The sequence below is a fragment of the Carettochelys insculpta genome, chromosome 2 (genome assembly GCF_033958435.1).
Source record: "Carettochelys insculpta isolate YL-2023 chromosome 2, ASM3395843v1, whole genome shotgun sequence".
NCBI classification, from domain to species: Eukaryota; Metazoa; Chordata; order Testudines; family Carettochelyidae; genus Carettochelys; species Carettochelys insculpta.
The window spans coordinates 213,639,834-214,147,774 of NC_134138.1; the positions used below are offsets into that span (position 1 = coordinate 213,639,834).

Here is a 507,941-nt window from a genome sequence, read left to right on the forward strand (position 1 = left end):
GCTGCCCATGGAGATGGGGGCCTTTCAAAAGGACCCCCCCCAGTCTTCAAAAACCCCTTCTTCCTATCTGGTGTTAGGAAGAAGGGGCTTCCAAAGACTAGGGGTCCTTTCAAAAGGCCCCTGTCTCCACAGGTAGTGCACAATTTGAAAGCAGCACTTTTGCATTGCCACAGCTGCCATTATGCTAATGAGGCACTGCATATTCATGGCAGTGCCTCAATAACATCTTCCAACCTTGCTCATTTCCATGCCCCTTCCTAAAGGAAGGGGCTAGTGTAGACACAGCCACAGTGAATAGTAATTAGCATAGGGACTGTTCTGACTCAAATGAGGGCAAGAGATGGGTACAAATAAGGAGATAGCTGGTTGTTGTTGTATCTGTTTTTTTGCCCTTTTCCATTCACAGATGAAAGGAAATTTCCCTCTCCAAATATGGTTATTCTTTCTCACCTTCCTCTTCCTTTCACCTCTCATCTCTTGAAGCAAAACTGTAAAATGTTTTTGTATGTCCATACATTTTACTGACATTTTAATAAAGACAAATACACAGATCTGTACAGTTTACCTTATTTATATAGAGCACCTTTCACCAGAAGATCTCAAAAAGCCATACTATTTCCACAAAATCCTCCACAGATTATATACATGAAGTAACTGATTTACAGGGAGGTTACATGATTTACCCAAAGGCAAAGACCAACCTTATGACCAGTGGAGTCCAACAGTAATTCAACGATAGTCACACTTGTGGTTTTTGTCCTTGCACAGCCCCCACCCCTGTGCTAAATAAATGCCCTCCCCCTCCCTTAGAGCCAGGTACCCCCAGCCCCCCCAGCTCTAACTGAATGCCCTCCCCCTTCTCCAGGTACCCCCAACTCCCCCTCCCAAGTGAATGCCAGCAACTGCAGGAGCCGCTAGCGCCATGGCCACTGAAGCCATGTTGTGGCTGCTGGAGCAGTGGTTGCGGTAGCCATGCTGTGTGTGTGTGCGGGGGGTGCTGGGGCCTCTGGAACCGCAGCACTAGAGCTGGGGAGGAGCTGCGCTGGGGCCGGAGCCATAGGTAGGGTACAAGCGCGAGCAAGCTTAGGGAACGCCACATGTGCAGCTCTGAAGAGCCACATTTAAAGCCTCCAAGAGCCACATGAGGCTGCAGAGCCCAGGAATCATCACACCACGGCGTCCCGTTTGCCACACATGGGGAGTGGTGAACTTTGAAATTGATGCTTTTTCTTGTAACTGTGGTATCTTGCTCCAGCCACTCAACCATGCTGATTGACACAGATCTAGCTACAAATGTCATACAAAGAGAACCATTAAAGAGTTATATATATTCTGGATAGAATCTAACAACAATGAGGAGTCTTGTGGAACCTTAAAGACAACCAGATTATTTGGGCATAAGCTTTCATGGTCAAAATCCCATTTGTCAGATGAAGACTTCATTGCATCTGACAAAGTGTGTTTTTGCCCACCAAAGTGTGTTAGGCTCAAATAAATGTGTTAGCCTTTAAGGTGCCACAGGACTTCTCTATTTTGTGGATACAGTATAACACGGCTGTCCCTCTGATACTTGTCATAAAGTACTGTTGCTTGTATCCAGGCTCCATAACCTGTTTTGCCAATGTGGCTCAACTCTGTTCTGAAAGAACCACTTTTTTGGGTGAGAGAATAATTCAATCAAAACCACACTTAGCTCTTATTCTGGGCTGCTGAGGCTCCCCAAGACTGCAAATTTTGAGGGCATTTCCTGTGATGTGGACATTTACTCACTTGGAACCAGCCTGAGAATGGCAAATTTATTGCATGCACCCCTTGCAGTTGGACAGCAGTAATTCATTGAGGCTGTGTCTAAAACTGCTGTTATCTGCCAAAAAATGTTTAAATTGTCCAGATGCACAAATCTGGATAACCTCTTTCTGTGGACTGGATGCTAGGAGAAAGTTAATTCTAGAGAGCATAGTTTCAGAGATAGCATATATTGTTTTTCTTTCAGATTTTTCTTTTGACATAGGAGTCAATAAACTGATTCTCTGATTCTCCGCAGAAGTTGGTTTTACCCAGAAAGCTCATGACCTAATAAATTTGTTACAGGTTGAACCCTTCTAGTCTGGCAGTCTCTCATCTGGCAACATCTATAATCTGGCATTATTATAGTTAGCTGGACAACCACTTATCATAGATGTGGCCATGTTGTCTGTGGTTCCATAAAAGTTGTTTACAGCCACCAGTCCTGGCTCTCAGTGTTCTGTGCTGTTATTTAGCTCTATTTGTCTTCTGAGAGCTGAGGAAGCCGTGGAAGTGCTAGTAATGCTGCTAGGCAATATTGACCTTCCATGGTCCAGCAAATTCTCTTGTCCTCAACTGGACTAGAGAGATTCACTCTACAGTCTCTAAGGTGACACAGGACTGCTTGTTATTTGTGAAGCTACAGACTAGCTCAGACAGGGCTTCTCCTCTACTACCTATGTCCTATGCTACTTCTCCAACTCTGCCAGTCCCTTCTCCGCTTGTCTCTGCTTCTCCCCTCAAGGCTGGGGCTTTTGATGTTCTCTGTTCACCCTAGTCCTGCGCTCTGTCTTTCCTTGGATCTTCCCTTGCCCTCATCAGAGCGACTGGAAGTCAGCCCGCCCAGCCGGTGCACCCCTGCAGGGCTAGGTGGGTCAAACTAGCCGGATGAACTGTAGCTCGTGTGTGACACTACAGCTCAAGAGGGAGGGGTTGTAGCTAGTCAGGGGCCGGCTGCAGGGGGCTGAAGGACACTCATGGCTACGCAGCGCCTCCTGCAGGGGTTCGCCCTCCCCCGCCCCCCTCAGCTCGTCCTGTGTGCTGACGGCTTCTGGCCCATGGCCTGGCGCAAGCACCCACCCGCCCAGGCCGGCCCCCACTAGCAGCCTGCAGCAGCGCCCCCAGCCAGCTCCGCCTCCCCGCCTGCCCCGCCCCCGGCTGGGGAGCCTGGCGGCGCACGGCGCACGGCGGGCGTGGCTCCTGGCTGGCTGCTCGCGTGAGCCGCAGCCCCGCTGGTAGCTGGAGAGGTGCCGCCGCCCTCGCGGCTCCCACTGCAGCAAAGCCCGGGACAGCTGGAGCGCAGCTCGCGCGCCTGGCAGGTGAGAGGCCCGGCCTCGGCAGCAGCTGCTCTGCCGCGGGAAGGGCAGGCCGAGCCGGGGAGCGGCCGGCGCCAGCCGTGCCGCAGACGCCCCCTTTGCGCCCGTCCCTCGGGCTGTGCCAGCCCTGGGCGCGCCGGTCCGCTGCACCCCGGAGACGGGGGGTGGCATGGGGCGGGGCGCTGAGCTGGCCTCGACTTGTGGCCGTCTTCAGCAGCGGGCGCAGCTGGAGAGCTCCCGCCCTGCGTGGGGGGCGACTCTGCGAAGCCTGGGGGCTGGAGCGGGGCTTTCCAACCTGTGCCCATTTGCAACCCCCGAGGCGATTTCAGACCCCCTTCGCGGGGGACCTTAGCCAGAGCGTGCGCGCCCTATAGCCAAGGAGGCGGGTGAAACCCTCGGGGGTAGAGGATGTGGGAAAGATAGGGAGTTAGCCAGCTTAGCCGGTGCATCTCTGCAGGGCTAGGCGGGTCAGCCTAGCCAGGTGAACGGTAATTCCTGTGTGACCCTGTAGCTAAAGAGGTGCGGGGTGTAGCTAGCCTTGCCCAGGCACATCATCATGTGTGTCCAGATACATTTGGCTCTATGGTTAGAGCCTCTCAAGTTCCAGCGCGGTTGTTTGTGGCTCAGCATCCCTGAGAAATTTACCATTCAACTGCTTCCATGGTGTCAGAACAATCTTGTCCATTGGGGTCCTTAATATGACCACAAGCTCCAATTTTTTGAGTGACGAGGGTTAAGCCTTGTTGACGATGTAGAGTGCAGCATAATATGGCTACCTCCTGTATGTGTGTTCTGAACCTCATTCTGTCTCCTTTAAATCTCCTCTACAGAAGTGATTTTGTGTTAAGAGCACAGGATGCCAGGGAGTCCCACGCTAATGCTTCGTGGGGTGATTGAGGGGTGTTTTGTTCAGATTACACAGAACAAATGGGTCATTTCATTATGCTTTGTCAGGCAATGTTTTTGCAGGTTTTAATTTCTGAAACATAGTAGCGTGTCTGAAGAAAGGCATTGTACACCTTCTATTCATGCAGCCTTTGTGGATGACTTATGGTGACACTAAAGCACTTTTTACTGCTAAAAATATTTTTTTTTTCTAATCCACAGTGCCTGAACTCAAATAAGTTGCTTTTTATTGTTTGTTCTTAACTGGCACAATCTGAAGAGTAAAGATATGAGGTAAAGGTCTCAAATGACACAATTTTGAAACTGACATCAGTAAGTTTTTTCCTTGTCCCTAATATAAAAAAGGAATCTCTGATCATTTTCTTTGAGGGAAAAAAAAAATTAAGAGCCGAGAAGAGGTTTAAGGTGCTCTTTATTTTTAAAATGGAACCTTACAGTCACCTTGAAATCCTGGGAAGCCTTAATTTTGCTTGTAGGGGTAGTCCAGTGAGTAAATTTATTTATGTTTGTAAGCATCTTCAGCATTGGGGCCTATATTGACAATGTACTGATTTGGGTAGTGTTCTTACAAAATGGGTTGTGTTCCATTATTTATATTCATAATTCAAAAGCATAGCAAGTTCTAGTAACAGCTAAAGAGGACAACAGCTAGGTGCCCGAAGAAGGTGAGATGTTAAAGGCCCTGATCTTAAAAATATGAAAAAGTGTAACTTCATTCACATGAACAGTCATGCCAAAATTAATGTTTGCATTAGGTTTGAGAGGAGAGAAGTAATTCTATTGTAACAAACTCAAATAGGAAAATATAATGAATAAATCTGTTTATTAACTAACAAATCAGAACAGTATCAGAAACTGTAATAACCCCATCAATCTTTTGTTATAAAGCTATGACAATAGGGTTAACTAACTCCTGACAGTCATCAGGGCACATGATGTGGATAATGATTCCTTTGTTATTTCCTCTTAATTCGAATTTTAAAATGTAACTGAACAACAAATAGCTACACTCAGAAGATACCAAGCCACAACAAAACCAAGTATTTGAACGGGCTTGAGCTTTCTCCCATTGAAAACAAGGTATTAATTGATTTCAGAGCATCTGAACCTGGAGATAACTTAATTCAATCCCTTGTAAAACTTCTAACATAGATAAAATTTGCCAAGCAGTTAAGGTCCCAAAGCTGCCCTTTACAACTGGAAAATTGAGAAACAAGTTGCAAAAAAAGAAAATCAGATAAACTGTAAATGGATTTGCTTAATTGTTATGAGCTTGTTTTGTGTTTGTGTTTTGAAGGGCAATATTTTTTTCTGATAAAACATGGCATGGCTTTTTTTAATATTTACTCTTGAACTCTATGAAAACAGCTGGTGAACCTAGATATTCAGAGGAAAGTTGACTGCCTACACTTGTTGCAGAATTGATATACCTACCTGTATTTTATTGATAGCATCAGTTAATCATGGGAATGGAACACTTAAATAGGTTGTGACATTTGTTTTCCAGAGATCTATCTTTCTCTTGAATCCTGGTCTCTTATAGTGCATGTCAAAAATAGTACTTTCTGTTCCTTGGAAAGAGACATTTAGGGTATTCAGTTTGTCAAAAATACCAGCAAGGTAAGCCAAAAGCATAAGTCAGCAGGGATCACACAATGTGTCTGCTTTTCTGAAGTTCAGATCTATTGGGAAAAGTCCATTGTTTCTCAGTTCATAAAAACATTGCAATACTTTCTCCTGAATAGCCAGGAGACTTGGTTGTTAATCAACAAATGTTTCTGTGCAGAATATTGCCAAGACACATTCTTTTTTGGGGGCTGTGTCTTGATTAAAGTTCAGTTTTAATAGCAGAACTCAGAATATCACTAAGTTCTTGATCCTTCCTTCACGTTACAACAGCTTTATGGTATATCAAATGCAAATGCATTGGCCTTCAGGCTTGCTGCTGTGGATCTGATGCAGATGTGTATACCAGACATAGAAGGAGCTCCATCTGTGCAGATTCCCACATAGGATTCCCATTTTAACATTCTCAAGGACTTTCTAACTTTTCATAATTGAACAACTCAGATCCAATTGCATGCATTTTAATTTGGCTTGCAGTGCAAAACAAAAACTTCCAATGTTAATGCTTTGTGAGAATACCAAACATAAACAATTAAGTGAACTTCTCCTGATATATCCATTGCTTCATCCAGTTGGATTGCAAATAAAGTGATTGGAATCAAGAGATCAGATGTGCGTTGATATTTTCTGACGTATCAGAGATTCAGCAACTTGCCATGTTGTCTGATAGAGGGATTGTTTTTAACTTCTCTGCCACACTGCCTCGAAGCATTGTCCTTCCAATATCCATCTGATCTCAGAGAATCAATTTTTCCCCAATTGTGTAAGGCTTGTTCATTTTGGTAATGTGGTATGCAACTTGACATGATGCTTTTAAAGCACATTTTTCATTATATTTTTGTTTAATAACTTGTAGCTTTCATTTTAAAAACCCCTCTGTTCTTGCCTATCACACCATGTTTTGTTTCTAAATGGCTTCTTAATGTTACTGCTTTCAGGCTATTGTTTGCTGAAGTTGCTGCACACATTACACACTGAGGCCTAATTTCTCCGTTAGCTGGAACAGAAATAAGACCAAGATCCAAATGCACTTTGGATTTTCTGTTTTTTTTCCCCTCTGTCATCTTTATCTGTTTCAGTAGCTGCCTTTCATTTCTGAACACCATCATCTTTTAGCAATTGGTATCAATCCATTTTTCACCACATAATGATATGAAAAGACATCTGACTCACCAGCACTGCACCATTGCTTGCTGTAATGACAGGATATGATGTGCTAAACCAAAAGATGACAAAGGTAGTTAGTTGTTGGTATATAAATGATTGTTGGTTTATGCCTATGCGGGAGGGAAAGGGGGCAAGTGCCCTGAGGCCAAGCTGTTTTAAGGGCCCAAGGGCTCCTGCACGTGGCTGCTGCTTCTGTAGTACCAGCAGCGGCCAGAGCTCTGAATGCTTTAACTCACTGCCAGAGGCCCAGGTGGACACTCCGGATGGTGCTGAGAGTGTGGGGTGTGGTCTGGGTGGTGCTGAGGGCCAGCTGCCCTGGCCTTCCCCTTCCAGCCCAGGCCTTTCCTCTTTGGAAGCATGGCGCTGCTCTTCCCTTCCCTTGCCTAGCGGCCTGGGGAGGCAGGCCATTCCCTGGCTTATAGTTAAATACATTGTAACACTTGTGTATTGCATCTGCAGCCTGGGACTGGCCAAAAAAAATCCATTTGATTAATTCAATTGTTAAATATTTACTCAGACTCTTTTAATGTGTGTAATTGTCAACGTCCTGTTCTTAAGTAATAATTAAGTTTTAAAAAAAAAGTGCTTTGCACACTGGGTCCATGGCTGACCATTCCTTTAAGTGGTTCCTAGATCATGTGCTGGCTGTGTGCACGGGGAATTTTCACCTTCATGAATATTATGCAACATTTGCCATTTGTTCACTGCAAAGCTGAACGTTTTACTTCTGGCCTCTACTATGCAAAATTTCAAAGTGATACTTCTGGAGACCAGAAAATAGGACCTAAATTTTTATACACTCTGCATAATGAACAGCAGAACACCTATGGGGAAAAGACACAGTTTGTCTGAATGTGCAGAATATAATGCATACTGAGCCAAAAGACTTCAGCTACTGAGTCTCCTCTTCTTCAGGGTGCAAGCCACCTAGTGGACTTCAGTTTTTGACATGCTCGGTTTGAACCGCTGGTGGAATATCAAGAAGCAGATGTTGGGAGGGAGAAGTAGCGTTTAGAATCTTTAATGCAGCAATAATTAAAGCAGTGAGACTAGATTAGCTTGTACTTATATAGGAGGATGCTCATGCTTAAGTTTCTAACCAAGGTGGAAGCAATAATCCTCAGCCCTCTTGAGTGGTGGGTGGGTATCACCTTGCCATTGCATGGGATAAGCGAGTCAGTCAAGCAGCTCCATAGTGGCTAGCCTGGGTGAGACTTTAGATGTGATACCAAGTCTTGTACGTTGTCCCCAAGACCACTCTCCCCTTACCCATTTTCTGCACATATAAGATTGTTTACTGCAGATCCTCCTCCTTCCTCCAGTATAGTCACACCATAACTAGAGCTTTGCAGATCCACAGATGTTCATTTCAAATCAGTAGGCAATCAGTGAGTAGTTGTGCACACATCTGTTCAGGCCTCTACTCACTGGTGGCACCCATTCTGCGGTGTCCAGCTTGGGCAGGCTGAGGGTACAGTGCACGCAGGGCCAGAGGTCAGGCAGGAGGGTGGAATTAGGGCTGTCCAGGAATTCTGGCCCCTCAGGTGGTGCCTGCAGCCCCACAGTGGCCCAGACTGGCAGCATGGCCTGTGCTCCCAGCCTGCTGACTCCTGGGCAGTGGGGCTCACCCCCCAGTGATTGAAGCAGATGGGGCCTCAGTGCAGTGCCCCCCATCTCCATCCTGTTGTTAGGCAAGACACTGCTGTTGCCCTTCCTCACAAGCTCCATCCTTTCCCCCATTGCTAGACCTTATGAGATGGCTTCCTGTTGTGGGTCTGGTTTGGCTGTGTATACCCATGTGATGGCTAGTTGACCGTGGGTTGAATGCATGTTGATTCTGACTGATGAGGATCCATTCATGCAGGGCTGGAAGCATAACACTGCATATGCAGGTTGAACCTCTCTAGTGTGGCGCCTTCGGGACCTGACTGGTGCCGGATGAGAGAACTTGCTGGATCTCAGAGGTCAATATAGTCTAGCACCTTACCAATTCTTCCACTGCTTACTGGGCTCTTAGAAGACATTTCTGGGTAAATTACAGCTAAATAACAGCACAGAACACAGAGCCAGTACTGGTGGCTGTAAACCTGGGAACATGGGAAACTTGGCCACACCCATGCTAAGTGGTTGTCCGGCTAACTATAATCATGCCAGATTATGGATGTTGCCAGATGAGAGTGTGCAGTACTAGAGAGGTTCATCCTGTATTTATTTATCTTTTTTCAATTTTGAAAACCTTCCAGTGTTTCAAGTTGTGAACAATTATCTCTTTGTGGCTTGCATATTGGATTCTCTTCTTTGTTCCATCCCTGGTGTTGAATGAATCTTGCTTTTATTATTTGCATTTTGGATCATTGGTTTCCTCTTCTGTGGAATATAATGTTCATGTATCTTTAATAATTTGCACATACAAGTATTGTGAAGACACTGCTAGACTTGTAAATGAGATTGATGTCTCAGAATGGCTACGTCTACACGTGCCCCAAACTTCGAAATGACCATGCAAATGGCCATTTCGAAGTTTATTAATGAAGCGCTGAAATGCATATTCAGCGCTTCATTAGCATGCGGGCGGCAGCGGCGCTTCGAAATTGACGAGCCTTGCCGCCGCGCGGCGCGTCCAGACGGGGCTCCTTTTCGAAAGCACGCCACCTACTTCGAAGTCCCCTTATTCCCACGAGAATAAGGGGACTTCGAAGTAGGTGGCGTGCTTTCGAAAAGGAGCCCCGTCTGGACGCGCCGCGCGGCGGCAAGGCTCGTCAATTTCGAAGCGCTGCTGCCGCCCGCATGCTGATGAAGCGCCGAATATGCATTTCAGCGCTTCATTAGTAAACTTCGAAATGGCCATTTGCATGGCCATTTCGAAGTTTGGGGTACGTGTAGACACAGCTAATATGTAAAATATATACACTAATGTTAAAGCTATGGAAATAGATTTCTATTCCAGGTACATGCAAAAAATTGTTTGAATTATTACAAAGCCCTCAATTAACTTTCCCCATCTCAGCAAAGTTGATCCTGTTTTCTCTTCAGCACAGAAAACCCCAAGACAACAGGCTTTGTGGTATGCCTTGAATGTCAGTTTACCTAGTCTTGCCTGTCCGGGAAGAGGCAAATTCCAGAGCTCAGAAACCTAACTCAGAAAATGCAAATCCTGTCTCCAATTTCCTCTCACTAAACACTAATAACAGTGTAGGTGACCTCAGCTGCTTGTATGTTATATGTAAGGTAGCTAGTAACAATCCTTTTCTAGTTAGAGAAGTTGCAGCATAGTATACTGTTTGTGCCATAAATATAGCCCTTGGTATAACAATTTCTGGTAGTTGAAGAGTGTACTCCTTTAAGTTCTGTGATACCTCTGGTCCCTTTTTTTTTCCCCCTTGTTCTCAAGATGAGATTTGGAGAGTCTTATTTATGAGACTTGGCCTTGCTGTTATAGGATATGGAGGGGGAAGATCCAAATCTTCACTTCATGCCATCCCATTGACAGGGTTGACTGGCGTTAAAATTGAAAGGTGTGTGCCATCTTTGGGCCCCGCTACAGCTGGAAAATCCCATCTGCAAAGTCAGCCACTGTGTCATACACATTTCCCAGAATCACGTTCCTCCATAACAGAATGTGATTTATTGCCATGCACACTTGTACCAGTACAGCTCCAATGGTAGGCTTCCCCACTCCAAACTCATTTGCAACAAACCAGTAGCAATCAGGAGTTGCCAGCTTCCACACATTCCTCTACCAAGAGGACAGCTCTCATTCTGGTTTCCTTGAGCCGCAGGTTGGGGGCCAGCACAACACACAGCTGCAGGAAGGTTGCTTTATGCATCCCAAGTTCTGTGGCCACTGTTCTTCATTCCACACCTGCATTTCCCTACCCCGTACAGCAGCTCTTTGAGTGCCAAATGAAACAGGTTGCCTCTATCAGTGTCGTGGACACTGTCGGGCTCCACCTGCTTACTCTGTCAGTAACTTCAAGATGATCTCTGCTGCCACGCGTGAGGTATTAACGACAGTTAACAGAGCATGCAAGAGAAGTGTAGTCTTACTGCAGATTTTATAGTGCACAGCAGAGAATGGTGAATGCAACTATTTGCTCTTTCACTAGAACTTTAGGTAGTGCTAAAACAAATGGAGTCAAGTTATGCTAATAAATATTAAATTAGTTACGACAGGGACAAGCTGTAATGTTATTAACCAGAATCAGGAGACAGCATTAATGTTTTATTTCTGCAGGGTTTTACTGACGACAAGCTAACATACACGTTGTCTACATTGACTGCCAAGTCGTAACTCCAATGTTAAATTCTTTCTCCTGCCTGTTATGTGGCTGAGCTCCCACCTCACATGCTGATGAAAATCGGCTCACGAGCCGCTCTTGGCACCCATGCCGGGATTTGCTCACCCCTGGACTAGCTCATATGGTCTCAGCTAAGACATACTAAGGGTCTTCTCCTATCCTTGCTTGTCCCTGCTCTTCCTCTCAAGACTCTGGTTTTGGTAGTCTCTGTTCATCCCAGCCCTGCAAGCCTGATCTCCATCTTTCCTTGGGCCTTCCCTTCTGCTCATCAGCTCAAATGAGTTTTGTGCAGCACTTCCTAGGCAGGCAGCGGGTGGATGGGTTGAGGGGGACTCATGGCTGTGGAGGGTGAGGGTCCTGGCTGCAGGTGTGTGTGGCGGGGAGTGCATAGCACCAGCCTGCATGTGTTCTGTCCCCTAAGAAACTCTCGCCTCATTCTGTGTGTGGATGGCTCTTGGGTTAGTCGCCCCAAATGTGGCTGGGCTAATTTTCATGCCCTGTGACTGGCAAGTGGGCCAAGAGGCTCTCAGGGAGAGGGGGAGTAGAACTAGGTGAACACTAGACTCCTGTCATTTGTGTCCCCAACAGACCTGTTTGGGCCAGAGCCTGGCCTAGGCACCTCCCTAGCACGCTGCCCTGTGTGTCTAGACATATCTCAGCTGTTTCTCTGTTAGCTGCTGCAGATCCTGCTTCAGGGACTGCAGCTGCCACCACCGAGCCCCTCCTCCCCACCTGGTCCTGAGCCTGACTTGAGAGATTAGTGGCACATGGCTGTCCGTGGCAGGGGTCCCGGCTGGTGGTGACGAAGCTACTCACGTGAGCCTCAGCCGAGCTGGTACCTGGAGAGGCCACCACCGCCCTCGCTGCTCCTGCAGCAGAAGCCTAGGGCTGCCGGAGGCGAGCTGGGAAGCAGCCTGGCCATCTCTAGCAGGTGGGACACCCAGCCTCAGCAGCTGCTGCTCTCCCCGTCTTTTCCTTGGGAAGGGGAGTCCAAGCCAGGGAGAGCACTGTGCCCTCAGATACCTCCTTTGAGCCGGTGTTAAGGGAAATTATTTGAAACTACACCTGACTGATTGTTCTGTTGTTACTTTGAGAGCTGTTCGAGGATTTCTGGGAAGAGACTGTAGCTGTAAGAGATGTAGAGACCAATTTGGACTTTTATGTTCGGGTTTGTGGGTAACACCTTGAGGTACTGTCACATTTATTTAAGTGAATATTTAGTAAAGAAATTATCCAACCAAACTCTAATACTTTTAATTCACAGAATGGAGAAAACAGTTGGTGCAGAACCATTAGCTGCTTTTAATATTTCCTTGTAGCACAGCAGTGCACTGTTACCCTCCTTAAAAATAGATCTATAGACAGGCATAGCTTGTGTGGAGATTAAGAATTTTGAATTTCCACTGTTCCAATATTAATTAAATCTACTCCCAAACAGATGTTTGTATATCAAAAGTCATTTATAACCCAAAATCGTATCCAACCTGACTTTTCCTGTTAAATCTAAAGATATTTTAATATGTTACAATAATGGAGAAGCATTTTGGTTTCTCTGAGATAAGGCTACAGTGCACTTTATGAGGACAGATTATTAAAACAGTGCAAAGACTTAATTCAGTTCAGTAAACACTAAACTTCAAGACAGACCTTTTTTTTTTTTTTTTTTTTTTGATCCAGCTTGCCCATGCTCATCCAGGTTTTCTGTAGACTGTTTCCTAGTTACGGAAATGCTGCGTTTTCACTATAAAACCACTGCTGTTGCAGTCTGAAGACAAAGAGCCAGTTGTCGGCAAAAAAATAAAAATAAAAAAAAAACCAAAAACCCCTCCTGTGCAATCTTACTGTTCCAGACATAGAAGGCAGATTGTAATGTCTTCCTGTTTAGCCAAAGTATATATATTTCCAAATAAAATTGAGGAACTAACATGAATATAACTTTGTGAAACTTGTTATGGAAATGCCTTTGCTTGGTATCTACACGATGACTTCTTTAAAATAGTTTGACTGAAAAACTATTAAGAGATATTTGAAACTGGAGAGGTTGAAAATACATTTTATCCATTTGAATTTTGTTTGTTTTTGTGTAGTCAGAATGGTTCATCTTTGAGATCTGAAGTTTGTCATGCAAGTAATCTTTGCAGGGAAGCAATATGTGTAGAATGGAAACCACTTCAAGTTAGGGGGTGCTGCAGCATCTTCCTCTGCCTACCCCCACCTACTTCCAGCTCCTGTGGCCTCAAGCTGGACAAAACTGACTTTGACCAGGTTGAGAGAGTTTGGAAATCATATTCTCAGTATTCATGGTTAACTTTTTTGAGGGGCACTGTATCAAGACTGCATGTGCAAGCATTATGGAAAACATAGCTAACGTAGCTTATGTAGTAGGGTCTTGCCATTCGTGAGTGCCTCATTTGTGAATTCAGTTATTTTGTGAGTGCCCTCACTTCCCAGGGGCTTGGGGGCAGGGAGCGCTGACAGCTGCCGCAGCTTCCCCAGGGCTCCGGGGTCCCCCGCCCCCATTTGCAAAAATCAACATTCACAAGGGTTCTGAACCCAGAACTCTCGTGAATGTTGAGACACTACAGTAGTTCCTAAACTGGCTGCAACTCATCCCAGTTAAATTTCTGGATGTCTTAGGCTGCTTCTACGCTCTCACTCTCCCATCAGAGGTGGCATTGTAATGAGGCAATTTGAAGCAGGTTAATGAGGTGCTAATGTGCATATTCAGTGCCTCATTAGCGTAATAACATGCACACAGATTTCGAAGCGCAGACTTCGAATTGGAGATTGATAGTGCAGATGGGGGCAGCTTCAAAATAAGTGCCCCACGTCAACATTCCCTTACTATCACAAAACTAGATTGGAGTAAGGGAATGGGAATGTTGAAGTGGGGCACTTATTTTGAAGCTGCCCCCATCTGCACTGTCAATCTGCAATTCAAAGTCTGCACTTTGAAATTTGCATGGCTGCCATTTTGCTAATGAGGCACTGAATATGCATGTTAGTGTCTTATTGGCCTGCTTTGAATTGTCTCGTTACCATGCCACCTCTGATGGGAGAATGAGAGTGTAGAAGCAGCTGAGAGTCAGAATCCACTATGTGAGCCATCTATTATTTTTTGTCTTCCATTAAACAAGTACCAGTTTCTCATTGTTTCTAAAGCAGATCTGTGTGGTAGAGAAGTATTATTTTCATTTTACAGATGACAGAATAGAGACACAGAGATAGTGGCCATGGCTACACTGGGAGGGATTTGCCAGACAACTATTCTGGTAAGCCATCACGAGGAGATACAGTTTATACCAGCAGGAGTTTCCAGTTCTCAAATGAAGTAAGCTGTAGCTGTTTGCTGGTCTAATTGTATCGATGCTACTTGGGCTTTTGCTGACATGTTTGGTACGGGCCGTGATTTATTCTTTTTCTCCCCACACTTCAAACACATACAGCTATTCCAGCAAAATTTACATTCAGAACAAGTGACTTGCCCAAGGCCATACAGGAAGCCTGTGGCAGAACAGGGAAGTTGAACATAGGCCTCCCACTTACTGGACTAGAGCCCCAACCCCTAGATATCTTTTCTCCTGCTGTAGTTGCTTTTCTCTGTGTAAGTGCATTGTTGGCCTAGGACATGAGTTCACGCTATGGAAAAGTTTTTGAAGACTACTGGAATTAGGTGTAGACTACCTCCTCTGAAAACACTGACCCACATCGCCTCATTTCTGTAGAAGCTCTAGCACAAAGTAAATCTCTACTTTAAAAGGGTTTCCTTCAACAACTAACCCCCTAACCTCCTCTTTCCCCATCTCATATCTCTTTCTTTGATCTAGCACCTTGTTTCTGTTCCTTCTTCTGAAAGCTTTGAGGAACAGATTGTCATCTTAATTTAAAATTACTGATACCCAATAGGAATTGTCTCAAAATAGTTTTAAGAGTGTCTGTTGTGCTGAAAAATCCTTCCTCTGTCATGTGGGACAATAAACAAAGCTGTAGCAGCTTTGTTTGGCCCACCTTACATGTTTATATCAGTGATTTAAATAACAACACACTTATAACTAGATGACCATAAAATCCAGTGAGAGCCATTACTAACACCTTAGGTCAGAGAAAAATGTGCACCGGGTAGTCATTTAAACAAATGGCTCACGTGAAAGTGTTACTGAATTTAATAACAGATTTTTCCTTAACATTGCATTTGGGAATAAAGTTCTCCATGCTGGGTTTGCATGGCGACAGGTTTTGAGGGAGGGAGGGGTGGAGATGGCCAAAAAAAAAAAATCTTTATTTTTTGCAACTAAAACTAGGCCTTTAGAAAGGATGTAATTGAAAATTGTAATTGGAAATCTTCCCATGGGGAAGATTTTCCATTTACAATATTCAGTTACTTCCCATAGGGGAAGATTTTCATGCGTATCATTTCATAAAACCGTTCAGTTTCTCCCATGCCATATATGTCCATTTTGGTGAGACCTCAGATGTCTAGATAGTGAATTCAGTGGTTTCAAAAAACTTATTTTTGCTAAAAGTTCAGTAGCAATCCTGAAACTATTTTAAAGTGATTTCCTCCTAGTGCAGTAAACTCTTCCATATCCAGCAGCCCTGGGACTGGGAGGTTGCTGGATATTCAAATATTCTGGATAATAGAGAGGTATACCTAGAAATGCATAACACTAAAGAAAAACAAGATTAGATATTAAGAAACAAACAAATGCATGCAAAGTACTTTATTTACTAACAACAGTAGTATTGTACACTTTAAACTTATACTGTATTTGTTGTATTAATTTGTATTTACTTTCACCATGCTGTACTTTTGGAAGAATGTAACTAACGTTTACTTATGGTTAAAATGTTGTTTATTTGAGAGTTCTGGATAATAGAATGCTGGATAGGAAAGAGTTTACTGTATAAAGCTGTGGAAGATAGAGCTAATGAAATCCTGGAACATTTAAGGATAGGTTAGAAAGTACTTACTTAAGTTAAGCTACCGCTCTGCTACCATGGAAGATTGACGCACTCAGTGTTGGTTTTCTGGGGTTTCATTTTGTGCACTTGCAAAATGACACTTTTGGGGGGTCAAACTCAAGAGGCGAGGCATAAGGAAGGTCAAAGGGAGAAATGCTCCTGTCGCCCTTCTGCCACGCAGACAGACATGGAAGTCGACCGCAAATACATTGATTTTTAGCTACGCAATTGTTGTAGCTAAAATTGCATATCTGCAGTTGACTTCTGTGTCTAGCGTAGACAGATCCTTAGATGCAAAATCTGCAGGACCATAGAGATGCACTCAAAAGTAGAAACAATCTTGGAACTGTTAGAAAGTATCCCACCCCCGATTGGAAGATTGGAAGACTCAAAGAGCAATGGTTTACAGTCAGACTGAGGGGAAACATTTAGTGGGGGCCTGTCTTGGGTCTGGCATTATAGCATTCAGTATTTTTGTTAATGATCTGGAAAATGGAATGGAGAGCATGCTCATAAAGTTAGAGGATGACAGTAGCTGGGAAGGTTTCTAACCATTGGGAGCACTGTTTAGAATTCAAAACAATCTTGATTGGCAAACTGCTCTGAAATTAACAAGATGTAATTCAATAAAGACAAGTGTAAAGCACTGTGCTTAGGAAGGAAGAATCAAATGTACAACTATAAAAATGGGGAATAACTATTAAGTAGACAGTACCGTTGACAAGGATCTGGGAGGGGTCATATTGGAAGACAGATTAAATGAGTCAACCATGTGATGAAGCTGCAACAAAGGCCAGCATTCTAGGGTGTGATAACAGGAGTGTCGTGTAAGCGTATGCTTGTACGGCTTTTAGCGACAAGGCTGTGTTGACATGCCCTTGTTGCTAAAAGTCAGCTTGTTTGAATGCTCTTTGGCATTTTTGTCAACAAAATATTTACCCCCTAATGCAGGGGTTTCCCTTTGTGGACAGCAGAGCCATTTCTGCCACCAAAGCAGTGTTCACACTTGAATCTTGCTGCTTCAAACTCTGTTGTTCATTGGGTGGGGGAGGGGGAGGGCGGTAAAGGAGTTAAGCACCTGTCAATGACAAAATTTTTGTGGCTCAAGTGCAAGTGTAGACATACCCTAAGACACTGGTGGTACTTGTCCCAGTCTGCTCAGCACTTTTGAGCCCTCAGATGCAGTACTGTGTCCAATTCCTAAGAAAAATGTGGACAAATTGAAGAGTCCAGAGGAGAGTAACAAAAATGAGAAAAGATTTAGAAAACTTGACCTATGAGGAAAGGGTTAAAACAAAACACTGGACATGTTCGGTCATGAGAACAGAAAATTAATGGGGGACCTGAGAAGTCTTCATATATGTTATGCAAGTTTAAGTATGAAATTTGTTACAAAGAGAAAGTAATCAATTGTTCTCCCTGACCACTAGAAGGTAGGAGAAGTAATTGGCTTAATACAGCAACAGCTGTCTAGGTTAGCTCTTAAGAAAAGCTTTCTAACAATAAGGATAATTAAATATTGGCATAGGCTCATTGGAGGTTAAGGATAAGTCTTGTCTCAGCACAAGGGGCTGGTCTTGAGGATGTGAGCCCTAGACGTCCATGATTTGTTGAGTGGGATGTAGTGAGTGGGAGTGAAGCAGGTGGTTTTTACCTCTGTATATGACACTGGGGAGACCAATATCGAGCTGCTGCCTCATTTCTAGTGCCTAGTTTTTACAAAGGTTGTTGAAAAATTGGTGGGGTTGCAGAAAAGATCCACAAAAATTATCCTAGGGATGAAAAAGAATTAGAGAACTCAATCTATTTATCTTATCAAAAAGATTGAGGTTCTTTGATTACAGTTTGTAACTATCTTCACAGGGAGAAAATACGCGGTACTGGAGGGCTTGTTGATCTCGTAGGGAAAGGCATAACAGGACCAACCATCTGGAAGCTGAAGTTGGACAAATTCAGAGTAGAAATAGTGCCCAAAATCTTTGACATTGAGGGGATAATTATTGGAACAAACTGCCAAAGGGAGGAGATTCTCCCTAGCTTGATGTTTTCATGTCAAGACTTCATTCCTTTCTGATAAGTGTATTTTAGTCAAGTTACAGGGGTAGATAGGTGAAATTATTGCCTGTAATGTACAGGAGCTAAGATTAGATGGTCTAATGATATGTTATGGCCTTAAAATCTCTCCCTCTTAACACTCATAGGTCTTATTCCATTTTTTAGGAGTCTTGTTCCATTTTTTAGAGTCTTTACTGCTGTCCCAATATCAAATATAGTTGTCCATTTCGGGAAAAAAATGTGGAGGCATCCCCTCTCCTGCATTAATCTTTCCTCTCCTTCCACCCTCCTATTTCAATTAAAGAAACATTGACACTTAATATGGGAAATACATGAAGGATATTTACATGTCTTTGGCTTTTAAAAAATGAAAGATACTTCAAAATTATGGAACCTATCACAGACATGATAGTATCTTTCAGTCTATCCTATACATCTGCACTGCTGTGAAAGCACCAGTCATAAACTCCAAAACCAGCAACAGTAGGTGCATCACTTAGGCTAGGTCTGTACTTTTAATTGATAGACAAAACTTTTGTCATTTCTGGGTGCTTAAACTCTCTGTCCTCAAGCGACGAAAGTTTTGCTGTGGCAAGTGCAATTGTGAATGCTGCTTTGTTTGCAGGAACACTGCGGCTGAAAAAGCAAAAGCTGTTCATGGTGGAGGAGGGGAGTGTTAGAATAATTTTTTCAGCTAAGGTGCCGACAGACAGCGTTCACATGCACTGACTTATTGGCAGGGCTGCATTGACACATCCATGATACTAAAAGCTGAGTCATGCACAGATACTATCAGCTGTGACACTATGCTCCCCTGCACAGACAGACTCAATGAATAATAATGGCAGTTGTGTTCCCCACATATCACCTGATGAACTTAATCCTGTTTAGATAAATAGCATGGAAGAATCTAATGGGAACTCAAGATCCTTTTTAATATAACTTAAAATTGGTAAATCACTGATATCATGGAAATTAAGACACTTCAAATAGCTACATACACCAAACGTTGTAGACTCTGATAGATGTACAGATTTCAGCTTTAAGACTTAAAATCTCTGTAGTCCATAGCTGCCTTGACAATTTTTTAGGTTAGAAATATAGCACGGGCTGATTGGAAAACTTGATCCTGTTCAGACTTGTGGCTTCTACAACTCCAATGTAGGTCATAACTGGTGTTTTCACAGGGGGACATTCAAGGTATTGTGTAGGGGCTCTAAGACTTTGTTATAAGGCTTCTTTCTGCAACAGAAATTAACTCTTAATGCTAACTTTGTCAAAGTTGTTCAGTTTTGCTATTTTGAAATGAAATTTATCATGATGAGCGATTATATTGGAAAACAGAGGAACATGATAAATCAAAGTTTCTTCATATTGTACATGTATACATTAAGTAGACTGCCATGGTAACCAGAAGACAGCTAAATGAATATAAACCATAAAAAGCTAAGTCCCCTTGGTGATTATTTTTTATCAAACTATGCTTGATGAGTGAGATCAATCAAATCAAATATTCATTCATTACCTGTGATTTGTAATGTCAGGTATCATTGCAGAATTGGATTGTTTTTTGACTTTCATAGTGTCTGTTCTGATGTACATCAAACCACTGTATTATCAGTTTTCCACAAATCACCTACCTAGTACTAATTATCTGTTCACACAAAGAATGTGGGGAATTAAAAACCTGTTGACACAGGACCAGGTCCACATCTTATTTTCCATGTGTGGGTCTGTTGTTCTGAATAATTCACACTACCCGAGGATAAGAACTTTTATCCTTAAACTAGACAGTAGATACCACTGTTTAACTCTTAATGACCTTAATTGCACAATATTGAAAGCCAGCAATTACCTGTATTTAATAAATAAATAAAAATTGGCTGCTATGACATCTGCCTATACTAATTTCCAAGAATTGCTACAGCTAAGCACTGAGTTTCTGAGAAGTATGTTAGAACAGTGCTAGTGATCAAGTACTGCAAATTTGTTAGCATATTTATGGCATTTTTGGGTTAACTAGCAATAGCCACACTGGGGCACCGTACAGTTCATATATGAAGAGTGTATGTGTGAGATTATGGGCTTGTGGGCTACTAAATATTGAAGTAACACATAATATACCTGTGCATTTGTGCCAGTATAGCAAGAAGTATTCTTCTTCTGAGTGTATTTACAGTAGTGCATATTGTGTGCCAGTCTTTCCAAAGACTTCAGCAATCCCTTCTCAGAGGACAATCTAAGAATGACAAATACAGGCTGGGGAGAGAGGAAAACTAGATAACCGTATGTACGAGCCACTTAGTTCAGGACAGACAATATGTCAGAAGTGGGTCTCAAAGTCTGAAATGTGCACAGAGACGATACTGTGAAGATGAGCTCAGGGAGAACATGATATGCATAGAGAACAACAAAAAGTCTTGTGGCACCTTATAGACTAACAGATATTTTGGAGCATAAGTTTTTGTGGGCAAAGACCTGCTTCATAAGCCCACGAAAGCTTATGCTCCAAAATATCTGTTAGTCTATAAGGTGCCACAAGACTACTTGTTGTTCTCGAAGCTACAGACTAACACAGCTACCTCTCTGATGCTTGTCACCATGATATGCGTATGGGGTGGCATGGAAGAAGACATGGAGGTGACTTTGAGAATCTGATAAACTGAGGGGGCTACATGGGCAGTGGGTGAAGGCTGGACTTGGGAAGGCACCCAAGTCTTTTGGGGAAGGCAGTACCTTCCCTTGCCTCTATTACCCACAGCCCATGCAGGGCTGAGAGCATGGATGGGAGACGTGGGGGAGTGTTATCACTGAACTTAACTAGAGATGAACAATTTTTTTAGAACTTTGCAGGTTGTGAGAAGCTGAAATGTGATTGCATATAATACTTCATTGGAGGCATTCACAGGAGGTCATTACATGATCAGCCAGCCTTGCAAAAATGTTGGAATTTAGCACCAGCATTTTGAACAAATTGAAAGGGGGGCAGAAATCACAGAGTCAAGGGGGCATGTAAAATTCTAGGCGTGACGTCTGTTCAACACACTGTATGTGCTCCCATCCATACATGCACGCATACAACACGAGTTAAGTGATGGGCTCTTAAGTGTATTTGTAGAAGAAAAATAGAAAGAAAATATTTATCAGTTTTGCCAATCAGATTGGCAGTATGTCAAGTGAAGGGCTTTATTTTATGTTGCAATGTTTCTCTGCTGTTTACTTCACACATCTGCACTGGGGCAAACAGAACTCCCAACAATGGGGAAGAGCGTAAGGTAGTTTAAAAGAATACAAGAGTACAAGAGAATCTGGCTTTACTGTCCTGTCACACAAAGTGTCTGCCCTGGAGAAAGCTATTCCCCAGGGTACACATGGTAATGGACATGCTGGAACATGATTAGAGACTGAAACTTTTAAACAAGTGGCAGGATACATGGTCAACAAATGAGGTATGTAGGGGTCTCGATCCAAACACTAGCACTCAAAACTGTGCATCACTGACCGACTACAAGTTATACTGGAACATGATCCCTCACTCTCACAGGCCTTGGCTGACAGGCCCGTTCTCTCCTACAGACCTCAAGAAAGTACTTGCCAACAGCCACACCATACCACAGAAACACTGACCCAGGACCCTGTCCCTGCAACAAGCCCTGTTGGCAGCTCTGTTCACATATCGATACTAGAGACGCCATCACTAGACCTAACCACATCAGCCACACCCTCAGAGGCTCATGCATCTGCACATGCACTAATGGGATATATGCCATCAGGTGCCAGCAGTGCCACTGGGCCATGTACATTGGACAAACTGGACAGTCTCTGCACTAAAGGATGAATGAACATAAACCTGACATCAGGAACTGGAATGTGCATAAACCTATGGGAGGAGGGGCACTGTAGCCTTGCTGGACATTCAGTAAAGGATTTGAAAGTAGCCGTCCTTCTACGAAAGGATTTTACCACAAGATTACAGAGGGAGACATCTGAATTGGAATTCATCTGCAAGTTTGACCCATTTATCCTGGGCCTTGATATCCCAATTATCTTATGCATTACAAGGACAATTTCCCCACCTTCACTATTTGTGGAAATGGACCCCATGCCACTTAACTACTTTAACTTACTTCACCCACAGGTCCTATTAATGACAAGTGACCCCCCCCACACATTTTTTCTTGTTCTCCCCCCAGTATATAAACCCTGGATTCTTATCTGCTCCAAATCTGAAGAAATGGGTCTTACCCATGAAAGTTCATTACCTAATAAATAAATTTGTTAGTCTTTAAGGTGCTAAAGGACTTCTTGTTTTTTTTTTCTTAGTCAAAACTTTTGTGTAGTTGGCACACTGGAAGATGGTTTTCAGTGAAGCTAGCTGTGATTACGAAGTGAATAATACTTATTTCCTGTAACTTATATTGTGGATATATTTCAAAGGGGAATAAGCACCTGGTTGAATTGAATAAAATCAGAACTCTACAGAGCTCAGTCTGAGGCTGGCTGAAATCGTACACTAAATGTCAACTAAATGAGTAAAGTTTGTCCTTGCTATACGAAAAAACTAGTAGAGAAAAATGCTTATGCCAGAGGGGGCTTCAGCATTTGGAAGAGTGTAAAATAGCTGCTTTTTTTAATGTTGCATGCTATTCAGGTGAGCCAAGCGACAGCACGTCTATTACAATGTCTAACATGGAGAATAGCTTCCTTGAGAGCGAGCCAAGTAAATACCATGTCCATTACTAATATTGTCTAATATGGGTGGGGGAGGCCAACACGTGGCCCAGGGGCCAGAATCTGGCCTGTGGAGCCTTTATATTGGCCCTCTGGCAGCGGCACCATTGTGAAAGCCAGCTGGGCAGCTCCGAGCCACATGTGGTTCTTTAAGGAGCCATTTGCGGCTCCGGATGCTGTCGCCACTCACTCCTCCTCTGGCTCCCTACCCTGATTCTACTGAAAGAGTAGAACTCAATGTATTTGTGTTAGTGGCTGGCAGGAAGGATCTGGCCATTAAACCAATTAAGTTGACTCCCATTATTTCAGCAGGGCAGGGCAGGGAGCCACATGCACTGTACATGGGGGAGGGGAGTAGCAGAGGTGGGGAGAGCTGTGCAACCACATTGGGGAGGAGATGGTGGTTTGGCAAAGGTGCAGTGAGGGGCGGCTGCACGTGGAGGTCCTGTGTGATGTAAGTTAATCCTGGGTTTGGGACTGTGAGGGGTTAAGCTTGGGGGTGAGTTGGGGGTTATTTTGTGTTCGTCCCCTGGACCACGTAAACAATTGCCACGTGGTCCCGACTTTAAAAGAAAAAAAGGGTTGGCTGCCCTGAAAACGGAAATCGCTTTCTCTAGAGCCATAAGCCAGGGATAGTATGTGAGAGAGGCCTGTCAGCAACATAATGTGCCAATACCTCATCTTGTCTGTGTGACTCTAACCTATTAATGACAAAATGTGACTGTTGTCCTGGAGAGAGATTTGAAAGTTCTCTAAATCAGGTAGTTTTTAGAATCTGGGTTGAATTTGATAAATAGTTTTGTCCAAAAAAAAAAAAAAAGATTTTAATTAAAAATCATTATGTAAAAAATCTGGATCAGCTCTGTAAGTTTTAAAAATGTTTAGTTCAATTCCTGAATTGCGTGGAGTGCATGATGTACAGTATTCAGCTATTAACTAAGTCAATGACAACAGGCAGCTTTGTAACAGAGTGGCACGTATTTGAGAGAATCTTAACTATCTTAAACAATGGCTGTGGGGTACCTTCTGGTTTAGATTAAATATGTTACTGTTTAAGTGACTCTTGCAGAGAGAGAAGGGTCAGACCTAGTTTATATTAATTTGGGGGTTCTCTGATATATTAACATACATTTTGCCTCAAGTTAGATGGTTAAATTTCATCTGGCAATTCAGATACTTCAAACATTTGTATCCTGGTAAACGCATTTGAGGAGCTTCCAGATTAGCCATTACAAACTGGCAGTCAGTTACCTGAGGTTTAAGTATCTGCAGCCGAACCATAGAAGAAAACCAAGTTCAGTTGCTTAGCAGTTACTATTATAACTCTTCTAACTGCATAGGTAGTTAAACTGACAAGAAGCCTTTGCTACCACTCGTGCTTTGTGTATATTTTTTTCTTGGTTCCAGTTATACCATTGTACCATTTGAGAGATCACCTATTCTTTTTCAAAAACTCCATTAGAGGAAGAAGACTTCACTAGATTAACATTCTTTTGAATCTCTGCTCTGGTGCAGTGCTCATTTCTGAGTCAGCAGACTGTATCTAGATCAAATGTTACTTTGCATCAAAGTTGTTCAGTGTTTTCCTTCATTAGCATCTAAGTGGTCTTCTTATCAAGGCACAGTCATCTTGTGCCACAAATAAGACTAAACTGCACTGATCTGTTTCACTTTCACTAATTGCATTTAACAGATATAACAAGAGAATGAGACAAATATGACAATGCAGGACCCATATGCAGGGTGTGTGTGTGCATGTGTGCAAAGGGTGCGAATGCACTTTCACCCATGTCCAGTTTCTCTCCCTTCATCCCTGCTGCCCTGTGCAGGGGGAGCCTGTAGGGCGTGTGGGAAACCAAAGGCACCCTGGGAGCTGTAGTTCTTTGGCCAGTTCCTTGCCTAGAGAGCTGGCTCTGGAGCAGGGAAGGGGCTACATTTCCCAGCATTCCCATTGGCTACTAGCAACAGGAAAGGGAGGGGGATGTATATTTTGGAATATTGTGTTTTCCCTTGTGATATTACAGCTAGATCCCAGAAGGTAATTTCTATAAAAGCTTTATTACTGTATACATTTTTGATAAGTTGTAACAAAATCATTTCACCAGTCACGGTTTCCAGTCAAATTTTTTATTAACCTCTCTCGGGTGCACTCATTGCATGACCATTTTGAACTCCTTTATATTTAAAAATAAATTGTCCACATTTTAAAAAAAAAAAAAAAAGCACACCCCTCTCCCCAGAAATTCCTGTATAAGGGCCTGCAGTGGAATATTTGTTGTCCAGCTCGAGCTACCTACTTCATGATTGTTTTGAAAGCTTGTTGAAATACTAGTCAGACTTGCATTACCCTTTTCCCTTTACCTTTTTTAGGATGGCGGTGGCTCCTCCCAGTTATTGTTTGGTTGCTTTTCCACCACGTACTAAAGGTGGACTTGCTGTATTTGGAAAAAATTCTGCACGGCCTCGAGAAGAAGTGCAGGAGATAGTCTACTTTGCTGCTGCCACCCATGATCCAGGAAGCAAAGTTGAGGTAATGGGCTTTGTGTTGCTTAAAGTTACAGTATAAAGCAAATGCCATTTCAAAAGATGCCCCTTGTATTCCTGTCAGATTTTGAATTTTCTCTTCCCTAAACTCAAATTTATAAGGTCTCGAATGGTTGAGTGAATCTACCAGGAACAAGCCTGAGGAGTTGGGGAGGGGTGGTGAGAACATTCATTAGAATCCCCAGATGGCAACTAAGTTCTTTCAGTTTAAAGCTGAGTGGAATGTTTTTGCCATTTTCTGCAGCAGACAGGCTGGCTTTACAATTTAGCTGCTTGTGCAACAATCTGTATTACTTGCCAATACTCATTTTTTCTGTCAGGGTGAAATTCTCTGTATGAGCTGGGATTAGCAACAAATATTTATTCACTTCAACTGACAGATCCTTTCAAACATCAAAAGGAATGAGTTGGTCAGTGCTGATGTTATCTGTGCCAGTAAATGCATGTCTTCTTTAAAGGTGCTACTAACCTCAAGCCGCAAACATTCTGTGTATTAAATTACTGAACTTTGAGTCTTCAGAAATGTTCTTTTTCCTAAAGGACAGTAAAGAAAACAAAGTTGTAAAGCTTAGTTTTAGAAAGTTAAAAATGGAAAACAAGCCTTGGTAGAATGTTATACTGTAACTTACAAGAGAAGGACTGCACATCCGCCTTAAATTGCTATTATGGCATCTTACAACAAATATTCTTATTCCACTGTAAGATATAAATAAAGGCATATAAAAACTTAATAGGATGTTTCCCATTTTTGCTCTTTTTGTGTCTTCTTTGATAAGCTTCAGGATAACTCATTATTGGCTGCCACAAAAATATTTTCAAACTTAATTTTTAAAATTTTATTGTGCTACAGTGGCACTGTGGTAGGGGCAGCAGAGTGGTGGAATTTTTGCTGGTGCCCACAGATGAGGTCCAAGTTGCCTCTCCCCATCTGCCTAAGGCTCATGTGCATTTGGATAGGGAAGGGCGGAGGGGAGAAAGGTTGGGGTTGGGGCAGGGGGAGGGGAGTTTGTGTGCTGGGTCAGGCTCTGGGCTGGGGTGGGGCTAAAGGAAAGGGTGGAGGCTGTGGGAGGGGGTTTGGGTGCAGGAGGAGTGCGGGGGTTGGCCCCTGGTATGAAGTTTAGGTGCTGGGTGCAGGCTTTGGGCTGGGGTAGGGTGGGGGTGCAGGGTGCAGGCTCTGGGAAGGGAGTTTCAGTGTACAAGCGATGAGGGGAGCTTGGGTGCAGGCTCTGGGAGGAAGCTTGGGAGTGGGACTGCAGGAAAGTGTACAAGAACAATGCATACGCATATCCCAAAAGTGCACTGCACCTATTAAAGGGGGAATTATCCAATGTTTTGAAATCACATATCGTTTGCTATTTAGATATGAGTTGTTCATTCTTTGGCTTTTAGATGTTCACCAAGATAATCAGGAAGGGTTTGGTTTTTTTTTCACTTTGCAATTATAGCCTCAGGAGCCACAAAGAAGGCCTTAAAGAGACGGAGGTTGCAGACCCCTGGTCTAGGAAAAGCTCTCATTGGAAAGAGATTGCCTCTTGAAATACCTTTGTCTGATTTAAGCTGGACATTTCAAATGCATTTTCCAGATGACTTGATAATGCATTCCATATTCTTTTAGTCATTTGCTGTGAAATGGGGGGAAATCTGAGTAGCAAATGAGGAATTTCAGGGTTTTTGGATCATATGAAATTCTTACTTACTATATTCTGATAATATTGTTGACTTGCAATCCAGGTTTCAGTATTAAACGAGCAAGAACCACCTTTCCACTGTGATTTCAGGTATTCTAACCTTTTGCAATATAAACAGTATAATTTACTTTGCCTTGGGTTTCTGTTACACAGAACTTGTGCATATGTTACAGTGTAAAGAACCCCTCTAGTTTCAGGTAGCAAATGCACACTTTCAGCCTGTACACAGAAGCAATGTGCAGACTTAATTGGATTGGACTGTAATTCCCTACATACTGTCAAACTGTATTCCTAGAAGCACTCAAACTTGGAGAGACAATTTGTAAATTCAGCAGTTTAATTCTTAAAAAAAAAAAAAATCAGTCACAGAAACCTAAACCCACATCTTAAGCAAATTCATAGAGCTGTCAATTCAGTAACTGATGAAAAAATATTAAAGAAAGTTTATAAAAACATGATGGGTTGCCCCAGGAAGCACCAGTAGATTTCATAACATTTTCTAGAGCTGTCAGTGGTATCCGTTGCTTATTTTATCTCTTTCTCTTTCATGTTGTTACAATATTGTTTGCTTACCCATTAGGATAAAGAATTCAGTGATTATCAGTCGTAAAGGGGTGTGTTAAACTTTAATATTTGCAGTTTTATTTTTTCTCAACAATTGGTCCTTTGTTGGAATGTAATCCTCTTCCTTCTGTGCATCTATTTTTGTAAATGAACATAGTTTCTCACCATCTTATACCATGGCTTTATGTGAGCTTTCCTTCTAGGAACTCGTACATAAATGATCTGAAAAAGGGAGTGAAGTCTGAGATGGCACAATTTGTAGATGATACTAAATTACATAGCATAGTTAAATCCAAAGCGGACTATGAAGCATTACAAAGGGATCTCACAAAACTGAGTGATGGGGTAAAGTGGCAGATGAAATTCAATGTTCATAAATACAAAGTAAGGACACTGGAAAACATACCCCCATCTATACATACGAAATGATGGGGTCTCAATTAGTTGCTACCACTCAAGAAAGATCTGAGTCGTCTTGGATAGCTCTCTAAAAATATTTGCTCAAAGTGCAGTGGCAGTTAAAAAAGAGCTAATGTTAAGAATCATTAGGAAAGGGTTAATGACACAGAAAATACCATCATGCCACTGTATGAATCTATAGTGTGTCCATATCTTGAGCACATTATGCAGTTCTAATCGCCCCCTTTCAGAAAAGATACTAGAATTGGAAAAAGTACACGAGCAAGAAAAATGGAACATTTCATCCAACAGTATGAAACAGGTCCTGTTTGAAGGGACTGGAACCATTAAGTTTAGAAAAGAGATGACAAAGAGCAGGTACAATAGTCTGTGAAATCACGAATGGTGCAGAGATGGAAAATAAGAAAATCTTATTTACTCCTTCACGTAATGCAAGAACTGGGCGTCACCCAATGAAATAAACAGGCAGCAGGCTTAAAACTAAGATTTCACACAATGCAGAGTCAACCTGTGGAGCTCATTGTAAAAGGGCAAAGTATAATTGGGTCAAAAATATGATTATGAAGGGTAGAACCATCAATGGCTATTAGCTAATATGGTCAGGGATGCTTTAAGTGCTCCTAAACCTTTCATTTCCAGAAGCTGGGACTGCATGACTGGCAATGGGATCATTCAATAATCACCCTGTTCTGTCCATTCCTTCTGAAGGATCTGACGCTGGTTGCTTTTGGAAGACAGGATGCTGGGCTAGATGGGCCATTGGTCTGATCCAGTATGGCCATTCTTATGATAGCTTCTTTTACTGGAAGACAAGAAGAGATTGAGAATCACTGAATGATTCACCTTTCACTGATAAAAATTAGATTTAAATCTCACTGCCTGGTTAGAGGTGCCAAAACCTCTGGGGGGAAGAAGGGCACAGAAATAAATGGGGAAAATAAGGTGAACCAGAGAATTAAGTCTCCCCACCAAAGTTGTACAGGATTAAAAAACACTAACCCAGAAACAAACACTGTACCACACACAGAATTTATCCTTTCAGAGACTCTCTTCTGTATTTCTCAGGGTAACATTGTTAATAACCCTAAGAAGTGGTAGAAGATTTATTTTAATAAGGGATTGTGATCTTTGTATAATGGAAATTTGTCTGTATGTCTGCTTATCTTTTTGCAGCATTTTGTGTCTGATTAAGCTATTCTGATATAAAATGTGGGATCCGGGTTCATGAAGAAATAATCCAGTCAAACAGACAGAAAAAGTTAATGAGCTTTATCTTCCTCTGGCAATGATAAAGAAATCTCTGCCCCATTGCTAGAGATAAATTGATGCTCTATGATGGCTTTCATTTCTAAATGAAGATGGAGTAGTCACTAATAGGTAGAGAACATAAGGAATTAGATGCTTTAATTTCTTGAAGTTGGTTTGACGTATTTGAGACCTCTCAGTTTTAACACTGAAAATAGTCTGCTGGCATCACACTAATGCCACTATGTGAATCTCCTGACACATTTCAATTTTTAATTGAGTGATTCAAGGGAACTTATACATGGATTACATCTGCAAGTGAGATTTTTAAAATCAGATTATAAATACCAGTCAGTACAGAAGCCTGTACGGAACATTACAGTCCAGCTTAGAGCCCTTCCCCAAAGGATGGTGCTCAAATCACTTTGTGGTGGCAATGGGATATAATGTTCTTTAGTGTTTAATGGTGCTTTTAAATGCAGTGTGTCTCGTCTGGATTGAAGATGTCTTTAATGCTAATAAATTTCATACACGATTGAAAGTTTTATTTACTCTTGATATCCAAGCAACTAATAGATTCCTCATGTGTGGAAACAAGAGACATAATTGCTGAGTCAGTTCTGGCATATGGCATGTGTTGAGAGTTCTCCCTGGTGACAGTACCTCAGTGCAATGAGTGGTGTTCTGTCCATTTGAAAATTGTTATACTGATGTACAGCTTATTTTCAGTCCCTCAGTTTCCCTGACAGAAGCATGTGTGTATTTCTGCTATGAATTGCAAGTAAATAGTTCAGGTCTTTGCACCTCTCATGTTCACTTTTGACTAAATTGCTATTCTGTCATCCTTAGTCTTTTTGAGCAGAAGGGCAACGGACAGTATAAGTAGGGGATGAGTATAAGTAGGGCATGTGCAAAATCTTCGAGGTGTAACTGATTGCTGCATGAACCTCAGCATTGGGCATGAGCTCTTCTGCCAGTATCTGAGAATCTATAGACTTTCTTCAAAAAATACTCTTTTCCAATAATATCCCATTACCACTGTCTTTGTCATCCAAGGCCAAAGTCTGACTTAGCCACTGTGGAATAATGCCTGTGAAATACTGCAGTGCTAGGAATCGGACTCTTGCTGGCCAAGTACAATAGGAAGAGCATAATAGCGCCTTTTCATTAATATAAGAGAATCTCTTGTGCTTGTCTTCGTTCTCCATCTTATTGGAAAGCCTTGTACTATATTTAGATCTGCACTGTCAATTTTTTTTCCTTTGTGCTAGAACTGAAACAGACTAACTGCCTTTATTTCCAGGCTGTCTGATTCCTCTTAACGTGGGTGGTGGTGGAAAGGAATTGCGTGCAAATTCTCCTATGTTTTCTTGTATGTCGTAGCTCATTTCATTATATATTTCCTGACTGGTACTAGCTAACATCATTCTCTGCAAGAGTGCTGCTGTTCTTAGTTCTGGGATCCTAGCCTATCACTGGTATCTCGGTACAGGCAGTAGAAACCTATGCCACCAACTTTAATAGTTTGACATACTTGTATTTTAGCTCTTGTGGCCTCTGAGATTAGGGTGAGAAAGCCCTGACGCTTTTCACTGCACAGGTAATTGAGGCACAGCAGGAATGGCAATAAGCGGCCTCCCAAGAGTACAGGAGGGGAGCATGGGGTCACCAGCTCATCCAGCCTGGGAGAGTTGGCAACCCTGAAGTAAGACAGGGAGGGTGGCTCTGGTGCAGCCTTATGGCAGAGGGTGCAGGCAGCAGTGCGGGCGTGGGCCAGAGGACTCAGGAAGAACAGAGGGCAGCTTCTCAGCTGGCTGGAGAGAAGTGGTGCTTTGAAGGGGAAACTGCAGCTTCCCTGCTGTCACTGGCTCTGCAGTCACTCCCCCACCCCCCGGCATCTCCTGAGTCCTCTGGCCCACGCTCATGCTGCTTGCCGCTGCCTGGTGAGTGTGGGCTGGGCGCAGCCGAGTGTGTCAGGAGAGCTGCCGGGGGCTTCCAGAGCCCATATGCAGCTGCACAGGGCATCATGAAATTTGGAGCGATCTGGTGACCCATGCAGCTGTGTGCTTTGTGTGTGGGTAGAGGTGACTGAATGGTACACGTGAGTGTCCCTGCTGCATCCTTTTTCCCACTACACCCTGTGTGGTCTTTGTATCGTTATCAGTATTTCTTCTGCCTGCATAGCAGTCGGGTCCAGTCTCTCCTGCACACTCCATGCTGGAGCTCGTTTGCGTCCCTGGCCGTTCATAGTCAGGTGTGCCGCCGGGCTCACCATGCCGGCAAACAGGAAGTGAAATTCAGAAGTTCCCAGAACTTTTCCTCTGTACCTGAGAGTGCATCAGAGTGGAAAGTGCTGGCCAGAGCCAAGGCCATCCTGACTGGTGCTGGTGCCGTATGCTGCCCTGCACTGGCTCTTCTCTCCATGCTTCCCCTTCACCCCCACAAGCAGCCGCTCTGCATGGGGAGAGGGCTGAAGCTATGGCGAAGGGCTTGCCAACTCTCTTGGTCTGGACACTATTTAAGTCAGTGGTGTCTAGTCCAGGAGACTTGGCGGTGCAAGAGCACAGGGGGCATGGGCTGGAGGATCATCCAGTGGTCACGTAGCCTTCTGGAGAGGAGCAGCCCTTTTAAGGGGACAGCACTGCTTCTCTCCAGCTGCTCACCGTGCAGCTGCCTCCTGCTTCATGAGTCCTCCATTCCCACGAATGCCTCTCAGTGAGTGGGACTGAGCAGTTAGGCCTGAGGGGGTAGTTGGGGGCTGGAGGCTGTTGGATCTCTGGCACTGAGCATGCAGGAGTGGGGGGGAGGAGGAGGAGGGGGCTGCTGGAGCCCATAGGCAGCACGCTGCTGCACTGTGAAATTTGCAGCTGTTTGGTGCCCTATGCAGCTGCATGTTTTGCGTATGGATAGGGATGGCGCTGGCCAGAGCGGTCTCACTGGGACACCTCCCAGAGTTCAAGAACATTGAATTGAACAGCACGGTATCTGCACTACCCCAAGCTCAACCCTTAAAGGTTGAGTTTAGAGCTAGTCCTCTCGTTAAGTTAGAGTACCGAAGTCAACTCTGAAAGCCCATCAAGTCAGCAGATGGAGATTGTGGGTGTAGAGACTCATTTGTTTTCAAATTGACTTAACCCAGCTAACTTTGACCTAGGCTCATAGTGTAGGTCAGGTCTTAGCTCCATTGTAGTTGCTTACATGCCCGTTTTCTGTGAATGATGCGTGTAGTGACAATAAAGCCACCCACAGTAAAAAAATCACAATGCAGCCCTCCACCCCCATAGCTCAGTGCCCATCTGCAATAATTGAATAATAAATTCTGTTAGCTCTGTTTAAAAGTGGAAGCCGAGGTTCTTGCAAGCACATGGTTCAGGAGCTGGGACTTTAAGCAAAAAAATATTTGAAGAGTAGGAAACACTGACCTGGGAGACAGGCCACCCAGTCAGGAGGAAAAGTTTGAGACTATGGTTCTCCTGTAGTGTTGCTCCTCTTATGAAGTGTTTGGCTTTTTAGCAAAGCCATCAAGGCAAGAAGGCCCGATTTGTTCCCTTGATCAGTGGGAAGGAGGTAAGAAAAGTTAATTCAGTCCATTTTAAGAACACCTTCTTCTGTGTTCTGGCCAACTGTTGTACTAGTCTGCCTTGAGGTCTTCCTGCTTCCGTCAGTTTCTGTACCCACCCTGGTCTCTTTCTCACCCCTGCCTCTTAATCTCTGCAGCTTGTTCCTGAAATAGCTTTGGAATCAAAATGTTGTACTTGGGAGGTACATTTTGGATAGATTTTTTTTTTAAGAGGGTGATTGGAGGTTATTTTTTGGATTAGTGTTTTTTCTGATTCACAGATAACAAGCAGTCCTGTAACACTTGAACAAAGGTATTAGGTCATTAGCTTTTGTGGCTGAAGTAGGTTTTACCTGTGGAAGCCCTACCTTCATTTTGGTATGTTTAGTATTCAAGGTCTTTCTTTCCCTGAGCATAGGGAAGAACAAGAGAATACCACAGATGATGAGGCATCTGCATTTGTTGGTTGAAGGCAAAAAACAAAGCTTCATGTTGACAACCATGCCATGACCTCCCTCTTCCATACAACTACTGCCACTCTAACACTGAAGGTCCCCCCTCTAATGCCTAAGGTTGTTATAGTTCTGAGAGAACATGTGGCCCAGGAATATGGAAGGAATATAACTAGAGACTCTTTGTCAGGAATGTTTAATGTATACATTTGTGAAAAGGGAAGCAAACGGAGACATTCTCCTTTGTCAGAGGCTGCAGAGTCACGCCCTGCAGTACTTCTGGGGACTGTAGTTTTCTGAAACTGGCTGACTCCACATAACCCCAACACAGAACATCTCCTGCTTTAAGAATTTCTTACTTTACAGAGGAAATCATCTGCTTGTATTCATAGGCCTCCAAAAAGAACAAGGTGAGAGCAGGACCAGAAACACAATGCCTAATTTCCAGTGGCTTTGCCATCCATTTGCACAAGTAGTAGCTGTGGAAGTATTGGGAATAGTCAGGTCAGGTCAGGTCAGGTCACTGCATGTGCCTGATCTAGGCCCTTCCTGGATCATGGGAGTAGAGAATGCCTAGGACCTCTACTAGCAATGTCACGCTTTTGGTGAGGGAATCTACCGGCCATCTTAAAACATATAGTAGACCAATCAGCACAAAAAGAAATAAATGCTCAAAGGCAGAGAGTTAACACTACCGCCTGGTGTCTAATCTTTATTTTTTAAGCAAGCTGCAGTAAAAGACCAGTTATCCTGCACTCAGATAATCAGCACATTTGGTTAACTGGCTTGCCTGGCGGGGACCGGCTGCCATGGGGCCGGCTGCCTGCTGCCCAGTGGAGAAATGGGGGCAGGGCAGGACTGGTTGTCCAAGGGGTGGGGAAGAGGCAGAGTGGGTGTTGCTGTAACACATGTAGCTGATGACCAGTCAGCTCTCTCCAGCTGGATGACCTCCCAGCTCAGATACCCAGTTACATAGGAATGCTGACCAATAAGGGCAGACTCATGAGTGCAGAAGACAAGATTTTTCACAGAAGTGGCATTTAGACTGTGAAAAGTATTCCTGAAAAATTGTGAACATGGTACCTATTGCATTCAAAACTAAAATATAAACATCTCTTCAACTTCATTTTCTCTCACTTATTTCCTATTAATTTTTTTATTAAATGTCCCTCCTCACCTTATACCTGCAAATAACCGAACAATAAACCTAATAATAAATCAGATTTTGCTCCTACAATTTGGGAAAATCATTTCCGTCTTTAAATGCTAGGGAGATGTTCAGACTGCAGAGTAAAATAAACTAAGCATGTGGGTGTGAAGGGAAGCTAGACTATTCTCAAAAAGTGCCTTTTTTCTTCTTGTCTAAACATATCCATAGATATTCTGATTGTAATTTTTAAATGTTTCGCTGCAAAACTTAACTCAGGTCAGTCAGTCTAGACATTACTTTTCTGTGACCGTTACCATTATGTTCTGAAACTCTTACAGTCTTTATTCCTCCCACATTTACACAACCAGCACATTGAAACGGACACAGCAGGTATTTTCTCAGGAAGTCCTTTAAATTATTCTGTTTTCTTGCAGTAATGGACTGTTTCATAAGGCACGCAATGTTGTATCTAGGAGAAGGGCCGGATTAGACATGAGTATATGAATCCTAGCTTTATAAATAGTATTACTACCTACAAAATGTGATCTGTGTCCCTGAAGCTGTGATAGATATGATAGCACTATTGCTGCTCTGAGTTCTGTCTCCAGCTCAGCTTGTCATTTGTAATGTCTCTACCCTTGCCCCCTTCTTTTGGAGGAGGCATGTTAATGAGGCAGTTCAGAAGATGCTAATGAGCTGTTAACCTGAGTATGCAGAGCTTCATTAGCATAAAGGCATCTGCGCATGATTCGAAAGTGCCCCTTTAGGAACGCACACTGCCCATGTAGACGGAGAACATAAGAATGGCCAGACCAAACATCCATCCAGCCCAGTGGCCTGTCTGCCGATAGTGGCCGGTGGCAGGTGCCCCAGAGGGGGTGAACCAAAGATAATGATCAAGCGATTTGTCTCCTGCCATCTGTCTCCAGCCTCTGACAATCAGGGGCCAGGGACACCATTCCTAACCCTTGGCTAATAGCCTTTTATGGACCTAACCTCCATGAATTTATCTAGCTCTTTCTTAAATTCTGTTATAGTCCTAGCCTTCACAGTCTCCTCTGGCAAGGAGTTCCACAGGTTAACTATGCACTGAGTTAAGAAAAACATTCTTTCATTAGTTTTAAACCTGCTACCCATTAATTTCATTTGCTGTCCTCTAGTTCTTGTATTATGGGCACAAGTAATATTCACCCTCTCCACACCGATTATAATTTTATATACCTCTATCATGTCCCCCTTCATTCTCCTCTTTCTGAACTGAAAAGTCCCAATCTTTTTAGCCTCTCCTCATATGGGACCTGTTCCAAGCCCCTAATCATTTTAGTTGCCCTTTTCTGAACCTTTTCCAGTGCAAGGATATCTTTTTTTTTTTAAGGTGAGGAGACCACATCTGCACACAGTATTCAAGATGTGGGCGTACCATAGATTTATATAGGGGCAGTAAGATACTCCTTGTCTTATTTTCTATCCATTTTTTTAATAATACCTAACATCCTATTTGCCTTTTTGACAGCCTCTGCACACTGCGTGGATGTTTTCAAGGAACAATCCATGATAACTCCAAGATTTCTTTCCGGATTAGTTATAGCTAAATTAGCCCCCATCATATTGTAAGTATAGATGGGGTTATTTTTTCCAGTGTGCATTACCTTACACTCATCCACATTAAATTTCATTTGCCATTTTGTTGCCCAGTCAGTCAGTTTGATGAGATCTCTTTGACGTTCCTCACAGTCTGCCTTTGTCTTGACTATCTTGAACAGTTTAGTGTCATCTGCAAACTTTGCCACCTCACTGCTCACCCCCTTCTCCAGATCATTTATGAATAAATTGAACAGGGTTGGTCCTAGCACTGACCCCTGGGGGACACCACTAGTTACCCCTCCCCATTCGGAAAATTTACCATTTAGGCCTACCTTCTGTTTCCTGTCTTTTAACCAGTTCTCAATCCATGCAAGGACCTTCTCTCTTATCCCATGACAGTTTAATTTACATAAGAGCCTTTGATGAGGTACTTTGTCAAAGGCTTTCTGGAAATCTAAGTATACTATATCCACTGGATCCCCCCTGTCTGTGTGTGTGTTAACCCCTTAAAAGAACTCTAACAGATTAATAAGATGTGACTTCCCTCTGCAGAAATCATGTTGACTTTTGCCCATCAAATTATGTTCTTCTGCGTGCCTGACAATTTTATTCTTTACTATTGTTTCAGCTAGTTTGCCCGGAACTGACGTTAAACTTACTGTTCTGTAACTGTCAGGGTCACCTCTAGAGCCCTTTTTAAGTATTGGTGTCACATTGACTTTGAAAGCCCTTTCTTCCTAAAACCAAATAGGCATATGCATGTCAGCACCTCATTAGCATCTTCTGAACTGCCTCATTAACTTCGAACGGGGCAAGTGTAGACACAGGCAATATGTATAATCTTTTGGAGGTCTGGTACTATCAATATAGCATTTAAAAATGTTACACCCTTCCTATATGGCGAGGAATAGTTGTGGGGTGGTTTTTTTTTTTTTTTCCCCCCAAGTGACTTACAGATTGTGTGATAAGTGTAACAGTTCTTTCCTCACTCTCTACCCCATTTTTATGAAGCATAGAAACACTACAAATTTTAGAATATGTGGGTATGTAAATATAATTTAATAAAGTCTCCTTGACTAGACTTCAGTACATAAGAAAATTAATGTACTTCAGTGGAACAAGGTAATGGCTAGCTTGCAGTTTCATTCACCTTTCTCTCTTCACCCCCCCCACCCCAATGCAGTGCACATACGTTGCCATTGATCAGGTTCCGAAGACACATTCTATTGTGCTAAGCAGACCTGCCTGGCTTTGGGGAGCAGAAATGGGAGCCAACGAACATGGAGTCTGCATCGCTAATGAAGCCATCACCACCAGAGAGCCAGGTTCTGAAACTGAAGCCCTGCTCGGAATGGATCTTGTCAGGTAAGTTGCTAATGGCTAGATTATGAATTAACCAGTTTGGCCACTAAAGGCTGTAAGATGGCTGTATTAGATCAGGGTGTTGTGTTGTTAGAAATAATGGCACAATATAACAATGAAGTTGACACTAACACTGGAGGGTTTGTTTGCATTAGGAAACTAGGTTGAATTTGTTGAGAGGTTTCATAGCACCTGATTTTGTAGAGTCAAGGCTGCATGGCCACCCTGGCAGATGAAGTCAATGGAGCATGTCCCCATTAGGGTGGGCAGCTTCAACTTCATCAGCAATGCACTGTGGGTATCTATTGTACAGTTTCTGCTGCCCCCTTGCATTGTGGGTTAAGCTCCTAGTGTCTGACTGGACAAAAAAGTGCTGTGGGTGATTCTGGGTATATCACCAGCCTTCCATAGTACACGTCTCTCCTCAATCCCACATTGGAAAGCAGTGGCAAAAAGTGTTTTCCTGCCTTTTTTCCGTATCCAAACGTGTCATAGCAAGGCTAGCATGGAACCCGTCCAGCTTCAAATATTTGTGGCAAGTATTTCTTGAGCATCTCACATATTGTGCTGCAGTATGTGCAGAGCCTAAACGGCCTTCAGAGTGATGAAGACTCTGAGGACATGAGCATACATGAGTATGAAACATGGAAGAGGAGGAAGGGGGAGGTGCTGGCTGCACTCGATGCTTTGTACACATTGGAGCATAGGTTCTAGTGCTGTGAAACAAGCTCAGACTGGTGGAACCAAGCTCTGCAGATATGGGGCAATTAGCAGTGGCTTCAAAACTTCTGCATGTGTAAGGCCACTTTCATGGAACTTTGAGAATTGCTTCCCCATCCCTGAAGCACTGAAATACCAAAATGAGACCTGCTGTGACAGGTCAGAAGCGGGTGGCAATAGCTCTGTGGAGTTTGGAGCACCAGACAATTACAGGTCTATGGGCAATCAATTCAGAGTGGTCAGATCTACAGAGGGGGCGCTGCTGTGATCCAGGTAGCCAAGGCAGTCAGTACCCTTCTGTTACAAAGGACAGTGACTCTGGGAAATGTGCAGGACATAGTGGATAGCATTGCTGCAGTGGGGTTCCCTAACTCTGATGGGGCAGTAGATTGAACTCACATCCCTATTTTGGGACCAGACTACCTTGCTACAGAGTACATAAACTTCAAGGGTTATTTCTCCATGGTGTTGCAGACATTGGTGGATCACAAGTGTCATTTCACTTGACATCAATATGGGATGATTGGGAAAAGGTGCAGAACAGGTGCATCTTTAGGAGCTCTGATTTGTTCAGAAAGCTCTAGACCAGAAAATCAGCATTGGAGGCATGGAGATGCCAATAGTGATTTTTTGGTGCCCTTTTGCTCTCTTGGCTCCTTAAGCCATGCACAGGCAGTCCGAACTGCATTAAGAATCAGTTCAACTAAAGGCTGAGCAAGTACCAAATGATTTTAGAATGTGCATTTGTCTGTTTAAAAGACAGGTTCAGAAGCTTCCTGGCTCATTTAGACCTAAGCAAAAGCAGCATCCACCTTTTGGTCACAGCCTGCTGTATGCTCCGTAGCTTATGAAAGAGCAAGGGAGAAAATATATGGCAGTACGATTGTGCTGCTGGGGCTATATGTTTCATGGCTGCTGCATGCTTCTCCTCCCTGCTCTTCTGGCACAATGAAAGTTTCCCTTTCTTCAGGAGCTCCGGGAAAGGAGAACAGGTGGGTGGTCCAGGCATGTTGGAGCAGCTTGTGCTATCATAGCTTAATGCTCTTTTCTCTGCTTCCTCTAGTTTCTCTTTGGTACAGTGACACCAGATTATTTACTGCTTGCTTGATATAGAAAGGTGTCCTATCATGGATGTTGGAATAAGGCAGGCCTCACTGCATAAACCTCATGAGAAGGGTTAAAGAGTACGTGTCTGAGGGCTTTATGGATATGTGAAGGAGGATTGTCACTCCATCCCCAGACACATTAACAAGTTGTTCCAGGGGAGCTGGGCTGTGCAGGTATAGAGCCCTCCACACATCACCCAGTTGCCTTAACCCACTTGTAGCATAATCAAAAATGAGAACTCAGCAGAGGTACCCTCACCACCCTCAGGGTCTGGCTGTGAAATGTTCTGGGAGGAGGGCATGAGGTCTGAAGTTTAAACAAAGTTCTGGTCTGTTGGTGAGAGCAGCTGCTCCTTTCATCTGTTGACCATTGTCATCGTGATCCTTTTCTTCATCGTCCATATTTTTCCTGCTGTTGCCAGAAGCTGCATGAGGAATCTCTTGGGTGGTATCCACAGACTGCTTAGGGACAGTGGTTTGGTCCTCCCCCTTCATAGAATCCCATGCAGCTGCTCATAGAAGCAGTTTATTGGTCGTGGTGACCCAGAATGTTTGTTTGCTTCCTTTGTCTTCTGATACACCAGCCTGAGCTCATTTATTTTCATGCAACACTGCTGGGTGTCCCTGTGAGATCTTGGCATAGATGTCTGCATTTATTTTTCTGCTTTGTGGTTCTGCCAGCACAGCTACATCCCACCACACAGCAATAAGGTTCTGGATTTCCTGCACACTTCATGCTGGGACTTATCTATGACCCTGGGAATTTATAGTCGGATATGGTGCTGAGGTGGTCTGCCAGCATGTGCTACCTGCTCTGCTCACCATGGTGACCAAACAGGAAATGAAATTCAAATTTTTCTGAGCCATTTTCTGCACACCTTGGGAGCAGTGGAATTGAAATTGGTGGCCAGAGTGGTCACGCTTGGGCACTGTGTGACACATCCATGAGGCCAGGAATGTTGAATTTCACACCGCTCTATCTGTACTACCTTAAAGTCAACCATGCAAGGTCAATTTTGGCATTACTCTTTGTGAAAAGCAGCAGTAAAAAAAGTCGACCATAGAAGCCCTAAAAGTTGGCAGAATGGATTCTGTGGTGTAAACTGATTGCTTAGAAAATTGACCAAACTCATCTAATTTCAACTTAACCTCCTAGTGTAGGGCAGGCCTGGTTTTTAAAACTCTATAAGCTGGAGACATCACCTATAGGCTTTTTATATAGGGCCCTGCACATGACCAAGTTAGCATTTTGTAACATTTGGAATGTGTCAAGGTAGCAAATATTGCCACTTCCACCTCGTTAGCATTCGTTAAAATCAGTAGCATGTCTCCTACCATTTAAGTGTTTTTTTTTTTTGACAGAATAAGGAAAGCTGTAGTATAGTCTGCTATGGATAACAAAGTCCTTAAGTCACAGTTCTGTATTTCCCATTCTGGTGTTCTTTAAAGCATCCTACTCTGACTTAGAAAGCTTACTCCTGTGCATAGAAAAAAGCCCTAGCTAGAATAAGCAAGTTACTGTAGCCCCACTTCAGCACATGCATTCCAATGTTAGTCCTTTGCCCTTCTGTTGAATGCTGGCAAACAAACTTCTGAAAGTTCACGCGCTGCAGACTGGCTGCCTGGAAGGCGAGCTCTTCATTAAACCTCTGACGTTGCTCAGTGAGCAGCAGTGAGGAGAATTGTAAAAAACCAAATCAAGCAGGAGGGAAAAAAGAAATGCGCAAATGAGCTAATAGAAAACCTGAACTCTTCTTCTCGTGCGGGACCAAATTGACATCCACAAATGGAGCTAATGATCAGAAGAAGAAAAAATGGTGTCCTGTCATTAGGAAAGATTCTCTCGTGAATGGCATAGCCTATGGCTGGCTGATACTGTCACACTTACATTCCCCTTCAGGCTACTGGATTTCAACAAGTGACAGGCTGGATTAAGACCTCTGTTTGTAGTGAGCATGAATAGTGGCAGGTCTGAAATGTTGTTCAGCAGTTAGTAACACTGGATCCACAGCAGTATACAAGATGATGCCACCATGAGCAGAGACCAGTACTGGCTGGGCATCACTCGCTGTCTGAGCAAGTCACTCAGTGAAGGAGAGCACAAAGATCACAGCCAATAACTGCTCTCCCCAAGGAGACGTAGAAATTGCCGCCACTAGCCAGCTCTGTGTTGCAGTTCCCCCTTTCTAAGCCATGAAGCCTTCTAGAATACTGACTCCTGCAGTTCTCTTTTGGGCGGTGCCTAGAAAACAGAGATCTAGCAAGTACAGAATCAATGCCCGTAGTCCAGGTATATGCCACAGACGCTGACAGCGCCACTTTTCTCCCAGTTGCAAAAAATGCCAGTCACATTACTTGAGATGAATTGGGAAGGCAATCTGTTGAAAAGCTCAAAGCATAATTAAGGCCTGGGGTACCCACAGAATGTCAGCTGAGGGTATGAGAGAGCCATGCTCCTCAGTGCTGTAGGCATGCCCACCTCATTTCCAGTGTAAATGCAGCTTCCATTGACCTAGCTTCTGTTGCTCTGAAAAGAGGACATAGAAAAAACCTCATCCATGGATGGAGGATCATTTACAACATCATGGCATTGTGTCAGCTTAGCTATATCTGTATGGTCCCCATAGTATTGATATACCCTAAGAAATATCCCCTAATTTTCCCTTCCCCCCACGTTCAAGTCCTATGTTTGGATTACCTTTTAGCTCTGGACTCAGTCAGGTACACATTTTGCTTTTGTTTCGGAAAATAAGCTTGCTTCCTTGGAAATTCTTTCTAAACTTTGCAACTGACATATGAGTATTCAGACCAGTTAGACAGTTCAGGCACTTCTAGCCAAATCCTACTGTTGGAGCCAGACGTGACAAGGCTATGTGCGACTGAGCTCGTCCGAGGGGCCTACACCATCATTCTCCAGGCTGAGACTATACCCCAGCTCTTTAGGGATACTTCATGCCAAAAGTAAGAACTGGCCTGGAAGTTCTCTGGAATTGTGTCACTGGGAAATTAGGAGTTTAAATCCAGCAAATATGGACCAGGATTCCAAAAATGTGTGTGGGTGCTGCATGGGGAACCTCAACTACGTTGCTAACAAAATAAACACAATTTGGTCTAAACTTAAAGCCTTCTTCCTTACAGCTCTCTCAGTTCATCATGCAGCATCCTAGACTTTAGTTTTACCTGATTGAACTGTGGACATGAGAAGAAATGACACAGAAATCAAATACCTGGGCACTTTGTGAAGTCTTATACACCTGCCCCAAAAGAGCTGCTATTTGTTAGTTACCGCAGATTTCTTTCCTAAATCTCAGAATTTGTTTAATATCGGGCTCTGTCTGATTTTCCTAAAAATTAATTTGGCCAAATTGATGTTAAGTTGTTATTCTTAACTGAAGACGCTTGTCCTTAAAGTAGCAGTGTCAGTTCAAATGTGTCTCTTATTTAAAACTCATTCACATTTTGGTAGCTTGTTTAACAGTCTGATTTTGCAGTTGGGGTTTGAAGTTGAAGAGCTGAGACTCTCAGGTTAATAAGGCTGTAATTTTGCCATGTGGCAGGGCATGTCACTGAACTCCTTTGTTAATGAAGAATTACAGTCAGGATAGAATGGATTTAAAGCCACCTCCCCCTCTAGTGGTCTCAGAGGATTGATTTTTACTCAAGAGCTTGGCATTAAGGCAGTTGGCCAGGCTTAAGGAGGTGGAAAGTTATGAGGATCAGCAGAATTTTAGACTGAAGTTTTGCTGGACTTACCCCCGCCCCCTACAGCTGTACCTCAGACTTCATAAAGAAGTTGCTTGTTTTCTTTTCTGCTCGCAATAACTTACAGGCAGCCCGAGGAGGGCACTCACTTGTTTGAAACAAGTGAATGTATTGTTTCTTCTGCATAGGTGTGGGGGCAAAGATGGATGGGAGAATCTGATCTCATGGCTCATCAGAGCCAGCCTTGGGTGCCCAGGACCCTGTGCAAACACAGTCTCTCTCTGATGTGGTCCTGCTTTCCTGAGTATTTTTAAAACATGTCTTCACACCACCAGAAGCAGAGCAGGCAGCAACTCCACAGTTTCTTTTTCTCTCCCTCGGCCTCCTCCCACGCCAGACTTCTGATCCTGACTCCAGCCCTCTGAGCTCCCAGGACCTCATGCCCATCTTTGTCGTTTCCAGTAACATAAATGTGTAGATTTGAGTCATTCACAAAACAGCCAATTAAGGATTAGGATTCTTCGTCAGTTTTAGTGGAAATCAGGCATCCAGTCCCTCTAACTGGGGAGCTAGATGTGGCCCACTTTGCAAAGAAGAATATTTACCCAGGAAGCGAACTTTAGTCTGTAATCAGGTTTTGTTTCAACAGATTTTAGTTTCACAATATGCCTTCCTCAGTCCTTCAAGTATATCTTAATCCTCTTGGCTGGGTCTCTGGGGGAAAAATTAAAGGTGTGAAGTAAGAGCTGTGCCAAATACAGTGACTGACTGTGAAAATACGCCTGTTTATGCAAAGTTGTCTGTCAGTGCATTGGTTTTTCCACTGTTACTTACACCATGAAATCTAATTGATCAATCAGGGTATCATACTCCATTGTGTCTCTGGGAAAGAGCTTTAACAATAAACTTTCATGCAGATATTAACATGTTAAAGTGTTTAAGGGTATTTGAAATCCCATGGCAGTGCCATGTCTCTTGCTTTGAAATGCACGACCATCCGTAACATCAATGCAAAAATAATTTAGTGCTTGCAAACCCAGGAATGGAGTGGTGGGGTGCATAGGGTTGGTTGGACATAATACATCAGGTTAACCTTTCCACAGAATTGAGCATGGAAGGTGAGTCCCTGGCACATCTCCTAACTTTATGAATTCTAGGTCATTTCAGTTTTTAAGCCAGACATCTTAGCTTTAAGAGGGAGTGACTGGGATTACACATAGAGCGCTCAAAAATTCGTGTGCTGGATCAGGAAGCTGACAGAGCTGATGGACGAGAGAATGTTTGATTGTCATGGAGGAAGCCCATACAGCCATGCTGAGTAGCGTGGGAATAGAAGATGTTTAAATGAGCTCACTTCCTTGAGCTGAGATTGCTTCCATTCAGTTCTCAGACCCATCTCTGGTATAAAGACTCTTAGCTTTGCACAGATTCTACATTTAGCTGGAAACAGTGCAAAGTGAGACTATATTACCAAAAAATTAACCATTTCCATCTTTTGCTTCTGCAGATTTCTGGTTGTGGAATGGCAAGGCATGTTTGGTAGAACAGTGTTGATACATGAATTTATAATTAAAAAAGCAGGATTGAAAATATGATGTGGAGTCCTTGGTTATGTCCTCAAAGTGCAAACATTAAAGCTGTGCTTTCAGAAAGGGAATTCCTTTTGATACTCTGCCTCAGGCACTCAGGCAGGCCCACCAGTGCTGGGAGAGGGGAAGGGGGCAGTTGCCCACCAGCTCCTTTTGAAATGCCACAGCAGCGCTGCTCCAGCTGCCTGTTGCTGTAAGGAAGTTGGGGGCAGGGGCAGTGCTGTGGTCCAGGCAGTGCTGAGGCCTGATTGCCCTTGGCTTCACCCTTTTTGCTCTTGGCCCTGCCCCTTCTGGGGCATGGAAGTGGGCCCCCCTCCGATCTTGCTCTGGGGTCCACTGTGGATATCAGCACCACTGCACTCAGGGTTGTATTTTGAAACTGACTTCAGTTGGAAGTTTGGACAGTTCTCAGCTCTGAAGATCAGGTGCCATCTGTCCAACTTCATCCCCAGCTTTAGAGAAAAGGCTCTCCAAAAATCTGATCTTAACCAATTCCTTGGTTTTTCCACCTTTCAGAAGTGCTTAGATTGGACCAGATTTCACTATAAGACCACTGAAATGTAATTGTTTTGTAAAGGTTTTTGATTCTCTAGACTGTCTGTAAATACTAGGTTTCTTTTTTTTTTTTTTTTTTTTTAACTACAGTAAGTTGTTTTGTTTTTTTTTTAATAATGTGGGAGGTTAATGCCACTGAAAATAAAGAGTGCACAGTACAGTATGTTAGGGTTAAGATATCAGTGAAATCATATTTATTGAGTATTAACTTTTCTAAAGAGCTTGTACTTAGCTGATGGTAGAAACAGATTAAAAGATTTAATAAATAGCAACTGCCCAATCTGTTGCCTAGACAGCACTTCAATAGCGCTGAGTAGCTGTTAGCTAATTTCCTAAGTAGGTGGTTTCATTTTGAATGTAAATAACTTCAGATTAATGTTCTACAGCTCCATTGATTTTATTATTCTGATTCATTTTCTAAAAATATAGTTAAGTTTGCTTGTTAGGATTGGTAAATTTACTTGTTTCAAGCCAGTCACATTCAGCTTTGGCAAATACCCTGCAAACAGTACTTCCAAATAGTATTTAAAAAATTAACATAGAATTGCCCATGGACAATAAATGTCTCCGTCTACAATATTTAACAATCTCTGAAATCTGATGTGCAGTTAATTTTGTGTTAGGGTCTGGTGGACAGTAAGTGAGGGAGCACCGGGACAGAAAGGTGGTAAGGTAACATTCACTGTTCATTCTCTCATTCTTCTGTAATGTCTGTTCCCAGACATCTAGTTTTTTGGACGAAGCGAGAAGTGTGCAGATTTGCTACTTTAGTTTAGCAGTTGGATTCACTCTCTCTAAAGAGGGCAAATAGAACTTTGTAGGCTGTCTTAAGACTCCACCGCTATTACACTTAGGACTTGTGTTAATTGTAGCAATACAAGTAAACTTGTGGATGGAGAAACCAGTTCAGTTAATAGACAATTGTAATTATGATGTTCTAGTCTTCATATTTCTAATTAATCTTTAAAGCAGAAATTGCTGATGTTTGACCAATAGCTTCTGAATGCATTTCTCTTGTTAGACACTTTAGAAATGATTCTATCCAACATCAGTAAAATAACAGGACCCATTGTGACCTTGTTGGCTTTTAAAAAAAAAAAAAAAAAAAAAGTCTCTGCAGCACATCCATACTGGTTGGTTTTGTGTGTGTCTGTTTTTAAGGCTTGGCTTAGAAAGAGGCACAACAGCTAAAGAAGCCTTCGATGTAATAGTTTCTTTGTTGGAAGAGCATGGACAAGGAGGAAATTATTATGAGGATGGAAGCACCTGCCATGCTTTCCAAAGTGCATTTCTGATTATGGACAGAGCGGAAGCCTGGGTACTGGAGACTGTTGGGAAATATTGGGCAGCAGAAAAAATAACAGGTGAGTTTTAACTAGTGGCAAGCTGCTTATCACAGAGAAGCTGCATAGCACATCTCTTCACAGCTTGTTCTGTTTATTTCCTTTCCTTTGGGATAAAGCTGTCAAGGGTAATGAAGAGTTTTAATTCTAACTGGTTTGGATGTATCGGATAAACACTGAAAAGCTGTATGATGCTGATAGCAGCGTAGCAACATTAAACGCCTTTCTTTTGCATGGACAGATTGTCCTTCTGCAGTTACCCTTTTCATCAGGCAGGGCTTGAAAGTTTACCAGACCCTTACTGGATACAGGACTAATTCTTCTAGCCAGATACAAATACTAAAGACTAATGGAGGGGCCTGTCCAAGAGTAATGCCCTGATGAGACACCCAATTCCTGGGATGCTGTTCATGGACCCTGTTTGTGTTGACCCAACTGACTGATGTTAAGTGGTCTCATCCTTATCCGAGCCTCTCAGGTGCTGGGTCTGCTACCCTACCCTTCACCCACCTTTTGAGTCATCCTTGTCACTGAATAACTCCATTCCCTGTATCAGCTGTAGCTCATAGGTTTTCCCAGGCCGAAGCATGAAGTTATTCTTGTTTGTTTTCACTTCTGCTCTTCTAGATCCTATTAGTACTGGTGAAATTGACTAGTTTTCATACCCCTGCCACTTACAAAAGCTCCCAGCAGCAACCGAAGACACGGGGGAGGAATTCTGCAGACCTAGGAGTGCCGCACTGCATCATTTTACACTGGTTTTCCACAGAAGGTTCTCTTTGCAACTATAACCGCTATTCTTCAGCCTTTTCAGAACAAAGCTCCATTACTACAAAAGTCATAGACACTGTGCTGTTCATCAGGGCTTTGTAGGACACTGGGTTTTCAAACCTTGTCCCTAGTTTCACATGGGGTCTTCTACATAATGACTGCTGTTGCTGAAAATAACTTTTTTCCATAAATTAAACTGCTTGATGAACTCCCACTGTGATGAACACTTCAACTGTAATGCCTTCCAGGAAATAGACATCTGTAGATGAATAATTCCCATGCTGTCATGCTCCAGTTCATCTGAACACAGGACTGACTGGAGCAATTCTGTCAAGTTGACTGGACTGGCAGGAGCAAAAAAAAAAAAAAAATTACTTAAATTGTTTTTAATATTTAAAGGGTCGCTAATGGGTTTTTTGCTTAGATTAATAACTAATATTCTAGTTTGTCAGATGAAAATGACTCTACTCTTGTGGTCTCCTGAGAGTGAATAGTTAAGGCTTTGTCTAATTTGCCAAGTTTAAAATGCTGCTGTGGCAACACTTTAATGCAGCAGTGTTGTCACAGCTCCTGTCGAGGGAGAGAGCTCTCCCAGCACCTTAGATAAACCACCTCCACGTGTCTGACGCTGGTGCTTTTATAGCACTGTAACTTGCTGTGCTTGCGGGTGGGGGAATAATTTCACACCTCTGAGTGAGAAAGTTACAGCGCGGTAAAGTGGCAGTGTAGACAAGCCCTAAGAAGTTATAAGCCCTTTAGTAGCACTATTTACGTTTGAGCACATGAGGCTACATACTGAAAGCTTTCAGCCTTTTCGCCCTTGGTGTCTGTAGTTGGCTTGCAGGCAGTGATGCATATAGCAGCTTCTAAATTGGATTTGTATTCACTGCTTGTATTTCATTTAGGTGCATTAGAAGGGCAAATTTGATTCTATAACAATAGTCATTAATGATTCTGTTAGGTTGTCTATGCTAGCTCCCAACTTCGAAGTAGGGTGTTGGGAGATTGCTAATGAAGTGCTGTGATGCATATGCAGCACTTTGTTAAGCTAATTCTCCCCTGCTGGTACTTCAAATTTTGAGGAGTTAAAGGGACTTCAAAGTAGCCTGGGCACTTCGAAATACCCACGGATTAGCCGTGGCTATGCACAAGCTGGCACTTTGAAATTTGGCACTCTGAAGTTGCTGCGGGGTAGAATTAGTTTAATGAAGTGCTGCATATGCACCGCAGCACATTGTTAATAATCTCCCGACACCCGACTTGCCATGCTCCCTTCGAAGTTGGGAGGTAGTGTAGACACAGCCTTTAGATTAAAATAACAAATCATAAATCACTTCATCCTACCTTTTAAAAATGAGCCTACTGCCTTCACTGTCAAGTTTTGTTTGGACAGAGAGGGGTTTAAATAATTCTTTCGACTATTCCTATGATGCCTTTACTGCATCGTCTGATGAGTATCTGCAGTTGCAATAATTGAGCGTGCTGTCTGATGTGTATGGATATAAACAATTCATGCAGAAAATCATACACAAGATTGAAATGCAGTAAAGGCTTATTATTTTAATTTATTTGATTGTCTAAACACCTGTAAACCTTTTTTAAAAATAAATCTTGTGCTCAAAAAATCTACGTTATACTAGAATACATACCAGTTTTACAAAAGGATACCTAATTAAATATTGCATTTTACATATTTAACATTCTTTAAACCAGTTTTCATATTTGATTAGACACCAGATTACAAATTATTCCACTGGATTTCTTCTTCTGCTCGTCTCTTGAATGTTACCCATTTTCAAACAAGAAATTTTATGTTGCCCTATGATGCTGGGTTGAATAGTAGGATTAACTTTTTCTTCAAACAACTGGTAATGTCATAGTAGTCATGTTGGATGAGCTAGTTAGTATGGTCTTGGGCAAAGGGTCATGGTCACTTCCAAAGAGACATTTTAAAGTGTCATAACTGAGCTTCTGGAAATCTGAGGCTGATTCTCTACTGCTTGCACAGTGGAAGGGATTCTACAAGGTGCAAGAGAGTGGAAGAAGATAGAGAGCTAATATATCAGAATACTACAACCATGGAGGGCAGGGTTAAATATTTAACCATGATGCAAGACACATTGTAGAATCAGGCTCTCAAACTTGAAGTGATGAGTGAAACCTCTGGATGTATAATTAATTGACTATCACAAAGAAATGTCTAGATTGGTCAATGGCTCAGTTTGCTAATTGGTTTTTTGCTTCTCTGAGTTCTAGCTACATTGCAGTAATGGTATGTTGTGGCGTGTGGCTTTTTCTGCAGAGGGAGTAAAATGCATTTGCAATCAGCTTTCATTAACCACAAAAATTGATGCTGAGCATCCTGAGCTTAGGAGTTATGCAGAGAGTCAAGGCTGGTGGACTGGAGATACAGAATTCAATTTTTCTGAAGTTTTTTCGCTAGCTGAGGACCATTTAGGCTACTCTTCGGGCCAGAAGAGTTTAGAAAAACCGGAAGGTAAGTAGAAATGATTTTCCCTTACTGATTTTTCTTCCCACTTAATTCCCACTTCCGTCGACCAGACCTTTGTCCATATTCTCAACTGGGTACAATGAGAGCACTTTCTTATACCATTTCATAAGCCCTGGGAAAGGAAATCCACAGGACAACTTGCCTTGAGCAGAAGTCCTGCATAACGTCTTAACTCTTCTACGTTTTGAATAAGGGTATTCGACAACCCCACAAAGTTTTTATACTTTGCCTTCCTAGTTTGTGATTTGATAAGCTTTTCCATTGTAAGGTTTATGACACAGAGGAATAAGAGTAGTAGCACACCAATGCATTCCTTTTTTCCTAGCACAAAAAGATTACTAATGCGTGGTCTACACTAGGGTGTTAAGACAATTTCAGATACACAATTCTGGCTATGGCAATTGCATAGCTAAAATCAACCTATCTGCAATCAGCTTACCCGGCCATCCACACAGAGGGAGGTCAACAGGAGAAACTCACGATAGTGAGGAGTACAGGGGTGGACTGCCAACCCCAGATAGTTCAAAGTTGAGCATCTGTATTAGGCACATGAAATCAAACTCCTGATGATCAACCCTGACTGGGTTGATCTTCCTGGTCTGTAGGAATACCCTCACCTGAATAGAAAACGATAAGAGGCATTTTTTTTTCCCCCCAGAAGGTTGCTTATACAGTCATATTGTGAGGTGGGAAGGAGGTGTTAGCCAGCTGCCCATGGAACAAAGCTAAGGCTATAAAGCATTGAAATGGAGTTCTGTTACAGAAATGAAGATGCATTATGAAAGACTTCCCCTCCCTCTCCTGGCCAAACTGGATGAGAGCAGTTGTTACAAGAGCAGATTTTGATGATGCTAGCAGCAGAAATGGGTTCATGTTCTGGTCCAGAATTTGCTAATCACTAAAGGTAGCTGGACCTGGCCAGAACTCTCTTTGGCGTTACTGCAGCATCTGCTGCTGTGCATGAGAGATGTGTAATCTTTGTTCAAGGCACCAGTTCAGCCAGGTGTGAGAAGTGTTGCCATTATCTTCATAATCTCTGTATTAAGGATGACTTGCTGATATTTGAAATGGTAATGAAATCTGCTTATTGAACGACTGGATCCCAGATGAAAAACTTTTCACTGCAGTGCACTGTTCTAGGAAGGATGGTGTGGTCTAATGTCTACGACTCAAATACTCCTCAGTCTGTATGAGAGAATCAGGAGCGGGATCAAATAAAAACTAATTAGAGCAATTACAACAGCTGAGCTTTAAACAGAAAGCTGGACTTAACCGTAAGTGCAGCAGAGCTGTCATTTTGTTATAATACAGTCTAGCTAACATTGGTAACTGCCCAAAAACCACTGGAAACATTTGATGCACCATGTGGTATATTACCTTTATGACCAGTAGGGCTGTGAAGCTTCTCTCTGCAGTTTTAGTTATTTCCAATCCTTTAGTCATGATGGGCCAAATTCATACTTGGGTCTGAGGGTGTAGATTCATTTTACAGTGGCAAAAAGCCCATCGATAAGAGGGTTAAGGAGTGCAAGGGAGCTGTAATCTGTTCCAGTATGTTTCAGAGCTCAAGTTTTGTAAATAACTCCACCATTACTGGCAGCTTGTATGTTCCCACCTATGATGTGATATATATTGGGCCTGATGCAGTGTCCAATGAAGTGAAATTACTTTCCTTTGAATTTCCTGGGCTGTGGATCAGGCCTGTTGGGCATTCTGTTGTTTGTGTTTGTGTTTGTGTTTTTGTTTTTGTTTTTTTGTTTTCCTTCTCGCAGGAAGTATCACTATGCAAACAATGATGGATGTCTTGCGTGACAAAACTAGTGGTGTCTGTGTGGACTCCGAAACTTTCCTCACTACAGCTAGCATGATGTCTGCTTTGCCTCAGAACCCTAGTTCTCCCTGTGTTCACTACTTCACTGGCACTCCAGATCCTTCAAGGTAAGTCAGAGGGCTTAGTGCCCTTCTCAGGCTGAGCGTTGCAGGCTTGAATAAGGAGCTTCTGGATGTGAGAATGTATATTGAAAGCTATTAAACTGATTTTAGTGACCGATTCAGGGCTCCCTTGTGACTCGCTTCGCATGCGTGAGCAAGGAAGGAGAAGGTGTATATAACCTTCATTCCCCCTCCTTCATGTCCTGCAGTTCCTGGCTTTCTTCTATGTCAGAAGATTCAGCACCTCCAGTATGCACCCCTGCCCAATCATCTTTGCATACAACCTTTGGAACATGCCCTTCTTGTTTTCAGAACGTGTTTCTCTTTGAATGCAATTTAAGTAGAAATCCCAAGAGACACCTGTGGGACTACAACAAATACTAACCATTTTGTTAATCTTGGTGTAAAGTTCAATAGCTCTCTAGCCTTCCATATAGTAGGTCTTACGCTTTAATCCCTGCGAAGGAATTTTAACTTGTTCAGAGTACTGGCTTTAGTAATTGAAAAATAATTCACTGGGAAGCAAGCCCTTTTAAATGAAACATCCTCTATAAGTAAAATTAAATATAAGAGAAGGGTATTGGCAGAAAGTAGTAAAATTAGTATAAGTGAAATTTAATGTCTTAAATATGTTAAGCCTGAGCAGGAGAATAACCCTTTTCACAGTGCTCCGTATAACAATGTCTGAGCACGTACTGTAAGAGGCTTAGTGATACTGTATTGTTCTGGGCTTTATTTCCAACTCTGAGGTTTGGACCAATTTGTTCATTGTTGAACTACAGAAACTAATCTCCCTATAGATAGATTTGGAAAAAAAAACCCACCACCTTCCCGGGTGACAGAATGAGATCATCACGTAACTGTGTCTGCTGCCTGGAAAGGCTTGTGGGAGGCTGCTGGGGGCAGGTACAGCAGCGCGGTCAGGGGGCTAGGGTGGAGCTGGGCCTCCTGTGGCTGCAGGGGAGGAGAGGAGCTGGGAGCAGCCCACAGCCGCCAGGCCGTGGCGGGGAGGGAAAGTCGTGCTCAGAGCCACATCCCAGTTCTTGCTACTGACTCCCCCCGATCCCCACACTGGGCAGCAGGGAGCAGCTTCCTGGGCAGCAGTGGCAGCTGGAGTTGGCTCTGAGGGTGCGTTTCCTCCCCAGCAGAGGTGACGGGAGCCTGCTCAGAGCTGAGGGAGGGGGAAAGGTGGGGAGAGGAGCCAGGGCAGGTGGTGGGGGAAGGAAGTGGGGGAGATCTGATCAAAATAGGGAGTTGAGGCGAGGCCCCAGTTTAGTGCACCTTGCGCATGTACCCTGGGGATGTGCTTGCCCGAGGTGGAGGGGCACAGCCCCTACACAGCTGGTGCCAGCGGGAGGGACAGTGATTTGGAACCACAGTCAGGCTCCCAAGTAGAGGCAGCCCTCCAGCCACGCAAGAGGAGGTTGGCTCTGGCCTGCTGTGGAAACCCCCACCCCCTTGCATACACACATGCAACCCTGGGCATGGCTTTGCAGACTCCTGCCTAGGGGTGCCACATAGCAGGGCTGACCACATGGTCCCCAGCCCATGGAAGGCCAGGGCTGGCCACGTGGCTTCCCAACGCCCTGGGAAGAGAGGGCAGTTGGCAAGCTTAGCAAGCAGGGTGTGCAGTCCCCTAATAACGTTTTTAAAATGGTTATTTATTAAAGTTGAATTAAGGTAATTATTTTGGTGGTTCGAAGAAGTTGCAGCCTCTATTTAGTCCCCCAAAATCAACACAGGAAAAAGTCTGTGTCTTTCAGTTTTTGTACAGAAACTCTCCAACTGTTAGAATCTGCAGACTAGTATCGGGGGTAGAGGTGTTAGTCTGTGTCTTCGAGAACAGCAAGAAGTTCTGTGGCATCTTATAGACTAACAGATATTTTGGAGCATAAGCTTTTGTGGGCAGTTGCGTCTGACGAAGCGGGTCATAGCCCACGAAAGCTTATGCTCCAAAATATGTTAGTCTATAAGGTACCGCAGGACTTCTTGTTAATATGCAGACTGAGTGCTAATATTATTGTGCATGGAGCATTTAAAGCATTTCTGATTTGTAGTGAGTTTTGAGATACACTGGATTTAATGTTTAAAAAAACAAAAACAAGCACTTGAACATACTAATATTGCTAGCTAGATGTCTGTCAATCTGTGCTGTATTGAGACTGTATGATGTTTGATACAAAGCTGTGGTAAAACTTATCTTGGAACTGTGTTATACCAAAAGACTTATCTTAAAAAAATCCACAAAGACCTGATCCAAAATCCATTGTCTTCCATTGACAATGGGGTTTAGGTCATGATGTAAATCCCTCAGTAAAATGACAAGTACAGTACTTATGCCTGTACTTTAAAAGAAAGTAAAATAGACCTTTGAAAACCAAATGACTTTTCTGCTGTGTGCACTTTTCTAATTCTCCTCATTTCCGTTTGTTAGTCTATGAATCCAAAATGATTAGTTCCACTAGCTTTTAGGACAGAGTTAAAGGATGGTTTCAGCCTTGAATCAGATTTTATTTTATAGGTTCAAATGTGTTTCGGTAGAACAAGTAAGGTGATGCCTGTGTCCCTTCCTCACCAAAGTCTGTGGCAGTATTTTAAAAAAAAAAAAAAAAAAAAAAAAAAAGCTTCCTGTCAAAGCAGATGACACAGCCATGGCTGGTTACTAACATGTTATGTGTTAGAACACATTAGAAACACATTCAGCAGAGCCTTATATGCATCCTAAAAGCCTTGTTGGAACACACAAGTGCTGTGTGACTTAAATGAAGCTTGTTGCAATTAAAAAGGAAGCTATCAGAGTTGCAAAGGCAGTGACGGCTTACACTTTTACGTGAAATGTGCTGCATTGATGTGACAACACAGCTGTTGTGTTCTGCTCCCACCCTCACTCCATTTGTTGGGTCTAGTGGTGCAGTTTGATTCTTTCTCCTGGTTTCTCATTGCCTGCTGAGCGCTTGTGACCAGTAGGGAGAGTAAAAGAAAAATTTGACACACAAACCTATAGCTGCTGTCCAGACCACGAACATGCAAGTCACGTCGTGCGAACTTCGAACAGGGAGAGGAACTGTGTAGAGTGGCTTACAGCCCCGTACAAAATTACCATGCCGTAAAATAAGCAGAAGAGAATTTATGATGAATAGGAAGAACTTTAAGTCAAGGTTTATTGGCTATTGGAACATGAAAAGTAGGCCTGGGAGGAACCTTGAGAGGTCATCGTATCCCACTCCTGCCATGCTGAGGCAGGAGTAAGTAAACCAAGACCATCCCTCACAGATGTTTATCTAATCCATGGTTTCCCAAACTGGGGGGGTGTGCCCCCGTGGGGAGGTGTGAAGAAATTCTGGGGAGGAGGTGCAAGGCAACCCAGCCCCCTCCCACCATAATTTTCCCTGACCTGAAGAAAGAGCTGGCCTTTGCTTCCAGCTCTCAGCCCCTGCCATTTTACATGGGTGACCCAGCACAGCTACTATAAAAACCAGGCAGCTGGCAAAGACCCATGTGGAGCTGGCTGTCTCCTGCAAAGGGGAGAGAGTGTGGGTTGGGAGAGGGAGGGGTTAGATGGGAGGCTGGGGGTGCCTGGCTCAGGTGATGGGGATGGAGTAAGAGCTGGGGGCTGATGGTGCTTGGCTTTGTGGGACGGGAGGGGCTCAAGTGGCCAGCCAGCTTGTGGGACTTGCGGGGCTTGGGTGGCTGGCTCCAGCATCACAGGGCTCAGGCAGCTGGGGCTGGCTGGTGGCCCCTGCAGCGCAGGGCTTGGGCAGGCAGCTGTTAGTTTTCCTTTCAGCCTCTCTTTTCTGCATTAAATATGCTCAGTTCTTTTAGTGCTGCCTCGTCGGTCATGTTTTCTAAACCTTTATCACTTTTGTTGCTCTCCTCTGGACACACTGTCCCATTTGTCCGCATCTTAGTATGGCACTCAGAACTGGACACAAGTACTTCATCAATGCTGAGCAGAGCAGGACAGTTACCTCCTGTTTTTTACATGGTAATACATCCTAAAATGCATGTGCCTTTTCCCACAGTGCTGACTCATTCAGTTTGTGATCGTCTTTAATCTCTAGAGCCTCTTCTGCAGTACTAGGGTCTAGCCACAACCCTGGTTCTGGGGTTGTGCATTTGATTTTTCCTTTTTAAACACTGTATTTTATACCTGTATTTATTTAATTTCAGCTGATTGATTGCAGTTCTTCCATTTACCAGTCATTTGGAATTAGAGTCCTGTTCTTCAAATGCTTGGAGCCCTTCCCAACTAAATGTTGCTGACAAATTTCATAAGTATATTCTTAACTCCATCATCCAAGTTATTAATAAAAACACAGAATATTCCACTTGATAAGTCCTTCCAGAATGACAGAGAACCATTGTTAACTACTGTAGTGTCCTTCAACTTGTGCATTCATCTTACAGTAATTTCATGATTATTTATAATCTTCTTACAAGGTCTCCAAACTTTACTGAAGTCCAGCTGTATCATGTTTGTTCATTCTCCCTTCCCTTCTCCCATGCGTTGGGCTGCTTACTCTGTCAAAGAAGGAAATTGAATAGATTTGGCATGATTTGTTCTTTACAAAGTCTTGTTGGTTGTCAATTTTGTTACTGTCCTTTAGGTTTGAACAAATTTGTTAGTGTGTCTTGCGATTTACGGAAGCAGGCTAGTCTATATAATTCCCCAGGGCCGCCTCATTCCCCTTTTTTAAATATCGGTGCTGTGTTCTGTTTTCTCCAGTCCTCTGGGACTTCACCCGTCTGCCATCAGTTCTCAAAGACGATAGCTTTAGCTAGTTCCTTAAGTACTCTCAGGAGTCCCTTAATGCTGATGGGAGTTCCATCCTTCACCTGGCAGCTCAGGTTGGACTCTGAACAAAGCAGTAGGTGGGCTCGGTTCCTCAAAAGACTCAGCTTTCCTTCTTGCACTCCCACTGGGGGTGAATAAAGGCCTCTGCATGGCTTTAAATCCTTTTTGGCAGAAGGGAAGCAAGAATGGGGAGAGGTGGTGGTGACTAGGGCTGCGTCTACACTACAAGATAAATTCAAATTTCAGGGCTTTAGCTCGATATTAAAACATGACTTTCTTCACACGTAATACTGTTAACTTGATTGATTGGGGCATAATGCCGATTACAGAATATTGGTATTACAGATTGGATATAGTGTCTATTTCGAGTTTAAAATCTCGCATCAAGGCAAGTGTGGAAGCGCCGTGTCCTTAATTCGAATTTGTTAGCCTGCAGAAGTGTCCCGTATGTATCCCACAAAGCTACGCGGTGACCCTCCAAGTATGGCCGCATCATTGTGCACTGCTGTCAGGTGTTCAGGAAGAAGGTAAAAGTAAGCCTGCAAAGTCTGGATTGAATTTAAATTGGAATTGGAATTTAGCGGCCGAGCCCTCCAAATATAAAGGGTGCCCATTATGAAAAAAATCCCTTTGCCCATCGCATCACACCACATTGGTAGCCATCTTACTGCATCGGTAGCAATTATCAGTAGCCCTGTACTGCAATCATGAACACTCAGGGTAGTGATCTAACTAGCACTTTGCAGGGTTGCAAGAGAGCCCCAGCTTGGACCCACCAAGAGATTTGTGATCTCGTTGCCATTTGGGGAGACCAGTCAATGGCAAAGAGACTTTAGGTGGCCAAGAGAAATGCGGCCATCTATGATCAGATGGTACGCGAGATGGCAACTTGAGGTTACTCCTGGGACTCTGCAGTGCCAAGTGAAGGTTGAAGAACTCCGTCAGGTTTATCAAGAAGTCTGGGAAGCCAACCAGTGGTCAGGGGCAGCTCCATGGACCTGCCGCTATTATCAGCAGCTCCACATGCTTATGGTGAGTGACCCCACCACAGAGCCTAGACTGAATTACGACACTTGTGGAGGTGCTGGTATGGATTCTGGGGTGAGCAAGGAGGAGCAGCATGGCCCAGAGGAAGAGGGCAACAAAGAGGAGGAAAGGAGCAACAGCCAGGGGAAGGAGGAAGCTGTTCCAGACAGCCCAGAGCTCTTCACCATAGACCTTGAGCCAGTCCCCTCCATGGCATTCCGCCTCCATGCCAGTCACCTCCACACCGGTCCCTGAGCCCTCTGGAGCAAGCAGTTCAGGTGAGTCTTTATTCCGCATGCTAGAAGTGGGTTGGGGGTCGGTATAGCTGTCGGGTTTTGCATAGGTACAGGTTTGCTAGCTGTGCTTCTGTGCCCCTCAGAACAGAGTGTTAATGGTTCTTGGGATGGAGCACTTCTCCTTTTTGGAGATCTCCTCCAAGGCCTCATCCAGGCATTCTTATATTTTTTTTCATGAGATTCTTGGGAAGCTTGACTTGTTGCGGCTTCCACGGTAGCACACCTCACCAGGCAACCAGATAGCGATCTGGTGTCATGGCAGCACACAGCATTTTAGCAAAGTTTCCAGGCTTTTGGTCACACAGCAGGAGTAGCTGTTCTTTCTCCATATCTGTTCATTTTAGGAGGGTGATGTCGTCTTTGGCAACCTGCAGAAGCACGGGAATTCGCATCTGGTTTTAATTTTTTAACATGCTTCCTGCCCCTTTACCTTGGCCTGCAGCAGCTGGTGGGTGCTCGTTCTTCTCATTTTTCGTGACTCCACCCCCATGCCCCCGCGCCACGCTGCTGCTGGGCTCTGCTGGGTGTTTCCCCTCCCATGCCCCCTTCCCCCCAGCATTACTTTTGATTTTGCAGGGCTCCCAGGTGCCATGCAGCTGCTGGGCTCTGCTGGGCATTTCCCCTTCTGTGTCCCTTACCAAACACCATTTGTTTTCAGTTCTCAGGAATACCCCTGCACCACACGGGGGATTCCTCTGCCGTGCTTTTCCTCTCCCATGTCCCTCTACATCCAGCCTTTCTTTGGATGTTTTTTTTTTCTTTATGCTATTTTTATTGTGCATCGAAGCCACCCACACACAGCCATCCATTTGTCTGCCACAGGACACCCAACAGCTGCCCCTGCTTTGCAGACCTTCCCATTCCCATTCAGAGGACAATTGCTCATAACTTACCATGTCCACAAAGCAATGTGCTGGAGAAGTGATGGCAAGTGAGGTATTGTATTGTGAAGCGCACGCTTACTGTCCCATCCTTAATAACCCATGTGTCCTTCAAAAGTATACTTTCAGTGATAGTACACACAGAGACCCATTCATCGCACTTCAAAGCACATTGTGAATTGTATCTTAATTTTGACTTTCATTTTCCAGACCCGGTGTCCAGTGTTGCAGATAAAACCAGGAGACGCAGGAAGTGCAAACAAGATCTGATCCTGCAGCACATGCAAGACTCTCAGGCAGAGCACAAGAACCTGACAAAGGACACTGGTCGGTGGCATCACAGTGCAGCTGAGTGGCGTCAGAGTCAAGTAAACTTTAACGAGAGAAAGCTTGACCTGCAGCAGCAGCAACTGTCAAAATGTCAAAGATGAGTGAGGTCACAGCAGAGCAGGCTAAGGTCATGGCAAAGTTCCTAATGGCTGTCACTGAGCAGATAGAGCCTGTGCTCCCTGCTTCAGTTGCAGAGGGACTCCCAACCGAGCAGGGCATCAGCTGATACCCACTGGCCAGAGTCTCCTGAGAAGAGGGTGCCCAGCCCCCCGTTGTCAGGGTCCTCGCACACAGGAAGGGAGGGCAGGCTACCCTGCTGCTCCAGCCCCAAGGACCACCGCAAAAGGCTATTCAAGCACGCTTGAGAGGGCTTCTTTTCCCAGCCACTTACACTTCTCCTACCCCCAAAATAAAATCGTTCCTTTGAGCTTGGTGTGATTTCATGTCCTGCAGGAGTGGCGGGGGAGGGGACAAATCAAAATGGGCAGGTGGGGGGAGGGTTAGTGCTGCTGAAGGCACAGCTGGGCAGTGAAAGTCCCTGGTTGGCAGCAGATGCGTGGCTGAGGGAACCAGGCTGTTGGAGGGGGAGTGCCGCGGAAGGCACAGCTGGGCAGTGAAACTCCCTCGTCTGCAGCAGACGTGCAGCTGAGGGAACCAGTGGGCGGGAGGGGGGGGGGAGCGGGCGGCAGAGCACATTCTGTTTACTGCAACTTAATCCCCTCCCACCAAAAAAGAGCATTCGTTCGTTACGGCACAGTTGATTTATTGGCGTTATGGCAAAGACACACAAAGGTAGCATGTGTGGTACAGATCAGTCATAAAGCTGTTTTTTAAAGCGTCTCTTATTGCTGCAGCCTGAGCATGTCTACTGGTGGATGGCAGTGTAGATGGCTGCAAGTAAGCCCTGCCTATTGCCTCTGCTTCAGAGTTCCAGATAGATGGGAAAGTCTCCTGCCTTGTTTCACATATGTTGAGCAAAATAGCACACGCTGCAGTAACGGTCGGGACATTAGCTTCAGAAACGTACAAACGTTTCAGTAAACATCTGAACCTCACTTTGAGACATCCACAATCATTCTGCACCTGCTCAATTTGTGATTAAAGTTTTTCCTTGCTGGAGTCCAGGGTTCCTGTGTAGGTTTCATCAGATAGGGAAGTGGAAGGTAAGCAGGGTCGCCAACTAAAACAGTGGGCATCTCCACATGGCCAATCTTGATTTGCCGATCAGGGAAAAAAGTACCACGCACGAGCTTTTGGTACAGTGCCAAATTTTGGAATATGCATGCGCTGCGAACCCTCCCTGGCCAGCCAACACTGATGTCAGTAAAATGACCTTTGTGATCTACCAATCCCTGCATGCCCATGGAGAAGAACCCCTTTCAATTAATATGCTCCAACACCAGGTGGGCCAGGGTCATGATAGGGATGTGTGTGCCATCTGTTGTCCCACTGCAGTTAGGAAAGCCCTGGGCAGCAAAAACATCAACTGTGGCCTGTACATCTCCCAGGGTCACAGTCTTCCTGAGGAGATGCTGACAGATTGCATGTGCCACCTCCATCACCATGGTCCCCATTTTAGCTCTGCCCACCCCGAACTGATATGCCACTGACTTGTAACTGTCAGGGGTTGCAAACTTCCACAGTGCAATTGCCACTCGCTTTTGTACCATTAAAACTGGCCTCATTTTCGGGTTGCTGTGCTTCAGGGTGGGCACATCACAAAGTTCCATAAAGGTGGACTTATGCCTGCAAAAATACTGCACCCGCTGCTGGTCATCCCAGGACTCCAAAACAAGGTGGTCCCACCAGTGCGTCCTGGTCTCTTGAGTCCAAAAATGCCACTCCGCTGTCATCAGTGCATTCATGGCAGCCACTAGCTCTACGTTCTTGGCACAATTGCTGTTCCAAAACGCCATCCTTGGCGTCGGCATCGGTGTCGGCAGCAGCAGCAGTACCACCACTAGGATAGCCAAATGTCATTGAGCTTTGGAATTGAAATTGCGTGACAGATTGCGTGACAGCCGCTGTGGTTGCTGAAACGATCTGTGCTATGAGTTGGAGCGTTCATGGGTCCATGCTTGCTCTGGAATGCTGCAGCAGGAAATGGCACGATCTCCAGTTCTTTTTTCGTGCAGTTAGTGACGCAGTGAATTCTAGGACAGGGCTTGGAATTCTGGGACTCCAACATGAAACGCCCACAAGCAATCAGGGCTAAGGCACTATGGGATAGGTACCCACAATGCACTGCTCACGCTGTCGAACTTGCACAGGGCAATGGGGATGTGGAGATTCAACACGGAGAAAAGGTCGGTCGAATTTCAAGAAGCTCTGTGGACACTTTATTCAAATTCATAATATCGAGATTAAGTATTCAAATTTATATATATCAGTTTTATCTCCTAGTGTAGATGCAGCCCAGGTACTAGAGCAGCACATAGTTGGGAGCAGAAGGAGACAGGTAGGTGACTTCAGGTTCCTAAGGGCTAAGTGCTCACTTTGGGGAAATGGTGTTTGCAGGTGGCTTGCTCAAATGGCAGGATGGGATGCTGGGGGCAGGGTTTGTCAGAATTGAACAGGTAGCTGCCATCTGTGGGACTTGATGGAGCTGAGACCAGGATCACATACAGGGACTGGTGAAATAGGGGGGTCCTCGAGACTTGGCTGTAGAATATCTGGATAAGGAAGGAGATTAATTTTATGGGGAGTTTCCCATGATCACTATGAAATTTCTGCTGACTGTGGACATTGGTAAATCTACCTGGGTGTAGAGCTCAGTGAGTAAACCAGGGAGCTGAGGAAGCTGTGTATAGCAGTACATGCGATCTTGCAGAGGTGTGTGATCAAAATGAAACATGCCTCTGAGACTCAGTGCCAGGTGTACCATAGCACTGCCACACCAGGCCCGCTCTTGGAAGGGGTCAACAACGACCACATGGGCCCCACAAAATATTAGTCTAGCCCTGACTAAATAAATGGGTGGCTTGCAATATGTTCACCTTCAGTTTGTTTCATCAAAGGAATTCTGTACTGGACTTTCAGAGGTATATTGTGCAAAGAGGTTTATTGACATACAAATTGCTGTTATGTAAATGTAGAACTGGGATGTTTTAGGTTAGGAAACTGGCGCTGAGTCAGTTAATTTGTATGAATTCCCGAAGCGCAAATTCCACAGGCTATGTGACGTGAGGTGAAAGAGAAAGAAGGAAAAAAGAAAGCAAGAGAGTATTATGGGGCTAAAATTGGGGATTTAAATATGATCAAAACATTTACGCCATCACAAAAGAAAAGTCCAAGGAAGGAAAGTCAGAAATGGGGAAAACTGACAGAGGGAGGGAGGAAGTCAATATATTAAGTTTTGCACAGAACCTAATGTTTTTGAAAGCAAATTGATTTGTCTTGTGTCATGTGTTCATATATTAGACGAGGTTATTTTTGTGCCACCTCTGACCCTACATAGATATGCACAGACAGTACAGTTCAATGACTCTGTTGGCAGAGTAGCCTAGATATATGAATAAGTGACATACAGAACATCTCTGTGAATAACACCTTACCTTTTTCAGGTCCATATTTAAACCTTTCATCTTCGTTGATAATGTCAAACTCGTACCAAAAGTTCAGTCCCCTAGTCTTGGTGATGATGACCCTGTAAAAAAGAAACCTCGGTTCCAGGAGAAGCCTGATCGCAGACATGAACTATACAAGGCACATGAGTGGGCCCGATCTGTCATGGAGAATGATCAGGTAAACTCTTTAGGACCTGGAATATTGAGACAATGTTTTTTTTTTTCTTAAGGCTAATACACCCGGGACCAAAACTCTGACTGTGGGGACAAAAGATTTTTGAATATTTCTATCGCTTATGCTTCTTTCTGTGTCAAAGTTTCTATAAAACCTCTGTTTTGTAGAAACCTTTAAATGTAATTAACAGGAAATGTGTGGGTTTCCCGCTCTATAAATCTGAATAGAAACTTAGAAGTTAAAATGGAAATGTGAACAGTTCAGCCATGGTTGGTTGCCTTATTTTCATATTAATTTTTTTTTTGTCAGCAGTGGACTAAAAATAATTCCCACTGGATGGTGACAGCGTTAATTGTTCAGACTTCAAGCTCAGAGGAATTTTAAGAATATAAACGTTAACAGCTTTTGTATAAGGCTCATTTATGGTGGTGGATTGTTTTTGTTCCTTCAAGCTGCATTATTTATATTCTTTTTAAGAATATAAAAGTTGACAGCTTTTGTATGGGGCTCATTTATGGTGGTGAATTGTTTTTTCTTTTTCTTCAAGCTGCAGTTTAGAGAGAGCTTACAAAAAAACTGACATGTCACCCAAATTGCCAATTAAAAGGAACCAAGAGGGAACTTACAAGATTTTTCAAGACTCATGGAAGGTCCCTCAAACTTTCAGTGGCTTTCATTGTAAATAGGTAACATGCTGCAGTACAATCCAGACCAATGGGGGCTTATGTCACCTCTGCCTTCAACTTAGGTGTCATATAATGCCTTGTTGAGGTAGCTCCCACTGCGACTGCTCACAAACAACCTTCCAGCATGAAAGCCACACCTTCAGTGTCTGTGTTCAGCTCCCTCCAGCCCAGGTTATACTCAGTACCCTCTCCCAACCACCACTCCCAGATCTTTCTCCCAGAAATGTATGCCCTGTCCTGCCCCAGAACTCTCCTGGACAGTGCAAATATGTGAAGTCCATTATTCCTGTATGGGAATAACTTGTCAGCATATTACTTTAAATAGGTATGCAGACGCTTCAACTTAAACAGACAGGATGAGATAAAACAATGAAACATGTTTATTAATCACAAAAGGGTTTTCTGTGAGTAAATGTCCAACATGGATACAAAAAAATAAAGTACTTGGTAGTATCTACGTGAGAAACTAACTTAGTTGCAAAGCAAACTTGCTCATCACATGCTTCGAGCAGATTATTGACCATACTCTCAGGCCAGCATTCCTCTCCCAGAGTCCAGTGTTTTTGTCTTCTCAGGTGTGGAGAATGAGATGGACGGGGGAGAGAGGAGTGTCTTGTGGTGTTTGTCCCTCCTTTTTATAGTTTCAGTCCCCTTCCTGAAAAATCTCTCTAGCGATGACCCACAGATTCTTTGTGAAAGGCTATTCCTGCTAGGTGATTTTCATCTCTTTGAACTTCCTTTGTGTTCCCTCCTTGCTTGATGGCTGTGTTTAACACTTCAGTGGACTTTAAGCCAAGTACACATTCCTTCATTAAGTTAGTTGTGTCCTAGTGCCTGGGCTGGGTTATGGGTTTTCAAACGTGTTGTTAAACATCAGACAGAGGAATCTTCTAGCTTCATGTATGATGTTTTCAGTTTATTGTAAATATACAGGCCAACAAATTGTGCTTTCACGTGGTATCTTACAAGGCATGTTTTATACAAAGATTATTACAGTAGAGTGTCAGGTGTGAATACAGGCGTATATCTGGTCACAGTATACAATGAGTCATCTTGAAAGGTGTTACTGGGAAGTGTTATAAAACTTCTGTCACATAATTATATAATGGGATGGAGGCAGGAATATCACAGTTTAAACTGTATCCTGAGCACTAAGAAGCTGAAGTATGGAATGATTCATAATTAAGAAAATTTGGTTAAAAGGCACATACAAGATAAAATACCTTATGCAATTCCCATTTCAAAAAGCATGTGTATGTTCATGCATTTGTTAGTGTGAATTTTACAAACACATTTATGGTTAGTCTTGCATATCTCATCTCTTGCAATGGAATGGAAACAAGATATTTTTCTTTCTGTACCACAGAAAAGGACTTTTTGATTTCTCACTAAACAGTTTTTAGAAATTACCAAGTTGAGACAGTCCTATCTACATTCACTCTAGTAGTAGTAGTAATGTGTCTAGATTGGTTGGTGTGTTGAGGCTCATGAAATCTGTCATCAGAAAGCACAGTGTCCCCCATAACCAGATGGTGCTGGAACATGATTGATAAACATCATATGAATAAACTGCATCTCACCCTGGGTTATATGGACCCTCCTTGAGCTGCAGGTTGACCAGCATGGGTCCCCTCAGCATTTGTATAGTGTCCAGCCTCATAGAGGCTGTGAAAGATGATTTCCTTTGAGGAGAAAGTGACCTTAAGCCAAGCAAATCACAAGATCACTCTCTAGCTGGCCAAGATTGCTGGAAGGAAATACCTTTCTCACCATACCCACAATGACGAGGGCAGAATAAAATAAAGGTAGTTGTTATCAGGACATCTCTCATTATCAAAATGTACGCTAGTTAGCAATGTAGTGTGTGTTATCTCCTCCCAATTGTCCAAGCCCACCAACTGCCTCCTCTCCCTCTTACCATGCTTCAGTGAGGCACTAGGAGATGAAGAGTGGGGGCTAACAGAATGAGAACAGATGTTGTACATGATGGCAGAAGCCTTCCGCAGAAAACAGAGAAGCCAGGGTCTTCTGCCTACAGCCCATTTGGGCTTCTGTTGGTGAAATATTAGAAGGGCTCCCCCACAAACACTGCAGTTAGATAAAAGGAGGGGTCTGATTGCTCAATGGGGATTATAGAAGAGGTCTGCAGTGGTGGATAACTATGATCATTGGTCTATTTAATTGGGGGTGGGACTTTTTGGGGTTGAAGGCCACCGACCCACAGAAAAATCAGTCAGAGGCCATACGAAAGTGAAAAGATAGGGGAAGAAACAGAACAAAACCTACACTGATGTGGCCCAGAGGAAAAAGCCTTCCCTTATTCCCCTGGGATAGTAGATTTTGTGGGCTTCCCTACTCTCTGGGGTGGGGCCAGAAATGAGGAGTTGTGTGTGTGGGAAGAGACTGCCTGGAAGTGGGCTGGGGGCTTGGGGTGTCTGAGCAGGAGGGGGTTCCAGAGTGGGCTAGGGATGTGGGAGGAGGGTTAACCTTTACGTTAACAAGCAGCTGCCAGGGTCTCTGCTGCAGCTACCCCAGGCAGGCGAAGGGCTTCTGCCTTTCCCCCTTCTGCCTGGCCACCCAGTGGGGAGTGCAGAATTAGCTCTAGCACTTGGGGTGCTGCTGACTGCTCCCACCTAATCTGTATGAGGGCTCCTCACTTGTCTACATGCAGGACGAGGAGTCAGAAGTGAGTGGAGGAGGGGGTGAGGTGGGGCTACCTCGCCCTATGGCCTGGATTCAGTGGAACTCCCTCAGAGGTCCAGATCAAAGTGTTGGGGTGGGGGAAGGTGTCGGTTCCCCACCCTAACTTAACTAAATCCTGTTATTTGAGAAATTGTCGTAATTGGATGACTCCACCCCTTCCTCCCCATTTCAGCACCAGCACAACCTAGTAAGCTTGAGTTGGCTCTACCGAGTGCTGTACATCATGAAAAAACATCCCATTTCTTATTCCTTCTCCTAATGCTTCCCATCTCATCCAATAAGGGAATAAAACTAGATGTAGTGCACTCTTTTCTATAAGATGTATTAGACACAGGCCATCTGATTCTTGAATTAATAAAGGAGAGTATTGGGCACAGTGTGTTCTTCAGGGGAGAGGACTATTGAAAACACTCCTAACACAGTAACCTCCTAAAACTAACCCCATGCTACCTCAATTCTGTACTTTTAAATCAGTGCTTCTCAATCTTTCAGTACTACTCTCTCCTCTTCATGAGTCTGATTTGTCTCGTGTACATCGTTTCACCTCACTTAAACTATTTGCTTACAAAATCAGACAAAAATACAAAGCTGTCACAGCTCATCATTACTGAGCACTTGTTCTTCTTCGAGTGGTCCGTGTGAGTGCTCCACAGTAGGTGTCGAGCACGCCCTGGCACCACAGATTGGAGATTTCCAAGCGGTATCTCGTCGGATCACACATGCGCTGAAGCGTGCTGGTCCTTCATGCGCTTTCCGTCACGTGCGCGATCTGGTCCACACCAGTTCATCTCAGCCGCCAGCAGCTGCAGACAGACTTTGCTTCGGCTCCAACGCCTAGAAAGATAAAACCGTTATTTGTTACTCTTTGCTAGTTCCCTTTTCAAAACTTTTCTCTTAAAACTGTTCTTAAAACCTTTACTGTACATAGTTTAAAAAAAAAAAAAAAAAAAGGGGGAGAAGAGGAGGGGAAGAGAGAGGGAAGAGCAGCCGAATCTGCCACCTGCTTATCTCTACAATAGACTGTTGTTGAACCTTATCTATGGGCTAGTACCTGTTTGTTTGTTGTTCTAGTACCTGTTAAGTACCCTCGTTGAAGTTACACGTCTTTATGTAGTTTAACAAGGAAGATGTCTCCGGTGGGCTTCAAAAAGTGTGAGTCATGCTGTGAAGCTATGCCTGCCTTGGACAGCCATAGCAAATGTATTCGTTGTCTGGGCAAGATCCTTGTCCCGCAAAAATATCCTCACTGCTCTAAACTGATGGCTAGAGTAAGGAAGGACAGGGAAATGAGGCTAAAAATGATTTTATCTGACAAGGCCCTTCAGCCTGAGCCTACTGAGATATCCCATACGGAAGGGCCCTCGGTGCCGCACAAGCAGAAGGCAACGTCTTTGACCTCCTCAGCTCATAAGAGGAAGAAGATATCCCCTACTCTATCTTTGCCTGTACAACCTACGAGCAGGACGAGTGAGGCACAGAACCAGGAAATGCTTGCTACTAATGGCAATGCAAAAACTGGAGATCAGAAGACAGTACCTGGGGCTCAGACTTTAAAAGATGCGGCACTGAAGATCCCACAGGTGCCTAAGCGACAGGCACCAGAGACTGCAGCACCGAAACGCCCAGCACTGAGAGCATCGGAACCGGGCACATCGGCACGGGGTCTGACGGTGCTGGAGATCTCCATTTGTGCAGAGCTGCAGGCAGGGGCACCGAGTGTGGCACTGCCAGCACCGATACCCGCACCAAGATCTCAGCACCAGATGTAACACCCGTATCGGCACCGACTCATCAATCTCATGAACCAAGAAAGGCAAGGTCTAAGACTTGACAAGGAAGTCCATCGCCGGACCTCCTCATTGGACCTCTCTCTCCCAGCTCCTCCTGAAATGTACATGCCAGAATGGCCGTTAACACCACCATCACCTTTCCTGAGACTACCATCTCCACTCCTTCGGCCACCATCTCCCTGGCTTAGGCATCCTTCACCTGTTGCCTTGCATGAGCTACATAGATATCCTTACAGAACCTCTCCACCTATGTCCACGTCATCCAGGAGATCACACTCCTCTCATCACCACAGATATAGACAACGCTCATGCTCTAGATCCTTATCACCAGGACCATGCCCTTGCTACTACATTTGTCCATATCATTGTGAAGACTATCATCGGCACCAAAGCTACTCAAGATCAAGGAATAGATCCCCGCACTCATGTTCATCATACAGACAGTTCTCACCCCCTCCTACTAAGGGGGGGGCATGTCTCCCCAGCAAGAGTAGGTCCAGAGTCAGTTATCGACACCCCCCCCCCCGAACCTTTAGGGGAATGGGCACAGGTGGTGTCCAAGGAACAGATAGAAGCATATCAGACAGATGCCTCCTCATCCTCTCCAGATGAGGCGGTCGTCCCAGGAGATGTATCTCCTCCAGATGACCTTAAACAGTTTCAGGACCTGTTCAGAAGGGTGGCGCAGTCCCAGGATATACAAGTGGCAGAGGTACAGGAGAAGCAGCAAAAGCTCCTCAAGAATCTGAGACCTCGCATGTCATTCATCCAAGATTGCCATCCCACTAGACAAGGCCATCATGGAGGCTGCCACAAACATCTGGCAGACCCCAGCTTCAATTCCACTGACCAACAAACGGGTGGACAAAAGTATTTTGTCCCATCGAGGGGAATGGAGTGTTTGTTTAACCACCCCCAACCAAACTCCCTCATGGTGGAGTCCTCTTAACAGAGATCGAAGACACCACGATACAAATCCATGGTGTCTGACAAGGACACAGAGAGACTGGACTTATTTGGGTGGAAGGTATATTCATCCTCCACCCTACTGTTACGCATGGCCAACTATGCTGCTCACCTCTCCAACCATAATTTCGACAACTACACAAGGTACATTGAACTCATGGACTTTCTCCCGGATGACAAGAAGCCTGTTTTAAAGGTGATAGTTCAGGAAGGATACGCGGCCTCGCATACAGGAGTCCAAATTGCACTAGACGTGGCAGACACAGCAGCACGCTCCATGCCATCGCAATGGTCATGCAGCAAGTGTCTTGGCTCCAGACATCCGGCATTCCTAAGGATCTACAGACAAAAGTTGAAACCTTCCCTTTGATAGGGCAGAGCTGTTTGCCGAATCAACAGACTCGGTCCTCCACTCCAGCAAGGACTCAAGAACTATGCTTAGAACGCTGGGCATGTACACCCCTCTTTACAGGAGGAAGAGATTCTACCTATACCAGCGGCATTATACCTGTCAATCTCAGCACCTCCCCCATACCAGCGAGGCTATGATTAAGGGTGCCAACAACAACAAAGGCCACCTACACGACGTCCCCAGCAAGGCTGTACCCCTACATCACAGACAGCCAGGCAGCAAGTTTGACTGCTATGATGAGGACTGCGATGCCACAGCCATCGTTCAGTGCCAGTGACAACGTCAACCTCTGTTCCACCATTGCCTCAGACCATTCTACTGTCAGTGGAAAAGTATCACTACGGAGAAATGGGTACTAGAGATTATTGCTGCAGGATACGCCATCCTATTCCCTTCCATACCTCCACCAAACCCCACCCCCATCCAGTCCCTCTTCAGGGACCCCTCTCATGAGATTCTGTTGAAACAAGAGGTAGATCACCTCATCTCTATAGGAGCGGTAGAGAGAGTCCCGGACGAGTTTCAGGGGAAAGGTTTTTATTCCCAATACTTCCTCATGGAAAAGAAAACAGGAGGCTGGAGACCAATCCTAGACTTATGGGCTCTCAATCAGTACCTCTGCAAACAGCGTTTCAAGATGACCACAGTTACCTCCATAGTCACAGCACTGGATGATGGGGACTGGTTTTCAGCCCTCGACTTACAAGGCGTGTAATTTTCACATAACCATCTACCCTGCACACAGGTGCTTTCTCTGCTTAACTGTGTGTACGGAACATTTCCAGTACAGAGTCTTGCTCTTTGGCCTGTCCTTAGCACCCAGGGTCTTTACAAAGACAATCTCTGTATTGTCTGCTTACCTGCGTCGACAAGACGTATTCATCGTCCCATGTCTGGATGACTGCCTCTTGAAAGGTGCCTCACAGGCAGACATGTTACACACGATAGACATTACTATGAACACATTCCTCTGGCTGGGCCTAGTCATCAGCTTCCAAAAATCAATGACAGAACCCACGCAGGACATAGAATTCATAGGAGTGCGCCTAGACGCCATTACAGCGAGAGTGTATCTGCCTACTGTACGTTTTCATGCTATCCAGTCTCTCATACAGGTGCTGATGTACAGCCCCACAGTATGAGTATTAACTTGCTTGCAGCTCTTGGGACACATGGCTGCCATCACATCTGTGATGCGGAATGCCAGATTGCATCTTCACTGCCTCCAGCACTGGTTGGCGACTGTGTACGTGCCAACAATACATGCCACTCACGGAAAGGTGTCGACCCCAGGAGAGATGCACAAGTTTCTGACGTGGTGGATGGACCCCAAGAATTTGCTGTCAGGGGTACCCTTTCACCAATCGCAAACCGTGGTTTTTCTCACGACAGATGCTTCCCACATAGGCTGGGGGGGCACGCATGGGAAACAGGTCAGCGCAAGGGCGGTGGTCCCATACAGAGTTGGCAATGCACATAAACATACTGGAGCTACGAGCAGTGTTCAATCAGTGCAAGCACTTCCACCAATACCTATGACACAAGGTAGTTGGGGTCAATACTGACAACATTTCCACAATATGTTATAATACTTGTCAGGGTGGGGCAAGATACCACGCATTATGCGCAGAGGCAGTCTGCCTGTGGAACTGGTGCATTGCAAACAACATAACCTTAAGAGCCTCATACTTACCAGGTGTCAGCAATGCAAAGGCAGATCAGCTGAGCAGGCATTTCGCTTTCACACGCGAATGGGAGATCCACGCCAATCTGCTCCGCAGTATATTTGACACATGGGGTTTCCCTCAGATAGACTTGTTTGTAACCTACATCAACAAGAAATGCCCTCAATACTGCTCCAGAGCAGGCATTGGCCCGGGCTCATTAGGGGATGCCTTCCTACTATCATGCTGTATGCATTCCCTCCTACTGTACTTATCCACAAGGTCCTGGAGAAGGGAAGGAGCACACTTGATACTTATAGCCCCAGCGTGGGACCGCCAGCACTGGTTTCTTCTGCTGCAATGCATGTCGTGCTGCCCACCACTCCCACTCCCAATTGTACTGGACCACCTCACACAGAACCGGGGAATCTTGAGACACCCTCAGCCTCGAATGCTATGCCTCAAGGCGTGGCTAATCCCTGGCTCAGTGCCCTAGAGGGAGTATGTTCCGAAAGGGTGAAAGAGGTCTTAGAATGCAGTCGATAGGCCTCTACCAGGAAAACTTACGTGTACAAGTGGAAGTGCTTTACTTACTCATGTTTGCCCAAACAATTGACCCCCTGAAGGTTCTGGTTCCCACAATTTTGGATTATCTACTGGACCTAGAACAAGGGGGACTCTCTCTATTATCACTAAAGGTCCACCTTGCAGCTATATCGGCATTCCGGCACACAGTGGAAGGGTCAACTGTCTTTGCCCATCCCATTACGACACGGTTCCTGAAGGGCCTTGTGAACTTATACCCCCCGTGGAAGCCATTATCACCTTCATGGAATTTAGATCTAGTCCTTGACACACTGTCTAGACCACCCTTCGAATCTCTAGCCACCATTTCCCTCCGCCTACTTACCATAAAAATGACCTTTCTTCTTGCGATCGCATCTGCTTGCAGGGTGAGCGAGCTGGCGGTGGTAATGGTGGTTCCACCCAATACAACCTTCTCCAAAGAAACGGTGATACTACGCCTACACCCAGCATTCTTTCCAAAGATTTCTTCAGAGTGCCGTATCAACAAGCTGATAACTCTACCATCCTCTACCCAAGACTGCGCACCTCAACTAGGGAAGTTCAGCTTCATTCACTCGATGTGAGAAGGGCACTGGCCTTTTATATAGACAGAACACACACCCTTCCATATGATGAATAGACTCTTGGTGTCTCTTGCACCCAGATCAAAAGGGGAAGGGCTATCATCACAAAGAATCTCAAATAACATTGTATCCTGTATAAAGATGTGCTATGTGTTACGTAAGACCCCTCTGATAGTTCCACCCACGGGTCACTCCACCAGAGCAATGGCAGCTTCAACAGCCTTCTTTAAAGGAGTCTCCCTGAAGGACATTTGCTTGCAGAGCAGCGACATGGTCGTTCTATGACACCTTCGCCAGACACTACGCGATTCATCGGGTGTTGGAAGAGGACACACACCTATCGACAGCAGTCCTTTCAGGGGCAAGCTGCACATTATCTGGTACCCATCCCCATATTTTCTGGGGTCACTGCTGGGTAGTCACCTACTGTGGAACCTATGGGGACCACTTGAGGAAGAAAGAGAAGTTACTCACTTGTGTAGTAAAGACGGTTCTTCGAGATGTGTCCCCGTGGGTGCTGCACTACCCACCCGTTCCTCCCCTCTTCGAAGTTCTGTTTTACATTTTTCAGGAGCACCCAAGGCGGTTGGTCGAGGAACTGGCGTGGACCGGATCGCGCATGTGGCCGAAAGCGCACGAAAGACCGGCACGCTTCGGCACATGTGCGATCCGACGAGATACAGCTTGGAAATCTCCGATCTGCGGCGCTTGGGCGAGCCCAGCACCTACTGTGGAGCACCCACGGGGACACATCTCGAAGAACCGTCATTACTACACAAGTGAGTAACTTCTATTTTCTCATTTTTGCCATATAATTGTACAATAAATCAAATGTTGTACTTACTTTTTGTGTATAGCGTTTAAAGCAGTACAAACATGGAGTTGTGTGAAATTTTAATTTGTACTGACTTTGGTCATGCTTTGAATGTAACCAGAATACACACCGCAATCCAGCTACTTGATGCAAGTATTCTCAGAGATGGAAGTAGTGTGTGTTAATACTAAAAACCAGCTAAAGCAATACATATTGGAGCAGAATTTGTGTAGTGATGCTGTTGAAGAGAAGTAGCTGAGTAAATCTTGCAGCATCTTTAACAGATGCAGTTCCTACTGCAGGTTGGAATTCTTTCTGCTCTGTAACTTAAATGTAACATTCTATCTTTCACGTCAATGCTGTTTGACTATGCAGAGGTTAAAAGGTAAATGGGCAAACTCATTAATTTTAATCCTGTGACTAACGTGGAGTAAAGAGGGTGATGTTCTGAGAGACTCTCTCTTCATTGTTATCAGTACCAGTGCATGTTTTTGGAAAATACTTTCAACTTCTGGGTGTCCTGCAGTCTTTTTTTGTTTTGTTTTGGTTTGTTTTTTCTTTGTTTGTTGATGAGCTTTCAGACTTGAAATACATCAGAGAGACTCCTCTCCTTCTTTTTTTTAAATATCAATCTGCAAGTTTTATCCTCCACTCTCAAGTTGTGCATAATCTTTTACATTTTCATTTCCTTTGAACTTACTACTCACTGTTTTGCTAGTTGTTTGTACTAGGCTCTGTTTGTTCTGTATGTTAAACAATTGGACATTGTTTTAATTTTTGCTCAGGGTTCTACCACACAAACACAGAAGAAAACAATATTTTGGGGGAGAGGGGAAAGGGGACATTTCCAAATAGTGTGAATGTACCCCCACAGAAGAAGGTACAGGTTGAGTCTCTCTAGTCCAGCACACTCTGGGCTGGCAACATCCATGGTCGGTATGATTTTAGTTAGGCAAATGTCCATTTACCATGGGTGTGGCCAAGTTTTCTGTAGTCCCATAAAGTTTGCTTACAGCCACCAGTCCTGGCTCTGTCTTTTGTGCTGTTATTTAGCTCCAATTTACACTAAACATATTCTAAGAGCCTAGTGAGCAGTGGAAACATTGGTAATGTTCCTAGTCTGTATTGACCACCTGTGGTCTGGTGACTTCTCTACTTAGACACTGGTCAGGTCCCAAGAATGCTGAACCAGTGAGGTTCAACCTATCGTAGTAAAAACTCGTTTGAATTTCATTAATGGGCACTTTAACTTGGCTGTTGCTTGCCTTTAGGAGAAAGGTCAGAAGCTGATGAGAATTATGCTAGAGCTTGAAAGACAAGGCTTAGAAGCTATGGAGGATATCCTCAGCAGTACAGAGGTTCTGGATCCCGCTGAAGTAGTAGACCTTTTCTACGACTGTGTTGATACAGAAATTAAGTTCTTCAAGTGAAGTAAGCAAATGCTTTTATGCTTCAATATGGAAACAAAGTTATCAGAAAAGCATTTCATCTGCATATATATATATATATATATATTTATTTTTATATATATTATATATATATATATAATATATACAAATAAATAAATGAGATGTATAAATGCAAGACTTAGTCTGATTCTTGTCACGCTGATAGAACTTCAGTTTCTTTAGCAGTTTTACTTCTGGTTTGCACCACTTTAAATGATTGTAGAGTCAGGCCTCCATTATCTTTATTTCCCTTTTGATACCTCTGAACAGATTGTTTTCCTTATGCAGTGTTATAGCCTCTCTTACTTTTCCATTTGATTGTTGCTCTGTGTGGACTTTAAACCACTGTTGTCTCATTTCAGCCAGAGTGGACACCATTAGCCTTTCCGCAGGAAGAGTGTATAGTTCTTCGAGCCATGAAAGAGAGTCTCCACGGCTGAATTTGCTGGAGGACAAAAACAAACAAAAAACCTTCTGTCTTTCTAGAAAAATGTTCCTCAGTAGCAGTATCGAGTTAACCAAATTGCTTTCCTTTGTCCAATCATGTGGTGGTCCTGTTCTGTGTTTAGTGAGAGGAGAGAGTCACTGATTGGTCCGTGTGTGCATGCCAGCTAATGTAGTGCAGAATGTTTCATTGTTTGGGCAACAAAAAATTAAAACAAGGAATAACTTCAAGCCAGATCATCTACTAAAGCAAAAACATGGTTTTGCGTTTTTTGGGGTTTTTTTGTTTTTTTTAATTTCCCCTTCTACAGCTTCAAAACTAGGTAGCAAAGTTCCAGTGCTTAGAATTTCACTGGGTACATGTTTACTTACCACATCACATTAGAAACGGCAGAGGTTTTAAAAACCAAAACAGCAGCGAACTTGACAGTCTGAAATAGAGATGAGGTCTCTCCTGAGCTTGCTTGTGTCACTGTTGCCTGCAATGGAGCCTTCCTGACAGATGCCAGTACAAATGAGCAGAGTCATGCCTTTGGGGCTCAGTGCTGCCCTCACCTATTCTTGCCTTGGAAAAGCAACTAATGCATGTGTGGTGCCTGGTAGGGAAAAATAAAACAAGCCCCTAAGATTCATAATACTGTGCATTGCTGGCAGAATCAAACTGTGCGCCTACTATGTTATATGCTCAAGGCAGCATTGATAGACCCATCAATGCAATGACAACGGTGGGTACACATCTACACTTTCTGGAAATTCAGCTCATTCAGGGTCGATCTTTTGGGGTTTGATTGAGTGTGCCTAGTGGGGGATGCACTAAATCAAACCATTAGGGCTCGACAGTCAACCCTGGTACTCCTCATTCTTTTGAGGTGTAAAGGAGGTCAATGGGAGGCTCTTTCATCGACCTCCTGCTGAGAGGACAACCCGAAAAATTGATCTAGGATTAGTCGATTCAAGTTACGCAATTGGACTTGCATATATGAGATCAACTTTTTGGCCTGGTGTAGACCTGCCCTCAGAACACTTTTTGGTTCACTGGGCACTGAAAATAAAATCGGGCTGTATTCTGGCTGTGGGACTGTATTGTCAAAGGAAACATTCTGAAATTTCCAAATGGTGTGTGCTCTTTACACCCTTAATAAACTTCCAGGTATCTAGTACAAGGAAAATAAAGTGATTGTGACTGAGCTGTTACTTATCTTTGCCAGGTGCAAATTCAGAGAAGGTAGGATCTGAAATGTTACTCCTTTACAGTCTGGATAAGTAGCATTAGGAAGGCAGAGAAGAGGACACAAATGGTTTATTTGTAGGTTTTTCATCAGCACCCCATCTTGCCCTCTCAGTACATGTGGCTGTAGTGATTATCTGCGTTCCGAAGCTCCCCTTTAAGAAGGTAATCTCTAGTGCAAAGGGTGAGGGATGAGCCAAGAGAACAACCTTAATTTATGACACCAGGGGCAATGTAGATCAGGTGGACATGAGGTGTTAATTTCCACCCACTGAAATGTTGCAGAGTCATGGAGGCGGGGGGAGTTTTCTTTTGGAAGTAAGTTGGTGATTGAGACAGGAAGTTCCACTGAGGAGCTGAAGCATCAGTTTCACTTTTGACACCATCAGCCTGTTTGGGGCTGCATCCAAGCCGTACCAAATACTTAAAACTCAGCTCAAAATCAAACACATAATTTAAGCATGTTTTTTAACTCATGTTTCATCTGCCACTTCCAGCTGTAAAGCCATTCAGCAGACTCATTACAGCGAGATGTTTTTGAAATTGTATTGTACAACACCCTTTCCTTCAGTGAAATACATCCAGGGGTCAAACTGATTTTCTGATTATTGCTCATCTTTAATTTTCTTCATTATTCCATTCTGGTTTTTATGTCTTTTTTTAATTTACCTTCCTTCTGTTAGAATTCCAACTTGCTTGAAATGGATGCAAGACAGAGCAATCCACACCTTTTCTAGGGGAGACCTATAGTCCATGCCCTTGACTTTGCAGGTGACATTTCCTGTCTCTTAGCTGCCACTCCAGCCATAAGACAGTAACCCGTGTACAAAGCACCCAGGTAACCTTGGTAACTGTTCAGAGGTGAGCCACTTCGTACTATGATCTTTTACCATTTCATAGTGCCTGAGCTGCACTATAACAGGATTTATATAGATGTTTTTGTAAGTCTCAATATACTGTTGTACTTTGAATCATCAGCCAAAGCAATAGTTTGCATATTCAAAAATCTGCATCTCTAATTTTAGGTGCCAAAGGGGCAAGTGTTCAGCTGAATATATAATATAAATAGATGTGCTGCCAAAGCAGAGTAAATGGAATGCACACATAAGCAAGTAGTGACAGATGGAACTTGAAAATTTGCTTGGAAGATTCTGAAATAAAATAAACATGACAAGAACTTTCTTTAGTGCACAGTCTCGAAATGTTGCCTTGTGAGTTAGTATCATGCATTTCATATATTCAGTAGGGATTCTAAAACTACACAACATGCTTCAGAGACAAGAAAACCCCCAAACCATGGAATACCAGGAGCTGAGTAGACAGGTATCAGAGGGGTAGCACAGTTAGTCTGTATCTTCAAAAACTGCAAGAAGTCCTGTAGCACCTTTTAGAGTAACACATTTTGGAGCATAAGCTTTTGTGGGCAAAGACCTGCTTCATCAGATCCATGATCGGGGAACCCCCACCCATGCAGCTGATAAAGTGGGTCTTTGCCCATGAAAGCTTATGTTCTAAAATGTGTTAGATTAAAAGGTGCCACAGGACTTCTTGTTGTTTGAACAGACAGGCTTTGTCTGTTAGGGAAATATAGGCAGGCAGTGCTTATTGTGCCTTTTTGCAACAATGTGTTGGATTCTTTTACATGTAACTAATTTGGTTAGTGTGATCATGTTCGATGTTGTCTAGGCATCTGTGACTGCAATGCTGTGGTAAATAAGTCAAGTATAGACTCTTGCAAATAGAGTGTACGCTGAATCGCTGAAACTGGAAGTGGAACAAATAGGCTGCACCCAGGTGTCTAACTTTAAAAAATACATTCTCAATCTTGCTTCCATAAGTGGACTTTATGTACTCAGCCATGGTTGTTAAAACAAAAGACAAACTCAAGGCTCCCTAACCTGAGATTGCATTCAGCTCCTTTCGGGGTGTAGGACAGGAGGCCAGCACTAAAAGCACACACGTGAGACGAAAGTACTAATGTATGAGAAGAATAAAGTTCTGAGCCTGTTACTCACTCACCATGGACAGAAGGTCTATGCTGCCTCTGAGTCCTCTTGACTTCACTGGGGCTTGAAGTGAGTCTTGCATGAAACCACTGTTGGGATGGGGCCTTAAAGGGTTTATCCCATAGCCTGGGGCAGAGGATCCCAGTACCTGAGTCAAATGATTTGTACTTGTGCTCTGTGCTAAAGGCAGCTATGTAGATGTGGCACAAGCTTGAGTTTAGGCTCTGAAGCCAATGGGGATGTCCCCCCTGCCTCACAAACTTAAGACCCTGAGCAACTATGTAGCTGCTTTTAGTAGCATAGTGCAAGACAGTCAGTTAGCCCAGGCTCAGGATGCACTCAGCTGCAGACTGCCAAACTTGCTGCATGGATGTACCTCCATTGTCTGCAATTCCCATTAGCCCTTGTACTAACCCTGCCCTGAATGATGCTGACAAGCATTAAGAGAAATACAATATGTTTTAAAGTACCTTTGCTGATTTCCTATATTTTAATAAGTTTAACACTTGCAGGATAAAGACATACTAAACTTCAAAGCCACAAGCACAGGTGGCACAGGAATATTGTTTCACATTCAGGCTGAATTAACGCCTAGGGGTCATAGCAGATCATAAGCTAAATATGAGTCAACCCTGTAATACTTTTGCCAAAAAAAAACGTGATTCTGGGATGTAGGAACAAGAGTGTTGTAAGCAAAGACAAGAAGTAATTCTGTTCTACTCTGCACCAGTTAAGCCTCACCTGGAGCACTATGTTCAGCACCACAGTGCAGGAAAGATGTGAACAAATTGCTCCAGAAAACGAGCAACAAAAATTATTAAAGGTCTAGAAAAATGTGACCTATGAAGGAATATTGAAAAAAATTGTTTGTTTAGAAAAGCGGCACCATAACAGCTGTTACAAGGAGGGAGGAAAATTCTTAACATGATAGGACAAGAGGCGAGGAGCTTAAATTGCAGCAATGGAGGTTTACATTGGGTATTAGGAAAAACTTCCTGCCAGGGTGGTTAAGCACTGGAATAAATTAACTAGCAAGGTTGTGAATCACCATCATGGGAGATTTTCAAGAGCAGGGTAGACAAAACATCTGTCATGGATGGCCTAGAGGGTGCTTGGTCCTGCCATGAATGCAGAGGATTGGACTCGATGACCTCTGGATGTTCCTTGCAGTTCCAGTAGTTTGACTGTATGAATTCTGTTTTTGCTTTATGGGTATGTTGAGCCAAGAAGGGCAAGTAAATGTCTGTTTTAAATAGAGTGTACTGTTTGGTATTGTTTTCTGCAGCTGGTAATCACCATTTCATGCAACTATTTGCACGTGTCAGCCCAGCTGCCTGTCTGTGGGTACCTCCAGATGTACTCCTTCAGACTAAATCAAGGCACTGTAAAGCTTGTTTGGCAAATTTCTGGTGGGAACTCATATGTACAGGTTTGCAATCATCCTGTGGGAACTGGGGATCTGTTGGGAACTGCTGTTTGGCAAAATAAATTCATTTCAGCACCATGACCCATGTACCAAGTTATTTTGTACAAGAAATATCACCCTGTCAAGGCACTTTAAGCCACATGCTCTCTTACCATTATCGTCACACATAGGTGTGCATAAAAAATGAGGACATCCAGATGCCTGTTCCCTTGGTCCACTGACTTTTTATCCACAGAAGAACAGGAGCAGACAGAGAGGTGCCTTCTCAGAATGTTCAGCTGAAAAGGTGGCACAACTTTGGTCAAGTGCCTTCTCTGATTCTCTTGGGGACTTCAACTAGGGGTTTCAGATATCCTACCACAGGGCTAAAAGCTCCTCTCACACACTGCTGCCCGAAAAAGGCAAGGGCAGAGAATCCCAAGGCACCCGCTGCTGTCCAGACATAGAGGCCTACTACACAGGGTGGGGCTTAGCACCTCCCATTGACTAGCTTCTGTGAGGTATCGCCTAGCATGTGGGTTTTGTGTATCCTATTCAATGAAGTGCTTCTCTTCCCACATTCACTAATTAGTAACAGAGTAAGCATGCTAGTCTATACACTATCAAAACAAAAAGCAGTCACGTAGCACTTTAAAGACAAACTATTTTGCTAAAGTGCTACGTGACTGCTTTTTGTTTTGATTCACTAATTAGGGAGCCTAGGCATGAAATCTAAAGCAGAGGTGTCATTTTGAGAAGCATCAACCCTCACCTTAGTGCAGGAACAAACATTTAATGCACAGAAGGTAAAGTACAGAGAAGGAACTAATCTGCTCAGAGACACTTTAATAAATATATTTAAAAATCCTTATAAAAATGTTACAAAGCATTACAGCTTCTGATACAGATGAGAAATGGCAAGAATACTCCACATTTGCTCTTAATGCACAACGAGGGTAATACTGTAGCATAACACTATTACTGCAGAGCCTCATATTAGACTTTCTGTAAGAAAAGATGCAATGCCCATAGTGGCACCTGTCTAAATTTGACTTTTACATGTTATATGCTCAAGCACAGTTGTTATAGCTATTGTAATTAGAATACTGTGGTAGCCTTGATTGTTCATGTGTCACATGCACAGCCAAACTATTTAATCTGAGATTAGTACAGGCGAGAAAAAAAACAAAACAGCAGGGAACTTTGTTTCAGAAACCCCGGGGTGCTTCTTCATTCTACAGCTGGAAAAGTTGTTCTTCTGGGAGGCAATACAGAGCCCCATTTTGTACTTCCTCTATCCAGTCAGACAACACCAGATTCACTGCTCTGACTCATGGCTCCAACAATGCAAAATAACTGTCAAACCTCAAGAGTTCACTGATTAATCTGGTCCTGAGCCCTTCACAAAGGGGCAATATAGTATGTTTATGCATGTAAGTGCCCACTTATAGGCAGCAGGTTTAAGAGGAAGTATTTCTACACAGAATGCACAGTTAACCTGTGCAACTCCTTGCCAGACGCTGTTGTTGAAGACCAAGACTTTAACAGGGTTCAATAAAGAACTAGATAAATGCATGGAGGATAAGTCCCATCAATGGGTAGTAGCCAGGATGGGTAGAAATCGTGTTCCTAGCCTTTTTGTGAGAAGCTGAAATGGGAAACAGTGGAGAAATAAGTTGATGATTCCCTGTTTTGTTCATTCCTTTGGGGAACCTATGATTGGCCACTGTTTGAACACAGGCTACTAGGCTAGATGGGCCTTTGGTCTGACCCAGTATGGCCATTCTTATCCATTCCACACACAATTACCTTCTTTTTGTTGACCAGGGAAGTGCCATATGAACAACTTCTCCACCCTTAGCTGTCCACAGAAGAGTTTCTGCAATCTTTAGCTGACATCCTTAAAATCCAGCTAGTTCCAATGGCATGACCACTTCCACTTTCCTGAGTATTTAGGTAGTGGTGATAAGGCTTTTAGTTAACTGTACAAAGAAAGGCACTATCCAGATATAGACAAACAGGCACAACTACAGCCCTGAACTGGATTTAATATACCTGCTGTGTTTGCAATTTGGGATGCTGCAGAGTTTAAGGAAATCAGGCTTTAATTTCATATGCATATTTGAATAGTCAAACTCCATCCATTCCTCCCAGCCCACATGGTCAAAGCTACTCTGCTCTACCTCCACTGATTTCCACCCCTCAGAGATCTGTACTAAATCTGCTAAGCTAGGGAGGGGCCCAGAGTCTGTGCTGAGAAGTCCAAGCCAGCAGCTTGGACCTCTCCTAGCCTACTGGGGCGGGGCGGGGGCGGAATTCCTACCTTGGATTTACAGCCTGTAGCTCCCCCTCCTGGCTATTGCTTGCAGAATCAGTTCTGGTCATCTAAGCAGCTACTGCTCCCCTGGGGAAAGAGGAGGTGCCTGCCTGAGTGCAGAACCTGTGCAGTATGGGAACTCAGGACTGAGGTCCTGAAATGGTGATTCTTCAAGGGAAACAACACACCTGAATTAAAAGATTGACTGAAGCATCCTTGAACTGGCCATTTTTATTCTATAACATGCCAATGAGAACGATTGCAAGGGGAAGTGTGATTTCAAGTGAGGTAATTAAGGTATCCTGCCTGAGCTCATCACCTTTCAGTCACCCCAGCAGCTGACAGGAGGAGTTGTTTTTGGCACCTGTGACAAACTGAGAACTTGGAAATCAATCTGCAGTTCCACTCTGCAGCCGTCTGTGTCTCACACTGAGTATTTGGGTGTGAAGAGCTGCATGGAGCATATCAATGAAGGATTCTGGTACTTGTCTCCAGAGACTTTCAGAGGCGATTGGCAAGTACGAGCAGTACCTGTTGCCTTATTTCAAGCATTCTGCTACTTAAGCTTCTTTAGCCAACTGGAGAGGGGGATGTGGGAATGGGGTGGAAACAGGCAAGAGAGGAAATGAATGATTATTTCTAGATAGCCTGTCAAATAAGTGGCAGGGGGCCTCCTAGTTAGCAGCAACAATTAAACATTTAAAGAGAAACAAACAGTCAATACCATACAAAGGGGTCACATTTTAGAGACAAACTGGTCCAGCTGTGCCCCTGCTTATTGGCATATGCTTCATCCCATTGTTACTTTCTTCCCTGGGGAGAAGCACTTTGGAAGAGCTTTGCACACCGACAGTGTCAGGCAGTCCAGCCCAGGCAGTCACGTTCCAGCTCATTGCTTTCTGACAGGCACACTCACTAGCACACCTGAGAGAGACAAGCCTCCTGCAGGGGTGTGCAAAGCAGGGGATGGACCCCCTCAGGTGGTGGGGGGGTGTGAAATTTCATAAGGGGATGCAGCATGATCCGCTGTTGGGTCTCAGGCACATGCATTTCATTACAAATGTTGAAATATGTTACTGTTTGTATGTACATGTATTCATGTTTATACAGTGAAAATACATTTTTTTCCATTCTACATACATATTTTCTCACACATGCTGAAAGGGTCTTTTTCATGTGAATATAACCAAAATTTCCATTGGTTTGGATTACATTAGACTGGTTGGGAGAGGGACGGAGGACTGCTAATTTCAGGGACAAAAAGTGGGGCCTGACATAAGTTTGCTCACTCCAGTCTACTGTGCACAGTAGTAGACACAGCCCCTTTCTCCTCCCTATATATATGTTTGACCAATAGGTAGATCCCTGTAATTATGGACCCCTTTGCGGGAACAATGAGGGAGAGACCATTTTGCAGCAGGTTGGGGGGGTAGGTAGGCAACGGAAAGCAAAGTTAACTTACAATGGAGATTACAAAGTCATGCCAATAATCATACAATATATAGTAGCTTATTTTCAGATAACGAAGTGAAAACTCATGTAAATATAATCAGAGCTCTCTGGGGAAATTCTAAAAATATTTAAAGTGTGACAAAAATACCTATGGGCATATTTAATGCCTGGAATACTGTTTAAGAGGACATCTCTTGATGAAATCTGACTGATAATTACATACTGAACACTACCAAGGATTTAACTCTCATCATGCTTTGTTTTTAAAATTGCTGAATAAAGTATTTAACAATGTAAAAACTTGTGCCAACAGTGACTAATCTAATTCAGAGAATGCATAGTTAATTTCTTTTCCAGTCTTAAAAATAAGAAATCAGGTCCAACACTGCAGCGTATGATTATTAAAATATAATCTTCTACATTTCTAGCAAAACCTCCTCTGTTTCATAAATCATCATGTTTTCTTCTCCTGTGTAGCAATGCGCCAAAGATCTGTTAAAGGGATCTTCTCATCTCACGTGTGTTCTTAGTGGAGGATTTTTAGGTGTACCTGTAAGATACATAAGAAATCATATTTCATAGGTTGCCCATCCTTTCTGTACATGCTTACAGTACACTGTACAATGTCCCTGTATGGAACCTGTATCTCCCAGCTTACTGATGCTTTTGAGAATCTGACACTCTTATTTAAGTGCTAAAATAGAGAGTTAGGATACAATTTCAAAAAACGTCCTTTCTATTCCGATATAGCAGCATTTCCCAAACTTAAAACATTTGCGTACCCCTTTTGGGACTTTGGCCTTATTGGCGCCCCAGCCCCCCACCTCCCAGTGCTGATCTCCTGATTTTTTGTAATTTATTTTTTGATGCATACCCCTTGAAATCCTTTCACGTACCACTGGTGGTACATATACCACACTTTTTGAAAAACTACTATATAGCTATTACAGGTTCAGTATCAAACCACAACTCATTTTTAATTTCACCAGTTTATGGACACATGAAGACTGACTCAAGACCATACTAACGGTGTTTACCTAGCTTTATTTTTAACTTTAAGAGCTTCTTACTTAAAGAATGTGATGGACACATATGAGCTCATGTTACTATTTGATCTTTTTCTAGAAACACTTTATAATGTAACAATAATCATGATATAATTTCAGTGTGTCCTAGCAACTCAATTATACTTTCACACTAAATTGTTGCTCAGTGTTAGAGTCACATTAACATTTTTAACAATGTTGGAAAAACAGCATTAATCCTGTCATCCTTTTACAAGATTTTGCTATGCTTACCTCTAGGTGCCTTGCTGGGATAAATTTTCTGAAATGGCTTGAATTCATCAGGAGGGGGGAAGTCTTCCACTGAATGGAAAGTAAACTTAGACTCAAAGTCATCTGGAGAATTAAAAAAAAAAAAAAAGTCCATTACCAGGGAAATAAACTCAGGCCACTGTTAACAAAACTATATCTAAACAAAAAACTGTGACTCAGTTCACTATTGCAATAAAAATACCTGACTGGTAACACAGTAATGTCTATGGTGGTTCATGCAATGGAAAACTTCATCTTATGTGGGATTATCTTGTTGACCATGTCTTTTTTTGCTCACAACCACACCATCCCAATAATAATCCTATAATGTGCCTGGGGCAATCACAGCTATTTCTTACAATGATGTGAGTACAGTAATGTATTCTCATCTGGCTTTAGAGGACAGAAGAAGCTAGAAACAAAGGTAAGAGCCAACAGCCAACTCACCAAACCACAAAAAGTGTTCTTGGGAACCACTGTCTATACAATGTAACGGGGATGAAACCACTAAGGTTCTGTAGATGTTATTCTACAAAATCAATATAATATAATAGAAAGTTATTACTTTTGTATGTGTTTTGCATGGCCCTGTAGAATTTTACAACAGGTGTCTAATTTTTCATTCTGACTCAAAAAAGCCTAATGAAAAGTTATAACTTGACTAGCTTTATAAGGCACCTCCACAGAGAGCAATGACAGAGCTCATCTCAATAGCTTGGCTACACTGCTTTTTCACTGTAGACTTCATGCAATCTGAACTGTCCCAGTTACGGTCAAGGCTTGTGAGAGATGGATTTTTGGTAGTTTGCATACTCATCAGGCTGTTGTGTTGAAATCTTTCAAGTACAGCAAAGAGGTTTAATTTAGAAAATATTACCAATGATGTGCATGTTTCCGTTTCTGAGCTGTAGATAGGGCTCATGTGCAGCTGGCCAAGATGAGACTTGGGTATATGGACACTTGCTCGTAAGCTCAGTTGATGGTGATCTTGCTGGAGGCAGTGGAGGTGGAATTAACTTCCCAGTACTACTTACTTAAAAAAGAAGACAAGCACATAATGAAAAGATACAGTAAAGGATGAATGAATGAAGACATTTCTTTAAAAAAAAAAAAAAAAAAAAACTGATTTGTCTTTAGGCCAGACCCCATGTTTAGTTCAATGCCACATAACACCATGGCTTGAGGTTACTTTGCAGCTACCACGTTACAAGCACTACTTCTGTTGTGTTTCCATCTATTCTATATGCACCACTATCTCTGAACACCTGACCCATTATCTTTAAAAGATGTTTCCCTGAGTTTAAAACAACATAGTCAATGAGTTACTCTCTGTACACATAGCTGTCAGTATGCGAAGTTCAGCCCAGAACCTTCAGCTGGCTTCTTTATTATTAGTATTATTAATATTATGGGGAGATACTTCTCAATCCCACAAGCCCAATTTCCTTTTTTTTTTTCCATCCAGCATCCTGGTCTACGAGCAGCTGGATTTCCAGACACAGTGCACCCTCTCCACTTGTATCCTCTCTAGGTCTGCCTGTAGATTTGTCCCTGATCCCTGCTCCAATGATGCATTTGGTCTGGCTGGGACATGGGCATTGTTTCTGTCAACCTCCTTCCTGTTTCTTGGCATCAACGCTTTGGAGAGATTTCTCCTGCCTGCTGGACCTACTCTGTGAACTCACACCACCATTTCTCCACTGGCCATCAAAAAGATGATTAGCCTTGCCTTAGCCTGTTCTTTGGTGCTGAGCTGCCTTTCTCTGCATAGCTCAACTAACTGCCATATCTTTAGTTCGTAATTCATGTTCCCCCATCTCTCCTTTCATTTCAAGACTCCTCTCTGTGCTTTGGCTTTCTGCAGCACTTGCTTTCACTTCTCTTGGCACTGTTAGCCGGTGGCCGGGTAATGTGCGGTGAGGTACTCCCCTGGGTCCTAAGCAACCCAGTTTTTTTACTGTTAGAGCAGGCAGCTCCTAGCACTCTCACCCACGGCCAGGCTGTAGTAACCAAACGGTTAAAGTTCTTTTTGTTGTGCCGGCTGTGTTGCAGTGACAAAAGGGTTAACAGGGTCAGGCTCAGAGCTTAACTAGTTACAAGTTTATTTAAGCTACAGTTATAAGCCTGCGGTTACAAAAGGCTATTGTTTACTTCTTATATGCTAGCAAAGTACAGGTGTTAACAAGTTATGTTACAATCCAATACAAAGATATCTGTTACCATCTAACACAATATCTTGATACAATGACATCTAGTTACAGAGCTCTAATTCTTTAGCTGTGCACAAAAAAGTCGGAGACCTAGCATGGGTGTATCTTACCCTCTCTGCGTCTCTCGATACAAGCGTAGCCAAGCTGGATCGGTCACTCAATTCCACGGAAAGACGAATACGAGGTTGGGTGTCCCCAGTTGTGGACCTCGGGAGGCAATCACCTGACCCGACCAGCAGGTAGTTGGTGGAGATGCACTCAAAGTTAGAGTTCTGCTGGACCCATCTTTTACACCCCTCTGGGTTACGTATTCTCTTTCTTATCTATGGTGCCAGACCATACTGGTCTGTCTTTGTGACGCCAGTTTGTTACAAGGGCATTTCTTACTTAGTTTGCACTTGTAAGACAAGAGATAAGCAATTTAGGAGTACAGGACATTCTTTTGTGTGGGCGGGGTACTTCCCCTTCTGGGGTGATTGTGTGTGTGTGCATCATATCGATCAATGCCAGCTGGGGTGATTTCTTGAGGGTCCCCCCCTCTTGTTGACAGTTCGGCCTGTTAGCCTTCTAGCTGTACTTTCTGCTTCTCAGGGTCACGATAAGCTAGCATATCTGGGCCTCAATGAGGGCATCAAAGACTGTGCTGTCAGCAGCCATTTCCGTGCCCTGTGTGCTTCTCAGTGGGGGGGTGGGCAGCGAGCAAGCTGGCTTGTAAGGGGGAGACTTTGGCTGGCTACAGGCACTTAGGGAAATTCGCACGGTCATAGATCCCACACCCACTGCCAACCTACATGTCACAGCTTCAGGGTAACTGCTCCTGCATTCCCCCTCCAGGGTCCACAAAGGGCACCTACTTCAGGGTTTGGCTTTCCACAGTCACCTCTCTAGAGCAGAAACCTGCCTCTCATTCTGCTGAACAGGGATTTTAAGGTTGACCAGCTCCCTGCTTTACACTGATACCTTCAGCAAGACAGACTCCCCAAAAAGGTCAGTGCCTGTCATTTGCTTTCTCTCAGATGACCATGACCAGTGTACTTCCCATAGTTATAAACAATTACATTTATTCTTGAGGTAAAAGCATTAGAGAGAGAATACTGAAACAAACTCATGCTAAAAACCCAACGAGAGATCAGCCCTGCCTTCAAACGGGCACTGGTAGGTCTTAGTTTTTCAAAACCTGCCACTAGGTTTTCCCCATGATTACAAATTCATCCATCTTAGACCCAGAACCTAGTCTGGCCAGATGAGCCATTTCTTTACCCAGCTCAGACCCTTCAATCTTGGCCTGCAATAGGTAAGCAGCAGACAATGACCCTCTCCTAAAGGACATCACTTCAAGAGGCTGGGTTTTGGCATAATTGGAGTTGAGTTAATGAATTAACCTTTCATTCCTCAGGAAATCCACTTAATATTTATTGTCCCAAATTTGGCTCCAACCTGCTGCACTGCTTAGGTCTCATGAAGAGAAGGCCAAGCATGGACTAGTTTTCCCAGCAGTGTGGCAGACAGACCCACAGCAGGAGCAACTGCTCTCACTAGGAGCCCTGTGATCCATGCTCCCAAGTTCAGAGATCCTGTCCCCACACAGGGCTAGATTCTGCTGCTCCTGGCATCCTGTTTTCTCCTGCCCTTGGAGATTCCGGGCTAGGGCTGCATTTTAACCTGGCCTTGTGGGGTTTGAAAACTCAGTTTCCAAACTTACCTGCACCTCTGCCTTGTCTCTTCTTCTGCCCTGCTGCAGCTGGCTGAGGGAAGGGAGGGGCGGGAGGGAGAGGCACAGACTGAATACCAGGCTTTGGGAAGAGCAAATGTGGAGATTTGGGGGGTAGCGGGGGAGGAACGTCATTGCTGCTCATGGCAGAGTTAAAGGCCGGGGAGGGCAGCGACAGCAAGGGACCCCTGGGTGAAGGAGAAGTAGGAGGCAGCGGTGGTGGTGGTGGTGGAGGAGTTGGAGGTGGATAATCCCTCAAATCAGGCTGTGAGGGAGAAGGGCTAGAGAAGTCAGTTCTGACTGGCAAGCCACAAGGCAGGGCCAGAGGCAGAGGAGGCGGCGGCAGGTACGAAGCTGTTGCTTGCACCTTGGCAGGCTTCTCACTCTGAGGTGGTGGAGGAGGAGGTGGTGGTGGTGGAGGAGGAATCACCAAGTGTGGGGGTGACGCTTTTGCAGGTTTTTCCAGAGGAGAGGGAAGAGGTGGAGGAGGGGGGAAAACGAGGGAAGGTTTGCTGGAAACAGGCGGGGGTGGGGGAGGGGCGGGCAGACTGGGCCGAGTTGGTCCTGCTCGCGGCCCACTGGGAAGCGCCGCTGGGTGTGCTGCTCCTGGACAACCCGGAGGACTTGAAGTGTTATTGCTTGCTTTGGCACTGCTGTTCAATGGGGCCGGAGACTTTGGAGGAGGCCCTTGTACTCCAGACAGCTGCCCAGACTTGCCAGCTGGAACACAATAAAACCATCAGCCCCCAGGTAGATTACGAACATGTGACTATGGTTGAAATCATTAGATCAGAACAGTGCAGAAAAGGAGCTGGTCCCATTTGCCCAATTAGCTTTTACTAAAATACAGCAAGGGATTCAACTCTCCCTCCTCCCCCACCCCCTGTGCCTGCGCCACTGCTAAATTGCTACAAGAGACACTTACTCATGTTCCTCCCAACTTTCTTCAATTTATCAGCCACTCTAGGACTCCCCTTAGGTGAGGGCCTACAAACATGACAGAGAAAAAATACTCTAGAGGAAATTGGAGGTCATCAGTGACAGCTCAAGGCAAAGACTTTTCACTCTGCGCAAGGCAGAATGAGAAAGATTTGTCTTCTGACTGGCACGGGAAATTGAGACAAATTTTGTGTTTTTTTCCTGGGGAGAAGGGGAAGGAATCGATTTAATAATGGCTTAACCCATCACACAGTGACAATTTGAATTCCTTATTACGTTATAGGCGAGAAGGGAAACCTGAAGCCCACTGTTGGTGAAAATAACCCTTCGGATGATAGCCTGATAACAAGGTAACCAGATACTGAAATCTGACTCCTCTTAACCTGGAGAAATCGGTCTGCAAAGTGACTGGGGAAATTCTGCAGATTCTAGTTTCCATTTCTAATCCTTGTTTTAAGAACCTTAGATGAATAATTTAATGTACCCTAAGATACTATGCACATGAGATCTTACACTAAGACTGGGACTAAAAGTGAATGCAGTTGTTGAGGGACCACACAACCTTCCAGACTCCTTTCTCAGCTCTCTGCTAATACTGACCTTATGCACCAACAATTGTAGGGACTTTTTCAGAATTTTCCACCTTTACCAACAGCCGTTAACGCTAAAGCAGCTGAACAAGCGTGGGGGGCATGATACATATGGGCCATTAGCTACTACCACCATGTCAAGTCTTAAAAGCAACTGCTCTGAGAAGGATGGTACATAAAACCATGGCAGTACCAGGCTCTCTGTCTACACTGCTTGCACCCCGGTACTAGGTGGATTGTAGCAACAGTAGGAAAGTTTTGGAAAATCCCTCTTGTGAAGACAGGACCTTAGCAATCAATTACTCGCACAATTTATGACTACAACAAATTTGTAATTAATATTTGAAATAAGGACTCCATGAGCTAAACAAAACATTCACAAGAGCACAACCAAAGCTGAACTCATGCTCCTTCAGCCCGCACCACTCTTCCTCCCTCTCCCACTTTTGTTAGGGTTGCTGTGTCATGCCTTGCCTGGGGCTTCCCTGCAAATGCAAAATTCACAGGAATGGCCCTTACACACCCCAAGAGGTTCTGTTGCAGTTAACGGGACTACTCATGTGACCAAGGGGTATGGATATTTGGATCCCTGAGCCCCAGCCCAGCACTTAAGCACATGCTTAACTAAGTATGCAAAGTAGCCCCATTCAAGTCAATGTGATTTCGTTTGCTACCAAAAGATCAGGTAGCTGCTTAAGGCTGAAAGGTTCATAAAAAAGGGCTTAGGTGCTTAAGACCCATTGACAGGGTTGGAGTCATCTGGGGGGCTAGGGATATTAGTGGGACCCTGTAAGTTCTGGAGTGTGACCAAAAAGGCAGGTATCAGAAAGGTGGATGTGGGAGGGGTCAGAGGTCCAGCGGGGAGGGGAGAGGAGAGGTGCAGGCTTTAGGGGAGGACTACGGATGAGGCATTTGGGGTACAGAAAGGGGCTTCATACTAGAGCCAAAGAGTTTGGGGGGGTTCAAGAGGCTGGAGTAGGAGTTAGTGCTGGGGAGGACTCAGGATTGGCATGTGGAGTTGAAGAGGGAGTTAGGGGCTCAAGGTGCAGGCTGGGGCTCAGGGCTAGGGCAGGGGGTTTGGGTGCAGGTGGAGGCTCAGCTGGGGCGGGGGGTTTGGGAGGGAGTTCAGGTGCAGGAGAGGGCTCCGGCTGTGGCAGGAGACAGCTCCGCTTTGGTGAGGGGAGAAGCAGGTGGCTCAGAGTGGCCTGTACTGCCCTGTCCTTCCCTGTAGGCTCTGCCCTCTGCAGCCCCCACTGGCCCGATTCCCAGCCAATGGGAGTTGCAGGAGCAGAGCCTGCAGGCGAGGGCAGTACAGAGACAGACCGTCCCCTGGCACTTGCAGCAACACAGCTGCAGGCCAACAAGGGGAAAGGCAGCGCAGAGTCACCTGACCCTGTCCTCCAGCCAGGCAGGGCCAGATAATGCACAAGGGGCCTCAGGGAAAAAAAAAGGTCAGGACTTTTGGTGGCCTGGAGATCTTTTTGTGGGTCTGCCCCAGCCTGGGGCCCAGGGATGCAGCCCCTAAAGCCCCTTCCTTAATCTGACCCTGCCCGTTAACGAAGGGCATATAGTGAGTTCATCAAGAATGCCTATGGAAATCAATGGGAACTAGGTACCGAGGCACTTTTGAAAATCGCGGTAAGCACTTATATGCATCTTTAGGCACTTAAATACCTTTGAAAGTTTGACCCTGGTAATTTGCTGGATCAAGGCCCAACTCTGGAAGCTCCAGAGGGCAGGGATTTTTACCATGCACTGCTAAAGAAATATGCACACCTGTAGTGCAATAGATTTGAGGAACTGGATTAGAAGCACAGAGTATCTCTGTGTTAAGCAATTGTTCTAATCAGTTGAGGGTTTATTTAAGCACAGAGGCACAGACAGGCAGAATTCAGGTCTACACAAAGGCTTTATGAGTTTGGTGCCAAAATAAATCAAAGGTTTGGAAAAAAAAATAAAACACACACTCAAAGGCTACATGGAGTGTTTGGATTTCAAATTACAATCCCAGTTTCACTTGTCTGTTCCCTCCTACAGAAAAGCGGCCTTACCGGTCACGTCTCTTTGGCCAATTGGTTTCAGCGTGGGAAATCCACCTGCAAACAAGCCCCCCAGTGAAGGCTGAGCACCACTTCTGCTGGCTGCTTGGCCACCTCCGTCTCCATTAGGTCCTCTGGATTCTGTTACAAGGAGAGGAGGCATTTACAGCTGTGTTCTTGTGTCTCCATTCAGGCTTTCAAAGGGCCAGCATCACCAACAGCAGCCCCCTAATTCTGCCCTTTTAACATATATGGCAAGGAAAGTTCCTGAGGGTTCAATAGAAGTCACTTTTCTGTTTAACCAACATCTGAGAGCACAGCACCCTCTGCTGCATCCGTAATGCTGGCACGTTAGCCTTGTGTTCAGCTATTTGTGATGAGCAGTGTTAAACTATCACTTAAAACAACCAGATTTTCATCTTTCACAGAATTCTGAAAACCAGCTGCGAGTGAGAGAAGTCACTGTGTCTCTTAAGAAACCACTGTTTTCGCTGGCCCCAGCTAATCTGAGAATCACTTTGCCAGCTGATCAGCTCAGTACAGGCCCAGTGAGGTCCAAGGAAGCAAAGGGGCCAACTGCCCAGTGGCCCAGACTATTTAAAAGGGCCTGAGGCCCCCCAGCCACCACTGGCAGCTCTGTGGATCTAAGGCAGTTTTCCTGCTTACCCTAACTTTGCACCACTTCCGGAAATGTCCAGTACCACCTCTGTGGCTCTGGATGGAGGGTCTCCATGCACTGCCCCACCCTGAGCACAGGAACTGTGGCCAACGCAAGCTGTGGAAGCAGGGCCTGCAGGCAGCAGTGTGCAGAGACCCCTCTACCTAGGACCTGCTACCAGACGGGAGTGCCCAAGATGAGTGCAGATCCCCTAACCCTCTCCTGCACCTCAACCCATCACACCCAGAAGCATTCCCCTGTAAGCTCAGCGCTTGGGCAGCCACACAGCAGAGACTCAGGTGCCACCAAGCTGTTTAGCAGAGTACCCACAGCCACCTACAGCGAGAAGCATGTGTTTCTGCTGGTGGTACACCTCTGCACATGCTTGGTACACATAAAATTTATTCCACCCAATGGATGGCAAAAAGCAGGGACCACTGCTTCAAATCCAGCACCCTACGCTATCCCTCCTGCATCTCAGCCCCCTACCCCAAACTCATGAAAGTGACTGAGGGTGGGAGAGGGCACTTGAGGAAAGGTGGAGAGATGTAATGAGAAGGACAGGGCCTAACAGAAGGGGTAAAACAGGGGCAGGACAAGGATCTTTGGGTTTGCATGATTAGGCAGCTGGCAACCCTATCAGGTGGGCATGTAAAAGCTCAGGCTGTGCCAGAAGAATGCACTAAGCCACATAGCCACCAAATGTCAGGTGGCCCATGTCTGCAAAGCCACAGCTTGCGCATGGCTGGGAGCCCACTGACGGCCCTGCCCTGAAGCCCAGAATTGCTGTCTGCAGGTCTGGCAGGGTATCTAGCACAGATTAAATCCGTCACACATAAGTAACAGGACACACTTCCCTTCAGTGCTAGAGGGGCTGGGAAAACATTTGATAACCTGCCAACAGTCCCCCAGAAGCCTGGAAGTGGTTTATGAGAGAATGGAGTGACCCAGAGGTGTCTCTAGATATGTCTAGCACTCTCTTTACAATGACTTTTTTACCTTTTAATTTTAAAATCAGTTTTCCAGGGGTAATTCAATAAAAGTAACATATTTGTACCTACATGGAAACCTGTGTTAGGCAGATAATAAGTGTTCTGGTTTCAGAGTAGTTCCAGCTTTGCTTCTAGGATTTGCCAGATATATAAAACAAAGCGTGAAAGGAGAAAAAAGATCTGCTAATTTTGCCACAGTCAATCAATTTATTCTACCCTAAACCTTCACACTTACAAAGCTCGCTCTTCTAGGGAAGGATGTAAATTCATTTTGGCTGTAAAACAGATACTGTAGTGCACGGACTGTGCTATGAAATACTAAAACAACAAACTTAGACCCCACTCTAAATCACAGGTTCTAGGAGTGGCAAATCAAACTCTCACCTCGGTAGTCGGGCAGACTGAAGCTGGCCTTTGAGAAACTCAAGGACCTGACCAATTCTGCAAACCCTTAGTTATACAAGTGGTCCAAATGGCTTCTATGGGGCTACTCAGCTAAAGACTTGGCAGGCTAGGGCCCCTTGCTCGGAGCGGACAGAGCTGAAACTTACTTTCAATCTGTGGTGCACTTCGGTCATTGATTTGGGTAACTTTCCTTAAGCGAGTCCCTTGCTGAATATCTGCCAGCAATGCACTTCGAGCTCTTTGATCTTCCTTTCTGAGCTTCGGGGGTTCCGTGCTAGCCTGCTGAGGATAACCACATTATTAGCACTGTTTAACTTCACCTGAACAAAAGAAGGGGCCCACTTTCACTTCAGTCTGACTTCCTGATCCATGCGCTACCAATGTTCCTAGAATTGCCAGGCCTGCTCCCACTCCCATCATGTAATTCCAACACGGAGGGTGCATGCCTCTCTTGAGTTTACCTACAATGCTTTATGAAAGGAAGGTTTCACAAGCCATTTTAGAATATAACTCATTTTTGTCTCTCTCGTTTTATTAAAAAAAAAAAAAGGAACATTTAGGCTAGTGCTAACACTCACCCCTAGTGCCAGCAGCTTGATACAAATAAGCAGCCTCAAAAATGCAACATGAATGCTAATTTGCATATCTGAGCAGCTCATTTGCATATCCAGGATAGAAAACAAGCCATGAAGACATGGTTCTGCTAGCAAAAACCCCCTTGTCAGCAGCCCCTTATCCCTGATTTTGTCTAGGGATAAGGGGCTGGAGACAGAGGGAGATTTTGCCTGCAGAACCAGGTCTTCACTGCTTATTTCCTGTTGTCAATATGCAAATGAGTGGCCATTTTGCATTTTCAAGACTGCTCATTTGCATCAAGCTGCTGGCACTAGGGATGAGTGTAGCCCGAGTCTTAATTGTAAGTACTACCACCTGCATTACTGGTATGATCACACGATAGCATGCTGTGTTGTGACTCTTACAATCAATTTAGCTAAACAAACAATATTCTACAGTATTCAAGGCCTATAAATATAAAGCTACCTTGGTATGACTACACTAATGCAAAACCTTGTTTTTCCCCCATGAATATTGTTTGTTAAATATGAGATTCTTCAGAACACAAAGATCAGAAATCTGTTCTGATTTCAGATGTTTCAGAGTTTGTTTTTTGTCAAACATGAAAAAAAGGACATTTACAAAGCCAATGAGCAGTTAACACTGGATTGTCCTAGAATATAAGGCCTTATAATCAAATCCAGAGCAAGATATTATAGCCAAGTTATTAACTGTGTTTACCAGGGATAACTGAAATACACAAGATGTATTTCTTTAGCAGATCATTGCTCCTGTTTAATACTATATACTTACTCTGGATCAAGTAGCTCCCTTAAAAACTGCTATTTGCGATTTGTGAAGGCAAAAAACAAAACTGAAATATTTAGAAGCCACTCTATGACAAAAATTTACCTACTTAATTTACAATTTAAATTTATACATGCATTTGATTGCCTGTTTTTATTCTCTGTGCTTAAAAATATTTGGATTTGTAAATGTCCATTAGGTGGCACTCTTAGGTGATGGTAATAGCTAATACATTCCTGGCATCTGATGTAAAAACTCAGTAATAACCTTGTTCCTGACACTGTGAGCAGATAGTCCTCACTAGGACACTGGAAAAATATAGTCATTCTTAGATAATGCCTTAATTTACATAACTGTTGTGCTTTCCACATATGCTTTAAACAAACTTTAAATGTACAAGCACTATATAATTCTGGTTATCAGACCTGATAGGCTGACTGACATAAGAAATTTTATACGCTATACACCAGCAGGAATATATTTTCAGAGACTATTTCCTTAAAAATTCACTGTACTTACTCTAATAAAAGGACGAACCATAACTGGAGCAAATATATCTTGCCTTTACCAAAAGCTTTTCACCAGTTTCTTCAAACTTTCTTCTCCTTACTCCCAGAAATAATTTAGTCCATAGCCTGTTAATTAGACTCTAAAGCTATCCCATCAAGACTGTTCAGTTTAAAATTAGATCCAACAGCTGTGTGTTTGTTTCTGGGTTCATGTGTCCACATATAATGCCAAATGTCTGCTCTGTTCTTGTGAACACACAGAGTATTGGAATACTGTGTATTTCAGTATGCAATCTGTAGGAGATTACATTTTGTTACAGTCTGACATAGTGTTCCCTTAACACAAGAAATCTTAAATTTCTTTTAGATAGCGTGTGTGTGTGTGAGAGAGAATCTCTCACACTAAACAAAGATGGAATGCTTAATTATGTAAATACAAAATGTACTGTTGTAAACTAGAACCATCAGAATCTTTACTTCAAACACTCTTCCTCATGCTCCTCTGCATTGCACATTAATATATAACGTTCCTGGCCAGAGTGGCCGGTGGATCTGGTGACTGACTGAGCTGTTGAGCAGCTTGATGTGGATTCTCTTTTTCTATTACAAGATCAAGAGAATTTGGCAGCAGCAGTGGTGCTCAGCTGCACGCCTGTAAGAACTCTCCTACGGATCTCTTGTTTGCAGCACTGCCTACGTGGATGCAGTCTCTGACATTTTAATAGCAAAGGGAGTGCTGGTACCCTGCAACACAATTATCCCAACCAGGGCAGAAATATGAATTTACATCTCCAAGGAAACCTGCCACAATTGATCAGCTGCAGACAGACCTTGTCCAGCAAGATCCTGTGTGTACTGCACAGATATTTTTTATGAAAGCAGAATTAGCCAGGGACTCACTGTCATGTTATATTGGCATTATACAGAACAGATAGTAATTGTGCAAGCGGTGCAGCCAGCAGACAGAAGTGAGCTCTTCATTGGGGTTACGCAGAAGTGTCTGGAACAGGAAGACAAATGCATTTTCTTTGGCTCTCTCAGAGGGAGCACAGCTGCAACCCAAAAGGTGTCATTCTGACAAAGTGCCTTTTTGCGCTGATGGGTTAACTACGCTGACAGAATAGGAAATGTCTCAGCCCTTCGCTGAAAATCAAAAGGGAAGCAAACATGAATGTGAAGATCATTTGTTGTACTAAATGCCAGAGATGTCTAAGGTAACACAGAATGAAATTAAACTGGTTGGTTCTCATTTCCTTGGTAACCATCAAGTTATTGCTCTATTATTTCGCACACAAAGAATGTCATGTTAAATAATTTGTTACAGAAATGGAACAAGTCACATATGCAAGAGCCTCAAAGTAAAGAAATACTTTCTCTCTCATCGTGCTGAACACCATATTTCCCCTTACATGTCCCATCTAAACTCACAGTAGTAAGTGGAGGCCATGTTTCTGCACTGACAGACACTATTCATACTGTTTTCTTAAAAATCCATTTATTACAGAGACTTCCCTATCTAGTGTGCTAAGCACACCACAGTACATATCCCAAAAGTTTTTCATTGGTGGGTATTACAAAGGGTCAGATCAGACCAGTGGTTCACATCTATGTACCAAGGAAGTGACAGAAGCCAATACAGAACACTTCAGATTATCCTTCCTGTGTAGACGCAATATATACTTAGACTTTTGTAAGACTGTACAATATTCTTTTTCAACAACAATTAGCACTGCACTCTATCAATAAAATATATATAAAATGGATAAAACTGACTGACAGAACTCAAAAGTAATTTTCAATAAGGAATCATCATCAAATGAGGGAGTTCATAGCAGGGTACCAGGGTTGTATTAAGCCTAATACTATTCAACATTTTCACTGGTGATTTGAAAGTATGAAAATCACTACGGCCAAAATGTGCTGACGACACAAAGATTAGCGGAATGGTAAATGAGTGCACAATGCAACGCTGTAACAAAACCGGGTTAATGCAACCCTTGTATGTATAAATAGGGGAGCAGCAAATCAAAGCAGGAAAACAACTGGTGAGAACAACGCTGCACACAGTGGAAGTGGAGGGTATTGTAAAACTGGAGCGCAGGGGAGGGGAAAACAGACCACCCCACCCCCCACCTCCACAAAAAAAAATAGTTTGAGGGCTGGAGACAAACCTCTTGTAAGTGGGAGACTTAAAGAGCTCAACCTGTTTAAGCTTATCAAAAAGACGACTGGGATATACAGTGTATATGCACCAGCACTGGGACACAATACTCACCAATAAAGAGCTCTTAAATCTCAGAGAGAAAAGTGTAACAAGAACCTCAGCACAGAGTAAGTGAAATTCAATGGCCTGTGATCTACAGGAAGTCTGACTAGATCTAAGATACCTTCTGGCCTTAAACTAAACTATACAAAGAGGAACGACGTTCCTAGCTGACATGTAACGTTGTACAATATGGAGAAAGAGCCTGGTGATTAAGGCACTGGACTGAGATTCCTGGTGTTGCCAGATTTCCTAAGTCACTTTATTTAGCTGCGTCCCCAAAACCAAAAGTCTGATCACTACAAGCCACAGCTTTCCATGTTTGAGATCTAGCTGGTCTCATAAATGCTGCATATACCAACATTCAGCCTTTCTACCGTTCGTCCAAAAGACTCCTATTCCTGACAACTCTTAATGAATGAACAGTGTATGATCCCCTCCTCTCATACTCGTATCACTACAGAAATGGATACACAATCTTTGTATCAAGAACTTCTCCCACCTCTAGTTGATAGAAAAAACTATTGTCAAGTGGTCCAACTCTTGTATGTGTAGTAGGAGATTCAGGGGAATTCTTAAGCTTGGTTTCATTGTAAATAGCAGGTGAAACTTCTGAAATTCTCTTTTCTTTCATGTGTCAAAGTAAATTGTATTACAGACAGTTTCCTGGCTCCTGTAAGTGGCCAGCGGCTGGGAGCCATTCAGAGTCGCATTAACCCAAGATATGCGTGCTCGAGTTGTGTGTATCTTGAGGTTCTACTGTATCTGATAAAAAAATGTTGAGATCAAAGTAGTAAGTGTGAAATTTAAAAGATTCATCTTTAGAGGATTTTCTCAAATACGCAGATGTTGCCCTTATTTGGAGAGAGAGGTGACCAGCTAATGCTGGCAGAAATGTGAAAAACTGGAGAACAGATGAGACCTAAGATGAGCGGTGATAAAACCAAAGCATTATATTCCCTTTATAAAACAGAAATGAATGAGTGAACAATTTGACATATTAGGTAGTCTGTTGAAGCTAGAGGGTCTACAACCCAAACAAAAGTAACAGTCTGGACTGGTCCTTCATCAAGTCGTCAACCTAAGTCAGGGACCTACCCTAGTCTCCTTTCACATAAATAATATTGTTAAGAGTACACCAGGTATGCATTCCAACGCTAATGAAAATCATTCTGTAATACAATTTATTTTGACACATGGAAGAGAGAATTTCAGAAGTTTCATCTGCTATTTACAATAAAACCAAGCTTCAGAATTCACCTGAACCTCCTACTACAGCCTCTTCAAGGGCCCCTGGGCAGCAGGATGTCGCTGTGAGAACAAAGACACAAGTGTTCGACACAATAGTGAGGACAACCCTACTATATGGATCTGAAACATGACCATTAAAAACAGCTGAGGAGAGGAAACCAGATGTCTGCAATGGTGGGATCATGTCCAATGTTTTAGAAGGCGATATGGTTTTACCAACAGTTTCTAGAGCTGATGCTAAAGGAAGCAGAGCATGAATTTGACCAAAAAGAAATTGAAAGATGCAATTTTGATGGAGTTAAGAAGCCTAAATCCTCCCATATGGACTCTTCCAAGGGCCTATTCAAGATAAAAGTCTATGCTATGTGCTAACATAGCTACACTATAGCCACATAAATCTTCTCTTTCTTTACAAGACTGATGAGAATATTTACTTATCGTGCAGATCTGTGCTCAGCATAATTACTTGAGAGGTGCTCAGATTCTGTAATTTTTTATGAGTAAAAGACATTTATTGTTTGAAAGATTCTACCAATTGTGCTCATATTAGGACAGGGGACTTGGGTGTGTGTGGGGAACTTGGGACTGGGAGAGCAGCCACCGGGCTGCTGCCTGGCCACCAGATCTCCAGGGCTACTAGCCAGGGATCATGCTGCACGGTCAGTAGATCCTCAGGGCTGGCCAAGGCGGCAGGGACTGTGCTGCCCAGCTGGCACATCCTTGAGCCTGGGTGTGCTGCACCTGCGCTGCTCAGGGTGTAGCATCACCAAAAGCATCTGGAGCCCTTCCTCCAGCCAGCCAGTGTTTTACTGCTGCACTGCACCAGGGCTTACTGGCTTACTTTCACTTGCACATTTATCTCAATGTACATATGACCAGTAAACAGGCTCATCAAGACAGCGGGGAAGCAGATGACAGGGAAAAGGAACAATTTGCATTTCAGCAAACACAGGTCAGAACATGGCATGGCATTTCAGCACCAGATTCCATGTCCTCCTCCTCCTCACACTTGAATAAACTTTGGTTTGAGGGGTATCCCACAAAAGAATCCATTTCAAAGGTTGATGAGTCTGTAAAGAAGGGTGCCTGAATCTTGAGTTATAAATAATTAAATCAGCAGGCTATATACAGTATAGCTGTATTATAAAAGCTTACAGTGCAAGGTCTTTCTGAAAGCTAATAAAACACTGGTGATTAATATTGTGAAACGTACGTACTAACACAGTCCAAAGAAATAGGGATACTTAATGATAGAATGTTTTACAGTCTGTAGCTGAACAGGGAGAAACAGGTTCTCTCCCAGATGGGAAATAAGGCAGCTATTTATCTGTCTCCCATGAAAATTAAGCATGGTAAAATCTAAACAATGGAAGCCACAGAAAGGTAAGATCAGCATGAGGTCATCCTGCATCTTGAAACAAAGTCATTAAATTTTGGAAGATATAATGAAATAACCACTAGACAGAAGAGGCTGAGTGCTTGCAAGCTGGGAAAGGTAGGTCCTTCAAGCAAGAGAAGGGGATAAGTCTCTGGGAACCTAATAAAGACAAGAAACCCTCTTAAACAAAGCCTGTACCTTCCTAGATGAAGTTTTAGAGCAGGGGTCAGCAACTCCCAGCACAGGTGCCAAGAGTGACATGCAAGCCCATTTTCATCGGCATGCAAGGCAGAACCACACCCCCCGCTTCCCCCATGCGGCTGGAGCTTGTTCAAAGCCATGCCACTCATGGATTTAAAGAAAGACCAGTTAATGCTACCAACCACCATTTAAAAGTAAAACTCTGCATCTTAATTTATTAATGAAGCTGTCATAAGTAAGACTATTAGTAACTTTAAAGAGCATCCGCGGCACTCTGACTGTACATAGAGGTCAAAAGGACAATTTCCAGCTCTCTGCCTGGGAAAGGTTGCTGACCACTGTTTCAGGAGTTTCAGATGTGTGTTTTCATTTTGTTTGCTTGTAGCCCAAAATTTATGTCTTTTACTGTATAAGAACATATGAACAGCCACACTGGGTCAGACCAAAGAGCCATCTAGCCCAATATCCAGTCTTCCAACAGAGGCCAACAAAAGATGCTCCAGACAGAGAGAGCAGAATAGGAAACCGCCAAAAGTGGTCCCTCTTCTGCCATCCATTTCTGACAAACAGAGGCTAGGGACACCATTCCTACCTATCCTGACTAATACCCATTGATGGACTTAACCTCCATGAATTTATCTAGTTCTTTTTTGATCCCTGTTAAAGTGCTGGTTTTCCACTTTGCTTCTGTACATTTGCCAATACAGTTGTTTTATTTTTACTATATGCCAACCCTATGCTGGGTTTAAAGGAAAAAGTATGTTTTCCCTATTTAAGTTAATAAAGCTTAATGGGCTTATGTGTCCTTAGAACAAGCAACTCTTACTGTTTCTCTAAACTGGCCAGAAGAGGGCTAGACACTACAGAGTGCATGGTTTTGGGAAAATCTGGGGCGAGGGAATGTGATCAGGTCATCGCACTGGTTGTAACAGAGGCTGGTGGAAGCCAGGGTGGGGCTGTAGACATGTTGCTGAGGGCAGAGCTCCTGCACTAGGGCTCTGTAAGGACCCAGATGCTCAGGGTGCGACCTGCATGCTTGTAGGCTGGTTGTAAGGCTCACAGGTTGTGAGCTGCGGCAGCCAGGTATTGTGAAGCACCTGGGTTTCTCGGTAGGCAGTTTCACAGCCCCTCTCTGGGTGGACTGCCCATCAAACCCTGTCTCAATCAGCTTCATGAGAAATTAACCCACTGAAGGGAAAACTGACCCAATTAATTACTGCAGCACTGAAAGGCCATAAATCATAGATTAAAATAAAGCCAAATTCTGTCCAAGGGCACTGTACTCTACCCCCTAACTCACTTCACATTCTTAATGTGTAATAAACTCTCTTAATCAGTGCTGTTTATCAGTTCTGTAGACCCTTCTGTAAGTCACTCTTACAGGAAGGCTGACTGGTGCTGAGTGGAGAAAGAGTTTGTATATTCCATGCTAAAGGTGGGTAGAACTCAGTGTCATGGCCAAGGACTAGTCACTGCTCTTACCCACGAAGAACTCCGTTTTGGGTTGGGAGCACCAGCGTACCTACTGATTGTAGATACTGCAGCAGGTCAGAGAGAGTGTGTGTGAAAGTGCAGGGCCTCTATAAAAGCGTCATAGCCCAGCCCACGAGAGGATTTACAGTTTAGAACCAGTAACTTGATTGGATGCAAAACTGTGCTAAGGCCCCCATGGGGAAGATGAGACTCGAGGAGCGAGTGGGAGGTGCAAAAGAGAATGCAGCACAGTTCACCTGGAAATGAACTGCCTGTATCTCCTAACTCCTGGTCCTACTATTCCCCCAAAAGATGAAGGAATGCCACCACTTGCCCTGGGGGCCACACTGCCTACAGCTGTAAAAGTATAGATGCATGGTTCCCACACTTGGCCCTTAGGGCTTTTCTTGTTTCAAATCAACAGGATTTAAAGATAGCTGAAAAATGGATTAGATTAATGCACTTCAAATTCACTAATAGATCAACAAAGAAAAATAAAGGAAAACAAATTTAATATGTAGATTACTTATGCTCAAAATATGCTTGCCCCTCTTTTTCAGTAGGCAGTAAGCCATTTTTATTGTGGTTTGTTTGTTTGCTTTTTGTTGTTTTTTGTTTTGTTTTCACATGCAACAGGTTTGCTTTAACTCTTTGCCAGGGCTTTTTCCGTTTTGCTGGCACTGGCATAGTCATTTTTAAAACGCTCTGAGCCACATGTAGCTCTTTAAGAAGCCAATAGGGGGCTCTTGTTGCTGCTACTGCTCCACTCGCTTCCACCTCACAGTGGAGGAAGGACTATGTAATTGGTTTAACGGCCATCAGTTAAATCAATTAAATTGAGTCCTTGTTTCAGCATGGTGGGTCTCTGAGCACCACCACCTGGAGCTTCTCCTAAGGTGAGTCAGGGTTTCAGGTTGGGTGTGAGATTAAGCCATTGAAGGGTGGGGGGGAAATGCAGGGGATGGACTCTGGGGTCAGGTGGGGCGGGGGGCGTGTCTCAGGCCCTGCAGCTCAGGCTCCAATGGGGTGGTTCAGGCCCCGCCAGGGAGAGGGCAGTTTGGGCACCACCAGAGGGAGGACAGCTAAGCTACTGGGGGGCAGCTCTGGCCCTGCATGGGGGAGGGCAGCTTGGGCTTCGCATGGTGGGGGTTAAGCCACTGTGGGGGATTGGACTTGGAGGGGGGTTCAAGGCTTAAGTTCCACCACCTTTTCTTCAACCAAATACAGGTTGAACCTCACTAACCTGGAACTCTCATCTGGCAAACTCTGTAATCAGGCATGATTTTAGTTAGCCGGATGACCACTTATCATGGGTGTGGTCAACTTTCTTGTTGTTCCATAAACTTTGTTTACAGCCACCAGTCCTGGCTCTCAGTGTTCTGGGCTGGTATTCACCCCTAAATGTCTTCTTAAAGACGAGTAAGTTGGGGAAGTTTTGGTAATGTGCTAGAAAATATTGACCTCCCATTGTCCAGCAAATTCTCTTATCCAGCAGCAGTCAGGTCCTGAGGGTGCCGGATGAGAGAGGTTCAACCTGTATAAATAGCTACGTTCAACTTAGTAGAAAGCTATTTTAAAAACTCTTTTTACTAATAAGAAGGTGGTTGTATGAGATTTTGGGGTTTGATAGTCAGATGAAAGCCCCAATATCTCATTTTAGACCTTGTCAGCTGCATGAAGCCCACACTGGCTTCAGCTGGGCTCCACCTGCAGAGTCAATTGGAGGATCTTTGTTGTACTGCTATTCTGCAACATGAGCGGAAAGGAATTAATTCTCAGTATGTGGTTTACTTTGATAAAACACATCAATCTCTGTGTAAACACAGTCCTCTAGACAGTGAAGCTGTAAGTGCTACCCAAGTGAGGTATTTCTACAAAGCAAACATTCTTCCAAATCGAGTACAAGTGAGGATGCATGCCAGATGACTTCGTGATGGGTTATTATCCTCACAGAATGACAGAGCCAGTTTCATGATGCCATCTGCTCAGCTCAATAATTATTAAACTACTGTGTCATTATTAATCATGCAGAAAATGCTTACCTGATTCTACCCCTAATTTAAAAGGTCATGCAATGTATATACTTAGGTAGCTTGTGTCTACCCTAGACTTAGTTCTCAATTTCTCATTGCTGTACTTCCCTCTGGACGAAAATTATCGGTTTCCTGGATCCAAAAGAAGGCCCTGAGCGAGTTTCTACAGCAAAAGCCCTTTCTTCAGCTGTTAGTCTCTGGAAAACCCAGTTCAAATCAGTATAAGCAAGAGTAGCACCTCTCTGGAGATGTTTACAACCTGAGTGACTTGCTTTAAGCACCACTCCTTGCTCTCAGTTCCAGCCAGAGCTGTGGCAACCCTCCTCCCCAAGAGTGGCGTACGATTGTTGGCACAGAGCAATACGTAAATTTAACAGAATCTGGTCCCCAAAGATACAGCATGTGGTTGCAATATCCTGTCACAGTAGCTATGCTGGAAAACTGAAAGGAAAAAAAAAAAAAAGTAAGGTAGACAAAGCTTTAACTGTATGCAGCTGGAATCCAGCAGTCATTTCCATCATCACGTCTGTTACCGCCAACCCCACCAGCACACACCAATCCAGTCAGTGAAATCCTTCTCATGATGCCACACAGCCAGGCAATACAAAATACTGTACTGTACGTCTTAAAAGTAGGGATCAGCTCTGGGACAAGCAAAATGGTGGGCAGATTGAGGGGCTATGGCCAACATTTTCAAATGTGAGTGTTTAAATTTAAGCATCTAAATCAGCTCTTCTCCCCCCCGGGTTGGGACCCCGAAGTGGATCAGGGTAGTAGTAGACTTGCTGGGGCCCAGCGCTAAAGCTCAAGCCCCAGGTCCTGAGGGTTTCAGCCCTGGGTGAAGGGGCGTGAGCTTTAGCCCTCCCATCTGGGACAGTGGGACTCAGGTTGGCTCAGACTTGGGTTGCGGAGCCTGGTGTGGTGGGCTCAGGCCTGGGGTGGGGGGGGAGGGGGCGTAGTAATTTTTGTTGTCAGAAGGCGGTCCCAGTACAATGAAGTACAATGCAGAACCCCAAACTAAATCCATATTCAGTTAACTGAACAGAAGTTATATGGATTTTTCAGAAGTGCTGAGTTGATTTTATTTACTGGAGATGCCTAACTTTCTGGCATGCAGATTTGATCTGGATGGCCTACGCTTTTGTATCAAGTTCTTTTTCTACAGAGAAGGCTTCAAACCATTTGAGACAGCAAACACCATTGGGACACCCAGGTGAATGGCAACATGAACTCTGCAGTACAGTTCACCTCAAGTCTCCAAAGAAGTCAGTTCCCACCCCACCACCCAACAAAAATCACTAGATTGGCATACAAATATTGAGATTTTTAAGAATAATAAATATGGTGGGTTTTTATTTGCCTTTTGGCTTTTGAGCTTTTAAGGATTCACATTATCAAGCTTTTTTCCCCACCTACGAGATGTAGCATTTTTCCCCAAAAAAATGGGATTATGTAATGACATAATTCCCACAAGTTAAGACTTTTAAAAAAAAAAGTCAAATATCAGAAGATTCAAAATAAAGTTGGCAGCTGACTCCATATTTGTGTAGCACCTAAGGGCCCTGGTCCACAGCCAGGATTTCGATGTACTGAAGTAAACAGTATTAATATTACCTACCTCCTACAGGCAACATAGTTTAATCTAGGTCCGCTACAAAAAAAACTATACAGGATTCACTTTGTCTGGTTACATACACAAATACATTTCAAAGGTCTTAAATGACTTTTTGTATACTTAAAAAACCCTCTAATTAGTTTAAAACTAGGGGAAAATGAAGATCTTTCCCGTTTCTTGTAACATTACATTCCAACAACTTACAGACGTTTAACTCAAAGCATTGTATGGGATTTTTTTAAACTGAAATGTTGCAAGAATATCACTAACTGCCTGAGGTCTGTTGCAAATTCTCCCAGTCACAATTTGCACCTGAAGCATGTGTTTGCAGTGCAAATGGCCTAGTGGTATTTCAATGAGTTACACTCAGCAAAGTTATACACAAGTCATATGGATGAAAAACTTTTGACCAATCAAGCATTTAGTTTGGAATGCTTTCTACTAAAGTCAGATGTTAAGCATGATGGAGAATATTATGAAAACCACAGAGCACAGCTGCATAAATGAAGTGCGTGTCATATCAACAAAGTCAGCATGATCCACATTAACACACCATTCTTGAGTATTATCACCTACAAATATATGCAGTACTTGCCCTGTACCAATCCAGACAGAAATAAATTGAGCAATGTCATCTTGGCACGGTTTTATCTTTGTACTCATATTGCCTTGCTTAAGCTATGAATACAGAAGTTTATATAAAATAAGATTACAGTTTCATGTGGCCTGAGCTGTAACAGTTCAACATGACTGCAAAAGAACTATCCATTCTTTTGCAACTCAGCATCTTCCACTATAGGTTGAACCTCTGTAGGCTTGCAACCTCGGGATCTGACTGGTGCTGAACAAATTTTCCTGACCACAGGAGGTCCACCACACTACCAGGGGGTTTGGGGCGCAGGTGGTATTCTCTTCAATCCTGCCTGTCAGAGGTAGGGGCCCAGGCAGAGACAGGTGTATCCTAGAGGTGAATGCTTGGTTGCGTAGACGGTGTCGCCAGGAAGGCTTTGGTTTCTTTGACCACGGGATCGTTTTCCGGGAAGGACTGCTAGGCAGAGATGGCGTTCACCTTTTGAGGAGGGGGAAGACCATATTTGGACACAGGCTGGCTAACCTAGTGAGGAGGGCTTTAAACTAGGTTCGACGGGGGCAGGGGAGCAAAGCCCGCAGGTAAGTGAACAGCATGAATACATGGGAGATGAATTTGAAATGGGAGGGAGTATGGGCTACACTGGGAGAGTAAAAAGAGGGCCAGGGCAAAACTGGGAGGCAAGACCAAATTAATGTCTGAGATGCCTATATACAAATGCAAGAAGTATGGGAAATAAACAAGAAGAATTGGAAGTACTAATAAATGAATATAACTATGATATCGTTGGCATCACAGAAACTTGGTGGGATAATACTCATGATTGGAATGTTGGTATTGAAGGGTACAGCCTGCTTAGGAAGGACAGACAGGGAAAGAAGGGAGGAGGTGTTGCCTTGTATATTAAAAATGTACACACTTGGACAGAGGTGGAGATGGACATAGGAGATGGACGGGTTGAAAGTCTCTGGGTTAGACTCAGAGGAGTAAAAAACAAGGATGAGGTCCTACTAGGAGTCTACTGCAGGTCCCCTAGCCAGGTGGAAGAGGTGGATGAGGCTCTCTTTAAACAGCTAACAAAATCATCCAGGGCCCAGAATTTGGTGGTGATGGGGGACTTCAACATATCCAGGTATATGTTGGGAAACTAATACAGCAGGGGACAGACTGTCCAATAAATTCTTGGATTGCATTGCAGACAACTTTTTATTCCAAAAGGTTGAAAAAGCTACCAGAGGGGAAGCTGTTCTAGATTTAATTTTAACAAATAGGGAGGAAATTATTGAGAATTTGAAAGTGGAAGGATGCTTGGGTGAAAGTGATCATGAAATCATAGAGTTCACAATTCTAAGGAAGGGTAGAAGGGAAAACAGTACAATAGAGACAATGGATTTCAGGAAGGCAGATTTTGGTAAAACTCAGACAGCTGGAAGGTACGGTCCCATGGGAAGCTAAACTGAGGGGAAAAAAGGCTGAGGAGAGTTGGCAGTTTTTCAAAGGGACATTATTAAGGGCCCAAAAGCAAGCTATCCCACTGTGTAGGAAAGATAGAAAACATGGCAAAAGACTGCCTTGTCTTAACCAGGAGATCTTGCATGATCTCAAAATAAAAAAGGAATCGTATAAGAAATGGAAACTAGGACAAATTACAAAGGATGAATGTAGGCAAACAACACGAGCATGCAGGAGCAAGATTAGAAAGGCTAAGGCACAAAATGAACTCAAACTAGCTACAAGCATAAAGGGAAACAAGAAGGCTTTTTACAAACACATTGGTAACAAGAGGAAGACTAAGGAGAGGGTAGGGCCATTGGTCAGTGAGGAGGGAGAAACAGTAACAGGGAATTTGGAAATGGCAGAGATGTTTAATGATTTCTTTGTTTCGGTCTTCACTGAGAAATCTGAAGGAATGCCTGACATAGAGAATGCTAGTGAAAAAGGGGTAGGTTTAGAAGTTGAAATAAGAAAAGAACAAATTAAAATTTACTTAGAGAAATTAGATGTCTGCAAATCACCAGGGCCTGATGAAATGCATCCTAGAATCCTCAAGGAGCTGATAGTAGAGGTATCTGAGCCTTTAGCAATCATTTTTGGTAAATCGTGGGAGACGGAAGAGATTCCAGAAGACTGGAAAAGGGCAAATATAGTACCCATTTATAAAAAGGGGAACAAGAATAACCCGGGAAACTACAGGCCAGTCAGCTTAACTTCTGTGCCAGGAAAGATAATGGAGCAGGTAATTAAAAAAAATCATCTGCAAGCAATTGGAAGGTGGTAAGGTGATAGGGAACAGCCAGCATGGTTTTGTTAAAAACAGATCATGTCAAACCAATCTAATAGCTTTCTTTGATAGAATAACGAGTCTTGTGGATAAGGGAGAAGCGGTGGATGTGGTATACCTAGACTTCAGTAAAGCATTTGACACGGTCTCACATAAGATACTTAATCAATAAACTACGCAAATACAACTTAGATGGGGCTACTATAAGGTGGGTGAACAACTGGCTGGATAACTGTACCCAAAGAGTAGTTATTAATGGTTTTCAATCCTGCTGGAAAAGTATAACTAGTGGGGTTCCACAGGGGTCTGTTTTAGGACCGGTTCTGTTCAATATCTTCATTAACGATTTAGATATTGACATAGAAAGTACACTTATTAAGTTTGCAGATGATACCAAGCTGGGAGGGGTTGCAACTTCTTTAGAGGATAGGGTCATAATTCAAAAGGATCTGGATAAAATGGAGAAATGGGCTGAGATAAACAGGATGAAGTTTAATAAAGACAAATGCAAAGTGCTCCACTTAGGAAGGAACAATCAGTGTCACACATACAGAATGGGAAAGGACTGCCTAGGAATGAGTACAGCAGAAAGGGATCTAAGGGTTATAGTGGACCACAAGCTAAATGTGAGTCAACGGTGTGATGCTGTTGCGAAAAAGGCAAACATGATTCTAGGATGCATTAACAGGTGTGTTGTGAACAAGACACAAGAAGTCATTCTCCCGCTCTACTCTGCGCTGGTTAGGCCTCAGCTGGAGTATTGTGTCCAGTTCTGGGCACCGCAGTTCAGGAAGGATGTGGAGAAATTGGAGAGGGTCCAGAGGAGAGCAACAAGAATGATCAAAGGTCTAGAGAACATGACCTATGAAGAAAGGCTGAAAGAATTGGGCTTGTTTAGTTTAGAAAAGAGAAGATTGAGGGGGGACATGATAGCAGTTTTCAGGTATCTAAAAGGGTGTCATAAGGCAGAGGGAGGGAATTTGTTCTTCCTTGCCTCTGAGGATAGAAGAGGCAATGGACTGAAATTGCAGCAGGGGAGGTTCAGATTGGACATTAGGAAAAAGTTCCTAACTGTCAGGGTGATCAAACACTGGAACGAATTGCCAAGGGAGGTGGTAGAATCTCCATCACTGGAGATATTTAAGAAGAGGTTAGATAGATGGCTTTCAGGGATGGTCTAGAAAGTGCTTGGTCCTGCCATGGGGGCAGGGGGCTGGACTCGATGGCCTCTTGAGATCCCTTCCAGTCCTACTCTTCTATGATTTCCACTGCTTATGGGGCCCTCAGAAGACATTTAGGTGTAAATTACAGCTAAATAATAGCACAGAAGACAGAGAGCCAGGATTGGTAGCTGTAAACAAAACTGAGACGGCAAGAAACTTGGCTATACCCACGATAAGTGGTCATCCAGCTAACTAAAATCATGCTGGATTACAGATGTTGCCAAATGAGAGAGTGCTGGATTAGAGAGGATCAACCTATATTAAATAAACAAACAAAAAACAAACTGGGGATCTACAAATATCTTGATCATTTGAGCAGTTGTAACCTGTATGCTCACAGCACTGTCTACAAGATCATCTCCAGTTGTACTTGTATCTGACAAGGCAATGGACTATACTACCAAGACATACAGAGAGCAAGTTTACTTCATTACTCAAGACAGGACAAACTGAAATCCACAGACAGCTCGAGAAAAGAACAAGATGATGCCTTATGCCATTTCTAGATACTTCATAGGAAGCTAAAAATATTGAGATTAGACCAATTTATCTTTTTTTTTAAAAATTCCACTTCTCCTTACCACTTCTACAGTGAGTGGTCCAGGAAAAAAAAAAATCAGACAGACAATCTCCATATTTCAGGCTATTCTGAGTGATAATAAAGGACACCATAAAAAGACGAGACAGGTGGATGCAATATTGCCAATGCCAAGCTTTCAAAAAAAAAAAAAAATCATGAATCAGACCTCAAAATCACAATATTAAAAGTATTTGGAAAATTTTGCTTTTTTTCCCCCGAGCTTTTAGGTTTGTGTTTTCAAGCCTTCCTCTCCAGCAATGAGGGCTAGAAGTTTCCCTCTGAATGAAAACTGAGATTCTCATGTAGTTATCTATCTCCTGGAGCAGTAATAAAAAAAAACAAAACAAAACACCAAACATCACAAGATTATGATAAAGTAAGAAAATATGGCAACACCAGCAGTGACTGATCTTAAAAGAAAAAAAAAAAAAGTTTTCTTTAATCCATTGGTGAAGATGGGTCAAGTAATCCTGCCTCTAGCATCAATAAAGAAACCACTGGACCACCTCACAGGATGGCTTAGCACCTGATGCCAGATGGCCCAGGCCTTCCAGCAATCTAGCATGATTCGCTGAAGCTATTAAAGCCTAACATATTCAAGCTGCATTTAATATAATAAACCTATTTTACATATGCCAAAATACTGCGGTATTCAAGAAATCTTATGACTCAGGAATCTGTTTTAAGTATTCATAAAAATATGAAGCAAAACAACTCCTCTGGCAGTTAAAAACTGACTGGTAGTTCAAGGTCTACAGACTAGGACAGGATTCAGCAAACCCCAGCATGGGTGCCAAGAATGGCATGCGAGCTGATTTTCATGAGCACAATGAGGTGGGAGCTCAGTCACACCCTTCCTACTCCATTCAGCTGGAAGCGTCAGTAGGACTATTAGTGACTCTAAAAAGTATCACGGGCACTCTGACAGTTATATAGAGGTCAAAAGGTCAAATTTCAGCACTCTGCCTGGGAAAGGTTGCTGACCCCTAGACTAGGAAGTTAAGGCTTCAACAGAATCTGGACAGCCTACTGATAATATGCTGCACTGCCTTGTGGCAGATCCCCATTTGATTTGCACCTCAAGTTCCTTATTCTACACTTCTGCAAGGTCTGCATTTACCTCAACAGTCGATAAAAAGGGACTGCAGTGCATCACTTCATAAAGAACTCTGCATTCAGACGAGCATCAGCAAAGTCAGCTCAAACCGGATGGAGTCATTTCTTCTGCTTATTTTCTTTCTGAGAGTCTTATTGCAGTCAATTGCACGTATTACAGAAAAACAAATACAATCACTTGAGGAAATTAAAAAAAAAAAAAAGACTTCCGATCCAAGTTGGAATTGGCTCACTCCTTCTACAAGTTAGGAAAAGCCCTAATCTATTTGAAACACAAAAATAATCTGACATTGCTAAAAAGAATTATGACCTTTCATCTCTATAACTGGGAGAACCTTTTAACAGAGCTAATCTAAGATCACTAACGATGTTCAGAAGTTCGATGAATCACGTACCTAACAAATTATTCAATGTTCTATCAAAAATGCACGAAGCAGTAAATTACCATGCTATTCAAACCAAGTAGTTTTACATATATTACTTCCATTTCTAAACATCAGCAGCACACAAACTACAAAACAACTTCCACACAGCTTCAGAGATAACACTGTAGTTTTTCTGTTTTGTTAAGCAGGCTTACAAGATTTTCTCTGACAATACAGAGCAACTGCATGAAGGGCCAGAAGGAAAAAGTCCCCCACTAGAGACATCATTTGTTGTTTTCCATAATGTTGGAAATTCTATCCATGGGTAAATTATGCATGTATCACACTGTTACACAGAGAGGAATTGTTCCTCTGAGCTTTTAATGCAAGGGTAGAAAGCGAGGTACAATAGCCAAGTAGATTGCCATATGTTCAGCAGCTATTGTAAGGTCCTCTTAAAATCTACTCCATTAAATAAGAATTCAGGAATAGTTATGATTAAACTATGTGCTAATTTGCACTTAGCCCTATTTCATTTTTGTATTGCATAGATTGCATCTCTCTAGCCCTGCACCCTCAGGACTTGACTGGTGCCAAACAAGAGAGTTTGCTGGACCACAGGAAGTCAATATTGGCTAGCACCACTATGAATACTTCCACTGCTTACTGGGCTCTAAAAATAGTAACAGAGAGGTAACCATGTTAGTCTGTATTCCAACTAAACAAAGCAGCAGAAATGCAACACTTTAAAGACTAACAAAATGATTTATTCGGTAATGAGCTTTCATGGGGACAGATCCACTTCATCCAATCAATCTCATTTCCAGTACAGACTGACGTTTATAAGTACAGAGAACCAAAAAGAATTGCAGTAAAAACTGTCAAGTCAAATTGGATTGAAGGAAGGGGGAGAAGGGTGGGAGGATGTTGATTGTCCTGTCTGAGATAATCACCAGCAATCACAGGTTACACCACAGTAATACCAATCCTGGAACTTTTCCCTGCAACAAACCCTGCTGCCAACTTTGTCCACATATTTTTTCTGGGGACACCATCACTGGACCTAACCATGTTAGTTACAATATCAAAGGCACATTCTCGTGCACTTCCAGCAATATTGTATGTGCTATTATGTGCCAACAATGCCCTGACACCATGTTCACTGGACAGACTGGACAAAACTTTCGCCAAAGAATAAATGGACACAGAGCAGACATCGAGAAACTCCATACACGTAAGCTGGTCAGTGAACACATCAAAGGTGTAGGCCATTCTGTTACAGACCTGAGAATGTGTGTCCTGGAACAAAAAGACTTTAGCAACAGATTAGAGAAAGATTTGTGAGTTAGAGTACATATTCAAATTCAACATATTAACACGTGGTATGAACAGAGACACCAATTACCTCACACATTACAAGGAATGCTTCTCTTCCTTTGATGCTGATAATTATCTCAGACAGGACAATTAACATTCCCCCACCCCCTTCCTTCAATTCTATTTGATTTGACAGTTTTTATTTCAATTTTTTTGGGGGGGGTGGTCCTCTGTACTTGTAAACGTCAGTCTGTATTGGAAATGAGATTGATTGGATGAAGTGGATCTGTCCCCACGCAAGCTCATCTCCAAATAAATCATTTTGTTAGTCTTTAAAGTGCCACATTTCTGCTGCTTTGTTTTGTTGGGCTCTAAGATGACATTTAGGAGTAAATTAAAGCTGAACAGCAGCACAGAACACTCCGCACCAGGACTGGTGGCTGTAAAGAATTATCCGAGTGCAGGGAACTTTGCCATACCCATGGAACATGGCTATCCAGCTAACTAAAATCATACTGGATTATGGATGTTGCAGAACAAGAGTGCCAGATTCTAGACCAGTGCCTGTTTTTAACATTATCATGGACTTTTACAGAAACCCAACCCCCTACCAAATAAAAAAAACATACTTCAAAAGAAAAAAGGCCCAGAAAACAGACAGATTAGAAAATGTAAGTGAAATATAAGCTCTTTCAGTTTTATTGGAGTACGAAGACAAAACTCGTCAGCTGCTCCTTTCCATCTGGAGGACCCAGATTTAACCCTATATAATAAGGCCTTGTCTACACAATCTCCAGCCATTGACCTAAATTACACAACTTCAGCTATGTGAATATAGCTGAAGTTGAGTTCTTAAGTCTGCTTGCCAGTGTCTTTGCTGTGGCAAAACAACACCTGACACTTTCTCATCAGCTCTGCTTATTCTTCTCACTCTGCAGGAGTACTGAAGTTGACTGAGAGTGCTCAACACTTGGTTTGTTCCATCTATACTAGACACTGAATCAATCACTGTCCATCAATTCAGACTGTAGGGGTGACATACCCTAAGCCACTTCATGAACTTCTATTCCACCAATATTTTAATTCTTAAAGTTCCCTGTTGGGTTTATTTATGACCTCCTGAATTGATGCTCAATTGCTCCCATTAGTCATATTTACATTTCGCATTAGCCATAATGTGTGCCACATACATATCATACAAGCAGAACCTACATCTGTTGCTGCATGTAGAGTCCCACATTCCCTGCGGAAAATCCATTTGAAAGGTTTATTTTGTTTCGTGCTCAAATAGCCAGTAGTTTTTCAGCTGTTGAGCACAGGTGGTTCCTAACATGTCTTGAATTCCATCTTTGTATTATTTCAATGTATTTTTTGTGACTGCTTGTAGGATAGAATTACAAGGAAATGGCAAAAAAGTCAGCTTTGAAAAATGTACAATAAAGTTCTATAATCAAAGCATTCATATCAGAGTATCTCCAAGCTCAAGTGGTTTAAAAAAAAAAAATCTATCTAAACCAAACTAGTTGTCTTCTGAATCAAAGGCATTAAAATGGCAAAGAACTCAAGAGCACACAAAAGTTCAGGGTATGGAGGAAGGGGAAGGTGAAACATCACTGAGGATTGTGGCTTTAATGAGGGATCCAGATTTATCTTAGATGAGATCTTGATATGATATGCAGGCAAGTAGGTAACAGTAACTATTTCACTTACCAAAACCAACCAGCAGTCATGTAGCATTTCAAAGACTAACAAAATAATTTATTAGGTAATGAGCTTTCATGGGACAGACCAACTTCTTCAGATCCATAGTGGGTCTGTCTCATGAAAGTTCATCACCTAATAACTCATTGTTAGTCTTTAAAATGCCACATGACTCCTGGATTTGTTTTATTATAATGTAGACTAACACTGCTGCCTCCCTGTTACGATTTCACTTACCGTGGGCAGTAGAAGTTGCTGATATCTCAAATAGTTAGGGTGACCCAATCTTCTCCAAAGTATCGATGACATTTAATAAAGTTGGCGCAGCAGCATGGTCTTGATCCATGATTATTCTAACCAAACTGCATAAATACTTCTTGATCACATCACACAAACAAGAACATCATAAGACAGTGGGGCACAAGGGCCAAAAAAGCCAGACGGACATGAACCGAAGGGCCACATCTCAATCCATCAGTGGCAAAGGCAAAGACAAAGACAAAGACAGGGGGGTGCGGGGGAAGGAGACTGCTGGAGTCAGAAATGAGATGACACTTGATTCTCAGAAACACTCCCCATCAAAGAGCCCTGCTTTGTTTTAACACTTTTCTTTCCATTTCTCTTCTTCAAAACTTAATTCCACCTCAGTCCTCCTCTCTGTTCTTACTCTCTTTTTATTCAGTCTATTTTTGTCACCACTCACTTCAGCACCCTCCTTCTCTGCCAGCCTCAGCTCTTCATCATCCTTCTCTTCCCTTTGTTAGGCTTTGCCTACAGTGAATCAGCTATTTATTTCTGTCACAATAACATAAACAAAGTGGGAAGTAATTGACGGGTTCTTCCTTAAATGACATTTGATCTGTGGAAGCAAAACCCCAGGGCCTCACTCTCTGCAGAGTTCATGTGAATTAACTTGCAGCAAAGCTTGATGCCAGATCACACCCGCATACCAGTATTTCACAAGTGTTATTTAATCACCAGATAAAAGCTGTGCTATCTTCTAGATGAAATGCCAAAGATAAGCTCCCACACAAGGATACAAGATCTTTCAAGATTTTTTTTTTACTAAAATATCCATCATATACTGTATCCTTTTTATTCTGAAGTCCAACCTGACAAGTTCCCCTGAGCAACAGCAAAGATGAAAATTGCAGAATCCATGTACAAGTATAGATGACTTGGCTTAAAATAGAATTTCATATGCCTATAATTGCATGTAGAATATTTAAATACTAAATGTAGCCCTTGTGGCTTGGCTACATATAGAAGTTGCACCAGTTTAATTAATTAAACTGGTGCAACACTTCTGTGGAGACTCTTGCGTCTCTCTGAACCAGGTTTATGTCAATCCATATACCAAACTTGCACTGCTTTAACTAAAGTATAAAATTATCCCCTTTACTTACATCTCTCTGTGTAAAGGGTCAGTGAGGCAGCCATGTTAGTCTGTATCTTCAAAAACAACAAGAAGTCCCACGAAAGCTTATACTCCAAAATATCTGTTAGTCTATAAGGTGCCACAGGACTTCTTGTTGTTTTATCTCTGTGTAGACTCACAATTGTGTGCATTGATTAGGCAAAGCTTGTTTATTTCAAAAGGTACTTTTTTATTTCTACTATCCCCCCAGTAAATTTAGCAGCTGTAGCAACAGCTGGGCAGTTGCAGCAGCTGTTAGATACAGATGCTAAATTCTAAGACTATCTTCCTAGCAAAAGAATCTAGGGTCAGTAGCTGCTTGTTATGGATTCCCCAATTAGCACCTTCAGCCAGATCCACAGTTATAACAGGACTTTGACCTGATGTCAGCATTTTGCTTCTTTAGAACTAAGTAGACATTAAGGGCCTCTTCATGGGCTTCCTTCTGATACAACTGCAGCAGAGGCAATTCCCTTCACTGTTATGTGAGAACAACATTTAGCAGAATTGACTTGCTACTTCTTTATGTGGGATCAAATGTGCTCCCTTTAAATTGTGCACTGGTACCAGAAGCTTTACCAAATTGCAGCTGATAGGCTAACATACTTGAATAGGCTTTATAACTTATACATGTTGTCATTCACTAAAGTGAAATGATGAGAAAATGTCACCATGCTCTGGCAATAAAGGGAGAGCAAAAGTCAGGGAAAAATCTAAAGCCTTTGGAGGCAGAGTATGGGCTGACTGAAGCCAGCTGATACATATTCTAGAAGCTCCTTGTGTCTCATACACTTCTGTTTTTCCCAGCAGATATAGTGCCATGTGTGACAAATTACAGGAGGCAGTAACCAGACCTACTGCACAAAGCAGTAGCACACATTTAGTTGGGCCTCAGCTACACAGTCTTTCAGAAGCGATCTGTAACTACCACAGAAAGGGCAGGGGAGGGGAGAGAGATTTACGCCAAAGAAGAATGAGGGCAATTACCAGTCTGCCAGAGAACAAGATCAGTTCTCCAGAGGAATGACTTTGAGGTAGAAGGCTGAGAATGTTGGGTTGTTAATGTGCCATCTAGCTCCTCAGGAAAAAACCAGCCACAAAGCTGCCTTCAATTGGTCTAGAATGGTGAGCTGGTAACTGCAATGGTAGCCATTTAGGGCCAAATTCTAAAGCAGGGGTCGGCAACCCCTGGCATGCGTGCCACTCTTGGCGCACAAGCCTATTTTCAGCGGCATGCACGGGGTTGTGGTTGCAGCTCCCACAGTGAGGCCCCCACCTCAGCACAGGGCTGGAACCCCCACCAGCAGGTTCCCACCGGTAATGGAGGGGTGCAGGGCAGGGGGTGGGGAGGCTCAGGCAGGGGTTTGGAGGGTGCAGGAGTCGGGACATGGGGGTGTAGGGTTTGGGGGCACTGGAGCTGGCTGCCCAGCTGCCCAACCGCTGGAGCTGGCTAGGAATCACAACTGCCTGAGCATCAGGATTGGAGACGGGATGTGCTGTGGCCACGCAGCACAGGGTGCCAACAACATCCAGAGCCTCCCTGTCACCAGCCAGTCTATTACTGGTGCACTGCACAAGGATACACTAGTTTTCTTTCCCCTTTGGGGAAGAGGGAGACCTGTGCATATAAAATCTATTAAATCCACAAGTATTTACCAGGGCTACTTATGCAAATTAAGAAAGCATGTCTGCAAACAGCCACCTGCTAACAGAGCGACACAATTTACTTCCTGAATTGTGGCAAATGTGTATGTGAATATTGGTACAACTTTTACTATGACTTTCATACACAAAACTGGTGTCCACTTTGAAAATTCTGACATTTGTTTATGGCAAACCAGGAAAAACAGGTATGCGTTCCCTAGTAACGGCGAACCTACATGCTAAACAGTAAAGCTCTGCATCTTTATTTATTTATTAACGAAGCTGTTGTAAGTAAGAGTAGTACTGACTTTTAAAAGTATCAGTGGCACTCGGACTGTATATAGGTGACCACTTTGCTCACCTACGTGATTGGGCCAGCCCTAGATTTAGGGGCTCTTAACCCACAAGTCATTCCTGCTGATGTTGTAGCAGGGAAAATGTGGCATTTCTGACCCCATTGGCTGGGTTCTCAGACATCTGGAGCCATTTACTTACAGCCTGTGTATGGTAGAATAGCTTGAAAACAGCACACCTCCCAGTAGTCAGGCCATGGCTGGGGATCTGCTCCTTTGTATATGATGGCTAAAATTTTCAAATGTGATGCCTAAAGCTGGATACCTAAATACATGTGGCTAATGTTAAGAGAAGGGCCTCTGTAGCTTCTACTGACCTCAATGGCAATTGAGGGCACAGTTGCTTTGACATCACGCAGTTAGGTGTTTCACTATGGCTTTACGTGACAAACCTCAGGAGCATGTATGTGAAAACTCCCGTCAATATGCCTCAAGATCAAAATTAAACAGAGAAGCCAGAATTCCTCACGCTGTAGGCTTTCAGCTCAGGCACAGTCCTGAGTCTTCACCCTTCACCTGCCTGCAATTTGATAGTTTTGCAAGGTAGTTCAACTTGTGAACTCCTTAAAACATGGAATGGCAAAGAAAGAAGGTGCACACTACTTGTCTCCAGGAGAGGGCAAAGCTGGAACATAATCACATAAAATGGACTGACTACTTCACAAAATAGGCATAGATGCCAGAGCAAGAAAGAAGTTCAAGGGGCTGAAGTATGTATTTATAGCAGTCAGCACGAGAAGGCATAAAAGAAATCCAGCTCTAATTTTGGAAGAGTTTTGGCACTTGTGTCTACAGAAGTAGGAGACTAATTTGTTCTGCAAGAGGACACAGATATGGCAGAGAAAGTGTACGATGAAATCAGGGATGCTGGGCATTGATCGTAGCTGTTCATCATGCTCTACAGTAAGAGATTCAAGGCTGAAACATCCCATGAGCAGTGGGTGAACCTAGGCTGGGGGAAACAAGCCGACAGCCCTGCTCCTTCTGCCCAGGTCCCCCATGATAGCCAAGCTCCTCCAGCTGCAGGAGACAGGCTACCGCCCTCTCAGTGACACCAGCCTTCCCCAGTTCTGGGAGAATGGGTGGCACACAGCCCCAGCCTTCTCTGGTCCAGGAACATGGGAAGAGCAGGTGATGGCACACAGCCCCAGCCTTTTCTGGAGCCCGGGGAGGGCAGGAAGCTCCCCAGCCCGGGACTGTGGGAGGCACCCAGTCCCAGTCTCCACAGCCCCGGGAGAACTGGCACATGGCCACAGTCTTGGCAGAGTTGAATCCCTGGCAGTCCCAGGAGACTCGGGGAGCTGTGCTGAACATGGGGGTTAGGGTCAGAGCATGACAGCCTGGCAGCTTCCCTTCCCATGCCTCTTACACCCACCATCCATGAAATACTTCATAAAAAAGTGATTACAACACACCAAAAAAGGGCCTGAGGAAGCATCCCTGAGGATCAACATAACCCAAGCACAAATCAGAACCTGGAATTCCAGCCAGGGTTCCACCCACTCATGGCAAGGGCACACTTACTGCTTGGTAACATGCAACCAGGGGATCTGTTACATACAGTAGATGTACATGACAGCCTGATAAAAAAGTATCATGTGCTGTATCCTCAGGAAAGAAAACGCTTAACGGATAAAACGCTGCAAGCCCCAGCACAAGCTATTCAAAATTAATGAAGAAATCCATGTTTCCCACATGCACATTTTCAAATTAAAATTGAGCTCTATGTTTTGGGAAGCAGGCCAAATTTGCATGGACAAACACACATGAAGACAACTGGCTAAGGTTTTCGCACCAAATACCCCATCCAAACTAATGCAGGCTTTCCCACTGCTATTACCACAATAATCTGTAGCAAAAATTACCCTCCTACAACTAATCAAAATGAAAAGCAGATCTTACCAGAGGTAAGGAAGATGGCAATGGTGGAGGTGCTGGAGGTGGTCCTGCAGAAGACGGGAGAGGCGGTGGTGGTGGTGGGGGAGGAGGCGGCGGCGGCGGCACAGGCATCTGTCAAATTTTGGGCGTCGCTCCGTAATGAAAGATTCCAGCTGAACTCCTGGGAAGGGAAAAAAATGGCCTTACATACTGCAAACAGCAGAGCAGCCACTGCCAAACTGCTAGCTCTCAGCACACTGAGGACTTTTGTACCAGAGAGTCTCTAGTACTACACTATGAACAGCCCTCATTAAAGATATCAGATGATAACATTCATCTAAAGAGCCAGTTCACATAGCTGGACAGCTTCCATGAATTTTAAATGTACAGATGCCAACCTGTCCAACTTCAGCTATTAGACTAATCCTGTTCAGAAATGCAGTTATGCTGAAAAGAACAAATTGCAGTGAGCCAAATCTCAAAACTCCATGATAAAGAGCTTTGTATTTCTGCAGAAAAAGAACTTAGTAAGATTTGATTTTTCATAGTAGACCCAAAGAAATGACTAAATAATAAGTAAAGAACCATTTTCCAAAACAGAGTTTCTTTAAGCGTAATACAACTTCCACAGAACAGCCCACGAAGCACCAGAAATGACAGGTATCAGACACATATAGCATCACTGCGGTTTTTTAATTTTCAGTTTACTTTCAGAAAGTTTAGTAACGTGTCAAATAAAATAAAAAAAAGGTTCATATTTTCCAATAATGTGTTGAAAGGACAATTTACAAAACAGAACAGCAGGTTCTGGAGGACTGCAAAAACTGGGCAAATGTACCATACAAATCATTTTAAAATACATATACAATTTCAACATTTTATACAGCTCAAGTTTAGTATTATGGTTTTGTGTGACAGACCCTGGTTCATGGGTCTAAGCTATTGGGGTTTTGGTTTTTTGGGTTTGGTTTGAATATTTTTTAACACGGAGCTCTGCCCCCAGTTGTATTTCATGAACATCAGTGATTTCTCTTATCATTTGCTAAAGAAGAAAGGGTCTGTGCATCCTGAAATTCCTAGCTGGATTTAGCTGGGTGATGGCTGTGGCCATTCTCAGGGTGCTCAAGACGGAGAGCCACCTCGCCTCCAGCGTGAAGAAAACTTGCTCATGCTTACATGGGTGTCTGCTGGGTGACTCTATCAGCCTGTTCACGCCAGCACTCTCCTCTGCGAATGCTCATGTAATGCCAAAAGGCGGAACCAAACCTGGGACTTCTGGAGCTTCGTGCATGAGCTAAAAGCCAGCTGGCTGTCAGGTAAAGCTACAGAGAAGACTCATTCTATTTTCTCTGTAAGTGGTCTAGGTGCCACATCCAGTGGGTGTGCGAGTTACACTCACCCTTACTTTGTTTTCCAGGTTAAAAATAAATTCACCTCAGTCCCCAGATCACCCTCAAGCATTGCTCTACAGACTGCAGCTCCTTCTTCCCTGAACACTCACAGAAATATCAGGCCTGCTGTCCCCAAGGGTACATCCTACAGCCTGTACGATTCACCTCAATATCAGCTCCGTGTACTCTCACAGCACTGAGATGTATTTACAGATAACACAACAATCAATTTACTAATGAAGAATCAAGAGATACTGAGTTAGCATAACGGAGGCAAAAAGTTGCATAGAAAAGAAAATCTTAACATGCTTGCCAGAGATTACACCTAACTGGGCAATCCATCTAAAGTAGACTGTCTCATCCCAAACACTGCAGCTGATCCCCTTTCCCTGGCTGAGGAACAGCAGTGCAGCGCTGCGTGGAGGCTTTTCCCCCACCAGTGTGTGCAGCACCAGATAAGCACTTCCCCACCCTGTTCCTGCACCTTCCTCCCACAGAGACTCCCCACTTTCAGCCTGTTCATACACCCTCCCCCCTCCCTCCAGGCTCCCCACCAACAGCCCACTCCTGCACTCTGACAGTGATTTTTTAAAGAGACCAGGCTTCCCAACCATTGCCACGTCACTGAGCCCTGGGGCAGTTGCCTCTCTTCTTTCAGACCAGTCCCCCTGACTGGAAGAAAACTTGTTTGTCAACTCTGCCCTGACTAGGACTTTAGAACTGCTTTATGGCACACAATCGTAATTCCTTATGTAACATGTGTATGTGCATCACGAGGACATTAATAACCAGTACGACCTGGCTGTAATTTAGGACTTTGCCTGACATTCTTTGCTGAGCCAGAATGTACATACCAGGACTAAGACAGTCCTTGAACTCCCTTGCCAGCTGGTACTGAAGGGCTCATGGATCACTGTGTCATCCACGGAAAGACCAAATTACTCAGTTTGGCATCACATCACCTTTAGTTTTAGGACAACATTAAGCTCTGTTGTGGGATAAACGAGAATCAAACAGAGATGGGACAAATTCTCAGCATCTGGACCAGAAGTCCCAGGCGATTTTTTTTAACTGACAAGTTTTTTTTGATTAAACGATGCCTTTTTTCAGAGATCAGCGTTTTCTTCTTCTTGGGCTGAGCCATCGATCAACAGAGCTCATCCTCTCTGCTGCCGCTGGTGGGCAACTAAACCAATCCTTGATCAGCAGAGCCAATTACAGATGTCACACAAGAACTCGCCAACTGTGGGCATTGTATGTTCTTTTCAGATCCTGTACTTTTCCTGTACTGCCTGCACACACTGACACGCAAAGCAATTAACCACCTGTACGGTGGTTTGCTGCCAGGACAATCCCTCCTGAACCAGAGTTTCCAGATCACTGGGAGATACGCCACATGACTTCACATTGGCTTTTAAGATGTCTTTATAATGCTTATACTGACCACTTTCCATGAGCAAGCCGGCCATAGAAGAACATCTTTGGTATCCGTGTACCATCTATCCTCTTAACATGACCAATGCAGCGAAACTGTCTGTTCATAAGCATTGCTCCCATGTCCACAACACCACACAGATTAAGAGCTTCCATGTTAGAGGTTTTATCCCACCAATTCACATGGGTGATCTTCCTCAGACAGCACATATGGAACTGCTTGAGTTTCAAAACATGGCAGTGAATCTATTGTCCATGAGTCCAAGCCATACAGCAGGATATTCTGGACAACTGCCTGATAAACTGCTACCTTGGTATGGAGTTTAATACCATGGTCACTCCATCAAAACAAAAAAGCAGTCCAGTAGCATTTTAAAGACTAACAATGTAATTTATTAGGTGTTGAGCTTTCATGGGACAGACCCACTTCTTCAGACCATAGCCATACCAGAACAGACTCAATATTTAAGCCACAGAGAACCAAAACTTGTTATCAAGGTAGACAAATCAGAAAAAGAGTAATCAAGGTGGGCAAATTAGAAGAGCAGATGGGTGGTAGGAGTGGGGGAAGTCAAGAGTCAGATAAAGCAAAGTATGTAAAAGAGTCCTTACAATGGGCCAGGTAGTTGCTGTCCCGGTTCAAATCCCATGTTAATGTGTCGACTTTGAATATAAGAGTTCCGCACTCTCTCTCTGGAGGCACTCGTTAAAGTTCCTTTTCAGTAAAACAGACACTTTCAGATCATTAACAGAAAGGCCCATTCCATTAAAGTGCTGGCTGACAGGCTTGTGGCGTTTGGTCAATTTTCCAAAGGCAGTGCTGGTTTTGGCTAATCGAGCAGATATGTCATGACCTGCACTTATGCTAGAGCACAGTACACTTCCAAGTTGGCAGAACTTATCAACAGCATTAAGGACTACACCAGCAGCAGTGATCACTGGAGCAAGGGACTCTTTCCAAACAGGCTAAGGAATAACTTCTGTCTGTTTGAGGCTCACTGTGAGTCCAAAGTGATGAGCAGAAGTAACAAAGCAATTGAAAAGCTCCTGTGCATCCTTTACTGAATTAGCCAGCAATGCACAGTCATTAACAAACAGAAGGTCATGGACAGTTGTAGTAACTACTTCAGTGCGAGCCTGAAGTCTCCAGAGATTGAAAATACTGCCATCTGTTTGGAACTGAACAGGTATGCCCAATGGGCAGTCCTTAAAAGCAACTAGCAGTATCATTGTAAAGCAGATGTTGAACAGGAGAGGAGCAAGAACACATGCTGGCATTGTACCATTTGATATTCCAAAAGGTCTCTCCATTGTTAAGGACATGACCGAGCATGCCATCATAAAAAGACTGAATAAGGCTGGTGAATTTTTCAGGACAGCCAATTTGCCCAAGTATTCTCCAGAGCCCATTTCTTTTGACCATGTCGAATGCCTTCGTCAAGTCAATGAAGATCATATAGAGGTCCTGATGTTGCTCTCTAATTTTCTCTTATATCTGTCTGGCGGTAAATATCACATCATCAGTGCCTTGACCAGCATGAAATCTGCACTGTCTTTCAGGAATTATGCCATTGTTGAACACATAGTGAAAGCCAGTTGTACAGGATGCAGGTAAGTATCTCACCAGCTATGGAGGGCAAAGAGATGCCCCAATGGTCATTACAACACACAGTCACCTTTTCTCTTGTATATGTACAACAAAGGGATCGCTGAAGTCCTGAGAGACTAGCTCCTTCTCCCAAATGGTGCTAAATAAATGGGTGAGACCGTACATCAACTAGCCACCAGCAGCTTTATATACTTCTGGTGGAGTTGTACCACTGCAAGGTGTCTTTCCAGATTTCATCTGTTTAACAGCTTTTTGTACCTCAGTCAAAAGCGGGTGGTATGACTAGCTACAAATCATTAGCCCACTGAGCAATCTCTTCAAGAACGCTGCTGTCAAAAGTTGAGGTCTGGTTCAATACTTTGTGAAAACGTTCAGCCCAGTGGTCAAGGATTTTAGCGCTATCTGTGATGAAAGTGACACCATCAGCAGAGCACACTGGTGGACAACCAACGATGCGTGGCCCATAGACTGCCTTCAGCCTGTCATAGAATGCTTTAAGATCATGTCTATCAGCTGCATCTTGGAGTTTACCTGCTTGATATTTCTACCAGTCCTCTTTTGTTTGCCATAATGTGACTTACGCCTCCTGCTTTGCTTCCAGGAAACCAGCATTTATTTAAGCTCTCTATTGTTGATCCAAACCAGATGTGTGTCTTGCATCTTACCAAGAAGAGCTTAGGCATCTCTGGCCTAGTCAACAAACCAGTCCCTGTGCCTGTGTTTTCGGAAACTGAGGATCACAGCAGCAGTTCTGTAGGTTGTTTCTTTGATGTTAATCCAATCATCCTCGATAGTGGGTGACCATTCTGGACCTTCACTGCTGATGACTATGGAAGTGTCAAGACTGTTGAAACAGCATTTGTCTCAGGTATTTCAAGTTTACCTACATCCAGCTTTTTTCAGTGTACAGCAGAATGATGACTTTTAGCGGACAACGGTTCGAGGAGACAACACTGCATACCTTTTAATGATCAGCCCGAGAGCTAGTGCCATGCATGGCATGAGTCAACCTGACATGAGCAAGATCTTTGTTTTGTGATGAAGTAATTAGTCACTAATGCTTAGAAAAAGGGTGCATCCAAATTGCTTTGTATTTGTTCACCTTTTGGAAGGATGTGCTTGCAATGTGCTCATGCTGCACACAAGTCTGGAGAAGAGTGTCATTGAGTTCCCACTTCCAATGCCATTGTGTCCAAGCACCTCTGGCGACATGGTGCAGTCCTGACCAACTCTAGCATTAAAACTGCTGAGCATATATAGCTTGGATTTAAAAGGTAATGAAGGCTAGCATAGAAAGCCTCCTTTTCATCATCTGCAGCAGTCAATGTGGGTGCATACACACAAACCACAAAGCATTGTCCCTGGTTCAGTCTAAGCTTTGTAGTCATGAGGTGACAACTGACGGCATGTGGCTCAGATTAAAGCTGGGGACAAGTGGTGTTCCAATGGCAATGCCAACTCCTGCTTGCTTTGGATGACCCTCGGTAGCCCACACAGTAGTATGAATAACCTGCTCCAACTTCTGTGAACTGGTTGGTACCAACAATACATTGCGTAAAGCTGTAACATCAATATTATAACATGCAGTTCTCTACCAATGATTGCTGTCCTACGCTCATGGTGATCATCACAATCACGAAGTGTGTACGTTCCAGGATGCAAAACATAGTTTCTGTTTAGTCACTGATTTTCCCTTGTGACCACAAAATTGGATATCCAGTGGGTCATGGTTACCCAACAGAGAGCAACTGGAACAAGCAGCATTTAGGGATTGTTTTCTCACCTACTCTTCTTTCAAAGAAAGCAGCACTGTCCCTAAACTGGGCTGCTTTGACACCTAGGCAAGATATGGGAGCTGGGGTTGTTCCAGTTCAGACAGACAGACGACCATCACACACGGGCTGCGTAAGTGTAGGTTTGGGACTAAATCCTTCCAGCCGTATCCTCCCATCTGCATCCAGAGTCACTGGCACATTGCCACAGGACTTTCATCAAGAGGTAAATCTTCAGTGTCAAGAGAAATATCGTAACCTATGAATGGATTTAAGTGAGGCTGGCTTGTGTGTTCCAGCCCCACTCTCTCTTCACACACCAACCATCATGCATGGGCACAAAGAACTGTGACATATACACTGGAGGGAGAGCGCACAGGTTTGAGATCAGAGTTACTTTCTCTTAGACTGATGCACCTAAAAAGGCTTAGCAAGCTCAGTCTGCCCCAGTTTGGAATCAGAGCTTCCCTTCTCCTACATACTGTTGGTCAGTGTTGTAGTGACCCTGCTGACTCACTAATGGTACCTCCACGTCCATCTCCTGACAGCATGAGCTGGAAGAGGAACACCGTCCATGGCTCACGCTAGTAATAGCGGTGACTCATTTCAGTATGCAGCCAGCAGAGCGCTCCACGATGATGAACAAAACAGACAAAGATGTGACATACAGAGAGCCAGTGGACTGTAAGTAAGTGTGAACAACAGGCAAGTGGTGACAGCCAATTGAAAGCTAGGCCTGGAAACATGGTGGCAGCAGCATGGTACGGGGGAACAGCCTATCAGCAAGTGTGATATAGCCATATATCTGAACAACAGGAGAAAAAAAAAACAGAGGTGACTCCAATGAGACTAGAGAGGACAGGAGTGATTTCTGGCCAGTGTGTCTACAGGCCTGCACTGAATTGCCTGTTACCCCACACACAAACCCAAAAGAAACTTGTACTCCTCCTACTGAACAGTCAAGCTATTCTCTTTTACGATATCTGTTTTAAGCACATACCTAGCATATCAGGACATTTTCTTCCTGCCAGACTTCACAGAGTAGTTTTTTTTTTTTCCTGTCAAAGGAGCATGCCAGTGGTTTTTGGACATGTAAAGACATGTACCAAGGACTAGAATCTGGAGCGCCTATATCACTTGCCTCCCAGCTCACATACAATGCCAATGGGGACTGGTGGGCCACAGTGTAGTGGATTACAATCTCTTTTATCACATTTTAACAAGTTGTCTGGGGAAAGCAACATTGCTACAACCCCAACATTGTCATCATGTATAAAAAAGCCATTACTATAGTGATGTCTCCCTTCTTCAATTAAGTCAGTCAGAAATATGCCTGTAGGGGCAAAGAGTCTTATCTACTGATAGTGTTTCAGTTTAGTTTTCTCCTACTCTTCAGCACTGGACTTAGGTTTGGGAAATATTCTTTCACTGAAATCAAAAGACCCCTTTTTTGAACTACAGAACACGTGTGTGGCAATGGTGGTAAAACAGCCAGGGGGCTTAGCCATGGGTGAAGGAAATATAAATTGAAGTTCATTATTTCAAGGCTTGAACTCTGAAGACTGTTCGCTGACTTTCTTATACTTCTCATCAACCCCCACCCACCACCACTGCACCCCTTCCAGCTTCCACCCCAAACCCAGGCTCAGAATCCCAAGCATACATTACCTTTTCAGTTCCCTGTGTGTCCACTCATGCTCACCTGTCTCCAGCACAATGCCTAGCATGCACAGCAGCCAGATTCTAATGAGTAGGTGCAGAGGCAACGGGTTGTGCATGTAAAGTTTCCATTTGCCCAACTGAACTGTGGAGTTGCAGGCTTTGTGATTTACACAGTGAAGGATTAGTGCAAGTGGGTATGTACAAAAGTGCATACGGACACCGAGGTGTGCACGCTCCAGTGGAAGCAGAGACGAAGTCCAACCATGAAAATCAGGCTTTCATGACAGAAGTCCATTACGGTATAAGCTGCAAAGGTCAGTGGATAGGATTGTTATGTGTCAGCAAGCAAATCTCTTGTCTACTTTTGTCATTAATGTGGTTCATACACCATATGCTCTCAGTATGAGGCGTTAAAGTCCTTCCTACTTGCACTCAGATGTTTGCTAGCTTGACTCCTTGATTAAAGATTGCACAGCACGCAGCTTAGTCGTCACCCCACTATTATTTAAAACAAGAATAATGCGTTTGGGTAATAACTGGTGAGTACTGTTGGTAATGAATACCTGTATTTGCAGATATGGAGAGATAGCTCAGTGGTTTGAGTGCTGGCCCTGTAAACTCAGGGTTGTGAGCTCAGTCCCTGAGGAGGCCATTTAGGGGCCTGCAGCAAATTTAAAAAAAAAAAAAAAAAAATCTGTCAGGAATGGTGCTTAGCCCTGCTGAGGGGGCAGGAGACTAGACTTGATGACATCTTGAGGTCCCTCCTAGGTCTGTGAGGTACTTATCTCTCTACATATTGTAAGCTAAGTAAAATGACTCTAAAAGGAAACATGTCTAGGAGATGGTTAACTTCAAGTTGGAAGGAAACCCCCTCAAGACACCATTGTAATGATCTGCACTCTCAGTCCCTCTCCCCACCCTGTAACTCTCTGCTGCTTCTGTTCTTGCAGTGAACATTCTAAAAATGCTACAGTACATTTGAAAAACTCCCCCCATCTGTCTCTTTTCCTCAACCTATTTATTTTTTTCCTTTTAAAGTTAGTTATTTAAAAGATATATGCACCAGCTGTTCCTGCCTTCCCCTGTATTACTACTTGATCTGGGAGTGCTAGCAGAGGCAGTTTTCAAGTGTACACATACATTATGTTTTTGAATTGGAGATAGAAGGGGCTGAGTTTTCCCTGGGAATAAGGAACATCAGGGTGAGAAATTCAGCATTTCAGATAAAGGCTGTCACAGTCTGTGGGAATTAAAGGAGAGAAGGAGATGTTGGGGACAGCCATAGTTATATATGGAGAGAGTTCAAACTGAGTACTGTTGAAGTTAATGAAAGGTGACTTCATGGTGCAGGATCAGTTCCTGAAGCCACAGAATGAAGAGACTGAGAAGAGCTAGCAGTTTTCTATTTCATCTCCCCACCAAAGAAAGGCAGTATAAAGTGCTTTGTTCAGTCTAATTTTAAGTGTCCCAAATAACAAGACTTGTATTACATCCCTTGAGAAACTCTTTCACAGTATAATAGCCATCATGGTTAGGAAGGTTTTCTGACATTCAGCCTAATTACTGCCTTTCTTAATTTGATCCCATTACTCTTAGCTGATACTGAATAGAATTATTTTACTTCCTTGGCATCTGCACCTGTGAAATATTTGTAGACTTATGATCCCACAGGCTCGTGTATTTTAGCCTAGATATATTTGTTTAGCTGGCTTAATCTTTCCTCATACGTCAGTTCACTAAGTTTTCGACATTTTTGAAACGCAGCCAGTTTGTTAATATCGTCCTGGTAATGGGATGGCTGGAACATTTCAGGTGCACGTACCCCAGATGTATAAAGAGGAACTATTACCTCATTGCTCTAAGCTAAGGTGCATTCACTTATATAACACAACTCCCTTTTAAGAAGTAGAGATCTGTCCCTACAGTACAGCCATCAGATTTTCATACTGCACAATCACAAGATATAACAAGTATCAGAGGGGTAGCCATGCTGGTCTGGATTTGCAAAAACAATAAGTAGTCCTGTGGCACCTTATAGACTAACAGATTTTTTTGGAGCATAAGCTTTTGTGGGCAAAGACCTGCTTCATCAGATATGCACCTAATGAAGTGGGTCTTTGCCCACAAAAGCTTAAGATGTAACAATGAAGACAGGACAAAAAAGTCAGACCTCTTCATTCATTCTGAATGTATTGTGGAGAAATAACAGTACAATACTCATGTACTCCAACTAGGTTAAACAAATGAATTTCTGCTTTTTTAATTTTTGTTTTATAATTGACTTTCAGGGAACAGGGCAGCTTGAGAAAGGGTAAATTATTCTTTAAATGCACAGAAAGCATCATGGGTGATTTGTTGGTTAACAGAAGAAAAAGCATTAACTATGCTCCTACTTTTCAAGCTCTGTTTTGGATAGCCAAATGTGGTTTCTGCTAAAATTTAAAAATACTGCCCTGAGTTCTACTCTTTGAAATAATCAGTCAAACAAATTTATTTATGTCATGGGAAAACAACAAGATTTATACAAATAAGAATATTTCAGAGAATCTGCATTATGAAGCATCTGTTCAAATCATCTTTCATGGTCGGAAGAACAGACAAGATGATTGTGTCCACCACTTGTTTTTGTCAACTCTAAAGAACAGCTGAAATTACTGATACAGGTGCACCACAAATGTTACAAAGACAACACAATAGACTCACACAAACAAGAAAATAGACAAAAAACAGTGAAGTGTCTATACATTCCACAGCAAAATTGCTATACTTGAGCCACAATTGGAAACACTTTGGAATAAGTGCCTATGGTCAAAATTAGTCATTTGGGATTTTAATTCCATCAGAAACCAAACCATGTAATTTTAAAGCACCAGATGTTATGTTTCTTCATACATAAAAAGCAAACTGAAACTTTGTTGGAATGACTTTTTAAAATTAAAACAAGAACAAACCAAAGTAAAGAGCACACAGACTCTCTCCTCTCTGCAAAAAATTACTCAGAACATAAAGTAGGAGCCAGTTTCTCTGGGTATTAGAGTCCTTAGAGACAATATGGAGTAGCACAAAGAAAGTCCTAAAAATGTAATAGCAATATGCAACTCATAAGAAGTACCACAGACTGATGTAACCTAATAGAAATATTAAGATGTCCACAATTTTATTCACAGCCTAACAAATAAAGGCCTTGCCTTTCATCAGGTGCATAACTATGCTAATTTCATTTTTTAAATGCATAGTTCTTTAGAATGTTTACAATTACTACTGCAGATTCTGCTCTCTGATAAAACTACAGTAGGGTCACAACATTCACATGGGTTCAGTGTTGAGAACCCTTGTGAATGTAATCAGAGAGGTGGCCACGTTAGCCTGTATTTTCAAACACAAGTATTCCTGTGGCACCTTATAGACTAACATGCATGCATCTGACGATGCAGGTCTTTGCGCATGAAACCTTATACTCCAAAATATGTTAGTCTATAAGGTGCCCCAGGACTTCTTGTTGCTCGCGAATACTGAATTTCACAAATGATGACTATTTGCCTGGGGCCCCAGGGAGGCGGCCACCACCTGCGCTCTCAACCCCAGAGAAGGGGCAGCCACTCGCAAATAATTGAATTTGTGATCGTTAAACTCGCAAATGTCTGGATCTTACAGTACTCTGGATTTACATAACTAAGTCACAGCAAAATATTGCCCTGTCTTAATGGGATGTACTGAAAACCAGAGCCTGTTCCCCCTGCTGTTATCTCCACAAAACTCCTATTGAAATCAATTAGATTTTTGCTTGCAGGATCAGTGCCTTGGTAGATATTACTGTTTTGTAATTAAGTAAATTGCTTTGACCAAATTCTGTTCCTAGTTAGACCAAATTACATTTGGAGCATTTCCACTGGGATTGATTCACCCAAGGGCCATATGGGTTTCTGCTATTGGAGAATCTTGCTCTTGGAATGGGAGCTGCAGTGGATTTTCCTTTGCCACCAGGAGTCTAATGAGCCACGATTTCAACCACCGTGCATAACAAGTAATATCAAGGTTGTTTGTGGCTGCTATTTCTCTAAAGATTAGGAGTTACTAAATGTTTTCACACCCAGACCCAGTCCTGAATTTCTCATAGCTGCAAAATGCCCACCCTGAATCAATGGGAATTTAACCTTTAATTTCAGTTTAAACCTTTGGGTTTCAACATTTACAGATTTTAAACACAATCACACAGCAGAAGAGAGCTGTTGGATGACACAGTAAGAATCTATAAATACATAGAGAGATATTACACAGACTAAATTATCTTCACTAGTCAAAGACATATCAGTAATGCTGCAATAATCTTACATATTTAACAATTTCCCTGTTATCATATAAAATTATAAAGAAGCATCGACAATGGAAATTGATATGAAGCTTCCAAAATGGGAGATATCCAATGGCAATGCTAGGAGACACCTCTATTCATAGGGAACTGTTCAGGAACTGGGTTTCTCTGCTGATTTACTTTTCTAGAAAAGTTTTGGTACCAACTTAGAAAATGTTCACAATAAATGCAATTTACAAATATCCTTTGAATCGCCAATAATGCAAGAATTGCGTAATGACAGAATAATGCAGGTGTTGCTGTAATAGCCATGCTAAGGGGGAGGGGAAGGGGGGCACAGCTCATCCAGACTCACCTGTGGCTGTATGCTTGGGATCCACCTCCACAGAGTTTCTTGCAGGACTGGGGGGCAAAATCCATTTTAATGTGTCATTTTTATCTGAGGTAAACCAACCAACTGTACAACAAAGCACTCAAGAATAATTCTTCCCTAAGGGAGAAGTTCTGAACCTGTGTGCAAAGCTTAAGTTATAGGGTATTTTCCAGGAGAACTCTGCAGTGGATATGGGCAGAACACTATCCTCCCTTCTTACCCAAGGTCATGCAGATCCATACTCACTGTGCACTCCATTCATGTCAGTGTTTAGGCCCATGAATCTATGTACCCAACTTGCAGTAATATCCTGCACGTGGCCAATAACTGCTCCACGCCCCCGCCCCCCCGCTAACACAGTGAGACAACTAAGAATAATGTTACATAATTTCCCTGCACAGCTTCTCTGTAGCTTGCCCATCTGTGTCAGTACCACACACAGGAGTTCTGCTGAGTTTAGAACTTCTATGTCTGGAAGGTGGTAGGGAAGCAAGTGTCTGTCTTAAAATATTCCAGCAGGTAGGTATTACTTGCCCAAGACAACTTACATGTTTCTATGGGTCAATTAATAGTAATAACCCAGCTGCCTTTCCTGTTTGAAAAATAACTCTATTCAAGTTACAAAATTATATAAAGCTAAAAAGACAAAATACTGATTTAACTGAAAAGCTAAAACTTCCATTTCTTATTTATGAGCATGTTTCATTTAAATTTTCACATTTATATACCTGAACACAAACTGACATACACATCTTGAATAGTAACAGATAGTATATAGAGCAGCACAGCTATCTAGCAAGACAAAAAAGCAGTCCAATATTGTCATATTGTTTTTATTGAACTATGCTGTAGCAGGCAACAACTTTACTGATGAAGATGATTTCAAGTAATACTTGTATTTCATGGAAGCATTTAGAAACTTTAAACCCACAGTGCAGCGTTGACATTGAAGCTGCCCACCCTAACATCGGCACACTCCATCAACTTCATGGGCCAGTATGGACATTCACTCTTGACTTTACAAAATGAGGTGTGACCTTAAAATCTGACCTCATCTCCCTGTGTAGACGTACTCTCAGTAAAAACTATTCCATATTTATTCCATGCAGAAATGACCACCACCTACCAGACATCTGAAGTTCCTCTCTTATTTTGAATTAACTATCTTTTTTACTTCCACATAGATAACTGGTACAATTTTAGCAAGATTTTGTTACTACTGTAAAATACTTAACCAGAACTACCCAGTCTTCAACAGCAAACCTAAAAAGGACTGACATGTTGGCACAGATGCCTTTTTCCTATTCCTAGAACTTATGTTCTTAACTGTAACTACACAGCCACACACTTCCTCCAACACCCCATGGCCTGTGAACATAATCTCACCCTCTCATGAATGTGCAACTCTTCAAATATAAAAAGCCCTCTAGCTATCCATACACTCTCCTGACAGTACTGTGCTAACATGGATAATTCTAAACCACTTAAGAATTCTGTTTACACACATACTCCTCTGTTTATATGCACTTTGTATGACTAACACTATTCAAGAGGAACCGTGTTAGATGGCATGTGCACAGGATTCCCAGGGCAAGAAGAACAGGAAAAAGGGGGACTTCAACAAATTTCACAAATTCTTACAAGAACTTAAATAAATTAATGCTAACTAAATCTAACTAAATCCGTAACATGAACTCCATGTTACCCAGCCACACTGTACTTCTTGCTGAAAGAAAAAAAATATCTCAGAGGCTTGCCTCCTCTTCTTTACTGCAACTCTACCTGCCATCCACCAACCCTGTTTTCAGTTTGTGGTGGCTGTGGTCTTACTTTGGACACAATCTTGGCTCCACTCCACTAGTCTCTACTCTTTCATGTCTTTACAGAAGGGAGTTATAATTATGTATATAAACTCTCCAGCTAACAATTACAAAATGCTGCCCAAACAGGAAAGTTGAGTAGATCCACCTGGAAGAAAAGCCGTGGGCGCGGTCAGCCGCCACTCCTCCCGTGGGGCTTCTGACGCCAAGACGCCACCGAGGCTTTGCTGCAAGCCACTGTGGAGAGGCATCGGGCTGCGGAGAAGGCGACCCTGGCCCTGGCGTCTCCCTGCAAACCACGGCGGGTGGGCGGGCACAGGTGAGTGATGAGAGCAATGGGGAGGTGCACCGCCCCGCCAGCTTTTTAACTCCCCCCACCGGCACCAGACGCCCCCACCGGCGGGCGCTGGAAAGGCACCGGTCGCCGGCCTGCACAGGACACGCCCCAGGGCCGGGCTCCAGTCCCCTCCCCCGCGGGCTGCCCGGCTAAGGTGTGGGGGAGCCCAGCCCGTGCGCGCGGCGCCCTGCCTCGGGGCCCCTCCTGGCCGCGGCACGGGCTAAGGGGGAGCTCGGGGCAGAGCGCGCCCCGCTCCGCTCACTGACCTGCCCACGCGCGGCCCGCTGCGCTGCGCTGCGCTCCCACGGGGGCTCCGGCCGCGGGAGGCGCCGGGCGGAGACGGGGGCGGGGCTGGCCCCTCCCTCCCACCTGCTGCGCCACCGCCCGGCCGGGACCTGGAGCGGCGCGGCTGCCTCAGGGGCGGGGCCGCGCAGCCCCGAGCCCCTCCCCCGGGAAATCGTCGCGCCCCGAGCTGCACTATTCCCGGTCCCGCCGGGGACTGCGGGCCGCGGGCCGGAGCGGGGCTGCCGCACTGTAACGCCCGGGCCCCCGCACGGTCGCCGCTGGAGGGGGACGGGGTCGGTCTGACGAAGGCCCCAAGGGCTACGTGCAGCTCTGCACAAGGGACACCTGCACAGAGCTCCATTGCGCTCTGCCTCCCCGAGCCTCGTCCCCCTAGCGTACGGGTGCCGGGCACTACCGGTGCTTTGCAATACCTAGCTCCGGAGCGCGGGCCAGAGTAGTTTTTACCTTTCTTTAAATGTTCCAGTTTATACGGAATACGTCAAGCTGTAGGTTCATAGTGTGCACGAGAAATACATTATGCGATCTCCGGTCAAACGTATGTTTTTCACCCAAAGGGCAACGGTCCAGAGCTCTGTGTGACTTTCTCTGTCATTCTGGGGGAATTATGGTTTAAGCAGCCACAAGGTTGCCGTGGCAAAACGAAGCAGCAGAAATATAACACTTTAAAGACTCACCAAATGATTTATTCAGTGATGAGCTTTCCTGCGCCAGACTCGCTTCTTCAGATCAATTTAATTTCCAATACAGACATATATAAGTACAGAGGACCAAAAACAAACAAAAAATTGTAATAAAAACTGACATCAAATAGGATGCTGTGGGTTTATCTACTTGCCCTGAAAGGGTATTGAATATGACCTACCTGTGAGCAGCTTTACTGCTCCCCTTCATGAACTTACCTGTGTAACACTCCTAGCCCATCAGTTGCATTCCATTATTGTGCTCTGCCCACATAGGCAGGATTTACATCATCTTTTTTTTACATATCCTCTTCAGATTAATCCCAACTTGAATTTACTCCCTTGAAAAATACTTTCACAGAAGGACTTACATTAGACTTGTCTGGCATCTCAGTTCGGACCAGAATGTGGAAAATATAAATTTACTGTAGGCCCATTATTGCTAAGGGACTTGATTTACTTGACTTAAATCCTTGTACACTGGGTGGAGCATAAGTCTTGTAAAAGTCCCCGCTCCATTTCACTCTGTCTGCTGACACCCAAACTAACAACACCCAAACAAATGATAATATGATCCCAAAATACAGGGAATCTAAGATAGGCAGAGATACAGTCTGCAGTCTATAGAAGGTGGGTAAGCGGCCAGATGATGGTGTGACCTGTGAAGGCCTACTGAGGCCTGTGGTGGCATTGTGCTGTATGTGATGGGTGAGTGGCAGCTAGTGACCATTTGTACCCATACCAAAAATGTAGTTTTCAATAACATCGGTTAATGCAGGAAGGAATACCAGTTAATACGAACAAGTTCTCCCCATCATATTCTGTACCTGGGGTTGAAAGGACCCTTCTGAACTCAATAGTAGAGCTGACCATAATTAACTGCATGGTTGTCCTTTTCCTACCAGCAGAATGCTCATGACACTGACACTCTGTTCAGTCCCAAATCCCACCACCAGCCTCAAAAGCCCAAACTACAAAAAACAAAAAAAAGTAAACTAATATAATTTTTAAAACCCAAACCCCACCACAACCAGAATTTTGACTCTACCCTGACGGAGAACACTGTAGGGTAGCTAAATAAAGGAAATGCACTTGGGACATTTCTAATCACTATTAACATGGAAGTCGGTTGCCTGCTTCAGGGACAGGTGGCTCTGTAATCCTCTGAGGCTGTGTCTACACTACAAAAATAACTTAGAAGTTGCTTACTTTGAAGTACAACTTACAACTTACTTTGAAGTACAACTAAGTACAACTTAGAAGTTGAGCATCTACACACCCTACTTTGAAGTTAAACTTCGAAGACGGGCACTACTCCATTCCCAGGAATGGAGTAAGGGCTTCAACGTTGGGCTCCCTACTTCGAGATTAACTTTGAAGTAAGGGAAAATGTGTGTAGACTCTCTGTTGGCTACTTCAATGTAGTCCCTAACTTCAAAGTTAACTTTGAAGTTAGTTCCTAGTGTAGACACACCCTAAGATTAAGTAATATATTCACTCTGACACCTTCCCCCTTTTTCTATTCACAGAGAACATATGATTTTGTTATTCAAAATTGCTCACAAATAATTCTTATCCAGCTCATTCACAAGCTGTTCACAGAGACTATTCAGCATTCTAAAGGCTAGGATAGGACAGAGGCAGGGAGTTCTCTTTTCTTTGGTTTGTCAGATGACGCAAAGTAGGAGGGGCTGGGGTACGACAGCAAAGACTCAGGTTTCTGGAGCAAATTGTCATAGAAAGAAAATTTAAATTTGCCTTCTGTAAATAATCTCCATTTTTTTAAATGAATCATTTCTACAAACATTCCTGCACAAGGTTGTTACCTAAAGTATTAATTTTTGATTACTATAAAGCCGCGTCTACATGTGCCGGCTACTTCGAAGTAGCTGTGCCAACTTCGAAATAGTGCCCGCCACTTCTACACGTCTACACGTGGCGAGTGCTATTTCGAAGTTGACATCGATGTAAGGTGACAAGACGTTGAAGTCGCTATCCTCATGAGGAGATGGGAATAGCGCCCTCAAAGTAGGGCACATGTAGCCGATCCGCGTCCCGCAACATCGAAATAGTGGGGTCCGCCATGGCGGCCATTAGCTGAGGGGTTGAGAGACGCTCTCTCCAGCCCCTGAGCTCTATGGTTGCCGCGTGCAGCGGCCCCTTAAAGCTCCCCACCCCCTGCTTTCCTGTGGAGGAAGCTGAGAGAGCATGCAGGCGGCAGCACAGCCACGTGGCCAGCCTGCACACCTCCCTGCAGCCCAGAGACACCCCACCCGCTGCGATGGCCGCCCGCCAGCCCCCCAAGCGCCCCCAGGGCACCCCCCGCAAGGGGAGCCAGGGCTCCCAGGCTGGCAGCCAGCTGGGGAAGAGGCAGCGGGGCCCCTCCTGGATAGAGGCCAAGATCTGGGACCTGCTGGGGCTCTGGAGTGAGGAGGAGGTGCTCCAGATAATGGGGAGCAAGAGGCGGAACGCAGATGCATTCGCTCAGCTGGCCAAGAGCCTGGCCGCCTGGAGTCACCCTGCCCACACTCCTGACCACGTGAGGAGTAAGGTCAAGGAGATGCTGCAGGGTTACGCTCGGGCCTGGGATGCAGCCAGCCGATCTGGGGCCGCCCCTGCCACTTGTCCCTTTTACAGGGAGCTCAGGGAAATCCTGGGCCCCCGGCACACCTCCTCCCCGCCAGCCACTCTTGACACCTCGGCCGACGAGCCCCAGCAGGCCCCGGAGGCGGTGTCCGCCCCGGAGGCAAGCCCTGCATCCCAGGGGCCCCCCCAGGAGCCCACCCCTGGGATGCCGGAGGAGGAGGAGGAGGGGGAATCCTCCTCCAGCTATGGGGGGGCTCCACATTGCGCTGCCATCCTGGAGCTCCAGCAGGGCGTCTGCCCACAGGGTGTCCCCCGACTGTGGGAGCAGACAGTCAGGTATGTACCCGCCGGTGCACACCCCCGGGGTTCAGGGGCGGGGACAACAGACATGACCAGGGCCCTCCACATGCCCAGATGACCATGGCCCCAAGGACAGCAGTGGCATGTCCCTCAGAAGAGTGCATCAGCCCCTGCCCCCCCCAGCACAACAGTGCCATGCCCCATCCCTGGAGATGGGGGGAGCAGAACCTAGGGTCCCCCGGGGGGAGGGGGTGGGACACCCATCAGCAGCAGCAGCATCTCCCGGGGACAGGGATGGGGAACCAGCAGCAGAGGGGTGGGGGGACAAGGGCCATGGCTCGGGGGCCACACTAACGGCTGTCTCCACTCTTCTTCCCCCCCTGTGTTCCGCAGCTGCACCATTGGAGGGCCCGGAGAGCGCTGGTGAGGTGTCAGTGGCCCCAGAGAGCCCACCAGGGCCATCGCTGCAGGCCAGCCCATCGGCGGAGCACCGACCAGCCCCAGGGCGGGGCCGACGGCGGACCCAGCACCACCACCGGACGGCGACGGACCCCCAGCTGCTGGCGATCCTCCGGCGGCAGCTGGAGGTCTCGGAGCAGTGGCTGCGGGTGGACGAGCAGCGCCTCCAACTACAGGAGCGGGTGCTGGCCTGGTGCCAGGAGGCATGGGGGGCCTTTATGTGCACGTTTGAGCGCATCGCGGACGACCTGGCCCCCCATGCCGCGCCGACTGCTGCTCTGCCCTCCCTGCCTGTTCCACCCGCCGCTCCACCCGCCGTCCCACTGCTGTCCGCCACCGAGGGGTCTTCCGCTGAGGGGGACCTGGGGCCTGCTGACACCCGCCGGCCGTATCTGCTGGTTCACCTGGCCCCCAGCCAGCCTCGGCCAGGGCTGAGGCCGAGGCGTGGGTCACACCCGCCAACCCCCAGCGCTGGACATTAGGGGGTGCGGGGCCCAGGATGTGGCCCCCTCCTCCCCTTTTGTACATATCCCCTTTATGTTGTATATAGTTTGTATTAGACCCGTGTTATTTTATGATACCTGCCCCCCCATGTAAATAGTTCTCCCCTTCCTTGTGTTCCACTGTTTGTTTATCATATAATAATAATATATAATATATTTGTAGTAATAATATAATAAGAGAATTCACTGTTTTGTGGTTTCACGAACAACAGGTCTATTTTTATTTGCAAGAAAAGTGGTGGGGGGTGTTCTTGGGTGCTCTGTGGGTGGGCGTAGGGGCAGGGAGTGTTGTGGAGGATGGTGGGGTGCAGTGGGGGGCCTGCCAGCGTTCACCCTGCGGCCTAGTCGAAATGGGCCCACAGAGCCTCCCAGACCCGGATCCCCTCGGGGTCCACCTGGCGACTGGGGACAGCAGGTGGCTGCACGTCAGCCCTGCCAGCCTCCACAGCCCAGCCCTGAAAGAAGGCCTCCCTCTTGCTCTCAACCAGGTTGTGGAGTGCGCTGCACGCGCCCACAACCTGGGGGATGTTGGTGGGGCCCGCATTAAGGTGGGTGAGGAGACACCTCCAGCGCCCTTTGAGGCGGCCAAATGTGCGCTCAACCACCTGGCGCGTATGGTTCAAGCGCGTGTTGAAGCGCTCCTGGCTGGCTGACAGATGGCCCGTGTAAGGGTGCATGGGCCAGGGCCGGAGGGGGTATGCCGTGTCTGCGATGACGCAGAGGGGCATGGTGGTGTTCCCCACAGGGATCTCCTGCTGGGGGAAGTAGGTCCCCGTCTCCAGCCGGCGGCACAGGTCCGAATTCCTGAATACCTGGGCGTCGTGGGTGCTGCCAGGCCAGCCAACATAAATGTCCAGGAAGCGGCCCCGGCTGTCCACCAAGGCCTGGAGGACCACCGAATGGTAGCCCTTCCTGTTGAGGAAGCGTCCTCCGCTGTGCTCCGAGGCACGGATGGGGATATGGGTCCCATCCAGAGCCCCGAAGCAATTTGGGAAGCCCAGGGTGGCAAACCCCGCGATGGCGGCATCCGGGTCCCCAAGCCGCATGAGCCTGTGGAGGAGAAGGGCGTTGATGGCACAGACGACCTGCAGGGGAAGGACATAGGAGAGCACCAATGAGGGGTGTGCAGGGTGTGTCTGGCCCTCCCCCCCCAGGGCTCCTCTCCGCTCCCCTCCCCCCACAGGGCTGCCTTCCCCTCCCCGTGGGTCCTCCTACCTCCATGAGGACAGCCCCGACGGTGGCCTTGCCGACTCCAAACTGCTGCCCCATGGATCGGTAGCTGTCTGGAGTGGCCAGCTTCCAGACAGTGATGCCGACCCATTTCTCCACGCTGAGGGCACGCCGCATGGCGGTGTCCTGGTGCCTCAGTGCGGGGGTGAGCCACTGGCAGAGCTCCAGAAATGTCTGCCAGCTCATATGAAAGTTCTGGAGCCAGCGGTCATCGTCCCACTCGCTGAGCACCAGCCGCTCCCACCAGTCGGTGCTTGTGGGGTAGCTCCACAGCCGGTGGCATGTGCGGCGGTGGGGGGGGCGGAGGACAGCAGGGTCTGGGGTTGCTTCCTCCTCCCCTGGGGGCAGGTCCTCTTCTGTGACTAAAAGGTGATCAGCTGCCTCCTGCATGGCATTGAGCAGGGCGAGCACTGCTCCTGCAGGGATGGCTGGGTGGACCTCTGGCTGCTGCTGCTGCTGCTGCTGCTGCTATTGGGGGTCCATAACTGCTTCACCGAGGTGTGCATGCCTACGGCTCTGCAGACCGCGTGCTGTGCAGGCTGAGTGTGTCTGGGAGGGGCCCTTTAAGGGAGCGGCTAGCTGTTGCCCCGGAAGTGCTAGTCCGCCCTGTGACCCTGTCTGCAGCTGTTCCTGGCACCCTTATTTTGATGTGTGCCGCTTTGGTGTGTAGACGCTCCCCTGCAGCGCCTACTTCGATGTGGTGCTGCCCAACGTCGACGCTGAACGTCGATGGCACCAGCCCTGGAGGACATGAAGACGTTAATCATTGAAATAGCTTATTTCGATGTCGCTACATCGAAATAAGCTATTTTGATGTAGCATACACATGTAGACATAGCTTAAGAGACACAAACAAATCTGAGATCTGTTTTAATAAGTATAAACTTAACATTGTTAAAGTAATACTAATAGGACTAACATACACATTTGGTACTGTCCACTCAGTTTAGAGAAGTTAATTAAAAATGCAAGTTTTCACAGCAGTTTTACTTTATTCAACCAGGTTATTTAATACACAGAACCAGTACTGATTTAATATTTGCTATGTTTCTTGTTGGGGGTTGTTCTTCTGGGGAATGGAGGCAGAGTTTTTTTCACATTTTGTCCTCTCTGATAATATGATCCTGACTGTGGAAAAAGTATAATACTCTTTTCTTTGCCTGGAAAATATGGAGAAAGATTATACATATTTCATAGCCCATACTAACACACACCAGGCATGCAGGGACTGAAAAGCTGGTGCAGCAATTGTACTCTTTGTGATCTCTTTCAAATACATTTAGAGGAGATCATGTTCTCTAAAAATATTCTGATTGTGAGTGAGTTTGAGTATTATACCTCACTTGTTCTTTTAAATCCAAATCCCAAAGTCTTTACTCATGACCTACTTCGGAAAAGCCTTCAGTGCAGCTGCAGTTCGGGTTTCAGGACTGGGTCTGTAGCAAATAAATAGTGTATATGGCTAGGTTCCTACCCCTCCTGAGCTTTCTTTGCCTACTTTCAGCTGGTGCTTTAGTGAGCCTATGGGAGAATGTGTTATGATTGCACAGTTAAGGCACTAGATTTCAATTCATGGCTGTGCCATTCCTGGGGGGGGAGGGGGGTTCTCTAATCCTCAATTCCTGGTCTGAAATATAAAAACAAGAGTGTTGCAAGAATAAACTGTAGTGATAGAGGCCATTTTGTACCTGGAAAGATAAGCGGGACAATCTTGACTAACTGGGGACAACTGTTGAATAGCTAACTAGTAAATAAGGGACACAGTTCTATAGCTTTTCCCAAACAAGATTATCAGTGAATCAATGAGAGACTTGCCTGTCAGGAGCGTAGGGTCAGGCGCTAGCTGTGACACCATCCGATCACCCTGTGTAGAGAATATGCTGCTGAGGGCAAGTCTGCTGCTGTAAGTGAGTGTCACTTTTCAGAGTATAACAGAATATTACCCCAAACATGCCCCACTGCCTTGTGGGTTATCCTGGGAAGGAGCAAGGCTAAGGGAGTAAACCCTGACAGAAAATCCGGAGGGGAGTCCTAAAGCAGTTCTCTGCCAACTTCTGGCATTGACCCGGCAACTCCTGCAGCTGAGCTGGTACCAGATGTAGAGGTTATCCTCTCCTTTGGACTGTATCAGTAAAGCCGAGAGGGGGACACTGGCGTCTGGGCAGCCCAGGGTCCCAATGGAGAGGTACTCCAGCATCGCTTAACAGTGTTGAACCAACACAGGAGGTAACAGATACCGGTTATAAGCTGTTGCTCAACTGGTGTAGAGAACGAGCACCAAGGGTTGCCTTCGACGCTGGGAGAGATCATCGCATCTCACTGGATAGTCACCGCCCACCTCAAGTTGGGCAGCCCCCAGCCAGTAGGGTACTGTCCCGCCACAGTTCACCTGCCTCACTGGGTGCGTGAGGCTTAATGCTCCCGAACCTCACAAGTGACTGAAATTTGAGCACCAGGTAAACCAATAAGAAAATCAACAAGAAAAGGAAACCATCAAAGTTTTAAGCTTGCTTGCTGAATGTGCGGACCATGCTGTCCGGTTTGACTGAAGATCTTCAGGACATCAACGACACCCAAAAGACCGCTGTCATCAACGAGGAACTGAAGAGGCTCCAATTTGACATTGCTGCTCTGCAAGAGACGCGACTCGCAGATTCGGGATCTCTAAAGGAAAAGGACTACACCTTTTTCTGGCAGGGTAAAACCCAAGAAGAACCCAGGGAGCATGGTATTGGCTTTGCCATCAGAAACACCCTTCTACAAATGGTGGAATTAGTCATGGTCGAATCAGAAAGACTCCTTCAGGTCATACTTCAAACTTGCACCGGTACTGTCCACTGGATCAGTGCTTACGCTTCAACCTTGTACGCCACACTAGAAGTAAAAGACAAGTTCTATGACGTGCTTAGTGCTGCCATAGTGCAAATACCTGCTCTCGAACAACTGTACATTTTGGGTGACTTCAATGCAAGAGTTGGAGCCGATCGTGACTCATGGCCTTCCTGCTTAGGCCACTTCGGTGTGGGAAAAATGAATGAAAACGGACACTGTCTTCTCGAACTTTGCACGTCACAATCTGTGCATCACAGTCACATTTTTCCAAACCAAGCCACAGCACAGAGTGTCATGGAGACACGCACGCTCGAAACACTGGCATCAACTAGATGTGGTCATCACTAGACGTGATAACCTCAGAAACATCCTTCTGACACACAGCTGCCATAGGGCCAACTGCGATACAGATCACTCACTAGTTTGCTCCAAACTCAAGGTGAGACCCAAGAAGCTGTACCACTCTAAACCAACTGGAAGGGCCCGCATTGATGCCAGAAAGACAGCAAACTCAGAGAGAGCCAAAAAGTTCAGAGAGACCCTCGAGGAGAATCTGCGCAGCAGCCCTTGGGGTGCCCATGTGACATCCAGATGGCAGCATCTGAAAGATACAATTTACAACACGGCCTTGTCGGTGTTTGGAAGAAGAGCTAGAAACACAAATGACTGGTTTGAAGCTAACTCTGATGAGATGATTCCAGCCATCGAAAAGAAGCACGCTGCACTCCTGGAGTACAAACGCTCACCGAGCCAGAGTACCCTGCAAGCACTCAGAGCAGCCAGAAAAACAGTACAGCAAACAGCCAGGCGCTGTGCCAATAACTACGGGCTCGAGCTATGCAGCAGCATCCAGACCAGTGCTGACTCTGGTAATCTCAGGGGAATGTATGAGGGCATCAAGAAGGCATTAGGACCCACCCAGAACAAGATGGCACCTCTGAAATCCAAATCTGGTGAAGTCATCACTGACAAAGCCAAACAGATGGAGCGCTGGGTCGAGCACTACTCCGAGCTGTACTCACGCGAGAACATTGTGGTCAACTCAGCCCTCGATGCCGTAGAGCTCCTACCAGCAATGGACAAACTGGATCAGAAACCAACTGCGGACGAACTGAAGAAAGCCATCAACAGCATTGCAGTAGGAAAGGTCCCAGGCCAGGATGGTATACCACCAGAGGTAATCAAGTGTGCCACAGACACCCTCCTGGAACCCCTACATGAGCTACTGTGACTGTGCTGGAGAGAGGGAGAGGTTCCACAGGACATGCGCTATGCTAACATTGTAACCTTGTATAAGAACAAAGGAGGCAGAAGCGACTGCAACAATTACCATGGAATCTCCCTCCTAAGCATCACTGGTAAACTCTTTGCTCGTGTCATCCTTGGCAGACTCCAGAAGATTGCTGAGAGGGTGTATCCCGAATCACAGTGCGGATTCCACGCAGAGAGATCTATCATTGACATGGTCTTCTCTCTGAGGCAGCTGCAGGAGAAATGCAGGGAGCAGAGGAAGGCACTCTATATTGCCCTCATTGACCTGACCAAGGCCTTCGACTTGGTCAGCAGGGATGGACTGTTCAAACTGCTCCACAAGATAGGCTGTCCACCACGGTTACTCAGGATGATCCAGTCTTTCCACGAAGACATGAGAGGAACCATCCAATATGACGGCACATTATCACATGTTTTCAGCATCAGGAGTGGCATCAGACAAGGATGCATCCTTGCTCTGACATTGTTCGGGATCTTCTTCGCTCTCCTCCTGAAGCACGCCTTTGGATCTTCAACAGAGGGCATCTTTTCGCACACAAGATCTGATGGGAAACTTCAATCTTGCAAGGCTGAAAGCTAAGTCTAAGGTGCGGGAAGTCCTCATCAGAGATATGCTATTCGCAGATGACGCTGCTGTAGTGTCACACACAGAAGACCAGCTTCAGAAACTGTTGGATCAGTTCTCCAAAGCATGCAAGGACTTTGGGCTTTCCGTCAGCCTAAAGAAGACAAACGTACTTGGTCAGGATGTCTCTGAACCTCCATCAATCAGCATTGACAACTATACATTAGAGGTCATCCACAAGTTCGTTTACCTCGGGTCCACCATCACTGACACCCTGTCATTGGAGACTGAGCTAAATAGGAGGATCGGAAAAGCAGCCACAACTCTGTCCAGACTCAGCAAGAGAGTGTGGAATAACATCAAGTTGTACACCCACACCAAAATGCAAGTCTACAGAGCCTGCATCCTCAGCACCCTCCTTTACGGCAGCGAGTCTTGGACCCTGTACGCCCACCAGGAAAAGAGGCTAAACATCTTCCACTTGCATTGCCTCAGGCGCATCCTTGGAATATTGCAGAAGGGCAGAGTGTCGAACACCGCCGTCCTTGAGCAAGCTGGAATCCCAACCATGCACACCCTCCTCAGGCAGCGGTGGCTCTGCTGGCTTGGCCACGTCCACAGGATGAATGATGGAAGGATCCCAAAAGACATCCTGCATGGCAAGCTAGCCTCTGGCAAAAGACCTCCCGGACGCCCCCAATTGCGCTACAAAAATGTTTGCAAGAGGGACCTCAGGGAGGTAGACATTGAGCCAGACAGCTGGGAGGAGCTGGCAGATGATCGCAGCAGATGGAGTCAGGAATTAGACAAGGGCCTTCAGAAGGGTGAGATGAGGATCAGACAGCTAGCAGAGAAGAAGTGAGCCCACAGAAAGCACAATAAGGACCTGTCAGACACCCATTACACATGCAACAGATGCAGCAAGGACTGTCACTCTCGTGTGGGTCTTCACAGTCACAGTCGACGCTGGAAATGATGATCCCAAATGGAACTACGAAGGGCGCGATCCATAGTCTACATAGACTGAAGGATGCCTACTACTACTACCCCAAATGAGACAAAAAACTTCTCCTCTTGCATCATAGCCTTGAAATAAAACCCACGTGAAATAGCTGGCATTGAGATTATTGCTATCTAGTAAATTGGGGGGGTGCAAAGTGGGGAGCCACCCTTTGGTGGGGGGTGAAATTTTGTAATGGGGGCACAGAGCGATCAGCCTCCTCCCATTCTCCACCTCCCCGAAGTCTCCACGGGCTCCCCACAGCCTCTGCCACTGTCGCCAAGAGACTGCCACTCACTTCCGGGGTTGAATTACATTAGACAAGTTGGGGAAGGCCCTGCTAATTGTAGGGATGAAAAGAGAGGTCAGATGTAAGAAGTTTGATCACCCTTGCATTAAATGTTATATCATGTAACAGTTTAACCTGTTCATTTCCACTAGAGGGAGTGTCACTAAAAGCAATACAAGGGCCTGATGAAATACACCCTAGAATACTCAAGGCGCTGATTGAGGAGGTATCTGAGCCTTTATCTATCATCTTTGGAAAATCATGGGAGACAGGAGAGATTCCAGAAGACTGGAAAAGGGCAAATATAGTGCCCATCTATAAAAAGGGAAATAAGAATAACCCAGGAAACTACAGGCCAGTCAGCTTAACTTCTGTGCCAGGAAAGATAATGGAGCAGGTAATTAAAGAAATCATCTGCAAGCACTTGGAAGGTGGTAAGGTAATAGGAAACAGCCAGCATGGGTTTGTAAAGAATAAATCTTGTCGAACTAATCTGATAGCTTTCTTTGATAGGATAATGAGCCTTGTGGATAGGGGAGAAGCGGTAGATGTGGTATACCTAGACTTTAGTAAAGCATTTAATACAGTCTCTCATGATATTCTTATAAAAAAACTAGGCAAATATAACTTAGATGAGGCTACTATAAGGTGGGCGCATAACTGGCTGGATAACCGTACCCAGAGAATAGTTCTTAATGGTTCTCAATCCTTCTGGAAAAGTATAAAAAGTGGGGTTCCGCAAGGGTCTGTGTTAGGACCGGTTCTGTTCAATGTCTTCATCAATGATTTAGATATTGGCATAGATAGTAAGCTTATTAAGTTTGCAGATTATACCAAGTTGGGAGGGGTTGCGACTACTTTGGAAGATAGGGTCATAATTCAAAATGATCTGGATAAAATGGAGAAATGGTCTGAGGTAAACAGGATGAAGTTTAATAAGGACAAATGCAAAGTGCTCCACTTAGGAAGGAACAATCAGTTTCACACTTACAGAATGGGGAGAGACTGTCTTGGAACGACTACAACAGAAAGGGATCTAGGGATTATAGTGGACCACAAGCTAAATACGAGTCAACAGTGTGATGCTGTTGCAAAAAAAGCAAACATGATTCTGGGATGCATTAACAGGTATGTTGTGAACAAGACATGAGAAGTCATTCTTCCGCTCTACTCTGCGCTGGTTAGGCCTCAGCTGGAGTATTGTGTCCAGTTCTGGGCACCGCACTTCAAAAAAAGATGTGGAGAAACTAGAGAGGGTCCAGAAAAGAGCGACAAGAATGATTAAAGGTCTAGAGAATGTGACCTACAAAGAAAGGTTGAAACAATTGGGCTTGTTTAGTTTGGAAAAGAGAAGATTGAGGGGAGACATGATAGCGGTTTTCAGGTATCTAAAAGGGAGTCATAAGGAGGAAGGAGAAAACTTGTTCTTCTTGGCCTCTGAGGCTAGAACAAGAGGCAATGGGCTTAAACTGCAGCAAGGGAGGTTTAGGTTGGACATTAGGAAAAAGTTCCTAACTGTCAGGGTGGTCAAACAGTGGAATAAATTGCCAAGGGAGGTTGTGGAATCTCCATCGCTGGAGATATTTAAGAACAGGTTAGATAGATGTCTATCAGGGATGGTTTAGATAGTACTTGGTCCTGCCATTGGGGCAGGGGGCTTGACTCGATGGCCTCTCGAGGTCCCTTCCAGTCCTAGTGTTCTATGATTCTATGATTTGTGGATACAAACATTCACATTTTTCAAGCCTGTTGTCCTTTTCCACTTCCCTGGTTAAGACAGGAAGATCTCTTTATTCTGTAGTCATTGCAGGCCAGACTTGTTCTCAGAATGAAGCCGCTGTGCCAGGTCAACCATATGTTGTTCTTTGGCCAGTTTTTTCAAAATCTACCCTTCCAATGAATGACAAGCTGTGGCTCAGAGAGAAGGATTATGGGACAGAATTAAAAAACAAATACACAACTTCCTGCTATTGTGCATGCAAATTGTTATTAGCAAGAAAAGAGGGGCAGTTAGTAAAATAAGGAGATGGAAAATTTAGGCACAGCTTTCCTTTTCTGTTCTGTGGTAAAGCCCCTGTCAGGCTGCATCTTCAAGAGTAGATTAGTGGAGGGGGGGAAAGGAAAGGAACCCACGTCTACCTATTTTGTGAAAAGGTTTCTTCCCTCCCTCCCCCATCTTCAACATACTTCATCACTGGACCTATTTTTCAATTGCTAGTCATGATCCTAACTGCAAAAGATAGCCCTCCAACAGGGCCAGATTTATTCTATGGATGCAAACTACTTCTTTAGCGGAGCCCATCTGCTGTACATTAATGAGAGTAGTACAGCTAGAATAGTTAGAAATTATATACCCTGGGGCTGATCCTACAAGTTGCCGAAGGCCATGAAGTCCTTTGGAATTCAACTGGAGTCAAGGGCAGCTCACCACCTGGGACCTTGTATTTGCTGACATTCTTGCATCACTAAATGTAAATACCTTTTCCATTACAAGGAAGGCTGACAATGTAGTTGCTAGGGGGCTAAGGAGCAGGAGCCTAGGTTCAGCTTTTTATTTTTGCTTTTACTGGCATATTGACAGCAGTTCTTGGGAATTAGAGGTGTTCCCATAGAAACAGCCTTGATTTGAGGATATAACTTCAAGTTGCTGGTGTTAATCTATGATGTGCTAATTAAAATAAACTCTTGCACTTTAGATTTCATTTGGTCTTCAAACATTTTAGAATCTTCTCTTTTCCTTTTGACCATATCTAGGTATGGGCAAAGGAGGGCGTTGAATCATATAGGCCCATTTATTTTTCATGTATTTATCCTTTTAAATGTAGCTGTGTCCATAAAATCCAAATGCACTTTGACTGGTAATAGTTTTAACTGGCTTTAAGTGATCTGAGAACAGAGGGCTGTAACTATTACATGCTGCTAAGGATCTGGTTCTTTGCCTAATGTTTTGCAATAACATTATTCATCTTGGGACCTCACATGCTTTGTACTACGGCAAAAGGAGCTAACAGCTTTTACTTCAGAGCTACAGCTACACTACAGAGTTTGACAGAGGCTTTGTTAGAAGATATCCTTCAATGACTTCTGTCAACAGATTGCTGTAGTGTAGCCTAGGAGTCACTGGCTGTGTCTACACTAGAAAGTTCTGTTGACAGTGTGGGACAGGGGTTCTTCTGTTGACATAACTCAGGGAGCATCAACACACATAAAATGCTCTGTCAATAGAGTCTTGACAGAACTTTCCTTTCTTGACAGTGTTATCCCTTGGAAATTTGAGGCACAACACTGTCGACAGAGCACTGTTGACAGACATGGGGTGAGTCTACGCTAGCCAGCTACTTCGAAGCAGCCGGCACAACATTGAAATAGCATGCATCGTGTTTACAGGCACTATGCGCCACTTCAACGTTGAAATTGACATTAGGCAGTGCAACGTCGAAATCGCTATCCCTATTTCTAAACGTTGAAGTAGGGCGTGTGTAGATGATACACATCCCGAAATAGTGGGGTCCTCCATGGCAGCAATCAGCTGAGAAGTTGAGACGTGCTGTCCAGTCCCTATGGGGCTCTATGATCACCGTGCACAGCAGCCTTTAAAGCACCACGCACCCAGATTTCCCGTGGCAGGAAGCTGAGAGCATGCAGGCAGCAGCACACGCACGTGCTAGCCCTGCACAGACTCCTATCCGTCCACGCAGTGCCATGGCAAACAGCCAACCCCCCAAGTGCCGCCCCCCAGAGGGGACCCAGGGCCCCCCAGCAGCCAAACGGGGAGCCAAAAAGCAATGGAGCCCCTCCTGGTCGGAGGCTGAGCTCTGAGACCTGCTGGGGCTCTGGGGTGAAGAGGAGGTGTGCCACATGATGGGGAGCAAGCGACGGAATGCAGAAGCATCAGAGAGGTAGCCGTGTTAGTCTGTAGCTTCGAGAACAACAAGAAGTCTTGTGGCACCTTATAGACTAACAGATATTTGGGAGCATAAGCTTTTGTAGGCAAAGGCCTTCTTCAACAGATGCATGAGTGGGGGGTGGTTTCAGTGGGGTATATAAAGAGTGGGGTGCCAGTAAAAGGGAGGGCCAGAGCTCGTTTGCCTGACTGGCCGAGGGCCTGGCCGCCCAGGGTCACCCTGCCCACACTCCGGATCATGTCTGCAGCAAGGTGACACTTCTTCTCACCAAGCCACACTGGACACCACAACCAAGAAGTCCCAGCAGACCTCAGAGCCAGAGTCCAGCCCAAATGCCAGCCCCGCACCCTGGGGCCCACCCAAGGAGCCAGCCCTTGGGACAGCGGAGGAGGGGTCCAGCAGCAAGGAGCAGGGACTCCTCATAGACATCCCCTCCCAGAGTACCAGCTGGGTGTCCACCCACCAGGGTTCCCCCGACCGCAGCAGTGGACAGTCAGGTACATACCCCACAGGGCACACAACCCTGGGCCACAGGGTGAGGGCACCAGACATGACCAGGGGTCCCACACACCCCCAGCAGACCCTGATCCACAACTGACCAGCCACAGCATGGTTCCAGGATGGTGGCACAGCCATCAGTGCCTGTCAGCACCCACATCCATGGACAACACTGTGCCCTAACCCCGGGGGTGGGGAGACCATGCAGTGGGGCCACCCAACAGGGACACCGCACCCACTGACGGGGGACAGAGACCCAGCACCCAAGGTGGGAACAGGGGGCATGGGCTACGGGCCAGGGCACAATATTAACAGCCTTCCCCTCCCTCTCTCTCCCTCTCCACAGCTACACCATCTAAGGGCCCAGGCGGCCAGGCACCCTCCATGGTCCCCGAGAGCCTGCCGGAGGTTAGGCACCACCATCGCTTGGGGACACCACCGTGGCCAGGATGGGCATGCCACCGCTGGACCCAGGAGATGGCTCCCGTGGACCCCCAGCTCCTGGCGGTTCTCTGGTGGCAGGCGGAGGTGGCCGAGGAGATGCTGCGATTTGACAGGGAGGAGTCCACCTGGCGCCGGGTGGCGTGGCAGGAGTTCATGGGGGTCTTCCGGGACATAGCCGGGTCACTCTGGGAGGCCGTCACCTGGCTCCCGCACCCCGCTGCCCCCTCTGCTGCCCTCCCTGCCACTCCACCCAATGCCCCTGCCACCCTGTCTGCCTCACCCACTGCCCCGCCTGCCTTGCCCGCCACCCCCCCAAGACTGGAGCCCACTGGGGCTGAAGACCAGCCGGTGGAGGCATCCCGGCTGTACCTGCTGGTCCTCATGGCCCCCAGCATGCCACACTGGGACCGCGAACAAGAGGGGTGGGCCCATGACCCATACCCACCGGGGGGTTGCACCCCTCTACCCACACCCCAGATTGATGGGCCGATGGCTGAGCCATCCGCTGGCCCCCCATTTGTATATAGTTGTCCCCCTTGTATATAGTTGTGCCCCCATTTGTATATTGGTTCCAGTTTTTGTTGAGCACATACCAGACAGTTTTACCAGTATTCAATAATCGACAGTTTTATTTTCCAAAGAACCTGAGACATGTGCTTGTTGTGGGGATAGTGTGTGGGTGTTGGGGGTAGTGTGTGAGTGGTGGGGCGGTGTGTGGGAGGCCAGCTGGGGATGGCCACAGAGGTGCTCACAGACCCGTACCCCCTTGTGGTGGGCCTGGCGACTAGGTGCGGCGGCCGGCTGGGGGAAGCCCATGCCAGTGTCGACTGCCCACCCCTGAACGAAGGCTTCCCCTTTGCTCTCAACAATGTTGTGAAGCATGCAGCATGCGCCCACAACGTGGGGGACGTTCTGGAGGCCAACGTCCAGGTGGGCTAGGAGGCACCGCCACTGGCCCTTCAGGCAGCAGAAGGTCCTCTCCATCACCTGGTGGGCGTGGTTCAGTCGGGCATTGTAGCGCTCCTGGCTGGCGGTGAGGTGGCCGGTGTACAGGTGCATGAGCCAGGGCTGAAGGAGGGGTAGGTCGTGTCCGCCATGAGGCAGAGGGGCACAGTTGTGTCCCGCAAAGGGATCACCCTCTGGGGGATGTAGGTCCCTGCCTCCAGCTGGTGGCACAGACCCAAGTTCATGTGTACAGACGGGCCAGCCCACATAGACATCCTGGAAGTGACCCCAGCTGTCCACCATGGCCTGAAGGACCACGGACTGGTGGCCCCTCCGGTTTATGTATCTTCCCCTGCTGTGGTCCAGGGCACGGATGGGAATGTGGGTCCCATCTAGGGCCCCAAAGCAGTTTGGGAACCCCATGGCAGCAAATCCACCACCGCCGTGGCCAGCAGGGTAACCACTCAGCTGGCAGCAGCAAGCAGGATTTCCAGCTGCTGCTGGTCCATGCTCTGTCTGGTGAGCACGGTGTCTGTGGGGCTGGTAGCAGCTCTGCAGGCCTCATGCTGTGCGGGCTGAGGGTGTTGGGGAGGAGCCCTTTAAAGGAGAGGCCGGCTGTGGCCCTGACTGTGTTATTTCCTGGCCCCTTCTTTTGAGAGAGAGTGGGGGTAGGTGTAGACTGTCTCTTTCAATGGACTTGCTGGTCCCTTTAGAAAGGACGGATGGCAAATCGATGGCATGACTTGACAGTGCCAGCCCCGGTCCTTGTGTAGACACTTCCCCTTCAAAAGGGCATCTTTTGATTCCTCTTTCAAAAGGTGCCCTGTCAAAATGCCACTTTAGTGTAGACATAGCTCAAGATGGCCTAGCCATCCTTCCTCTCCCCACCATGTGCAATAAAACAGAACAGGCTATAAAGACCACCTAGGTGAATCCCATTGCTACCCAGTTCATCTGGAATACTTCATTTCCATGGTGAGCAGCAAACAACATGCTGTGTGGACCATGGATCAGCAGCTCTAATGTTTTAAAGCAGTGGATATTTCAGCACTGTAGTATAGCTTGTGGCCATATAAGCTGGTTTGAGCTCTACCATAGGTGCTTATACAACTGCTGCGTAGCTGCTCTTTGTTGCAAGCTTGTGGTTGAAATCAGTCCAAAATGAAATCACCCAAGTAACAATATCAATGTCATATGGTATTGGTAGGACATCACAAGGTAGTAGTCCAAAAAAAAAAAAAATCCCCACCAGGAGATCTCTCAGGCTGGTTCATTTGTAGATAAGTAAATTTGTTTTCTCAAGTGCTCTTTGCATGGGAAACTGTATTCTATGCTTTTCAAATGCTGCATGCTATGTAAGAGACTGTTTGCCCAGGGAAATCAGGAGACTTTTCTTTCCCATGCACCACTGACTTTTCTTGTGATACTGTATTGTTTGTAGACGGGTGTTGAAATACCACTTTAGTCACTGAGTGACACATACTCATTCCATCAATGCGAGTTTCTACACATTTTTACTTCCTTCATGGGTGCCACCAGTCTGAAGCACGCACCTCCCTGACAACTATTTCAGTTTTTGTAACACTAGTGAGGAAGTCACTGAACTCATGCTAACTGATGATGATTCATGAAGGCATAGTATTAAATTAAACTGTGAGAGCCAGACCCAGGGTGCAACTGTGCAGCTAGCGTTATGTGCAGTGATGTGATATCTTGGAACTGTTAAGTACTATGACGCTATATCTGAGAGGCACCTTTTCTGAAGGAAGCTACTACTCACTGGCTAAATTATATGCTTCTATGGCTACGTCTACACGTGCACGCTACTTCGAAGTAGCTTATTTCGATGTTGCGACATCGAAATAGGCTATTTCGATGAATAACGTCTACACGTCCTCCAGGGCCGGCAACGTCGATGTTCAACTTCGACGTTGCGCAGCCCGACATCGAAATAGGCGCAGCGAGGGAACGTCTACACGCCAAAGTAGCACACATCGAAATAAGGGAGCCAGGCACAGCTGCAGACAGGGTCACGGGGCGGACTCAACAGCAAGTCGCTCCCTTAAAGGGCCCCTCCCAGACACACTTTCATTAAACAGTGCAAGATACACAGAGCCAACAACTAGTTGCAGACCCTGTGCATGCAGCACGGACCCCCAGCTGCAGCAGCAGCAGCCAGAAGCCCTGGGCTAAGGGCTGCTGCACACGGTGACCACAGAGCCCCGCAAGGGCTGGAGAGAGAGTATCTCTCAACCCCCCAGCTGATGGCCGCCATGGAGGACCCCGCTATTTCGATGTTGTGGGACGCGGATCGTCTACACGTCCCTACTTCGATGTTGAACGTCGAAGTAGGGCGCTATTCCCATCCCCTCATGGGGTTAGCGACTTCGACGTCTCGCCGCCTAACGTCGATTTCAACTTCGAAATAGCGCCCAACACGTGTAGACGTGACGGGCGCTATTTCGAAGTTACTGCCGCTACTTCGAAGTAGCGTGCACGTGTAGACGCAGCTTATGTAAGCAACCAAAAGTACAAAAACTCCAGCACCAACTGGGGCATGGAGTGGGTGACCTCCAAACTACAATCACCTGGTTTGGATAATACTGAAGCCACATTGGCTGCTTCAGGCTGAAGAGGCTTTATTCAAAACTATTCGTTACTTGAAAAGTGCCAGGCTGACTTGCCAGGAGAACATGCACAAAACAGCTGAATGATGTAAGTTCTTGATTCAGATTGCTGGCACTTTGGATGATGATGGTATTGTGCTGAACAGAAGAATGGTAGGCTTCCCATGTACTTCGAATGAAGTTGCAGAATCATTGTTTTTCCAGTCCTGCCTCTAGTTTGCTACTGGCAGAGTTGCTGTTTCTGTAGCTGAGAGAAGTAGGGTTTTATATTCTCCAAGCTGCTAGAGCAACACAAGATCATTGTCTCTCTTGAGCCATCTGATAAAGTGAAATGATCTAAGGTGACTATTGTTTCAATGTAACCAGATAGTTTTGCTTTAAGCTTTATTTTAATTAATTAGAATGAAAGGCATGTTAAATGATTAATACCGATGTAAGGAATGTGGCAGCAGGAACGCAACGCAGCTGAAGGCTGGGAGGAATGTGTCTCCCAGAGATCATTTGCATGAGAATGCAAAGGTGTGTATGTGCAATACCTTTCAGGCAAAGCCTAATGGGTAGCAAGTATCGGCGGGGTAGCCGTGTTAGTCTGGATCTGTAACAGCAACGAAGGCTCCTGTGGCACCTTATAGACCAACAGAAGAGTTTTGAGCATGAGCTTTCGTGAGCATGAAAGCTCATGCTCAAAACTTTTCTGTTAGTCTATAAGGTGCCACAGGACCCTTCGTTGCTGTTAATGGGTAGCAAGTAAGCCATGAGATTTTGTCTATTGTAAACACATTGTTGTAAAATCACAATTTATGCTGACACTCAGTATGGGAGTTGTGGGAAATCACCAATGCTCTGGGTTGTTGTGGGGGACAGGGCAGTTGCCATAGCTGCATAAGACATTGATTACACAGGGCTCCCTAGTTTAAAGCATTGCAAAACAGGTGGGGGAGAGCTAGTCAAATCCGGCTTATAGCTATATGGCCAAAACACTCACCAAGCTGGTCTAACTAGTACTTCTCCACTCCTGCTTTACAATGTTTTAAACCAGGGAGCCATGTGTAATCAATGTCTTCTGCAGCTTTGGCAACTGCCCAGTCCCCCACAACAACCCAGAGCATTGGTGAAATCCCACAACTCCCACTCTGAGTGTCAGCATAAATTGTGATTTTACAACAATGTGTTTACAATAGACAAAAATCTCATCACTTACTTGCTAGCCATTAGGCTTTGCCTGAAAGGTATCACACATGCATGCCTTTGCATTCTTATGCAAATGATCTCTGGGAGGTGCATTCCCCCCAGCCTACAGCAGCATTGTGTTCTTGCTGCTACATTCCTTACACCAAGGTTGCAGTTGAAGTCCTCTGAAGATATTCAGGACAATAGCAGGTGTATGTATATATATAGTATTGGAGATACACATCTCCTAGATCTGGAAGAGGCCTTGGGAGGTCATCTAGTCCAGTCCCCTGCCCTCTTGGCAGGACCAATCATCACCCCTGGCATCTATTTGCCCCAATCCCTAAATAACCTCCTCAAGGATTGAGCTCATGAGCCTGGGTTTAGCAGTCCAATGCTCAAGCCACTGAGCTATCCCTCCCCCTGGGTTCACTCCTTTGATTTCACCTCTTTGGAGCGCTGCCTCCTTTAGATGGTCACTGTCTAAAAAGGTTTCCCTTTTCCTTGAAGCAAAAGAAGATATAACAGGAACATGCACTGGAGAACATTCTCATTCTGGTGGGTATAGAAGCAGGTGGATGACTGAATTTGATCAGAACCAGTGTTTGTTTTCTTTCCTGGGTTCAGTTTTAAAAAGACAAATTCAACTTGCTTGCGTAGTTTTGGAAGCAGCCACTATAATAGGAGTACTTGATGATGTGCCAAACTAGAAAATCTCATCCAGGAGCCTCCAATACTGTTCATGTCTCTTGACTTCTGCTGCCAGCACCACAGAATTCTGTCCAGCACTGGTAGCTTTTGACAATTTTGCATGTTTTTGCTTTTCTTGTCAAATAACTGTTCTCAAAGTTTGTCGAGAGTTTTCCTCCTTGATGTAAGCCTTAAAGGGGCTCATATACTCAATGTCTTTATACTGTAACTTCCCTGTAGAGGTAAGACTCACAAAGCATATTGTCAGCATCACCACCACACTTTTCACATTGTGGAGATGCGTGTATATTTATTTCAAAATAGCAGAAGAAGTGGGTCTGTCCCACAAAAGCTCAGCACCTAATAAATTATTTTGCTAGTCTTTAAAGTGCTACTGGTCTGCTTTTTTGTATTGGCTTCAAAATTGATGACTTTTGTTTCGTGGGCACTTTGACCAAAGCCCAGGATGAAGCTGACCTCTCTGGTGTCCTTTGGTGTCCTCTCTGACACCAAACTATACATAATCATCACTGAATTTTGAAAAACTTATTTCTAGAGTGTTTCAAAGACTAATTCTGCAAGCACAGGGCATTACAAATTAAAACCTTCTATCAGGCTGACTAGGTAGGTAGCAAAGCATTACATTAGTAATTCATATACATTTCTATCTAGCCACCATGCAGAACAAACTGTTGGTGTACAATTTAATGCTACTGCTAATCTGCACAGTAAATTTCAATTTAAAATAAGGAAATTTATAATTATTTGAGAGCTAATTTGATATTTAAGAAAGTGATATGAATATATTTCACATCATTATAATGCACTATGTTGATATTTGCCATTTTGTTATATTTTAAACAGCTTCATTATTTTTCAAAATACTTGTCCATACTAAACCAATCAAAATCTTTAATCTATTGTCCTTTGGTAGCTGTGTACACTAAATGCCATATTAAGGCATTGAAGTTAATATAACAGTGATTCTGAAAATGCAAAAAATTATGTTCTCATTTTGGTACCAATGTTTTACCTCACCAGCAGGCTTACACCACTATTGGACAGCTCCATGACATACCTCATCTAAATGTACATAAAATAAGCTTTCAAATGATGTATGTTGTTAAATGTGCTCACACACATCCACTCCAAAACTACAGCTCTTTTGTGGTATTTCTATACAAGCAAAGTAATTTTGAGATAGCTACTGCTGTTTTGAAATAACTATGCAAACAACTACACAATTTAGAAATAATTTCAAAATATGGACGCCTTGTTTCAAAACTGGTAAACCTCATTCCATGAGGAATAGCACCTATTTCAAAATAGATATTTCAAAATAGGGGCTGTATAGATGGAATAGAGCCGGTTTCAAAATAAGCCATAATGCTTCCAATGGCTAGCTTTCAAAATAGAGCAACTACACACAACAGAGCCTATTTTGAAATATCTGTGCACTATTTTGAAATGTATTTTGTGTGTGTAGCTTCACTATTTTGGAATAAGCTATTCCAGAATACTTCTTCCAGAATAGCTTATTCAGGAATAATGCTGCTGTGTAGATATAGCCTTGGAGAATTGCAGCATGATTGGACCTGAATAAGTCAATTTGGCCCATGATTAATCACTTCTTAAAGTATTACTATGCTACAGCACATGGTACCTTTTTGCAGAGGAAAATGCCCCACTGTGTTCACAAAAAGTCAGAGGACAGGCCCTGTATTGCATTCCTATTCTCCCGAGCGTATCACCTCTTGGTCAGCGCCTCATACTCAGTTCAGAGTTACCCTCAGAAAGCTGTAAGTGGCCTAGCTGAAATGAGTTGTTGACACAGCTAGTTGCAAACAGAAATTTGGGGGGAAGTTTTCAAGATGTTAACAGTTGTTTTTGTTTCAACATCTTAAAAAGATACTTTACTTTCTACAAAACAGTTTCCACAAATGTTAGTTTCCAAACTTTCAGTTTTAAACATCCAAGAAAGCAAGACCATTTTCCAGGAGAAATGAAAAAACATGGACAAATCGAACAAAGAAAATAGAAATAAGCCTTTTACAGCAAAAAATACTTCAATAGTTTTCAACCAGTTTATCGTTCTAGCCAAACTACAGATGTTGACAGTCTCAACAGATATGATGTGGTCCCTTTTCATCTTGAGAGACGGTGGTTAGCAGCGGAGGTGAGGATCTATGGGCAGTGTTTGAGTCTGCAGCTTCTCTCATGGCTTATCTGGATTTCCATGGTCGATTGCAATAACTGCCATTTCCAAATATTGTTCGATTTTTGGTCTATCCTTATGCGTCTAATGAGGAAGGCAGATGTGGCAGGTCAGCACTTTATTGACCAGCAGCTGCCTGACTTGAGGCAGGTGGTAGCTGACCAGTGGAGTGTGATGACTCCTCCCACCGATGAAAGTGACCGATGGCGTCCTCCTCTTTGCCAGTTGAGGAGGGCTTATAACCCGTAACTGCCACTTCCAGTGTCATTTCCATGCTATCAGCAAGCATGGAGTGTTCTCTCCATCTGACACCCCCTTACACGCTGTATTGCCTGGGCTAGCGTTTGGAGGAAGTGCGGTGCCCGAGTGGTGCTGCCCCCCTCTGGGTCGCCTCAGTTGAATCCAAAGGAAAGACAGAAGTCAGTACACGTGGAACTGAGGTAACTAGAAGGAGATGCTGGAAAGCCAGTTTGACGAATCCTCCCTGCTAACTGCCTTGGTGTCTCCACTTCAGATTTTCTGTCTGGGTTTACTCCCACAGCCTTTGGATCTCCCGAACCTACCCACAAGGCAGTGGGGAATTTTCTGACAGGGCCTGTCTTCCCTGGGGTGATGTAAGGAGTCACAAAGGGCATGAGTAAATGTAGAAGGTTAACAAGCCACTCAGTCCCAGAACTAGTCTATGTAATTGGCAGGGACTGCTAGATCCTAACAGAACATTCTTGGGTAGAGAGCTCTGTAGGGCAGTGGTTCCCAATCTTTTCAGTAACACAGCGCACTTCAAATGAGACAAACAATTCCACAGCAAACTCACTTTTCTCAGCTGAATTGGTTGCTCATAAATGTCACATTTACTTACTTTGACTGTGATTACGTTAATTTTTCAAATCCATCAGAGAACACACCAGCTCAGATTGCGAGAACACACATTTTCAAAACCTGCTCAATGCCATGCTAGTGATATTGAGTAAAGAAGCAACCACTGAAAACAGGCTCCCCTCCCCACCAACCCCTGGGAGCCAAGACATAAACCATGTCCCAGTTCCAACAGATTGCCTCCTTCTCCTTGCCACAGCGGGGGGAAGAGGGTGGGCTCCCCAGCAGCTCATTCAGGTCAGGAAGCAGCATTTCAGCTGCCTCACCACAGTGTCTCTTCAAAAAGCCACAGCAAGGGGAAATTGACAAAATTTCATGGCACACTTTGACAGTTCTCACGGCACACCAGTGTGCTGCGGCACGCAAATTGAAAACCACTGCTCTAGGGCAGGGACTGTCTTTTTAATCTATGTTTGTGCAGCACCTAGCACACTTGGTCCTGATCCATGACTGGAGCTCCCAGGCTCTATGGTAATACAAATAAAGGCACAAATGTTATTATTGAAAACATATTCAGGTGCCCAGGACAGTCCAGCCAACCAGCCCATTTAACAAGTATGAAACAAACCTGAAAAAAATTAAGCAAAATCTAGTCTCGTTATTTCCAATGTCAATAAAGTCACTCTCTGAGAAGGCACGACTGCCCTAGGATTGTATTGAGAGTAGACCTCTTGGCAGAAAGTCTGCCCATGAAGGCACTTAAATAGACTGCAAATTTTCTTCTCCTCTCCAATACTCCATTGAAGGTTTATGTCAAACTCCACAGGTGCCCACCACTTTTCTCCACACAAATTAGTCTCAATACAGAGGGCAAAATGACTTTCCTGTACAATCATAGCCAACAACCATTTGCCAGCAATCCACCAGCTCTTCTAGATTGCAGTGGCTTCCAAGTTTACTCCAGCCAAAGATAAAGTCACTAATAAAAACATCTAAAAAAAGTTTCAAAGCAACAAGGTCATCAAGTTTCCATACATTGTCCTTGTCCTTTTACCCAGCTGCTTCCTCGTGTGTTAACAGTCACTTTCTGCCTTTCCTTTTATATTTGCCCTGGCATATTATACATTTTTCTGTTCTCCACATGGGATCCAGACTTTTAGGGTGAAGTCCTGAGCGCATTGAAATCAGCTGTAGTTTTGGTGTAGACCAAGTGGAACTAGGATTTCACCCTGAGTATCCTCACTAATGAAAGCAACTTTTCTTGTTGTGGTTAACTCTGTTCCAGGCCTCTGATCACAGATCTCTACCTCAACTCCCCCATTAGTGGCTGGTCCTCTTGAGCACTCTTCTGCTCTAATTTATAAGTGAAATTGTTACAATCACATACATAAAAAGGAGCAGTTTCCCCTTACTCTTTATTATAGAGTAATAATATTCTGTATTGTTAGAATATAGAGTTTAACTATAAATTTATTTTAAGGGCATCATATTTAGCTTAGCTGTAAATTTATCTGAAGGGCATCTCTAGTCATTACTAGCTTGAACCCCAGATACCATGTATAAAACCAACTGACACATCATTACTCTGTCTGTAAATCCTTGTCAGTTTACCCATCCTGCCAGTCTCCATATTCCCATGCCTTCGATCCATGTTTAGTGCAGAAGATAAATTTGGTTTTGATCTTTTCCCACAAATCTCAGAGTCATTCTTGACTGATTAGAATGATCAGTATCTGCATTCTCCACAATTATTAGCACAGTATCTCCTCCAGCACACAATCAGATCTGGGTAGACATGCTGAAAGTAGATAAAGTCCTTTTCCATTTAAACCGTTTCCATCCTGATGATAGTTCTCCTCATGTTTTATAAATTAAAAAAAAAAGAAAATCACAATTCTGTAAGCTTCAGGGAACATAGAAGGTTGATTTGAAACTACCTGAGCCAGAAAAAATAACATCACACTAATAATCTGTGTATCTCCTGTACATTTCTGAATCTGCCCCAGTTTTACCTTCCTGTTTTTCAGAGCTCTCCATGGTTTTGCTGCACTCTGCAATGTGACCCAATATCCATCTACTTGAGTGTCTGCTCCTGAATTCTTAGATTCATCCTAGTCCTTCCCCATGAGACTCCACCCTTGGTATTGTTATTTTATTTTAGTTGTGCTGGTTCATATATCTAGAACATTTTTCCTACAGCCTACTAAATCACTCCTATTCTGTTAGCCTTTAAAGTCTTCCTTTTCACCTAATTTTGATCATTACTGCAAAGCACTTTGATACTTTGTACAAAAAACACGTAGTATAGAAACATATTCAACTGCCATGTACGTTAAAGAGATTAGCAAGGGGAATACAGCAGAGAAAGAAGAAGGCCTGACTATAAACAAATTCATTCCTGAAATTCCTTTTAAAATTAAGAGAAGTTGAACGGTATGAGAATAACTGCTGGTGGACATGGAGAAGTGACAATAACAAATGGTCATTTGTATAGTGCCATTCAGCCATCAGTGCTCCAAAATATTTTGCCAACAATTAGACTAGTCCAAACTAACCCCTGTATGTGAGCACCCACAGACTTAGCATTCATCTTTTCTTAAAAAAGAGCCAAAATCAAATCCAGAGGCTTGATCTTGATCAAAACTTTGCATCTAGGGGATTCTGTCTAAAAATTATATGTGCGGGAATCTTCTGTCACTGACATGCAGCTATATAAAAGAATACAGCAGCAATTTGTTCACCTTGATAATTTTTTTCTGATTTGTCAACCTTGATTACTATTTTTGGTTCTCTGTGCCTTAAATATTGAGTCTGTTCTGGTCTGGCTATGGTCTGAAGAAGTGGTTCTGTCCCACGAAAGCTCACCTAATAAATTATTTTGTTAGTCTTTAAAGTGCTACTGGACTGCTTTTTTGTTTTGATAGTATACAGTCTCTCTCTGTGCTGATCCACAGAGGCTATGAATGGCCACAACTTCTTTAGCTCATGTTGTAGCAACTGGCTACTGTGGAAGCCCAGACCTTGGTTTCTGGTGTGTCAGCTACATTGGCAGCCATCACACAAATTTATATTCAAAGCTAAGACAAGACAGCCTACTAAAGCTGACCAGAAATAGCCTTGCCTTAGCAGCTGTGTGAGTGCTTTAAGCTACCCATTCAGTTCATCGGGGTGTTTGTGAATTTTGTTTTTTCAGCTGTACACCTAATTTGTACTCAGAGTCACTGCAACTGTGAGCACAAATGAGGCAGTGTAACCCATCAGTGGCCAGACACAGTGACACTAAGAGTGCCTTGTTATTTCCTGCTAAGATCTGGTCTACGTATAGCTTTTGTGATACTAATTAGTCCAGTGTAGTAAGATTATGTCTACACTACACTAAACTAACTAATGTTCCTCAGGGGGTGTGAATAAACCACCCTGAATGACATAAGTTGCAATGACATAAGCATTCAGGTGCACTGTGCTACGTCAGCGTAGAGCGTTTTCACCAGCCACATTGAAGCAGAGTAGTTGCATCAGAACAGCTGCTCCACTGTGCTCTGTAGCTTAGATAGTTTGGGCCTGCAACTGGGGGTGGGAGAGGCAAAGTGGGCAACTGCCCCACTACCCAGTGACTTAAAACTGGAAATTACAGTGGAAATGGCAGCGTCCGGGACCCTGGGCTGCATGTACTGAGCACCACTGAAGGAGTGGCGGGGGAGGCTGGCCCCCAGACCTGCCCCTTCTGCCTAAAGCTCACCCAGAGCCCTGCCCCCACCCCTTGCGCAGGGCCCAGCCAAGTCTGTTGGCTTCCCTGAGACAGTGTGACCTATATGAAAGTGCCTATACTGAATAACTGATTCCTCTCCATTAGCAATTATGCTGACTGTAGGGTTACCCGCCCCCCCAGACCACAGACACTTTAGAACAGGAGCATTCAGTGAAGCTCTTGCCATAAATTAAGAAAACTCTCAAGAACAACTCTCCCCAGCTTGCACAAAAAATGTTTCAGTAGTGCTACGGGAACATACCACCCAGCAGGGCTGTGACCACACCCCTGCCTCCTGGAGCGGGCTCTCCTCCGACCTTTGTGGTACAGTCCAATCCTTAAAGGGACAGTAGCCAGGAAAACACAGCCCTGGCCTTCCATTTCGTTTTCGAAAGAATACCCATGAAAATACTTTTATATACCTATATATAGGGATGCTGACAGGAGGCGGGAGGGTGGCAAAGGAGGCAATTACCCCAGAGCCTGGTGATTTAAAAGCACCTGATGTTCACCGCCACCATCACCACAGCACCAGAAGTGAACAGAGCCTCGAGTCCTTTAAATTGCCACCGGTGCCCCCAGAGGCATGTGCCTTACAGCCCTCTCAGCACAAATGGGCTGGCTGGTAGAGGTTAGCCAGCAGCTCTTCTGCCTGGGGACCCACCCCTTCCGGGGGCCCAAAGCCAGCTCCCGGCAGAGCCCAACGAGGTCTCTCGTCAGCTCTGCCCACTTAGTTTGAGTGTTGGAGAGTACCTATATACCAGCATAGCTCTGGCCACCCTGGAGAGTTGTACTGCTTTAAACTGTAGCTGCAGAACAAGAACTCTTTAGACAAGCTCTAAGGGATTTCTGAATGCAATGTTAGCTTTGCTAATCGTCAAATTCTGACCACAGAGCCTCATGCAAAACCTACTGAAGTCAGTAGGACCAGATCAGGCCCTTAACTGTCAGCTGAAATTGGCCCTGCATGACTGAGCCCAGGATCTGTCTCTAAAAATATAGAGGGCCTATACGAAGGCCAAATTTTTATACCTGTGCAAGCCTTCTGTGGGGCCTGACCCTGCCAGCTGCTAAGCACCTGCAACTCCTCTCAGAATGAAGCCTATTGTTGCCAGTGGAGCATATCTGCTGTTGATGGATGGTTGGTTGTTCACAGTCCTAACTTCGTGGGGCCCATGGTTGTAACACAACCCTCCTCACAGCATGGATTTTGACCTCCCTGTGGTAATTGCCCTCCACCCACATCACATTTGGAGGTGGTTTCTTCCCCCTCTGAAAGAAAGACAATCTCTTTTTTCCATTTTTTGCAGAAGGTGGCAGTAAACAGTGCAGGTGGTTGCTCCCCTCACAGTGAATGAGCAGCAAGGACATTTCACAATCCTGCCTTCCATGGATCAGCAGAGATGTAAAAGGCTGTCTTTGTTTCAGTGCTCAGGAGGAGGCCATGGCTGTGGCTCAGCAGTATGCTTACCTTCTGTCAGAGACTGCGTAAGAAACAGGAGGGGTCCCACCCCAACCCATAAACACTCGATTCAGAAAAAAAGAGTGACAAACAAGAGAGGATTAATGATTATGCCAATACTGCATTACCTAAAGGCTGGAACCCCAAGTCTCTTCTCCCTCTAGCACAAAGCAGTGGGTCTCAAGTCGCAGAGGTGCAATGAAACTCAGATGGGACCAGAAGGCACCCAGCAACTGGAAGGAGCTGACCACAGGGAAGAACAGGAGACTGTATCTCCCTGTGGGCTTCTTAAGCCCATTGACTGTGCCTGTCCTTCAAAAGTGAAGTGTGCATATGCCAGACAGTATAATTCTTAATTTCCTGTGGGCCACTTTTTTATTCCATCAATTAGGTTTTTATTGCATTTCTTCAGTATAAAATCCAGAGGAAACAGTCTGATGTTAAACACTCAGGAAAGTAAAATGCAAGAAATAGCACAAAAACATTGTTTAAATGGATGATGTAAATAACACTGATGGTCACATACATGAAAGGGGAAAGTCCTCAGTCCTTTGACTACAAGCAGTGAACACTGATTACATTCATTTAGCCAGCTGTCTCTGTTTGTATGGGAGTGAAAAATATTGAAAACCCAAGCAAAGAAAAGAGGAAACTGTCGCTGTAAAACACACTTGCGACTGTTGATTGGAAACACTGTCAAGGTAACTTGGGGGCAGGTGTAGTTTTGAAGCTACTTTTAAGCTCCCTTTTTACAGTTGACCATATTTCAAGTGGATGGTCTCCTGCAAAGAAGCAGTTTGCTTGCTAGCTGTTGTGCAATCTAGCTCCTTTATATTCAGTATACAGTAGTTAGTGAAAACAAGCCAACTTTTTACCATGACAGTCTGGCAATTTCCATTTTGTAGTCTAGGTAAATGTTGACTAGTACAGAGAAGAGTTGTGATTGTTTAATAGCAAACAGATGAGTGATGTATGATGTATGTAAAAACTTGAAATCAGCCAATTGGAGAAAGTGTACCAAGGTGGAAATTTACAATGGGTTTTCTGAATGATAGTGAACAAGTTGCGACCAGGGCGCTTGCAAACAGGGTGGTTGTTAACACGAGGGAGTTTTGAGAGGGGCTCTCCTGGGGAAGGAGGGGACAAACTACAGCACCTTCAGGTAAGTGGCTCTCCGGAGTGTGTTGGGTGTCTGAGCTTGGGGGTTCTGGGCCTGTGTTTGTCTGTTTGTTTGGTGTTTGGAGTGCTGAGCTGTCTGTTTGTTTGAAAGGACATGTGCTCAGGCTGGCAGTTGGAAGCTGTTAGCCTTGATTAGGTTTGAAATCTAAACTCTGCGTGCTGATTGGCTGAGTGATAGTCAGTGGGAGGGGCTCTCAGGAGCCATGTCTACACGTGCATGCTACTTCGAAGTAGCGGCACTAACTTCGAAATAGCGCCCGGCACGGCTACACGTGTTGGGCTCTATTTCGATGTTAACATCGACGTTAGGCGGCGAGACGTCGAAGCCGCTAACCCCATAAGGGGATGGGAATAGCGCCCTACTTCGAAGTTGAACATCGAAGTAGGGCACGTGTAGCTGATCCACATCCCGCAACATCGAAATAGCGGGGTCCGCCATGGCGGCCATCAGCTGAGGGGTTGAGAGACGCTCTCTCTCCAGCCCCTGCGGGGCTCTATGGTCACTGTGTTCAGCAGCCCTTAGCCCAGGGCTTCTGGCTGCTGCTGCTGCAGCTGGGGATCCATGCTGCATGCACAGGGTCTGCAACCAGTTGTTGGCTCTGTGGATCTTGTGTTGTTTAGTGCAACTGTGTCTGGGAGGGGCCCTTTAAGAGAGTGGCTTGCTGTTGAGTCCGCCCTGTGACCCTGTCTGCAGCTGTGCCTGGCACCCTTATTTCGATGTGTGCTACCTTGGCGTGTAGACGTCGCCTCGCAGCGCCTATTTCAACGTGGTGCTGCGCAACGTCGATGTTGAACGTCGACGTTGCCAGCCCTGGAGGACGTGTAGATGTTATTCATCGAAATAGCCTATTTCGATGTCGCTACATCGAAATAAGCTACTTCAATGTAGGCTTCACGTGTAGACATAGCCAGGAAGGCCAGAGCTTTTTGAAGCCTGCTGCTGGCAAGTGACCAGGGAGCTTGCAAACAGGGTGGTTGCTAACAGGAGGGAGTTTTGAGAGGGGACTTTGAAGGGAGAGCTTAGAGGGAGCTAGTTACTTCTACAGGGGTAAGGGGCAGCAAGATGGCAACGGCGGCAGCATTCCCAGCTGCTGACCAGAGTTGAGGGACCCACCGCCCCCAGGGTGCAGCGTGGGCAGCGGGACGCAGGTGGGCTTGGAGGAGTGTGGAGGAGCGGGCGGTGAGGCCGAGGGGTGTTGGTGGTGGGCATGTGGTTTGGGGGCATGTGGTACGGCTGTGCAGATGGTGGCACCCACGGAGGCTGGTGGTGGCATGCCTGGCTCAGATTGCCTGGGCTGTCAGGCCCAGTCCTGTGATCCCTGCATGTGCGGCCCGCAGCAGCTCCGTGGGGCTCCAGGGGCAGCAGCAGCCAGAGGAAGAGTTGGAAGCTTTGGCGGGGACCCAGGCCACGGCTGGGCCACGAGATCGACAGCTTCCTGGAGGAGGTGGGGCTGCAGCAGCGCGCGGCTGGGTGCGGAGAGGCCAGGGGAGAGGGGACCTGGGGGTGATGAGAGCTGATGGGGGGGCAGCGTGGTGAGGTGGGGGGACATGGGAGTGGATGGGGGGCAAGGGGGTGGGGTGGGGGGATCTGGGGGTGACAGTAGCTGATGGGAGGCAGAGGGGTGGGGAGGAGGGTCCTGGGGAGGTGAGGAGGTCGTCAGGCCATGGGGAGCTATGGGGCCACGTGGTGCCAGGGAGGTGCAAGAGTTAGTGGGATCGTTACCCACATTCTCCATGCCCCACTGCCTTATGGGTTTTCCTGGGAAGGAGCAAGGCTAAGGGAGTAAACCCTGACAGAAAATCTGGAGGGGAGTCCTAAGGCAGTTCTGTGCCAACTTCTGGCATTGACCCGGCAACTCCTGCAGCTGAGCTGGTACCAGATGTAGAGGTTATCCTCTCCTTTGGACTATATCAGTAAAGCCGAGAGGGGGACACTGGCGTCTGGGCAGCCCAGGATCCCCAAAAAAAAAACTGCCTAGGCTCGTGCCTGGAGAGGAACTTCAGCATTGCTTAACAGTGTTGAACCAACACAGGAGGTAACAGATACCGGTTATAAGCTCTTGCTCGACTGGTTTAGAGAACGAGCACCAGGGGTTGCTTTCGACGCTGGGAGAGATCATCGCATCTCATTGGACAGTCACCGCCTGCCTCAAGCTGGGCAGCCCCCGGCCAGTAGGGTACTGTCCCGCCCAGTTCACTTGCCTGGCTGGGTACATGAGGTTTAAGGTTCCCAAACCTCACAAGTGACTGAAATTTGAGCACCAGGTAACCAATAAGAAAATCAACAAGAAAAGGAAACCATCAAAGTTTTAAGCTTGCTTGCTGAATGTGCAGACCATGCTGACCGGTTTGACTGAAGATCTTCAGGACATCAGTGACACCCGAAAGACCGCTGTCATCAACGAGGAACTGAAGAGGCTCCAAGCTGACATAGCTGCTCTGCAAGAGACACGACTCGCAGATTCGGGATCTCTAAAGGAAAAGGACTACACCTTTTTCTGGCAGGGTAAAGCCCAAGAAGAACCCAGGGAGCATGGTGTTGGCTTTCCACCTTCTACAAATGGTGGAATTAGTCATGGTTGGATCAGAAAGACTCCTTCAGGCCATACTTCAAACTTGCGCTGGTCCTGTCCACCTGATCAACGCTTATGTTCCAACCCTGTACGCCACACCAGAAGTAAAAGACAAGTTCTATGACGTGCTTAGTGCTGCCATAGCGCAAATACCTGCCCACGAACAACTGTACATTTTGGGTGACTTAAATGCAAGTGTTGGAGCTGATCATGGCCTTCCTGCTTAGGCCACTTCGGTGTGGGAAAAATGAATGAAAATGGACAGTATCTTCTCAAACTTTGCACATACAACAATCTGTGCATCACAAACACATTTTTCCAAACCAAGCCACAGCACAGTGTCATGGAGACACCCACACTCAAAACACTGGCGTCAACTAGACATGGTCATCACTAGACGTGATAACCTCAGAAACGTCCTTCTGACACACAGCTATCATAGTGCCGACTGCGATACAGCTCACTCGCTAGTTTGCTCCAAACTCAAGGTGAGACCCAAGAAGCTGTACCACTCTAAACCAACTGGAAGGGCCCGCATTGATGCCAGAAAGACAGCAAACTCAGAGAGAGCTGAAAAGTTCAGAGTGACCCTCGAGAAGAATCTGCACAGCAGCCCTGGAGGTGCCGATGTGACATCCAGATGGCAGCATCTGAGGGATACAATTTACAACACGGCCCTGTCGGTGTTTGGAAGAAGAGCTACAAACACAAATGACTGGTTCGAAGCTAACTCCGATGAGATGATTCCAGCCATTGAAAAGAAGCACGCTGTACTCCTGGAGTACAAACGTTCACCAAGCCAGAGTACCCTGCAAGCACTCAGAGCAGCCAGAAAAACAGTACAGCAGACAGCCAGGTCCTGTGCCAACAACTACGGGCTCGAGCTATGCAGCAGCATCCAGACCAGTGCTGACTCTGGTGATCTCAGGGGAATGTACAAGGGCATCAAGAAGGCATTAGGACCCACCCAGAACAAGATGGCACCTCTGAAATCCAAATCTGGTGAAGTCATCACTGACAAAGCCAAACAGATGGAGTGCTGGGTCAAGCACTACTCCGAGCTGTACTCACGCGAGAACATTGTGGTCGATACAGCCCTCGATGCCATCGAGCTCCTACCGGTAATGGATGAACTGGATCAGGAACCAACTGTGGACGAACTGAAGAAAGCCATCGATAGCATTGCAGTAGGAAAGGCCTAGGGTCAGGATGGTATACCACCGGAGGTAATCAAGTGTGCCACGGACACCCTCCTGGAACCCCTACATGAGCTACTGTGTCTTTGCTGGAGAGAGGGAAAGGTTCTACAGGATATGCACAACACTATCATCATAACATTGTATAAGAACAAAGAAGACAGAAGCGACTGCAACAATTACCGTGGAATCTCCCTCCTAAGCACCACTGGTAAGCTGTTTGCTCACGTCATCCTCAGCCGACTCCAGAAGATTGCTGAGAGGGTGTATCCCGAATCACAGTGCGGATTCCACGCAGAGAGATCTACCATTGACATGGTCTTCTCTCTGAGGCAGCTGCAGGAGAAATGCAGGGTGCAGAGGAAGCCACTCTATATTGCCTTCATCGACCTGACCAAGGCCTTCGACTTGGTCAGCAGGGATGGACTGTTCAAACTGCTCCTCAAGATAGGCTGTCCACCATGGTTACTCAGGATGATCCAGTCTTTCCACGAAGACATGAGAGGAACCATCCAATATGACAGCACATTATTGGATATTTTCAGCATCAGGAACGGCGTCAAACAAGGATGTGTCCTTGCTCCGACATTGTTCGGAATCTTCTTCATGCTCCTCCTGAAGCACACCTTTGGATCTCCAGCAGAAGGCATCTTTTTCCACACAAGATCTGATGGGAAACTGTTTAATCGTGCAAGGTTGAAAGCTAAAGCTAAGGTGTGGGAAGTTCTCATCAGAGACATGCTGTTCGCAGATGACACTGCTGTAGTGTCACACACAGAAGACCAGCTTCAGAAACTGCTGGATCAGTTCTCCAAAGCATGCAAGGACTTTGGGCTTTCCATCAGCCTAAAGAAGACAAACATACTTGGTCAGGACGTTGCTGAACCTCCATCAATCAGCATTGACAACTATACGTTACAGGTCGTCCATGAGTTCATTTACCTCGGGTCCACCATCACTGACATCCTGTCATTGGAGACTGAGCTAAATAGGAGGATCGGAAAAGCAGCCACAACTCTGTCCAGACTCAGCAAGAGAGTGTGGAATAACATCAAGTTGTACACCCACACCAAAATGCAAGTCTACAGAGCCTGCATCCTTAGGACCCTCCTTTATGGCAGTGAGTCTTGGACCCTGTATGCCCGCCAGGAAAAGAGGCTGAATGTCTTCCACTTGCGCTGCCTCAGGTGCATCCTTGGAATATCATGGAAGGACAGAGTGTCCAACACCGCCATCCTTGAGAAAGCTGGAATCCCAACCATGCACGCCCTCCTCAGGCAGTGGCGGCTCCGCTGGCTTGGCCACGTCCACAGGATGAATGATGGAAGGATTCCAAAAGACATTCTGTATGACGAGCTAGCCTCTGGCAAAAGACCTCCCAGATGCCCCCAATTGCGCTACAGAGATGTTTGCTAAAGGGACCTCAGAGAGGTAGACATCGAGCCAGACAGCTGGGAGGAGCTGGCAGACGATCGCAGCAGATAGAGGCAGGAACTACACAAGGGCCTTCAGAAGGGTGAGATGAGGATCAAACAGCTGGCAGAGGAGAAGCGAGCCCACAGAAAGCACAGTAAGGACCTGCCAGACACCAATTACACATGCAACAGATACAGCAAAGACTGTTACTCTTGTGTGGGCCTTCACAGTCACAGTCGACACTGCAAATGATGATCCCAAATGGAACTACGAAGGGCGTGATCCATAGTCTACGTAGACTGAAGGATACCTGCTACTCGTGAATGAGTTGCATTGTTTCAGTTGTGAGCACCATCTTGATACCTAGCATATGTAGCTGAAGCAGCAGTTCATTTGGCTTTTGATAACTTCAACAATTTCCAGTAAAGCATAAAATTGTCACCCTCATGGTACACACATGGATATGTAACAATTCTCTTCGCCTCCACACACACACACACACATTAGGGACAATCCTAGCACATAATAAAACTGCCTGCTTCATTGTCTCCTTTCCAGTACAGGCTGACCCTCTCTAGTCCGGCAACATCTGTAATCCAGCATGATTTTAGTTAGCTGGGCAACCACTATTCATAGGTGTGGCCAAGTTTTCCATGGTCCCATTAAGTTTGTTTGCGGCCATCAGTCCTAGCTCTAAGTGTTCTGTGCTATTATTTAGCTGTAATTTACCCCTAAAAGTTTTCTAAGATTCCAGTAAGCAGTGGAAATGGTAATGCTGCTTGACAATATTGACCTCCCATGGCCTGGCAGATTTGTTCGGCATCAGTCAGCTTCCAAGGGTGCCAGACTACAGAGGTTCAACCTGTATTTAGAAAACATTTATATGATTGATTATTTTAATCTGCCCAAACTGTTCTAAGCCAGAGCATACACACAGATCATTGTGTTACAGCCTACAAAGAACAAATAAAACAGCTCTATATGAGCAGTATTAATTCCCTTGGAACACTAGGTGGCATTAGCTTTTTAAAAAGTTACCAGACTCAGGTTTTTCAAACAGGAAGAGCTCTGTAGAGCTCTAAAGCTTGTCTTTTTTCTCGACAGAAGTTGACCTAGTAAAAGGCATTCCCTCACACAGTTCTTTTATATAAATTAAATATAGACACCATGTATATCTGAGGACTGACCTCTCCCTACTAAATAACAGCACAATTGATCTAAATCAGAACAATACGCAAGTTCTGTTCTCTGCCCACGTCATAGTGCTGCTGCGGCAGAGCTGTGACATGCGCAGTACAGTCACTCTCTATTGCTGGGAAGAGCTGTCCCAGAGTTAAAAACAAAAAACAAAAACCCCACGCCCCAAATGAGGGGTGGTAGCTGTATTGCTGGAAGCTGCTCTCTCTACTGGCACTTTTCAGTGCTAAAACTTTTATCGGTCAGGGTAGAGGGTCGTGTTTTTTCTCAGCCCAAATGACTAAACATAGGGCTGAAAGTGGCACTGTAGACACAACCTTAAACTCGTAGGAGTGAAAGGGACTCAAGGCAGGAGAAGTATTCTCTAGCGCAGTGTTTCTTAAACTATGTACTGCAGGACACTGGTGTTCTATGAACAACTCACAGGTGTGCCTCAAGCATCTGACACTTTTTTGGTATCATACACTGATGGTATTAGTACAACCATGTACCGTGTTACTCATTCATTGCTATGATGCCTTATTAAATTACTTCATTTTGTTTTTGCTGTATATGTAGCTATTTGGGGTTTTGGTTTTTTGTAATTTTTTGGTCTGACCTCAGTTTTTTGTTTTTTTTTTTAAGAAAATCTTCATAGGTGCTTGACACAAAAAATATTATTGTTTGGTGTTCCTTGGTCTGAAAAGTTTAAGAAATAGTGGTCTAGACCATCTCTGACTATTTTCTTGACATACAGTCAGCCGACGCTGAGTGTGGGGTCACTGTAGTCTCTTTGGGCTGTCTATAGTGCAATGGGGAGAGGGAGGGATAGCTCAGTGGCTTAAGCATTAGCCTACTAAACCCAGTGTTTTGAGTTTGATTCTTGAGGGGGCTATTTAGGATTGGGGGTGGGTGGGAAGGGATGGTGCTTGGTCCTGCTGAAAGAGAAGGCGACTGGACTTGATGACCTCCTGAGGTCCCTTCCAGCTCTATGAGATGTGTATCACCATTTTAAAAAAACCCACAGAATGGCCCACGGCTTGCTCAAGTCAGCCAAGCTGAGTTTAGGAGTGCTAAAGAGAGCAGTTCTGGGCTCTGGCTCAAGAGTCTACGTAGAGTATTTAGCCCTATGAGCCTGTCAGGTGACTGGAGCTTTGAGGCTTGGTGCTGCAGGATTAATGACATAGTAGACCCATCCCTTGCATGTCTTGTTCATCTATCCCATTTAGATCCCAAATGCCCAGACAATCTTTCTGTCTCAGGGAGGTCAGTTCAATTACTTCTAGCCTCTGGCTGCCTGCCACAGTACCCTGACTATGAGCACCCTTCCAGGGCCACTGCCCCAAGTCAGGCTTGTGCCGTCAGTCTGTCCCCAAACAAGGAGGGCAAGGGAAGGAAAGACTAGTCACAGCCTTGGGCTGTGTCCCCCACCCCACTCCACTTGCTCCTGGAGCTTATTAGCAGTTCCTAGCAGTGTCACCTGCTGGACCAGCTACTCCTCCTGCTCTTTCCTTGGGCAGTTCCGCTTGTTTAAGAGCCCCTTCTCCAGGCAGAGCACATGCTGCCTGTTCGCCTAATCGTTGCTTCCTGGGTGCAGACATGCTGTTTTAGTCTTTCCATGAGTAGACTGGGACCATGTCCCATGACAGACCTCAGTAATATACAGGACAATGCAGACAAGTGTCCAAGCACGACAGGCTAAAACGAAATAACTAGGATTTTGCAACCCGTCACTTGTGGTTTATTAATAAGGGAATGTCAAGGCACCATATGAGTCGCATAGAAATTGCAATTTCTATGATCTTGGGAGAAGCAGCTACCTTCCTATACCATGTAGTTTAATTCACTGTCTTTCAGAAATAATTCTACATATTAGAACCCTATCTCTAGCAGACCCATTTTGAAGCTACAGCCAAGCTTTTTTCTTTGGCAGACAGCAGATGTGTTGATCCAAACAATTTTTATTATTATTCTTATTGCATATTTATTTGCTTTCCAGAGAGATCCTAGCATGTCAATAGGTCCCAAATGTGTGCTACTTTACTGTTAGAATGATTAAAAAAACAAAAACGCATGCAGATACCTAGCTGAAATAATTCAGTAAAGAACATTTTGATTAGCTAATCTTTCTCTCTTACCTTTTATACCATTTTTCCTACCATACAGCAGATGGTGTAAAACTGAGTTACCACTAAAGAAAGCGTCTCAGAAAGAACATTTGACTAATAAACACAAAACCAACAAAGACCTGCTAGGCGTATGAACTCACAATATCAGTAAATTTTGTTTTAGTTTTAAGGTACTGTAAAAATCCAGTCCCGTGATCTTGACCACATAGTAGGCAAGGGCAAGATACACTTTTCTTTTTTTCCTTTTTTTCCTAAATCTGGAAAGAACAGAGACCAGCAGAGTTTTACATTTCCTGGTGGTGTATAGCACACACCACCCATGGCAGCTCTTTGTGTAAGGGTGCAATATCTCAAGGGGCCCTTGTCTTTTGTACCTCCTGCAGGCTACTGCCTCTCACCACGTCCTCTGTGGGTTAGACTTACAGCCAAGTCACATAAAGTTCAGTCCCTTTCCAGAGTAATGAACGGTTCTAACTGAAACATCACAAGAGAGCCTTCTACCCCTTTGGGTTACTCCTCCACTCAGCCTTTGGTATCATTCTTCCACTCCCCCCTCCCCATGGGTTCAGCATTCCCTCTGATGGCTTACCTGGCCCTTCCTCAGGTAACCCCAGGTCCATCTGTCCTGGGCTCCAGCCCACAGAATCTGCATTAAGTAGCTTCGTCCACTTCTACAGATGTCCTACTGTTACTCCAAGCTGTTTCTTGCCACCAAGCTCCCTGTAAAAAGATGAAGGCGTAAGCCAAGGGGGACCATCCATCCCATTTTTGACAGGATGGTCCCGTATTTGGGATGCCAAAAAGGCATCCCAACTTATTTTTAAAAGGGGACTAATTGTCCCATATCTGGTACACAAGCAGGCTGCTTGGGCACAGCTGCCTGCTGGAGAGCAGGAACTTTGTGATCCTTTCCTGGTCTGTGGTCTTTGGGGGAAACCTCTGCTGCAGACATTGGGCCTGCATCATTGAACACACACACACTCACATGCACGCACACACACACACACAAATAGCCTTCTGGTTATCATCAATGAAGCCAAAGACCATGAGGACACTGTGTCTACGCTACAGAGTTCTGTTGATGGAAGTCACTGTAGACAGATATTTCCCAACAGAACCTCTGTCTCCAGAACACGTCCAGACTTAATACAGGCTCCCGCTGTCAACACCGTCTGTGAACAGAGAGTGGCCAGACTGCCCAGCCTTCTGTTGACAGACCAGCCAACTAGAAGCTCTTCAGACAGGGCTCCCTGTTGAGCTGGAAGCCCTCTCTGTCGACAGAGGGCCCCCTGGAGCACCTACACTATTTATTTTTTTGTCAACAGAATCTGTCGACAGAGGCACTATGCCTCGTACAGTCAAGACATAACTCTGCCAGGAAAACTGCTGCGTTCTGACAGAATGCATTTGTAGTGTGGATGCTCCCTAGTTTCATTGATAGAAGGCCTCTTCTGTCAACAGAACTGTGTAGTGTAGACTCAGCTTACGGAAGTAAATCCTTCAAACCACACTCCCTTGTATTGCTTCCCCATGTTGTGTGCTTAACACACCCTCCCCTTGGTTCTCAGGCCTCTGGCTTCTCCCTTCTGTGCTGAATTGACATCTCCCACCTTGCCTAGGCTCACCTACTATCCACTGTTTTTCTCCAAATGAGAGCCACTGTATTTCCTAAGATCCCTTAAACTGGCAAGATGCCTAGTGATACTTGCCTAACTCTGCCCCCAAGCAGCAATTAATTCATCACAGGTGCACTGATTGGCTTTTAACCCCTTTCCCTAACAGGGGTTGGGAATAAGCTGCATCATAGATGAGCTACCAAGCCAGTTCCATTTATTGGCCAAATCAACCTTTCCATGGTGGTGGAGGCCAAAAAAAAAGCCTTGTTTGGCAGACAGATGTGGGGAACCCCCTTTAGAAGGGTGTAGAAATTCTGAGTTTCAGCTTGCAGGATTTCCATGTATTCATATTGTCTGGGTGTGTCTACACTAGCCGGCTACGTCGAAGTAGCTGGCACAATGTCAACATACTGCACATTGTGTCTACATGTGCCATGTGCTATTTCGATGTTGAAATTGACGTTAGGTGGTGAGATGTCAAAATCACTATTCCCATCCGAATATGAGAATAGCGCCCTACTTCGACGTTCAATGTTGAAGTAGGGTGTGTGTAGATGATCCATGACCCACTACTTCGAAATAGCAGAGTCCTCCATGGTGGCCATCAGCTGAAGGGTTGAGAGACGCTCTGTCCAGCCCCTGCGGGGCTCTATGGTCCCTGTGCACAGCAGTCCTTAAAGCACCACGGACCTGGATTTCCTGTGGCAGGAAGCTGAGAGCGTGCAGGTAGCAGCACAGGCATGTGCTAGCCCTGCACACTTTCCGGAGGCCCTGATCTGCACTGCCACCAGCCATGGCATCCAGCCAGCCCCAGAGCGCCCCAGGGCCCCGCTCCTGAGGGGACCCAGGCACCCCCGGCAGCCAAATGGGGGGCCAAAAAGCGGCGGGGCCCCTCCTGGTCAGAGGCTGAGATCCGAGACCTGCTGGGGCTCTGGGGTGAGGAGGAGGTGCTCCACGTGATGGGGAGCAAGCGGTGGAACGCAGAAGCGGTCGCCCAACTGGCCAAGGGCCTGGCCGCCAGGGGTCACCCTGCCCGCACTCCGGATCATGTCTGCAGCAAGGTGAAGGAGTTGCGGCAGGGGTACGCCCAGGCCTGGGACTCAGCCAGCTGGTCTGGGGCCGCCCCGCTGCTTGCCCCTATTACAGGGAGCTCAGGGCCATCCTGGGCCCCGGGACATCTCCTCCCCCACAGCGACCCTTGACACCACGACCAACGAGCCCCAGCAGGCCTTGGAGCTGGAGTCTGGCCCGGAGGCCAGCTCCGCACCCCAGGGCCCACCCAAGGAGCGCCCCCTCAGGATGGCCTTGTCGAAGATCAGCATTTTGAGCTGCATCTCCCTGTCCTTCCTTGCTCTGGCTGTGAGCTTAGCGCAAAAGGAACATTTCTGGGTGACATGAGATTCCCCAAGGCACCTTATACACTGACTGTGCCCGTCGGAGGCCGGCATCGCTTCGCGACATGACTCACACTTTTTGAATCCTGAAGAGGACATTATGGTGAGTCTTTGAGATGTTAATAGGGTACTTAGCACCTTCTCTGTGCCTGTTCCCCTCTCTGACTCAGCCTGCCGCAGCAGGAGGCCAAATGGCCCTACGTCCCCAGGCCTCCAGTGCTCCGCTTGTTACTAAGACTGGAAGCTTTACTCCTTCTTCTTTTTTTTTTTTTTTTGGAAAACAATAACAAGCTAACTTAATCTAAAAGACTGAAAAAGAAACTCTAAAACACTTTAAGAACCTTAAATACGCTGACTCTGGCCGTAGCCTGAGCGGATTCCGTCTGCAGCCGATGGCGGTTAAAGAGGAACTGGCGGGGACTGGATCGCGCACGTGGCCAGGAGCGCGCAAGGGAGCGGCGTGCGCCGGCGCATGCGCGGTCCGGCAGAAACTGCTGGAAAGATCCGACCTGCGGCACCGGGGCGAGTCCGACACCTAACGTGGAGCACCCCTGGGGACACTCGTAGAAGAAATGTGGGATTCATTACATTATTCTATTAGACACCTATAACAATCTGTTTCCCTCCTGCCATTTTATCCTTTGATGGCAGGGATGTTAACCAGACACTTCATCTTGGCTGTTTCTACACATGCCACTGTTCTCCAAAAGTGGCATGCTAATAAACAGCCCAAAATATGCTAATGAGGCACAGATGCAAATTCCTGGCACCTCATTAGGTTAAGATCACATGATTTGGAGTCTGGAAGATTTTCTTTCGGACCCCAAAACAACATGTGGAAGTGTGGCCCCGGAGAGGGGTCTTCCAGAAGGAAGTCCTTCTTCCAGATGCCCCTTCTTCCTGAAAATTTTTGGGAAGAAGGGGCCTCCGGAAGGAGGACTTCCTACCAGAAGACCCCCCTGGGGGCCACACTTCTACACGTTGTTTTGGAGTCCGGAAGAACGTCTTCCAGGCTCCAAATCATGTGACCTTATGCTAATGAGGCACTGGAAAGTTGCATCTGCACCTCATTAACATATTTCAGGCTGTTTATTAGCTTGCCACTTTCGGAGGAAAGCGGCATGTGTAGAAACAGCCCTTGGATGGTTCCTTAGAATATGCACTAACTACGTATGCTAAACTCATTAGATTTTGCATTTAGCTCTGACACTGTAAGTTCCTTTCCCAGACCTAAGAAAGAACATTATATAATTCTTACCAACTGAAGTTGGTCCAATGAAGCATGTTTTCTCTCACCTTGTCTCTCCAGTTCTTATTTAGGCATTTTTTTTGTAATTATCCTCGCATAATAAAATATGTTATTAGTAACAATTATCATTCCCCCCAAAACATAAAAGAACATTATTGGGAAGATGTTTTTAAAAAAATCAGTTATCAAAATATAAAATGTGGAGACAGTTGTCCTGCCTGATACATGTGCATTACTATATTTGGGGAGGTTCCTAGTTATCCAGGGCAATATAATACTAATTAGTATGAATACTGAAATATTAACAAAGAACACTTTGACAGCTGCAGTTGATGGACAATTTAAAGATTCCACAGCCCCACCAATGAAATGTAGATTACATGCCCAGTGACTACTGCTTTTTCAGTGCCTATAAGAACATGCCCATTTCCTTGTGACAACAATTAAATATTAGTGTATGGTTTCCACTGAGAAGATAAGTGGTTCGGCCTGCTTCCTGACAACTGCAAGCAAACAAAGTGTGAGCAAAGGTTGGCACCGCACCCTGTTACCTGTTTGTTTTCTTATTAGTTATTCTGGTAAGATGTGACCAGATTGTAATGCATGTTCTTTTAGAGAGCATAGAATAGCGATCACATTGTGAAGAACCTGATAATACTAACTAGACAAATATCTTTTGAAAACAGATCCCACCTTAAGGGCTTGGTCTTGATCTGTTGATGTCACAACAGAGTATTCAAAGGTACTAAACGAGAAAAAGCAATAGTGAAAGCTAGAAAACCCCAGTGGTAGCTGGAAACTTTGTTGCATTGAGTTCCTATCAAAAGCCCTCCCAAACAATTTGGCCATTTGCCCTAAGTTATTGTAACTATATTGCTTTCTTGTTGTATGTAATCTCATTTCATTCCAGCTCACTGGCTTTTGGGATACTATGTGAACATTAACGCCCTTGATGCACTCGCCTCAGCAATTATTTGGCTGTCAGCCAAGAAGCTTCTGCCTTCTAGAAGTACAATGGGGAGGACCCAGTGTCTGAATCTATCAATTAATCCAATTACTAAGTGCTACGAAGTTGTTTTTTAGCACCTGCCAGTGAGTTAACTTGGTAGGAATCAAAAGTAACCATGAGAATATCAGGATCCAGAGCCTGCTGCAAAACCAGTCTTCATGCAACCTGATGGGTACAAGCTGGCCTCCAGCAGGCTGCCTGGTTGGTGAAGAGATAGGAGTCTGACTCCTAAGCCCAGCAGCCACAGCTGACCAGTTACTTAAAGCATTTACCCAGAGCTGAAATAGCTTCTGCGGCAGTACGTGCCCTGCCCTGCTTCAGGTAACCCAGCTATGAGCCTAAGCTCTGACTTCCAAACTTGGTGCTGTGATCAGGGTTTGAAGGGTATGTCTGTGCAGCAATTGGAGACCCATGGCTGGCAGGGCTGGGGCTGTTTAGAGGCTGCTAGCCCACTGGGAGCCCAAAGCAGGAGTCCCCTACACTCAGCAACAGGCCACTGATGGAGGTGGGATGGCAAAGCAGGCAACCATCCTGGGGCCCAGCGATTCCAAAGGACCCAGGACTCCTGACTGCTGTTGTTACTGCTCAGTGCCCAGACTGTTTAAATTGGTGCTGGACCACCACACTCCAGGCAGCTCAGAGGGGGTGTGTGTGTGTGTGGGAGGGGGGAGCGTGGAGTACATCTGGATGCAGGGAAGGGTGGATACCCCCAGCCTGCCCCTTCCCGGCCCAGCGTGGCAGTCAGCTCCCCTGCACAACACATAATAATAAAGAAGTGGGGCCCCCTTGTGCTGCTTGGGGGTGTAAGCAGCAGCTTACTATGCTCTGGCTTTTCACTGCTGTGTAGATGTCTGAGCTCAGGCAGGTGCCCTGGCTCTACCCTACAAGTGGGGCAGGTTCCTGAGCTGAGGCTCCAGCCTGAACTAACATCCCCACAGCACAAACCCTGTGAGCCTGAGTCATCTGGTCCAGGTCAACTGCAGTGTTTTCTTCTCTGTGCTTATCCTAGCTACAGGCATCTGACCACCCACTAGGTAATACTGCTCATCTCCATCTCTGCCAAGTGGGACCTACTTGTATGGCAAAATCTGTAAAGCATGGAAGGTTCCGTGTTCAGGGGGCAGACAGAAAGACCCATCCCCATAGCCAGCGCAGCCTTAGGACAGCAGTAGGCCCTTTGTTGGGTGGTTCTTACCCTGCACAATGGAATGACCAGAAGATCTACATATCTCTCTCCACATACTTTATGCCCCGCTTGTGGAAGAAGCCCCCAAGCAGCAAGAGTCCAGCAGTATACCAGGGATGCAGCTACCTGAGCAGCATGTTTCAAATTAACATTTTCCTCATTGAAATACGATCATCCCCAAATTAAGATTTTTGTTCTACTTTTTCAGAAAAAGTAATTTTTGACAAACCTTAAAAAAGAACTTTTGGGGGTTTTCATTCCCCTCCCTTCTCCTTCCTCCCGTCCTCAGTGGTAACATGGAAAAAGGGGAAATGGGGGAGGAAGGGGGATTTCAAAGGCAATAAACATTTTTGCTAGAAATTCTAAATAAACTGAAACAGTCCCTTTGAGAATCCTGTAGACAGAAATGGATTTCAGTGTTTGGTGAATTATCTTTAGGATCATATAACCACCCCTGCCATGTACAGGCTGCCCCTCTGTTCAGGGAGCTGCACCGCAACCTAAGGGCCTTTCAGACCTGCAGAGCTGACTGAGGGATACATTTTGCCTGACAGTGAAGTGGGATGAAAGACTCAGAATGACTCAGGCCCAGATCCTCAAAAGTAATCAGATGCCTTGAAAGCAGTAGCTGTTAGGCACCTTTGCGGACCAGCATCTCAGTGCTTCTCCATGTGCAAACTGCAGTCTTGGTCACAGTGATCCTGCACCAGCTCTGCTGACTGGGGAGAGGGCAGAAGAAATGGGCCATTCGTCCAGAGGCTCAGGTGATTTAAAAGGGACTGGGGGCCTCCAGCTCAGCCTGCTCTGGGGAAAAGCATCTCTTGATTCAAAGATGCTTTTGATATGCTCCATGCACAAGGGGACTGTAACAGGGTCAACCCGCTTGTGGGCACACCTGTGGCCATGGGTACCCTGTAAGGTCATGTCTGGTTGTCTTCAAGGTTCAGTGGGTCCAGGGTGCTGTCAGTTCCTTTATTAGGCTTGTGGCCAGTATTAAGCCATGCGGCTTGGTTCCTGCCCAGGTCTCAGTTAAGCTCACTCTCAGAGCTGTCTATAATGCTGCTGGTCTCCCAGTCAGTATATGGACCATCCTGGATCAAGCACCTGTGAGGAACTGCCAGGCCCTAGCCCAGCAGCTTCTTTTATAACAGCCTGCTGGGTTCTGATAGGCTGCTGCTGAAGAGACAGCCACTCTGTTCTCCCTGGAGGACCTCTTTTCTGCTCCTCTTGCTGGGATGGGGTGTGGCAAGGCATCAGGGCTTACTCCAGCCCACCACAGGGACTGACAGAATTGCTGGGCTCCTGAGGCCAGGGTGTGGCTCCCTGATACGGGAAAGGGTGGGGCTTTGGGCAGAAGGGGAGGGATTGGGAGCGGCTAGCTCAATTCTGCCTTGACCATATCACCTACTCTCTCCCACCGCCAACCCTTGGTGCTCCCTGGATTGTGTCACCAGCGGCAATTTAAAAGTCCTGGGATTCTGGCCACTGCTGCCATGCTGTCAACACCCCCGCCCTCCAGTCATTGAGCCGGCCCAGGCAGGTTCCAGACAGGGTTACTCAGCCCCATAATCTGCATGGGACATATCAAAGAACCTTTGAAGCACGAGACACTGTGGCTTTTCCCCAGAGCAGGCAAGTAGGGTCTGAGGACAGGAAGGAAGGGGAGGCATGGCTTACCTGGGGCTCCTCTGAGCAGGAGGGAATGGGGCTGGGCTAGCCCAAGCTGCTCTGGCAGGGGTGGGGAGGTGTTCAAATCTTCTCCAGGAGGAGGTGGCTTGTAGTCCCTGCTGAGAGATGGTGCAGGGGGCCCACTAATTGTTCTACCCTGGGGCCCAGAATTGCCATTGGTGGGCCTGCACTGATTGTGGAGATGTGTTGTACTCAGGACACGCCTACTCAAACATGCATAGTAAAAATACCCTCAGATGTGTGTCTATTATGGGCTTGGACCTACATTCTCCATTCTCTGGTCTGGCACCCAGGAGTCCCAGGAGTTATTCTGGGCTGTCTCAGTGGTAGTGGATTTGTCCAATCAAATCCACCTGTTGTTCTTCTTCACTTTCTCATTTGAGGAAGCTCTGAACCCAAGAAGAAATTCTGCCCCCTTCTCTGAATTTATTTCACAGAACTAAAGAGCCCCATGGCACAGGACCTACCTTGTCCTTTTTCTCTCCAGGCTGTAATAAAGGAAAAGCAGGGCCAAGACCTGAATATATCACCATTATCCCTTAAGCAATCGTAAGGCTGTCTCAGTGAACTTGCTGTGTGCACCTGTCAGTGAATATCAGCTCTTCACTTTGGTTGTCTCCTTTCCACTGTGATCTGGTCTAGGTGTTGGATAGCAGGAAATGTGGCCAAAGTGTCTGGAAGATCCAAAAACACTTCTGGTAAAATAGGACAGTGCTCACTGTGGAAACATACAACAGTTTGGAATGTGGTAAATTCTACATATGACATGTGGGCAAGGCACTGATCTGGGGCCTGTGGCTCTGTGACACACTTCCTTTTTCACCTCAGGCAGGGTTACCATATAAAAAAACGAAGACCTCCCCTGAGAGGCCGTGTATCTGTATCAGTATCTACCAACTCATGTTGTATTAATGTGTTATAGTATATATAGTATATTAATGCAGCATGAGTAGGTAGATTGATAAGATACACTCCGTCTCAGGGGTGTCTTCTTTTTTGAAAGGTCAAATATGGTAACCCTAGCCAAGTTAATCTGCCTTATTTCTTCATCTGCCAATATAACAAATTTCTTTGTCTAGTTAGTCTGGAAGCTCTTTCAGGCAGATACGCTCACCAGGTGATCCTACATTGCCCAGCAGAAGGGTTTGTTGTTGTCAGTTGGGGTCGCTAGGCACTGCTGTAATAGAAATAATTAAAGCCATCATGATGTACAATAATTATGGTCCCTCTTTTCCATACTTATCTACAGTATCTGTTCATTGGCATTTTGTGCTTTGCTGTTTGCATAATTTATTGTTCGAACTAGGAACATAGAGGGCTTTCCCCTCATGCATCTGTCCCTAATGAAGAGCTACCCCCGTCTCCCCCACACTGGTCTCTGCCCACTAGCTATGAGGTGTCAATCGGCACTGAGAGATACAGTTGACTAGGAGTTGAGGAGTTGTGTATATTTGAGAAAGCACAAGGGTGGTGCTAGAGTTCTTCAGGTTAGAGAGGGGAACAATGGGGCTATGGACCCACTTTCCTGCCACATGAGCCAGCAATAGTGGGAGTGCACTATGAACTCTTGTGGCTCTCATCATGGTCCTGGAGGTAGAATACATGCCGGGGACCACCTGTCCTTTTGCTTTATTCCCAGTGCAATTTGTCCTCTTACAAGCTCAGTGTGGCCTTATCTTATCCTCCGTATAATACTGAGTAACTTCTCTCACTCATTCTTGTACACTGTAGTAGTATAATTTTTCAGTAACAATTCTATGCAGGCCATCTTTATCTGCCTGTGAGAGCAACAGTTTATTATAGCAAGTGTATTTATGACAAAACAACAAGAACTAGAGCCTCCATATTTCCAACTCAAATTATACAGCCATATGATGTGATCCACATCATGTAATGATCCCAGAGGAAACAACCAGCAGGTGCCGCAATCATTTGTATTCCAATATTTTTAAGCTCTCTTCACCTATACAGCCCTTTTTGATTCTGCTGATCACTATGTGTCAATTACCTGTGTCCTGGCTGGGGTTTGCAGAATTCTTTTTGATGGCTTTATCCTGGAAAGGACATCACAAAAGGTGAAGATAGCCACAAACTCCTCAGAATCTCCCTCTTGAGTTCCATCTTTTGCACCAAGCTGCTGTCTGTGGAAATGAGACTATTTAAAAGGGGAATGAGCTGAAGTAACCTCATACTTTGCTCAGTGCCTCCTTTACAGCTGACTCCTTGAAGACCAAGCTGAATCATTAGCATCTCCATGAGGTTAAGGAATGATTGGCTTCAGTTCAGGCTGGATAGAACAAATGGAGTTTGTAGGCATTGAGAAGAGCTGGGAGGGTGAAGAAAACACCATGGAAACAAGCCTGGCATTGTGACTTACTCTGGCTTTCTCTATCACCATGCAATCACTGATGGGCAATTTATAAAGTAGCTATTATCACCAGGTTCTTCATAAGGTCTGACCATTGCTCTTTATTGCAGACTTACTAGCAATGGTCATACATGGCTTCACTCTCAGCAAGCCAGATTGCTCCATTCTTCACGCTGTGATTTTAGAAGGGATCAAGTTCCACCAGACGCCATTTATTTATTTATTTATTTATTCCTAGAGGAGGATTGCACAAGTGAGATAGACTATAATGCTATAGCTACAATAAACGAGTCAAGGGACTCCTTCTCAGCTGGTGTGCATTAGTATCGCTCCAAGGCAGGAACAAAATGTATTTATAGCAAGTGGCATCTTAGTATAAGCTGTTTTGTCCTGTGATGTTGCCTTCCTCCTTGACTATGAAAAAAGCTGTTTTGTTCAAAACAGAGAAGGGGAGAGGGAAGAGCATATAGACCTCACTGCTTAAATTTTCTTCTCGAAGAACACTTCCAAACCTGGAACACTGGGAGAATGCTTTTAAGGGACCACCCCCCTCCACACACACACAAACAGTTACAATATTTGTAGAACATGATTATTCATGGGGAAAGATATGACTCCGACTCTGGGGAAAAGAGAAAATAAGGGGTTGGACAAAGTAGAGATGTCAGTTAATTTTCATTTGGATTTGGTCTCCTTTTGCATACAGACTTACACCTAGACAGACCAAAGCACATCAGCTTGATTGTCGGTACAACTGTAGGAATCTTCCATTCAAGAAGGATATAGAGTCATTTGTAAGTCACTGTAACTCCTCATTTTCACTGTTATTTCTGTAATGCAGCTTATTCCAAATGCAGCAGTTTTCATTCTTACAAGCATTCAGTTATCCCAAACTAACAATCCAATTTTAAACTCTTTGTATTGGTCTCCTGAATAGTTTTGTATTAATACTAAAGTCTTCTTAGCTATGGTACTTCCAAGACTCTGAATGGTTGTAGTCCAGCATGCCTGAATAATCATCCTCCTTTCCATGTTCCTGGAATTCTTTATGAAAGAACTAGTTGTTTTATTCTGAAGCCAATATGAAGACATTAGGAGCCAGAGATGGAATTTTCAGCTCTTACTAAGGGATTTAGGTACCCAGTTCTTGTTGAAAGTCTAAGGTAGTGGGGTGTAGAACATCCTTTAAGTGCCTTTGAAAATTCTCTCCTAGAACTTTTCTACTTCTGATCCTTAAGTTTGGACTGTTCAGAACACAAAGTCTGTTAACTTTCAAAGCAATGTTTTCTGCTTGTTTTTAATTGCTGCTTTTAATTATTTTACAGCACTATTAAATTGAGTTGTACAGTACTTTGTCTAGAATCTGTATGCTGTCAGGTTATTTCAATTTTATGTAAAATTTTAATATATTTTTATTCCCAGATTATCATGTTTGTGTCTATGCAATTTTCATTTTTCTTTCACTACACTGACCCTTTAAATTTGAAGTCTTTTTGCTAAGTGCTGGGAGCATGGACTTGAAAGAAAATTCCAGACAAAAGACTTTTAAAGGTGGAACGAGTCATTCTGTCCCCATTCTTCTACAAAGAAATTTTACCACAAGAGTACAGAAGGAGACATCTGAATTGGAATTCATTTGTAAATGTGACACATTTAAATTGGATCTTAATAGGAAATCTCAACTATCTTATGCCCTACAAGGGCAATTCCCCCTCTTTGATGTTCACAAGAATGGGATACATCCCACTTAATTTGCTTCATCTATTTATCCTGCTGGTGACAGGTAACCCTTTCCCCCTCCGCCCCTCTAGAGATATATTTAAACTGTGAACTCTAATGTGAATTAGGCCAAAAATTTTGGCTTACACCCATCTTCAGGCTTTAGGGTGCTCTATATTCATTCATTTTTTAATCAGGCCAGTCTTTAACAAAAGACCTAGAATAGGATTCTCAGTTCAGGAGCTGAGGAAACATTTGTGGTGCTAATGCCTAGACTTTGGCTCGACCTTGATGATAGTGCTGCTAAATTGCTGATTGAGTGTAGATAATAAGAACAGCAGGCTACTTTACAATACCTTTCCTGCAATGTTTGCTGTACAATGACATGCTGCACATAACTTCTATGGACTCTCCATAAAAGAGCACCCACAGATATCCATTATGTGGTGGATTAAACCTTCCATCTCAGTTTGTTAAAACTGCCAAAAAAAACCCCCAAAAAACAAAAAAAAAGTCAGATTCGTAATGCATGTCTTTGTGACACACTACATTCAACTGTAAATCAGCTTCTGTTTGCAGATGGAGTATTTCATATTTTCATGAAGCATCAGTTTTGTTTCCTGTGCTCTAATATTTACAAGATATGGCTGTTGGGAGGCACAGACGATGGGTGGAACTGATGCTGCTGCTTCCTGTACACCATCCCTGCTCTGCCCAGTCCCTGCCCCCTCCCAACTATTCCATCCTCTCCCCACTGTCTCCCTCTTCTCTCTGCTTACTCACCAAATCCTGGAGCCCAAATGTAGCAAATGACATTTAGGGGTTAAAAAACATTGTTCTAAAATTTCTTTCTCATGGAGCATGTTTTCTACTACATGCCAGATTGTGAAGACTGGTCATGCAGAAGATACTTAATTAAAAGCACTAAACTTGCTAATAAAAAATTTCAGACACATGAAGTCTGTCAGAGATTTATTTGCAAAAACTTTGTAGTAAGGGCGAATGAGTTGCCCTGCTGACTACAACATTAAATATTATGGAATACATGATGCAGCCCTTCTCTGTTTTATATTTTCTTCATTAGTACTTCTAAGATGATTTTATGTTTTAAATATACTCTTCAGACTTCATAAAGTAATCTTCCTCAGTTCTGACATATTTAAACTCACTGAAACAAAGACATTATTTTAAATTAATCAGTCAGGGCAGTTTAGTGTGTTCATAATGAAGTTCATTGCTTTTAGAAAAAGGAAACTCTGTTTTGGCTGATTTTTCATAACAAGACGTTTATGGAATTTCACAATGGCTGCATCTACACTAACAAGTTCTTTTGGAAGATTTTTTTCAAAAGAAAGGGGCTCTTTCAAAAGATTCCATGCAGCATCTACACACAGAAAGCATTCTTTCGAAAGTAAATCGAAAGAATGCGGCGCAACTTTCAAAATTGCTCTTCCTTTCCTGTTTCAGGAAGAGCACCCCCTTTCGAAAGCTTCTTTTGAAAGAAAATGTGTGTAGATGCTCCGCAGGCCTTTTTTTTTTTTTTTGTTTTAAAAAAGAGCAGTCCTCGTGGTGTGTGATTTTTCGATCCCTGGCCCGTTCTTTTGAAAGAGCAGGGGCTGTGTGGATGCTCTCTTTCAAAAGAGCAGGTCACTCTTTTGGTCCGCTTTTTTGTGTGTGAACGCATTCTTTCCAAAGAGGTTCTTTTGGAAAAGATCTTCCTGAAGGGCTTCTTTCAAAAGATCTCAGTAGTGTGGATGTAGCCAATATGTTTATGTTAAAATATGTTGCCAAATATTTTACGCATATCAAAGGATTTTATATCTTAGTAAGGTACTGATTTCTCTTAAAAGTAGTTAATCAAATAATCAAAAGTTAAAGGGAAACTCATTTGTCCAGCTATCTGGAAGAAAAGGAATGTTGTCCCTTTAAAACTCTCCTCAACAGGAGAAGTGAAAGAAGAGTAGAGATGGACAGAAAGGACAGGAAGATTGATGACCATTGCTTCTTATACCTACTGCCCATGGCTGGGGGAACCTAACTTTTGAATTTAATTACTTTTGTGCTTTTTAAACCTGTCACCACATTAACATAGTGTTTTCTCTTGGATCTCATTGTTTAGATCTTTTTAAAAGACAAATCGTGAGAAGAAAAAGAAAATACTGATAAATATCGCAATGCCCATCTTTGAACGTACAGCCTCTCAGTATTCCAGTCAAATGTGTGTGCAAACCAGTATGAGGGATCGGCAGAGATGACAGGTTGTTTTCTAGAAGTACCAGTGAATCTAGATTCTCTGAGAAGAGAATGTATAGAATCAAAGAAAACAAGTGCTGATTACAGGGTAAAATTTTTAGACAGAGTCACTGAATTTTCAGAAGTCCTCAGCTCAGCTTCAGAGGGAGTTTTACCACTAATCTCAAAATGTGTGTTTGTTTCCATGATTAGATGTGGAGAATAGGGTTTATAGAAGGGCTCAGCATTGGCCTAACTCTTCTCAGTTTGAATTTATGGAAAAATTCTACCCTACAGATAGTCAAAAACCAGAGAACAACTGTGCAGGAAGAACGATTTTCTCCAAAGACTTTTCTTAACTAGGAAAAATAAATCCTGTCACCTGAGACTCAGAATCAACTCTGTTGTAGTCCAAGTATTCCTTAGAATCCCTGTATAAGAAGCGATCCCAGTGGGAATGGGTTCAGGCTCATACTGCATACCCAATAAAGCACAAAATGTGTCTGAGCCCAGCCCACTACAGTACACGCTGTTTTAACTGGCATTCAAACAATGGGACTTCTCAGTTCACTGGCATTCCGTCCCATTTGTGTGCGCCTGGTGGCTCCTCCACTCTCCCACCCACAGTGGCTCCCTGTGCAGCGCAGCCATGCACAAGCCACTCAGAGTGGCTCCCCGTGTGGCACAACCACATACGAGCCACTCAGAGTGGCTCCCTGTGTGATGCAGCCATGCACGCAGAGCCAAGAGTGGCTCCAGGAGCAGCTCCCCCACCCCGGCCCTCTGGCCAATGGGGCAGTTTCCAGCAGGACAAAGCAAATTCTCTCTTGCCCAGTATGAGCAGTGCCAGTGCCTGAGCTAGCTGAAGCTCTGCGGCTGATGGATGGAGCCATGAGAGCTGTGCCCTCCCTCTAGCCGTCTGCTTCAATTGAAGTCAGTTTGAGCCGGAGCCATGTGAGCTCAGCACACAAGCCAAATATTTAGTAGCTGCAAATTGGCCTCCAGATCAGTTCCCTCTGCTGGGATGGGATTTTCAATGGAAAAGTTCACCTTTGTTCATTCCGCCCATGCAGGCTGGTGTCTGATGGGAACTTTTCCTCTCTGCAGGGCTGATAGGCTGCTAGAAAAATATCTCGAATACTTGAATATCCAGCAACCTTGCAGTTTACTGTATTTTGTTGCCAATTTGCTCTACCCTCAGCAAATTACGTTGCTTGTCCATCAGAGAGAGTAAAAGCCACATCTAAATGTGAATGACTAAAGCTGTGTTTTACAACAGATGGAATGCTTTTGAAGATATTCCATTATGTCTTGTACCTTGCTAGTGTGCTTAGACCTGCTGCTCTTGTAAATACCACACAGCTCACTATGTCTTATTCCTCAACTGCTGTTGTTCCTACTCATTGAACCCTTTAGCAACGGTACAATTAATAGCTAAGCATTCTACAGTGCTCAGAACGTTCCAAGCAAATGCATGAAGAATGTGCCGAGGGGGTAGCTTTTCTCACGTTTGGTTGGGTGGAGGGAATTGTCTCTGAAGATTTCTGATCTTCGTTGTATGGGGTGTCTAGATTTCAGATTCTGTCATTTTCCTGATCATAAGGTATATAACAACAGTCTTGTGGGTTCAGCTGTTCTACTGAAAATAGTTCTGAAGACTTATGTCTATGCATGTATGAAGGAATCTCCTTGATTACATACAGCGAAACTTTATATCAAGCCCCAAAAAAAAAGTTCTCAGAAAGTTATCCAAACACCTGAACTAACTACATCATGTGATTAAAAAATCCTGGGGAGAAAGTCACATTACATTACAGAAAGAATCAAAACCAGGGAATCTGCAGCAGAATTAAACATTAATATTACACACACCCCATGAAATAAGATAATAGGGAAACTGAATGAAACAAAGGATTTAAATTAGTGCAGTGATCACCTAGATTTGGGGAAAGTATCAAAACCAGACCAGCATATTGGACAGGATGGAACGCCAGTTACTGCTCTTAATATTTTGCCATGCTAAAACTCATTCACTTTAATTATTTATGAACCAAGTTAAATAACCTTCACCTTGAATTCCCTCTATATGAAGTTTAACAACATTAATCATCTTAGGTATGCCCCTTAGTAAGCTATTTTACCATGCTTTTGATTTTCAGAAGAGCTAAAATATTCTCTCCCGACCCCAATATGTTATTATAGAGACCAATGTACTAGAGATGACTTTAGAAGGCCCATGAAACCTTCAGACTCTTGTTAGGCCTAATAAGTCAAGAGCAAGATCCTAATGTACCCAAGTTATTAGCCATACCTTTGCTCTTAACAGTAAAAACACTGGCTCAGTACAAATGCAATTGTCAATACAATGTATACCCTGAAATCCCAACATACCAAGGTGGTGGAAACACCTGGTATATAAAGAACAGAGAGAATTTAATTCCTGAATTTTCAGAGACAGAAAATTTAATATTAAGCATGAAGGGGAACACTTAGACAAGTTACATCCCTGGCACAGTAGCAGTAAGAAAAGTTTGTTTCACAATGAAAGAAATAAAGCTTGTCATCAGTGTGTTTTTAGACTGACTGAGTTTGTCAAGATGATAAGAGGAGTGCCAAGGTAAGGAGCTAACTGAACGTCCATTTCAAAGTTCATGGATGCTAAAAGCCCATGAAATGCTAAAGTAGATGTTATGATCCTTCAACCTCCTGTACAACCCAGCTCCAATAATCCCAGTAGTGGAGGGAATTGCTCTTTCCTCTTTATTGAACTGCTTCTGGTGACTTTTCTCCTTTCCAGGATTCTCTAGCTTCCAAGGCTAAGATGGATCTCTGTGATTATCTAGTCTGACCTCCTGTATAACACAGGCTCTAGTGCTTCCCCAGAATAATTCCTAAAGCATCTCTTTTAAAAAATATCCAGTTTTGATTAAAAATTGTTAACTACAGAGAATCCACCATGACCGTTGGTAAATTGTGCCAATAGTTAATCACACTCGTGGTTAAATATTGGCACTTTATTCCTTGTCTGATTTTGTCTAACGTCATCTTCCATTTGTAGGCATTGGAGCATGTCATACTATTGTCTCTTAGATCAAAGAGTCCATTATCAAACATGTGTTTCCTATGTAATTACTTAAAGACTGTAATCAAGTCAGCTCTTGCTCTGCTTTCTGGTAAGCTAAAACATAGAGCTCTTTATGTCTGTCAATATAAGGTATTATTTTTAACCCTTCAGTTTCTTCTCTGAACCTGCTCCAATTTGTCATCTTTCTTCTTGAACTGTGTGAAATCAGTATTACCATATGGACCAGAAACTTGGAGAACAGCAAAGATGACTTAAAAAAAAAAATCCAGACGTTTATCAATAACCGCCTCCGTAAAATACTTCAGCTCCACTGGCCATACACCATCAACAAGAAAGACCTGTGGCAACTGACTCACCAACTTCCTGCTGAAGAAAAATTCAGGAAGAGAAGATGGCAATGGATTGGACATACCCTCAGAAAATGAACCACCACCATCATAAGAAAAGTAATGAGTTGGAACCCACAAGGAAAAAGGAAAAGAAGGAGCCCAAGAAACACCTGGCATAGAGGCCTGAAGGCGGACACTAAAAAGACGGGATACACCTGATCATAACGGGAAAAGATCGCCCAGGACAGGAGACACTGAGAAATGGTTGTCAACGACCTATGTTTCAAGATGTAGGAGTGGAAGAGGCTCAGTATAGCACAGTATAAAAAAGCAGTCCTGTAGCACTTTAAAAACTAACAATATTATGTATTCCTGGAAGGGACCTTGAGAGGTCATCACGTCTAGCCCCTGGCATTCACAGTAGGACCTATCGCTATCCCTGACAGATTTGACAGTGATGAGATTTTGTGGGATAGACACGCTTCTTCAGACTGGGCGAATAACTGATAACTGAGAGAAAAAGAGAACTGATAGGAAAAAAATGATAGAATAAAAACGAAAGGAAAAAAAACTGCTTACGAATCAGCTGGGTGGGGCGGGAGGGGGGCAGACGAGGGAAAAAACACTGCAAGTGTCTGTTAAGTTAAATGGGATGCCTGCCATCACTGTGAATATCAAAGGTGGGGAAATTGTCCTTGTACAGTAATACATAAGAAAATTGAGATCTTTTTCGGATTCATGGTGATAGCTATCCAACTTGAAAATGAATTCCAATTCAGATGTCTCCCTTTATAATTTGGTGTTAAAATCTCTTTGTTTTAAAACACACACCAGTAAGTCATCAGTAGTGTGTCCTGCCAAGTTGAAATGGTCACTTATTGGGGTATGTGTATTCAGATTCCTACTGTTCTAACCAGTACTTCTTGAACTGGACACAGCATTCCCACAGTGGTCTCACCATTGTCAAACACAAAGATAAAGTAACCTCTCTGCTCCGACTCAAGATTTCTGTTTATGTATCCAAGGATCACACTAGCCTCACGGCCCGGTGTTGCACTAGGAGCTAATATTCAGCTGACTGTTCACCACAACTCCCAAATCTTTTTCAGAGTCACTATTTCCCAAGATGGGGTCCCCCATCTGGTAAATAGAGTCACCTCTGGTGTGAAATATAGGACAATATAACAGCATGCAGCTGCGCTACACTACCATGTGAAAAGGCTGCAGCAAGATTCATTGAACTATGGTGAGGTTAGGAAGGGCATGGCATGAAGAAATTATTTAACAAATCTGGAATTTAGTTGCATCCCTCCTACTTTTGGTGAAAAGCATTCCCTGTCTGCAAATGACTTCCAGTGGCCGAGCCTCTTAGTCTCTCTGCATCTCAGCTCCTCATGCATAAAATAGGAATCTGACTATTTCTCTACCTCACAGAGGTTGTGAAGATAAAAGCTCTAAAGGTCATGAGGTACTTGGGTATTATGGTAATAAGTGCAATGTAAATACTGACATGTTATCAGGAAGAAGAGCTCTGTGTGGCTTGAAAGCTTCTTTCTCTCACCAACAGATGTTGGTCCAATAAAAGAACAGGTTGCCCAGATGTGCCTACCTTTAAGATGCAATGTAGTATTTTTTCTTTTGTCTCTAATATTGCCAATTGGTTACTTCTGTTGTCATGCGGTGTCTGGTTGAGTGGTCAGTCCATAACTCTGATGTTCACATCTTTGAGGGTCAATTGCAGCACCTTGGGAAATTCTGAGGAAGGATCAAAACCATGTTGTAATAAAAACATTTGCCTGCAGTAACCAGTAAGAAAGCAAACACACTCACTGAGACTGATGAAAATGACCACCAATATCAGGAGGGAAAAAAGATGAGTCACTTGCCTGACTCAAAATATCTGGCTATACGAACTGGTCTTGCACCATTCCTGTAGGCCATGTTGGGCTCTGAAAAACGAACAAGGAGAATGAGTTCCAGAGGTAAAAATCCACCACCAAGAGCAACTCTTCTCCTTTCAATCCCAGTCCATATCTGGGACACAGAAAAAGGTTTTCAATCCAAGACACCAGGAGGCTGTCTCTAGGATTTACATTGTAAAAAACCCAAAAGACCATGCCTAACTACAGCTGCAATTGACAACTTATTGTAAATGCTGAACTCCCAAGGGTATGTTTCCCCTTCAAGTACCTAGGTGTGAGAGACTTGGCTATGATTAGAAGCAAGAAAACATGCCTACTAAATTGCCATAGAAGGAATAGGTCATCTGAGCTCTATAACGCGCAATCATTAAAGGTGAGACTTTCAGAAGTGCTCAGCATTAGGCCAGCTCTTGTCCCCCTGAAGTCAAGGAGAGCCCAGTTCCACTCTCAGAGATGCTTATTAAACTGCCAGTGACTTCACTGGGAATTGCATGCGCAAGGGGAATCCCTTCAGTATGTGCCCTTAGCCCCTCCATATATGTCATAAATCAGTGCAATTGTTTTAGTAAGCAGAACTGGCACTGACCCAAGAGCCTTGTGAGTTGAGTCTGAGTGAGCCTCAACATAACACATCAAAATTAGGCTACTCAATGGTGGGTTAAAGTAGATTGAAATAGGTAGGGGAGGACACAATGCATGGGCTGACCACAGCACTGTCTGGCCTTAGAGGAGCAGTGGAATCTTGCTTCTAGTGTTAACAGAAAACATAGAATTGGGCTCTCCAGACTTTGTCAGATTGAAATCTTGATGCTTAATTTGCTGTTTTTTCAGGTACTCCTTCCCCACTCAGAAATGAAGCAAGGGAAGAGGTATGGGAGGTTTAGAACACTGGTGTTTCTATTCAGAGCCTGCTTGCATTGTATGTCACCTTAAACACTCAAGGAATTCTCTGTTCAAACCTAAAAGCATTTATGGAGACATCAAAGGGCAGATTTTCAAAGTTACATGTGTGCCATATCACATGTGGATTTGCATGTCAGCTATGCATGTAAATACTTCATTTGTAAGAGCACATTGGGTGTTTGCATGCAGATGTGACCAGCAGGGTATTATGTGGGCACACAAATGCCACATTTGCAGGTACTCAGAAAAAATCTAGTGCCATATTTGTACTATTTTGGGGGGAGTGGGGGAGTTGAAAGTAAAATTCCTATAATCCTTTGTACCATTTACTGCAGGCACTGTACAACCAGAAAATGCCAGCAAGAACTGCTGAAGCTTGCTTGTCCCTCTCGTTGTGGAAACATAATACAGGTATTTATGCTAATAGTTCAAGCCTAAAAATTATTTACAAGTAGGATCAATCTGCTGTTTGTAATTTACACTGGCAGCTTTTTGAGGGTGTCAGATGACTGCTGCTTGACACCGAGATTTGCTAGAAGCAAATATTTTAAAGGGTTTGCATAACTATTTTTTTAATTAAATATCATTTGACTGTGTTGATGGGTGTGTCTTTTCCTGGTTAGCAAAGAGAACAGGTAAAGGTCATGACAGTAATGAATACTAAAACACCAGGAAAACACACATTTCAGGACTTATTACTGACTTGGGCTTTTGCTTTCTCTTGCTTTCAACAGAGACAAAAGGAAAGAGAATATTTCTCTTGGGTTTCTGAAGAAAGCTGCTTACCAGTACAAGCCGATTTGGAGGAAGAGAATAAAGGAACAAAGGGCATTGCAGAAATGTCATACTATAGTCTGACTGAAAAAGTTTCGCTGAAAGATTCTTTAAGGTAAATTCTGAACAAGAACTGGAAAAGATCAAGTAGCAGTTGGAAGGCAAGAATAGCTATTGGGGGAGGAGGAACTCTTCCTTGTGCATGAATACTTTAAAATACTGGGGAGCCAGGGGGGACCCTTGATACTTTAGCAGGTAGTCTTGTTTTCTGGCATGTGCCATTCTCGAAAATTTTCATCTGTCATTAATTAACCCAACAGTGACTGTTGTGTGCTTTATAGCATGTAGTACACTTTTTAGCGAGATAGTTTGATAGGAAAAGTGGCATATGCACCTGGCACTGCATTGACATAGGCTTTGTCTATACAGAAAAGTTTTATCAGTTGTGAAGGTATAGTAATAGTAGTAGAATTCCCTTCGTAAACACACATTACTGTATAAGAATATTTTCTTCAAAGTGAGCTTAGCCCCCCCCCTACCTAAAAGGCATAAACTATGTCTACACTATGAGATAAATTTGAGTTTATGAAATTCGAGTTTGTAACACTGGGGCCGTGTCTACACGTGCACGCTACTTCGAAGTAGCGGCGCCAACTTCAAAATAGCGCCCGTCACGGCTACACGTGTTGGGCGCTATTTCGAAGTTGAAATCGACGTTAGGTGGCGAGACGTCGAAGTCGCTAACCCCATGAGGGGATGGGAATAGCGCCCTACTTCGAAGTTGAACGTCGAAGTAGGGCACGTATAGACGATCTGCGTCCCGCACCATCGAAATAGCGGGTCTGCCATGGCGGCCATCAGCTGAGGGGTTGAGAGACGCTCTCTCTCCAGCCCCTGCGGGGCTCTATGGTCATCGTGTGCAGCAGCCCTTAGCCCAGGGCTTCTGGCTGCTGCTGCTGCAGCTGGGGATCCATGCTGCATGCACAGGGTCTGCAACCAGTTGTCGGCTCTGTGGATCTTGTGTTGTTTAGTGCAACTGTGTCTGGGAGGGGCTCTTTAAGGGAGCGGCTTGCTGTTGAGTCCGCCCTGTGACCCTGTCTGCAGCTGTGCCTGGCATCCCTATTTTGATGTGTGCTACTTTGGTGTGTAGACGTTCTCTCGCAGCACCTATTTCGATGTGGTGCTGCCCAACATCGAAGTTGAACGTCGACATTGCCAGCCCTGGAGGACGTGTAGACGTTATTCATCGAAATAGACTAGTCGCTACATCGAAATAAGCTATTTCAATGTCGCGTGCACGTGTAGACATAGCCTGGGTGTTATAAATTCGACTTTGAGTATCTGCAGCTTCCCACAAATACCCTACAAAATTTGAGTTGGTGCTGCCATACTAAATTGCCAAAGAGCAACTGTTGCAGCAGTGCATTGTGGGAACCTATCCCACAGTTCCCTCAGCCCTGTAGCATTCTGGGTTTTTTAGCTGGTGCGGTATGGGAAAAAAATTCCATGCGTGTGGTGCGGCTCACGAAGCTCTTGAGGCTTGACATGGCCCAGCTCCTGGGGCTCAAGCGGTGGCTCTGGTGCATCACCAGGGGTTGGGTGTAGGGTGCCTGGCTGTTTGGGAGCTTAAACCTGAGGACAGCTTGGCGCTGCAGGGGGTGGGGTTAAGTCTGGGGGGTAGCTTGGGGCTGCAGAGGCAGGGATTAAGCCTGGGCGTGGTGTGGGGCTATGGGGGGGTTAAGTTTGGGGGCAGCGGGGGCAGGTGTTTAAGCCTGGGGATGGGGGAGCGGGTTTGAGGCTATTTTGTGTTTGGCCCCTGGAACATGTAAAAAATTGCTGTGTGGCCCCTAATGAAAAAAAAAAAGTTGGACACCCTTTGGCCTAAACCAAAATAGGCCTTCACTTCCAGATAGATGTCGGGGCAAGGTAGTCATTTTGGTAGAGAGTGTGACAAAAACCCACACCCTTCACTGACACAGCTATTGCAATCTAATCCCCAGAGTAAATGAAGCTTTGGCAAGGTAAGAGTGCTTCCAGCAACATAGCTAACTTTGAAGAGGTGTGGTTCCTGTATCTATGGCAAAAAATTCCCTCCTTCAGTGTCGGCTGCTTGCCATATAGAGTTATGCTAACATAGCTACACCAAGACAACTATGCCAGTACCATCAATGTAATATGTAGAGACAGCCTTACTTGGAATAAGAGCAGGTGTGAGCAGGTGTGTTAGATTACTGTAACCAAATAACCAAACCAGTTTAAGTTCTCACCCTAGGCTATGCCCAAACTAGTTTTCTATGTATAAACCACCTAAGGACTATGACTCATTGAAAGTCAATGAGACTTATGCTCCTAAGTCATTCCAGTGCATTTTAAAATCACATTCATACTTTATAATAAGCAATATGTCAGTAAGTGTTTGCTAGAGATACACAGCACCTGTATTTGTTGTGTTGGCAAGGGATGGGCAAACTACAGAAGATTTGGAGAGTCACTTCAGATCTGACCCCAAAAATTTTAGAATGTTCATCTGAACCTTAAGCCACATTTTATTTCATTTTCTGAGGCAATCTTCCGTCTAGTTTAGTTTCCAGTCTCAGACAATAGCATATACAAGCTGTGTGTAGCTAGAGGAGAGGCAACTGCTTGTGTAAAATCTGAATTTGACCCTACAGACTAAACTGTAGAAAGAGATCATACTTATTTACTTCTGGAAGTGTTATAAGGATGAATGTTCGGCCAGTGCTATGGAGAAATAAAGCACTATGCAAGTTGCAATTGGGTATGTGAGTGTAAAGGGAGTTACATAATTACCCTTAAAGTTTATTAAAACCTAAAATTTCACAGCTGATGAACACAGTTAATTTCTCCCTGAATACAACAAAAAAGCAGATGGAAAGCTTATTCAAATGAATGAATAGCACATTAAATCACCTGTCAAAATCACCTGTACGGTAAACCATAATCACAGGGGAATAATATTGACTTCAACATAATGGATAAAGGAAAAGTGATTCTAATTGCCAAGATAGTGTTTCCAAGTTTTAGCTTTTCAAATCAGCATAAGTTGTGGAGAGGGAAGCAGCTGTGTGTGTGTTTTTAATTATAATGCTGTCCATTGCTTTCATGCCATAGCAGTTTCCCATTTCAGACAATCTTCTAGACAACGCTATTAATAACTGCTATTGCTAAAACAGTTGAGTTTCAATATTTGAATATAGTTATTCGAACTGGAATAAAGCAGGACACGGGAGACACCACTCCAGTCTTGCAGGAAGTGTAAATGTATCTTTAATGTGCGACAGAATGGCTACTTGTGGTTTTATACCTTTTGCTAAACAGAGCACCACCTCATGCATTGTGCCTAATCTTGACATCATGACAAAGAAACAAACAAAATTTATATTAGTCTGTCCCCTTCCTTTAGTTAGTGATTACATCCATAAGATTCCGTTTCCAGAAGCTTGTCTTGATTCTTCTTAAAATTATGCAAAATGAACTGTGTCTGAATGGGTTTTGCCTTTGAAAATGTATCCTGTATTTGTATATATTTAAAGACATTTTTACTTCCCTAGCATTTTACCACACGTGCACTGAGACAGAGAATTTCTAACACTGCTCCCACTTATGTTTGAGCAGTTATGGCCAACACTGAGCTTTTTAGTAACTCTAGTCATCCAGAACACCTGTGGAGATATGCAATTACAGGTGTTTGCAAGCATATGAGAATATTCATATGTTTCAGGTAGGTGTATTTACAGCACGTAAATTAAGGCTTAATTTACCTTTCATTTATGTAAATCATGGGCAAAATTTTCAACAGTTTCTATAGGGAAAGGAAAAACTGAGTTGTTTCTTTTTTCCTTGTGTGCCCCTGATTTTGCAAATACTTATGAATGTAAACAACTTTGCTCTTTAACTGTCCTGCTGAAATCAATGGTAAGGTTCACCTCTGTAAATGTGCACAAGACTAGGGAGAAAAGGTGGACCTGGAAAACTGTGTTCTAGGCCTGGAGTGGCAAAATAATGGTAAAAAGAAAAGAGTGTGTCTCTGAAACAGTAGAGTGCACAATATGTCTATTTCCTTATTTGAACAAAGGTGCAGCTAGGCTTGTATTTCTTTAGCTGTCATTGGTACAAAGGAGCTGAATTTTTAAATAAGTGTTGAATGGTCAGAGCAGAAGGATGAGAGGTGAGCTACAGGCTGCCGTTTACTTAAACATGAGTGAGCGATTTCTAAGAATAAGCGTAAGGATCAACACTGATAAAGGGATGTTCTTGCAGATACAAAACAGAAGGAATAACAGCAAAGAGAGCCAGAGTATTAATAAACTGGATCTATCAAATATCAATGATTATGAACTGGTACCTCAAACTATGCAAAGACTTACCTTTATCTTTACTCATGTGAGGATTCTTACTAATATCAGAGGGGATTACTCATCTGAGTAACTATACTCAGGCAGTATCAGCACCTAAGGCTGTTATAAATTTGTATCCCAGTGCACGCTGAAGGACCAGAGGGCATGACATCACAAAAGGCTGAAAGCCGAGCTGCTGTGCTCAAGGAATAGCTAGGGCATGTTGAGCCTTCTGCTCAGTTAAGGATTAGAAATGCAGCTGCTTAGATTTCAGCCTCTTGTGATATTATTCCACTAAATTTCCACAAAGATTACATATTACACTCATGTAAAACAGGTCAAATTAGAACTATAAAAATATAATTTACAAGCAAAAAAAGAATATAATTAGTCCTTGCTACCCCTTTGCAGTTCATCTTACATAAGATCCTCAGGTACAAACACCTCTGCAGCATTAGATGTTGATTTCTTTAAATTTTGCGGGGCTTCCACACACTTTTTGGGCTTCAGTAGAGTTAGAGTCACTTCTTCAGATGAAGAATCACTCTCTGCAGGTGGTGAAGGAAGCTTCCTACTGCCCTATCCAATCTTCTTTGTAATAGGAGTGAGCAGCAATCTGACCAGCATACAGTAGGAAGAAATGAGTCAGCAGCCCTGTCTTCCCCTGGTCTTTTTAGTTCAGCAGGTGCGTGACTGCATAGGCTTTAAGATTAGGCTTTAAGGTAACATTTTGTAAGGATCTTAATATAGCTCCTTGCCATTTTCTGAATGTTGATTTTGAGCACAGTTCATTTCTTTAATCTGTTCAAATTCTTAATAATGCTAAGTTTAGGAGGTATTCTAAAAGCTACCATACAGAATTAAATCGAACCTCATCTTCCTCTTTTCAATTACTTTTTTGAAAGTTGGCCCGTTTTCAGGTTTTCTTTTCTTAAATGTACATTTTATAAAAAGGTAGGGGCAGACAGAAGGGGAATATACAAGTATCTTGTATACAATCTCCCCCCATGTGCACTTTGAGCACAGAAATACATTATCTTGGACCAAGTGCTCTCCAATATTACACCCTACTCTACCCACTCTAAACCACAAAGAAAGCCTCCTTAGGAGTGACAAGAATTCTATACACTTACTGCATAACTAAGATGGTGATATATTTTCTAACATGGTATAAAATCTAGATGCACTTATGCTAAGTACATGGGGTGCCAAGTTTGTAGTATTTGTGGCGGTGCCCATGAAGGGTCCAAGCAGAGCCGTAACATCCATAGTATGGATTGGGGCAATTGCCCTGAACCTTGAACAATGTGGGTCCTGCATTTTGAGGGGCCCCCCGCTTCAGCAGGTGCAGAGTCCAGGGTGGCCTAAAGGATTAGTGAGGGAATGGCACCGGCAGCAGCAAGAGACCCAGCCCCAGCCTACCCCACTCTGCTCCACCCCACCTGTTGCATCCCCCCACACCCACTCTATCCCTTCCCTAAAGCCCTCACCCCAACCCTTTCCAGCTTTTGCCTCCAGCTGGGAGCCAGCTGGGTGGAACAAGACTGGCTAGGGCTGGGTTACTCGCTGCTGCTGGCATTCCCCTGAAGCATGGAGCCTCCGAAAGGCATGGGGACTGTGGTGGTTGCCTCAGTCTGTCCTACGGACAGGATGTTTCTGAAAATATAAGCCCAAACATTGGTGGAGCTGGGCCCATCTTCCTGATTATTGACAGAGCACAGGCACCACAGGCCTATATGTTAAACTGCCGATTCATTAGTCATGGGGATTTGCAATAGGGTAGGGAGCTTTTGGCCTCTGGAATATGGCACAAATGTATTACCACCTGGAAGCTGATGGCCTCTGTGCAATAAAATGACTGCAGCCATTTTCTAATGCATAAATCCAGTTTGTCAAAAGCCACTGTGAATGCTGGCAGTGCTTTTTTTTTCTGATAGTCTGAGTGGAGAAGCAAAGGGCTTACCTGAATCAGAAGATAGAATTACTCTCCTCTCCCACCCCCCCGCCTCGCCCCAGCCGAAGGGCAGGATAAAGACAGGAAAATTCTTGTTATCCATGTTGTTTTGGGTAAAGTGACTGAAGTATTTTCCTGTTCTGAGCTCTCACTCATTTCTAAAAAATGAATTTAAAAATAGGATGACATGATTTTTGATAGTGGGTCAGATATTGACCAGTATAAGTAGTAAGCCTTATCAGTAACCTTGGGAACACATTTACTGAATGCTAACAAAAAAAAAAAAAAAGAAAAATCCAAACAATATTTTCTCTCTTATCTCAAAATGTTGTGCAGAGTAAGGACTATTCTTAGTTTAGACGATATAGATGCGACCTAGAGGCCTGTGTCTTGTCAAAAATTACAAAAGTCACTAAATTTCTCATCATGAAAAGATTTGGTAGGCGTTAAATACAGGGTAATATCAATAGCACTCCCACGTCACTTTTTACTCCCTTCTCCCATGCAATGCATGGGAATGAGCTGTGCTCTGAAGCTAGTCTCAGAGGCTATGTCTCGATTACAGTGATTTGTTGACAGAAGTTTTTGTTGGAGGATATCTGCTGACAAAACTTCTGCTGACAGATCATGGCCAAACTGCAAGAGCAAGAGCGATCTGCTCTATCGACAGAAAGCAGCCGGACTGCTTGGCCACTCTCATGACAAAACAGCCAACTGGTAGCACATCAGACAGGTCTGTCCAGTGTCCTGGAAGCCCTGTCTATCGACAGAGGGCCCCCCCCGGAGCATCCTGACGAGCTTTCTGTCGATAGTGGTGTTATGCCTGGTGGAGAATAGGGAAAAGACTGTTGACAAAAGTGCCGCACTCTGTTGATTTACTGTCAACAGGATGCCTTGGGAATCTGAACATTCTCGTGTACACACAGCCACAGACTTCAAGACCAGAGGGGTTTGGCATAATGATCTAGTCTGACCTCCTGCACTTTGCAGGTCATGCAACCTTGTAAGAGAGGAGTGACAATAGAACTGTAGAACACTGGCTTTCTTGAACTCTTTTCAGCAGCATATTTTCAAGCATTACATTCTCTCACTATGCAGCTGCACCTGAACAAGGAGCTGAATTAGCACTGGTAACATGAATACCCCCTAAGAGCCAGTCCTAGACATAGGCATAAAGAAATAGTTTACAAAATCATTCATCAAACCAACTTGTGTGATGGTCAGAGAGTAACTCAGGCAAGATGCTAACAGAGAGAAAGCTGTGCTAGTCTATATACTATCAAAACAAAAAAGCAGTAAAGTAGCACTTTAAAGACTAACAAAATAATTTATTAGGTGAGCTTTCGTGGGACAGACCCACTTCTTCAGACCATAGCCATCCAGAACAGACTCAATATTTAAGGCGTAGAGAACCAAAAATAGTAATCAAGGTTGACAAATAAGAAAAAAAATTATCAAGGTGAGCAAATCAGAGAGTAGAGGGGTGGGGTGGGGGGCTGGCGGGAGTCAAGAATTAGATTAAGCCAAGTAAGCAAAAGAGCCCCTATAATGTCCCAGAAAATTTGCATCCAGTTCAAACCACGTGTTAATGTGTTGAATTTGAGCATAAAAGAGAGTTCAGCAGCCTCTCTTTCCAAAGTAGTATGAAAATTCCTCTTCAGTAAGATGCAAACTCTTAAACAGAATGGCCCACTCCACTAAAAGGCAGGCTGACCGGTTTGTGGAGCAGGAGTGTTTTTGTGTCTGTTTTGTGCTCATTAATGCTTTGCCAAAGAGAGTTTGAAGTCTGTCCAATATACAAAGCATCTGGGCATTGTTGGCACATGATGGCATATATGATGTTAGTTAAGGAACATGAGAATGTGCCTGTGATTCTGTGACTAATCTGGTTTGGTCCAATGATGGTATCTCCAGAATAGATATGTGGACAAAGCTGGCAGCAGGCTTTGTTGCAAGGAAAAGTCCCAGGACTGGTGTTCCTGCGGTATAGACTGTGGCTGTTGGTGAGAATCCTCATAAGGTTGGGAGGTTGTCTGTAGGAGACAACAGGCCTGACACCTAGGGCCGTCTGGAGTGTGGCATCCTGATTAAGGACAGGTTGTAGGTCTTTAATAACTCATTGCAGTGGTTTAAGTTGGGGGCTGTAGGTTATGACCACTGGTGTTCTGTTCTTGGCTTTTTTGGGCATATCTTGGAGTAGCTGGTCTCTGGGTATTCGTCTGGCCCTGTTGATTTGTTTTTTTTATTTCTCTTGGTAATTCAGGTTTATGAGTATTGGTAAAGATCTTGTAGTTTTTGGTGTCTGTCAGTAGGATCAGAGCAAATGCAATTGTACCTTAGGGCTTGACAGTAAACAATGGATCTAGTTATGTGTGCAGGATGGAAGCTAGAAGCGTGTAGGTAAGGATAGCGATCAGTGGATTTCCAGTAGAGAGTGGTACCAATCAGGCCATCCTTGATCTGTACTGTAGTGTCCAGGAAATGTATCTCTCATGTGGAGTAATCTAGGCATAAGTTGATGGTGGGGTGCAGATTGTTAAAGTCTCTGTGGAATTCTTCTAGAGTCTCTATACCATGGGTCCAAATCATAAAGATGTAATCAATGTATTTTAAGTACAGGAGGGGTAATAGGGGACAAGAGCTGAGGAATTGTTGTTCCAGGTCAGCCATAAATATATTAGCATATTGTGGGGCCATGCTGGTGCCCATAGCAGTTCCACTAATCTGGAGGTATAAATTGTCCCCAAATCAGAAATAATTGTGGGTGAGAACAAAGTTACAGAGGTCAGACACCAGATTGGCTGTGGTGACATCAGGGATGGTATTCCTGATAGCTTGTAATCTGTCTTCATGTGGAATATTAGTGCACAGAGCCTCTACATCCATGGTGGCAGGGATGGTGTTGTCAGGAACTTTTCTGATGTTTTGTAATTTCCTCAGGAAGTCAGTGGTATTTCAGAGATAGCTGGGAGTGTTGGTGGCATAGGGTTTGAGGAGGGAGTCCACACAACTGGATAGTCTGGTGGTACAGGTGCCAATACCTGAAATAATAGGTCATCCAGGGTTCCCAGGTTTGTGGATTTTGGGAAGTAAAAAGAATAATCCAGGATGGGGCTCAGATGGTGTGACTGAGTAAATAAGGTCCCGAGGAGCAGCAGGGAATTCCTTAAGCAGTTGTAATTTCGTTTGGAATTCCAAAGTGGGATCAGAAGAGGAAATAACAGGCAAGATATTTCTCAAAGCCTGTACATTAACTACCCCCAGAAGTAGACGGAATGGGTGAGATGTGTCACAGTGGAGCAAACCTTTTCAGCAGGATAAAGCGCTACACTCTTCAGATATAACCCCACCTCGAAGGTTAACAGACCTACTTACTACATTCACTAATGTCTCATCTGAAGAGGAGTATATGCTATTGTCCCATTTCAGTAACACTAAATTACTTGCTTAATTTAGACCAGGGATTCCCAACCTATGTGTTGCAATTAGATTTTCTAAAGGTCCCTGACTGGACTTTTAAGGAGCCATTTGCAGCCACTTGACTCCTCCTTGGCTCACAGTCCCTGCCCTGCAGTGCTGAAATGGACCTCAATTCAATCAAAACAAAAAAGCACTCCAGTAGCACGGTAAAGACTAACAAAATAATTTTATTAGGTGATGAGCTTTCATGGGACAGACCCACTTCTTCAGACCATAGCCATACCAGAACAGACTCCTGGTATGTTAGCTCATACCTAATAAATTATTTTGTTAGTCTTTAAAGTGCTACTGGACTGCTTTTTCGTTTTGATAGCATATAGACTATCACGGCTACCTCTCTGTTACTATTCAATTTAATTGGTTTAACAGCAGGCATTAGGGATCCTGCCCTGAAACCAATTAAACTGAGTACCGTTGAAGCCTGCAGGGCAGGGAACTGTCCCATTGCAGGTGGGAGAAGGGCGTAGGAGGGCTGGGGGGGAGCCAGGCAGAGAAGGAGGCAGCCAAATGAAGGAGATGTGGGGGTCAGCAGCAGCAGCTCAGAATCCCCTGTGAGGTAGGTGGAGGGGGGCTGGGGAGGCTGAAACAGGTTTAAGCCTGTGGATGGGGGAGATAGAGGAGGCTGAGAGCCAGTCAGGGTTCCACAGCCCAGCTGGCTCCCAGGGTCCGTGCCCCAGTTCTTGGAAATCTCATGTGGCACAGACAGTCCTGCCTGGGGATCCTGTGAGTGGGGCAGCCTGTCCCACATAAGTTTTCCAAAAATCTGGCAACCCTAGGTGAGAAAGGTTTAGGTCTGCAGTCAAGGGTGTGGGAGGGGCTGAGAGGGGTTTAAGCTGGCAGGCTGGGGGGCATTTTGGGGCTCAGAGGCGTTTAAGATGGGTAGCAGAAAGGTGCATTTTTCCCAGGGAGAAACTCCTCCTCTCCATGGGTTTTGAATTGCCTTGGGTCACAAGGTCTTCCTGACTCGTCAAAATGGGACCCCGTCTTCAAAAGTTTGGGAACCGCTGATGTAGACTAAGGTTACTCAGAAATCAGAGAACATGGAATTTCAGGAGGAGGACTGATTTAGAGTCTGTTCAATAGGACACCCATTCATCAATTCTTAGAACTATGTTAGGAAAGAATTTTCTCTGTGGTGCTAAATTGATTTGCCTTTAGTCCTGCTTACAAAAATTGATTTTGACTCTGCATAGTTAACATTGGTTTTAGGTTTTCAGAATCCATTTTATTTCCTTTAGATACTGTAGATAGACAAGATGCTTTTCCACCTCAGCTTTCCTCTTTCCATCTCAGCATTTGAGTACTTTGGGTAATGGTTAGCTTTGTGATAGGGCCTTTTTGAAAACTCAAGAAATGTTTGAGATTTTGGTTATTAGGAGGATGAGGGGTCTGAGTTCCACTTTGTGTTTGATTGCAACCAGCAACAGCCCTGAAACCTTGAGCTTGTCTTCACAGGGATAAACACTAAAACCACCAATATCACAACTAACAGCTATTTATATGTTCATTAGCAGCTCATAAATTCATAAGACCTTTCACTGTTATGTGTTGACACACTGAACATGATTCAGTTCATGTCAGCAGGGTTATTTTCTCCCTAACATACTTACATGTTATTACTTGATGTCTTTGGTTGAGTCTTATTAGATTGAAACCATCACTTATCCAAAAACCATATTATTAACTGTACTGTGTTCAGTCCTTAGTTAGCTGAATTACAAAAACTGAACAGCCCTTCTCTACAAAAAAGCTGTACAGATTCACTTCTGGAGCACCTGTTTCTAACCATCTAGAAATCTGGGAGGAAGAAACTGTATTTAAATATACCAAAGTCAAATCCTAGCACTTAGATGAGAGCAAAGGAGTTAAAAGTGCCTCTCACTTACAATAACCCTCTTATGACTCTCTCAATGTAAGAGGGATTCATTTACTCTTTTGCTTGACTGTCTACTAGAGGCAAACAGGACTATGATTGTTAGAAACCAACAGGTACCCCTGGAAGTCCTTGGCCTTGAAATGAGGCAAGACTACTTCAGGAGGTTTTTTTTTATTATATTAGACCAATGAACACTTTTCTTACTCAGAAAACTGAGAAAGGATTGCCACTTTTTGTAAAAGCTACTGCAAGTGGGGGAAGTCTACAATCTATACAGACAGATTGCTCTGGTGCTGACACTGTATCACATTATATTATTTTGTGAATTAAATTTGTCTTCTGATCATCTACCTTGATTTTGATTGATAGGTGTTTCTCATCTACCCCACACAGAACTAACCTGGCAGTACATTCTCTTGCTTCCCATGCAGCATCTTGGCACTGTCTAATGTTGAACAAGGAAAATCCTCTTTCACACTTCAGCTTTATTTCATTATTAAAACTCATCCGCATTTGAATGGGCTGTTTTTGATCAAGAAAGGTATTCCCCCAGCCTCTAAACTAAGCAGCAGTGCTTGTGAGGTCCAGCCAGCCAGGGTGCCTATTCCAGACTAAAGTGCAAAAGGGCCCTGGGATTATTTTTGTTTCCAGAGTTCAGACTCCAAAAAGAATGGGCTCATTCCTGCCCTGGTTACAACAGAGGTCACTGCACCCCTGGGGAGAGAAGGCCCCCTCCTAGGGAGGAGAGGCATCCAGGGCTTTTCCAAAGCAACAGGTAGTTCCTCCTCTTGCCCACCGCGGTGGTGGAGAAGCCGAGCCGGGAGACTGGCGAGTCTGGGTCTGAGGGAGGGAGGCAAGCAGGCAGCTCACATCCCCCGCTATTGTCTGTCCTCAGTGGTGTGGCCGGTCGCGCTGCCCTCGAAGAGCTTGGGGCTCTCAGTCAGCAGAGGGGCTCGCACTTTGTGCTTCTCCTTGAAGCGGCCGGAGCGGGAGATCTTCAGATTCCTGCGGCTGCTGCTGCTGCTGCCGCCGCCGCCGCCGGGCTTCTCGCCGAGCTTGGGCTCGCTGCTGCTGAAGTTGGGCTGCTGGTTCTCCCGAGAGTCCGCGCCGGAGGGCGCCGCTGGCAGGGCGGGCTCGGCCGGCTGCGGGGGCGGCGCTGCGGCCGGCGGCCCCTCTTTGGCTTTCTTCCTGTTGCCGGTCAGCGCTTTCCACCAGGAGCCGGGGGCGGCGGTGCTGTCAGCCATCTTCGCCCGGCGCCCAGCCACCGCCGCCGGGCAGCGGCTCCGCTGGGCTGCGACACGTGCGAGGCAGGGGGCGCTCCGGGGCGCGGGCGGCCGGTCGGTCCTGCGCGGGAGGAAGGAGAGGGAAGACTGAGCGGCGAAACTGGCCAGCGGCGGCGGGAGAGGGGCCGAGGCTCGGCTGGCAGGCAGCGTGCCCTGCTCTGAGTCACTCCCACAGGGCGCTCTCTGCCCCGGGGCTGGCTCCGAGCCCGGACCTACCTGCTGCCTCGTCCCCAGCCGCAGCCTCAGCAACTGGGCTGGGTTCGGGATCTCCTTCAGCCCGCGGGGTTTCTCTGCCACCTCCGCGGGGACACTCCCTGCAGGGCCCGAGCTCACCCGAGACAGCGGCCAGCCCACCCCGGCAGGGAGGCCACCACGGCAGGCGCTTGTTTCCCGGGGGCCCCTGCCTGGGGGTCTTGATGCCTCGGGCCTGCACCCGCTCCCTCGTGCGCAGGGATCGGTGCACGAGTCGGACCCGACGCGGGAATCGCTTGGGATGGATGGAGCAACTCGGCCACCTGCCGAGCCTCTGTTCCCCCGGATCTGTCACCGCAAGCGCCCCCCGGCCGGCCGGCCCCGTCCCTGCTAGCGTGGGGGCAGGACCCCTCAGACGCTCACCATCGCCCCCGCTTCTCCAGGTGGGGAGAGGGCGGGACAGGCTGAGACTTTGGCTATGGACACACAACCAGCCCGGTGCCCGGCCGCGTAGTCCTGCTGAGGCGCCCGGGCTGAGCTCTGGACCCGGCGCGGAGCGGCCCCGGGGAACTGAACTTTCCACCCCAGGGCAGACGCCACAGCTCCCGCGGCGCCGCCGCCATTCCGCAGGTGCCGCTCTGCCCGCGCCGCAGCCCAGGCAAGGGGGGGCCCGCTACTGGGCGGACTTCTCATCGGCCCGGCCGAGTCCGCTCGGGAGGCCCGTGCTCGCTGCCCGGAGTACCCCGCGGCTTCCCGCCCCCCTCCCCAGCCCGCGGCACCCCAGCTGGGACAGCAGCGCGCGCGCCCCGCTAGGGCTGCGCCACGAGCTCGCCTGGAGTGGCGGGAAGGGCACGCGGCGGGGGAGGGGGATCCTCGCTGGCTGGCCGGGGCTGAGAGCCGGCGGGGGGCGGAGCCGCTGCGCAGTGCCCCCCCCGCTCCCGCACGAGCCCGGCCGGGGGGCGCCGGGCCGCACGCGTGACCCCGCCGGCGGGAAGCGGAGGGAGCCTCCCGCCCTGCTCTCACCTGGCGGCGCAACCTCCGCCCAGGCGACCGCGCCTCAGGAGGAGCCGCGGCGGGGCTGGGCTCGCGGGCAGCCGGCTCCCCGGGGAATTCCCGCTGCCAACGCAACAGGCGGCGGCTGCCCGAGCCTGGGGCTGATCTGCAGGCGCCCGCCCGCCCGCTTTCCAGGCGAACCTCCTAGCCGCTCCCGAGCGGGCCCGTCACACAGTAGCCGCAGGACAAGCCACCCGGCGCCTCTGCATCCCCTCAGCGGCGGCCGGGGCAGGCTGCGGGCGCGCCGCGGAGGCGTTTCAAGGACCGCTCGGCTTGGCCCGGCCCGGCCCGTCCGCCCCGCTTTCTCCAGCCGTCCCGGCCGCGGACCTAGCGCGTGGCCAGGCGGCAGGTGGAGGTGAGCCCATTGGCGCGCCCCACCCCTCGCGGGACGCTCATTGGCTGCTGCTGGGCCGGCCTGGCGGGGGGCGGGGGGGACGGGGCACAGGAGCCGCCGGGGTAGTCTCCGGCACAGCGCGGTGCGAACACGTGCGGAGCCCGCGCCCCGCCCCACAACGCCCAGTGCTCCGGGCCGTGCGGCTCAATAGGGTCCATGGCGCCATAGGCAGCAGGGAAGATTTGTTTTAACATTGGCATCCCCTCCATAGGGCGCCCACACTGCCCTATGGTAAATACGGGACACCCGCCTCCAGGGCTAAGGGGATGCTGTTCCCCGACAGGGCTCCCCATCTATGGGGGCAGCTGCCCCACAGTAAGTCACCGGGGTGGGGGCTCCGCAGGGTCCTGATGAGGGGGAGTGGAGGATGGAGGCTCCAGGGACTGAAGAGGCCACCCCATGGCAGAGCTCATCAGCCTCCGTGGGGTGGCAGCTGCCCCCGTCGGGTGCCAGGGAATGGGGCAGCCGCCCAGCGGAGGAGCTCAATGGCAGTGGGGGCTGCTGCCTTAAGACACTGGGTGAACGGGCACAGGAGCCTCACAAAATGCAGGAGAGTTAGTCCATTTTCTTAGAAAAGTTGGGCCACCTGTGAGATAGCCTTAATAAGGGACTGTCCCTGGGAAAAACGGGATATCTCCCACCTCCCACCTAGCTCTTCATCTCCCCCCTCCCGCCATATTTAATTAAAACACATTTTGTTATTACTATGTATGTGTTTGTACGGTGGCTCCCTTCAGCTCAGTGACATTAGCTCTTTTATAAGCATATACAAAAGTGCTAGCCCTAGTCTCCTGAACTCACCATTTTTAGCTTGTGGTTTTACCCCAGTTCTTCAATTGGATCAATATGTGTCCCTTTGAAAGCCCTGTAGATGGCACATGTAGATCTAATTACAGCACTGGGATCAGGACAAACACAGGTGATGGCTTTGAGGAAACAGAAAACACACAGAATGTTAAGTACAGATATTACTTTTGGTTACATTTCTGCTGTGCCCCAATACTGCTTCCTTCTAACTGATTGTTATTTTAGGTGTCACAGCAGAATGTATGTTAGAGAAAGGATTTGAAGGAGAAGAGTATAGTTGCAGTCGGTTATGTCTACACACAGCCCTATTTCGAAATAAGATAATTTATTTTGAAATACCAGCACCACACAAAATGCATTTCAGAATCGCCCCCAGCTATTTTGAATTTGCATCTCTGAGTCCACAGTATTATTTTGAAGGAGTGCCTTTGGAGCGCGTAATGGTTCATTTTGAAATAGGTGTTATTCCTCAGGAAATGAGGTTGACTGGAACTGAAATAACGCACCTTCCCCGTTGCATTTTCATCATTCCCCTACTGATCCCTGAAAATATGTCAATCCCTGGAGATAATGCAGAGACCCTCAAAGTTAGAAGAAAGAATTTTTGATTCCCACCCCCCCACATTACATTGCCAACACGGGTGCAGCGACTGTATTCTCAGCTGGCCATCCACTGATGATTGCATGTGCATTATCACTGAAAATAATGCAGTGGCCCAGCATGATTTTTAAATTGAGAAGAATGTAGGAAGAAAGAATTTTTGTTTCCCTGTTCATTATGTTGTTATTGGAAAGGGTATTTGGATTTCCAGTGTACTATAAGGCTTCCGTGCAATGACTATGTCCTCAACTGGCCATCCATTGAGTAGCCCACCTCCCATCAGTGCATAAATGTGATCCCTGAAAATAATGCAGGGGCCCAGAATGTTTCTTAAATTTAGAAGAATGTGGGAAGAAGGAATATTTGGTTTCCCCATATGCTACATTGCCACCATGGATACAGCGACTATTCTCAACTGGCCATCCACTGAGTGTCCCTCCTACCATCATTGCAGAAATGTCATCCCTGAAAATAATGCAGGGGCCCAGAATGTTTCTTAAATTGAGAAGAATGTAGGAAGAATTTTTGGTTTCCCCATACATTATATTGGTGTTGGGGGCAGTCTTAATGTGGGGTCCTGGACTGTTTTTTAAAGTTAGAAGCAAGAGGATAGAAAAGTACAGGAAAAAAAAGAATTTTTGGTTTTCCTCTGGTGTCGGCAAGACCCTGTATGGGGGAACGGGGAGTGCAGTGGGGAGCCAATTGAAGTGTTCCTTCCCTAGTGGCAGCGAGCCCCTTAGCTGCCAGGGGAGTGTTTTCCCTGGCAGCAGCAAGCCCAGGTATGGGTCAAAGGGTGTGTGTGGGGGGTGGGGTGGAATCAGTGGATGACCAGTTGAGCTGTTCCTTCCCCGGTGGCAGCAGCAAGCCCTTTAGTTGCTGGGGGAGACTTTTCCCCAATGGTAGCTAGCCCAGATATGGTTCAAAGTGGGGCATGGTTCAGTGTAGGACCAGTTGAAGTGGTCCTTCCCCAGAGGCAGCAAACCCCTTAGCCACCAGGGGAAACTTTTCCCTAGTGGCAACGAGTCCTGGTATGGGCAAAGGGGGAGGGTCAATAGTTGGGGAGCCAATTGAAGTGGTCCTTCCCCATGGTGACAGCAAAGCCTCCAGTATCTTAACCACGGGGGAGACTTCCCCACAGTGACAGCAAAGCCCCCACTATCTTAGCCGCTGGGGGAGACTTCACCATGGCAGCAGCAAAGCCCAGAATATCTTTCCCGCCCTTGGAGCCCTAAACGTGTGACTGGCAGTATGGTCAACACCGAACAACAGGCACATCCTTTTATGGGGTTGGGTTGACTTGGGGGCTACCACGTGATGTAGCTGAGTGTGGGAAAGACCCAGACAGTGTGGCACCTCTGGGGGAGATAGGGGGGTCAACAAAAAATGTAAACCACTGAAAAGAAGTTCCTCAGTGTGTTATGCAAGCACGACCCCCAGCACAGCCTTGTTGACACATGGTGTGGCTGGCACCAGGCAGCGCAGAAAAAATAGCAAGCGTACAGACAACTCTGCGAACTCCCTGCAGGGGCTATTTGAATGGGTAGATGTGTGCACGCCACGAGCAGCATAGAGAGAAAGAAGCCATTTCTCAGGCTGTCGTAGTAACAGGAGCCCACAGCTGAAGGCTTGCTGGTCCTGCTTGGAAATTCAGGCTCTTCCTGTTACTGAAGAACAGCAGCTGGAGTGGAGCACTAAGAGGGGCATTGTGGGTTACATATGGGACACCTCTGGAGGCTAATAAACTTGCTTTTAAGACGTGGAACTTCCATGCTTGCCTTTAATTGAACTTTTGAATTTGAGTTGGATGCCATACCTGTCAGGTAGCTGCAGTTTTGTCATCTCCAGATTACTGCAGCCTAAATCAAGCTAATGGTCTTTGCAGTGAAGACAGTCACATGGTAAAATCAAGCTAACGGACAAATTCAATTTTATCTTGTAGTGTAGTTACAGCCTAAAACTCATGGGAAGGAGAAAATTTGGTGGAAATCATACCTGATAGGAGCAGGCTTGATAAAGGCACATTATTCTGCTCTTTAGAATGGCAGTAGCAGGAAGCTTGTGTAGTTTGTCGTTCATTGATAAAAAAATCAGACGGATCTCAGCCATATGACAACTTGGCTGCAGTCTCTCTCCTGCACCAACAGTTTATCTTTGTCATCCTTTGGGTCTTTCCACCTCTAAGAGTCCTGCCTACGTGACACCTCCAATGGGAATCATTAGGCCTGAATCCTTCCAATAATCACCCACGTGCTTAACTTTATTACTATGAATAATCCCAATAATTTAAGATACATGCCTAATTGTTGGAGGAATCAGCGTCTAAGTAGACTAGCAGAGTAAATAGGAATATGCCACAGAGTACATCTGTCCTTTTGACTCCTTCCCACTCAGGCTGCTCACATCCCTCATTGTCCCATGGAATATGGATCATATGGATGAGCTTCTGATTGCTGCATGGTGCCATAGAACAGTAACATGCAGCCCACTTTTCTGCTGCAGTCTTCCCATATGCTTTTATGCTTGCTTTTGTGCATTTGCGCCCGTTGGTGCCCATAAGGATAAGTCATGTAAGGATTAATGAATACCTATTAATGAGGGACAAGTGCTCACTCAGACTCCAAGTGTGTATATGTAATCTGTCATAAAGCAGTGCCTATGAAAGAGACTCTCCCCTTAAGTAAACTGCACATCAACCTGAGAGAAAAGGTGGGTGTTGCACTTTATTTTAGCAATCAATAACTAACCTCTTTTAGTGTGTGTAGGATCATGCTTTGAGACCTATCAGACCAATATCAGGGTCAAGAGCCTTCTAATGAGAATATCCTACCCCCAGTCCTCAGGCATTCAGCTAGAGAACCTGACCCATTGTATGTTAATATATTTGCCACCAGTAATTGCATGTACTCTAGAGAAGGGGTGAGCAGTTAGGTGGCAAAGTTTGCAGATGGCACTAAACTGTTCAAGATAATCAAGAAAAAGGCAGCCTGTGAAGAAATTCAAAGAGATCTCATCAAACTGAGTGATTGGGCAACAAAATGGCAAATGAAATTTAATGTGGATAAGTGTAAGGTAATGCACATTGGAAAAAATAACCCCAACTATACTTCTAATATGATGGGGGGCTAATTTAGCTATAAGTCATCAGGAAAGAGATCTTGGAGTTATCATGGATAGTTCCTTGAAAACATCAACACAGTGTGCAAAGGCTGTCAAAAAGGCAAATAGGATGTTAGGTATTATTAAAAAAGGGATAGAAAATAAGACAAGGAGTATCTTACTGCCCCTATATAAATCTATGGTACGCCCACATCTTGAATACTGTGTACAGATGTGGTCTCCTCACCTAAAGAAAGATATCCTGGCACTGGAAAAGGTTCAGAAAAGGGCAACTAAAATGATTAGAGGTTTGGAACATGTCCCGTATGAGGAGAGGCTAAAAAGATTGGGATTTTTCAGTTTAGAGAAGAGGAGACTGAGGGGGGACATGATAGAGGTATATAAAATTATGACAGGTGTGGAGAGGGTGAATAAAGATAAATTATTTACTTGTGCCCATAATACAAGAACTAGAGGACACCAAATGAAATTAATGGGTAGCAGGTTTAAAACTAATGAGAGAATGTTTTTCTTCACTCAGTGCATAGTTAACCTGTGGAACTCCTTGCCAGAGGAGACTGTGAAGGCTAGGACCATAACAGAATTTAAGAAAGAGCTAGATAAATTCATGGAGGTTAGGTCCATAAAAGGCTATTAGCCAAGGATAGGAATGGTGTCCCTGGCCTCTGATTGTCAGAGGCTGGAGATGGATGGCAGGAGACAAATCGCTTGATCATTGTCTTTGGTCCACCCCCTTTGGGGCACCTGGTACTGGCCACTGTCGGCAGACAGGCTACTGGGCTGGATGGACCTTTGGCCTGACCCAATATGGCCACTCTTATGTACTTTTTCAGAGAAATTATGATACTTTGTTATTCTATGATTATTATGGGCCTGAGTTATTAAATTCAGCTAAAAATTCAAACTTATTCAAAATTCAGTTATTCATACCAGGGGTTTTGATTCAGGTCTGTTCCTAAAATTATATAATGAAAAAAATATTATTCTTGAGAAAGACAAATGCTGAAATTCTCTATGAAATTTTGAGGCACACATTGCTCTGTAGCAAGTGACTTGGAAGGAAGTGAACATGAAGTTTTTTTGCATTTGAAAGTCATCAGTGCAGATCAGAGTCACAAGACTGACACCAGAATGTTAGGAAGGTTAGTGTTTACACAGAAACAGCTTTTTTGAAAGTGAAGACTTTACATGCTGCTGTTACTGTTCCCTTTCAAAACGCGGACTCAGGTATTTGTTGACTGCATAGTCAGAGAGCATTTTCTCTTTGCATCTGGTCAACATGCACCTGCCTACTGTAGCAGAGTTCATATAAGAGAAGTAGAAAAGTAACTGATGCCTTAGTTCGCATAGTGTATGTCAGCTACATGCTACAGTAATGTAACTATATTTACTGCATTGCAGAAAGGGTAATGCCTGTCTCTTCTTTGAAGGCATGTAGGACCAAAACCCAGTATTCTGTTGTCTGACAGCTTGGGGGACAAGCAGGATTCTTTCAGCCTCTGCTAGAACTCTGCATCCAACATGTTGTATGGAACAAAACTCTACAGGGGCTCCTGTCTGCTTCAGCAGGTCACTTTGGTGTGGCTGGTGGATACAGAGCAATGGCCATTCCCTCCATATAGAGGTGGGCGTGCAACAGTGCTGGGAGCTCCTAGGATGCAATAGTAGCTGTGGTGATACTGTGGGTTGGGAGTATTCCTTCTCCCCAGTAGTCTCCCCTGTGTACACTCCTAGTTACACTGGCTGTGGGCAATGTTAAGGGTTTGGCCCTGAGGAAGCAGCATGTCTCAGATACTCTGGTAACAGGGGCTATGAGTGTTATAATAGATTGGACATACCACTTACCGTCTTCTGATTGGTCCACTGTCTGAGGAGTTGCAGTAACTTCCTCATGCAATTGTGATGTGACTCACTGTAGCAAACTTGGAGGGTCACTGGTCCTAGCAGGACAAGGGATTTTAAAGAAAGATTTATGGTCATATTTTCCTTTGTAACCACTGAGTCACAGGGTTATTTATCCTTCCAGCTATGCCTCGGTTTCCACTCTAGTCTGTAGTCTCTCTCTGTTGATGGGGTATATTAGCTACTGATTGTGGAGCCAATGAGCCCTGCTCTGCACTTCTGTTACACCTAGTTTGCAGCTTGAACAGAGTTAAGAACAAGGAAGGGATCTTCTGAGTCACTGAGTTTAGTTCTTTGCTAATTCAGGCAACCGTATCATATCATTCCATTAATAAAGGTATCAAGTTCCATCTTAAAACTTGTTTATACTGGCAGAGAAATGGACCCTGCACTTCATGTAACACTATTTATTGCTAAGTAATTTGATTTTTAGCTCTTCATACCGCTGCCTCCACAGTTTCCTGTTCTTGGAAGTAGCCAGCAGCGAGCCTCACAAGAGGAGGGATTAAAGAGTAGCATTCAACATTGTATCACTGGGCCCATAGTACCAATTCACGCTAGACTGGGAGAGGTGAAGTAGTCAAAGGTAGGACTGCAGATGTTTGCTCGTCTTTCCAGTAAAACAGAGCTCTCTCTCTCTCTCTTAACAACAAAATCCTGCCTAACTGAAACGAAGGAAAAACTCTTGCATGCAAGTGAGTAGAGCAGAAAATTGCTTTGGTGTCACCGCTCCTGGGATTATGAATGGTGTGTATAGCTGATTGAGTTGATATATTGATTATCTGCACACTTGACCTAATAACAGAAATTTGGTGTCAGAGCTCAGTAAAGAAATTGCAGAAATATGAGCACCCCCCCCCCCAAGTTCAAGACTATTGACAGTAAAACATATTCTGAGTTTTAAAAACAGTGAACTTTCCAACAATGTTGGGAAGACTGACAAGCTGATTTTTGTCATGTGTTTCCCAGGTTGGTATATGGTCAAAAAGACAAACACCACAACTTCTAACACATTTAATGGGATTTTCCTTCCATTTACACTATCATAAATTACAAAGCATTTTTCACTTCACAAAATAAAACCATTTCCAGATCACTTTTATGACAGTTTTTAGTACAGAACCTAAAACAAATAAACCTGTGCAATGCAGGCAGATCTATCATAGTAGTAGGAAATCAGAACTATTTAGTATCTGCTGTGCTATCTGGGTTAATCTACCTAGCCCTTGAAAATTTCTCTAAAGAATGACAAATTTACAGTATTACACCCCCTTCATAGTTATGCACAATTTTCAATTTGAATACCTGTAATCCCTGCAATAATTCAGAGAACAGTATCACTGAGTTATCAAACGTGTGATCCATACAATCACAAAAAGAGATAGCTTTTCATACATAAAATTCAGTTTGATAGTAAAGTATGCCACCAGTCTGTTTTAAGAAAAATCTCACACTGAGAAACCATTTTACCATTAGAAATATTTTTCAATTAGATTACGAACCATGTTGGTCAATATTTGTTAGAGGAGAAAAATCAAAGATTTGGTAGTAATTAAATCTACCAACTCCCATACTTCTTACACATTCTTGTTTTTAAAAATAAACCACCAGGAAACACATTCAATAACATACTCACATTTTCAGCAGATTTACTGTACATTTATAAATACAGAAATGTGACAAACAAATTGCTTTTTTACAAAAAAATAATTAAGCAAAACAAAAGTGCTAATTTTTCAGCAAGGCCAGAAAATATCCAGTGTCCCAGCATCACTTAATTTACACATCACTGTACTCCAAGAAACATCTGGCATAAGAAACTGGTACTACCACCAGACTTTTGAAAACTTGCAACACCACATTTTGGATAGGAGAAAAGAAAAGAAGACTATACTTGTTAGAAATACCAAATGACTAAAAATGTACTATACAATTGTAGAATGCTGAAAATATAAACAAAAACCTAAAGAAAGTTTGAATACACATAAAAACACCTTTTTTTCCAAAGCATTTGCAATACAAGAGGTATGTCAGGATAATACTGCACTAGTGGTAAATGTTTTCGGTATCATAGCAAAAATGCAGCAGAGGATATATGGAAAATAATGCACCACATTGAACTGTTTGCTAAAATAAAATGCTTAAAGTAAAATATCTTCATAATATAGGTTTTGTTTCACAATTGAGATATATAATTATGTCTTATGGAGTGGGTAAATGTATAACTGGATACAAGAAACATTGTGTAAGTACCTTTTTGCTTCTCTAGCCATATTAAAATATGTTCTGTGTTCCTTAAGCTAGTAAAATTGTTTGCAACTTCTCAAAACAAATGTACATAGGAGGCAAGGCAAAAGATACAAGATAAAAGGATTTTTCTGACTTTTTTCTAAAAAAGAGGCATATGTCTATAAGACATAGGCTTTATTACGTATTTTGGCATTTGTCTGCAATATTGCAGAAACTGAAGTGCAGCCCAAGAATGCTCTCTTTCCATTTTTCTGAAGTATAAAGAAATGTTGGTTTTCTTTTAAATTAATAATTTCAAAGCAAGTGGCTGTGAAGTTACTTCTTCACTGTTCAGAACAAAACATCTTCATTTTCTATTAAAATCTGCACAATTAACTTCTGATACCGCATATCATTCAGGGTTGTAAGAGTACTGTCCTCTGGGGGTCTCATTAAAGTAGGTCCAAACACAATTCCCAGGTTTTCAGCATTCATAAAATTCTCCTTTTCATTCAAGGTAACTCTGAAGTAGGAAAAATAGAATTAGCAAGTAGCAATTTTCCTCATTAGAAACAAATAATATACAGGAACATTATTTTATGGGACTGTTTTGGTTCAAGCAGTGTTAGATAATGACTTTTTGCAACACACAATCTTGGCTGTATTTTAGTGAGTGTAATCTCACTGTAATGACAGACACTGCTGTTACCACGCAATTTCACGTGGTTTTGCTTACAGATAGCTTTAAATGCTACTTATTCATATAACTAGAAGATTCGACACAAAACTGATAAGTCCAGTTTAAACACAGCATAGTTGCCGTACGTGGATTTTTAAATATATATATTGTGAATAACACTGATGAGACTCAGTCATGTGGTTAAACCTCCAGTTAGAAGGAATTAGCAGTCATTATCAAAAAGCATAATACAGGTTGAATCTCCCTAATCCAGCACTCTCCCGTCCAGCAACATCCGTAGTCCAGCATGATTTTAGTCGGTCAGATATACGCTTATCGTGGGTGGGACCAAGTTTCCTGAGGTCCCATAAAGTTTATTTACAGCCACCAGTCCTGTCTCTCAGTGTTCTGTGCTTTTATTTAGCTGTAATTTGCCTGTAAATGTCTTCTAAGAGTCCAGTAAGCAGTGGGAGTGTTGGTAATGCTGCTAGACAATGGTGACCTCCCATGGTTTGGCAAATGCTCTCATTCAGCACCAGTTAAGTCCCAAGGGTGCCGGATTAGAGAGGTTCAACCTGTAACAGGATAATTACAATGTAAACAATTATTTATCCTACAGTAACTGAGGCCCTTTTGAGGTGTTACGGATCCCTATTTTTGGCGTATGTGGTGCCCGGGCTCATAAGACATGAATTTCTTTGAATATCAGCAGCTGTCAGAGCCACTCACAAGCCTTTGCGTCTTTGTGCTCTTTCCTCCAGGACATAAACGGTGTGGCAGCTTCAACCCTCCCTCATTTCGCTTGCAAGCCAAAATCCCTGTTAGCTGAGGACTTCAAAAGTGGGGATGGCAAGTGTGTTGTGAGATCCACACAGACTACAATACCTTTAAAAAAAATCAGAGTCTCTGGAGGGCAAGAAATCATGCTTTCTTGAATATGTGTTCATGTGGATCTTTCTGTAGGTTAGACTGACAAGCAGTGTCTTCTGAGAAAGGTGAAGTGAGGAATTCCAGCCCTATCAGTCACGCAGTTATTGTAGCACTGCCCTCCTGAATACAGTATCTACCCTGGCTCCTATGTTAAAGGTATAATTCTTAACTGCTTGTTCCCTGGTAGAGTGCATCTCAGAGTTCAAAAGGGGAGACTTTCCAGCCAGATGACAGCAGGTGAAAATGAACTGTGTGATACACTTAGAGATCTTCTGAGACAAGATGACTTGACCCTGAGGTGGGCTGGAAATTGCAACAAACAAGGAGAAAGGCAGCCCAAAAGGCTTGGTTCTATCATGGAAACATAGCAAAGCCCCAGTCACATTGAAAGTATAGTTCCTTTCTTCTGGCATCAACCAGAACTGTGGAAAGAACACAGCCACTGTAAAAGACAGGTTCAGGTGAAAGATCGAGATCACCTTAGAGTGGAATGTGGATTCATAACATCACCGTCTGAGTCTAGATTCAGTCCAGCTGCTGGCAGCATGATGCAAATGAGGGTTCACAAAATTGCAAATGGCCACTCATTTGCATATTGGCATGGCTCATTTGCACATTCACAGCAGAAAGCAAGCAGTGTAGACGTGGTTCTGCTGGCAAAACCCCCTTCTGTCACCAGCCCCTTATCTCTGATTTTTTTCATGGATAAGGGGCTGGCAACAAAGGGTTTTTTTTCCCCCCATGAACCCTCAGTTGCTTCATGCTGCTAGCAGCTAGACTGAATCTAGATGCAGCCACCCTGTCCCCATAGACAGACTTATGAGGAAGTCCAGCCACAAAGACCCCAGTAATCCCAATAGGCCATGGTGGCTGAGAGTGGCAGAGCCCTGCAAAGGACACCAGCAGGCTATGCTGTGGTGCTGATTGCTGACCTCAGAGGATAAGACTTGCTACGTGAAGATGGGGATGTTTGCTTACACATAGTGAGGAGGAGGTAGATATCCTCCAGAGACAACATCAAAGTACATGGCATCTCACGGCCAGAGTCTGTACAGGTATCAACAGGTGCGTCAGCACTGACAGCTGTTTGTTCTCCCTTGGGCCCATTCTCTGTGTTTGACTTTGAAGCTGAGGGTGGCATCACAGGAGCCTTCATAGGAGCACCAGTGGGGTCTCTGGCGTTGGTGGCAGCTTGTTCTCCCCTACTCGACACACTATGCAGGGGCCGATGGCTTTGTCTCTAGAGGTTTCAGATTGTCCATACGAGCGGATGCTAAGCTCTATCTGGAATCTCTGCCTCTGCATTTCAAGAAGTCCCTCTACATTGCTGGACTTCAACACCAGGCATGTTAGTGGCCATTTTGATGCTGTTGATATTGGGGTGAGCTTTGGTGCTGAGGTGTTAGTGCTCTTGGTAGTCTGACTGCTAGATGAGGTACTGCATGCTGCTGGCTTGTCCATGAGCATCATGTCATAGCTTGTGTCCTCAGAGTCAGAGGAGACCTTCACAAATCATTCCAGAAGATGGAGCTTCACCCTCATGTCTTGTGACGTACATGTTCTAGCAGAGAATGACATGCACACTCAGCATCTGCTCATCATGTGTGACTCTTTGTCACAGCTGAGGCACCTACCATAGCCATTTTTTAAGAGAATTAGGTTATCGTAGGATGGACAGTATCTGAAGCCTACAGGTGCTGAATCCATCTTACGGACCCCTGCACATAGTGATCTGTATAGAGGGTATAAATATCAGTCCCAAGTGATGATGGGTTGATGTGATCACAGCAGTTGAAAATCAAGGTCATGAGAAGACTCCTAAAGAGGATGTGCAGAAAGCTTAGCCAAGTCTAAGAATTGGGGGGGTTGTTTGCTTGCCAGGTTCAATACATCGCCAATGGTGGACATAGAAAAATGAGGGAAGGTCACCCTGGATACACCTTTATGGAAACCTGAGGAGACCCAGTGACCATGTGTCCTAAGGGACACAGCTATTCAACAAAATTCCAGTCTTGCATGCATGAGGTGCAAGCACCCAGGCACACACCACACTCAAAGACGATCTGCCATGACCTACAGCTGTAACTACTGTTGTGTTATAGAGAAAAATCTATTTATTGTGTCTCACTTGGGAAAATTATTGGGTTTTGTTCTTTTGTGGCTGTGTGGGTGGTCATATTACAAATCTTAAGTCACATTTCTAATGCACATTGAGATTGGCTGACAGAAGGCACTATGTGGGATAAGTGCAAAGTTACCCTTCGTGCTTTTTTATTCTCATTTCTGGCAGTGCAGTTTTAATCTTTGGGCTGTGAAGGAGGCTTAAATGGCCTTTTATTACATCTCTGTTTCAAAATAGAAAGAGGTAAGCTGTTCAAGGGTTATTCTTTATGCAAATTAACTGTGGCAGGGCCAGGGTGGAGGGCCCCTCAGAGGGAGCCTAAACAAACAGAAGGGCCTGCAGGACAATCACAGGCAGCTGGGTGGGAGATGGCTGAGCCTAACTGGGGCCAACTGGCCCCAGTGACGGGGTCAATGAGAGGCCTCTAAAAACCCTTCACAGTGGGAAGGGCAGGGAGAGTGGGAGAGGTGGGCAGAGAGACGCAAGGAGACAGGAGCAGTGAGAGAGAACAGGTCTGAGAGGAGCAGAGGAGAGCAGCAGGAACACCAGGGATCACAGAGGGAGAGTGGGAGCTCCTACAGATCAAGAGTGGGGACCCATGACTGCTACAGCCTGGAGAAGGTACCAGGGGGAATTGTCTGGGGAAGTGGCCCAGGGAGGAGAGCTGCTGTGCCAAGGGCTAAGGGAGTCAGCTCCTCCCACTGGCAGCTGCACAGGGTCCCTGGGCTGGAACCCGGCACGAGTGGGTGGGGGCCGGGTTCCGCCCAGACCACCCCTTGCCCCAGCGAGGGCAACTGGGCCCTTAAGTGATCCTAATGGACTGAATAGAGGCCAGAGGCCCAGGAATAGGACTGACTTTATCACATAACGTACTTTTTTAGATGAATCATTAGGTATCTAAGTGTCTCATAGTGTGCAGCAGGAAGTAGCATCAACACTTCATGGACAGCTTCTAATCGTTCATCAGGATTGGAGATTTCTACAAAACAAAAGATGTCAGTAGCTTTACACATGTAAACAGGCAATAATGCAAGAAGCTACAATAATGTTATGAAATCATTTATCAGGATACATGGTTCTTGAATGTACTGCTGTGGATATATACCACAGTCATATATGGAGAATTTCTGCAAGGATGCAAAAAGGTAGCTGGGTGAAATGGTTTTAACTTGTGAAGCAATTGTAATGCCAACAGACCTAGGTTGCCGGCCCCAGGGATAGAACCTCTGAGCATTGGGTCTAAAGCCCTGCCCTCTACCACATAAGCTAAAGGCCAGCTGCCTCTCAGCCCACGCTGTAGAGCAGAGACTTCAGAGTCAACAACTGAGACTTTGTGTTATTTTAAATTACTTTTGTACCTGCATGTTGGCCTATACCACCTGAGTGTTCCCTTATACTGTTTTTCAAGAATTGTGACCTGAATTCACCCCGTGATTCTATGATTTTATGTGATATCTGAACAATCTGCCAAATAAAGATGCGCCTCATTGAACACAATGAGACAACTGACTTGGGTTCAGCCAAAGCAGCATTAGGCTTTATTTCAAGAACACAACACTACACCTAGCAGGCAAGAAGCCAAGCAGCTGTTGTACTGAGCAGATGCTGACTGGCACTTGCAGAGTTCTCATGTAGCCCTCCAGGGTGGCCACTGGTATGCAATGACCAACAGGGGTAAGCTATCCTAATTCACATCCAAGCACTGCACAGGCTGTATGAGTTCCTTACAATGGGAATTGAAGTTAAATATATTTTTGAGGCAGTGGTCAAAATACTTTGGATAAGTACTAAAAATTTGCTAATGAAACTGAAATCAAGTAACATTATGATCATGTATGGTACTATAGATAATGGAGATATGGGACTTGTGACATTAATTTAAAATATTATTTGGCAATGTCCAACTATCTAGTCAGGAATTATTTAAGAAGAGTATGGCATTATATATGTTCCAAGCTGAGACCAAATTGTATATGAGTTATAATTTTTCATCCAAACTTAGGAGCGCAGAATGAATCTTAGAAAGTTAAATATCTTTATTATGTTTTTGAAAGGGGTTGGTAACTTGATCTGAACATGTTAGTCATAATATCAGTGACAAGCTTGAAGAATGTCATGCAATGAGGAGGAAAGAGAGTGTGAGGAGTGTAAGTGTGAGGCCTGTGAGACTGTTCAGGGTGCGTCGGGAGGAGGAAAGGAGGAAGGAGAACATTATACTTATTGCTTATCCTTGATGCTTTGCTGTAAGTACAGTTTTAAAATCAGTGGAAAACAATAATTAAAATGCAGGATTTCACCCTAGAAATCTTGAATGGATTTATTCTGAAATCTTTTCACAGTTGTGCACTAACCCACTTTCAGTGCAATTCCATTTCACCAAGATTTTATAACCGAGTATCACCATGTGTAACAGAAACATTGACAAAGAAACTTGGGGGAACATCCCACTTCTTCCTCTGCCAGCTTTGCCTGGGAGCACAGAGGGAGCACAGAACATGAGAACTGACAACTTCATACTAACTCATGCACGCTTCCTCACCACGGCAATTTGGGCTTGGGATATGAAAATCAGCATCTAGTAACTTCAATGACTATTTCAGTGTTGGGCGTGTACACGAACAAACACCGGAGCAGCTACTTGTGCTGTGAATAGAACAGCAGCTGAGGAATAGCTCCCCAACTGCTCTGTAGCTCGTAGAATAGATGAAAGATGCTTCTTTCCCTGTCCCTAGGGATCTCCCTAAAGCTCAGCCCTGTTACGGGAGCCTGGTTAGTCATTTAAGCCCTTAAAGAAGAACTCTGTTTTTTTTGGACAACTGCACAAACAGCTCTCATTACAGCAAACAGGCTGGCTCGGATCCTCAGGTGGCGTAAACTGTAGCTCACTTAACTTCAGAGAAGCTACACTGATAAACACTGTTAGTTATTTCCGAATTAGATGCAGGGAAATAGCTCAGTGCCAACCCTGATGTAAACATGCCATTTAGAAGACGAAAATGATGAAAGAGCAGTGAACAGAGCAATGCATTTGCTTCCACTTCGTTGGAAAGGCTTGATATTTTTTAAATAAAACATTTTTAGCAGCAAATGTAATTAAACATGATTTGAATTATTCTGCCGTTCTTACTTGCTGCTTCTATAAACTTGGAATAGGTCTCATAGGTGATTACAGGAATTGGCAAATCTCTGAAATACAGCTTCAGTGCTCCAGCAATAATGTTGATATCTGGATATAAACTTGCAGAGATATCAGCTTTGTCACCATCTAGAAGAGAAGAAATCTTTAGTTAAAATAGCTTAATTTTACTTCAGCAAAGCTAGGAGTACTAAACACAGATTAAGGTTTATTCCTTCAATCCTCACAAGCAATAATCTGTAGACAGCATTTGAAACATTTTATTAAGACCCATATAGCCACCAATTCTTCATCATATCAATGAGTATTGGTAGTTCTTCCACTGTATTGCGAGCTCTGATTGTTGCTTCAACACAAACTGGCAAATACAACACCCAAATCTACGGCACATCATTCCATGTAGTATTTCTAATGCTGAGTGCAAAAATTCGTGATGAATAATGCAACTGCTGAATTCTGCCTGTTTGTTAAATGTTCACAATAACATTCCAGTACCTAGCTTTTAAAAGCACTTCTTATGCACAGCTCTCAAAGCTATTTACAAAGGAGATAAAAAAAAAGTCACTTTCTTTATTTTTCAGGTGGGTAAACTGAGACATAGAGGTGATGTGATTTGCTCAAGGTCACCAACCAGAACAACAGAAGTTTGGAAAAGAACACTGCTCTTGTGAGTCACAGTCACATGATCTATTTTCTGGGTCACAGTGATAAACAGAGCACAGAATCCTCTCTTTGCTTTGAAATTTTCTGTTGCCTTCTAGATTTGTTTTCCTTTTTAAACAGTCCATGAACAGCTTCAGGAAACTTAACTTAATTAAAGGTAACAATTTAAATAGTCCTGTCATGGCATTTGGCTACATAAGTCATGTGGTATTGTATCTGTTAAATGATTGGATGATTTATGTAACCAAAATGACATGAATTTTGAATGTCATATATTAAAGTAGAATCTTTTGAAACTCCCTTTCAATCATTTTAGCTTAAAACTCACAGTTGGTGCTGGTAAAGCTTGATCAAGGAAATGACTGCTGAAAGGAAGAATGAAGGAATTGCAAACAAAGCTGAATCAAAGTTAATTTTAAAGTTCAAATGACTATTTGTAGAAATTTTTCCACTGCACACTGTGACTTGACCTTTTGCATGTTATGCCTGTAAACATCTCTTTTCCTTCCATCCCACTGAAGAGTTGGAGGAAAGGACTAGTATTTGTGCATCAGAAACCCCTTCCGTGTCTCACAAACTGGCCTCCTCTGCATCAGATGGCATGGGTACCTCTGTTTGTCTGTACTGACTCCTCTCTCCACCCTTATTTTCGGTAACTTGACACCTACATTTTTCTTCATTGTGAGAACTGTTTGGGACTTACGGAACCCTCTCTCTGCCCTGCACCTGAAAGTGGCATGCTTGCTCTTCTCTTTGCCTGTTTTTCAACCAGCTCCCACAAAACATGTACTTGCCATACCCAGTATGCACATCCCTAAGTGGGGTTAGGCGGATAGCCTGTGACTTGGGATGCTCAAGTTTAATTCTGCACTCCATCACAGACCAACAGTATGACCTTTGGCAAAACACTTATTCTCTCCATGTTTCAGTACCACACTGTTACGACAGCAGTACTTTCCTACCTCCTCCTGGATGCGTTGTGAGGATAAATACATGAAACACAGCAAGGAACCCAAATGTTAGGGTAATGGGGCCACGTAAGTATCTAAAATAGATATGTGTGTGCTGTCACTTGTGCACTGCTCTTACTATGCTGGTGACAGCCTTTCTCAAGAGCTAATGTACTGTAAACATGATCCAGTTTATTTTTTCACTGCAGGAGTAAACAGCTCATGTTGGATTCTAAACATTTGTACAAACCTAAGGTACTAATCTTAAAGGAATCTGTTCTTCCGTCTAATCCATGTACACAATTTTCATTAGCACTAACACAGGCTACATGTACTCATCAAGAGGAGATTATGTGCTTACGTGTTTAAAACAAACAGCCTCTTTTTTTTATATAGATGAGTAGACTGAACCGTAGTTTTCAACCGGTGTGCCATGGCGCCTATCTAAGCGTGCAGTGGAAATTTCATCCATTTCCCCTCCCCTCCAGCTCTTTGCAGAGCCAACGAAGCGGGTTAACTGATGACATTTCAGAGCACACTTAGATGACCCCATGCCAGCTGGCGCGGGGTCATCAATTTCCCTTCTGCAGGTGCTTTGCAAAGCCTCTGTGAGGGGCAAATGACCAACCCTGCACCAGCTGGGAATCAGGCAGCCTTGCTGCTTGAGCCCCCTGCTGGCTTGGGGTTGTCATTTCCCCTGATGGCTCCGCAAAGAGCAGAGGAGAGGTGGAATTGACCAACCACGGCTCCAAGGGGATGACAGAGAGAGGAACCTGCTCTCTGGAGCCACCCCCTTCCCGCACAAGTAATCAAGTAACGGCTGAAATTTTCAACCTTTATTCCTATCACGGCGTGTTTTCACACATGGGAAAAAGTGGGTGTGTGGTGGAATTGTTTGTCTCATTGAAGTGTGCCGTGTTACTGAAAAAGCTGGGAACCACTGGTCTGAACACACACACATCAGTATTTGATTCAACACTGCATCCATACCCCTAACACAATGTTTACTCTGCCCCAGTCTCCTGTTTATCCACACTTATTTGGCACAGTAGCATCAGTATTATAAAAGATTGTTTAGACAGCTCTATAATTTAATTTCTGAACACTGAATGCTAAAAATGCTACATGGAAAACAGATGCTTTCAAAAAGACAGAAGCTGCATCAAAACAGATATGGCAATGCTGAATGTTGCATCCATTACTTGCCTTTATTTATTAGCAAGGTCACTTGTAGACTCAATGGAAGTGCTATTTATGCAATGTTTTTATAACGTACTATAACAAGGATCCTTAAACTGGCACTCCAGATGCAAAAAATACCACACAAACATACATTTTATTTATATATTTGCTTGAAGAGCACTGTAGCAAAAGTGTATTAATCCATAAATGGTCTGTCTCCAGAGACTGTGGCACTTCAGAAATACACATAGATTTATCAAAAGTAAAACTGGAGAAAATTTTTGAAAGTATAATGGAATAAAAATACATTTTATATGTGTTATATGAAAAGTCACACATTAAAAATCTTCTCCAACAGATTACCTACTGATTTTTTCCTCCTAAGTGAAGCAATTCTGGCAAGATACTTATTTTCTGTTTTCCTAGTATAACTGGATTTATATTTAAAATTTGTGCAAATGTTCAAAGACATTAAGGAAGAAGTGTTATCCACAGCACATATAATTAAGGGACAAAGCATAAAACAGAAGAGCATTAAATTTAAAAAAAACTAATTAATTTTATGATATCGTCTTTATTAACATAAACTGACCACAGTTGTACAATAGAACAAACTTCCACACAGCAGGTAGCAGCTGTTACAATGTCAATATCAAAAGCTTTTGTGTACTAGTCTGTAAACATTTAATTCACTCAGCACACATTAACATAGCACAACTTAAGTTCTGTTCTTTCTTCCCACCCAGCTACTCTTCTGTCTCTTGCTCTTCCCAAACCACCTGTTAATGTCTAAACTTGGACTCTTCAAGCCAAGCGCCATGTCTTTTCTTTGCTGCATACAGGGTGCAGCACTTACACTAAAATTACTTTTTCCTTAAAGGCCCTTGACCCAATGGCCTTACTGTGCTAAATCAAGCGTTACCGTGAGATTTGCCCAAGTTAAAGACTTGATCTTTTGAAAAACAGTCAAACTCCAAATCCAATAAAACAGACGCCAACACAGAGTTTACACGAATCCAATAAAAGTCAGGATGCTTTTGAATGCTCCAAATAATACTTAACAGCATAACATTATAACAAATGTATTGTACCAGCCAATCAAAGAAACAACAATTAAAAGGACAAATTGCATATACTACAATGGTGACTCTGTGGACAGATTGCACAACGAGTGTTTTCTATGCCATGAGAATGCAGCAGGTCAACAACAGTACAGAGAATGACTGTTGCTCTACACAGCATACACATTCATTAGATTAAATAAATCCTCATTATTCCTCCTAGTCTAGTTAAAAACAGCTGAAACAGAACATTGTCACAACCTCAATAAGCCTAATTCTCATTTACACTAAGGTCCCTTTACACCATTTTAGCTGTATAAAGGAACTGGCTGTTTGTAAAAACTAGGCATATCTCCTGTTTCAAGAATAAACATCCCAGCTTCATCAGCATTTATCAGCCTGAGATAATATACCCAGAGATAACGTTCTCTTGCAGTGACTTCTTAATGTTTCAGTTTCCTTTCTGATTTACATTGCTTTTGGAAGAACAAGTCATGATCCCTTTATGGATCCTGTAATGCCAGGAGCTAAATACCTTCACTTTACACCTGGAAGTGCACTTTAAGCCAACAGGAATGCTGCTATCCTGTAGCAGACTTTGGCACACAGTGTTAATAAAGATTTTTTTCCATAAAGTTCTTTTGCATTTCATTACCGATAGCCTGAGAAAAAGATGCATGTCTTAAAAACGTTAGTAAAATAATTTAGTAAAATCATCTTTAGTACTGTGTGCTAGGTAAATAAATGAACGGACTCCATGTACGTAAAGCAGGGGTGGGCTCTAACTGGCATGGGAGGCTTGGGGCTCCCACCCGCCTGCCCACACACTCAGTCCCCCACCGCAGGGAGCCTACGCTGGTGTTCCAGCCCCATCCACCCTGTGTGGCTGAAGCACCCGGGTTGCCTCCTTGCTGTGGGGTAGAGAGGAGGAGCCCGAGCCCTGTGGGCTGGGTTCAGGCAAGTTGGAGCCGGATCTGCACAATGGGAGAAGGAAGCGGCTCTGCATTGCCGTTTCCCCTCTTCCCGGCTAGGGGATTGGCAGTGCAGGGAAGCCTGGGCAGGGAGGCCTTTTGCTCACTGCTGCCTTTGACCAGAATCACAGCCAATGAGAGCAGAGGAGTGGTGCCTGGTGCAACTAGGGGTGCAGTCTCCTGTGCCCCAGAGAGCAGTGCAGGTAAATCCCACTCATCGTCCTCTCTCACCTCTCCCCACCTGGACCCTCCACCTCAAGCCCTTTCCTGCACTCCCGCTCCCACCCACATCCCCACCCCAGCCCACTTCTATACCCCACATTCCACCCAGAGTTCACACCCCCAGGCCACTCCTGCCTCCTACCTTCTACCCAGACCTGCACTTCCAGCCCACTCCTGCACCCTCTCTTCTGCGCAGACCCTGCACACCCATTCCCATTCTGCTCCTCAGCAGCCCCCTCCTACACGCTGACCCCCTCTTTTTTGCCCCGCCCCTGAGCCTAGGAAAATGCAGAAGAGGAAGACCTTGGACAACGTTAAGAAGATCTACTGAGACTGAAGGGCAACAATTGGGGTACTCCCGGAGTCAGCTAGAAGTTTTGTCCCAAGACAGAGTGAAGCGGAGGAGACTTGTAGATGACCTATGCTCCACACAGAGTACAAGGGTTTAAATCAAGTAAGTTGGAGCCTAGGGGAGCCTGAAAATTTACTGGGTCTGTAGAGGAATTCATTTGGCTTGGGAAAAGCCCTGAATTTCAGTTCTCTTGCCATGAGACTAGACCACGATGGGAGAGAGCGGAATCAGTGAGAGGTTTGGTGTTTTGTTTCTTTTTTTTTTTTTTTTTTTTTTTTTTAAATCTCAATTTTGTCCGACCCCTGACTGACTTTTCAGTGCCTCAGTGACCCCTGACCCGTGTTCTCTCTCCTATTTTTTCCATCCATTTCCGGAATAAAATTTGTTATGTGCACAGAGGCATGCGTGGGTGTACACCACCACCAGGAACACCTGCTGCCCACTGGGAGTGACGACGGGTGCTCTGCTAATCAGCTGGTCAGCCCCTGAATCTCTCCTGGGGGGCTGTCCAAGCGCTCAGCTTACAGGGAACACTCTCCCTTACCCCGCCCTCCCCCGCCTAAAAAAGTTCCCCACCCCGATGTAAACGAACTGGATCCTTTTTTTTTTTTTTTTTTCTCCCTAAGAGGACTATTGACAGAGATGCTGCAGCTAACATTTTAACCAGGTGCACACAGACCGACTTACTGGTGCTTCCTCCAATCTCTTCCATCCTGCTTCTCCCTACAATTTTCATACAGATTGCTACAGCCAGGATGTGGACAGACAGCCTGCAGGACTACAAGTTTAGTATGTCTGTGAACACTGACAGCAGAAAGGATGCCAGCACTCAACACAGACTAAACACATTCCGCCCTCTTAGCGTTCGTATGTTGTACTTTGAGAACGGTCACTTCAGAATCCCTCCTTTTGTGGTTAGTTTTCCAGTGCAGCCTCTACAGGAACTCTCTTCCAAACAAGTAAAAATTCAGATGCAATGTGAACTACACCATTTAAAATTTTTATAATTTTGTTCCTAAAAATAACAAAAATAGTTGATGAGACCAAGCAGGGAGAACATAAAAGTTTAAAAAAGGGGGTTCTGGTACAGATTACCTCACCAGGAAGAAAGGTGGATGAAGCTTTTTTGAAAAAAATAACTAACAAAATCATCCAAAACACAGGATTTGGTTGATGGGGGACTTAATTACCCAGTTGGGAAGACAACACAGGGGACTTAACTACCCATATGTTGGGAACATAACACAGCTGGGCACAGATTATCCAACAAGTGGAATGTGTTGGAGATAATTTTTTTTATTTCAGAAAGTGGAGAAAGGTAGTGGGGGGAAGCTGTTCTAGATCTGATTTTGACAAGTAGGCCATGTCTACACTAGCCCCAAACTTCGAAATGGCCATGTAAGTGGCCATTTCAAAGTTTACTAATGAAGTGCTGAAATACATATTCAGCGCCTCATTAGCATGTGGGCAGCCGCAGCACTTTGAAATTGATGCGGCTTGCTGCCGCGTGGCTTGTCCCGACGGGGCTCCTTTTCGAAAGGACCCCTCCTACTTCAAAGTCCCCTTATTCCCATCTGCTCGTAGGAATAACGGGACTTCGAAGTAGGTTTAGGTTGGACAATAGGAAAAGCTTCCAAATTGTCTGGGTACTAGCCTTGTGCATGGGCATTTCTTGGCCAGCACTGACAACAACAGTTCCCTAGGCTACACAAAACAGGAGGAGGAGGAGGGAGGAGTGGGAGGCTGAGGCTACGTCTACACTATGATATAATATCGATTAATTAGCTTGATTTTTCCAAGTGCCTGTCCTCACTGTAAATTCCATTAGCTCAATTTAAGGAGCACTAAAATCAGCATAATATCAATATCATATCGTAGTAACCTGACGGGTGTAGTGTTCAGTTCGAATTTAAAATTCCAAATGAAAGGTAGTGAGGAAGTGCCATGTCTTCAAATCAAATTCATTAGCCTCTAAACATGTCCCGTATGTGACTCACAATGCCCCACAGCTCTCTGCTCTGGCCTCTTCATCTCCACTGCTCTCAGTTCTGGAGGAATTAGGAAACAGTTAGATCATTTCAATTCAGCACCTGGACCCATGGCTGTAGGGTCATGAGAGGCTGAAAAATCTTTTTTGTTTGCTAGTAGCACGGCTGTGGTTCTGTGTATATCCCTTTTAACTGCCTTTTTTTTTCTGTGCTGCCTGACACTAGCCACTGCCCCCTGCCGCATGAGACAGCTAGTCTGTGGGTGGGGGTCACGTTTGTCTGATAGGATGAGAAACTTCTTTTCAGCCGTTTACATGTTGTCCTGACCCCCACATCCGCTCCCTTCCCTCTCCCCGAGAGGTGCCACACATTCTGGAACTTTCCCTTGCACACATCAGGTGGCAGCTAGTCTGTGGGTCAGGGTCATGTTTGGACGAGAAACTTTTTTCAGCCACTTACATTTTGTCCTGACTTGCACGCAGCCTGTAACTTTCCTGTGCCCAGATGCATCACATGGCTTGATCCCAAACCAATAATAGGACGTGCTGTGCAAGGTGCCAGGCAGCTTGCGTGTGGTGAGGGTCCTGTAGATGGCCAGGGGAAGTCTCCCTGGTCAGTCACGATTTTGGGGCAACAGAAGAAAATACTTTGTCACTCGAGTGGCTGTCCTCTGAGAGGAAATTTTTGGATGAGCGTTAGTCAAAGGCCAAGGGGTTGGCAGTAGCCAGGGGCCTTCAGGTGCCCGTGGGAAGTCTCCCTTGGCGGTCATGATTTTTGGGGCTGGCTATAGTCTTGGGTCTTTTAGCTGCCCTGAGCCGTAACTGTTTCAATGATTCTTTGCAGTTTTCAGGGTAGCACCCGTGTCTACTTAAAAATACTATTCTTCCGAAGGTCTTCTTTGATAGGAGGTCTTAATCCAGATCCAAGCCAGCAAAGATCCAGTGCTTTTGCATCCCATTTCCAAAAACCTGTCGGTTTACTACCTGTTCCCTCCCCTCAATTATAAAAAAAGCACATATAAGCACATCTCTTATAAAGGCAAGCCAGACCCCTGTCTGCAAAAAGGGACTTCTGTTTAACATGGCTGGGGAAAGAGGGGAATGAAATGTGGGAAGACGTCATCAGATACCCACATCTACTTGCTGGGCATTTTTTCCCCCATGCTGCACCAGTGAAAATAACCAGAATGCTACAGGGCTCAGGGAACTGTGGGAGAGGTTCCCACAATACACTGCTGCAGCACTTGACTTAAGCCACTTGTGTGTGGCAGCAATTGTGGGGAGCATGTGGGAAGGCAAAGATGCTAAAAATTGAATGGATAAAACCCAGCGTTAATAAATTGATTTTAGTAAATTCGACTGTAGCTGGGAGTGTAGAGACAGCCTCAGTTTTAAAAGGCCCCAGGTGGGGAAAGAACAGTTTTATGATATATATGGTTGTGCAATGACCCAAACATCATTCTTCTCCCACTCCATATCCCATTTTCCCTTCCTCTAATGAATGGGAGTTAAATGGAAGTTCCTTTCATGCTGGCCTGCCTATGTCCAGGGAGACAAGGGAAACCATTCAGTCACTAGAGGAATCAGAGCTGTCCATTCTTCCTTTGACCAATTCACATTTTTGTATCATTCCCATCCATATCACTCATCCTCTCTGCATGGTGAGCTGCTCTACAGGAGCAAGGAAAAGCAAGGATCAATGAAGCATCCATGCCTGTGACTGCACAAATGCCATGCCCTGTTGCAGCAGAGAGGTGACGGACCAGCAGTGCTAATACAAATGCTTAGGGAAGAAAATACACTTCTGGAGTAACTCTGTTTCTCTGTCTCTTTCAATGCTGTTCACTAGACATAGGGGCTGGACTTCTTTGCGATGCAAGGGGAATAAAGAGGAGAGTTAATATTTGTTGCAGTTCTCTGTTTCTCTTCCATGGCAACTCCGTCTGCTAGCATACAATACAGTCAATTTCTTCTTGAATTGCTGGCCAGTCCAGTAAGCATAATTCAGCAAATGTTTGGTACAGCAGAAATTCAAGGTAGTTCTTGTTTAACAGCAGGGCAAATGTGGTGATCCAATTTTGTAGCTCACTAAACCCCATCACTCAGCAATATGTAGAGGGGACTCCGTTACCAGAAACTTCACTCTGACATTGATGGCCAGGTGTCCTTCAATGGATTGGAGAAAAACTACTCTTTCCTATTCCAGTCTCTTAAAAACGGCTATGTTCTCCTGATGATGGCCAGCCTTTAAAGAACAGAAAAATGACATGGTAATGCTACCCCTGAGGAATGCACTGTAAATACAGGTTGAACCTCCTTAGTCTGGCACTCTTATCCGGCAACATCCATGGTCTGACAGGATTTTTGTTAGCCGAACGTGCACCTATCGTAGGTGTGGCCATGGTCCCATAAAGTTTATTTCCAGCCACCAGTCCTGGCTCTCAGTGTTCCATGTTGTTATTTAGCTGTAATTTACCCCGAAATGTCTTCTAAGAGACCAGTAAGCAGTGGAAGTGTTTGTTGGTAATGCTGCTAGGCAAATATTGACCTCCTGTGGTTTGGCAAATTCTCTTGTTCGGCACGAGTCAGGTCCCAAGGGTGCCAGTCTAGAAAGCGTCAATTCTTTAATAACAACACTGCAGATATCTTACCATTTCTTTTAACTTTATCTCCTTCTGAAGGGGCTGCAAACATAGTCTGAGGGAAGGGAGCTGGAACAGTTGCATTTCTGGGGTTCTAAAATGCATCTTATGTTGTGGCTTCAAGAGGTACACTGCCTGCCTGGGGCCTGTATCCGAGAGGTTACGGAGGCGTTGTCAAGGATTATCAGGCCCTCTACTATCCCATGCTTCTCATCCATGTGGGCACTAATGATACTGTGAGGTATGATGCTGAGCAGGTCAAGAGTGACTTCAGGGCTCCGGGGAGCAGGTGGTATTCTCCTCAATCCTGCCTGTCAGTGGTAGGGGCCCAGGCAGAGACAGGTGCATCCTAGAGGTGAATGCCTGGCTTCGAAGATGGTGTCACCAGGAAGGCTTTGGCTTCCTTGACCACGGGATGCTATTCCAGGAAGGACTGCTGGGCAGAGATGGTGTTCACGTTTCGAGGAGGGGAAAGACCGTATTTGGACACAGACAGGCTAACCTAGTGAGGAGGGCTTTAAACTAGGTTCGACGGGGGCAGGGGAGCAAAGCCCACACGTAAGTGGAGAACATGGAAACCTGGGTGATGGGTCAGAAATGGGAGGCAGCACGGGCAACAATGTCAGAGTAAAAAGAGGGTCAGGGCAAAACAGGGAGGCAACATCAAATCAATATCTTAGATGCCTGTATACAAATGCAAGAAGTACGGGTAATAAGCAGGAAGAACTTGAAGTGCTAATAAATAAATACAGCTATGACATCGTTGGCATCACAGAAACTTGGTGGGATAATACAAATGATTGGAACGTTGGTATTGAAGGGTACAGCCTGCTTAGGAAGGATAGACAGGGAAGAAAGAGGGGAGGTGTTGCCTTATATATTAAAAACGTACACACTTGGACTGGGGTGGAGATGGACGTAGGAGATGGACATGTCGAGAGTCTCTGGGTTAGACTAAGAGGGGTAAAAAACAAGGGTGATGTCCTGATAGGCATCTACTACAGGCCGCCTAGCCAGGTGGAAGAGGTGGACGAGGCTTTTTTAAACAACTAACAAAGTCAACCAGGGCCCCAGATTTGGTGGTGATGGGGGACTTCAACTGTCCAGAGATATGTTGAGAAACTAATGCAGCGGGGCACAGACTATCCAGTAAGTTCTTGGATTGTATTGGAGACAATTTTTTATTCCAAAAGATTGAAAAAGCTACCGGGGGGAAGCTGTTTTAGATTTGATTTTAACAAATAAGGAGGAATTGGTAGAGAACTTGAAGGTGGAAGGCATCTTGGGTGAAAGTGATCATGAAATCATAGAGTTCACAATCCTAAGGAAGGGTAGAACAGAAAACAGCGAAATAGAGATAATGGATTTCAGGAGGGCAGATTTTGGTAAACTCAGAGGGCTGGTAGGTAAGGTCCCATGGGAAGCAAAACTGAGGGGAAAAACAGCTGAGAAGAGTTGGCAGTTTTTCAAAGGGACATTATTAAGGGCCCAAAAGCAAGCTATCCCCCCATGTAGGAAAGATAGAAAATATGGAAAAAGACCGCCTTGGCTTAACCAGGAGATCTTTCACGATCTCAAAATAAAAAAGGAATTGTACAAAAAATGCAAACAAGGAAAAATTACAAAGGATGAATATAGGCAAACAACACAAGAATGCAGGAGCAAGATTAGAAAGGCTAAGGCACAAAATGAGCTCAAACTAGCTACAGGCATAAAGGGAAACAAGAAGGCTTTTTATAACTATATTAGAAACAAGAGGAAGACCAGGGACAGGGTAGGGCCATTGCTCAGTGAGGAGGGAGAAACAGTAACAGGGAACTTGGAAATGGCAGAGATGCTTAATGACTTCTTTGTTTCAGTCTTCATCGAGAAGTCTGATGCAGGAATGCCCAACATAGTGAATGCTAGTGGGAAAGGGGTAGGGTTAGAAGTTGAAATAAAAAAAGAACAAGTTAAAAATCAACTAGGAAAATTAGATGTCTGCAAGTCACCGGGGCCTGATGAAATGCACCCTAGAATACTCAAGGGGATGATAGAGGAGGTATCTGAGCCTTTACCTATCATCTTTGGAAAATCATGGGAGACAGGAGAGATTCCAGAAGACTGGAAAAGGGCAAATATAGTGCCCATCTATAAAAAGGGGAATAAGAATAACCCAGGAAACTACAGGCCAGTCAGCTTAACTTCAGTGCCAGGAAAGATAATGGAGCAGGTAATTAAAGAAATCATCTGCAAGCACTTGGAAGGTGGTAAGGTAATAGGAAACAGCCAGCATGGGTTTGTAAAGAATAAATCTTGTCGAAGTAATCTGATAGCTTTCGTTGATAGGGTAACGAGCCTTGTGGATAGGGGAGAAGTGGTAGATGTGGTATACCTAGACTTTAGTAAAGCATTTGATACGGTCTCTCATAATGTTCTTATAAAAAAAACTAGGCAAATACAATTTAGATGAGGCTACTATAAGGTGGGTGCATAACTGGCTGGATAACTGTACCCAGAGAGTAGTTCTTAATGGTTCTCAATCCTGCTGGAAAAGTATAACAAGTGGGCTTCCACAGGGGTCTGTGTTCAGACAGGTTCTGTTCAATGTCTTCATCAATGATTTAGATATTGGCATAGAAAGTACGCTTATTAAGTTTGCAGATGATACCAAGTTGGGAGGGGTTGCAACTGCTTTGGAGGATAGGGTCATAATTCAAAATGATCTGGATAAATTGGAGAAATGGTCTAAGGTAAACAGGATGAAGTTTAATAAGGACAATAAGGGCTTAAACTGCAGCAAGGGAGGTTTAGGTTGGACATTAGGAAAAAGCTGCTAACTGTCAGGGCAGTCAAACAGTGGAATAAATTGCCAAGGGAGGTTGTGGAATCTCCATCGCTGGAGATATTTAAGAACAGGTTAGATAGATGTCTATCAGGGATGGTTTACATAGTACTTGGCCCTGCCATTGGGGCAGGGGGCTGGACTCGATGGCCTCTCTAGGTCCCTTCCAGTCCTAGTGTTCTATGATTCTATGATTAATACAACTGCATGATGTGAGGAGGCTTTAGTTGCCTTCCAAGGGAAAAAATGCAATATAATGCTTACCTTGTCTTTGACTTGGCAGGACATTCTCATGCTGCCAGAGAATCTATTCTGGTAGAAAGGCATGAATGGCTCCACAGAAGAAGACACAGAAAGACCTTGGAGAAGCCGCTCATTGGCACAGATAGAAGTCAGGAGCAGTTCGAGTTTCTTAAAGCAAGGTAGGATCAGGTCCTTAGGCAGGATGAGGCTTTCTGATACACGGAGAGTTGCAAAGGCAGAGGGAGCGTACCCACAGGTAATGGGAGAATGTGCAGAGGGAACAAGATCATACATTCCAAAAAATCCTTAGTCCAGCCACTGGCAGAACATTTTTGAGCCCTGCCTGTTGCCATAGCACCTACTCCTCTGCATGAACAAACAGCAGGTTCTCTTCGTAGTCCTCCACTAGCTGCCTGCCAGGCTGCTGCTGAGGCGGTGGATCCCTCCATCAACCCTGACAGGCAGGAACATGCTGGACGCCTGCCACAGCATCCTCCACAGGCACCTCCCAGGAGGGGAGCCCCCAAGCCTTCCTGAACAATCAGGAGAAACGAGTCTGATCTAATTCCTGCAGAACAGATTGGGTTCAGTCCCCAAACCCCACATAGGAGACACTGCCATTTGCCCTGCCCCCCACCCCCACCCTCCAGTATGTTGCAGGCGTTCCTCCTTTGTCAAGGGGAGTGGAAGGCTGAGAAGACAGAAGACAGGACTATTTGCCCACTTTTGAGGGAACTGGACCTTTCGTTGTGTATTTAGTCAGGTTACTAACAGGTATAAGCGCTGGTTGTTGCACATATACCAGTAAAAGTTACTGTTCACTTCACTGGTATACACACCTTGCTTTTAGAGTATGAGTAACACATTTTCCATATTTTAGGGATGGGTCAGCAGGACTCGCTGTATGTGTGGTGCCAAACCAACGCAGTAAATTTTGTTCCTCCTTTATCCCCATACCGCATCATGAATTTTCTGATGTCAAACAAAGAATCAAAACCCCTGGGGTTCATTACAGGGAACCAAACTGAGAGACTGTCACTATCCAAAAGTTCCAAAATAAAATAAAACAGAAGAGAAGTCACTTGGGATGTATTTATGACTTTGATAATGACTTAATTGGTAAAAGACAAATAAAAATAAACTCACAGAGAGACTACATATTTAGTGGTGCATTTCAAGACTCCTCCCCACACCAAATAGTAACCACACTGGAAATCATGGGAGTGCTCATGTATAGCAGCTGATAGATGTTCTAAGCACCCATGTCAGAAAACATTTTTTATGCAAGCAGTGTATGAATTCCCTCCCCAGATCTTGCAGAATTAAAAAAAAATGATATTAACAATACTTAAGTGCACCCCATAAAGAAAGGCCAAACAGAGCAGTTAATATGTAACAAACACATTGCTCAATGACACATTAGAAGTTCATGAAAGCTCTCCTCAGTACAAAACCAAAGCCAAAATGTATTAACTTAATGGACTCTTCCTTAGTTGTCTGCTTTCAGTTAGCATAGTAGCATCAACTGTATGGTACTGAAACCTACTGAGGTATCTTGAAACATAAGTATGTGGAAGTGGTCTCCTGAGCTTTTCCAGCAACACCAAAAGATCACATTAATGCCCCCGGGCATAGCTGAGAGCCACCTTCTGGCTCCCTAAGCTGTGTCTACACTAGGAACTAACACTGCTGCTAACTTACAAGTTAGACACTACTTCAAAGTAGCCAGCAGAAAGTCTACACACGTTTTCCCTTACTTTGAAGTTAAGTAGGGAGCCCAACTTCAAAGTCCTTACTCCATTCCAGGGAATGGAGTAGTGCCCTTCTTTGAAGTTTAAACACAGCCCTAGCACTCCATGATGTACAAGTACACAGCATCAATAATTTCCCTGGCCTACAGGTAACTAGGAACTGTACACGTAGGAGAGGACCTGGCTGCCTGTGCAGGCTCTGAACAGCACATCTGCTCTGTGCCCACATGCTGTGGGAGTATTCTCTCAGAGCCTCACATGTATGGTGCATGGTACAGCCCACCACATTAATGTGAAATGTGCTGGCCATACTAGCAGTCAGATGGGTCAGTGAATGTCACTCATGGGCTTTCAGGCATCCAAAGGCACACACTGCCTCACTATCCTGCAGCTACTCAGCCTTGTAAGATGAATTCCCTTTTTCTGGGGTTGGAAATGTTGGGGTAATGCTCTATGAGCCATTGTAGGAATGGGTCTGCAGGGTTCCCAGAATAAATGTCAGCACAGAAATGCCATATAGATCATGTAGTTTCAGAGGAATAAAATCCCTTCTTCCCTTCTGTGACAAAACCCCAGCCTGCTCAATACACTTGTGTCATGGACCTCTCCTATATGCCCAATGTTTGTGTTCATGAATGGAGTATCCACTAAGCCTGAAAGAACAAGTGAACAGTGACCTTCGTCCTTCACCTAGTTATTGACCCCTTTTAGTGGGCAAAGGACTGGGTCTTGTGTTCCTCCACTGGCCCCTAGCCAGTATGGTGATCCCACCCTTTCAAAGTCCCCTGTCGTTTCAGAGATTTTGGCTCTGGCACCCACTCCTGGGCAGAACAGTGTTTAGAGCCTGGCAAACCACTGCCTTGACAGCTGACTTTCCAGCCCTGAATTGGTCTGCAATGGACACCTGTGGCTGCCCAGAGTTACCAGCTTTCAAATGGTGATACCTACCCGCTTTTGCGCTCATCTGGGTTTCTGTAATCAAATGGTCTGACCCGGAAGAGTTGGTGCAAGCTCCTCATACAATTCCATGGTGGTCTGCCTCCTCATTCTGAAGTTGTGCAGTCATCCCAGGTTTCCGAAAGCATGCGATTCCCCATTGTCACGATGGTTCTCTGCAACCAGAGATGATGGCCCACCCACAGGCACTCAACACATCTCTTTCTTGGGATCCTGCTGGATCTCATTCCCTCAACGCCCCCAAATTCAGTCAGCTATCTCTAAATTGTGTGGGCCAATTCTGTCCAGTATCCAGTATAGCATCATAGGAACATTTGTCCAGTGAGCAAGAGCAGAACCTCATCTTCCTACCTGCGCTCCATGTCACCAACACAGTTTGGTAGGAGCGAGAGGTAAGGAGGAGCTGCCATTGCCAAATGTGTGAAGGTGGAGTACAGCACCTGCAGTACACAGCAACGCAGTTCCTAGAGTGTTTTCTGTGATGTACAAGACTCTGAGTTACCATCCCTGAAATGACGGCATTACTGTGGCAGACATAAAAGGGGCACCGGGGAAGCAAGCAGACCACCAATGACCAGTGTGTATCCGTACTTCATTCAAACATATGGAAACTTATTATGGGCATGGGATACCTGTGCAAGCAGTACATAGACATGTACCCAGGGAAACATGCAAATATAGAAGCAGCCTCTGTGCGTGTGAATCATACACACATTGATGTACGCAGCATTGTTGCAGCTGTGTGGGTCCCAGGATAGGAGAGGCACAATGTGAGTGTCATAATACCTTTCATTAGATCAACTTCTGTTGGTGAGACATGCACACTTTGGAGATGATGCAAAGCTGAATACCTGAAGAAGAGCTCAGTGTAAGCTCAAAGCTTGTCTCTCTCATCAACAGAAATCAGTCCAAAATAGATAGTACCTCACTCTGCTTGTCTCCCTGTGATGCAAACATACAGAGAGATACAGCGCTGTTAGCTAAGGAGGAAAGTGGGGCAACTATGTGGTTGGAAGATCCTGTGGGTTTTTAAAAAAGCATTCTTTATATAAAATTACTTAATTTGCAGAATTCTTAGGACCCTTATTGTGAATTCCCATATATGATGTACATCTGCTTGTCTATTAAGACAACTGCACTTTGACAATTTTAGCACTGGGTATAACATTCAGCACAGTGACAACTTCAGGCTGACTTCCTGAACAAAGGTAATTATCATTTATTATTATTTGTTTATGGTAACATCCACTATGCGCAAGGTGCCTTGCAGATATTCAAGAATGTCCCTGTCTGAAGTGGTAACTTAAGAGGGGAAAGACCTCTAGTCCATTACCAGTCATCTGAACCTTTCACCTCCCAGCCTACATTTATTTTTTGTGCATTTCTCTACTTTATTCCAACTATAAAATACAATTTTATTCTGCAAAAAATGCTACAGAAATTTGTAAAAAAAAAAAAAAAATCAGAAAAAAAGGTAGGTAACATTCTTAGCTTCTGCTTATAGACCTCTTTCCTCACCACAATGTTTGAGCACACAGCTAGCAGTAAAAACAGAGGATCTGTAAACCAAAAGGTGAACTGAAAACCCATATTATGTTAAAACATAATATACCTCGATCAAAGGCCATTTTGACATCTTCAATGTGTTCAGTGAACCCCGAGACTCTGTAAAGGCCCTCTGACTTTAAACCTGAAAGGTAAACATCTGATTAGCTTTATTTCTGCTAACAACTACCTGCTATCAACAGGTATGTAACAAGAAATAGTTAATCTAGTCAAATCTTAATGTCAATAATCCCTTATATAAAATGTGACAACAGCAGTAATTTTCATGATAAACTTCTGAGAATTTTAAGGAAGTATTAAGGTAATATTTAACTACTAGAATTTGGTTACATTTTCAGGTTTTATTAGTTTGATAGGGAATACAAAATATCAGCGAGTATTGCAATTTGCCTATGCTGGCAGCACACGGTGTGATAATCTACTATTCCGTCTCTCGTTTTTCAGTCTGTAATCATTATAGCTTTACATTCTGCCTTCCCTATACCTGTGTTAATGATGTACAGTGATGCCAGCAATTAATTCTACTTTCCTTTGGCACCTCTTGCTTTCAGATTTTGCAGGCAATCTTAACTGGTATGTGCAGCATGCACTTCTCTTTTACTTAACACTTTCCTTCCCCTTGTTCTTTGTCTCACTGGAGATCTGTTTGCTGCCAGCCTCCACAAATCCAATGCCTTGGCTAGGGCAGTGATCAGTCAGCAACAGAATGTAATGTGTTCCCACTGCTACAAGAAAGAAGTGTGGCCTAATACGGCTAGTAAAAGTGGTTTAAATGGATGTTATTTGTTTAAACTCATTGGTTCCTTACTGTGATCATGTCCAGGCGATCTCCCGACTAGCAGACACTAGCTATCCTCAGCTATTGAGGCTGTGTCATGACCAAAACCACTATCCCTCTAGGAGAGTGTTTTTAGAGTTCTTACCACAGTTCAAGTACTGATAATAAAAGAGGACAACAAAGATAGTCTTAATTGACTTTTGTAAAAAAGGGAAAAAACTTAGACATCAAATGCACTACAGCTTTCTAAATTTGCCTTTGCTATTGTTATACCTACTTAAGTTTCAGTAAAACTGTTGTCTCTCAAATCTACCCTCTCCTTCCATTTGCCCTTGCAGTGATGATATAACCCAGGCTCAGATTTGCAGAGCAGTACAGAGGATTTAGCCGTGCATCGTCTATTGATTTGAATGGAAGATCTGTGGCTACATCCCCTACACTGCTTTGACATCCCTGTATCTGGCAGCAGTGTGTTGCCATGCAGATTACTATCATGTCATACACTCAGCATTATGGGATCTCTGTGCAAAACACAACAAGCAGGGGAAACGTGGTGCCACAACTCACATGCAAAATCCCAGTCACACATACATGATCCTTAGTTGTTAACCATTTTGTAATTGAAGTTACAGTAATTTGTAAAAGTGGAATGCATGTCAGTGCAGAGGAAGTCAAATCACAAGCTGGCTTTTGGCTATGACATCACATGTGCGGGAACTATGGGTGCAGGAGGTGCTACACAGCCCCTTAGTTTGAAGTGGTTTCTATTAGAGACAAGGTTTTCAATTTAGTTTAACAGCTCTCAGCACCCTGACTATAAAAATTATTCCAACACCCCTATATGTTGGCTATGGCATTGATCAATCACCAACAGAATGTAAGGTGAATTTCACTAAGAGACGCTTGCCACAGGTCACAAAAATGTTGCATTCCTCTCTTCCGTTTTGTACGCACCATCTCCATTCATGCATGATCTCTCACACATCATAGAATCAAAGAACACTAGGACTAGAAGGGACCTCGAGACGCCATCGAGTCCAGCCCCCCTGCCCCAATGGCAGGACCAAGTACTATCTAAACCATCCCTGATAGACATCTGTCTAACCCGTTCTTAAATATCTCCAGCGATGGAGATTCCACAACCTCCCTTGGCAATTTATTCCACTGTTTGACTGCTCTGACACTTAGGAACTTTTTCCTAATGTCCAACCTAAACCTCCCTTGCTGCAGTTAAAGCCCATTGCCTCTTGTTCTATCCTCCGAGGCCAAGAAGAACAAGTTTTCTCCTTCCTCCTTATGACTCCCTTTTAGATACCTGAAAACCGCTATCATGTCTCCCCTCAATCTTCTCTTTTCCAAACTAAACAAGCCCAATTGTTTCAACCTTTTTTCAAAGGTCACATTCTCTAGACCTTTAATCATTCTTGTCGCTCTTTTCTGGACCCTCTCTAGTTTTTCCACATCTTTTTTGAAGTGCGGTGCCCAGAACTGGACACAATACTCCAGCTGAGGCCTAACCAGCACAGAGTAGAGAGGAAGAATGACTTATCATGTCTTGGTCACAACACACCTGTTAATGCATCCCAGAATCATGTTTGCTTTTTTTGCAACAGCATCACACTGTTGACTCATATTTAGCTTGTGGTCCACTATAATCCCTAGATCCCTTTCTGCTGTAGTCATTCCTAGACAGTCTGTCCACATTCTGTATGTGTGAAAAGAGAAGTTAATCACTGTAGTAATGATGGTTCTTCGAGATGTGTCCCCGTGGGTGCTCCACAATAGGTGTCGGGCTCGCCCGGCGCCGCAGATCGGAAATCTTCCAGCAGTTTCTCCTGGATCGCGCATGTGCCGGCGCGCGCTGCTCCCTTGCGTCTCCCCGGCCACATGCGTGCCCCAGTCCCCACCAGTTCCTTGACCAACCACCTTGGATGCTCCTGAAAGACACTAGACAGAGATCCGAAGCAGGGAGGATGGGCGGGTGGTGGAGCACCCACGGGGACACATCTCAAAGAACCATCGTTACTACGGTGAGTAACTTCTCTTTCTTCATCTAGTGTCCCCGTGGGTGCTCCACAATAGGTGACTACCCAGCAGTAACCCAAGAAAGGAGGTGGGTAATCGGTTTATGTGCAGCTTGCCCCCGAAAGGACTGCTGTCGAGAGGCGGGTATCCTCTTGGAATACCCGATGTACGGCATAATGCTTGGCGAAGGTGTCATAGGATGACCAGGTCGCCGCTCTACAGATGTCCTTCAACGCGATGCCCTTGAAGAAGGCTGTTGATGCCGCCACCGCCCTGGTGGAGTGAGCCCTGGGCGGGGCCAGCAAAGGAGTCTTTCGAAGCTCATAGCACATTTTTATACAGGACACAATGTGCTTTGAGATTCTCTGTGAAGAGAGACCTTCTCCTTTTGACCTGGGAGCAAGAGAGACTAGAAGCCTGTCTGTTTTCCGGAAGGACTTAGTTCTGTCTATGTAGAAGGCCAATGCCCTCCTCACATCCAGGAGATGCAGGCGTGCCTCCTTGCTGGAGTTGTGAGGCTTCGGGTAAAACGAGGGTAAAACTATTGGTTCGTTAAGATGGAACTCTGAAGAAACTTTTGGAACAAAGGCTGGGTGCAGCCGTAAGGTTACCGCCTCCTTTGAGAATACTGTGCAGGGCAGCGTTGCCATAACCGCTGCGAACTCACTCACCCTGCGAGCTGATGTAATTGCAAGGAGGAAGGTTGTTGTTATCGTAAGGAGACGTAGGGGAACCGTGGCTAATGGTTCAAAAGGTGGACCTGTGAGCGTGCTGAGCACCAAGTCCAGGTTCCATGATGGCGGAAGCGGTTTCCGAGGGGGGTACAGGTTTACCAACCCCTTCAAGAACCTGGTAACAATAGGATGGGCAAATACCGTGGGCCCCTCCTCTGTATACCGAAAGACTGATATAGCGGCGAGGTGGACTTTTAGCGAGGATAAGGAAAGTCTGCCCCTCTTGAGGTCCAATAAGTATTCAAGTATTATCGGTATAGGAGCGTCAAGGGGAGCTAACTGCTTGACGGAACACCAGGCTGTGAATCGAGTCCATTTCTGCTTATAAGTCTTCCTGGTGGAGGTCCTTCGGCTACTTTCCAGGACTTGTTGTACTCCCTCCGTGCATGTACTTTCTAAGGAGCTGAGCCATGGATTAGCCATGCTTGTAGGCGCAGACTCTGAGGGTTCGGGTGCACTATGGACCCCTCGGCCTGTGTGAGTAGGTCCGGCGCCACCAGTAGAGGGCGCGGTGGGCGGTCCGACATGCACAGATGCAAGGGAAACCATTGCTGCCGATCCCACGTTGGGACTACTAGTATCATGCGAGCTCTCTCCCTTCTGGCTTTCTGCAAGACCTTGTGGATAAGCGCTGTGGGGCGGACCGCGTAAAGTAGGGGCCCTTCCATGGAATCACGAATAAATCCCCCAGGGACCCCCGCCCCACTCCTGCCCTGGAGCAGTACTGGGGACACTTCTTGTTGTGCTGGGTGGCAAACAGATCGATCTGGGGAAACCCCCATGTATGAAAGATCGGTCATAGCAGATCGGGGTGGATCTGCCATTCGTGCACGAGTGCGAAGCGCCTGCTCAGCTGATCTGCTTTCACGTTGTGAGCGCCCGGCAAGTACGAGGCTTTCAACGTTATGTTGTTGGAGATGCACCAGTTCCACAGTCGGACTGCTTATGCACATAGGGCACGGGATCGGGCTCCTCCTTGTCGATTTATGTAAAACATAGTGGAGGTATTGTCTGTATTGATTCCGACTACTTTGCCATATATGTGGTCTCGGAAATGCTTGCAGGTGTTGAACACTGCTCTGAGCTCCAGTATGTTTATGTGCAGTGACTGTTCCCCAGGGGACCGTAGCCCTTGCATCACCTCATCGCCGATGTGTGCTCCCCATCCTATGTGGGAGGCGTCGGTAGTCAGAAAAATAGAAATTTGTGGTTGGTGAAAGGGCACCCCTGCTAGCAAGTTCTTGGGGTTTACCCACCACGCCAGGGATCTGCGCACCTCTGTCGTGGGCGACACCACCCTGTGAACAGTGTGGGATGCCGGTTTGTAGACGCTCGCCAGCCAATGCTGCAGGCTTCGCATGTGCAATCTGGCATTCTGTACCACAAAATGTTGCTGCCGCCATATGGCCCAGCAGCTGTAAGCACGTTAAGACCAGCACCGTGGGGCTGTATGTAATGACTTGCACCAGCGAACTGATGGCGCGAAAGTGGGCGTTGGGTAGGTACACCCTTGCTGTGATAGAGTTTATGCGTGCCCCTATGAACTCTATGTCCTGTGTGGGGTCGGTCTTTGACTTCGCGAGGTTGATGACTAGGCCCAGCGAAGAAAACGTGTCCACTGTGACGCGTATCATGCGTAGGACCTCTGCCTTCGAGGCCCCTTTCAATAGGCAGCCGTCCAGGTATGGAAATACGAATACTCCCTGTCTGTGCAGGTAGGCTGACACCACTGCCAAGGTTTTGGTAAAGACTCTGGGGGCCGAGAAGAGGCCGAATGGAAGAACCCTGGACTGGAAGTGTTCCTTGCTGACCATGAAGCGGAGGAAGCGCCTGTGTGCCGGGTGGATCGTTATATGAAAGTAAGCATCTTGTACGTTGAGGGCTGCAAACCAATCTCCATCGTCCAGCGCCGTGAGTATGGAGGCGACTGTAATCATCCGAAAACGTTGCTTGCGCAAGTAGCTGTTGAGGCCCCGAAGATCTAAAATGGGCCTCCAGCCTCCTGTTTTCTTCTCTGTGAGGAAGTAGCGTAAATAAAACCCTTTCCCCTGGAATTGTTCCGGCACTCTTTCCACTGCCCCTATGAACATAAGGTGGTCCACCACCTGTTTGAGCCTCGCCTCGTGGGTAGCGTCCCGGAGGTGGGGCCTGGAGGGAGGCTTCATCGGTGGGAGCGACTGGAAGGGGATCGCGTAATCCGTGGCAATGAATTCCAGCACCCATTTGTCTGCGGTAATCTTTTGCCATTGGGAGTGAAACAGTCTGAGGCGATGATGGAACATGAGATGAGAGTGGCATTGCGCAATGGTAGTGATAGTGCAGCCCTCGACATGCCCGTCAAACTTGTTGCCTTTGGGCCTGTCCTGAGGGTGTACGACTTTGTTGGGAACGTCGCCTGGGAGTTCTGTACTGTTGCTGCTGTTGATGTCGCCCTTGGTCGTAGCCCTGTTGATACTGCGCACGCTGTGGTTGGTACGGGTAGCGTCTTTGCTGAGGGTAATATTTTTTCTTCCTATATGGAGGGGTATAAATACCCAGGGTTCTAAGTGTAGCTCTCGAGTCCTTACTGGAGTGGAGGACCGAGTCGGTTGAGTCTGCAAATAACTTTTGCGTGTCAAAGGGAAGATCCACGATCTTCGCCTGTAGCACCCTCGGGATGCCCGATGTCTGGAGCCAGGATTCTCTACGCATGACCGCTGCTGTAGCCGTTGAGCGTGCCACCGTATCTGCCACATCCAGGGCGATCTGGACTCCCGTCCTCGAAGCTGCGTAGCCCTCTTGCACAATTGCCTTTAACACCGGCTTCTTAGCTTCCGGAAGTGAATCCATGAGAGAAGTAAGCCTGGAGTAATTATCAAAGCTATGGTTCGCGAGGTGTGCCGCATAATTTGCCATTCTCAATAGCAGGGTGGAAGAGGAATATACCTTCCTGCCGAACAGCTCTAGCTTCTTGGCATCTTAGTCCGATCCCCCCGATTTGTACTGAGAAGTCTTTGACCTCTGCTGGGACCATTCGACCACCACCGAGTTCGGTTGTGGGTGACTGAAGAGGAACTCCATGCCCTTTGCCGGGACGAAGTACTTCTTATCTGCTCTCTTGTTCATAAGCGGAACGGAGGCCGGAGTCTGCCATATGGTAGTGGCTGACTCCATAATGGCTTCGTCCAGCGGGATAGCAATTTTGGATGAAGCCGGAGGTCTCAAATTTTTCAGGAGTCTGTGATGTTTCTCCTGCACTTCTGCCGTTTGAATGTCTTGCGTGAAAGCCACCCTTTTAAACAGCTCCTGAAACTGTTTAAGGTCATCTGGGGGAGCAACATCCCCAGGGGCCATGGCCTCATCTGGGGAGGATGAGGAGGAACCACTAGGGTACACCTCCCTTGAACTCTCAGGTTCCTGCGGCCGATGGTACACCTGCTCGCTGGAGGATTGCGAAGGAAAGTCTCGGGGTTCTAAATTTAACTCCCCTTGAGATAACTGAGTTTCCATCCCCGAACGGGAGTGTCCACGAGGGTATTGGACAGCTGGGGGGGACCTGCCCTGGGCATAGGCCTGGGGTGTCTGTGTCCAGCATGATAAGAACGACCATGGCAGCACGGGCACAGGTCCGGGGACGGAGACCTGGACCACTCTCGGGGTGTGTACCCCCGATGTCTGGGAGAGCGAGACCTCCGCGATGACACAGATAGCAGTGACACTGGTTTGTGATAGTACTCCAGTGGATCCAATCCCAGAAAGGGTGAAGGTGGCCCAAGCCATGGTGACATTTGTTGGAGGAACAGAGAAGGAGGTTCTGGATAGGCTGGTGGAGACCCAGGCCTTCTGGGCAGCGTGTGTAGCACAGGGGGAGGGCTTGTTGTTAGCAGCAGCGCAGCCCTATCCGGAGAAGGGCTGCAGTGCTGGGCTTTTGCTTTTGCCTTTCCCCTCCCCTGCGGGGCTGGCACCGCCCCCTCCCACACCGGGGATCTCGGCCCCGCTGTCGGTGCCGCGCTCAGCCCATTCAGCTGCGGTGCCGCGCGGATAACGTCCTCCGGTGCCTGCAGGCTCCGTGCCTGTTGGCCCTGCATCATTGGTGCCACGGGGGTCGGTGCCGCCAGTTCCGGTGCTTGCCTGGCCGACGCTCTAGACGCCGCGCGTGCCGGCTGTTTCGTAATCGGAGGCTCAGTCTCTGCCACGTGCGCTGCCGCTTGCCTGAGTATGCGGCTGGGGGCTGTGTGCTCTGCTCATCCCGCTCGCTGAAACCGCCGGCAGGGATCGAGCTGGGGAGAGCTTCCTCCGTTTTTGCACCGAGGGGGTCAGAGAAGCTGCCTTCCTCTTGTGGAACCCAGAGGGCCCTTCTGATTGCCTCTCCAGCATGTCTGGCTGGAGGGCCTTATCAAACAAGAGCATTTTAAGACGCATTTCTCTGTCTTTCCTGGCCCTGGCTGTGAGCTTAGCACAGTGGGAACACTTCTGGGTAACGTGTGATTCCCCCAGGCATCGGATGCATTCACTATGCCCATCGAAGGCCGGCATAGCTTCACAGCAGGACTCACACTTTTTAAAGCCTGAAGAAGCCATCGCGGTGAGTCTTTTACTGTTAATAGGGTACTTAGCACCTAATCAGTGCCTGTTTCCCCGAATCGCGGACACCGGCCTGCAGGGCAAAGGGGGGGCCTACTGGCCTTCACATCCACTCTTCTTCTCCGCTCCTCTCTCTCTTTCTCTTTTTTTTTTTTTTTTTTGGTATTCTCTTTGTCCTCTTTTTTTTTTTTTTTTTTTTTAAAAAAGAAACAACAATTTACACGTATAAACACTGTCTAATCTGACTCTGGCTGTAGCCTGAGCGGATTCCGTCTGCAGCCAATGGCGGCTGAGAAGGAACTGGCGGGGACCGGATTGCGCACGTGGCCGGGGACGCGCAAGGGAGAGGCGCGCGTCGGCGCATGCGCGATCCAGGAGAAACTGCTGGAAGATTTCCGATCTGCGGCGCCGGGCGAGCCCGACACCTATTGTGGAGCACCCATGGGGACACTCGATGAAGAACTGATTGTTCCTTCCGAAGTGGAGCACTTTGCATTTGTCATGTTCTGAAATAGTTTAAAATTAGGAGTATTTGTAACTTACACGGAGTTACATGCTGATTACTTAGAAATTAAAATAGTGTTTGTGTATCTGTCAAAGGTAAATGAACCAAATGAAAAGACATCTACATGAGTTAAGGGTTTGCCCTTCTTAAAGTATGACATGAATATACCTTTAAATATATTACATTAGGAAATGACAGAAATAGACTTTACTACCCTATGAAAAGCAGCAGAATTTTTACTAACCCCCCACTCCTGTTCATTCTTCCATTTATTTGTAACTATTTTTTCACCCAGCTTAATATGTAATTCAAAGTTGACTTCATTTTTGTGTGCATCTACTTACTCCTTGATCACAATTCATGTAATATTATAGATCTGGTGACATTCAATTCAAGTAAAAAAAATCATGCATACCTCTTGCTTCTATTTCTCGAATGCATATATCCACAACCATGGGTCTCTGTGTGTTGTGGGCCTTCACTAGTGTAGTGAGGTCACAGCAGTAGACTCTCTTGATCCTCTTCAGGTCTGGTTGACAGTCGTTGGGCACATATTTGGAACACTGTTTGTGTACATTCAACCCACAGTCTGTGAACAAAGTTTTACCAGAATTAATACCTCCACTGATCGGTTTTGCTAAGTAGTGGTTTCAGGAGCCAATACAAACAAAAGTGAAACCCTCATCCCTCGGACAAAACCTGAACAACTACTAAAAACTCTACATTGCTCTCTAGTGATTCCTGTGGCTGATTCATTCAATAGCTTAGACAGGACTTGGTGACCTCTCAGCACTCCAGAGAGAAGACCACTGAAATTCTGACGATGATCTCTGAAGACAGTTAGCAAGAAGAACCAGGGTCAGAAGCATGCACTGCACTCCAATGTGTTCTTCAGAGAAGTTTGCTTTCTAAATGAAAGAGTGCTTGTTATTTATGAAAGCCAATATGCTATAATCTTTCACGGCATCTCAACATTCCTGAAATAATCATTGGTAAGGCAAATACACCTTTTGCATGTTGAAGACTGGCTGAACTACTTGAAACACATTGCCATTTTATGGAAAGTAATATGGAGATTGAACAAAAACAAATTATCACTAAAGAAAAAAGAAAAGAAACCCCAAACATGCAATCAGTTTATTCGGTCTCTTCAGACAGTAAATACTGAATAATGTATTATTGTTTAGTGAAAGTTAAGTCAATCTGGCCAGATGCATTTAGGATACTCCCGTTATCATTGTCTATGTTCTTGCAAAACATTTCATGCGAGGCTAAAAAAACCCAAAACTCATTTGTCTACTTAGAGTTAAATGTTAGTAGTTTTATGAGGGAGGCTGTTACGCTTCATGCTAAATAAATAAGGTTTTTCACAGGTTAGATACTTTAAATGAGGGGAACAAATTCAACTATGTTCATTAGATCCAAATGGTCCGTACCTACACATTTACACTGAGGATTAAATATCCTGATCAGTAAATGGTTACTAAACTTCATTTTTTAATTTAATTTTTATACTGTTTCCCTTCCACTGATCCATCTGCAGGTAGAGAAGATGAAGTAATAAAGTACAAAAGTGGGCAATGCACATATTGAAATCTTAAATTTATAAACCAATTTTTATTTTGAAGGACCCTCAAACTGCTTCACAGACCTCACAGGGAGTCAACTTCACCCACCCATTAGAATTAGTTGAATGTGGGGTTGCAGGTAGCAGTGGCTTTTGGTGCCTGGTCACACCTGTAAGGTTAGGTCAGGAAGTGCTATCCTCCACTGGAAGTGGAAGGAGAATTTGGGTAAGTAGAATGTAGTTGCAAACACTTCCATTTGGTGCAGAAAAAAAAATCTATTCCTGTATCAAATAAAATCATGGAGTAATAGTTCTTGGTTTATCATAGCCAGGTAGCAAACAAATTAAAACTAAAATAAAAGAAAAACAGGAAATTAATTATTTTGGAAATGAGGGCAACATTTTTCCTTTCCTATGAGGTAGTAAAATTGAGGTTTGTAGCAACATAGGGCATTTTTATTTGTCAAAGGTGAGAGCCTTTTCCCAGAGAAAGACATTTTTTCAATAGTGAGTGGCAAAGACGTGACTTATGAAGTCTAGCTGCAGGCTGGCTTTGTGCCCTCACTGGATCTTGTTTCTTAAGATATGAAAACATACAAAACAAAACTTGGCACTGCCACAAGGAAGATGATTTACAAGATCCCAGTGAAAAAAACTAAGCCAAAATACTGGTGTACATACATTGCCAACTTTCTGCTACAAAGATGTGCATGGAGAGATGCCTCTAGGTTTAAACCAGCTATGCAGGAAAAACAAACAGGACGATGTTTCTAAGTCCTTTGTTTTGAAAAGCAAGTTTCCCAAAGGAAAATGAAGCATCATGTTCTTCTCATACATTTATATATTCTTGTAGGTCCATATGACAGTCCAGAAACAAGTAGGGGATAAATTACCCTCTGCCCTACTGGTGCTGCTAGTTTTTCTGTTCTTGAGATAGAAAAAGCAGAAAGATCTTCCCCACTCCCCACCTTTCCCTCATGCCACTATTCTACCTTGCTAACACTGGGACTGGATCCTGGTGTCTGTGTGATTCCCATTTCTTACCATTGTTGGTAAAAATGTGTACATAGTACTCAGCACTTTTTAGAATGAGGCCAAACTATAGTAAATCCAGCATTTGGACTAATTAAATAGGAATTCCTTGTTATATTTTATGAAACTGTCCATTCGTCCCTCCTGGAACTTACACTTCTATTTTTCAGAAAAAAGAAGGAAGATAAAATAAATGCATCAAGCTACCTGAACACCTGACTCCCTGAGCAATGAGCCCCCACATGAAGTTGGCACAGTATTCACACCAATGTGGACCTCGGAATGTGTGGACCTGTAATACAATAAAAAAAAAAGCGGGGGGGGGTCATCAGGAGGCAGATGGTTTGACAGATGGAACAAGTAAAAGAGATAAACAACAAAGGACTCAGTAGGACTAAGTCTTCAGCATACAGTACTCACTTCTTTCCAAAGTCTACATAAAATCAAACCTGGGAAAACAAATGTACTTTGATCTTTAGGTTTTTGTATCTCACAATAGGCCTATCCTAACACAGAACTGAATATTGTATGGTACAGAACAAATTACATTTTTGCTAGTTTATGTGTTTCTTTTATGTCACCAACGTCTACTGCAGTGCAGGTAAGTGGGTTTAGTCCACTCTCAAAATGGACAAAAATAAAACAAATAACTCAAGGAGATGTAGTTACCCCTTTTATTGGACTAATTAAAAATAAATTCAGAGATTCACACACACTTCAAAAGGCCACTAGAAAGATGAGTTGATAGAATTCAGTGGTAGGAACCCTCTGCTTTCATGCTATGGCCAAATTTTGTTTTTCAATACACTGGTACAATTATTATTGATTTTGGGGTAACTTGACTGGAATACTGAGGCCAAAATTTGACACACCCCCAGTGGAGTGTCAAAGTTCCAATATTTTGAATACTACTTAGGCATTAGTACAATATCATTATGCAGGCATTATCCTCCTACAGGCGTTTGTTCCATTAAACAAAGAATCATTAAGCAAAAGCCAAGGGAATGAAAAGGAGCAAAGAACAATCTGTGCAGACATTATAAGCACAAGTTGGGCAATCATCTACTTTTCCATATTTGAATCAATTACAGACACAAGCAAACTCCCCCTACCAAAACAACTAAATAACTAAACGGATCTCATGCAGACAAAAAATTAAACAGATCCTTATTCAATTAAATCATAGTCAGCCCCATTTTACTGTAATCCCTGATTCAGTCTAATAAAGGGGAAATAGCATGAAAAAGAGCACACAGTACACACAGTTTCCTCAGCTGCCTTTCACACAAAACACTTGTTTCACTAACTGCATTTTAAAGACCTTATAATGGGGGATCTTTCTGTTATTTAAAATACAGCTGTAGTGCAAAATTAACACTGGCACCTTTAGAGCTCTTTGCAGTTGGTCTGGCATAGCGTGCACTTAATTGTCATAGACCAGTATGGTAAATACTCAAGTGTAGTCCTGTGTTAATGGACACACCATGGGCTAGATCTGTCCAAAGACTTAACAAAACATAAATTGTGCACACTGAGGCTGCTAATGCTTTTCCTCTGTTGACTAACCCTTTCTTTTCTTTCCTCTTCCTTTTTTTTTAAGCTCCCTAGGTACTTTGCTGAAAGGTCACTACTAGCTGGGGGAAAAGTTTATTATTTAAAATTTTAATAGAGTAGATTCAGTTGGGGAAAGTGCAGTTACTGCCCTTTTGTGATTAAATGATATACAATTTTCAGTCAAGCATACAGCTTGCTAATGCCATGGCCCTGCTATGTCTGGAACATGACTCACAGCATTATTTACTGCCTTTTGCATTAGTGTCTTGTATCCAGTAATCACTGCTCCTGTATTTCAAAGATTTGTCATGTTCTTATAAAATCAGTTCTATCCACCTGAATATAATACCAAACAAAATTTCACAAAAATACAACACACGTTATAGCTCTTACTTTATAGCTCTCAGCCAAATTAATCCCTTCCGTTGCTCTACTGGCTTCAACAGTAACAATTCAAGTTCAGTTGTAGCAGCTATAAACATCCTCAAATATTTCCATTTGTCTTGGAAAACAGCTACTAATTACTAAAACAAACTCATGCCCCCACTTTCCTGTTTCACTTTATTTTTTGTCTGGGATGAGTTTGTATTAACTGATAACAGAATCACAGGGCTGGAAGGGACCTCAGGAGGTCATCTATTCCAGCCCCCTGCTTCAAGCAGGATCAACCCCTACTAAGTCATCCCAGCCAGGACCTTGTCCAGCCGGGACTTAAAAACCTCAAGGGATGGAGAATCCACCACCTCTCTAGGCAACGCATTTCAATGCTTCACCACCCTCCTGGTGAAGAAGTTTTTCCTAATATCTAACCTACACCTCTCCCTCTTCAACTTCTGACCGTTACTCCTTCTTCTGCCATCAGACACCACTGAGAACAATTTCTCACCCTCCTCTTTAGAGCTCCCCTTCAGGAAGTTGAAGGCTGCTATTAAATCACCTCTAAGTCTTCTCTTCTGTAAACTAAACAAGCCCAAATCCCTCAGCCTATCCTCATAGGTCTTGTGCTCCAGACCCTTAATCATTTTTGTTGCCCTTCGCTGAACCTGCTCTAGCACATCCACATCCTTTTTATACTGGGGGGCCCAAAACAGGACACAATATTCCAGATGTGGCCTCATCAATGCCGAATAAAGAGGAATAACTACTTCCCTAGATCTGCTCGAAATGCTCCTCCTAATGCAACCCAGTATGCCGTTAGCTTTCTTGGCTACAATGGGCACACTGTTTACTCATATCCAGCCTTTCGTCCACCATAACCCCTAGGTCCCTTTCCATCGTACTGCTGCTGAGCCAGTCAGTCCCCAGCCTGTAACAATGTTTGGGATTCTTCCGCCCCAGGTGTAGGACTCTATACTTCTCCTTATTGAACCGCATCAGATTTCTTTTGGCCCAGTCCTCCAATTTATCCAGGTCCCTCTGGATTCTCCCTCTACCCTCCAACGTATCTACCTCTCCCCCTAGTTTTGTGTCATCTGCAAACTTGCTGAGGGTGCAACCCAGTTCCTCATCCAGGTCATTAATAAAGATGTTGAATAACACCAGCCCCAGAACCAAGCCTTGCAGCACTCCGCTTGAAACAGACCGTCATCCAGATATTGAGCCATTGACCACTACCCGTTGGGCCCGACCATCAAGCCAGCTTTCTATCCGTCTTATAGTCCAAGGATCCAATCCATATTTCCTTAACTTATGGACAAGAATGTTGTGGGAGACCGTATCAAAAGTCTTGCTGAAGTCAAGGCATATCACATCCACTGACTTCCTCATGTCCACAGAGCTTGTTACCTTGCCATAGAAGCTGATCAGATTGGTGAGGCAGGACTTGCCCCTGGTGAATCCATGTTGGCTACTTTTGATCACTTTCCCCTCTTCCAAGTGCAACAACAACATCGCTATTCCTTAGCAAAATGAAATGGCTTTAAAATATCCTTTTACCTTTTTACTCTGATGATTAAAAACTACATTTTCACTTAGCATAGCTTGACAACAAATTACTCCTAATTACCCATGTAGTCAATAATTATGTAACTAATTGCTGCAAAGCAATCCTATTTAGCTTAAAGCAGTGCTAATTTTGCCATCTCTTTTTGTACTAAAATTGCTTAAACAGGAATATTTGACCAACTCCAATTACATTTCTGTAATGTGTTAGCTCTCACTAAAAGATATACTAATTGGAAACACTTGTTTGCAGCAAACATTGCTGATATATATGTGTTTCTATCACTTCTTGCTCCATTTGTAGGTTGTCTCAGAAGGATCAACTACCATGCATTGAAAGCTGGACCCCAACCTGGCAGAAATGGCACACTCCATTTATACTGATTTACATCAGCTGAGAATCTTGCCCTTGGAGTTTGAGACTTAAGTTTTAAAATGTGACCTCCAACATAATGTTGTGGGTACAAAATTGCAGACACAATTATTTATGACTGGAGAGCTACATATTTCAGATGTGTGTCAAACTTTGACAATTTGGAGGTTCTACCGAGATGGCAAGCGGCTTCGCTGAGGCTGTGTGATCCCTGACTGCCTTGCAGGACGATCGTGGCAGCCGGCACCTGGACGCTTAGTCCAAGCGATCCTCCACAAGACAGAAAGGTACACAGCAGCAGCGCAGTCTACGCCATTGAACTTGTTGGTTCCCACTCTGTTCGGGTAGGGGTCTTTGGATCCAGCTTCTGGAATCAGACGTCTCAGGTAATTATTATTTTTGTGCTTTAACCGGTTTGAGGACTGTCTTGTCTTTGTGTCTATCCGTCTTCCCTGTGGTGTGTGTGTGAATCTGGGAGCCATCTCTGTCCAGAGACTGGCTGACCAAGGGGTCCCCGTCCCCACGGTCTGAATAAGTGGAATCTGCACAGCTGCAGCCGCACCACGCCTTGGGTATAACCCCTGGTGTGAAAGCAAGGGCAGTTGAGGCAGTAGCCTGTGGGCTCCTTTCTGTGTGTTGCACCGGGTACCGCTCTGCCGAGCCCGAATTTCCTTCTTGTGTGAGTGCTGTGTGAAGTCCTCCTGGATGGGTAATCAGAAGTCTAAGGTAGAACAGTTCCCTAAGGGAACTCCGGCTTATTTTATGTATTTTAGGAGGGGTCCGGACTCTTGTAGGTTTCTTGAAAAATGGTCCAAATTAGCTCTAGAGAACCCCAAATTACAGTGGCCACTGTTAGGTTCTTGGGACAAGGATCGAGTGGACGCTTTAAAAAGCAAACTCGTCCTCCCAAAAACCAAATTGGAGAGAGGAGAAGTAGACTGCTTCATGCAGTGGTGGGAAGAGGCAAATCGCAGATGGCCTCAGTCAAAACTCACCTCTCTTAAAAATTCTATCAAAAAACTAAAAGTTCAATTGGATGCAGTCTCTCCCACCACTAGTCCGAGCGCTCCCCTTTGCCCAGTCCTGTGCAATGATCCGGATCAAACCCGACCCCCACCATACTCCTGCGCAAATAAGAAATCAGAAAAAAGAAAAATCTTCAGTGACTACAGATAATGAAAGTGAAGAAGATACCCTCATTGGCCTCGCAGCTCTGCAAAATATTATGAAGAAGAAATCCAAAGCAGACTGCAAAGATTCTCTTGACATCTCTCCTTGGAAAAGAGAACCTGATGGGAGGTTAATGAGAGACTCTGATCAAACTGTTGTGGCACCCTTACGAGTCCTTAAGATGGGAGAAAGTGAGTCCATATGGGATTATAAGCCCTGGACTCGTACGGAACTTTTATCTATAGTTAAAGGTTTTCCCAAACCACAGGAAAACTCTGTCAAATTTGCTGAGGAGTTTCTGTTAATCTGTGAAACCTATGAACCCTCTGAGACAGATCTCCTCCAACTGTGTAAATTGTTAGCTCCTGCCAGTTGTTATGAAAAATGGTTGGCTGCCGCAGACTGGCCAGCTGAGGCACGCCACTCAACCATAAAAAGTACTGGCCCAGATTCGGCATACAGAGACCGGTGTATGGCTCTTTGGAAGCGCCTGCATCAAGCCATTCCCAAAGTGTGGTCTCCTAAAACAAACTGGACAGCAATACGTTGCTGTAAGCAAGGGCAAGGAGAAAGCCCAGGCGACTATAGGTCCCGGCTAACTGATATTTTCCTACAACATTCAGGAATACAAGAGCCCGATGTAAATGGGCAGGGGGCCTTGGCACATGCATTTGTTGATGGTCTTCTCCCTGCCACAGGCAGCATGTTAAAACGAATAAGTGTGGGATGGGAGACTGAAACCATGGATAAATTGCTGGCAGTAGCAGAGCATTGCCACCGCACTTTAAAAGGAAAGGAGGAACAGTCCTCCCAAAAGTTAATGGCTCTGCAGATACAGCATTATTCAGGGCTAAGCAGACCACATCGGGGACAGGGACGGGGTTGCGGAAGGGGGCGGGGGGCTGGATTAACTGGGGTTTGTAACTACTGTAAACAGCCTGGACACTGGAAAAGAGAGTGTCCAAGACGACCTAATAATTGTATGGGAAATCAAGTGAACCCCCCGCTGGTTCCTCCAGCTGATCCCCAACCCTATTTTTCACCCCAACAATGACGGGATGCTGGGGAACCTCAGAAAGTTTTAGCTCCCTTATTACCTCTGTCCCCTACTGGAGAATGTGTCCTGACTGTAAATGATCTCTCTCTCCCTTTCCTTGTTGATACTGGAGCTTCTCTTTCTACAATCCGCACCACTGACTTGCCTGTGGTTCCCCGATCTGTGTCTGCTGTTGGCATTACAGGGATCCCTACCTCTTTTCCCCTCTCAAAACCTTTGTCTGTTCAGGTCAGTCCCCTCTCTGAGGAGCATGCATTCCTCCTCTCTGATTCCACCCCTGCAAACCTTCTGGGACAGGACTTGCTATGCAAACTTGGCTGTTCTATTTACTGCTCCCCAGATGGTGTCTATCTGCAAATCCCTCAGTCTTCCTTATGTGATTCTGTAGCCTCCCCGCTGTCTGAAACTTCCCTCTCCACTCCGGTCCCTTGCTGTCCCTTAACTCCGTCCCTAGAGCACCTAATCTCTCAGGTTCCTTCCTCCCTATGGCCATCTCACCCATCTGAAGTGGGCCGATTAAATACTGACCCATTTCAGATTACTGTAGACAATTCCAAACCTCTGCCTCGCCTGTCTCAGTATCCTTTGAATCCTGAGGCAGAGGCTGGGATTGCTCCAGTTATATCTGCATTAAAAGAACAAGAAATTATTGTCCCTTGTTCCAGCCCCTGTAACACCCCTATCCTCCCAGTTCAAAAGGCTGATGGCAAATCGTGGCGATTTGTTCAAGACCTTCGAGCTATTAACCGTATTGTCATACCTTCTTTTCCAGTGGTTCCTAACCCCGCTACAATACTAGCGTCTATTCCTCCAAATGCAACCCACTTTACTGTTGTAGATTTGTGCTCCGCTTTCTTCTCTGTCCCAGTTCACTCCGAATCCCAGTATCTCTTTGCCTTCTCCTGCAAGGGTCAGCAATATACATGGACTACCCTTCCCCAGGGGTATACAGAGAGTCCATCCTACTTTTCTCAAGCCCTAGCCAGGGATCTCGCTGATCTGGTTTTCCCATCAGGATCCACACTGATCCAATATGTGGACGACTTACTCCTGTGCTCCCCCTCTCTGTCTGCCTCTGAAACTGATTCACTAACACTTCTCACAGCTTTAGCGAACAAGGGTCATAAGGCTTCTTGCACAAAATTGCAGCTCTGCCAAACCTCTGTCACATACCTAGGCTTCCTTCTCTCCCAGGGCTCCCGTACACTCTCTCCAGCCCGGGTACAAGCCATCCTTAGCTTTCCCCAGCCTTGCTCTCCACGCCAGGTCAGAAAATTCTTAGGCATGACAGGGTTCTGTAGGCAATGGATTCCCCAATATGCTTCTCTGGCTAAACCACTCCAAGAACTCACTCGATCCTCTGTACCTAACCCCATGCCATGGCCACTTGAAGCAAATGCTGCTTTCATCTCCCTTAAGCAGAATTTAGCCTCTGCCCCTGCCTTAGGGTTACCTAACTATGACAAGCCTTTTACCCTTTTCTGTCACGAACAATCTGCTTGTGCCCTCGGGGTTCTTACTCAGGAGCACGGTGACAGAAATCGCCCGGTGGCTTATTTTTCTGCAACCTTGGACCCTGTAGCCCAGGGTTTACCCTCTTGCCTACGCGCTGTAGCTGCTGCAGCGCGCCTGGTCGAGATGTCTGAGTCCCTTGTCCTCCGCTCTCCTCTCACTCTCATGGTTCCCCATTCTGTGGAAACTCTCCTTCTGCAACGCAACACTGCTCACCTCTCCTCTGCTCGCCTCACTAGGTATGAACTTTTGCTGCTTTCAGCCTCACATATCACTATTAAGCGCTGCTCCCGGTTAAACCCTGCTACCCTCCTTCCTTTACCTAGTGATGGTGAACCCCATGACTGCCTTGCAACTGTCTCTGCTATCACTGTCCCGCGCCCCAACCTTTCAGATGTACCTCTCCCTAACTCTGACTTGGTATTATTCACTGATGGGTCCTGTTATAGAAATGACCAAGGCCACCTTCTTGCAGGGTACGCTGTGGTCTCTCTCTCTGAAACCATAGAAGCTGCGCCTTTACCCTCCGTGACCTCTGCCCAGGTGGCTGAACTGATTGCCCTAACCCGTGCCTGCTTTCTAGCCGAGGGGCTCTCTGCCACTATTTTTACTGATTCTCGGTATGCCTTTGGGGTTGTGCACGACTTTGGCACCCTCTGGCAGGCTCGAGGTTTTCTTACCTCTACTGGTACCCCTATCAAGAATGGCCCCTACATTGCCGCCCTCCTGTATGCAGTTTTACTACCGTCTGCCTTGGCAATTGTTAAGTGTACTGGCCACTCAGCGGCAGACACCGAGGTGGCAAAAGGTAATGCACTTGCTGATGCTGCTGCAAAACATGCCGCCACTATAAAACCTTCACCAGAAGCATTTCTTGGTCCCCTCTCTGTCTCTGTAACGCCACCATCCCTGTCTCATCTCGCTCAGCTCCAGGATTCTGCCCCAGAAACAGAGAGACTCCTGGAGTGCTTTGGGTTGCTCTTTGCATTCTGATTCCCTTTGGCGATCGCCCACCGGTACCTTTGTAGCCCCCCTCTCACTCTACCCGTCTCTAGCCGCCCTGCTACATGGTGTTTCGCATGTCGGCAAGGAGGGGATGGTCTCTGCTATGAGTAAGGCAGGGTGGTGGGCTCCCCATTTCAGCTCCTTTGCAACCCGCCACTGTGCCACTTGTGTTACTTGTCAAAGCCACAATGTAGGCAAATCTGTAAAAGTAACACAAGGGTTCCGGGGTTTGCCTCAAGCACCTTTCCTACACTGGCAACTTGATTTTGTACAAATGCCAAAGTGTCAGAAATATGAATTCATTTTAGTTATAATATGTCTATTTTCGGGTTGGATTGAAGCCTTTCCCTGTCGCAAAGCTGATTCATTGTCTGCTGCAAAATGTCTGTTAAACCACATTATCCCTACCAAGGGAATTCCTGCCACTTTGTCTAGTGACCGGGGAACACATTTTACTGGAAAAATTGTTCAACATCTAAACCAGGTATTACATGTCACCCACCTGTTGCACTGCCCTTACCATCCACAGAGTGCAGGGGCAGTTGAAAGGCGAAATGGTGTGCTTAAAAATAAGCTGGCAAAAATCTGTAGTTCCACAGGGTTAAACTGGCCAGCTGCTTTACCACTGGCCCTTATGGAAATTCGGTCATCCCCATCCCAGAGACACAAATTGAGTCCATTTGAAATCATCATGGGACGCCCTATGCGAACAATGGCTACTATTACCCCAGCCCCAGACCTAAACCTAACTCACAGCACGCTCCTCCAGTACTGCAAAGGGTTAATGCAAGCTGTGAGCTCCTTCCATTCGCAGGTGCGAGCAGCTTGGCCAACAGAACCCACCTCTGCTGCCTGTCACACTCTTGAGCCTGGTGATTGGGTCTACCTGCGGCACCACCTTCGGAAGCACGCCTTGGAACCCCGGTGGAAGGGTCCATACCAGGTACTGCTCACCACCCAGACAGCAGTGAAATTATCCGGCATCGCTGCATGGATCCACGCCTCACAGTGTAAGCCAGCGCCACCTCCAGGGGACCAAGCACCTCTGCAAGACCACGCAGAACCAGCTTCAACCCCAGAAGACAAAGAGGAACAGCCTGCAATACCTTACAATCTGCGCTCTCGTAAGGGTTGCCAGAAGCAGAGGGTAAGCAGACAGCAGGACCCAACAAACAAGAAGCAGTAGTGAGCCTAGCGCCTGCTGCCTGGTGGACGTAAAACCGTGACTGCGGTTCCCTCGAAAGGGGTTGTCGGAACCAGAAAGGGTCCTGCTTCCAACATGTGTCCTTTGAGAAGCTTAATCCTCAGCTACTGTGTCCTGAGGGTCTGGGGAATCCAGAGTGACAGTCACAATTCTTTCATCCAACAACAGGTGCAGATAGCCCAGATCCTGAATATTTCTAATTGCTGGGTCTGCAGCCACATCCCAGCTCACTCACAAGCTAGTATCCCCACCATGGCAATCCCTTTGAATTCCTCAGAGCTTGCTGGAGAACCCTATCCACTTAAAAGGACATGGAAGGAAAATGACACTTGGGGGCTGGGAAAAACATATGTTCCTAAACTTATAAGTGTGGTGAAAGGAAAGGGCCACTGGTGCTGGGTGTGTAATGGGACGGGGCTGAATCTAGGGAGGAGCAGCTGTCTCCAATACATCGTGTCCCATGGTGTATGGGACTATTCAAACAAGGCTGGAGAATGGCGAACCGGGTATGGAAAGATAAACTTCCTCTCAACCTGGGATCAAACCAGAGTGCTAATCTAATGTTGTTAAATGTCACCAGTGAAAGTAATGAAAAAGAACGATTGATGTATGGAATCCAGTAAGTCGTTGGTCATGGGCGTAGCCTTGACCAAAAGGGGGGATTGTGGAAGTATAACATTGTATAAGTATAAGGTTGTATAAGGGGACATGCTGGATACATTGTATATGAGAGGGCATGCCAAAACATATTACAAAGTATCTGAGGGAGCACACGTAGGGACAGTTAGCTTTTGAATGGAGAAGCAATTAAGATGGAGCCAGCACCTCTAAGAAGCAGGCATCAGAATGGAAGGTGTGAAGGGCAATTAGTTAAGTTAACTGGAAGCTGTTAAAGGAGATTGTTAAGGGTGGCAGGTAATTGAAGATACGTGACTGGTCTCAGGGATCTCGAAGGGTGGTGACTAAAATCTTTTTCTTCTTTTGTCTGTAACTTCTCTGTAACTTGTTCTCCAAAAAACTGTACAAATTAAGAGACACAAGCCCCACTCGGGGGGCTCACTTCTAAATGTATTAGCAGAGCGGCTTTGCTAATAAAACAGAGTGGTCTGATAAATTGTGAGTCTGAGTCAAACTTTGACATGTGTAACTAGGTAATGTGTAAGCCTGCATCTGTATTTAACTGCAAGCACAAAACTAACTGTTGGTGAGATATCACTAATTTTTTTAGATTCTCAGTGTCTCTTGCTTCACAAAGGTTTACAAAAGCTAATCTTTCATGAAAGTTGATTGTAAAAGTTTGGTCAGCATTATTAACATTGGACGTTTTACATTCTAGTTAAAGAATAGCACTGTTTCTAGGATATTTATGACCTACCTGTTCACATAAAGATATAATTTAACTGATCACACTGTACAGTATTTAGAAGTTGGTAGCTGATTACAGTAACTGCTTTCATATCTGGCATTCTATCATCCAGAACTCTCAAATAACTGACATTTTAACCATAAGTAAATTTTAGTTACATTTTCCGTAAGTACAGTGTAGTGAAAGTAAATGCAATAAATACAGCAAATACAGTATAAGTTTACAGTGTACAATACTACTGTTGGCAAATAAAGTACTCTGCATACATTTTTGTTTGCTTAATAGCTAACTTTGTTTTTCTTTAGTGCTTTGCATTGCTAGGCATACCTCTCTATTATCCATAATGTTTTAACTATCCAGTAACCTCCTGGTGCAGTGGCTGCCGGACAGGAAAGAGTTTACTGTATATCTTGGTTTTGTGTTACATTACTGGGAAGTGGTCATTATTACTTTTTACAGAGAGTTCAAACAGAGAGAGACGCTGAGCACCTTCATCTACCACTGATTTTGAGGCCTCAAAAATTAAGTTAAATTTACTTAATTTTATGTTCAGATCTCCACATGAAGATTTTGGTTGAAATTACAAATACAGGTTTAACCTTCTAATCCAGAACTCTCTCATCCAGCAAACTTCATAATCCAGCATGATTTTAGTTAGCAGGATCACCACTTATCATGGGTATGGCCAAGTTTCCCGTGGTTCCACTAAGTTTGTTTACAGCCACCCATTCTGGCTTTCAGTGATCAATGCTGTTATTTAGCCATAATTTACCCCTAATGTCTTCTAAGAGCCCAGTAAGCAGTAGAAGTGTTGTTAATGCGCTAAAAAATATTGACCTCCCATCAACTGCAAATTCTGTCACACAGCACTGGTCAGATCCTGAGGGTGCCGGATGAGAGAGGTTCAACCTGTACCAAAATGAAATGAGAAAGGCTGGTCTTACAGCATTTTTGGTCCAGCTGAAACACAGAAATACTGCTGTCACAAGCAAGTAGTGTGACTTTTTGAGATTTCTAGACGAAATTTCAAGAGTTGGATAAGCATTAATATAATTTAAAATACATTTCTGAACTGAGTCTCTGAAGTTTGGCCTACTATTACTTTCAATGGCAACGAAGAGAAGGGTCTGCAGTCTTAAAAATAACACTTCAGCTCAGTCCTACTTTTAAGTCTGATGCTGAAAGTAAGACTTGAGTTTTGCTTGAGAAACAACTGCAGAACTGATCCTGATGTTCTTTTATATGTACTAGCCTGAGTGCTCTGAGGTAGGCTGATATTTTTTTCTTGCACCTTCATCCCTATGATCATACCACCATAGACTGAACTGAGCATAGGCTTTTGGAAGAATCATCAAGATAATTTTTTGAGTCCCCCACTTCCTCCTTTCACATTTTTGGATTCTCATGAGATTCTTCTTTGTCAAAAGAATAAGGCGGAGTGGTTTTTGCTGGTGGTGTCATTGTGTACTGCCAACCTTTAAAAAGAAACTGCAATGACAATTCTTTATGTGAGCTGAGGCCTTGATGGTCAACAACCACTATTCACCCCAGTGATGAAGGGGTCTGATTTACATTCTGGTAAACTGGTAAATTTTTTCTTGTCTTTTCCCATCACTATTCAGTAATAGAATGCAGTGGACTCAGTAATATACTATGGTGTAAGTGCTCAAAATGTCATCTCTTTGTGCCAAAACTTATTGTCAGAGATATGGGTTGTCTGTGAGAGAGTACAATAAAATAAATAAAATTGATTCAACAAAAATGTATTAGTTTAAAAATGTGTTTTCCTGTTTATTTATTCTTTAGTTTCCTCTTTTCCCTCCTCCAGGTGTCTGATTCACTCTGCTCAACTCCATACCATCGCCTTTCATTTTCTGTATTTATATTGCATTTCTTTGTATTAGTCTCTTTCCCTCCAGTTTGCACTAAAAAGTAGTTTCTTCTTCATATTAATCCTCTCTCTTACATACATACTACACTGTGTCTTCATTAGTGATGCTCTTCTCTGTCCTTGTTGCTATTATTATTAATGCCCACTCCATCTTTATCTGAGAAGCTGCATGTGTATGATGCTTTACACAGTGATTAATTGTTGCAACACCCTGGGGGGGTAGGTATTCTCTCCATTTCACAGATGAGGAAACTAAGTTAAGCAGTTTCACCATGGACACAGAGAGAATCCTTCAATAATTTTAATAAGTTAATAATAATAATGCAGCAAATCAAGAACTGCCTTAAGGAGACACATGTGCTATCCACATAAAATATGTGGTACTGCTTTGAGGCAATTTTTACAGTTATCGAACTTGGTTTTGAAACTTTTTTTCTTTTATATCAAAACTGAAGAAGAGATTTTTTTCAGACTTGCAGCTGAAACCAAGAGCACTTTACTTCAGCTCTGGAACCTGAACTGAATCCCTGTGAAATCAATGGCAGAAATCCCAATGGCTTCAGGGGGAACAAAACTGAACTCATTCTCAGTTTAGCTTTGGGACAATGGAAATACTACTTCTCACAGAAGTGTAATTTTCCTAAAATCAGACTTATGAAAAACCATTGAGTGTATATGCCATAGTTTAAATCCTTACGGCTCACCAAATTTTCTATGTTGCAATAAACAATGAGGCCACTTAAGGTTCTACAAAAATAATGGGCTAAATTCTGTCCTGCACCGGGCCCTGATCTTAGACTCAACTCTATGCTGATGTCCTGAAGCATCTCCTTGGCTCCCCGTCGATGTTCCTGCCCTTCTGTAGTGACAGAGTGTTTTACAAACATTACTCTTAGTGTGGAATCAGGGCTCCACACCATGTGAAATATGTGGCAATGGGAAATTCAGAAGACCGCATGGTAATAATAGTAAGTGATTGGTGAATCTGGTCCTAGATAAACATCTGTTATAAAAAGTGAGAGCTTACGTTATAGAAGGCAACTGTGGAGTATATGACATTCCCAGTTTGCTGTGACTTGCCTAGCTCAGTGGACAAAATGTACATGTTTTCTTCAGCTCTCTAAGTACAATTGAGTTAACTCCCTCCTGAGTGTCTATCACAAGAAGTGAGAACATTCCGAAAGGTACTAGCCTATTCTACACTGGAGCTGGTGGTACAATTTCCATCTTGCACGCACTATATCTATCTATCTATACAGACACCATAAGCTCTCACTTTTTATAACAGACATTTACCTAGGTCTTGATTTGCTGATCACTTACTATTATTATACTTACTAGTTATATAAAGCAGTGTAACTGCAGTGGCATGGGCAGTAGGATGGGCTAGCTGGTCCATTAAAAACCTGTGTGTCAGCGTAGAACTGCACTCCTTCCATTCATGCCACTACAGGACCACTTCTGTTTCTAAGACGCTAGCTCCGTCCAAGCCTGTACGTATATGTCTACCCAAGTTGTAAGTCACACCTCCAGCTCCAAAGTAGCTGTATATTTAGGCTTCAATTCTGCAAAATTACACACTCGTTTAGCTTTACTATCAGGAGCAGTGCTGTTGAAGTTAATGGGACTATTCAAGGTGGTAAAGTAAACTCTTTCATATCCGGCATTCGATCAGAATTCTCATATAACTGGCATTTTAACCATAACTAAATTTTAGTCACATTTTCCAAAAGTACAGTATAGTGAAAGTAAATACAAATGAATACAGCAAATATAGTATAAGTTTACAGTGTACAATACTACTATTGTTGGTAAATAAAGTATTCTGCCTACATTTTTGTTTGTTTCTTAATATATAATCTTTTTTTCTTTAGTATCAAAACAAAAAAGCAGTAAAGTAGCACTTTAAAGACTAACAAAATAATTTATTAGGTGATGAGCTTTCGTGGGACAGACCCACTTCTTCAGACCATAGCCATACCGGAACAGACTCAATATTTAAGGCATAGAGAACCAAAAATAGTAATCAAGGTTGACAAATCAGAAAAAAAATTATCAAGGTGAGCAAATCAGAGAGTAGAGGAGCAGGGTGAGGGGGTGGAAGTCAAGAATTAGATTAAGCCAAGCTTGCAAAAGAGCCCCTGTAATGACCCAGAAAATTCGCATCCTGCTTCAAACCACGTGTTAATGTGTCGAATTTGAACATAAAAGAGTGTTCAGCAGCCTCTCTTTCCAAAGTAGTGTGAAAATTCCTCTTCAGTAAGATGCAAACTCTTAAGTCATTAACAGAATGGCCTGCTCCATTAAAAGGCAGGCTGATCGGTTTGTAGATCAGGAGTGTTTTTATGTCTGTTTTGTGCTCATTAACTCTTTGTTGAAGAGAGTTTGAAGTCTGTCCAATATACAAAGCATCTGGGCATCATTGACACATGATAGCATATATGATGTTAGTTGAAGAACTGGGTCTGTCCCATGAAAGCTCACCTAACAAATTATTTTATTAGTCTTTAAAGTGCTACTTTACTGCTTTTTTGTTTTGATAGTATATAGACTAGCACGGCTTTCTCTCTGTTACTTTTTCTTTAGTGTTATGCATTGTTAGGTATACCTCTCTATTACCCAGAATATATGACTATCCAGCAACCTCCTGGTGCTGGGGCTGCCGGATATGAAAGAGTTTACTGTTTACCACCTGTATAAATGTTTGCAGGATCAGGACCTTAATGAGAGTTAAGGGAACTTTCTAATTCTGTTAAGCTAACACGAATGAGCAAATACAATAAAAAAAGAAAGCCCTTTTTGTCCATTAAGATCTGGCCTTAAAGCTTTACTTTCTTTAGTGATTTATAAATCCTTTTCTCTTCCCGATGTGCCATCTAATGACTCTATTTTTTAAATTTCCATTTCCATGTACTAGTGCGATACAAGGCAAACTGTTCGGCCATTTCCAAAAAATGCAGGGTGTTTGCTGTCAGATTTTAAGACCAAAGTAATGGTCCCTGGAAGCACTTTAACAGTTTGCCCTAACACAGGGCTAGACTATCTGTTTATAATACCGCTCCACACTGTGGCATTACAAAGCTGTATGACTCCCAGGCAAGTTCTGGAAGGGATTTTATCTGCAATCCCTTGAAGAGCTCAAGGGAACAAAGGAAAGATGCATATGCTAAACCATTCTTCTGTACAATGCAGCTTGCTTTCCATGGAAGGCCAATTTTGTTGGCCTATGGGTAAAAGGGTGAGGCCTCAGTTCTACCTTTTCCCCAGCTTTGTGCCTCTCCCAAGGCCATTCAGGAGTGACCCCATTGCTCCTGCAGTTCATGGTGTATAGTTACTTTGACAGGGCATAGCAGAAAGTCTTGTTTTGCTCTTTTCAGTTCCCTCCACCACTATACATACACACTTCCCCACTAGTGTCTGGCATGACCTTCCTAACAATGTTACTCAAATACAACGTGCACAGACTGTAACTTCTAAACCAACTGCACTCATACAGGCTGAGTCTACAGAAGCCACTTCTTTTCAGAAGGGGCATGGTAATGAGCAAGTTGGGAAGATGCTAACGAGGCGCTGCCATGAATATGCAGTACCTCATTAGCATAATGGTGTCTGCGCACAACTCGAAAGTGCCACTTTCGAATCATGCACTGCCTGTGTAGACGGCGGTCTTTTGATAGGACCCCACTGGACTTCAAAAGCCCCTTCTTCCTATTTGGTTTTAGGAAGAAAGGGCTTTCGAAGTCCAGGGGGTCCTTCTGAAAGGCCCCTGTCTACACGGGTGGCAGGTGATTGTAACACAGTGCTTTTGAATCGTGCATGGCCACCGTTACGCTAAGGAGGCTCATGACAACGCCTCGTTAGCATCTTCCCACCTTGCTTATTACCACGTCCTTTCTAAAAGGAAAGGGCTAGTGCAGACGTAGCCATAGTGATTTAAAATTCAAAATGGGTATCAAACACGCAAAACATATCCTAGATCCTTTTAATTCAGCAGTTCTTAAACTGTGGTTCAGGACTATTGTTCCCTAGATGCAACATTCCCCCTAATTTTTTTCCATTAATGAGCAGAATAAATTTTGTTGTGTGCACAAAAGTATTTCCAGATGTGCACGACCAACAGAAACACATGCTGACAGCTACGTCTGACCGTGGGTACTCCACCAATCAGCTGGGCACCACCTGAATTTCTCCTGAGCAACTGCTCAAGGGAAAACTGCCTATAAGCTCTGCCCCTGTACAGCCATTCAGGAGACATTCAAATGCTGCCAGCTGATTAGCAGAGCACCCACAGCTAGGTGTTTTGTTTCTATTGATGGTGCACATTCATACATGCCTTGGTGCACATAAAATTATTCTGCAAATGGACGGACAAGATTAGAGGGAATATTAGTCAGGACTGAATAAACAGCGCGCCCTTGTGGCTAAGAAGGCTAATGGCACATTAGGGTGCATTAGAAGGAGCATCGTGAGCAGATACAGAGAAGTGGTTGTTCCCCTCTATTCGACACTGGTGAAGCCACATCTGAAATGTTGTGTCCAGTGTTGGGCCCCCAGGTATAAAAAGGATGTGCATGTGCTGGAGCAGGTTCAGCGGAGGGCAACAAAAATGATTAAGAGGCTGGAGCAGATGACCTCTGGAGGAGAGGCTGAGGGGTTTGGGCTTATTTAGTTTACACAAGAGAGAGACTGAGGGGTGATTTAATAGCAGCCTTCAACTTCTGAAGGGGTGCTCTAAAGAGGCTGGAGAGAAACTGTTCTCAGTGGTGACACATGGCAGGACAAGGAGCAACGGTCTGAAGTTACAGAAGGAGAGGAGTAAGTTGGATATTAGGAAAAACTATTTCACCAGGCGGGTGATGGAGCACTGGAATGCATTGCCTAGAGAGGTGGTGGAATCTCCATCCCTAGAGGTTTTTAAGTCCCAGCTTGACAACGTCCTGGCTGGGATGACTTATTTGGGGTTGATCCTGCTTGAAGCAGTGGGCTGGACTAGATGACCTCCTGAGGTCCCTTCCAGCCCTACGATTCTATGACCCGACGTGGGTTGCAACTCCATTTTATAGGGTTGTCAAGGATGGCTTGAGCCCCACAACACTGTGCACCAGGATTCATGTTAAGGGCCCAGCAGCTGGGGCTGAAGCTCTTGGGCTTTGACCCCTTTCCTGCCCAAGGTGGAGGGACTCAGGCTTTGCTCCCCCCCGCCCTCAAGCAGTGGGGCTCAAGCTCAGTCAGGATTGGTCTCCCTTCCTGGGGTAGTATAGTAATTTTTGTTGTCAGAAAGGGGTTGCGGCACAATGACGTTTGACCAACCCTGTTTTAATTATTAGGTACAAACACCTTGAACCTTGGGAAACAAGTCAGAATTAGAAAAGAAGGTTCCACACAAGAGTCTCAGATGTCTCTTTAGGGGGTACTAGGACGTCTAGATCTGGCTTTGAATTTTGTACCCATTTCTTTTTTCCTGCTTTTCCCCTTACTGCCAGATTGTCTTTGTTACACAATGTTACCAAATATGTGGCCTATTTTTTTTTTAAAAGACCCATCATCCACAGAGCTTCAAATGCGTTAAGCTAAAGAGATTTTTGTAGTGTGCATTCATTGCCAACAACACATGCACACATACATTGTGGTATTCTGTTACAAAATCCCTGTCTATATACAGCACCATATATAGTACAATGCATTTTGAATATTCAGCAAAATAAAAATGGGCAAAATACCTCTTTCCAGCTATATGAAAAAGATTCCACAATGCCATACTTTGGTGTTGGCTGCATACATGTCTACAACAACTAGGATTTAAGCTTTGCAAATCCTCCAACAATGTTCTCTTTTTTGTACTACCATTTAATGTTTTTTATGACCACGTCAATAGATTAAAGTGGTTGACTGCTGAATTTTAAATACTCCAGTCTTACCATATTCAAGAATTTTTTTAACCACTCTGTTGCATTTTTGTGTCATCATCCTATAGAACACTGTAGATTTTTGAGTGGTGAATAACATGTTGTAAAGTAAGAGTAACACTTCAAAGTGGTCTAACTTTCCAGGTTAGACTTTATTTTAAGTCTTTCTCAAAATTCAAATTTTGTTCATAGGTTAAAACAATTACTTGAAATTTATTTTCAAGCCGTCATTCAAATATTTTAAAATAATGTTATTTACCACCTAAACTATAATTCTCTTCAAACAGAAAGTAATAAAGGGTGTATAATTGCTAGACTATGCAAAAGCAATGTTGCTTGGCACATTTCCAGTTATAAATCAAAGCCAAAACAAGGGGAATTTTGAAGAGGAAGGGAAAGAATGCATGGGTCAAAGTAGAAAAAAGTTCCAGTCATGAGAAAATATTTTTGAGTTAACCTAAAACAGTTTTCATGTTTCAGTGATAATGAGCCTAAAACCAGAAAGTATAAAAAAGTCTTTAATCATGAAAAGGGGATAGAATATTTGTCCTATTTTATTTCAGTATTTAACAGAGAGATAAATATTGACTTTACGTGGGTGCTGGGTTTAAAAGGAGGAACAACAAGGACCACAGAATGTTGAATGTAAAGTTTCACTCATTAATACTGAATTATTGATAAGTTACAACCACAGACATTCCAGTAGAGAATGAAAAGCGTTATCGATAAAGAGAAAAGCATACTTGCAAAATTAACATTAATTTAAATTTCCCCCTTTTATTGAAAGGCCAGAAGTCAGAATGATAAAGAAAAAACCTATTTCTGATAATAAGTCAAATTATTCTGACTATGACCTAGATTATTATCCCCAGGGGGCATCAAGAAAATAGAGGAATTCAGAAGCATAATACATGTCTCTCTTTTCTTGTTTATCCCCCTTTTACTCCTCTCAGACACTTTGTATCCACTCCCAATTACCATCAAACCACTTTTTGACAGCTCTAATCATGATAACTGGGGATTGGCACACTCTGGAACTAACTCAGTCCTTCTGGCAAAAGATGTGAGAGCAAGATGACTGGGATCTTAGTGTCTAAGACTGAGTCACTTCCCAGTTGCATACAGCATTCCAGATGCTGTGACTGAAAAAAGAATCTGAGTTTGTATCTATATGCCAGAAACAAGACAATCCGTTTAAGCATCCTTGAGCTTGTACAGCTATTCATTTTAGTCTCAGAAGCAAGCACAGACCCATATCCAATAGCTCAGTGGGACTCCCATGAACGTTTCCTTGGCATACGGCACGTGAACAAAAGATAGCAGACAATACCACCACAGCACTTGGTTTTATTGTTAGTAGGAGCTCTCACAACTTTATGCAAACTGAAATAGCACAAATGTGTACTGTTCAAAAGGCTCTAATATCACATTAAAAAATCTGGATTTTGAGAAGTCAGATTTATATTATCAAAACTGACATTTTAAGATTAAGATGATGAATGGAAAAAATTGAAAACACATCTGGGTCTAAGGAGCTCAAATATAAATCTGTCATTTAGCAGGATCCAGCGGGTTCATGACTTTGCTTGTGCTCCTAGAGAGATTATTTTCCGTCTTAAATAACTCTGTTAAGAATTATACAAGCAATGGATCTTAGCACAGGAAGGAAACTACTTTCTGAAATTCTCCTCTTGGATGTGGCGTAAAGAGTTACATGGAAATACATAATTACAGCACAGAACTTTACACAGAGGCTAAAAAACAACAGATCTTTAAACCAGAAGCACTGAAAAGCTGTTCTTACCTTAAAATTGTGTGCTTTTTCATAGTTGAAATGGTTGTCGTTTTGAGTTAAAGCTGCTCTTCTGACCAAAGAGGTGATCTGTGAATAGGCAAAGAGTTTCAGAGGTTGCCATAATAGTGCCCCCTTTACTCCTGCCTTAACCCCCAGTGCCACTGCCAGCAGCTCTTGGCGTTTCCTTCCTCGCTTAGACTTGTGAACAACAGCACAATTTTTCTCATTCTCAAGCCACAGATCCTCAGAGAACATAGTGCTTGGATCCCAAATCTTTTCCCTGTCTTCCTCTGAGGCGGGGAGGCTAGCTGTACTCAGGTTTGTCCAACTGCTTCTAATGTTAGACAGCAGATTTGAAGCAGCTGCAGCCCATTCTGCTGAGACCTCTGGCATGTGACTTGAATGGGCCGTCTTGTGTGATGGAAGGACCTTCTGCATCTGAATAAGTAACGGCCTGTTTTGTGCTATTTCTTAAGGCAGACGTGTGCCTGAAACAATAGTCGGAATTCAGGCACTGAACAAAACTCCCCCTCCCTGACAGCAATGGTATCCAGAGAGACATTGAAGAAATACAGGCAGGGCGACAGCTTTACAGCCTCATGCCACAACAAATTTCAAAGGAAAGCTCACTTCTAGTTGGTAGCATGTTTAAAAAAAATGGCTCCAATGCTGCATCCAATTATACTCAGACTTGGAGATTTATGAGCCATTCTGGTCTGAACACCAGTGGATTAAGCCCTTTAAACCCCGATGATTGTTTAATCTTGTAGGGCTAAAATCTCTTCTTTTTCATATCCGGTGCAAGTGAAAAATCCAGTAGCACTCTAAGGATTAATTGCATGTCTGTGACATGCATGTTGTGTATGCGTGTAGGGGGTCCACTTCGGAGTGAGTGTTTTGATCACATTTAGTAAAAATTGGACATTAAGCCTCTAACCATTCAATCTGCTCACCTGGAGAGCCCCTTTGCCTGTCCGGAGGTCCATTGAGGACAGAGGAGCTCTGCAGAGATGCAGTCCTACATACCTCAGATAGCAGTTCTGGGGTCTAAGCAGTAGCAATACAGCTATTCCCCCACTCCAGTTTCTGTAATTTGTATGTTTGGGAGGAAGGATAACATATGGTTAAAACCCAGGTTGGGAGACCTGGGCACCAAATCCCATCTCTGCCACAGGCTAGAAAATGACCTTGGGCAGGGCACTTAATCTTTTCATTTCTGTTCCTCCATCAGTAAATGAAGGATAATTGTTACCTGCCTCACAGGGATTTTGTGAGGCTTCATTCTTTAGTGTCTGTAACATGCTTGACATGCTCAGAAGGAAGGTACGACAGGACTGGACAATACTAATAGGAGTGCTGCTTCTGAAACGCTGACCAGTAACAGACCTACCACTCTTTGTTTCTGCGTTTATGTCCATTCTTGAACCCAAAGTCAATTGCAAATTAAATCTTCTAAACAGACTTTTTGTCACTCTGTGAGGTCATTTTTCCCTTTGGCTCTACCCTCACCCCAATCTTTTAGATGCCCTTGGGAGTTCATCTAATACACTGACTTAAAACCTCACCACCCCCACCACATATCTTACATGCTCTTAGTAAAAATGATGCTGTCCTGAGATGACAAAAGCCTGCTGGGACAGATGGCCAACCATCAGTAAGATTGGGCTATGTGTAATTCCATATAGAGCCTGATGTAGGTCATTTAACAAGTTCTGTAACCTGCAATGTCAGCTTTTCACATGTGAGAGGGTGTACTTGTTTCTGTCCTGAATGTACTTCTTCCCCTTCTTCTGCAGGTAACTGACAGGAATGCTTTCCCCACTCCTCCCCCCACTCCCCTAGCCCCTCCAGTCTGTCAGATTTGGAAGCTCTGGAAGCTGCTTTTTCTACTGAGGCTGCTCTTGCTGCTCTCACCCCCTTTTCAAGCTGAAAACACACTGGAGTGGCTCTGTTAACCGGTCACTAGGGAGTTCTAAGCAAGCTGCATTGACATTGCCCGGCCCAGACGAACTGGCATCTGGCGGTATTCTGTGCTCCATCCTTCCATTAATATACCCTGTTCAGGGCCAGCTTGGACAGCAGAGTTTTGAGCCCCCAAAATTGTATCCAGTGAAGAATCTCAATCAAAATGCTAATGTTTTAGGACAGGATGTTCTATTTGATGCATGGCTCTAGCCCCAGTAGGCATTTGGGCCTTAGACCCAGACAAATGTTATACCTGTTACAATTACCTTCAGCACCTACTTCAGGGAGTCATATTAATGTTTGTTTAGAACCTGTTCTTGCTCCCTTTCAGTGAAGATTATAGGGGCTGATTTCAGTGGGAGCAGGTAAGGTCCTAAGAAAGCTTAGCGCATCAACCCATTACTTCAGGGCTTTCGCCCTCAACACGCAGCATGTTTTATTTCAGTACCTCAGCCTCAAATGCCTTTGACAAAGAAAGTCATAATACGCTAACTAGCTTTAGACATTTTTTAAAAAATAAACATGTAGTGATGAACCCTCAACATAAACATTAAATGGCTCTTCTCTGACAGCCAACTTGATTGAATCAAAGTCAGCGAGGTCAGCTTCCTCAAAATGTATTAGCATTGGTATTAATGCCCCAGTCCCATTAAATAAGCTATACTTTTAAGGAACATTGTGGCTGTGACACTGACTGTGGGGGTCTGATGATACAGTGCACATCTTAAAATATCAACATCTTAAAATAGGTTATTTTAAAAACCCAACAAGCCATCTTAAGGACACACATATAGTACATATTGGAACCATTGGTGTTTCTCACAGGATTGTTTAAACAAACAACTTAACTGATTGACTTAAAGATGGAGCTCATGTGTCTGTCCAGGGGAGGTCAGTATTTGTTTTTTTACAGCATTCGAAATTTTAGGTTCCTTTATCCACCATATTAATGCCTTCAACAGGTATTTGTTTAATAGGATTCACTACAAACACAGGATGTATAACAGGCAGGTGCACAGTAAATGCATTCACTTAACTGGCTTGATCATATGAAGTCACACTAGATTCAAGGTTTAACAAGGGATGCTGAAAGCTGATACAAGGCAGGACACAATAGTACAGGATACAATTTTCCCCCTTTTCCTCTATGTAAATACCAAATAGCAGTAAAATCAAATAAGTTGAACTGTTCTCAAAGTAATGAACACTGAAGCTCCATCCCTTCCTCATTCCCCAATGCAGTCGAAGAGTACAAAAGAGCTTCATTTCATTTATTGTTTTCTTTCTTTTTAAAAATCTGTTGTGCACGACATGGCATCAACTAACCTAAACAACATTCTCCACTGTTCAGTAAGTCATGTGCACTGTGCAGTAATTTGGGCATTTACGGTACAGAAATATCACTAAACCAGAATTAGATTATAAGGAATGGGAACCTGTTGTTTGGTGTGGCTGCATTTTTAGCATGCTTTTTCAGAAAGAGATAACTGAATCCTCCACAAAACATTACTTGCTGTTTGCGAGTAAAAGGATTTAGGTGATGCAGAGGAATAAATGTTTCTATAAAAACCTTTGGGTTTTGTTATTTTTACATAAAAATCAATTTTAGCCATGTGCACAGACCTCAAGAATTACTGAAAGTAAAGGCCAGGTTGTAGCTCATTCTGCATGCCAGTGCCAGGGAATAAAAGGGGCAAAATAAGCCTTGCCATCCCCCTGCACCAGATAGTCATACTGTGGGTATGTGGGAGGGAGAATAGCGCCTGTAGCGCTATTGTGTCTCCCTCTACAACAGGGGTGAGGAACCTTCCTGGGTCAGCAGCTACTGACCCACATCAAAATCAGTTGTGGGGGCTGGAGGGGGGAAGGTGCACAAGTGAGAAACACAAAAACCAACAGCAGCAGCAAAACGAAACAAAAACAAAAAAGCTCCCTGAGCTGGCCTCCAAGTGAGGAGAGGGAACCAAAAAACCCCAAAAAGGAGATACTCCCCTCAATCGTGCAACCTGGGACGCCGGGGTTCTCCTCCTTGTGCCGAGGCGCAGGGCTCCCCGCTCTCCCCCACCCCCGGGCCAGATTAACTCCTTTGGGAGCATGGAGCTAGTATATGTTGTGGCCCTCCAGGCTCTGGGGTGAGGCCAAAAATGAGAGGTTCAGTGTGGAGGAGGGGGCTGCTAGGGAGTGAGCTGGGGGTGGATGTGGAGTCTGGGCAGGAGGCAGGGTGTGTGGAGAGTCTGGGGGTGGTAGTGTAGAACCTGAGCAAGAGGTGAGGTACAGGAGCGGGCCAGCATTGCTGGGGGGGGTGGGGTCTAGGCAGGTGAGAGAGTGCAGGAGTAGGGTCAGAATGTGGGGTCTGGGTAGGAGCTGGTTGGGGTGCCCAGTTTGGGTCAGAGGTGGGGTGCAGGAGTGGGCTGGGGTGTCCAGTCTGGGTAGGAGGTGGGGTGGTGCAGGAGTGGGCTGAGGTGTCTGGTTTGGGCAGCAGGTGGGGTACAGTCAGGGCAGGAGGAAACAGCATCAGGACCAGGCCCCAAGTGCAGGGAAGCCGGGTGCAAACCTGGGGGTGCTACAGCACCTGTGCCCCCTACTCCCCCCAGCTCATGGTTCTAAAGATTTACACAAATCAATAGCCCAGTCCGGAAGGGGCACAGCTCAACAACAGACTTCATTCAGAATCAGGGAATAAAGATTTTCATAGTGTCCCAGAAACTGGTTCCTTTGGAAGGAAGAGTGTTGCAAGTTGAAATGCAACTTGTTTATAGCACTGACCAAAAACAACTCAACATGGTTAAAGCTTTCAAGTGTAGCTATCGGGTGGTTTACTCTACACAATATAATTGTGTTAGGATTAACAAAAAGTAGAAATACAATCAATAAATATTTATTTTAATTTTTACATTGTTCATTTCCAATGCCAAATAGATGAAGGTAACGTTTCATTCTAGACTTCTCATTTTTCTCTCTCCTGCATGGGGTGAGGAAAGTGCCAAAGTCATAGTTCACCCAGGGCATCAAAAAACCCATGGGCCAGCCCTGACCGTCTGCTTTCTGGAAACAGGTAATGCCTCCGTAATGGATGTGGGGACGAGAAATGAAATGATGACTGATGTCCAGACAACAGTTCAAAGAGAGAGTTTCCTCCTGCCCTGCTGCTTCCATTGGCCTGGCTTGGGAGTGACGGATGTGGAGCCTGCAGGGAAGGGCTCCCTTGTGCTGCCTCTCCCCCAGCTAAGGGGAAGAAGAACGGCAGTGCACAGAGCCAGTTACACCAGGACTTTAGCACCAGGTTCCTTCTGCTTCCCCCACACAGCAAAGAGCCATTACTCAGAGTCCTAGCACACAGGGGGGTGCTGAGGTTCAGAGACTTGCCATAGAGCTGGAGCACCAGCACGGGCTCGCCCTGCTGCAGAAGGGGGAGAACCCTGAGTCTTGTGGGCTGGGTCCCAGCAAGCTAGAGGCCAGGTTTGGCCCACGGGCCATAGGTTCCCCATCCCTGTTCAACAACACCCATGCAAATGGATGAGATGAGCAGGAGGAAGGGACTGGTAAGTGGGCAGAGGCTTGCTCTGCCTGCTGATCTGCCAAGGGGCATACACTAATACACATACAGGGCCGGTCATAAGTAACTGTGCCTGCAGGAAGAGGGGGTGCAGGAGGGCCACCCAGAGGCCCAGTTAGCCATTAAAATGTTGGCGGGAGCACAGAGGGGCTGTGCGCCTCCTGAGTGCTTCCATCAGTCACCTATGGGCCAGCAAAGATCTTTGAGAAGAGGAAGCAGAAGTCAAATCATGCCTCTCTGAGTCACAATCTGTTTTTTGTGGGCCACTCCTGGGGCAGCACAATCTCCTCTTGCTCCATGCCCAGGGGCTGTGGCAAATCCCCAATGGAGCCCTTAACATACAAAGTGCTGCCTGTCCCCTCATTGGGGTAACATACTCAGCAATATGTGAGACAGTGCATTCTCGCCCGGGTCGAAAAAATAATGTAGAGACGAGGCAGTGTGTTAATTTTGCAAACTATATTGGTTTTTACCCCTCATGTCTTCTTAAGCGTTCTGCCTGTGACACTCAGAGCAGCCACCTCAAAAGAAGCCTGGATGACACAGTATTCCAAGTGCATTCTTAATAAGATACAACTCAAAAAGGAGCCTGGGAAAACGGTCGGGAGGGCTACTGAACTAAAGGCTGTATTTACAAAACATTAAAGCAGTATATTGACCTTTCTGCAAAAGAGAAAAAGTGGCTTCTGTGTTGTTAAACCAATGTGGTGAAACAAGCTCTCCAAGGGAAATAGTGGCAGACATTGAGCATTATACTATGTATTTGGAGGAGTGCTTCAAGGGTCTGGTCCTGCAACCTTACTACTAATGTAAGTAACTATTACTCTTGCTGAAGGTCACCAGCATTACTTGTGTGCATAATGGTTACTCGTGTGTGCGATGCTTTGCCGAAGCGAGCTCCAGGCTGGGAAAGTAGAGCAGATAAAGTATAGGGAACTTGGCTGCTGAGTCCTTTTTTTTAATCAAAGCAGATCATACTTTTCTGGGACTATTTTTGATGAAAATTTCCACTAGAAGGGTGACAGTCCATCTGCTCACCAATGCCTCTTGATTCCACTAGTGCTATGAGAGGAGCACAAACTACAGTGAGGAAATAACTGCGCAGTCAAATACTGTGGCACTGACAACACTGATCAGCCGATGCTCTCACTTGAGGACCTCCCCTACCCCACCTTTTAAGTAAAATTTCTCTTGAAATTAGTAAAAATATTAAAAAAAAATGTGCCTGAATGCAAGATGGTCTTAGCTCCTGCAAGCTATGAGCACCTGCTTAAAGGATGCAATGGGGGAAATGGACCCATACTTACAAGAGCTCTTTCAGGTCAATGGGAGTTCAATGAGGAGAACATCTCATAGAACTGGAACGGACCTTGGGAGGTCATCAGCTCCAGTCCCCTGCCCTCCTGGCAGGACCAAGCACCATCCCCCATACACAAGACTAGAATTTGCAGGAGTACTATAGGAAAGGGACTTTAGATTTTTCAATATATTTAGATATTATCACACTTTTTGGGCCTTACTGACCAGCCGAAAATCTGGGATCTTGCAGACTGTTTCAGTTAGGAGCAAAAACTGATGATGGAGTCAGATACCACAGACACAATCTCATTTGTTTGCGAGGAATATAACAAGTCCGGTTCCCCTGAGCAAAGAAAGAACACAACAACGGGAGACAGTTCCTCTGCTCACAGTCCCAAGCCTCTTTCAGACAGCAACACACCATGTATGTTCTGGCTGCGTGTGCACCACTCTTTTCTGTTTATGTGCTTCCCGCTTTCCCCCTTATCTCCACCAATAGCTCTCATCTGAGACCTGCGTATGTCTGTATTTTGGGTGGGAACCACTGTAAAGGAGTTTACCTTTTCCCTAAAGCTACCTTAAATGAAGGGTGGGGGTTATGCCCACCAACTCCAGTGAGATTTAACAACATCTCCTACCCATGTCATGAATCAGAAGAATTGTCCATAATGCACAGCAAAGGCACAAAGCAGAAGACTAGGACTGTGACTCCCCTGCCACCACAACCAATACTTTAACTGAATCCCTCTGCACAGCTTTTCTCTGACAGCACACGGTGGGAGAAGAGTAACAGAGATTGGATGTATCCATGATCTGAGGAGCCTGAGGGCCTAGCAGAGTCCTCAACAGCAGCAAAACCAGCAAGAGGGCCTTCTATGCCACTCTCACTTTAGGGCACACTATGGGCATGATGATACAATCTGCTTATGATGGGCTTGCACAGGGCGCTTTGGGGACTGTTGCAAGCCAGTGCCAATCAGAGCAGTCTCTGGGCTACTCTAACATGTATCAAGGACGCAGCAGAGATTCACAGACTGCCTCCCCCTGATTCAGTGAGCATAATCTCAGCAAACCAGAGGCGATGCCATTAATTTTCATTCAACAACCTACTGCTCATTTGACATCAGTGGAAATTTTGCACGCAAGAGGAATGCAGCTGCCCCAGCTTCAGTAAACATTCTCCAAGAATTTAATTAAAATCTTTGCTGACTTCCTGAATGTACAAGTTAGTATGACAGTGATCCATTTCCACTTATATTACTGCCCTTCTGACGCTACTCAATCCTAGACCATATTGTACAATATAGCCCACACTTTACCTACTGTAAACTCCCAAATGAAAGATATATTCTTTATTAGAAAATCTGAATTAAGATTATTTTAATTCTCTCTAATCAGATTTCCCTCAGTAAATTGCTTGTTTTTCCCCAAAACAACGTAGTAAACAAAAGTATCATAGCTAATGGGAAAATATTGTGGATTCACAAGAAGACTAGAAGAACCATTACTAAAAATGATATGTGCTATAAATTTCTTTCAGAGTGTAAATGCAATACACACATTTTGGAACTACCATTGGTGGTTATATTCTCACATGGTGTGCAATCATATACACATCTCCAATTTAAAATAATGGGAGCCAGAATGCCAGGACTCTTTATTCTGCTATATAAATGTGTTCCTTCAGTTTGTAAGATATTCATATTTCATAGAAACTGCTATATTTAGTAGGGGTCTATTACAATATTTTCATTTCTACATTTGTATTTGTTTTCTGAATAAACCAGATATTGTTCAGTTCTTACCAACATTAAATTAAAGCCTGTATTTACCACTTTGAAGGCATGATGTGCATGTGCTAAATATTAATTCCAAGTATTTGCCAATCTAGATTGGTAGACACAAGCAAAGTTCTCACTATAAATCCTATTATTTATATTATACTTGAGCCCACAATGTGTTAGGTATTGCCCCACATAGGCTGCATCTACATTATTCCTCCCTTTCCAAAGGAGCATGTGAATGCAGCTGATTAAAAATGCAAATGAGGCATGGATTTAAATCTCATGCCTCATTTCCATATGCCCATGGGATCTCGATTCTGAAAGGGGCTGCTTTCAAAACACAAACAGCAGTGTAGATGGGGTTCCTTCAAAAGGAAACCCCACTTTCGAAAGCACCTTTCTTCCCAAAATAAATTGGGAAAGCAGTATTTCCTTTCCAAGAAACCCTGTCTACATGGCTACTTTAAATTTCAAAAGCAGCACTTTCAACATGGTGAGTGGCTGTCATTATGCAAATAAGGTGCTGAACAGTCATATCAGCACCTCGTTAGCATTTCTGAACCACTGCATTTACATACCCCAAAGTATGGGTAGTGTAGCCTCGGCCATATTGATGAAGACATTAGTCCTGTCCTAATTGAAGAGGAAAAGTTACAAGATAGGAGTAACACATAATTATTAAAACAGATATTTGTGAAACAAATATAAAGCCCCAAATGTCCCTCAAACTAGCCAACACTAGTCACCTAATATGTTGTAGACATCATGGTGGAAGTACGTCCTGAAGAGGGATTCAGAGGAGAATATAGATATATATATTACTAGGCTCTCCCTGAGTAGCCTTGAAGAGTCATGGGATTAACATGGCAACAGCAGGCGTAGCCTATTTATTCCTGTTGCTTCAATTTCCTTTCCTCCCACTCTCTCTCTGTTTTATCCTTCGCAATCCAGCTCCAAGCTTGTCAAGGTTACTAATGACCTGACCAACCTGATGGGCCAGTCCTTTGTACTTAGCGTTCATTACCTACTACCTTAACTGTGAATCGCTCCTCCTCCCCAGACTTCTGCATGTCTCTGCTTTCCTCCTGCCTCCTAGGCTGCTGTTTCAGCATCTCTTTTCGTGGGTCTACTTCCGGTCCCCTGTGCACCTCAGGACTGTCTCTGCAGTCCCCTCTCCTTGCCCTTCTATACTGCTCCCATGGCAACCCAATCTGCTTCCAGGGTTTCAGCTAAACACTTGATGTTCACAAATCACACCCAAATCTATTCTCTGGTGCTCTCACTGTATCTTTCCCTTCCCAAACATCCCATCTCACATCTGACTGTTTCTGACATCTCCAATTCAATATATCCAAGAATAAATCTCCCATATTTCCTCCCAAGCCCTGGAGGGTGCTTTGAAGCAATTTTAATAGAAGACTTTACCTTTGGGACCCAGTTCATTTGCAAAATTGGGCCTGTCTCACTGTATCTCTCCTCCCTCCTGCTCTCTGCAGGGGCCCAGCACATACTATTGTGATTGAATTGTTATCCCATGTACTGCACCTGGCTGACTCACACTGTAACCTCTTTCGCACAGGCACATTTTAAATCAATGTATCTGTAAAGCACTGTGTACAATTATTGTGTCTGTAAATCATAAAACTACCTACTTCTGTAGTTTAACCAGTATCTAGACGGTACACCCAAATTTTGCCAGAAGTCCCAGGTGATCCTGTTCTCCTCTTGGCAGTGTTTTCTAGCGGTGCCAGAGCTATGCCAATATCTTCTTTAAATAATAGGTACATTGTATAGTTCTCTAGATATCTTTTAGAGAAAATGAAATAAGTGCTTCTATATTTTATAAGCTTGGACTAACTGTATTAAGTATTAGTAATCACAACTCCTTTTTGGTAGACTATATTTGGTTATTGATAAATTCTATATTTTAGTGCTAAGTTCCTTTAGAATAGTCCAAAGTTGAAGTCGCCATGAATATAAAATGTCTTTGATTTAAGAAGCCATATGACTGAGGGCCAAAGCCCAGTTGTATGGTGCTAATAGTCCTCAGTTGCCATGGAGCTAAATCACAGGATCAAGCTACAAATGACAACATTTCAGAGCTATGACCTCATGAGCTGAGATTTGAATACAGCAGAACTTAACCAGCCAGAATATTAAAACAAGTGAGTTCAATAATAACCCCAGAATATAAAGCTAAAGTGTCTGTCTGCTCAATGGACATACAGATTGGAAGTTTAACCTTATATTTCACTACACATCCAAGAGTGCATGCAGCCCTGAAGCACACACCAAGCCATACATTATTTCTTAAGGAATAATTCTCATTTTGCTGTCTCAAGCTTCGCAGTGCCATAGAGGTATGCATTCTCGGACAGTAACACAGATCTTGTGATAGTTTGTCAGCTGCGGCACAGACAGTACAATTTAAAAATTCAGATTTCCGTAGATGAAGAAAACCTTTTGTTTATTTCATTTTCTCATCATATCAGTTCTAAAACTAAATTGTGATGTGGGCAATAACCTTCTTTCGGAAGACTAAATCAATATGGTGGCCTAATTCTGTAGGTTCGTTTTGAATATTATGTGCCAAAGTCAGTGCTGATGTTCATGCTGAGAATCAAAAATCCAGTCTTTGTGGGTTTATGACAAAATGAGGAGGAGGATAGTTTTCAGAGAAGTTTCCCAGAAACCAAACAGCCAGACAAAAATAGCAATTAAATTCTGAGCCACTAACCGCTCATCAAAGTCTGCTGACCTCTGAAAGTACTGCGTAAGTAACTTTGGCAGAGCTGCCTGAATAGGTCTGTTGGGGCATTCTCTGGAACTAACAGAAAATAATGCCATGAGTTTTCCCCTAGAGCATGGTAACTACATGTGAATGGACTTGAAAGTCCGCCAAGTTGAAGAAAAAAATGATATATAGAGAAATAGCATGATTTGGTATTCTATATGCTGTATGATTTGGTAATCTATAATGCACAGCTTCTTTCAGGCCTGATCCTTTCAAGAGGATTCTTATCCCTTATAGTCCTCAGAGTGATTTGAGAAAGATGAGCTCCTTGCAGTATCAAGTGCCAGGTGGTTTTGTTTTCAGCTTTCACTATTTCCAGGCTGTGCACGATAGACAAAAAGAAAGTCAGCCTTAGCCTTGTACACTCTTATATGATGTTAATCTACTCAGGTTACATAGACTGCAGTATCACAGCCTAAACCCCAAGAGTGTGAACTAGAAATCTGTTCATATATTTTTCATCATGTTAGGCATTTCTATTTTGTTTTTCTGCTCTTTTCTCCCCTCACAAAGTCTGGTGATTTTTCTCCTTGCAATAAAATTGCACACTATGTAGCCAAGTACATGGTGACAACAGCTACACCTACAAATTAGTGGAGAGCAGAACACACTCCATGAGAGGCACTGAGAGAACACAGCTGAACGGAGTACTGTCATCAAAAGCAATTTAACGAACCTTAAGCGTTACACTTGACGAAACAAAAAGCTTCATACCAATACAATCATGTCTCTAGAGAAGGGGTGAGGAGGTTAGGTATGCGGCAGAATTGTATGTTTTATCCTATGATCACAACCCTGCTGTTTCAGCATCTTTCTATGGCTGGGAAGCAAGGGGAAGGGCACAGGAAGCTGTGTTGTGTAAGTGTAATTTAAATCTGATGTAGAGAAGACAGGCAGATGTGAAGGCAAGGGTTGCACTGTTACTTTGAGCTATTCCTGTGCCTACCAACGTCTTCTGAGATGGTGATCACGTGACCTGCCTGGAGCCCACTGCAGTGGCCACGCATTGTATTTGTAGGTTTCCAGCTGTAGAATCTGAGATTTCACCCAACCAGGCTTCAACGAATGTCTTCCCTGCATCTGTGGCACTGAGTAGACTCCACCCTAAATAGCTGTCAAGAAGCTCCAAGGCCGCATGGCTGTATCACTGGCAGACACCTTAAAATGGGAAATTATCCTGGGAAATATGAGAAGAGGCACCATATAAAGTAAAAGCTGCCCCCTCCACCATCTAACAACTGAGCTTTAGGGGAGAAAAGGGTAGATGCTGCACACACCAGCCACCACTCCACAAGGACTATATATTTTATTTTTAATACACATGAACCTAGTCCCATGAATTCCTCTCCTTCTGGAGGTCCGTAAGGAAGTTAATACGGCCTGCATCTTTACTGTCACCTCTCATCTATATGGACCCAGAACTAGGAGGGAAAAAGTTAGCTATAAGAACAGGGCTAATTAGGGAAAAGACAGCTTCATTTACCTGAGCTGACGAGCTGTGCAGGGAAAGGGCAACTCCATCCTATGCAATATGTGCATCACTTCCTCTCCTTCCTCCTTTATGCCCAAAGACTGATTCCCCAGGGCAGGTATGATGTAGCCAATTTATGTAGCCCTCTGAGGTTCTGCACCTCCAGAATGACTGATCACCCGCTGAGGAAACTGCACTATAGTAGTAGATGAAACATCAAAATCATGATTCATTGCACTGTGGGGCACAGCTTGCTATAAATACGCAGATCGTTTGACAGACTGTATTTTGAACCACTATATAGTGTGGACTTCCAATACCCCTTTACTATTGCAGCAAAAAGAAATATTGTGTAACATTTGCTTTGTTCATTCCTGGCAACTTCCTCCACCACCACTTTTTTTTTTTTTTTAAATCCTGAAGGTGGTAATGGGGAAAATATACCTAACACAGCCATACATTCCCAGAGCTTCTCAAGACAAAGCATGGACAAAGGGGTGACCCTATGGATCTACTAGTCAGTCAGTGTGCACATAAGGGCTGCATAATCCTAATTCTATTTTCCGTGCAGCATGGCGTCAGGTGTCGGTTGACCCTGATCATACTTATAACTCCCCGCGACCTCTAGTCTGCTGTCCTCTGGTATGAAGTGGAAGCTTTTGTTATTGATGGCACTGCATGCACAGCTGCTTCAGTGATTGTTCTAAGAGGGACAGATGGCTGCTCTCAATACAAAACAGGGATTAAAATAAAAAAAAAAAAAGGAGATAATGACATCACTACACTGCCTGGAATTTATTTTACCATGTCTATGGTGCTAGTAGCAATATGCAATAAAATGTAGTCAGCTCTTTCTCCTCAAAACAAGCATTTTTAAATTGGACAGCTAATGAAATGAAGCCTTTTTTTAATACGTAATTGACACCATTCCAATGTAGTTTTGCAGCTGCTCTATCTAATCTGGTTAGGTGTTTATATAGTCTTGTGCTCAAAGTATCTATCCAAGTACCTTCCAACTATTTGAAGACATATTTTGAGGTTCTTATTACTTCTCATCTCTCTCACTCGAGAGGATAAACAGTTTGTTTATAGCTCATTTGTGGGTGTCTGTGTGTGCGCACGTGTGTGCATGAGAGAGAGAGAGAGAGAGACAGGGCATGAGGTAAAGCTAAACTAAATTACAAGTACTTACAAGCAGCAATCTTACAAAGACTTTATATAGTGTGTGCATTAAAAATAAACAAACAAACAAATAAATAAAAAGGTGGAGTCACTGGTTGCTTCCTGAAAATGCAGAGAATCCTGAGCTTTCTCTGGAGTCAGCGGGAGTCAAGAGCTCACAGTACCATTCAGAATCAGGTTCTAATCCAACATCTCAGATTAGAAAAACAATCTACCATTTCTGTCTCTTTCTATTCGGTGTACTGAGCATCACAGAGACCCATTCTTTACAAAGGTTAAAGATGATTTTACTGCATTCTGCTGAACTTGGCGAAACAAGAGTTCACTCAAGCTTGTAATTCATAGATGTACTGCTATTATTTAGATATATACAGTGTAGAACAGGCAGCCTCTCTTCAGAGAATAAACCTATGCAGAATGATTCATTACATGTAATGGCACTTAATTATAGCCCCCTGGAAAACATTATTCACTATTTAATGAATCAGGAAAGCAAGCACATTTAAGACACAATCAACTGTACGTATATTTAGCTGTTTTTTCTTTCTGTTTGTGACTGGACTCTAAAAATAGTATTGTGGGATCACATGTATTACAGGCAGTCCCTGAGTTACGAATACATCGATTTACAACTAACCTCCAGCTTACCACCGCCCCCCCTCCGGCATGTCCCAGCTCACACTCCCCAGCATGCAGAGCTCCAGCTTCAACCTGTGCCCAGGGCTCCCAACCCCCAGCGTGCAGGGCTCCAGCTCCAACCCCTTGGCCAGGCTCAACCCCCACCCCAGCCCCTGCTGCCCAGGTCCAACCACCTGCAAGCCTCAGCTCAACTGCATCCTTCCACCACCTCAGACACCCTAACCCGCTCCAGGCTTAACCCCGCTGCCTCCTCCCAGGGCCCCAACCCAAGCCCTTCCCGACTTACATGAAATTCAATGCAACCATCGCGCATCTCGAGGGACTGCAGTATAAGGGTATTTCTGACTTACGACCAAATCGAGATATGACCAGGTGTTCGGAACATAACCCGTTCGTAAGTCGGGGACTTTCTGTATTAACATTTACACTGTGTTAGTGCTTAACACAAAAAGTAACAGAGTGCTTCAAGCTCCCTCTTAAATGTACTGTCTCCACAGTGTTAACAGGAGCTAGAGAATACAAAAAAAGAGCAAACTTTATGGATTGTTTTGTTCTCTTTATAAGGTCCCATTCTACCAGGTACTGAGTACCTTGAACACGCAATGAAACTCATAGGAATTGCACCTGCTTGGCATCTCGTTGATAAGATTTTGTGTGCACGCAGGACCAAGATCTGTTCAGTAGAGTGGTATCAGTTTTATTTAGTTGCATATTAAAGAACACATACTACTTTGTTCTGATAAAGTCTCAGTTTTAGAGAAGGAGGCCTGCTGAAAAATTTCAAGAGCGATTGTGCTTTCAGTTACACTCCTCACACAAACACATACCTTTTGTTTTATCAGGTATGTTCCTGGATGCTCTGTTGAACTACATTCAGTCTGGCCTAGATTTTATGAGCGCTGTTAGTTAATAAACAGTTAAAAGCATGTTCAGAAACAAAATCAAAAGCTCATTCTTGTGGCTGAAAATGAGCAATAAGAAAAGAAACAGATTTTAGTCTGATATGAATCATAGCCCTTTCTAGGTTTCATTTTTGCTCTCCAAAGACGTCAACTGAAAGACAGACTTAATCTAAACATTACTGGAGCAAGGCACACCACAGTCATGTCCTTGCTGGAGCCTATTCAAGAAACATTTCCCAGATTCAATGTCTTGGACTCTCAGCTGTTCGTAACATATAGCACATCAGCCTTGGTGGTAGCGGAGGCATATTTACTGTAGAAAGTATTAATGAAGGGTTTACTCAGCATGGGTCGGACATAAACTAACCAAAAGCATTCCACAATGCAAGAAAAGAATCAAAATCAGACTTCAGTATATTTAAATAAAATTCGAGATGTATGCACATTCTCAATGGATAGTATGTTTTCCACTTTATATCCCTTATTGCTCTTCATAAAATAATTTGTAAATTAGGAAGAAAACAAAAGTATTTTTAAGACCACAGCACTAAGAATTACAGTTCCTGGGTGCCGTATTTTTAAAAATTAGCTTGCAAAAGTTTTATATAGTAGACACAACTCAAATAAGTTAATTCCCTCATTGTTTAAGTGCATTTTTCACAGTTTAAGCCATCTGCTTTGCTTTAAGAAGCTTAACAAGTTAGCCTATTATGCTTGTAATACAATGGAATTTCAGTAAACGGACTGCTATCTTGTCTCATACTTGTTTTATTTTAACTTACAATAAATATTTTTGGGAAAAAACCTATATGGACTCTCAAACACTTAGACATAACTGAAAGACCAGTGACAAAAGAAAGCCAGCAAAGAAAATAGCCAACTAAAATCTCTCTGAACCAAAAGCCTGGGTAAATACAGGACATCCCAAGGGTCAGATAAGGGTTCTTTTGGATCAAAGAGGAGTAGTATACTCCAAAGCTGACCCTTTCCCCTACCCCACTTTAGAACTCCTCCTCTGATTCTGCCAAGGAAAATCCAGCTGAAACACCTCAGTTGACTGCATATCCGGCAGTGTGACACAAGGATAGAGGGGGGTCTCTTCAGTAGGCAAGTAAGCCATTCGGAATATGACTTGACTACATGAACAGACTGAGCTAGCAGGCTGAGTAACTAGTGCAGCTGGACATGCCACCTGACTTTGGACTCCACCAGTGCCACATGCTCTTTTGTTTTTTAAAGCAGTGCTAGGGCCAGCCAGTCTTTCTACCTCATACTGAGAATCACAGGTCTCTGGCGCAGAGTGGACATACGCAGAAGACTTCCTAGCTCAAAACTCAGAATCTTAAAAATTCTACCTGGAATCCAACAGGCAGCTAATGCAACTCCAAGCACACCTATGCCATCTGGCCTTAGAGTGCACGATCTACTGCAGGGGTGGAGAACATATGCCCTGCAGTCTGGATCTGGCCCTCAAGGCTCAGGAGTCCCCACCCCCGCATCCGGCCTGCTGCAGGATGGAGAGTGTGGAGCTCTGAGCCCTGTAGGCTGGGGTCAGGCAAGCCAGGCCTGAATGCAGCCCATGGGATCTGCCCAGTGCTGCCACTGCATCCCCTCCCCTAGCTGGAGGTAAAGAAGCACCACGAGGCACTGCCTGGGGGCTTTTCTCTTACCAATCTGATTGGCTGAAATTGCAGCCAATAGGAGTGGCAGAGGGCAGGGCCTAGGAACATCAGAGGATATAGATCCCTGGGTGCCCCCAGGGAGCTGAGACAGATAAGTGCCCCCCATTGCCAAGACCCATGGTCCCAGACTGCTCCTGCACCCCTCACACCCAAACCCCACCGCCAGCTCACTCCTGTACCCCTTCCTGCCCAGACCATCCATCCCAACCTGTTCATGCCAGCCACTGCCACGCAGATTGTCCACCCAGAGCCTGCTCCTGCACTGTACCAGGCCATCCCACCCACAGCCTGCTCCCACACCCTCCCTCCTTTTCAGAACCCACACTCCAAACCCATTTCCTGGCAGCTCCCTCCCATAGCAAGCCCCTCATTTCTTGTCCTACCCAGAGCCTAGGGGGTCCCTCAATAGCTACTGGCCCTGGCTCCCCTAGACTCTGGGACTGGTGTGTGATGAGGCGGTGCCTTTTGGGAGGGGGTTTCATTGGAAACCACATCAGTGAGGGCTTCCTTTTCCCTTTCTCTTCTCACTTGTTTGTCCCTAGACTGATTTTTTTGTACTTCAGTGTCCCCTGACCCATACTATGTTGTGGCCTCAGTTTTCAGCATAATTTAAGGACCAGTCCAATGCAGAGCACACTGCAAGAATGTAATGTGACAAGGGCAAAGACAGAGATCATGTTAGCAAGATCCCCACTGCAAAAAGAACTAACTGTAATGTCCAGATTAGATGTAGGTGGAAAAAAAAAAGGGGCGGGGGTGCTAGACACTGATATATTTGAATGTCAAAGAGCAGCTCAGAGTCCACCCCCCACCCCCTTAGGCTGCAGATTCTAGTAACAAATGTCAGGCACACAGATATACTCTTCAGCAGGGACAGATATATTCTGCAGCAAGCCTTCTGGCTGCTTCTCTAAGGTTGTGTCTACACTACAAAATACCAGCAAAGTTGTAATTTCGAAGCAGAGCATCCACACACACACAATGCACACTCCCTTACTTCTAAGTAGACTTTCCCCTACTTTGAAGTTAAACGTCCACACACAAATACTCCCTACTTCGAAGTAAGGAGACAGGAAATGATGAAGGCATTGGGGTCACATGGCCGACAAGCCCTTCCAGGCTCCCAGCCAGCCAACCCCTTAAAGGGCCCCACCCAGCACCCACAGCCCGCACGTGCTCAAGGCTGGCAGGCTGAAGACAGCAGCAGCACATACACAGAGGAGCAGCCAGAGACCATGCCAGCTCCCCCCTCGGCAAGGAGGATACCCTCACAATCCTGCTCAGCCTGCTGGCTGTGTTGCTCACCATGCAGCACCAGCAGCGCAGGCGGCTCGCTCCCTTGGGACCCAGCCTTGAGGCCCTTACCACCCCCATGCTGCTCCTCCCCTGGTCCTCCCCAGCTGCAGCCCCTGGGCATATGCCACCAGCACCGAATGGTGAGACCGGCTGGTGCTGGAGGACTGGGACGACGAGTGGTGGCTGAGAAATTTCATGATGACCCACCAGACATTCAAGGACCTCTGCCGCTGGCTCGCCCCAATCCTTCAGCACTGGGACACCCGTATGTGGCCAGCGCTCCCAGTGCAGAACAGGGTGGCCATCGGACTATGGCGGGAGGCCACCCCCAACAGCCACAGATCCGTCGGCCACCAATTTGGCGTAGGCAAGGCCACCGTTGCAGCAGTGCTGAAGGAGGTATGGCCAGCCCTCACCATGGACCCACCCTGGGGAGGGGGTGACCAGACAGGGGGCAGGGGGCTCCTGGTGGGGGGCAGGGAGATCCCAGTGGAGGGCAGGGGGCACCCACTGGGGGGCGTGGGGCCCCCAGTCTGGTGGTCAGGGACATCCCCTACAGGTCGTCCAAGCCATCAACACAGTGCTCCTGCAATGTGTCGTGACCCTGGGGGACCTGGATGTCACCCTTGCTGGGTTTGTGGACCTGGGTTTCCCCAACAGTTTTGGAGCCCTGGATGGGACGCATGTTGCAATCCGTGCTCCAGACCACTATGGGGGCGCCTACATAAACAGGAAGGGGTACCACTCAATGGTACTCCAGGCCCTGGTGGACATGAAGGGCTGTTCCCTGGACGTGTGTGTGGGGTGGCCGGGCAGGGCCCACGATGCCCGGGTATTCCGGAATTCGTGGCTGGGATGCCGGATGCAGAAGGGCACATATGTCCCCCTGTGGGAGCCCCCTCTCGGGGACATCACGATGCTCCCCTGCGTTGTGCCCAATGCCGCGTACCTGCTGCACCCGTGGCTCATGCGGCCTTATATCGGACACACCACGCCGGCCCAGGGCATCTTTAACAGTCGCCTCAACCATGCCAGATGCACAGTCGAGTGGGTGTTTGGGAGGCTGAAGGGGAGGTCTCGCTGCCTCCTCATTAGGCTGGATGTCAGCCTCCTGAATGTCCCCACGGTTATTGCCACATGCTGTGCCCTCCACAACCTTGTGGAGGACCACTGGGAGCCCTTCAAGCAGGGCTGGGCCACGGACCAGGAGGCTGGCTACGAGCAACCGCCCGGCTGCACTGTGCCACGAGGCACAGCGGGAGGGGGCCAGGGTCCAAGATGCCCTATGCCAGGCCTTTACACAGGGCCAGCCCTGACCCCCCCAGCCACACACCATACCATACTGCACCCCTCACACACGCACACACACACCCCAGGAAGCACCAGGGACAAAGGCGAGGGTGGGAACGGGAGGCTTTAATAGAGGAAATAAAGTAACATACTATACTGAATGGCATGTGGAAACCTTCGTGTGCATGGGGGGACTGGTTGGCAGTGGGGAGGTGGGGGTTCAGGTGGAGGACTGGACTGGAAAAGGGGGCTGGGATGGGGGACTGAACTGGTAGGGGGCATGGGTGGGGAACTTGACTGGAGAGGGGGGTCGGGTCAGTTGGTTTGAGATGTGGGGGGCCGGGAGCCACGTCGGCCATGGCCGCCCCTACTGCCCCAGGACTGCGGTTCCCCTGCAGAGCTGTGACAGGGAGGGGACCATGGGGAGGTAGGGCTGGGATGGGGGTGCCGCAGGCTCTGCCCCCACAGGGTATGCAGGAGTGGCCACTGGGGCTGGGCCAGGAGCACCTGCCTCCATCAGCAGCCACGGGGCCAGCTCAAGGTGCTCAGCTGGCAACGGGTCCACCACACATCAGGCAGCAGCTGGAGGGGCAGCCACGAGATGGTCTGGTGAGGGGGCGGGAGGCTGGGCAAGGTGGCCAGCCAAGGCCTGGAGCACAGCATCCATGCTGTTGGCCAGCCTTGCCCCCACATCCCACACCATCGCCAGCCATTCCCGCAGCACACTGGTCAGCTCCTGCACGACCACCCGGCTGGTGGCCACCTCCTCTTCCCTCCACCGCCATCTCTGAGGGGCCCGCCCACGACTGTGGGCGGATGCAGGCTGGATCACCCACTCCCTTGCCCCCCACTCCGCCTCCTTGCCGCCCAATGGCCTGTTGGATCCCGGATGTCCAGGGGTTCCTGCTGGCAGGATCAGCCCATGCTCCCCCACCCCTCATCCTCAGGTGTGTGGACTGTGGTGCTATTCTGGGAGGGGCCCCGTCATCACCTTCGGTCTCAGCAGGCTGGTCCCGCACAGGGGACTGGTGGTGCCGGTGGGGCCCGCCTCCTCACAGCTGTCTGTGGGGGGGAACGGCAGTGTTCACAACGTGCTCTGGGCTGGCCACCTCCCTCGGCCCCAGGAGCCTGTGCAGCTCCTGGTAGTGGGGGCAGTGCACGGGCTGTGCCCCCGACTGGCTGGCAGCGTCACAGACCCTGATATACGCCTGGCGCAGCTCCTTCACTTTAATTCAGATGCTGCTACTGGGGCAGTCGGGGTGTCCTCGGGCCGTGAGACTGCTGGCCAGCTGGTCAAATGCCTCAGCATTGCACTGGCAGATTCTGGTTTGCTGAAGGACCTCCTCCTCCTGCCACAGAGCGAGGAGGTCCTTCAGTTCTGCCTCTGTCCGGGGAGGTTCCCTCCTGGCGCTGCCTTTGCCTGTGCCCTCTGAGTCCTGGGACCCCTCCTCTGGAGCCCCCGGAGGGGGAGGGGATCCTGCCATGTAGCTATGGTGGGTAGGGGCTGTGGAGGCTGGCAGGTGCTTCGAGCAGGGGCAGTCCAGGGCAGAGCACATGTTGCCCCTGCTTGTGGCGCACACTCAGCTTCCTGCCTGGAGTTGTCAGGGAGCTGTTTCCTTTAAGGCAGCTGGCAGGGACCATAGCCCCTTGCCTGGGCTAGCCAGACTGTCTCCATCGTCTGGGGGGGCCCCTCCTTGGAGGACTCCTTGCTTTGAAGTAAGGAATGCAGAGCATCTACACACATTAACTTCGAAGTTACAGGTCGAAGTAAGCCACTACTCTATTCCCCGGATTGGAGTAGTGACTTCGAAGTTAGCCTCCCTTACTTCGATGTTAACTTTGAAGTAAGGAAAAGCGTGTGTAGACGCTCTGCAGGCTACTTCGAAGTAGCCCCTCACTTCCAAGTTAACTTCAAAGTTAATTTGTAGTGTAGACACAGCCTAAGTCTACAAATCTAACAAGCACAGAGCAAGGAATTATACACCAACAGCTGGATTAGATGAAATAAAAAAGTAGATGCAGTCAGGACAGAGAAAGCACTACAGCAGACCCCTGACTTACGTGGGGATTGTGTTCCTGAGCAACCCCACGTAAGTCAAATTTTGTGCAACTCAGGGGACCCAGGAAACTGAACAGTGCAGCAGCGCAGGTCAGTTCCCTGTCTCCTGTGAGCCGCCAGCAGCCAAGAGCCTGGCTCTGGGCTGCCCCCACTCACAGGACAACGGAAACCGACCAAGTGCTTGTGTGCTGGTCAATTTCCCTGCTCCTGTCAGGGTGGCAGCCTGACTCTTGCTGGCCAGGTGCCATCTCCCCACCACTCAGAATCACATTAACCCAAGATACGAGGAAATGGAGTGCACATATCTTGGAAGTCTACTGTTATAGCACATACCTTCTGAATAAGTCAGTAATCTCATGCAGTCATGGAACAAGAAGAGGGGTAAGATGAGCCCTATGGAAGCCTCTCTGAGGGAGTGTTTTGTGGCAAACATAAAATTATTGGAAAATTTCCCACTGGAATCTCTCAGACTCGTGAGATACATACAAAAGTACCTCTGTCTACTCCTATTAAGGTTCATACAGGCAGGTCAACACAATCTGACAGCCAGTCTTCACCTATCACCTGGAGAAGGCCATCTACCAAAGATACCAGTGAGGGCATCAGAGACACCCACAGATCTTTCCCCAGATTCACACAGGCCAAGGAAACACGAGACAGCCTGATATTCAGTTGAGTGTACCGGTCTAGCAGCAGCAGCAAACAGATTTTGGTATGGCACTCTAATAGATTTTGCACTGCTTCTTAAAGCCACTGTTGAGTGCTCAATACCAAATCAGCTCAAAAGAGTCTTAGAGATCAAACAGGGACAAATAAAGAGATTAGTTCAATAATTTATCACAAAACAATGTCATGCAAAGTTTATACTCCAACCTTTCCAATGCATCTCTTAATCAGAAAAATACAAATTGACAATCAGGAACTTTTCTTGGGCATCTCAATAAATCTGTTTGTGAATATTCTTTCCCCAAAAATGCAATATCAAGGAAAATTCACAACTATTAGGATCATATTTATTTTTCTACCTGAGAAAGTATGATCTTGGAAGTGAAGAAGTCAGTGAATAGTCTGATGACATAATAGTACAGTTCAGATTCATCAGGATGGCCTTAAGTGTAAGTTCCCATCCTGCCAGCGCATTCTCTTTGTGTTCTCCATAATCTGTTTCTTACTTTTGTAGCCTGTTTTCTCCTGGGAGTAGACTATGTGACTGAGCATATTTGGACTAATACTTTCTCTATTGTTTTATGAAGTTTAGCAAAGTATTATTATCAACATTCCAATCACACCTTGATCAAACTGACATCCTGTTATAAATGCATAAAGCACAAAATACTTAACAGCTCAGAGAGAGTTCTTTTCATTGTTCAAATCTGTAACATGCCTTGAATCATTAATTGTACTGGCTCATTGCCTAAAGAAGCTATTCTAAAATATATAACTAAACAAAACACAACTCTTTGAAAGTGAAATGTTCCTATGTTGTTAACTACATACTTGCACAAAGTGGAGTGAATGATTAGAATACTCCTAACTGTTGAAAGAATGTCAGTATATGTTGTTAGCTGTTCAGCAATTTACACTCTATCCTTACAGAAGCACTTCAAATTCTGGGGAAACTTTTGCTTTTGAAACAATAGAATCACGTAGTGGAAAGATTTTTGCTTTGTTCTATTAAATCTACAGTAAACTCTGGACTTACTGGGACCACTAAACTCCATAGTAATCTATTATCCATCAGTGTTCCAGAACCTGTGAATCTGCTAGCCAAGTTTACAAGCCACATTGATCATTTAAATTGTTAGTGTGATTTAAATAAATCATAACGTGGAGTGGTGAACTGTGTGCACAGGGTTCAGTAGCAGACATACCTTACACAGGTAAATCTCCCACTAACTCTGCAGTCAGTCCTTTATTGTTATATGTTTATAAAAAAACTGTGTTAGTATGCAGGAGCCCCAGTCAGAGACTAGATTCCTACCGTGGTAGGCATCATACGAACACAGAACAAATAGCTCAGTGGTTTGAGCACTGGCCTGTTAAACCAATGTGCTGAGCTCAATCCTTGAGGGCACCATTTAGGGATATTGGATAAACAGTTTTTTTTTTTTGTTTTTAAAAAAAGGTAGGGGGGGATGGTGCTTGGCCCTGCCAAGAGGGCAGGAGACTGGACTTGATGACCTCTCAAGGTCCCTTCCAGTTCCGTACGATGTGTATCTCCATAACTGCCTGTGCCCCAAAGAGCAAACAAGCTGTCTAGCAGCCGCTATTTACTCAGTAATTATTTTTATAACCAATAGTTTTTTCTTTTTAACTTCATGGGAGTAGGAATTAACACGAATAAGATGCACCAAAAAAAAAAAAACTTTTGAAGAACGAGTCATTTTATTTTCAGTATTTCAATGAAGAATTACAATTACAATTGAGGACCCAGCTCTACAATACCAAATAGCACTCCTTAGTGTTCTGAAAAGCAAACTAGAGGAAATACTTTGTCTTAAAATTACTGTAAGAACTGATTCTCACCTGAGTTGAGTAATGAAGTGATTAACATGTGAAGTAAAAACAGGTGGGAAGGGAGAACCCTGCTTCCATTTCAGTTAGATTTTGCCCTGAATGTTTCACCCACAGCGACCAAGTGCCCCTATTTCTTTAAAAAAATCAGTCGGCTCTATTAAAAAACAAAACAAACCTCAAACCTTTATAAACTTAAAAAAAAACAAAAAAACCCCCACAAATACAGAAAAAAATTGTTTATTAAAACATAGAATTTCCCTTGACCATTAATTGGAACTTAGGCATTTTATAATCAGAAATCCTGAACTGTAATTCCTGCAAAACCCTAGCCTACTTGAGACTTTTATATAACAGTAAGGTTTGTTTTCCAAGTCCAGACCACCTACATATATTAATGAAGTATCAACTTATAAAGGAGAGAAAATATTACTGAAGAATATACAGGCAGCCACAGTTAAGACTGCCTAAAATTTTCATCTGAAAACAGTCTTTTCTCTTGCTTATAACTTTGTCAAACAAACAGTCTCCTCTCAGGGCACAAATTTGTTGCATAACACTTTTTGGAACTGTGACTGAAAAATGCTTCAAAAAATTTTGAGTGGCACTACAGTACTTCCACATTACAGATTGCTTGTTTTCCTATTTAAAAAACTTAGAAAATTATTTTTTTTTAAGAAAAGTACTTTGAGGTTGTAAAGTAAAGCATTCAGAAATCAGGAAATGCGTAAGTTAAGACTACTTGTGCAACCTGAACTCTGCCCACTTGTGCACTGTATAATGATAGACTTAAAACATATTCCAGACTTCATTTTGTACAGAACCCCTCTGTTAGCTAGTGTACAGGGTGGCAGAGATACAATGATTAAGACTTTGTTGTGGAGCAACACCTTATTTTGACTGAGATCATATGTGGGCTCTTAGTGGACAAAGCGAACGGCATGCAAAAAATGATCCCAGGACTATGTGACAAATGAACAGGGAGTCCACTTGCTTAACAGAAAGGATAAAAATAACTATTGAACAGCCGTTTCATTCATTGCGCACCTAGGGAAGCCTCATCCACCTGACACACCACCACTCTATTTGAAAAAACACAGTATAATAAGAGCATTTACTGTTTATGAACTATTATGCTTAGATAATACAACATTTCAGCACTTTAATGCATAGGATTGCACAGTACAATAGGATATATCTTTTAGTTAGTTGCATACATTTGTTGAATGTAGTAAAGAGGTAAGGAAAATGAAGGACTGATTGTGCCAGATAAAGCCACACATAGTATACACTGCACGTGCCTCCATGGATCTGCCACGGAACATTCCTGGGCCCCTCTGTAGGAGAGATGGATGTAATTTGCCAAACTTTGTACACGTGAACTATGATCATCTGACTCTCCAACTGGAGTTTCGGAGTCACAAAATCCGACTGTGATAATCATTTTGTATTCACTGAACAATTTTTTTTTAAATCACGACTAATTATGTGAGGGTATGCATGGCTGTTTGAAAACACTCAACTAATCACTTATTTGTGTTTAATTCATCATTGAACCAAGTCTCTAAATATAAAAACAGCCATGGCACTAACCCATAGTTCTGCTGTATTTTTGAAATACCAGAGTGTGTTGGAAACAGGCATTATAAAATGTGATATTAAAACAGTGTTAGCTCTAGATACTAGTGCTCATATTGATGGTTAGCAGAAGCATCATATTGCATTCTACTGTTGGTGGTGATAGTCACTCAGGTTGAACCTCTCTAATCTGGAATGATCTCATTCAACAAACTCCGTAATCCGGCATGATTTTAGTTAGCTGGATGACCACTTACCATGGATGTGGCCGAGTTTCTCTGGTCCCATAAGTTTGTTTACAGCCACCGGTCCTGGCTCTCTGTGCTGTTATTTAGCTGTAATTTATCCATAAATGTCTTCTAAGAGCCCCATAACCAGTGAAAGTTATAGTAATGCACTAGAAAATATTCACCTCCCATCGTCTGGCAAATTCTGTTGTCTGGCACTGGTCAAGACCCAAGTGTTCCAGATGAGAGATGTTCAATCTGTAGCAGAATATAGTGCCAAAAGGGCACTGGTGGCATAACTAGCCTCTCTCCCACCCCACCCCCCCTTTTTTATTTTGGTACTGCACTGGGACTTTCAGGTTAAAATTATGCCCTGTAACATTTTATGTCATTTAATCTGGCCATGAGCTGTGAAATTTCCTCTCTAAACCAGCCTACGCAAAGGTTATCCACACCTTCATCACCCGCACACCGAACTACGGTAATGTTCTTTGCTTAAGGCTAAACCTTGAAGACTAACTTGAAGTTCCATACAGTTCCACCCACGCATAGTGGCCAGTCTCTTCAGTGAGGTTGAGCGGTTGTAAGCAACTACCATCTGTGCTTTAGCTTCCTTTTAATTTTAAAGTACAGTTAGACCTCACCTCTTTGCCCTAGCATGATAATTAAACGAAGCTACAATGCTCTGCCAGATTCCAGGGTGGAACTCTTCTGGATTGGCAGCAGAAACATCTCATTACTGGCTCCCTATGTTTGGAATTTAGTCTCTTTTATGGTTTTCTAGAGCTGGAGTTTGGCATTCCTCAGAGAATTATAAAGGTACGTCTGTTTGGTTTAGCTCCTGAAGTTGTTTTCTTGGTTGTTGGGGTTTCCTTTTTGGTTTATTCAAAATCTAGTTGTTAACACATCCAACGTCATATCTGTGTTTCATTGTGGTTTACCTATGAAATTTCTAACTTTTGGAAAACAACATCTGCAATAACTTTATGCTGAATAAATCCTTAAAAATAAACAAACAAACAAACAAACAAAGGCCCACTGATATTCATTTTGCTTCCAGAAAACTCCTTCTGATTGCCAGTTACCTTTACCCCATGAAAATACCTGTTCCCTTGTTTGTAAAGTGCCTAGTATGCATTGGGATCTTTACAAAGAATAACCATTAATAGTAAAGAGAAAATGTTAAGACAAATTCTCAGCACACCAGTAAGACTCCTGCCCTGGTTGATAGAAAGTAACTGACCACAGAAGGGATATGTTCTGCGTAAAGGAGGAAGCCTTTGAAGCACTTTGTGGGAAAGATGTCTGCATAATATTCATTTTCCTCCCTTTTTATTACAATACTAGAACTCTTAATGTTATGCCTTTTTCAGCCATAAAGATGGCACGCCGCTATCCTCATGGTAAGGAATGTTATCTTCAATCTTACTTTGACATAAAATCCCAAATACTCTGTTTCTTTTGTTTCTTTCCAATGGTTAATGAAATAGACTGGGTCTGTTTTCCAAAGTCATATTCTGCACCCAATGAACACTGTCAAACTAGTAATTTTTTGTAAAGCAAAGGAAAAATAATTTCCTGTTTACTTTCTAGACCTTGAGTGACATTCTCATCCTACTGAAGTCGCTGAGGCTATGTCTAGGCTCCTGAGAACTGCTGGAAAAAGATAAGCAAATTGTGCAATGCATTTGCGTATCTTCTGCCGACAGTTCTGTTGGGAGAGGCTTTCCCAACATTTGGCTCATCCACGTGGGGCCAAATTGTCAGGACAACCCTCTCTGCTGATACATCCCTTCTTCCTCATGGAATGAGGATGACTGGGATGTTGGCAGAAGGCTTCTGGAGAAGCAAACTTCTGTCATGATAACACTGGTACCCCGAAAGAAGCCTGCTATCTAGACATAGCCTTAGGATTTTGTGATTGATTTGATAGGGCCAGGATTTTACCCACTGGCTGCACATTATTTAAAACAAAAACCAAACAAAATAAAACAAAACAAAAAAAAACTAATTCAGGCACAATTCTGACCGCTTATGAATTGAGATAGTTTGTCAGGCTGCTTCCTCCTCCACCTTCTTGGCACTTGGGCACCACTAAGAACAATACCCTCCCTAGCCTCCCACGCCTCAGTTCTGATGCTGCAGCACCATGAAAAAGTAATTAAAGGCCAATGCTTACTCAGAAACTCTGGGCTGAATATCCTCAGTGCAGATGGATATTTTGGAGAATTTAGCAATGAAATAAACCAGACTCTATTGAGCGTATGCAAAGTAGAATTTTTCAAAAGCTTATAACTTTCTCAATTTTGGGTTGATTTTCATTAGTCTGGCATGACTCACCTCCATAACACATAAGCTATCCCAAGACCAAATTTCAAAACCTGCTCTAAAGAATGGAGGTGTAAAAACTTCTTAACTTCTTAATGAAATCATTGTAATTGGAGCTAAGTGAGAAACAGTTTTGCTATCTTGGGAACATTTGCAGGATATCAAAATATTTTCCTCTTCTAAAATCTCAAATTTTTTTGGAAACTGAAAAAATAATTCAGTTTCCATCAAACTAAACACATTGTTTTGATTATTTCAAAATATTTCATTTTAATTTATTTACTATTTAACTAAATTTGAATTTTAAAACAAATCATCATTTTGTCCCCAAAACACAGAACATATTGTTTAGAAAATGTCAAAAACAAGTTAATTTCAACACTATTGAAACTTTTTCAGAAATTTGAAGAATCAGAAATCTGTCAAAAAAATACCGACCATCTTTCATTATAAGAATTTCTTTACAAAGGTAAAATAATGTATTTTTCTTTAACCTTGTTCTGACTAAAAGAGGAGCTGTGTTTGCTGAAATTTTCACCCAAAAATTCATTCTGGGGCAGACATCTTAGATGGAAAACTTCAGTACAAACAGCTGAAGTTGAGCAAAGTCATAACTAACTGAAGACATGGTCTTTTAATAGGTCATGTCAGGCAACCTACCTATGTTACACTACCTATAATATAATCAATCTAGAATAGTCTTCTAGAAGAAGCAGCAGAAAACCAGCATATGAGCTACTGAGAACTGGATAAAGCAATGGAGAATATGCTTTAGGGAAACAATCCTGTTAAGTGGATTAAAATGTATTCCATATAGATTAGATGATTTAATAGGCATTTCCTTCTCTACAGACATAACCTCCAGAACTGCTGAGCACACACTTCTCTAACTGAAGCCGATGGGACCTGTGAGCGCTCACTACCTCTGAAAATTGTGCCCAAGGATCTTAAATAGGCCACTCAAAACTGTGTAGCGTCTGCTCAGATGAGTAAAAATATGAGATCCTTTGTCCGGAGGCTCTACAGTCACCCCAGCTGAGGCCTTTTGGTTTGTGGGCACCCCAGCCACCAACCCACCTGCCCAGCAGAGCACCCCGCTTGGAGAGCAAAGTGGAGCCACTTCAACATACACAAAGCCTTCACTTTATGGTGGGCAGGAGCCAGTGGGGCCCCCTCACTGGGACCTCTGGTTCTGGAGATAAACTCCTCTAGTGGCTCCTACACAGCAGAAGTTGAGGGGGTGTCTCCAACCAGCCAATGAGTGCCATTTCCCAGTCCCAACTACCCAGACCAGGGAAGGGGATGTCCCCTCCTTCCTAGCCTATCCAAAGAGAAGTGAGTGTGGGCAGGCTTGGAGCCACCATCGCTCCCCAGGCATACAAGGAGCATTAGCAACAGGTGAGGGAATTCCTTTCCCTCAGCCTACTCAAATGGCAGCAGCTGGTTTTGGGTGGCAGAGCTCGGGTGAAGAGGTGGTGCCCCTTTCAACAGCCCTATGCTTCTGGAACAGACTTCTTCATGCTGTAGGAAGCCTGTTCCTTGTGGGCTTAAATGAGACCCTCAGCGCAGAGGTTCAGAGGCTCTATCATGGCATTGATCTCAATAGTATTTAACAGATCACCTCCCCTCTCATTTGCAATAGTGCAGACTATATCTCCGCCTACAAAGCATCAACTAACAGCAACTGCCATCTACTGCAGCAAGTGCAAGACAGTGCTTATCATAGTTTTGGCCACCTTTCATTTAATTAATTGTTATAGGATGAGATGATGCCATCTTATGGGCACCGCCTCCTCTTGTAACAATACACTGTAGTGGCAGAATTTGGGAACTACCATATTGGCTGAATCTGAATCTGTCAATACATATTTGGTGGCAGAATGTGGGAAGCACTGTATTCAAGTGGTTTTCATGGATGCCAAAACATCCAGGTAAAACACAATGTGACATTGTGTATGTTCATAGGTGGCAAAAAATAGAGGTTTGTAAATACTGCTGCACTTACAATAATGCAAAACTGTGATTAGGTCTACGGATTGCTTTGTTTCTGCAATTTAGACAATTCTTTTTTTAAAGGAGAATTTCAACCACTTTGTTTCCTAAATAATCAGTTCCAAGAGTACTACATTGGCCAAGAATAAGTCTTTTTAAAATATTCTTCCAGGTGAGCCTGCAGTTTAATTCCTAAATTTTCAAACCATTGCAAATTTTTGCTAAGGGACTCCCATTAGACGTTTTGCTGCTGGTCCTTGCTGCCTCTTCAGTGCTGTGGTGGAACGTGACTGTTTTCCTTTGCGGTGCTGACGTCGTTTTGACAGAAACCAGAGTGTCTGTAGTGGAACTTTTGAAGATGCATAAAGTGGGTACAAGCCAAGAGAAAGATCTTTTCTTGTCCTGGGAAGGGAAGATGGGAAATAATGAGGAAACAAGGTGGTATGGAGTGTCTTCTGTGTGGATACAGAAAGGGCTGAAGGAAAACCACAGGGAAGGAAAATGTTTCTGTGCAGCAGATCAAAGAATACCATAGTTGTTTCTAAAATGTTACCATCATCAAAAGCCCCTTCTCAAACTGTGAGGGATCGTTGCAATGAGCTTCCTCCACGGGGTGGGGTGGGGGGAGTGCTAATCTGTGATTGAATCTGACATTTTTGGCCCTTTCTTCATTTCTTGTGGGAAACTGGGGCTGAGAATGTTGCTCCAATAGCATCTTTAGAGCCACACCACGGAGACTGATAGGCAGAATCTTGATGTGGGACCAGAAATTCCCCTGAGGAGTACCACCAGTGCAATGGGAGACACTAAGAAAAAACATGGATATCGGGGGAGTGAGGCATGGCTGAGAGGCAGAAGCGAACATCGGTGTGGGTTGGCCTAATATCAGATAACTGCTACTAAAAAGTCCTGTCCTAAACAGCTAAGTGCCTTTTGTTCCTGCTGATGTCAATGAAGGCTCCAAATACCTTCTGAGATGGCACCCAGGCAAGGCCTCAAGGGAGCAGGAATAGTGGTTTTTCATAGAGCAGCCAGGTGTTATCTCCCTTTATTCAAAGGCTGTGGCTACTCTCACTATTTCTCTCCCTCTCCTTTCCATTTCCTTCTCTTTCAGGGGAGCTGGAAGAGCAGCTGCTATTGCCAGCTTTTGGAGGGGGGAAAGCAGGCATGACTTCAGTGAGCCCCAAAATCTGGCAAGGGAGCCAGAACTACAGGAGGGAGAAAGTCTGTGCCTGTGCCCTGAGCACGCTGCAGCTCTTTTCAGTTCTGACTCGGTTGCACTACTTCTCTTTTGGCTTTTCACCTGCAGCAGGCCAATACGTGTGGGAAGGCAGAGCCTCTCTGTCTCTGGGACAAGGCTCCTTTCGGTAGGGAGAGTCTCTGGGATGGGTTCTGCCTTCCTCTTCCTCTGGTGTTGCTTGGCTCTACACTGACACAGATGCTATCACAGCAGGGTGTGATCTAGCACTAGCACTCCAGTCTCACGGGCACGTGTGGGGAGCATAGTGAGGTGAATGCCTTTTCTACTTCTCAGCTGCAGGATAAATCTGTTAGGTATTTAGGGTTTTTTTCCCCCCCTTCACTGGGGGGGGTTCCCCCACCAAAGATTTGTTTGTTTATATATTTATTGCTCCTCACTTGCATGTAGCCTCTGATTGATTTTTCTGTGGGTCAGTGGCCCTCAGCCCCAAAAAAGGTTCCTCACCCCTGGTTGAAAATAAGGTCCTGTAGATTAACAACATAAAATCGCTCAGAGGGGCAGCCCTGTTAGTCTGTAGCTTCACAAACAACAAGCAGTCCTGTGGCACTTTGGAGACTAATACTAGCCTCTAAGATGCTACAAGACTGCTTGTTATTACAGTAAATTCAGAAGCAAAAACAGGGTTTGGCAAATGCCTGTTACGTGGCTTTATTACCACTCGAATGGCTTTTTCAAGGGTTCTGCTAATACGTCTGGCCAGCTTTTTCACTTTTGTTAACTAGATCGTCTAGGACAGAGGTACGCAAAATCTGGGGTAGGCCCCCTCTGGGAACATGAAATTTTGTAAGGGGCGGGGGTGCAGTAGGATTGGCTGCTGGATCTCAGGCTCATCCATCTCTTTAAAAATGTTGAAATACATTAACTGTTTTTGTGAGTGTGTGTTCACACTTATATACCAAATAATCAAGTTTTTATACTCTACATATTTTCTTACATGTGCTGAAAGGGCTTTTTTTTAATATAGGAACATGACCAAAATTTCCACCTAGTTGCATTAAATGGATCTGGGGGCTGCTAACTGCAGGGAGGAAAAATGGGGCCTGACCTAAGTTTGCTCACCCTTGTTCTAAGAGGGTCAGGAAGGGGCAGGTGGATGGACATTAAGACCCAATGGTGCCCTCGGCAACTGCATATTCCGCATACGGGAAAAGACAGCTCTGCCGGTGAGGAGTTCCCAAAGTTAATCTGCCAGAGTTTTTATTAAAAAAGTGCTGATGGAATAAAAACCATGACAATACCTACATTATTTTTTCTGGAGTGACCACAAATGCTAGCTCAAAAAAAGTTGCTCAACACGAATGATGGATTAACAAGGCAAATGCCATCTTCATTGGCTATCTAGATCAGGGTTCATATAGTAAGAGTCTTTTCCTGTATTCTGACTGCATCATTCACTGCACTAAAGAAGAGCATGTGCAAAAGGAACTGTGCAACTTCAGTTTTTAAAATTGTTTACTTTATACAAGTATTTAAATAATAAGAAATGTCAGTGGAGGTACAAGGGCAGATCTTGGGTTTTGTTTTAAATTTTCAGAGTTTACTCCCCTAGCCTCTTTACGCTTTAGGAGATGCTGTCATATATTTGAAGAGGATCTTGCTGCTCTGTTCCCAGGTAGAAGCAATAGGCACTTCAGTTTCTAATGGAGCTTCTTTATTTCCCTGGAACATGAGTAAACTTGAAAAATGTTACTGTGTTCAAAGATTATCCTCTCTCCCCCTCAGCAGCTCAGACCCTAGAGGGGATTTTGAATTGCTGAATAGGGATTGGCTCCACCTTCATGATGTTGAAGGATTATATCTAGACATGGCTGGAACAATTTGAAAGGCATGGTGATATCTCGCCACCAAAACCCTAAACTCCCCAGGAATAGGAAGAAGCAATAGCAAATTGAGCTAAGTGCTATCTGTGTTTGTACCAGATTACGTAACTCTGCTTACTTAGGACTCATAAAAAGAAGAGAACATGTTGCTGACAATTCTTCCCCAAAGGCTGAGCAAAACAGGTCACTCAACCTGCTTCGTGGCAGTGGTGGCTTCTTCTTCCTCTCCCAGGGCTCCTACTCCGCTGTAGCAGGGTGGAGACAGGCTAAAACAGGGCATCAGTAACCCAGTGGCTCTTGTTCTGGTGCAAAGTGGCCAATTCTCCTATTCCCTTCCCTCCCCTCCCCTCCCCGCAGAGAAAAGTTGAAGTGTAGCAGGACACCCATTACAAATGTGGGGCTTCACAGTGTCTCTCACGTAACCCAGATCCTGACCATCCTTCAGCTTGGGAATGGAAATGGGCCATTTACAATCACTGCCCCTAATCTCTTTGGGCTCACCTCTCTACCCCCCACGGTACGTTAAGTGGTGCTGGCAGCAGCAGTGGAAGAGGGAAGGTAAAACTAAAGTGTCTCATTGCAGTGACTGGTGAGCGCAGCAGCAGGAACCTCTTCTGAAGTTACAGCTAGGCTGTTGCTGGTTTTTAGGAAGTTAGAGGAACAGATCAGTAAAGACTGAAAATAAAACAAAATAAAAAAAACCCCGTATTTTACACACTTAGCTCCCACCCCCAAACATACCCTTTCCTATACATGCCAAAATGGTATGCAGATCCAAAAGCATTCCCTTATTTTAAAATGTTTACTTTTTTATCTGATCAAATAGAGCCACACATTTAACACTTTTCCTTTTTCCCCAGAGGCCATAATTTTAAAAGTCTGATGGCTGTTGGACAGGAAAACACTCTTTGCCAAACCAGTTCCCTGAGTTCCTTTATTACATCACCAAAAGCTCTCAAGCTTGGCTCTGCGAGAAGAAAAAAGTAATATAAACAGGAAGAATCAGGTTGAAGGAAATAGCCCAAAGCAAAGGAGAAGTTTGGGCTAAAAAGGAAGTAAATTTTGAAGCACCACTACTAGAGACATACCCAAGATGAGGTTAGGTAAGTCATAAGTGAGTAAGTCAGTCAATGCAAGGTATCACACCGAATGACTCTTTTAACCTTATCATTTAATTCTGTGAAACTTTGATCTAAAACACCTGATTAAGAGGTAGTGTGGTCTAGTGAATTAGAAAAGTTTTAGGAGCCCAAACTCATGTGTGCTAATTGAAATTCTGCAACTGACTCACTGTGCAACTTTGGTCAAGTCACTGATGCTGCTCACTGCGTCTCGATGTTGCTGTTTTTTTAACAAAGGTAATGTGCTTACATCAAAAAAGTCTTGGTGAAGATTAATTACTATAGGAGCAGTACTTTGGGAGAAAATAAACCTAGGGACAGTTGGAGAGTTACATATTTTGATTTGCTGTAGTATTATTATGTATAAAGGCTTGTAGAAATGTTGTTTAATCTAACAAGATGCAATACACGACTGTTTTAAATGCTGTGTGAAGTCATGATCAACCCTTAAAGTATCACCGTCTCTGATGTAGAGATAAAACAGAATCTTTGATGATGGCAGCTGCAAATTGCTCAGGGTAAACAGAATGCAAAGTTACATCTAACCACTGGAAAGGTTCATTAGGTTTCCTACCAAGGTCTGTTCAGCTTTCTCATAGCAATTGTCTTTTTCTATACTTGCTACTGAAATTGGCAAAACGGCACAACAAGAAGAAAAGCTGCTGGTGAATCTACATTTCCATTTTGGATGTGACTTCATCCATCACCAGCCCTTGGGGCAATTGAACATGCAGAAAAGAAGGTATTTCCCTGACAATCTAACTGGCCTTCTTGGGAGTAATTTTAAAACCTAGTCCTGCCATTCTGCACATAAAACTCCAACAGACATTATCAGCAGGACCAGACTTCTCATGCTTCTCAGATACAGACCTATCACCCAAATCCCTCCACCCCCCCAACTCCTCCTTGAGTGTTCTGTCTAAATGCAACTAAATAATCATCAAAACCTGGAAAATCAGTTGCACCTCAGGTTAGATATATGAGCATTTTTACATCATTTATATCATTGCTATCATCATGTACACATAGCACATTCATCACTAAGAATTCTCAAGCCCTCTAGAGATTTGTCGCCCTAGAAAGATTAAGGCAATGGTTTTGGAGCCTGAGCTCTCCTTTGTGTGTGCACTTGGGGGGACAAGATATCACACATGGTCACTCTAATGTGCACCACTGCATATGTGCCCTTTTCCAGCTATAATGTCTGTACGCATAGGCAAGAGAATTTTCATATGTAAAACTATTTGTGAAAAGTTGAGCAGATGCAGGAGAGGCTGGTACAACGACCCATTATGTATCAGGTCCAGAGGAATCACCTCAGCCATTACTGAAATACAGCAGCTACTTAGCAAGGTACAGTAATCTATACTGTGGTAAAGACAGGAAATGAAGAATGCTATGCCAATAAGTAAATAAATAAACAAATAAAAATCTCTGGCATTTATGACTCAGTCACAGGGACTACAGAGCTATAGGAGTAGCTCTCATGTTTTAGTTAGCTAGGTAACGATCTTTGACTTGGCAAGAGAGACAATGGAGGAGAAAAAGATGTGTGACACTATCACTGAATATGCATTGTACATGCTAGCAATCAAATAGACAGACTGAGCAAATTAAAATAGGTTTTTTAACATTAAGGGCCCATCCTTTGGTATGACTCATGATAAGAACTCATATGATATGCAAAGGGAGGAAACAAAACTCTCATGGAATTGAACATAAAACAGACTGTTGTTGGGCAGTAGGATTTTCAGCCCACAAGTAGGTGCAGGTTCCCTGCAGAATAGCTTTCTGCTGAACTCTTTGAGGATAACCCCCTGCCCCGCCCCCGCGCCCCCCCCCCCCACTTTACAATGTTCTTTGAGCAATAGACCTGTCAGGAGGTAAACTGATGTCAGCAGTTCAGTTCCCTGGTTGTCACTTCTGATTCTAAATAACCTTCTGTTTTGTTATTCCAGAAACTAAATTACATATCCAGTGAAAAATGTAATTATACCCCAAATGGCCATGGATAGTATCTTAAAATACATAACAAGAAGAAGATAAACTAGGATTACCCACAGCTAAACCAAATTTTTCCACAGTCCCACACGGGTTATTATAAAACCGTTTCACAGTTGTTGACTGCTATTTTACAGCTAAAAAAGACTAGTGTTAACAAATGATGTTCCAAGTGGGATATGAGAAGTCTCATGAAAAATAAATCCTTAATGTATTTTGCATTAACTTCCTTTCTGTCTGTTGCTTATGGTAAGGATGCAGAATTTAATACTCAGTAACTGAATTTTCATTAGTAGGCAGATGAGTACGTGAATGTTTGTTCTCTAGACACATTTCAGGAAGGTACGTATAAATAACTTTGAATATGCAATTAATTAGCTAGTTATGTGTCTGTATATTGATGTCAAGTTTGTAGCAATTACCAGAATACTTTAATTATTCTGACAGCCACAGAGAAAAATTTATATATCAGGACTTAATTGGTTTCTTGTGTGCAAAACTACTATTCAAAACTTTATCAGCCCCAGTAAGAAAAACAGATATGGTTTTTTATTTTTCAGACATTCATAATTAGAATCCAAATATGCAATGGAAATGGCAGGTTTCAGTTAAAATAATTTTTTAAATCCTAGATTCCTCACTTACTGAATGTTTATCTTTATTTAAAAATAAGGACTCAAACTCCACATGTTATGCAGATGGCCAGTAAGATAGGAAAACATTTAAAATGTGGTCATTTTCTTTTTATTTAAAATTTTCTATTTCAAACATTTATAAAAACTGCTGGAGAGTTACATTTGTCTGCACTGCAAAGACTTCTTCTGCAGTAGAGTACATATAAATATTCACTACTTGGTACTATCTTCCAACCCTGGATATTACAATACTCTCTTCTCTGGTACAATACGGAATTGTAGCTTAAAGGAACGTAAGAGTCTACTTATATCAATACGACCTGATTTCTGGAATCAGTCTAACTGGTTGACAGATATTCAGTTCAAAATTGTCAAGTTAGTTCTATCTGATAAACGATACAAAAAATTAGGGCATCAAGTCAGTTAATACCATGGGTCATGTCATATGTTGTCATGTGCATAGCACATATTTCAAAAGAAGTTAGCATGCTACAAATGCTTCAGTTAGTAGGAACCCCCCGTCCCAAAAGCCTTGCACTGCAAAGTGTCTCTCATTAACTTGATGGGTGAACGAGGCACCCCGTACATTACTAAATAAATCAAAGTTGTGCCACTTCACAGTGGAAAGTGGAAAAAACACTAAAATAATCTTCTGAACAGGACTATATCAAAGCAATATAAATGGTGCATTGCATTCATCTTCCCGTGTGCACTAGAAACTACCAAATTATTTCTGCACTTACGTGATCTAACCTCGATTCTAAAAGTAAGCGAGTGAATAAAAAAGAAATTGTTCTGTTCCAAGTCTGAAAGTAACCAGATGGTTAGAAAAGATTCCTGTAATGCCCATTCTCTTTGCTCTGATTCTGGTATTTTGCGGTCAGCAGATTTTATCTCCAGCCACACTGCTCTAAACTCTAGAGCAAAAGCCATTTGGCTGGCCAGACAGTTTGGCAGTGCATTACAGACCAGATGGATTTGGGAAACTGGATTAATTGAGCTACTACAAAATTGAAGAAAGATGTTTTCCCTCCTACCCAACAAAAAGCTTAACAAGTAGATTCTTTGTCACAGCTGAAGTTCCCCATCTCTCTCTCTCTCTCTCTATGTATCTGTATTTAGATCAGCAGTCCTATGAATAAAAGCAAACACTGTACACTAGGAGCAACTAGGGATCTCTGAAGCATGTGTGAAGGGCAGCAGATGTTATTTCACTGTCAGCATTCTAGCCTTTGTCCTCTACAGTCCTTTACTACTTAAAACTTCACTGATCAGCTGGTAAAATAAACGTAGAAAACTTACTGAACATGAAATGAGCTATAAATCTGTGCTTGAAAACAGGTATGAAAATTCTTGTGTTACAAGAGCCATTCTGGTTGCTCAGACAGTGAGAACATCAGTTCTACGGTTTGTGATGTCCTTAAACAAAGTGAAAATCTGAGCCCCTTATGTCAGCTGTCCATGTGTCTTATCACAGGCAAGGAGTGTGCAGAAAGAGGTGGGCAATGGGCAGAGGCCAGGCTTTCCAAAGCAATGGTCCATGCACCTTTGGCAGAGTACCAGGGAATGAATACATGCTATGCCAGGTACAGGGCTATTGTAGGTACTTTCCATCTCTGCTCCACTCGCACAGCAGGGTCTATTTCCCATTCTGCTCCTGGAATAGCACAACCATGGCGCCCCCTATACATACCGTGTGACAAAGCCACAGGTTAGCGCTAAATATTCTACTCCCCGTTAGAGTAGCCTGCTCTGTTTGTATGAGCCAGCACTGAATGTATCAAGTGCTTTCTTCAAACTTTGTTTTAAAAGATGAAAATTAGTGAAGCAACCATGCTATTATGGCTTGTAGAAACCTAGCAACTGTTACACCAGAACAGACCAGTGATCCATCCAGCCTAGCAACCTGTCTCCAACAGAGGCCAGTGCCAACTACTTCAGAAGAAAAGAGCCACCTACCAAGGACAGATCTAGAATAATTTGCCTTCAAAGAGAGTTACTTCCTAATCCCCATTTATGGGGAGCTGGCTTGTGCCCCGAAGTATGCACTTTCAAAAAGAGGGATTTTTAATGCTGGATATTCTTGTTACTCACAATCCATTTTCAATTTGCTAAGCTCCTTGCCCCAGTGATAACTATAACAATAACTGCACGCTCTTGAAAAAAGAATTTCCTATTGTCAGGTTTTATGCACAGACTTTCCAGAGGTAAGCTAATTAAATTTATTCTTATTTTTACATAGACAGGAAACTGTAGCACAGGAAAGCTCAGTGCTTTCTTGAATTGCCATAAAATACATGTCTCCCAACTCACAACATCTTGCCATATTCTAGTAGAACTCACCATCATAAACATTCAACCGTAAACCAAATAGTTGTACTTTCTTTTCACAGTGAAGTGAATTAAGGAGGGCAGGTTATATCTTCACATATACAACCCTCCAAACAAGTGAAATAAATTAACTATTTTTAGAGAGAGAGAGAGAGAGAGAGAGTGTACGTGGCCTCCCCGTTTAAGTATTGGGGGCTAGATTTTTACATGAGATGATTACCATACACATCTCTGACGTAATACATTTAAATATCTAAATATTAATTTAGAACCTACTTTGAGGGTGAACAGTAACCTTGATGTCAAAACTCTGAGTGTTTGTGTTGATTCTTGATTGTCAAACCATTATATTTTACTCAGGCTCAGCTATGAGAAAAATAAACTCTGCAGAGGGATGATCAGAGGTTAAATGTAGACATCGCCAGTTAAGTATATTTTTGCATCTGTGCTATCCATGGTACTAATGGGCAAGCACTTACTAGCACAGTGAAGCTGTGTCTACACTTGTGTTCCTCTTTCAAAAGAGACATGCAAATAAAGCACTGATTTACATATCTTGCATCTCATTTGCATAATATATTTTCAAAAGAGTTTCTTTTGAAAGAAAGCAAGCCGTGTAGACAGGGCTTTTTCAAAAGTAAACCCCATCTTTGAAAGAACCCTTCTTCCTGTTTTGTTTAAGGAAGAAGGGTTCTTTCAAACATAGGGTTTATTTTTGAAAGAGCGCCATCTACATCTTTCTTTCTTTCTAAAGAAGCTCTTTCCAAAAGAAATGACTCAAATGAGGGGCTAGATATATAAATCAGTACCTCACTTGCATTTTCGATTTCCTTCATTTGCATGCCTCTTTTGAAAGCGTAGACATAGCTTAAGAAGAAATGCTTTGCTATTCTTTAATATAGTCATCAGTTGATACTCAGGGTTTTTCAGGACAAAATATTTGAAGGCCACTCCTACAGGGCTTTTTTGGCAGCCAAAGCCTCCTGGGCCATGATAGGGGCAACACAGTGACCTCTCCTACTCCCTGTTGCCCCTGGATGCACCACCTTGGTGTTGATTGCTTGGACCACTACCGGAGTTAGGTCCTGACCCCTTCTGGAGACATCTGCAGCACAAAGTTGGAGGTTCAGGCTACCAGTGAATTTCCTACATTTCCAGTAGCAGTGGGGCTCAGAATTTAGCCGTAAAGTGGCAGGCTTGGCCCAGGGGCTTTGGACTCCCACCCACCAGTGGCCATTGTCTGTGCCCCCTGCTGCTTCCTTAGGGATTAACCTGTCCATAGGCTTGACATGGCTGTGAAAACTGATATTTACATGTTTATTAATATCACTTCTAATTACAGACTTCCTAGCTAGCAACAAATAAATTACAGCGATTTGAACATGTATATGTGCATATCTATTTTTCCTGTGTATTTTAGGAAAAAGTGTAAGAGAGGCCACAAAAAGCTTTGTCCTGAGAACTGATGAGTATTGACAGCTAAATGAATTAAGCAATAATAAAGTCCATGAGAACTCTTAAGACAAGCTGCCACCTTGTGTTTAGATTGTGCAGTTACAGTCATAAATCATATTTACAGTGTTGTGATCAAGGTTATAGGACTGACAAAATGGGTGGGGTAATATCTTTTATTGGACCGATTTCTGTGGGTGAAAGAAACAAGTTTCTGGGCTCCACAGACCTGAAGAAGAGCTCTGTGGAGCCCAAAAGCTTGTCTCTCTCACAAGAAGTTGGTCCAATGAAAGACGATCTCTCTCCTAACTTGTCTCATTCATAAGTCAACTCAGTTGATTCTCTCACAGCCAAGTGCATAGGAGATTCATGTGGGAATTAGTACATTTATCTAAAAGGCTATTGTATTTTTATCAAAACTGGCCTTGCTTTTTTCCTCTCTGGATGCCCTCTGCAAATGTTTGGCTCCTTCCTAAAGACTGACTTTCACTCCATCTCTTCTGAACAATCCATTCAACCAAACAATCCCTTCCCAGGCAACAAGTAGTAGCTACGAAGGTTTAAAGACTCTTTAAAAAAACACGATTGTCCAATTATGGCAGTCAGGCCTCTGGTGTTTGTACTTGGAGAAATCAGAATACTAAAGAAGTCAGATGTAACTAGTAAAAGGTTGGACATTATGTAAGGGTCACTAATACCATGAGCTAAATTGTGTTCATCTGTACATCCACAGATCTGCACGGGGGGAGTGGTGGGAGGTGAGGGGACAGAAGACTCATGCAGCTTTAACCACTTCTTGAACCCTGCATAGGGGCTGAGCACAATCGTTTGCAGCAGTAGAAGCTCTCCTCCTGGCTCTGACAGCTCCGAGCTTCTGAAAGGGGGTAACTATGTACCATGGCAATTGGTATTAGTATACCAGATGGATGGAAGGATAAGTAGACAGGGAAGGGGGCTCTAAAAGAGATACTTCACAGGGTTTTGTTTTGTTTTTTAGTGGTTTCTCTAGCCAGAATCCTCTTGGGGCTCTTGCAGCATCATTTTCACTCCTCACCCCATGACCTGCCCTATGGTAACAAGCGGCTCAAGAACTATAATCTGTCCCTATGAATATAAAAGGCAGGCAATCCTGACTAGATCAGTCTAAGTAGTAGATATGTTGAGTAGGATGTGTATTGCCTGGGTCATACTCTAGCTCATGACATATGGAAAATTACCCATTGCTTCTGCATGATTATACTGAACAGGAAGAGATATTTTTAGAATTATTATGAATAGTTTATTTCCAGAGATTACATACATACATTCATACAGAATACCAGGAAGCGTAAGTGCATCTATTTCATTTTTGATTCACTAGTTTTGTAAACTCCTAGAAACAATCCAGACTGACTGGCAATATATAAACTCAGTGGCCATGTCTACACTAGCCCAAATCTTCGAACTGGCCATGCAAATAGCCATTTCGAAAATTACTAATGAACACACATCCAGCGCCTCATTAGCATGCCAGCAGACGCAGCTCTTCAAAAATCATTGCCGCTCGTCCAGACGGGGCTCCTTTATGAAAGGACCCTGGGAACTTCGAAATGCCCTTATTCGTATCTGCCACAGCAATTCCAGAGAGACACAGATGCAGACATGCTAATGAGATGCTGAATATGTATTCATTAGTAATCTTCAAAATGGCCATTTGCAAGGCCACTTTGAAGATTTGGGCTAGTGTAGACATAGTCAGGCTGTTTACTGTTCATAGTCTGTTATACTGTGGGGTCAATAGTTTTAAAAAAAATAGGTGCCTATTGGATCAGACATCTAGATTTTTCAAAAAATGTTATTACTTTTCCTTAGGGAAGAAGAGTAAGCCTCACGTAAGAGTAAGCAACATGTTTACTCCCACCTTTTCTGAAAATTGGTATTATATTTAGTTTTTCTTGAATGTTTACTTTTTCTTCCCTTTCTTTCTCTCCTTCTTCTTCATCAATAGTTGTTTTATGCACCCTGAGTTTTAAAAAAGTCTCAGTTCACAACATGATGAACTTGACATGCAACTTTTAGGATTAAACCTCACGACATCTAGCAAGTGAGAAATGAATGTCAGTACAGCAAGACTCTGTGGAAAGCCATTTAACAGTATTCATAAGTAACTAAATTGGATCAGGGAGAACATTAGACTCAAGTCCTGACAGGATAGCCAAATAAATTATGACAAAAATGTCACTGGCAATGTTTGCTTTCAAAATAAAATCTGAAATTTTTAAATAATTAGCCATTGTTCAAACATGTTCATTTTGATATTACTGCCAGAAACAAAGCTGATGGAAACGGGGTAGTGCTAATGATTTTACAGGAGCTATGCCAATTTACACTAACTGAGGATCTAGCCCTAAACCTGAATAGCAGGCTGTTCAGGGACACTTGTAAAAGTTTAGTGAATAGTCCTACACAGCAACCCAGAGATTCATGCAGAATAGGTCAATATGGATTTTTACCTGTAAAGCAGCATTTTACTTGCCAGTGACTGAGAAAATTCAATTCCTAAGCTGGAGGTTGCTGCCCCAGTGCATCTCACCCTTGTTGTTATGGGAAATAGCTTACATAATTTTTAAATAGCATCAAACCATTTACAATTCATACAAGTCAAGAGTAAAACCTCAGGTATGCATTTCATTTTAGAACCACCAATTTAGTCATGTTTCCATACAATGGACATTTCAAGAATCTTTCTAATCACTCATGTATTTGGAACAGAAAAAAGGCCAAAAGGAGAAGAAGGTCAATGTGTGTTCACCTGAGCACAGAGGCAGATGAGGCGCTGGTATTTGAGCACATAAGCACTGGCCAATGCAGTTGCATTTCAAAGCTCTGAAAAAATCCCATCATTGTAGCTGTATCGGTATACACGAAGGGTTGTTTTGATATTTTGACTTCAGGAAATATCAATCACCAAATGATTTGTTTAGATTGGAAGGTACATTTCATTTCTGTTATCTCATTAATTTTTTTTTTCCAAGACTGGATTAAGAAAGACGTCTATAAAAACAGTGTAAATACTGTGTCAGAGTCAGGCTAAATGGCTAGAGGAAAGTGTTAGACGGGAGGTATATTAGCCCTAGGTTAAATAGGTCTATTTTTATGCAGAACTAGCTGGAACTTTCTAGAATAAGTTAAGGGAATCAGGCCAGTTCAGACTCCTGGAGTCAATTAGGAGGTTTCCAGAATCAAGTGAACCAGACTAACTGAGACACCTGGAAGTCAAAGAACGAGTTAAGAAGGTTAAAAGGGGCTCCTCTTCTGTTGGCTCACTGCACATGAGGAGCTGGGGAAGATCTGAGAGAGACAAGCATGAGCAGGTACCAGGAGGAAGAGGCTGCACGTAAATAAGGTGTCTGGGAGGCCATGGAGAAGTGGCCCAGGTAGTTGTAGCTGTCAAATGGCTGATGCTGGTGACACTGCAGGCAGCTGCCATCACAGGGTGCCTGGGCTGGAACCCAGAGTGGAAGACACACCTGGGCTTTCCCTATGACCAGCACCCTATATCTAACACAGGAGAAGGACTAATTTTGTTAAAGGGTCTGTCCTGCCCTGAATCACTTGAAAGCACAACAGGAGTTTGGTCTCCTCTCCCTTCCTCATGCTGACCAATGACGAGGGCAGAGCAACAAACAGCAAGATGGTGCCCCCTGAACAGAGGGTTGTTGTGAGCCTCTGAGGCAAGCAATCCAACTGAAAGCATGGGACCCACCAAGGCAGAGTGGGAGTTTCGTCACAGTACCTTTACTGCAAATACAGACTCGCCTGCTGAGCCTGATTAACAGCCTAATTAAATCATGGGAATCTTTCCAATTTCAATGGACATCGGAATGGGCTCATTATTATTTTGTTATACAGGTTGAACCTCTAGTAAGCAGTGGAAGTGTTGGTAATGCTGTCAGAGAACACTGATCTCCTGTGGTCTAGTAAATTCTCTCATTCAGCATCAGTCAGGTTCACAAGGGTTCCAGACTAGAGATGTTCAACCTGTATCATCTTTGTGAATGAGGGTTGCACGTGAAACAACATGGGAACTTTTCCACAGCTTCCATAGTGACTGAAGGAATAATCACAGCACTGACTCAGCTAAGGCACCAAAGACAAGCCCTGCACTGACATCTATATGCCAGTAAAATAAAAACAGTAGGTCAATTCACTATTATGCATAGACTATGGAGTTAGGTTAACAGCTCAGGGAAGCAATGCAAATAATCAATCAACAGTGGAGTCTCTATTCTTGTTGATGCTCTTAACTTCCATCACTGTCAATGTGAATCTCCCTGCACGCTTTTAAACTGTCCTGAAAACTGGGAATTTTGCCTGAGTACAAAGAGAGACCTGAAGAAACTTCCCTTCCTCTTCATGCACACAGCCAAACAAGGACAATGAAAGGAATTATTATGCATAATTTAAACTAAGGTAACAAAAGAATCCACCTTTCAGAAGAAAACAGAACAGGTAAAATGTAAATCAAGATGTTTATGTTAAAAGCAATGAACAATTCAGTACCCAACTGTGGAATCAATATGTTTTCAATGAGGTAGAGGTTCTTAAACTGCGGGCCACAATGAACTAGAACCAAGTAAACCAGTGGTCTGCATGGTTGAGTCAGATGACCTGTGGATAGCTCCTTCTGAGGTGCACAACCTGGGCAGCCGCTCAAGAGAGAAAGAAGGGCCACCTATCTAATTAGTGCAGGTAACTCACCTCTTATTTCCCCCTCCTTCAACCCACTGCCCCCCTCCTACCTACCTCTTGTTCCCTGCAAGGCCACCAACCCCCTTACATGTGCACGGAACATTAAATTCTCAACTACACATGCATCGCTAATAAAGAGGTGCTAGTGGCCTGTCTTAAATCACCATTTTAACTGACTGCTCTTACTAGGTAGCTCAGAATCAAGGCATGAAGAGAATTAAGGAACTATAGCAGTGATCTGGGTTCAGATAGCTAACGCTATGTTGGCACAGATCATAAAAGGGAATCTGCACTGACAGACCCTTCCACACCCCCTTTGACCTGTGCAGGATCAGAACCCTCGGGCAAGTTACTCTTCATATAAACATTGTATGTTGAAATGGTGGAAGTGTTGATGAGATATAGATATTTGTAGAAGCTAATATGAATACAATTGCACCCACAGGAGCAGCTCTTATGTGAGAAGGGAGTGAGGACTTTTTCAGGTCTGATTCTGCCTTATCCAACATTTGTTTTGAAGCAATTTACACCTATGTGAAGGGAGTGTGATGCAATCCCATCTTAATTTAGTCGAATTTTATACCCACTTTCCGCTGGGGAAAGTGGAATGACAATGAAGAATAATGAGAGACATAAGAACTGGGATACAGGGAAAAATGCATGACAGAGTTTGGAGACAGATTAAAAATCTGGAATTTTGCCATCTTTTAATCTTCTAACTGAGTGCTGCTGCATACACAGTGGTGGTTTAGGAACTTTCTAATTCAAAGTTAAAATAATAGCTACATTTATGCAGAACATACGTTAAAGTGTTTTCTCTCTTTTACAGTATCACAACATTAGTTTCAATCAACATCAATTTATATCACTTATTTCTTTTGCACAGGGGATGTCCATCAACTTCTCAGTAACGTTAGATTCATGTACTGTAGATGCCTTAGCATTGATCTCTGTTTTGCTCATCCCATGTATAAATTAATTTGATATATTTTACAAGATCAACAAAAAATGTAAAAATTACAGAAACCGGGTTTATTAACACTGTTACTAGACCTTCATTCATAGTACCTAAGAGAAAGCTAACAAGCTATTTTGAAAAACAGCCCCTTCCCCAAATTGCATCTGATCCTTTTGAAAGGTTTGACAGATTCACTCCTATGCAATGTCATAGAGCTCATTCCCACTCTGTCTTTTAAACAGCCTCTTGTGGCCCTCCCAGTTGGCAGCAGAATTCAAATCTTATACAGGTGGGGTTTGGAGGGAAAGGGGAGGAAGGACGGAGGTCTCTATTAGCAACATTCAGCATACTCTGGGGACATTTCTTAAAGAAAAACCTCAAATATGAAATACTATTTGGACTTCTGTCCCAGCAGAGATGCTAGAGATCAGCAAAGATGCTGTGACAGACTCCCATGGTAGTGAGGTCTGCAGAAAATAATATGTAATGAAAAAAGGGAGGGTCTAGTTAGTATTCCTCAGGAATAGGATCTTGGGAAAGTCTAGAGAAAGGCCAAAGAAGTGGAAAGAGTGAGCAGAGACATTTTCAAATGGGCCAACAGAGTTTTGAATAATAATGTAAATGTACGGATGCTTCTGCACACTAAATCAAACTAGACTTTTCAAAGTCTGGCTGTCTTCAGCTAATCCTGACTTACAGTACAGAAATGGTGTGATCTCAAAGGCCGTGTCTGCACTAGCCCCAAACTTCGAAATGGCCACGCAAATGGCCATTTCGAAGTTTACTAATGAAGCGCTGAAATGCATATTCAGCGCTTCATTAGCATGCGGGCGGCCGCGGCATTTCGAAATTGACGCGCCTCGCCCCGACGGGGCTCCTTTTCGAAAGGACCCCGCCTACTTCGAAGTCCCCTTATTCCCATGAGCAGATGGGAATAAGGGGACTTCGAAGTAGGCAGGGTCCTTTCGAAAAGGAGCCCCGTCGGGACGAGCCGCGTCAATTTCGAAGTGCCGCGGCCGCCCGCATGCTAATGAAGCGCTGAATATGCATTTCAGCGCTTCATTAGTAAACTTCGAAATGGCCATTTGCGTGGCCATTTCGAAGTTTGGGGCTAGTGTAGACGTAGCCAAAGAGATCTAGTTCCATGGTCAGATTACATCTAAAAATCAAATGCAGGTTCCTTCAGAATTCATGTCCCCCATCTCCCACATTCTTAGAGTATTGAATTAAACACCTTTTGACTCAATCTAAATAAAATTTAGTGAGCGCATGACAACAAATCTTCCAGCTATTCAGAGGAAGAGGTTTGGGTGACACATGGCCATTATCAGGTATCGCAAAAGTAAACACTCTCTCAAGATTACGTCAAATATGATTGATAAAAAAAATATAAAAAACAGCTTAATTTGGCCCATGAATCACCTCTCCTGTATTGCAGCGGGCATGACTCTACTAATTACAACCTCCAAGTATCCATATTATGGGAGTAGACAGGTACCTCAGGCAATTCCAAGTCATTCTACTCAAATTTCTGCATCCTCTTTCCAGATAATGCCTCTGTTACAACCTTCCATTGACCTACCCAAAGGGGAAAAGAGCCTCTGGAATGACTGAGATGTTTAATAATTTCTGCTGTCACCACAGGACAAGAAAGAATGGATAGATCCCCTAAATGGCGTAACAAATCTACTAAAGAAATTAATGCCCTGAGCACTGGTTTCACAGCTTTGGAAATGGTATCAATATGATGTGAAATTTCACTTAAACCTCCCCTTAATTTTAATAGGAGCACTGGGGCTTAACCTGTACTGTGCCACATTCTCAAGCCCTGCATTATATAAACTAAACAACAAGTGGGGAAATTAGGGTTACATTCCCAGACATGAAAAAACTGGGAATGTTGGGGGATGAGTACAGTATATTGGCTTGGAGAGGCAGTCTGGCGGGTGAGAAGGTGCGCGGGGAAGAGGGCTAGGCTGTGGGAAAATGCTCAGGGTGCCAGATCCAGGAGGTGCTCTCTTCAAGTGACCTCTTGCATCTGCTGTTCCTTGTTGAGGTGTGGCCAGTCAGCTCTCCAGGCTGTTTCCACTAACAGGCTGTGCTCAGGGAGGGACGGGCATAGTGCACAGAGCTACCTAGTCATGCCTCTACCAGGAGCAGCAGGCATAGGGAGCTGCATGCAGGGTGCTGCATCCAGGAGGGAGGGGAGTTGTTCACAGTGGAGGATAAAGGAGGCACTCATCTAAGGCAGCTCCCCTGCTGTTCCTGGTGGAGGCACAGCTAAGCAGAGCCATGCATTGTCCCCATCCTTCTCAAGCACTGACTGTGGGCGTGGTGCCTGCAAGCAGAGGCAGTGTGCAGAAATACCATGAACAGCAGGCACGGGGAGTTGTTTCTGGGAGCTACTCTTGGTGAGAACCAGCGTCCCAAGCGTCCTCATGCATCCCACTCCCCCTTCCCTGCCCCAAGCATCCTCCCACCCAAACTCCCTGCTGTGAGCATGCTATATTAAAGTAGTACATAACATAAATATGGGTCCCTAAAGCAAAACTGTATGTATGTATGAGGTATAAACACAGACTAAATAAGGGTTTACTGTAACACCCTTGCATGTTTTAAAGAGACAGCATGGATGAGGTTATATCTTCAATATGGACCAACTTCTGTTCTTCTCAAATTTTGTTTTTTAAAAACACCCTCAAAAGTGATTCCAAATACAGGTTGAACCTCTCTAATCCACCACACTCTCGTCCAGCAACATCCGTAATCCGGCATGATTTTAGTTAGATTATCACTTATCATAGGAGTGACCATGTTTTCTGTGGTCCCATAAAGTTTGTTTACAGCCATCAGTCCTGGCTCTCCATGTTCTGTGATGTTATTTAGCTGTAAATTTACCCCCAACATCTTTTAAAAGCGGAGTAGCGGAAGTGTTGGTAATGTTGCTAGACAATATTGACCTCCCATGGTCCAAAAATTCTCTAATTTGGCACAGGTCAGATCCCAATATTGCCAGATGAGAGAGGGTCATCCTGTACAACATTAAAAGTCCAGAGTTACAAACTGACAACCACACACCTCATTTGACTCTACTGTCAGTACTGAGTTAAATGTCAATTACTAAAAATATAAAGGGAAAGTTTAAATTTAATATTGGTTTTGTTCTTCTTTCATTTAAACTAAAATGTTAAAAGCAGTATTTTTCTTCTGCACACTGAAGTTTCAAAGCTGCAAAAATCAACATTCAATTAAACTTTTGAAAGAACCATCACATCACTTTGTTTAGCATTACAAACATTTCAGTTATGAACAACCTCCATTCCCAAGGTGTTTGCAATTCTGAGGTTCTACTGTTTCATTGTCCCTGTATTTAAGCTGAAATGGAATCTGAATCAGGTCCCCCTTTTGCCCCCTGACCCCTCCAACTCTGTTATCCGAAAGATCTTCTCCAGGATGTTTGACTTTACTACAAATCCAGTGTATTCAACTCATTTGCTACTGAGTGTGATGATGATTGGATTCCACTTCAGTTTACTAAAGAATAAGAACAGTTCCTAAACTGCTTCACCTTGCCTTTATCTGTCCTGTTTTTACTTTGTGTTAGAAATCCAAACCAGTATATGTTCAGTCAAGGCTGATGCAGGACCCATTACAGAAAACAGTTTCACGAGTAACTTGCCTGGAAATGTCTTTCAATGGGACAGAGGAAAGAGGAAAATAATTACCTCCCCTACAAGCATTTGCAATACAGGTTCTCTTACAGCAAATACACTTGATACTTGGGAAGCAGTGACTATCTCACTGAACATTACTGTCATCATGCAGAAGTCCTCGCACAAATATAAATTGGCTAATCCACCCCAAATATCTGCATCAGGAAGGAAGTTTTATTTGGGATATTTAGTGTAGATACCACCTAGAAACGGGAAAACCCACATGTCACTGTTTGCAACCGTGTTTATTACAAATAGCGTAATTCTTAATTTTATGTTTTACCTGGTTACTAAATGGATGGAGTTCTCAAAGTAAAGTCTCTCACACTGCTATCACACATGGTCAGACAAGAGATGGCGAGAAAAATCCATTTTCACTCAGAGAGAAAGAAGGCAAAAGACAATACCCCACATTAGACCCCTTCACCAAAGGACTGGCAGAAAAGAGGAGTTTTGCAGCATGCCCTGGAAGCTAACAAACTTGAGCTCTGGTGAAGGCCAATGGGCACGTGTTCCACAGTCTGGGATCTGCCACTTAGAATGCCACAACTTGAGAATATGTCAGCTTGTCTCAGACACAGTGATGGTACATAAGGAAAAGTTGTTTAAAAGGCAATCAGATACCAGACTGCATACAGTACACAAAATAATTTGTGTTGGTATTGGATGGCAAGCTTTTATTATCTTTTCAAAAGCCCAAATTAAATAGTAATTTTTCAGTTCACATGACTGATTACCAGTCTGTTAAAAGGATATAACATTTAAATGGCTCAGGAACACTTTAATGACAGCAAAATTAGTTGCTATTAATTATTATGATTATTGTAGGAACACTTGGTTTCCTTTTAGATTTTCAAATCATTTAAACAGACGTAAAAAAAAAGCATTAGTTGCCATTTGATACCAGATACTTACCTTTTCAACTGGTGTATTTTCTTCACTTGTTACACTAGCTTTTCGTGATTCAGTTTTGGTTCTGCTCAGCCTGCGGGATACTTTCTCTCTGAGCAGAGTAGCATATCCAATGTGTTCATAAATGGGGTTTGTGGTCATTTTGGAAATGTACTCAGAAGCCTTGGTTTCTATATACAGTGTTATCAAGCCATCTGTTACTAAATCATGGATAGATTCAAATCTCTTCTCCCCCACAAAGTGTTTCCCATCATAGAAAAGCCTGTAGTTTAAGGTCTGATTACCAAACCTGTACAAAAAGATGACAAAGAGAACATAATATCAGAAGAACCAGGAGACAGTATTGCTGATTATACATACATTTTTAGGCTTAATAGTTCAACTGGTTCCATGTGGGTGGATCCGACTGTAGGACTGAGACCATTTAGCATTTGACAAGAAAGCAACACCCCCCAGAAATGTGTGTTTAGGAAATATATGCTCTTTTTGAGGAGGCTGGCACAATACAGAGACACGCTTATACAGACTGACAAAAGCCTGTTCTAGAGTGTGCTCACTAAGTGGCTATTTATGGCACATATAGTATATGGTTTTAATATATTAAAAAAAAAAAAATCTTAAAATGTTTCCTTTGTAACATCCAGGGTGAGAACTAGAACTCACAGAAGTAAATGGAAGGCTTTTGTCAGTGACTTCAATGGCTAAGCATTTCAGTTCAAGTGGGTGGGTGGGTGTGGGGTTTTTGTTAAATGGCTACAGGCTAAAAGCTCCAGAATGGCTTCTACATTGTATTCTATTACAGTGCATGCACGCACGCACTTAATAATGACAATCAAATACTATACTTTTCTGGTGTGTCCCTTGCCTCTGTGTACCAAAGGTTGGGAATGCGAGACAGGCAGTGGAACCATTTGATGGTTGCCTGTTCTGTTCATTCCCTCTTGGGCATCTGGCACTGGCCACTGTCAGAGGAGAGGGTGCTAGGCTGGGTGATACCTTTGGTCTGACCCAGTATGGCCATTCTTGTGACCTATATTCTGTAATACCTTAAGAACCTAGAAAAATCACTTATTTTTTTTCCATTTGACAGATGTTGCTGTTCATTTTCTATGCTTTTTACAGCAATTCTTGGTTCTGCTGACAGTCTTGTTTGTGCACCAACATAACTGATCAGAATGATCTCAGTACAATGTCCAGAGTTCTGGGAAATCTCTTTGAGGAAATTTTTGTTACAGATTTACCAAATGGAGTATGAAATTGAAGACACTTTTTGCTCATCCCATAAAAAGAGTAACGCTTTAAAATTTGCCTATTTGCTATCTAAAACGTTTCCTTTGTTAAAGGCAATTGGATCTGGTGGAAATTTCCCACCAAACTCTAACAGTTTTAAGACGTACATCATTTCTCACTTACATAGCTTGAGAGCTCATTAAAGAGAAAGATACTAATGTAAAGTTTGGGTTTCTAATAATTTTATCTAGATTCAAAATATAAAAGGACTCTGATCTGAATTTTGAGATGCCACTGTTACTCTCACAATCAAATCCAGCAGCAGAGAAGTAGCCAACCCACAGGAATTCAGCCAGTCACTTAAGGAGACTTCTTTTCACGCCATCACTGGGGAGCATATTTTGAGCCCTCTTAAAAAAAAACAAAACAAAAACATCAAACAGATATCTTTTGCAGCACGCCTGGAAGGTCACCAAATTCAGACCAAGGTGGTGAACCTAGCTCTAGAATACTGCCACTTTCACAGAGTTCATTCTGCTAGCCACCCCGCTCATTTGCAATGAGCAAGATCTAGGCACGTGCCTCTTTTGACCACCCTTGAGGCAGTACGACATTGGGAGAGGAAATTCTGGTTGGCCAGTCCCAGCTCAGTTATGGCTTTGTAGGCCATAACAGATACCTTACACTCCACCAAGAAACCAATGAGCAACCAGTGCACATCTGGGTGCCCCAGTGTCACATGTACCTGCCATGATGCCACGCTCACTAAGCAAGCTACTGTATTGTACATCGGTGTCATTCTCAAAATGGTCTTAAGGAATAGTTCCATTCAGTGCACTACAAGAGTCTAAGCTTGAGGAAACGAAGGCATGCATAACAATGGCAGAGGTCTACATCCCCTGAAAAAGGCTGCAAAATCCTTGCCAGATGCCAACGGTAAAAAGTTAACTATGGTACTGCACGAATGTGATTGTCAAAAAACAGCTAGAAGTCTAAAATCACGCTCAGTTGCAAACCCTAGCGATTCAAGGCAGTCTCTCAATCAAAGGGAGTGGTATTATCTCCACCATCCCTTCCAAAGGTCTAGCCAATGTAGAAATGTTTTACAAAATCTGAATTTACCTGAGAGCTAGAGTGTAGCATCCAGGTTGCCGCTGGCTCTCTCTGAGAATATAAGCTCCTTCTATACCTGCAAGTAGCTCATCTGCTTGCTCCCGAGAAATAATCCCATGAAACCTGAGAAGAGAGATTTCAGAATAACCATAAGTAGAAATATATCCACAAGAAATCACGGCTACATCAAGTGACTCGTGGTAGATCATAATGGGATACCACCACAAAATGCTGCATCAGTGGAACAACCTGCAAACAATTTCAATTCCTTGCTTCCCAGGCTGATGGATATCAAACTATCACAGACAAAGAATAAGACTGAACTGGGAAATGACAGAGCAAATTAACTTCTCAGTTCAGTCTCATTAATTGTGTTGCTTATCACCTGAGTAACTCCACTGGATAATTTTAGAATATCATCTTTCAATTTGGTCCATAAAAGAAGCTGTTCACCTGACAAACTGCAACCATCAGAAAACACTGCTGTCATGACCCTTTGAACATAGGCAACAGCTCCAGACCAGGTGAAAATTGTGGGTGAATCCTCAAGTTATCATCTGCAAAATACTTGGCAGCTCAAGGAGTAGGAACAATTAAATGCAGAAGAACAAGAAAAAATTAAGGAACTATCCTATTCTACTGAACCCAATGGGAAATCCTCTGCTTCAAGAGGAGAAGAGTTGGCTGAAGCTATTTTTAGAGTTTCAATCACATAAAATGTCTACAAATAAAGGAAACATTTTCAGAACACCCTCCCCTTGCCATCTTACAGACTTTAGACCAGAAGGGACTAGTTCGGCCCTAGACTAGTCAGCTAGTCTGTCCTGCACACAACTAGTCATCCAACCTCATCCACCCATGCCTGGGGGCACATAGTAGTAGTAGTAGGTAGTCCGTTGTGTCCGACGATGACAACTTTAGCTTGCACAGGCTCATCAGTTGTGGACTCGCATGTGGCTGAGGAGTCCAAGCTTTGAACGGCATGGGCTTTCACAGTGGGGGCAAGAGAAATGTCCTGGCTCTGTTGGTGTGGCTGCTGCTGTTGCTTTCTTCCTCTCACAAGCATCAATGAGGTGTACGCATTGCTGCTCTTCAAAGTTGTCATACGCACGTTATACAAGAGCACACCAGCCTGTTTGGTCTTTTGCATGCTGCTCTAGCTGATCTGGTTTTAAACCAGCATGAGCAATGTTGGCCTTCATGCGGTCTTTAGATCTCTTGCAAGGCCCACCTTGATTCCTTTTGCCCCGACAGAGTTCACCGTAGAGGAGTTGCTTAGGGATTCTTGACTCCTCCATTTGCATGACGTGCCCTGTCCAGCGAAACTGGGCTTTCAGAATCAGGGCTTGCTGCTCAGGGTTCCTGCACTGTCCACGACCTCCAGGTTCGTAACTCTGTCCTGCCACCGAATGTGCAGTATTGACCTCAGGCTGCATGTGTGGAAGTGCTCCAGCAGTTTTATATGTTTTCTGTACAAGGTCCATGTTTCACAGCCATACAGGAGACTGGTCAGGACTACAGCCTTGTACACTTTCAGTTTAGTGGACCGTCAGATATTGTGCTGATTCAACACTCGCGCTCTCAGACATCCTAGTGCCCGGCTGGCCTGGCAGATTCTGGCATTGATTTCTTTGTCAAGGGAGCCAGCATTGGCTATCACACTGCCAAGGTACTTGAACTCCTCTACTGTTTTTAACTCTGTTCCTTCAATAAAGATTGAAGCAGGGAGAGCAGAAGATCCTGGAGCAGGTTGAAACAGTACCTTGGTCCTTCCTAGGCTGATGGTCAAACCAAAGAGGCGAGAGGCATCAGCAAACTTGTTGACGGTGAGCTGGAGATCAGATTCCTTGTGTGCCATAAGTGCACAGTCGTCAGCAAAAAGGGCTTCCAGGATGAGCCTCTCAAGCGTCTTGGTTTACGCAATCAGACGATGAAAGTCGAAAAGTGACCCATCAAGTCTGTATTTTATGTAGACTCCATGGTCCAGATCCTTAACTGCATGGCTGAGGACGCACACGAAAAAGAGGTTGAACAACACTGGGGCCAGCATGTACCCTTGCTTCACACCACTGGATATCTCGAAATGGACCTGAGGACTCGCCACATGAAAGAACGAAGCCAGTCACGTCATCCTGGAACAGGCATATGAGGTTAACGAATCTTCTTGGGCAGCCAAGTTTCGACAGGATAATCCACAGGGCTTCTCTGTTGACAGTATCAGCATAACATAACCTTTGGTTGAATTACTGATGGCCTCAAATCTTGATTTAAAGATTTAAAGTTACGGAGGATCCATCATTTATTCTAGCTCAAATCAGCAAGTGATCCAGGCCCTTTGGCAGTAGTTCCCAACCTTTTCACTAGTGTGGATCCCCAAACACCCCTTGCCCCAAACCATTCGCAGACCCCCATCAAAACCAATTCTAGCAATTCTTAGTCCTGTGGCACCTTATAGACTAACAGATTTTTTGGAGCATAAGCCGTCATGGGCAAAGACCCACTTTGTCAGATTATGCTCCAAAAAAATCTGTCAGTCTATAAGGTGCCACATGACTTTTCATTGTTTTTGCGGATACAGACTAACACAGCTATCCTTCTGACACTCAGCAATTCTTCCACAGCTTTAATTTTTAACAACCGACTCCATGCAGTACCCTCAAAAACCCGCAGGGGGCTGCAGACCCCAGGTTGGGAACCACTGCCCTACAATGCAGAGAAAGGCAGGCAATGACCTGCGCAAGAGGTCTATCTGACCTGGTGGGAAATTCTTTTCAATGCCAAATGTGGCAATCAGACTCCAAACATTTTTTAAGTCAGCTCTAAGAGGGAGCATGATCAGGCCTAGGATGGTTACTTTATGTGAGAGGAATGCAACAAGAGCAGTTATGATGGCACTTGAAAATACAACAAGATACGTTTAAATTAATTAATGTATTCTAGATATGATCCTTCTTAAAAACCCTGCCTTGACTGTTTACAAATATGTTTTTTAAGGGCATGAGGTTATCTGAACTGCTTCTTAAGCATGTGGCTACAAACAATGAAGATGCTGGTGAAAGTTTTTGTGAGCTGGTCTATAGTGCTGTAGAGAAAAAAGAGGAAGTTTTGTAGCCTCAGGAATAATACTGTTTTCATTATTTCAATAAAGTTGTTCGGCTAGTTTCTGAAGAAAGTGACACTTTCTGTGATTCATTCCCCCATGACAAAAGGAACAGCCCTAAGACAAACAGCTGATTTCAGAGTGATCTGTACTTCAGCCATGACCTTTAAACAAGGACAAAATACAGTCTTTAGAGTAGTTTAAATACTATACTCTTCACATATTTTGCTTGCTGATTCACTAAACCTTTCCTGGGAGTTTTTAAAGCTTCTATTTTGAATGTTGCTTCCTAAAATACAGTAAATATGTTAAAAGCTACGAGTAGCCCTAAGCATTGTCTTTTTTTCTGACATAATACATCAGAAAGGGTAGGTTTGAAATGCTGCCTCTGGTTTGGCAGGGAAACAAAAGATGAAAAACATTTTAGATGTAAAAAGAACTGAACTGCAATCACACTTGCCAATTTTTTCATATTCATTGCATATTGGAAGCATTAGGTTTCAGGTGATCTTGCCAAAGCATTGCCAGGCATACTGATTTTTTTAAAAATCATCATGAACAACAGGTATTTTCAATTACAACTAAATAAAATGAACAGCTCTAAAATTGCACAATTTAAATGCATCTTTATTAATAAATTCACTGTCAATGTCAAAAAATCCAGTTAAGTAGTTTAGGATTTTAATTTGCTCTTGGCTATTAGCTGTAATACACACTTATCAATAACCAAGAAATTTGTTGGACAAAAGACATGATAATGCTTTAAAAAGTTGTAAGCTAGAAAGTATGGTGGTTCAATTAATGAGTATTGTCTTTCAAATGCTACTGTACTTGAGTGGCTATGACAGAATTCCCTATTGTCACAGACTGTGTTATAGTTATAAAATGCAATTATATTAATTAGCAGAAAGCTGTTGGCTTTTCACAAGTTTTATTTGCTGCTGTTTCTTGGGTGTAGGGTGACCACATCTCCCCCAGCCAAATATGGGACATGGAGAATGACCCCCATCCCAGCCAAAAGGGGATGGATGGTCACCCTATCTGGGGCACCCAGAACAGGGCTGCGACACCACCAGTGAAGCTCCTGGCTTCCCCGAGCTGTGGGTGGCAGCCTGTACTGCTGCACAGGTCCAGCTCCCAGCTGTGGGATGCAGGGCAGCTCCAGCTCCAACCCTGCTGTGGCTGGGGTTCACCCCCACTCCCACCGCCCCCCCATGGCTGTGAACTCCAGCCCCCCTGGCCCCAGCTCCAGCAGCCCCACTCACCCCACCCCCCCACCAGCTTGGCCCCAGCTCCAACCTCCACAGCCTGGCTTAACCCCCTGCTCCAGCAGCCCCACTCCAACCACCCAGGCCTGGGTTCCTGCTCCAACCTCTGCGGCCCAGCTCAACCCCCACGGCTCCAGCCCTCCCGCCCTGGCCCCAGCTCCAGGGGCTCCGCTCAACCCCCCACAGCTCCGGCTACAACCCCACCACCCAGACCCCAGATCCAATGTCACTAAACCCCCGGTTCACCCCCCCTCCCACAGCTCCCACTCAGCTCCAGTCCCCACTGAGGGGAAGGCGGGTGGCAGCTGAGCCACCGAGCAGTCTGGCTCCCAGCTCCTGGCTCCGTCAGGTGGAGGAAGCCAGTGAACTCTTTGAAATACAGGGCAATTAGGCCCTTTTGCAAAATAAATCGAGAGGCCAAAATGGCGCCCGAAACGTGGGGCTGTCCTGCTGAAAATGGGATGGATGGTCACCCTACTGGGGTGTAAAAAACCCCTAAATCATGAAATTACATTCTTTATTGAAGGCTAAACAGTAGATCTTGGAAAAGTACTAATCAAAAGATAAGTTATCATTCTGTGCACCCAGCTCAAGTAAAGGGCCATGAACAGGTTGTAACAACAGCTGCAGCACTTGTATACTACCTATGCAAGGCTCCTAGTCAATGGACATGCAAGGTTTGGACATGCTCCCACTGGATAGAAACAAGCAGTCCTTTGGCACCTTAGACACTAACAAATTTATTAGGTCATGAACTTTTGCGTATAAGACCTACTCATCAGATGAGTTGGAGTGGAAATTACAGAGTCCAGGGTAACACGTAAGAGCAAAAGAAGTCACATGACGACTCATACCGTCATGTATATGGAAATACTGGGTATCAGTGAGAAGAAAATATAATAAGCACACAGCAAAAAGAATGGGAGGGACAAGATTAAGAAAAACAGTATCTTTGCCCACGAAAGCCTACGCTCCAAAATATCTGTTAGTCTATAAGGTGCCACAGGACTTCTTGTTGTTCAGTAACAACAAAAGAGGTTTAAGACTTATAACCAAAAAAGGGATCCAGGATGGGAGATCTGAAACAATCAGAACAATCCCTCCCCAAATCACCCCTGATTTGGTTTTGGACAACATTCATGGTTTTGCTCCTGTCTAGGTGATATATAGGCTAAAATGGCAGTTCAGACCATGCATTCTTGGGCAACAAAAATGAATTCACATGTAACTGGAATATTAGCCATTCAAAACATTTACAGGCTAGGACTATGGAAAGTGAAATGAAATGTTTTGTCCTGACACCTCCATTTTGGTACCGTGTGCTCTTTCTGCATTAATAATTTCAAAAGGAACAAGTGACACCTCAAGTGATGGCTTATCAAATAATTAAAATGGATAGTGCAATACATACTCTCGTCCATAGTATTTTGGTCTGTTCTCCACCTAAATTCAACAAGAAAGAAAAATATTAGCAACAGACTCAAAATTGAAATAATTACATTAAAATAAAGGTCAAGCAAATGAAATACTGATTATCAGTGTAGACTACAGAGTCAGATTCAGAACATATGCTTAACATTGCAGATTTAAAAAAGATAAACGAAATGATCCTGACACATGAAGTTGTTAAGATAAAGTTGCAGCACATGCAGAACACAGAGTTAAAAATAAAAATAAAAATAAATGGTTTTACTTTCATAGCTGCAGGGAAACAAATGGGGTAGCACATGACAACTGTATGAGGCATGACCAAACAGATGAAGCATAATTTTTTTCTCACCTATTATTTATACTACATAATAGAACTATTTTATCTTTTGCAGTTTCTCAGACATTGTGCCATATAAATGGCAAGAAGAACTCCATATTCTCAGGAGAGTTTAAAAACACAAAACATAACCCACCAAAGTTTATGGATTGAATTCTGGTCTGAAACGCCTTACATCTCAGGAAGCAGGAGTCTGATCCAAGGTACATCAAAGTTAATGGAAAGACTTCCAATTATTTGAAATGTTTTTAAATCAAATTCTAATATAACAACTTGCCTATATTCAAACTTCAGATATTCTGACATGCTAGTTTACCACTCAGGCCCCAATACTGCAACAAACTCCTAGCTTGTGTGCCTTAATTTATCAAAAACCTTTGTTTTGTTTGTTTGTATTATTTAGTTGCCTATTTTAGCTGAATTATTACACAGGTTTCAATTTCAGCATGTGATCCAAAGACAACTAACTGCACAGTGGCTAGGTATGAGAAGGATCATATTTCAGTTCTGACTCTCTTTCACACAGTAATACTAAACCAGTTTGTCTGAAATTGGTAATGCTCCACTGTGTGGCATATGAGTTATTAAGTACCACAAAAAGGTTAAATGAAGTTAAATATTGTCAGTGCGAAGGAATTGTCAAAGCTTATGGATTTGGTTTATACCCAGAAAGAACAGACCAACAAAATAACTTATCTTGGACTTTGGAGACAGCACAAGAAGCACCAGCTACTGAACTCTGAAGTACATGCTCATTTTTCAACAGTTTACAAGGGAAAAACACTTCACCAGCAGGGGTCACATCTTTCCAAGGTTTAATACACACAGTATTTGTTTAACGTCTGCTCAACATTTAATGAAAAATATTTGCTGTTTGAATATTAATTTATAAAATGCCAAAATTTTACTGCCCACTCATCACCTGCATTTATGCATAGTGTATTATATAAAATAGCTTTAGAGGATTTTCCAAATGGGAATTATTTTTTACATGACTAGCACTATATTTTCTCTCCAGCTATGATATTTACCTATAGCCTTTGATACTGCTCTATTATATGGCACGAAAAATGAAACTGGAAACAGAATGTAAACTTGTAAATTTACAATAAGGGACTATGTGGAGTTTGTGACCATTGGCTATGACACATGTTCATTGCCTTCAAACAGCATTCTGGGTGAAACACTTTAATTAGGAAACTGAAGAGCCTGGGGGGAAAAAAAAACAGGCAGGGAAGGGAGAGAGAGGTGGGCTTTCATCTAAGACAGGTGATGACTGAGGAACTGAGAGTCAAGAATGGGTGTATTTGGTTGACCATGGAGGGAAACTACAGGTGCATTTGCCCTGAACTAGCACCTTTCACCTTGGAGAATCGTAATACAGCTATGAGCCAAATAATTTTCAGCAAATCTGATAATCTGCTACTGAATCTGAGTAAGGGTATCATAATCTGGCCCAAGGTGCATGCAAAACCTGAATACAACATTCTTAGGGGGCACAGTGGCTAGTCAGCATAGAAAACGATAACGTTAACAGACTTAGGGTACATCTACTTTTTCCGGAAGATTGACGCACTGGCTGTGCTCAGTTGAATCAGGGCACTGCTGTCAATGACAGTACTCCTTGAATTGTTGATGGGAGAGTTTCGACCTCCCGCTGTGTGGGTGGCAGCAAAAATTGATTTAAGATACACCAGCTTCAGCGCAGACCTGGCCTCAGCTTCAACTGAAGCCATGTCAGTCTTTGGCCCAGGAATGAAACACTGCTCCTATCAAACAGACTGCGTCTACACTAGCAAGTTCTTTCAAAAGATTTTTCAAAAGAAGGGGGTTCTTTTGAAAGATCCCAGGGAACATCTACACACAAAAAGCATTCTTTCCAAAGTAAATCGAAAGAATGTGGCACTCCTTTCAAAAGTGCACTTCCACTCCTGTTTCAGGAAGAGCACCTTCTTTCAAAAGAAGCTTTCAAAAGAAAACGTGTGTAGACACTCCCCAGGGCCCTTCTTTCAAAAGAGCAATCCTCATGACACCTGATTTTTCGATCCCTGTCCCATTCTTTTGAATGAGTGGGGACTGTGTGGATGCTCCCTTTCGAAAGAGCAGACCACTGTTTTGAAAGAAGTTCTTTCAAAAGAGATCTTCTGGAAAGTCTTCTTTCAAAAGATCTCTGTAGTGTAGATTAGTATCAGAGAGGTAGCCATGTTAGTCTGTAGCTTTGAGAACAACAAGAAGTCCTGTGGCACCTTACAGACTAACAGATATTTTGGAGCATAAGCTTTCGTGGGTAAAGACCCACTTCATCAGATGCATGAGTTGGGGGGGGGTGGTTTCAGAAGGGTATTTAAAGAGTGGAGTGCCAGTAAGAGGGACGGCCAGAGCTGACCTCCCTCTACTGGGACCCCACTCTTTAAATACCCCTCTGAAACCACCCCTCCCACACTCATGCATCTGATGAAACGGGTCTTTGCCCACAAAAGCTTATGCTCCAAATTATCTGTTAGTCTATAAGGTGCCACAAGACTTCTTGTTGTAGTGTAGATGTAGCCATAAAGAGTCAGACAGTTGTTGTGTTGAGCAGACACTGACTGGCACTCGCTGAGCTCTTAGATGTCCAGTGTGGGTGACCCCTGCCACACAATAACCAATAGCACATAAGCAATACTAGTTCAATTACAAACCCACCTCTGTCTGCATGAGTTCCTCACAGCAGGCAGCATACTGCATCAAGGTGCAAGGAGGACATTTTAGCAAAGGATCTAAGGGCAAGCCCTTGGGTTATTTAAAAAAAAAAAAAAAGAATTTGCATCTTTATGAAGAAGCAAAACCTCAGTTTAAGGACTCATTTGAAAGACCAACACAGAGTGAATATTGCAGGCATTTAATTTGCCTCAGAAGGTTATAAGGCTGAGTCTTTATTTCCAGATATCAGGAGAATTTTAGGATCATGCCCATAAATATGACAAGGTAGAATGACACCATCACCTTAAATATACCTCCACGAAACTTTAAATTCCTCCCCAACCATTCCTTTAGACAGAAACCTGAATCGTGTAACATACCCTGAAGGCCCATAAACATACATATACAAATCATGTAACATAACCTGAAGGCCCATAAACTAAGGTTCTGTCGGACCAGCAAGGAAATCACATTGTAGAAATGACCTAGCCCTGAAAATGTTCTGCCACAGCCATTGCAATGTACGATATATCACTGAGAAGATCGTCATTGATTTCTATCACCAAGAAAGAACAGAATGAGATTGGAGGTTTCAAAATAACTAAGAGCTAAATCACATTAGATTTTTTAGATTAAAAAAAAGATCAATACCTTGACTTACACCTGGAAACAAATGGGAAGCTACTGAAGTCTATGGAGCACAGGTTCTCACTCCTGAGGAAGTTTGTAGCAATGTTTTACACTAGCTGAGACATCTGCATGGACTTCAAAGGAAGCTCCATATATCTCATTGAGCAAGACTTACTGATTGACCGGCTACTTTTCCTCACCAGGCACGAATGAGCCCATAATAAGCAAACACACTTTGATGACAGTTCTACTTATTTGGGCTGCACAGATGATATAGCAGAGACGAAAGCTCTGACCATCTTCATTGCAGTCACAACCCCCCAATTTTTCCATAGAAAAAACAGTTTTCACAACTGACCAACACAATTTCCACCACTCATACATCATCCGTGCCAGATCAGCATTGTAAATTACTAATCAACGAGGGGAATGCAGGCAGAGATATTATTCAGGAACAACATGGCAATGAACAGACAAAAGATCAATATCATAATCCAGCCCTGGACCAATAAACTAGGTTGCCTCTCTCCAAGAAGAATAAGTGTGAGCCTTAACCTCAAGCTGTAGGCAAAAGTGGTCTGATCTACGAATCATGCAATCACAAATCCCAAAATCCTACCCAATCCCACATCATTCAGAGTGATCTGTACTGTTCGTTGAGCCAGAGAGCATACCGAATAGTTCCAAGACTCTTGTTGCAGCTATGAGATCCTTGAAAAATCATAGTCTGCGGGGATGCTGAAATCACACAGGGCAATAAGCCTCAGTAATGTCAACACTAGGCTAGATATGTAATTTGTTAACTCAGTCAGGAAACCAAAGCTGTAGCTGAGTAGCCTAACACTAAACATCACTATTCCAGGATTCATACACAAGCTAGACAAATAAATCTAGTTTTTGAGTGAGAGACTTCCTTTGCTTAAGCTCAAGATTAAACCAACACAACAACGGCACTACTAAAACTGTCCTTTGGACACTCACGTGTCAGAGTCTGGGCATTCCAGCCCTGACATCTAGACTGTTAAAATGCATCTTCTACCCCCACCCCCTACCAAAACACTTATTGGCACACTTATTCCAAGTCCAATTATTCCCTCCCCACCCCCTACCCCACCTTTATAACATATTCTCCAATATGTTATAGCCTGGAGTACCAGGAGATTATATTCAATCCTCATAATTAATTTGCTCTCTCTCATTAACTCTATTAGTTAACTCAGCTAACGCAGCACAGTTCTTTAAAATAACTTTAAAGCTTGACTGCTTGACTGCATTTTCTTTCAAAAACCTTTCCGCTCCTAGTGTTCTATGATTCTATGATTCATATCCTTGACATTTTGGTTCCTTTTTAGACCAACATACTGTGGCCCAAGGTGATATCCAATGTGCACCATATTGCAATTAAGTACTATGCCACTGCACAGCATAACTCTACACAAAACTATTGGGAATCAGGTAAATATGTCTTAAGAGGGAAGGCTGTCATTTCATTACACCATCTGTCTCCAAGTCCCACTGTACTGAAATGAGAAGACACTATGAAGAGGTCTTTCCATTTAAGTACTGTCCCAGAAAAAGTGTAATCCTAAATTCAATAAATGTTACTTCTCCTAACTCTATCAATGAGAAATATAACTTAGGCATGAAAAACAACATTTAAAGTAAAAAGCGAGGCAATGGTCATTAATTCTTAAATCATGGAGATTAAATAATGTCACTTTAATTGCACTATTGAACAAAGCCTCATGTCTATTTCTCAAAACCCTCATCTGATGTCAATGGGCATTTTAAGTGATTCAGGACTACAGGTTTTGGCCTTATACCTACCAAAAGATACTGAAAGAACTCAAATGTGAAACTGCACAACTACTGTTACTATTAACTGTGGTTTGTAACCTGTCCTTTTAATCAGCTTCTGTACTCAAGACTGGAAGATAGCTAATGTAATGCCAACCTTTAAAAAGGGCTCAAGAGGCGATCCCAGCAATTACAGACCAGTAAGTCTAATGTCAGTACCAGGCAAACTACCTGACACCATAGTAAAGAATAAATTTCTCAGACACACAAAAGAACACACTTTGCTGGGCAAAAGTCAACGTGGTGTCTGTAAAGGGAAATAATGTCTTTCTAATCTATTAGATTTCTTTGAAGGAGTCAACATACATATGGGCTGTCTCTACACTTGCATTCTTCTTTCAAAAGAGGTATGCAAATAAGGTGCAGATTTGCCTATCTGGTACCTCATTTGCATATTCTTATTTCAAAACAGCTTCTTTTTTATGGGAACAAGGATTCTTTTGAAGATGGGGTTTACTTTTGGAAAAGCAGTGTCTATAGTTTTCTTCTTTCTAAAGAAGCTATTTTGAAATAAAAATATACAAATGAGATGCCATATAGGCAAATCTGCACCTCATTTGCATTTTATGTCCCTCATTTGCATACCTCTTTCAAAAGAAGAATGCAAGTGTAGACACAGCCATGGACAAGGGGGATCCAGTAAATACAGCGTACTTAGGTTTCCAGAAAGCCTTTGACAAGGTCCCTCACCAAAGGATCTTATGTAAATTAAGTTGCCATGGGATGAGAGGGAACATCTTTTCATGGATTGAGAATTGGTCTGAAGACAAGAAACAAAGGGTAGGAATAAATGGTAACTTTTCAGGAGGAGGTACCTTGTTGTGCTCCTCAATGGTCTGTCCTAGGCCCAGTCCTATTGAACTTATTCACAAACGATCTGAAGAAAGCAGTAAACTGTGAGGTGACGAAGCTCGCAGACAACACTAAACTGCTCAAGATAGTTAAGACCAAAGCAGACTGTGAAAAACTTCAAAAGGATCTCATAAAACTGTGTGACTGGGCAACAAAATGGAAAATGAAATTTAATGTGGATAAATGTAAAGTAATGCATATTGGAAAAAATAACTCCAACTATACATACAATATGATGTGTTCTAACTTAACTACAACTAACCAGGAAAGAGATCTTGGAGTCATCGTGGCTAGTTTTCTGAAAACATCCACGTAGTGTGCAGCGGCAGTCAAAAAAGCAAACAGGATGTTAGGAATCATTGAAAAAAGGATAGAGATTAAGACGGAGAATATCTTATTGCTCTTAGATAAAACCATGGCACGCCCACACTTTGAATACTGCATACAGATGTGGTCACCTCATCTCAAAACAGATATATTGGCATTAGAAAAGGTTTAGAAAAGGGCCACTAAATCATCAGGGGTTTGGAATGGGTCCTGTATGCAGAAATTAGAGAGACTAGCACTTTTCAGCTTAGAAAAGAGGAGACTAAGGGGAGATATGATAGAGGTATATAAAATTATGAATGGTGTGGAGAAACCGGACAAGGAAAAATTATTTAGATGTTCCCATAATATAAGAACTAGGGGACACCAATTTTAATTAACGAGCAGCAGGTTTAAAACAAATAAAAGGAAATTCTTCTGTACATAGCACAGTCAAAATGTGGAACTCTTTGTCAGAGGAGCCTGTGAAGGCTAGGGTTTAAAACAGGGTTTTAACAGGGTTTAAAAAAGAGATAGGAATATTAACAGAGGTTAGGTCCATTAATCGCTATTGGCCAGGATGGGTAAGGAATGGAGCCCTTGCCTCTGTTTGTTAGAAGCTGAAGGTCTATGGCAGAAGAGAGATCATTACCTATTTGGGTCACTCCCTTTGAGGCCCCTGGTATTGGCCACTGCCGGTAGACAGGACACTGGGATGAATGGACCTTTGGGCTGACCCAGTCTGGCCCTTCTTATGTTCTTAACAATATCTACATTCCAGCTGACTTCCGACAATCCTTTGAGCGTGAAGACATACCATCTCTTTTGGACTAGATTTCCTGGTGCTCAACCTGGGCATCAGTGATCATATGTTGAGTGGGACAGAAAAGTGGGGAGCCATAGCTGAGTAAGGCCCCATTATGCCCAATCTGCATGCACTGACAAAGGATCCTTCACAAACCTCATATCTAGGGAATTTAGGGCTGCTCTCCCGCACCCCTAACTTACAGCAGAGCTAGTGCAGCCCTAGTGCAACTGGCTCACATGTCCCTCCAATCCATGGACATATGGAGAATCAACACCTCAACAGTGTCAGAGTGCTCATTTTTGGCAATGAAGACAGTTTCACTATGAGTTTAACCAGATATCTTTTGCACTTAGAATTATGCCTAATGATTCTGTAATCATTTCCAATCTTCGATCTATAAAATCAACTCTCAGTTCAGTGAGAAGCCACAAGAGAAGCCAAGAAAGAAGTAGGAAAAGTAGAAATTAATCTTTAGAATTGCTCACGTTGTGGTTGGATTACCACTGGGAGCCAACCACAGACTACACCTCAGATTCAACTACAGAAGTAAGTTAGACGAGATGAAAGCCCCTCAAAAACAAAACAGAAATGTCTTGTATAGTCTCTCAGGAGTGTCCTAATGTAAAGTTCTCACCTCAAATAACTCTTTTAAACACCTCTTTAGAAACCTCATGTTCACAAGATCTAGAGAGACTTAAGTGTCCTTCTAAGTGTAAGTGAAGAAGCAGAAAGCTCATTTCACAATGGTAAGTTTCATGTTTTGGTGTAGCCACTGGATCCTAGAAGTTCCATAGTGAAGGCTGGGGTGATGGTGAACCAAGACCTACCTGAAGCCTCCAGAGGCACAAAAGGTGCCTTGGTGTCTAGCCTGGGGCATCTGGGTACATTCACAGGAGTCTATGTAAAGCTGCATGGCCTGCATACAGGGCCAAGAGGAGGCAAAAAAAAGGGTCACCATTGAGGACAAGTTAAGGCAGCCAAAGTAACCCACCAATGGAGTGTTGTGGCACATCTGTACCACCTTCAGTAGTGGACACATATAGGAATGATGTTATCCCATCTCCCGTGGAGCGATTCATATTAGCCCCTCATTTGTTCCTTTGGTGAATGGATCTTCTTTTTAGGTGGACTGGATGAGGGAGACTAGATCTTCAACTGTGACACTGACCAAATTACTAGGCTTGAAGAAGCAGAGGGATCCGGAGGTAGATATTCTGTTTTTCGGGTAGCACTTCCCCTTTTGTGACAGAGCATCAGCTTCCCCTGCTTAGTTTCCCAAGACGTAGGTAACAGTAAACTCGAACTGAGAAAAGAACAAGGCCCACTATCCATCTCTGGTTCAAAGTTCAACTATAGCAGTAGTATACAAGATTCTTCTAGTAGGTAAAAACCTGCAGTGAGTGCCAAGCTTCCTTAAGTTGGTGATGCTGTTCTTTAAAAGACAGCTTTGCAGACAGCTCCTTGTCCAGTGTTTTCTGAGTTCATCATTATAGGGGATGAATTTTCAGAAGTAGTATAAGCAAGTGTGCAGAACTGGTTGGGGTCCAAGTCACTGCTAGCATAGCATCCCAAGAGTCAGTCTGGCATGGCTACATCTACACTGCAGTCCCCTTTCAAAAGGGGAATGCAAATGAGGCAAATTGAAAAGGCAAATGAAGCACCAATTTACATCTCACATTTAATTTGCATAATCACTTTTTCCAAAAGTCTTTTGAAAGAAAAACAGCAGTGTAGACAGATTTCTTTCAAAATAAAACGCCATATTCGGAAGCACCCTCCTCTTCCTAATTATTTTCAGAAAGAAGGGTGCTTTCAAAAGTTGAGTTTTATTTTATGAGTTTTATTGTGAGAGAATCCCCGTCTTCACTGCTGTTTTTCTTTAGAAAAACTCTCTTTTGAAAATGTGATTATGCAAATGAAGCATGAGATGTAAATCGGCACTTTACCTGTATTTTTGATTTTCCTCATTTGCATGCCCCTTTGGAAAGGGGACTATAGTGTGTGGGAGCACAAGCACCTGGTGGCTGGGCCTCACTCGCAAGGCAGAATGACCATACACTCCATCTTGGAACGCTATCATACAACGGCAGGAAGGTCTGAAGCCAGGCCAGGAGAAAGAAATCAGAAAGTTGACAAGTAGTTGGAGAGTCCCCAAAGAGAACATCCCGACAAGTAGATAGTAAGTCCCCAAAGAGAACAGCTGGGGCAAGTAGCTGGAAGCCCCCCAAAGAGAACATCTTGGTAGTGCAATATCATAGGTCCCAGGGGGAGGTTCGGAAAATGGCCAAGGACAGAGGAAATCTTGTAACATGTTCTGACAGGCCGGGAGCATAGAAAGCCCAAATTAGGTAACAAACACTTTAAATGGCCAGGTATTGTACCCCCAATTAAGAAACAGTATAAAAGGTGATTTAGCAGGGACAAGGGTGTGGGCTCCTGGACACCAGGCGGAGGCTAGCAACTTCCAGTCCAGACAGCAGACCCCGGCCTGATCACCTGGACGTCACCACCACGAAAGGTCCCAACCAAGCTGTATCTCTGACTTGAAGGGCCTCTGTAACGTAGTTGTTGGTAAGATGTGGGAGCACTGGATGTTATTGGTAAGTCACAGGTAATTATATACAGCTACACGTAACCTAGTGTTTAGCCTATGCCAAATAAATAAAATATATTTAAAACAAGTGTTAAGTAGTTGTAGCTACGAATAAATGAATCAGTCACTATCGGTAAATACCACTAGCTGGGGCTGTATAAAGAATTATTGGGACTTAGAACAGCCACAGGGCATTGTGGTGTTCACAATCGGAGTGTTATTGTTCCTAGTACTCATAATACTGTGGATACCCAGGTTTTAAAGTAGATACACTGAATCACATATTGCTGCTACACTATATATGGCTGCTATAGCGGTGGGGTGGTCGGTCCCGGGCCACCCACCACCCCGCCGTATCAAACCCCACGCGCACACATGGGACCCAGAATAGGTCGGCACATCATCATAGTGTAGACGCAGCCGCATGTGTCAGAACTGGAGCTATGATGAAGTGTTGAGGTGGTCAGTAGCATGCTGGACACCAGGAGACCAAACAAAACAAAGGACTTTATGAAAGAGGGAAGTCAGTGGAACTGTTTTTGCTTATAAAAATTTGCAGAACGTAGGAAATTCTGAAGTTCGCAAACCATCCATGGTGCTGTCTAGTTGCAGATGGCTAACACCTTCAATAGTTCCATCTGGACAGAAGGATGGCATGGGGAATGTTCCCTGCCTCCCACCCTACAACTTATATACTTCAAAACAGACAGAGGGTCAAGATAAGCCAAATATCCATAATGCCACTCTAGGTGGTCAGGTTAAAACTCCACTGCCTGAAGACTATTATGCACTAACTATGGCCGTCAATTAATTGCACCCAATGTATGGTATTCAATAGTTCCATCTGGACAGAAGGATGGCATGGGGAATGTTCCCTGCCTCCCACCCTACAACTTATATACTTCAAAACAGACAGAGGGTCAAGATAAGCCAAATATCCATAATGCCACTCTAGGTGGTCAGGTTAAAACTCCACTGCCTGAAGACTATTATGCACTAACTATGGCCGTCAATTAATTGCACCCAATGTATGGTATTAACTCAAAAGAAAATTAACACTTTTGTTTGGAGAGGGGACTTGTCTGTGGCCAGGTGGGGATGGACCCTCCTATCACAGCTCTGCTGCTCATGCTTCCCTCTTTACCCACCCATGGAGCTGCCCTTGGCCAGGCTGCTCTGACTGGCAGTCTGTGTCCTGTCTGCTATGCAGAGCAGCAGGAAGGAAGGCTAATAACGTTAGGATGTCTGCCTCCCGCTGCCTGTGTACCCAGTAACTGCTGAGATGGGGTCAGGGAGCAGGGAGAGCCTGTCTGCTGCTGGCACAGGAGTAAGTGCTACTGCTGGCTGAAAATGCATTCAGACTCCTGAGTGCGCTGATTAAAGAGACAGCGTGTGCGCACACACACACTCTCTCTCTCTCTCTCTCTCTCTCTCTCTCTCTCTCTCTCATCAAACCAAAATCGGAAATGGCACCCTGGGTGAGCCAGGAATGGCCAGAGACCTGTGGGATGGCTGTGGGCTCCAGCAAAATGCAATCCCTGTAACACAGCACAGAACCTGCCTTGAGCAGCAGGCCACAGGCCAGGCACCACAAACCACAGCAGCAGCACAAAAGTATGTAATTGAGGCCCAAAACTATTTAAATAAAATTTTATTTTATTATTGTTTAACAGTGTGATTGATTGTAGTTTTCCTACTTTGTAATGTCACAACTTTGATTTTTTTTTTTTCAAATTGACAGCCCTGACATTCGTTATTTACAATTATTTTATTCTGTTCCCTTGGAAGCCTATGTCTTGCCTTTCATCTGAAAAAAAGGGGGGCAGGGGCACTTTTGCAAGAGGAAAAAAACCTTCTCCCTTTCATCACCACACAAAATTAGAGCAGAAATTGCTTTTCCTAGGAATCATTTTTTGCCTGCTTTAGACAAAACCCAGCTGGAATTGTGAACAATGAACATAGCAATTAGCTGACACTTCTCTACATAATTACATAGGTTAAAGCTCTAAGGGCTTGTCTACACTAGGGACGTTTCAGACAAATTTCTGTCACTAACATTGGTTTGGCCGAACTACTGACAACAATATTAAAAGCCTTAATGTACAAAAGCCCACAACCTGTTATCAGCTGTGGGTCAATCAGCCTTGCTCTGTGAGAAGAACAAGTAAAAGCTAACTGTATTGAGCAGTTTTAAATATGTAGCCTAGTATGTAATATAAAATAATACTTCAACAGTCATTGAAAGATCCCTGCCCCCATTGCTTCCTCCTTTTCCCTCTCCTTTTTTGGAAAGGAAAGACAACTGTAGCAAACTCAGTTACCCATAGTTACCGAAAACTTCCCAAAGTCAAACACCATCGATATTCATCCTGTAATTCTTTACTTTAGTAACACTAGTACATATTTTTTAAAAGACTCACTAAAATAAAAAGGTTGAAATGGTATTTTCAAGCTGAATACTATTAAAATATTATTCTATTATAAAAAACAAGAAGTGAAATCTTGCTTTAACTCTCTTCTGCAAATGTCATTTTCAACCACCCTTTCAGTAGAATAACTCCAGAGAAACACAATATATATTGACTTTCTATCATAAAAGAATGCAGCTTTACACTTGCAAACACTGGAACACGTTTCTAGGAACTCATACTCCAGATGAGCATTGCTTTTAAAGTAAACTTTTTATTTGTAAAGAATGGCCATCATTAAAATATTGTGGAAGGAATCTAAAAACAACAAGGATACTGGAAGGAATCCTATGTTACTGGTAAGATCAGATATTCACAGTACTCATGATGCTGATGGCTATTAATTAGAAATCATTAGATATCCCAGCTCTCAACAGTTCAGCATGCATCTCATTGGAGTGATGACTTGTTTTTGCTGACAATATTTTTATGCAGATGGTAGTGGGAGAAGAGTGTAATGTATAAAAGCTCAAAGATACAGAGCCATACATTGTTTATAGTCCGCTCTTAACTTTTATATGGATTGTTTATGTGTCAGAGTAAAATAGACTATTAATCAAGAAATTTACATAAATCCAAGCAGCAAAAATGCTGAGATCTGTGGCTAAAAACCTCTGCAAGTGTCCCACCAGCATTTTTTTTTTTTTTTTTTAAACTCCTGGAAAGAGAGAAGCCCGTACGCAGCCCCAGCCAGCTCCCAGTCCCAGGGATGCCAAGGTTCCCTTGGCCACAGCTGGGTACCCAGGGCTGGAGCTGCCATCAGCGCTCCCAGCTCTGCGGCTGCCGAGCTTCCCCCTGCCCTGGCTCACTCCATGGGAGTGGAGCTGCTGGCAGAGGTCTGAGCACCAGCTGGCTCCTAGCCCTAGGGCTGTTGGGGTTGCCCCAGCCCTGGCCTGAGTCCCTGGAGTTGGAGCTGCCACCAGGGATCTCAGCCCCAGGGATGCCAAGGTTCCCTCTAGCTCCAGCCAGGTCCCTGGGTCTGGAGCTGCCAGTGGGACTGCATGCCGCAGCCATAGGGGCCAGCAAGGTCCCCCCGTCACCCACCTGGGCATCCTGGCTGGGAGGTGCCAGTACTGCGTACCGTGCTGTCAGAAAAAAGAAAACTGTGTCCTACTAAGATGATGCTAATTAGTAGCAGATTAACAAAATGTGGGGTACACTGAATATGTGGGAGAGGGACTGGGAAAAATGGAGGAATGATGAAAATCCAGACTACTGTTTTTTTTTTTTCTTTTTTGTTAAGGAGCTGAACTTGATTTATTTGGGCTATAGAATATGTTACAGCAGGAGTCTGTCCTGTGTATCTAATGCCTTATTAATGCAAGATTTTTTTTGTCACTTAGTAATGAATCAAGCCTGAACAGTCATTAAAATAGAATAAAGTTGCCTTAAAAGTCATGAACTTCCCTTCTTAGGGTATGTATTTACTACTCTGGGGATTGACCCAGCAGGGATCCATCCACCAGGCATTGATTTACTGAAGATGCAACAAATCAATCTCCGAATGCACTCCCGTTGACACCAATATTCCAGCAAAACGAGAAGAGTAGCTGACATAGAGAGGAGAGCAACCCCCATTGACTGTGTTAAAGACATTGCCGTAGGTATGCAGACTTCAGCTATGGAATTTGCACAGCTGAAGCAGACCGACAGTAAAATTAAGTGCAGACAAGGCTAAAATATCTGTGATAGTGTATAACAACTACATATGACAAAACAAAAAAAGCAGTCCTTTATCACCTTAAAGACTAGCAATATTATTTATTAGGTGAGGCGCTCTCGTGGGACAGACCCACTTCTTCAGATTTAACTTCATTTAATGGTGATAGAAATAAAGTCAATAACCTAACAGTAAGGGTATAAAAGAAGTGTCACTAAAGTTTAAATTATGAAAAGAGTAAGTGCCTGGTCAGTACACTCTTATGATTTCCTGGCTGTGATAAACCACTGCTAATTCACACCTTTTGTTATTTTAACGCAGGTCTGTGTGTAGGCACTCTTATTTCAGTTTAACTTAGGTCAACTAAAAATACCTTATGCAAAAGATTTTTTTTTCCTGAAAAGAATCAAATAAGAGGGTTGACAACTTGCACTAAAACAACAAAAGGTGTGAATTACACTTGATGTAATTATTTTGTGCAAATGTGTGTGTAGTCTAGCCATCTGTTCAGATAATCCACAATCCTGACTTCCTTCTGCCAGTCTTTAATAGCTATCTGACTGTAAAGGTACTGTGGCATCATCGTCATCATCATCATTAACAGTGGGCTCAGCACTCGCTGGTGTCTGAAGCCTCTCTCACTATTTCCTGCCATCTCTCTCTATCCAGTGCAGAGTGGCTTAGTTTCTGTAGACTAACTCCACAACAATCTACTGTATCATCTATTCATTCTCTGTAGGGTCTGCCTCTCCTATTTGGACCGTCCATTATGCCGAATAGCAGGGTCTTGATTTTTCGTTCGTCGTTCATTCTGCAAATATACCCAAATAGTTGTAGCTTCCGTTCTATAACTTCCTGCAGCAGGTTCTCTTTCAGCTATATCCTTCTATATAATTCTTCATTGGTGACCTTCTGAATCCATCCTATTCTCAGAATCTTTCTATAACAGCTCCTTTCCAACGCCAATATTCTTTTTGAATCTTTCATTATCACCCCCGTCTCACATCCATACAACATGCTGCTGAATACACGTTTTCAATATGCTCAGTTTCATTCTTAAGCTAATTGCTTTACTTTTTCAGCTCTTATCCATCGCCTTCAAACTTGCTCTTGCTTTCGCTATTCTAGTCGCTATTTCCTTCTTATAGTCTAGATCATACGTTATGTTGCTCCCCAGATATGTGAACTTCAACATTTTCTAGTTCAATACCATCAACGCTGATCTTTCTTCCTAATTCCTCATCTCCAAATACCATTGTTTTTGTTTTATCGATTTTCATAATCAGTCCGTACCTCTTCCCGTCTTCGTTTAATACCTGCACCGTTTTCGCTAGCTTCTCCTCATCTTCCTCAATGATAACTGTATCAACTGCAAGCCTCAAATTGTTAATTCTTTTCCTATGCACACAGATATCCCTTGTACCTCTTCCTTGATCTTGTCCATCGGTCTCTCCAGATGTGCAATGAAGATACTTGGCAATACTGGATCTCCTTATCTTGTACCTCCACTTGTTTTAACCCAACTTGTCAACTCCCCGCATTTTCTCACCGCTGACTCCTCATTATAATTGATATCCTTCAACAACTGTATCAGTCTGCCATCCACTCCGTATGACTCCAACACCGCCCAAGTCACCTTCTGATCTATACTGTCAAATGCTTTTTGAAAATTGACGAAGCAAGTGTATACGTTCTTGTTCTTTCATTGAGCTTTCTCTGCTATCAGTCTTAGTGCCAATATCTGCTGTATGGTACTTCTAACTTTTCTGAATGCTGCTGCTCATCTGCTATATGTTGTTCTATCTGCGATCTTAGTCTCTCAGTCAGTATCATCATCAGCACCTTGCCAAGATGACTCGTTAGGGCAATCATTCTGTCATTCTTGCACGCCGATGTACTTCCTTTCTTGGGTATTGTAACTAGCACGGATCTTGTTCATTCCTTAGGTGCCTTCCCTTCTTTCCATGCTATATTATGCAGTCGGTGTATTTCCTGAATCATGCTTTCTCCACCATATTTGATCATTTCTCCCATGATATTATCATTTCCAGGGCTCTTGTTGCTCTTTAGTTATTTCACTGCTTTTTCTACTTCCTCCTTCAAAATATTGGTCTCTCTTTCGATGCTTGGTGGAGATATCGCTTTCAGTTCTTCAGTCAGTCTCTCTGAAACACTCAGGTCCAACTGTGTTTTGTATAGATTGGTGCAATATCTCGTCCATTGCTGCACAATCTTCTCCCTGTAAACTCTGCAATGAAGCCTCTACGAGCTCTACGCCAGTCCCAAGCCTGGATGAAGGAGGAGGGTTGGTCAGATGTGTGTCAATGCACTGACCATCAAACAACAATACGAATGAAATCTGATGCCAGTACAACTAAATGATAAAAGATGCTGTCTCCGACGTCACCCAGTTTAACAAGATCCGCGATACCAATCGAGTGATCGGGGTGGGTCAATAAGTTGGCTACCAAAAGAAAATTACAGGTAGCACCTACGCTATCCATTGGAACATGGAACATGCAAACACTGTGGGCAACTGGAAAATTAGAGCTGCTTCGAAAGGAGATGGAGAGACATCAACGTGATATACTTGGACTGGCAGAGATGCGTTGGATGGCATCAGGAGACACGTGGTTGCGAAGTCATTTGGTCAGGAAACCAAAAGCATGGAGCAGGAGATGGATTCCTTCCAAGCAAAACAGCTAGAAGTGCATTATTAGGATACAAACTGGTGAGTGCAAGAGAGATGGTAGCGAGATTCAAAGCAAAACCATTCAACTTCTCAGTCATTCAGGTGTATGCACCCACGTTGGACAGTACGGAGGAAGAGATTGGGCTATTCTATAAAGACTTGACATAGACAGTGGAGGAGATACTGAAGAAAGAAGTGTTGATCATCGGAGGAGATTGGAATGTGAAGGTTGGAACAAATAAAGGTTGGGAGAGAGTCATGGGGAGGTTTAGTTATGAAGAAAGAAAAACGAGGTGAGAAACTGCTAGAGTATGCTACAGAGCACGAGATGGTGATCTGCAACACAAGATTCCAACAAAAGGACTGTAGGAAGTGGCTGTAGTGATCGAATGACGGGAAGTCCGAGAACATGATAGACATGATTTTGATAAGAAGAAGATGGATAACATCAATACAGTATTGCCTAACTTTCCAAGGAGCAGATATAGACTCAGACCACAGTCTAGTGATCGCAAACATCAAGATAAAACTCAAAAGAAAATGTAAGACATAGTTTAAGAAAAGAAAAGGCGTGGCGAGGCTATGTGAGGAAGAAACAATGCATGCAGAGCAGCATTCAAAGAGAAGATTAAGAATATCGCCACAGAGAAAGACCTAGATAAGAGTCGCAGGGATAGCCATCGCTATAGAAGAGGCAATTGAGCAGACTGTTCCAGAGAAAGAAATGATCAACAAGTGGATTACCCAGGAGACACTGAAGTTGGTTCAAGAGAAGAGTGTGTTGAAGATCAGAAGAGATGTTTCTGAGATGGGGGAACAGCAATACAAGGTAAAATGCAATGAGGTAAGGAAAGAAGCCAGGAAGCATAAGGAGAAATGACTAGAGGAGCACTGTGAAGACAGAGAGAGGTATTACGGTGAACGTAAGACCAGGGAGGCGGACTGTGGCTGTTTAACATAATGAGGAAAGAATTACAACAGGGCTTAACATCCAAGACAGCAGTAGCAGCTCATTGGCCAAGACAAGTGACACACAGCCTAACCAAAGAATTCAGAAGATAACTCATACAGATTTTTAAAGGGCAATTAAGCACATACATATTAAAAACATAATTCCAAGAGAAGCGCTTGTGATTTCATTTAAATTTTTCATGGTACTCAATTTCTCTTCATCCCATTAGGGAAAACACAACACCAGAAAATGTAGATGAGACTCAAATCAAGGTACAGGTAATAATAGTACCTTAGGATGCTGCCTTGTTAGCATGGCATCTTACCACACCATGGAGTCACTTGAGGTACTGCTGTGGTAACCACAGCTTGGTGAGGCTGTAGCAAGATTGCTGCAATTAAGGCTGGCTTGGACAGCAGGGCTGTAGAGGGCTCCCTCCCAACATCAGGGATGAGTGAGGGGCCATGACAGTGGAACGGTAAAAGACTCCTGTACAGCCATGGAGCAGGTGACATTGGACGTCACCAGGCACAATAGGCAGAGGAAAGCCAGAGACCCCCTTGCCAGGACTGTGAGGAAAAGGATAAGAAGCTGTGGAGGAGCCCAACCCTCTGCTGAACAGTTCCTGTCTGGGGAGGGCTCCAAGCATTGTTACAGAGGACTCCCAGTCCTTCATAGCCATGGGGAACATGATATTACACCTCTGCAGGTGCCATGTGCAACAGGGTCAGGAGGTCACTGCAGTCTTGGTGGGGCAGTATAAACACCTCTGAAGGATTGCAAGGAGCAAGATGTACACTGGAATTTGAGAGACTGTATAATACATGCCTTACCTATCAAAAAAAAAAAAAGGCACCAGCTACAAAGACAAAGCACTATGTTCAGGACAGTATGTTACTGAAGAGTTCTTGATTGGCCTATCTGCCTACACATTTACCCCATCAGCAGTATCCATTTAATTGCTGTGCTTCTTGATTAAGTTGTATTTCTTCCACCTACAATGGAGTGAGTGTAGATAAGGCAGAAGTGAGGAGTGACTGATACTCTTCCATGCCTATTACATATGGCTCTTTTGAACATATGGTATTGCATAGTTATGGAAGATCTGATTATCTGGATTTTCACTGAATAAATATCTTAATAGGCTCTCCTTTGGAAAACTGCTATAGCCATGGAACACTAGCTACCATCCGTTTGGTATGGGAAAATAGAAAAGATAGAAAAGCTCTATTGAAGTCATTTGGCCTATATGAACCGGAGTCCCAGAGGGTCACTAAGTACATATCTTTTTCTGAGCAGCATTTTTAACAGATACAGGGTGAAACAGACTTTAACCACACTAGCATTTTGCTTGATTCTTTTATATATCATATGCTTGGCTTGAGTACATGCCCTGCTGATAGAGCATGAAGGTTTTTCTTCTCATGCCAAGGTTTTGACCTGCTCTTGGAAAATTGCTAGCTGACATCTTTGAGAGAATATGTAAAAGCTTGGATTTATGGTTAAGGCACTGGGCTGAGAATCAGCGAAAGCTGCATTCAATCCCTGGCTCTGATGCAGAAGCTGGGAAAGTCACTTGATCTGGCTGTGCCAATGGACCACATTTCCCTGTACCACAGAAGTGCTGTGAGGATAAATGTTTCAATGTATGAAGAGCACTCAGATACTACATTGATAGCAGCTACTTAAACAGACAATAGCATGGGGTGGATGGCAAAGCAGATAATTAAGAAATTTGGGCACATCACACTTATAAATTTGTATACATTAATTTCTTGTATATTCAGGGCCAGAGGAAAGTCATATCACATCTTGTATATTTGAATTGCATTTGAGCCCTGTATAAAACTTATACAACTGAGAACTCAGTATTACTAGAAATAATAATAATAATATTTATTATTGTAACTATACGTGTTGTAAGAGTTTGCAGCACCTTTGACCTGACATGTTAGAAGCCAAAACCAACAAAATCTTATTGACTGGAGAAATCACTATATACTTACTGTATTCTATTTTTATAATTACTAAGACACAGTAGTGAAGGAAGGAGTATTACCATGTTCAAAAGACAACTAGATAAACTAAGATAGATGAATGGCAAAACATAAAAGCAGACAAGTAGGAAAGTTGATTCAGCAGTCTTTTTCAGCACCAAAAATTTCTTACATTCTGCACATTTTAAGGATCCCATGATGTGCCAGAATAAAGCTCTAATGCTATTAATTCAATATTTTAGCTGGAATGCTCTTGGTAACATCTGATAGGTAAGCTTCCTTTCCTGAAAAAGTTCATTTTATGAACACTGCACAAATTGAGTGAAGACATATTCCATATCTTTAAATATGTAGCTGTATATTAACCTTCTCCACTATGAAGAAAGGGAAACACATCATTTAGGCATTGCCCAGAGTACAGTCATACAGTTATCATCTCCACAAGGAAAGGGGGCTCTGTAATGGTTACATCGTGTATTCCCATATGGTGCTGATTTGACAACCATTAACCCAATTTTAAAGACCCGCTGTATATTCTGAAAACAATTACACAAAATATATGTTTCATAGTACGTTAAGAATGTAAACAGATGGTTGCTCTTAGTACAAAGGAAAGATTTCCAATATGAATACACTACTAACAATTCAGGTTTAACACGACACTGTAAAGGAAGAACTGACCTCCCGATGACAAATTATTCTCTTGGGACGTGGTGCCTCCTGCTGCAACTGATACACTGTCAAAAATAAAAATGCAATAATAATTAGAGGATTGCAACATACACAAACTTTTATTCAGATATTTTTAGTCAGATGCTTCAGAGAAGATGCAAAAATATAGAAAAACAGTAGAGTTCAAAGACAATTTTAGAACACATGAAAGCTAAATCATTTATATGGAAATTAGTTATGGAATTGTGTACTGGTAACATTTATTTATTTTAATTCATCTATTCCCAACAGTTTTGTAGTGTTGCAGGCATTGTGTTTTTCCATGCTTTGCTTGGAAGACTACATACAACAAATCCTTCTCAATGTTTCATGATAAAACTCCTCTGTTGCGTACAGAATTACAGACAAGCTCAACGATAAGATTTTTTAATAAAATTCCAGTGTCTTCAAATTGGTGAGGAAAAAACTGCAACAAACCTACCAAAAGAATTCAGTAGAATCTTATCAATGCACACTGAAGACATGAGTGGTAACTATTTATGCATGTACATGTTAACATTTTCCCACTGTCTTTTTAATGTGCTACTCGAGATCCTCAAATATTTCTCATCCAAAGAGTTCCCCAAGCGAAATTTGTTTTAAGGACAAGGGACAGCAATGAAATTTGTGTCTTGATTCTCCCAGTGTTCCTTGCAGCTGCCTCCACACCACCCTCACGTATTTAAAGAGGTTCCTTCCTTCCCCTTCCTGTTCCACAAGTAGTGAAAGTAGGTTGACACATACTGACACCAATCAATTACAATGCAAGCAGAAGGCTTCTTTTCTCAGTTCCAGTAAAAATTCCAAAGTTTGGCTTGCTCCCTTGGACAGTGGCCCTAAGTGTGTTGATATCTATACACACATAGATGGGAGATGGTCATCCTATCTCTATAGTATTGTGATCTCCTGTCCAAGATCCCAATGGACTGTAGATTAGCTAGATGTCAGATTATGAGAAAAATACAAGTGACGGGGAACTTCCCTCATCCTAGTAAAACAGTTGAGTATCTATTGAACAGTTAATATGGATGGTGGTTGTATTACCTCTTCTTCAGAGCCCCTTTTTGCCATGGATCACCCTTTAGAATGAATGTATGAAGAGAGGTGAAGAAACCTGCGAAGAGTGGAAGTACTGGACTTCCACACAGACCCCTCTGCCACTTGTAACTTGTCTGACTTCTTTGCTAATCTTTAGGAAAATGCAAGTGTTATGACACCTGCTAATTCTGAAGCAGGGGATGAAGAACCCTATCCCCTCTCCGATTGGACAATGAGAAGGAAAAGGAGAAATTTACAGGATTTCCTGTCACCTATATATGCTCTGGGGGAAAATCTGGCCTGAATATCTAACCAATATTATGAATTAATATATATGACCTGCCTGATTCAAAGCTTCAAGTGCCGATAATATTTTCGTAAGTCTCATAATCAAAGACTTTTTACCAAGCTTTGTGAGTCATATGAACAAGTAAGGATGTCAGCTCATTTAAAAAGACAAAAAAGCTATTTTGCAACCCTCTTGGCTGCACAGTGTAACATGAAAAACTGTGGGCCGCCCCAACATACCCAAAAGACTTAATGCTAAACAAAATAACAATGAACCCAAACTGTATTTTCTGGAAAAAAACACCTCACGATTTTGAGTACTTGGAGTTGGAGATGGCGTTGATTCAGCACGCAATTTGTTCTTAACTATAAATACTTGTGTAAACTGTCCCATTGATTTCAACTGGAACTATTCAAGTGCTTGAAGTTATGAGCATGCATAAATTCCTTATTGAATCAAGGCCTTATGGGAGTTTAAGAACATTTTAAAATGACATGACATTTAACTTCATACGGGAAAACATTACTGAGCACTACATACAACCAATAGTCAAACATAAAATCTTTAAGTGTCTAAAAATTGTATGCTGATATTGTGAGAAGTGATTTGGAATAAGTCAAGTTTGAATATCAGACTTTATTTAACAAATACTAAAATGTAATTCGTGTTAGCATCCACAATGCACTAATCCCAAATATAAAAGGCACAGCTCTAAAAAGAAGAGAACACAGTCTAAAAAGACAGAGGCAATTGAGGCATTTAAAATGTAGGCAAAAGGGAAATAACAGGGATTCTTTTTTCCTCCAGTAGAAAAAGGAAGGGGCATATGCAAAATAAAATATTAAAAGAATATAAAATATTTTTCTACTATTTCATACTGGGAAAAAAACCCCAATTTTTTCAAAGCTTTTCATTTCAGTGTTTTTGCCCCCCACCCCCAATAAACTTTTTTTCAAACACAAATTTAGTCTTGGATCAAATTCCATTTTTCAACTCCAAAAGAAAAAAATAAATTGGCCACACAAAGAAAACAAATAAATGAATAAAATTATAATATGACCTACAAAGTTTCTTTCTTGTTCCTACGGTGGGAGAAGTGTATCTTCTGGAAACGATTAAATGACGACAAAGTAATGGTTTTGCAGAACAGCTCAGCAAAGGTGTTCTATGTATGGGAAGCAATTTGGAAGTGGCTAGGATGAAGCAGACTAATAGGGATTTCAAGCTGACAACACTGGCAGAGCAGAAGGGAAAGAGAAGGGGATGCAGCAACACAGTTCAAGGAGGATAATTACAGTCGAGAGGTACAGAGTGATGGGAAGCCCTGGAAGACAAATAAGGAGCTTCAGGTTGATATAGTACAGTGAGAATAATCAGTGGAGAGATTCAGTCAGAATGAAAAGCAAGAAATTACTTCAGTAATTGTGTTCTGTACAGCATAGAAAGGGGAAGTGTGGTTTTCTGAAAGCATTGAGTCAGATAAAAGTCTGGAAAAGTTGTACCTGGGTAGGAAGGAAAAAGGAGGTCTGATCTTAGAAATGTCATGGACGAAGAAGCATTAAGTCAGCTTGAACATGCAAATAATTATTTTGAATCAGCTTTGATGTTTTCATGTACTCTTTGTTCACGGCAGGTTACAGGGCTGCTGTACAAGCAAGGCTTCTATACCAGAGATGGACTGGCTACAGAGCTTCCATCATAGAGAGCAGTTGAAGAGATCTGTTCTCTCTGAAGATACTTTAAATGCACTGCCAAACATGGCTGTTGTCACCACAGGTAAATTATGCTGCAGATGGTGCCACCTAGGGGGTGTACGCTGTAATACAGCTTTAGCATTCCATCACACCTCCATTTAGTTTTACCTTTCTCCCATTTAAAAAATTTCACACTGACATGCTACCCTTAAAGGTGAGTGTGTATCAATATTATATTAAGTGTGTCTGGATTTTTTTTTCTATTCAAGACCCAAAATGTATAACAACTTGGTCATCTGGTTGTCCACTTATTGCAAGAAATGGCTGCAGCCAGTTTGGCATCTGTTTAGCTCTCTTCTTGTTCTACATTTGCCCTATATAGCGTTTGCTCCATTGAGCGTTCATTCTGAGAAACAAACAAATGTCCGTGGTTTCTGTTGAAATCTCCATCATCAGTTTCAATCCCATATGATCTGGGCAATGAATTCCTTTCCCTTGTGGCAACTGGTGTTCTCTAACCAGTTGGACATGTGCACAATCACCAGGACCTAATCTGGCAGTTCTCTTAGCGACGTCTAGCACAGAAGTGTTTTTAATTTTCTTTTTGCCTTTTTTGCCTGATTTGGCTACGCTCTGCATGTCCGGTCACTTTTGAGATAAATTTTTTTCCAAAGTCCGAACCAGAGTTCTGAACTGTCTTCCCATTGGGTACTACACTGGACACTATCCAGCAGCTGCTACTGAGGGTGATCTGCACTTCAGAGGAGCAAGGAATGCATTATTTTCTAGGTGATGAAGAGCACAGTGAGGTTCATGTCCCATACTGGCTCTGATAGGACTGACCATGCCACATGGCCCAATCAGCCAATTAGGCTGCACTGCAGGTGAATAAAAGTTAAGAGTAGAGCCAGAATAAGGAGGAAGTTCACCTGAGCAGAAGTAGGCAGGCTAGTAAAAAGCCAGGAAACTGGTGGCAGCAAAGGCAGCTGAGAAGTTTGTAGTCACCTCTGTTTAACAGAGAACACTGGAGAAAACTCATGGAGAGAGTATCAAGGAACGGCATACCCTCAGGAGAGCAAGGAGGAAGAGTTAATTTTGGGAAGGAACAGACTTTGGCTGTGTGTTGTAGCATCTCTGGGCTGAAACCCACAGCTGGGGGCACACCCTGGCTCCCCTGCCTATCACTGTAGAAGTAACAGGGACAGAGAGCAATGAACTGGAAGAGCACCTGGATCACTGTAGATGTGACAGAATCAAAGCACCAAGTGTGATGGCTGGTGGATGCTCCCTGAAAAGATGCTCCCCCTCGTGCATCTGACAAAGCGGGTCTTGGCCCATGAAAGCTTATGCTCCAAAATGTCTGTTAGTCTATGAAGTGCCACAGGACTTCTTGTTCCGGAAAAGAAGGTAATTCAAAGGACCTGACAACAGAAGAAGGGAGCACTGAGTGTTCTGGCTAGAGGGGCAGAAGCAGCAGCAGCAGCACCTGCAGGGAGAGTGAGGCTGCAAACAGCCAGATACAGAGTGTAACTGAAGGAAGAGTTTTGGCTGGTCAGCTCTTGGCCCCAGGAGGCGGCACCATTCCAGCAGGGGACAGAGCACTCCCTTCAAAGAGGTATTAGCAAATGGCCACAGGTCACACCCCTGAATGATTTGGCAAGCAAGCAGGGGGGCTAACAGCTTCAGTGCTCCGCTCCCCCCCCCGAGAGGGCAAGGTATGAGGGGTGGTGGGGCTGCTTCACACCTCTGGAAAGCGGCAAGGTCTCAAGCAGAAGGGGTGCGGCCAGAGGCAGACAGCAATTGGCACTGCCTGGACTGTGACATTAGCCCCTCCCGCCATGCTCAGAGCCTTCTGGAGCGTGCAAAGCAGCGTTCCACCAGCAGTTTAAAAGGTGAGATCACCGCTGAGAGCCCTGGCCCCTTTAAATCACCAGGCTGCAGGGCAACTGCCTACCTCCCCTCCAGCTGGTGGGCCTGCAAGCATGTGAATTTAACAGCAAAGACATGTTGCAAACTGGAAAAATTTCTGAGGAAAGATATGGAGTTCAGTTTTGACCAGATTAATTTTAAATTGACAGCAAGACAACCCTGAGGAGCTGCTGGAGAAAGAGGCTGGTGGGGTCAGTGACTGAGGACAGCATCTGAGAAATAAAGAGAAGCTGATGTGAAGAAGAGTGAACATAATCAGTGATATCACAAGCTGTGTCCTGCTCTACAGATGTTCAGTCTTATTCACATACCAAATACTAATTATTTTTAAGTCTACAGATGTGATACAAATGGTAGTAAAATACTATGGCTGAGATTTTACAAAATGTGGGCCTGCAGCTTAGCTCCTATGAACATATTTAGATGGTTGATGAAGTGACCAATTTTCTGAAATAAGCACCCAGAGGCTTCCATTGACTTCACTACCTCTTGAAAAGTGCTGAGTACTCAGCACTATGGTTCACATTCCCTTTAGCAGGAGCGCCTCAGTGCTCAGAACTCTGGGGGGAAAAAAAAACCCTCCGCTAGTTGGTGGTATTATTTTAAATTTATTTTTGAATCTTGAAATTTATATGGTGCCTTGAAATGCTAGAAAACTAATTGTTGGTGACAGTATTCAAGATGTGATTGCATTTGACCCAGTCTACTTCTACCTTTGGAGCTAACAAGCAAGTTAGAGACAGTCTCCTTGATTAAATAAAAGACGAAGAGAACAAAACGATTCAATATTATTTTTGCCTTGGAAAAAGTGGATTCATTGTTACTTACGAACTACCAGAGACTGGCAGCATCTCCTTGTTCCAGCAAACACAGATGAAGTGCACCATGATGTCACAAAAACAGGTCTAAAATGCAGCTAAGCTAAAATATGGCTTTGAAGAATGCACTTGAACAATAACTTTGTAATGTATGTGGAGAGTATCTGGTACTGGTATCAACTGCAGCCAATCTGAGCATCTTCTAAGGGTTAACAAACATTAACTGATCATTTGCTTGAGCGTACAGTCACTAGAGGGCATGCACATCTCTTATTTTGTCATGGATAGAGGACAGGGCTTTAACTGCCTTTTAGAATGACTAAAGGGAAACTCCAGAGTCTCTTTTCAAGACTGCTGTGAAACCTGTTGTGGCTAAGCAACAAAATGATGGTGTCAGTGGTCAAGTATGCTCCTTCCTTGGGCAAAACCCTAAATCGAATGGTTTAACTCACTCCTTGATACAGGCAACGGTGCCTTAAGTGAAATCAACAAAAAGTCAGAGCATATAAAAACATAATATAAATGAACTGTAAAGAAATCTCTTGGCCTTCAGGACTTTTGCCCCCACCTTCTTTCCTTGTTTTCCAGGAGGCTTTAAGAAGCTCAGAGACAGCCTGGTGTTAGTTCCAGTGGCACAGAGTTGTTCCCTTGAAATCCAAATCCTCAATTTTTTTCTTGTTTCTCCCTCTTTCTACTTGGGCTTCCCCACACTAGTGGAGGGGCTTCTCCAAAAACTGAAATTTCTCATTGCTCAGCACGGGCATGGCTGTTTTTTCTGTCTGCAGGAAAGGTGGGTTCTGATATTTGTAGATCCAATCCCATGTGGTATTCGAAAACCTTATATTCACCCTCTTTCTGTTAGGGAAAAGGTGATGGATTTCCAGCTGCCTTCTAAATTGTGCAATGTGCCAAGAACTAAAGACCGACCTATTGAGCTGTGCATGGCTAAGCAGGATCTGAAGGAATGTTTCCCTTACAGCGAGATGGAAGAGATCCTAAATGTGTCTGTGTGAATTCAGTGTTCTCCTGCTTTGCTCAGATTTCTTAGCTATTCAGCAGATGGAGTGGTATTTTGTGCATTATAAGACACTTAATTTGTGTCTCAACACCAGCTGTGTTTGTACTAAATGCACAGATAGCTGAAATATGGTTATCAATGTTTGTGATGTTGTCAGGATACAGTTAGCAGGAAGACCCCAGCCATGCAAAGCTTGACCTTCAGAGCTCTAGGAGAGCAAGAGGGGGATGAAGGAAGGTTACTCTGGTCAGCAGGCTACATACCCTTACCTGCCTGGACTGATATGGCCTGTTCCACTGGCCTGTTTAAAGAACAGAGCTGAATAGGCATCATTAAGAGCCTCTTTCTGTTTCTTCTACACTGCTTCCGAAGAGCTGAAATCACTTAAGAACCATGGGCAGAAGTCACAGCCAAGAGGTGGATAGCAGTGGATGGTTAGGGACAGCCAGCAGGGAAGCGACAGAGAGGAGTGAGTGTGACCCATAGGGCAGCAGCACAGAGCACTGAGCAGGCCATTGGCATGTGGTCAGTGGAGCAAGTAAGATGCCTTTTTATCTCCTCCCCATCCAGGATGGGTGGGGAACTACGCATATACACCGCTGAACTTTGTGCATAAATTTTGCAAAGGGAGTGGTTTTTCACATTCCTCAGTGACATAAACTTTGCCAACGTAAGTGGTAGTCTAGACAGGACCACAGTCACCTGTTTAAGAACACAGCAGAAAGAGGGCCTTGGTTTTTTGACTAAGCCTTGACTCAGCTGTTCTGCCTCATTCCTCCACCATTTCCAGCTGGACAGGGGGTAGGAAATAAGACTTGCATAGGGAGCTGACCACTAGGGTCTGCTGGTGCTAAGATATACCCTCTTCATTTTCTGTAGTGAATACCAGCGCAACAAGAATAACCTTTCCAAATGCTGAAACTAGTCACAGAGCAAATCTGAATGAAAGACCCCCAAATGAAAGTTGTGTCTCCACTGCAGTTAAAACCTGTGGCTTGGCCATGTCCGTTGGCTCAGGCTCAGGAGCTGTTAAACTGTACTGCAGATGTTTGGGCTCAGTTTAGATCTTGGATTCTAGTAAACTGAAGGTGGGAGGGACCCAGAACTTGTGCTGCAGTGAGAGACTGAATGTTTACATGATAGTTAAACCAGCCCTTTAGCTCAAGCCCCACAAGCCCAAGTCAACTGGCATGAGTCAGCCATGGGTGTCTAAGTACAGTGTAGTCATACTCTTAAGAACACGTCAATCTTGAACCAGTGAAAAGCAGAACAAACTCATTTGTGGTCCCCTTCCTCTCCAAGACAAAGCACACATAGACAGTATTGCTAGGAAGCAAAACCCTAGAATTACTATAACTGTCTGCTACACACATGACTCAGAGCATAGAGACTAGTTTAGCTTACACTACAGTTCTCATCTTCCTTCGGTAATGACAGAAGAGGAAAAGACACCTTTTAATAGAACACACACAATTCGGTGGTTGGAAAAATGTTTACTTATTGATGGATTGCTGAGGTAGAAATGTAATCCAAAATGCAGCTCGTTGTTTGTAGAAACAGACTACTAGCTATTTTCTAACTAGTACAAGGGCTCCCACTAGTAATATCAAAAAGTAATGGTCACTTGTCCTCTCCGGAAGAAACAGGGCCTAAAAAAAACTGATAATCTCTGAAATGTATTCAGTGTGCCTCTGGTGCACTTCCTGACAGTGGAATCGCTGACTGAAGACGTATCAGACATTAGAGACAGACATCCTCTCTGTAACAGACCTGCACAGCTTTGACTCCAGATATTGTCAAAAACATTCTTTTTAGGCTGTACCATTGAGTATGGCTTGGAAGCTGAAAGCTTCTCCACACAAATTGACCGCTGTTAATCTGAATGGAGCTCTGTCTAGATATGGAGACAGTATGGTGCAGACTGCAGGATTAGGAGTGTGATTACTATATCAACAAATATGAAAAGATAACATAACGCTTCTAACTTTACACAGGAATTAAATGTTACATGCAGTGTGATTGCAACTATGTTGGTCCTGGGGAATGAGGGACAAGGTGTGGAAGGTAATATCTTTTACTTGACCAGCTTCTGGTAGTGGAAGGTAAAAGCCTCTGAATTTCACAAATTTCTGTAGATTACACCTACCAACAGATTGTGATCCAATATTACCTTACCAACGTTGCCTAAGTAATTAAAGGTGTTTTGAACTAAAAATTGCATAGAGGACATTCTAGCACTATTCCAACAAATTGAATAAAGGGAAAAATTAAAATACTTTAATAATGATCAATATAAAGGAATACTTCAAGAGAAATACATACAGTACTTTAAACAACAACGATAATGTGACACCCTGGTAGACCACGTCGTAGATTAATGCAGCCACTGGTTATAATCTTTCCAATATTTATTTATTGTCAGTTTCTTGAAAGGAATAAAGTAGTAGTTTTTCCTCAAAGAAACCATGACTAGAGTGAAAAACATACGCCTACAGAGATGTAGTCTCAACAGTAAACTTGGTAATTTTAAACTTCTATAAAATGTGTTTAAATACAATGCAAGTTGGGAATGTGTTAATTTTTCCAGAGTAATTCAGACATGAAGTTTAGATACTGAGATGACTTTTTTGTCAGCCACAAAATTGGATCCTAAATATATTTGAATAATGTATTTATCATGCTCTGGAAATTAGATTGGTTTGTTTAGAAGTTTTCCATGGTCAGTTTCATGAATACAAAACTAAGAAAAAAATCTTCACTGCACTGTACTAATCTGATCAACTCAAGACAAGTAATACAACTACAGGACAATATGAAAAGCTAATGCTCTGTCCCAGACTCTTCCATAAAATAGCTGTATCACACTCACCAAAACACCTGAGATCACTGAAGTAGATGGGAGTTTTCCACTGACTTCTATAAGACCAGGATTTCACTCTAAAAACACTGATTAAAAGAACTTCTTTACAAAGTACAATCAAGCCACCTGCCCCAAAATTGTTACTTTTGCCATTTTTTTTTTTTAAAAAGGAAGTATTTTGTACCTGAAAAAAATAAAATTCAGTATAGCTTTATTAGAAGGGGAAGTAGCAAACACAGGCTTCTATTCAGAAGGTGACAAAGCGCGTGCACAACTTTGAGTGCATAAATTAGCTCCACTGAAGTGAATATAATCTTGATGAGACTTAAATTTATCACATTGTCAGTTTCTATTAAGCTAGAATGAAATTCATTTTTCTGAGAAAAAATAATGCAGCAGCCAAAAAAATCTGTACATGTAGGAGAGCTATTCTCAGCAATAATCTTACAATTCTATCTTCACAACGCAAAAAAGCAGTCCTGTAGCACTTTAAAGACTAACAAAATAATTTATTAGGTGATGAGCTTTTGTGGGACAGACCCATGCCTTCAGATCTGGAAAATCCTGAAAAATGATAACTGAGATGAAGAGAATTTAACAGAAAGATAGAAAAAAAATTAAATGAAAACTGACAACTCCAATTCAGACTTCTAACATGTTTTGAACTTAAACTTAAAAGTCTGCATTCTGAAAGAAAGACCTCCACACCAGATTATACAGGCGGACATCTGAATTGGAGTTCATTATCAAATTTGACACTTTTCACCTCAGGCTCAATAAAGATATCAATTATGTTACACATTACAAGGACAGTTTTCCCACCTTTGATATTTGCAGTGATACCAGGACGCCCAATTAACGTAATAGACACTTCCAGTAACGATTATTCTTCCTCCTTTCCATACCCTCCCTGTCCTATTTAGCTGCTTCATTTTTATTTCATTTTTTCTATCTTTCTGTTAAATTCTCTTAGTTTCAGTTACCATTTATCATGATTTTCCAGATCTGAAGAAGTCGGTCTGTTCAACGAAAGCTCATTACCTAATAAGTTATATTGTTAGTCTTTAATGTGCTACAGGATTGCTTTTTTACTTTATGTTGATGAGAAAGACAAGCTTTTGAGCCGCACACAGCCCTTTGTAGAAGCTCAAAAACATGTTTCTCTCTCACCAACAGAAGCTGGACCAGTAAAGGTATTACTTTCACTCTCTTTGCCTCTCTAATACCCTGGAGCTAACAGGTCTACAACTCTTATTTTCCAACATCATTCAGGCACAGAACTTAGATTCTAAGGAGACATCTCTGAAGTCAGCGAAGTCAATGAGGTTACTTGTGTGCCTACAGTTATGAGCATACTTAAATACATTGGTAAATCAAGTGCCTTGAATAAACACAACTTCATGGCTTTGTGCTGTTGTGCATTTTGTTTTTGATAATGATGTAGTAATTAACACCACCACTATTGTTTCATTAAAATTTACAGTGGTTTTAAAATAAAATAAAAGATTAATTTTACAGTCAAATTTTAATCAAGGTTTTGAATACCAACTGCTTTTGTCTCAGCTCAATGCTACACCATAGTATGTGGAATAAAAGCACACAACAACATATTTCTGCATTAAACTTCACATAAATGACATTCTAGTGGGAGAACTGGATGACCCAGAAGACACTGGGCCTTTTACTTCTAAAACCACTTTAAAACCATCTAAAATTGCTAGGACTCAAAAACAATGATCACCTGAATGCAGCTTTGTGGCCAGTATAAAAATATTGATGCACTCAGTCTAATTCAGACTGAAGAAGAGCTCACAGAGGAAAACTCACTACCATAGCAGGAATCCTTTTTGGCAGTCTCAGCAAGGAAAACAAATCAGAACTGATAGGGAGAATTGAACTGGTCTGTCACCCACAGAAACAGCCTTTATAGAATTTCACATCTGTGCGGCTGTGCCTAGATTGCTGAGAACTGTCAGCCAAAGATACCCAAATTGCACAATGCATTTGCGTATCTTTTGCTGACAGTTCTGTCTGGAGAAGCTCTTCCAACACTTGGCCCATCTACATAGGGCCAAATATCGGAAAACTCCCCTCTCTGTCTTCTGTCTCATAGGTCTGGAAGGGACCTTGAGAGGCCATTGAGTCCAGCCCGCTGCCATCACAGCACGACTGTGGAACGAGGCATAGAGGAATGTTGACAGAACGCTCCCAACTGGCAGATCTCTTCTAACAGATCTGCAGTTTGAACATGTGCTCTGTCAACAGAAACCTGCAGTCTACACTAGCCTGAGGGAGCGTGCAGCAGTTTGCAATACTGCAACCATATTGTATCTGCTATCTGAACAAACAGAAAACTTCAGTTGCCAATGCAGCCACTTTCTCCAGAGTTGAATGCACTTACGTAATTGTTTTAAAGAAATAGAAGTTCTTTTAAGATGATTTTTTATATTAATTGTGATTTCTGATATACTCACAGTAGGATTTCCATATTGGAGGCTGGTATTCTTCAGCATCTAGAATAAAGGAAAAAAAAAATCAATCAATTGGCCACTCAAACTGTCATATGTCTTCTGCAGAGAGACCACGGTTTGTCAGCAATATTCAAATTTCCTTCTCAAGAAAACTGCACACTCCTTTATAATACAGTTCATGATCTGAGAGAAGAATATCACTTTCATCACTTATGGACTCAAGACCATTTTTACAAATTATTAAATCTGACAATTTCTTACTAATTTTATATAGCTCTGTCACTCACAAATGTATTTAAAGTAATTAACTGGACTGTGTCAGCTACAAAGGGAGTTCAAACAGTATTTACATAGGTTGGGATAATACAATAAATTATCATTTGATTTCAGATCAGTGTTTAAACCCATTTGTTAATGCATTAAATAAATAACAGGCCAATAAACGTATGTGACTCAGACTGGACTTGGATATATTTGGATCTGATGGTCCCAATATGAATGATTCAATTAATTGTCTTACATTCAATCCAACATGTGATTTACAAGTTTTCCAGAAACTGCAACAGCAATAAAAAATTCAGAACAGAAAAAATGCAACTGCATGTAAGACTAAAATTATCATCTATTGATGCAAAGAAGAGACAAGCACAGGAGACAAAAGTTAATGGTTTAACTTACCACAAGCATTACGTGAGGCCCCCAGAAAAGTTGTTGGCAGTGGGAACCAAACCTCAGACTTCAAGCTTTAAAAGCATGATCCTCTACTACCTGCACTAAAGCAGTGAGGCTGTACCAGACTCATCTAAATAGCCCAACCCTCAGCAGCCAGGGACAGTCTGCCATACCCACTTGGCAAACCAGCTGCACCCTGACCTAACAGATTTGCATATTTTAGCTCAGGTTGTAAAGGTTAACACAGTCATGTAGGGGCATATCATTAATCTTCTAAATAAAAACATGAGCGCTAATTAAAGCATTTGGTATTTACTAAACTCCCACTCGAGTTATGCTAATGTAATTAAATTACATTTTAACAGCTCACTCTCCATGTCTATTTATAAATATGCACATTTTCTATACCTTCATGAAAAAACTGCTTTCTTAAAATGTTAATAATTAACTAAAGTATGCCACTTTTAACTACTTTGTTTTTAAAAGAGAGAAAACCTCGCAATTATCATGGTTGTTGCTGGGATAATAATCTTCAACACATTTCAGATATATTGCTTATGAAGTCCACTAGGCTGGAATATCAAATAAACCCACTTCATTTCTTGTAGAAGAAACCGCCAGATTTAAAGGGCTCTCAAACCAAAAAGATGAGCACATATTAGAGCAATCCAAACCATAACTAGCTTTCTACTTCATAATGTCATCATTTTCATATTATATGAAGACTTTAATATGAAAACAGTGAAATTTATTTAAACTTATAGACAAACACTCATTTTCCCTGGCTGTGTCTACACTAGCTCCCAACTTCGAAGGGCACATGGTAAGTAGGGTGTCGGGAAATTATCAATGAAGTGCTGTGGTGCATATGCTGCACTTCATTAAGCTAATTTTCTCCCATGGCAACTTCGAAGTGTTAAACTTCAAAGTGCCAGCTTGCATGTAGCCACAGCTAACCCGACGGTACTTCAAAGTGCTCAGGGTACTACAAAGTCCCTTTACTCCTCAAAATTTTTATCGCTCCTTCCCTCAGTTCCAGCTGAGAAATTGGCCCCATGAACTTTAGTATTGATCTTACACCCACCTCCATGGTATGCTTCCTAATTTTTTTCTCGATTTCCCAGAACACAACAAAATGTGCATTACTAATTAAGAACTATTTTTCATTTACTTCTTTAGCCATTAAAGAGGTTTAGCTAATATTTTGGTTTATCTAGCATATTGATCTGGGAAAAAGAAAGCCTGTGAATTGTTGAGTGATACAGTTTGGATAAATGGAAAGACACTTAAAGACATAGCTGCTAGAACCTGTGGCAGCACCCTTCGATCTGAAGTGGCTTCCATCATATACAAGGTTTTCAGTTTAGTTCAATGTCTCTTAGCACCACCACCACCTCACTACACAAACTGTTCCAGCCCTGCGGCTTATAGATGAATGTTAGCTGTAATAGTTAGAAAAATCAAAGCAAATCAGATTATATGTTTATACATAAATGAGGCTATAAATGTTTATAAACTGCTTGACCTGGGACAATTTTGTGGTCTGAAGATAACATTACTCAACATAGTAGATCATGGTCTCATGAAAAACAACAAGGACTCTTGTGGCACCTTACAGCCTAACAAGGATTACTGTCAGTCTTTAAGGTGCGGCCACAAACAGACAAACACAGCTACGTCTCTGAAACCAATCTTCTCACGGTGAGGATCAAGACACAACTGTACTCAGTGATTAGGTCAAACCTGTCAGACTGTTTGCCCTGATAGAAGGAAGATGAATTCACTCCTCAGGGCAGGTCTATGCTAGAGGAGAAACTTGACCTAGGATACACAACTCCAGCTATAAGAATAGTATAGTTGAAGTTAAGGTACCTTGGGTCGATTTTCTCCACCATCCCCGCAGCAGGAGGTTTATGGGAGAAACTCTCCTGTTGATTTCCCTTACTCCTCGTGATTGTGAGGCATATCAGAATTGATAGGGATACCCTCAGCATTCAATTTAGTGCAGCCCCACTAGACATGCAAAGTTAAACCCCAGAAGAGTGATCTTGGCAGCACAGGCACATCAATAAGTATAGCTACACCCAGAGCGAATGCAAACATTCCTGGGTGGAAGAGCTCAACAAGTGGTGAGGGGCACCTACATGCCATTTTGCAGAAACTCTAACCCAGGAGAAAGCAAAATTCCATCCTACTCCTCCAGGCATCCCTCTCATATGGCTCGCATAACAATACTCACCATTCACACTGTAAATACTCTCAGTGTTATTTACTATCAAATCATGATAAAATGGTATTTGATGGCATAGATCTGCGTGCAAAAAAAGGAAAACTGGTTTAAACTTAATCCAGAGCAACAATGGTCCTGTTTATGGCACAGAGAAATAGTTAAAAGAATTCAGAGGTAGAATTTGTTGTCCAATTAAGAGAGGATGAAATCGCTACTCGTGGGACAGGTGCAGAATTTAGGCATCAGGCAAGGCTGCTCTCAATGTGGCTCATAGTATCTATTACTACCTCTGAATTATTTGAGATGCCCCCAGCCTGTCCATGTGTCTAACTAGGCATACAATTCCCATCATCATATGCAGACTAATTACTGTAATTCACTCCCTTTTTGTCTCCTGGTCCCTTAGATGTCATTCACTAAATACAAGGGGTCAACTGTAACACAAACATTTGGGAATTTAGGAAGACTGGACTTTCAAAGACTAAAAAAATGCCCAATGGATTTTATTTCCATCCTTTATTACATTGGGAATGTACTACAGAAGAGGGGACAGACTAGACATGGCAACAGAAGCTCACACTAAAAACAATATAGTCTGTCAAAGGCTTTCAAATATGACCTATTTGGAAGACGAGTATTTGCTATACCTAAAAAACTACCTAGAAACAAGATAAATGGCTGAGAGAGAGAACAAAGGAAATGTTCAATACTGACTTCAGAAAAATTTTCAACAAATCAAAGGATTTTCAGTATTCAGTTCAGCTATATTAGGCAGAAAAGATAATAGAGAAATATGGTCAAGAAAAATTATACTGTAAAATTGGAAAATGTCAATGAGGAAAGGCAGATTAAATCGACAGTTAATTTGCTTTAGTCTTCACAAAGGAAAAATAGAATAACAAGCTGCTTAAAAGATATTTTCACATAAGGCTGAAGGAGAAGCACAGCAGTTGAGTAAATGTGAAGCTTAGAGTGAAAAAGCTTATGAAAAGGTTTAGACAGCTTTAAGATGAAAGATCAAAGAGCCACGTAACAAGGATTTTTAATTAAAGAAAAATAAAGACAAAGGACCAACATCTTAACAATTATATTCGATAAATGAGGGACAACTCGTGAAAAACAAGGTCTGAGGTCTATAGTCAAACTTCTGTTTGCACAGCAACCACCATCACTACAGATAATAGACCTAAATTATTATTTTTGTGCCACTGTGGTAATTTTGCAAGGCACATAACTATGTATGTGCTATTATTATGGCCTGACCAAATTCCATTTGGTCAATTTCATGGGCATGGGATTTATAAAATGGTAAATTTCAAGATTTCAGATATTTAAATCTGAAATTTCATAGTGTTTTAATTTTAAGGGCCCTGACCCAAGAAAGACTTCTGTGGGCACTGCAAGGTTATCATATGGGGTTTGTGGAATTTCTACCCTTACTTCTATGCAGCTATTCATGCAGCACTGGGCAGCTGGAGAGTGGTGACTGCTGTCTGCGAGACAGGCTCTGAAGGGAGAGCTACCACCAGCAGCAGCTCAGAAGTAACAGCAACATTCATGGTATTGCCATCCTTACTTCTGCACTGCTGCTGGCCAGTTGCTAGCTTCAGAGCTGGGCACATGACCAACAATACAACCATTGCTCTCCAGCTTTGAAGGCAGCACAAAAGTAAGGGAGGCAATGGCATGACTCTGCTAAAATAACCTTGTGATCCTCCTGCAACTCCCTTTTGGGTCAGCACCCAAAATAGTACGGGTAATAGCACACAAAAAGCCACATTTCACAGGAGGCCACCAGATTTCACAGTGCATGGGGCATTTAGCATGGCTGTGAAACTGATAGGACTCTAGCTATTATGCACAGACTTTAAGATTCATTTTATATCATAAATGGTGCAGATTTTTATTATGCCAAAGACATTACCTATTATTCATTGCAATGCAGTTAAAGAAGAGAATCTGAAAATTTTGTAAATGCAGTTTTAGTTTGAATCAATTACTGCACTACACAAAGATGATGATCAATTGTCAAGACACGGAAAAAGAAAAGTCTACCAGCCTTTTTTTTTAAATTGCTTCAATTTTGGTGTACAGAAATGTAAATACCAAGTGCTATATAGTCAAAGTACATCTGATCCAATGGAAATCCATCTATACTCTTGAGTCATTTAAAGTTTAGGATTGATGAAAGGAGCTCTAACTGCATAGATCCATATGTGACAGGGAGCGAATGTACACATTTCTTACTTAAAGTTGTTTTGCCATTGAAGTTTGTCAGGAGTATTGAAAAGAATTCAGTGTACTTCCTCCAAATAGTTGAATATTGACAGGTTAAAATACGTGCCTGTAACAATGGATCAAAATTAAAATTCTGAAGTTCCTACCACTGAGTATCATCACAGAATCAGGATTTACTCTCTAATGCACAGGACTCTTAGCTACAAAGGTAAATAAATCCACTGTATCTATTTCAGCTCCACTTCAAAACAGTTCTATAATTTTTCTAAGTTCTATCTAGACGTCTTGTCAATAGGATTGCTTAAAAACCGATAATATCCCCTAAATTATACTTGCAGTATCATGCTCACAAGTGATGTGGCATTAAGTATATAAGCAATACAGTAATATCGTTCTACATTCTTGCTAACAGGAAGATTGCTTCTGTGCAGTATTCAGTTCGGGTACTCTGAGAATCACTGGTTCTCCATGACAAGCAGGACTGGATTCCACTGTGGAAGGAATACAGACAATTTGAGTTCACCAAAGGTTTGTCATCCTGAATAGCTGGTTGGCCATGCTTCGGCAGCTACTACTGAAGAGGAGGAAAAGAATCTTTTTGTCTTTTCCCATAGCTTCAATACAGGGTCATAGAATATTTTTGTTCTTCTGTCTAAGCTTGAAATTTTCTGTCATCAGTGCTCCAGTTTCAGTCCTCCTCTTTATCAGATAAATAATTTGAGAACTGCAGCGACATGTGGGTGATTGAAAGAGGCTATGAGGAGTCGTTGGGTTAATGACTAAGGACAGTATCCAGTTATAACACCCGCACAATCCAAAACTTAAGGCTCTAAGGCTATGTCTACACTTTAAGATAAATTTGAATTCAAGGCAGTTAGCATGATATTATCACGTGACTCTCTTCACTGTAAATACCATTAGCTCAATTTACGGAGCACTAATATCGATATCATAATAGCATCATTGCCTGATAGGCAGAATCAAGTTCGAATTCAAAAGTTCAATTAAAGGCCAGCGTGGAAGTGCCATGTCTTAAAATTTAATTTACTAGCCTCCAGAGAGTGTCCCATATGTACCCCACAGGGCTCTCCTCTGGTCACTGCCCTCCAGACGTGCAGGAATTAGGTAACAGGAAGACTGTGAATTTCAAATCGGTGCCTGTGGCTGCGGTCTCATGTTTGTATGAGAGCCTGAGAATTTTTTTTCCCCCTCTTTCCTTCTTTGCTATTAGCGCTATGAGTGCATCTACCCATATCAAATAGTCCCTCCACGGAGTTCATGGTTCTGTCTCTAGTACACTTGGAATTTTTTTTCTGCACTGCCTGGTACAAGCCACTGCCCAGCCACACCCCAGGGCAGAAAGGCTGTTGTGGGGGTTGAGCTTGCATAAGAGGACAAGAAACAACTTCCCAGCAGTTCACATTTGTGCACAAGCTCTCCTCCCTCCCCACAGGCACCCTGCAGTCAGGGTCTCTCCTGCACTCAGCCACTGACATGGGTAGCCCCTGACCCAATAAAAGAACACGCCTGCCATTTGGTGCTGACCGTGCTGCCAGACAGCACCATGTCCTAGCTTGCGTGTAGTTAGGGCTCCAAAGGCAGTAAAGATTTTCGGGGCATTTCTGCTGCCGAGTGGAAGTCTTCCCTGGCAGGTAAGATACTGCTGCTGCTGGGGTGTAAGTTTTCCCGGGTGACTAAGATACTCAGGGGGCTTACTACTGCTGGGAGAAGTCTCCCCTGGCAGTTAAGATATTGAGGGGGACTACTTCAACTGGCCCCCCTACTGAAAACTTTCCACATCCCTAGCAATCGACCCATGGGACTTGCTGAGGCCAGGGTAAAGTCTTCCCCACCACAGCTAAGATAGCTGGGGGCTTACTGGGCTGCAACTGGTTTCTTCAGGGCCCGGGCTGTGCCTGCAGCTCTTGGGCCATGCCAGCAGCCCATTTGACGCTTATGAGGCCATTGCCATGTCCAACACGGGGGTGGAACCAGCCTTCACAGCCCAAGGCTGCGCTGGTGTCAGCCCAGGAGGGGTCAAGGTCCAGCAGGAGATAAGGGAGCCCCAGGACGGGGGGGGGGGGGGCGGCACTAAGGCTCTGGCCGTGGCAACGTGGCTCAAGGCAAGGCGGCACATCTCCATTGAGCCTGCTATCTTCCTGACAACTTTTCTAGCAACCCAATTCATAAATTGGTACACAATCCATTCAATGTTGATGTCGATACATTGCCAGAAGTATTGCAAGAACAAGCACCCAAAATAAAATATGATTAAAGTACAAAAGATAATTTTGAAAACTCAAGCTTGGAGGAATTTTGGATAAAATATTTCCCAATGTACATGAAAGTTGATAAAGCACTACATATTATTCTTCCATTTTTGCCAACGTACCTCTGCAAAAAAAGCTTTTCAAGTTTAGTCACATTAAAAATGAAACAAAAATCAACTGGATATTGAAAACAACTTGTGTTGAGCACTTTCATCTTTCAAACCTAGGATTTCCCAACTTGTGAAAAAAATGCAGCATCATCCTTCTCATTACATTTATTTTGTTTCTGCTGCTTCTGATGTTAAATTACATTTTTTTTTAAAATTTGGGGCAAGAAACTACTTGTGCTGATTTTTAATTTTAAATAACATTTTATATCAAGTTTGTGTGTTTATTTTAAATTATGAATTGAATTTTTTGTTAAAAGGCAGGTTTGGATGATGGTAAAGAAGAGGTGGGGGGCAAGGATCTCTCAAAAATCAAAAGGGGGAGCATGATGCTGCAAAGTTTGAGAACCACTGCTGTAGAAGGAATGGAAACAAGGCCCTGCAGTGACAGAAGATTTACAAGATCTGTTTAATGAATTTTGTAATGAAATGATGATACCTGACTGCAAACATGTTTTCAAAGAGCAATATATTATTCACTTTTAAAATTTTTTTCTTGCTTTTCTGAATCAACTATGACGTTTGTATAAGAGGAGTGAACTTTGGATGTATAAGTGTCAAAGACAATAATGAGCAACTAATGGTGAGAAGGACCACATAAAAGCCTAAATGGATAGACAAAGAACACAGCATAACATTTTTCAGTAAGGCCCATAAGAGCCTATGTCTCATTGATCTTCACAAAATTTAAGTTCCTAAGTGATGTAGGAGCTATTGAAAGCTTTATTAATTATGTGCAGTGTATAGGATGACCATAAACTTGTGACTGTGAGAAATTAGAGATGAAGACATAGAATTATACTACATGAATTGCTACATTATTGCTTGATTGGTCAAATACTTACTTTTGTTAATGGCTGTAATATGGTCATCAAATATTACGCCTGATAATTGGTACCTTCATTTAGCATCCAGATAAACCTGAATGATTAAAATGTAGCATATTTCATCTCATTGACTAATGCTAGAAATCCCAGGGCCAAAATAAATTAGAAAAACATAACCGAGGCCTCAAAAGACCTTAATCATTTTAGCAGAAATAAACGAAGACATCAGATTAGCAGACAGCAAATCTTATGCGCATATAGTTTGTTTCTCATGAATAACTAGTTAGCTCTTGGTTAAACATCAGGATCAGATCATCGCATGTTGCAAATCAGGGCAGCCATACTGACGTCATTTTTATAGTCTCCGAGAATGTGACACTCCATTTTCAGTTATTTACATTTTGGAATTCAAAACACATCAAATGTCTACAAACTCACAAAATATCCCATGTACTGTTTGAAAAATATTTGACAAATAATTGCAATAATGCCAACAAATAGATTTTAACAGGTTAAATGGGTCAGGACGAAATAAGAAATGTTTCTGTTAAAATAGCGTCACCATATTCCCTGTTCCAGAAATGCACTCACTAATTGACAGAGTGCCCATTTGTCTGACTCATCAAACAAACCAATACATCCCCTGAAAAAGTTTTTAGCCTTTGGTGGCTCTGTTATGGCTGCCAAGTGTCATTTTATCAGTTCTCTCACTAAGGGCACATACTTTCTTCAGACTATTCAAGGGTAAATGACGAAGGTCCTATTTCTGTAACTGATTGCGAAAACCAGCCAATAGGTTTTACTTTCTCCTATCCACCACTATAATCACGGTTCTCTATATGTGTGCTCATGTGTGCATATGCATACACACACACGCACACACTTTTAAAAGCCTGCACTGCAGATTTATGATAATTAGAATACAGTAGAAACTTGTTAATTAACGTTGAGTATGAGCATCATTACGAATAATGAATTTGCTTAACTGTTTGTTCACTCAATTTGCTATGATCACAAAAACACTGTACTTGGCAAAAACAACTGATCTCAGCGAGATTAATCCTATGATGAACTTGGGGTTTACATCAAGATTTAAATCTAGGTCTTTGGAGATGAAAGGTACAGCCCCCTCCCCCACCCTATCCCTAAACACACTCACCACAGATAATGACTAACAAATAAATAAATAAAAGGAGTTCAGGCTGAAAGATGGCCCTCCTTTGGCTTTCTTTTACATGGGAATATCTTGCATTTTTTTTTATTAATTTACTTTTGTAAAATAGCCTGTAACTGTTAGGAAGGGGGGAAAAAGCTGTAGTAGATGCCTTCAACTTTTATTAAAGTATGATTAACACTCATTAATATTAAAATTTGCAATACCTTTCCAGACACTCTAGCTTTTTATTTTCTTAAAATAGAAATCCTCTTTTTATGTGCAATTTTGTATGAGTGCAATCAATTTGAGAGCCAATTACTGATGTTGCGTTTACATTTGTATTTGACTGATCATTATGAGCTAACACAAACACATTTTGTGTTCTTAAAAGGAAAAGATGTTACGAGTCTTTCTACAGTACCTCTAAAATTTCAATAACCTGCTGTAAAATCTAAACCCAATGATAATGTTACTATTAATACACATTCTTCAATACAATCTTAGCAATCAAACAACTACTAACATACTGGAAATTTGTTAGAACACGATTACACACCATTTCGTCTTGGAAAAAAACTTAGTTTATCCTGGAGTCTGCTTACTCAGAAGTAATTGTAACTACCTTATGAAAGTCTATAATTATGTCAGAAATCTTTTACTACTGAAAAACACTTTTATTTCTGCTGAAGAGATCATACAGTATCAGACTGTACCAATATACCCTCTCCTGAACTGAACAAATTAAAGTTAAAAATAGACTAGTCTAATATTTTCCGACATGAAACAGTATTCTCATGTTTTGTACAATCATCTATGACAGATATGACAATTTTCTTGACAAACCTTATTAAAGTAAGTTTATGTATTTTAGGAATTCATTGTATTAAAATACAAGTATTTATGTACTATTGAGCGACTGTATGCATTGCCAAGGGGAAGGGGCCTCCACGATCTAAAAAGAGTTGGGGATGGTCCCAATACCTACCACTATCTGCAAAGAAGCTAATATAGACTGATTCAACCTAAATTCTCATGGGCCATTGGAAAAGAAACAGTTTTTGGTTAAGTTTGCTGAGTTAAGACTGATTCAGGGCCTGCTTTTTGATCCACCAAATGGATAAAACCTCTGTTCAAAGGGGGTGACGCAGCTGTGAGGGAAGGGTAGGGCCCACTTAGCCCCAGAAAACTTGAGAGCTAGTGCAGAATGAAAGCTGTTGTACCCTGAGGATCACAAGACCTCTGTGTGGGATTTTAAAGACTATAATCAACCAAATGCTCACTGGATTTAGGGGATGATCCCTGGTAAGCTTATTAACATGCCTTTAGGTTATTCTATTGTTTTAAATAAGTTCTCTCTAACAACACTTTTTTACCTAGAGGGAGTGTTTACTTAGAAAAAGATGTATGGTATATGAAAACTTGTTGACAATACACTATCTTACACTATCCCCCCTGCAAAGGGAGCCCCCCCCACACACACACACATTGCCTATGCTGAAGAGAGAAGGATTTTGGGAAGTAACACAATTTAGGCAGGGAAGAAGGGAGAGAAGTATGGATCTCTGCCCAAGAAAGGCATTAGGAGGCATTAGGACCCTAGTTTGGGTGCCCTTGCTGGACCACAAAGGGGGAATAAAGATGCATTTACCCTGAACTGTAACACCACTCATGCCTGCTCTAGAGAGCTCATTGTCAAAGCACTACATAAAATGTTAACCTGTTTAATGCAAGTCACATGCCTAAAACTTCACATTGAAAAATAAAACTCATGTCACCTTGACATAATGCTTCAGATCAACTTTTATCTATAATTAACAATAATCAACAATGGCACGATGTATTTCAAATTCATTAGGGCCAAATCCTGCAGTGTCTCGAGAATCTTCAAATCCCATTGACCAAATGATAATTGAAAGTAAGAAATGACTATTTGTCTTAAAACAAAGGGAAATGCCTGGCATTGTTTCTGTTCCCACATGATATAACCCTACACTTTCAGATCCAATTATGTCCAAAATGTGACTCATAAGACTGAAGTTCTTCCTCCATTGTGCTGATGTAATCCTACTGCCTTCAGCAGTGTGCCTAAGTGAAGGTTGGGGCAGAATTTGGCCATTATGAACATGTAAATCAAGAATATGATTGCAGTGTGAAGTCACTTTAACATTCTAGTTTCCTGTTTTGCAAGTATAAAAGTGCATACTGTATAGGCCAAGTAAATAATAATTTAGCTATTTTAGAATGCACAGATTTTCTGTGGTAGATGACTACATTTAAATAAAATGGAATCAAAATGAGGTTCTCAACAATACAACTGGATTTTCTTCTTTATAAAAGGAGGTAGAGTGATTATTTTTATAGCGAAATTAGAAGGTACAACTTCTCATCATAAAAGGTTTTTGATTGTTTTTCTTCTTATAAGTCAACCAACAAAACACATCTAGGAATAAAAAGTTACGTTTCTCAAAAGAAACTTGTACATTCTCAACATATACTGAAAAGACTGCCAAGTAAGTATTTAAAAGTTTATCCATCAGATTTTTGATCATAAGCCTTGTTTCTTGTGAGCCAGTGGGCTGCATGTGGCCTGCAGACCCCGCCACCTGCCCCACTTACCCACAGACCTCTCACACACTGGGACATTGGGGATCCACGTTTCCTACACCTCCCTCCCAACACTTTTTGAGGAGCTGCGTATCGCCTGATTAATGCTCGGTCCCCACTTCCCTCCCCACCCCCCCGCCACCTGAGCTGGAACACCACAAATCAGCTGTTTACAGCATTCCAGCACTGGGATGGAAGGGGAGGAGGAAGAATCAGGTGATTCACATATTCCAAAATTTCTGGGACAGAGGCAGAGGAAAGTGTGAGGTGCTAGTGCCCTGGTGTGCAAGAGGTGCAAGGGAGAGGGAGGTAGATGGGGGGAAACCTAAGTGGGACACAGGCTTGTTGCAGCCTGTGGAGATGAACGACGGCCACTCATGCAACACACCCACTACTCTTGGTTTCCTCATCCCTTCTGTAAGATGACTGCTTGGGCAGCCAGCCAGGTGAGATTCAGGTGCTGTCGAGCTGATTAGCAGTGTGTCAATAACTGGTAGCGTTTATGGAGATACATGGAGAATTTTTTTTTAAATCTATTTGGCCCAGACCCCTAAGGGGCCCCCTCCAGAAATTAGCTCACAATTCTGGGTTTACAAGGCCAATGCCCTAACCAGTATTCCTACTGGTGGCGCACATCTGCAGGTGCCTTGATGCCCACAACAAAATTTGTTTCGCCCATGGGTGGAAAAATTAGAGCGAACACTGATCATAAGCTAAGTTCGGTTAGCAGTAAGAAAAATACCCTCTATTGGGAAGGGTTTTGGGTTTTTTTTTTCGTTAAAGATCGGCATATGAGCTATAATTGCCAGCAGACCCTGTGAATCATCCTATTAAAATAGCTCTGTTTAAAGTCAATTAGTTAGGAAAACAAATTAAATGTATTATGGCATCTGGGAGAAGCCACTTTATCCAATAGTGCTAACCTGCAATACCTCTGTACCTGAACAAAAGATAGAAGAATACCACCACACTAACATTCATCAGTATGTTTTAAAGCCTGTTTTATTTAAATCATCTTCTGCATAACTATGACTGCAAAATCTTTTGCCCCTCCTGCCAACAAATTATTTTTTCATCACCAATGTCAAGTCCACATTCAATCCTGTCCTTAAGTCCCAGAGTAAACAGCATCTACACTACAGCAATCAGTCATATTTAAAGTAACAGAACACTTGAAAAATCTTATGTAACGTGTATGAAAGTCAGGATTAGAATTTCAATGATTTTACAAAGTAGCAATAGTTAATTTGCATCTATCTAGTATTTGTTCATTGCAAAGCACATTTGTTAGAACTCCACGTGTGACAGCAACCAACGGTACCTTAGCACTGAGCATCTGTACAGTAACAGCTGTGCAATCTGGCCTTGTATCAAATCAGAAAGCTCTATAAACTAGCATTTCTAATGCTCATAGAAAGTATGGTTTACTGGTTGGTGTGGGGCCAGGCGGTGCCCTACCGGACTCCATGTGGCTCCCCGGAAGCAGCGATATGTGCCTGCCAATCTAGATGAAGGAACAGTAAAGTGGGATTGGAGGTTAAGGCATGCGAAGAGATGTGGGGTACGTGCTTTGAGAAAGACTTTGGATGAGGAAGGAGGCTTGGGGCAGAGGACTGGGACACAAGAGAGGTTTGAGGGTGCCAGATCAGAGGGATGCTCACCAAGAGTGGCTCCCTATCCCTGCTACTTCTGGCAGAGGCACATCTGAGTGGCTCTGTTCACTACCTCCACCCACAAGTACTCCCCCTGCAGCTCCCATTGGCCATGGTTCCCAGCTTTGGGATCCGTGCAGTGATGACTCACCCAAAAGAACATTTTCTGAAATAGCTTAACGGGTATCAGAAAAAACACTCACCTTTATGTTCTGCCAAAGAAATGCAGATGTCCTACTCTTTAGGCAGCTCTATTACAGTGCATCAGTCTAATTAAGACTAGCTAAGTTGTGTGTACTATTGGATGCACCTCTGAAATCCTGTACTCTCTCGTTCGGCAACATCTGTCATCCGGGCATGACCATGGATATTGCCAGACAAGAGAGTCGTGGCTGATGATCACGCCCCTGCAGGGCTAGAAGCCAGAGCCCACGCCTGCCCTGCAACACAGTGCAGGGGCCAGAGCTCTAGCTGGTCCCACAGCAGTGTGGAGCCGGGGCCAGAGCCCCAGACGGGAGGCTGTTGCAGAGCTGGGGGCCCCTTCTGCTCTGTGGCAGCCAGTAGCATAAGGGCTGTCTGGAGCCCTGTGGTAGCCTGACCTGGGGAGAGAGGATGCAGGCTGGGGCTGGCTCCCGCAGCCCCTTACCACAGGGCTGTCTGCGTGCAGAAGCCCTACACAATGCAGACAGCCCTACACATCCCCTCAACCAGCAAATTCTCTCATCCAGGAACAGTCAGGTCCTAAGAATGCCAGGTAAGGGAGGTGCAACCTGTAACTGCGGTTGGGTGACTGCATGTAGTATAGCTTAGCATCCCCAAACAACAACCATTTTAAAAGGGGCATTTTCCTTCCTTCTACTTCTCATACAAATTGATTTGCTGTCAAGCAGAGCTGTATTGCCCTATCTGCCTCTGCAGTCACTCAAATGCCCCCCCGCCCCCCAACACACACAAATCAGGGGGCCAGACTCAGGAGCAGACAACTAAGGAGATACAGGAGGGCCACTACCTTAAGTACTGTAAGCAGATACCAGAACTCAGGAGAAACATAAGTTTTCACCAGAAGCAATCACTGTTCACACTCTTATTTTTCCCACTCCTGAGCAGAATGAATTTTATATGTGCACCAATGTGGAGGTATGTGAGACTCATCACCTTCACATTAGTGCACATAACAAAATTTATGTGGTGGGGATGAGGCTAAGATTCATAGTGTACGAGGAGGCTCATGCCTGGAGCAGAGGGCTGGGGTACAAGACTGTGAGGGCTCATTAGGGGTGCGGGCTCTGGAGTTGCACTAGGGATGAGATACTCAGGGTTGGAACTGGAGGTTGGGGTGCAGAAGTCTGAGGGGTCTGGCTCAGAATACAGGCTATAGCGGGACACTGGGTTCGGCAAAATTTTGAGGTACAGGCAGGTGCTCCAGATATCTCCCATGTGTCTTTCACCGCACAGCAGCATCTGGGTGTGAACGGGTGGGCGCCGGGCCAGGCCACCACAGCCAGATGGCGAGGTTAGGGCCATGATGCTGCTGCTGGATGGGGATAGGGCTGGGCCCAGGCTGTCATAGCTGACTAGGAGCTCAGACCACCATGGCCAGCTAGGGTCCAGGCCCAGACTGGGTCCAGGCTACCACATCTGGATCTGGACCAAGCTGCTCTAGACAGAAAAGAGCCAGTTTGCCCATGCATGTGGCAGGATCAGGGCCAGCCAGTCCACTGGGGCTACTGCAGCCACATGGGGGCTGCAGCAGGATGGGGGCCAGACTGCTGTAACAGGATTAAGACTGGGCTGCCTGTGGCTGGAGCCCAGCAGCCCTGCCAGTTGGAGGGAGGGCTATTTTGGGGCTAGGGATGGGGCACCCCCTCACAGCTGCCGCACATCCTTGGCTGCACAGCTTCACTGAGAGCCTGCACAGTGCTTAATAGGCAGCTACTCAGCCACACAGCTTGCAGGGAGCTGAGGAAGCAATGTATGATACACCAACGGTATGCAAAAACAGGTTTAAACCACAACCTGCTGTTTAAATGGCACAGAGATTGTGTGTACTCAAAAATTCACAGCAAAATATCAGCCTAAGGTGGTGTTCTATGGTCACTGTCTGTAAATGGCAGCATGTCCGGAAATGCGTAACTGGCACCTTTAATACAGTAGGAACATTTTGTAAAGATCCTATGTTTGACCCAGATAATGCCATTTTGCTTTTAATAAGAGACTTTCTGTGATAACCAAACACAACTTGCTCACTTACCTTTTAGGAAATGCTTCACTAGCTTGGAAAAATAGAGAAGAGATTCATTACTAAAGGTGTTTGATGTCTGCTCTGAATGAAACCTCTGCAACTTATTAGACTCCTGTAAAAATAGGCAGACCTAAGTTTGTGTATTAGTCATCTTTCCATAGTTGCTCTGAATGTCACCTACCTCGCTGAGCCCCAACCATTCAACATTTTCAAACTTTTGCCACTTCCCCAAAAGTCAGTGATATCACTCAGTATAAATATCTTACATCAGCTTCTGCTCTTGTACATAGCCAGCACGTTGCTCTTTCCTCCTCCTACCACCAGTACTGTCCCTGCAACTCTGACTTTGTCTAAATTAATCTGATCCCTGATTTGATTTACTCTGTCCAAAATCTGACTCAGAAGTCTCACTGATAATGTAATGATGCTGTAAATTACATATAGGATCAGGTTCACACGCTCCTCTCCATCATCTCAAGGCTCATGATTAGGGGTGCTGTTCTTTGCAAGACCTTGTACTTAACAGCAACATCATTTGCGTGCAAGTATTGCATAACAGAAACCAAAACTTGTTGTTCGCCAACGCAGTCCAGCACTCTGCCTTTCAGAATGAAGTCTTTCCATTTCTACAGCCACACCCCACAGCCTTGCAGAGCAACCACAGCTGCTCCACACAACAGGCACTCGCTCCCAGCCAGATATTAAATTAATTACTGTATTAATAATGATTAAAGCTGTCCACAATGCAGTAGTATTTCTCAACCTATTCAGCTGAGGAGCACAGATTCTGCTGAGCACTGCAGCATTTGAACTAATAAGAGAATACATTCATTCTCCTGGGAAACCTTCATCTAAGATTACCAGCACCCCAGACAAGAAGCCGCACCAAGCACTTGTTGATTCACTTTCTGTTTTAGAACTTGTTTTTAAAGCTACACTGTGATAAGACTCTTCTAAAAAAATGAGACCACTTCTTGTTCATATAAAATAGAAATAAAGATCAGCACTCCTGACTAAAGTATAACTTGAATAAATGTGGAGCACAAAACTACAAAAATTAGTTTGTTAAGTAAACTGCTCCACAGGCAGAATTAAGCAGACATATAAAATTCTCTTTAGGCTTCGCTGAACTACGTCTTATTTTGGAGTTAAAATAGAATAAAAATCGTTTATCCCTTCAGTGACAGACAAACTACACAATAAAGTCTCCCTGCTGTTACACCTCTAAAGACCAATGTACCAAGGCTGGAGTAACAAATTAAGTAAAGGTGTTTATCAAGCAGCAAGATCTATATTCTAACAAGCAAAACCTGTATCAGTGCAACTACAATAATTAGAAAACTTGTAAATTATTCTATGAAAAACAGAGTTACGCCCTAAAGTTTTCCCAAGAACAAAAACAGAGAAATATCCTAAATGAGCACGTGTGTGTACAAAGTGTTTTTTTGGTGCTGGCATTTTGGCAGCCCCAGCTATGGGATTAGCTGTGGGAGGAGCCAGGGAAACAACTGAGTACCAAAAAAGGCACCGCATACACATATATGTAACCAGGAATACATACACACAGAAGATGTTCCACCCTTTTTATTCTTGAAAATACTGTTCAGATTTAAATTATACCATGCTAAATAATACTGTTGTTTGGAAAGAAATTTAAAGTTCAAGCTGATCTTTGACAACTGCTTAGCGTGCAGAATCAGTACAGTCTCCCGTTTTTTAAAGTTGCTTTTCAGAATAAGAATGTAGACAGTATAGTCACTGCAAAACTACTGAATGCTTTTGAGCTAATTTTTACAATCCTTTATTGAACAAAAACCCCCAATGACTTATCTACAAGGAACACCTTGACACTTAAACCAGAAGAAGGATGATTTTGCAGTTAAGGGACTCTACCAGGATTTAAGAGATATGGGTATGAGAGGTTGAATCACACAAGTCCCCTTGCAGTTGTCTCCAGTGTGCTGATCATGTCACTGATACCTACTTTCCTGTGCTACGGGGCTCCCCACACCACTCTGTCCTGCTGGGCCAAACTTTCTAATCTCCCCAGACCAGGCACAGAGTAGGGGTTACTGCCCCAATGAAGAGCAATACAGACACAAACAGGGCAGCTCCAGGACAGCTTAGCTATAAGGGCTCAGCACCCCGGAAACAAACCCCCCAAATGGAACCAAAACCCTTGTGTAAAAGTTTTATATAAGTAAAACTCACAATGTCCGCCCACTTTAACAATGAAAGAGAACTATGCACGGAGGTTGCCGTTCCCCCCAAAGTGACCAGGTAACAATCATTTACACTGTGCTTGATAATTAAAGAGTTTTTATTAATTATAAAAATAGGAATTAAGTGGTTGCAAGTGAAAGCAGATCAATGTAAAACTACTAAAGTAAAATAATACTAGTAATAAAAGCTTAGCTAATTCTAATCCACATACATATGTATAAACAAATTCTGACCCTGAACAGCTGTTCTTATCTCAAATAAAAACAGAGTTAATGTTTACTCTGGCCTGGCATACAGCTTTTCAAAAGTTCTTCATTATCAAGTATCCTCTTAGGGTGGGCCAAGCAATTTCAAAGGCAACTGAAGACAAAAGACTGGTGGTTTCCCATTGACTAAATAGACGCTCCCCTCAAAGAAGGAACTCTTTGTTTGGCCCCTTCCGCCCCCTCCCCTTGAAAAATAGCAGGTTCATGCAGGATTTCAGTACCAGGTAGCATGGTCACGAATCTTTCTCGAACCAACCTCAGTTTCGGCTTACAGGACAAATGGCCCTCATTAGCACATTGAGAATTATAAACAGATCCACACTTCTTACTACTAACTTCATATACATGCACAAAAATAGGCAGACCCAGCCGCAGGATTGGCTGCGGCGCAGAAATGAGAAAACAGCTGGGTACTGGCTCCTAATTTTACAAAAAAAATCACTGTGTAAAAAAAATATATACATATAAATATATATGTGTGTGTGTGTGTGTGTGTGTGTGTGTGTGTGTGTGTGTGTGTGTATATTAGATTCAGTGGATTTTAACTGTAAAACTGATATGTTACATAACCTGTTTTGCATAAAGCATCTTCGAGTTATACACACTAACATTCATAAGCCAACTTTCATAAAGTGTGGGGGAAGGCATGACAATGAGCTCAAGGCTTGTTTCTGCCAGGAACACTATCACTTTGGGCAAGTTACTTAATCCTTTAGTGCTTCTGTTTCCCTTCTGTAAAACAAAGATAACATTTTTTCTCCCTCCATCTCTTGTCAAGGGCAGGAATTGTCTCTCACTATGAATATGTACAACACCTACTATAAGGGGACCCAGACTGCAGTTTGTGCCTATAATTCCCACAGTAATACCAATAAGAAATATTACTACAGGTTGAACTTTTCTAATCTGGCACACACTCATCCAGCAACAACTCTCAGCATTCTGTGTTATTTGACTGTAAATTACCCCTAAATGTCTTTTCAGAGCCCAGTAAGCAGTGGAAGCGTTAGTAATGGTGCTATACAATACTGACCTCCCATGGTCTGCAATTTCTCTTGTTCAGGTCAGATCCCAAGGGTGCTGGTCTAGGGAGGTTCAACCTGCTTTGCTATTTATAAGTTTTCTTTTTTTTCCCCCCAAACCAGGGACTTTGTGCACAAAGGGAGAAAACCAATGTTCAATATAAGGCCCATTCAGTAATATTTTAGGGCCACAGGGGCCATCAGAACTCTGAACTGTGACATTTGAGAGTGACTGCAGGAAAAGGAAAAATTACTTGATTATGAACTGAAAGTGCACGTCTGAACCTTCCCTGGAGACTTCTTAAAAATCAGCTCTGACTCAAGCCACCACTCTGGGGACCCATCCATCCCTGGCTTCCATCGATTCCCTCACAGCCCTGACAGGAGCACTCCCAACAGCTGCTTCCTCTTTCTGGCTGCAGCTTTAAACAGCTTCCCAGTTTGTCTTCTACTGCATGGGAAAAGCAGGAGATTGTAATTCTGGCTGCACCATTCGCTGCTTCCCTGACAGGCTGTGTGTGTGTGTATTCCAAGGAGAGAAGAACAGAATAGCAGCTCAACTGGCTGTACCTAACCAGAGAGGAGCACCTAGTGAAGATGACTCATCTCCCAACAGTGGGCAATCCCAGAGAGTCAGGGTGAAAAAAAAAAAGGGACCCTGAGGAGCACCAACCAGTTAAAGCACCCTGATTCCTTACCCAAGGTGGAACAGTCTCAAGGCTATTCTAATTTAGGCCAGCTGGCACCCTCTCACAAGACCCATATGCCAGCCGAGAACACTCAGAGTGCACTATGTGTCCTGATCCAGCACCAGTGAAACCCAGGAACCATTCCACAGATGCCAGTAGGGCAGGGGGTGGGCAGTAATATTTGATGGGGGAGCCACTCCAAGATTTTGATAAGTGGTCAAGGGCTGCACTTTTCTATAGAAGTGATGCCGGGGTTTGGGTGCAGAAGGGAGCCTGGGACGCAGGAGAGGGTGTGGGATCCGAGAGGAAGTTTGGGTGAGGAGAGGGGTTGTGACCTGGGGCAGGACATTGGGGTGCAGGCTCCAGGAGAGGATTCTGACCTGAAGGAGTGCTGGAGGAGGGCATGTAGACTCTGAGAAGGAGCTGTGATCTGGGTGAGAGGGGGTGCGGTTGGTTTTGGTGGTGACCTGGGAGAGGATGTGGGATGCCAGAGGCAGACTCTGGCCAGTAAGTGCTTATCTAGGGGGCTCCTGGCCAGCAACTCAGCCAAACCATCAAGCAGGCTCTCTGTCCGCCACAGTACCACAGCTCTCAAAATGGCTGGCTGCACCATTTGGCTCTCTGTGTTGTGCATGGGGTGAGAGAGGGAGGGGGAACCAGCCAATGGGAGCTGACAGATTGTGTTTGGGGTAGCACACAAAGCCTCCCTCCACCACATGCAGCAGAGGGAGCCACAGGGAGCAGCCAGCCATTGTGAACCTGGGGCTGCTCTGTGCCACAGAGTACAATGGGGCAGGCTATGGGTTGGACTGAAAGGCTTGGTGGGCCAGATCCAGCCCACAGGCTATGTCTTGCCCACCCCTGCTGAAGTGACTAGGTCAAGCCCACAGTGCTCACCATACACCACCACTGACATCCCAAACTTTTGTGTAAATACTGTACCTTTGCTAGGGTTGCACCGAGGAAGGTGTAAGGAGATGGACGAACAACGCCTATGTCCACTGGGGACTTGCAAATGCTGGGTTGAGACCTAGCAGGAAGCTTTCATATGGTATCTGCTTCCCTTACACTGCCTGAGCAGCAGGAAAGGAGCAAGTCAGAGTAGGCAATCCACCCTTAAGTGTTATTACAGCCCCTTGATATTTTTGAAATAATGTGCTGGTCTATAATTCCCTGGGTTGTCCTTATTTACCTTTTTATAGAAGAACATTATATTTGCCCTTTTAATAACTAAAATGCTTTCTAATAAAACAAGGCAACTTCATGTTCAAAATATCATCTTCTGATTTTAAACTAAAAAAAGATTTATTGAATTCTACTGTGTAGCACTACTGAGACAAATGAACATTAATGTCCTGGCTTAGATAGCAGATTCTAATGCCATCAGAGAACTAAATTAGTTGAACAGAACACGTAACAAAACTAGAAAGTTGTCAGCAACTTCTCAAAGAACTGTTTAATTCTGTTAAATTTAAAGCACAGCTCTAACCTGACAAGTGACCTTAAAATTGTATTATGGAGTTTGCTTATATTGCAGATTCCACAGCAAATTTTCTCCACCTGCCAGGAGAGAAATTGCCAGCCCTGCGAATTCAAACTGAGTATTTCCCCTTTTAGTAGAAAGATGCTGCAAGCCAAAATTAAGCCCCCCTCTATACCTCTGCAACCCAACTGTCTTCCAGCTACATTCTCGAGCCCTTGACCAGCGCCACCGAAATCCAAGGGTTGTTTCATGGATGTCAGCGGGGACTGAATGAGCTTTCAGTGCTCATTGTACCACACCACTGAAGTCCAATATTTTTACATAGGTGCAATACCTTTATTCAGGAGTGCAGTAAAAATCTGTGCTGTGTGAAGGCTGAGGGCCATTGAACCAAGCTGTAAACCCTGGATATAATGGAAACTGCTTCGAGCCAGGAGGTGCTGTGGCAGCACCCACAGCAACTCTAGTTCCCATACGTATGCCTGTACCAATGTGCTGAGGATGCAAAACAAGCAAAACAAATTTGACTTTCAGATCTTTTTCACCTCAGTGAATTATGAAGTCTGCTCCTGAGAAACCTATTCACTTCAGTCATATTTAAACATCAAAGTCTAGATCTTGTCTGCACTGAAGAAATTTACTTGGATAAACAATCATAAGATGTTTAAACTTCCAATCTGCTACCTTTGTTTCTCAGAAGATTAACAGCCAGCATTAGAGGGATCTGTGACAGAATGTGCTAGGCAGTATTTCTCAATGACTAGTATGTGAACCAATGCCAGTCCCTGAGATTTCACTGACCTGGTTTAGGAAGGCAGCGAGCTATTCCATGGTAGCTTGACTTACTTGATTTAAACCCTTGTACTCTGGGCAGAGCATAGGTCACTTACAAGTTTCCTCTGCTTCACTCTGTCTCGGTAGCTGATTCCAGGAGTACCCCAGTTGTTGTCTTTCAATCTCAGTAGACCTTCTCCACATTCTCTGAGGTCTTCCTCTTTTGTGTTTTTCTTGCCAGTTCCATGTGAGAGCTTGATAGACTATGCTGGATGATGGTTTTCTGAGTGTGTGGCCTAGCCATCCCCACTTTCTTCTCTTGATCTGAACATGAAATGATTCTTGTCCTGTTCTATTCCAAAGCTCCTTGTTTGTGACAAAGTCTTGTCATTTGATACAAAGGATGTACCTTAGGCATCTGTTTAAGAATGACTGCAACTTGTGATGTGAAGACATTTTAGTATGCCAGGTCTCGCATCCTTACAAGAGCACACTCTTCACATTTTTGTTGAAGAACCATAGTTTTGTCTTCGCAAATATTATTTTTGAACTCCTTATGTGACAAAGAATCTTGAATGCAGCTGCTGGTTCCTTAGACCGGCACGATATCCTTGCTGTTCTCGGTTTCCATTCATAATAATCCCCAAGTAGGTGAACTGCTCCACATCTTCCAGGTCTTCCCCTCCCAGTGTGATGGTGATGTTGTTGGACTGGTTGATCCTCAGTGGCTTGGTCTTTCCCTTGTTAATGCTCAGTCCAGTAACTGAGGCAAGTTGGTTTAGTGCTGCGGCCTCTTCTTCCATGATTTCATGCTGGTGTGAAAGGAGGGCCACATCATCAGCAAAATCAATGCCCTCTAGCTGTTTGAAAAGTGTTCACTGGATGCCCCGTTGATGGCCACCTGTTGTCCTACTCATAATCCAGTCCATTGTGATCAAAAACAGGAAAAGTGACAATAAGTACCCTTGTCACACTCCTGAAGCATTCCATCAAGACATCATTGTGAACAATTTGACTTGGGGGTTTGTACGTTGAACAGAATTACAACCGCATGGTTCATTCCTTGCCATGGTGAGGTGGCTTGTGTGTCTCAAGGACCCAGAGAGCTATGCCAGCAGGAGTTACAGCTCCTGGAAGGGCCATCCAAATTGGACAGGTGAAAGGGTAGAGACCAGACAAATGTAGATCACCTCTCCCTGAAATAAAAGGGGTTGGCTGAGGGTTAATAACCCTAGCCATAAAAAAAAAAAAGCATTACAGAAACATGTACAAAGAAAAGAGAAGTTATTCACTTGTGTAGTAACGATGGTTCTTCAAGATGTGTCCCCATGGGTGCTCCACAGTAGGTGTCAGGCTTGCCCCAGAGCCACAAATCGGAGATTTCCAAAGATGTATCTCATAGGATTATGCACGCGCAGATGCACGCTGGTCCTTCATACGCTTTTGGTCACATGTGAGATCCGCTATATGCTAGTTCCTCGACCAACCGCCTCAGATACCTCTGAAAAATATAAAGCAAAACTCCGAAGTGGGGAGGAACGGGTGAGTAGTGGAGCACCCACGGGGACACATCTCGAAGAACCATCATTACTACACAAGTGAGTAACTTCTCTTTCTTCAAGTGGTCTCCATGGGTGCTCCACAGTAGGTGACTACCCAGCAGTGATCCCAAAACATGGAGGTGGGTATCGGATTATGTGCAGCTTGCCCCTGAGAGGACTGCTGTCAGCGGCAGTGTATCCTCCTCCAGCATCCAATGAATTGCGTAGTGTCTGGCAAACGTGTCGTAGGGCGACCATGTCGCCACTCTGCAAATGTCCTTTAGGGAGACTCCTTTAAAGAAGGTTGTTGAGGCTGCCATTGTTCCGGTGGAGCCCTCGGAGGAGTTAGCAGAGGGGCCTTACGTAATGCATGGCACATCTTTATACAGGATGCGATATTATTTGAGATTCTTTGCAATGATAGTCCTTCCCCTCTTGATCTGGGTGCAAGAGACACCAACAGTCTATCCATCTTTCAGAAGAGTTTGGTTCTGTCTATATAGAAGGCCAGTGCCCTTCTCACATCAAGTGCATGAAGCCATACTTCCCTATTCAAGTTGTGCGGCTTCGAGTAGAAGGATGGTAGAGTTATCAGCTCATTGATATGGAACTCTGAAGAGATCTTTGGGAGAAATGCAGGGCGAGATGTAGTATCACCACTTCTTTGGAGAAAATATTACAAGGCGGGATCGTCATTACCGCATCCAGCTCACTCACTCTGCGAGCAGATGTGATTGAGAGAAGAAAAGTCATCTTTAAGGTAAATAGGCAGAGAGACATGGTGGATAGGGGTTTGAAGGGTGGCGTAGACAGCGTGTCCAGGACCAAATCTAAACTCCATGAAGGTGATAACAGCTTCCAAGGGGGGTATAAGTTTGTGAGGCCCTTCAGGGACCGTGTCGTAATTGGGTGGGCAAAGACGGTTGGCCCTTCTACTGTCCGGCGGAAGGCCAATATAGCTGCTAGGTGGACCTTTAGTGATGGTAAGCATAGTCCCCCTTGTTTCACATCCAGTAAATAATCCAAAATCGAAGGGACCGGGACCTCCAAGGGGCTCAGCTGTTTGGACAGACACCAGAAAGTAAAGCACCTCCACTTGTACACAAGTTTTCCTGGTAGAGGCCCGCCGACTGAATTCTAAGACCTCCTTCACCCTTTCTGAGCATACGTCCTCTAGGGCGCTGAGCCAGGGATTAGCCTTGCCTTGAGGCGTAGTGTTCGAGGCTGAGGGTGCCTCAAGACTCCCTGGTTCTGTGTGAGGAGGTCCAGTGTAATCGGGAGGGGGAGTGGTGGGCAACACAACATGTGTAGCAGCAGAGGGCACCAGGGTTGATGGTCCCACACTAGGGCCATGAGTATCAAGCGTACTCCCTCTCTCCTTGCCTTTTCCAAGACCTTGATAAGTACAATAGGAGGGAATGCATACAGCAAGGGGCCCTTCCATGATAGTAGGAAGGCATCCCCTAATGAGCCCAGGCCAATGCCTGCTCTGGAGCAGTACTGAGGGCATTTCTTGTTGTCATAAACAAGTCTATCTGAGGGAACCCCCACGTGTTGAATATATGGCGAAGCAGATTTGAGCAGATCTCCCATTCGTGTGTGTGTGTGTGAAATGCCTGCTCAGCTGATCTGCCTTTGCATTGCTGACACCTGGTAAGTATGAAGCTCTTAAGGTTATGTTGTTTGCAATGCACCAGTTCCACAGGCGGACTGCCTCTGAGCATAAAGCGCGGGATGTGGCCCCACCCTGTCAGTTGATATAATACTTTGTGTAAATGTTGTTGGTATTGACCCCAACTACCTTGTATCATAGGTATTGAAGGAAGTGCTTGCATGCATTGAACACCGCCCATAGTTCCAGTATATTTATGTGCATTGCCATCTCTACATGGGACCATCACCCTTGCAGTGCCTTGTTTCCCCATGTGTGCTCCTCAACCTATGTGGGAAGCATCTGTTGTAAGAAAAACCACGGTTTGCGGTTGGTGAAAAGGTACCACTGACAGCAAATTCTTGGGGTCCATCCACCATTTCAGAGACTTTTGCATCTCTGCTGGAGGCGACACCTTTTTGTGAGTGGCATGTATCGTTGGCACGTACACAGTCAGCAGCCAGTGCTGGAGGCAGCAAAAATGCAGTCCGGCATTCTGCACCACAAATGTGGTACCAGCCATGTGCCCCAGAAGCTGCAGGCAATTTAGTACTCGTATTGTGGGGCTGCATATCAATACCTGTGTCAGAGACTGGATAGCATGAAAACGAACAGCAGGCAGATACGCTCTCGCTGTGATGAAGTCTACGTGCGCTTCTACGAATTCTATGTTCTGCGTGGGTTTTGTCGTCGATTTTTGGAAGTTGATGACAAGGCCCAGAGAGCGAAATGTCTTCACATAATGTCTATCATGCGTAACACATCTGCCTGTGAGGTCCCTTTCAAGAGGCAGTCGTCCAGATATTAGAAGATGAATACGTCTCGACAGCGCAGGTGAGCTGACACTGTAGAGAGTGTCTTTGTAAAGACCCTGGGCGCTGAGGACAGGCCGAAGGGCAGGACTTTGTAGTGGAAATGCTCCATACCCACGATGAAGCGGAGGAAGCGCCTGTGTGCAGGGTGAATGGTTATGTGGAAGTACGCATCTTGTAAGTCGAGGGCTGCAAACCAATCCGCATTGTCCAGTGCTGTGACTATAGAAGTGATAGTGGTCATCTTGAAACATTGCTTGCGGAGGTACTGACTGAGAGCCCATAAGTCTAGGATTGGTCTCCAGCCTCCTGTTTTCTTTTCCATGAGGAAGTACCGAGAATAAAAACCTTTCCCCTGGAACTCGTCCGGGACTCTCTCTACCACTCCCATAGAGATGAGGTGATCTACCTCTTGTTTCAAAAGATTCTCGTGAGAGAGGTCCTTGAAGAGGGACTGGGTAGGTGGTTTTGGTGGAAGTAGGGAGTGCAATGGGATGGCATATCCCACAGCAATAATCTCCAGTACCCATTTGTCCGTAGTGATACTTTCCCACTGGTGGTAGAATGGTCCGAGACAATGGTGAAACAGAGGTTCAGGTGGTTGCTGGCACTGAGTGATAGTTGTGGCTTCGCAGTCCTCAACGTAACAGTCAAACTTGCTGCCTGGCTGTCTGTGGCGTGGGAGTACGGCCTTGCTGGGGACGTCTTCTAGGTGGCCTCTGATGTTGTTAGCACCCTTGGCCATATCCTCATTGGTATTGCAGGCGCTCAAGACTGATAGGTGTAGTGTCGCTGGTATGAGTAATATCTTTTCCTCCTGTAAGGAGGGGCGTACATACCCAGCATTCTAAGCATAGTTCTAGAGTCCTTGCTGGAGTGGAGGACCAAGTCCGTGGCTTCAGCGAACAGTTTTGCCCTATCGAAGGGAAGGTCTTCAGCCTTTGTTTGCAGATCCTTAGGAATGCCGGATGTTTGCAGCCAGGATACTGGCCGCATCACCACTGCAGTGGCCGTGGAATGTGCTGCTGCGTCTGCCACGTCTAGCGCAATTTGGACTCCTGCGCGCGAGGCCATATACCCTTCCTGAACTATCATTTTTAGAATTGGCTTCTTGTCATCTGGGAGAAAGTCCATGAGTGATACAAGTTTTGTATAGTTATAGAAATTATGGTTGGAGAGGTGTGCAGCATAGTTGGCAATGCAAAGCAGTAGGGTGGAGGACAAGTATACCTTCCACCCGAACAAGTCCAGTCTCTTTGCGTCCTTATCTGATGCTGTAGATTTGTACTGTGGTGCTTTCAACCTCTGTTGAGAGGATTCGACCACAAGGGAGTTTGGTTGGGGATGGTTAAATAAAAACTCCATTCCCTTCGATGGGACAAAATACTTCTTGTCTGCCCATTTGTTGGTCAGTGGGATAGAAACTGGGGTTTGCCAGATGTTCATGGCAGCCTCCACGATGGCCTTGTCCAGTGGGATGGCAATCTTCGATGATGTTGGAGTTGTCAGATTTTTGAGGAGCTTGTGCTGCTTCTCTTATACCTCTGCCACCTGTATATCCTGGGATGGAGCCACCCTTTTGAACAGGTCCTGAAATTGTTTGAAGTCAGCTGGAGCAGATATATCTCCTGGGACGACCGCTTCATCTGGAGAGGACAAAAAGGCATTCGTCTGATATGCTTCTGTCTGTTCCTCGGACACCTCCAGTACTCGTTCTCCCAAACATCCCAAGGAAAGATTGATAACTAGCTCTGGATCTTCTCTCAGAGAGGAGATATGGTCTCCCCTGATATGAGGGGGTGAGTACTGTCCGTATGAGAAACATAGATGTGGGGCTTTTTCCCTGGACCTTGAGTAGCTTTGGTACCCATGGTAGTCCTCATGGTGATGTGGATGCATGTAATGACAAGGACATGGTCCTGAGGATGAGGATCTGGAGCGTGAGCGCTGTCTGTATCTGTGATGATGGGAAGAGTGAGATCTCCTAGATGACGTAGACCTAGGTGGAGACACTCTGCAGGGGTATCTATGAAGCTTGTGGCAGGCAACAGGTGCAGGATATCTGAGCCAGGGAGAAGGGGGCCATAGGAGTGGAGACGGCAGTCTCAGGAAAGGAGACTGTGGTGTTAATGGCCGTTCCAGTATATGTGTTTCAGGAGGAGAGCTGGGAGAGAGAGAGGTGATGGTACAATGAGAAGTTCCAGTGATGGGCTTCAGTGCCGAGTCTTAGACCACGCCTTTCTAGATTCGTGAAATTGGTGGGTTGGTACCAATACAGATGTTGTACCCGGTGCTGTGGATTTCGGCATGGGTATCAGTGCCTGCAGTTCCGCACTCGGTGCTCAAGCCTGCGGTTCCACACAAGCAGAGGTCTTCAGCACTGCAGGTCCCCATTCCCGATGCTCTGGGTGCTGGGGATCTCGGTGCCACGGTCTCAGCGCCACAGTCTCCAGCGCCGCATCCTTAGAAGCCTGAGACCAGGGCACTGCCTTTTGCTCTCCAGGCTATATGCTTCCCTTTGGCAGCAAGTATGTCTTGGTTCTGTGCCTCACTTGTCCTGCTCGTAGGTAGTACCGGCAAGAATTGAGAAGGGGATAATTTCTTCCTCTTATGACCCAAGGAGGTCAAAGAGGTTGCCTTCCATTTCTGCGGCACTGGGGGCCCTCTTGATGGGATAACTCAGTTGTTTCAGGCTGAAGGGCCTTGTCAAATAAAATCATTTTCAGCCTCATTTCCCTGTCCTTCCTCACTCTAGGAGTCAGTTTAGAGTAGTGAGGGCATTTTTGAGGAACATGGGTCTCGCCCAGACAATGAATACATTTGCTATGGCTGTCTGAGGCTGGCATAGCCTCACGGCATGACTCGCATTTCTTGGAGCCTGCGGGAGACATCTTTCTTTGTTGAACACTTAACGAAGTCTAAACTTTAACGAGGGTACTTAACGGGTACTAATGAACACCAAACTGCTACTAGATCATAGATAAGATTCAGCAATCAGTCTATGATAAAGGTAAGCCAGGCCACTGTGGCAGCTGCTTTCCTCTCCCTTTTTTTTAAAAAGCTATATACAGTAGTTTGTTTTGTTTTTTTTTCCAAAGAACAGTTTTAAAATGAAAAGTTTTGAAAAGAACTAGCAAATAGCAACAAGTAACGGTTTTATCTTTCTAGGCATTGGAGCCGAAGCAAAGTCCGTCTGCAGCCTCTGGCAGTTGAGAGGAACTGGTGTAGACCGGATCGCACACGTGACCGAAAGTGCATGAAGGATCAGTGCACGAAGGATCAGTGCACATCTGCGCATGTGCGATCCAATGAGATACAGCTTTGGAAATCTCTGCTCTGCAGCGCCAGGGCGAGTCCAACACCTACTGTGGAGCACCCAAGCGGACCACTCGAAGAGCCACCTGCAACTACACAAGCCTTGGAAGGAGTTAGCAATCTGCACGGCTTGAGTATGAACATGGCAGAGAAAGCTGAAAGGAAGTGCCCCACAGATGGCCCTTCTCTCACTCAGGAAAACCAGCCAGTTTGGTCTGTGGAACATCCAGACCATGTAACAAGCGGAGAAGACAGCACAGATTGAGCGGAGATGAAATAGTACAAGCTTGCAATTTTGGGCTTGTGTCAGACAAAATGGACATAATCTGGGCACCTACGCCTAGCAACAAGTGCAACCTTTATCTACTCAGGACGTGAAGAAGAGGTGCACCTCACACAGAAGGCGTGGGCGTGATGTGATGGAGAGAGACATCTGGTGCTTTAATGGAGTGGACAGCAGTATCATCACAGCCAGATTCTACACCAAAATGCAGAAGGTACTGATTGTGCAATGTTGTGCACCAACCAATGAAGCAGCTGACAAATGTAAAACAGACGTCTATGAGAAACTACAATGTGTTGTGAACCAGAAGACAAAGAAGGATATCTTGATTTTGGTGGGTGACTTCAATGCAAACATTTGCAAGCATTCCATGGTATCAAACCAGTTGAAAAACAGTGTGTTAAGGTCTTTCATGACTCCTCCTCAAGGCCCTGTTTTCCCACTACTTCCTGCCCCAGGAAAGGAGCACAGAGAGCAGACCCTCCAGGCAGGGGAGCTGGGCAAAGTGGGCCCCTGGGCAAAGTGGAAGGAGGTCAGCTCCACACTCCAAGAAGGGGCAGAAAGAGGACACCCAGCCCACCCCACTGCTCCACCGCCCTCAGAGCTGCAAGGAGCATGCAGCAAAGCGCACTGGCAGCAATTTCAAGGGCCCAAGGCTCTGGTGGCTGCTACTGCCACAGTAGCAGCGGTGGCAGCCAAGACCCTTGGTCTCCAATGGATCACTGGATCAAAGGGCAACTGTTCCCTTTGCTCCTTCATGTTGGTAGGCCTGCCTGCAGGCATTTCTAGAAAAGCTGAGACTTGGCTAAAGGGCTGAGCCATCTGCCTAGTGAGCTCAGCGACCTAAAAAGGGAGTGCAGGAGTCGGGGAAAAGATTACTGCATCGCAGCCAGCACCCAGAAGGCACATCACTAGGATTGAGGTTCCCGTTACAATCTCCAAGTGGGATTATATCCAGCCCTGCTCACCTGAAACAGGGAGCTGATGCAATATAGGACCAAAGAGAGGAAAGATTTAACCATTGTAGGACTGAGGATTTTTCATAAAGGAAAACAGGGTATACTTAGTGTTCAGGACAAAACACCCAAACCAGAAGGAAAAAAACAAGGATAGGACTAATCGCAACAGAAGATTATCATTGATTAAAGAACAAAATTCTCAGCTTGCTACATTTTGTGTGTGTATGCATCAGTTTTTTTTTTAATCTGATGCATTTTCCTTTTTAAATATGAAAAAGTCATCCTCACCCCCCACTTTTATTTTTTTTTAAACACAATTATTATGAATCTAAACCCATCTCTATTCACTGTTCATTTATGGCTTTGGTATTTCATCTTGTAAACAAGTTGTCATTGAAAATCTTTTGAGAAGTGCCTGTTGACCTTTGGGATATCTTCTTAGGAGATATATAATTCTAGAATACAATTGTACAGTAGACTTTACACACTGATGACATACTGGATAAAATGAACAATTTTAAAAGGTCAAGGCCAATAGTTCTGTCTGGGCATTCTGATAATAGAAGTAATCCAGGAACAAGTCATATTTCTTCTTCAAGCTGATATGCTGAATGAAACAGGGCTTTTTTGTTGTACAGTTTTTTTTTTTTTGCAGATGACATATCAGGGATAAAAAGTGCATTACATACAAAATTGGACATGCCAAAAGTTTGACTTGAAGGTCAAATACAGGTTGCACCTCCCAAAACTGGAATTTTCTGGTCCAGCAACATCCATCATCCAGCAGGACCACTGATGTTACTGGATCAGAGAGCCCCACCTTGGAGGCTACTTGGAGATGGGTTGGTGGCTCAGGAGCCCAGTAACAAAGGGGCTGGTGTCCCTGTGCAGAGGAGGCTGGGGCTTGAATCCCTGGAGTGAGCTGCCTGGCAGCCCGGCCAGAGCTTGTGCTGGTCTCCAAGGGGCCAGCAGCTGGGTCCCAGCCTTACAAGGTCAGCACCTGTGGCATCAGCCCAGCTGGGATCACGGCCCAGCTGCAGAGGTAAGGGGATCTCCCTCCATCCAGCAAATTCAATCATTTGGAATAGATCAAGCCACCAGGGTTCTGGACAAAAAAAGAGGTGAAACCTGTATTAAATAATATGGAAACTATCAGTATTAATAAAAGGAACCTGAAGTCAAATATATTTGAATCAAATATATCAGACATTTGAAAGGTTCTTCCCTTCCTAAAACAAAATAATAATCCCACATTGGAATCCACAGACATATAAATACCTGCAACAAACTGAAAATATCCCTCAAAAAATCTCCTTCGGCATAAAACAATGAATTCCATCCCAACTTTGGCCTGGAATAATCAAGAAGTCACTGCAGCGCTTTTACTCGGTGGCATTCAGTACTACTGAACTGAAAGAGTACCTACTTTTAATTAGCTGCCATTAGCAGCCTTTAAAATAAAAAAGGTGCACATTGCAGCTGGCAGTCTCATTTACAGCCAGGTTATTCCAGTTTCATGCAAATGATTTCAGTGGAGTTATAAGATTTACACTGTGGTAAAATGGAGTAATGCAGAGGTGAATCAATCCCAGAATAATAGGCCCACTTTATATCACCATTCTATAATAATATATAGTGCTCATTGTGTGCACAGTGAAACAGATTAGACAATGTATCACACTGCTATCAGGAATATGGAGAGTAATGCTTCTCATAACCTGCTTGAGATACTCCTACAGAAGTGATTGACTGAAATTATGTAAACCCTGAGAAGATTGTATCTTCAACACTCCTTTCCCCTGAAGAGAGAAAGAGAAAAGAGCCCCTTTTGCACTGGACTTTTGTACTCTTTAACTTCAAGCACAGTTAGATACGAGAGTGATACAAGCTACAGAAAAAAACATAATTAAAGTACAGTTAAGGCTGTCTAACAATAATCTTCCTCTGGGTCACAGATTCACTAACTGTACATGTGAAGCACAAAATGCCAACAAGTAAGTGCAAATGCTTTTAAAAAGCTGCTGCAATGTAGCAGATAATTAAATTTAGCTCAAAGCCTGTGCTAGTTTCTGAGGTATAACACAGACAAGCCTTCAAGGAAGAAAGGCCACTGGAAACCACTAAAGGATGCAGTGCTTAGTATGTTCCCTGAGCAGCACCAGTGACAGGACACCTATCAAGACTCCCAGAAGACTTTAACAATCACCCCTTCCATGGCAGAAGTGCCAAAGCAGGACAGGCAGCAGAGACATTGGCTTCCTGAATCTCCCAGAAACACAAGGTCAAGCTGACACATATTTGCAGGAGATTAAGTCATTACATCAGTGTGTACAAACCCACCAGGCTTTGGCACTTACAGGATAACAGAGGATCTTTATGCAGTATCTACAAAAATGGAACACTTGTTCCTTTTGTATTTGCTTTAATGACTTAGGTAAATTCTGTACTCAATTACAGTGCCACCAACTCATACATCCATACTGACTTTGGGGCTGTGCAAGTTGTAAGCAAGGGCAGAATGTAACAGAATTTAGATCTACACCCAATTACTCAGTTTAACTAAATGCCTAATATATGTTAGTAATCTTGGAGCAAAACCTACCATTTCCTTGGCAGGGATAGGAAAGCGGAAGAAGGGAGGTCCCCTGGCAGTAGAATGGGTTCTGTTTTGCTGTGGTGGGTAGGATTGGATGGCAAGGTGTACCAATGAGGTGTGTGCTTGCTTCCCCCACGCGTATCACGGAGCTCAGTACACTTGTGGCTCCTTGTGTGCTAACACATAAAGGATGGGTCAAAATTGCCCAAGGATCCAGCTATATGGCTCTTCCTATACTTCTCTGTTCCTTAAGGACACCGAGGTTACTGGAGTGTCTGAACTGCAGAAATACTACGGGTAGGTGAGGAAGGATCCATCTACTTGCTTCTCCAACACAGTGTCTGATATTCCAACTGTACATGGAAAGGGAGATGTCGGCCTTTGTTAAATGAAAAAAGTGAAATTGCCCCAGGACACATCACCGAAATCTTTACTTATTTGGAAAAATGGCTTGACAGCAATATTATTGTGCACAAATACATAAAAAGAGGACATGCTAGTTGTCATTTATCCTGCTATGAAGAGATCCTGCTCCAATATTTGCACAGAAGTAAGACACAACTTTGACTTACGCGCTCCACACGCACGCTGCCCTGTAACTACGTAGCTCGGAGCTGGGTTTGTATTCTTAAACATGTTTGAAACATTCATGTGAAATAACATGGCAAAAATATTACAGCATGGTTTCCCAAAATGGGGGGGGCACGTTCCCCAAGGGGATGTGTGAAGAAATTCCAAGGGGGAACGAGGCAACCAAACCGTACCCCATCATTCCCTGCACTCCAAGAAAGCCTCTACTTCCAGTTCTCAGCCCCTGCTATTTTATGTGGGCAACCTGGTGCAGCTGCTATAAAAAGCAGTCAGCGAAGACCCACATGAAGCTAGCTGCCTCCTGCAAAGGAGCGTGGGTTAGCCAGGGAGGGAGGAGGAGGAAGGGGTTAGATGGGGCAGGCTGGGGGGCCTGGCTCAGGGGAAAGAGTGGGGGGCTGGTGGTGCCTGGCTTTGGGGGAGGGGAAGGAAGGGGCAGAGTTTGGGCAGGTAGCTTGCAGGACTCGGGCGGCTGGTGTGAGAGAGCAGGCAGTTGGCCCCAGCAGCTGGTGGGTGGGTGGGCGGGCAGCTCTGGCAGAGCAGAGCTCAGGCAGGTGGGTGGCTGGTGCAGGCAGCTGTGGCGGCTGGCACAGGGCTCAGGCAGCTGGCCAGCTGGGGCTGCACCAGGCACCCACAAGGTGGGGGGTGTTGCCATTAGCCTGGCCCGTCCACAGTCGGCCGCCAGCGTGGGACAGGGCCTGCGCAGTGTCTGGCACCCTGGCAAGGACTACAGCTGGTCTCTGCAGGGCCCGGGCCACGCCTGCAGCTCTGGTACCATGCCAGCTGCCCATCTGGGGAGGAGGTGGTGCCCACGGGACTAGAGCTATGTCCAGCATGGGGGTGAAACCAGCCTTTGCAGCCTGTGGCTGGGCTGGGCTGGTGTTGGCCCAGCAGGGGTCAAGGTCCAGCAGGAGATAAGGGGGCCCCAGGACTTGGGGAGGCACTAGGGCTCTGGCGGTTGGCACACAGCTCCAGGTGGAGCAGCACGGCTCCATTGAGTCTGCTATCCACTATTTTCCTGACGACTTTTCTGGCAATCCCATTCATAAATTAGGACATAATCCACTCAATATTGATGTTGATACTTTCCCAGAAGTATTGCAAGAACAAGCACTTGAAATAAAACGCGATTCAAGTGCAAAAGATAATTTCGAAAACTCAAGTTTGGAGGAATTTTGGATAAAATATTTCCCCATGTATTTGAAAGTTGGAGAAGAAGTGCTACATATTATTCTTCCATTTTTGTCAACGTACCTCTGTGAAAAAAGCTTTTCAAATTTAGTCACATTAAAAATAAAACAAAGAAATTGACTGGGTTTCAAAAACTATTTTTGTTGCATACTTTCATCTTTCAAACCTAGGATTCCCAGCTTGTGAAGAAAATGCAGCACTATCCTCCACATTACATTCATCTTGTTTCTGGTGTTTCTGATGTTAAATTACATTTTTATTAAATTTTTGGGACAAGAAAAACTATTTGTCCTTATTTTTATATTAAGTTTTTATGTTTTTTAAATTACAAATTGAATTTTTTCTTAGAAGGGGGGTTGGATGATAGTAAGAGAAGAGGTGGGGGGGTATGAGGGTCTCTCAAAATATCAAAATGGGGGGGGGGGGTGTATGATGCCAAAAATTTTGGGAACCACTGTGTTATAGATACACAGATTAAGAAATGTTGATGGGGAATAGACTCTCCTGGGATCAAAAGTGGTCCATTTAAGTACATGACTGTTTAGCCATTGATTTCAGTGGTAGCAGATTTTGAATAAATTCTGTTACTAGATGTATGCAGATGAATACAATTGATTTTGCTTTAATGCAAGATTTGATCTTCAATATGAGGAAAGAAGATTGATTTTTAAAACAAATACTAAAAGTACTTTGGAAAATGATCTGCTCATAATCACTTTGAAAGATTTGTAACACCCCCAGAAAATGGAGTCTAACAAGCAGTAAGAGAGGAGAGGGGTTTTTTTCTTGTCAAAAGCAATTTGTTTTCCAATCCATGATGTATGATATTTGCTGCATATTCTGCAGTTGCTACTCAAGTTTACTCACGGACATCCAAAACAGGTCTGCAAGGAGACAGAATGGAAAATTTACGGAACAGTTCCACAGGATGTTAGCAGAATTTTGCCTTAAATACCTAGCAATGTCTTCAGTGAAAAATTTGTCTGGGTCATATTTAAAAAATTGAAAGTTGGCTTTGTATAACTCTGTTCAAAGTGCATCCTTAGAATTGTACTTCAGTTTGAAAATAGTTTTAAACATATTTAGAACAAAGGTAGGAAATAGTAACAGAAATGCAAATAATTAATGTGACTTTTTTTGACACACACAGGAAAACATGTTTTAGTTTCTATATCCTGAGTTGAAGAAGCTTCCCTTGTGAACAACATTTGATAGAAAATGACTCGGCTCATTCAAAAGGTATACAGATATGATAAGGGAATGCTAGGCCTTTAATTGTCACTTACTTTACTGAAGTTAAACACATTAGTACATGGTTTCCCGAACTGTGGGCGTGCCCCCCTGGGGGGGGAGTGAAGAAATTGCAGGTGGGGTGCAAGGTGACCCAGACCCCCCCCCCATAATTTCCTCCCCCACCTGAAGAAAGATCTAGTCTCTGCTTCTGGCTCTCAGCCCCTTCCATTTTACGTGGTGACCTGGCACAGCTGCTATAAAAAGCAGGCAGCCGGCAAAGACCCACATGGAGCTAGCTGCCTCCTGCAAATGAGTGAGTGTGCGTTGTGGGGAGTAGGGTGGGGTTAGATGGGGGACCAGGGGTTCCTGGCTTTGTAGGAGGGCAGGGGAGGGGCTTGGGCGGGCAGCTCTCGCAGGGTTTGCGGCACTTGGACGGCTGGCCAGCTTGTGGGGCTCAGGCGGCTGGCCCCAGCAGACCAGGGCTTGGGCAGCTGGCCTGCGGCTAGGGTGGGCGGCTGGTGGATGGACGGCTAGTCCCAGCAGTGCGGGACTCGGGCAGCAGGCAGGCAGGTGGACAGCTGGCCCCAGCAGCATGGGGCTTGGGTGGGCAGCTCTGGCAGTGCAGGCCTCAGGCGGGAGAGTGGCTGGCGCGGGCAGCTCTTGAGTCTGGCATGGGGCTCAGGCAGCTGGGGCTGCACCAGGCAACACCAGGGCCCAAGAAAAATTATTTGTGCTCATTTTTATTTTTAAATAACATTTTTATATGAAACTTTTGTGTTTATTTTAAATTACGAATTGATTTTTTTTTTTTTTTGGTTAAAAAGGGGGATTGGATGATGGTAAAGATGAGGTGGAGGGGTGAGGATTTCTCAAAAATCACAAGGGGGGCATGATACCAAAAGGTTTGGGAACCACTGCATTAGTAAATCCAAACAGCAACTCCTTTTCTTAACATGAGGTGCAAAAGCATGATTAAGTAGCTAAAGATAGAAATCATAGTCTTCACTCTTCTTTGCCATTTTAAGTCAGACCTTTAGGGCCAAATTTGCAAAAAGGGAAGGTAGAATTATTCATGATTAAAAAAGGGTGTGCAACAGCATTGACTTTGCTATGTACGTGTATTTTCTGCATGTGGAGTCACCTTCCCTTTCCTGAAACGTCTTAATGTTGTTTTAAAAATCAGTTCCTTACTTATCTGAAATCCTTCTGTAGGATAGTGTTACAGGTTGAAGCCCTTTAATCTGGAACTCTCTCATCCCACTACATCCGTAATCCAGCGTGATTTTAGTTAGCCAGATGACTAATTATCATGGGTGTGGCCGAGTTTCTCGCAATCCCACAAAGTTTGTTTACAGCCACCAGTCCTGGCTCTCAGTGTTCTGTGCTGTCCTTTAGTGGTATTGATAATGTCCTATTGACCTCCCGTGGTCTGGCAAATTCTCTCATATGGCACTGGTCAGGTCCCTGGGCGCTGCACAAGAGAGATTCAACCTGCACCAGTTCTGCATAATGAAGACATTCAAAAGTGCATTCTTAATTAGCAACATTCAAGATAGTAGTAGTAACAGGTACCTTGGTCGGTAGTGGGTGCATTTTCTCCAAGTCATGAATGCTAACTTTAATTATTAAAAAACAACATCATGGAACTGCAAGGAAGATAATGTTAAATCTATCCAGTAGGCTGGAATTCCCACTTCTGTATTTACTCCATGTTTAGATCCTTTAATACAAGTTCATTTACCCAAGACACTACCAGAGGTAAATGAATCCGTGCTGATGTGCAACTACATTTAGAGTATGCCCATTAACAGGCTATCTTCTTTAATACTGACTCTTGTGAGGAAGTCAAACCTGACAGATATAAAAGAGTGGTGGAAATCAGGTATTAATCACAGATGTACAACGGTAAAGATCTTTTTCCCTATGAACTGAAAAGAGGTTACCTCCAGTTAACTAGAGACACTGAAGTCCAATCAGGGGCTGCTGGTGGCTTTTAAAAGCCTCTCTTCTGAACAGGAAGGTGAAAGGATGAGAAACAAGCTGCAGCAGAGAGCTTCTTCTGGATGAAAGCCTACTATGTGGTGTCCAATATGCTAGCCACTAACCACATATAACTATTTGGCAGGTTGAGTGTGGCTAGTTGCTTGAACAAAAAATATATTTTCAGAATAATGTGGCCAGCTTGCTATAGCAGCAGCCACTCTAGCAGCCACTTCAGAACTGGTTGGACACCATGGCATAGGAAAACAACCAACTTAACTGCTCTTTGAAGACCGGTTGACCACCATAAGCCAGTATAATGAAGGGAGGGAGCAAGGAAAACACTTCTTTTCTTTTCTGTTTTTTTTTTTTCAGGAGCTATTTGATTTTACCCTGAAGAGTCATGGGATTGGTGAAGATTGTCAAATGTGTTTAAAAGGGCAGCTTTTAAAAAGTGGAAGTCAGATCCTAGTGAGGAAAATAGAAAGGAACACAAACACTCCCAAATTAAGTGTCATAATGTAGCAAGAAAAGCCAAAAAAGATTTTGAGGAACAGCTAGCCAAAAATTCAAAAAATGATAGTAAAATGTTTTTTAAATACATTAGAAGCAGGAACCCCGCTAAAAAAGCAGTGGGGCCCTTGGACGATAAAGATATAAAAGAAGCGATCAAGGAAGACAGTGCCATTGCGGAGCGATTAGATGATTTCTTTGCTTCAGTCTTCACGGCTGAGGATGTTACAGAGGTTCCTAAATCTCAGCCAGCCTTTTTAGGTGACAAATCTGAGGAACAGTCCCAGAATGAAGTGACATTAGAGGAGGTTTTGGAGTTAATTGATAAGCTGAATAGTAACAAGTCTCCAGGACCAGACGGTATTCACCCAAGAGTTCTGAAAGAACTCAAATGTGGAGTTATTAACAGTGGTTTGTAACCTATCCTTTAAATCCGCTTCGGTACCCAATGACTGGAAGACGGCCAATATAATGCCAATATTTAAAAAAGGCTGTAGAGGAGACTCCGGCAATTATAGACCGATAAGTCTAACATCAGTACCAGGCAAATTAGTAGAAACAATAGTAAAGAATAAAATTGCAAGGCACGTAGAAGAGCACGAATTGTTGGGCAAAAGTCAGCATGGTTTCTGCAGAGGGAAGTCATGTCTAACTAAACTATTAGAATTCTTTTAAGGGGTTAATAAACATGCGGACAAGGGGCACCCAGTGGACATAATATACTTAGATTTCCAGAAAGCCTTTGACACAGTCCCACACCAAAGGCTTTTATGTAAATTAGGCGGTCATGGGATAGGAGGAAGGATCCTTTCGTGGATCGGAATTGGTTAAAAGACAGAAAACAAAGGGTTGGAATAAATGGTAAATTTTCACAATGGAGGGGGGTAACTAGTGGTGTTCCCCAGGGCTCAGTCCTGGGACCGATCCTGTTCAACTTGTTCATCAATGATCTAGAAAATGAGGTAAGCAGTGAGGTGGCAAAGTTTGCAGATGACACCAAGTTGTTCAGGACAGTCAAAACCAAAAGGGATTGTGAAGAACTACAAAAAGATCTCAGCAAACTGAGTGATTGGGCAGCAAAATGGCAAATGAAATTTAATGTGGGTAAGTGTAAGGTAATGCACATTGGAAAAAATAACCCAAATTACACGTACAACATGATGGGGTCAAATTTAGCTACGACAGATCAGGAAAGGGATCTTGGAGTTATAGTGGATAGTTCTCTGAAGACATCCACGCAATGTGCAGCGGCAGTTAGTAAAGCAAATAGGATGTGAGGAATTATTAAAAAAGGGATAGATAATAAGACAAAAGATATCATCCTTCCCCTATATAAAACTATGGTACGCCCACATCTCGAGTACTGTGTGCAGGTGTGGTCTCCTCACCTCAAAAAAAGATATATTGGCATTAGAAAAGGTTCAGAAAAGGGCAACTAAGATGATTAGGGGTTTCGAACGGGTCCCATATGGGGAGAGGCTAGAGACACTGGGACTTTTCAGTCTGGAAAAGAGGCAATTGAGGGGCGATATGATAGAGGTATATAAAATCATGAATGGTGTAAATAATTTTTCTATATTCACTTTCTCCACCTTTTCCCATAATACAAGAACTAGGGGACACCAAATGAAATTGATGGGTAGTAGGTTCAAAACTAATAAAAGGAAATTTTTCTTCACACAGCGCACAGTCAACCTGTGGAACTCCTTGCCGGAGGAGGCTGTGAAGGCCAGGACTCTATTAGGGTTTAAAAAAGAGCTCGATAAATTTTTGCAGGTTAGGTCCATAAATGGCTATTAGCCAGGGGTAAAGTATGGTGCCCTAGCCTTCAGTACAAGGGCAGGAGATGGATGGCAGGAGATAAATCACTTGATCATTGTCTTCTGTTCTCCTTCTCTGGGGCACCTGGCATTGGCCACTGTCGGCAGACGGGATACTGGGCTGGATGGACCTTTGGTCTGACCCAGTATGGCCGTTCTTATGTATTTTCAAAGAGATGAGGATGACTGCCTCACCCTCATAGAGGTGTTTCCAGAGGAGTCTTGGCTCTGGTGAGGACTTGCAGATACTACAATGAACTATCTAAACTGAGCCTCTTTTCCTTACTGAATCCCTTGCAGATCTTCCTTTTTGTGACCTTCATGGGGGTCCTCTCACAGAAAACATATCTATAAACTTTTGTCTTGTTCCACTACAGTGGGTAAGGAGAACAAACAGATGGACAGTATTCAACAGGTGGTCCAATTAGTCCCCAGTCCCCCAGAAGTGCTGGTTCCTTAGGAAATTAAACAAGGATACTGAGAAACAGGTATTGTGGAAGCTTGGTGGAACGAGAATAATCAATGGACTATGGTAACACCTGAGTAGAAAATAGATAGCAATGACAGACCAGGTTGCTCTGGTAGGGAGCAGCATTATGTTAATAAAACTGAAATTAATCAAGCTATCAGAATGTCTTTGTGGACAGAAAATCCATGCATGAAGAATATAGCAGAAGCAATATGCACGCTGATGCCCACCTGACTGGGATGGTGATACTGATATGCTCAAGGAGATCAGACAAACTAAAAAGGAAGAGAACATAATAATAATGGGAGATGTCAACAATCCTCATATTGACTGGGTAGATGTCATCTCAGGCCTTGATGCAGAGAGAAAAATTTCTAGACACCATAAATGACCGCTTCCTTGTCTCAGAAACCACAAGGGAAGAGGTAATTCTTGATTTATTCCCCAGCAAGCACAGAATCTTGTCCAAGAGATATTACCAAGAGGATCAGCTATAATTCGTGACCATAATGTAAATAAATGTAGGGTGGAAATTTTGAAAAAAAAAAAAAAAAGTCACAGTAACATTTAATTTTAAAAAGAGAAACTACACAAGGAGGAGGATGATAGGTAGAAGGAAATTAAAATGTGCAGCCATAAGTATAAAATGCATATGAGCTGCATGGAAACTACTTAAATACACCATAATAGAGGATCAGACTAAATGCATACCACAAATTAAATAAGACGACAGCAGGAAGACCAAAAGAATGCCTGCAGGGCTAAACAACAGCATAGCGGAGGTCATTAGAGGCAAAATGGCATTGTTTACATTTTGGAACTCTAATGAGGAAAATAGGAAGGAGCACAGACTCTAGCAAGTGAAAACAAGCTGAGAAAGAACTTGAGAAGTAACTTGGTAAAGATAAAAAAAAAAAAAAACCTAACAGTAACTTTTAAGTACAGTAGAAACAGGCAGACTGCCAAACAGCCTAGCCACTGGACACCGCAGGAACACATGGCCATTACAGGGAAGCTAAATGATTTCTTTACATTGGTCATGACTACAGAGTTATAGGAGCGATGCTCATATCAGAGCTGGTCTTTTTGTGAGAAACTGCTGCGTCAACAGAAGAGGTTTTAGAACAACTGTACAAACAGTAAAAAAGTCATTCATGCCAGATGGTCTTCATGGAAAAGCTCTGAAGGAACTCAAATATGAAATAGTTGAACTACTAACCAGCCCCTATACCAGATGGGTGGATGGCTAGCAAATACAGCACCTTTTAAACAAAACAAAACAAAAAGTTTATACTCTAAATAAGATAGCAAAGTATGGAAAGGGAAACAGACACTAACGAGTAATGTGGTTGCCCATGGTAACATGGCAAGTCAGTAGCAAAGCTCGGAGTAGAACACAAGTCTTCTGGCTCCCTATCCAATGCCTATCCACTAGACCAGCAGTTCCCAAACTGGGTTTGCCAAGTTATTGCAAAGTTTTCCACAAGTGAAACCGATTAATGGCCACCTCTTCCCCACTCTCACGGGAAAAAAAATAAATTTTGGGATGCAATTTGCTCAATTTTACAGGTTTTGCTCACCGCCAGCTTAGCCCTACAGTAAACTGTGGCTCAACCCCCTGGCGCTGGCTTAACCCCGCATGGCCATAGCTCAACACCAATCCCCGCCCCCAGCCCCAGCTCAAACCACCCCGCATGGCATAGCTGCAGCTCAACCCCGCCACCAGCTCCAACCCTCGAACCCTATGCAGCTGTGGCTCAATCCCTCCCCTGCCCCAGCTCAACCCCCACCCAGCCCCTCATGGCTGCAGCTCGACCCCACCTCTGGCTCCAGCCCCCCAGAGCTGCAGCTCAACCCCTCCCCCAGATGGCTGCAACTCAACCCCCAGCCCCAAGCAGCTGCAGCTCAAACCCCGCCAGCCCTGTGTGGCTGAGGCTCAACCCCCACCCCCGCATGGCTGCAGCCCCACCCCCAGCTCATCCTCCAGACCCGCAGAGCTGCAGCTCAACCCTCCCAGCCCCACGCAGCCCCAGCTGAAACGTTGCAGCTCAACCCCTCATAGTTAGTATGATGTAAAAAAGATAAAAGTGTCCCACAGAGAGCACCATGATGTGTTCCACGACTGGAAAAAGTTTGGGACCACTGCACTAGACAAACTGCAGAGTGAAGCAGCATAAAGCATCAAATCCTGAAAGATGCAGAAGGGTCCTCAATTCTTATTACTTCCAGGGCAAATCAAGTACTCCCAGCATGCCACATTATTGGGCCTAACTTGTCAACAATGTACCAACATACATTTAGCCAAGCTTCATTGTCAGCTTTTTTTCCTGCCATTAGAAGAAAGTATGAGGAACTTCTTTCAACGTATTGATGCTGGAGTAAGCATGAGAATGAATATCTGTTGTATGCCGCATGTACATTATGCCCGCAAGCAAGTGCAAATTGCTGTTTTGCAAGACTGTGCATGATATAGAGATTTACATAAGCTAATGTAAAACTAGACCACTTTCCAAGACAAGCTCTGTAGTTACCACATCAGTTCATGAAAATTAATCATAAAGTACAGAAAAGTAGTGGTAGGTTATTTACTTCTCTAGATCCAAGTCTTCACTCCAAAAGGCATAACACTGTTCTTAGGCCAGCTGGGAGCCAGGTTAGCCAAAATGAGTGTCAGAACAGCCTCAGGGCTATTCTCACACAACATACTAATGAATAGTAACAGAGTATAGAGACTCTAGAAGAATTCCACAGAGACTAACAATCTGCACCCCACCATCAACTTATGCCTCAAGTACTCCACGCAAGAGATACATTTCCTGGACACTACAGTATGAATCAGTGATGGCCTGATCAGTACACTATCAGGAACCCACTGGACCACTATATTTACCTACACACTTCTAGCTTCCATCCTGCACACACAACTAGATCCATTGTTTACAGTCAAGCCCTTAGGTTAGCCGTTACAGTCAAGCCTATTCGCATTTGCTCTGATCCTACTGACAGAGACCGAAAACTACATGATCTCTACCAAATATTCATAAACCTGAATTACCCACCAGGAGAAATAAAAAAACAAATTGACAGGGCCAGACGAATACCCAGAGACCAGCTACTCCAAGATAGGCCCAAAAAAGCCAAGAACAGAACACCACTGGTCATTACCTACAGCCCCCAACTTAAACCACTGCAACACATTATTAAAGACCTACAACCTATCCTTAATCAAGATGTCACACTCCAGAAGGCCCTAAGTGACAGGCCTGTTGTTTCCTACAGACAACTTCCCAACCTTATGAGGATTCTCACCTACAACCACAGCCTATACCCCAAGAATACCAATCCTGGAACTTCTCCTTGCAACAAGCCCCGTTGCCAACTCTGTCCACATATCTGTTCTGGAGATATCATCACTGGGCCTAACCAGGTTATTCACAGAATCACAAGCACATTCCCATGTTCTTCAATTAACATCACATATGCCATCACGTGCCAACAATGCCCACATGCTTTGTATGTTGGACAGACTTCAAACTCTCTTAGACAAAGCATTAATGGGCATAAAACAGACTTAAAGGAACTTTAACAGTCGTTTGGAAAGAGAGGCTGCTGAACTCTCTTTTATATTCAAATTCAACACATGGCTTGAACCGGGATGGCAATTATCTAACTCATTATAAGGACTCTTTTACATACTTTGCTTTATCTAATTCTTGACTTCCTCCCTCCCACCTCCTTCTGCCCCTCTTATCTCTAATTTGCTCGCCTTGGTAATAATTTTTTTGATTTGTCAACCTTGATTACTATTTTTGGTTCCCTGTGCCTTACTTACTGCATCTGTTCTGGTATGGCTATGGTCTGAAGAAGTGGCTCTGTCCCACGAAAGCTCATCATCTAATAAATTACTTTGTTAGTCTTTAAAGTGCTACTGGACTGCTTTTTTGTATTGAACATACTGATGAAATGGCCGATTAGAGGTCATTCCACAGCAACATATAATTGCAATAGTTTTTTGAGAGGAAGGACTGAGGCTGGGGGAGCCTGGGGAGTGGGGGGGGGGGCCCTACAGTAAACCCTCACAGTTAATGGACTTTCAGGCATAGCGGACACCTCTTCCACCCATCAGTCCATTAAATCGACGGTTTACTGTATACAGTAAACTCTTTCATATCCGTCAGCCTCAAGACCAGGTGGTTGCCAGATATTCAACTACTCTGGATAATACAGTAGAGAGGTATACCTAGCAATGTATAAACACTAAAGAAAAACAAGATTAGACATTAAGAAGCAAACAAAAATGTATGCAGCAGAGTACTTTATCTACCAACAGCAGTTGTACTGTACACTAAACTTATACTGTATTCGCTGTATTTGTATTTACTTTCACCATGCTATACTTATGGAAAACTTAACTAAAATTTACTGATGGTTAAAATGTCGGTTATTTGAGAGTTCCGGACGATGGAATGCTGGATATAAATGAGTTTACTGTACTGCATTCCAGCTGTACCTTTCTACGTCCCAGTCATGCCCTACTGAAAAAATGGGAGACTGGACCCTGGAAAGCAGTAACTCTGAAAAGGATTGGGGATCATACTAGACAAGGAAATCAGCATAAGCTCTCAATATGATACTGTGACCCCCCCCCCAAAAAAAAAAAAAGGACACGTGACCCTTGAATAAACAAACAAGGAAGTAATGAATATGAGCAAGGAAATGATTTTACCTCTGTAGATGGTATCGGTATTTTCTAGCACAATTACCAACACTTGCACTGCTTACCAAGCTCTTAGTAGACATTTAGGGGGTAAATTACAGCTAAATAACAGCACAGAACACAAAGTCAGGACTAGTGGCTGTAAACAAACTTTATGGGACCACAGGAAACTTGGCCACACCCATGATAAGCAGCCATCTGGCTAACCAAAATCATGCCGGATTATGGAGTTTGCCAGATGAGAAGATTCTGGATCAGAGAGGTTCATCCCGTAGTTCAATCCTAAACACTGGTGCTGAGAGGCAGAGAGCTGAATTTTAGTGACTCTTAAGGTGGTCTGTTACATGTGTATATAGAGTAAACCCAGTACTTTTTTTGTGCTGGTACTTGCCACTACTCAGTACCAGCACCTTGGCATCCCCAGCCATGGGACTGGCTGGAGGTTGGGGTGGGCAGCTGACTGAGTCCTACCAGTTCCTTTTCGTTTTGCCTTGTTTTTTAAGCAAATAAGACAGAGTAAACCAATGAAGGACATAAAACTTTGGAGATTTGGAACGTGAGAGGAAAAACTCTATTTTGGGGAAGAAGACTACTGTGAGAAGGGCAACCTTGGCCATTCAGATCTGTATGGATTCATTCATGAAAGGTGCAGATACCCCATTCATGAACTGACAGCATTATGCTTCTGGATAGGGAGTCTCTAATCTACTAGAAGTGAAGTTACTGGTGCATCCAGTGGGAAAATAAAATCTTAATGGAACAATTTTCAGAACTAAATAAGTGATTTGGGGTGACTCAATTTTTGAGAGATTAATGTGAAACCCCATAAAAAGGCCTGATTGTCAATCAGAGTGCTCAGGTGTTTTTGAAAATCAGGCCCCTTTAAGGCAGTGTTCCCCTTACTGAGTGGGGGGACATGGAGGAACGTGGTGGTAGGGCCTGGGTCTGCCCCATAGGATGTGGGGAGAAAGTACCACCCAGCCCTGTTCCACTCCCAGTTCTGCTCTGGCCCTACCTGCAGGTACGGAACCAGCTCCTTGCACCGGTCCTGGCACTGGCCCCAGCCCAGAATTCTCAGGTGCATACTTAAGCTTAACATGTTGCGGGGGAGAGTCAACACCACTTTTGTAAAGTGAAGTCATGCCATACCAGTCTGTTTTGAATTCTTTGAGGGAGTCAACATGCAGGTAAGGGGGATCCAGTGGCTATCATCTTCTTAGACTTTTTTTTAAAAAAGAAACATTGAGAAGATCCTTCACCAAAGGCTCTTAAACTAAGTACAGGCTGAACCTCTCTGATCCTTAACTCTCTTGTCTGGCAAACTCCATAATCCTGCATGATTTCAGTTAGCCAGATGACCACTTATCATGGATGTTGCCAAGTTTGATGGTCCCATAAAGTTTGTTTACAGCCACAAGTCCTGGCTCTCAGCATTCTGTGCTGTTATTTAGCTGTACTTTACCCCAAGTGTCTTCTAAGAGCCCAGTAAGCAGTGGAAGTGCCGGTAATGTGCTAGACAATATTGACTTCCCGTCCTTGAGCAAATTCTCTCCTCCGGCACCAGTCAGGCCCCAAGAATTTTGGACGAGAGAGGCTCAACTTGTACTAGTCAATTTCACTCTGCATGTGAACAGTATTTGAATTTGATATTTGTTTTAAACTACATTTGAGATACTTTAAATTAGTAGGAAGGTTCTTACACTATACAAATAGTTGGTTTGGATGGTTCCTTCTCAAAACTGTAGGTGATGTTACCCCTCTTCACAGATGTAGACCTCTCATCACAACTAGCACTCTCCTTCCACCATCACTAACAATTCTCATAAACCAGACTGCTAAATAACAATGAAAAAAGGAAGTTTTAATGGCTATGTAATCCAACATCAGTATTATGATACTCAAACCTGTAAAACAAGAGCCTCAAGCTGCTGAGGCAATAAGGCACAAGACGGTGATAGCTGGGCCTGTGAAGTTTTGAAGCCAACAGAATTAAAAGGCAGGTCTAGACTGGATGAAGTCCATAAAAAACGTCAACCAGGTAAAATTTGGGGGTCTCAACCTTCAGAATCTCGCTCAAAACAATCATGTTGTAGTGGGAACTGCTTCATTAATCTTCAAATTCAAGCTTCCCTGATAAAATTAATCCTTTATGTGCAAAGCAAATTAAAGCACAGGCAACATAAGAGAAAAAAAAAAAAAAAAAAAAAACTTAATTACCAGTCTGCAAAGTGCGCTGTGTGGTTTCTTTCACAATACATTTATACTCACTCTGTGCTTCTGTTCTCATAAGAGTCAGTACAGTCATGTTATGCTTCTTTAATACAGACGTTAAAGAACAAATTATAGACTTAAATGTAAATGCTGATTGTATAGGAAACCTGTAGGAAATGTGAAGTCAGTCCATTATAAGCAGCATTCCTTTCATTGCATAACAATTAGGGATTAATATAACAACTCTAAATCGACAACCTGAACTAAACTATATGAGGAAACTTGCTCACTCAGTTTTATCTAAATTACCATAATTCATCTTGCCTGTATTTTTAACCTTTGAATTCAAAAGGAGAAATTAGCTTTTCAGTCTCACATCCACTAAGAGAAAACAATTCACCAGGAATTTGATTTGTCATGGTTTCGCTCATCCCATCAGAACGATACCTTATCGTGCTAATATGACTGCAGGATACGTAACTCTATCAGTCATTCACCTTTATATCAAGGGAGACTCTGCCAACCACTTCTCTGAATTTGTATTACTGACTTTGGAAATATGCCAGCTCTACGTTGTGGCCCAAGCTGCATCCTCTACAGAACTGAGTGACTAACAGAAGTCTTGTGGCACCTTATAGACTAACACATATTTTGGAGCATAAGCAAGTGGGTCTTTGCCCACAAAAGCTTATCCTCCAAAATATCTATCAGTCTATAAGGTGCCACAGGACTCCTTGCTAGTCTCTTACATCCTGATTTTTGATAGGTTTAGGCACAGTGGCATATTGTGAGCCATATTTCTTGCAGAATGGGGAAGAGGTAAGCTAACACCATAAACATATATTCAAAATTCTAAATTACTACTTAAAGCCTGTACTTTCTGCCCTCTCTCTCCCCAAAAAGAGGGGGAAAACCCCACATGCATGGTTCTTATTGACTAAACCAGAACGGTCTCAGGTTTGTTCTATTCTGCACAGTGGGAATGCCCCTCTCCTCCCCAAGGTTCCTTCCATTAGGCCAGCAGAATCCTGGAAGCAGTGGTTTCTAGTTATGCATCTTCCTGTCTACTACACGGGGGAAAGTATCAAGAAGAGGCGGCACAAAGCCAAGTATGCCAATTTTACACCGTGTGGTGATTCTTCTCTCCAAGGTGAATTCCCTGTTGGCTCTTTAAGACAGCTCTCCAGTCTCCTGATGCTAGATAGAGCAGGAGCTAGGATGTCTCATCAAATGTTTTATTTTCACCAGGTTCAAATGACACTGTGCTTCTGTGTTCCCAGTGCCTATTTCAGACTGGACGTTTGAAGGAAGTTAGCTGACTGAAACACCATTTGAATACAAGAGTGCTGGTGCAAGTGGATTGATGTACAAATCTTGAGGGTATTGTAGAGATGGAGATGCTCCCCTAGGGAGTTATACATCAAGAAAGCATTCCTAGAGTGCTCTTGCACCCACATTGTCTCTGGAACCCCAAGGGATACTGGCCAAATGAGCACTTGTATCAGACTAGAAAAATTATAACAATTTTGTCTGGATTCAGGCTTCATGACATCTAAAGTGGATTATTACAGCTATGGGAGATTACCCTGCTGATTATTTGGAAGGTACAAATGTTACTACCAATCTTAGAGTTAAAGAGTAAGTAATCTGGTAAATGAGTAAATGCCAAAATTTCTGCCAGTTACTCACTTAAACTGCCCCTTCACTCATACCCCCTGCTACTCTGCATTTAAAAGGCTGAGCGGCACACAGGCCATCTCAGCTTGTCCCATCTGTGGGGACTGGACTCTTCTCCCTTTCCCTGCTACTCTGCATTTAAAAATTGTAATGCCTTTTAAATGCAGACCAGCACTGGGGGAAACTGTGTGATCCTGATGCAAGCAGGGATAGAGGCTGAGCCACTCCCTGGTTACTTGGGGAGGGGGCTGCAAGAAACAGGTAGCACTAATTGATAGGCAGATGCCTATAGGTTATTTGTGTAACTGGCTACTCTATCACATCCCTATAAGCAGTAACAGTGACAGTGACAAAAAACTGCACTGGCTTCAGGCAGCATCTTAAGAACTGAGACTGTGTGACATAAAAGCATTATCCCATAAAATATAGTTTATTAATCTGGTCAGTATTAGTTCATTTTCTCTGGGGTATTTTTAAATGATTTTTTAAAAGTACACTCTGAAAGACAAATATCCCTGGAAGTAATGCTATTTCTGTTACTTATTCATTTATACATTATGCTGTTTTAGTTGGTTTAATTTTATAAAAGTTGTAGACTTTCATATAATAAAGATAAAACCAAGGAACAACATCAGGTCTTTGGACTATATTGCAAGCTTAAAACAGTAAAACTACTACAAGTTTTTCCAACCCCATTCCAGAGATTATTGTTATAACTGTAAATATCAATACATGGCTGTGGCGTGTCAATCCACAGTGCTCTCTCTTAGTTAAAGCCCTATTTGGTTTTATTTTTACACACTTCATATTTGCTACAAAAATTTCTTGTGCACCCAAAACTCCCACCAACTTAATAAAAGATTGTAAACAGCACTGTAACTTCTGGAAGGAATTTGGTCTGAAGAGTACTGACAGACTGCGTGAGGGAGAATATTCCAGTCAGCTTTTCTTAATAGGAATTGTATCCCTTTAAATACAAATACTCCACACTCTTCTGTCTGTGAAGACGAGACTACCGACGGAGACAAATTCATTTCATAAGGAGCGCAATCTTCTTTAAACACAGCCTGTTTGCGTTCACAGATTCAAGGCATTCAATTTGAGCCTATGAAAGCTGCCTGTACCTGTGAGGACACAGACTAAACCCAAAGAAGGGTCTCCAAGACAGGAAACGTGCCTCCCTTTGTGTTTGTACAGTGCCTATCACAAGATATTTCCCATCCTAACTAGGTCCCCTGGGCTGCATGATAATGCAAAATAATCAATAGTAGTAAAAGAAGCAACTAAAGCCAAATACTAGTCAATAATAGGAAGTATGGAAATGTTTTAAAATCTCTTTCAAGAGAGCTATGAGACCAGATCTTCAAAGACCACTGTGCAGCAAAGAGAGTCCATGAAAGTACGATTCTCCTTTGAAAATGTGCTTAATCAATATCTGTTTAATGAAAGAGGATGCAAATTAACAATGGATTACAAGGGGCTGCAAAAACTCTCTAATTTCCTTAAGCACAGAAGCATTAAAGAAACTGCTAAGTAAGGAAAAAAATTCAGCATGTATTTCTAAGTGTTTAACCACTTAGAATTCAGAGTAGACATTTCATAATGAAAATCTTACCAATTTATTCATTTTAATAGTAACATCTAGTGAAATTGCCCCCAGCATTAGTAAGTATTTAGGTCAGTTCATACGAGATTCAGCTCTTTATATTTTTATTTACATTCTTGTTACACCTTGTGAAGTTTTTCCAAGATTATAAATGTGGAGCTTTCTATTCGTCTGCAGGTAGACACATGGAATCAGCAAATTAAACAAGAGAGCATTCTGAAGATTTCTTTTCCCTTTGAGTTTTCTCACTCAAACTGGGATCTCCAAACTTTCAGGTGCCAGAATCACATCACTCAGTTTTGTTCTTATGATGGGATGGAACAGGTCAATTAGAGCAAATATAATTGCATACAAAAAACGTTTCATACATAACTCTAAAGGTTTAAGAGACTATTCCTAACCCAAAGAGTTTATTGCTAACATACACAAGACAGCAGTAGGTACCTGACGGTAAGTATGGGTCATCTTTTTATCTGCACAGTGAGATAGATAGGTGCTCAGGGAAAAGCAAGAGGAAGAAAGAGGAGGGAGTGTTGTAGGAAAATATAGGGGAGGGGGCAATGGAAAGTGAAGATAAGGTAGGGAACTGCATGGGGCCCAGGGAGAAAGGATGGAGAAGAATCCCTCTTACAGGTTTCATTTGGTCTCTGCTGCATCAAGCCCTAGAACATGCTTTTCTGTAGACAAGTGTACGTGCTTGTTTTGATTAAGTTTTGTGGAAACCTCATGTTTGACACAACAGCGAAGACAGTGTTTGTACTAGATAAGATGACCATATCTCCCTGTCCCAAATATGGGGGAGGGAAATTTATGGGGGGGAAGGGGCAGCTACTACCAGAGGCACCAAGCCCCAGGGAAGCTGCAGCAACGGGCATTCCCAGCCCCAGAGGCCCAGGAAAGCAGCTGCCGCGGGCGTTACACACCCGGAGCCCCAGGGGAAGCAGCCCCTGTGGGCATTCCCCACCCCCACCCTCATTTCCTGAGAGCCTTAATACAGGACAATTCATCCATTTCAAAAAATAAGTCAGGATGCCAAAGGCGTCCCAAATACAGGACCATCCCACCTGATACAGGACAGTCGGTCACCCTCGCACTAGAGCAGGGGTCTGCAAGTGGCAGCTCCACAGTCATATGCAGCTCTTTAAGGACTTTTTTGTGGCTCCCAATGCTATAATTACAAAACACGCTCCTGATTACTTTTGATAAACAGTGAAAGCCTAAAAGCCCAAAAATGAACAACTCATATCTAAATAGCAAATTATATGTGATCTCAAAACATTGGCTAACTCCCCCTTTAATGTGTGCAGTGCACTGTGGGATATGATACTGTATCTGTGTTTTGATCATGTTGGTAATAAAGTCTTGATTTTGAAAAGTAAAAAGAAGCTTGTGACATTACTGGTGTGAAAGGCAACAGACATTTTATGAAAGAAAACAAATGAAACGAAGTAAAACTGGCATAATTAAAGTGGGTTCAGGAGTGAAAGTCATGAAGATAGTAATAGAAACACGTAAAAAGTGTGAGGAAATACAATATGTAAAACATTTGTAAACATGCTGCAGTAAATATGTATTGTATTTCAAATCATTGTCTGTGTGCTGTTTGTAAAACAGGGGTTGCAAAAAGTATGGTTTGATGTTGTTTAAAGACCACCTCATAGTCACATGCATTGTGGCTCTTGAATTAGAGTTTTTACCAAATTTGAAAAAATGTGTCTCTTTGTGCTATTTTGGTTACCGACCCCTGCACTAGATGAATCTCTCATGACAGGTAAGTGGCTTAGTGGTTAAAAATGTCACTTTAAATAAGCCCGGGTGTTTTAAAATTTAAGTTCTATTAAATTTAATACCAAAAAAGCAAACATGGCTTGCACAGGCTCTGTTTCGGAGTCTCTCCAAACACACCAAGTCCAAAACTCTTGAGATCCCCCGACTCACCAGAATTGTGTCCTTGCATGTCTGCGGACATAGCTACCTGCTGCTCCCAGTGGCTATGCATCACCATTCCCAGGCAAAGAAGCTACAGAAGAGCCTGCACATCCCTTTGGCTTGTACCGCTTCCCCTACCTTCCACTGGCCGGGAACCATGGGCCGCCAATGTAAACAAACTTTCATGGCCTGCCAATGAACAACCCTGATGGGCTTCACCTAATTGTAACGCCACTAGACTCAATGGGCTGGTCAAAATGTATTGGTTGGATGGATGTGGCCCCCAGACTATAGTTTGGGAATGCCTGTTTTAAATACCACCCTTTATTTCCATCCCTGATCTGAAATAAACTGCTACATTGTTTTAACAATTGCAATTATAATCCAGAGGTATAAAAGTGACATAAATAAAACGTATAGGTAAGACTTCTCCAACAATAATTCTTCTAAATGGGATTTACTGTATGCAGAAAGTGGGCCATTTAGATTCATGCAAATATTTCTGCATCTCAATATTTCTTCTGTTCACGTAATTATATTCCAAACTCCATATTTTGATTTCCGCATTTGCATACTCTTTGTACTTCAAAGGCTGACTTCCTTATTAGCATAGCCTAGTTGTTATTACTTGAATAGCTAATTAAAAACTGAAAATCACACAGACTGGGTTTCACTTGATTTCTACTCTCTGTGCTCAGAAACTTCGCATTCTACCCACCTCTTTGGAGATTTTTCTAAGTTTTGGGGTAAATTTATCTTTGATGATTCATTCATTTCTTGTTTTTACAGAGTTTCTCTCTATGAATAAAATGTATTCTATCTTTTTGCTCTGAAAGGTACAACTTTCACGTTTGCAGAATAAACATGGAATTTAGGGACCAGATTTATTTTTAAGAACCACTATAATAAATATAAATGAAGGGAAAACATTGTATTTGCTCTGATCCAGTTTGGTCTATGTAGTCAAAATTAACTGAATATATCCTGAACTGAAAACAATCAGATATATCTAGGAGCAGTATGATTCTAACACAAACTAAATTATATTTATATTTTAGTTCAGCAAAGCAACAGTAGCTGGTAAAAATATTATAAAAAACTTATACTTGCAGATTCTCCCTAAATGATATTACCAAAAATAATGAAAATTCTAACTTTCACAATCAACTTCATCCTTGGATAGGGAAAAATTCCAAACAGCCTACACGAGGCCATCCAATATTAACATACTGCAAAACTTAAAGCACAGAGACTAGTGGCATTACAAATGTACCATTACCCACATGTGAATCACTGTGGGAAAGCCTCTGCCTTCACAAGATCTCCCCCAACCATAGAAGCTTTGCCTCACAAGCAGATTATTTCCATCTTTGAAAGAGGCAGAAAAAGGATGTTCTATTTCCTGTCTGGTCTCCATTGCTTGTGCTGTCATTCCTATCATCATGAAAAATGAACCTCATATCCTCTTGGAAAGCAATTGACAAGCACCACTTTGAACTCCACACTCAAGGTGGCTAATGGCAATATATCAGATTTGTTGATGGACTAAGACAGTAAATCAGCCTGCAGTTTTTTCATTTACTTTTGCACCACTCTCCCCTGTGCACCAGTTCAAAAGTGATTTATTACTCATCAGCTGAGAAGACTTAGCAAGGAAGAAAAAGGAATAAGCTTCAAGCATTTTGAAATTAGCATGTACATTGCTCAAGTGTCAACCTTTTCTGCTAATCCTATCCAGAGGTTCTAGCATGAAAAATGTCTTGCCTCAAATATGGTAGTTATAAAATGAAACCCTTGATTTGGTTTTTAAAGTGTTATGCAACATTTTACCATTCTTCAATGTTTTTTGGCCTCTGGGATTCAATGACTTTAATAGTTTTGTGTCCTGAAGTGGCTTTCTATATGTCAAACGTAGCCTTACATGTGTGTTTGTTCTTATCTCTGTAATAAGCAAAATGTTTATGGTAGGATGATCACGGACTCTACCCTAAGGAAGAATCCTGCTTGGAAAAAAAAAAAAACTATTTTATGACTAACTAAAAACACAACTCTAAATGATAGTAGACATAGTGATGGAAGCTAAACAAAGGTAGCAGTAAGCATACCACTACAGGGTTTAACTGCAACAGCTGTGCACTTACTAAATTAGTCAAGGGTTAACTGTTTTTTCTCAGAGACCTATGTTCCAGACAGAGAGAGACAGACAGACAATCTTCCAATACTTGGGTTGCGTGCATGCACTTTGTAATCTAAGTTATAACCAGAACTACAGAAATTTACTAAAATAAAGCATATTTGAGAGTCTAACTGCTTTTTATATCAAGAACACAGTAAGAACATACGACTGACTTTACAAGATGAAACTAGAGGTCCATCTAGCCTGGTATCCTGGCAATGGCTGCTACCAGAAGACAGGTACCCCAGAGGAAATGAACAGAACAAGCAATCCCTAAGTAATCCATCCCCTCTCACCACACTCAGCCCATAGCAGACAGAGGCTAGGGACATCATCCCTACTTAGACATCAAACATTTGCCTTGACACCATCCCTGCACAATTTTCAATGTTTATGTAAAGACATCAACAGTATTTTGCTAGTGTTTATGCAAAGATCAAATTAGTGGTGTTGTATGAGTATATTCAAGACTGAATTTGATGCACTGGAGCAAAGTCATCCCTACTGCAACTTGCTGAAGCTAAAGCATTTATACCAGGTTTGAACATGGCTTTAAGTATTGCAGCATGTTCAACAGCCTGCATGTTTCATAATGAAAAGCTGTTACACAGATTCCCGGTGTTCAGCATGTGTCCACAAGCCTGGCATGCAGACTATCATGTAATATGACAAATTTTGGAAATCACACCTCTCCTTTCCCCCCAAAATTACATAATTAAGTGTTTGACTATGAACTACATAGACCAGTATTCCAACTGAAGAAGGTACATCTAGTAACAAGTCCTTTAGCACCTTAGAGACTAACAAATATATTGGGCCATGAGCTTTCATGGCTAAGACTCACTTCCTCAGATGATCTAGTGAAATTCTTCCCTGGCTCTAGACAGACATAGCTAATCCACATCTGCCTGAAATGGCTTTAATTCCCATCTCCAATACTTACGGTATTTCCAAAGAGCTGTTTTTTGCTTCTGGAATGCCTCAGTGGTACCAGGTAATACAGTCTCAAATACTTTTCCAGGAAACAGTTACTATACTAGTTACAGAGTTTTCAACTTTTTTTGGTCTGAATCCCCTTCCCCCAACATGCTGTAAAAACTCCACTGCCCACTCGTGACACAGTAAGTGGCTTTCTGTACATAAAAGCTAGGGCCAGTGTTAGAGTAGCAAGCAGAACAATAGCCTGTTGACTCGTACCCCTGGGGACCCCTCACAAGCTACATTGCTCGGGCTCTGGCTTTTATCCCAAAATAGTGGGGCTCTGGGCCCCGGAATTCAGGCCCAAGTAGTGAAGCTTCAGCTTTCTGCCTTGGGCCCCAGCAAATTTAATACTGGCCCTGCTTGATGGACCCTCTGAAACCTGCATAGAATCATCTGGTTAGAGACCTCAGGAGGTTATTGAGGCCAACTCTCTGCACAAAGCTGAGTCAATCCCAACTAACTCATCCCAGCCAGGGCTTACTCAAACTGGGACTTAAAGACTTCTAGATAAGAAAATTCTACCACTTCCCTACGTAACCCACTCCAGAGCTTCACCACTTGCCTGGTGAAATAGATTTTCCTAATATCCAACCTAGACCTCTCCCACTGCAACTTGAGACCATTCCTCCTTGTTGTGTCATCTGTCACCACTGAGAACAGCCTCGCTCCATCCTCTTTGGACCCCCTCCCGCCACCCTTTCAGGTAGTTGAAAGCCGCTATCAAATCCACAGGCAGGCCCAGAACCCTGGTTGAGATAACCAGTGGACAGTTTTCATTCTGAATACTGTCACTGACAAACAAATGTCCTAGGAGTTTAACAGCAAATATATTGAAAGAGAGGCAAATTCCTCCTCACTTTTAACATAAGTACAATCCAGTTATATTAGTGTTTATTACATGAGAAATATTTTGTAATTTGGTCATATTTTGGCTGGAATTAATATAATAAAATAGAAAATTTTCTATTGTAGTCCCATGTTTTGTGTCACAAAAAATTAATATGTGAAATAGGATTAGTTAGAAATCCTTACTTCAGCTGTCATACTTTTCCAGGAATAACAAAAGAAAAGAGATTACATTTAACTGCTTTTTAAAGAGAACAACAGGCCCTTATTGCACCTCGACTTGCTCACGTTTCTTTTCATGAAGTTAAATGGAACTAATTTCTCAACAATGCGTATTGTGAAACATACACTGTAGAAAGTACAGTGCTGTTTCTTTTAAAACAAAAAGCTCCACTCATCTGACTCAGCCCTCAAATCTAAGTTTGGGAAAAAAGGAATGCTTCCCAGCATACGTATCAACTGAAAGTCATATCTGAAAATAGAGTTTTTAAATTAAAAATATGTTCTGCAGTTACTTCTCAGGAAGCATTGATGTCTCTAGTGAGCTGCACTAGATTAATAAGGGAAAAGTACATCTGAACGCCTCCATTCTTTTCTTTCCTCGGTTATAGATTTAATTTTGTTACTTGGCCACAGGCAATGTTCGTCAGTAAGAACACACTATAAAATGTGTATGATGATATGGTTATGGGGATTAATTAGTTAAAATGCTATATTTAAGTGCTTGTAAGAAAAAAAAAAAAATTCTTAAGGAGCAAATCCTTTTCTCAACATGTAACCTAACTAGTCCAACTGTTAAGTCCAGCAGCAGGGAATGAAGTTCTTACATCAGGTCACAGAGCTCTAGTAGAGCTACTCCACAGCCACTGCTACAGCCTCTAGATGTAGAAAAACCCATGGCCATTATTTCTTTGACCCCTCCACACAGTGGGTTGGCTAGGAATGCAAGTTAACTCCAATTCACCAGCCTCTTTCCTCCCCTCTCTGAATCTAAGTCCCTAACTTGGATGGATGCTTCATAGTATGGAGTTACAAGTGTATTCCCAGGGCACGGCCTGCTACACTGTAAACCCACCTGCCGATGCCCCCCCGGTGGAGCAATAAAAACAAGTCATGTGACAGAACTGTAGGTAGGGCATTCACTGCAAGAGTTAGCTCAGGTTGCTCCTGAAGCTAAGACCAACCCTGTTGAAGGCCAGCTCACCCAGTGATAGCCACCAATAAAAGAAGGTTCAGTCATGAGAATTGGAGATAAAATTTTTATTTTGAAATATGTTTCATAATTAGTGTGTAAAATGCAGTCCAACAGATGTGAAAATTACCAGCTTGTGTTATATAGCATACACTGCATAATGCTAAAATAATAATTTGAGACAGTAGCACAGCTCAAGCTTAGTGTGCAGATGATCCAGTTACAAGACATTCCATTTCTTTTCCATGCCTGACGTAATCCCACTTTGCCCTAGGGAGAAAGACAGAGTGCTGGCCCAATCCCCATAGGAACCAACATTAGCAAAGTAACACTTAGAACAAAACACAAGAGGGAGCCAGGCCTGCCGAGAGAGGGCAGGGGTGGGGGCTCAAAGGGGGCAGTTACCCCCAGGCCTGGCATTTCAAAGGGGTCCGGAGATCCAGCCACTGCTGTCTCTGCTACTTTGGCAGCAGTGGCGGTTAGAGTTCTGTGCCCCATTGAACTGCCATGGCAGTGCTGCTCCGGCTGCGCGTGTTGTGGAGGAGGAACCTAAAAACTGTGGTCTAGGTGGCACTGAGCGGACTGCTTTTGGCCCCACCCTTTCTGTACAGAATCGGGGTCCCCTCCCAACTCAACCTGGGGCCCACAGTGGTTGTCAGTGCTGCTGGAAGCTCCATGAACTTTAACCTGTAACCCAAATGACTAGTACAAGGGTGGTAGCAAATGGAGACAATCAAGGAAATGCCTCTGTTTTTATTTTGGCATGGCAGGGAAAACAGAAAAATAAGATAGTAGACTTTGCTCCTAGACAGATGCCTGAGCACAACCTTTTTCCAGTAAAATCCTTCCTGGGGATTTGCTCTGCATGTATGTTCTCGATAGCCAAACCAAAGTATCAGGGCACGACTCAGCTATGAAATGACCAGTACTGTAAATAAGTTTTAAATGTGTGACTATTCCATATCATGCATACATTGCCTGTTATAACAAATGCATCCTGTGAATAATATTCTTAAAAATGGACCCACATCTACAGTTCCTTAGGGTAAGTCTACACTGTAGCTGGGAGCAACCCTCCCAGCCTAGGAAGATAATATCAAACTGGCATACTAAAGCTAGCAGTGTGGACAGCGTGGCTTGGACTATTTTTAGCATGCTAGCTGGAGCCAGTGAACCTGGGATGGGAGGCTTCCACAAGGCAGCAGTGTTCCCTCTAATTTTTGCCATCCCTAGGTGGAATAAATTTTGTTATGTGCACGTGCCGATGCACATCCCCTGTAGAAACTCATGCTTCCTGTTGTGTTCCCATTGGGCGCTCTGTTAAATCAGCTAGGTGGCAGCTGAATCTCTCCTGGGCAGCTGCCCAAGTGCTCGGCTTACAGGAAACACTGCTGCCGATCCCTCTAGCTCCAACTACCCAAAGGGCTGAAGCACAGGCTTAATTTTGAGCATTGGAGTAGTTCCCACTTAAATCAATCACCTAAGTACTCAGACTATGGCAGGATCAATAGGCAAAACTTCCAAAGTCAGTGGAAGTTCTGCCACTGTAAGAACTGCAGGACTGAGTCTAATACAGAATTCAGCGTGTGAAAATCCTGTCCCATCTACATCTTTTCATATGTTCTTTAATCACAGTTAAACACAGTTAATATTCTATCCATAAGATTTCAGGAAATGAGATATGGAACACTTAATTCTATTACAGATTCATCAAAAAAGTATGTTACGGATTGATCCCTTTCGTGCATTTAAGGAACAGAAAAAGCACTTTTAATCCAATGAATTGCCAGTCTAATTTTAGTAATGGAGACCTAACTTAATTTTACTTATGTACATAAAGGACACTCAAAATTATACTGATATCAATGAAGGTGTTGTTGTTGTTGTTGTTGTAGTAAGTACTGTACACAGCTCCCTTTGTTTTCTTTTATTCCCTCTTAAGGTACCTCATAGAGACCTCAGTTTATCTGACTGTTGTCTCCACTTGCAGTTAAAATGTTGTACAGCTAAAGCTAAAACACATATTCATATTCCAGCTTCTAAAGAAGACAATGACCTGATATTTGATAAATCTTCAAAACTCTTGATAATTTTAATAAAATAAAAACCTGTAGCAACCTTTACTGAGAGCATACAATAATGTATTTTAATACAACGACTCCTTTGTACAGAGTTTTAAAAAAGCCAGCAATTTTAACATCTGAACCTCTTGTGCAAGGCAGAGTTGCCAGCATGTACAAGCACACCTCATGAGACAATTTCCTCAAACATTGCCTGGCATAGCAAATGTCAGAGATGTAGCAAGCTCTGGCATTGGTCTAGCAACTAGGCCAAGATGACAGCTCATCACCTGCAACTGAAGACACATCTCTGCTATATCTGTATGCCCACTGATGCTCTCTTTGTCAGAAATTTAACTCCATAACACTGATGAAGCCACCTGTTGTAGAATACTTCCCAGATGAAGCCCTACTGCATGTCATCTATATCTACCCGGACTGCTTTCTGGAAGGAGTTCCTGTTTCTTAAAACACAACAGCTTCTTTGTGGTCTTCCCAGCAGGTGCATATTTGTGTGCAGGCGTGTAACTGTGTGAGAGTGAATTTGCTGGAGATGGTTCATAACTCACGGCACATTTAAAGATTTGAGGAAAGGGGGAAGGTGGAGTGCTTTAACCTGCACCCTGATCATGTTCAGATGGCCTCATAGCATGAGCTTCGCTATTGCATTTAGCGGACACACACTCTTTTTTACTCAACATCACCCATCTTATCTTGTAGTCAAACCACTGGACAGGCTGGCTGTCAAAAGGCAGGTTTCATTACTGGCTCTGCTGTACACTTCCATGGCCTCACCGTAGGTCTGGACATTTTGTTTTCTCAGTCTCCCAGTCTGTAATACTACTGTTCATCTGCAGGTGCCATCTCAACACTTCATACTCATGACATACTTTGAGATCCTCAGCAGAAACATGCCAAGTAGTAATTATTTTTTTCCTGCTACCTCATGTCTTCTAACCTGTTCCATCCTCTTTGCATTATTACCACCAGTATGAGTAGATAAATGAACAACAGTTTGTATATTCACAGCCTGACTCATCAGTGAAATTTAATTAGGGTGACCGTATTTCCCTATGCTGAATAGGAGACATCTGGTAAAATTACTTGTAGTCAGACAAGGTCAACAGCCATCAGCATTCTGCAGTACAAATATTCAAATTAACATCAAGCTGACTGGGCCCGATTAAAAAAAAAAAAACTGTGTTGCTGACACGTCTTCATTTACTTTTCTATACCTAAGATTCGTATGGGAAGAGGTGACACACACTTACTCCTGCACAACTCTCTCTCATGCAGATGGGGTGGCTGACCAACCTGACCCAACCTTCCCTGCCTAGTGCTCTCCACCCTCCATGCCTGAGTGGGCTGCTGGTATGGATCTACCCGGGGGGGGGGGGTTTGTACCGGTACTTGCCAGTACTGAGTATTGGAACCTCAGAAGCCCCAGCAGTGGGATTGGCTCACGGGGGGGGGGGGGGGGGGGGGCAGCAGGGAGCCAGCTGAGTACCAGCTCCTCTTTCTTGTTTTAAAAATAATAATAATAATAATAATAATAGCAGCAGCAGCACTGGAACCACCTCACCTGGTGCCACATCTTCAAGGCAACATGTGGGTGGCACAGAAGGTCATATGTCCACCTTTCCCAGACTTCTGCAAAGGTTCACACCAGACCGTGGCCAGCAGCACTCTTTTGGCACTGTGCAGAAGGGAAGAGCTTCCAGACAGGGACATGGGCAGGGGAAGGTAAATGTTTGGAGGGGTAGGGATGACTTGGTGCAGATCTTTGCAGGTTTCAACACTTCCTCCTTTCTCCCCATCCCATCCATGTAGGTAGAAGCACTTTGTCCTTTTCTGCCCACAGAAAGCTGCTAACACCTCCGAGTTGTTGCTGGTCACTGACATAATCCAGCCACCTCTTGTTCCCTGTATACAGTGTGGGCAGGAAAGGGTCTTCAGGAAACCCAGCCAAAGAGGTAGCTTAGAAGGGAAGGGTGCCTAAGACACAGAGCAGCCCCACACTTCCTGGGGGCAGGAGTAGGGAGGGGGAACCTGTGAAGAGAGTGCTAAGCACCCTTGCTGAGGGGGCTGCTGCACAGCCTGTAGGGTCAGGGCATGAACAGGCTGGAAATAACTTCCTCCCCACGGCACCAGAGCTTAACTGTGCTAGTGCTGTGCAGGGCTTTGCAACGTGCAGGGCTTGGAGCCTCCTAGCCAGCAGGTCTTGAGCTTTTCATGGCTACCAGCCCAGCCAGAGGCAGTGGGAGAAAGAAGGAAGCTGCCAGCCAGGCTGTTGGTGAGCTGAAAGTTCAGACAGGGACTGTTCCTCTGCCCAGTGCTGGGCGCAGGATGTGCCCTGCTGGGGTAGATATGGAGGAGCAGCAGGGAGTAAAGGGGCATGGCAGGGACAGAACAGTGAGGGGGGGAGCATGTAAAGTGGGCAGCAGAGGTGACACGTAACCTGCCATCTCCTGTCTCCATTCACCCACCAGCGCTGGCTGGAAAAGGGGTGGGAGGTCTGGCCAAGAAACAGCACACAGCAGGGACTGCACTGACAGACCAGGAGGGGAAGCGGCTGGCCCTGCATGCTGAAGCTCTCCCCAACCATTAGGCTTTTGCACCTTCCCTCATCATCAGCAATTGGACCCTGTCACTCACCACTGGCTGTCAGGAAAGGATCCGGGAAGCATTATGACCCAGAAGTAGCGATGAGTGGAGAGACAGAAAATATGGGACAATTTGCCCATTTTTAAGAAAAATAGGAACACTTGCAGGTGTTAAATATGAGACTGCAGCTTTGAAAATGGGACATCTGGTCACCCTAAATTTCAGGTTATTTATACCTGTTTTTATACGTGCTTTTGGCAAACTGACTATTCACTGTATTTCACAGAATTCTACCCACAGCTATGAGACATCTATATAATCACCATGTACGTTTTACATATTTCATAAACATTATATTAAACAACTTTTCATTTCGTATTTCTAAATATGACCAAGCAAACAGCTTTTCACCAGCTCTGCTTTTCAAGTTAAAACTCAAAAACCTGATTTCTTCTTGCAGAAAACTGTAAGATTAAAATATGTTTCCTAACATAGCACTGTGACACTGGTCAAGCAGAAAGCCTGTGAACCACATTTTCAATGTTGCCTTTCAGCTGTAGATAAGATTGTTTAACTTGGGTTACAAGTGACCGAAGTCTTAATAAACCAGAATAATTAAACCACAAGTTTGACTATGGAAAAGTCACACAAAAGAGCATTTTCCCCATATAATCTAAAACAGTATTCCAAATCTTTCCATATAGTAAACTCTACTCTTTAGTCATATTACAACACACAGTTAAATTCTGCAGTTCAAGCTGCTAAATCAAGCAAATCCTTGAAATAATAGACTAGATTCTGAAAAAAGTGACATCCGAAAAAGATACAACCTGTGACACAGGTCAAGTCGTTTGAGTTAAAGTAGATTTTACTTTTGTTTTGGCTCTTTGTAAAAAAATATTTTTTAAACGTAAATCAACTTTTACATAAAACTAGCAGAACTGTGAAAAATGATATTTATATCCTCTCCCAAATTGAAATTGTTATTGCACAATTTCATCCAATTTGATTAATCTTAATTTAACAGATTTGCATCCTGAACACCAAGTGGCCTAGTTAATCAGGAACCGCTGTGCCTGATACTGAGGGATGAACGGGGCTTAATCCCATATATTAAAGCCCCTCTTCTTTTTCCTCTATCGAAACTAATATCTTTGTGTAGTACAGGCCTCTCTTTCCTCCCTCCCTTTGCCCAGCACAAAGAGGAGAGCAGCAGAAGCGAGTCAGGGAAAGGATTAGGACAGCAGTTCTCAAACTGTAGGTCAGGACCCCAAGGGGGGGGGTCACTGCCCCTTTTTAAATAGGGTCACTAGAACTGCCTCAAATGTGCTGGTCAAGCTGCACCTCCTGGAGCCAAAGCCCAAGTTCTTCAGTACTCCACAGGCTCAGTTTATAGGCCCCCTGCCTTAGGCTGAAGCCCTTCACTTCTAATTTGGCTCCCCCACCCGGAATGATGGGGCTTAGACCAATGGTTCCCAACCTTTTCACTAGTGCAGACCCCTAATCACCTCCCACAAACCACTTGTGGGCCCCTATCAAAGTCAATTCTATTTTCGATGGTAACAGAGAGACAGCCGTGTTAGTCTGTACTACAACAAAACAAAACAGCAGAAACATAGCACTTAAAAACCTAACAAAATGATTTATTTGGTGATGAGCTTTCAGGGGACAGGTCCACTTCATCAGATCAATCTCATTTCCCATACAGACTGACATGTGTAAGTACAGAGGACCAAAAAAAATTGCAATAAAAACTGACAAATCAAATACATAGGACTGAAGGAGGGGGATGAGGGGATGTTAATTGTCCTGTCTGATAATTATCTCAGGCAGGACTATTAACATTCCCCACCCATCATCGCTCTGTTTTGTTCTAATTTCTATGATCATTTTTATTTATCCTTTACTTTGTTCAGAGACCCCCTGCGACACCCTCACTGCCACCCAGTTGGGAACCACTGCTTTAGACTTTGTTTCCCTTCCCCGCCCCCACTCCCAACCTGAGATGGCAGGGCTTGTGCAGGCACAGGCTTCAGTCCTTCCTGCTGAGGACATGTAGTAATTTTTGTGGTCAGAAGGGGATCTCTGTGCAATCAAGTTCGAGACTCCCTGGATTAGGGGATAGCAAATTCTAGCCACACAGTGCAATACCATACAGTGTTTCTACATTGTGGCTGGGCAGCATGTCATTGCTCCAAAGGTAGAGAGGCACCTGAGCCAGATTTGATATAACTATCCTGGGTACCAACATCAATGAAGCCACAAGAACACAGCCTGTACAAGCCTGCCATGACGCCTGGGGGTGTACTTGAGCAGCTAGCCCTGCTGGAATCCATACTGCCATGTTTTCGCTGCGGTTGATACCAGATACAGCTAGATGAAAGCCAGCTGAGGTATTCATACAAGTGCTGCAACTACACTCCCAGTTGCAACACAGATGCCCCATGGACTGCAGTCAGGGCTGTGGGGTGCTTACCTTCTGTGAGAGCTCATTCCTTCATCTGCAACTGCACATGCTCACAGTCTGCTTTTCCAGGCTTCTGTGAAAGTAAGAGGACAGCCCCAAAAAGGCTGGGCAGCCTCAGTGGGGAGTTACAGCCTCACGTCAAGTGGCAGACAAAGTAGCTGGCCAGCATGGGATTTTAAGCAGACAGCAGGTAGAGACCTTTGAGAGAAAGGTGTCTAACCTTTGATTTTAAGGAAGGAGAGAGAGATAAAGGGGGAAAGTGGTGGCCTGGGGGAATGAAAGAGGGAGCAACAAGGAATGTATTACCTGGGGAGGGGATGTTAAAGGTGAAGCCTTTCTGCTGATGAAGGTGGCTGCCTGCTCATACTAATGTAATGCTGACAGACCCAGGTTGCTGGCCCCAGGGATAGAACCTGCGAGCATAGGGTCTAAAGCCCTGCACTCTACAACATGAGCTAAAGGCCAACTGGCTCTCAGCTGAGGCTGTAGAGCAGAGACTTCACTCACCCCAGATGAGGTCTCAGTGCCTCTGGGTACTACACTAAGTAGGAGCAGAAGTGAGAATTACAGCAGAGGAACTGGGGGAGCAGAATTTATTTACAGACAGAACAAATAATTCAGCAGCCTTATTTTATTTGGTAGGTCAGAAATGACTGCATGTGTGGGGTCAAAAATAATTTTGGGGGGAATGAGTGGGCAGAGGCAGATAGAGTAGTATCCAATTGCCAGCCTCAGCCAGGGTTCCCTATAAGCTTGTGCGGCCACTCAGGAGAGAGAGAGTGTCAATGCTGCCCAGCTGACTAGCAGTGTGCCCACAGTTAGGTTTTGTTTTATACGTGCCTCGCTGCACATAAAAACTTATTCCATGCACAGATGGAAATAACCCGTATGTGGATGGAAAAGATTAGAGGGAGCATTAGCCCCAGCCCTTATTTAAGGGGGCCAGTCCCCATTGATGAGGGGAAGGAACCCATAGAACAATTTTTTTTCTAAAAACAGTTTTGTACCAAAAAAGGTACCACTTGTGAGCAGAAGGAATGAAACAAAATTGCCACATTTCTAAAATGGCTGGGAGGAGAAGGAATTTTCTTCTACACTTCATCACAAAACAAATGCATCCTTGTAATGGTTCTTATTTACATTTGTTAAAATGCATAAAAAACAAGAGGAAAGAGAAGCAAATATGCAAATGTATTCCTCTTTCCCTGTTCTGAGGTTTCATTGTGCATGCCTCAGTCAAACTCAGGTTCATTTTCATGCAATATGGCAGTCAAGCCACCAAAAGTAGTCATCCATTTTCAGAGCTGCAAGTATTGCTTTCCTCCTATGTGGTACAGTATAGCACAGCGACATCTGGGTCATTCACAAAGAGCGAGAATGGATGTAAATGGTTTTGTAACAACATTAAATTTCTCCACAAAACACACAAAAAACACCCACCCACACCAAGTACCTTTGGACTGAAATGATTACTTATAATTTTGGAAGGAAGCTTCTTATCGACTTCTGTAATGTTTCAGCTAATACTTTGGAACCTATTGAGGTAAAGCTGGATCTAAAGATTGTGCTTATCTGGATGCATTCCTTACACTTTTGAGGAATACACTGGTTGAGGTCAAATTCTCCCAACTTTTTGTGCCCATGCAAACCTACTATAGTCCGTGGCATTGCACAAGTAGCACTTTTAAAGACTAACAAAATAATCTTTTGTTATTATTACGTTAGTCTTTAAAGTGCTACATGACTGCTTTTTTGTTTTGAATGTACAAGTACAACTGAAGAACTTAAACTCGTATTTTGTATTCAATAACCTTCAAGGAAGTCAGGAAACTACTAGTCTTGGGGGTTTTCACAGCCTGGCACATGACCCTGGAACAGTTTACAGATTTGAGCCTTTGAGTTTTTAAAACATAGGCATTTAAATATTTTTGGTCCTCTGTGCAGCATTTGCCATCTCAGCCTCCATGCATGTGGCTGATTATCATGGTTAAGTCTCAGTGTCTGTTACAGCAGAGATGAAATGGTCATAGAATTCATTAATTTATATTATACGTATAAAAAGGAGGTCACAGATGGCTGCTCTTGCTTTGGTCTTGCTCCTCCTGTCTTTTTTGAAAAATAAGATGCTTCTAGTGTCTTCATGTTAAAATTAGAGACAGGAGAGGATGTTGTCTGAATACTCATCTGCAAGAGTTTTAAATGAGGCCCAAGGCTGCCAACAGGGAGGAGAGCAGCAAAGGAGCAACTGCCATGGAGCCTGGAGATTCAACAGAGTCTGGGGAGCCCAGCTACCATCATTGCTACTGCAGCAGCCACTGGAACACAAACCCTTTAAATCGCCACCAGAGCCATGTGAGGCACTGAAGGCTGCCTGCGGGAGGCTACCCACAGCCTCGCCCCTTCTACAGAAGCTCCGCCTCCTCCATGGCACAGAGCTGTACTCCCCCTCTACACTCTCCCCCACTGCTGGGGCCAAGTTATGATTAACAGGTAAGAGCCCAAAGTGACAGAAAACTTGTGAAAATAGCTTATTCTGTGATACTTCCAATAACTTTAATGGCAGAAATTGCACAGGATCATCTGAGCTAATGAGATTGATATAATCTTTGGCTGAAATGTGTTTGCAACAGCTGTTCTCATGAGATTCTGTCTGAAACCCAACTGGAATCAGGAGACAGGCCCTTCTTGGTGTTGGATCTGACATAGGTTCAAAATGTCAGGGTCAGGTTCAGACCCAGGGATCCAAATATGAGTGCCTCCAGAACTCAAAAATGTTCAGAATCGAGGTTTCACTTTTGGTCCATTTCTAAATACATGTTTAATGGGAAACAACTGCTGTTCAGATTTTAATATTTTCATGTAATGATTAAAATTCCATACTACAGTATGGCCATGCTACCTGTGTGAGAAATATAATGCTAAAAATACTCCTGATGTAGAGGGAGACCCTGGTTACTTAACTTTGGAGGGAAAGACTGCAGAATGGCAGGGCCTTGAGCATGAGGCTGGAAAAAGAGAGATCCCTCAGAGCTCTGGATATGCTAAACCTCCTTCCACAAAAAAGCAATTAATACCAATTCAACCATAATAATAATGACAGTACATTAAAAAAAACACCTGTATTACTTGTTAGAAAACAACATAGTATATTAAAATGGAGAGCTAGTAGGGCTAGCCAAAGCTGGAGAAATAATTATGAATTTTAAAAAAGAAATTATTAGTTTCCAAGACACTCAGTAGAGCTGCTGGAAAGAGCTGCCATTTCCACCACTGTTATATCTTTGTATAATGAAGGCTCTTGTACAGAATACAATGTAGAATAAAATGGACTATGAATTTTTACACTTACAAATGAATACCCTACCATATACAGAGCTGTAAAAATAAGTATACAAAGAACGTATGCAACTTCTGATTTCTGTATGAAACAAGCTACTTCAGGAAATATTTGCACACTGATAGTAGAATACATCTTAACTACGCAAAACAGATTTAAGATAAAAAATGCTATCTTCAGGAATAAAATTTTATAGTTTTAAGGAGAAGGTGATGCCAGAACAATAAAAACTACATCTGTTAAATGTAACTGTACAACAGTAAAAGCATAAAGATTCTCACATCTTGCAGAGAGAAGGCACGCAACTTAGTAAGGAGAGTGATTTAAGAGGGTTCTCTGTTACAGCCATAAAAGGATGAAGGGATATCTGTTAGTCAGAAATAGAACTGCTGCAAATCAGCTAAAAAAAATGTTAGGGAAGTCTACGATAAAATGAAAAAAAGTTAAGAAAAACCATAAAACATGCATTTACAAAGTGAAAAGTTACCATGTCAAAGACAGTGCAGCTTGCAAGAATGAGCACAAAGTTGACTCATTAGGTTAGTGGTAGACAACCTGTGGCCTTGTGAGGATGGCCTCCATATCCTCAGGCTTCCCTCTGCCCCAACGTGCCTCTCATGCACTGGGGCACCAGAGAAGAGCCAATCCTAGGGACTGGTGAGCCAGGCGATCACCCAGGGCTGCCAGTTTCAAGGGGCTGCTGAAATGGACCAGCCAGTCTGGGGTCAGAGCCAGCAGAAGCTTGCTGCAGGGAGTGGTGGGGGAGGGGCAGGGCCACGGCTGAGCAGGGCACGCTGCGGGTGGACGGGGGTGCAGTAGGGCCCGGTGGGAGGGCACAGCAGCCAGGAGCATGCACCTCCCCCACCACCACCACAGGAGGGTGCAGCAGCCAGGGGGGCATACCACCCCCCACTCACCCAGTGGTCTCCATTTGCCTAGGGCTGCCAACTAATTAGGACCAGTCCTGCACCTGAGCCTCACACTTCCTACACTTCCTCCCTTCCTCCTAGCACCTTGAGAGGAGCAGCAAATTGCCTAATTCACACACTATCCCTGCTTCTCCCCCTTCTTCCCAGAGCCAGAATGCTGCAAATCAGCTGTTTGCGGCTTTATTCTTGAGTACCTCCAAATCAAATATGTTCAATAAGCATGTCAGAATATGACTCCAACTGGAATCTGAAAGTCAAGCTATCTTCTTTCTGCCTCTTCCACCATCACCAGTTAAAAAAAGATTCTGCATTTAAACAATGGCTATTTCATTCTCAGTGCCAACTGATTAGACCTACATCCACTTTCACACAGGGGAATTGGCTCCTTAGTGCTAGTGTCCGTACAAAACTTCAGATGCTAATCAGTAAGAACTGTTAATGTGACTTGAATAAACAAAGAATGATCTGCTGAGAAAGAAGATGCTTTTATGTTGTTACTTTTCTTACAATAACCACATTTGAACATACAGCATGTCCTAAAGTAAAAGTTCACAAAAGAGAACTACAGTAACTGAAAAATAAGAGGTTTATCAAGGAATATTTAACCGTATTCTTTTTAATAGATACTTCAAAACACAAAGGAAATAATCAAAACTAACAGGACTTTAAAAAAATTAACAAAGCTAGAATTACAGATGAAAGCAAAGCAGTTTCCTGCACTAAACAATGCAGCAAAATAACACCCCGGTTGCATCACACTATTATGGGGAAACATCATCAGGCCAGCAATGCAGCTTTCTAAAGGTCTAATGACCAGAGGCAAAACATCAACCAAAAAAAAAAAAAACCTAACTGAACGTAAAATGTAAATAGAATAGAAATAATAATAATAATTCCACCAAATGATTTGCAGAATAATAATAGTTAAAAAAAACCTCCCTGGAACACCCTACACTAAGTGGTTCTACACTGTTATGTCAAAATGAGTTTAAATACATTTATGAACTACAACGTCTAAGTGTCCAGATTTTTAATTCAAATTTAAAGTTATATGTTGTACTGCAAGTTTTATGAATACCTCTTCAGCATTTTGAAGCATGAGCTACTAAAAATTCATTCAATTAGTATACTTGGCTAGGCTAGATACTTTTGCCTCCAATATATTAGTTATTACTCAGCCGTAACACCATCAAAGCTGAACTTTCCAAGCATCATGAATAACCTTAGCTGGTCCTGGTGAGCCACGGAGGGGGACATTACCAAAGATAAGATAGGGTCTGTGGACCAGTGATGATTCAGTAGGAAGGGCTGCCAGGTGTCCAGTTTCTGAGCAGACTCCCACGGCATCTCCAGCTGGTACCAGAGCAGGGGCTGAGGGCTAAGTCAGGCTACTCCTATCTGCCATGAGACCACCTCACTCCCTGAATTGACTGCAGGTTGCTGTCGCCCCTAATTGCTGGACTGTCCAGGAAATTGGAGGCTCCATCCACCAGTCCCATCCCAAGAGCTGGCTCTGCAGCTTCCATTGGCTGGGAACCACCAGCAATAGGAGCTGGGAGGGGGGAAGGCTGCAGGTGTGAGGGCAGCAGGCCGGGCCTCTGGAAATCCCTGGCTGTGCATGAGAGGCCATAAAGACTCGGTGGCTGCTTCCTGGGAGCTGCGGTAAGCGCTGTCAGGATCCACAATCCCAATATGCTTCCACATCCAACCCCTGCCCCAGCCCGAAGTCCCCTCCCAGAGCCTGCACCTTCCCCCACACACTCCTGCACCCTCATCCCCACTTAGAAACCCCCTTCCACAAACACTCCGCCTGGCACCACCTCATTCCTACAGCCAACCCCTCATCCTCAGTCCCATTGCAGAGCTCACACCTGTAACTGGAGGCCCCATACCCCTGCATCCCAACTCCTGCCTCAGCCTGAAACCCCCTCCTGCACCCCAAACATCCCTTTCCCAGATCCACTTCAGAGCCCTCACCCCCAGCCCCAGCCTGAACTCCCCACACACACTCCAACCTCCTGCCCCAGCCCAGAGCATTCTCCTGCACCCTGAATCCCTCATTTCCAGCCACACCCAGAGCTTGCACCCCCAGGACAAAGCCCATACCCTCTCCCACCCCCCAACCCCTTGCCTCAGCCCAGTGACAGGAAGTGAGGGTGGGGAAGAGTGAATGAGCAGTGGAGGCAGAAGGCATAAAGCAAGTGGGGGCAGGATCTTGGAAACGGGACAGAATGTTAATGTTCAGTTTTGGATGATAAAAAAGTTTGCCACCTTATCAGTAGTGGGTATTTTCATTCTGACTTGTGACTGAACCAGTGTCACAATGTGGTGCTAAAGGGCGCTGTGCCACTGATTTGTCAATCTTCTGAGTGAGACATAAAACAGAGGCACTGAATGCTTTGGGCCTCTACAGCTTTCATAACTCTTTTTACAAAAGAGAAGGTGCTAGCTGCAGTGTCCTTTCCATTACCAAAAATCATCCAACATGTGGCAGCATCAGACTCGTTAAAGAGCTGCTATCCTGTACATGAATGGAAGATTTTAGTAATCAATCATCTTATTAAACAAATATTAAAAATGCTACAATGACAGCCCTTCAGGATGCAAATATGGAATACAAGAATTTTAACTTGAAGTCATTGAAACCTAAAGTTGCTCAGAAATCACTGACAGCTGAGTCGACTGAAAACGCTTGTCATTTACCAGGCTTCTTGGATTAGTTACAAGTGTTGCTAGTACTGATGCTATTTGACCTATATATCTGCCTACAACTGCAAATTTTTTGGAAATAATTGAAATCAGAACTAGACTACTTGCTCTCACTCTCTCTCATATATATAAATTAGCTTTTACATTTCTCAAAAACAGGGGGTTTGAATCTAGCATCTGAATCATAAATCAGGTGCTGAGAGAATTCAGTACAGCAGAAAGTCATAAGGGAGGTAAAGGTCCGCAGGGAAAGAAAGGAGGTTTGGGATCCTCTTCTGGAGCAGGGAAGACTCCAGGTAGGAAACTCTGGAAGTGGTAACATGTAAACAAGAAGGGATAGACTCCAGGTAGAAAAGCTGTGGGTGTTTCTGATGAGATAAAAGAAAACAAAAAATCAAGAGACTAGTAATCAAGAGAAACCCCACAACAAGCGCAGAGTTGAGTCCATGAACATTTTGTTGCGGTGTCATTGTTTAACATTTGGAAAAACCTGGTCAGACGGCATAGTCACCAAAGTGTGTTTTATTTTCATTTTCTCCTTGGGTTTACTAGACAAAGATTTCCTTGTGTGTGATTTTGAGGCACTGAAGAGGGAATGAAGTAGCAGTAAATGTGAGCAGACTGGGTAAGATGGTTGTAGACAACGAAAAAACAGTTCTGATCCTACCACCAGGCCAATTCAGAGGAAAGTTTGCTAACCCTCAAAGTATTTTTACTGGTCTACCAAAGTGTTTCTGGAAGACAATTCATTACTCACTAAGTTTATTTTTGAAACATCTACTTCCAAAATATGTAGTTATTTTCTATGCAGTCTCCTACGTCCCCATCTCTATAAAACCCAGCTGATTGTTTATGACAGCAACAGAACAGTCATCAAGCAGGGGGGTTTCCTCCCCAGAGGATGAAAAATGGTCAGTAAAATAAAGTGGAGAATGCATCACAGTTAGAAGGAAAGTTTATCATGTTCCCCACTTTATTCTATTTCAGTTCATCTTGAACCCAGAAGTTTATATTTTGTTGAACTACTGGCACGGTTTGAAAGTATTCTCATATTAGATGAGCCCAAAGGTTTTACAATTACTTCATTCTGATTATCTGGCTTTCCCCCCCCCGCCCCACTTGATGAACAAAACTATATCTTATAGAATGGCCTAAGTTTTGGTCCTCTGTGCTCAAAGTGGGCCAAAAAAAAGACTAGAATATTTCTTGGTGGGGGGAAAAAAAAATCAGATTCTTTTAATCTAGGCAACAATAAAACTCTTAAGATGTCTTGTGGCACCTTATCGACTAACAGATATTTTGGAGCATTAGCTTTTGTGGGCAAACACCCGCTTATGCTCCAAAATATCTGTTAGTCTATAAGGTGCCACAGAACTTCTTGTTGTTCTCGAAGCTACAGACTAACAACAGCTACCTCTCCGATACTCTTAAGTTGGTCATTTAAACAATGTATTTTCCCTTTTTTCCTTGAATCTGTTGGCATTCTAGGATCTAGAGGCACTAAAACAAAATTCATCTTCAAGCAAAGATCAATTCTGTGAACAGCTGCAAAAATGACAGTTTCAAAGAGTTGTACGAGAAACCAACTGTGTAAATTTAAATATAGATGATGTCTTAAATTTTAGGTAAATGCTTCTGGTTTTCAAACAGGTTTCAAAGTGTGCGTTTCTAGCCCACAGTGGTAAATCATGAAGATTTAAGCATGGTGGAATGGGTTGCAGGTTTAATCATTTGAGTTGGTACCCGAGAAATTTTTCTCCTTCTGAATTACAATATTTTTAAATTTACTTTTTCTCGTCTTCGAGCACTACTGTGATTGTTTTACAAAATATTAGGTAATAAACTACACACAAACAATAGATCCATTCTGATCTAAATAACCTCAAGTTACTTAAATGACTAAAAGCTTCTGTATATATGGAAACGTTTAGAGCATTCAAATGACAGCACTCTAATACCTTATCAAAACTTGATTAGCATGACACTACATGGTCTAAACATTGTCCTTTATTAAGAGACACTAATAGGCCAGCCTCAGAGACAATGGCACCCTGGGCAAATTAGTATCTTGGTACCCCTAGCCATATGGCCATGGTAGTCCCCTATTGCCCAATCCTGCACCCCCATCCAGTGCCCCTCTTGCCACTAAACTCTGCTCCCTTCCTGCAGTCTCTAATACCTGCACAGTGCCTCTCCTCCTCAAACCTCTGCACAGTGATGCTTTTGTCCCAACCCCTGCCCCTCCAGCCAGCACCTCCAACCCTGCACTGTGCCCCCTTCACCCTAATCCCTGCACCTACACCCTGAACCCCACTGAGAAAATTATTTGGCTGCATGGAGTGCCTGGCATTGCAGCTGCTCAGGACTGGCCACAGGAAGGGGTCTCTTAGGAGGTGAGGGCATAGGAAGGGGTCTCCTGGGAGCTGAGGTACTGAAAGTACAAGGTCAGGACCCCTTAAGACTGATTGACCTCTTCTTTGCTCTGCACTGAGTTCCCAGTCTCTTCCTTTCTCCTCCCAACCTGGAAGAGGTCGGCAACTTACAGCTCTCATTGGCTGGCCAAGACATCACGCTCACCTTCCATTCAGGCCACCCATGGAAAAAGGAACTGCAGAACGGGGTGTGGAAAGTGGGAGAAAGATTTAAGCTTTTCCTGAAAGGAACAAAGGTTCAACTGATGAAAAGCTTACATTTTTTCCATGGCAATTTATGAATATTAATACTAGGAAATTGAGATTTAAGATGTGAAGCTGGTGAAGACTCTTTCATATCCTCTGGACGGAAAAGAAGAGTAATGCTTATACAATATTAAAAATATTGGCCCGAGGCAGACTTTGCTCTTAAAAAATTCACAGGCACAAACACACACAAGATTGTTTTCATCTGTACACCTAAAGAATGTGATCAGAGAAAGAACTGTGGTGGGGCATCATAATAAGAGGATGGCCAGCAACAAGGAGGATAAATAGTGCACAACAGATCACTGGGAAGTCAGCAGCACAGCGTGCAGAGTTACTGATGGATCAAGACGACTTCTGAAAATGCTGTCATGAAATTATCAATATTTAGACATAAATAACTGCATTTTACTTACTTCATTTGTGCATTTCCAACAATTTGCCTCTGTTTTATTCAAGTGTAAGCAAGATGAAATGAGAGCCAAAGTCTGTATTTACATAGACCATGCAGGTTCCAAAACAGTTATGGGATATAATAGACTGAGGGAACTACAGAGTTTATCAGAGTCTCCTCTGACTGGATGTGTATTTCTCAACATTCTATTCTGTATGGCAAGGTAAGAGAGTTGGAAAGATGATATTATTTAGAATCTAACAAAAAATATTACAGATATGCAAAAAAAATTCAAATATTTTTGTTGACTCCGTATGTGCAAATAAGATGAATATATTTGCTACAAAAAAAGAAAACATGCAAATTTCCAACTCACATGCCGTTGTATATTTGCAAAGGTTTTGCATGTATACAATATTTTGCTTTTCAAAGAGGCAAAGAACCACAAGGTGTTACCTCAGAAGCTGTTACTCCACATGGTGCTTCAACAGTGTCAGGAAACTAACAGTATCAACTACCTTGAATACATACCAAGCAACAACTGATATGTTCTGAAATGTCTATCGGGAGGAAAAAAAAAAATAAATGATGAAGGGATGTCAGCAAATTATCAGCAGTTACCTCAGTGAAGTTACTCCAGGCTTACATCAGTATAACTGAAATCAGAATCTGTGCCCCCAGAATTTATGAAATTATCGAGTGGTCTCAGTGCTTTTTTTTTCCCTAAGAAAACAGGTGGCGGAACTCCAGCCCCAGTCCCTCTGTCCCCTGACCTCAGGCACCCCACCCTCAGGCTCAACCCCGCCCCACACATGGGGGCCTGAACCACCCCTAGGTGGCTTAACCACACCGTGTGGGGCCCAAGACCACCACCACCAGGTGGCGTAACCACACGGCATGGGGCCCAAGCCAGGTTGCCAGATTTTCAGAATGCTTATGAGGGACAATGCCCTTCCCCCACCTCAGTCCCAGGCCCCCCAACCCTCCCCCACCCTGCTCTAACCCAATCCCCCTCCCTCTGAGCCAGGTACCCGCAGCCTCCTGCTATAACCCAATAGCCTCCCTCCCCCTCCACAAGAACCAGTCACCTCCAGCTACCCCCTGCCCCCACTTTCACCCAGCAGTCAGTGTCCTAGGCAAATGTGAGCACAGTAATTTTTCCAGAGTAGTCACTTCACTCTGATAACAGTGCTTCCAGTTCAATAATGGCTCTTCTGGGGAGCCACTGACAAGATGGTTATAACATGGGCAATACTGGAAAAGCTATTTTATACCCCTTTGTAAACTACTATGCTGCAAAACTCCCATGTATATATTTTGCATTACCACGTGAGCTGGAATTATCAGCTCAGTTCCTGCGTTTGCGCTTTGGTCAGACACGCTCTAACTGCCTCCAGTTTACCTAATTCCAGTGCACTCACTCATCACTGCTTTGGAAGAGACATTTTACACTTTATATTGTGCCAAAAAACAGAAAACAACAAAAGCTGACTCTCTTAAACCACACTGATTTGACCAATTTCATTTATAAGCAGAGATGAAGAACAGGATTTGGTAGTGGTGGGGGATTTCAACTATCCAGACATATGTTGTGAAACAAACACAGCGAGGCAGACTATCCAAAAAGTTCTTGGACTCCACTGAAGATGAGGGGTTTTTTTGTTTGCTTGAGTTCTGAAGGCTGAAAAAGCTACTGGGGTGGAGGGGGAGCTATTCTAGATTTGATTTTAACAAATAGGGAGGAACTGGCTGGGAATTTGAAAGTGGAAGGCAGCTTGGGAGAAAGTGACCATGAAATCACAGAGTTCATGATTCTAAGGAATGGTAGAAGGGAGAGCAGCAAAATAGAGACAATTAGATTTCAGGAAAGCAGACTGACAAGATGCAGGGCTTTACTGTTTCAGTTTTCAAATCTTCGTCCATCTTAGAAATATTTTAGAAATATCTAAAAATATTTTAGAAATATCTAAAAATGTCTGGGATTTTAATACAGGTTGAACCTCTGCTCCAGCTACATCCATGGTCTAGCAGCACCACAAATGTCACTGAACTAGGGAATCCCAGCCACAGAGGTTGCCTGGCGAGAAGCTTCACCTGCCACTCTGATTGTATGGAACCCCGCCAATCAGAGCAGGAGGGGTGGGCAGTGTTTGAGACCATGTCTCCAAAAAGTCTCTCCAGAGCACTCTTCTGCCCACTGATATCCCCCCTGTGCGGACAGGGACAGTGCTGCACGGAGATAAGCATCCCTTCTTCACCCACCCTGCTCCTACCCAGAGCACCCCACCCTGCTCCTTCATCCCCTCCTGCCTAGACTCTCCCTCCCCCACCCCACTGCTCCTGCACAGCTGCCAACCTCAGCCTGTTCCTGCACCCTCCAACCCAGATCTCACACCTCCAGCCTGCTCCTGACTCCCCCCCAGCTGCATTTTGTCTCCCACACAAATTCCCAAACCCCAACCTACTCCTGCACCCTCCCACCCAGCCAGAACCCCCCCCCCCCCCACACACACACAGCCCACTGGGGCTGGGGAGAGAAACAAGCCTGTCCCTGCAGGGCTTGGCACTGTGGACTCCAGTGGGGCTGTGGTGCAGCCCCATGCCAAGCAGTGCTCCAGCCCCAGCTGGCAGGGACTCTGGGGTAGGTGAGGGCCTCCAGCCCCAGGGGAGTTCTGAGGGAGCCTCAGCCCCACACTGCACAGGGCTCTGGCCCTGGCCTTGGAACGCAGTGAGTGTTCAGTAGGGGGGAAGCTCTGTCCCCCGCACCGTGCAGGACTCCAGACTCAGCCCCATGGCAGGACTCTGAGGGGCGGGGGGATGTTCCAGCCCCGTGGGAGGTCTGGAAGGGCCTCAGCCCCACACCATACAGGGCTCCAGCCTGGCCCCATGATGCAGCAGGGGCTCAGCCCTCACACCATGCAGGGCTCCAACGGCTCCAGCCTCCACCAGCTCAGGGCCCACCCCAACCTCAGCCCCCCTCTTGCTCACCCCCCAGGTCCAGCCCAACCATGCACCTGACCAGGGCCAGGGCTGATGGCGGCATCCCAGTGGGGCAGCAGGCAGCGAGCAGCATTTTAAAAATGGTAGCAGTGGGGAAAAAAAGGTAGCGGAATGCTGTTCCGCCGCATTCCGCTGGGGAAAAAACCCTGAGGGGTCTTACACTAGAAGGATGAGGGTGAAGAAGGGAATATATAAAAATGGCTGAAAACAAACCAGATTTAGTTGCGTAAAAGCATTCATTTTAAATCTCCAGGGGAGAATCTGCCGTATGCTGCCTAAATGCTGTGCATAAGATTTTCATACAATCATAAAATTCTAGGCCTGGAAGGGATCTCCAGAGATCATCTAGTCCAGCTCCCTGCCAAAAGCAGGATTAACCCCAGCTAAATCATCCCAGCCATGACTATGTCAAGACGGGACTCAAAAACCTCCAGGGATGGAGATTCCACCCCCTCTCTTGGTAACGGAGTCCAGTGCTTCACCACCCTCCTGGGCTATGTCTACACTAGACAAAAAACTTCGAAATGGCCATTTCAAAGTTTACTAATGAGGCGCTGAAATACATATTCAGCGCCTCATTAGCATGCGGGCAGCCACGGCACTTCGAAATTGACGCGGCTCGCCGCCGCACAGCTCATCCCGACGGGGCTCCTTTTTGAAAGGACCCTGGATACTTGGAATAAGGGGATTTCAAAGTTGCCGGGGTCCTTTCGAAAAGGAGCCCCGTCTGGATGAGCCATGCAGCGGCAACCCGCGTCAATTTCAAAGTGCCGCGGCTGCCCGCATGCTAATGAGGAGCTGAATATGTATTTCAGTGCTTCATTAGTAAATTTCGAAATGGCCATTTGCATGGCCATTTTGAAGTTTTTGGCTAGTGTAGACACGGCCCTGATGAAATAGCTTTTCCTAATACCCAACCTACACCTCTCCGTCTGTAACTATCGACCATTGCTCCTGTTCTGCCATCTGAGAACAGTCTCTCTCCATCCTCTTTACAGCCCCCTTTCAAGCCGTTGACAGCTATCAGATTGAACCTGTTTTCTCTTCTACAAACAAAATACCCCAAATCTCTCAGCCCCTCCTCATAGGTCATGTGCTCCAGCCCCTTAATCATTTTCATAGCCCTCTGCTGAATCCACTGCAATGCATCCACATCCTTTCTATACTGGAGGACCCAGAACTGGAGGCAATACTCCAGATGTGGCCTCACCAGTGCTGAGTAGAGGGGAATAATTACTTCTCTAAATCTGCTGGAAATGCTTCTCCTAATGCACTCCAATATGCCGTTAGCCTTCTTGGCTCAAAGAGCACACTGTTGACTCATATCCAGACTCTCATAGGTGTTAACCCCCAGGCCCTTTTCGGCTGCACTGCTACTTAGTTGGTCCCCAGCCTGTAACATTGCTTGAGATTCTTCCATCCCAAGTGCAGGACTCTACACTTGTCCTTGTTGAACCTCACCAGACGTCTTTTGGCCCAATCCTCCAATTTGTCTGTTACTCTGGACCCTATCCCTACCCTCCAATGTATCTACCTGCCCCCCTAGAATCATAGGGCTAGAAGGGACCTCACCAGGTCATCTAGTCCAGCCCCCTGCTTCAAGCACGATCAACCCCCACTAAGTCACCCCAGCTAGGACCTTGTCAAGGCAGGACTTAAACACCTTGAGGGATGGAGAATCCACCACCTCTCTAGGCAACTCATCCCAATGGTTCACCACCCTCCTGGTGAAGTAGTTTTTCCTAATATCTAACCTACACCTCTCCCTCTTCAACTTCAGACCATTACTACTTGTGCTACCATGTGACACCATTGAGAACAGTTTCTCACGCTCCTCTTTAGAGCTCCCCTTCAGGAAGTTGAAGGTTGCTATTAAATCACCCCTAAATCTTCTCTTCTGTAAACTAAACAAGCCCAAATCCCTCAGCCTATCTTCATAGGTCTCGTGCTCCAGACCCTTAATCATTTTTGTTGCCCTCCGCCAAACCTGCTCCAGCACATCCACACCCTTTTTATACTGGAGGGGCCCAAAACTGGACACAATATTCAAGATGTGGACTCACCAGCACCGAATAGAGGGGAACAACTACTTCTCTAGACCTGCTCAAAATGCTCCTCCTAATGCACCCTAGTATGCCATTAGCCTTCATGGCTACAAGGGTACACTGTTTACGCATATCCAGCCCTTCATTCACCATAACCCTGAGGTCCCTTTCTGTTGTACTGCTGCTAAGCCAGTCAGTCCCCAACCTATAACAATGCTTGAGATTCTTCCGCCCCAGGTGCAGGACTCTATACTCCTCCTTGTTGAACTGCATCAGATTTCTTTTGGCCCAGTCCTCCAATTTATTCAGGTCACTCTGGATTCTCTCTCCACCCTCTAATGTATTTACCTCTCCTCCTAGCTTAGTGTCATCTGCAAATTTGCTGAGGGTGCAATCCACCCCCTCATCCAGGTAATTAATAAAGATGTTGAACAGAACTAAACCAATTCTTGGGGCATTCCAGTTGAAACTGTCTGCCAACCAGACATTGAGCCATAGACCATTACTCCTTGGGCCCACCCATCAAACCATCTTTCAGACATGTATCCAACCCGTATTTCCTTAATTTATAAGCAAGAATGTTGTGGAAGACTATCAAAAGCTTTGCTAAAGTCAAGATATATCACATCTATTGACTTCCCCATGTCCACAGAGCCAGTTACCTCATCATAGAAGCTAATCAGATGGACAAGTCATGCCTGACCATTGGTGAATCCATGTTGACTACTTTTGATCACTTTCCCCTCATCCAAATGCTCCAAAACAGATTCCTTGAGGATCCCCTCCATGATTTTTCCAGGGACTGAGGTAGACTGACTGGTCTATAGTTCCCTGGATTGTCCTCCTTTCCTTTTTCAACATTTGACTTTCTCCAATCATCCAGGATCTCTCCTCATCTCCACAAGTTTTCAAAGATAACGGCCAAAGACTCTACAATGACATCTGCCAATTCCCTCAGGACCCTTGGATGCATTAAGTCTGGACCCATGGATTTGTGTACCTCTAGCTTTTCTACATAGCTCTTAAACTGTTCTTTTCCTACCAAGGGCTACCCACCTCCTTCTCACACTTCATTGCCTAGTGCCGTAGTTTGGGAACTGATCTTATCCATGAAGACTGAAGCAAAAAAGGCACTGAGTACTTCAGCTTTTCCTGCATCACCTGTCACTAGATTATCTCCCTCTTCCAGTAACAGTCCCACACCTTTACTAATCACCCTCCTACCATTAACATGCCTGTAGAAACCTCTCTTTTTACCCTTCACGCTCCTTGCTACCTGCAGTTCCAATTGTGCTTTCACTTTCCTGATTACTCCCCGGCATTCTCCAACTATATATTTATACTCCACCTTAGTCATCTGTTCAAGTTTCCATTTCTTATACACATCCTTTTTGAGTTTAAGCTCACCAAGGATTTCCCTGTTAAGCCAAACTGGTTGCCTACTATGTTTGCTTTTCTTTCTCCACATAGGGATTATTTGTTCCTGTGTCTTCAATAAGACTTCTTAAAATACTGTCAGTTCTCCTGAACTCCCTTCCCCCTCGTATCCATTTCTCAAGGGACCCTGCCCATCAGTTCTCTTAGGGAGTAAAGGTCTGCTCTTCTGAAATCAAGGGTCTGTATTTTACCGTTCACCTTTCTTCCTTTTGTCAGGATCCTGAAATCTACCATCTCATGGCCGCTGATGCCCTGGTTCCCACCCACTTCTATTTCTCCTACTAGTTCTTCCCTGTTTGTGAGCAGCAGGTCAAGCTGTGCATGGTCCCTGGTCAGTTCTTTTAGCACTGTACCAGGAAGTTATCCCCAACAGCATCCAAAAAGTTCCTGGATTGTCTGTGCACTGCTGTATTGTATTGGTCTCCGAACAAATATCTGGGTGATTAAAGTATCTCATGAGAACCAGGGCCTGTGATTTGCAAGCTTCTGTTAGTTGTCTGAAGAAACTCTCATCTACTTGATCTGGCAGTCTATAGCAGACACCAACCCCAACATCACCGTTGTTGCTTGTGTCTCTAACCTTAACCCAAGGACTCTCAACTGGCTTTTCTCCATCTATATACTGGAGCTCTGAGCAATCATACGGCTCTCTCACATACAGTGCAGCTCCTCCTCCTTTTCCCCTGCCTGTCCTTCCTCAACAGTTTACCCTTCCATGACCGTGCTCCAGTTACGCGAGTCGTTCCACCAAGTCTCTGTTATTTCAACCACCTCATGCTACTTTGACTGTGCCAGGGCCTCTAATTCTTCTTGATTTCCTAGACAAAAGACAGGAATATTATAATAAAAGAGGAAAGAAAGGCAACAGCCAATCCCAAAATCTTTGGCTACAGTTACACTAGAAAGTTTGTCAACAAAACTGGTGGAATGCCCACACAAAATGCGTTTTGTCAACAGCTCACAAAACTCAGCACTTTCACCTGTCATAACGCTACTGTTGACATATTCTGTTGACAAAAAAGCTGTGTGGGTGCTTGGAGAGGGCCTTCTCTCAACAGATAGGGCATCAAGAACAATGGGCAGCCCTATTTGCTATGCTTCCACATGCCTCTTTTGTCAAGATAGCAGCCGGGCAGTTCAGCTACTTTGTCGACAGAAGTGGGTCTTTGCCCACAAAAGCTTATGCTCCAATACATCCGTTATTCTATAAAGTACCACAGTGTTGTTTTTGCGGATACAGACTAACACGGCTACCCCTCTGATACTAACAAAATGATCCGATTCTCTCTCATTTTTGACATTTAGGCTATCTTTCTTGCTGATTATTAAATGTTAAAAAAGGTAAGTCATACTCTCCAATAAACAATTATCTGTGGCATACATAAATAGGATTAAACAACATTAATACAAAGTAATGAAACATTCATAAAGAGCTGTAGAACTCCAAAGGCAGCCACTGTTAGGAATAAGCACAAATAAGACAGTAACTAAAAGGAAAAAGCCTTTGTGAGTCAAAGTCATCTACAGTAGTCTTTTTATTCTTAAGAACTATCTGCCTGTTCAGTAGCTACAAGCATAATGAAATCATCTTCCTCCAGATTCCTCTATAAGGCTCATTTAGGGCATAATGCCTACAGAACTCTATTGGCCGACTGTGATTACATGAGTGCTTAGCTTCAGCTTGGCCAGTCTTCTTCACCCCTTTACCTTCATTCCAATTTACATACACACATACTTCTTCCTCCTATTAGCCAGGTAATTAAGAAAGCTATGCCAGTTCATCATCATTCATTTGCTTATAAGTTAAATTCTCATCTCCTACCTTTGTTTCTGTTTTCTTTAGACCATCAGATCTTTTAAACAACAGCTGACAGATACTGTATCTGTGTATACTCTATCCTGTCTGACTGTGTCCTTTGTCAAGTATCAGAGGGGTAGCCGTGTTAGTCTGGATCTGTAGCAGCAACGAAGGGTCCTGTGGCACCTTATAGACTAACAGAAAAGTTTAGAGCATGAGCTTTCATGAGTTTAGAGCATGAGCATAACCCTCGTTATCCCCAGCCTTTCTCTGGCCTATTTATACCTGGCCTTGCAGATTTCCAGGACCAGCATCTGAAGAAGTGAGTTAACTCACGAAAGCTCATGCTCTAAACTTTTCTGTTAGTCTATAAGGTGCCACAGGACCCTTTGTTGCTGTGTCCTTTGTGTGTTACTTGGCCACCTCTACACAGCATTCCCTTTCTGGAGGAGGAATCATAATGAGGGAGATAGAAAATGCAAATGGGGCACGGATTTACAAATTTCATGTTTCATTTGCACAATGTTGCATGTTCACACTTCCACAAGAGACTTTTCCAGAAGCGAAAACAGCCATGTAAACAAAAAAATCCATTTTTGAAAGACCCCCTTCTTCCTGAAATGAATGATGAAGAAGGATTCTTTTGAAAACAGGGCTTTTTTCCAAAGGAACCCCAGCTACACAGCTATTTTTGCTTCCAGAAAAGTCTCTTCCGGAAGTGTGATGGTGCAAGATTATGCAAATGAAGCACAAATTTTGTAAATCAGTGCTTCATTTGCATTTTCCATCTCCCTCATTTGCATTCCTCTTCTGAAAGGGAAATGCTGTGTGGATGCAGCCCCTAGGTACAAATGCAAAATAATAATTTTCTGTGTTTGTACAATACCCAGTGCAACATACTTCCAAACCGATTAGTGCCCAAAGGCATCAAATATATATTTTCTATTCCTACAAGTAATCTATTCTCCTTGACAAAATCTTACTCTAAAATGAAGCATCGTTTCTCCAGGCCCACATATATGTGTTTCCATTCAACCAACTGTGAACATCTTGCAGTGCTAAACACACATCACCCTGAAATACACATTAAAAAAAACAAACCACTTTGAAATTACAGCTTCAGATTACATGTTATTTTGAAAAATAACGTTCCTTCTGCTTTTAAGTAAGGGAGCCCTATCCCTTGACAATACAAGCTGACTTAGGTTGCAGTAATAAAAATTTTGGGGCAGAGGAAAGAAAGAGGTTTGCAAGCACACAGACTACTTCCAACGATCTTATGTTTATACAGCCCCGTTCATACCAAAGACGCTCAAAATGTTTTACAAATGTATACAAATTGAATCTCTCTAATCCGGAACTTCTATGTCTGGCAAACTCCTTAATCCAGCATGATTTTAGCTGGCCAGATAACCACTTATCATGGGTGTGGCCAAATTTCCTGTGGTCCTATAAAGATTTTATAGACACCTGTAGGGTGCGAGAAGACATTGTAACAGTCAAGAGTGCAGTCCGACCCCTCTGTGAACCCTCAGGAGAATTCCAAACAGACCAGTCTGTGCAAGGTGAAAAGCTGCAAAACAAATAATCCTGACAAGGCGAACAGCTGCAAAACAAAGTATGATTGCTTAAAATTGCCTATGCATTACTCTTACTATCTCTTGTGGCCTGCTGCCAGCGTAGCCTTGAAATTTTGGCAATCTTATATAAATGAGTTTAAGCTTTATTAGTTAGTGTTAGGAGGCCCACTACAGAGCCTCTCCCCCGAACAAAGCTCCAACGCGTCGGGTTTTCCCCCCACTGCAGCGTTTCCGGGGCTCCCGTCACGGGCGTCACGCTTTCAATAAACCAAATATAGCACTCGCCTTCTGGGTGCAGCCTCGTTTCTGGGGAACCCGAGCCTGGTTGGTTACAACACCAGTCCAGACTCTCAGTGTCCTGCGCTGTTATTTAGCTGTGATTTACCCCTAAATGTCTTCTAAGAGGCCAGTAAGCAGTGGAAGTGTTCGTAAAGTGCTAGAAAATATTGACCTCCTGTCATCCGCCAAATTCTCTCGTCCGGCACAAGTCAAGACAAGAGAGCGTCAACCTGTACTGACATACACACCAGTCTAGAAGTTTCTCATTTTTTCCCCCCACGTCTTGAAAGAAAATTCCCAATTTTTTGAGCTTTTATTTAAGTATTTTAAATAAGGTTTCCTCCTCCTTGTGGCAGTAGAGGAAAGCTGAAAAAAAATAAAACCTAAATTTAAATATAGTACAGGCACTTCTGAGTGAACACAAAGCAACATCAACTGTGTTAGCACAATCTTCACTACTTAAGTTTGTGAAGCATACCTATTCCCTCTGCCTTCTCAACGAGTATGTAAGCAAGCAATATGTAATTGCTCTAACTGTGATTTTGAAGGACATCAAAATATAACCCTCTTTTTTTCTCCTATAAGAGTGCTACAGGATTCTTAAATCTTTTAAAAATCTCATTCAAAAGAATGCATCTTCTTCAGCTGATCGACACCCCTGAAAATTGTTTAAACAGCAGGAAGGAGAGCTCTGAATAAACTATCAAAAACATTTCCCGAAGCTGTTAGGTGTTCCTTGGCGATCTTCCACTCAGGTACTTGCCCAATGGGATTAGATCACAAGACAGTGTGAGTGCACTAACACAATATTTAGGAACATATTAATCGATATGTATATTTACGCTGAAGACTTCACTTTCTCTCATACACATATACTCAGCTGCTACTACACTGGAGACACTGAAGTCTATAATTTTACCTCTTAAATATGGTTGTCTGACTCACCATAACACTTAGCAAAAGGAATTGAAAAATTATGCATTATCCTCACTTTCTTATTGTATTAAATAAAATCTCACTTTTTCGTCATATTTTTTTTTCACTCCAACCAACCTGACATTTACTAATCTAGGTTGTTTTCCAGTTCATCTGTTTTATCCCTCAAAGGTTTTCAGTCTTCAGAACTATTCCTAATATTCAGGCAAAAAGAAGGAGGGGGAGGAAGGACTGCATACCCATCTATTACCATCTCAATGTCTTTAATTTTTCTTCTAGCCTCAAGCATTCTTGATCCAAAGCTTTAAAGTTTTATCCAAGGCAGTCATCCTTGTTTAAATCATGTCCAATCATTTACTGCAATGCACTGAACTTGAATGAAAAATTACACTATTCACTGATATGTCAAATTCATACCCACATAGCTAGAGAAAGCTTTGAATCAAAATATTTAATCTTCAGTAGGCTCAAATTTATGTAAAACCATTATAATGCAGAATGTACTTTAATTTCCCCAGTAACTGGTTTGATCAACAAAAAAATCCTAACGTAATCAGGGGTTTCTAATTTCAAAATATAAAAACTGTAGCAGCAGGTCACTAAAAGCTATCTGTCTTCTCAGTCTGCCTGCCTGGAAACAGGAGGAAAACAAAAACAAAACAAAAGAAGTCTGTTTTTTCTGTGAGCAAGTGTTTATACAAATTCTGTATTATTTAAAGGCTGAGCACAATTATTGAATATTAATCTTTAGTGAAACCAATTTATTCTTCATCTACATGGTATAAACACAAGAAATACTGAATGTGGCATGTGTAATTCTTCCTTCCTTGTTCACCGTAAAACCTAAAATAATTTTATCTTTCACAGCAAGAGATACTATCATGATTGGGATTGCACAAAACTAGATAAATAAATTCCCTATCTTACCATCACCTGAATTACCACCTCAGCCACATTGGGAGCAGAAGAAACTCAATACTTTATACGTCAGGCTCTAACAGTTTACTTTCAGATAGGGCTTTTCACAAAAAAACTTTATAAACAATTAAGGTTCACAATACGTCTGTGAACTATGTAAATACAATTTTAAAGAGGAGTAAACAAGGTATTGACAATCATTGTAGTTTTTATTACCTGTCTTGTAATATTTAGTATTTCCCTTTTTGGAATCCTGTGATTGCATGAAAATTTCTGCTTTCATTTTAAAAATAAAGTGAACTCTTACACCCTTCATAATGGAACAGGTAGAATCTTGGAAAAATGACCCAAGTGCACTTAAAAGTAAGTGAAAATAACTCTACATCTGTTATTTCATGATTTGTAAGTGTATATTGTTATCTGGCAGGAGCTATCATAACTATTTTAACATTTGGGGTTGAAATGCAGGCAGAGAGAAGTCTAGTAACTTTTTCCAAGGACACACCAAGTGAGTTAAAGAGTTCAGTTAGAAATAAGGAGCAGAGCACATCTAGCCCCCTATTTAAGCACAAGGCTATTCTATATTATTAAATATTATAATATTGTCTCTACTACAAAATATGCTGCATGACCTGCAAGACAGAACTTCAGAATCCCACATTTCAAGCCCACGGACCTTTTCCATATTTCAGGGTCCGCTGCATCTAGTGTGCTGGACTTGCCCATTTGTTGCAGGTGCATGCTACCTGACCCAACAATAGTCACTTACACAGAGATGGTAGTTGTTTCTAACTGGCAGAGAGTCTACACATGCACGGGAATTTAAATGTGACTACTTTTGGAGGGGAATGTTCAGTGTCTGTGTCCTTGCAGTGGCCAAAGAAGCTCGGTCTCCGAACTTGCCTCCTCCTTGTACACAGCACCACTAACTGAAATAAAACAGGTATGGGAGTGGTTCTGGGGGTCGGGCACTGCCAGTCAAAATATAGACATCTGCCATTGCCAACATAGGTGGCAGAATCTGAACCTATATTAATATCAAGTGAAAAAACTACAGTACATCTATGGCATTTTAAACTACCAATCATCATAAACTATGCAAAAATATGGTACATATGATTACATATATTTATAAATAGTAACAGGAATATATTTTCTCCTTCCTACATACAGAGGCACAATTGTGCAGGTTTCATTTGACAATCAACACTCTTAAGGATTCATGGCATACATTCGTGAGACTGGCCTGCTGGACATGCAGAAGTGACAGGAGGCAGAGCCTCATATCTCCACAACAGGCCTGAGACTTGCAGGAAAACACAGTGGAAATCCTGCAGCGCTTCAGTATGTACAAGTAAACTAATTATTGTCTCATGTCACCAGGACACCTTGGAAATGCTGAAAATAGCTGGCTTGTCACAGTGTTGCCACCCTCTTCCATGTCAGCTGCGCTCACCATGACATGCCTGAAGTGGTCTATTTGGCGTTTCAGGTAGATTCAGTACTGCTCAGAGCAGCAGAAAAATATATCAGCAAATTCAGTGTCTTTTAAAAGGGAAACTTTCCACATAAAAATGATTGATTGTCAAACCTTTCCAGCAGACTCCCTTTATATGCTGTGTCTCTGCAGAAGCAGCACTGCACAAGAACCACACAATGCCAGAAAACACTGTACAGCAGCCTCTGCCCTTCATATGGAATCACCCAGCCATGTCTGCAAGATAGGTGTTCTGTTACCTCATGTGCCTTGAAAAGAGCCCGAATGAATAACCAAATAATTTTTCAATAGGTCAAAAATTGTAATTTCCTAATGCATTCTTAGACTGCAACCTACATTAAATATGCAGATAAAAGTATGTTGAAAGTTTAAACAAGTGATTGATACACAAGAACACTGCTCTACTCATAACTGATACAAAAAATATTAGGAACAGCTACATAAAAAAATTCCACTGTTTGCAGATTTACCAATGATTGCTTGCTGCTGCCATCAGTTGGCAGGTTAAATGCCACGTCATAAAACACTCACTCATACATATACTCACACTTCTCCCTACTACAACTGACATCCAAGTTTTTAAAGTTAATATGACAGAATAGCCATTAAAATCTTCTCCTCCCCAAAAAAGACGGTATTTAACTATTTGTTGGCTTGCTGGCCATTTTTATTTACACAAAACTGTCCTATACATTATTCTCAGCAAAATGCTTCATTTTAAAACACATAACTGAAAGGCACAGAAATGCCTAAGAGCAACCAATGAATTTTAATTCCACACACCTATTCTAATCCATCATCTAATCTTCCTTCCCTTTTACAATGCTCAGTAAGATGCAGTACAGTAAACACTCAAGGGACACTGGGGTTGTGTTCCTGCAACCCTCACATAACTCATATTTTCACACAAGTTGAGGGGAGTGGGCTTGCAGGAACCAGGGTGCAGTCTGGTTCCCATCTCCCCACCACTTAGGGAACCCACTTAGGGGACCCAGGACACTGACCAGTCTGCAAGAGGAGGGGAACCGGGAGCCAGACTACTACCTGGTTCCCAGCTCCCTGCCACTAGGGGGACCGGACAACTAACCACTCCTGTCAGGGGTGGCAGCCAAGAGTATGGCTGCTGCCCCTCAGAGAAGCAGTTTCCACACACAGAGCATTCCCCACCAGGAGACCATTTCTGTCAGGGGTGGCAAGAGCCAGTTGCATTAACCCAAGACACATGCAACTTGGTTTGGCGTAGCTCGAGGGTTTACTGTATTAAGGAATTTACATTACATTGACTTCAGTGGGAATACTTAATATGAATGAAGTTAAACACATGCATAAAGGTGGTTGAATGAGTGGACCTAAGAGTTTTTGAACATTCAAATTAATTCATTGCTGAATGACTGGCAAGATAAAGGGGTTTGTTTGTTTATTTTGGGATTTTTCTTAAAAAAAAAAAAAACAAAAATCAGTTTTCTTCCAGCAGCTCAATTCAGCATGTCTTTCCTTAAGAAAGGCATATAAGGTGGCAAATGTGGGTCAGCAAACGGTGGGGTTTTGGTTTTTTTTTTAATCATTTTCATCATTCTACTTCCTTCTTTTGGTAGCAACACACAAAAATTTATCTTCTCACAATTTCTATGTATGCAGAACATCAGTGCTTAAACAAGAACTGAGGAGGTGGAACAATACAGAAAATCATAAAAATAATTTGTAACACCTTACAGAGGGACAAGAAAAAAGCTGACTTCACACACAGAGTAAAAGATTGCCACTTGATTTAGTGATTACACCCTCTGCATCAGACACCTTTCTACTATTTGTTATATTATCTGTTATTAAGCTAACAGTAAACCATCTTGACTAAGGAAAAATCAGAATATCTGATAACAGTAACTCAACAAAAAATGGTCTGTTCTGAGGATAATCTTCCTGTAACGACTTTATAAAAAGGTAAAATTGAGACCTACACCTTCTAATATTCCTAAATTTTAAAAACAGTGTTCAGTTGTTTACACCTTAGCAGGAGCCCATATTTTCATGTACTATTATATTATCTGCAAACCTTAAAGCACATCAATGTAACCTTGCCACTATACTGCAATACAAATTCTCTTGTACCAGGAATAAAATGCCAATTCTCCCACCTCGGGAACTGGATTTTTGCTGAGTAAAACAAGGTGATGAAACTATTGTTTCTGAGCTATGTATGATTCATCGTTAGTAATAACCATTTCTAACAGTAAAACTCAAATTTATATCTTCATAATCAAAGTCAGAAAAAAGTGCAAGAATGGATTATTATTCACAGCAGCTAATAGTGTGTTTTCACCAGCAGCTATAAGTAATTCTCAGCTGAACTGTGAGTACACCTGTACAGAAAGTGATGTATATGAAATTATAGATTTTTTTAGTTTCTAGTACTATTTGTTATGTTTTTCTGCAACAAAAGCATTTTCATGCAATATTAATGTGGCATTTCTTAATATATAATTATTGTGAAGATATATTCCCGCCAAGTTCTTCTCTTAAAAAAAAAAAAAAGCAAGCAGCACTGAGAAACAACAGACCTGAACCACAGCATGAGAACATTTTCTGCCAACGCAGAGAGTGGAAAGAAAACGTTGCCAGCATTGCCCTTTAGAATACGGAACATTTTTGTTTGCTTTTAAACAATTTTTAACACATTAAGTTAGAAAACCTTCAGCTCAAACGTTGCAGTTGAAGACAGATGTAAGCAAGTTTACTGGAGAAAAAATTCTTTGGAAAAAACATGGTGGGCAAAACCATGTATGAGTGATGCTTATGGATGTACAGAAGGTCTCAGCAATCCCAAGAGTCCCTTATTATAATCCCTTGATGTTCTGGCACATCTAAACCTCCCTAGAATCAGACAAACAGAAGGTAAAAACCTAGTCACTTGAACAGGGATCCCAACTGTCATCATAATGACAGCATGAAATCTTAGTTGTCTGATCCTAAGCATGTCTTTGAGACAAGTCGATCAAGAAGAAAAAATGAACATTTGCTATGTAAAAAAGGCCTAAATTCTAAAGCAGAAGTACCTTGTAACTGTTACCCAATTGACACCCTCAGTAGTCAGCAATCACTACCAGTTAGTAAGTAAACTTTAGATTTGTCATTAGATCAGGCACACACTTAGGCCTTTTTTCTTTTGAGTTTTCATCATAGATTTTCCTAAGATATAAATTATTCGGTCTCTTTCTAAGCTTAAAGTCAGCATTAAAGCATATGGTTAGCAGAAGCACTGAATAGAGAAAGGGGGGTATGAATTTTGTTGCTCATTGTAGAATCAAAAGTAGCACTTTATCAGCAGAATACCCAATTTTCATGTCCCATTTTTACAACACTATTAAAATTACCAAGAATAAACCTACATTTACTCACTAATCTTTTTCCCAATTAAAATCTTTCTGAATTTGTGTACAATACCAATTTCATTTATTTTCACTTGCTAGCATCTTAATTAAAATCAGCTTAACTTGACTTTCATTTTTACAGTATAGGCGTATTTCATGTCTTAGCACCTTCATGGTTCCCCAGTGAGCAATTTGTCTTAAATATTTTATTTTGACCTTATTTAGTTATTGGAAGTGCCTGGTATTCTTTATTTGCAGGGGTTCCCCCCCCCCCTTTGCATTATGCACATCATGTGTAAAACCACCTACTTCACTGTCTTCATACAAAACATTAGTTCATTTACAAGAATAACCTTTGACCTTTTCAGATTTATTACAAGAATTGCTTTTATAAATCCTATATTTCATCATTAATTAATGAAGGAGCACTGGCCAATGATACTTTAATGCAATTATTCTGAGCTTTGGGACAGAATTTTTTTAAGACTAGTATTTTATAATTTGTAAATAAGAAAAAACTAGATTTACCTATTTATTTTAAAGTACAGTATATTCAACACAGCATTCTAAATGTGCACAAGAAACATTATAAACATATCAACTGTGTTTTAATAAATGTTATGATTAAAAGTAACAGGCGTGAGCCTCTTGCTGGCAATATTCTCTTGCTGATAAGTGACAGTACAAAATAGTTTTCTAGTACAGGATCCATGTGTGAACAAACACAGAAGAGTGAAAGCCTATTGGGAAGAGAAATCATGGAGCTCTCCATCTGATGCTCACAAACCATGGAAATTCTATCCCACAGAAACTGCCCTTCATCAGGTATAAAAAAGGGTTCAGCCACCTATATTATGGAGTGGTAGTGGGAACAGGAGGGACAGAACAAGGACACTACTGGGAGGCATGAACTGTTCGGGAGGTGGGGGTGCAAGGTCTGTTGAGCTGTGACAAAGAAAGGAAACTGAAGTGTAAAAGTGGAAGCCAGCTTAAGCAAGAGGTGGAGTGATGCAAGAAAGAAAAGTTGCAGATGATGGCTGAGGAGAGCAGAAGTGAGAAGGGTATGAAACAGGAGTTTACCTGGGAGATATGCTGTGAAGATATGAAGGCATTCACAATGGAAGTAACTGTAATGTTAACACTCCATAGGCTGTGTAAATCCACCAGGGCTCCAGAAATGAATATTGACTGGAATTACTTAATACTGTCACCTTTCTCTTTTCATATAGTTATAACCCTTTCACCACAAAACACTGTGCCAGATGTGGATTATTAATCACAAGTGACATTTACAAAAGTGCATAAATTCCATTAACTTTCAATGGGATTTGTGGACTTTCAAAAAATTGACCTAAAGAGCAGCATATATAATTCTCAGATGCTACTGACATAGAATTTGAGGAAATACAGCAAGAATAGCCATCATTTCTACTTCTGCATTAAAAGCTTGATCCGGTTCTCAGTGAAGTCAATGAAAAGACTCCCATTGACCTCAGTAATAGTTTGATCAGGCCAGCGTTTCCTGTAAGCTGAACACTTGGGCAGGCCCTCAAGAAAGATTGAGGTTTCACCCAGCTGATTAGCAGAGCATCCACAACACACACTTCTACTGGGGGTGCATACCTGCAGAGGTCTCAATGCACATAAAATTTATTCCACACAAGGTTGGAAAAAGATTAGAGGGAACATTGTATCAGGCCCCAGCAAATATCCAACAAAACTGAGACTATAATTAGTAACATGGCAATAGCACCACAAGAGACCAATATTAGAGAATAATGCTCCTCTAATAATTAGACCACACCTCTCAGCAGAGGATCAGGAACAAAGAACTTTTGAGTTCTAACTGTGGCTCTAAAACTACCTTTATCCGCAGCCATGGTAATGCCACTCTACCTCAGTTTTCACATCTATAAAACAGTACTGCTGTGAACATTAATGTATTATTTTTGTAAGCCATGTTTAAGCTGACTGAGTGTTGAAAGAAGACCAAATTATGTTCTCAACAAAACTCCCAATGAAGTTGATAGAAACTGACAGAAGAGATCTGAAAGCACAACTTGGCTCCCAAAAGGTCTAAATGATAAAATTCTTTTGCAGCTTCTTCACACAAAGTACTTGCACAATTATTTTACAATTATCTTCTCTGACAAGCAAGAGAGGCTACGAAAGAGAAAATGGTACACTGCCAATGGTCAACTGCAGCAATGTGTCCTTCGGCTTTGGGAGCCAACGGGTATAAAGTACTTTTTGCCTTGGAGCTGAACATACACTACATTATAACTGCAACTGATCCATGCTCAACTTGACATCTCAATAAAGTTTGTAACCAGAGTTTTGACACTCACCGGGGAAGATGAGAAGCAATGTTCTAAAAAATAGGAAATTGTCCCATCAACATTTATGTTAAAAAAGCAAACTTACCTTCTAACCTGTCCTTTGAGCAGTAATTTCCACTACTGCCCCGCTGTAAACATACAATATTTCTATTCCCGCTGAGACAGGTTTTGGCCAGCTCTTGCTTACATGCTCACACAGCGGTGAAATTCTTGATGGAAAGAAATTGATCTCACTCACAAAAGATCACCACCTAATAAATGAAATTGTGAGTCTTCAAGGTGTTACAGGACTGCTTGTTTGTTTAATTATTTCCAGAGCATCCCATCAGTCAAGGCCTTTGGGGATAAAGTTATCAAACCTCCAGGACTGGCCTGGAATCTTTCAAATCTGCATGAATCTCCCAGTGACAACTGAAGGAATTCTTGGAGATTTTAATAGGCTATTTTGAGAAAATGACTTTATGTCACGTTGGTGGGGGGAAAAAAATGTCTCCTGTCTTCACTCAGTTTTGACAACCCCATGTGGAGAAAGAAAGCTACTTAAGTCCACTCCCCAAACAAACAACTGTCCAAACTTTGGCTAGAATCTGGTATCCAATTGGTGCACCACATCTATTTAAGGGGGTTGCACAAGAGTGGCAACCAACGTGAAAATCGCTAATGAAGACAAATACCACCTTGGAGTGTTATGAGCAGGACATGAGAAGTAATTCTTTTGCTCTAATCTGTGCTGACTATGCTTCAATTGGAGTATTGTGTCCAGTTCTGGGCACCACATTTCAGGAAAGACATGGAGAAATTGGACAGGGTCCAGAGAAGATCAACTAAAACACTTAAACGTCTAAAGAATATGACCTATTAGAGAAGATTAAAAAATTAGTTTGTTTAGTTTGGAAAAGAGAACGGTGAGAGGGGACCTGATAGCAGCTCACAAGTACATAAAAGGGTGTTACAAGTAGGAGAGAGCAAAATTATTCTCTTTACTCCTATTGGCAGATGCAAGAAGCAATGGGCTTAAACTGCACTAAGGTATTGGCTGGACATTAGGAAAAAAAATCTAACTGCCAGGGTCGTTAGGTACTGGAATAGATTGCCTAGGATGGCTGTAGAATCTCCATCACTAGAGATATTCAAGAACAGGTTAGATAAATATCCAATAGGAACGACACATATGGTGTTTGGTCCCTCCATAAAGGCAGGGGACTAGACTTGATGACCTCGCAGTCCCTTCCAGTTCTAGTATTCTATGATAATATTGAGTTACACAGAATTGCACATACATTTTATCCTAGTGACAGGATAAATCCCAAAGCATTCACAAACATTAAATTTATTTAAAAACTTAACTTTTCTATGAGGCACACAGGCTGAACCTCTCTAGTCTGGCCCCCTCAGGACCTGACTTGTGCCAAACTAGAGAATTTGCTGGGCCATAGGAGGTCAATATTGTCTAGCAGCATTACCAATGCTTCCACTGCTTACTGGTGTCTTAAAAGACACATAGGGGTATGTTAGAGCTAAATAACAGCACAGAACATGGAGAGCCATGACTGGGTAGCTGTCAACAAACTTTATGCGACCATTGGAAACTTGGCCACAACCACGGTAAGTAGATATCTGGCTAACCAAAATCATGCCAGACCACAGATGTTGCTGGATGAGGCAGTGCCAGATAAGAGAAGTTCAACCTGTATGAGCATATATATTATTTTAGAGACACATACCTTACCCATAAAGATGGCATAGGACACATACAGCAAGTCAGTGGTACAAGTAGTAGGAGTCTTGTCCCCTAGCACTTTGCTATCACTATTAGACCACATTTCCTCTTCCACTACTAAAATGTAATATAACCTGCCCACTTCCGCCAAGTAAAAATAATAATAATGTACCATTTGCAAAGACTTCATCTTGGTAAGCGGAACTCAAATATAATTCTGTCAGAGTAAAGTTAAAACCAGGCATATGTGGTTGGTTAGATGATATTTTAGAAGCGCACTAAGACTTGCTGAGTTCTGAGAACTAAAACCACAGACAGCCAAAATGTGGCTCCACATAGTCAGATATGACGGGGCTGCTAATATCGGATACTTTGCTGTATGTAGGAAACTTGACAATTTTTTAGAAAAGAGGGCAGAAAAAAAATAATTTTGTGAAAACTATAACCATAAAAATAAATACCACAAAATTTAGGGTGTGGACATGAAAGTAAGTTATTTTATGAAAGTGGTGACATGCATAACATGTAATGCTAGTGCATATATGTATATCACAGGACTGTAATTGTCATATTTATCACCATAGTTAAATACATGTTTTGTTAAATATTTATAATTGTCACTGGAGTCAAAACAACTTAATTAGTTTAATTACTGTTATTACTAATCATGTGAATTAAGGTAGTGCATAAAAACTAACAAGAACTGGGCCCTATTGTGCTAGGCTCTGCACAAACACAGAGCAGAAGATAGTCCCTGCCTTGAACAGCTTACATGCTAAATAAATTTTTTGCCTGTATAAAACATCCCTTGCAGTTAGAATGTGTGCTTGAATTTTGGCTCTGGTTCTTAAGATATTTTAGAGTAAAGAGCATACTCGCCAAACCACAAGTACAGTGAGTACATTTACCTCTAAATGTTTCTCCCTCTTAATTATCATGACATGGTTTTATTTCCAATTTCTTGTCAACCATGATTTTAAAAAAAGATTCCCCATTATAAAGATTCAACGAGCCGAGAAGAAAGCATGACGGAATTCTTTTCCCAATATGCTGTTGTGATTAGGAAACTGTCATACTGAAAGATGCAAGGGCACTGCTTTTGCAGCATTCTTGGCTCAGGTCTTCGGCTACTTCATTAGCTCAAATGATCAATTACACAATGGATCACTACCTTTCCCGTGCCAACCTCCCACACCACAGAGAAGAAAAGTTTCCAGCATCCCCACTTCCTCTTATTTGGCCATTGAAAGGCAGGGAGAGAGGGGACTCATGATCTTCAAAAAAAATCCTTTTCCCAATCAGGGTTGAGAACTCTGGGGAAGAAACACCCAGGCTCTTAGAAGTCTCACTTGGCAATGTGTCTACTGCCCAAACTTTTGGGGGCCAGGACTTCAGTCTTCCTCTGCACTTCAGCAAGGCCGGGGGCCTTTCGGGAGCACTACCCCCACGCAAAGGCATCAGGACACATCCGTGTCTCATCATAATCGATCGACAAAGCCCACCAGGAGCTCGGAGAAGTGCTGCCCCACTCCCGGCACACGCCCCGCAGGGCCGGGAGAAAGCCAGGCTGCCTGGGTTGCCCGTGCTCCCCCCACTCCCTCGTGCCCGGCGTGTGCCAACGCGCCGGTACCTTGTAGGGGAACAACCGCACAGAGCTTCCCAGACCGCTGCGGCGAGGCAGGACCAGGGGGCGGGGGGGGAGGGCTTGACTCCCCCTGGCCGAGCCCGGCGGGAGAAACTGGGGGGGGGAGTCCTGACTCTGCACCCCCCACCCACGCGCGTCCAGCCGGCTCCTTTCCGAAGGGGAAGGGGGCCCGCAACAGACCCTGCCCCGGGAAGGAGCTGAGGGCACCAGACCCCATTCGCCCTGCAAAGGGAACCGAGCGAAGACAAGAGCCGCGGCCCGGGCGCGCGGAGCCTGGCCAGGGAGGGTGCGAGAGAGGCAGGCTCCCGCCCGGCCACTGCAACGCCGCGCTCAGCGGAGAAACTCACCGGAGGACACGGAGGAGCCGGACAAGCTGGAGTTGCTGGACGCGGCCATCCTCGCTCCTGCTGGCCCCTCAGCTGCTCCTCACGCCGCGCCTGCCGCCGGCCACCGGCCGCCAGCCCATGGCCAAGGGCGGGAACCGCAGCGTGCGGAGCGGCGGCTGCAGGAGCAGCCGCCCGGGCTGCGCTTCCTGTTCAGCCAGCGAGCGAGCTGCGGCCGGCGGCTTGGCTGCGCGCCGCCCAGGCGTCGCCCGGCTCTGCTCTGCAGCTGCTGCTGCTGCTGCGCGCGGCCGGGCAGGGCAAAGGCCCCGCGGCGCTTCCAGTTGCCTCCGCTCCACCGGGGGCGGGGGGCTGCCCCGTGAGCGTGCCGGAGCCGCCACCCGCGCCCTCGCGTTCCCGCCCTCGCCGCGCCTCCGCCGCCTGCCGGGCTCGGCCCCCCTCGCGCACACAAAGGAAGGGGCGCGCGGGCGGGGCCCGCTGCCTAAGGCGGGAAGCAGCCACCGCCCGGCGCCTCCTGCCTCCAGGTGCAGAGCGCGGGCTGCCCGCCGGGAGCCGCTTCCCCCGCCCTGCCCGGGGCAGGAGCTTGGAGCTGGGGCAGCGGGTGCCTGTTGAGCGCGGGAAACCCCGCCGGGGCGGCGGCAGCGATGGAGGAGCGTCTTTGTTCCCGGGTGGCTCACGGAGCAGTTGTGGCTGCTGCCTCGCACGTTGGCTTGGCGCCTCCCTTACCCTGAGCTGCCCTCACCTTGGCTTTCAGCTTCAGCCTCCCGCTTCCCACCCGGGGCGAGGCCAGACAACGCGCACACCTGAAGGCGGGGGAGGGAGGCATTTCTTCCCTTTCTGTTGCTTTTCCTCGCTCTGTCCTTCCCCGCGCTCAGCCTGTCTGCCCAGTGTTTCCTACCTTGCTGCAAGGTGCCTGACTTTCTTTCTGTCTTACAAAACTGCTTTCTCTGCCCATGCTGGCTTCCACTATTTTATCTCCTCTGATGTCCTTTCCTTTCTGGCACAGTCTTACTCAGGAAAGCTCCTTGCCTAATAAATAAAACCATTAATCTTTAAGGCACTACAAGACTGCTTGGCTTTGTTTTGGTGGTGCTACAGACTAACAGGACTAATCGTCAGACAACAGTTCACATTTCATACAGCTGGAAGGGACGGGGGCGGGGGTCAAGTCCAGTGCCCTGAGCACCATCCCTTTTGTAATCTATTTGCCCTGATCCCTAAATGGCCCCTGTGAGGGACTGAACTCAAAAGCCTGAGTTTAGGAGGTACAAACTCAACCCAGTGAGTTAAATGGTTGGCTTGGCTATTATGATCTTAAGACTGATTGCCTGTTACGTTATGTTTACTGTAGTGTCACCCATTCTAAGCATAGGAAATCCTCCCAGGTATCCAGGGTTTGCAGTAATTTGTGGCCACTTTCCCCAAACACTTTTCCCAGCCCTCTCACATGTATTGGATTTGAAATGTGTTCTGTGTTTGGGCTGGATCACGTTGCCTATTTCATTACAGTAGGGAGGCAAAGCAAAAAAGTCACATAGAACGTAAAACTAACAAAATAATTTATTAGGTGATGAGCTTTTGTGTGGCAGACCCACTTCTTCAGATCTGGAGATAGTGCTGTACTGGGAATTGATTATTTAGTCTTTAAAATGCTACATGACTGCTTTTTTTGTTTCATTAGGATACCGACTAACATGGCTACCTCTGTTATTAGGGGGGCAGGTGGTATTCTACAGCTGGAGAGAGATTTAGTAGCCAAATACTCTATCACCAAGGGAAAATCCACTGAGCTAAAAGTGAATCATGAGTACTCTGGCTACTCTTTAAATTTTTATGCATTTCACAATTCTTATTACTTACCAAGTCCTTGTATTTGCAAAATAGGTAAAAGAAGGCCGCCTCCATTTTATGAACAGAACAGCTGTCCTGTCTGGCAAAATTAGTGGAGTAACATGCACCTAGTCATATTGGCTTTCAGAATGAATGGTCCCAATATATGTGCCTTCAAAATTCTCTAACCGCTATGTCACACTCCTCTCCCACAGTCAGGGATAGAGACCAGAACTCAAGCTTTCTGCTGAATAGTTGTGTGACTTCTGGCAAAATGTTTGACAGCCTCCACCCACAGGTAGCTGGACAACAGAACCAATAATAGTCACTGCTACAGTGGTATTGGTCTGAGCAAAGGATCAGATAATTCAGCTTTCAAATTCTGCTGATCCATGTCAGGGACTTTTCTTGTTGCATTTGCAAGATTTATTTGTTTCCAATTCTCATTTTAAAAATGTTTTTATTTAAAACACAGTGAGAAAACAAACTTTAAAGCAAGCTTTATCACAAACCATTATAAATCTGTAAAGGATGATGTTACATATACAAACAGAGGTATCCAACATTTTGTGTGCTGGTATCTCCCAAAGTAAGGTTTAAAGTTTGAGAGTAAAATGAGAATGGAAGGAGGATTCTTGTGCATCCTTGACACCTGTATTCAATTCCCAGGGGATTATGACACCAGTTTTAGTGCTCATGCAATAGGAGAAAACTGCAGTGTGGTAAGTATAAGATTATAAGGGTGCACTCACACAAGGGGTGCATAGTGTCAAGCCCCCCCATGCTTTATGAAAATTGACTTATGAACATGTATACCTCAAAGACGTTTATGCAAAACAGATCATGTAATATTTTTGAAGTTACAGTCTGATGAACCTGTATATCCTATTTTTGTGCATGTATCATACTTGCATGTGTTTTAAATTCTAAATGTGCTAATGAGGGCTATGAGTGGTACTTTAGCAACTTCACAGCTCAGTACTCAAACCAACAACCTGTGAATGATTTTGTTTCTCCTGTAGGCCCAGCCTTTGGTTGGTCCTACAAAGATGTGGCCATACCACCTAGTACTGGAATCTGGTATTTTTCCATGGGGATACTGAAAAAGGGTTCTTACCCTGGAGGAAAGTCTATTTAAGGAATGGAAAACAATCAGATCTTTAACAGAGAGGTAGCCAAGTTAGTCTGTATCTTCAAAAACAAGAAGTCCTGTGGCACCTTATAGACTAACAGATATTTTGGAGCATAAGCTTTTGTGGGGAAAGACCTGCTTCATTAGATGCTCCAAAATATCTGTTAGTCTATAAGGTGCCACATGACTTCTTGTTGTTTTTAATCATATCTTTGTTTTCTGTTGGCTTTTGAAATTGCCTCTCAACCTTAAAAGGATACACATGAAGAGACACGGAAAACAAAGAACTGTAGCAAAAGGGTGTAGCAAAGCTGCTGGCTCCACATCAGAAAAAAGATCAACTCTGGCCTGAGATAAGAACATCTGTTTAGGGTAAGAATTTGCATGTAACAAATTTATTCATATATTAGAATTAGCTGCTGCGTTTTGTTTATTTTACTGTATTTTATTTTGTTTATTTTATTTTTCACTAGCAATCATTTAAATCCTACTTTTTATGCTTACTGAAGCACTTCTGTTTATTCTCAAGCCCAGCATAAATAATTGTTGTGTGAGGGAACAACCACTATGCATATCCCTCTTTCATTGATAAAGCGGGATACATCTATATAAGCTTTCCCTGTGTAAAAGATGGTGTACACAGAGAAAGATGAATTGAGTTGAGGGTTTGGTCCTCTTTGTGGGATGAGTTCCTGTGTGTTGTCAAAGGCCTTATAGCTGAGTCTTTCCAAAACCGGGCTTGATCAATGTCTCTGTTGTGCTGGGGAGTAGTTACCCCAAGTTTGTGCCTAGACTGGGGGATATCAGAGCTTCTGGCCCAGCAGGACAGGGTGGTGGGGGGTCCCAGAAGGCAGGGGAGTGGATATCAGTGGTTTGATCAGCACACTGGGTGACAATCCCAAGGGGACTTCTGTGATCCAACCCATGCAGTGGTATCCTTCATTAGTATCCTGGTGTCCTTCTTTCTTCACACTTTGTCTTCTGATCCAGGGTCTGTGTCCCAAACTGGCAGAACCTGCAATAGAAGGGACTAGGTGAGACACAGAGAGATAATCTTGTGCATTTCCCATCCAGAAAGAAAGTATTATGGCTGTCCACCATGACCTGCAATGCACCCTCACAACCCATTAAAATTAAAAAAAACAAAAACAAAACAAAACCTGCTCAGGTCTCATGCCACAGTTCTCATGGTAGATAAGGATATTCACAGAAAATAATCTGATGTCTGGGCAGTTGCTGACATACCAAACAAAAATCTAATTGACCACGCAAATTTGCGTGTGCCAGATTTCTCCTCCTCATGATGCCTATGGATAACACTAATTCATATAAAAAAGAAGGCATTGTTGAAGTGTAACTGATGCAAACTGTCAGATGTTTAATGGATGATTGCCAATTTATACTCATCCTGGAGATGTCTCAACCATTCATATAGGTACCCCCTCTGGATAACAGACTTTAAAATTTAGTTGCAGTCATGTTGTTTCTGTCACTGTTTTATTAACATCAAAAAAAAAAAGAGAGAAATTAAGACAATTTGGGTTTTGAACCTTCATAATGGATTGCTCATTGATGAGCTATAGAGCAGGAATAATTAGGCAAATAATTAAAATAACTAATTTGAGAAATTTACAATCTGTTCAGATGCTTTGTAAAGACACTTAACATTGCCAATAATAAATTTGTACTAGTTTAAATTTAAGTAAGTAAGACATTATAAAAGTCGCATTGAGAGATATACAGCAAAGTCATTCCTTATAAGAGTGAAATACTTCAGATAACTGCCTTACAAATTACTCAGAATCAATGAGACTCAACACCTCAGGTTATGAAATAATGTGATTTTGAAGGTTAAGAAATTGTTGAAATTTGTGATATAGCAGATATGAGGTTATGTCGTATCCATTCCAACAGCGTTCAAGGAAATGTCCAGTTGATTAAAAGAGCTATTTCAAACTCCAAGACATGACAATCCCTTAATACAATGGAAAAGAGTATGGAAGACCATGACATTTAGAAAGTGTTAAAGCAAAGGAGACAATTTTAAAAAACATGCAAGTTCAAAATGCACTGTGTTATATACTACGGTTCCAAATGCACTTGTAAGCAGATCCCACCCCTCTATAAATTGTGCATCTACTGCATAAATCCAAAATTTATCCATTCCTGAATTTTGGTTTTAGTAGGTACTTAGTTAACTGCAACACAACATACATCTCAGTCTAAGCTTTCTCCCTGAGAGTGACTATGTCTAGGTTTTCCATTTATCTAAGACTTCATATATCCTGGCATTCTCAGCTCTCGATAAAACTTAACACTCCTGTTATATCTTGGTTGGAGCTAAATAAAGCCACTTGCCACTATGAGGATAGTGATTCACTCTGTCTTTATTAAGAGTCATGGAGATATAGCCTTGTTGGTCTGTATCTTCACAAAACAAAAACTAGTTCTGTAGAACTTAAAAGACTAACAAAATAATTTATTAGGTGATGAGCTTTCCTGGGGCATACCCACTTCTTCAGATCTGGAAATTCTGGCAAAAGTAAACTGACAGAATGAGAATTTAACAGAAAGGTAGAAAAATAAAATTAAAACTGACAAATCAGCTACATAGAACAGAAGGAGGTGAGAGGGGGAATAAAATTACTTACTGCAAGCGTGTCAATAAAGTTAAGTGAATTGCCTGGGATCACTATGAATATCAAAAATGGGGAAACTGTCCTTGTAACGTGTAAGGTATAGTAAATCCTGGAGATACATGCAGTGGAGCTGTGCATGTCTCAGGTTAACACAACTGCCGCCTCTGGCAGAAGTGTAGGAGGGATAGCTCAATTTTTTGAACATTGGCCTGCTAAACCCATCATTGTGAGCCTGTTAGCCGGTGGCCGGGTAATGTGCGGTGAGGTACCAACTATGCCCTTATTACCATCCGAGTCTTTAACTGCTAGAGCACAGGGCTCCTTCGCAGCGGGCAGCCTGGGCCAGGCTGACGGATGCCCCAGGGTGCTAAACACCCGAGTCTTTTACTGCTAGAGCAGGGAGCTCCTAGCACTCTCACCTATGGCCAGGCTGTGGTAACCAAACGGTTAAAGTTCTTTTGATTGTGCCGGCTGTGTTGCAGTGACAGAAAGTAACAGCAGTCAGGCTTAGATCTTAACTAGTTACAAGTTTATTAAGCTACAGTTATAAGCGTGCAGTTACAAAAGGCTATTGTCTACTTCTTTATGCTAGCAGAGTACAGGTGTTAACAGGTTACATTACAATTCAATACCACGACGTCTTAATGCAACAGCATCTGTCTATAGAGCTCTAATTCTTTAACTGTGCGCACCAAAAGGAGACCTTAATGTGGGTACATCTTACCCTCCTTAGTATGGGTATATCTTACCCTCCTTGCATCTCTCGATACCAGCGTAGCCAAGCCAGGATCAGTCACTCAGTTCCGCGGAAAGACGAATACGAGGTTGGGCGTCCCCAGTTGTGGACCTCGGGAGGCAATCACCTGACCCGACCAGCAGGTAGTTGGTGGGAATGCACTCAGAGTCAGAGCGCTGCTGGGCCCATCTTTATACCCCTTGGGTCACATATCCTCTTTCTTATCTATGGTGCCAGATCGTACTGGTCTGTCTTTTGTGACACCAGCTTTTACAAGGGCAATTCTTACTTAATTTGCACTTGTAAGACAGGAGATAAGCAATTTTGGGAGTACAGGACATTCTTTTACAAGGGCAGAGATTTCTCTTCTGGGATGGCTGTGTGGGTGCATCAAATCCATCAATGCCAGCCAAGGGCAGTTCTCTGAGGCCCTTTGTTAACGGTTAACCTGGTAGCCCTCTAACTGTGTTTTCTGTTTCTCAGGGTCATGATGAGCCAGCACATCTGGGCCCCTTTAGGAAGGCATCAAAGACTGTGCTGTTTAACTGCTGTTCAGTGCCCTGTGTGCTCTGAGGCACCTTAGAGGGGAGGCAAAAGCTGGTCTGTAGGCGGGAGATTTTGTCTGGCTACAGAGCCCATTCCTTGAGGGGGCCATTTGGGGATCTAGGGCAAATAGATTTAAAAAAAAAATTGTCAGGGTTGGTGAGCAGTCCTGCTGGGAGTGCAGGGGACAGGACTCGACCTCTGAAGATCCCTTCCAGTTCTGTGAGATAGGTGTATCTCCATATATTATAACTATAGGAGAGGGGTTCTCTTTCATTTTTATGTCACCACTGCTGCAGACATTGACACAGCCATATCTTAGCCTTATGAGTAGCCCCATTTATTTAGTGGAATTCCTCATGTGAATAAAATTATGCACATATGTGTATGGAGGATCAGGACCTAAGTTTGGAGAGTACCCAGCACAACTAGACATTGCCCTGACTTCAGCCTTTGAAGTGCCACCTGAACACAAAGAAAAGGGGCAAGAGTACCTTTCTTTTCCTCACTAGCCTACACTATTTTCTTCCCTTTTGATAATAAAGTTTATTACATGTTTAAGACTAATTTGCTCTTACTGCAATTTATATGTAGTAGACAATTTTATTGCAGACTCAAAGGCTTCCTACTAGAGCTTGACTGACTGAATAGACCTTGTCAGCTCTGGGCCTCCATTTTACTGGGACACCTTCTTTAAATCCTCCTCTGAAACCCACCCACTCATGCACCTGACAAAGTGGGTCTTTGGTCACAAAAGCTTATGCTCCAAAATATCTGTTAGCCTCTAAGGCGCCGCAGGACTTCTTGTTGTTTTTACCAGGTCTTATCTCTTTTATTGCTCCATCAAAAGATATCCCATCTTTAGAGTTGCCAAGACCAACATCCACATTCATACAGGTGTGGTTTAAAAGGCAAAACTTGGTTAGCTAGGTAGGTAAAACTCCACCCTTTAATACTGTCATTATTGTGAAGATGGACCAGATTTACCAGTTACATTGCACAAAGGTACAAGATGCGAATTCCTGCTTGAGACTGACCCACAGAACCCCAGACAACTCACCTAAAGAAACCAAGCACTTGAATTGTCATCTTCCTTCTATTGGTTTTCTGCTATAGGGCAAGCATCAGAGGGGTACCCATGCTAGTCTGTGTTCACAAAAACAACAAGAAGTCCTGTGGCACCCATCCTTACGATTTATGGGGCCCTACATGATACTGTTAAACTAGTTGCCCCTGTGCCCAATGGCAGCTGGGTGAGGATGATAATCTTTTAGAGATAGGATTTTATAATCTTCAGCCACACACTAATGAAATATTTTTAAACAAATTTTAAGTTAAGGTCCTGTAAGCTAACACAGTAAAATTCAGAAACTGACAGGGGTTGACAAATGCCTGTTAAATGGCTTCATTACCACTTGACTAACTCTTTCACAGGTTCAACATTCTGCTAATAAGTCGAGCAGGCTTTTAAGTTCACTAGATCCTGTCCAGAGGAAGCAGAGCTCCAGAACAGGGTTAGGAAGAGCCAGTGGATAGACATTAAGACACGGTGGTGCCACAAAGTTCCTGGTGCCCTATGCAGCTGCATATTCTACGTACTGGTCAGGAGAGCTCTGTCTAAGGAGTTCCACTGCATGGAAGGGGGATAATAGAGGCAAAGAAAGGCATTGCCTTCCCCGAAAAAAACTAGGTGACCCCGCCCACCACACTCCAGCCAGTTAGGAAGGCTGGGACATTGGCTGTGGTACTGCTGCCCTGGCAACCAGTGCTCCAGCCAACCGGGAAGGTTGGGGCTGCAGCGCAGCTGCCTGGTGGCTCCCAGAGCATGGGCCAAGGCCAGAGCCACACAGCTCCCCAGCTGCTCCCAGGGCTGGAGCTGAAGCTGCCTGGCTGCTCCTGGGGCCGGGTTGGAGCCACACAGTTGCCTGGCTCCACCTGGGGCCAGAGTCAGGGCCAGGACTACATAGTTGTCCAGTTGCTCCTGGAGCTGGGACCATGGGGTCAGGGTGGGGGGAAGCAATGGCTGCCTGCTCTGAGAGCTGGGGGGGGGCGGGGGAGGCATGGGACTGTGTGGGGGTGGGGTGATAGCTTTGGATGGTGGGGGTGCAGAACTGGCTAATGGTCACAATGGGGGCTGATAGGCACAGAAGGGGCAGGGCTGGGGCTTGCCTCCCCAAGCCCAGCTGTCACCCACCGCCCATGTTCCACAGGATTAACAGCCCTGACAATACGGGCTGCGAAAAGAATGTGTTGGATCAAGGCACTCCTGGCCTCTTCTCTCCCTCACCTACTACTCACAGTGGGGCTATCTTGGCCTCCAGGAAGCCAGTTATGTTGCACTTCTGCAGCCTTATCCATGGGGTCCTTTCCCAATACAGGAGGCCAGCATGTGGGATTACATTGGTGGAACCTGGATTTGCCTTAAGATGAATCAATCCACTGAGGTTATTGTAAAAACATAGCAGCGATATGCATTATAACCTGGAGTTTTCATAACCTACATAACCTTGACCCACAATCTCTGGCTGAGAGTGGACATTTTGCCTAAACGGAAAATGTTTGGGTCTGGTTATACAAATAATAATAAAAAGTTTGTCAATTGCTTTGCTTATAAAAATAAAAATATAAACACCCTGCATAAGAGGAATGTGACATTTGACTCAAAGATTTAGTGTTGTCAAAGTCAATAAAACACTAATCCATCTTTCTGATGTTTATGTTGCTTAACATGAAAGGCAGGAAATGCATTATTCAATCTTTGATGTTATGTGGGAGGAGGGGAGTAAGAAAGAGACCTTCATAAGTAATATATAACCCACATTTGTATACTCCCTCAGAACTGGAAGTTTTTCTCATGAGCACAAGCTTTAATGAGTACACCAAAATATCAGTGAACAGCAGATGCATACTGTATTCTGCTATGGATAGATTATATGTATCACAGTAGCTTACAGCGGCAAATATAGATGCACATCAGGGCTACGTCTACACGTGCACCCAACTTCGAAATAGCTTATTTCGATGTTGCGACATCGAAATAGGCTATTTCGATGAATAACGTCTACACGTCCTCCAGGGCCGGCAACGTCGATGTTGAACTTCGACGTTGCTTAGCCCAACATCGAAATAGGCGCAGCGAGGGAACGTCTACACGCCAAAGTAGCACACATCGAAATAAGGGAGCCAGGCACAGCTGCAGACAGGGTCACGGGGCGGACTCAACAGCAAGTCACTCCCTTAAAGGGCCCCTCCCAGACACACTTTCATTAAACAGTGCAAGATACACAGAGCCAACAACTAGTTGCAGACCCTGTATATGCAGCACGGACCCCCAGCTGCAGCAGCAGCAGCCAGAAGCCCTGGGCTAAGGGCTGCTGCACACGGTGACCACAGAGCCCCGCAAGGGCTGGAGAGAGAGTATCTCTCAACCCCCCAGCTGATGGCCGCCATGGAGGACCCCGCTATTTCGATGTTGCGGGACGCGGATCGTCTACACGTCCCTACTTCGATGTTGAACGTCGAAGTAGGGCGCTATTCCCATCCGCTCATGGGGTTAGCGACTTCGACGTCTCGCCGCCTAACGTCGAAGTTAACTTCGAAATAGCGCCCGATGCGTGTAGACGCGACAGGCGCTATTTCGAAGTTGGTGCCGCTACTTCGAAGTAGCGTGCACGTGTAGACGCAGCTCAGGACTGTGTGAGATCAAACTCCCTGTACTCCAAAAACAATGAGTGAACTTCCATTTTTATCGTTCCACCTAGAGGTATTTGATAACTACTATTAACTCTGCTAAGACTAGATCTGGCTACCACGGGCAGAGCTAGATTCTATCACCAGCTTTACCTCTGGTCTTCTAGAATAAGGTCTGGCCATTGCCTTACTCTAACAGCCCATGTATGACTACTCCAACCACATGTATTGGGACCAATGTCTTCCAAGAAACCCTATGCTAGCCCCTTTTATCAGCTGTCCAGGCACACCCATAATTACAGTTAATGAACGAGAAATCCTTTCTGAAATGTCCTTATTGACCATATGGAAATAGATTCTGGTGGGAGGAGTGAATTTCCTGGTTGCTTGTCTCAAGAAGGGAATTATTTCAGAAAAGGTGGTTTGGTGAGACCAGGTGAAGCTCTTCTGGACAGCAAAGGGACAGACTTCCCAGTTTTTCTCTTGGCCTTTACTAGGGTTTGGCATTCAAGCTTCCTGATTTATCTTTGTTGGGGTTCAGGCATCTTCCAGACCCCAAAAGACTGTGTAGAAGCATGGCCCCCAGGAGAGTCTTCCGGAGGCCCCTTCTTCCCAAATATTGTCAGGAAGAAGGGTTCTTCAGAAGGAGGACTTCCTTCTGGAAGACCCCCTGGGGGCCACGCTTCTACATGCTGTTTTGGGGTCCAGAAGAGCGTCTTCCAGATGCCAAATCATGTGACCTTATGCTAATGAGGCATGGGGAATTTTCATCAGCACCTCATTAGCATATTTTGAGCCATTTATTAGCATGTGTAGAAATGGCCAAAAATGTCAAAATAGCACCTATTTCAAAATAGGTGCTGTTAAGACAGGCTTGCTACATCTAGACTAGCCTCCTCCTGTTGGAAGCGGCATTGTAATGAGGGAGTTTGGAAGATGCTAATGAAGCAATGAATATTCAGCACCTCATTAGCATAATAGTGCCCAAGCGTGATTTGAAAGTGCTGCTTTCAGAACGCGTGCTGCCTGTGTAAATGGGGCCCTTCAAAAGGACCCTGGGACTTCTAAAGACCCTTCTTCCTAAAACCAAATAGGAAAAAGGGGCTTTTGAAGTCCAGGGGGTCCATTCAAAAGGCCCCCTTCTACACAGGCAGAATGCATTCCAAAAGCAGCACTTTCGAATCGTGCACAGCCACCATTATATTAAAGAGGTGGTGCATATTCAAGGCAGCGCTTCGTTAGCATCTTCTGAACTCCTTCATTACCATGCTCCTTCTGAAAGGAGAGGGCTAGTGTAAACGCAGTTGCTGTGTCTTTCAAAAGAGGAATGCAAATGAGGAACATCAAAAATGCAGATGAAGCACTGATTTACATATCTCATGCTTCATGTGCACAATCTCTTTTCAGAAGAGATTCTTTTGAAAGAAAATAACGCAGTGTAGATGGGGCTCTTTTGAAAATAAACCCTTCTTCCCAAAACAAGATAGGAAATTGGTAAACTTCATTGCAGGAGGAATACAGCCCATTTGGAAATAACTATTTTGAAAAAAACATGGTTTCCTGTCTTAACAGCACCAATTCTGAAATAGTTATTTCAAAATAATCTTTATTCTTCCTGCAATGAGGCTTACTGATTGCAAAATAATGTACCCCCTATTTCGAATTTATTTAAAAATAGAGGTTTTGTAGTGTAGACAACAGCAAAGTTATTTCAAGATAACAGCTGTTATCTTGGAATAACTTTGCTGTATGACCATGACCGTAGCCTTGGTGACTGTCCATGACCTCATGTGAGAGGGAAATTTCAGGAGGTTTCTGATGAGATGTTAAAGGTTTATATGATAGCCACTTTGACATGCAAGTGTTCGGGTAGTCATTGCAACGAGACCCCAATGCACTGCCTGGACTGGTGCAGTCAAGTGTGTCCCAGCTCTCTGTGGATCATTGCTGTGCAGCAGCCACCTGCTTGAAAGTGACAAGGTTGAGGTTGTCTATGGGCCCCATTTTGGCCAACTTTATCTAGACAGGTGGGCTTAGGAGGGCCTTCCTTCCTTCTGTGCTTAGGCTTGAGACCACACCCAGGTGGTTATGGGAGTATTGTCATCTGCTGGACAAGTCCCTGTTGTTGTCCTTGCTATTGCACTGCCATCTCATTAATCAGCGGCTGCTCCAGTGGCACCCACTTGCTGGCTCTGCTGTTGCTACTGCTCCTGGTAGCCTGCTCCTGCTTGGTTCTGAGAACCCATTTTAGCAGTTTTTCAATGTCCATCCCTCTCCTGGTTGTTTTCCTTTCTCCTGGCACACTATAGTGCCCAGATTCTCCAGCAAAGGTTATACAGACCTTGGTGGACGAGGTGGCCAAGTGCTTAGCACAGTCTTGGTGGGCTGGTCTCATAGTTCTTGTCCTCTTTTAATCAGAGGTGCAGTGAGATGGACAGGTAGGTTGAGATCGTCCCACAGTGAGGAGCAGTGGAAGAGGAGCCTCGGCCTTGCCACTCCACTGGGCTCTCATCCAGGGCTCCAGGTGGTTCCTGAGTTACCCTCCCTGAATCACTTCCTATTGCTGCTTTTCTCTCCCTGCTGCTAGCCCAGATAAGGCGAAAAGAAAGAGAAAAAGTAACCAAACCATCAGCCCCAGCCGGTCTCTGTTTTATTCCCTCAGGGAAACTTCTCCAGCACCCTTGTCACGGGCGTTCAGAGTTGATCTCACCTCATTCCCAGCCTGCCTCCTTTTCATCTGGATTACTTCCTTTTCACCCATGTCTCCAACTGGAGGATGTTCTGTGGGGCTTCCTGGACTTAGCACTGTGTTTCAACCTCCTTCTGCCCCAGTGTATGGTTTGTACATCCTATTGCTCCTCTCCTATGACTGATTTATGAATGTACTTCCCCTTCTCCTATAACCATGTTCTCCCATCTTTCTTCTCTTTTTTGTCTTTATTTATGTTTTGAATAAAACTTAGATTGTGAGCTCCTTTAGGCAGAGACTGCTCTTGTGTTGATTGTTTGTAGACAATTAATACAGTGGGGCTCTCCGATCCCTAATTAGGGCTCTTGGGCACTAAAACAAAAATCATTAATAATGAACGCATTCTTTATGTAGTGACAGCATATAAAGTATTACAATCAGAAGGAGTCAAAACATTTTTGTCAAAAATTTTTGTTATCAGCGAGGGAAAATTGTTGACTACTTTTTGTGTTATCCTTACTTCTTCCCAAAAAAAGGTTCTAATTAGACGTACTATAACAGCTTTCAGATCTGCTCCATCCTACAGTCATTTAATCTGCAAAAGTCCCATACAAGTAAACATAATCTTTAAAATTCAGATCGATTTCAGGGTAGTTCCTTTATCTGAAAAGATAAAAATCTCTCTCTGTAAGAAATTGGACCAGAAACTCTGCGGTTCCCGAAATGAAGCCCTCAAAGTGAACTAAGTTCATGTCTTTAAAAGACTCAGTGGAAGTTAGGCCCCTAAATACCTTTGGGAGTTGGGTCTAAGCCTCCTATTCAATGTGAAACTTAAGTACCTGCCTCAATGCGATTATTTGTGTGCTTACAATAAGGCACGTGCTTAAGGTTCTTATAGAATACAGGCCCAAGTGAAAATATATCATGTAAAGGTGACTGATTCAAAAATATTGTATGTAGTTTTATAAACTGACTGATACATAAGCAATACTTAATGAATCATTAAGCAATGATGGTTGGATTAAGCATTAAATGGAATTTTTGCCACTAACTGCGGTAGCGCGAGAATTTCACACATAGGCTACATCTACGGTACCATTCCTCTTTTGAAAGAGGCATGGAAATGAAGGAAATTGAAAATGCAAATGAGACACAGATTTACATATCTGGTGCCTCATTTGCATATTCTTCTTTCAAAAAAAGAAAAGCAGTGTAGATGAGACTCTTTTGAAAGTAATCTCCTTCTTTGAGAAGCCCCTTCTTCCTAAAAAAACAACTTGGAAGAAGGGTTCTTTTGAAGATGGGGATTACTTTCAAAAGAACCACTTCTACACTGTTTTTCTCCTTTCAAAAGAAGAATATGCAAATAAGGTGCCCAATATGTAAATCTGTGCCTCATTTGCATTTCAATTTCCTTCATTTGCATGCCTCTTTTGAAACAGGAAAGCTAGTGTAGACATAGCCATAGTGTTTCTGATCATTATTACTTCTGAATACTGAAGTCTGTATTTTTCCCATAGTCCAGGAATCAGATCCATACATCAGAAAGCACAGTTTCCCCCACATCAGTCTTCCAATATACCTTGTTTCTGACCTGAAAGGACTGCCTCTTGGTGTGAGAGGAGTTTCCATGCCTATTCATCAAAGGCTTCTGCTCAGATTGTCAAAAAACAATAGAATCCCTGTAGATTTTGCTTTTGTGTGGGCAAAAGTACAGTACTTTATGCACCTCAATCTCTGAAAGAATTCAAGTCTCTTTCTAGTTCCAAGAACACTAAACCACTGAACTTGAAATATGTTGCATAGTGACACTGAAAAGGGATTTTTAACTTGGAAAGTTCAGATAGATTATGCTTATATAACAATACATTTACATGTCATGTGTTATGCATAATTTTTTTCTTGACCTTTGGCCAATTATCTATACTGACATTCAAATTAAGCCTCTCTTTCTCTAATAATCTATCATTTCCTCCTACTTGAACCACCTGTGAGGTCAACATGCTGAATTCATGGCACCACTTTTACTATGACAATACAGTGATATCAAAGTCTGTATTTTATGCTTTCCTTATAACAGTAGAAGTAGCTTGTTTGATAGCAGAGGTAGGTGAATGTTTAGTCATTACAGCCTTCTTCCATGTTTGCAAATTTTCTGCATACATACTAAGATTTTATTAATTATTTGCTGTTCCAAGTTACATACTGTATTCTTTGTGAAAAAAATTTTAGCATATGGATTTGTTTGCCAACAATTCACTGCAAATATTTCTTAAAATATTCAATATGCACAACTCAGTCAAAGTATAAACCTTTACAAATTAATTCTGCTTCTGCCCTAAAGACATTTTATTTCAGCAGTGTTCTTGAAATTCACTTTCTGCAAATGTTTGCAAAAAATTAAATTTTACAGCACTTTTAATTTCCACTTGAATTGTCCGTGTACATTTATTTTCAAAGTATATATTTTGAAGTAAAATTATTCTTGAGCATTTTCTCTCTTCTCCCAGCTCTGGCTGGTGGGTAGAATTTTCTTAATGAGACATAAGTGGGTTCAACAATAGCAAGGGATACACAGAAAATTACTACACAATAAAGCTATTCATGTTTTTATTTAAAAAAATGTTCTCTCATAGACCTGCTCCATTGTGAAAGGCTGTCTTTAAAATAAATTTGCATGTTGATTTCTGCAATTGATTTGTTCATAATGGGACCACTTGAGCTTAAATGTACGCATGGTCTTAACTGCTTTGCGCTTTCAACATCTTATACAACATATGTTCAAATTCAGGTACTCTATTGTAGTTAATTAAAATAGAAATCCTATCATCAGTAAAGGTCTTCCAGTGGCCTTTTTACTATTCTTCCTTTAAATCATAGAAGATTAGGGTTGGAAGAGACCTCAGGAGACCGTCTAGTCCAAGCCTCTGCTCAACTAAATCATTTCAGCCAGCCATTTTTCGAGTTGGCCTTAAAAATCTCTAAGGATGGAGATTCCACCATCTTCTTTGGCAAACCATTCCAGTGCTTCACCCCATTCCTAATGAAATACATTTTCTTAATATCCAACTAAGATATCCTCCACTGCAACTTGAGACTATTGTTTCTTGTTCTGTCATGTGCCACCACTGAGAATAGCCTGGGTCTATCCTCTTTGAACTCCCCCACCCCACCCCTCTTTCAGGTAGTTGAAGGCTGCTATCACTTCCCCCACTCATTCTTCTCTTCTGCAGAATAAACAAGTTCAGTTCACTCAGCCTCTGCTCATTAATCATGTGTCCCAGCACCCTAATCATTATGATTGCTCTACAGTGGACTCTCTCCAATTTGTCCGTATTTTGTACAGGTGGGCCCAATACTAGAAGCAATAATCTAGATATGGCCACACCAGTGCCAAATAAGGGGGAATAACCACTTCCCTCAATCTGCTGGCAGTGCTCTTACTAATACACACCAATATGACATTAGCCTTCTTGGCAACAAGGGCACAATATTTACTTACATATAGCTTCTCATCCACTGTAATTCCCAGATCCTTTTCTGCGAACTGCCACTTAGCCTGAGTCTGTAGCTGTGCACAGGATTCTCCCATCCTAAGTGCAGGACTCTACATTTGTCTTTGTTGAATGTCATCAGATTTCTTTTGGCCCAATCCTCCAATTTGTCTAGGTTACTCTGGACCCTATCCCTACTCTCCAGCATATCCACCTCTCCCCGCTCAGCTTAATGTCACCTGTGAACCTGAGGAGGATCCAATCCATCTCATCATTCAGATCATTCATGAATATTGAACAAAACCAGCCCTGGACCAACTCCCAGGGCACTCCACTTGATACTGGTGTTAACTAGGCATGAAACCATTGATCACTACCCATTGACCCCAATGATCTAGTCAGCTTTCTATCCACCTTTTAGTCCACTTATCCAAGCCATACTTCTTTCAACTGCTTTGCTATAGTCCAGGTGTATCACATCCACCACCTTCCCCATATCCACAGAGCCAGTTTATCTCATCAAAGATGGCAAACGGGTTTGTGAGGCATGACTTGTTCTTGGTGAATCCATGTTAACAGTTCCTAATCACCTTCCTGTCCAAGTATTTAAAAATGGATTCCTTGAGGATCTGCTCCATGATTTTTTCCAGTGACTGAGGTGAAGCTGACTAGTCTGTAGTTTTCTGGATTCTTCTCCTTCCCTTTTTTAATGACAGGAACTATCTTTGCCCATTTCCAATCATCTGGGCCGACCCCTCCACCCATGCTCACCACAAATATTCAAATATCATGGCCAATGGCTTGGCACTCACATCAGCCAACTCTCTCAGCACCCTTAGATGCATTAGATCTGCCCCGATGGACTTGTCCACGTCCAGCTTTTCTAAATAGTCCTTAACATGTTCTTTCACTATTGTGTGCTGCTCACCTCTTCCCTGTATTGTGCTGCTCAGGGGAGCAGTCAGGGACCGGACCCCATCTAAAGATGGAAGCAAAAAAACATTGAGTACTTCAGCTTTCCCATATCTTTTGTCACCAAGTTGTCTTCTCCATTAAGTAAGGATCCCACACTTTCACTGATCATCATCTTGTGCTAACACACCTGTAGAAAGCCTTCTTGTTATCTTTCACTTCCCTCACTATCTGCAACTCCCATTGTGCTTTGGCTTTCCTGATTACACCCCTGGAGGCTTGAGCAATATTTTTATTCTCCTCCTTAGTCATCTGTCTAAGTTTCCACTTTTTTGTAAGCTTCCTTTTTGTGTTTAATATCACTAAAGATTTCTCTATAGAGTCAGCCTGGTCACATGCTATATTTGTTATTCTTTTGGCACATTGGGATGGTTTGTTCCTGCACCTTGAATAAGGCTTCTTAAAAATACAGCCAGCTTTATGGGACTTCTTTCCTGCCCAGTATTACCCTCTCATGAGGTCCTGCTTATCAGTCCCCTGAGGGAATCAAACTCTGTTTTTTGAAGTCTGTAGTCCATTTTCTGCTGCTCTCCTTTCTGTCTTTCGTCAGAATCCTGAACTCAATCCTCTCAAGGTCCCTGCTGCCCAGATAGCTATTTACTTATACATTACCTTCCAATTCATTCCTATTTGTGAGCAGCTGAGTAAAGATGAGCATGACCTAGATGGTCTCTCCACTCACCAAAAGCTTCCTGGATTGTCTGTGTACTGCTTTATTGGTCTGTCAGCAGATGTCAGGGTTACTGAAGCCCCTCCCCACCCACCACCCCCATTAGAATCAGGGCCTGTCATCTGGAATTTTTTGGTAGTTGTTAAAGAAATCCCTCCTCTACCTCATCCTCCTGGTTAGGGGCCAAACATAATTTTTTAGGTCCCAGGACAAAATTGTAACATAGGTCCCTCTCACACACACCACAATTCCTTATATCACGCATATTATCTCATGATCCAGGAACAAATGTTTGTTTTAATTCTGAAATTATGGTTACGTAGTCTATATTTTGGAAAAATGCCCCCTTTGCTATTTTTTGGTTAACAGAACACCCAGCCTGAGTGAATTAGACACAGTCACATACATTTTGGGTCTGCAAATTCAACCAGAAGTAGCGGCACTGGCTCCCGCTGTCTTATGATGCTTGGCTTTGCCCCTCCCACCATCCGTCCTTCCCGCCTGCCTATGCACAAGGAACTCTGTGACTGGCAATTCTTGATCTTGATATGACAGACCATGTCACACAGAGAATCACAAATCTCGATCTCAGTCTCAGATTACAAATCCTAGTCTAACTGCACAAGCACACACATTCTCTATTCTAGAGAAGGGCCTGGGCCCACCAAAGCTCACAAGATCTGGAAAATAAATACATAGGTACAAGGAAACAAGTTTCTATAAATATCCTCAGCATGATCTACCATTTAGTCTCAATTTTTTATTCATGGTAATAGGGGCTGTAGACCAGGCAGGGCTCCCCAAGCCCTCCAACGCCTGGTAAAGTGTACCCTTCCCTCATCCTCTGTATGGGAGCCCTGGTTCTAGTCTGGTGTCTATAGCAGACATCCATTCTGCTGTCACCCCTGTTGCTCTAGCCCCTAATCTTAATCCAAAGACTCTCAACATGCTTTATTCAGTTTCATATTGAAGCTCGGAGAGATCATTCTGCTCTCTAACATACGGTGCAACTCCTCTACCTTTTCTCCCTGACCTGTCCTTCCTGAATCGTTTATATTCATCCACAATAGTGCTCTAGTCATGTGAGTTACTCCACTAAGTCTCTGTTATTCCAGGTACATCATAGTTCCTTGACTGTGCCAGGACTTCTAATTCTTCTTCTAGTTTGTTTCCCAGTCTCCTTGTGTTCATGTACAGGTGCCTTAGATAACTAGCTGATTACCCTTCTTTCTCAGTAGGGATCAGGAGGCATCCCTTGTTGCACCCTACTCCTTGTGTTTCCTCCAGATATTTCACTTATGTCAGGGCTTAGGTCATCATCTCCCAGTGAACCTAGTTTTAAGGTCCCTCACAGGCAAACTTGTTAACCTAGTGAAGATATACTTTCCTATCTTAGTTAGATGGATCCCATCTCTTTCCACCAATTCTCCTTCCTGGAACAACATCTCATGGTCCAAAAATGCAAAGCCCTCTTCAACACTGCCTGTTTAATCATGCATTTACCTCCAGAATTCAATGGTCCTTACTTGGGCCTTTTCCTCCAACAGGAGGGACAAGAATGCAACTTCCACCTCAGGCTTCTTTATCGTTCTGCCCATAGCCAGGTAGTCTGCAGTGACTTGCTCAAGGTCATTCTTGGCAGTATCATTGGTGCCCTCATGATGAAGTAGGAAGGGATAGCGATTCGATGGCTTGATTAGTCTTGGCAGACACTCCACCTCCTGAATTCTAGTTTCTGGCAAACATCATGGAGGAAGGTGAATTCTTTTGGAGAATGCCTTGCCAGCAGACATTATGTACCATTATGTACCAATGAGACATGTAAAAGAGAAAAGATTCTACTTCAGCTGATCACAGCTGTAACTATATTACACAGTGAAAATAATAGAAATGTAAGGCTGGAAAGGACTTTGAGAGGTCTAGTCCAACTCCCTGTGCTGAAGAAAGAGTAAATATACCTAGACCACATCCCTGACAGTTATTTGCTTAAATATGTACTTAAAAATCTCTAATTGATGGGAATTCCATAAGTTCCTTTGAAAGCGTATTCCAGTACTTAACTACAATTATACTTAGAAAGGTTTTTTTCCCTAATATCTAACTTAAATATCCCTTGATGCAGATTAAGGCAATTACTTCTTGCATCCCACCTTAGTCTTGTTTTCGCAAGAGTAAACATGCCCAGGATTTTTTAAACCATGTCTCATAGGTCAGGTTTTCTAAACTTTTCATCATTTTTGTTGTTCTCTTTTGGACTCCATCCACATCTTTCTTCAAGTGTGATGCCCAGAAGTAGAAACAGTACTCCATCTGAGGACTCCCCTGTTGAGTAGAGCAGAATTATTATCTCTATGTCTTAAAAGTGACAAGCAACACATGTCAATACATTGTAGAAAAATATTAGCCTTTCTCACACTTGGTTCACACTTCTGTCTCATATACAGTTTTGGATCCACTAAAATCTCCAGATCCCTTTCAGTATGTAACACGTCCCGAGACGCCCAGCCCCTTGGCCTAGGGCGGGCGGCAGCAAAAAGGGGTTAGAGCACCAGCCCGTACTCAGTTCGGGTGGTCGGTGGCTCACCGCTACAACACCATACAGGTCCCAGCCCTCAACCTAGGGCGGGGCCGCAGTTCACAAGAGTAGTATAGTTCTGGGCCCAGCCCTCAGTCCAGGGCAGGGCAGCAGTTCATAGGTAATAGTACCGTTCTAGGCCCGGCCCTCAGTTCAGGGTAGGGCAGCAGTCCCCAAGTACTAGCACAGTTCTGGGTCCAGCCCTCAGTTTGGGGCGGGTCAGCAACACAAGGTATAACCACAGGCCGAGCCCTCAGTTTGGGGCGGGGCAGCAACCCAAGGGTTTAAACACAAGCCCAGCCCTCAGTTTGGGGTGGGGCAGCAGCACAAGGGGTTTAAACACAGGCTCAGCACAGGCTGGCCCTGTCAAGGAGGGGGGGTAGGGGGTCGCAGGCCCGCCCACTCCACTGCGACCCAGCCCGGGGCCCTGGGGGTCGCTCACACGCCACCCCGGCAGTGGGGATCCAGACCGCAACACACTGCCATTGGTTCGTGAGCGTCGTTCCCCGGGCCACTTCCTACCTCACCCTCTGCTGGCGGAAGGTCCCAGTCCATCTGGTCGAGGGGTCCCCCTAGGTCGGTCTCCTCCGGGTCATCCACCTTCGGGGGCTCCGGCCAATCGTCCATAACAATGTCGTTAGGGTAGTCAGGCGGCGGCAATACAGGAGACGCAGGGCGGTCCTGGGTCTGAGTGCTGTAAGGATCCGCCGGGACTCTGGGGCAGCCCGCTCCCGGGGCCTCTTCCAAGGCGGGGGGTCTCCGCCGGCGGGAAGGTCCTGGTAGGTCTGGGAAGTCCGGGTAGTCTCCTTGGGGCATATGGACCCGGGATTGCTTGGAGCCTCTGGGGGCCTGCTCCTCTGGTCTGGCCGGGCGGCCGCAGGCCCTCTCCCTTTGGTTCCGAGGAGCTCGTGCAGGCACGTCCTCCCTGCCCAGAGGCCCAGGCCCGAATGGGTCCTGAGTCCCGCCTTTGGCTCTTCTAGCCCTTGGCCCCGCCCTCTGAGGGGCGGGCCTCTGGTCTCCTGACTCCGACCCCGCCCACCAGGGCCTCTGCATAGCCTCCCCTGCCTCCGGGTCTGCAGGAGGCCATACTGACTCACTACAAGTAGTACTGCAGCCTAGTCAGTTATTTCCCGTTTTGCAGTTGTGCATGTGAGTTTTCCTTCCCATGTATAGTACTTTGCACTTGTCTTTATTCCATTACATCTAGTTGATTTCAAATCAATTCTCCAATTTGCTAAAATGATTCTGAATTCATATCCTGTCCTCCAACATGCTAGTAGATACTCCCAAATCATCTACAAATTTATAAACATTTTCATATAACTTTATTCAAGTGCCATAATCAGTTCCCTGACTAAGTGGGCTCCTACAGGCTAATCGAAGCCTTTCAGCTCTACTTAGAAACTATTTAGCAGCCAGTGCAGATTATAAAGCTTATTTAATGAGCTCTCTGCATGACATGCTACTCAGCTAACATCCTGTGATAAAGTGATGAGACAAGTTCATAGCATATTTTTTCCTATTTGAGGATTTTGTCCCATGACATCCCTAATAACCTTTGAATGAAAACAAAGCTTCTAAAATTATTATGAATGCAATACGAATGCTTATAGGGCTTCACAGGGATTGGTATGGGTGGTGGGTACAACAGACCAGGGAGACAGATCCTTCTCAAACAGCCAGGCTTGGCCCCTTCCATGCTGTGCCCCCAGATCCTCTCCTACTTCCCATTCTTCCCCAGAGCCAGGCTGGGGTCTAGCCTTCCCAAATGGGCAACTCACATGCAGCCCACGGAGATCAGGATCCCATTGGCTATATCTACACTAGCACACTGCGTCGAAGTAGCCTATCTCGACGTAAGAACATCGAAATAGGCTACTTTGACGCGTATCATTTACACGTCCTCCAGGGCTGGTGCTGTTGACGTTCAACATCGAAGTAGTGACGGAGAACATTGAAAGGAGCCTCCCTGGAAGGAAATGCAGAGCGTCCACACACACAAGTGCTCCCCCTCAAAATAAGGGGCCAGCAAAGCCCCAAGCCGCTCCCTTAAAGGGCCCCTCCCAGACACACTCTGCCTGCACAGCACGAGATCCACAGAGCCAACAACCGGTTGCAGACCCTGTGAACGCAGCATGGACCCCCAGCTGCAGCAGCAGCCAGAAGCCCTGGGCTAAGGGCTGCTGTGCGCTGTGACCATAGAGCCCCACAGGGGCTGGACAGAGTGTCTCTCAACCCCTCTGCAGATGGCTGCCATGGAGGACCCCGCTATTTCGAAGTAGTGGGACGCGGATCATCTACACATGCCCTACTTCGACGTTCAGCATCGAAGTAGGGCGCTATTCCCATCTTCAGATAGGAATAGCGATTTTGATGTCTAGCCACCCAACGTCGATTTCAATGTCAAAATAGCACACAGCGTGTGTAGTTGCGGCACGTGCTATTCCGATGTTGTGCCGGCTACTTCGAAGTAGCCAGCTAGTGTAGACACACCCATTGTGATGCGTAGGTATTGCACAAGCACACAGTAGATGGTCCCTCTCTCAAAGAGTTTGCAAAGTAACTAGCTAGGCAGGCCTGGCCTACACCAGGATTTTACGTCAACATTAGCTGCATTAGGTTGCTTTTCTTAAGAACAAGTCCACACTACTGGGCTTGGTCTGCTGATTTTAAGGGGTCTTAAGATTGATTTTGGTACACCTGCTTTTCACGAGGAGTAACACCAAATTCGACCATACATGGTCGACTCTAGGGTAGTGCACGTGCAGTGCTGTGACATTTAACATTCTTGACTTCCTGGAGGTGTCCCGCAGTGCCCCAGTGTGACCATTCTGTCCTCCACTGCTCTCCAAGTGTACAGGAAATGGGATAGGAAAGTTCGAATTTCATTTCCTGTTTGGCCAGCATGGCAAGCAGAGTGGGCAGCACACCACAGCAGCACATCTGACCATGAATGGCCACGGTTGCAAACAAGCTCCAGCATAGAGTGCATTACAGATTCTAGACCTTATTGCTGGAGTAGGGGACTCAGGGATGAAGCTATGCTGTCAGAACTATGAAGCATGGTAGAAAAAACAGATACACCAGAGATGACCAGCAGTGTCACATGAAAATAAAGATGCCCAGGCAGGCATACTAGAAGACAAAGGAAGCAAACAGACGATCTGAGTCATCACTGCAAACATGCTGCTTCTATGAGAAGCTGCATGGGATACTGGGAGTGGAAGGGGATGGGGGAAGGAGAACCAAACCACTGTCCCAAAGTTGTTCATGGATACCTCCCAAGAGGTGCTTCAGGTAGCCTCTGGCATCAGTGGGGAGGACATGGTTGATGATGATGAGAAGGAAGAGGAGAATGGTGAGCAGGTAAATGGAGCAGCCAATCTCACCAATAGTCTGGACCTTTTTTTTTAAGTTTGGATCTCTTCCCCTTTTCCCAGGACATCTTACTGCCAGACTCTGATGGTATGGAAAGCACTTGTGGTGAGTTCACATTTTAAATCATGCTACAAGTGGGTTAATTGGTGTGATTTGTGGTGTCCACTGTACCTACACTGAGAAGGCTCCCCAAAACAATTTGTTAGCGTGTCTGGAAATGGAGCACTGATCCTCCCTGCACATCTTATTTAGATGTCTGCAAGCCACCAGGGCATGATGAAATGCATCCTAGAATACTCAAGGAGCTGATAGAGGAGGTATCTAAGCCTTTAGCCATCATCTTTGGAAAATCATGGGAGAAGGGAGAGATTCCAGAAGACTGGAAAAAGGCAAATATAGTGCCCTTCTATAAAAAGGGGAATAAGAACAACACAGGAAACTACAGACCAGTCAGTTTAACTTCTGTGCCAAGAAAGATAATGGAACAAGTAATTAAGGAAATCATCTGCAAACACCTGGAAGGTGGTAAGGTGATAGGGAACAGCCAGCATGGATTTGTAAAGAACAAATCATGTCAAACCAATCTAATAGCTTTCTTTGATAGGATGATGAGCCTTGTGGATAAGGGATAAGCGGTGGATGTGGTATGCATAGACTTTAGTAAGGCATTTAATATGGTCTTACATGATATTCTTATAAATAAACTAGGCAAATACAACTTAGATGGGGCTACTATAAGGTGGGTGCAAAACTGGGTGGATAAGCACACTCAGAGAGTAGTTATTGGTGGTTCTCAATCCTGCTGGGAAGGTATAACAAGTGGGGTCCACAGGGGTCTGTTTTGGAACCGGTTCTGTTCAATATCTTCATCAACAATTTAGATATTGGCATAGAAAGTACGCTTATTAAGTTTGCAGATGATAACAAGCTGGAAGGGGTTGCAAGTGCTTTGGAGGCTAAGGTCAAAATTCAAAATGATCTGGACAAACTGGAGAAAAGGCCTGAGGTAAAAAGGATGAAATTTAATAAAGACAAATGGAAAGTGCTCCACTTAGGAAGGAACAATGAGTTTCATGCATACAGAATGGGAAGTGACTGTCTAGGGAGGAGTATGGCGAAAGGGATCTAGGGGTTATAGTGGACCGCAAGCTAAATATGAGTCAACAGTGTGATGCTGTTGCAAAAAAATCAGACATGATTCTGTGATGTATTAACAGGTGTGTTGTGAACAAGACAGGAGAAGTCATTGTTCTGCTCTACTCTGCGCTGGCTAGGCCTCAGCTGGAGTATTGTGTCCAGTTCTGGGCACCGCAGTTCAAGAAAGATGTGGAGAAATTGGAAAAGAGTCCAGAAAAAAGCAACAAGAATGATCAAAGGTCTAGAGAACATGACCTGTGAAGAAAGGCTGAAATAATTGGGCTTGTTTAGTTTGGAAAAAAGAAAATTGAAGGGGGGACATGATAGTAGTTTTCAGGTATCTAAAAGGGTGTCATAAGGAGGAGGGAGAAAACTTGTTCTTCCTGACCTCTGAGGATAGAACAAGAAGCAATGGGCTTAAACTTCAGCAAGGGAGGTTTGGGTTGGAGATTAGGAAAAAGTTCCTAACTGTCAGGGTGGTCAAAGAGTAGAATAAATTGCCTAGGGAGGTTGTGGAATCTCCATCTCTGGAGATATTTAAGAACAGGTTAGATAGATGTCTATCAGGTGTCAAGAAATCCTGTCAGAAAAACCCCTGGCAGGATTTCAGGATGCCCCCAGCCTCTGGTGTACTGCGAGGTCTCCTTGGCGACAGGTCATGCTTGATACATTAATAAATCACAAAGTTTTACCTCAGAAATTTCTTAGAATAGTGGTTTTTATTTAAAATCAATACATAGCCATTCATTCAAACTGAGGGGATGACCGTTGGGGGGTACCCAACGGACACTGTATGCCCATATATGGACATGTTTCTAGCAAGGTCCACAGTCCTCGGACCAAAAAGGTGAGGTTCTCAACCAGGCCTGACCAGAACTTTGGGACTAATGAATATTCATAATACTGCTCTATAAAAGAACAGGCCTCACAACAAGGAGAGGAGAAGCCAGGCAAAGCCCTTCGGGAACGTCACACCTAACAGACAAGACCAATCCCTTTTGGTAGCCCCCAGGGGCGAAGCTAAAAGAGCACAAAAATCACTGAAGGGACCAGGGTGAACGGAGTTGAGCTAGCCTCCTCCTGCCCTGATTCTATTGAGCTGACACTCACCGGTAGCCACCAACCGTCGAGCGGTGGCTCCGCAATGGTGAGACTACAGAACCCAGAGCGGCTCCCAGCAGGCAGCTGCGTTTCCTGAGCAGCGCTCCCTGCTCTCACGGCTAGTGGTCGACCTGGCCCCTCACGGGGTACTGTGCCCTAGTCAGTGTGTTGCAGTGGAGCCTCTCACGAAACCAGACCAACACCACCACACTACCTGCAGTTGCCGAGACTACCTTACCTGAGCATGAGATAACATTAGCTACAGCCCAGGGACTGTGAGGCAGCAGCAAAAGAATTGCACCCCAGTCACCTGCCATATCCTCCTTATTAACTGCGTGTACCAATTATTGGTTTCAACTCTTCAATTTTATAAATCCAATTCATTTTTCCTTACCTGTAGTGCTGACAAGAAAGGACTTCATGTTAAACCAATTGTTTTAATATAAGTAATTAATGTTAAGTTAGTATAGTAGTAGTAAGTTTAGTATAGAGTTAAGATGAAGTAAGTTAATTAATTAATAAGGTAGTCAGTTAATTAGTTAGGTATAAGATAGTTAAGAGAGTAATTTATTTGTAATTATTGTTTAACACTGTTTGGTGAGCTCAAATTTATATTAACTAACTGTATTTCAGTAAAACCACTTGCATTGTTTAAAACAGTATATGGTATATAAACAAATATATCTTTTTTAGTAAAGATAAAGCTTTGTCCTCCTAAGGGAGTAGCACCCCTTGTTGGACTTTTTTATTTTAGATTAACCGGACCAGGGTAGCAGGGCCCTGAGCCGGAATATTTTTAAAGCTTCTAGGTTTAGCAAGCCAGGGGCCAAATAAGGACAAGGCACGCCTTGTCACTTGGTATTTCTATATTGTCATACTTTGTATCCAGAAAAAAAGTGGTTGTTGACTATTCGCCAACTTTAATCATAGGGCATGTACATCAACTACAACTATGTAAGTGTAACTATTTATACTCTGTAACAACTATACAAACACTCATTGTGGTGAAATCAAACTGTGGTCTTACAGACCCACAAATAAATTATTCTCCTGTTTGGTTAAGACAATCACTTGTCCTGGAATCTTTGGGCAGGGGCACGCTGCAGCGCGTGGGTAAGCGAACCTTCCATTAAGACGTCCCCCAGGGTACTTTACTTGTGGAACAGGAGCAGGCACCTGTGTTTTATTTAACATTCAGCCCCTTATTTAAAATCCCACTTTTTATCAAATTTAATCTGGCCTTAGCAAGTTTAATTTTTATTGTAAAAGTTTTTTTACTTAAGGGGAACAAACGACAGGGAGCTACAGGGACCCACAGTCATTATTAGACCGGGGTACGGCCCTTCGAGAGACTGTGCGCATCACAGGGCTTGAACGGCGAAGCTCAGTAATGGGTTGAGCTCTTGTAGGCAGCCACCCTTCCGTTGAGATCAGGGATGGTCTAAACAGTACTTGGTCCTGCCATGACAGCAGGGGACTGGCCTCAGTAACCTTTCCAGGTCCCTTCCAGTCCTAGTATTCTATGATTCTGTCTCCATAAAGCTCTCCAAGGGGTAGTCCTTAATTCTTCTCACAAGATTTCCGGGGAAGACTGCCTTATTCCAACCACCACAGTAGGACAACTTACCATTCTGTGTGATTTGGAGAAGACCAATATCCCCTACAGCAACCTGGATGAAGCAGGGGAAGCTATGTAATTAATACAGCTGAGGCAATCCACCTCCACTTCCCAGGCTCCTGTGAGAAGGGAAAGCTGCACTCTCCCAGCAAAGGGATGGGGTGCCAAACTCGGTGACTGTGAGAGCCCAAGCCCCATTGCCTCAACCAGCCCCTCTTCTTTTCTCCTTCCTGGCCTTCAGTGGAAAGGGGAAGTTGCATCTCCCTGCAAATGGGTTCTTTCTTCCAAAAACGTAGTGACTGCAAGAGCCCCAGTCCTGCCCTGGCCTGCTGCCATGCCTCTATGCCCTGCTCTTTGCAAAGGCAGAGGCTTGCACAGTTGCAGGACCTGCTTTTTGCAGTCACTGCCTCTCTCATGGTTTCAGAGCATGCCCCAAACATGTTCTTATTCAGCCTGACAGCAAGAGGAGTCATGCTGCTCCCTTACAATCTCTGTGTTGTACCTGCTGCATAGTGGCCGCTTATAAAGCATAACTTTGGCCTTGCACATAACACATCCCTGTTGTTTTTCACAGATGCTCTTTCATGAAATTACTTTGCTCATTCTGGAATGAATCTTCCCAATGTCCGTCTTTAGCTTTTGTATTACCACAGGTGCAACAGAAAGCCTTTTGTCCGCTCTCCCGGCACCCCCAGCTGTTAGACTAGCAAAGATCTGACGGTGAAAATGAACTCAGGAAGACATGTTCCTTGAGCAAATACAATCTGCCTGCACAGATGGGGCACACTTAACGAGCTGCATGAGGGAGAACAATGCTTCAGGAGAAGAGGATGGATTGGGAGAGTAGAGCACTCCAGGAATGCAAAGCCCACGCGCAGGAGATGTTGAGGCCCATGGGACAGAAAACAGAGCTACTGAGTTGCTTTGCAGAGGAGCTCGGAGGCCGACCCACCCCCCTGCACCACATCAGTAGAACAGGGCCAGTGGTGGCGCAGAGGAACTTTTGGGGGTAGCCAGCCCCATGCACTGTGGGAAGCAGGCCTCAGGAGCTGGGCAGGACTGGAGCAAGCACTGATACCAGAAGCTGCGTTTGAGAAATAGCTACCGTAATAATAGTTGATTCAGAAATCTGGAATATTCATTTTGTGCATTATATAAAATACATTATTTTAACCTGCCCCACAAAGGTTCAGGGTGAATGTCAGCTTTCAGCAGGGAGTAAAGATTGTATGCCTCTGTGTCAAAGGAAGATAGAAAAAGCCTCTCTCATCTAGCCTTAGGAGGATTCTCTCACTTATTACCTTCCCTCCATAGTTACCATATGAATAAATAAAGGCAAAAAAATCCATTGTCACTATCAGGCTGACATTCTGAAACATGCTAAAGCCTTTAATAAAATGTAAAATTTGTGAGAGGTGAGTGCATCAGATGATGTAATCCTGAATTTGCACATTAAATTAAACACAAAATGCATAAAAAGGCTATAAATAAAAAAGCAGTATGTAAATAATACTGACATTTTATGAGCGGGAAGGAGAGGATTATAAATGTGATTGTGGAGTGATTCTGTCTTACATATTCTCATATTATAATAGATATCAAGAGTAGATAGTCCCCCATTAAGCACTATAGAGGGACGTTCCACTCATCAGTGTCCCTTCTGACTACACTAATGAATAGGTAGCATTTTCAGTTTCCAAATGGAGTCTCACATAGCAATGATGGTTCTAGGAATAATGTCCTCTCCGAAGAGTTAGAAAATGAAAGCCAAGTAAATCTGCTAAAGTTCCAGACAGATGTTTAGTGTCTTTGCATGTAAATACCTCATGAAAACACTGGGTATTAAATGGAATGAATGTATAACAAATGTCAAGATTTGTCAGCCAGTTAGTTCAGCTCCTTATTTCTAAAGTTACCCAGAAAAGAATCAAATTTTGATTCATGATAAGAATAAAGTCTGAACATCTGCCAGAGTGAGTGTGCCGTTGGGTGGCTGCAGGAACACACAAAAGTGGCCAGTTGAAAGGATCTCTCTGTTGAATAGCAGTTCAAGACAGAGCATAGAAGACATTCAAAGAGCAGCCTAGAATGGATGTTCAAAGCAGAGCCCCATTTGGGCCTCAAAGTGATATCTGATAATACAGGAAGGATCCATACTCAGAAAATACATGTAGGGAATGTGGCAGAAGAAATGCAGTGCTGCTGAAGGCTGGGAGAAATGAGTCTCCCAGAGGTCATCTGCATAAGAATGCAAAAGGTGTGCATGTGTGATACCTTTTCAGGCAAAGCCTAATGGGTAGCAAGTAAGCCATGAGATTTGGTCTATTGTAAACATGTAGTTGTAAAATCACAATTTAAGCTGACACTTAAGGTGGGAGTTGTGAGATCTCACCAATGCTCTGGGTTGTTGTGGGGGACAGGGCAGTCGCCTTAGCTGTGTAAAACATTGATTACACAGGGCTCCCTGGTTTAAAGCATTGTAAGGGTGCAAGGGGAGGGGTATGGGTTGAGCCAGCTTGCTGAGTGCCTTGGCCCTGCCTATGCCTTGGCCATATAGCTATAAGCCTGGCTTGACTAACCCTCCCCACCTGTTAAAAAATAGAGCTGGATACTAGGGTGTTTGTGAAACCCCACACTAGAGATACCAAAAGCTGAAATCACAGTGGCAGCTGAGGCCACACAGAGCTGAAATCACTGGGTTCTGCCTTAGGGCAGTCCCAAGCAGTGGGGTTAGGACCGGTGGACAACAGCAGGACCGGTTGGCGACCGGTAGGAGCGGCGGCGGTAGATGACGGCGACCGGTAGGAGCGGCGGCGGCGGTAGACACCGGCGGGCGGCCGGTAGGAGCGGCGGCGGTAGACGATGGTGACCAGCGGGCGGCCAGTAGGAGCGGCGGCGGACGATGGCAACTGGCAGACGGCTGGTGACAGCAAGGGGAGGCTACACACAAGTGGACAGCTAGTATTGCCCTGGTGATGTATCTGTGGGCTTTGAGTTTGGGACTGCACCACAAAGGGTACACCCTGTAACTGTGTGTGTGTGTGGAAAAGGGCCAAGAGCCCCAGCAAGAGAGTGGGTTCTACTGCATATGGGGATGGTATCTGGGTAAAAGGGGTTTTGTCTCTTCTGTGCTGAGATATACTGCATCTGTCGCTGTAACCTTGGGGTAGGTTACGGTCATTAAACAAGCCATTTCTATCTCAGACTCTGTGCTTGCGAGGAGGGGGAGAACCGCCTTACAGGCACCCAGCATGGGGGTGAAATTGTCCCAGGCCACTGGGTGGGGGCTCGAGCCGGTTGATTGTATCCTTGATAGGAAAACCCCACAAGAGTTGAACCCGGCCCTTCTGGCAGGCATCTGGCGTTAATAGAAGGGTTACCTACATTTTGCCCCATCCCAGTTTTTTTTCACCATAGCATGTGTAAACTTTACAATATGGATCTTCATCTTTCTGACGACAGATCAGTACAGGGACATCTACTCGATGCTGAAGTGAGTAGTGTACATTCCTTTCTAGGGATTTCACAGCAGAAACAGTAGGACTTCAAAACCTCATCTTTATCAGAGCAGCCTAGCCACAAGGCAAAGTATTAAACACATGCGTGTCTGTGTGCATGCATGTGTAACTTTGGGAAAACAGGGGACTCTCTGTGATTTTATGGATGCAGAACAAACTCCCTTCCCACTGGAAAAGAATATATGATAACTACAGATATTATGAAGCTCCAGAGAATTCCCTTAAGACCATTTTACCATAGGGGGCCATTTTCCTATCCCTAGGCTCCTTAACGCTTACAAATATCAGCTGTGGTTATGTTTGCCCGATGAAGGACTAGAATGCTAATTTTCTGATAAAATAAAACATTCCCTCCCCCATGTTAAAATTATTTTTTATATTGTTGGTCACAGAGCGTGGGGAAAGCTGGGCTATGACTAAAAGAGTCTTGAAATAAGTTTTTTCTTGATAACACGGGCCAAATCCTGCTTCTATTGAAATCAGTAGACTTCAACTGGAGCAGAAGGGGCTATTTAGTGATCATTCTTGATAAAGTACAACTAGATACATCTTCAGTTAAGCTGGATAAAAAAAGCCACATCTAGCATCTTGCCTTGTGCACAGTACATTTATGAGCAATAGTCACCTCCTATGCTAATATACAGCCAAACCCATATCCATGCAAATTCAGATCAGTAAATGCTTATTGAATTTATACTTCTAGGCTTCTAAAATTAAATTAATTTTCTGTCACAAGCAGCCTTTATCTAAACTGTCTTAGCTGATTTGTTGTTAGGTGCCTGTAACTAAAAGAATTAAATGAATTTTCATTTATATGACTTTTACTGGATTTTTCACATTATCATCATGTCATTGGCTGTGCATGGGTACATGGGATGCTAAGATAGATTTTACATTATTTGTGGTGGTTTTTGCAGAGCAACTCCACGTATTTATATTCCACAAATTAAATATTTATCTCCAACATGGCATCAGAGGAGTAGCTACTGAGATTCAATAGATCTCTGACATTTGTAGATTACAGAATGCTGAATATTAACATTCAACTCAATTGTAAACATGATTCTCTACAGGATGATGACAACCAAGTAATTGGACTATTCCTTCGTAAATAGCATCTCCTATGGATTATTCCAGTGATAGTGAAGCATTATAACTGAATAGGACACAACAGAGATACAGCTCTATCTGTCAATACAAGAGAATTATGGTGTCTACAATGTGCACTTGTCTATATTGGTGATGGTATCTCAGTCCACAGAAAAAGGTGCATGTCTGCGAAAAAGCGTGTGGAAGGAATACAGCAGGGTCTCAACATTTGCAAGGGTTCCGTGTTGAGAACCCTCGCGAATGTTGAATTTCGCGAATACGAGGGACTCAGAGCTGTGGGGAAGCTGTGGCTCTCGTGCTCCTGCTCGGGGTCCTGGAGAAAGTGGCAGCTGCTGGCACTCCTGCCCGGAGCCCAGGGGAAGTGGTGGCTGCAGTGTTCCTGCCCGGGGTTCTGCGGGACGTGCTGGCTGTGGTACTCCTGATTGGGGTCCTGAGGGAAGTGCCGGCTGCTGGCACTCCTGTCCAGGGTTCCAGGGAAAGCAGCGACTGTGGTGCTGCTGCCCGGAGTTCCGGGAGAAGTGGCGGCTGTCAGCGCTCTGTGCCCTGGAGCCCCTGGGAAGCAGCCGCTTGCGAATAATTGAATTTGCGAACTGTAAGTTCACAAATGTTGAGACTCTACTGTAATGGGTACAGGTCGAACCTCTCTAATCCAGCATCTTTGGGACCTAACAGTTGGCAAACGAGAGAATTTGCTGGACCATAGGAGATGAATATTGTCTAGAAGCATTACCAACACTTCCACTGCTTACTGGGCTCTTAGATGACATTTAGGAACAAATTACAATTACATAACAGCACAGAACACTGAGAACCAGGACTTGTGGTTGTAAACAAACCTCATGGGATTATGGGAAACCTGGCCACACCCGTGATAATTTGTCACCCAGCAAAGTAAAATCATGCCAGACTATGGATGTTGCTGAGGAGAGTGTGTCGGATTAGAGCGGTTCAACCACCTGTGCTAGAAATCTGTTGGATAGATAGCTATTAGAAGATAATTAGATAGAGCCCTATTGAATAAAATCCGTATTTTTCTGTAATTACATAAGAGAAAAAAAAGAAGAATCAGTACAGGGTCACATGCAGTGTTCTCTGTGAGATGTGTGCTTGTGCAGCCGCTCAACAGAAATTCAAATGCCACTCTGTTGATTAACAGAGTGCCCACAGCTAGGTTTTTTGTTTCTACTGGTTGGGCACATTCACACATGCCTCTGTGTACATAAATTTTTTATTCTGTAGATGGGTGGAAAAAATCCACCCATAGAAGGAAAAGATTAGTGGGAACATTGGTCATGTGACCTATTTTGGTACAGGGACTTGATCTGGGTGTGTTGCCCCTGAAAATCTAAGGAAAGGAGCATTAAAGGGGACAGAGATCTCTTGCAGGTTCCATGCCCTGTACCCACACCATTTATGGAAAATGGTTTTATTGGTTTTGGATAGGATGAACAGTTAAAAATGTGTTTTTGCACAAGAATACATTATTGCTTTTTGGGCTTCAATAAAGGAAGAAACAACCCACACTAGCCCCAATAATGGAGCATAGGACACCAAAGATCCACCAAGAGCTGGAAATGAGGTTTTTATAACCGGGTAGTGTAGAAGAAATCCTATCTGGCTCAGCCATGCACCTGTTGGGCTCAACTCAGCAATACTGTCCAGGATTGAATCAAGCCAAGCCCATTGACAATAAGGTTTCAGTGAAGCTGGGTAACCTCTGTCTATGCACTGTGAGATTTAAGCTTTTAGCTGTAGATTGGAAACAAAGCAGTCATAAGGATATATGATGTTTGAGCATACGAGGTAATGACTGTGGACTAGATACAAGGAAGGTGTCACTTCATGGGGTGCAATCCACCTGCCCTGCTACTTTGGGTGCCTCACAACACTTTGCTGCTGTAGCTCTCAACATGTGGCAAACAGCATACCAACTAGTATCTCTATATAGTTGCAGCATGCTAGACACACTACAGTTACATTTCAGAGTCTATGAGCCTTGGTCACTACTTGCAGAGTGACCCAAACACATCCCAGTTCCAGATTTGTCCCCAAAAGTGTGCTTGACTGTCCAGCCCTTTCCTGGACAGTTCAGGTATTAGATGCTCTTTGAGCCTGTAGCTGGCTATTGTACAACAGTTTACTATTTTAATTGGAGCTACCAAACAATTCATTTTAAACACAATACTGGATTAGCATCGCTTAAAGCAGTGCTTCTTTGTGCCAGTACTTGCTAGTACTGAGTACTGGTACCTCAGCAGCCCTAGGCTGGGAATCCCCCGACTGGTGGCGGGGAGTCAGCTGGGGAGCAGCTCCTCTTCTTTTTACAAAAAAAGCACTGGATTAAAGAATAAGACATGTTTGTTTAACTACAAACAGGTAGATTTTAGGTGACAAAAGGCTGTGGCCACACTTGGCCAAAACTTCGAAATGGCCATACTAACGGCCAAATCGAAGAATACTAATGAGGCGCTGAAATGAATATTCAGTGCCTCATTAGCATGCTGCTGGCCGCAGCGCTTCAAAAGCACCACTTTCGAATGGGCATGGCTCAGCTACACGGGGTTCCTTTTCAAAAGGACCCCCGCACATTTCTAAATCCCCTTATTCCTCTCAGCTGAAGAAGCGCTGCAGCCAGCAGCATGCTAGTGAGGCACTGAATATTCATTTCATTGCCTCGTTAGTATTCTTTGATTTGGTCGTTAGCATGGCCATTTCAAAGCTTTGGCCAAGTGTGGCCACGGCCCAAGTAGGAGGCAGTAAGGTGTGAAATGATTAGTAGCTAAAACTTAGAACCTGGAGTTGGTTCAAAGTAAAATCCTTACTTCACATTTCCAGCAACATTGTTAACCAACTTTTCTTGCTGAGATCCCTCCCAAAGTCAAAAGGCAGGTTCTTTTGTCTTAGATGAGAGAGAGAGACAGAGACACAAACACAAAATGGAATAGAAAAGTGATAATGCTAGGCTGTTTTGCTCCTTTTGTAGTCCACTAACCTCTTGAAATGCCTTGTCCTCAGGGCTACACCTACATAAAGTTCCTTCCAGCTGTGAGGATGGAAATAAGGAGTCCAACAGTAAAAGAAGTTACATGTTGTGGTTTGCTAAAATGAAGATCCTCAAAATTTTGGGCACTAAAGGCACTTCAGAGTAGCACGGGAGTGCCCACAGCTACACCCACGCCCACTTTGAAGTTTGACACTTTGAGGCCGTGTCTACACGTGTCCCAAACTTCGAAATGGCCATGCAAATGGCCATTTCGAAGTTTACTAATGAAGCGCTGAACTGCATATGCAGCGCTTCATTAGCATGCGGTCAATTTCGAAGTGCCGCTGCCGCCCGCATGCTAATGAAGCGCTGAATATGCATTTCAGCGCTTCATTAGTAAACTTCGAAATGGCCATTTGCATGGCCATTTCGAAGTTTGGGGCACGTGTAGACGTAGCCTGAGGTTGCTGCAGGGGAGAATTAGCCTAATGAAGTGCTGCATGTTCACTGCAGCACTTCATTAGTAATTTCCCATCACCCTGATTAACATGCCCCCTTCAAAGTTTATCCCCTTCCCAAACCTGACTGATAAATGTTTCAGTCATAATTTCACTGTGTGTTCATAACTTTATATACAATATTGCTGCATACATTTCCCCATGGTATTGCTGATCACTGAAGTATTATTTTTCAAATGATACCCCACAAGGCACATTTTGTACAAAGAGAATAGCGTGTAGAGTGTGAATACAGAGGTGCATTTGGTCATAAAGGGAAATGAAATTTTCCATTTAATTTTGGTCTTTGAGAAAGAATTAGGAAAAATCCACAAGGAGCCAGTGCAGAAGTAAGGAGTTTAACCTAGTTGTTGTCCAGGATGCTCATGAATTAGCCAATCTAATCACAGGAAGCTTACATCAACTAAAACTCTCGATCCGATACTAATATTAATTGTTGTTGCTACGTTTTGTTTTGAGTAGCTGTAATCAGGTTGGACTCACTGCCACAGTGCCTCCTGTTGGTCACTCCAGGAATTAGCTCTGTTCCTCAGCAGGGCATCCTCTACTGTCTGCTGTCTCATCTGTTGCTGCCCTCTACTCTGATGTCTCCACCATCTGGACCCACTTCACTCCGTGTACTGTGGTGTTCCATTCAGGACACCACCCACTGGCAGTGCCCACCACTCCGTTCTCCTCTTTTCTTGAGGAGTATCAGCAGTCCTCAGTCAGAGTGGCCAATTGCAGCTCCAAAATAGTAATACAGTAAAACCCCTATTTATGCAATTTTGACTTGTGCGTTCCTTGGATTAATGGAAGTCAAAATCATGAGTGATGGGGAGCCAGGAACCAGACGGCTCCTGGCTCCCCTCCACTTGCGGGAGCTGAGAAACCGACTGCTACTCCCAGGAGTGGCAGGGAGCCAGGAACCAGGTGGCAGTCTAGCTCCCAGTTCCCTCTGCTCCTGGCTCCCTTCCCCTTGTGGGAACCAGCTGCCTGCCACTTGTGGGAGCCAGGAAACTGACCAGCGCAGCAGTGCTGGATGGTTTCTCAGCTCCCACGAGGAGCAGGGCTGGGAGCCAGGCTGCTGCCTGGTTTGCTGCTCCCTGCCAGTCCCAGGAGCTGGGAAACTGAGCAACGTGACTTGCATGAATTTTGACTTATACATGGTTGCCCAAGAACACAACCTACGCATATGTCAGGGGTTTACTGTAATAACTCTGGGATAATAAGAACAGTTCTGACCAGATTATTAAATTAGCTGTACGTTTTCTCCCCTTTTCTCTGGAATATGATCTTGTATATTTTGTTCAATTCAAGCTCTTATTATATATATCCTTCACCATGGTGTCTGAGCATCTGTCAAGAATCAGTTAAGCAAAGTGTTTGTCATGTGTGGTTCCTTCTCCGCTCCACACCTCTCCTCCTGAGGAAATGTGGCATTTGAAGCAGATGCTCTGTGCTGTGCTTTTGTACAGCCATGGCAATAGAAGGTCTGTATCAAAAAGTGGTAAGTTATGAGATAATGCTTGGTTCCCATGGAATGAGTTCCACAGCGTCAGACCCATCCTTAAAAGGCTCTATTTGAAGCTGGGGTGAGCTTTACCTTTGCACCAGCCAATTATATTGTGCCAGTTACTGGGAGCTACCAAGGACCCAGAGTTTAAAGTAATCTTTTACCTACCCTGGGCCCAGGACATAATATCTGCACACCTTAAAATAAATAAGGACTGAGATCTTAAACTAGAGCAACGGGAAGCTAAATGGAACAAGCACAATAATGGGTGCTTACTGTGGCTGTGGATGCAAACTACTGTATTCTGTAGTTGACTAAGGGCTAATATTTTCAGGTCTGAGGACTTTGCAATGCTGTCACTGAACCAGGCTTGTTTTACCAAGGACAGGTCAGCAGCAGCAGCAGCAGCTGCAAGGATGGCTTCCAATCTCTTAGTCACAGATGGGAAATCTGTTTCTAATGGTCACTGATGTGCTAGAACACCAGCGAGAAACCCACAAGATCTCCTAAGCTGAAGACTGACTTCAGAAGAGCTGTGTCTACATGGCCCCTCCCTTTTGAAAGGGGCTTGAAAATGCTGCCTATTAGAAGTGCAAATGAGGCACAGATTTAAATATCGCATGCCTCATTTGCATATTCCCACATGATCTGGCTTCCAGAAGAGCCATTATTGGAAGCCAAAGCAGTCTTCCTAATTTTTTTGCGGGAAGAAGGATGCTTTTGAAAGGGGGTTTCCTTTCAAAAGAACCCTCATCCACAAGGCTGCTTTGGCTTCCAGAAATGGCTCTTCTGGAAGCCAGATCATGCGGAAATATGCAAATGAGGAATGTGATATTTAAATCCATGCCTCATTTGCATTTCCCATCAGCTGCATTTGCATGCCCTTTCTGAAAGGGAGGGGCCGTGTAGACGCAGCTAAGATGTAAGATTTCATTAACTTGCTTTATCTGCATAGTAACAGAGAGGTAGCCGCGTTAGTTTGTATCCTAACAAAACACAAAAGCAGTCATATAGCACTTTAAAGACTAACAAAATAATTTATTAGGTGATGTACTTTGATGGGACAGACCCACTTCTTCAGATCTGGTGATATCTGCCTGGTACTTCTTGTGTAAGCTCTATGGTCAGAAGGCCCAGAGGAGAAAGAGTCTCCAGACGGACTTGTATTCTGGGGGGCAGTGGGCTATCAAAAGGGGAAATACCTCTTAATTTTTGCAAAAAAGCTCATTTCCAAGCAGGAAGGACAGCATTCCAGGGTGATTAGTAATTTACGCTCCCTTTCCCTGGAGACTTTGCTGTGACAGGCAATGCAGACTGAGGGCTGTGTTGCAAGAGGCCATCCAGAAGACACATACAAAGACTTTGCTGTGAGAGACATCACACAGGGGTTCGTAATTAGAGATGACACACAGGACAGCAACAGAACTGAGGGAACTTGCCTCAGGCATCACCCACCTAGCACCTTAATAAAGCTGAACCACTAAACTGGCTTATGAAAACAAGAAAGCAGTCCAGTAGCCCTGTACAGATTAACAAAATAATTTATTAGGTGATGAGCTTTCGCGGGACAGACCCACTTCTTCAGACCATAGCCATACCAGAACAGACTCAATATTTAAGGCAGAGAGAACCAAAAATAGTAATCAAGGTTGACAAATCAGAATATTATCAAGGTGAGCAAATCAGAGAGTAGAGGGGCAGAAGGTGGGGGGGAGTCAAGAATTAGATTAAGCCAAGTATGCAAAAGAGCCCTTTATCATGGCTCAAAAAATTCCCATCCAGGTTCAAACCACGTCTTAATGTGTCAAATTAACATGTGGTTTGAACCCGGATGGGAAGTTTTTAGGCCATGATAGGGGCTCTTTTGCATACTTGGCTTAATCTAATTCTTGACTCCCCCCCACCTTCTGCCCCTCTTCTCTCTGATTTACTCACCTTGATAATATTTTTCTGATTTGTCAACCTTGATTACTATTTTGGTTCTCTCTGCCTTAAATATTGAGTTTGTTCTGGTATGGTATGGTCTGAAGAAGTGGGTCTGTCCCGCAAAAGCTCATCACCTAATAAATTATTTTGTTAATCTGTACAGTGCTACTGGACTGCTTTCTTGTTTTCATAGCATATAGACTAGCACGGCTTTCCCTCTGTTACTATTAAACTGGTTTAGTTGTTCATGCCGGGACAAGCAGATTCTTGGAAGGAGCCAGACCTATAAAACCGCCCTTTTTACTGATCCCAACCCCAAACGGGGTTTGTTAGATGGATAAAATGGTGTTAAGGGAGAATTCTCATCGCTAGGAGGACAGAAGGGAGTTAGATGGACAGCTGCCAAAGTTAGTAGGGGAAGGGGAGTTAATATTACCCTTTATTTGCATATATATCCTGTTGCAGTGTTTACACAAGTTTGTAAGTGTGTTCCCTTCCTCTCATAAAGATTTTATTGTCTGAGCTTCAAGTTTTGGAGTCC

At 43.9% G+C, this 507,941-nt stretch overlaps 4 protein-coding genes across 15 annotated transcripts; 1 reads left to right on the top strand and 3 right to left on the bottom strand.

The window, feature by feature from the left end:
- The first annotated feature begins 2,970 nt into the window (after nucleotides 1-2,970).
- Nucleotides 2,971-77,064, top strand: SCRN1 (secernin 1). Of its 2 annotated transcripts, none has more exons than XM_074984558.1 (9): nucleotides 2,971-3,104; nucleotides 25,217-25,376; nucleotides 37,236-37,417; nucleotides 46,248-46,450; nucleotides 49,503-49,697; nucleotides 51,485-51,650; nucleotides 62,536-62,716; nucleotides 74,171-74,330; nucleotides 74,710-77,064. In XM_074984558.1, exons 2-8 carry the CDS (start codon nucleotides 25,218-25,220, stop codon nucleotides 74,327-74,329), a joined length of 1,245 nt encoding a protein of 414 aa, XP_074840659.1. In that variant the 5' UTR covers nucleotides 2,971-3,104; nucleotide 25,217; the 3' UTR covers nucleotide 74,330; nucleotides 74,710-77,064. The 2 variants fall into 2 exon arrangements, with proteins under 2 accessions (XP_074840659.1, XP_074840660.1); XM_074984559.1 differs by having other exon boundaries at nucleotides 74,714-77,064.
- Nucleotides 77,065-81,960: 4,896 nt separating this feature from the next.
- Nucleotides 81,961-135,715, bottom strand: WIPF3 (WAS/WASL interacting protein family member 3). Of its 8 annotated transcripts, XM_074984551.1 has the most exons (9): nucleotides 135,130-135,240; nucleotides 133,144-133,190; nucleotides 120,633-120,789; nucleotides 94,206-94,341; nucleotides 92,017-92,145; nucleotides 88,428-89,156; nucleotides 85,393-85,548; nucleotides 84,498-84,599; nucleotides 81,961-83,749 (listed from the first exon to the last, which is right to left on the bottom strand). In XM_074984551.1, the coding sequence occupies exons 3-9, from the start codon at nucleotides 120,738-120,740 to the stop codon at nucleotides 83,709-83,711; spliced, it is 1,401 nt and encodes a 466-aa protein (XP_074840652.1). In that variant the 5' UTR covers nucleotides 120,741-120,789; nucleotides 133,144-133,190; nucleotides 135,130-135,240; the 3' UTR covers nucleotides 81,961-83,708. The 8 variants fall into 8 exon arrangements, with proteins under 8 accessions (XP_074840652.1, XP_074840656.1, XP_074840650.1 ...); XM_074984555.1 differs by lacking the exons at nucleotides 133,144-133,190; nucleotides 135,130-135,240 and adding an exon at nucleotides 135,585-135,715 and having other exon boundaries at nucleotides 94,206-94,338; XM_074984549.1 differs by lacking the exons at nucleotides 133,144-133,190; nucleotides 135,130-135,240 and adding an exon at nucleotides 135,585-135,715.
- A 73,427-nt stretch (nucleotides 135,716-209,142) lies between these two features.
- Nucleotides 209,143-211,492, bottom strand: PRR15 (proline rich 15). Of its 4 annotated transcripts, none has more exons than XM_074986145.1 (2): nucleotides 211,342-211,492; nucleotides 209,143-210,016 (listed from the first exon to the last, which is right to left on the bottom strand). In XM_074986145.1, exon 2 carries the CDS (start codon nucleotides 209,914-209,916, stop codon nucleotides 209,551-209,553), a length of 366 nt encoding a protein of 121 aa, XP_074842246.1. In that variant the 5' UTR covers nucleotides 209,917-210,016; nucleotides 211,342-211,492; the 3' UTR covers nucleotides 209,143-209,550. The 4 variants fall into 4 exon arrangements, with proteins under 4 accessions (XP_074842246.1, XP_074842244.1, XP_074842245.1 ...); XM_074986143.1 differs by having other exon boundaries at nucleotides 211,171-211,492; XM_074986144.1 differs by lacking the exon at nucleotides 211,342-211,492 and adding an exon at nucleotides 210,571-210,873.
- A 7,529-nt stretch (nucleotides 211,493-219,021) lies between these two features.
- On the bottom strand, nucleotides 219,022-468,514 carry CHN2 (chimerin 2). The gene is made up of 13 exons (XM_074984560.1): nucleotides 467,653-468,514; nucleotides 368,767-368,805; nucleotides 356,617-356,672; nucleotides 336,082-336,113; nucleotides 330,312-330,425; nucleotides 327,963-328,248; nucleotides 276,476-276,553; nucleotides 255,900-255,984; nucleotides 253,509-253,682; nucleotides 244,535-244,612; nucleotides 227,109-227,246; nucleotides 224,855-224,960; nucleotides 219,022-220,773 (listed from the first exon to the last, which is right to left on the bottom strand). The coding sequence occupies exons 1-13, from the start codon at nucleotides 467,699-467,701 to the stop codon at nucleotides 220,602-220,604; spliced, it is 1,407 nt and encodes a 468-aa protein (XP_074840661.1). The 5' UTR covers nucleotides 467,702-468,514; the 3' UTR covers nucleotides 219,022-220,601.
- Nucleotides 468,515-507,941: the final 39,427 nt, after the last annotated feature.

What these genes read in the sequence shown, in the direction of transcription:
- SCRN1 (XM_074984558.1), top strand. Translation starts at nt 25,218, where the DNA reads ATGGCGGTGGCTCCTCCCAGTTATTGTTTGGTTGCTTTTCCACCACGT. An exon ending in ATCCAGGAAGCAAAGTTGAG is followed by an intron (nt 25,377 to 37,235) that starts GTAATGGGCTTT and finishes ACCCCAATGCAG; the next exon opens with TGCACATACGTTGCCATTGA. An exon ending in CTCGGAATGGATCTTGTCAG is followed by an intron (nt 37,418 to 46,247) that starts GTAAGTTGCTAA and finishes TCTGTTTTTAAG; the next exon opens with GCTTGGCTTAGAAAGAGGCA.
- PRR15 (XM_074986145.1), bottom strand. Translation starts at nt 209,916, where the DNA reads ATGGCTGACAGCACCGCCGCCCCCGGCTCCTGGTGGAAAGCGCTGACC.
- CHN2 (XM_074984560.1), bottom strand. Translation starts at nt 467,701, where the DNA reads ATGGCCGCGTCCAGCAACTCCAGCTTGTCCGGCTCCTCCGTGTCCTCC. An exon ending in AAAAAGCACACAATTTTAAG is followed by an intron (nt 255,985 to 276,475) that starts GTAAGAACAGCT and finishes ATTGTATTACAG; the next exon opens with GTCCACACATTCCGAGGTCC. An exon ending in TCGAGAAATAGAAGCAAGAG is followed by an intron (nt 244,613 to 253,508) that starts GTATGCATGATT and finishes TTTACCTTTCAG; the next exon opens with GTTTAAAGTCAGAGGGCCTT.
- WIPF3 (XM_074984549.1), bottom strand. Translation starts at nt 120,740, where the DNA reads ATGCCTGTGCCGCCGCCGCCGCCTCCTCCCCCACCACCACCACCGCCT. An exon ending in AAGTGCACCACAGATTGAAA is followed by an intron (nt 92,146 to 94,205) that starts GTAAGTTTCAGC and finishes TCCTTGTAACAG; the next exon opens with AATCCAGAGGACCTAATGGA. An exon ending in CGGAAACATGCACATCATTG is followed by an intron (nt 84,600 to 85,392) that starts GTAATATTTTCT and finishes TTAATTCTCCAG; the next exon opens with ATGACTTTGAGTCTAAGTTT.